General features: G+C 34.7%; 59 protein-coding genes, 1 long non-coding RNA gene and 2 other non-coding genes across 110 annotated transcripts in view; 27 read left to right on the top strand and 35 right to left on the bottom strand.

The window, feature by feature from the left end:
* Positions 1-43,029, top strand: part of LOC100245339 (transportin-1) — a 44,307-nt gene extending 1,278 nt beyond the window's left edge. Inside the window, exons 2-29 of one of the 4 annotated variants that reach the window (XM_010665828.3) lie at positions 110-397; positions 2,113-2,202; positions 2,334-2,411; positions 2,502-2,582; positions 2,673-2,723; positions 2,988-3,073; positions 3,943-4,009; positions 4,104-4,160; positions 4,244-4,273; positions 4,387-4,446; positions 4,667-4,780; positions 7,308-7,421; positions 7,882-7,980; positions 22,075-22,200; positions 22,284-22,358; positions 22,519-22,590; positions 22,748-22,858; positions 32,027-32,116; positions 33,760-33,867; positions 35,014-35,115; positions 35,203-35,265; positions 38,069-38,143; positions 39,097-39,168; positions 39,248-39,372; positions 41,593-41,644; positions 41,728-41,796; positions 41,882-41,941; positions 42,322-43,029. In XM_010665828.3, the coding sequence (XP_010664130.1) occupies positions 110-397; positions 2,113-2,202; positions 2,334-2,411; positions 2,502-2,582; positions 2,673-2,723; positions 2,988-3,073; positions 3,943-4,009; positions 4,104-4,160; positions 4,244-4,273; positions 4,387-4,446; positions 4,667-4,780; positions 7,308-7,421; positions 7,882-7,980; positions 22,075-22,200; positions 22,284-22,358; positions 22,519-22,590; positions 22,748-22,858; positions 32,027-32,116; positions 33,760-33,867; positions 35,014-35,115; positions 35,203-35,265; positions 38,069-38,143; positions 39,097-39,168; positions 39,248-39,372; positions 41,593-41,644; positions 41,728-41,796; positions 41,882-41,941; positions 42,322-42,405 (2,499 nt within the window). In that variant the 3' untranslated portion in view covers positions 42,406-43,029. Of the gene's footprint in view, positions 1-109; positions 398-2,112; positions 2,203-2,333; positions 2,412-2,501; positions 2,583-2,672; positions 2,724-2,987; positions 3,074-3,942; positions 4,010-4,103; positions 4,161-4,243; positions 4,274-4,386; positions 4,447-4,666; positions 4,781-7,307; positions 7,422-7,881; positions 7,981-22,074; positions 22,201-22,283; positions 22,359-22,518; positions 22,591-22,747; positions 22,859-32,026; positions 32,117-33,759; positions 33,868-35,013; positions 35,116-35,202; positions 35,266-38,068; positions 38,144-39,096; positions 39,169-39,247; positions 39,373-41,592; positions 41,645-41,727; positions 41,797-41,881 lie in introns of all 4 variants that reach the window. The other 3 variants (XM_010665829.3, XM_059734678.1, XM_059734679.1) reach the window with 3 other exon arrangements.
* Positions 43,030-44,494: 1,465 nt separating this feature from the next.
* Positions 44,495-45,198, bottom strand: LOC100247165 (uncharacterized). Its single transcript, XM_002285863.4, has one exon. The coding sequence runs from the start codon at positions 45,121-45,123 to the stop codon at positions 44,659-44,661; it is 465 nt and encodes a 154-aa protein (XP_002285899.1). The 5' UTR covers positions 45,124-45,198; the 3' UTR covers positions 44,495-44,658.
* Positions 45,199-45,374: 176 nt separating this feature from the next.
* Positions 45,375-47,200, top strand: LOC100267650 (pentatricopeptide repeat-containing protein At1g20300, mitochondrial). Its single transcript, XM_002284720.4, has one exon. The coding sequence runs from the start codon at positions 45,375-45,377 to the stop codon at positions 46,968-46,970; it is 1,596 nt and encodes a 531-aa protein (XP_002284756.1). The 3' UTR covers positions 46,971-47,200.
* A 688-nt stretch (positions 47,201-47,888) lies between these two features.
* On the bottom strand, positions 47,889-50,714 carry LOC100242024 (uncharacterized). Its single transcript, XM_002285865.4, has 3 exons — positions 50,473-50,714; positions 49,220-49,338; positions 47,889-48,404 (listed from the first exon to the last, which is right to left on the bottom strand). Exons 1-3 carry the CDS (start codon positions 50,634-50,636, stop codon positions 48,265-48,267), a joined length of 423 nt encoding a protein of 140 aa, XP_002285901.2. The 5' UTR covers positions 50,637-50,714; the 3' UTR covers positions 47,889-48,264.
* Positions 50,715-53,840: 3,126 nt separating this feature from the next.
* On the top strand, positions 53,841-63,588 carry LOC100264310 (DNA-directed RNA polymerase II subunit RPB1). Its single transcript, XM_002285864.5, has 14 exons — positions 53,841-54,156; positions 54,371-54,634; positions 56,546-56,845; positions 56,953-57,111; positions 57,392-57,553; positions 57,673-57,893; positions 57,978-58,119; positions 58,199-58,534; positions 58,680-58,966; positions 59,065-59,323; positions 59,435-62,538; positions 62,843-62,914; positions 63,014-63,067; positions 63,167-63,588. The coding sequence occupies exons 1-14, from the start codon at positions 54,073-54,075 to the stop codon at positions 63,267-63,269; spliced, it is 5,547 nt and encodes a 1,848-aa protein (XP_002285900.1). The 5' UTR covers positions 53,841-54,072; the 3' UTR covers positions 63,270-63,588.
* A 26,223-nt stretch (positions 63,589-89,811) lies between these two features.
* LOC104882455 (uncharacterized protein At1g76070) lies at positions 89,812-90,827 on the top strand. The gene has a single exon (XM_010665827.3). It carries the CDS (start codon positions 89,979-89,981, stop codon positions 90,714-90,716), a length of 738 nt encoding a protein of 245 aa, XP_010664129.1. The 5' UTR covers positions 89,812-89,978; the 3' UTR covers positions 90,717-90,827.
* A 4,930-nt stretch (positions 90,828-95,757) lies between these two features.
* Positions 95,758-97,058, bottom strand: LOC100259132 (thioredoxin-like protein CDSP32, chloroplastic). Its single transcript, XM_002285866.4, has one exon. It carries the CDS (start codon positions 96,785-96,787, stop codon positions 95,891-95,893), a length of 897 nt encoding a protein of 298 aa, XP_002285902.1. The 5' UTR covers positions 96,788-97,058; the 3' UTR covers positions 95,758-95,890.
* A 2,224-nt stretch (positions 97,059-99,282) lies between these two features.
* Positions 99,283-100,816, bottom strand: LOC100254003 (24-methylenesterol C-methyltransferase 2). Its single transcript, XM_002285867.4, has one exon. It carries the CDS (start codon positions 100,549-100,551, stop codon positions 99,469-99,471), a length of 1,083 nt encoding a protein of 360 aa, XP_002285903.1. The 5' UTR covers positions 100,552-100,816; the 3' UTR covers positions 99,283-99,468.
* Positions 100,817-111,570: 10,754 nt separating this feature from the next.
* LOC100252243 (uncharacterized) lies at positions 111,571-115,679 on the top strand. Of its 2 annotated transcripts, XM_002284725.5 has the most exons (14): positions 111,572-111,853; positions 112,928-113,039; positions 113,133-113,245; positions 113,353-113,475; positions 113,627-113,829; positions 113,935-114,010; positions 114,115-114,201; positions 114,279-114,359; positions 114,452-114,484; positions 114,601-114,654; positions 114,744-114,785; positions 114,878-114,956; positions 115,041-115,111; positions 115,308-115,679. In XM_002284725.5, exons 1-14 carry the CDS (start codon positions 111,689-111,691, stop codon positions 115,395-115,397), a joined length of 1,329 nt encoding a protein of 442 aa, XP_002284761.1. In that variant the 5' UTR covers positions 111,572-111,688; the 3' UTR covers positions 115,398-115,679. The 2 variants fall into 2 exon arrangements, with proteins under 2 accessions (XP_019071790.1, XP_002284761.1); XM_019216245.2 differs by lacking the exon at positions 114,452-114,484 and having other exon boundaries at positions 111,571-111,853.
* A 5,593-nt stretch (positions 115,680-121,272) lies between these two features.
* LOC100241982 (phospholipase D delta) lies at positions 121,273-130,709 on the top strand. The gene is made up of 10 exons (XM_002284728.4): positions 121,273-122,689; positions 123,175-123,291; positions 124,380-124,574; positions 125,184-125,465; positions 125,556-125,624; positions 125,789-125,936; positions 126,355-126,503; positions 127,391-127,552; positions 128,362-128,562; positions 129,223-130,709. The coding sequence occupies exons 1-10, from the start codon at positions 121,685-121,687 to the stop codon at positions 129,514-129,516; spliced, it is 2,622 nt and encodes an 873-aa protein (XP_002284764.2). The 5' UTR covers positions 121,273-121,684; the 3' UTR covers positions 129,517-130,709.
* LOC100248911 (plastocyanin) lies at positions 129,911-130,659 on the bottom strand. The gene has a single exon (XM_002285868.5). The coding sequence runs from the start codon at positions 130,657-130,659 to the stop codon at positions 130,153-130,155; it is 507 nt and encodes a 168-aa protein (XP_002285904.1). The 3' UTR covers positions 129,911-130,152.
* Positions 130,710-135,461: 4,752 nt separating the features above from the next.
* On the bottom strand, positions 135,462-136,768 carry LOC100243759 (uncharacterized). Its single transcript, XM_010665825.3, has 4 exons — positions 136,516-136,768; positions 136,337-136,419; positions 135,985-136,242; positions 135,462-135,771 (listed from the first exon to the last, which is right to left on the bottom strand). Exons 1-4 carry the CDS (start codon positions 136,631-136,633, stop codon positions 135,601-135,603), a joined length of 630 nt encoding a protein of 209 aa, XP_010664127.1. The 5' UTR covers positions 136,634-136,768; the 3' UTR covers positions 135,462-135,600.
* Positions 136,769-141,976: 5,208 nt separating this feature from the next.
* LOC100232922 (ornithine decarboxylase) lies at positions 141,977-143,454 on the bottom strand. Its single transcript, XM_003634295.4, is given in 3 exon segments — positions 141,977-142,468; positions 142,471-142,893; positions 142,896-143,454. Coding segments are annotated over 3 exon segments (1,230 nt in total). The 5' UTR covers positions 143,395-143,454; the 3' UTR covers positions 141,977-142,160.
* Positions 143,455-173,655: 30,201 nt separating this feature from the next.
* LOC100253953 (serine/threonine-protein kinase STY17) lies at positions 173,656-188,806 on the top strand. Of its 8 annotated transcripts, none has more exons than XM_019216657.2 (17): positions 173,657-174,469; positions 176,080-176,194; positions 177,168-177,265; positions 177,383-177,499; positions 178,290-178,356; positions 179,918-180,028; positions 181,126-181,176; positions 183,283-183,324; positions 183,881-184,056; positions 184,143-184,250; positions 185,189-185,262; positions 185,430-185,605; positions 187,055-187,150; positions 187,409-187,489; positions 187,633-187,686; positions 188,359-188,493; positions 188,569-188,806. In XM_019216657.2, the coding sequence occupies exons 1-17, from the start codon at positions 174,279-174,281 to the stop codon at positions 188,632-188,634; spliced, it is 1,758 nt and encodes a 585-aa protein (XP_019072202.1). In that variant the 5' UTR covers positions 173,657-174,278; the 3' UTR covers positions 188,635-188,806. The 8 variants fall into 8 exon arrangements, with proteins under 8 accessions (XP_019072205.1, XP_019072202.1, XP_059590378.1 ...); XM_059734395.1 differs by having other exon boundaries at positions 181,093-181,176; XM_019216656.2 differs by having other exon boundaries at positions 173,658-174,469; positions 178,290-178,344; positions 181,093-181,176.
* A 122-nt stretch (positions 188,807-188,928) lies between these two features.
* On the top strand, positions 188,929-201,787 carry LOC104882454 (mechanosensitive ion channel protein 8). Of its 16 annotated transcripts, none has more exons than XM_059734393.1 (10): positions 188,929-191,882; positions 192,608-192,679; positions 193,644-193,695; positions 194,721-194,854; positions 195,398-195,465; positions 196,854-198,541; positions 199,362-199,485; positions 200,520-200,813; positions 200,914-201,116; positions 201,239-201,787. In XM_059734393.1, the coding sequence occupies exons 6-10, from the start codon at positions 197,328-197,330 to the stop codon at positions 201,501-201,503; spliced, it is 2,100 nt and encodes a 699-aa protein (XP_059590376.1). In that variant the 5' UTR covers positions 188,929-191,882; positions 192,608-192,679; positions 193,644-193,695; positions 194,721-194,854; positions 195,398-195,465; positions 196,854-197,327; the 3' UTR covers positions 201,504-201,787. The 16 variants fall into 16 exon arrangements, with proteins under 16 accessions (XP_059590376.1, XP_059590375.1, XP_019072200.1 ...); XM_059734392.1 differs by having other exon boundaries at positions 188,929-192,323; XM_019216655.2 differs by lacking the exon at positions 192,608-192,679.
* A 1,819-nt stretch (positions 201,788-203,606) lies between these two features.
* On the top strand, positions 203,607-204,760 carry LOC100260869 (glutathione S-transferase PARB). The gene is made up of 3 exons (XM_019216191.2): positions 203,607-203,886; positions 203,964-204,012; positions 204,099-204,760. Exons 1-3 carry the CDS (start codon positions 203,734-203,736, stop codon positions 204,566-204,568), a joined length of 672 nt encoding a protein of 223 aa, XP_019071736.1. The 5' UTR covers positions 203,607-203,733; the 3' UTR covers positions 204,569-204,760.
* Positions 204,761-205,925: 1,165 nt separating this feature from the next.
* On the top strand, positions 205,926-208,337 carry LOC109121397 (U11/U12 small nuclear ribonucleoprotein 25 kDa protein). Of its 2 annotated transcripts, XM_019216240.2 has the most exons (4): positions 205,926-206,282; positions 206,667-206,772; positions 207,197-207,296; positions 207,930-208,337. In XM_019216240.2, the coding sequence occupies exons 1-4, from the start codon at positions 206,054-206,056 to the stop codon at positions 208,023-208,025; spliced, it is 531 nt and encodes a 176-aa protein (XP_019071785.1). In that variant the 5' UTR covers positions 205,926-206,053; the 3' UTR covers positions 208,026-208,337. The 2 variants fall into 2 exon arrangements, with proteins under 2 accessions (XP_019071785.1, XP_059590862.1); XM_059734879.1 differs by having other exon boundaries at positions 205,933-206,282; positions 207,197-208,337.
* Positions 208,338-209,984: 1,647 nt separating this feature from the next.
* On the bottom strand, positions 209,985-212,907 carry LOC100266033 (high mobility group B protein 9). The gene is made up of 6 exons (XM_002284750.5): positions 212,368-212,907; positions 212,152-212,230; positions 211,901-212,057; positions 211,695-211,775; positions 210,484-210,845; positions 209,985-210,374 (listed from the first exon to the last, which is right to left on the bottom strand). The coding sequence occupies exons 1-6, from the start codon at positions 212,523-212,525 to the stop codon at positions 210,237-210,239; spliced, it is 975 nt and encodes a 324-aa protein (XP_002284786.1). The 5' UTR covers positions 212,526-212,907; the 3' UTR covers positions 209,985-210,236.
* A 1,458-nt stretch (positions 212,908-214,365) lies between these two features.
* LOC100260830 (pentatricopeptide repeat-containing protein At5g40410, mitochondrial) lies at positions 214,366-219,442 on the top strand. The gene is made up of 2 exons (XM_019216227.2): positions 214,366-216,879; positions 219,024-219,442. The coding sequence occupies exon 1, from the start codon at positions 214,784-214,786 to the stop codon at positions 216,695-216,697; it is 1,914 nt and encodes a 637-aa protein (XP_019071772.1). The 5' UTR covers positions 214,366-214,783; the 3' UTR covers positions 216,698-216,879; positions 219,024-219,442.
* LOC132253322 (U4 spliceosomal RNA) lies at positions 214,389-214,544 on the bottom strand. The gene has a single exon (XR_009465197.1). It is a non-coding gene; the product is annotated as a U4 spliceosomal RNA (small nuclear RNA).
* On the bottom strand, positions 217,048-218,252 carry LOC100255757 (uncharacterized). Its single transcript, XM_010666593.3, has 2 exons — positions 218,189-218,252; positions 217,048-217,942 (listed from the first exon to the last, which is right to left on the bottom strand). The coding sequence occupies exons 1-2, from the start codon at positions 218,250-218,252 to the stop codon at positions 217,227-217,229; spliced, it is 780 nt and encodes a 259-aa protein (XP_010664895.1). The 3' UTR covers positions 217,048-217,226.
* Positions 219,443-221,525: 2,083 nt separating the features above from the next.
* On the top strand, positions 221,526-223,023 carry LOC100250620 (uncharacterized). The gene is made up of 3 exons (XM_002285872.5): positions 221,526-221,901; positions 222,010-222,274; positions 222,534-223,023. The coding sequence occupies exons 1-3, from the start codon at positions 221,769-221,771 to the stop codon at positions 222,751-222,753; spliced, it is 618 nt and encodes a 205-aa protein (XP_002285908.1). The 5' UTR covers positions 221,526-221,768; the 3' UTR covers positions 222,754-223,023.
* A 2,063-nt stretch (positions 223,024-225,086) lies between these two features.
* On the bottom strand, positions 225,087-226,582 carry LOC100250576 (F-box protein SKIP23). Its single transcript, XM_002284759.5, has one exon. The coding sequence runs from the start codon at positions 226,485-226,487 to the stop codon at positions 225,318-225,320; it is 1,170 nt and encodes a 389-aa protein (XP_002284795.1). The 5' UTR covers positions 226,488-226,582; the 3' UTR covers positions 225,087-225,317.
* Positions 226,583-228,953: 2,371 nt separating this feature from the next.
* Positions 228,954-232,170, bottom strand: LOC100267766 (uncharacterized). Of its 4 annotated transcripts, none has more exons than XM_010665798.3 (3): positions 230,414-232,170; positions 230,026-230,338; positions 228,954-229,499 (listed from the first exon to the last, which is right to left on the bottom strand). In XM_010665798.3, the coding sequence occupies exons 1-2, from the start codon at positions 231,817-231,819 to the stop codon at positions 230,029-230,031; spliced, it is 1,716 nt and encodes a 571-aa protein (XP_010664100.1). In that variant the 5' UTR covers positions 231,820-232,170; the 3' UTR covers positions 228,954-229,499; positions 230,026-230,028. The 4 variants fall into 4 exon arrangements, with proteins under 4 accessions (XP_010664100.1, XP_010664101.1, XP_010664102.1 ...); XM_010665799.3 differs by having other exon boundaries at positions 228,954-229,219; XM_010665800.3 differs by having other exon boundaries at positions 229,308-229,487.
* A 118-nt stretch (positions 232,171-232,288) lies between these two features.
* On the bottom strand, positions 232,289-234,720 carry LOC100262605 (pentatricopeptide repeat-containing protein At2g33680). Its single transcript, XM_002284763.4, has one exon. The coding sequence runs from the start codon at positions 234,577-234,579 to the stop codon at positions 232,468-232,470; it is 2,112 nt and encodes a 703-aa protein (XP_002284799.1). The 5' UTR covers positions 234,580-234,720; the 3' UTR covers positions 232,289-232,467.
* Positions 234,721-236,653: 1,933 nt separating this feature from the next.
* On the top strand, positions 236,654-245,870 carry LOC100257481 (probable alpha-amylase 2). Of its 2 annotated transcripts, none has more exons than XM_002284769.5 (14): positions 236,654-236,946; positions 237,083-237,142; positions 237,759-237,840; positions 237,984-238,014; positions 238,926-238,963; positions 239,222-239,348; positions 239,451-239,677; positions 240,525-240,667; positions 240,768-240,880; positions 241,616-241,704; positions 242,013-242,135; positions 243,882-243,917; positions 245,341-245,439; positions 245,530-245,870. In XM_002284769.5, exons 3-14 carry the CDS (start codon positions 237,823-237,825, stop codon positions 245,719-245,721), a joined length of 1,236 nt encoding a protein of 411 aa, XP_002284805.2. In that variant the 5' UTR covers positions 236,654-236,946; positions 237,083-237,142; positions 237,759-237,822; the 3' UTR covers positions 245,722-245,870. The 2 variants fall into 2 exon arrangements, with proteins under 2 accessions (XP_002284805.2, XP_010664096.1); XM_010665794.3 differs by having other exon boundaries at positions 236,780-236,907.
* A 5,360-nt stretch (positions 245,871-251,230) lies between these two features.
* On the top strand, positions 251,231-253,629 carry LOC132253234 (uncharacterized). The gene is made up of 2 exons (XR_009465056.1): positions 251,231-252,985; positions 253,349-253,629. It is a non-coding gene; the product is annotated as an uncharacterized LOC132253234 (long non-coding RNA).
* On the top strand, positions 252,813-252,905 carry MIR394B (microRNA MIR394b). The gene has a single exon (NR_127801.1). It is a non-coding gene; the product is annotated as a microRNA MIR394b (primary transcript).
* A 3,241-nt stretch (positions 253,630-256,870) lies between the features above and the next one.
* Positions 256,871-261,649, bottom strand: LOC100245496 (rop guanine nucleotide exchange factor 1). Its single transcript, XM_002285873.4, has 5 exons — positions 261,107-261,649; positions 260,493-260,609; positions 259,850-260,391; positions 258,563-258,916; positions 256,871-257,534 (listed from the first exon to the last, which is right to left on the bottom strand). Exons 1-5 carry the CDS (start codon positions 261,387-261,389, stop codon positions 257,232-257,234), a joined length of 1,599 nt encoding a protein of 532 aa, XP_002285909.1. The 5' UTR covers positions 261,390-261,649; the 3' UTR covers positions 256,871-257,231.
* A 9,267-nt stretch (positions 261,650-270,916) lies between these two features.
* Positions 270,917-279,933, top strand: LOC100267810 (uncharacterized). 2 transcript variants are annotated; one of them, XM_002285874.5, is made up of 12 exons: positions 270,917-271,332; positions 271,468-271,687; positions 271,804-272,004; positions 272,126-272,196; positions 272,773-272,935; positions 275,067-275,660; positions 277,548-277,928; positions 278,035-278,110; positions 278,185-278,248; positions 278,524-278,659; positions 279,311-279,424; positions 279,522-279,933. In XM_002285874.5, exons 1-12 carry the CDS (start codon positions 271,043-271,045, stop codon positions 279,585-279,587), a joined length of 2,376 nt encoding a protein of 791 aa, XP_002285910.2. In that variant the 5' UTR covers positions 270,917-271,042; the 3' UTR covers positions 279,588-279,933. The 2 variants fall into 2 exon arrangements, with proteins under 2 accessions (XP_002285910.2, XP_010664095.1); XM_010665793.3 differs by having other exon boundaries at positions 270,986-271,340.
* A 2,922-nt stretch (positions 279,934-282,855) lies between these two features.
* On the bottom strand, positions 282,856-293,709 carry LOC100242087 (uncharacterized). 2 transcript variants are annotated; one of them, XM_002284778.4, is made up of 15 exons: positions 293,382-293,709; positions 290,277-290,665; positions 289,744-289,864; positions 289,409-289,529; positions 288,960-289,117; positions 286,709-286,780; positions 285,899-285,967; positions 285,716-285,796; positions 285,518-285,637; positions 285,348-285,422; positions 285,127-285,207; positions 284,508-284,581; positions 284,346-284,406; positions 284,123-284,178; positions 282,856-283,686 (listed from the first exon to the last, which is right to left on the bottom strand). In XM_002284778.4, exons 1-15 carry the CDS (start codon positions 293,553-293,555, stop codon positions 283,602-283,604), a joined length of 1,737 nt encoding a protein of 578 aa, XP_002284814.1. In that variant the 5' UTR covers positions 293,556-293,709; the 3' UTR covers positions 282,856-283,601. The 2 variants fall into 2 exon arrangements, with proteins under 2 accessions (XP_002284814.1, XP_010664094.1); XM_010665792.3 differs by lacking the exon at positions 293,382-293,709 and having other exon boundaries at positions 290,277-290,401; positions 290,482-290,665.
* Positions 293,710-295,258: 1,549 nt separating this feature from the next.
* On the bottom strand, positions 295,259-300,571 carry LOC100262653 (enoyl-CoA hydratase 2, peroxisomal). Its single transcript, XM_002285875.5, has 11 exons — positions 300,313-300,571; positions 300,142-300,164; positions 299,916-300,021; positions 299,567-299,631; positions 299,262-299,334; positions 298,677-298,716; positions 298,183-298,255; positions 297,962-298,112; positions 297,264-297,334; positions 295,694-295,867; positions 295,259-295,591 (listed from the first exon to the last, which is right to left on the bottom strand). The coding sequence occupies exons 1-11, from the start codon at positions 300,367-300,369 to the stop codon at positions 295,504-295,506; spliced, it is 921 nt and encodes a 306-aa protein (XP_002285911.1). The 5' UTR covers positions 300,370-300,571; the 3' UTR covers positions 295,259-295,503.
* A 635-nt stretch (positions 300,572-301,206) lies between these two features.
* LOC100257518 (T-complex protein 1 subunit beta) lies at positions 301,207-307,886 on the top strand. The gene is made up of 12 exons (XM_002285876.5): positions 301,207-301,494; positions 302,138-302,195; positions 302,284-302,340; positions 302,749-302,814; positions 302,934-303,045; positions 303,294-303,422; positions 303,849-303,920; positions 304,356-304,471; positions 305,203-305,279; positions 305,652-306,137; positions 306,574-306,889; positions 307,456-307,886. The coding sequence occupies exons 2-12, from the start codon at positions 302,190-302,192 to the stop codon at positions 307,600-307,602; spliced, it is 1,584 nt and encodes a 527-aa protein (XP_002285912.1). The 5' UTR covers positions 301,207-301,494; positions 302,138-302,189; the 3' UTR covers positions 307,603-307,886.
* A 1,110-nt stretch (positions 307,887-308,996) lies between these two features.
* LOC100252389 (L-ascorbate oxidase homolog) lies at positions 308,997-314,843 on the bottom strand. The gene is made up of 8 exons (XM_002285877.5): positions 314,419-314,843; positions 314,179-314,288; positions 312,620-312,890; positions 311,084-311,186; positions 310,417-310,762; positions 309,913-310,278; positions 309,686-309,764; positions 308,997-309,510 (listed from the first exon to the last, which is right to left on the bottom strand). Exons 1-8 carry the CDS (start codon positions 314,554-314,556, stop codon positions 309,298-309,300), a joined length of 1,626 nt encoding a protein of 541 aa, XP_002285913.1. The 5' UTR covers positions 314,557-314,843; the 3' UTR covers positions 308,997-309,297.
* Positions 314,844-319,536: 4,693 nt separating this feature from the next.
* Positions 319,537-320,210, bottom strand: LOC100247271 (uncharacterized). The gene has a single exon (XM_002285878.5). It carries the CDS (start codon positions 320,170-320,172, stop codon positions 319,756-319,758), a length of 417 nt encoding a protein of 138 aa, XP_002285914.2. The 5' UTR covers positions 320,173-320,210; the 3' UTR covers positions 319,537-319,755.
* Positions 320,211-320,822: 612 nt separating this feature from the next.
* On the bottom strand, positions 320,823-322,172 carry LOC100264373 (stemmadenine O-acetyltransferase-like). Its single transcript, XM_002284781.5, has one exon. It carries the CDS (start codon positions 322,170-322,172, stop codon positions 320,823-320,825), a length of 1,350 nt encoding a protein of 449 aa, XP_002284817.3.
* Positions 322,173-328,220: 6,048 nt separating this feature from the next.
* Positions 328,221-335,900, bottom strand: LOC100242135 (cytoplasmic tRNA 2-thiolation protein 1). The gene is made up of 10 exons (XM_002285879.5): positions 335,503-335,900; positions 334,986-335,100; positions 334,631-334,773; positions 332,080-332,199; positions 330,728-330,840; positions 330,545-330,637; positions 330,407-330,447; positions 329,629-329,695; positions 329,377-329,488; positions 328,221-328,711 (listed from the first exon to the last, which is right to left on the bottom strand). Exons 1-10 carry the CDS (start codon positions 335,602-335,604, stop codon positions 328,547-328,549), a joined length of 1,071 nt encoding a protein of 356 aa, XP_002285915.1. The 5' UTR covers positions 335,605-335,900; the 3' UTR covers positions 328,221-328,546.
* Positions 335,901-341,937: 6,037 nt separating this feature from the next.
* On the top strand, positions 341,938-346,311 carry LOC100259248 (alcohol dehydrogenase-like 7). Its single transcript, XM_002285881.3, has 11 exons — positions 341,938-342,485; positions 343,065-343,158; positions 343,251-343,387; positions 343,477-343,523; positions 343,618-343,943; positions 344,032-344,114; positions 344,216-344,291; positions 344,486-344,550; positions 344,679-344,774; positions 345,441-345,605; positions 346,115-346,311. The coding sequence occupies exons 1-11, from the start codon at positions 342,009-342,011 to the stop codon at positions 346,229-346,231; spliced, it is 1,683 nt and encodes a 560-aa protein (XP_002285917.3). The 5' UTR covers positions 341,938-342,008; the 3' UTR covers positions 346,232-346,311.
* Positions 346,312-354,678: 8,367 nt separating this feature from the next.
* On the top strand, positions 354,679-358,594 carry LOC100264420 (alcohol dehydrogenase-like 7). 2 transcript variants are annotated; one of them, XM_002285880.5, is made up of 11 exons: positions 354,679-354,815; positions 354,947-355,002; positions 355,094-355,230; positions 355,330-355,376; positions 355,659-355,984; positions 356,546-356,628; positions 356,730-356,805; positions 357,007-357,071; positions 357,578-357,673; positions 357,770-357,934; positions 358,281-358,594. In XM_002285880.5, exons 2-11 carry the CDS (start codon positions 354,960-354,962, stop codon positions 358,395-358,397), a joined length of 1,155 nt encoding a protein of 384 aa, XP_002285916.1. In that variant the 5' UTR covers positions 354,679-354,815; positions 354,947-354,959; the 3' UTR covers positions 358,398-358,594. The 2 variants fall into 2 exon arrangements, with proteins under 2 accessions (XP_002285916.1, XP_010664091.1); XM_010665789.3 differs by having other exon boundaries at positions 354,708-355,002.
* On the bottom strand, positions 358,519-362,236 carry LOC100248971 (neutral ceramidase 2). 2 transcript variants are annotated; one of them, XM_010665790.3, is made up of 9 exons: positions 361,718-362,236; positions 361,428-361,636; positions 361,044-361,349; positions 360,695-360,947; positions 360,335-360,593; positions 360,113-360,238; positions 359,797-359,860; positions 359,444-359,613; positions 358,519-359,143 (listed from the first exon to the last, which is right to left on the bottom strand). In XM_010665790.3, the coding sequence occupies exons 1-9, from the start codon at positions 362,032-362,034 to the stop codon at positions 358,592-358,594; spliced, it is 2,256 nt and encodes a 751-aa protein (XP_010664092.1). In that variant the 5' UTR covers positions 362,035-362,236; the 3' UTR covers positions 358,519-358,591. The 2 variants fall into 2 exon arrangements, with proteins under 2 accessions (XP_010664092.1, XP_002284820.1); XM_002284784.4 differs by having other exon boundaries at positions 360,695-360,950; positions 361,718-362,225.
* A 4,847-nt stretch (positions 362,237-367,083) lies between these two features.
* LOC100254126 (dehydrin ERD14) lies at positions 367,084-368,807 on the bottom strand. Its single transcript, XM_002285883.3, has 2 exons — positions 367,919-368,807; positions 367,084-367,731 (listed from the first exon to the last, which is right to left on the bottom strand). The coding sequence occupies exons 1-2, from the start codon at positions 368,177-368,179 to the stop codon at positions 367,372-367,374; spliced, it is 621 nt and encodes a 206-aa protein (XP_002285919.1). The 5' UTR covers positions 368,180-368,807; the 3' UTR covers positions 367,084-367,371.
* A 5,087-nt stretch (positions 368,808-373,894) lies between these two features.
* LOC100248789 (uncharacterized) lies at positions 373,895-384,737 on the top strand. The gene is made up of 2 exons (XM_002285882.4): positions 373,895-374,298; positions 384,337-384,737. The coding sequence occupies exons 1-2, from the start codon at positions 374,186-374,188 to the stop codon at positions 384,542-384,544; spliced, it is 321 nt and encodes a 106-aa protein (XP_002285918.1). The 5' UTR covers positions 373,895-374,185; the 3' UTR covers positions 384,545-384,737.
* Positions 384,738-385,005: 268 nt separating this feature from the next.
* LOC100243824 (lysine histidine transporter-like 8) lies at positions 385,006-387,245 on the bottom strand. The gene is made up of 4 exons (XM_002284788.4): positions 386,735-387,245; positions 386,503-386,636; positions 385,827-386,386; positions 385,006-385,730 (listed from the first exon to the last, which is right to left on the bottom strand). The coding sequence occupies exons 1-4, from the start codon at positions 387,100-387,102 to the stop codon at positions 385,245-385,247; spliced, it is 1,548 nt and encodes a 515-aa protein (XP_002284824.1). The 5' UTR covers positions 387,103-387,245; the 3' UTR covers positions 385,006-385,244.
* Positions 387,246-392,631: 5,386 nt separating this feature from the next.
* LOC100266142 (lysine histidine transporter-like 8) lies at positions 392,632-395,541 on the bottom strand. The gene is made up of 5 exons (XM_002284790.3): positions 395,144-395,541; positions 394,917-395,053; positions 393,603-394,030; positions 393,385-393,516; positions 392,632-393,293 (listed from the first exon to the last, which is right to left on the bottom strand). The coding sequence occupies exons 1-5, from the start codon at positions 395,539-395,541 to the stop codon at positions 392,808-392,810; spliced, it is 1,581 nt and encodes a 526-aa protein (XP_002284826.2). The 3' UTR covers positions 392,632-392,807.
* Positions 395,542-403,256: 7,715 nt separating this feature from the next.
* On the bottom strand, positions 403,257-403,655 carry LOC100260938 (auxin-responsive protein SAUR62). Its single transcript, XM_002284792.3, has one exon. It carries the CDS (start codon positions 403,653-403,655, stop codon positions 403,257-403,259), a length of 399 nt encoding a protein of 132 aa, XP_002284828.2.
* A 1,191-nt stretch (positions 403,656-404,846) lies between these two features.
* Positions 404,847-405,277, bottom strand: LOC104882587 (auxin-responsive protein SAUR67-like). The gene is made up of 2 exons (XM_019216302.1): positions 405,152-405,277; positions 404,847-405,095 (listed from the first exon to the last, which is right to left on the bottom strand). Exons 1-2 carry the CDS (start codon positions 405,275-405,277, stop codon positions 404,847-404,849), a joined length of 375 nt encoding a protein of 124 aa, XP_019071847.1.
* Positions 405,278-408,096: 2,819 nt separating this feature from the next.
* On the bottom strand, positions 408,097-412,127 carry LOC100243654 (probable CoA ligase CCL5). The gene is made up of 5 exons (XM_002285884.5): positions 410,792-412,127; positions 409,202-409,347; positions 408,928-408,995; positions 408,640-408,742; positions 408,097-408,542 (listed from the first exon to the last, which is right to left on the bottom strand). The coding sequence occupies exons 1-5, from the start codon at positions 412,008-412,010 to the stop codon at positions 408,429-408,431; spliced, it is 1,650 nt and encodes a 549-aa protein (XP_002285920.1). The 5' UTR covers positions 412,011-412,127; the 3' UTR covers positions 408,097-408,428.
* A 1,497-nt stretch (positions 412,128-413,624) lies between these two features.
* On the bottom strand, positions 413,625-416,569 carry LOC100265969 (probable CoA ligase CCL5). Of its 2 annotated transcripts, none has more exons than XM_059734431.1 (5): positions 415,279-416,569; positions 414,892-415,040; positions 414,566-414,633; positions 414,330-414,432; positions 413,625-413,784 (listed from the first exon to the last, which is right to left on the bottom strand). In XM_059734431.1, exons 1-5 carry the CDS (start codon positions 416,495-416,497, stop codon positions 413,671-413,673), a joined length of 1,653 nt encoding a protein of 550 aa, XP_059590414.1. In that variant the 5' UTR covers positions 416,498-416,569; the 3' UTR covers positions 413,625-413,670. The 2 variants fall into 2 exon arrangements, with proteins under 2 accessions (XP_059590414.1, XP_002285921.1); XM_002285885.4 differs by having other exon boundaries at positions 414,892-415,037.
* Positions 416,570-428,632: 12,063 nt separating this feature from the next.
* LOC100255869 (uncharacterized) lies at positions 428,633-430,125 on the bottom strand. 2 transcript variants are annotated; one of them, XM_019216295.2, is made up of 3 exons: positions 429,953-430,125; positions 429,686-429,789; positions 428,633-429,547 (listed from the first exon to the last, which is right to left on the bottom strand). In XM_019216295.2, exons 2-3 carry the CDS (start codon positions 429,686-429,688, stop codon positions 428,864-428,866), a joined length of 687 nt encoding a protein of 228 aa, XP_019071840.1. In that variant the 5' UTR covers positions 429,689-429,789; positions 429,953-430,125; the 3' UTR covers positions 428,633-428,863. The 2 variants fall into 2 exon arrangements, with proteins under 2 accessions (XP_019071840.1, XP_002284831.2); XM_002284795.4 differs by lacking the exon at positions 429,953-430,125 and having other exon boundaries at positions 429,686-429,941.
* Positions 430,126-437,142: 7,017 nt separating this feature from the next.
* LOC100255687 (cytokinin riboside 5'-monophosphate phosphoribohydrolase LOG5) lies at positions 437,143-438,822 on the top strand. The gene is made up of 7 exons (XM_010665788.3): positions 437,143-437,330; positions 437,446-437,543; positions 437,642-437,672; positions 437,805-437,904; positions 438,015-438,085; positions 438,189-438,332; positions 438,441-438,822. Exons 1-7 carry the CDS (start codon positions 437,214-437,216, stop codon positions 438,537-438,539), a joined length of 660 nt encoding a protein of 219 aa, XP_010664090.1. The 5' UTR covers positions 437,143-437,213; the 3' UTR covers positions 438,540-438,822.
* Positions 438,823-447,844: 9,022 nt separating this feature from the next.
* On the top strand, positions 447,845-451,160 carry LOC100250509 (ATP-dependent zinc metalloprotease FTSH, chloroplastic). Its single transcript, XM_002285889.5, has 5 exons — positions 447,845-449,433; positions 449,753-449,999; positions 450,099-450,282; positions 450,510-450,681; positions 450,783-451,160. Exons 1-5 carry the CDS (start codon positions 448,138-448,140, stop codon positions 451,002-451,004), a joined length of 2,121 nt encoding a protein of 706 aa, XP_002285925.1. The 5' UTR covers positions 447,845-448,137; the 3' UTR covers positions 451,005-451,160.
* Positions 451,076-461,796, bottom strand: LOC100245381 (serine/threonine-protein kinase BSK1). The gene is made up of 9 exons (XM_002285890.5): positions 461,179-461,796; positions 460,916-461,051; positions 459,431-459,564; positions 459,113-459,218; positions 456,938-457,023; positions 452,710-452,898; positions 452,140-452,304; positions 451,942-452,055; positions 451,076-451,508 (listed from the first exon to the last, which is right to left on the bottom strand). Exons 1-9 carry the CDS (start codon positions 461,518-461,520, stop codon positions 451,254-451,256), a joined length of 1,527 nt encoding a protein of 508 aa, XP_002285926.1. The 5' UTR covers positions 461,521-461,796; the 3' UTR covers positions 451,076-451,253.
* Positions 461,797-465,975: 4,179 nt separating this feature from the next.
* Positions 465,976-472,722, bottom strand: LOC100250689 (protein ALTERED PHOSPHATE STARVATION RESPONSE 1). Of its 2 annotated transcripts, none has more exons than XM_002284797.4 (4): positions 471,314-472,722; positions 471,026-471,210; positions 468,739-468,962; positions 465,976-467,629 (listed from the first exon to the last, which is right to left on the bottom strand). In XM_002284797.4, exons 1-4 carry the CDS (start codon positions 472,368-472,370, stop codon positions 466,867-466,869), a joined length of 2,229 nt encoding a protein of 742 aa, XP_002284833.1. In that variant the 5' UTR covers positions 472,371-472,722; the 3' UTR covers positions 465,976-466,866. The 2 variants fall into 2 exon arrangements, with proteins under 2 accessions (XP_002284833.1, XP_010664089.1); XM_010665787.3 differs by having other exon boundaries at positions 465,976-467,623.
* A 10,797-nt stretch (positions 472,723-483,519) lies between these two features.
* Positions 483,520-484,398, bottom strand: LOC100245335 (uncharacterized). Its single transcript, XM_002284801.3, has one exon. It carries the CDS (start codon positions 484,396-484,398, stop codon positions 483,520-483,522), a length of 879 nt encoding a protein of 292 aa, XP_002284837.1.
* A 7,605-nt stretch (positions 484,399-492,003) lies between these two features.
* Positions 492,004-492,412, top strand: LOC100267694 (uncharacterized). Its single transcript, XM_002285893.4, has one exon. The coding sequence runs from the start codon at positions 492,058-492,060 to the stop codon at positions 492,328-492,330; it is 273 nt and encodes a 90-aa protein (XP_002285929.1). The 5' UTR covers positions 492,004-492,057; the 3' UTR covers positions 492,331-492,412.
* Positions 492,413-493,861: 1,449 nt separating this feature from the next.
* LOC100262535 (uncharacterized) lies at positions 493,862-495,848 on the bottom strand. The gene is made up of 2 exons (XM_002285894.5): positions 495,111-495,848; positions 493,862-494,746 (listed from the first exon to the last, which is right to left on the bottom strand). The coding sequence occupies exons 1-2, from the start codon at positions 495,648-495,650 to the stop codon at positions 493,982-493,984; spliced, it is 1,305 nt and encodes a 434-aa protein (XP_002285930.1). The 5' UTR covers positions 495,651-495,848; the 3' UTR covers positions 493,862-493,981.
* Positions 495,849-498,248: 2,400 nt separating this feature from the next.
* LOC100257408 (WD repeat-containing protein DWA2) lies at positions 498,249-507,259 on the top strand. Of its 2 annotated transcripts, none has more exons than XM_002285892.4 (14): positions 498,249-498,515; positions 498,679-498,762; positions 498,843-498,975; positions 499,453-499,564; positions 501,022-501,121; positions 501,918-502,045; positions 502,358-502,427; positions 505,480-505,568; positions 505,718-505,760; positions 506,136-506,209; positions 506,348-506,424; positions 506,504-506,562; positions 506,850-506,920; positions 507,027-507,259. In XM_002285892.4, the coding sequence occupies exons 1-13, from the start codon at positions 498,471-498,473 to the stop codon at positions 506,889-506,891; spliced, it is 1,056 nt and encodes a 351-aa protein (XP_002285928.2). In that variant the 5' UTR covers positions 498,249-498,470; the 3' UTR covers positions 506,892-506,920; positions 507,027-507,259. The 2 variants fall into 2 exon arrangements, with proteins under 2 accessions (XP_002285928.2, XP_010664088.1); XM_010665786.2 differs by having other exon boundaries at positions 498,255-498,515; positions 506,351-506,424.
* A 1,956-nt stretch (positions 507,260-509,215) lies between these two features.
* LOC100252277 (protein EARLY STARVATION 1, chloroplastic) lies at positions 509,216-520,602 on the top strand. Its single transcript, XM_002285895.5, has 11 exons — positions 509,216-509,754; positions 510,864-510,955; positions 511,082-511,275; positions 514,072-514,111; positions 514,585-514,666; positions 514,817-514,894; positions 515,013-515,138; positions 519,009-519,130; positions 519,656-519,695; positions 519,856-519,930; positions 520,291-520,602. Exons 1-11 carry the CDS (start codon positions 509,471-509,473, stop codon positions 520,454-520,456), a joined length of 1,299 nt encoding a protein of 432 aa, XP_002285931.1. The 5' UTR covers positions 509,216-509,470; the 3' UTR covers positions 520,457-520,602.
* A 1,191-nt stretch (positions 520,603-521,793) lies between these two features.
* Positions 521,794-529,269, bottom strand: LOC100267646 (O-fucosyltransferase 16). Of its 2 annotated transcripts, none has more exons than XM_010665784.3 (10): positions 528,743-529,269; positions 528,597-528,653; positions 528,380-528,470; positions 527,892-527,968; positions 526,092-526,180; positions 525,770-525,953; positions 524,084-524,265; positions 523,397-523,499; positions 522,558-522,889; positions 521,794-522,461 (listed from the first exon to the last, which is right to left on the bottom strand). In XM_010665784.3, exons 1-10 carry the CDS (start codon positions 528,911-528,913, stop codon positions 522,020-522,022), a joined length of 1,728 nt encoding a protein of 575 aa, XP_010664086.1. In that variant the 5' UTR covers positions 528,914-529,269; the 3' UTR covers positions 521,794-522,019. The 2 variants fall into 2 exon arrangements, with proteins under 2 accessions (XP_010664086.1, XP_002284838.2); XM_002284802.5 differs by having other exon boundaries at positions 528,603-528,653.
* Positions 529,270-531,728: 2,459 nt separating this feature from the next.
* On the top strand, positions 531,729-536,116 carry LOC100247161 (uncharacterized). Of its 2 annotated transcripts, none has more exons than XM_002285896.4 (7): positions 531,729-532,226; positions 532,574-532,666; positions 532,799-532,879; positions 533,038-533,169; positions 534,423-534,641; positions 535,058-535,150; positions 535,680-536,116. In XM_002285896.4, exons 1-7 carry the CDS (start codon positions 532,005-532,007, stop codon positions 535,839-535,841), a joined length of 1,002 nt encoding a protein of 333 aa, XP_002285932.1. In that variant the 5' UTR covers positions 531,729-532,004; the 3' UTR covers positions 535,842-536,116. The 2 variants fall into 2 exon arrangements, with proteins under 2 accessions (XP_002285932.1, XP_010664085.1); XM_010665783.3 differs by having other exon boundaries at positions 531,765-532,226; positions 532,577-532,666.
* Positions 536,117-536,166: 50 nt separating this feature from the next.
* On the bottom strand, positions 536,167-554,291 carry LOC100262486 (pentatricopeptide repeat-containing protein At1g76280). 6 transcript variants are annotated; one of them, XM_010665777.3, is made up of 14 exons: positions 553,983-554,288; positions 553,819-553,879; positions 553,643-553,712; positions 553,333-553,526; positions 552,388-552,495; positions 551,857-552,039; positions 548,342-548,866; positions 546,434-546,529; positions 546,094-546,267; positions 545,348-545,575; positions 539,829-539,972; positions 539,537-539,725; positions 537,930-538,049; positions 536,167-537,009 (listed from the first exon to the last, which is right to left on the bottom strand). In XM_010665777.3, the coding sequence occupies exons 1-14, from the start codon at positions 553,994-553,996 to the stop codon at positions 536,605-536,607; spliced, it is 2,511 nt and encodes an 836-aa protein (XP_010664079.1). In that variant the 5' UTR covers positions 553,997-554,288; the 3' UTR covers positions 536,167-536,604. The 6 variants fall into 6 exon arrangements, with proteins under 6 accessions (XP_010664079.1, XP_010664080.1, XP_010664081.1 ...); XM_010665778.3 differs by having other exon boundaries at positions 553,825-553,879; XM_010665779.3 differs by having other exon boundaries at positions 553,655-553,712; positions 553,983-554,287.
* Positions 554,292-555,186: 895 nt separating this feature from the next.
* LOC100257371 (1,4-alpha-glucan-branching enzyme 1, chloroplastic/amyloplastic) lies at positions 555,187-564,148 on the top strand. 3 transcript variants are annotated; one of them, XM_002284805.5, is made up of 14 exons: positions 555,187-555,524; positions 556,466-556,591; positions 557,062-557,269; positions 557,620-557,689; positions 557,773-558,042; positions 558,417-559,323; positions 559,544-559,660; positions 559,939-560,001; positions 560,916-561,023; positions 561,488-561,589; positions 562,278-562,345; positions 562,520-562,601; positions 563,362-563,478; positions 563,725-564,148. In XM_002284805.5, exons 1-14 carry the CDS (start codon positions 555,444-555,446, stop codon positions 563,926-563,928), a joined length of 2,523 nt encoding a protein of 840 aa, XP_002284841.2. In that variant the 5' UTR covers positions 555,187-555,443; the 3' UTR covers positions 563,929-564,148. The 3 variants fall into 3 exon arrangements, with proteins under 3 accessions (XP_002284841.2, XP_010664077.1, XP_010664078.1); XM_010665776.3 differs by having other exon boundaries at positions 555,411-555,524; positions 556,442-556,591; XM_010665775.3 differs by lacking the exon at positions 560,916-561,023.
* The last annotated feature ends 294 nt before the right edge of the window (positions 564,149-564,442 follow it).

Genomic DNA, 564,442 nt, shown 5'->3' with positions numbered 1-564,442 from the left:
CATGCTTTATATATCTAAAAAGAAGACTCTAAGAACTCTCCATTTTTCAGTATGTATCATCATAATCCTATGTTAATTTTTTTCTATTGAATTTTACCTTTTTAAACAGGGCAAATCAGTTGAAATTCGTCAGGCAGCTGGTCTACTGCTGAAAAATAATCTCAGAAGTTCTTTCAGAACTTTAGATCCTGCACATCAACAGTATATAAAATCAGAATTGTTGCCTTGTTTAGGAGCGGCAGATAAGCACATAAGATCTACAGTTGGGACAATTATTACTGTTATTGTCCAACAAGGAAGAATTTTTGGTTGGCCGGAATTGTTGCAAGCCCTTGTGCATTGCTTGGATAGTAATGACCTCAACCTTATGGAAGGTGCTCTGGCTGCTTTATTAAAGGTATGGTTTGATTTACTTGTTCACATTGGGGATTTCGAAACCTTTAAAAAAATATACTTATGAAGCATGATTCTGTGTATGTTGCATGGGTTCAGGTATGAGTGTCGGATGCAGGTATATGTCCCAAGTGTCTGATACTTCGCAACTCAAATTTTAGGATGTAGGGACTTGGGTAAAAAGGATTCAAAAAAGGGGGACGGGTAGGATATAGCATAATAAAAGTCGAAAGAATTTTTCAGCTAACTCTTTTTTTTCTCTAATGTATTTTTTATTAAGAAAGCTGAAAGAATAAAAGGATTTCAATGGAAAAATCAAGTAGGCATATCCAAAGTAAAATAGGAGTATCTGGCAAAGATCCCATGCCCACACCATGTCATGTCATGTTGACACATACGTGGGGTGAGATCGAAGGATTTGGGTATCATAGGATTTTGTGCATGATGGTGTATGAAGTCCTCAATAATGCAGAATGCTATGTCCTAATTCCTAGACCTGTTGACTTTTATTTTTATTTTATTTTTCTTATTACAAAAATAGATGCATATGGCTACATTTGAGCATTGTGAATTTAGTTTCAATAAATAGGAGAATATGAAAATATTTTAAGTGGATGCCTATGAAGACATGCAAATATTTCTTAGTATAATTGAAAGATCAACTAAATTATGGCTAAGATACATATCTAAGAGATGAGTGCAGTTCCTTGCATCAAAATGGACCTTTGATCATTTTATTTTTGCACCCTTTCCCCTGAAGGGAATTTGGGAGGCTATTCCTTGATTTCATGAGATTTAGATGTATTACTAATTGGATAGACTCTCTTAATTGTCAAATAGTCTTGGTCATGGATCAAGTGAGTCCCTCTCCATCAACCAATTTGGCTTAAGGAATTTGATATCTATTAACAGAGGGTTGATATCATGTTGAGACTTGAGACTCTATTGTGAAATAGTCACAAAACTTGATGGATTGTCATCCGTCCACAAAGCCAACCTCAAACTTGGGTATAAGGCTTACTAGCTCCAGTTAGAAACGTAAGTAAAATTTTCTGTGGAAAGCATTGCATATGTTGAATTCAAATTACCAACATATGGATGCAGTGTACTTCATATAACAAATAATCAAAATTTCCCTCCAATCCCTCCAAAGGCAAAAAGGAAAAAAATAAAAAAGTAAAAAATAAAATAAAATAAAATAAAACTGGAAAATGAACATACCATAAAACATTTTTCTAGAACTATTTGATGTTCACTCTCAGAGCTGCAATCGTGGATTAATTTTATTTCTTTTCCTAGATTGGCGAGTATTTTAAAGATAAAAAACATTGAATTTCTTGAGTCAAATTTTCTTCTGCTAGTTCATAATTCTGGTTGAAGTTCATGCAATTTTCTCTTAAGAGAATAATGAATCCTACAAGCTTTTGAATTGGAATTATTAATTGTATTTAGAGTAGAATCCTTGTATGCATGTCTCCAGCAATCTTTTTGTTTGGATTAACAAAACCCATATCTTCAAATAGGTGGATCGTCTTCTTAAGACTATATTTCAAGGGAATTAGTTTTCTTGGTAATTCTATGTTTACATATGTTCCCAGCAGTGATATTACTCACCTTTTTGAAGCTTTTTAATAGCCAAATTTGGGATCAGATTCATCATAATATGCAGTTTTATCCATAAATAAATATATGACATATTTATGATATGAGGGACCTTAGATTTGTGAAGACATTCCACAAGAGCTTGATTCAGAAATACCTGGATTAACTGAACGCCCCATCGATGCTTTCTTGCCCAGATTGTTCCAGGTAACAAAAGTTTTTCTTTATTTATTTATGTATCTAGGTTTACTCATCTCCTATGTTCTATACTTCAATTTTTATAGGATTGCAAGCTCTTGTTAAATTCTCCATATCTAATTATGATCATCTTTAATCAGCTATTCAAGTCACCTCATGTCTCTATACGGAAGCTTTCACTGGGATCAATAAATCAGTTCATTATTCTGATGCCCACTGTAAGGAAAACTGACACTAACCTTTCTAACTGACCTAATTTTATTGGTTTGGAGATGGGAATATCTACTGTATTTTGTAATTTATTTTAGGCTTTATTCATGTCCATGGATCAATGCCTCCAAGGTTTGTTTGTTCTTGCTCATGACCCTATTGCAGAGATTCGAAAATTGGTGAGTTGATCATCTACATGTTATAACTTATATGTAATGAATATGGATCTCACGCTTTCTCTGTACTAAAACTAAGACATCTTTGAATAGGTTTGTGCTGCTTTTGTCCAGCTGGTTGAAGTTCAGCCTGCTGTCCTGGAGGTGTGAGTCTTACTTCTGTTTCATATGATTCCAATAATTATTTTTATTTACCCTGTTCTCTGTGGCTAGTAATTTCTAGTACAAGGGGGCAAATACTTCTTTTGTCTAGTAACTTGTACTTTAAATTCAAATTTATTTTTATTTGTTTATAAAAAACCGATCTGATTTCTAAAGTATTGCTTATCTCATATGAAGTCTTTTTGTATTTTCATGTTTTACAAGATGTTTTGCTTTAATGGTGTGATGTTTGACTTTATACGACAGCCACATATGAGGAATATAATTGAATACATGTTGCAAGCCAACCGGGACGCTGATGATGAAGTTGCTCTTGAGTCTTGTGAATTTTGGTATCCCCACACATCTTTACTCTTTGTATGAATTTTTTTGGTGGAAATTTTTATTGGTTGTGTTATGGTTGCATATAGGTATGAGATTTGATGCAAAGGCTAACTTTATTGGTTAATGGATTTTCATTGATATTGAGATACAGTTGTCTAGATGATCATGGGAATTTATTATGATGCCCCCAGTGAAAAAAGAAAGAGTAAAAGGTGTTTTCTTCACATATTTTCTTTCATGCTATGTGGCTTACATGATTAGAACATCACAATTTTGACACTGTTATTTCTTGTGATCCATTAGATATTTGATGTCTATCAAAAGTGCCTTGAGCACTAAAGATAAAAGATTAGTTTTGCCCTTATCCTGATATTTTGAATAGCTTTATTTCTAGGTTTACTTATAGATTCATATCTGAGTAAGACAATCTTAGCTAGGGGCATAAATGAACTTGTGTTGTGTCATTACTTTATGCTGTCTTCCCATGATGGGGCATTAGTGTTTGGTGATCACAAACCCTTGAGGAATATGTGGTGGTGTTACTTAAATTTCTCAAAATTTTCACAGTTTATCTTCAGATAAGTACATGCAATGGATCCACAGATGACACTAGTTATTGGCATGATTTCTCAAAGAAGAGATTTTAAGAATTACTTCTATAGTTCTTGTTAGCCCTTCAAAAATTTGATCTAAAAAGTTGATGATGCTGATCCAAAACCCGCTTTTCATTTGTTTAGTATGACCCAATAGCTCTTGTGAAGCTGACACTTGTATAATTAGTGCCTCTCAGAAAATAATGAGAGTTCCAATGTTCAGATTTATTTTTAGTTGGTCAAGAGGGCGGCTTTTACTTTCTAATGTTTGCTGTGATTGGCAGGTCAACCTACTGTGAAGCGCAGTTAGATCCTGAACTTTTAAGAGAATTCTTACCACATCTGATTCCAGTATAACTCATACACTTGGGATCAGCCCCTCCTTTTATCATTTTGTTTATAGATAATGTTTCTAGTCAATTTTCTATCACTGTTACATTTTTAGGTTCTGTTGTCAAATATGGCTTATGCTGAGGATGATGAGTCACTTGCTGATGCAGAGGTGAGGGCTATTGCATGCTTGTTGAACTATAGTAATAATTGTTAGTAATTTGTTTAGCTTAATCTTCCTGCCCACCTGTGCAGGAGGACGAGTCTATCCCGGATAGAGATCAGGTTCATTCTTTACTGTCTTTTTATTTTTTTTATTTCTTTATTTTATCATTCTGGAGTTCATCTCAGTCTTTTTGTTGGGATGCCTTTCTCTTTCTGGAAACCTTAATCTTCAGGATCTGAAGCCTCGCTTCCATTCATCACGATCACATGGACTAGATGATATGAAGGACGATGTATGTTTTCAGCCTAATCTTCTTAGTGTTCTCCAGATGCTGGTCCTTTATCTAATGGTTCTTTTATCTTTATTATGTTCATCTTCCTCAATCAGGGAATGGTTTGATTTCTGATAATACAACCTAATAGTAGTGTTTTTTTTCTTCTCCTTTTAAAAACCTGAGGTTTATATATTTAATTTTTCTGGTTAACTGTATTGGGGACTTATTCCATTTACAGGATGATGAAGCTGTCAATATTTGGAACTTGAGAAAATGCAGTGCAGCAGGTCTTGATATCCTTTCAGATGTGTTTGGGGATGAGATTCTTCCAACATTGATGCCTTTAGTTCAGGTAATCTTCCTATGACTTAGATGATTCTGAAGCTGAAACTGTGGACTCTACTTATCTTGATGCATTTGTTATGTTCTCAAAACTTTCCAGTCTTTTGCCTATCCTTCATACTGGGAACCCCGGATTGCTTCGTTTCCAAGTCCTGGATCATATAGGATAATGTAATCTACCCTAGGTCTCTAGATCTTAAGCAACGGAAGCAAAAATAACATTTTTACAATCATAGGAACTAGATTTGTGCAATAGAAAGTTTTACCTCTGATTTGGACTTTCCCAAATCGATTCCTTTCGATGAAGAATGGATTTGCAGCCGCAGAATGCCTCATTACCCCAAGGTCTTCCACCTGATGGCTTTAACTTGATCTTGACACTCAATTAGTAGGAAGGTATGGAAGGGTGAAGACTATAACTCTTTCTCTTCTCTCTGAATGGTGGAAGACGACTAACTGGAAACCCTAACCCCTAAAGGGGTATTTATAGGGTTCCCTATTAAGCTTAAGTAACTTGAGCTCACACGGGCTTAAGTGACTTGAGCTCACTTAATTTGGCCCACATGGGCCTGAGTCATTTAATCTTAGCCTAAAGTGGGTCTTAATTGATTAATTAACCTCACAAGGTTATCTAATTAATTAATTAACCTAATCCAGAGACTTTGTTCACTAATCTCCATGCAACCTTGAGTAATTACCAAAATGCCCTTATGTAAAAAAGTGAACTTAGAGTTAATTCAACTCTCATAGACTGTGCCCCCAAGGTGAGCTTGAGTGAGGATTATTGGGACCCATAGGAGTATTGACTCCCTTACAATCCAATTCTAAAGTTGATTCAACATCCTAATATAAAGAATCAATTGCACTCTAGTACCTTATCTAAATAAAAACGAAATGAAGTTCGGGTCTGTGACCTATTACCTACTATGTGTAGACTCCCCATGAACTGAGGTTTATAATCTAATAAGGTAGTGCTCTCACCTATTGAAATTACCTCTTCAATCCTTAAGTTATATATCTCACTTATTATGTGATCAATCGACATATTTTAGCTCCAAAGTGCATATGTCAAATTTCCACTAAAGAAAATACTATGACTATATTCTTCTAGATGACATGTCTTTTGGATCACCTAAAGAGATACATTATCTCAAACCCATGAGATATCATGGTGCTCCTATTGAAAATACTTGTTGTTATCAGCTTCCATCAATAGTGACCCAATTCATAGGAATATGTAACCACCTTAAAGTCTTACTCATAGGTCAAAACCTCTTGTTGACTTTTGACATAAACTCAATTTTCAAGGTTGAGAGTCCATGTAGTACAGTAGCTTGGTGAATCATGACAATTGATAGCCTTATGTTATGATTCATCGTAGATCCTGTCTAGTATGCATCACATATACTAGTGCTCTCACCATGGGAAAACCATTCCAATGAACAAGACAAGTCATCCCTCCAATTCGGAGGTAGTGCACCATAGGCTCAAATGGATTGCCTAAATCCATGAACTGACTATAGACTACTCATCACTCTGCAAGGAACCTATGACTTGGATCTTCTATACAATTCCTAATACGCCCAAGTCATGTATAATGCAAGTGATGTGGGCATATATACTCAGATAACCAATTGATGCATATGTGATAAAGGGAAACCAAAAAACACGAATAAATAAATTTATAAATGAATCTCGATCTGTTATATCATGTCATGTTTTCTAGGGCTTAATCCCAATACTTCAAACTTCCATATTGGTGATTTTTTTTAATAAATAAATAAATAAAATTAAATTAAAGAAAAGAGCCTCCAGAAAATGACCCCAAGTATACAAGATAACAAACCTCCTTTTGCCACCAAAGGTCAACCACAAGAGTACAAAAAGAACTTTAACAAACTCAATCAGTACCCAAACAATCAAGAAATCCAACTAAAGTTAGTGAACACTCATCGACAAACAACTTAGCTTAGACAATAGAAAACAAACAAACTCTCTTTTTAGCTTTTGAATAGAAAAAACCTCATTACAAAAAGCAATATTGTTCTTGGTCTTCCACACCATCCAAAACAAACACAAAGGGATTGCTTGCCAAACCTTCCTTCGCTTCTATATTGGTGATATTCATCCTCCGAATATAGTTTTTTTTCTCTCTTTTTTATTAAATCATAATTGGACTAAAGTTGCCTTTGTAAAGTTCTTCTCTATTGTTTTAGTAAGCTCTTAATTGGATAAAGCAGAAAGTCAAGATGAATTCAACACCTAGTTGTCCACTCTAGAAGCAGGACATCATTTCATGAACTTGTACTCAAAGCAACAGCTGCACAGTTTTTAAGGAATCTTCTAACTAGACATCCTTGGTATAGAAATACTCAGAGCATCTGTTGCAAAACATGTTATAGTCATCCTACTCAAAGTTAGAATAAGCTTTCGAGTATGGGTATTTATATTGGAGGAATTCAACAATTAGCTGATTCATTTCTTCACATCTTCTTGCTTTGTTTTTGTGTTCCTCAATTTTTCCTTTTTTACATCAGGCTAAGCTATCCACCTCAGATGCTAGGTCCTGGAAGGAAAGGGAAGCTGCAGTTTTAGCCCTTGGTGCCATAGCTGAGGGTTGCGTTAGAGGTCTTTTCCCTCATTTGGCAGAGGTAATGTTATGCCTTGTTCAGCATTTGACTGTGATGATGTATGAACTACAAAAGAAATTGGTACAAGCATGATGCTCTTGGAATTTTTATCCTCACTTCTGCAATTCTTCTTAATATGTGAGCAGATTATTTTTGTTTGTTATGGACTTGTCATGTTATACTTCTTCATTATCACTTAATTACTTTTTCTAAGTTCCTGTTGGATGTTGTTTACCTTCATATATGTGTTTTTGTTCTTCCTCATTATCACTTGATATACTTGACTCTTTACTGCACTTTATTAGTGGATGCTGTAGATCTTGCAGATTTCTGGTCATCTGTCAGATTACTTCACTCTTTTTTTCTTTATTTCTTTGTTTAATTCATCTTGTTCTAGTTCTTCAGGTATCTGGTTGCTCTAATATTTTCAAGTAACTGTATTAATGTCAGGTTATTGTGACAACTCAATTCTTACATGCAGATTGTGGCTTTTCTCATCCCCCTTTTAGACGATAAATTTCCTTTGATACGAAGTATTACTTGCTGGACCCTTTCTCGGTTTAGCAAATTCATTGTTCAGGTACAATTATAAATACATTATTCTTCCATTTTATAGTTGAAGCTGTGAACTTTTCCATGTATTTCTTGTTCATGAATCCTTAACATGTTGTGTTTGAGGCAGCTACGCCTCTTTGTTGGAACTCAAGCAAAGAAAATGAAATTGCAAATGGAAGAAGGATTTGGTCTTTTTTTTTCTATCTTGGAAAAGCTTTGAGGTTGTTTAAGTGGTTTTAGTGTTGTTAAATGTGGAGAAAAATTGTATTTCTCATGCACATTTTAAAAATATACAGCCCTAGAGTTATATACAACAACAGAAAAGAAAAAATAAGGAAAGAATTGGAAACTACCCTATTAAAGATCCCTACCAATCAGGGATTATGTACACAAACATACACATGCAAAATGTATTACAACTATAATATACAGCTGTGGAGGATATATAGTTGTGTATACAATTGTAATAATCTTCAATACTCCCCCTCAAGTTGGTGAATAGATATTATCCGATCCTAACTTGATAATGATTTTTTGAAACTAGACACTGGTTAATCCTTTAACATCAACTAATTGACCTTCAGTAGACACATATGGTGTGTAGATTAAGCCACTATCCAACTTCTCCTTAATAAAATGTTTGTCCACTTCCACATGCTTGGTTGTGTCATGTTGTATCGAGTTATGTGCAATGTTGATGGTCAACTTATTGTCGCAATAAAGTCTTATCGGTGTTTCCCACTTCATCTTCAAGTCCTTTAAGATAATCTTGAGCCAAAGTAACTCACAGATTCCGTGGTCCATTGCACAAAACTCCGCTTCTACACTAGATCTTGCAACAACGTTTTGTTTCTTACTCCTCCAAGTTATCAAGTTCCCTCAAAGGAAAATGCAATCTTGTAGTAGACCTTCAATCAACAATTGATCCTGTGTAATCTACATCAATATAAGCCTCCAATGATAGCTCATTGCTTTTCTTAAACAAAATTCCTTTCTCTGGAGTTGTTTTCAAGTAGTGTAGGATTTTGTATACAGCTTGGAGATGAACTTCCTTTGGGTTATGCATAAATTGACTTACTAGATTGATTGCATAGGCTATGTCCGGTTGTGTACGTGAGAGGTAGATCAACTTGGTAACCAATCTCTGGTACATACCCTTGTCTATAACTCCATCCTCGTTTACTTCTCTAAGCTTGTGATTCAGATCAATAGGTGTGTCAGCTAGTTTACATCATGTTTGTCTTGTCTTTTGTAATAAGTCAAGAAGACAAAAATTCATTTTTTTGAGTGAACCACTTCAATTCCCATGGAATACTTTCGTCTTCCAAGCTCCTTTATTTCAAACTCTTTTGCTAAGCATTGCTTCAATGCTTCTCTTTCTTCGAGATCATTTCCAATCGCTATTATATCATCAATATAAACCAATAGGTCAGTTACTTCTCTTGAGGCTGAGTGTTTAACAAATAAAGTGTGGTCACCATGGCTTTGTTTGTAGTCAACAGTTATTATGATTTTGGCAAATCTTCCAAACCAAGCCCGTGGAGATTGTTTTAGCCCATTCAAAGCTTTCCTCAATTTACATACCTTTTTCCCTTTCAAGTGCATATTAAAACTAGGTGGAAGATCCATATAAATTTCTTATTTAAGCTTTCCATGTGAGAATGCATTTTTCACATCAAACTATTATAATTCCTAGTTAAATTAGGCAACCAAAGAGAGTAAAACTCTCATAGTATTCATCGTGGCTACTAGTGCAAAAATCTTTTGGTAATTTACTACATATGTTTGAGTATGGCCTTTGGTCGAGCTTGGCTTTGTATCTCTTGAGAGAACTATTCGTCTTGTACTTTACTACGAACACCCACTTGCACCCTGTTGGACTCTTCTCTCTTGGTAGCTCAACCACATCCTAAGTTCCCTTCTTTTTAAGTGCTTCCATTTCGGCCCCCATGACTTGTTTCCATTCCTTACCATTTAGTGCCTCGAATAAGGTCTTAGGTATGGCTATGGTGTTTAAGCTAGTGAGAAATTTTCTATGAGATGATGACAATCTTTCGTAGGATACAAAATGAAAAAATGGATATAAAGGGGTGTTGAGTACATGTTCTTGTGCATTTTTTAATTGCAATAGGCAGATTTAAATCACTAATATTAACAGAATTAGGAGAAATCTTAGGAGAAAATGGATTATTTACCTCATAGGAAGTGGTTTGTTTTGACTCTTGGACTTACACAGGTTCAATGATGGTTGTTCTTTTTTTTTTTTGAGTAAACCAAAGTTGACCTTGTAGAACTAAGAACTTGTTTCCCTAGAGGTGGACTTCTAAGTTTAGGACTTGTAGGTTCAGGAATTTGTGAGTGCTCAAACATAGGCTCAAACACAAATGATTGTGATTATGAGGGTTTAGACACAGATGAAGGTAAGTCAAGTAAGAACAAATTTCCTATATCCGTATCTTCCATGAATGATGTCTTTCTCTGAAGATAAGGATGATTGAAGTAGCTTTCATGTTTAACAAAGGATATATTAGAAGAGACATAAAATTGTTGAGTGGGTGGATGATAACATTTGTAACCTTTTCGAGTAGATGAATACCCTACATAAATGCACTTAATTGCTCTTAGATCTAGTTTCCCTTTGTTATGAACATGGACACGAACAAAAGAAACACAACCAGAAACCTTTGGAACAAGACCGATAGACGTTGTAAAGTTTGGGAAGTGTTATGAAAAAAAGTTCTATTGAACTTTTGAACCCCAAAACTCTAGATGGCAACCAATTTATAAGATGAGTAGCCCGATATGATTTAAGAACATTTTTTTGAACAAAAAAAAAACTTTTGTAATAGCAAGAAGATGACCGTGTTTTCTTTCAACAATCCCATTTTTTTTGGGAGTGCTAATGCAAAAAGGATTCATGGATAATACCTTCTTTTAAAAAATAAAAAGATAAGACTTGATTGAACTAATCATTTGCAATATCATACCTAAACTGCTTGATTCCCAGTCCAAATTGAGTTTTTACTATTTTGTGAAAATTGGGAAATGCAATATTTACATTTGATTTTTGTTTAAGCAGAAAAATCTAAGTTACTCGAGTGCAATCATTTATAAATGAGACAAATTATCTATAGCATAAAATATAAGGAATTGTGGTAAGGCCCCAAATATCACTATGAACTAACGCAAAAGGAATTGGCACTATTTTGTTACTTATTGGAAAAGAAACATGATAGTGCTCTGCAAGTTCACAAACATCACAATGTAATTTTTCTACATCAATTCCTTTGAATAGTAAAGGAAACATAATTTTAAGAACGTTAATCGACAGATGTCAAAGGCGACGATGATGATGAAACCAAATCTTATATTTTGTTGTGGATGGGGCTTCAGAAAGGAATGGTAAAAGTACTTGGTTCTCAGTCCTATTTTAACCAAATGACAACTGAAGATAGTAAAGTATATCATTTTCCTTAGCATGTCCAATCATCTTTCCTGTATCATGTTCCTAAAATACACAATGAGAGGGATAAAAATCAAACAACAATTTAGTTCTTTGGTAAGTCAATGAATGGAAACAAGATTGGTTGAAAACTTAGGTACATGTAGCATATTTTTCAAAACTATGAATTTATTTAAGCGAACTTTCCCTTGACCAATCACGGTAGCTAAAGAGCCATCAACAGTGACTATTTTCTTATTACTAGGACATGGACTATAAATACTAAACTTTTGTAAGGAATGAGTCATATGATTTGTAAGTCTCGAGTTGATGATCCAAGAGCCTAGGAACCACATATCCAAGACACTAAAAGTAAGAGAAGGAAAATACTTATCTGACTGAACGAGGGAGTAAGCACCTTGGAGATTCTTCAATTTCTCAATATTTTCCTTATTAAGCTCAACATGTTCATTGCCACCGAAATTCACTCTCTCTTGTAGAGAGTTTTCATTGATATGAGAGTTGGTGAAGTGTGTCTGAGTTTTTTGTTATCCACCTTTGAAACCTTGTTATCCACCCTTGAAACCCCAATTTTTACTCAAAGTTTGAGGCTTTCAATAGAGTTTCCAGCATTAGTCCCTTGTGTGTCTTGGCTTCTTGCGGTAGGCACACCAAATAGTGTCCTTGTTCATTGTTTTGAACAGATTTGCTATTAATGGAGGATTCACGTTGTTGAAGTTGTCAACAATCTTAGACCAGGTGTGTAGAATTCGAAAATAATTTTAGGGAAAAATATAGTAGAGTACTTTTAAAATGGAAATGAAGGCTGTTAAACTAGGGTTTGAAAAACAAAGGAAAAAATGTACTACAACTCAATAATGAAGACTAAAAAGAGAAATCTCAAGGAGCCTAATTCGACTTTGATACTATGTGGAGAAAAGTTGTATTTCTCATTCACATTTTAAAAGTATATAGCCCTAGAGTTATATATAATAACAAAAAAAAAAAAAAAAGGAAATAATTAGAAACTTCCCTATTAAAGATCCCTACAATTAGCGATTATATACACAAAAATCATCGGTTGGAAAACTAGAGATCGTGGTTCCAGAAATAAAAGAGGTTTGTGAAGGATTTTCTTTGCTATGAAAATCTAGTTGTTGTTCTATTGCAGTGAACAAAGAGGGACTCTTGTGATAAGAGGTTTGTGAGTAGTGTGTGGAAGGTAAAAAAAAAAAAGGGTAGTTTTCTCAACTAGTGGGGCTTCGAGAGGAGTGACAATCTTTTGGGATGCTTTGAGGTTTAAGTGCTTAGAGGTTGTTTCAGGGTCTTTCTCAATAATAGTCAATTTAGTGTCAGAAGATGATGGGTTTTTTTGGTTAACTTCGATCTATGGTCCTAGTTCGTCACACTTTAGAAATGATTTTTGAATGGAGCTTCAAGATCTTTCAAGCTTAACTTTTCTAAAATGGTGTGTTGTTAGGGATTTTAATGTAATAAGAAAAATTTCAAAAAGTTAAGAGGCTCCTGGTTAAGCCCAAGTATGAGGGATTTTGATGATTTATAAGAGAATGTGAGTTATTTGATCCTCCTTTTAGGAATGTGTCCTTCACATGGTCAAATTTGCAAGAAAACCCTATTTGTAAAAGGTTTGATAGATTCTTATTTTCTAGTGAGTAGGAGTAAGGTTTCCCTCAAAGTATCAAAGAAGCACTCCCCAGATTGACTTCAGATCATTGTCCAATTGTTGTTAAACACCAATTCTTTTAGTTGGACGCTGATACCACCTTTTAGATTTGAAAACATGTGGTTGATTCATTTCGATTCCAAGGATAATTTAGGTTGTTGGTGGATTGAGTGTCAGTTTGAAGGATACAAAGGTCACAAATTCATGAAGTTACAGTTTGTCAAGTCAAAATTGAAAGAGTGGAATAAAGTGTCTTTTGTGTTGGCCAATAGGCTGAAGAAGGTCTTAGGTAAGGTGGTCTTTGTGGATCAAAATGCTTTTGTGAGGGGCAGATAGATTTTGGATGCCTCGCTCATAGCTAATGAGGTGATTGATTTTTGGCATAAACGTAAAGAGAAATGGTTGATTTGCAAACTGGATATTGAAAAAACCTATGATAGCATTAATTGGAATTTCCTCATGAAGGTCTTGCACAAGATGGGCTTTGGATCTCGATGGATGGAGTGGATTTGGTGGTGCATTTCAACTGCAAAATTTTCTGTTATGGTCAACGGGGTGCTAACAAGCTTTTTTTCCAATTCAAGGGGCTGCGTCAAGGAGATCCCCTTTCTCCTTACCTTTTTGTCTTGGGTATGGAAGTGCTAAGTGCACTTATAAGAAAGGCTGTTGACGGGGGATTCATTTCAGGTTGCATAATTTAAGGAAGAGGGGGAATGGAGATGAATGTGTCCCATTTGCTCTTTGTTGATGACACAATCATTTTTTGCGAAGCAAGGAAAGAGCATCTAACCTCTCTAAGTTGGATTTTGGCTTGGTTTGAAGCGGCTTCTGGTATAAGAATAAATCTAGCTAAAAGCAAATTAATTAAAGTTGGAGAGGTTGAAGATATTGAAGAAATGACAGTGAAGTTAGGGTGTAGAGTGGGGTCTCTTCCTACTGTCTATCTGGGGCTGCCCCTTAGAGCCCACCACAAGGCCTTGCCTATGTGGGATGGGGTGGAAGAAAGAATGAGGAGAAGATTAGCCCTTTGGAAAAGACAATATATGTCTAAGGGTGGGAGAATTACCCTCGTTAAAAGTACACTGGCCAGCATAACTATCTGCCAATTGTCCCTCTTTCGAATGCCCAAGTTAGTAGCAAAAAGGCTTGAAAAATTACAAAGAGACTTTCTTTGGGGAGGAGGAAGCTTGGAAAGGAAAATCCACTTAATCAATTGGGATGTGGTGTGCACTCAAAAGAAGAAAGGGTGTCTAGGCATTCGGAAAATTGATCTCCTGAACAAGGCCTTGTTGGGTAAATGGATTTGGAGATTTGCCTTTGAAAATGAAATCCTTTGGAAGAAGGTGATCGGGGTGAAGTATGACCAAGAGGGATTTGGATGGCGGACTAATGAAGCTCGCGGAACGTTTGGAGTAGGGGTTTGGAAGGAGATTCTGAAGGAGGCAAATTGGTGTTGGGATAACATAGGGTTCAAGGTGGGTGAAGGGACTAAGGTCAAGTTCTGGACTGATCATTGGTGTGGCAATGCGGCGTTGTCCCAAAATTTTCCCCAATTATTTGCCTTGGCGGTCTATAGGAACACAACGGTCAATGAAGTGTGGGACTCAAGCCTTGGTCAAGGAGGTTGGAATCTTAGATTTTTCAGAGATTCTAATGACTGGGAACTAGATTTGATAGGAGAGTTGTTTCATATGCTGAGGGACTTCAGGATTTCTTCAAAAGAGGACTCAGTGTTATGGAAATGAGGGGGTCATGGTACTTTTCAGATTAGGGATGCTTATAATTTGCTGGCTGCTCCTAGTGCCATCGCCTTCTCGAAAAAGAGCTGTTAAAAGAGATAAAAAGGAGAAAAATCTTAATTCTCATTCATATGTTTTTTACTTACAATTGAGAGATATATATATACAAGGCTAGGAGTCCTAACTACCATACATGTGACCTATATTAACAAGGAAAGATAATATACTATAAATACATTATATTCAACACTCCCCCTCAAGCTGGAGCATATATGTCATATGCACCAAGCTTGTTACAAATATATTTAATCCTAGGACCTCTGAGAGATTTAGTGAAGATGTCTACTAGTTGATCATTTGAATTAACAAAACTTGTAGCAACACATCCTGATGCGATCTTCTCTCTAATGAAATGACAGTCAACTTCAATATGCTTGGTCCTTTCATGAAAGACTGGATTGGATGCAATATGTAATGCAGCCTGGTTATCACAGATGAGTTTCATCTGTTCATCCTTTCCAAATCTCAACTCCTGAAGAAAATGTCTCAACCATATGAGTTCACATGTTGCCAAAGCCATAGCTCGATACTCGGCTTCAGCGCTAGATCTGGCCACTACATCTTGTTTCTTACTCTTCCAAGATATTAGATTACCTCCAATAAAAACACAGTACCCTGAAGTGGAACGTCTATCTGTGGGTGAGCTATCCCAATCTGCATCTGTGTAACCAACAACTTGAGTATGACCTCTGTTCTCGTACAATACACCTTGGCCTGGTGTACTTTTGATATATCGAAGAATGCGGATTACGACATCCCAATGGCTATCACATGGTGACTGTAGGAATTGACTAACAACACTCACAGGGAAAGAAATGTCTGGACGAGTAATGGTGAGATAGTTCAATTTACCTACGAGCTGTCGATATCTCCCGGGGTCTCCTAAAGGCTCCCCCTGTCCTGGTACAAGTTTGACATTCGGATCCATAGGTGTGTCTACCGGTTTACAGTCTAACATACCGGTTTCTTCCAGGATGTCTAAAGCATACTTCCTTTGGGAAATGACCACACCAGAACTGGATTGAGCTATCTCAATTCCCAAGAAATACTTGAGTTTCCCCAAGTCTTTGATCTGAAAGTGGGTAAAAAGATGTTGCTTTAGTTTCTGAATACCATCCTGATCACTGCTTGTAATGACGATGTCGTCAGAACGGCGTAACCTGCACACTAAACCAGACTCCCCCTGAGCAACAAAACCAGGAGGTTGCTCTATATAAACTTCCTCGGCAAGATCACCATGAAGGAAGACATTTTTAATATCCAACTGATAAAGAGGCCAAGAACACATAGCAGCCATGGAGAGAAGCAAGCGGACAGAAGCAATCTTGGCAACAGGGGAGAATATGTCACCATAATCAGAACCATAAACTTGAGTATAGCCTTTAGCAACTAAGCGGGCCTTAAGGCGATCAACCTGACCATCAGGACCAACCTTAACGACATAGACCCAACGACAACCAACTGTAGATTTACCAGAGGGTAAAACAACAAGATCCCAAGTGCCATTAGAGTGCAGAGCAGCCATTTCATCCACCATTGCCTGTCGCCAGCCTGGATGGGAAAGAGCTTCATGGGTGCTCTTTGGAAGAGAAACAGAGGATATAGCAGAAACAAAAGCACAATAGGGTGAAGATAAGCGATGATAACTCAAAAAATTGTAAATAGGATGAGGATTACGAGTAGAGCGAGTACTTTTCCGAACAGCAATGGGTAAGTCATTAGGAGAAGGCAGAGCCGGGGCAGGTGAAGCCGAAGGGATAGGAAGTGAGTCAGCAGGTGCCTCAGGAAAAGGGAGAGGAGCAACGACACGAGGGCGACGATGATAAACCTGAAGTGGTCGAGGGGGCATAGCATCAGGTGGGGAGACAATGGGAATGGGCAAAACTTCAGAAACAGGAAGAGACTCAGAAGTGGTGGAAAAGAATGGTGAGTCCTCAAAGAAGGTGACATCAGCGGAGATAAAGTATCTATGAGTCTCAAGGGAATAACAACGATAACCCTTCTGAAGTCTGGAATATCCCAAGAAGAGGCACTTCATGGCTTTGGCGGAAAGCTTGTCCTGTCCAGGAGTGAGAATATGAACGAAGCAAGTACAACCAAAGACACGAGGAGGAAGGAAATAAAGTGGTTGGTCAGGGAAGAGAAGGGAGTGAGGAATCTGATCGTGTAAGACAGAGGAGGGCATACGATTAATCAAATAACAAGCGGTAAGAACAGCGTCCCCCCAAAAACGAAAAGGAACGTGACTATGGAGGAGGAGAGTACGAGTTGTCTCAACAAGATGTCGATTCTTGCGTTCAGCTACCCCATTTTGTTGAGGAGTATGAGCACAAGAAGACTGATGAAGAATTCCATGATGAGACATAAACGAAGTAAATTGGGTTGAAAAATATTCCCTGGCATTGTTACTGCGTAACATACGAATAGAAATATTGAACTGGGTTTGGATTTCAGTATAAAATTTCTGGAAAATAGAGAATAACTCAGCTCGATTTTTCATTAAAAATAACCAAGTACATCGAAAATAGTCATCAATGAAAGTGACAAAATACTGAAATCCTAAAGTAGACGCAGTCCGACAAGGACCCCAAACATCAGTGTGGACAAGCTCAAAAGGAGACTTTGCCCGATTATTCAAACGCTTTGGGAACGAGACACGAGTATGTTTCCCAAGCTGACATGACTCACTCGGAAGCGACGACAAAGTGGAAAAACGAGGAACCATCTTCTGGAACTTGGAGAGACTAGGGTGGCCCAGATGATTGTGAATGAGGAGAGGAGCATTAGTGGAAATGCAAACTGCAGGAGATGAATTTGAGGTGAGGTGATAGAGGCCTTGAGACTCACGTCCTATGCCAATCGTCTTCCCCGTACTCCGGTCCTGCAAGGTCACAAATTTATCAGAAAAGGTAATAGAGCAATTAAGATTACGAGTGATTTTGCTGATGGAAATAAGATTAAAAGGACATTCAGGAGTATAAAGGACACAAGTGAGAGGTAGAGAAGGCAAAGGAAGGGCCAAACCAATACCTTTAGCCACAGTTTGAGAACCATTAGCTAAGGTAACAGTAGGTAAATCAGAGGTAGTAGTAATAGAGGAGAAAAGATCCTTATTACCAGATAGGTGATCAGATGCTCCAGAATCTAGAATCCAGGGTTCAAGAGAAGATGTGTGGGTAAGACAGGCAGAGGCATTACCAGGCTGGGCAACAGAGGCAATAGAAGCCTGAGATGTCTGAGATGCGGAGGAGCTCGGAGGCTGAGGCAGCGGAGAATCAGAGGACTGGGCCATATGGGCAGTGCGAGGAGGTCTTCCATGTAACTGATAGCAACGATCGCGAGTGTGGCCAAGTTTATTGCAATAGGTGCAATGAGGACGTTGGCCTCTATCTCGGGTACCACTGCGTCCTCCTCGAGAGGTAGTTTGAGAAACTAACACAGAAGAATCTGAAGCGCTATCAGATGGCAAAGTCTGAGTGGACGAGATACGGAGGAGGCGAGCAAACACATCATCCAAGGACGGAACTGATGAACTTCCAAGAATCTGATTACGAATAGACTCAAGATCCGGACGGAGGCCAATAAGAGTAAGGACCATGAAGAACTTGTCAAGCTGTATTTGTTGAGCCCCAACATCAGGAGTAAGAGGCATCACAGTCAAGAACTCCTCCTTAAGAGAGGCAATCTGACCAATATAAGTAGATAGATCCAAGTCCTGTTGGCTGAGATGGACAATAGCAGAAGCCACCTTATAAAGACGCTGGATATCATTCGTGTATAATCCTTTGGCCTGAGTCCAAAATTTAAAACAAGTTTTATAGGCCTGAAGATGAAGAAGAATCCTGGGATCAACCGATTGCCATAATACACTACATAACTGTGCATCTATCTTCCTCCACTGTACGCGGTCAACCTCAGGGATATCTGCCTCCTAGGTAACCAAGTGATCCTCATATCCTTGACCCATAAACCAAAGTTCAACAGAGGCAGACCAAGAGCGATAATTCTCACTACCAACCAATTTCTCTGAGGTAATCATAGGAGATCCAGAGATAACAGAGGTAAAGATCTGATTTTTGGTGGTCATATTCACGTATTTGGATCGAAGAGAGCCCTAATACGGCTGCAGATTGCGGCGTGGCACCACCGAAAAAGGGAGACGGCCTCAAATCACGACGTGGTACCACCAGAAGGGTAGAAGAACACTTCCCAAGGCACGTGCAGGGATTGGGGTGGAGAAAAAGTAGCCGGAACTTCGCCGGAAAGGCTGTTTGGAAGGCTGACGGAGACAAAAATCCCCAAAAGAGGTACGTGCAGGGCTCGGATGGGAGAACCAGGTAGGTAGGGATGCTGGTCGGCGTCAGGCGAGGCTGGAAAAGGAGGCGCGTCGCCGGAAAATGTCTCACGCGCCCTCACGCGCCGGCGTGTGAGATTCAGTCGCTGCCCGGAGAAGTGCGCGTGGAGGGTTTTCTGGCTCTGATGCTTTTGAAGAAGTTGGAGATCTCCTCCAGGCACTCCTCTTGGTGTGGTCGGTGTCGGAAAAAGACGTCGCCGGAAAGTTCGCCGGAAAAGGTTGCCGGCGTGGTGGAGATCCGACGGCGATGAGGTTGTCCGGAGTGGTTCGGGAAGAAAATGAGGGGACCGGAGTGAAACACGGTCACTGGACGGTTCGCCGGAATTGATTACACGGCTAAACCGAAAAAAAAAAATTAGGTTTTCTCCTTTGGCTCTAATACCATGTTAAAAGAGAGAAAAATGAGAAAAATCTTAATTCTCATTCATATGTTTTTTACTTACAATTGAGAGATATATATATACAAGGCTAGAAGTCCTAACTACCATACATGTGACCTATATTAACAAGGAAAGATAATATACTATAAATACATTATATTCAACAAGAGCATTTGGGTGGATAAGGTTCCAACTAAAGTTGCTTTTTTTGCTTGGGAGGCCACGTGGGAGAAGATCCTCACTTTGGATAGGCTCCAAAAACGGGGGTGGCACCTCCCTGATCGTTGCTTTTGTGTGGCTGTGAAGAGGAAAATCCTTGCCTTGTTTGGGGCTCAGTGGGTGTTCCCAGAGACAGTCAAAGAAGTGTTATTTAGTTGGAGGGGCCCTTTTGTGGGAAAAAAGAGGAAAAAGATTTGGAACTCCATCCCGTTGTGTATTTTTTGGATGGTATGGAAGGAAAGAAATAGATTAGCTTTTTAGGGGGGGCTCTTTAGCTAGACAAAAACTCAAAAATTCTTTTGTACGTAATTTGTGGAGTTGGGCTAGGGTGTATATGGGAGATGAGTCATCTTCGCTTTTAGGCTTTTTGGAGTGGCTAGCGGCTCCTTAAGGGCTGGTGAGGTTGATTGTTCATGTGTTTTTTGTTTTTAGGTTGCTATGTATACTACCTGTATGCTATGTGGCTTTTCGCCCTTTAATATATTTTGTGCTCATTTATCAAAAAAAAAAAAAAAAAAAGTGTCTTTTGGAGACTTAAAAGAAAAATATTTGTTTGGGCATTGTGGGTTTGGATGAGAAGGAACAAAAAAGGATTTTTACTCTTGAACTAGCAGCAAGGAAGACTTTAAGGAAGGGAGAATTGGAAGAGGCGTTGCTAAAGGAAGAGGTGTTTTAGAGGTAAAAAAACTAGGGTCAAATGGATAAGAGAAGAGGATTGTAATTCTAAATTTTTTCATAAGGTGGCCAATAGTAGGTGGAATAGGAAGTTCATTAAGTCTTTGGTGTCTAAAGATGGGGTAGTCTTAGATAACATTGAAAGCATTTTAAAGGAGATTAAGCATTATTTTGGGAAGTTATTCTCCAAGCCTTCAGGTGGTTCTTGGAGGATTGAAGATTTGGATTGGTCTCCTATTTCAGCAGATAGTGTCGAGTGGTTGGATCATTTTTTTTCGGAAGAAGAGATTCACAATGCTATGTTGCATTTAAACAAGGAAAAGACCCTTGGGCTAAATGGTTTCACCATTGGATTTTATCAAGAGTGTTGGGAGACGATTAAAGCTGATCTTTTAAGAGTGTTCTTTGAGTTTCACAATAATGGGATTATTAAGCAAAGCATGAATGCTACCTTCATTGCTCTAGTGCTAAAAAAGAGTCAAACAAGCAGGATCTCAGATCCACAACTTTGTTGTAGATTGTGTGGAGAGAGAGGAATGCTAGGATTTTCAAGGACACTTGGAAGACACCAAAGATGATGTGGGATTTGCTTCATTTCTATGTTTCTTTTTGGGCTTACCGTACAAACATTTTTAATCTTTATCTGTTAAATGTAATTCAACTTAGTTGACTTTTAATATGTACACACTAGGGTTGGGTCTATAGGGTGAGGAGTTGTTATACCTGTGTAGGCTTTTTGTACCTTTATATAGCCCTCCTTGTATAGTGGAGGTTTACTTAGATCTTTTTGATGAGGTTTGTAAATCATAGGAAGGATTTCTCATCCTTCTCATGTTTTGTTTATTCTCAATTAATACATACATTTGTTTTTGATAATATATATATACATACACTATTATACACACAAAATTATGTATTACAGATGTAATATACAGCCGTGGAGGATATACAGCTGTAATAGTCTTCAACATTAAAACCTTTCCTGAACAAGTTGTTCTATTTTATATTGTTGTTTTAGGGTTGGTACTTTTGATCTTGAGGTAGAATTCACGCGTTTATGAATACATCTATAGAAGAACATGGATTTACTTAAGTAGGAATTAACATTGGTACATGGTTCTAAGGAGTTATAACTTCTATATCTTAGAAAGAATTCCATTTGTTCCTAATTGATCTCAAACATGGGTGGTTTTCTGTTGTCTTCTCCCTCTGCTTCTTTTCTTTTCACTTTTTTTTTTCTAAAATATCCTCTCTGTGTTATTAGCTATTTTCAAGTTAAAGACATGAACTGGATGAAGTGAGATACATCCAGTGAGATATATTATTATCTGGAGCCTGAACTAGCACTCAACTACTTTCGTCTACATCTTGCTTCCAGTATATGCTATTTCAATTTGTATCTTGGCCTTTCTCACATAAAAGAAAAAGAGAAGCTGTAGTTGAAGTTTAATCATATATTGCAGTTCATTTCTTTTCATGGAGTTGTTTAGAACTCATTTTCCCATCTAACCACTGTTCCATAAATTGTTCATCAAAGATCTTGGAATTTGTTTCATGCCTTTTCAGGGTGTTGGTCATCAAAAAGGCTATGATCAGTTCAACCGGGTCCTCGTGGGTCTTCTACAAAGAGTCTTAGACACTAACAAGAGGGTACAAGAAGCTGCATGTTCAGCTTTTGCTACTCTTGAAGAGGTTTCTCCTGTTTCAGTACTCTTCAATCATAAGAAATATGATTCATACCAATGTAGAATTCATAGGTTCCTTAATGATGGCAGGAGGCTGCAGAAGAGTTGACACCACATGTAGCAATCATTTTACAACACCTTTTATGTGCTTTTGGGAGATATCAGGTTTTTTTTTCAGTCCTATTAGTATTTTCTTGATTTCCAATAGACTTGGAAAGGTCCAATTGACTAGTATATTTTGAATCATTTGTTTTCCTGATGATACCATGTTATGATCATTTAGTATTTTATATTCCCTAATTGAACTTTGTATGCTCATATTTAGAAAAGGAACCTCCGAATTTTATATGATGCTATAGGCACTTTAGCAGATGCTGTTGGAGGAGAACTGAATCAGGTAAGCCTTCTTATTTTTGGGCATGAGTTGGTGTTTGTTTTTCTTTCCTTTGGTGCTCCTTGATGTGGAAATCAGAGGGGGACAGAATGCTTGGTGTTTTTGTTCTTCACGATCAGGACACAAGCTACTAACGCCCATCTTTTGATTCTATACACAGTCCAGATACCTTGATATTCTGATGCCTCCATTAATTGCAAAGTGGCAGCTAGTTTCCAATTCAGACAAAGACCTCTTTCCACTGCTAGAGTGCTTTACATCTATAGCACAGGTATGCTGTACTTTTTGTTAATAGGACAGTATTGTACTTAGTCTTGTTTAACACACTATATAATCTGATATGATATTATATTCTTTCAATTGAGGAAAAATGTGTGCATTGTTCAAAACTAGAAAGGCCTGAAACCTACTTCCCTTGTTGGAAAGCAAGTTCTCTCTCTCTCTCCCCCTCTCCAAGTGTATCAATCTGTTAGCCTGTACAATTTACTGTGAGTTGTATTTTAACATTCACTGAGTGGTCCAGCAACAAACTGCTGTACTTGTGATAGTTGTCCTTTTTTGTAGTTTTCCTTTCCATTTCATTTTTTGTTTGGGGGCTGCGATATTCCAAAATCAAGTGCTCTGGAGGTTCATTGATTGGTCCACAGTTGTGATGTTGATATGTGTGAGCTGTGGAAGGCCTGTTTTCCAGAAATGCATTCAGCCACAAAGAGCAGTTAAGGATGGAGGAATTACAAAATGCACCATAAGCTTGCCATTCAGATTGGTGCTGTGCACCCATTATATTGAATTCTTAAATTGGGGTACTGTTCATGCACAAATGTTTTGAGAGTGGCTTAGGTTCATTTTGTGGCATATCTTTAGTAGGAAATTTTAGTTTTTGAGAATTAGAAAATAGCTTCTCACTAAATGGTGGTTCTGTATAACTAAGAAATAGAAACTGATTTTTCCTAAGTAGCAATTTTATTAATTAGATTAAATAAGGGTGAGGGGAGACGAGGAAACCCTGAAATTTAAACAAGTTAACAAAGGTAGATGGGACCCAAAACAAACTGCAAGCCTGAAATGAGCTCACAAACAACCTGAGACAATTGAATATTTAAATATAATGCCTAACCTACTTTTATCACCCCTGAAAATTACCAACCCACTCCAGAAATAACAGCCTAGCCTTTTTTCTTGACAGTGAACAATTTAGATCTTTTTTTTTTCTTTTTTCTTTTTTTATGCAAATTCCCTTTCATGGAAAGGAGTTAGCTTTCTTAGCATCTTATTGTTAGGACCAAAAGCCTTAATGTGCCAATCTGAACGAAGGTCGGAGTGAGAATCTGGAAACAATTAAGAAACCACAAAGTATGCACAAACAAGGGGTTGAGTTTTCATGCTCAAATTGGCAATGGAGAAGGAAGTCATCTGGTGAATAATCAGAGCTGAAGCTAGTAGTTTCCAGTCTGGATTCCCTAACTGTCTTATATTAAGCTTTTCAATGCTTAAGATCCTATTCTGCGCGATTGTCTAGATTAAGAGGTAATTTTGGATGGAAGGACTCAAGGTGATGTTTGATTCAAGGATGGAGTCTTGGGGATGGTATTCCATCACATTCTGCCTACTCCAAGGCTTGGTCATTCATTTGTTTTGGAGATCTAATGGGTTTAGAGTCCCATAAAATAGCTGGGTTAGAAACCCATCTAGGACATGGGTTTTGTGAAAACCCTTGCTAGGTAATACTTTTATATAAATTTAAAATGATGAGCGTATTTTCTCAAATTAGAAGAACATACAAAATTAATTACAACTTCATCTCTTTATAAGGTAAATTAATTCCAATGCCATCTTTGAAGAAGATAAAATCAATGAATAATATGAAATGCAACTTTATCTTTCCTAAGTAAATTCAATCATCATCACATCTATTTATAAATACAATTATATTAAAAATTTGATATTATGAAATATAAGAATGTGAAATAATAAAAAAATTTGTAAACAACCATCTATTATTGAAAGAATTTGATGAATTTTAGTAGACTTTCAACCTTTTCTCCAATATCTTAAAGGAATCTCAATTTGATATTTTTTTAGAATAAACGTTATCATCATCGTCATAAATGTTATCTTTGGAAGAGTGAGTGAGAAAACAATTAGCTGATCATATCTTCTTTCATTGTGCTAAAAGATGGACAGTTTGTCGTTTCTATGTTGCATGTGTTTGGGTATGAGTGTCAAATGCGGTAATATGTCTTAAGCGTTGAATCCTTCACAACTCAAATTTTAGGATATAAGGACTTGACTAAAAAAGATAAAAAAACGGTGACGGGTACTAGGACACGACATGATAAGAGAAAAATCAATTAAAAATAAATTGGAAGTAAAGATATTCTTTTTAAAAACTCTCATATTTTTCTCTAATTTTTTCCCTCTTATTTGTATATATTCTTTAAAAAAATCACTTTTTAGCTAACTTTACTTTTTCTCTAATGTAACTATTACTAAGAAAGTTGAAAGAATAAAAATATATCAATGACAAAATAAATGAGTATTCAACAATGATCCCATGCCTACATTCATGTCATGTTGTATTAACACAGGTACGTTGGTGAAATTGAAGGATCCGAGTATCATAGGTGCCATTTATTTTTTTTCTTTGTTTTATATGGAGTAGATGTTGCCTTATATGGTTACAGAGGCCCTTCTAAGTTAGCAAGGGCCTTTTTGTCACGAAGAAAGAGAAAAATGTGTGGAAGCTGATATATTATGCTTATTTTGGACCATTTGAAAGGAAAAAAATACTTATTGTTTGATAATTTGGAAATGTTTAATCAAAATACCAAAAAATTTGTTTGAAAAAATCAAATAGCCATACCCAAAATAAAATAGGAGTATTTGACAAAAATCCCATACTCACTCATTTCATGTTGTGTTGACACGGGTATGATCGGTGATATTGAAGGGTCAAGTATCAGAGGTGCTATTTGATTTTTTCTTTGTTTTACATGGAGTGGATGTTGCCTGTTATGGATACAAAAGTCCTTCTAAGTTAGCAAGGGCCTATTTGTGGTGAAAAAACGGAAAAAAAAGTGGAAGACTGATATATAGTACTTATTTTGGACCATTTGAAAGAAAAGAAATTACATATTGTTTGAAATTTGAAAATATTGAATCAAGCTACCAAAAATTCATTTTTGTGTTTTTTTTTTACTCTAGGCTAGGATGTTTATAGATGAGGATTTGATGTATATATTAATTTAATTGAGTGGTTTTGTATTGCTTGATAAGGGAGTGATTTTTTATCTCGTCTTTTTCTATGTCATTTGACAACCTTTATATACTATCGTGCATCTTAGTATGTCATTTTTTGTTAGGCACTAGTAATATATTTTTGTTTGTCTATAAAATAACAATATTATCATTGTTGTTGTTGTTACTATTTTGATAAAACAGGTTTAAATGTTTGTGAAATGAATAATAATCTCTAAAATCCTAGGTTTTTAACCTTTGTTGGATAGTCTATTCTACAAGTTTTCTAAAATATATGTGCATGTGTATATATGTAGGCAGAAACTCTATTTTTATTCTTTGTTTTTTCACTTTTTCCTTTTCCAAAATATAGGCATTTCAAACTCAAAATAAGAGTTGATTTTCTTTGATTTATTATGGATATTATAATGTTCTTATTTTATAATTTTATACATATTTTGAGTATTAGTTATTACAATGGTGGTTGATTTTTTAAAATTAAAGATTTTTTAATAAATAGACTTTGTAAATGTTATGATTTTATTATAATATGATATTTTTCTTTCTATGATTTTTTGAAAGTTTGTTGTATACCATACATATGTATGTGTATTAATTTGAAGAATATTATTTGAAATTTTGTGTGGGTTTAATTTGAATATTTTTCATTCCCATTTTAGTATTTAGTTTGTGTAGGAATGGAAATCAGGACATTCTACTTGCTTGCAAAGCATACTTGGGACAATATGGGCTTGCCCCTCTATTCTACACTACTTAAATATGGGGAAGACTCAAACTTTGGACCTTTGGTTCATTGCCACCTCTAGTTCATTGTGAGAGGGTACTATTGCTAAGCTGCACCTTAGGGTAAACTGTCTTATAACTTTGATTTATATTGTTTCCAAGTACCAAAATGAGAATAATTGATTCCTAGATTTCTCTATTCTAAGCATGGATAATCTATTCACATTACTTATTCTCATGAACCTCAAGGCCTTAGAGTCACATTCACCAACTTGGTGGTTTTCCTCATCATGCTTCGCACGTTGAAACTATTGAACTACTTGAGAAAATGGAGTTATTTCCATCCAAACCTCAAAGATTTTGAGCAGGAAAAGCAATATCTTAAAGTTTTTAATTAGCCATTGAATCTTATATTTATTGGTGGATGACCCATTCTATATTAGGTATTGGAAAGTCCATGCCCTTACATTTATATGCATCTTAGTGAATAGGTGATTTTGATTTTAAGTCCCTTTGAATGAGAGTGGGCCCCTAAAAAGAAACCCTTTTCCTTTTGGAATGGGGGGTTGTTGTGGGTAACAGGGTATATGTTTTGAAATGTACAAGTAATTGTTTTGACTTTAATAGTGTGAATACCTACTTGAAAATTTGGACATTGAATTAGTTGAATAATGTTTTTCATGAGGCCAAATATAAATTCCTATTAGAAATGAAATTGTTAAACATTTATTGACTAGATTTGATATTTGAAGTTCTCTTTTCAATCTTAAGTGAATTTTATATCCTCAAAATTTTAATTTTGGCCAATTTTAGCTTGATATACACCTGATGCTCAATTTCTTAAGCTCTTAGGTTTTAAAATTAAATTAACTATAAAGAAAAAGGTGATGCACTTTTTGTTTATTTTTCTTTCTAATTTTAATCATATTAGTCTCTAAATTGCTCATTTTCATTTCCCAAAAAGAAAAAAAAAACTCATGGAAATGGTCTTGCTTGTGAGAATTTCATGGCATTGTTCTATTTAGGTCTAGGTTGAAAACATTTGACAAATCCATTTAGTAAGTTATCAACTATAACAAGTTTGTGAAACTTTTAGAAACATAGGGGGAGGAGGGTTGTCCTTGTAGGTAGAACAAGCGTGTTTGGTCTAGGACAATTGAAGGAAAACACTCTAACCATATTCACAGTTCAATTGAGTCCACTTGGTCAAGTTAAGTTAACTTTCCAAGTTTTAGTATCATGGTATTGTGCATAAACGTGTGTACTATTAATTTTATTCTTAATATAAAATTATAAAATCAACAAACAAAAATTTTGAAATTATTATGCAATAATTGAGATCTTCATTTACATGGAGGTTGAATAAAGAATGTCATTGAAAATCGTGTGAAAAATAAAAATTTCTCATTGATAATATTTTAAATATATTTTAATTTTATTGTTTTGCAAGGAGGTCCACCATAAGGTTAAATAAGTAATTTTATAGTGTAATGACTACATAGAGAAATGGAGGGAAGAGAATCTTTGCATCCAAGTATCTAACCTTACATATATATTTTAGAGTTCATTGATTGGTTCGGGAAAGCATAGGCTATAGCTTGGGACAGGCCTGAGGCCCTGACGATAGCTTATCACCAAGCTATAGCTTGTGCATTCCCCAAACAATCAATGAATTCTAGAACATCTATAAGATTAGATACTTGGATGCAAAGATTTTCTTCCCTTTTTATTGTTTGGCACCCGATAAAAGGACCTTAACCTAGCATGCCTAAGTTGTAAGCCTATACTTTCCCCAATCAATCAATGAACTCTAGAAAAGTGAGATTCTCCATCACCAAAGAATCCATTATAGTACAAACAAAGATTTTTTGGGAGACTTTTTCAAAGTTTGAGCAAAGCTCTTATTATCATCAAACATCCTTTCATTTTTCTTTCTACATGCTCCAAAACAAAAACAAGGGGTCATCTCCCATTCTTTTCAGCATCACCTATCCCCAGAGTGACTATGCTGACTAAGTAAAAAATCCTTAAATCATTCTTGAAAGCACCCATACAATTTTGAACAATAATATATCGAAAACCTTCAATGAATATAGTTGGTTGACTCCGTGCACTTGCACTTGCACAAATAACATCTATTCATTGATTAGGAGCCAACCTCTCCTCATAAGCTGGTTAGGCATCAAAATATTCTAGTTAAGTAAAGAACTAGTCATTAGCAATGCTATAAGCTCTACATTTTCTTCGGAGAAAAGGACCTTGAGCCACTCGGAGATAAAGATATAAAATGATTTAATAGAAAAAACAACCATTTTTAGTACAACTCTACATTAACCTATCCTCCTTATTCACTATCTCTACCTAAATGCTTTTGTGGAACACTCCATTGCCTTTAGCTTCCGGACTTGAGAACTCTACAAAAAATAAGGGTTTCAATGGCCCTTTCCACCCTCTTCTCAGCCTATAAATCTGTGATCATAGCATTCTTGTGAGAACAATTCTAATAAAAGGAAAAAAACCAAAAAAAAAAAAAAAAAAAAACTCTCAATGGGAGCTCTCTTCACCATATGTGAAACCAAAACCTAAACCTCTAGAACCATTTTTTTCTTTCAAAAACAAATTCATTGCATCAAAATTAGTAAGTATGAAGATAGGTGATAATTCCTTCCAAGATTTACTAAAAAATGATACAAAAGGAAACGTGTCTATACCACTCCCAAGAAAAAAAAAACACTACATGCATCTTAATAAGGTAAAAGAATTAAATACAATCTAGAACCATGTTGCACAGCTTTAGGGGGTGTGGGGTTGGGGTAAAAATGCCCTTTATGAAAGATACTAATTGCTTGGCTAAATGATCTGCTACTCGGTTACCTCAGCCATAGACATCCCTTAAAATACGTGTCGTGGGAGAAAAGTCATTCTTCTTGCCTTTGATGACTTTCTAAAGACCTAATCCATAAACCTCTCTCGTTTTCAAGAGCACCGACTCTCTCCCTTTTCTCCAAAGTTCCCCACATGTCTAAACATGTACTTCCAAACCCTCTTTCCCTTTGACCAAATACACACTTCCCTAGGGATCACAATCTTTTATTGCAATATAACTCATTAAATCTTTTAATAATCTTTTGGAGCAATATTTTGCTCATAAAAGGTTCATAGTCTAGGTCAACAAAAATAATGTTATACACCTTCAATCTACAATGTCACAATGCATTATGACCTTGTAGGTCATTGAGACTGATATTTGAGAATGAACTTAGAATGCTTCAGATACGTCCTCCACTAAACCTAGACAAACTAGAACAATTCTGATTATGGCTCAAAGTTGCTTTAAAACTGCTTCAAGCACTATGCGAATGTAACTAGCGTTGTCACTTTGTTTAAAGTTAGTAATACATGGTTCAATGCTCATTTTAGAGGTGACTTGTGGTCCAAAAATAGAAAGTTTTTGAAATGGAATATAAATGAACTTAAATTTTGGAAATACATGGAAATTACGAGCTTGCTAGATGCAAACAATAAAACATAGAACATAATATGGAAACGTGGTTATGAAAAATATTAACTAAAATTTCCATTTGTTAAAGGAAAAGTGTTTTGTACAGTTACCTATTGTTAATGATTTTTCTATTTTTCTATTATTTTTTGAATGACGATAGCATAGAAGTGCACGTGTTACATGATGAAAAAAAAATCTTGATACCAATTTGATAGATTTTGGATTGCTCATACTAGAACCAGATTAGAGTTGGAAAATAGAAGAAGTGTTAAGTTCTGACAGGATGGTTTGTGTGGTGACTCACCTTTGAGAGTTTCTTTCCTCTCCCTATATTCTCCTGCAGCTTCAAAATGCATGGATTGCAGAGATTTCAGAGGTTTCAGGCGGTCATGGGCAAATCACAATCCTTGTTTCTCAAGATGGTTCCATGATTGGGAGTTATAAAGTGTTAAGGGCTTGCTTAAAAGACTTAAAGAGGGGAAAGGCTTAGAGAAGGCGGAGATAGGTGAAGGATGTTAACGACGGGAAGTTCTTTTTTTGATCTGTTTATTATGCCTTATAATTAGGAGATAGGGTGGTTTTTTCTTCAAAGGAAGCTTGGGGTTCTTAGGCCCCTTCCAAGGTGCACTTCTTTAGTGGGGAGGTAGCTTGGGTTGGGATTCTAACCTTAGATCATCTGCAAAGAACAGGACTTTTCGAAATCGTTGTTGCTTGTGCAAGAGTTCAAAGTAAATAGCTAATCATATCCCTACTCATTGTTGGAAAGCAAAGGCATTGTGGCATCTTTTGCTCTTTCTTTGGGCTCCCTTGGGTGTTCCTATTTTTGGTGAGAAAGGCCCTTCTAGAGGAGAGTTCAAAGGAGTGTGCCCCACATGCTTGTTTTGGGCCATATGTCATTAAAATAATTGTGGATCCTTTGATGGAATGAGCATTTGGATCAATTTCTCAAAGGTTCCCTCAACTCTATGTTCTTCCTATGGCTTCATTGGTTATTGATGATTCCTTGTCCTTGTTGGACTCTATTGATTGTTTAGTATCTAGGTAATGGGTTGGGATCAGCCGTGCCGCCAACATTCAGCAGAGGGCCTAATAATCACAAATGGACAGAAGAATTAGAAGTTGGTGAATAAAAATGGATTCAACATGTATAGACCTAAAAAGGGACTTATTGAACTGTCTGGTCCTATCTGGTTTTAGTTTTTATGCACTGAATATATTTCAGATGTATTAATCTTAGTTTTACTATCTTTTTTATTCTGTAGAAATAGTTTATCATGTGTTTGCCCATGTTTTCTCTCTTTCCATGATGCAATGCGAATGCAGAACTTTGCAAGGGAATAAGCTGCACCTTAGCTTTTTACAAGAATACCAGAAAATGCAGAGAAATTTTGGATCAATTCAAAAAGCTTTGTTTTTTGTTGGTGAGAAGCAAGACAAGAAGAGTCCAGGGAAACGAAGCACCATTTCAAAATCTTGTTTATTTATCCTATCTAATTTCTATTTTTTAGTATTAATTTCATGCTAAGGGTTGTGGGGTTTGTTTCCACTTTGCCTCTAGAACCCCACAACATTTCTGGGGCAGAAAAAGAAAAAAATAAAATTCTTAATAACTGCATTCTTTTCATATATAATATACAAATTTGATTCATACATGTCAGAGAGACGGTACATATTGTTCATTTTCTTATGACTGCTAGTTTTACATCCTGCCCCTCTCTAGTTGTGTTTTTAAGTACATGATTTTTTTTATCAATTATTTGAAGAGACATATATAGTTGATTTTCGTAATTCCTGCTAGTTTTAGTTCCTGCCCTTCTATAGCTGTGCTTTTAAGTACATGATTTTTTCATCAAATATTTAAAGTACAGAAAAGATATTGAGTTACAATACTACAAAATCTATCCTCACTTCTCACTGTATCATGTTTATTTGGCTGGCCCTTGTTTTACTTTCCAGGCATTAGGTACTGGGTTTTCGCAATTTGCTGAACCAGTATTCCAGAGGTGCATAAGCATCATCCAATCTCAACTGCTAGCAAAGGCCTCGGTACTTTTTAAACCATTTCTTTTTTTGGAGTTTGTAGTTCTCATTTAGTCTTTGTAGGAGCACCACTCCTATATGGTGGTTGGAATATTGTTTTGGATTAAATGATCAGTTGGTATAGTGCACTACTACAAGCTAGTTGTTTTTGTGTATGATGACTTTGCATTTGATGTGTTTTAAATATGAAATCATGTTTAATATTTTCTAATCTGAAGTGCTTGATTTTGGCTTTCCATTCTGGTATACATTTTCTTTGCCATGAAAGAATATACCACTATGACAAGAGTTCTTTATCTTAGATTTTCCTGTTGAAAAAGAGTTCTATATCTTAGATTCATAATCTAACTAAATTCTGCTGAGTGGAAATGGATATCTCATTTTTAGGTTTCTTGATCAAGTGAGGTTCATTTTAAATATTTGGTATGGGGTTGTCATATCTGAGATGTCATCTTTATGCAACAAAAATCAATTGAGATGCGGTGTAAGCTGCAGTATTGAGTGGCAGAGCAATATGAGGCACAAAGGAGGGATACCTTACTTCAGCCCTCTAAAAAGATACCAAATGGGATTTGAACCTGAACTAATGAGGTGTTAGGTTAGTCCTTTACCACTAAGCTAGGTTTCAATGACAAAATTTTTTGTTATTTATAAAAATTAAAATATATATATATTTACTCTTCAATTACTTGAAAAATAAAATACTGAAATAAAACCCCCCATTTTGATCCACCGTTTCCTCATTAAAATAAAAACCTCTCAACCCATTTTGTATTTTGTTTTCTGAAAAAAAAAAAAAACTAAAAGAATAAGAAGAAAGAAGTAGTACAAACACATTACTGTTCATCATCTTCAAAACAAAAGAGCTCTCACGTCAGTGTAGGTCCTCTTTGGCTTTTCTTTTATTAAAAGAAATTAATATTCTTTTGATTTGCAAGCATTCTTTAGAATTTTCCATACAAAAAATGTTCTGAAATTCCTTATCACCTATGAGTGCTCTTTTGCTTTTATATAGCTTTTTTTTTTCTTAAATTTTGAAACAAAATCACTTATGTTTTTAGAATTAGTTACACAATTGAATAGGAGATTAAAGGATAAATGATAGCGTAGTTGTATATATTGAGAATTTGAGAGGACCTTATCTAATAGCATTGATCATAAGGTTATTGTGTAACACTTTCAAAATCTAAAAACTTGTCAAGGGCAATGATAAATTTAATGAATTGAAGTATTATTGATCAATATTAAATATTTTACTTATTATCAGTTCAAAATTTTTCTTTATCAAAGGTTACCCACTCTGGAGCAAATTCCTGGATTTGCCACTGGCAATGGTCAATTGAGCCAAGCTAGAACTAAGCTGACTCCTCCCCAAATTTGTTTAGATAAGCTAATATGGTGGGCATGAGTTTTTGCTTACCAGCTCCAAAAGCAATACAACTGAGCTTGATGGGAGCTGAAGTATTTCCATGAGCATTGCATTTTTGTTTTGTTTTTTTTTTTTTTTTTTAACCAATTGGTGAGAGCATAGTCTGGTTGTTGAAGATTTCCATGAGCGTTGCTGAAGATTTTTTCACATCAAGATAAAATTCTTGTCCATGCTCTTATCTTTTAGTTTGCTTGCCTGAAGGTTGGTGCTATAATTGCAGGTTGATCCTCTGTCAGCTGCTGTTCAATATGATAAAGAATTCATTGTTTGCTCTTTGGACTTGCTCTCAGGGCTTGCAGAAGGTCTTGGTAGTGGAATTGAGAGCTTGGTACGTCTCTTTTTTTCCTTTCCAAAATTTTCTTGAGCGGGAATATGTAGATTCAAGCATTTGATGCTTTTCTTAATGCAAACATGTGATTGTCTATCTGGTTGTCTATCCTTCTATTGATTGGCAATATATGAGTATATATCTGGCATTTTCTGCTTTTATATAGAAATACCAGGTGGATAGACGGAGAAAATGAGTGGTGTTCCTTGCTTGGCAAAATGTTGAGCCAGTAGATTTGTTCTCAGAGTTCTTAGTCATTCTATTTCATCACCCATATTCTGTAATAAAATAAAAGCATTAGTCATTTTTCATCTCCCATGTTCTGTAATGAATTTGGGATCTTGATCCTTATAAGACTTTACATTATGGCATCCGCAGTTCCTGCAAACATGTGATTGTCTATCTGGTTGTCTATCCTTCTATTGATTGGCAATATATGAGTATATATCTGGCATTTTCTGCTTTTATATAGAAATACCAGGTGGATAGACGGAGAAAATGAGTGGTGTTCCTTGCTTGGCAAAATGTTGAGCCAGTAGATTTGTTCTCAGAGTTCTTAGTCATTCTATTTCATCACCCATATTCTGTAATAAAATAAAAGCATTAGTCATTTTTCATCTCCTATGTTCTGTAATGAATTTGGGATCTTGATCCTTATAAGACTTTACATTATGGCATCCGCAGTTCCTGCAAACATGTGATTGTCTATCTGGTTGTCTATCCTTCTATTGATTGGCAATATATGAGTATATATCTGGCATTTTCTGCTTTTATATAGAAATACCAGGTGGATAGACGGAGAAAATGAGTGGTGTTCCTTGCTTGGCAAAATGTTGAGCCAGTAGATTTGTTCTCAGAGTTCTTAGTCATTCTATTTCATCACCCATATTCTGTAATAAAATAAAAACATTAGTCATTTTTCATCTCCCATGTTCTGTAATGAATTTGGGATCTTGATCCTTATAAGACTTTACATTATGGCATCCGCAGTTCCTGCACACCCAGGGTTTCACCCTCTTTCTTGGGGGGCACCTGTTATCAATCCATATATGATGAAGACAAATGATAGAGTTCTGAATGTTAGATATAATCTGTCATTTCTGCTCATGCATGTGTTCATGTGTTTTGATTCAACTTCTATTATAGGCTGCACAAAGCAATTTAAGGGACCTACTTCTGCAATGCTGTATGGATGATGCTTCTGATGTTTGTCAAAGTGCTCTTGCCCTTCTTGGGGACCTTGCAAGAGTGAGTTTACACTTCTTAATCTATTCATAGGTAGCATTTTCTTTATGCTTCCATGCAGAGTTTGTCAATACATTGTTTTATGATCAGGCCTGTCCAGTTTATTTGCATCCGCGTCTCTCTGAATTCCTCAATGTTGCAGCCAGACGATTGGTAAGAATTGTTTATGCAAAAAAAAAAAAAAAATCAGTTGCTATGATCATATGACCAATATCATATCTTGACTGGTTCTTTAAATCTAGATCATGTGAAGCGATGAGTTGGTTATTAGTTTTGTAATTTTTATATCATGTCATGGGCTGATCGCTGTTATTTTTGAAACTTAATCCCAAAAAAAAAGGCAATGAGTAACACCCTAAGGATAGCAATCTTATCAAATGATCAATTGGATTTTTATTCAACCTTATAGAATTAGTCTCTAATTGCTCTTTTTGTTTTGGTTGAAGAGAAAACAAGAAAATAATTTGTCATTTTGTCTTTAATTACCAAATAAAAGACAAGGTGGTGAAGATGAATCTCCAAGATCTAATCAAGGAAGGAAATAAAGAAATCCTAAATTAGAGACCAAGGGCATTTAGGTAATTTTATAGTTTTCTAGGTTATTGGTGTCATAATTAGTTAGTAGTTGCTATTCAAGTTTTATTTTAATTTTGGGAAGTTTTAGAATTCTCCTTAAAATGAGTTTCTAAACTTTCTATTTTCTAAATTATTCTTTTTTTTTAAAAGGTTTTTATTGGTCTTTAAAAGCCATAATTTTTTATTAAAAACCCTTATCACAATAAGTATTTATAAAAAGTTTCTAATTCTAAAAAGAAAGTTTCTATTTTCTTTTAATGTATTTTAGAAGATTTAATGGTTTTAAGAGAGAAATAAAAGTCCTAATAAGTTACTATATAGGTAGGTTTCTACTTGCATAGTTTTATTTAGTTTTTAGGGTTTCTAAAGCCTATGAAATAAACTTAATTGATGTAAAATGAGATAATAATTGTTGAGAAAATAATATCCAGTTTTGCATTCTTTGAATTTTCAATTGTGAGTCTTTAAATTGATTTTTTCTAGGTGAGACTCCTAAAAGACCTTAATGAGACTTTAAGGTTTCCTAGATTTTTTCTTTATATTTTATTGTTTTATTTTTTACATGCTGCTATAATTTGAGTCTTGTTCCTCTCCTTAAATCCTAAAGAATTGAAGTTCTAGCATGCCTATTTGACTTTAGACAACCATTTTAAGATTGTCTTACATTTCTTTTTCAACAAAAACAATTATCTTCATTTATCTTAAAAGGATAAATACAAGAAGGACAAACAATATTTCAATGATGTACAAAAAAGGTTAAAAAGTAACCAAATGTGAAGTTGCCCCACAAAGGGAAGAAATAAATAAAATATATATATATATATATATATATAGCACACTCAAGGGAAAAGAAAGTCTCCGACAAAGGAGGCCAATTGCTTAGCTCATTATTTGGCTAACTAGTCCGTGACTTGATTAGCTTAAATGGAAACCCAAGGAGACAGAGAAACCCAACTCACTAATAACATGTAAGATTTTGGGCATCTAATTGTCAAACTTCTACAAATCTCTTTCTTTTTTAATGACTCAAGATATAACAGTAACATAATCTTCCTCTATAGTTAGGGTAGAGAGGCCTTAAGCTTTTACCTATAGCAAATCCTCTAACAATACCAAAATCTCTGCCTTAATAACCAACCCCACACCTACCTGCTTAGAGAAAACTCTTAATATTGTACCAAAGTGATCTTTAATCATGCATTCAACACCAATTTGAATAGGGTTACTCAAGGAACATCCATCAAAGTTTTTTACTAAACCTACTAGAAATGGGGGAATAACCAATCACAACTTTCTTCCTTGATCTATTTGGGAAGCAAACATTTTTCCAATCCAACATAAAATAAAAAAATAAAATAAAAATTTACCCGAGGAGGGAGGGTGAATTGAGTAATTAAATTTTTTTCAAAAACTATTCAAATTAAGCAATAATTGAAGCAAATAAATAAATAGAAGAGGGAAGATAGATGCAAACTCTTTTTATAGTGGTTTGGCAAACCCGCCTACATTCACTCTCCCTAATCTCCTTTCCGAGTGAGGGCTCCACTAACCAAGACTTCAAACCAAACCTTCAACTCATACACTTGGATTCAAGGCTCCAATCGGCACTACAATTCCCTTCAAATTCAAAGCCAACTTGAAGCTTTGATCACTCAACCTTTCACCAATAAAGGATGTAACAACACTCAACCCAACTCAAATATAGCTCAAATACAAGGAAAAACTAGGATGAACACAATGGGATGCACTAAATGGATTTGCAAATGGAAGAGTAAATGCACTTGAGTTGGGAGCTTTGAATGAGAGAAATGAGTAGGTAAGCTAGTTAATACATATGTTTTCTTATCAATAAATGCATAGGACCTCTCAATTTATAAGAAACCAATCTCAGGCACCTCATTCTACAAAAGTAGGCCTTGACCAATCGAGTTCCAATTCGATCGGTTGAGTAACCATTGGACATTTAATGCACTAAGAGGTTTCAATCTTCTTGAAAAAGATTTATGATCTTTTAAATTTGATTACTTAATATAGAATATCCATAATTACATTCTTTGGATTCTTGTTTTATCAACCATATGAAAGAACGATGACCTAAATTTTCCCTTATATAGTCTTTTTATCTATTCCATGAAAAGAAGAGAGAGTCTTTTTATCTATTCCATGAAAAAGAAGAGAAATAGAGAGAGAGAGAGAGAGAATTGGATTTGTTTTTTGTTCCACCTATTTGCTTTAAATAATTGATGAGTTCAAAATGGAACATGGATTTATTTCTCTTATGAAATTCAAATCTGGTCCTTATTGCTTATGTTGGAGCCCACTTTCTTGAATGCATTTGTTCTCTTTATATAATCCTTTACGCAACATGTGATATGTGCAGAATCCTCCTGAGGTAAAGGAAACTTTTTCAGTGGCAAACAATGCATGTTGGGCGATTGGAGAACTAGCAGTGAAGGTTGGTTTCTCTCTTTGAATCGTAATCCAACAAACAAGATCAAAGTGCCTTCTACTGCTATCTATATTTCTCACCTGCATCAAGATCTTAGTAGAGGAAAATTACAGAACAAGCTGAAACTGAGCATGCATGGGAGTCCACAACAAGAACTTTCAAGGGCAAACAGAGACGGGCCTTGATGTAGCCATAACTGTTGCCATTCATCTGTGGCATAACCTTTTTCAGGCCATACTTCCTCAAGTTCTGAAGTATGCCAAAATTCCTAGAAACTGCCAAACTGCAAAATCCTCGTTGTCCTCTTGCATTGATGGAAGAATTGCTTTCATCCCCATGCTCCTTTTTTAAAAAAAATAAATTATGAATCTGATTTCTGAAATTAGGTGCTCTGCTTCCTGAAGCTCCTCAAGTTAAATTTTCATGAACCAAGGTGAACTTTTCAATCATGCTTAAACTTACCCTGAAACTGACACATTTCTGGAAGATTGGTGTTTTGGGCTGGCATTTTTGGGAAATCTTGCATATTAATTGACAAAGGACATTAGACAATAAAGTACTAAGCCTGCCTTGGGTTTGAGCCTGAATCATATTCTGGTCTTATATGACTCAGAACTTGTTCAAGTTGCACAGTTGCAGAGTTACTCTATGTTATAACATTAGTTATCTACCAAACCAAATTCTAGTAAATTAGGCACCTTTTGATGTGCCACAGACATTAACTGGAAACAAAATTGAAGGGTGATTCCACACTTTGTGGTCATAATGCTTCCTGCAGTGTTTAGGCACCATTTTGTACGCCAAAAAAAGAGTGACTTGAAGTAAAATTAAAGGGTGATTCCACAGACTGTTCATAATGCTTCACCACTAGCATATTCATCATCTTGTACATTAAAATGCTAGTATTACTTGATAGTGAAGTATGGATTGTGATCATATTTTTTACATCCAAATATCAGGCTCACAAAGAAGTTTCCCCAATTGTGATGACAGTTGTCTCGTGCCTAGCTCCAATCCTTCAACAGGCAGAGGTATCGTTTTTGTTCTGCTTAATCAATTATTACTTTCTATTATCTTCCTGATTCTAATTTGAGATTTGATTTTGGGCAGGGTTTTAATAAGTCACTTGTGGAAAATAGTGCCATCACCCTTGGGAGGCTTGCTTGGGTCTGCCCAGAGATTGTAGCACTGCATATGGAGCATTTTATGCAGTCATGGTGTACTGCTTTATCCACGTAAATATCCTAAAATGCCAAAATATATTACAACAATCAAATTTTTATAGCAATTAAATATTTAATTAGTTAGAAACTTGGTAAATGGATGGTAATTAGGGTTTCTAATTATGTTTGATTTCTAATAAAATATTGGAAATTTTCTAAGTTAACTTCCATTGATTATTCACTGGTTTTATGTGGTGCATCTTTGAATTTATGGATTTTTAATTGAAACACGCATTCAAGTGTTGAGATTAATTCATTAATTATCAGATTTTCAGTTTTGAAAAAAGCATCAAATCATAACTTTTTATTTTTCACAATGAATTGGAATTGATCTAATAGATATTCAAATGAGTATGGTTATGTTTTGGAGTTCAAATTGAAAAATTTTCATTGAAATTGATAGTTTATTTTGGTTTTGTTGTATTGTAAGAGGTTGGATTTTGAAAAATTGTAGTAAATTTATTGGTGATCAAAGTTTATGATTTTAATGTGTTGTTTGTTTTTATTTTTGAACAAGGGATGTATAGAAATTTTTGGAATTTAATTTTCTTGAGAATTCGATGGGTTGTGAGGTAAAAATGGTGGTTGCATGTGGTTGAATGTTGGTTTTGATTTTGTCGTTTGTGGATTTCTTTTACATTATTTTTTTTTATCTAAATCAAGAAATTTTTTCGTTGCTTGTTTTGCTTTTTATTAACAAGTCATGAGAAAACTTTAGATCTAAATTTTCCTGAGAAATTAGAGAAAAAAAAACAAAAATAGAACCTATCTTAGTTATATTCAATTTTTTCTTGATGACAACTTTGCTAATCTATAATAAATTCATTTTGTATCCAAATTGTGTAAAATTAGGGTAGTTCGATTTGGCTTAAGTTAAAAAATTACTCAAAATCTTAAAAAATGAATGTAATTTATTCTGTATGAGAAATCAAGTTTGAGTATTATAACAAAGTTAAAGGTTGAGAAGAGAAAAGTGAAAAAGTTACTTTTTCTATTAAGACAAAATTTTAAAGAAAAAGTGATAATTTAAAAAACAAGTAGATTTAAAAATGTCTTAAATCATAAAGCAACTAGCTTTAAGACTTAGTAAAAAAAAATAAACAAGGCCTTGATGTCTATCTAATCTTTCAATATGCATTAGAGTTATTCTATTATTTCCAGTGTTATCAAAGGCGATCGCTTGGGTTGCCTAGGCCATCAAGCCAGGCGGGGCAAATAAAAGTCACCTTTTGAAACCCAAGCAAGGTGGCTTCAAAGAGGTAACGCCTAGGCAATCGCCTTGGAATAAGGAATAAGGCATAAAGGCTCACCTTTGACCATGAGTTAAGATTAAACATACTTAGATTTAAATTTCACTCAATCTAACATTGGATTAAACAAAGTATAAGATGAAATATTATATTATCAATCATAGAGATAATAAGATGGAGGGCTATCAATCTAGTCTTAATGAAAGTGATGACAATTTTAATTTCTATGATGATGATGCCTAAAACTTTTCTAAAATGTTCAATCTCTTATTTTGTTTTTTATTCTACTTTTTAGATGTTTAAAAAATTAAAATATGCATTTAGACAAGATGAATATCTCTAAACAATATGATGTTTCGTATGATATGAGGTATTATATTTAATACTTTGAATAATTATTAATATTTTGTTAATTTTATAAGACATCACGAGGGATGAAAAATTAATAGTGTTGATTGTTAAAGATAACACTTAGTTAAGTATCGAATAGGTAAATATATGTATATTTTTTATCGCCTTACTATAGTCAGGCTATCGCCTTGTTTTTCGCCTTTCGCCTTAGGCTAAAAGGAGTCTTATTGCCTTGACATTGCTTTTTGCTTTTGACAACACTGATTATTTCCTAAATTATGTCAGTAACTAGCACAAGGAAACCTAGGTACTATGTCAGTCTCTCTGCAGCTAATAAAGTTTCAATACAAAAGTGGAAAATTAGATAATATAGTTAGTCAAAGAGGTCCTGTAATCTAATTAACAACATAATTTTGAGTAATTCGAATAGGCAGGTTTTATTTTGCTAAGCCAAATTGTAGATAAGTGGCTATGACAATAATACAACATGCTTTGCTATTTCTATCAGTACAAGTTAAAATTTGGACTATCATTGGACTCATACTACCTTTTACATATGCCATAACTTTGCCTGCTGAGCACAGGCCCATTCTTTTTTAACAGTTCATTAATACCAACAAGTTCATGGCAGGATACGTGATGATATTGAGAAGGAAGATGCCTTCCGTGGTCTATGTGCAACTGTATGCAAATTCTTTCTTGATTCCTTAGTAGATGAGATCAAAGAAATATATATATTGTAATTAATGAAGCATTGGAATTGCAGGTTAGAGCAAATCCATCTGGGGCTTTGAGTTCACTTGTGCACATGTGCAAAGCTATTGCAAGTTGGCATGTAAGCTTGGGAAGTGATAGATACCTGAGAGTCGATTCATTCCTTTTTCTTTTTTCTTTATTCTGATATTATTCTTGTCTGCCAGCATATAAGGAGTGAGGATCTGCACAATGACATCTGCCAAGTTTTGAAAGGATTTAAGCAGGTACCTCTCCCTCCCTCTTCCCCCTCTCGCATCACAAGAACACATGCATGCACTTCCTTGGACAGATGCACTGCACATGCAGATTCAAAATTCTTCCTTGAAGAAGCCTTACTGACTTTTTGGGGTCACAGCATTTTTAACAGTTATTATGATTTCGTTTCAAAAGATTTATGCTTACAATTTCATAATTATGGAAACCTTCCCAGTTTCTTTTATAGAATAAAGAAATTTCTAGTGTCTCACTCTCAAAACTTCCAACCATTAACATTAAGAAGATGAAATGCTGATATCTAAAATTCAAACTGTCTAGCTGATTATAGTTTTCCGATAGTGGAGAGCAAAGGATAACATGTATCTTTTTTGATCCGATATATTAACAGATGCTTAACAATGGAGCATGGGAACAGTGCATGTCTGCATTGGAGCCCCCAGAGAAGGAGAAACTGTTGAACTACCTAATATAACATTGTTCAATCAGGAGTTATTTACACAGAGATGCCCTTCTGCCATCCACTATGTGCTCCACGCTTCTTGGACCTTCTGCAGATCCAAAGCTAAGTTTTGGTTAAAAAGTTCCTCAAGCTGAAACTAAATTATTCTCACAAGTTTCTTATAATGAAACCTGCCAGTTTGCACCTATTTCAAAATCGTCAACAGAGCGTTTGTGTAGAAAGACCATCTGTTCAAGGAACAGCAGCAACAAAGTTCAAATTGGGGATGGGGGGATAGGAGCCAGGTAGATGCCATTTTTCAAGCACTACACTGGCAGATCTATACCATGTTTATTTATGGTTTATATCCTAAATAGTTTATACCATAGCAGTGGGTAGGTTTTAGACCGTACCCCACTGATTCTACTTTCATGGGGTTTTGGTATAGAGCATGGAAAGCTTCCCTTTTCTTAATTTTGTATTTAATTGGGGGTGGAGGTTTTTCTTTTTTTTTTTCTTTTTTTTCTTTTTTAGTATTCAACTGATATCAAAGGTGGCTTCCTGTTGTTGCTGTTAATGGAGCCATTGTCAATATCATTTGGCCGTTGGGAATTGTACATTAGATTTTAATAATGGGTGGTTATTTCCATTGTGTTAGTTCTGGCCACTTGAATTTTCTCCTGATTTTTGTAGTGGCAGCTACTCATTTCAGGGCAATTGCAGAGAATGATTTCAGCCGTTTTTCCATTTATCTCCATAAGAAATTCATGCCGGTCGTTTACTATGGATATCATGCGGGTTTGGAAGACTTATAGATTAATTTAATTCACTGTGCAAATATATTTCATTCTTTGTCTCAGGGTAGGGGGTTGGAATGAATCGACCCTTCTGATTATCTTGTTTAGGGGTCCTAATTGTCGAAATTTAAAATAATATTTACATCAAATATCAAGAGGTCGGAATGAAATTAACCCGAAAAATTGCTGATGTGTCCATCATCATCAATGGTTTTTAGGCAACCACATCATGTGTTTAGTTCTGCACTTGTCAAGGACTTCATTTCCTCCCTCTTAAATTTTCAGCATTTCCTTAGAAAGCCCCGCTCCACCATTTATCATGGCATAGAAATGCTGGAAAAGAAAATCAGAAAAAAAAAGGGTTCATGGGTTAGAAACTAGAGGAGTCCTCGATGAATGGGGTCAACAGACGCTTGAAGCTTTGCCCAATCCAAATCCTAGTCGGTAGAGACAACATGTCTGCTCCAATACCTTTTATGCTATACTTCTTTTATTCTAATGTTCGTTCCGACTAAAAGCGTGTATGATTCTCTCACTTCTAGTTCGAGTCTTAAAATTGAGTTCAAAAATTGATTTGTTCTCTCTTCAGTTTTCCTTTTTCAGTTTATAAAAAAAAAAAAAATATATATATATATATATATATATATATATTTTATTAATATTATAGACGAAAAAAAGTTTTAAGTAATAATATTATATCAAATTGTCTTAGGACCGTTGATATGACATCAATACAATTTATTTTAAATTATATTTATTGAATATACTGATTTCAAATACTACCGTAATCCAATGACATCAGTAACTATTATTATACCACATCCGCGTTATAATAAAGCTATGTAGGTATGATTTTGATTTTTGAAATGTGTAAAAATATACGTGAGACTAATAATTTTTAATTTGATTTATGATCAATTTTTTAATTCAAATGATCCATTTTACGAAGAGATTTGAAGAGAGGATTATTTCACATATTAATTCTAAATTTTAATCATCAAAATTTGAGTTCTCCAACTAAATTTTCAACCTTCCAAACATAATAGAGAAAAATTCCCCAAAATCAATTTTATGGGAATGATTATTTGCTTCATCATCGATTTCCAGAACTAAAATCTCCTTTCGATTCAACAGCATTATGGCAGTATGAACTCCAAATTCATCACCAAATCACAATGACGCGTTTGATTGTGTTTTCTCTGGGTTTCCGTTTCTCTTCATAAATTTTCTCAACAATTGATTAGGGCTTCCAATTTTCTTCCCCCATCCGCAAATTTCACCTCATGGATCATCAAAATGAAGGGAAAACAGAAAACAAATAAACATAATTAAGACTCAGTTTTCTTTCGTTCCATTTTATTAGTTATCAAACAAATCACCAGGGTTTTCCAAACCCATTCCACCTCCAAAGCAAAATTCCTATAATGATATTCAAGTTTATAATCCCAATTGTACACATACATTTAAAAAACAATGAAGTTACCCAAAATCACCGTCGATCTCGATCTCTCCGTTCCTTCTCGACCAGCTCTTTCTGCTTCTCGACGAGCTTATCTAGGGCAGATTGCACCGCATCTCTGCCCCCAATAAGCAACCGAGTAATAATCTCCGGATCTTTCTCAAATCGCGCCTCTTCGAATTCTTTCCTCGCATTTTCTCTGAGAACGTCGCGCCAGAGAACGCCTCGCGAGTCGGGCCACATGAAGAATCGGGTGGCTCGAAGAATATCACGGTACAGACTTAGTGCCTCTCGCCGAGTGCTGGTGAGTCGCCGCCGAGTTAATATCTCGTCTTCTTCATCGTCGTAGCTATTCCCCTTCTTCACTATGTGCCTCTCCAATAGTTCCTCTACAGTGTCTGGTCCTTCGTGTAGGAAACGCCTCTGTAAGACGATGTCGTTCCGGATCATCTGGTTTAGGAATATCGCGAGGTTTCGACATTTTCCAGCCTTCATCGCTTCTCGTTTCTTCAGTCATCCTCCCTCACCTCTCCGGCATCTTATTTTCATACCCACGTCAGCATAAAAATTTGGGGATGAACCGGGGCCATATTTATGATGGATTTGGGCCCATATGGCCCAATAGAGATGTTTACGGAAAAAGCCCTAAACGGCGTCGTTGTGTGTTTTTGGGTTTTTCACTTTTTCCCCTGCTTTCTCTGTGCAAGGTTCTCAAACCCTTGAGGAAGCCTCAAGAGTAGGCATCAATGGCGTTGGTCAAGTCAAAGGTGCGTTTGTCTCTTTTACGATATAGTCTCTCTCCTGTTTCTCAGCATAGCTTTAGACTCTATTCTTCTTCTTCGGAAGCCTCCGAAGAAGAAGATGAAGTAAAGGAGAGTGGTAACAGTGCTGTTAATATCGTATTATCTTCTGAAGAAACCCTAGTTGTGGAAAAGTTTCATTCTCTGATCAAAAGCCACCAACGAAAAAACACTAACCCTGATCCTATCTCTCCAAATCCTCACTATACTATTGCTAGTCTGAGTTTCGATTTTTCCCAAATCTCCTCCGCGGATTCTGTCTCCTCCGCCATCGTCCGCCGCGTGATTGAGAAATGTGGTGGTGTCCGCCACGGCATTCCCTTTCCCCAAACACTAGCGTTCTTCAACTGGGCGACGAACCTTGAAGAGTTTGGGCACTCTCCCGAACCCTACATGGAGATGATTGATCTAGCCGGGAAGGTACGGCAATTCGATTTGGCGTGGCAGTTGATTGATTTGATGAAAACGCGAAACGTAGAAATCCCGGTTGAGACGTTCACCATCCTTGTTCGGCGGTATGTGAAGGCTGGATTGGCTGCAGAAGCGGTCCATGCGTTTAATCGTATGGAGGACTATGGCTGCAAACCTGATAAGATTGCATTTTCTGTTGTGATTAGTAGTCTATCTAAGAAGAGAAGGGCAATTGAGGCTCAGTCCTTTTTTGATAGTTTGAAGGATAGATTCGAGCCTGATGTGGTTGTGTACACTAGCTTGGTTCATGGGTGGTGCCGAGCAGGCAACATTTCAGAAGCAGAGAGGGTTTTTGGGGAAATGAAGATGGCTGGAATTCAGCCCAATGTGTATACTTACAGTATTGTGATTGATGCATTGTGTAGAAGTGGACAAATTACGCGTGCCCATGATGTTTTTTCAGAGATGATTGATGTAGGGTGTGATCCAAATGCTATCACTTTCAACAACCTAATGCGGGTTCATGTCAAGGCAGGTCGAACGGAGAAGGTTTTACAAGTTTATAATCAGATGAAGAGGCTTGGATGCCCTCCTGATGCCATCACATACAATTTTCTCATCGAGAGTCATTGCAGAGATGACAATCTTGAAGAAGCTGTTAAGATTCTTAATTCAGTTAAGAAAGGGTGTAACCTAAATGCATCATCTTTCAATCCGATCTTTGGATGCATTTCAAAGTTGGGGGATGTCAATAGTGCCCACCGCATGTTTGCTAAGATGAAGGATTTGAAATGTAGACCCAATACAGTGACATACAATATATTGATGCGGATGTTTGCTGACAAAAAATCAACCGACATGGTTCTCAAGCTCAGGAAAGAAATGGATGAAAATGAAATTGAGCCTAATGCGAATACTTACCGGGTCCTAATTTCAACTTTCTGTGGAATTGGGCATTGGAACAATGCATACTCGTTCTTTAAGGAGATGATTGAGGAGAAATGCTTGAGACCAAGTCTGCCAGTTTATGAGATGGTGCTTCAGCAGCTGAGGAAGGCAGGGCAGCTAAAGAAGCATGAGGAATTGGTGGAGAAGATGGTGAATAGGGGATTTGTTACTCGGCCTCTATAGGAGTAGCTTATGCATCTATGAATTAAATTAGGTAACCTGTAATTTGCTCTGTTGTCATTTGTTTTGGATCATGGTAACTTATTTTTTCAACACTCAGAGATCAAAATTTTTGGCCCTGTATGACAGAATAATGATGCGGTTGCAGCTTCTCAGAACTAATTTTGGAAATTTATTGTTAAGGATTTAGAAAATCACACATTGGTTCTTTCAATATGAAGTTCTTTTCTAAACTAGTATTTGTGATCTTAATGTCGTTTGGTCTTTTTGGTGACCACACTGCAGTAATGTTCACATACAGTTTTGACTGCAGAAGAAGGTATATTATACCTCACATTTCTCCAAACTTAACTTTTCTTTCACATGTTTGGAGGTCTTCTTTTGTCATCTTATCATCCATGTTTTCCTGTTTTATTTTTTTATGTATTTATTTTTATTTTTTGGTGTAGACTAAGAATCTCCCATCATTGATTCTTGACTGGCATTTGTGAAGCATGGACATCCTCTCTAATTAAGGACTTAACAACCTTAAATGCTCAGAGTTCACTTTGGCAGCAAAAGCCTATACCAAGGTTAAAGGAAGCTTCCTTGAGGTCTGAAGCTAGAGCCTAGAGGATACCATTCTTAGAATTGCCATGACCCATAAGAGTGTCTTTCCCAATTGTCCAATTTCTGTACAGCAAGGAATATCTACCCCTTGTTTCTATTTCCATTTTGGAGATTTTGGTAGGCACCGAATGGGATAATTCAGCATAGGTCGAACTTCAAGTCTTCCTTTATCCATGAGCTCCGAAGTAATGGAAACTGTTATCGGGCCAAGCGCTGTGTTCCAATGCAATTTGAGTCTCATTTGGCCTTGTGAGTCCATTAAATGGTGAAGTGTTATGGTACATTACAAACAAACTGGAAACGACTCTTAACTGCACTTAATGAAGATATCATTGAAATTTATTTATAAAATAAGGTGATAGTCAAGCAATTTTACAAGCCAAAACCCCTGGAGCCATCACTTTACTTCGGCAGTGCAAATGATAACTGCCTCGAAAATGCGGCATTCCACTTGACTTCTATGATTTTACACCATTTTGGTTCTCACAAACCAAAGAAAAACTACAAACATGAAATTAGCCAAGTTTCAATAAGATGGCTGCAGCAGATTCTTTCCATTACAACCATTAAAAGCATCTAAAAACAAGTGAATTTTCTTCCATTTATGTTGCATTGCTGATTAACACGAAAAAAAAAGAGTGCTTTTTTCAGTCCTTCAAGATAAGGGATAAGTCCTTGCACTCCAACATCAATGACCCTGCATATCAAGCATTTCATCCAGACCTTTCAATCTCGCCAATCCTTCACTGATCAAAAAACGGATCCTCTGTTTGTCATTGCAGTTCCTGTTATTCTCCATTTCTTGTCTAACAGTCTGTCTCAATTCAGCTGTAAAATCCATTGCAAAGGAGGAAGGCATTAAGCTTGCACCCATCAAACATTATAGAAAGCCAAAATGATTTGAAAACCTTGGACGACATATTATAGTGTTTCAATGTAAGATAAACAACATTTCATATATGCACAATATAAGATTCAAAGAATCGTGTATAATAAATAAACTTGAGGTTGGTGAATGACAGAAAAAGTTAGAATACAGTCTGGAAACCTAAATCACAAACAGGGGAAAATCATCTAGAAATCATTAAGAAAAAAGCCACAAAAGACCTAAATGTGAAGGGATATTACCTATGCTCACATGTGACTTTAGAATGTCAGAAATGTTTCCCAGAGGGAAACCATTACATTCCATAAGCATTTCTGATTATCAATAGGTATGGGTTCTCTATGATGTGGGTTCCCTCTTTGGAGGACCTTTCCAAATAACTACAAGGTGGTTTCTACACAAGCAGGCAATGAAGAGGTTATGGACATAACCAAGCCAGATATTCTATTACTCAAAAAATGAGAATTATGTTCCCTTCAAAGTTTTGGTCCTTTCCAGTTGTAGCTCAAAACATCTTGGATATTTTCCTTTGACGGGGATAAAAATTCAACAGTGCGGAAAACAGTAATGATTAAACTTTAGGCACCCAAAGCTCTTCAGTTTTAGGGTTACAAGAGGTTTTCCTGGTTCTGATCAACAGAAAGAACATCAAAATGAAAAAACGACGAAAATACAATTTTGCAAAAACTTTCATGTTGATAATGCACTCTACAAAGCAGTAATCTAATAAAAAATTCTTCCAAGTTGAAGATTTTACCTCTAGCATGTTCAGGGGCTCTTCCAGCAACTCTTAGTGCCTGCCTGTACAGCTTCAGCACTCGAGCACGGAGAAGGAAATCCTGCAAATCCAAGAGGAGAACCATAACCAGTTCCCCTCTGCAGCAAAATATTTCATGTCACAGTATTTCCAGTGTAAAAAGTCATGCCAGTTGTGAAAGTAACACCAACAATGACTATTTTCAGATAGCTCAAAGCAATTTAAATCTTCAAAACAGGTTTAAAAGTCAGTAAATGATTTCCAATATGAAGGGTTTGTCAGTACATTTCTCCAAGACACTCACTGACATGCTATGTAATGTTTTGCAAAATTAAAGGCAATTTTCCACTATATCTATTAGAAGAAACACTTCAGACAAGCAGACATACTGGACCGGAGGTATTAGCAAAGGAACATCACTTCTTTTAGGGTCCATTTGGTATGTGGGAAGAGGAATGGAAATAGGATGAGAACTGAGGTGAATTAGAATACCATGTGGAAGAAAGGAATCAACAGCCTAATGACAGGTGATTTGGCGGAATTTGATTTCCATACTAATAAATTTTTTATTCCTGTTCCATTCTTAAAAATAATCTAAACACGTTAATGAATAAAAATTTCCCACTCTATTCCAGCATCCCAAACTTGACCTTAGTGCATTCACAAATCCACTTGCAGTTAGAATTTAACACTTCTATGACTATGTCTGGTACAAATGTGGATATCAATTAAGGTTTTATCATTAATCTCACAAGAAAACTAAAAGAAAATGATAAAAGTAGAATTGCGAACCAATGAATCAGATAACCCACATCATTGCATTTCTCTCAGGAGTTTCTAAGTAGAAATTCTAAATATATATTTCATAAATTTCACTTATATCACCTTCACATTTGGATCTTGGAAATGACATGGGAAATACAATGAAAATAGCTTCATGGAAGGACTTCATTTCCTGTAATTTTCAACATTTTCCTTTCCCTCGTTCTTCCGAAGATCCAAACAGAGACTAAACATCAACTCGGAGGAGGAAATTCCCCAAATGAGCAGTGCATCCATTGATAAATAAATAAATAAAAGATAAAATCAATAATTGAAATCATTTTCACAGTGATGGCAACAGGATTCAACACATCCCATAATCACCACATTCGATTTAATTTAATTCAACAACTAGGGTTTTCCTTCAGCTGGGGTGAATGTAAAGAATATCGAACCAATATTTTGACTTTAAGGAATCCACTTTGGCATACCTTAGGGAAAACAAGGGTGGTGACTCCGGTAACTCCGGTGACTCCTCTCTTCCCTTCTCCTCCGGCCTTTCAAAGTCCAGGAAGAGCGCGTTAGCGGTTACTTCCACAAGCCACGAGGGCAGTGAACAGTCTTGACAAGCTAAAAGACCATTAAGACCCTCCATAAACCTACTCGCTAAAATCCAGCCGAACACGGAACAAACAGCGAGGATCGCACAATTTAATTTAAATCGACAAATTTTATAAATGTTTAGGTTGTGTTTGGCAACTTTCTTTAAAATAGTTTTCTTTTTTTCAAAATAAAAAATAAAAAAACGTGTTTAGTAATCAAAATCGTAAAATACTAAAATAGTACTACTAAAATAGTTTTATATTTTCAAAAATAGAAAATATTTTTAATTGTTTTCATTTGTTTTATAATAGTGATTTTAAAAGAAATTATATAAATAAAGAAAATAATTAAAAATAAAATATTTTATATAAAAATTATTTTTAAAAACATAAAAAATATAAAATAATTTTCTTCTTTTAAAAATAGAAAACATAGGCTTTATTTGGTTACTGTTATTTTAGAACATATTTCTATTTTCCAAAATAAAATAAAAATAAGAAAATATGTTTGACATTCATAAAACAAAAAATAGTCTTTTGTTCCTAAAACTAAAAAATATGATGCTTTCAAATAACATATTGTAATTATTTTAGATTGTTTTCATTTATTTTTAGGTTGTTTGAAAAAATTATTATATAAATATGAAAAATATTTAAAAATAAAGCATTATCCATAAAAGTCATTTTTAAAGCATATTTAAAACAAATGAAAAACATTTTATGTCATAAATAAACGTTTATCTTATAAAACATTATAAAATGGTTTTAAAAAACCATTCTAAAAAACTACTTTTTAAAACACTTCTCAAATAGAATCGTTTTCATATAATATCTTATACTTATTTTCAATTGTTTTTACTTATTTTATAATGGTGATTCTAAAAAATAATTATACAAATGTATAAAATTATTTAAAATAAAGCATTATATATAAAAATTATTTTTAAAATACAAATTTATTGTTAAGATTTTAATTATACCAACCCAAGATAATCGCCCTAGGGTAGGGCGTGAATTGGGTGATGATTATTATTATTATTATTAGTTTTGCAAATTTAATAATTATGGATACAAGTGAAAATTACATGCAATTGTGTAAAAAAATATAATGAAAAAAATAATTATAAGGAATAAATAATGTAAACTCAATATTTTTATAGTAATTTTGTATAAATTAGCTACCTTCAAATTCTTGATGGAGCGAGAGTTCCACTAATCAAAGACTTTTAAAGTCAAAACCTTCAAACTCTTTATATTTAGACTTTGGATTCTAAAAGACCTTTTATGATTCTCAAAAGATATCTCACTCTTAAACAACATCTTAAGTGATACTTTATACTTCAAGAACCCTTCAATAATACCTTGTATTTATATTTCCTCACTTAAGTTATAGCCTACAATTGAACTCACTTTAGATAGGTTATAAAATTGATAATATATATATATATACATATAATCACAAAATCATAGTACAAATTTAAGTTCAAATTATATAAAGAAAAATTAAAATTGAGGTGTGCTAAATGGCTATGCAAGTCTTGAATCAAAGTGCACTTAAAACACTCATTCGAATGATAAAAAATACTCAAGAAAAAAAATTGGAATATTAAGCCTCTTAAAACAATAAAGTTTAGAACCTTAAAAAATTATTACGAAACTCAAACTAATCATTAGACACAATTTTGGGTTGATCGATCAAACTATCTATTTGATTCATTCACTGATTATTGGAGATCAAATATCAACTCAGATCTTGATGAAGACTTTACCTCAACCAACTAAACACATGCTATTGAAAGTCAAAAGTGACAAAATAACTCTCGATTGGTCGAGTTCAAATGGCTTAAGTAGTTCTTCACACCTTCAATCGATTATACTATAAAAGTGTTTTAATAGCCCGTTTTGAAGTATAAACCCTTCAACAACTTATGTTTAACTTATTAAAACCTCTTATGATAAGTTTAAAAAATATTTGGCTCGAGGTTTTAATTGAAAACATGAAGTCATTCAATTAGAAAATAATTGAAACAATTTAACACTTGGATGGTTTTTTTTTTTTTTTGTTGTGCTTTAAGTACAAATAAAATGCATAACTTTAGTGCACTAACAACCTTTGATATTCCCATTAAGGTTTTCTTACTTTTTTTTTTAAAAAAACTTGATTTTGTCTGTGTGATTTGTCATTTTAAAAATCTTTTTACCTAAATACACTTAATATAAAATATTAATTTCAAACCTTGTGTTATCATCAAAATCAACACTAACCAAATATTGGTTTCACAACTAGTTCATTTTTTAATTTAACATATATTTTTGTAGGTTCACGACTGACTTGTTACTTGATAGTTGACCTGTTCATTTCCTAGTTTATTTAGAAGTCAATCTATTCATTTGACTTTTCAAGATTTTGTAAAAGGCTTAATTTTTAACTAAAAAACAGTGGGAAAATTGCAAACCCTTCTAAACATTGATTACCCTTATTAAAGGTGATTTTTATTTAAGAATATATTCCTATAAATTTTAAAAATTTTAAGTTGTACTATAAAAAATATAATTAAGTGGATATATATATATATATTTAAAGATTTAACATATACTTTTATAGTTTTAACATACAAATTTTCAAGATTTTGCAAAGAATTTAATTTTTTAGCTCAAAAAATGTTGGAAAAAACTGGTTAAACAAAATATATTAAACATGAGTTATATTAACTAAAGGTGATTTTTATTTAAATATATTTCATATAATTTTAAAAAAATTTAAGACAAGTATAAATTCAAATGAATAAATTTTTATATTTTAAAACAAATAATATTCAATCCACTAAATCTAAGTTTAGGTTTATGTTTCTCGAAGGTTTTAAGAATAGTAAAAAATATTAAGATTTTTTTATTTCTTTATATTTGCTTATATTACGAAAAATATATAAAAAAAAAATCACATTTTTCTTCCTTCTACTTGTACTTTTTTTTTGTTCTTTCATGTTTTCCCTCGTCTTTTGCTTGTAACCAAACACAGCGTTAATAACTCGTTAAATCTTGGATTTGATTTTTTTTTTTTTTTTTTCCTCTATGTAACTTTTTCTTCATTGCTGCGAGGAAAGTGTCATTGCCAAAAGACACCCCGATGCCATCCGTTTTCTAGAGGGTGTTTTGGGTATTTACAGAAACATACTGGCTTGTGCGCACCCTGCGCACTTTTGCGGATACGCCCCTAGGGCCTGATATCAGTCTATAAATACCCCTCATACCTCACCAATTAGGATTCTAGAGTCTCTCGCGAAAACGCGATCTCCAGAATGAGAGAGAGGCGGTGTGAGCGAGGAGTCCGCTGCTATTGAAATTGGACTGTGACTTCTACAAGCGCAAAACCAACACATAAAATCGAAAATCGAAGCACAGTTCGTTGGCGATCAAAGCCTTGCCCTCACCGAACATCTGACAAACCCTAATTTATATTTTATCTGAAGCATAAACCGATCTGTAGCCATGGATATGCGATTCCCGTACTCTCCGGCAGAGGTCGCCAAAGTCCGCATGGTTCAGTTTGGCATACTCAGTCCCGATGAAATCGTAACCTCTCGCTGCCCAATTACTTTCCATTCTTTTTCCGTTTGGTTTTCAGGGAATTATAGAAAAAATAAAAGAAAAAAAAATGGAATTCGATGACAGTTTATTCGGCTTCAACCCTAGAGACTGCGCTTATTGTTTCTATTCGCGGCAGCCAGACCAGAAATTAGGGTTTCATAGGCTTAGGTTTTAATCGCGTGTTTTCGTTTCTCTGCAGAGACAAATGTCGGTTGTACAGATCGAGCACAGTGAGACAACAGAGAGAGGAAAGCCGAAGCCAGGAGGGCTGAGCGATCCTCGGCTCGGTACAATTGACAGAAAGATGAAGTGCGAGACCTGCACAGCGAACATGGCCGAATGTCCTGGGCATTTCGGTCACCTAGAACTTGCTAAACCTATGTTCCACATCGGGTTTATGAAAACTGTCCTCAGTATTATGCGGTGTGTTTGCTTCAATTGTTCGAAAATCCTCGCAGATGAGGTAGTTTTCCCCTTAATTTAGTTGCGCATAAATGAACTATCTTCAACTTCTTACTGGGTTACTGTTTTTTAAAGTCAGGATTATGGTTTCTCTTTGTAACTTAGCTGACACGCTTAGAGGGTTTCTCTCTAACTTGGAATTGAAGTGGTGAATTGGTTAACAAAGTTGACTTAGATGACATGCTTAGGGGGTTCCACTCTCACTTGGATTGAAGCGGTGAATTGGTTGGTGGAGTTGAGATTTGTTTTCTCCAACTTAACTCTAATAATAGCAATCAAATTCCTATTTCTCATAGTTTTTGGTTATGCATTCTTCGAATTTAGGTTCATTAGTTTTGCATGATTAAGCTTGAAGTTTGCCAATAAAGCTAACTGAAAATGTGAAATGGATATCTAAATCCAAATTTGCCAACATGAAATCCTTAAGTAAAAGAAAGCAAAATATTCGGTTCTTTCCTTGATAAATCTCACTTGTATAAGAACAAGTCGTGTCACCTGCATCAGATTTGAATTCCATTTTTTAATTGGTGAAGAGCTAGGTCATTCACTCCTTCACTGTAAAAGCGTGATGCGATGCATTAGGCCTTTAAGGCATAGAATGTCTACCAGCTCCTATTCAATCACTGGTGGGAAGGGCTTCACCATGAGAAGTTGAAAGATCAAATTTGCACTTCAGGAATGTTTTTCTTGATTAGTTTAGAGATTAAGAGTGCTAGAATCAGTGTTGTTAAAAGCGAAAGGCGATACCAAGGTGATAAGACTCCTTTTAGCCTAAGGCGAAAAGCTAAAAACAAGGTGATAGCCTGGCTACAGTAAGACTCTAAAAAATAAACATATGTTTAATTATTCAATATTTAACCAATATAAGTGTTGTCTCCAACAATCAACACTATTAATTTTGTATCCCTTATGGTGTCTTATAAAATTAATAAAATAGTAATAATTATTTAAAGTGTTAAATATTATATCCTACATCATAAAAAACATCATATTGTTTAGAGAAATTCATCTTATCTAAATGCTTATTCTAATTTTCCATACATCTAAAAATCAACATAAAAAATGAAATAAGCGAATGAACATTTAAGAGAAGCTTTAGTCCATCAAGACTAGATTGATATTCCTTTATAGCTCATTATTACTATTATTGATAATTTAATATTTCATTTTATACTTTGTTTAATTTAAAGATAGATTGAATTAAATTACAATCTAAGTATGTTTAATCTTATCCTATGGTCAAAGATGATCGTCTTTATGCCTCGGCCTTATCCTAAGGCGATGACCTTTTTTTTTTTTTTTTTTTTTGATAAGTAAATGATTATCATTAAAGAAAAAGGAAAGAGACGCTAAAATAGCGACTCTAAGTATACAAAACCTATACACCCACCAACAAAGGCCAAAAGACAAAAAACCGATTGCCACAAGCCTACTAAGAACCCAACCAATCAATAAAATTAGCTATTGTTAGAGGGCAATCGTCTATGAACAACTTAGCCTCAGCCCATAAAGTAAGAATAAAAGAGTGTTTCAATCTCTAATTAAATAGTAAGTGGTTATGCTGCTGGCCAGTTGCCTTCCTTTTTCATGATCCTTTCTGTTTCTCTGTCGTCTAAGCCATAATGATTGAAATTGAAGAAGTTGAAAGAGATTGTCCTGATTAGCAGCTGCCAACCTTATTATGTAATTCCGATAAGACTTTAGTTTCTCTGATTTAGTTTTATTATTTAGAAAGTTAATTTTTTTTTTTTAAATGGCAGCTTCTGTGTCATTGGTAAAGGTTGCTCCTAACTTACATTAAATTTACTTCTCATGAAGTTATTTTAAATCCCTCTGATTTTATCCTATTTAATATTCTTTATCTGTATGTTCCCTTGTTTCCTGTCTTCTTATTTGGTTATGAATTTTGTAGGAGGATCACAAGTTTAAGCAAGCCCAGAAAATCAGAAATCCCAAAAATAGACTAAAGAAAATTTTGGATGCCTGTAAGAACAAAAGCAAATGTGAAGGTGGTGATGAAATTGAGACACAAGCTCTAGATTCTGATGAACCAGTTAAAAAGAGTCGAGGAGGTTGCGGTGCTCAGCAACCAAAGCTTACTATTGAAGGTATGAAAATGATTGCTGAATACAAGATTCAAAGGAAGAAAAATGATGACCCAGAACAACTTCCTGAACCTGTTGAAAGAAAACAGCAGCTTTCTGCTGAAAGGGTAACTCATTCTGCAAACACTTCTTACATTTTTCTCATCCTTTCATCTCTCCGTGCTTCTTGGCCTACCATTTCAGTTAAGATTAATATCCTGTTAAATTCATGCAGGTGCTTAATGTCTTGAAGAGAATAAGCGATGAAGACTGCATTTTGTTGGGACTAAATCCCAAATATGCTCGTCCAGATTGGATGATTTTGCAAGTGCTCCCGATTCCACCACCTCCAGTGAGGCCATCTGTAATGATGGATACTTCATCACGGAGTGAGGCAAGCCTTTCTGTGCTGTTGTAACTTGAGAGTTCCTGTCTCTATAATCCAAGAGTTGTATATGTTCTTGTTCTTATTATTATCATTTATTATTATTGTTGTTGTTGTTGTTATTGTTATTTTTTTCTGTTTCTCCAGAGGATGAGGTTCTAGTAAATGATAGGTTAAAGTTGTCAATGTGGTTATGGGTGATGTTATCAAAATGAAATTCTATTCCTAATCTTACAAATAAAATGTTGGACTCTAACATCCTGATCTTCTATGTATATTCTTGAACCAGGATGACTTAACCCATCAGTTGGCAATGATCATTAGGCATAATGAGAATCTGAGGAGACAGGAGAGAAATGGGGCTCCTGCACACATAATCTCAGAATTTGCACAGCTACTGCAGTTTCATGTGGCTACATATTTTGATAATGAGCTTCCTGGACAACCTAGGGTAAGTCAACATTTTTTTTTTTGATAGGCAAAACAAGGTAAAGCCTAGTTTAAGACTGCCATGTATGTATGCTTCCAGTCACTTCTTGGCATTGATCCAAGTTCTTGCTTACTGTTCAGGCTACACAGAGGTCTGGCCGCCCTATTAAATCTATATGCAGTCGGCTTAAGGCTAAGGAGGGTAGGATCAGAGGAAACCTGATGGGGAAACGTGTAGACTTCTCAGCTCGGACTGTTATCACACCTGATCCTACTATTAACATCGATGAACTGGGAGTACCATGGAGTATTGCTTTAAATTTAACTTATCCAGAAACTGTGACTCCTTACAACATTGAAAGGTCAAGACCTCTAGATAAACTTTATTTGGTTTTATCCCCTATATGTTTGGCTCTCTTGTCCTAAAGTATGACTTATGTTGCCAGGTTGAAGGAGCTTGTGGAATATGGACCCCATCCTCCACCTGGTAAAACTGGTGCCAAGTATATCATAAGGGAAGATGGTCAGAGGCTTGATCTCCGATATTTGAAGAAAAGTAGCGATCATCACCTGGAACTTGGATACAAGGTGACTCCTCTTCTGTTTTGAATTATTCTTGATTAGGTTTCTCATCTTTCACCTTAATGTACTGAAATCTTGTTTTCAGGTGGAGCGACACTTAAATGATGGGGATTTTGTTCTCTTCAATAGACAGCCAAGTCTGCATAAAATGTCTATTATGGGGCATAGAATCAAGATCATGCCATACTCAACCTTCCGGTTGAATTTGTCTGTTACATCCCCATATAATGCAGATTTTGATGGAGATGAAATGAATATGCATGTTCCTCAGTCATTTGAAACAAGAGCAGAGGTTTTGGAGCTGATGATGGTCCCTAAATGCATTGTGTCACCTCAATCAAATCGACCAGTTATGGGTATCGTCCAGGATACACTTTTGGGTTGCCGCAAGATCACTAAGAGAGATACCTTCATTGAGAAGGTGGGGACTGGATGATGATGATTAATAATAATAATAAGCATTATTATTATTGGCTATTTGTTTCTGTGCTAATCTCACTCCAAGTTCCTAAGCCTATAACATTTTTCCCCTTTATTAATTTGTTTATTTATTTATTCCTTCATAGGATGTTTTTATGAATATCTTGATGTGGTGGGAGGATTTTGATGGGAAAATACCTGCACCGGCAATCTTGAAGCCTAGACCACTATGGACAGGAAAGCAAGTGTTCAATCTTATCATTCCTAAGCAGATAAATCTTTTGAGAACATCGGCCTGGCACTCAGAATCTGAAACTGGCTTCATAACTCCTGGAGATACTCAAGTTCGAATAGAGAAAGGGGAGCTTCTTGCTGGCACTCTTTGCAAGAAAACCCTTGGGACATCCACTGGAAGTCTTATACATGTAATTTGGTATGTTTATGCAAACAACTCAGACTGTTTTCAGTTTCTATTCCTGTAAATCTGCACTTCATAAATTAGGCTACCTCTTTTGTGTGTGTATGTAACAGGGAGGAGGTTGGCCCAGATGCTGCTCGCAAGTTCTTGGGACACACTCAGTGGCTTGTTAACTATTGGCTTTTGCAGAATGGTTTTAGCATTGGCATTGGAGACACAATTGCTGATGCAGCAACCATGGAAAAGATTAATGAAACTATATCTAAAGCCAAGAATGAAGTGAAAGAACTTATTAGGGCTGCCCAAGAAAGACAGTTAGAAGCGGAGCCTGGGCGGACTATGATGGAATCATTTGAGAACAGAGTGAACCAGGTGCAGGAACTATATGAATTTTTTCTTTCTAAATATCTGCACCACCTCCTTCCTACCTCTCTCCCCCTGCTCCTTTCTGTTAGTTTTACTAACACATTCCTCCTAATTCAGGTGTTGAATAAAGCCCGTGATGATGCAGGAAGTAGTGCTCAGAAGAGCTTGTCAGAAAGTAACAATCTCAAGGCAATGGTTACTGCTGGGTCAAAAGGAAGTTTTATCAACATATCACAGATGACTGCTTGTGTGGGACAGCAGAATGTTGAGGGTAAGCGAATCCCATATGGCTTCATAGATCGAACGCTTCCCCATTTCACCAAAGATGACTACGGACCTGAAAGTCGAGGATTTGTCGAAAACTCTTATCTGCGTGGGTTGACCCCTCAAGAATTCTTTTTTCATGCTATGGGTGGTAGGGAAGGTTTGATTGATACTGCAGTCAAAACTTCTGAGACTGGATATATCCAGAGGCGGCTTGTGAAGGCTATGGAAGATATTATGGTCAAATATGATGGTACTGTTAGGAACTCATTGGGGGATGTTATCCAGTTTTTGTATGGTGAAGATGGTATGGATGCAGTGTGGATTGAAACACAGAAGCTGGATTCACTTAAAATGAAGAAGGGTGAATTTGATAGAGTGTTCAAATATGAGATTGATGATGAGAATTGGAATCCAAGCTACATGTTGCCAGAACATGTTGAGGATCTGAAAACCATTAGGGAGTTCCGTAATGTGTTTGATGCTGAAGTTCAGAAACTTGAGGCAGATCGATTCCAGCTTGGAACGGAGATTGCTACCACCGGTGATAATTCTTGGCCTATGCCTGTGAATTTAAAGAGGCTCATTTGGAATGCACAAAAAACATTTAAAGTTGACTTGAGAAGGCCTTCTGATATGCATCCCATGGAGATTGTGGAAGCTGTTGATAAGCTTCAGGAGAGGCTGAAGGTTGTTCCTGGTGATGATTTGATCAGCATGGAAGCTCAGAAAAATGCCACCCTCTTCTTTAATATACTGCTTCGTAGCACATTCGCCAGTAAGAGGGTGTTAAAGGAATACAGGCTCACTCGGGAAGCATTTGAGTGGGTTATTGGTGAGATAGAATCACGCTTCCTGCAGTCGCTTGTCGCCCCTGGAGAAATGATTGGTTGCGTTGCTGCCCAGTCCATTGGTGAGCCTGCAACACAGATGACCCTGAACACTTTCCACTACGCTGGTGTGAGTGCCAAGAACGTCACTCTTGGTGTTCCCAGGTTGAGGGAAATTATTAATGTGGCTAAAAAAATAAAAACCCCATCTCTCTCTGTCTACTTGAAGCCTGACGTTAGCAAAACCAAGGAGAGAGCAAAGAATGTCCAATGTGCTTTGGAATACACTACCTTGCGGAGTGTAACACAAGCTACTGAGGTATGGTATGATCCAGATCCCATGAGCACCATTATAGAGGAGGATGTTGATTTTGTCAAGTCCTATTATGAAATGCCTGATGAAGAAGTTGCTCCAGAGAAAATTTCTCCCTGGCTACTCCGTATAGAGCTGAATCGGGAGATGATGGTTGATAAGAAGTTGAGCATGGCTGACATTGCTGAAAAGATTAATCTTGAGTTTGATGATGATTTAACCTGCATTTTTAATGATGACAATGCTGAGAAATTGATTCTACGCATCCGCATTATGAATGATGAGGCTCCTAAGGGAGAGTTGCAGGATGAATCTGCTGAAGATGATGTTTTCCTCAAGAAGATTGAGAGTAACATGCTGACTGAAATGGCCCTTCGAGGCATCCCAGATATTAACAAGGTGTTTATTAAATCTGGTAAAGTGAATAAGTTTGATGAGAGTGAGGGTTTTAAGCCAGAGGTGGAATGGATGCTTGATACTGAAGGTGTCAATCTTTTAGCTGTTATGTGTCATGAAGATGTTGATGCTAGGAGGACAACTAGTAATCACTTGATTGAAGTAATTGAAGTTCTTGGAATTGAGGCGGTTCGTCGGTCCCTGTTAGATGAGTTGCGAGTGGTCATTTCATTCGATGGATCTTATGTAAATTACAGGCACTTGGCTATTCTGTGTGATACCATGACATACCGCGGTCACTTGATGGCCATCACGCGTCATGGTATCAATCGGAATGATACTGGGCCAATGATGAGATGCTCATTTGAAGAGACAGTGGACATCCTTCTTGATGCTGCTGTCTATGCTGAAACTGATTTTTTGAGGGGTGTTACAGAAAATATCATGTTAGGTCAGCTGGCACCCATTGGTACAGGAGATTGTGCCCTGTACCTAAATGATCAGATGCTTCAGCATGCTATAGAACTTCAGCTCCCAAGTTATATGGAAGGTTTGGATTTTGGCATGACACCTTCCCGTTCACCAATCACGGGTACTCCATATCATGATGGCATGATGTCACCAAATTACTTGCTGAGCCCAAATCTTCGTCTGTCACCAATTACAGATGCACAATTTTCTCCTTATGTTGGGGGCATGGCATTCTCTCCTACATCGTCACCAGGTTACAGTCCATCTTCTCCAGGATATAGTCCATCATCTCCTGGTTATAGCCCTACTTCTCCTGGCTACAGTCCAACCTCCCCAGGATACAGCCCCACTTCACCTGGTTACAGCCCTACCTCACCTACATACAGTCCCAGCTCTCCTGGATATAGTCCAACAAGTCCTGCATATTCTCCCACAAGTCCATCTTACTCCCCAACCTCACCCAGCTACAGCCCCACATCCCCCAGCTACAGCCCCACATCTCCCAGTTACAGTCCTACATCTCCAAGCTACAGTCCTACTTCTCCAAGTTACAGTCCAACTTCTCCTGTCTACAGCCCAACATCACCCTCATACAGCCCCACTTCTCCTGCATACAGCCCCACTTCTCCTGCTTACAGCCCCACCTCACCTTCCTATAGCCCAACCTCACCTTCCTATAGCCCGACCTCACCATCCTATAGCCCAACCTCACCTTCTTATAGTCCAACCTCTCCATCATACAGCCCCACCTCTCCGGCATATAGCCCGACCTCTCCTGGTTACAGTCCAACATCTCCTAGCTACAGTCCCACCTCTCCAAGCTACAGCCCTACATCACCTAGTTATAATCCTTCCTCAGCAAAATACAGCCCATCACTGGCATATTCTCCCAGCAGTCCAAGACTATCTCCATCAAGCCCTTACAGTCCGACATCACCAAATTACAGGTAAATGTTGATCTACCGTCTTTTGGAGTTAAAATTCCTGATTTAATCTATAGACTTGGCATTCTAGGGAGTCAAATGACTTGACAAAACCAACTCAACTTTCTTGCTTCATTTAGTCCTTGATTTGTTTCTTTTGAGTCTCGATTAATTGTTTGTTTCTTTTGAATCTTAGATTAATTGTTAGACTAAGGTGGAGCATTTTGAAAAGACTTGTTTTGATAAAGTTCTTTGACTTATATTGTTTCAGTTTACCCCTGCTTAATATGGGTTTTGCATATTTAATCATTTCTTCCTATTCTTGCAGTCCAACATCACCATCATATTCACCTACATCTCCCTCTTATTCACCTGCAAGTCCAACATACAGCCCTACCAGGTACTGTTGTTTCCCATAATTCTTTGTGTAGCTTTGAGCACTGATGCATGCTGTAATTTGGTAGATCCTCATTTCCCTAGCCTATGTTAATTTTTACAGCCCTTACAATTCTGGTGTGAGCCCGGATTACAGCCCAAGCTCTCCACAGTACAGGTAAGTGAAACTTTATTTTTTGGGTTTAGTACATGTTCTTTATGTGCTTTTGCTATGTTCATGGTGCTAAACTGAACCTGAACCCTTACGACTGTGCAGTCCAAGTGCGGGTTATTCACCAAGTGCACCTGGTTACTCGCCATCTTCTACCAGCCAGTACACTCCGCAGATGAGCAATAAGGATAATGGGAGTCCTCAGTAGATCATACACGTGCATGGTGGAAGATTTTGCTTTTCTTCAGAAGTCAATCTTATGTTTCTAGTAGGTTCTGCTCTGCAGATTGGAAGGAGAGCCATTTTCTAAAGAGACTTTTGTAGGGGTGGACAAATTTCTGTATGATAATATATTGTATTATGGGACACATTTTTTATGGTGTAACTTCGTGCATTGTTGTGAACTCTCGATATAATTGTTTTGATGTATTTTGCAGAGGAAAATGATATGGTGGAGGTGCCGTATCTTCAAAATGTAGTTTCAGAATTGATCTTATAAATGAATCTTAACGATAAGAATTACATTCTGCGATCATGTTTCGAGTGGAGGGTATATTAATTATTGACAGATTGTTGTTACCACAGAAAGTTTGGAGGAACTCTTACCTCCCATGAGAAGGAAATCTTAGCAGCAAGTGTGGTGCCTCTCCCTTCCAATCAAAATAAGTATGGTTCTTAATGACTTGAATGTCTAGGATATTATCATTAGGTTAGTATGGTACTTGTATAGGAATCCAAAGAAAGCTCAGTTTTGTTCTAATAAATATTGATAAATTTCCTATTCAATATTGTTCAATAAAATAAGCAATTATTAAATCCCTTTTATATAGTCACTTTCACCACAGAACTTTTACATAAAATAAGTAAAGAATAATTTTTTATCATATTCAATCACCAAGACATGACAATAAAGATCTGTTTTGACACATTCGGCCCAAATACTCTTTCATAACTTATCTTGCTCAAATTTTCCTTCATATCCCAAGTAATACAATCTCACTTTTGGCCAGTCGCCATCATACTATGTAGATTCCTCCAGTTCACAGGTCACCAAAAGTAGTTGATTTGATGATTCATATGCCAATATGATCGCTTATCAGTGAAAAGGGGCAGCGGTTCACTTCTGTTATGCTCCAATAGCTCTAAATTAAAATGATGAATTCCTATAACCACATCTAAAACAGGGAGGAACGGCTTTCCCAGGGAATCCAGAACTCCAGACTCCTGTCACAGCACCATTAAAAACGATGTGGTAAAAGCATAGTCAGGAGTAAAAGCATAGTAGAATTCTATGCTTCATTTTATTCGACGAACTGTCCAAATCCCTCACTGAGTGGACATATTCAACATGTAACTAGAATTCTACAAGTGATTCTAAATTCACCGAATGTTGATGCTCCAAAGCAACAGGAAATAACTCTTCCAGTAAAACCAATAATGAGCAGAAACATTGCAGGCTCATTCAGGAAATTAAATATGAAAATGCAAACCATGGGGTGAGATACGCATGCTGATCTCCAAGGCCTACAAGAAGACAAGACCCTGCCTTGGCAATCCTACCACAATTTACAAGAAGACAACAGAAATTATGCCAAGTAAATTCATGCAGGGCAAAACAATTGGTTAACCTATACTATGCCTTTACTTCTTGGTATCAAAAGCTGTCCAGGATGCAGCCCCTTTGGTGTTATACTGTTATCTGAGCAGACTATAATGCAAAGCAGGGGAAAAAGGAAATGATTTGAAGGAAATGTTTAAGATTAAAGATCTGCTTCTTAGCACCAAAAGCAGTCCAGGTTGAAGCCCCTTTGGTATCTGAGCAGACCATGACGCAAAGCAGAGGAAAAAAGGAAATGAATAGAAGGAAATGGTTGATAGTGTTAGTAAAAAATATAAAATAAAGGAGTTTCACTACAACAGTCAACAAAAGATACCAACAGCAAGTAAATTACTATCAATTGAATAACTGGAGAACTTACTGGAGATGATCAAAGGAATGAAAAGAAAGAATGAAGAGATGAGAAGTCATAAAAAAACCACTGCAACTTCAGGGAAGACGAAGGAAAACCATAAAAATCCATTTTAACTTGAGGGAAGAAGAAAAGCTTAAAAACCTTAAAATCTGATCTAGCTACAAATAATTATATACTATTTTATACATTTACAAATAATCTGATCTAGCTACAAACCTATACATTTACAAGGGCCTGTAATCTCATCTCAATCATTATATAAATAACATCCCTGACCAGAAGGGTATCCTTGGTTTGCCCTGGTTTGACACAGTGACAGGGCATAGTATTGGATCAGAAATCTGTGTCCAGTTTGGGCCCAATCAGGGCATACTTCTGGAATCCAATTCTAAACTGATTAATGGTTGTCTGATTGCCAACCTGGAACAACTTTCTTTAGCCAAAAAGATTCCTGTTCAAATTCAGGACAATTGTGTCCACAGATGGGGGTCAAAAACCCTCGTTTAACCTGGACCTCAAGAAACTAAGGTGCTAAGTGGCCTTCTAAAGAGTAACTGGTTGTCCTTCTCTGCAATCCTATAAAGCATTGAGGCCACTGTTTAGATCTTCTCTCTCTCTCTCTCTTTCTTTCCTTCCAAAACATCCAGGCCAATGAAGGGGAAAAAATGCTTCCATGATGGTTTACCTCAAGTGCTAAAAGACTTCACTCAAAACCAAGAGTAATCTCTTATGGGAAACCAAACTACCCCATTATAGACAACAAACAATATCATTACAAAAAGAGGTTTCTGATAGGCCCCCAATATGTTTATGTGTATACCAGAAAAGGGAAGAGAAATGTACTGCCACCTGGCAGTTAGTTGTAACAGTCTGAGTATAGGTTAGGTAAAATTCGGATATGGGCTGGGATGGTTTTAAAATAGGAAAAGGAGGGAATTAGGGTTATGGAATGTTCTGTGAATCTGGTAGAAGAGTGATAGCCTCTCGAATAGCTATCTGAGTATTAGTTGGGTCTTTTGTTTTTTGCAATTCTTGAAATACAATAATAATTCTCCATTAGATACCTATCAATTTGGTATCAGAGCATCGATCCAGATGGCTCAGAAAAAGAGTGAAGGTCGGGTGGATTCTCCGGAGAAGGAAGTTGGAGAAATTTGAGAGGAGATGCAACGCTTACCGGGAATGGAAAAGACGGTGATGGACCTAGCCCAGAACGTAATGCGAGTTCTGCAGTTGTTGGAAGAGACACACAAGGCAGTGGCAGCGTTGTCATCAGGGCGGGTCACGACGATTGCTGCTCAACAAGAAGAACATGCAAAATGGATCCCTGGAGTTAAGGAAACCAATGGGGGTTGGATGGCGGCGGATGAGACGAGACAAGGCGGAAATAGGGAATGGTGTGGCGATCGAAGGGTGGAGATGCCTGTATTTACGGGAGAAAACCCGGACGGCTGGATCTTCTGAACTGATCGATACTTCGCGACGTACGGACTCACGGAAGAGAAGAAATTAGTCGAGCCGCAATGAGTTTAGATGTGGACGCACTCTCTTGGTACCAGTGGACTAATTCGAGGGAGGCGTTTGGGAGTTGGGAAAATTTGAAGAGGCGGTTGTTGCTTCGCTTTCGTCCGACTCAAGAAGGGAGCCTTTGTGAGCAGTTTTTGGCAGTGCGACGACAGAGGATAGTGGCAGCATACTGACGGGAATTTGAGATTCTAGCGACTCCTTTGAAAGGGATTTCTGAGGAGGTAATGGAAAACACGTTTATGAATGGGCTGCTTCCTGAGATATGAGCTGAGTTACGTCTTCTAAAACCATATGGGCTGGGCCACTTGATGGAAATGGCCCAACGGGTTGAAGATAGGAATTTAACCCTGAGGGCGGCCCGTGAACCAAAGGACCCAAAGAGCACCAAAATGTTGTCATCTACAAATCGAGGTGATTGGAAGATTGGGGAAAATTTTCAGACTAAGGCAGTGGCTATTAGCGAAAAGACGATGAACCAGTGACGTGAGATTCCAATAAAGAGACCGACGAATCGAAGCTTCAAGCCCGTATAGAGAAGGGGCTCTGTTTTAAGTGTGATGAAAAGTTCTCACCTGGTCATCTTTGTAAGAAAGAATTAAGGGTTTTATTGGTGCACGAAGATGAGAAGGAGGAGGATAATCAGTTTGACGGCAAAGCAACAGAAGAACCTTCACTCATCGAGTTGAAAGATGCTGTGGAATAATCTCTAAATTCCGTGGTTGGTTTAACTACGCTGGGGACTATGAAGATCAAAGGGACGATCGGGACAAAAAAGGTAATCATCCTTGTAGACAGTGGGACTACCCACAATTTTTTATCCCTTGATTTGGTTCAACAATTAGCACTTCCATTAGCAACAACAACCAGTTACGGGGTGATGATGGGAACCGGGATATCCATGAAAGGGAAGGGCATTTGTAGGGGAGTTTGTATTTTGATGCAGGGGCTCATTGTAGTGGAAGACTTTCTTCCACTTGAATTAGGCAACACTAATGTAATTCTGGGAATGCCTTGGTTGGGGACTTTAGGAGATGTGAAAGTAAATTGGAAGATGCTAACAATGAAGATCAAAATAGGGAAGACAGTGATAGTGTTAAAGGGAGACCCGAGCCTTAGTTGGACTGAGGTGTCTCTTAAGGCAATGGTTAAAGCACTGTAGCACCATAGCCAAGGGGTATGGGTGGAACTCTGTCAGACTTCCACTACTTCAGATTTGAGTGAAGGAGTACAAGAGGTCCCGAAAACAGTCAAAGAAGTGTTAACTCAATATCAACGATTTTTTGGGCTAATAACAGGGTTATCACCAAGTCGTGATATTGACCATGCCATTCAATTAATTCCGGGAGCATCTTTAGTTAACGTCTGTCTCTACCGATATCCACATATTCTAAAGAATGAAATAGAGAGATTGGTACAAAAGATGCTTGAAGTAGGAATTGTTCGGCCTAGTTTAAGCCCATTTTCTAGTCCGGTGTTGTTAGTTAAAAAAAAATATGGAGGATTGAGGTTTTGTGTGGATTACCATGCTCTCAACAAAGTTACAGTCCCGGATCAGTTTCACATTCTGATGATGGATGAATTACTCAACGAACTTCATGGAGCGACCATTTTTTCCAAACTAGACCTCAAATCGGGCTACCACCAAATTCTAGTCTGATAACAAGATATCCACAAAACGACATTTCACACCCATGAAGGTCACTAAGAGTTCTTGGTGATGCCTTTTGGACTAACCAATGCACCAACAACTTTCCAATCGTTAATGAACCGTATATTTCGGCCACACCTTCGAAAATTTGTGCTCGTATTTTTTGATGACATATTGGTTTACAACAAGGACTTGAAGGAGCATTGTGATCATTTGCAAAGTGTGTTGTCCATTCTGGCGAACCACCAACTGCACGTCAATGGAAAAAAATGTCTCTTTGCTAAACCGCAGCTCGAATACTTGGGCCATTTGGTTTCTACTAAGGGGGTTGCTGCTGACCTTAACAAGATTTCAGCCATGGTAGAGTGGCCCACACCCAAATCCCTTAAATAATTACGAGGATTTCCTAGACTGATTGGATACTACCGTCGATTTGTCAAGGGATATGGAGATATTTTTTGGTCCCTCACTCAGCAACTTAAAAAAGATGCTTTTAACTGGAACTCAGAGGCAGAGGTTGCCTTCCAAAAATTGAAAACAACTATGACAACAATTCCAGTTTTGGCTTTGCCCAACTTCAGTCAGCTTTTCATAGTAGAGATGGAAGCCTCGGGGTAAGGTTTGGGTGCCGTTTTGATGCAAAGTCAAAGACCAGTGGCTTATTTTAGCCAAGTCCTCTCAGCAAGGGAGCGACAAAAGTCCATATATGGAAGAAAGTTAATGACTATTGTCTTAGCAGTTTAGAAGTGGCGTCACTACCAGCTTGGTCGCCACTTTATTGTGCAAACGGATCAAAGTAGTTTGAAGTTTCTACTAGAACAAAGAGTGGTGAATGAGTCGTACCAAAAGTGGGTCGCAAAGCTATTTGGTTATGATTTTGAAATTCAGTTTCGGCCTGGATTGGAGAATAAAGCAGCTGACGCCTTATCTCGCATCCCCATTTCTATGGAGTTAGCTGCCCTCATGGTTTCCAGTCGCTTAGACACTTCGTTGATTAGTTCACAAGTTGAAACTAACCCACACCTTGCTAAGATTCGGCAGAAGCTGCTGGTTGATCTAGATGCTTATCCTCGGTATTCTTTGGACCATGGCATTCTCCTTTACAAGGGGCGCCTAGTTCTTCCCAAGGCCTCACCCCTTGTTCCAACACTTCTTCAAGAGGGCCATGCTAGCATGGTTGGAGAGCATTCTGGGTTCTTGCGGACTTACAAACGACTCACACGAGATTTTTTTTTGGGTTGGCATGAAGAATGACATCAAAGAGTTTGTGAAAAAGTGTCTAGTATGCCAACAAAATAAGACCCTAACTTTGTCACCTGCTGAATTACTACAACCACTGTCTATTCCATAAAAAATATGGGATGATGTGACGATGAACTTTATTGAGGGGCTTCCTAAGTATGAGGGTTATAACTCCATTTTAGTTGTTATGGATCGATTGAGCAAATGTGCTCACTTCTCACTACTCAAGCATCATTTCACAACTTAAACGGTGGTTGCTGTCTTTGTTCGTGATGTTGTCAAATTACATGGAATTCCCCGTTCCATTATTAGTGATTGTGAGTATTTCTTAGTCGATTTTGGACGGAGCTATTTCGGTTGCAGGGTACTTCTCTCTACCATAGTACCGCATATCATCCTCAAACGGATGGACAAACAGAAATGGTCAACTGTTGTGTGGAGACATACCTTTGATGTTTCTCATATAACAAGCCTAGACATTGGTCTACATGGCTGTCATGGGCAGAATACTGGTATAATATCACATTCCACTCCTCCACTAATATGACACCGTTTCGAGCAGTTTACGAGCAAGACCCACCACCGTTGTTATACTATGGATTAGATTCCACCTCTGTTCTAGCAATGGATCAGTTATTGCAATAGCGTGATCTAATTCTAAACGAACTGAAGGACCATCTCTGTTGTGCCCAATCCAAAATGAAGTCATCTGTAGATGCCCATCGTCGTGTAGTTCAATTTGAAGTTGGGAATTTTGTCAATCTAAAACTTCGTCTATACCGTCTTCATTCCTTTGCCAAGCGACCCAATGAAAAGCTCTCCCCACGATATTTTGGCCCTTACAAGGTGGTGAAGCAAATTGGTCCAGTAGCGTACAAATTAAAGCTTCCTTCTTCTGCAATTATTCATCCAGTGTTTCATGTTTCGCAACTCAAGCGGGCTCTTGGTTCAGCTGATTTATGTCGGCCACTATCCCCTATTCTTGCTGAGGATTTGGAATGGCTTATGGAGCTTGATCAAGTCTTAGATATTTGCCAATCTTCCAATTACAATCAGCTTGATATTGAAGTACTTATTCAGTGGAAAGGACTTCCTCAGTTTGAAGCTTCATGGGAATTAGCTGACACAATTAAAGAGCACTTTCCTGACTTCCACCTTGAGAACAAGGTGTCTCTCATTCAAGGAGGTAATGATAGGCCTCCAATACGTTATGTGTATACCAGAAAAGGGAAGAGAAATGTATTGTCACCTGGCAGTTAGTTGTAACAGTTTGAGTATAGGTTAAGTAACAATCTGAATATGGGCTAGGATGGTTTTAAATAGGAAAATGAGGGAATTAGGGTTATGGAATGTTTTGTGAATCTGATAGGAGTGATAGCCTCTCGAATAGCTATCTAAGTATCAGTTGGGTCTTTTGTTTCTTGCAATTCTTGAAATACAATAATAATTCTCCATTAGATACCTATCAGTTTCCTTCTTCACTTCTAGCCAGATTTATATATCAAGTATTGACTTCCCAAAGGGCAAATCCAATGTGTCTATTAGGTGATCCTCTCTTGATGGGTACACCAACTAAAATCATTAGAAAAATAAGAGCAGTATTAACTTGATCACATCTTCTTCACAAGCAAATGCATATAAGAAAGGCTGCTTTTACCCTATTGTCAGTCCCTTCCATTATACCAAATGCCCATCATTAGCTACTCGCCCTCCATAACCTTATTTGATAAATCATAAGCCCCATAACTGGTAAAGATTAAGGATACATTGAGTTGCATCTAGTTGTTGTCAAAGGTAAAAGCCAATTTGAAGGTGATAAGGAGCCTACTTTGCCCGAGGCGAAAGACATAAAGTAAGGCATTAGTTTGGGCAAAGTAAGGCCATAAAAAGTACGTGTATGTTTTTACCTACTTATTGGAATACAAAAACAAAATATACATTATCCTTACCATCATTATCATAATACCATTCAACCATTAACAAAAACAAATTTTCATTCCTTGAATTTAGTTGTCTTGTGGAATTAAAAAAATGATACTAATATAATCATAGTTAGGTTAGAAATTTTGCTCCAAAAATTATTGGTTTGAAATTACTTCACTTCCACTAAGACTCATGCATGTCATGTTTGAGTTGAAGACTTGTAAACATTAGGTAAGTATTTTCTAAATTTGACTTTAAGACAAAGTAATGACATGATTAAATGCATATTTTAGTCATAATTGAGCTAGAAAGACAAACAAATGACACTTGAAAGCAACTTGGAGTGTTCAAGCGGAGTTTACACACAAAATGAGGATAAGATGGACTGGACACTTGAACATTCAGCAAGGAGTCTCAAGTGCCCTATAGTGTTCAAGTTTTACCCAAAATGACACTTAAGTGCTCTACAATTTTTGCCTTGAAATTTTTAAAAAGAATTTACGTAAATTTCCTATTTTTCTAAAAAAAGGCTTTCCTAATCTACACAACTAAAAATTTAGGGTTTTGGTATAAAAATAAATTAAAAATAATATTTTACGGAGTCCTATTTTGCCTTGGTTCTAAAATTCTTAATTAAGATTTGTCCATGAAAATCTTTAGAAGTCCTCTCCAGGAGAAAATATATATATATTTTTTTTGATAGAAAACCACACGTGAATATATTGATAGAAAAAAAAAGTACAAAAGGAGGATGAGGAATCCTCCCGCCAAAAGTAAAACTAAACAACATGAAAAAATAACAATACACTAGGTCGTCCCATTGGAACTATTGGATCTACACACTGCTAGCCAATCAAGTTGTAATACGTTAAGGGGGATGCCCTTAAAACCCGCTGAACAAAAAGCCCAAAAGGATGCAAGTAAATGAATGGAATCCCAAAGATTCTCTGAATTCCTAACTTTGTCCTCAAATATCTTAACATTTCTTTCCCGCCACACAACCCAGATTAACGCTATACATGCGTTTTGCCACAGAATTACCCCTCTCTTGGACTTGCCAAAACCTTTATAATTGATGAACATCATGTCTGAAATACTTTTCACTCCAGGAGAAAATATTGAGGTTGAGAATTTGATTCACCAAGCTTTAATATGGTTTTGAGGTAAGTCGATGAGGAACATGGTGGGTATGTTGTGTTTCAAACATTAAAAAGAAATGTACGCATTGGTTAGTATACATCTTGAGAGGTAGGTAGCATTCAAACTAGATAAATTTGTGTACTCTTCTTTTATATTTAATGGATTATTATTGTCATTGATAGACTCGTGGTTTTTATATTTGCAAAGGTTTCAAACAAAACTTTCTAGATGGTATTCCTTGTATATTTGGCGTTAAATAAGCAATGGTTTTTATATATTTCATTATTAATGTGCTTACATTTAGTACAAGTCTTTGTATTTCCAACTTGTCCTACACTAAGCCAAAGCATCCTCCATATTAAGCGATCATCATCAAATAATAAATCATTTTTTGCATATCTGGTAGGGTTTTTCATCTATTTTCTCTACCATCCACTCATTACTTTCATCCTATGTTACATGTGCTAGATGTTGGTGTAGGGTGTGGGATGTAGTTGTAGGTGTTGATCTAGATGTCTAATCTTTCACAACCCCTAATTTTAATAAGAATCCAATGATTATGTTTTGGCTATTATAATCCATGCAACCAAAAAATAACCAAAACCTATCTTTTCTTTCCTACCGCCAAAGAAATTTGGGATGTAGTATCCTATACCTATTCAAATGTCTATGATGACTCAAATACATGTTGAAGGTCAAGATTCATAATATGAAGTAGGAGGTGTCCTCAGTGATAGAATATTACAACAAAATCAACAAGTCTTTGGCTAGAAGTGGATCATTATCAGAATTTCAAGATGGAATGTAGTATTGATGCAACCAAATTATTGAAAATGATGGAAAGAGAATGGATATTCGATTTCTTCGAAGGGCTAAATCTAAAATTGAACCAGGTAAGGAATCAATTTCTAAAAAATAAATAAATATTATCCTTTCTTAATGATGTTTTTTCTATTGTGAGAAGTGAAGCAACACAAATAATTGTGATGATGGAAAAACTTGTCTTAGAAAATTTGGCCTCGACTATTCCTAAAACCAATCTTGCAAAAGAATAACATGAAAGGAGGAAATTCAATGAAAAATGGTGGAAAATGAGAAGAAGCTAGTATAAACAGAATCAGGGTCCTACCAAGGAGATAAAAAGAGAAGACGGTCCCTCAAACAGTCGAATTTTAGGGTTTAAATAAGGAGAAACTAGAAAAATTGAGGGTTTTGCTCAACCAAATGGAAAACCCTACTACCACTTATTTCTATATTCAATCAAGTGATATTTCTAAAGGCTTGAATGTTATTTTGACTCTAATGATGTGGCACCTTGCACCTATGCGTCTTGTCGCATGCTATTGAGTAAAACAGGGTAATGATCGAGGTTGATGATGTATCATGTCAAGGCTTGGTGGTGGCTTGAGGGTGCGGGTGCAACACTTGTTGTTAGCACATTAAGCAACACACAACACGTGTTGCTAGCATGTGGGGATAGCACACAAGATGTGGGCTAGCATGCATGGGCAACACATGAGGTGGCTTAATTCGGCTAAAATTCAAGTGTTCGGTTTTGGATGGCTAATGTCATACCCATGAAATTTTTCCTCACATTTTTTCATGATGTGTAGTGCTTAGAAGTTAGAAGCCTCTAACCCAACTTACTCTTACCCCACGAGATTGCACAAGGAAGCAATAAGGAAAATGAGACAAGGCAACAAAGATTACAAGGTAACTTTTTTCCCTAACTTATACTACTTTACACAAAGTTACTAGAACGCTATGCCTATTCTCTCAAGTAAGACTCCACACTATGTTTAGTGAGTTCATTGACTTGAATGGTCGGTGGCACTTTTATTTATAGGCTTCAATAAGGCAACTACATAGCACGTTAATAGTAACAACCTATATTGAATTTAAATGTCTTCATCCACCTATTGCTTTAACCATTTGTCATGTATCCTTTAACTAATTCAAGGCCCCTCTACTATTGTCACACCTTGCAACATGCATTGTGTGCCTTCTAACCAATGCCACCCAGTGTCTTCATGTTAGGAACAACTTACTTGACCCTTGTTTGCCACTTGGCGCTTGACTTGGTCCGCTCTAGGCGTCTTTCCACCTCAACCTCCACATATCAACCCATCTCTAGTATCATGACCATGTCAACAACCCCTTACTTAGGCTAAGACTCTCCTTATGCATGCAAGTATCAGTCTAGGCCTCGTTGTTAAGCCCGTAAAAATCACCTAATGACGTGTTTGATCAGTCTCTTATGAGTGTTAGCTTGTTGCTTGCGTGTCTAGGTAATCTATGTGCGCGCCATGCCCTCTCTTAGTCTATATGCTTGTAACATGCCTTTGGTGCTAAGCTTTTTCTTAGCTCACGACAATGTGTTACTATGTTGGCCCACATGAGTGCCAACTCACTTGATCAGATCATCACAAGCTAAGCATGCTTAGTGTGTTTGCCATGTGTTGTTTGCATCCACAAGTTTCGTAATATCCTATGACATTGCGCTCATATGTGCGTGCTAGCAAAGCTCATCCATGTGCCTTGCTCATAGACCTTTCATGATTTGACCTTAGTGTGGCGAAGCTCAAACCACCATGTCAACTTTGATCGAATCATGTCATCCCCCCTTCTTTCCATCTTAAAGAGCATTTTAAGCCATTTTCAGAGTGTTTGGATGAGACATCATAGGTGCTTAAGGAGACCTAATGATTTTTCATTAGTTATGAAAAATCTAAAAAATCAAAATTACATGAAAACCCTATATTAAGGCTTCCTTTTCAAGGGAAAAATAAAATCCCATACTTGAATCTTGGCCAAGTTGAGTTAGGCCACATGCGACCCGTACATGCCAACTCGTGTGTTTTGTGCTACACAAGTGTGCTGATAGTGTGTGTTAGGCATCCAGCCACCACCAAGCCTCAACACATCCCACTGTAAGTCTTGAGTGTCTTACTCATTAGACACTCATAAGTGCAAGGTGTCACCCTATGAGGGCTTAATGTTGTATTGTCGGAGTCATGGTGTTGACGAACCTCCCTCACCTTGTGGAGTCAACATCCTTATAGACTTAAGACTGTAAACACCTTTACATAACTTTCTCAAACTACCACAAAGAAGTTTCCCTTTCCTAACTTGCCTCACTTTCCAAAGTCCCCTTCTAGTGAACCAAATAATCAATTCTCTTATCCTTGCAGTTTCCTTTAGTCCAGTGATCAAGTATCCTATAAAACTCCTCATCAAACCGCATTGCAATAATAGGTGGTGCACGCCTCTTCTTCACTCTTGTAGAATCCTAGTCTTCATAAAAAGGCTTCAGAAAACTCACATGAAACAAATGATGAATTTTGAGTCTTTCAAGGACCTTTAATCCATATGCTACAACAACAATTTTCTTGATAATTTCAAAGAGACCATCGTGTTTAGGAACCAAACCCCTCTAGACCGTCTTCCAATTAATCTACTTCTAGATCCGTGGGATAAGTTTGAGCAACGCTCGATCTCTCACCTAAAACCCTAATGGCCTTCTCTCTTTATCTGCATACTTCTTAGATGTCTGACTTTCTTTAAGCGTTCTCTAGCTTTATGAGAAACTATGGAGAGAAGTAGGTTGTGCAGTGTGGAAAAGAAACCCTTCCAGAAAGGATTTGTAGGTGAGATCAGAGGAACATGGATTTCAATTTCAGAGCAAAGCAAAGATGTCTTCTCTTTAGGTTTTCAAAAGAGGTTAGGTGATTATTAAAGCATCTATGGAAGGTTATTAAGAGCTTCATGGGTTTCAACAAAAAATACAGAGGAAGGACTAAGGTTCATTTAATGAAGGTGAGATTCAACAATACAGAGGAAAGACTAAAGTTCACATCTAACCGAAAATCTACTTTCTTAGTAATTCCTGAGGGTTTGAAAGGCAATGGTTGGGAGAAATTGAAACTGGAGATCTCTTCATTGTTGGTAGCCCTACCCAAGATGATAGTTTATAAGGGAAGACAATCTCGTAGTTTTGAAATATTTTTTTACAACAAAGTAGGTTCTTTGAATTGATCCTATATGAGAGTAGTCAAAGAGGAAGGGCCAAAGAGTCCTGGCTTTGTTCCAGTTAAGAGATGGGCAAAAGCAATGGTGTGCAAATGCCTTTTGTTTGATGTTGATTGGGCTGAGATTGGTCAAGCTTTAGCTGCAACTTTGGGTCAAAAAGGCATAGTGTCTATTATCCCTTTTATGGTTGGAAAGGGATTATTTTTGTGGATTTGGGATGTATTAGGTTTAAGGGTGGGTGCACAACTTTAGTAAGAAGATGGTCACCTAGAGAAAACATATTGGTATTGGGTAGGTTCAGAAGAAGGTGGATAACATCGTTATGCCCGTATTGATTGAGGTGAAAGATGGGGTATGGGTGTTTACCATCTTAATTGTAGTAGTTAGAGATGAAAATGAAAGGTCGGTTGGAAAGGTAAAGTCAACTCAAGGGAGGAATGAGTCATTCTCAAGGACATGTGGCAGGAATTAGCATAGGGAGGTTTATCAAATGGCTAAGAATGGGTCTCAATGTGGGATATGTGGTAAAAATTAAGGTGTAATTGGAATTCAAATGGTTGTGGAGGAGTCTTATAATGAGACACTTAGTTTTGGCAGAGGACAACTGTAATCCACCTTCTCTATTTTTAAATTTTAAGTGAAGGGGTTAAAGGGGCTATGGAGCAAAGGCAAAGCAATTGTGAAGCTTTGGCCCATTTCCAAGACTCTGTAGACCTACCAAGTATGCATGACCAAGTTTGCATGAGGGCCCTTCTTTCATAAGAAGCCTAATTGGGGACAAGACCATTCTTTTCCTGAGGAGAGAGGTCCTTGGCTTCAATAAATCAGCTAGAGGGTCGGACCTGTTTTTCTCAAGATTCCAGGCCGTTCTTGTCAGCAAAAATGGACCGGGCAAAAAAGGAGAACAGAAAATTATGGAGGCAAACCCATTTACCTAAAGGGAGCCCTTATCCTATTGTGGATCAAACTCAGAAGATAGACCTACCCAAAGCTAGAAAGAGCCTAAACTATGGAATGGGCTACCAGTCATCCAGGGAGGTCCCATTTGCAAAGGAATCTTTTCCCCAACTAGGGGATTTTTTTCCCAAATCTGGTTTGTAGGAACTGCATAGACAAAGGTTGAGCTCCATTCCTCTCGATGTCTTCAAGGGCTTGCCTCTATTGATCACTAGCTTGTTTGTAGTCCAAGATTCTCTCGATAGGGTTCAAAAGAAATCATGAGGGGTTGGGTCTACCTCAAAAAATGGCTTCATGAACTTGAACAGAAGTCGTAATCAGCGGAAAACTTCAGCAAAGGAGGATAATCAGCTTGGTGGGAATGCTGAACATAGTCTAGATTTGTCCAATGATTCTTGTCGAGTCTTGGAAAATTTAAATGTTGCAGGACTATTGTTGTTCATTGGCTGCATCTTAGCAATCACATCTAGAGGCATGTGTGATTACTGCTCAATTGCCACTTCATAATGGGCCGGTCCCATTGAAGAACTCCTATGCAGATTATAATATAACTGAGTTGTTTTCCAGTAGCTCCAACCAGTTTAGCTGAGTTGCTGTCACATAATGCCTTAGGTACTCCGCTAGCTGTAGTAATCCAAAATGTTTCACCACATGGTTGAAGAACAATCTAGCAGCTCCTTCAATAGGGCATACATGTGGTGCAGGGATGTAAACAACATACTTGGAAAATTTGTCCACAATCAGCAAGATTGTACCGTATCCTTGGACCTTCAAAAACCCTCAAACCATGACTACCCCACTTCCTATTTTTGTTGTCTTGCCAAGCTAACATATAGTGCAGGACTTAATGAAGGTAATAACATCATCTTTCATCTTTAGCTAGATACTCGCCAAAGATGAAAGTCTGTTGCTCTCCTGGAGGTTCGCCCCACTTCAAGTCATGAATCTCCCTCAAGAGTTCTTTACACAATTTGCCATAAGGAACATATAGTTGATGCCCTTTGGCGTAAGATAAACCACCTTCCAACCAAAGTTTTAAAGGCAAAAGCGTTTTTGTGCCAATTAGAAAAGGCATAAGCCTTGAAGCATAAGCCTTTTGAGACTCTCGTTTTATAAGCAATAAATATTTTAAAATAACTTAAAATATATAACAAATAAAAATAAAATAGCATAAACAAAAAAAACATGAAAATAATTCATTAGAATTATAGAAAAACCATTTCAAGCCACAAAATAATGAGCATTCTTAATATTATGCCTTGAAAAGGACTTGAACCACCACACTTTTTAGCACGAGATTTTAAGTCTTGCGTGCCTAACATTTCACCACCAAGGCAGCTTGAGAGTGAATTGTATTCCATGAATATGATATCTATCTAGTGTGATGTATAGAATATATGAGTAATAAATAATTTAAAATATATAAAAAATAAAAATAAAATAGCATAAACAAAAAAACATGAAAATAATTCATTAGAATTATAGAAAAACCATAACTAAGCTACAAAATAATGAGCATTCTTAATATTATGCCTTGAAAAGACTTGAACCACCACACTATTTAGCACGAGATTTTAAGTCTTGCGTGTCTAACATTTCACCACCAAGGCATCTTGAGAGTGAATCGTATTCCATGAATATGATATCAATCTAGTGTGATGTATAGAACATATGAGTAATAAATATTTTAAAATAATTTAAATAAAATAGCATAAACAAAAAAACATGAAAATAATTCATTAGAATTATAGAAAAACCATGACTAAGCTACAAAATAATGAGCATTTATAATATTATGCCTTGAAAAGGACTTGAACCACCACACTTTTTAGCACGAGATTTTGAGTCTTGCATGTCTAACATTTCACCACCAAGGCATCTTGAGAGTGAATCGTATTCCATGAATATGATATCTATCTATTGTGATGTATAGAACATATGAGTAATAAATATTTTAAAATAATTTAAAATATATAACAAATAAAAATAAAATAGCATAAACAAAAAAAACATGAAAATAATTCATTAGAATTATAGAAAAACCATAACTAAGCTACAAAATAATGAACATTCTAAATATTATGCCTTGAAAATGACTTGAACCACCACACTCTTTAGCACGAGATTTTGAATCTTGCGTGTCTAACATTTCACCACCAAGGCATCTTGAGAGTGAATCGTATTCCATGAATATGATATCTATCTAGTGTGTTGTATAGAATATATGAGTAATAAATAATTTAAAATATATAAAAAATAAAAATAAAATAGCATAAACAAAAAAACATGAAAATAATTCATTAGAATTATAGAAAAACCATAACTAAGCTACAAAATAATGAGCATTCTTAATATTATGCCTTGAAAAGGACTTGAACCACCACACTCTTTAGCACGAGATTTTGAGTCTTGTGTGTCTAACATTTCACCACCAAGGCATCTTGAGAGTGAATCGTATTCCATGAATATGATATCTATCTAGTGTGATGTATAAAATATGAGTAATAAATAATTTAAAATATATGACAAATAAAAATAAAATAGCATAAACAAAAAAACATGAAAATAATTCATTAGAATTATAGAAAAACCATGACTAAGCTAAAAAATAATGAGCATTCATAATATTATGCCTTGAAAAGGACTTGAACCACCACACTCTTTAGCACGAGATTTTGAGTCTTGCATGTCTAACATTTCACCACCAAGGCCTCTTGAGAGTGAATCGTATTCCATGAATATGATATCTATCTAGTGTGATGTATAGAACATATGAGTAATAAATATTTTAAAATAATTTAAAATATATAACAAATAAAAATAAAATAGCATAAACAAAAAAAAACATGAAAATAATTCATTAGAATTATAGAAAAACCATAACTAAGTTACAAAATAATGAACATTCTAAATATTATGCCTTGAAAAGGACTTGAACCACCACACTCTTTAGCACGAGATTTTGAATCTTTCGTGTCTAACATTTCATCACCAAGGCATCTTGAGAGTGAATCGTATTCCATGAATATGATATCTATTTAGTGTGATGTATAGAATATATGAGTAATAAATAATTTAAAATATATAAAAAATAAAAATAAAATAGCATAAACAAAAAAACATGAAAATAATTCATTAGAATTTTAGAAAAATCATAACTAAGCTACAAAATAATGAGCATTCTTAATATTATGCCTTGAAAAGGACTTGAACCACCACACTCTTTAGCACGAGATTTTGAGTCTTGTGTGTCTAACATTTCACCACCAAGGCATCTTGAGAGTGAATCGTATTCCATGAATATGATATCTATCTAGTGTGATGTATAGAATATGAGTAATAAATATTTTAAAATAATTTAAAATATATGACAAATAAAAATAAAATAGCATAAACAAAAAAACATGAAAATAATTCATTAGAATTATAGAAAAACCATGACTAAGCTACAAAATAATGAGCATTCATAATATTATACCTTGAAAAGGACTTGAACCACCACACTCTTTAACACGAGATTTTGAGTCTTGTATGTCTAACATTTCACCAGTAAGGCATCTTGAGAGTGAATCGTATTCCATGAATATGATATCTATCTAGTGTGATGTATAGAACATATGAGTAATAAATATTTTAAAATAATTTAAAATATATAACAAATAAAAATAAAATAGCATAAACAAAAAAAACATGAAAATAATTCATTAGAATTAGAGAAAAACCATAACTAAGCTACAAAATAATGAACATTCTAAATATTATGCCTTGAAAAGGACTTGAACCACCACACTCTTTAGCACGAGATTTTGAATCTTGCGTGTCTAACATTTCACCACCAAGGCATCTTGAGAGTGAATTGTATTCCATGAATATGATATCTATCTAGTGTGATGTATAGAAAATTGACAAAGGTGGAGTGTTGGAGTATTTCTATTGATCAGTCATGCCATATAAGCCTAAGTCGAACATCCAACTGCTTCGGTTTGAATTATTTCGAGGATGCCTTATATGTATTATATTAAAAAAACCGAACAATCAAACCTATTTCTCGATTCAATAGGAGCCCAAAGAGGCAAGGGAAAAATATAGAATAGTCTCATTCCCTTGAACAAAACTACAGGTTTGACGAAAGTACATCATATGGCCAATAGGATCTCCTCTTCCATCACAAGTCTAGAACTTTGGGAGAATGAAACCTAGTTTTTGTCTCCATTGGAACTTACTCTCATAAACCTCTCTCCAACTCTTTACCTCTAAAAACAAGCTTCAAGGGCCAGAAAGGTTGCCTACTATTCCTTACACAATCTTGCTTATAAGTTGCAACAATGACTTTCCTCTCATAGTATGTACTTTTGCCTTCAATTCATTCAATTGCAGCTCTAAGTTTCCTTCTCTCCCTTTGAGGTTCCATGGTTCCATTCTGCACAGACTTTTCCTCTTCAATAGTTGGTGATGAGTCCTCCAACTAAGGATGAATTCTTTGGTAAAATGGAGAAGACATCAATGCACTTGCCTGACTTATGCATAAACACGACTGCAATACTTCATTTTCTCTCCTCAACTCTTCATTCTATTCTAGAATTGACTGCAATCACTGTTCAAACTGCTCCTGCTGATCAGGCCAATTTTGTAAGTGTTGCATTGGATCCTCTATGGGAGAAGGAACCTCCCTTCCAGACTCTTCTAGGATAGAAGCCTGAGACATAGGTGCTTTACTTCTATGTTTATTTGTTCCCATAGATGTCTGGACCTGGTAGATTCCCTGTGTTGAGTCAAATTAAGCCGCAATTTCTTTAAGTTTCAGCCTTGCAACCATACTTCCCCCGAAACCCAAAAACTTTGATTTCTCAAAAGATGCCAGAGAAGTCCTAAAAGCAACATCCGTTGATCCCTGGTCGACATCGCTTAGTTGAATTTCTTTACTTTGACATTTAGAGCATTGGGCAGAAATCACATTGCATGAGCATCCGTAGGGACCATCACAATGCTTTGTTTTAATTAAACAGTCGGATTCCCCTTGTCCGTACCAATTCTAAGTCGACTTTTCGACACCCGGGGAAGGCCCCCGAGGGAGCTGTTCCTAGTCCGTCCCCTGGCGACCCATTCTCGCCGCAGGAGCAGCTTGAGTAGTCTACCGACAGCCGACGGGTTTGGGACTGGGACCCTCATGCCCAACCCTCAAAGCCAATCCATTTCCCGAGGTTACGAATCCATTTTGCTGACTTCCTTTGCCTACATTGTTCCATCGACCAGAGGCTATTCACTTTGGAGACCTGATGCGGTTATGAGTACGACTTCCCTTTTTCTTTCTCACCTCTTATTTTCATTTTAAGCCCATGATCTATGTGGGTGTGGACCCGCATTTTTCATGTGTATCACCACTCGACAACAAGACACTGGTGAAATCATAACTTATATCACTCAAATGAACCATGCATACTCAAAAAAACAAAGGAGAGGAACATGCCTTAATAGCATGTAAAACACTTTCATAAAATCAATGAGGGTTTGTTCACAAGCAATAAAAGAAAAGACATAAAAAATCATAATAAAAATCTATCATCATATGTAATGCATCCACTACTCAAATAAAGGAATAACAAAATAACCACGTAACAATTATCCACTTTCAGCATGCATGCAATTTTAAAATAAGTTTAATTAAAATATCCAACAAGGTTTTATGGTGAAAAACAACATTCACTTATCATATACAACATGTCTACAATATGTAACAGTGGTCCAAGAGATTTAAAAACATGCAAAAACTGGTGAAAATAACAAATCATCCAAAATACTCAGCATTGGATCAGAACAGAGACATTCTTAAAATAAATCATAAATAAATACCTAGAGGTGTTACTTCATCATGAAAAAAAATTAGATAACAAGGACAGTTTACAGAACAATCAGCATGCAACCAGAACAGAAAGATTTAATCACAAGTATATAGGTCAGAAACAGAGCAAAATCCTATAGCATGCAAAGACTAATTTAGTTAAAATCAAGAAATAATTTATCTTTACAAAATCAGTTCGGGTGTCCAGTTCAATTTAGTTGTCAGAAATACATCAAAAAGTGGCATCAAGTTTTTTTTAAAATTGAATGTATGTGGGGCCTCACTAAGTCCCCATTTACTATACACGAGTTTAATTTATGCATCTTCAACCTTATACGAACATTAGTAAGTTCATCAAGACCAAGGATCATTCAATTTTCGTTTGGAACCATGAATTTGGATTCATGTCTCAAAAATCGAAATTCATTTAAAGAAAAAAAAAACAATGAAAAGGTACATACTAATTGATTGAAATTTTAGAAAAGTTTAAGGATTAATCTTCTTTGGAAAATATTTTGAAACAGTAACTTTTTAGGCATTAAAGCACACAAAATATTGAACACAACAGCAACTCCAAGAAAGTGTAGCATATTAGGATGATTTAAGTGGCATGCAGTTAAACATCTATAAACATTACCAACAAACAACCACAAAAGGATTCAAAAGCACTGAAAAACCATATTAAGTAGCCCCAAGCCACCTATCATGTATAATCAAAGGGCCTAACCAAAGACAACAAACCTAACCTTAATCCTAATCGGCATCAATCAACATATAAAATTAATCATGAAATTATCAACAATTTACAAACAAATAAATGACAACTAGCAACCAACTCATGAATAATCAATATACAATCATAAAAAATTCTCAAATATTTAATATCATCATGTGATTTCAAAAAAATAACAACTTGCATCGACTCATGAATAATGAATATACAATCATAAAAAAATCTCAAATATCTAATATCATCATGTGATTTAAAAAAAAATAATAACAACTTGCAATCAACTCATGAATAATCAATATACAATCATAAAAAATTCTCAAATATCTAACATCATCATGTGATTTTAAAATAAATAAACAACATCTAGCAATCAACTCATGAATAATCAATATACAATCATTAAAAATTCTAAAATATCTAATATCATTATGTGATTTTTTAAAAATAAATAACATCTAACAATCAACTCATGAATAATCAATGCATAATCATAAAAAGTTCTCAAATATCTAATATCATCATGTGATTAAAAATAATAATAATAACAACTACCAATTGACTCATGAATAATGAATAACAATCATAAAAAATTTTCAAATATCTAATATCATCATGTGATTTTAAAAAATAACATCTGACAATCGACTCAAAAATAATCAATGCACAATCATAAAAAATTCTCAAATATCAAATATCATCATGTGATTTTAAAAAATTAACAACTCAATCAAGCGTGTAGCCTATGCATCCATATCAATTAAGTAGAATTCCTAAATCTAATTATGAGAGAAGTAGAAAAGAGATGAATAACAAGATGAACAAAAAAAATCAAGGAAAAATTACGTGGAACCTTTCTCCTAAAAAAAAAAAAACTAAAACTTTGCCTTCCTTTTGCTCTTCACTATCTCCCAGGCATGAGCCACCTTATTCTCCAATGCAAACATGTATGATCTTCAATGCTCAATCCTGTACCCGAACCTTGCTACAAAATTTTCTTCTTGATAACGATTGATTTAGGAAAAGTTGTTAATAAACCAATTGTAACCCTTTCTCTTAACTTCCAATGGCTTCAAGAGTCACTTATTTCGATATCTATAACAAAAGTTATGCCCAAAATGTCGAAACTTGTTTAGCATATGATGGGAAAACTCTCCTACTCTTCCTCAATCTCCTCAATCCATGTATCTAAGAAAGTCCTATGCATGTGAGCCCCCTCCATCCCATGTCTTTCCTAGAAAATCTCTCACAATCAATATGACGGTCATCTCAGTCTCTATTGCCGTGTGAAAAATCTCCTCCTTTCTAAATGTTGTGCACCTCTTCAAAAAGTCTTCCTAATCTAAAAAAAATCTCCAAAATATCAATGTCTTATTTTGTGTCTTCCTATCACAAGAGAATCTAACTCAAACTCTCTAAAATATCCATCTTAGTGCCTTCCTTATCTTCCCAAATAAGCCCTCATGCACATGTCATATAAGATGACATGAAATATTGTCCTAAAATGCACCTAAAAAGCTTCCTAAAATGCATCTAGGTAAATTATCCTAAAATGCACCTAAATGAACCAACTTAAAGTGTACTTAAATGTAATGAACTAAAAATGTATCTAGATGAACTTTCCTGAAGTAAAGTGCATCTAAATGAGCTAAACTAAAAGTGCATCTAAATGAGCTAAACTAAAAGTGCATCTAAGTGAGCTAAACTAAAGTTTATCTAAGTAAGCTAAACTAAAGTGCATCTAAGTGAACTAAACTAAAGTGCATCTAAGTGAACTAAACTAAAGTGCATCTAAGTCACTAAACTAAAGTGCATCTAAGTGAACTAAATTAAAAATGCATTTAAGTGAACCAAGCTAAGGTACCACTAAGTGAGCTAAACTAAGGTGTAACCAAGTGAGCTAAACTAGGTTGTAACTAAGTGAGCTAAACTAAAGTGCATCTAAGTGAGCTAAACTAAGGTGTAACTAAGTGAGCTAAACCCTAAATGCAACTAAGTGAACTAAGTTAAGGTGCAACTAAGTGAACTAAGCTAAGGTGCAACTAAGTGAACTAAGCTAAGGTGCAACTAAGTGAACTAAGCTAAGGTGCAACTAAGTGAACTAAGCTAAGGTGCAACTAAGTGACCTAAGCTAAGGTGTCACTAAGTGAGCTAAACTAAGGTGTAACTAAGTGAGTTAAACTAAAGTGCATCTAAGTGAGCTAAACTATGAATGTAACTAAAGTCACAATTGGGATCAATAAAAAAATCTCTCGACAATGAATCCCCAAAGGTGGCTCAAATATAGTACCAAATGAGTGAGAATGAACCACCATGGAATGGTTATAAGGTAATGTGAAGTGAAGGAAAATACATAAAATAACATGTACTACAAGGACAAAATAAAGGGTCTACAATGGGATTATCCCACTTTGAATATGTACTAAACTAAACAAATCATGGCTAGCGATAATACAAGTAGGGGCTCATTACACTCTAAGAATTGAACTCGGACAAGTGCTCATCAACTCAACAGAAGAATAAACCATCCTGATACTAGGTTAACTACTTGGGACACTTTTCATATTTGGAACCCCCTTGGAACCCTAACTACAATATAATGTCAATCAATGAATTTCCCTATTGTGCACTATCTCCAAAATACCAAAAATTGTGAAATCCAAGTTGATTCAATTATGAATCACAAAATGCTGCATTCACATGAAGAACCAATGATTTTCTTAAATTTTATTCCCACAAGAAGATTTGCACTTCTTAACAATGTCATATTACTTTAAGCTTGGAAACACTTCCTTCATTTATGGCTAGTTTTCTGAATAAAACCCAAAAAGTTAGCCTTAACTTCCTAAGTATGTATAAAAAATTTCCAGAATCAATGCAACATTTTTGTGCTACATATGATCATTAATGCTAGCTTATGATGGCAAGACCAAATGGCCTTGTTATGGAGTTAGCCAGGTTTGATTACTAACCCATGCATACATTTCTTTAGCAATTCTGTATAAACCTAAGTTTGCCCATCAAAAGGGAGTAAACATATATTAAAGAATAAGAGAGGATGGAAAGAAGAAAATAGTCATACTTTTACATGTATATTTGTAGACAGAGTTGGCACCTCAACTTTACGGCCAGGAATGCCTGTAAAAAAATTTGAATGTCAAATTATCAACCAAACTATATCAGTTTGAACAGAAATAAATCATGTTAAGAAGGCACAAAATGCTACTGGAACATGCTCTCCAAGAACCAAATTTAACCCATACCGCAGGCTTTCCTGAGGCTAATTTATAAATATTTAAAAAAAAAAAAATTCCTTCAAACTGATAAACATTTTATCGCAATCAATTTGACCAAAATAGAGACTCAATCAATGCGCCGTAAAATTTCATGATATTTTGAAAAATGATCAAGAAAAGTACAAAAAATGTTCAAGAAAATTTGAAAAAGGAATTCAAGGAAAATAAGAGAGAAGTTCAAGAAACGGCCAGTACAGAATATGATTAATAAAGGATACCCTCCTAACCGGAAAAAAACTTCTGGAATTGTGCTCTCTATGAACCAGAACTAACACATGCTGCAGGCTTTGCTGAGTCCAATTTGCAATAATATCAGACTCAAAACATTTTATGGCAATCAATTCCAACAAATTAGACGCTCAATCAATGCGTTAGAAAATTTGAAGAGAAGTCAAGAAAACTTGACAAGTTTTCATGAAGAGAAAATTTTAAGAAAAGGTTTGAAGAAAATTAGAAAAAGCGTTCAAGAGAAACACAAGAAAAATTCAAGAGAACTTCAAGAATAGGCTAGCATTGAAGATAATGCTTCTAATACAGGGAATCGAACTAAGTGAAAAAAGCTCCCAGAAGAGAACCAGAACTAACCCATGCCGCAAGCTTTGCTGAAGCCTCTCTACAATGGATCAAACTCGTAGACATTTTACAGTAACAATCGGAATGATATGAAAGATCAATCACCACATCAGGAAATTTTGAGTAAATTTGAAAAGTTTCAAGAAAAGTAGGAGAATTCGAGAATGCTGGAATGCCATAACACCCCGCAAAATATAATTAAGAACTTACTTCACCGGCGAATAAACCCAGGAGCCATGCCATTATCAATCGGCAAGAAATCTACCAACCCTAACCATCCGAATCTGCCCATTCTAACTCGAAATTTTCAATGATGATTCAGAACCTGCGATCCAGTTGTGAACAAACCGAAGTCGTATTAAATTGGAATAGAAACTCAACCATCTATTTGGTCTTTGAGATAGAAGATATTGTAAGATAATGATACATCTCGGCATGGCCGATTAGGGTTTTTATATAACGGTAATGTGCAGAGCTTTGAAGAATCTCGCCCATCAGATACCAGGAAAGACGCGCCTTTTAGGCGGTGCCGAAATAAACGTTGTGTTCCTTACGTTCAAAATTACATTGGAACTTGTAATTGGATTTCAAATCCACGTCAATTTTACTTTTTTTTTTTTAAGAAATTAAAATTTTAAAATTTTTGCCTCAAATATTTGGAAGTCGTTTTCATTGATGAATTCCCATAATTTTAAATATTAAACTCGGCGATTTCAAATAAATTATTTTTTTTTTTGTTCCTTTCCGATCTCCTTATTCCAAAGGACACAATACTCCGATTACTAACTTCAAAAGAGCAATAAGTATGTTTGGTTGTTTTTTCATTATTGTATATCAAATTAAATAAGTCGCCATGGTTGTTTTTATATCAAATTTAATAAGTTACCATGGACCAGGCCATGTGTTATCGTCATTTCTCAAATTCAGAGTTCAGACAATATTAAACTACAATCTGAAATGGGTTTAGTCAAATGCTGATTCAGTAATCCTACCCAACAACTATGCCTCCACTCCCCTTGCTTCCCTATCCTCAATCAAAACCACCGACTGAATAAGTCATTAAGTATAGTATACTGTATACTTTTCCAACTTTCCTTTGTTTGGAAAATGATTTTTTCTTCCCCGCCCGCCTGCATAGGAAACAATTTTCACGAGTGATTTGAACTTCACACCGTTGCTATTTTTAATAATCTACGCCATAAATACCTGTATTTCGTCTTTGACTACGTTTTCTCTGGTCAAACGTTTGATCTCCAAGTTGGGAGTGAACCATTTAAGCATTATAACAAGGTGCGGTAAAAACTTTTTTAACTCAAAGAATTCGGTATAAGGAAGAGTCTTAAAACACGGTAAAAAATAATAATAATAATAATATAAATTAAAAAATAATAAATACATATATTTCTGAACTTTAAGATGGATATAAATGGATTATTGTAATATGAAACCATGTCAGTGTAAATTTCTGTTCAATGTCAAATAAGATTTGCTATGCCACGTCTTTCCCATTATTGGAGGATTTAATGATTAGGTTTGAAATAACTCTTTGCCTATATCCCTTTTAAGACCTCAAATTTTTTTCCAGATACAACTCATGTGATAAAATTAATTGGTCCAAAGATAAACCTTTGTCCTACTCACCAACTCGTCGACCTTATCTTCTAAATCCCACGTGTCAAATTTCATGGACAGGATGTTGCCATGAAGCTACCCTGACTCATCAACCGATTCAACCCACGGTAGCTGAACCAAAAATGAGGGACAAAAGTGTAATTTCTTATAGATAGCCATGCAACCGCTTTATTTGAAGATTAAAATACGAGCCCGGAGTTTTGGACTTTGAATGAAAATTTAATTCATTATGTATGCAACACCAAAACTAAACGTAACATTAAATTCTAATGTGTTTGCCTCTTTGACCAAACCGCCCTTCTCTCCCCTACCCTCCCTTGAAGAGGTCAATAACCTCGAGCCATCTTCTTCTTCCACACATATATATAGAGTTAGAGATAGAGAAGGAGAGATCAATCTTCAGTGTAAATGGAGAAACCAGCTAAATCGAAGAATATGATATTGAAGTTTCTGCCAAAAGCAGCTTCTGTCATCAACTTTCAGAACAGTACTCCTTTCAGTCCAGGAAGAGACCACAAGAGATCATCGGATAGTACGAACAAGTTCAAAGCCCATGGCGCTGGGAGAGGATTTTCCGGTCCGATGATATCAATGATTCCAGTGGAGGCTCATTGGAGATCAAGGAGTGGGAACTTCGATAGGCAAGAACCCACTTCTCCGAAGGTCTCATGTATGGGCCAAGTCAAGGACAAACACAAGAAAAGGATTCCTAAAACTAAGCGCGCTTCGCCGCCGAAGGAGTCGAAGCCTCGGGAGATGAAGAAGCAACACTCAACGCTTCGGAGGATCTTTCGGAGTTCAAATTTGGGAAGAAAATCTGATGCTTCTTCTGATGATAAGCCTTCGCTGCCAGACCGAGCGCCTTCTTTGGGCCAGATGAAGAGGTTTTCGAGCGGTCGCAATGCCTTTTCGAACTTCGATTGGACGGCTCCGGTTGCGCCGGTGGATTCAGACCACCGGAGTTACTATTCCGAAGAAGAGAGAGGAGACTTTGAAGAAGAAGATGAAGAGTTTATTATTCCTTTCTCCGCACCCATTCTGGTAGGTGGAGCAGTGGCGTTGGAGCCAAGGAAAGAGATCAATCTATGGAAGAGAAGAACCTTGGTTCCACCGAGGCCTCTTCGATTGAACACCATTGTCAAATAAAAATTCACATTAATTTCCTACATTTATTTCTTTATGTCTTTGAAGAAACAAGAAAGATGAGTACTGTAATTGGTGGAATTCATACATGAATATTAATTCTTGGATTAAAAACACAGCAGTGTTCTTGTTGAAGACTGAAACTAATTTTCTTGCTTTCATGGTTTTGGATTTTGCTTTGAAACGAAGCGTTTAATTCAACAAGCAACCACGTAGTTAGGTAGTTTTGTTGCTTGCGTGGAGTCCCGATGAGACAGCTGCCATAATTGAAACTGTGATAGTTACAAGAATGAAGACTTTCGATCCTTGCCAGTGTCGACTGTCAACCATTCACGAGGGCACTAGAAATCCAAATTTAATTCTTGAATTAGAAGTTTGTCTTTTAGTAGGCGTTCTATGTTTCAATGTACAAAGGTCAATCATGGCGATCAGCAAAAGAGGAATTAAAATCTTGTCTTTTAGCAAGCATTTTTCGTCTTCGTGAACAGAGGTCAATCATGGGCATCAGCAAAATAAGAATTTAATTAAATAAATTTAATATAAAAAGAATTTGATCAAAATAGGAAAAATGTGATCCAAATGAAGCATATGCAAACAATGAACTTTCAAATTTATATTTTAAAAGTAATATTAATAAAAAAAATCATCTAAAAAGTGTTTATCTTGTTGACCAAAATGGTGACATCTCAGTGACTCATCACGGCTTAATTTTGAGCCTGAAAATGGCGGAAATTAAGTTGGAGATGAGTATGGAATAATTTGGTACTATACCAAACTTGCCATCGTATAGTGAAATTTCCAACCAATATTTTTGTAGAATAAAATTACAATTATATAAGGGGAATAATAAAGAAATTGAATTAAATTTGCAAATTGGATGATATTGGTTATTAACTCATACTTGGCATATTCAATACAAGTCCAATCTAACATATTTTCGTAAATTCCCACGTTGATAGGATTGAATAAATCGTATGATTTGAAATTGTAAAAAATCTACCTATGGTGTTTTCTAAAACTTTTTTTTACATCTTCTTCAAATTTTAAATAATAAATAATAAAATTTTAATACCATAATTTATTTGATATTTTTTCTTAGATTTGAAAATGAAAAAAATTTAAAAATATATTATTACATAGGATAATACAAAATTTTAAATACTATAAAAATATTAAATAGAATTCTCATTACACCCATATGTTTGTTACCTTCATTTGTCTAAACTTAAATTGAATTAAGTTTAGATTTAAAAAACTTAATCCAGATATCATTTTTAAATATTAAAAATGATTTTCAAATTTATTAGAAAGATTATGTTGAATTTGGATTGGACAAGGTCATTTCATCTTACACACAACTACTACTAAGAAGGTAATCTTTCGATGTCATGGTCTAACCCTAAAAAGTTTAAAATTTAGATCATTTAGAAGAAGTCATAGCGATGGAGATCAGTTATAGGGCTGGGTGCTTAAGGCAACATTCTTGGATTAGATGTGATTAATTATTAATTAAAAATTTTGTTTGGCATTTCGATATCTCATTTTTTATACTCTCTAACTTGTCCTTTTGGTAAAAATCACATGTGTTGGGTAGAGCAATGAATATATACAAGAGAGGAAACCTCCGAATTTGGAATTTGGCCCCAGGTTTGTAGGCACGAAGTTGAGTAGGTGCTGAAACTTATTAAAATGTAGCTTTACCCTTTCTAGAGCAACCCAAACCCCATATATCATTTAAGTAACTAGTTAGTATCAAGTACAGTTTAAAAAATAGATGACTTTGCCAAACTGTTGAACTGATACGATAAATAATATAAGGGCTTTAGACATGTTCCGTAGTTAAAGCCATGTTAAAATATAAGGATAAAAAATTAAGATAAGAAATTCATTTGATTTTCTATTCATTAGGTGACATTACATCATAAATATTTTGTATTAGGTTATGATTCAAATTTAAAAAGTTTTAAATATTTAATTTTATATAAATAAAAAATAAGAAAAGAAATGATAACAAAATATCATAAATATAAAAAAAAACATATAAAAACTGTAAAAATCAAAATCTAAAAAAGAATGAGGTACATGGGTTATTTGGTAAAATTTAATATTTATTACTGAATAACTTAAGTTGATTTTAAGTTAAATTATACTTAATTCATTGACTTATAATTTATTATTTAATTCTTATTTTAAATATTAAAGTTGTTTGCTTAAAATTTATTTTTAATCATTAAATTGATATATTTATTTTTCATAAATTTTAATTAAGGTAAAGAATGTTAAGTAACAATGAAGATCATGGAATAGTATAAAGCTTATGTAGATAACTAGAGCAATAAGTGTAAAAATATAAAATAAAGGCGTGAATTTAAGAATAAATTAATTATTTTTATTTATTACTAAGATTGTTTTTAACTTTAAATTATTTTATTAAATATATTTAATTTACTTAATAATTTAAATTAAATTATTAAATCACTTTAAATTGCCTCACCAAACACCCGCACAGAAACAAAACTAAAAAGAAAATAAAAGCAAAAGTCTGAATCTAAAACACCTGTTTAATTGCTGTAAATGTCGAAAACTATGGCACTTTAAATGCTTAACTTGATAATATCAGGCAGTGGTAAAATTTCTTTTACCGACAACAGTAAAATTCAAGGGTCTCCTACGTCTACAATCCCAAATATGAATATATAGGACCATGTGTCTCCGACTCTCCGATATCTATGAGGGGGGGGGGGGATTTTTTATAAAAGTAGGGCAGTTTTGGATTTTTTATAAAAGTAGGGCAGTTTTAAAAAATAATTCTTAAATTATTGTAATAGAAAAAATAATTTTAAATCTACCCTAATTTTGTCAAGAGAGGAAAAAGAAAATAAACGATTTATAAAATTTTAAACAAATTATAAAAAAAAAAAATTTTCAAGATATGATTTCTAAAATTTCTTTTTTTATATAAAAATCGTCTTTTAAAAAGACAATTTCAAAAAATAAATAAATCTTAAGAAGTGAGAAATTATATTTTCAAAAAACGATTTAAAAAAAATAAAAAATTAAAAATTAAAACAAGTGAGAAATCACCTCTTAAATAGACGATTTTCACAAAAAAAAATATATATGTAAAAAATTCTCAAAAAAAATAAAAATAAAGTGGAAAGTATTCTCTTGAAGAGACTATTTTCACACAAAAGTGAATAATTCTAAAAAAAACCCAAGTCAGCAGCACAAAAGTGAGAAATAGTATTTTGGCCTTTCGAAGCTTGAAAAATAGCACCCAAATAGGCTTTTCATCTACATTGGTAATGCGTTGAATGCAAGTGTTAGGAATGGGTTTTCGGGGATTTTGGTTGATTTGTTTTGTAAGGGTGGTTTGATACCGGAGCTTCAGGATCTAGGAACTTGGGAGAAGTTGAGGAAGGGTGGGAGGATTATGGTTAATGTTGGAGGGAGTTGTGTTGAGGCAGAGGATTCAAGGAGAGATGGGACGGTGGTAACGGAGGAATCATTGAAGACAATGCATAAGGTCTTTGGTGATCAGTTTTTGTTTTGAATCTCGGGAACAGGAAGGAGGATAGCTCCATTGCTCTCACCGACGAATTGCCCAATCTTGATAAATGGAAGAAAGCTCTTCCCCGATCTTTAAGGTACTATGTGGATATGTGAACGCCCGTCAATTCCTAGTGTGACTGTTTCCCTTAACCACTCCCTGAAAAGAAGCATTCAGGAGCAGTCTACTGATGTAGTTCATATATTTGTTTTAATTCCTGTTAGAAGTAAAAGTTTTTTTTTCCCTGGACTGTGCAAAGTTTATTTACGAGGTTTGAACTTTTCTCTCACCTAAAATCAACCTCTCTTTTGTCTCTTTGTTCTCGATTGATTCATCAGGGTATCAAAGTCGCAAGGGAGTCACATGGATTGTAAATGGATTTATAATATATTTTTATATTAAATTGTATTATTTTTTTTATAATATATATATATATTTTATGAAAATGTCTTTTCAAAAGACAATTTTTAATTATTTTATTTTATTTTTATTTTTTTATGGTAGAAATTATCTTTTCAAAAGATGATTTTTAATTATTTAACTTTTTTTTTTAAAGACGATTTCTAATTTTTTATTTTATTGGTGGAAATTTGGAGACGATTTCAAATTTTTAGTAATTTGAAAAGATTATAATTTTTTAAAAAAAAAAAAAAAAATCACTCCCTCCTATCTAGCAATAACTATGATAAATTTAAAATTTTTTATTATTATTATAGTAATTTAAGAATTATTTTTTAAAATTATCATACTCTTGTAAAAAATGGGGAGTGTGGGAGAAAAGTACGAGCGACATCCATATATAAGCCGTGCCAGATCCCTGATTTCTTTTTTCTGTCAGCCTTGTTAAGATTCTTTTATATCCTAAACCGTCGTTACTGAAGTAGTTATGGAGCTACTAAATCCAGATGGTTCCTCAAAGAGCAAAGCCTGTCTTAGTGGGGGTTCTCTCAGACTAGCAATCAGCATACAGTTAGTTTGCATATCCTTTGGGGTACAGAAACTGAAAGGGTTCCTGCTCTGAATTTTCTGACTGAAGCACAATACCATGCCAAATTCATTATATCAATCTTCCAAATAGATTATCACACAATGCAACCTTCTAAATCTAAACTGTTTGTCTTGTGACAATCTGGCAGTTCGAAATTTGAACTAAACTATTGGACTACTGCATCAATTTTTTCTTTGATTTTAAGTTTAGTTGACTCTTTCTGCAAATACTCCTGAAGGACGATAGAATGAATGGACTGATTTTTCATATTGCATCTTCTTTCATACAAATTTTTTTTTTTTTTTTCTTTATAACTTCTCAAAAACCAAAGAATGAAGAGGCACAAGATGGGAAAGCCCCTGATCTGGAATTTGGCCCCAAATTATTAATATATTTAATAAATCAATGTATCTAGGATGTTGAATCATGACCAAGTCAACCAAATTAAGCCCTCAACCCAGCCCAAACAACCATCCATTTCGCTATAAAATAATATAAAAATACACTAATAAAATCCTCGTCAATTCTATTATTTAACTTCACCGTCCGATTTCATTTTATAAATCATGGAAATAATACTAGAATTTTTCCCAAAGAAAAGCGTAAAGCCTGATTTCTATTTGGTATCGACTTTGATAATTAATAGGTAACACGAACTCCTTGGTATCTAAGAATTTCCCCGATAAGCTCTCCTTTCCCAGAACCCACGTACCTTCCACAGATCTCACCATCTCTTATAAATAAAAACGTGGGCACCTCTACAACGTCCATCTCCTTCAAGAACTTCATGCAGCTATCGTTCTCATCCCCGTTCATTCTGGCGAACACCACCGTATCAGTCATCTGCCTTGAGAGCTTAATCACCGTTGGATACACCTTCACGCAGGGCCCACAGTGCTTCAATCCCACATCCAGAACTATGAGCTTGTTGTCAGCTTTATGGTCTTGGATCAGCCGCTCCACATCTTCTCCCGAGTGCAGTTGCACCACAGCCGAGTGGTTGTCTCCGTAGTATAGCACGTCTCCCATCAGCTCATCTGGGCCGATCCCTTCTTCCTCGTGGATCTTCTCCTTGTTCTTGTAGAAGCTGAAGTGTGGGACTTGGTCGATGTTCTCCCTCTGGCAGAGTTCTCTGGTTTTTTCCGATTCGTCGCCCATTACTAATAAAAACTCCACGTCGCTGCATTGGCGGCTGAGGTCCACCATGAAAGGGTAGATTTTTTTGCTGTGGATGCTGTGGCTGGCGCCGAATTCCACCACCACCAGCTTGTTTTTCGCCGTTCGAAGGGCTTCGTCGAACTCCTCTATGCTGTGGACATGTTTTACTCTCTCATCACTCTCGGCTTTCTTAGTCTTGCTTGGTGCCGCTGTGGCTTTCACTGTGAAGCTGTTAGTGCTTCTGCTTGTTCCAAGTTTCATCATTAGGGGTCTGGGTTTTGTAAAGGACAGAGAAGATGAAAAAACGGAGGACAAAGCATTGATTTTAGGGGGCAGAGATGAAGGGGGCTTAGACAAGAAGTTCGCGATTGTAGCCATGGAGAAAGTGAGAGAGGGAGTAGTGTGTGTCTGGGCTTCTGAAGAGGAGGGTTAGATTGAAGATGAGACTCCGGAGATGCAGATAGATGGTGTTAAACAGCGATGAAATTAATAAAAAATCTCAGATGATCAAATTTCATCCACTCGTTTGGCCTGTGGTTGGTATTATCCACTTGAAGGGCATTGTGGGTGGATTTTTCTTTTTCTATGTCATCTCTTTTGGGTACTCTTTAGAATATTCCACTTACTTGGGAGAGAGAAATATCCGTTACGTTTAGAGGTCGGGGATGACTGGTGAGGGCTCAATTCTACTCACTTGGTTCACATGATTTGGGCCTCATCGCAAACAGAAATATGGGCCCAAGTCAGGGCCTGCAATTGCAGCCTGATGAAAAAGTACGTGTTTGAGATAGGACGACCGGAGAAAATAAAAAAATAAATTGAATTCAATATTTTTAAATAATCTTCATTAATAGTCATATGATCTATTCAACAACTACTTTCTACTAAAATAACGATAAAGCACGAGGATCGATTTTGGCACAACTAATTACATAAACAGATTAGAGATCAAGGGTAACCGAAAAATAATAATAAATTGGTATAATAAAAATGGTAACATTCTTACTTTTATTGCATCATTAATGGAAATTATTTGCGAGTTATATATATATAGACTCACCCAATAAGCTTAGAAATTGTTTGGTTCTCCCAAACAGCACAAGCCATGACTCAAAACCAACACAAAAGTGATCGGTTTTTATTAAAGTTAAATAATGTTTGGGTCAAATTCATGTATAATCTATTTAATTTACCCAATTAATTTGCCTAATTTGTCATTTTACCATAACCAGTACAACTTAGCTATCCAGTTCAGCTTGTTATTAAATAAATTACACATTACATATGTAAAGAAATTCAATACAAGATTGAATTTGGATTTTTTAACTCCACATTGCCACCAATCTGATACCGATCGTCACTTAGGCGTCTCGGTAACGCTAAATACCAGCAGACTCATATCGAGATTATTCAACGCTTGGAATTCGATTGAAGATAAGAATCGCTTGAATCCTAGTGTTGAGTAGAAAAAATTAATGTATATCGAAAATATAAGGACACATTTCACCCACTTCAAATCATAGTACTTAGAAAATCTCAAACCGTGTTTTTCCTTTTTTTTTGCGCCATACTGTTATGCACACAGCATCAATATAGATGCCCTTTTTTTTCCAATTTTTTCAAAACCAGATTGAGAAAAGGGCCCCAAAAAGAGGGGGGAAAAAAATTCCCTTCCATTGATTATTGACCCTTACGGAAAGCTACTAAATGATTTTGTCAAACATTTGAAGCCCATTTTTCCACAAACGACATATCCTCGCTTCGGCGCAATCGCTCAAACTCAAAGCAGCCACTGGCAGAGAATTTAAAACATGAGATTCGTTGTTTCCTCCGACATCTGGGTTCATTTATATAATTTTTATTGTTCATTTATAACAGTTGCCAGACGAATCTAGCAAAATATAAAATGGAGTTATTATGAGGGGTCCCACTTACAGATAAATAAATGCTATTTTTATTAGATGCTTCCACTAAAGAAATTGAAAACCATGGTTGTTTGTGAGTGACAGCCCACTTTGATAGAAACTAAATTTTCATTAAAATAGAACCGTTTTGAGACACACCATTCGTTACGTACGTACTCTTTTGCACCTGTCACTGCTCTCCATTCTATGATATGTTAATATCCCTTTCAACTCCTTCCCAAGACAATTCAATCCACAATCCTCCCATCACAAAATATCGACGAGAGATCCCTTCAATATTTAATACCTTTGAGATTGAAAAAAATAAAATAAAATCATGCGTCCCTAGTCACTAGTCACTAGTCCCTACACATCAATATATTATTATCAAATTAGGGATGATGCTGTATCTTCTCTAACAAACAATTTTGAGAAACTTGAATTTGAACTGCAGGCCCAGTTCGCAATGCAAAAGATACAAGGACTTGGTACAAAAGACAGAGGGAAGCAAACAGCGAAAGATCCAAAGTCGGGGAAATGTGGCCCCGAATGTGCTTCCGCTTCCAGCCTTCCATGACCGGAAGCTGGGCGTATGACAACATAAAGAAAGACCAATTTGGACGCTTCTGGCTTCCCAGCGGATAACAACCAGTGCTCGCCACCTAACTATTTTGTTATTCTCAACCTATCTACCCATGTGCCATGTTGCACCGCATCACAAACTTTCCCCTTTTTTTCTCTTAAATTTGTTACTTTATTTTATTTTATTAATTTCAAAGATCTAAGTCTGGTAACAATTTGAACTAATCTCGGCGGAGAAGTAGAACTTCCTGCAAAGATACAGTGGATTATGATAAAAGTAGGGAGGAGCTTTCCTTTTCTGTTTCCCCTTTTTCTTAATTGTCATTTAATTTACGTTCCCCAGATGTCACTTCTCAACAGAAACAGTCATTCCAATAGAGATTCAAATGAAAATAAAAATTATCGACTTCTTCACTATCACAAAAGAGTAGAAACAAAGATCCAACCACGGAATTCAAAGGGAAAAAAAAAAAAGGGCTCCAAGATGATAATAAATAAAGGATAAATTAAGATTCTAGGGAAAATTAACGTAAACACGGAGAAATTGGGAGAAATTGGGAGGTGCTTGGTACCTCAATCGTGTTCTGAGGATTCAGGTTTTCTGCAGAGGATCATGTGCATTGGAGTGAAAATTCCGGACTCGCCGCCTCTTGTGAGATAATCAGCTGTCTTGAACAGCATCTCATGAACATCCACAGTTCCCTTTGGTGCGATTCCCAAGGCGGCGAATATCATAATCAGAATGTGGTTCCTCCAGTAGGCAATCCTACCCATCTTCAACCTTGTCCACCATGGCATCGCCGGTGGTTTCGCCAGATCCTTCTCTCTCACCACCTCGAACCCTACCTTCCTCGCCGTCGCAGCGATGTCGGAGTAGGGCCTCAGGCCAGGCAAAGCATCACCTCTCTCGATGCCTTGAATGACATCCACGTGTTCTGGATCTTCTGCTTTGAACTTGTCCGTTGTAACCCATTCGTAGGACACGTACATAGATCCGGGTTTCAAAACCCTAAAGATCTCGGCGTAGACTTCTTCGAGCTCCGGCGCGTGGCACGTAGCTTCGATGGAGTACGCGCCGTCGAAGCTGTTGTCAGCGAACGGCATCTGGAGGAAATTGCCACACACGACTTCGCAGAGCGAGTCCAACCCGGCCTTTCTGTTGTGCAAGCGGGCGCGATTCACTTGGTACTCATTGATGGTGATCCCCACAACATTGGCCCGCGAGTGAGCCGCGATTGCGCGCATAGGACCTCCCACTCCGCATCCAACGTCCAGGATTCGATCTCCGGGCTTTACGTCGATGAGATCCACCGCCATCTCCTCATGGAGGCGCGTGGCGTCACGGTGGGACTTCCCCGGGACGGCGGGAGAGAAGTGGAAGGACTGGCCCCATCCCCATTCGTAGATGTCTGTGACGAGATTGTAGAATGTATCTACAAAGTCAGGCACTTTCTCGGCGGTTTCGATTTCTTTGGGTCGGCGAAAGAAGGACCAGTACTGTTTGTACTTGTCTTGAACCTTCTCCGCCGAGATCGACCCGCCGGAGAGATCCACGCCCCTCTTTCCCGTCTGTTCTGCTGACCCAAGAATGCAGACGAACCAGTAGAGGCCGCCGGCCAAAAGAGCCGCCGTACAGAAAAGAGTGAGTGAATCCATAGAGAGAATGAGAAAAAGAAAGAGAACAAGAGGAGATGAAACTCTTGAATCTGCAATGCTCTCCTCTTTATCTCAATTGGGAAGCTGCGAAGACCGCTTGCCTCACTTTCCCTTCTATTTACACTTGGGTGGTGCCTCGTGCTAAAGTGCGCCGTGGGCCGTGGGCCCCCTTCCTTTTAGATTCCATTAGCCATCAATCTTCAATAGTAACTTACCTACACTACACCGCATGTCTCTTGATTATTCCAATAAAAATTCTTTTAAAAAGTCATTCGGTTTCCCGCATCACTTAAATGTAAAATGAGTTAAATCTAATAATACCATAACCCACCAAAAAAAATAAACTCACTATTTGGTCTGGAGCCAACCGGACTTTGGTCCGTCCAGCTTCATTGCAGTCAGACCAACTTTTTTTCTTATTCATACTTCTTGAAGAGTCCATCTAACTTCATTAGAGTCAAACAAACTTCTTCCCTACATAAAAAGATGTCCGGACGATGATTTAGGTACATCCCTCCGAAGCTTAAATTAAAAATCAACGAGGATAACTCTAACTATTTTTCAGGAGAGAATGAGTATATGTACATTGTTCATGCTTCTTGATGGGTTATATATAGAGCTTATGACACCATCATTATAACGTTGATTATGCATTCTAACTTTTCTTGTAATGATGATTGTCCGACGAAAATTGAGCGTTGATAAGACAATCAACGTCGTTATTGTGGTGTGGACTAGGCAATCACATCAAGTAAGGGCTACTGACTTGTGTCATTTGCTAACTATCTTGCCAAAATCTCAGATCATGTAGCTGATTTTCCATTTGGCTTGTTAAGATTGTGTTTAGCAATTAATTGATATTGACTTTTGAGTGTAAATGACATTTAGTCCGATGCTCAAACATTAGACGATTAGGTCGACACTCAAACATTAGGCAAATGAGGCGACACTCAGACATCAGGTAGCTACGTTGGTGCTCAAACATAAGGCATAGTTAACCACACATGTCAAAAATCTTAAAGACTTGACTGGATTGATTTGTCCATCTAAAAATGTTCGATCGACTTAGTCTGTCAATTCGTCTAGCATTGTGAGTTTATCTGAAAGGTCAATCAGTTTGGTCTATACGTCATTTTTTGTGTCAGACGAAACTTGTTTTGTTTCTGATTGAGTGATTTCAAACGGGTTATACGTCCCAAAGGGTCTTGAATCCGGGAATGACACGTGGAGGGAGGCCCCCACACTCACCATTAATTTCGTCCAAATAAAAATAAAAAATAAATAAATAATCTAGACAGGTAGCAAAATTTCTATCACCCAAAGGGAATGTAGTAGGCAATGGCAACTGACGTGGCTGTTAGCATACGAGTGGCGTGGAACAGAAGTCAAAGAAGATGACCTTAAAGCCACGGCACAAGACACGATCGGTCCATTCACCAGTCACCACACGCACAAGTACAGATTTTCATTCATATTTTTGAAACGAATAAATCATTATTCCTTCTCTACTTCTCCTCCATATTCCTGATATCTAGCTTTGTCATGTCTTTCATTTTTGTGGACAAATGCCCAACCATACGCTATATTTATCACTCTCACCTTTTAATCAGATCCACATGTGTTTTAATATTGTTAATTACCGTGCTCCGCTGGCAGAGACTCTGACATCTGATATATGACAAACTACAACCTAGACCTAATCCCCTAATCCAAATAAGTGTCCTCTTTATCCCATGGTTTTCATTTTCAACCCAAGAAAAAAAAATATCATTGCTTCAAAGAAAAAAAATACAAAAACGTGGTTGATTTCAAATCAATTTGGAGCCTTTTTTTTTTTTTTTTAATAATAATTAAATAAATAAATAATATTTAAAAAATTTATATTGCATATTTTATATGTCTATAGGATGTGGTTAGGTGCGATGCTTGTGGAAATCATGTGAAAAGTGCAGAGGGACAAGGCTGAAAAGGGGAGGTGGGTTCCAGATCCTTCGTCTGTGACCATAGTTCCTAAAGCAGAAACTCAATTATTTATATATGATCATGTGGTGATAATGCCTATATAATTTTGTCCCCCACCCAACTACTGCCATCTTTCGCTTTGAAATCTCAGATCTGCCTCTTCAAATACAATTCTCAATGTTTTTATTATGGCTGTAATAAGCTATAATCAATGGCCTCCTCTTATCTTCCTGCTGCCCCACCAAACACAAACATAAAAAACCAAAAATGGCCGGACTATAATTTTCATTATTCTATATAAGATAGTGTTTAAGAAAATTACATTAAGTTACAAGGCCACAAGCTTGTCAGAAAAATAATTGAAAAAACTATTTAAAATAATAAATCATTTTCTTTTGTCATGATTCCTGTTGCCTATGTTTCCCAATCTTCAACATGATCAACATAATTAAAATAAATGTGAGTTGTTTTCGAGAACACTTTTTCGGTTTTTAGAATAAAAAACATAAAAATATATTTGATAATTAAAAATTATTTTCTCTTTTGCGTTTGTTGGAGTTGGGTTTGGGTGCCCAGGTGGGTTGACCAGATCTGACTCAAATAAATGAGAAAATGTGGAAACAATTTTTAAAAGTTTTAAAACTACCTAGTATTGTTATTATTAAAAATAAAATAAAAAAGTTTTTTTTTTTATTATCTCTTTATGAGAAGTCTCTCTTCTCTCCATAAAAAACCAAAGAAATAATATGTTTTTTAATTCTCTAAGAAAATGAAAATGAATAATGCATTTTATTTTATCCCTTGAAATAAATAAGAAATAATACAATTCTTCTGAATAAATAAAAAGTCTTTTATCTTGAAGTTATTTATAATTTCTTCTTGAAACGAAGGTCAAGGCTCTTGTGTTATGAGAAATTAATGGTTCTCGTATTCGTAGTTCCATTTATGACTTGAATCAACAAATTTGGTTAGTGAAATAACCAACATGAATTTTGAGGCATTTTAGAAGGTAACCAAGAAGCCTTGTTATTCATTATCGTTCTTAAGTACTAAATATATTTTAGTTGTTTTTTATTATTTTAATTTTTTTTAGAGTTGTTTTAATGAATAATTATAAAATGGTTAAAAATAAAATATTAGATATAAAAATTGTATTTAAAAATATTAAAAACAATTACATTTTAAGTTTTTAAATAGAATCTTGTTTTATAAAAATCAAATAATAATTTTTAAATATTAATTTTCAAATTTATTTTTTACAATAGTTATCAAATAGTCCTTATATTATTCTCAATTATTTATTATTATTATTTATGAACTTTTCAATTGATATAATTTTTTTTTCTTTTTTACCTAAAAATAAAAAAGTAGCATTATTGTTAGGTTTCCTCCTACTCTACTATTTTTGGTTAAGGAAAAAAAAATCAAATTAACAAATTTTAATTCCTTTATAGTTCACTTTTAATCGTTTTCCAACATTAGAAGAGTTGGGTCCGAGTGGGATTATGTTTCCTCTTACCTTACTATTTTTACTTAGGCAATGTTTGGTTCCCAGATACTTCAAACTCATTTTATTTATTTTAACTCATCAATATAAAGATTAAATAATTTAAAAATATATAAGTTTTTAATTAGTTTTAATCATATTTGATTTTCTTTGATATTTTTCATAGGACAACCAAACATAAAAAAATAATTTTCCTTTTCATTTTTTTTCTTTCCTTAGTATTTTCCGGGAACCAAACATAACCTTAAGGAAAACATTTAGAAAAGTCAAATTAAGAAATTTTAATTCTTTTATGGTTCACTTTCAACTATTTTCAAAGTTGATTCTAATAAGTGCTGCCGTCTTAATAATATTTATCATATATAATAATTTTTACTTTATCCCACAATAGAGAGGATTTTTACACTATATTTGGTTATAAGAAAATATTTAAATAAATAAATATAATTAAAATTAGCATTAATTAGAAATTGATATGTTTTAAAAATATTTAATTTTTATATAAAATAATAAAATATAAGAGTATTGATATATAAAAACAATTTATTTCATTTAAGTCTATATTTTATTTTTCTTTATGGTTTTTTTTTCAGCTTGTTTTTCTTGCATTTTCCGAAAACCAAACCTTACGGTTGAATCATCTAGAAGGATAGGATTTGAGACTTGATTTGAGAAAGGGTAAAAACAAGGCAAAACACTTTCATGGACCCAGTGGTAGCCATAAAATCCGCCTGTGGTCCTGCTTACAACTCCAAGATAATTGACAGTGACAACAAGTTTGTCCAAATCCTATTTTCTACCATAAAAATGTAACAGCATAAATAACTACAATTATGTTAAATTTTACATTTCAAAATTTTTCAGTAAACAAAAAGATAATTTTGATATTTTAAAAATAATAATAATAAATATAACAACTTAAAAAGGGTTTGATAATGATTATATGAAGTGATTTTAATATTTTTTAATATTTAAAATTTTAATTTTTTTAATTATTAAAAAACTAAATGTGCTTTAGATAACGATTTTAGAAAGTTTTTTTAATTTTTTAAATATTTTAAATATAAAAATTTTAAACTGTTAAAAAATCTAAAAATACTTTTTAAAATCATTATCAAATTTACTTTAAGAATTTGTTTATGAGTTATTTTAAAAAATATTTATAATATTTATAATACTTAAATGATATTTTTTTAAATTATTATAAATATTATAAATATTTTCTAAAATTATTGTCAAACAAACTTTAAAAACGTTTTTTAAAATATTTGTCAAGTACACTAATCACATTATCCATATTTAAATTTTAATTTTTAGATAAAAATTTAAAATAAACTCATGACACACTATGTTTATTTCAATGTTTCATTAAATACAAATAAAATTTTATTTTATTCAATTATTTTGTTCAATTTTGGAGCAAGATGACTCGGAAAGACATTGAAGACGGTCCAACCGTGATGATGTTTTTACTTTAAACTATAGAATAAAATCAATATTTACTAAAAAGTGAAATCAATTACAAAATGTGTTATGTATGTAAATTGTTTGCAATGTATAAATATCTTCTTTTGGTTTTTGTTTTGATTTTTTTTGAGTTGGGTTTGGGTGTCTAAATCGATTGACCCCACCCCACTTAATAAATAGGAGAAATTAGACGAGTGGGGAGGAAATGGACACGCCTAAATATAAAAATAAATTATTTTTTTCTATCTCTTGAGACAATTGTTTCTCCTGGAAAACACACCGTACATATAAATACCTTTTTTTTTTTTTTTTTTTCTAATCGAATACAAAATAAATATATATATATATATTTTTTTTTTGGTTAAAAAAAAAATAAAAAAAATGATAGTTTGAAGTTTATTTTATTTTATTTTTCCATGAAAACTAAGTACAAGGTTATCTTGTTGTAGAAAAAAACAAGATTTTCGTAATTGTATTCATGACTTGGCTGATGCAACCATCAATCGAAATTCTTTGACATTTTATAAAATAATCCAAAAAATCTTATTTTTCATCAATTTCATTTATTTTTACTTAAATCAATATCTCCATCCTATATTTTTGTATTCTTATCCAACTTTTAAAATTTTAATGATGGAGATTTCATGTACTTTCAACAGGATATTTCAAGTTGGACATTTGCACCACTCGAAAACATCAGTGGCAGAGATGAGCTGGATTGGTGTGGGGGTTGCCTCCTCACATGTGACTATGTGAGGTGGTTTTTGCTTTGCTTGCTTCATTAGACTTTTTCTCTCATAAAGCCAAAATCCGAAAGGGACTGGCGCTTTTGGATCTGTAAATGCCTCTTTGTCTTTCAATTTCTTTTGTTTAGCTGTAACCCTTTTCACATTCTAAATAAATTGTCTTTGTTGTCTTTAGAATAATGTTAATTTAGGATATAAACTACTTTTAAAAAGTAATTTTAATTCTATATGCTAGATGCGGTCATAATTTAGCATATATATATATATATATAAAAGTTCGTTTATTTAAAAACATTTTAAAATAAATACATTTTTTTATAAATCAGATAATTAATTTTTAAAATATCTTTTTATTTGATAATATTAAATATATTATAAATTTGTTATTATATAATATAATATGAGATATAAATTTTTTTGAAAAAATTTTATTTGATACTCAAGTAATAGATAAAAATTTTCTAATTCCTTAATTATGTTGTAAACTTTAAGCACAAAGCAATTTAGAAAAATATCAAAAAAATTAATGTTATTGATTTCAAAACAAATTGTTGGCTTATATAAACCTTACAAATAAATAAAATTGGAAACAAATAACCCACGTTTTACAGGTCTCAATAATGTGGTAAATGGTTAAAAAAATGGTCAGACTCTACCTATATGTCCTAAATAATAGGATTTATTAACTGAATGAACTTTTGACAACTTCAACCGTAACTCTAACAACCTCAATAAATTAATAATAATTTTATATCTTATATTATATAAATCCACTATTAATAGTAGTTTACGGAAAGGGTTAGACTTTTTGGGCCGTAGGAACAGCTTGAGCTCGTCTGCTATCGATAAAGGCTTTACGTGGGCTGAGATAAAACATGGAGAAGATCCAACCTGACTTGGGCCGTTAATCAAACTACTTATCCCAAGTTCAATTATAATTTGAATAGTGCTTTAGCGTTTATAACTTTATACACTTATGGGCCTCCGTCCAAGTTTTGCATATAGCAAACTTGGATGTGTTAGGCCCGATTCAATACGGGCCATCAGGGACAGGCCCAGATAAAACTTTCACTCCTCAAAGTCGGAGTGCATGCAAAAACAGTACGCATCCGAAAGGTCCTTCGGTGATTTATGCTTAAAAGATACGCATCTTCCACCTTGTCTCCACTCTTCATTTTCTGGAGGAAGTCCAATACGAAACAAGGATTGACATGCGGGCTGGTTCTCACGCAGGGCCAAGATCCCCAAAAGCTGTACTATTTGGTCAATGCTTAAGACAGGTCTGGGCCCGTTGTCCAAGTCCAGAAATGAAAATTTGATGGGGCTGAGCCCAATTACATTAGGGCTAATAAGACTTGAAAGTTGCAGACCTAAGGTAATAAGCTATTGCAAATGTAGGCATCCAAAGATTCCAAACGGCCCCTACCGGTTTGTCTGACAAGCTGGGATGCTTCACCTTTGGTCACTTGTCATTTTCCTAAAGTTGTAATTGCTAGGACATTGAGTTTCATGATTGTTGGCCTTTTTGTTCCTATTCATTCAAATTTCGAAAACTTTTTAAATAATGACTTGAAGTTTTGGTTGAGTCGATAAAAAAGTTACAAGTAAGTCTATTAAAATTTTGTTTGGAGCAAGTTAAGTGATTAAGGAATTAAAGCGGATCGATAATTTTTAATATAAATTAAAATGTTTAAATTGATGTTTTGAAAAAATAGGGAGCGTTCAAGTGGTGGAGTTAGCGCTCAAGTGCTTACCCAATGCTTAATCTTAGACGCTCGAGTGGTGGTTAAGTGTTGTCAAATGATCATCCAAAATTTGAAAAAATATGGTAGAATTTATTTTATTTTTTTTAAAAAATTCATGAGTATTTTTCTTGATGAATTATAGATACAAATCCCCTAGGCCTATAGGCTTATATAAATATTTTTTTTTAACTCATGTAGGATGGGATACTTTGAGAGAATTAATTAACTTGTCTTATTGTTTCCAATATCTAAAGAAAAAAATTCATACGATTGAATTCAGGGTTATTTGAAGTATTTATATACCCTCAAAAGTTGAGAGAAATCTACTTAAGCATTGGAGGTATTGCGTCGGATCTAAGTATAAATATTGGAAAATAAGTTTTTAATGTAAAACGGGTATATCAATGTATTTGAACTCAAAGAGTATATTATAGATTAGAGGTTTTGTTTGATGTTTGATTATTTTATTTATTCTTAATATGTCCATGTTTTAATTTGGGTAAAAAATTTCAATCTTTATATTATAATTATTAAAAAAACTTTTATTTATCCCTAATAGCGTGGGGTGAGATGCTTGATTTTATTATTTTAATAGTTGCATAATTTAAAATTTTTTCTATTAAAATTATATAACAAGGAAAAAGGTCGTTGAAAAATTAAATTAAAAGAAAAAATTCCTTTTTAAGGATAAATTGTTTTGTTTTTATTATAAATCTTTTGCATTTGTATTTTTTTCTTATGTTTTTGCTTTTTTAATTGAGTCGAGGTAAGTGAGTCATTTATTATTTTAATTAATTAGACGGAGTTTAATAAACAGATTCCCAAATTTAACTTCTTATAAATCACATTCCCTTTTGTATTAATTAAAGCATGATTTATGGTTTTCGCACAAGACGTGAGTTGAGTTGCTGATTTTCAAACAAAACATGAGTAAAGCTTCTAAGTTCAACCCAATATCTTTTGAAAAATGAATTTTTAATTCAACAATATTATGTCATACGTTGGTTTTATTGGATTGATTATTTTAAATTCAACATAATGTATGATTAAAATAATAATTTAGAAATATAGTAAGGTGGTATTTGTATTTTGATTAAAAATAAAAAAAAGCATAATATTTAGTTTTTTCTATTAAATTAAAAATAACTTATTGATATCAATCAATATAATTAAATTACACTTATTGATAATAAGTTAAATTTAGTTATATTGGTTGATATCAACATGTTACTTTTAAATGAATAGAAAAAACTAAATGTTTTTGTTTTTTATATTCAACCAAAAAGCAAATAGTATCTAAGACTATATTACATCTTGCTTTTCTCATCTTATTATTTTTTATTTTTTTTAATTACATTTTCACTAAATCCTTTTTTAAATAATAATTATCAATATATTAAATAAATAATTTTCCTCTAATTTTCAAACTTAAATTAATTATAATGATTTGCTTTGAGTTTCCACATATATATATATTTCAATACTGTGTACATCCAAGAAAAAGGGGAAGTTTAATTCCAATAACCATCAAAGAAACGGTTACAAAATTTCAATATTTTCAAATTTTCAACTTTGATTATTGCTTTTTTCCAATCCAATCTCAACCATTAATAGAAAAATACAATAAATATCCAAAAATATGATTTAAAAAATAATAAGATTATTAGTGCGTTTAACAGTGATTCTAACAAATGTTTCTACTATGTTTAATATTTTAAATTTTTTATTTTTTTAAGTATTAGAAATATTATAAACACTTTTTAAAATCATTGTTAAACTCACTTTATATTTGATAGTGATTTAAAAAAATGTTTTTATTATTTTTAATATTTAAAAGAATGTTAAAAAAACTATAAATACTTTTTTAAATCCTTGTCAAATGCATTTTAGGAGCTTGTTTGACAATAATTTTAGGGAACGCTTTTGATATTTTTAACACTTTAAAAATTTTATAATTCAAATGTTAAAAAGATTAAAAACGTTTTCTAGTACCAAATGCACTCTAAATCAATTATAAAATCTTAGAATACATGGGACTAATATATATTTTAATTAGGCAATAAGGGTCAAGGAAGAGTATTACTAATTGTTAAAATCTACATTTTTATTATATACGAGTGGAAGAAAAAAAAAAAGTGTAGTGGGAAGAGTGTATATATTTATATATATTTTTAATTGCATATACTTGATACGAATGAGTATCACTTGGCCTTATACTAACTTGATAAGATATGCAACTTCTTCAAAACATTCAACTATGTGTTGAGGAAGCTTCCCTATGAATATAGCTTTTATCATCTTTCTCACATAATGGCAAAATATACTTCATGCCTTTTGGATTTGTGAAGGCCTCCTCGTGGGTCCATCAAGAATCATTCAATCATTGATTATAATTATATGTAATGCAATTTTTTATATAGTTAAAGGGTATTTAAGTTATTTCCCCATTTGATGAATAAATTGTAGGGATTTTACTCATATTATTTATTTATTTATAAAAAATTCAATATTTGTAGAGTTTATGTTTTGGTAAGTTAACCTTGACCTTTTTAAATTTGATTAAGATTAGAAAACTATCGTAAAGTTAACATACAAGAATTAAAAAAGAAAAAAGAAAAATAGTATATTGGATTTTGGGTAAAGAAATGTTAAAAAAGCTTGAAATGTGTAATTTTTAAGATTATAATAAATTTGATTTCCATTTCCCGGGAAAGCAGGTAATTACACGTAATCATGTAAATAATTTGTCATTGAGTATTGTGATTTTTCTTAGTATAAATCATCTTTGTTATCTTAACCGCACTCTAAATGTATGTTTTTAATCATACACTACAAACAAAAACATAATTAAAAATGAAGGAGACAAATCAAAATCCTAAAAGGATAGGAGTATAAATTTTTTTTCGGTTATTTCAACATACTTTAAACGTGAATTTATTATGCAGGAATACAATCAAAATCCTAAAAAATATGTTTATCATTTTCATGAAAATAAATTTTTGATTCCGACTCCATTTTTAATAAACAATCAAAAAAACGGTAAACATTATTATATAAATTTTAAGCTCCAAAATCCAAATTGTTCCATTGAGCCTTAAGACCTCACTTGATTAAATCCCTGGGCCCAAATTTAACAAAAAGAAGAAATCCAAAACCAATAATTGGATGGGTCGGGCCCAATTAGGGTGAGGGCTGGAAAGTCCATAAGCTGGATATGAAACTTGTACGCCTCAGAAGGAATGCAAATACTACAAGCGTCCAAACGGTCCCTTAGCGATTTACCCTTAATGTGCATCGTCTTACAAGCTACGCATCTTCATCGTTGCACTTTCGCCACTCTTCATTCCATAAAGTTAAAAAAGAAAAAGAAATAAAATTAAAAAAAGCGAGGCTAACGTGACAGCACAACCCAGAAAAAACCACAGTCAACTACAGTAAATTCAGGCTTGTGGTTGGGCTGTTACAAACTCTTTCTACTTTTACATTCTAATTGACAAGTATAGTGTAAAAAAGGAGTAGGATCGAGTCCAAAAATTCAAATGAAAATGACAAAAAAATGGTTGTAAGATGCGTGCTCTTTAAATTATGGTGTGTGCTTTAGAGAGTTTCTTGTAGGTTGGGTGGCCTTTTTTTATTTCCTTCTTTTATCAAGTGGGTATTCCTTTTATCTTGTTTTCTCTGCCGGTGTGTGAAGGCGGAGAGAGTTTGAGATGGAAAAGCTTTCTGGGTTGAGACACCTATTTATGACTGTTTTTCTCTTCAATTTCGCCACGTTCATGGTGATTCCGGCCATCACCGACGTCACTATGGCTGCGCTTTGTCCCGGAAGAGATGAGTGCTCCATCGCCATTTACCTCACCGGATTTCAACAAGTGGTATATATATACACACATGTCATCTCTGTTAACTTCACCTTCTTTTCTTGGCAACCAAACAGAACTATATGTCTTTATTATAGTTAGATGCATGAAAAATGAGAATGAGACTCTGTCTCTGCACCGTTGATTTACTTATGATCCGATTGCTCATTTAGCATTTAGCAGTTCCATTTCTGAATTGAACATGAAATGAGTTTATTGTGTTTGATTTTCTCCGTTCTGAGTTTCGTTGATTCACCAAATGTTGAAGAGTCTGAATGCTTTAAGTCGAAGTTCACAGGCAGGCTTGAGTGACAACTCCCTTTCTCCGTTCAAAATAAGTCAGAAAGAATTTAAGCTTATTAAGAATTTGTAGGAGTTTAGACCTTAATATCTTTTTTTAATTTCTTTTATTTTTAAGATTCATCTCCTTTTCTCTCCTTACTATACATTGATGCCAAGCTAAAAATAACTAAAAAAATTTCAAGACATTTTAGAAAATTTTCGAGTTCATTTCAATACATCGTCTCTCATCTCCCAAGCCACATAAACCAAAAGATTCTAGGGTAAAGTCACATAATTATTAGAAATTTCAGGAGCTTTGACAACACTGGTTAATTTTTAACTTTATAGGTTCGAACACTTCTACACGTGTCACATAAGCAGTAAAAAAAGTTAAAATTTCTAGACGTCTTACACTTTCTCCTCATTTCCCACACAGTGTACGGCAACGCGAAATTTCTCTTTGAGTCCCCCGACGAATGTCTTTTGGCAGTTTCGATATAAAGATATAGCGAAACTTCCAATTGTTAGGCCACTTATTGGACCCACGCCATACTCAGTACCATCTCCCTTTTTGTATTTGTGTTATTTGTCCTTTTTTGTTTCACTAGATTCATGTTTGTTCCTGTCCCTTACGAAAGTAGAAGAATATAAGTCATTATATGCAGCGATATGGCACATTGGGCCTGGCCCACTATGGCTTAGGCTCATAATTCTTCAGTGTTAAAGGTCCAAATGATTCAATCGTAGTTCCCATGTGTAATGCCTTTGGGATTTGTGGCAATAAAACATGTGGATTTTGTGGTGCAGATAATAGGATTGGGAACCCTGGTGATGATGCCTCTGGTGGGTAATCTGTCGGATATGTATGGGAGGAAGGCTTTGCTCACGATCCCAATGTGTCTCACTATTATCCCCTTAGGTGTGATATATGCACAGAGTCTTTGAATTTTAGCTGATTAATTATGGTAGCGTTTGCAATTTGAAATAATAATTGTTAATTTGAATATTTCAGCGATATTAGCTTGGAGTAGAAGCAGGAATTTTTTTTACGCGTACTTCGTGCTGAAGACGCTTACTTCTATGGTTTGCGAAGGAAGCGTACACTGCCTCACCCTGGCTTATGTGGTAAAATGTTTTTGTCCTTTTCGTTTGTTGTTTTATAAAAGAAAGGGTAGCATTATTGATGTTTGAATACCTATAAAATTTCTGGATAACGAGTTCCTGTTTTTCAGGCGGATAATATTCCGGAGATTCGACGAGCGTCAGCATTTGGAGTTCTTTCCGGCGTTGGATCATCTGCATTCGTTTGCGGGACTCTCTCTGCTCGTTTTCTCAAAACTTCTTCCACGTTTCAGGTCCTTTTTATTAAAGAATTGTTGGACTCATTTGGTATAACTCCGTGATTTGAATCGGATAAGATTTTATTGAATTAAAAACTTGAGAGAGTGAATCCGAACACTGTCATTTATTACATCCTTAATTCTTAAACTCATACCTACAATGCAGGTTGCGGCGTCGGTTGCGGCGGTGGCGGCTGTGTACATGAAGCTGTTCCTTCCGGATTCGGTCATAAAGGACGGCGTTTTGGATCGGGCAATCTTAGAGCAAAAGCCTTGTGTCATTCATTTGGATGGGGAATCCGCTCAGGACTCGCCAGTATTCAAATCAATGCCATCGCTGGATGATATGCTCTCCTTGTTGCAGACCAGGTCATGATCGATCAAGTCCTCCAGCTTTGGTGAATTTCCTTATTGGCTTATATGCCAGTGCCTTAGTTTTCTACTGTAACTAATTGTGGGAAGCTCATTTTGCAGCTCCACGTTTACAAAAGCCGCAATTGTCGCTTTCTTCAGCAATCTTGGGGACGTTGGCCTTCATACTTCGTTAATGGTATTAATTTTCTTGCTCTGTATATTGACATTGAAGAAATTACAGTGAAAGGGATGAAAAAAATCATTCAACTTAGTTGTTATACTACATTTTTTGATGGGCAGTACTACTTAAAGGCCCGCTTTCACTTCAACAAGCACCAGTTTGCGGACTTGATGATGATTTCTGGGATTGCAGGCACAATATCACAAGTATTATTCATTTCTCCTACTTTGTATAGCCTCAATTTTTTTGACATCTGTATCTGAAAATGGAAGTAATTTTGCAGCTGGTTCTTATGCCCATATTGGCTCCCACCATAGGAGAGGAGAAGCTGCTCGCAATAGGGCTCCTCTTTAGCTGTTCACATGTGAGTAGCCCCCTCACTATGTAACTTTTTTACTTTACATTTTCAATATAAGCACAATTTTTTTAAACTCATTCTTGACCTAAAAAATGCAGATGTTTCTTTACAGCATCGCCTGGTCCTTCTGGGTACTCCTCTACAACTTACATTCTATTAGTCACTACTTCATCATTTGTTGATCGATATAAAGGCTTGTTCAAAATTTTCTAAACTTCTGGTAAGCTAACTTTGTGAAAGCTTGTAGGTCCCTTATGCAGCCGCTATGTTCTCCATTTTGATTGTTTTTGCGCCACCATGCGTGAGTTCTTTACTGTGTTTCTTGTTATGAGTTCTGTCAGATTGCTTTAAGCATTATGTTTATTGCTTTTGGGGTTCCAAAATGTGCAGATTCGGAGCATAGCATCCAAACAAGTCGGTCCCAGTGAGCAGGTAGTTTCCTCATGAAGTGGCTCTCATAGTTTCCCTCGATTAATTATAATGGTTTGCTCATAAGACTGATCCAATTCTCCTTTTCCTTTCAGGGGAAGGTGCAAGGGTGCATTTCGGGCATATCTTCCTTTGCTCATCTCGTTTCTCCCTTGGCTTTCACTCCTCTGACTGGTGATTGGAACTTCGATTTTGGGCCCTTTTTTTTGTTCTCCTGAAAGCCTGATTAAACTAACAAGATCCCACTTTTTCTTCCAGCTCTGTTCCTCTCTGACGGAGCACCATTTAATTTCCCTGGTTTCAGTATCATGTGCATTGGATTTGCTTCGGTAAGACCCCACTTCACGATCTTGTTTAACAATGTCTGCCAGGCCATTGGATCAGGCTTGGACTTAAAAATCAGTCCAAGCCCAATCCTCCGGTTGGGCTTAGACCCAAAATATATGGGCCAAATTTACAGAATTTTAAACATAAAATCTAAGCAACCCAAATTGATATATTATTTGCTTTTCTTTTTGTCTATAGATGATAGCATTCCTGCAGAGTTTAACGATAAGGGCGGCTCCTCCGATTTCAAATAAAAAAGTTGGTAACTGCAGCTACACGGAGGCCTAGTTTTTATAGGGCTATAAATGGCGTCCATGCACTGTGACTGTGGGGCAACTCTTTATTTTCCGTTAGTTCTGTGAATTCTGGGGGATGAAGTGGAGGGAAACCTTTATTATTGCTGAGTTACCTTCTGCTGAAAGAAGGCCATGCCAAAAATCCAATTTTGGGATTAGTGATATAACAATCACGCTCGCCATTGGATGCTTATAAAAATGCCTATTTTTGTACATCATAATTCCAAGTATACATTATTATTAGTTAAGTAGTATCCGAATTTTCTTTCCTCCAGTTTCTTGGATTTTTCAACGGTAATTATAATCATTAAGTAAAATTTTTATTTAAAAATAGATATTATATAAATCTATTATTGATGCTTTTGCTATGTAACCATCCCTACTTACAGCTATTTCCAAAAACTCAACCCCACAACAATAGTAACCAGCTCTACTTCTCAATGAGATTCTCCTCATCCTCTCCCATACGTCTTTTCTCCCCATAAAAGTAGGAAACAAAGCCCCACAAAGACACAGCAACTGCAACCCCTTTCTCTACTTGAAATTTTTCTTCACAGAAGATGACAGCCAAGATCTATATCAAGGGGCGTAGCACAGTCATGATCATCGAAGAAAGTAAAGATGCGGAGTAAAACTTAGGCAACTCCTATTGACCCTAATAAAAAACATTGCCAAATGGTGGCATTCGAAACCGGCAGAAGATAATAATTAATTTCTCCAAACTTGAATTCTCTCGCCTCTCTTGAAATTGCCTGCAATAAGCATTTGTATAATTTATCATTAAGATGATGCAATTAAAGAATAATGTGTATATAAAAGGGGAGATAGAGATAGAAATCCACGTCAAGTTCACGGTGGGCAAGAATCACAATGGTGCAAAATGCAGTAGCAAAGAAGCATGTAACCAACTGAATCTCCTTTACTAGTGGGTAGGTTATAGTCTGCTATGCCTTCTTGTAGCTTAATCCAACCAAGGGTAGGATGACATTTAGTGTGCGGTGAATTTTTGTTTGACAAGAAGAAAGGTGAAACCGGGCGTGAAGGCTAGCTCAATCCCTTGGATTAGTGTTGATGTCGAGACCGGTAGTTTTGCCACCCCGTAGGCGTAGAGGTAGTCCTCGAGGCCGGTGAGGATGCCTACCAAATTAGATGCTATTAGTAAAGGAGGTTTCATGAGGAACAACTTTGCGTGAGAGCCTTGGTTGTTTTGGCGGTTGGTGTAAGCTATGAGAATAGGAAGTAGAATGACAGGCCATCCGTTGGTTTCGAACCAACTAAGCAGCCATATATTTTTGGCACCTCCAAGTTCCAACAAAATAAAGACGCATAAACAGAGGACCACCACAGGTGCCAATCGAGAGAATAAGACCGTTTAACACTAGCAAAGTCTTCTTGATGACATTGCTAGTTAGCTGAGGTTGCATATCCAAAAGGTTCATTTGAGCTTCCATGGAAAGAAAGCTAAAATTTTGCTACAAATCAGACAAGAGAGATGACTGAGATTGGGTTGAGAACACTTCTTGTCTTTCAGACTTATGATGTCAAGAAATTGTTCTTTTGTAGGAGAGGATTACATGTCAAGTTTCAAGAAAAAATTCAAATGAAATCGATGGCATGTTGGAATGTTTAGCATAAGAAAAAGAATGTTTATACAACAATATTCCAAATCAATTATACCAAAAAAATAATCAGACAAAAATGTCAAAATTATTTTATCAAAAATAATAGGACATAATTTGTAAGTAATAATATATAGAATTTGAAAACATATTTTATACTTATCCATCTAATTTGCCTCTAATAAAATATTATAAAAAAAAAAGATGATATATTTATGAGTTTTTTTTTTAAATGTTTTTAATTTTGTTTATAAGTTTTTTTTTTTGTATTTAGTTAATATACAAATTAAATGTATAAAGAATAGTCATTTAAAATTTATTATGATTGTTTTATATTTTTAACAATTAGTTAAATAAATTTGAACATAAGACAATTGACATAATTTAATTAACAAAATTTTATTTCAATGTTTTGTATTTTGTATAGATGTATTAAAATGTAGAGAAGATAATAGTCTTGCCTAGGATAGTTTTTTTATTTTGGTTTTATTTAGAAATTGAAGTTAAAATCACAATGGTTAAAAAGCAATATAGGTATTGTAAAAGTTTCATGTTAAGTTTTAAATGTCTTTACTCAATCATCCACTTTTTTTTTTTTTTCTTTTTTATCATTTTTTTTTTAAATAAACTTTACATGTGAAATGATCATGCACTACCATCCAAAATGCTAATTTTATTTATTTTTTTACTTTCTTTCTTTTTTACCTCATTTCTTGTACATTTCATTCATCTTCATGTTTTCATCTTCTTTGTCATTTTTTTTACAATGAAAAAAAAATTAGGTGTGCTATTAGATTGTCGTTGGCGATTGTGATTAGTAACTTGGTTGCCCATCATGAATTTCTTTCTTTTTGTTTCAAAATAAATAAAACAAAGCAAAAGAAAAATAAAATCGAGGAAGAAAATGAAAAGGAAGAGAAGGAAATAAAAATGAAAAAGAAATAAGGTTGATATTAGATGAGTAAAAAAATGTCGAAAAAAGTAGTTTGATTGTTTTATATATAAAATATAAAGTCCTTAAAAACATGATATAGTGTAGTAAACTTTTCAATTTTATTATTTACTAATAAATTTTTAGTCTTTATTTTTATTTTTTTATCTATTATCATTTCAAGCATTATATTTTACAAGTATTTTGATTCGCATTTCTTGCATTGTATGTGATTTGATTGTATAAAAAATTACACAAAAGATTCAATTTACGGGTTCCTTGTAAGTAAATGATTTGTTCATAACTAGTTCATTAGCTTAGGTAACTTATTATAGGTTATAGTGTATTTCTTCTTAACTGGAGAGATGACTGATCTTGACTATTAGAATGAATTTTTCATAGTGAGTACACTAATGTGTATGGTTATATATTGAACCTATAATGAGTTATGACTTAAGATTATCATCAAGTAGTTATGACTTCATCAAACTGTTACATTTTGTTGTCTCTCAGCTCAAGAGAATATTAAATTTGTGTTAAGTTAGCAGTGACTTTGACCTATGAGTAAGATCATAAACGAATTATATATTCCCTATTAAATAGAACATATATAATATTTAAGCTTAAAGATATATTTAAGATGAAAAAAATTATAATATTTAATTTTATTTATATGTTTATATATTTTATTATTTAATTTTTTAAAAATTATCATATTAATTAATTTATATTATATTTCTAATTAAATAATTATTATAAAAATAAATGTGAATGTAAATATTTGCATTTGTTTAGTGGTTAAATATGATAAAATTTTGAAAAACATATTAGTATTTTTTATATAGTTTATTATACTTTAAAAGTGATACATAATCAATTGGTGTGAAGCCAACTGGAGTTAGGTTCGTCCAACTTCACTAGAGTCAGACGAATTTCTTCCCTGTACAGAAGGATGTCCGGATGGGTGGTCTGGGCACGCCCCTCCGAAGCTTAAGTCAGATGAGGACAACTCTAACTATTTTTGTGGGAGATAATGAGCGTATGTGTGTACCTTGTTTGTGTTTTTTGAGGGGTTTATATAGAGCTGATGACACCGTCCTTATCTTGTAATGATGATTGTGTGGACGTCGTTAATGCGACATAGACTGGGCAATCATATCAAGTAAGAGTGGCTAACTGTCATGCTAAAATCTCGAACCGTGTAGCTAACTATCAATTTAGCTTGTTAATGTTTGGGATTATGTGTAACGATTAATTGACATTGACTTTTGGGTGTAAATGACGTCTAGTGTGCTACTCAGACGTCAAGCGTCTAGGTCGTCACTTAGACATCATGCATCTAGTCTGCCTCTTAGACATTAGATGTCTAGGCCGGTGCTTCAAACATCAAGCGTGGTAAACCACACATGCCAGAAATCCTCAAGACTTGACTGGATGAATTTGCCCATCTGATAGGTCTAGCCAGCTTGATCTGTCCATTCCGTCTAACATTGTAGGCTCGTTTGAAAGGTTAGCCGACTTGGTCTGTCCATTTCGTTTGGCGTTGTAGGCCCGTCTAAAAGGTCAGTCGACTCGATCTATTCATTCCGTCTAACATTGTAGGCTCATCAGAAAGATTAGTCGGTTTAGTCTGTCCATTTTGTCTGGCATAATGGAAGAAGAAAAGCTTCTCACTTTTGGTGTCAGACGGATTGATCAAAGACGAGTTATATGTTTGCTTTGAACGGTCAAAGGGTTTTAAGTCTAGGAAGGACACATGGAGAAAAGTCCCCCTTAGTTTAACCTTTGCTTTTCCACCCATATTTTTCTTATCTTTAATTTGCAACCATTAATCCCATATCAGAAGCTTTTGGATTACTTGTGAGGTTCACTATCTTTTTTTGTCTTTAATTTGCAATCATCAATCCCACATTGAAAGTTTGTGGATTATTTGTAAGGTTGGACCGTAGATTGGTTTGGCTTGGAATGTCAGTTGGATTAATTGGTCCCCTGGTTAGTAGAGCCCATATGTGATTTTGGTCTTTTCTTGTCTTTAATTTCCCACATCGAAATCTTGTGGATTATTTGTGGGGTACAAATAAATAGAGCAATTTATCAATTGGACCGTGGAGTGGTTGGCTTGGAATGTTAGTTGGTTAAATTGGCCCCTTAGTAGAACCCATATGTGAGTTTGGTTTTATTAATTAAATGACTTTATGAGATTAATTAATCAATTAAAATTCATTTTGGGTTTGAGATTACTAACGTTGCCACGCCTTTTTGGAATTTAAAATAATTGTAATTATGGATGTTTATTTAATGAATATAGTAACTGATATTTAAAGTCATTATTATAAAGTGAAAGGATGTTGGAACAAGAAGTGGTCTTAATGGCTATCTTGAGTTTTTTGTACTTGAGGAAGTTTTCTTTTGTTAAAAGTTAAGTTTCCTTTTCTTAAATATTTTGATTCATTTTCTCATATATAAATTTTAATGAAATTATTAAAAACTAAAAAGTTTGAGGCGATTATTTGAAAGTTAGAATATGAGCCAATGATTGTTTTTTTTAATCTGTTTAAGTTTAATATTAAACACCACATGAAATCGTCTTTCCAATATTCCATTTCTATCATTACTGATTTACGTCAGACTTTTTTCCCAAGTTAAATAAAATGGTGGCTTCCCTGTATGGAATCAAAAGAGTCGCAATTGCAGCTAGGCAGAGGTCTAATTCCTAGAGGGGTTAATGATAATAATGTGCGTCTCTCTCTTTACATTGATCTGTATTCAAACTTCAAATAGATTTATTTAAATTTTAATTAAAAAAAAAAACCAAGAAGGTTGAATCCGTTGGGTTTTGGATGATTTTGAACGAAAAGTACAGTGTTGGGGTTGGGTTTGGATGACTTTCAGATTTTCAATAGGACCCCCCACCTCTCTTGTGAAGGAATAAGAAGTCGTGGACATTAGAATCAGGCCCAGTCTCTGGCATGTGGCTCGGAGAAATCATTTATTGCATCCACCATTTGAACTTTATAGTTGCTATTCTTTTTTATGAATTATTGATGTGATGTAAGGATAATAAAGAAAAAATGAAACCACAAAAGTAGCCATTCGCTTGTCGCCGCGTGGCTTCCAACTGTCAAACATGCAGTCATCGTCCTCTCATTCGCCCATGCCCAATTATTTTGGCTTTCATACAATTCATTCCGAGCAACCACTTGCGCAATGTACGCTTTATAACGTGGGAGGGTTTTGTCTTGATGACAAAACTTTCTATATATTATGTACAATTGGTTCATTCATGCCCAGCCCACCTCACCGACTCTCAAACCAAAGCCTAGACTTTATAAAATTGGGTTTGGATTTGGATTTGAATGGAGTGATTTCATCAACGGTCAAACCCATTAAAAAAATAACTTTTATGAAGAAACATGAATCAGAATAGTACCTTTTTGTTCCATTTTATTTTAAAGGGGTTTACTAAAAAAAGTCAATTTTGTTGGATCAGACATGGACTTAAAAAGGCTGTGTTTTTTTTTTTTTTTGGAGTCTTGTTTGGGCAACTGCCTGGTGTAGATAGAAATGTGGTTATCTCACCTGCTAATCGTTCTGGGCATCGATAGCATATGTTGAGGATTTGACGTAAATCCGCGTGTTTTCCAATATAAAAATCTCTCTCTGTTGTCCAATCTCTCTGCATTTCGCGATCCTCCAGTGAGCTTCGTTTTCGGTTCTCCGCCATTGGCTATGTCGGAGAAACCAAAGACGCGTTCAACGGAAATCGCTGGTTTCTCCTGTCATAGCCAAGGCTACGAATCTGCATCTGCCTCCTCTGAATTCTTAACAATGGCGGATGATTCTGAAACCATAGTGTATCTTCACGGTGATTTAGATTTGAACATTATTGAAGCTCGATACTTGCCGAATATGGATTTGATGTCTGAGCGTATTCGGCGGTGCTTCACGGCTTTCGACTCGTGCCGGGCTCCGTTCTCCGGTGGAAGGAAGAAAGGGCGCCACCACAAGATCATTACCAGCGATCCTTATGTCACCGTCTGCCTGGCCGGAGCGACGGTGGCGCGGACTCGCGTCATCTCCAATTCTCAGCACCCTGTGTGGAACGAACACCTTAAAATCCCTCTGGCTCACCCGGTCTCCTGCGTCGAGTTCCAGGTGAAAGACAACGATGTATTCGGCGCTGACATGATTGGAACCGCTACCGTGTCTGCGGAAAGAATCAGAACCGGTGATTCGATCTCCGATTGGTTTCCGATACTCGGATTCAACGGCAAACCGCCGAAGCCTGATTCTGCTATTTATTTAAAAATGAGATTTATTTCTTCCGAGATCAATCCTCTGTATACTCGCGGTATCACCGATCCAGACCATTTTGGCGTTAAACAGAGTTATTTCCCGGTGCGGCTAGGCGGCTCTGTGACTCTTTACCAGGACGCGCATGTTCCCAACGGTATGCTTCCTGAGCTTGAGTTGGATGATGGAGTGGTGTATCAACACGGGAAATGCTGGGAAGACATTTGCCACTCAATCCTGGAGGCTCATCATTTGGTCTATATTGTGGGTTGGTCAGTGTACCATAAGGTGAAGCTAGTTCGAGAACCGACTAGGCCTTTACCTAGTGGTGGCAATTTGAATCTTGGCGAGTTGCTCAAGTATAAATCTCAAGAAGGGGTGAGAGTTTTGTTGTTGGTTTGGGATGATAAGACTTCCCACAGCAGATTCTTGGTTAATACGGTATGTACTCTACGGGAAACAAATCTAATCTTACATTATTGGATTAACATATTTGGCATTTTCCCTGAATATATTTTGGACATGAAACTTCTATTTATATATTTTCTAATGCACATAGAATCGAGTTTCCCTTCCTGAATTCAGAAACAATATAGGATAGATGCAGTGCAAATTTCTAATTTAGATTCAAATCTTTAAAGAAACAAACTTTTTGTTATGATCAAAAGTGAATTAAATTATGATCAAAACTGAACTGGAAAAGTAGATTCCATACTAAAGACGATTTATTGGGCTTATCTAGCCTTTATTCAGTATCTTAGTATCTGTAGATGCATCCCAGGAAAATATGGCAGATTGTCTGGCTATAATGTGTTTTTAAATCCCTAAAGTTGCATTGTTGACAACAATTTTATCTTAATAAGTAGTTATTGATGTAAATTAAAGTTAGATATTTTCAATCTTATTATGACAGGCTTTGGATGCAGGTAGGAGTGATGCAAACTCATGACGAGGAAACTCGGAAGTTTTTCAAGCACTCTTCTGTTCTTTGTGTGCTGTCACCTCGTTATGCCAGCAGTAAGCTTAGCATTTTCAAGCAACAGGCATGCTTTATACCATGGTCCAGTAATTTTTGTTCAATATTAACACATCCTAGTCCTTATAATGTATCTCAAAATCCTGCTCATTTGAAACTTCTGCATTTTGTAGCTTTACCCATTTTTATTTACTTTCTTTTTCTTTGTAATTAACTTAAAGCCAAGAGCATAAAATATATGATCTTTTACAGAAAGAAAATTTAAAATTGCTAAAGAGAGGGTCTAGATATACAGTGAATGTGATAAATTTACCATTTGGTTGTCCTCTGATTGGACAGAACTATTTGATAGAAGCCTGTTTCTTCTCTACAAACTTGATTTTTCTTGGCCAACTGATATTTTTCAAATGCAATCTCATTGAATGAAGCATATAAAAGAATCGATGTTTATTCCTCATGGACATCAATTCTTTTATATGATCTAACATGATGAATGGGATTTGGAAACCTTGTTGCCCATTTAGTAAGTGATTGGGAAAATATGATCTAGGTAGGTCCAGATGGGGCTTTTATTTTCTATCAGTTTCTATTCATGTTTCTTTCACTGCTATCCATGTCCTTCCAGTCTTTATGGTTTCCTTCAATTTTCAACTTACCATAGCACTTCCTATCATCAATAAACTGAATATTGAAGATTTTTGTCAGCACCAAGCAGTGCTCCTAAGTAGGTGAAGGCCCTAAAAAGGATTTAGGAATTATTAGAAAGTATGTGAATATTAGGGATGGTAGATTCTAATCATACTGAATTTTGGATAAATTTAGAGTGGGATGGCAGAGGTGGACCTCACATTTGGGAATTCCAACTTATATAAGTGTATTTTGATAAGTTTGCTTGTGGAAAGCTATTGTTCTTGTGTTTGTGTATTTGTATGTGGACTCGGGAGTAATCTGCTATGGTGATGCTACTTCTTAAGGTTTATATAGAAGTAGTCAATCTTCATACATGTTGCATATATAAATCCACTCATACATTTATTTTTTTGGTCTATAGCAAACTTATAAAGTATTGTAAAAATAACATTTACTTCTTAAATTAAAAAAAAAAAAAACAAACTGCATAATTTTCTGACATGATTCCTTCTGGCATCTTATAAGGTCGTTGGCACGCTCTTTACACACCATCAAAAATGTGTGATTGTGGATACACAAGCATCTGGAAATAACCGGAAGATAACTGCCTTTCTAGGAGGTTTAGACCTTTGTGATGGCCGCTATGATACACCCGAACATCGTTTGTGTCATGATCTTGACACTGTATTTCAGAATGATTATCACAATCCAACATTTTCTGTGAGTATCTGTTTCATTGGAATGTATGTTTCTGTATTCAAAGTTTTCCTTTACCTGCCAATATTCATTATTAAGTAGTGAATAAGAATTTTCATGATTCTATGTTCCTTATCGTGAAAGCAAAACAGATTCAGGTTTGATATATTTCAAATCCTTTTACACATGATCATGTGAAGTTATGAAAGGAGAATACAAACCAGATCTCTTTAATGTTGCTTGAGATTGATGAATTAACATTTCCTTCCTCAACAGTCTCATCAGATACTGCCTACACATGCTAATAATCTGTTTGGTGAGACAAATTTAACAACTTGTGCATACAGAAGAAATCAAGGAAGAAAATGGCTCAGGCAGGGTTTTCCCCACTGGAAAAACAAATCTTTGCAAATGAACATAAACTTTCCTCCAAAACCAATCTGTTGGTAGAAGGAATTTTTTATATTTTAGATGTCAACAATACCATAATAGCATGGAATAGCATGATTTCTCATTATAGAAGTGCATACAATGACATTTGTTGCAAATGTTCTGTTTAGTCTCTTGAACTGATACAACATGTTCTTTAATTTTTGTGAATGAATATTCTTCTCATTTTCTTTGTGATAATAGGCAGTAAGTAAGGGTCCAAGGCAACCATGGCACGATTTGCATTGCAAAATTGAGGGGCCTGCTGCATATGACGTGCTTACAAACTTTGAGCAGCGTTGGCGAAAAGCCACAAAATGGTCAGAGTTTGGGCGACGTTTCAAAAGGATAACTCATTGGCATGAAGATGCCTTAATCAAGTTAGAGCGCATCTCATGGATACTTAGCCCTTCCCCATCTGTTCCATATGATGATCCTAGCTTATGGGTTTCTGAAGAAAATGATCCTGAAAATTGGCATGTTCAGGTTAATCTGTATGCACTTCTAGCCAAAGCATTCCATAATTTGATCCTTTGTTGATGTTACTAAATCTTAGATTGTTATTTGACATTGCAGGTCTTTAGATCTATAGATTCAGGATCTTTGAGAGGATTTCCCAAAGATGTTCCTTCAGCTGAGGCTCAGGTATCTATATATATTATTTATAAAATAAGCAAGTGAAAAATTCAATTTATACAAGACTAGGGACATATTACTCTTATAATTAAGATGTACATCAATCTTATCAAATCTTTGTATTTCTCTGTCGCGGTAATTGGCAAACTATATGATATCCTCTTTTAATGCAGAACCTAGTCTGTGCAAAAAACTTGGTGATAGACAAGAGCATTCAAACAGCATACATCCAGGCAATCAGATCTGCCCAACACTTCATCTATATTGAGAATCAGTATTTTATTGGATCTTCTTATGCGTGGCCATCTTATAAAAACGCAGGTTCAAACTTCTATAGTAACTACTTGCATAATATGCTTACTTTGTGCATGGTATCTCTGTTGCTCAACCTAGAAGACCTCCTTTGTAATGACTCTGAGCATATACAGCTTCTACATCCGAAGATATTCATTTTATACCACTAGGACAGGATCCCACAAATTCTTCTTATATTTTTTAGTAGCTTTGTTGCTTTTACAGTCTATACCTATTTTCCACAAACTACATGCGACCACTATGTTTCCATTCAAAATCATGAATCTTGCATCTACTCTTTTCAAAACTTTACCACATGTTGTGTATGTTTAGTTAGCCGTCATGATTATATGTATGACTATATATACCTATACATATTGCTTTTTACTTTTAAGCATTCTTTCAATAACTTTTTCCTCAAATAAGCTGTTTTTGGTATGATCAGGAGCTGATAATCTGATTCCGATGGAGTTGGCACTAAAGATTGCTAGTAAGATAAGAGCAAAGGAGAGATTTTCAGTTTATGTTGTCATACCAATGTGGCCTGAGGGCAACCCCTCCTGTGCCTCTGTGCAAGAAATTTTGTTTTGGCAGGTAAGTTAACACAAATTCTTGATGTATTTGTTTCCAATGAAGATGATAAGAGGTTAGTTAGTGCAAGGTGAGTGTTCTGTAAGGTGGAGAAGGCTGATAGAGAAGCAAAGTACCAAATCTCATGTTTTAATTGAAGACGTGATTTTTGGTGGGCTGGAAACTCCAACCCCAATCATCAGGATCAACATGAAAACTGATGATTATGATACAGCAAATTAGATTGATCAGTAATATTATAAACAATATATCACTACATCACTATAAAGTATAAACTATAAAGCTTCAGCTTCCAGGTAATAATCATTTCTTTAGATCTTTGTTCTCTTGGGCAAAATATTTGGTAGGGCATGTCAATCTTTCCTTTTTAGATTTTATTGATGTTTTGGGATATGTTTAGACCACTGAGTATTTTGAGTTTCATCTATTTGTTTCATGCATCCTACTTCATGGATATACTTGGTTTGGACCTCTTTTTGTCAGGTGTCTTTTCATTATATGCTTTTTAAAACTTGCGATTTCCAGCTAGTGGTTGGCCCTTTTTAATTATTAATGAGTGATCTTATAAGAAGCAAAATGGAGTTGCATTCTTGCTGCATTAATTTTTGAAACTCTATTTCAGATTTCTGAGTAAACATCATTGTGCCATGTATAGCCATGGTATATACATTCTAATGTTGTGAATTCGCTTCTACATCAGAGCCAATGTTCTTTAAATATTTGTGATAAAAGCTCTTTATTAGACATTTTGCCCCTATTAATCATAACTTGGCGTAGTTTGTTCTAAACATTGAACCAGTTCTACCCGTACTACATGATTTATGTGAGACACACATCCGGCAACATTATTGGCATACTATTTGATATTGATTGGGATTTTGCTTCTGCAGGGGCAAACAATGCAAATGATGTATGATATTATAGCACAAGAGCTGCAATCCATGCAACTTGAGGATGCACACCCACAAGACTACCTCAATTTCTACTGTCTTGGTAATCGGGAAGAACCACCCAAAGAAGTGTCAAGTTCAAACACACAAGCCTCTGACGGGGTAATTATACAATTTCAAACTCATTTTCTTCTAGTTAGACCATCTAATTTCCAATAAAATAAAATAAAATAAAAAATTAGTAACTCTGAGTTGCTTCATTTTCATAAGTTTTGTGAAACTATGGTTTCATTTAGGAATAACTGTCTCCGGGATGCTGTTCATCTTACACTTTATTAGTTGGTCTAGATAATGTCCATGCCCATTTCAGATGGAATCTGATAAGCTTTTTAACTGCACAGTGTCAGAATTGATCTGGCCTTCTGCCATCAATATCAATTATCTGTTCTTTTGGCAGTCAACATCTTAGTTTTAACATTTCGGATTGCTGTATGTCAATATCAATTCACAAACGTCGGTTATGAAAAAAAAAAAGGAATCTGGAACTTGGATTATAGCATATATGTTCATGCGACACCAGGCAAAAACACAAGATGGTTCAGGCCTGGTATATTTTTAACCTTTGTTTCATCAAACAGCCACCCCGTCAATTTGTTGCCTTTGGCTTATCTAATTCTTTTGTAGTTCAATGTTCTTGCATGGGATGATAAACTGGCATCTTCAGTTTAATAGAGGCGTTCTGATCAACTGTAAAAAATATATCTTGTAGGCAATACAACTTTTCTGTCCCACCATTACACTGTAAGACTGAGTTTTAGTTTGTCTGGTAAATAACTCTTCAAACATTTATTTTGGGGGAGAGTCTAAGTACATGAAGTTCTACAACACTCAATATAAACTTAAAGCATGATATTCTTCATCTTTGATTTAATAAGAATTGAAAAATTAATTTTTCATGACCAATCTTTCAGGTTTCCACTTCAAAGAAGTTTCATCGATTTATGATTTATGTACATGCCAAGGGAATGATAGTAGATGATGAGTATGTGATATTGGGGTCTGCCAATATTAACCAAAGATCTATGGCTGGTTCAAGAGACACTGAGATAGCTATGGGTGCATATCAGCCTCGCCACACTTGGGCCAAGAAGAAGAAACATCCACATGGCCAGGTTTGTAGTTATTTTTTATAGTAGTGCTGTTTGTTTATATAGTCTAAATTGAAACTTTGGGTACTTGCTTCCTCGCATGTCCTAGACCCTGCCCAACTGACCAATACCTTAAAACCACCTTGACCTACATCTTTCTGGAGAGTTCCACATAGTATTCTAGAGCCTTCCAGACTATTCCAGAAACTTCAGACCAATTCTAAAATGGCCCACACTACTTTAGAAAATTCCAGTCTTCTGGAAGCTTCTATGACTTTCTCTTGTCTGGTTTGGTTTCCCTAAGAATTCCCTCTTATAATCATCCATGATATGTTCGTTGATAGGAAAATACTAAGGCACTGTAGTGATGCCTGTCGAATAAAAGATTCAGACCGTTGAATTTATATAATAAGATTTAGGCGGGTTAACAAGAACATAAACGAAGCAGTTATAAGGGGACAACCAAATGGAATTAGGTTGCAAACAGGATCTAAAAATGTACACATAGCACCAACCGGTTGGCGGTGCCATTTTAGCCTGTTTATATTGAACCAGAACAATCTTCTAAAAAAAAAAGATGAAAATGAAGTTGTTGCCCAATGTGATTCAAAACGAAGCCACAAAGATTTAGAAAAATTGAACTCTTAGAGATAATTTGATAGAACTGATGGGATGTGTTTGCAGATATACGGGTACAGAATGTCCTTGTGGGCAGAGCACCTAGGGATGATAAATAATAGTTTCAAGGAGCCTCAAACCTTGGATTGTGTGAAGAATGTGAACAAGATGGCTGAAGAGAACTGGAAGAGGTTCACAAGTGATGCTTACACCCCATTGCAAGGCCACCTTCTTAAATATCCCATCCAGGTAGATGTTGACGGGAAGGTAAGACCCTTGCCCGGACATGAGACTTTTCCTGACTTTGGTGGTAAGGTGCTTGGTACTCGATGTAATCTTCCAGATGCTCTAACTACATAGTCCATAACCTCTCCGTTCATCTCTGTATTTTGATGTGTTCTGTTTGAAACGCTCTAACTACATAGTACATAACCTCTCCATTCATCTCTGTATTTTGATGACCGCATAGACCCCTACTAATTGCCATATTTGTATCTCCATGTAATCTCTTTGGAACTAAAAGAGGGAGAGAACTTATACCACCCTTCCAGTGCTCTAACCACCAAGCCTCCCCATCTGTCTTCATAAAATTGGCTCTTATTAGAATCAATTCATCCACAGCTTACAGGGTTGCTTTGGATGTTGTCATTCCTTGTAATTTTCTTACTAACTGAATGTTGAATTCTTTGAATTTCTCTTGTAATTCTTTTATTGGAAGTTGTTATTGTGGGTTGCGGGGATATCTTATCTTAGGTGGTGTATAAGATGAGCTTGGTTTATTATCACACAGAACTACAATTACACGAAGAAATTGGAATGCACAAAGGCATTTAATATGAGCTCACTTCTCACCTTATACATCTTCTCAACCCACCCCTTCATTCAGATCGGTAAACTCTATTACAAACAACAGCTACCATACACCCAAAAACAAAACAAAAGGAGAAAACATATGAGATGTTCCTTGCAAATTCATCGTCATTCATATAAACTAACTTAATTAACGGTCACCTTTCCCACCATACCAGCACCCTGGTGAGGAGAACAGTAGAAACTGTAGGTACCTTTCTCGGTCAAAGTCACAGAGTACACTTCTCCAGGTGCATTCAACAGATCCTCTTCGGACATCGAGATTTTCGATACGTCGACGCCGGACGGAACTTCATCCTCGTCGAACACAACGTTGTGAGGGAAGCCAGCATTGTTCTTGAACGTGATCTTCTCTCCGGCGGGGACGGTGATGGTCGACGGCACAAACACCAGGCCTCCGTCGCTGCTGCCGAGCAAGACCTCCATGGCCATGGCATTGCTGGCGAGCAAAGCGCTGGCGGCGGTGGCGACGACGGCCACTCCCACGTCCTTCAGTGCAGCCTTGGCCACGAGCCTCGGGGCCGGTGCGGTGATGGTCTTGACGGTGGCGGCAGCGCGGGTCATGGTTGCGCCGGAGGCCTTGAGGCCGGTGAATGAGGGGATGGCGACTGCGGCGGAGGTGACGATGGCCATTTCCTTCAACTGTCTCTGAGTGAGTGTGTCTGGTTGCAAGGGAAGAAATCAGAAGAAGAGGAGGGTGTGGGGATGATTTAATAGAAAGCGAAGACTTGCGGTGAGGTGGTGTTTTTTGATTTGTGTGGTTTGTATTTGTATGAGATAAAGGAGGATGGGATGGGTGGAGAAATGGGTTATCTGCAGAGGATGCCTGCTATTGGTTGGATTGGATGCTATCCTCTGACGTGGCATGGCTGTACTGATGTGAGGTTGAGAATGTGGGAGGTGGAAAATTTTTCCAATGAGGATTGGTTTTGCAACTCTGATTGTGTGATTTAGAGTTGGGGATGTTAGATATATGTTTGTTTGTGCCTTTAAGAAGTTGAAAAACTGAAGTTAGAGTTAATCCATAATTTTATTTGAATTTGAAGTTCCAATTTGAGAATTTTATTTTGATTTCAGACCTATTCAAACTCAATCGCTAAAACATACCATTACCTTATTAGATTTTCCTTTTAAATTTATAAATTCTTTTAATAAAAATATCTAAACATATTATAACATTCTTATTGAACTCAAAATAAAAACATATTTGATTTCTCGTGAATTATTATTATTATTATTATTATTATTATTAATACTTTCTTGTGATTTAACTGTATCACTGGACCAAATGGATAGAAAAATAAATAGATAGGGACAACAAAATATCTCTCTTACAAAATGCCAAATGCTGAAACTAAGAGTCTTTTACTTCCTCTCCGCCTCCTTGCTATGGATTACAATTAAAGAAAATATGATAAAACAGAAAAGTGGACAAATTCATCAAATCATAATGAAAGTGCCAAGCAGACAATCATTGGATATTAATCTCTCATTAAACTTGAAGATATGAAAGAATTATAAAGTAAGGGGTGAGTGCACGAGGTGAAGCCACGTATTATTTTCTTTAAGAAATTCCCCAGTCCATGGAGTAGAGATAATTTCCAACATCATCAAGGATTTAAAAATCCGAAGACAATGATTCTACAATACAGAGACAAAAAGTGGCGTCGCGTTTCTCGGTAATCGTAGGAAGAAAAATGCTTTGCCTTCGAGCAAGATTCTCGGGCCATTCCTTGGACAAATTTATGCTGATCCTAATTCCTAATACCTAGCCATCCAGTTATGTCTTTTACTATTTTTATTTTTTGTTTAACTTAGATTTGGGAGATATTGCAAAAACAATTAACCAGAATAACTTCAGGAAATTCCCAAAGATAAATGAAGGTTTTTTCTTCTTTTATGTCATTTTTGTTCGTTTATATCATTATGCAGTTCTGATAGGAGGAGTGGGAAACAGACGAGATTATTATGGAGTAAGGTGCGAAAGTCCAATTAAATGCTAGAATCTCATTGGTTACTTCTGGTCAACCACATAAAGGCTTAATGGGCGAGATCTTTCCCTGAACGTTAGAATCATCTACTAAAATTAGACATATTAAAGAACTGTCCGGTACGGTTACTGAGTTGGGTTTATACATAAGGATGGCGGTTACTGGGTTCGTCCGGCTGTGGGAGGGTGACCCGACCCCCAACTCTTAAACCTTGAAATAAATATTACACATTTTATAATTCATTTTTTATGAAAAATATTTTTCATTATTATTATATATATAATTGAAACGATACGACAGGGAAACAAGACAATGCCAAACCGATTAGAGTAACAACATCAAGCGGAAATAAATATTTTTCATTTTAGCTCCTCACCCTATTCGTACACAAATTCACGCCACATTTTTTTTCCCGAGCCGAAAATTATCATAAAAATTCGTCGCTAACAACTCCAGGTGTCTTGGGGCTGCGTTTGGTGCGTTAGGAATAAAAGTGACGATAAAAATGAAAATGACAGGAAAAAAACTCTTCATGAGACTGCAATTTAAAATCATCCAAACATAGAAAGTACTAAAACGAGAAATGGGATAGATTTCCCATAACCATATTCTATTACACTCCGTTCCAAGTATAAGCATGATCTTAAATATCCAACAGCAAAACTTGAAATTCATATTTTAATAGGAAACAAACAATTCATTTTCGGAGACCTAGTTTTTTTAAACGATTATGAGGTTCAAAAGATTCCTTTGCATTGCTTTCCTAGCCAGTTCTAATGAAATGTAGAAGATATTTTAGACATAAGGACCACGCCTACCCCCTCATCTCAATACACCACCTAAACCACACGTCTCAAAGTCCTGCCCTCCACCACAGACCCAATTTCTGTTTTCTACACATGCATCTGTTTCACACAATAAAGGTCGAACCATTATGTATTTTTTCTACCCTCACATATCGAAATTTGTAAACAACGAAGGCTGAAACCAAGAATTTCATGACAAAGTAGGTACACTCCAAGAATTGGCACTAAAACAACCAGGAACATAAAAATTAGTGAATTGAAGCTTTCTCCTAGCTATGATTACACAGATGTTATTCTCAACAACAATGTTTAGTGGCTGAAGCAAGGATAAATGAGTACCACCTGTAGTGAATTTGTATTAGTTGCAAGTTGCAATTAGAGAGTTAGATTAGTATAACTTGGAATTAAATTAAAATTAGTATTTAATGAAATTAAATTAGGATTAGTATTTGTTGGAGTCAAGTTAGGATTAGCATTTGTTAAAGTCAATTGTTATAAGATAATTAGAATCAAAGTTTGAATAAGTTATTAGAATCCTAGTAGACTTTAGAATTGATTGATGTTAATAATATTATGTTTTTTTTATTACAAGTGTTGCAATCCTTAGTGAAACTCCATTAATTTTCTTTTAGGTAAAACTTCTAGAAGGTTTTTTTTTTTTTTCTCTACCATAAACTTGATTCCTTGTTTCTCTCCCTACATCCTAAAAAATAAAAACCCTAGCCCACCTATTTGAGTGTAGACAACTATCCTAGGGTTGTCTTACATCAAGTAGGACTTAATGGGAAACAAAAAAAGAGGCACCACTAAAATCTGATTTCAAAAAAATCATCTCTAATCTATCATGTTCAATTGTTTAATCTTAAACCACCAAGTACTTTTTTTATTTCCAGGGATACAACTTCTTCCAACTGTTGATAGAGTCTGTCTAGAAAAAGAATCAGCCAAATGGCATCTTAATTGAATCAACTTGCAGCAACTTGCATTCCCTTATAGGATTCCTGGAGTGGTTAGCCTCCAGTTAAGGGGTGGTGAGTTTTTGGTCTTTTTTTGCTTGTAAGGTCTTAGCTGCCTTATATACGTCCTGTATACTATGGGGCTTTTTTGCCTTCTTTGAATGAATTCTGTGCTTACTTATCAAAAAAAACTTGCAGCAACTTGCCCCACATCTACATTTCTAAAGATGAAAAAATGTTTATGGGTTAGTATGGGCCCTCGTGATCCTTGGAATATCAATCTGGAACAGATTGCTCAGTTAATTGTCTATGTATATCTGTGTTAAACAGGCAATCCATGTACCACTTATGTGATATCTTCATGTTTATCCAACACACATTTAGTACTGAAATGTCAGCTTAAATAATCACTACAAGTTTTAGCTTTAATAAAATATTTAGCACCTACCTTACCTTAGATCTTAGTATTTTCCTGCAAATCAAGATAAACAACCCAAAATTATGGAAAGTATAACAAGTGAGTACATGTTAAAAATTTATTAACCCCATTCTAGAGATGGCACCTATTTTAGACTTCTTTGCAAGGTACACAAATACATTTTTTGGACAAGCCAACACTGTTTGGATTTTTTATTGTCCTTTTTGCTCTTTTTTTTTTTTTTTTTTTTTTTTTTCTTTTCTCTTGGTAAAAGAGAAAACTCTAATTTTGCACTATTGGACACTAAATGTTACACCTCTGAGGTCAAGGATCTCAAGAAAGATAGAAAACTTAACCATTCAAACATAAATGACATCCCCAACAGCCACACTTAACAATAGGTTTCTAAGCTATATGTTGCATATTTCAACTCAATAATACCATGCTCATGGTTAAGCTACTATTTTCTAAAATCATTTCAGAGATTAAGCTGAATGTCTGGAGAAATAAGTATTCATGAACATTCAGTTTTGATCATACTTAATAACATATCCTATTTTCTGATTCAGCAAGTTGAATGAACTGAACTACTGCCTGGAAGGAACAAAACCACACAGAAACTGGTCCTTGAATCTAACTACTGAAGATCTCATGATAAAGAGCATTATAGGCCCTAAATTCAATCTCGCTTCTTTTTACCTTATATCTTACTCAATTTCCATGTTTCATCTCTTCCATTATCCCTACATTTTCATCAAGCATAATACAGGTTCTTCTTGCACAGCCAATGAAGTGTTGTTATACAAGATGGTTTGTTCCCTTTAGACTATTCAATAACAGGTCATCAATCTTTCCATCTAAATTTCATTTTCACTTCCAACTATGAAACTAAATCTAATATATAGTTTATTGGGTACCAATAATACCAACTTTCTAACAAAAGAAAAAAACCCACTACAACTGCAACACAGAATTAGAAACTGCAACTTTAGGAGCTTCAAAAGTAGAATCCACATAGTTTCTATATCTTCAAGAAAGACAATGATTAAAAACTCCAATGCATATAGCCATGACCTAAAGTTAAATTCCTAATCCATATAGCTTACCCCTCAAGATCTTTCTGTAAATGATGAGAACTAAAGCACAACAAATAGGAGTGCATCAAATTAGGAGGGACCTGGATGCTGGACAAAGTTCTTACATTATTTCCAATATAAACAGATATAAACCAAGTATTAAGTAATGAACCTGGTGACCCAAATCATCTAAAAAGGATCCAACTCTGAATTATTAATTGAACACCCCATGTAAACCAATAGTGACAATATATTTACAGATGCAATTAAAATCAGTTTCTAAGTATGATATAGGAAATGTACAAGTATATAAGCAATTCTTTCACCTCAAAAGATAGGAAAGACGTCATTGTTATTATCATCATCCATATCAAGATACTTGAAGCCCACATCCCCTCTTGGATCACTGTAATTGAAGCTCGGGTTCACGTAGCACTTCATCTCATGAAAAAGATTCAGATTGTCCACCAGTTTATGAAACACATTGCATCCACAGCACTGCAAATCACGGACACGCCATTCACAATAAGAAACTATAATTGCAGCTGAGAAAACAGAAACCTCTTTCAATTGAGCCTTACATAATGCTTTATTCAGGCAAGTTGTTTTCATTATTTGGAAACAAATAACATAAAACAAGATATTGATTTTATTTTATTTTTCTATTATCTTTTCCCATCAACCAAACAGAGGACAGGGAGAAAAAATTACCTGGACGAAAACGGTTCCATCGGTGTAAGCATGAGGATTGATGGCACGAGTGGTCCGCTGACCGCAAACATTGCAAGTGAAGGCAACGCGCATCCTTCGACGTGGCGATTTGGTAAAGAGGGACCACGGGAAGGTTGAGATCCTCTCCGTACTGGATCGGGCCTCCGCCGCCGCCGGAACCGAAGGACCTTCCATACCAGAGTCCGTCGTCCAACCTCTCACCGACGCCGCACTCAGAACCAACCCCATCGCCGCATCCTAAGAAAATTTCCAAAAAAAATAAGCCTAAAAAATAAACCCTAAATTACTATAAAAATAAAAATTGAACAGGATTTCGTTAACAGGAACTCACCTTCGAGAGAGTACGATTCGTCAGGATGGGAACCAAGCTTGACTCATCCGATTCGGATCGGACATCGGAATCGTTCCCGTTATCTGATTCAAAACCATATTCTATTGTTAATTTCACAAAAAGAGAAAAGAAAACGAAAGAAATCAGAAATGATGGCAGATGCTGTGGTGAGATCTTACCTTTTGGAGAAACGTTGACTCGAAGGAATCTTGGTGAGTCTCTTTTCCTTGGGGAGAAAATCGATGGAGATGACGATGAAGCAGCTATGATTGTTGCAGAGGAACTCAGAGCTTCCATGGCGTGATGACACAAAAAAATAGACGGAATAGCTGGTCTTTGCTCACCTGGGGTTCTGGCTGTTTTCCCTTTGATTTTTGGATTTTATTCTACTTATCCCAAATATTATGGGCTGAAAATGGGCCAGTCCGGCCCGCGTCTAAAACACAAGCGGGCCAAGATTATATTGCGTGAGAGCCGCATGTTCACCTAAACTCTTTTGTCGCCACGTGGTTGATTGCGTCAATCAGATGTTTTTAGATAATTTTTTAATCGTTTACCTGTTATTAAATAACAATTTTGATCTTTAATTCCAGATACGATCACATTTTCCTTTTGGTTATGCCATAATTAAATTCCTATTAAAAAAAATCAATTTAAATTTTGAATTTAGCTAATCTAATCTCAAACTAAAACTATTTTTTTTTTTTTTATCATGTTTAAGTTTCAAAAAATGTGAAGGGGAAAAAAAAAAGTAGAAGACGAAAAATAATACAAAAGATAGATTAAAACCATTGAATTATTTCATATGTTATTTTTAATTTATTTAACTTATTTTTTTATTTTTCATATACAAAATTAAAATAATTTACAAAAAAAATTGCAAGAATCTTAGTTAAATTTGGTTAAATTTGATTTTTTTATTTTCTATAATAAAAACAATAATTATAATTTTTTTCTTATATTTTCTTTAAAAAAAATAATGTGTACACAACTAATTTATAAGGTGAAAGCCTAATAAGAAAATAGGAGAACAAATTTAATATAAAAATAAAAAAATAAAGGTTTATAACATGAGATTTTCTATGTTCCTATTAAATAAAATATTTATTTATTTTATAAATAATGTTACATTGTCATATTATTAATTATTTATATTTTTAAAATTTTTAAATTTTCATATAAAATTTAAAGTTAATAATCATAATTTTAGTTTTTTTGTTTATGATCTTAATTAACTGTGTTTTTAACTTCTTTTATTTTAGTTAAAATGTTAATATTTTTAATTATAAAAGATAAAAACTTAGCTTTAGTTCTAATATTTTGCATTGTTAAAATTTGTAATTTTTATTTATATCAAATAAAAATAAAATATGTTTTTCATATTTATTTTTAAATTATTTATAAACACTTTAATCATAAAATAATAATATATATATATATATATATATATATATATATATATATATATATATATATATTAAATCATTAATGAAAATAAATTTAATAAAAAAATAAATACATGAACAAATTTAGAAGTATACGATATAAGATTTTATATATCAATATTAAATAAAAATAATAAAATATTTATTTATTTTTATAAATCTTATCATATTTAAATTAAATAAAAATATTGTTGCCATATTATTTTATTGTATATATTTTTTGAAATTTTTATATGTTCATGTGAAGATCAAAATCAATAATCATAGTTCTAGCCTTTTTATTATGATTTTAACTTTTTTCTTGGTAAAGATATTTAATTTTTTATTTATATAAAATATAAAATAAACTATATATTTTATAACAGATTTAAAAATTTTCCATGTTAAATTTATACATCTTTCAAGTATCTTTAATATTTTTGCATACTAAAATTACACATCTTTGAAGTACACAAAAAAAAAATTAACACCTTCCTAAACACTCTAAATTGGTTTCAGTACTTGGTAAGTAAAAAATTAAAGTTTTAATAAAATTTTAAAAAATTAATATAAATTATTAAATACAATTTGTTATGAAAAATATATTTTTATTTCATATAAATAAACAATTAAATATTTTAACCAATAAACAATTAAATATTTTAATCAATCAAAAATTTAGAACCATGATCAAAAAGGTAAAGTCGTGATCATTAATTTTGATTGTCACATGAAATTTTTAAAATTTTTAAAAATACAAATAATAAAATAAGATCACAATATAATAAGATTTATAAAATAAATAAATATTTTTTTAACATAATATAAAAGATCTTATATCCTAAACCTCTACATTTATTAGTTATGTATTTATTTTAATATTCAATTTATTTTCATTAATTATTTATCATAAATTATTATTTTATGTTTAAAATATCAATAAAATAATAAAAATCAATTAATATGAAGTGGTGAAAAAAATTGAAATTAAAAAAATTTCATGAAGCTAGTAAATTGAAAAAATAAATAAATCATGTGCCAGTGGTTGGTTGCCACATTTCAAAGGTGTTTTTTTTTTTTAAGATAATCATGATGCTCTCTGACGTGTCAAAAATAAAAATAAAAATAGGTAGGTGATGGGAGTAGGAGAGATGGGTAGAGAGAATAAAAATAAGTAGGTGATGGGGGGTAGGAGTGATGGGTAGAGAGACTAGTTTTTGGAAATTTTTCCAAAATGTACGTGTTTTGTTTCCAAAGTTAAAAATCTAACATTTAAATTTTATTTTATTTTTATGTGGCCGTGATTCTCCCTTTCCATTTTTCTTTATTTGTTTGATGGCCACGTAGGAAAATCATCAGCCCATGTAAGATATGATATGTTGGGATGTGGGCCTCACCTCGTTATCAATCACGAAGGAGAACTGGAGAAGCGGCCAGAAATGGGAGAGTTTGACCGATTTGATAGAACATTGTTTCGCCATACAAGTCAACAGCTACGTCTACTTGTTCGATGCTATACTTCCAACAATTCGTCTTGTCTATAAAAGCGATTGGAAATATTTCAAAAAAGGTAGGCATACCACGTACAAAAAGTTTATAATCTGTGTCCTAAGTTCCTAACCAACAACTTTTCCATCCATATTTCCCCCCGGCATAATTGTGCTTTTGACCCAATTAGCCAAAAACTTAAGATTTGACACATAAAAATTATATAATTGATAAAAATAATATAAAATATGAAGAAACCAATATGCATTTCAAAACTATTTTGAGTATTTTCTATCATAATATTTGATAAACTTTTTTATTTATTTATTTAATAATTATTTTGAAAATTCATTATTTTTAGAAAACTAATTTTTTTTAAATATATTCTAAAAATACATCATTTAAAAAAAATAATTTTGACATATTTTTAGTTATTTTTTATATACACAATTTTAAAGATAGATATTTTCTAAGATGTTTGATTTTTAAATAATAATAATAATAATAATTTATTTTTATTTTTATGTTTTTGGAAAATGGTATATTTTTTTCCAAATCACTAAATTAAATTAAATTTTATTGAGGTTTACAAAATAAATAAAATTTAAATTAATGCTTTTCTACTTTCCTTTTTTCATAGTCAATAAATATCATTTTTTGAAAGATAAAAAATTCATATCCTTCCTATCAATTTTCACACTTCTTCTAGATCTTGAACTTAAATGGTGAACTTATACAGACCAAAGCTTAATTTTTTTACTCAAGTAGGTCCAAAACATAATTGTCTTATTTTCTATTGAACCTAGCTTAAATCCCCTTTTACCGGATCATTGTTGATTTAATAATAAAAGGCTAATTTTTTTTTAGGAATTTTAGATCAGACTTTTCATAAACTCTGATCCCATTATTACCCTGCACCAACTCTTCAATATATTTCTTATTGAAAGTATTCTTGATCCCATTAATAACAAATAGGACCAAATAATTTGTTAGAGATAGTTGCTTAAGTAAGAGCATCTCAATAGGATTCATGAAAATTATTTTTTAGAATAGTTTTTTATTATTTAAAAGATAAAAAAAAAAAAATTAACAATTAAAAATGATTTTTTATTAAGAATAAAAAGTAAAATATTTTTTTTTTTATTTTTACTTATTTTTTAAGAGTTATTTTAACAAAATAATCATACAAAAACATGTAAAATGATAAAAAAAAATAAATAAAAAAATAAAACACCAGATATAAAATTTATTTTTCAAACATATTTAAAAATATTAAAAATGTGTTAAAAATATTTTAAGTTTTCAAATAGACTTTTGTTTTATAAAAATTCAAAAACTATTTTCAAAAGTTAAAAATACCTTTTTTGCTTTTTTTAATGTGTTGGCTTTATCAAAATTTTAAAATTTTAATTTTTTTTTCACAATTTCATCACTTCATATGCATTGATTTCAATTATTTAAGAACATTTTAAATATAAAATAAAAATAAATAATTAATAACTAATGAAAACAAATTTAATATAAAAATAAATACACAATGAACAAATTTAGAGATTTATAATATAAGATTTTTAGATTGCTACTAAAAAATATTTATTTATTTTATAAATCTTATTACATTGTCATATTATTTTAATATTTTTATTTTTTAAAATTTTCAATTTTTCATAATAAAATCAAAATTGATGATTATGGTTTTAACTTTTTGCTTATGAATTTAATTTGATTGTGGTTTTAACTTTTTTCTTAATTAAAATATTTAATATTTTTAATTAAAGAGGATAAAAACTTGGTTGTGGTTCTAACATTTTTTTATTAAAAATTTTAATTTTTTGTTAAAAAATTGTATCTAATCATTTATATTATTTTTTAAAAAATTATTAAAAATTAAAATTTTTGCACACTCAAATTGTGCACAAATAGACACAACCATTGGAAAAAAAGGATATTACTTTTGTTTTTTATATAAAATAATAATAATACTCAAGTGTGTTAAGTATACCTTTAACAATTTGTTACGGTTTTCATAAAAGAGTAATACCTTATTTTCTAAGAGCTATACTAATTAATGTTATTTTTTTTTATAAAAGAGTGATATCCTTTTTTTTCTAAGAGTTGTGTTGCACAATTTTCACTATGCAAAAAAAAATTATTTTTTAATAAAACTAAGAAAAAATTAATATAAATTATTAAATACAAATTGTGCATGAAAAAATATTTTTTATTTTTTATTTTTATTTTATATGAATAAAAAATAAAAATTATATTAAAATTTTTCATTAATTATTTATTATATATTATATATTATATATTATATATTATATATTATATATTATATATTATATATTATATATTATATATTATATATTATTTTATATTTCAAGGGTTCATAAATAATTAAAATAAAAAGATGAAAGAATGAAAAAAAAGAATTAAAAAATTCATAAAAAAAATGTAACTAACATATAAAAAAAAAAACTAAAAAAACTAAAATAAAGAAAGAGAAAATAAAAATAAAAATAATTTGGGACATATGTCAAGCTTAAAAAAAATTGACAAACATAATAAATAAATAAAGAGAAATTATATGACATGGGTGGTTACCACATGTCAATTTTTGTTTTTTATTTTTATTTTTTTAAGATAACCATGGTGATTTTGACTTTTTGAGAAGAATTGAACTTTTTACATGTACAATCCAGTAAGAAAAGAAATTATATGATTTCTGTTTTCTAGAAATGGATAAGGAAAATAGTTTAATTAAATTATAAAGCACACCATTACAACAATCCATGTTTATTATTAATATTCCAAACTCCAAAGCAAAGACACAATCGATTTTCTTACGTAAATTTCTCCATAAGGGACAAGAAGGAAAAGATTGTCAACAACCATCCAAAAAGCACCACGTCTCAGGTTGGATTCGAGTAGACTAGGTGGGTCGTAACCGCGGACATGTTAAACCCATTGAAGTTGGACCCGGCAGCAGCGGTATAAGCTCCCATTCTAGGAAACATCAGCCAATCATTGACCTGCAGTTCTGGCAACTGGTGACCGGTCAAAACTGTATCAAGTGCGTCGCACGTGGGTCCAAACACTGTAGAGGAGTAAGTCCTAACTCGACGGCACGTGGGGTTCACGCTATTGGAAGTGCAAGCGAGAGGCTTCGCGGTCACAGTTGCATGGTCGTTTAGTATACAGTTCAGAGAGCCGTAAATGCGTCGTTGATCCAGTACTCCCTCAGCTCCGACCTCACACGCTTCCCAATAATATTGGTGACTAGAGTGAAAGCCGATTCGGCGAAGTACCTGCCTGGCTCGCCTATGATGGTTAACCCATGTTCGTTAGGGAAGTAGGCTTGGAGAGACGATTTGATAGCAGAAGTGGCGTCATCGAAGTGCGGCCCAGATGTAAAGCCGCCACCGATATTGAGCACATGCATTCGAGGCAAGCCGAGCCGCGAGGCTGTATCAAACACCGCCCTCGCTTCAGCTATCGCCCCCCGGTAGGCCTGCGCAAGGGTGGCGCCGCTACCAATATGGAAAGACACGCCGGAGACAGTGAGCCGAGCGTCTTGTGCAGCCTGGAGGAGCGGCGTCACCTCCTCAGGGAGTGCACCGTACTTGGACTCTAATGGACACCGTGCTCCGGAGGTTTCACCCGGATCAATAAGGCACATTTCGGGTGATATTTTCGAATTTTCTCGATTTCATCCCTTGAATCAAAAGTTGTCAAGTTAACGCCTACGCTTGCGGCGTACTTGATATGAGACTCGGCTTTACATGGGTTTGCAAAAATAATCCGATCCGAAGAAACTCCAAGACCCAAAACGGTCTCAATCTCCGTGCGGCTAGCACAGTCAAAGCTTGAGCCGAGAGCCGCTAGTGCAGCAAGAAATGTGGGGTCCGGGTTGCACTTGACAGCATAAAAGGGTCGAACCAGAGGCAGAGCCCGAGACCACTTCTCCATGAGACTCACCACCACACCCAAATCAAGCACATAAAATGGCTCTTTGAGCTCTTGTTTCTTGGAGATCATGGAAAGCACAAAATCAGTTAATCCATCTTTTGATAGAGCCGTTACCCTCTTACCCCTCACTCCTGGTGCGCCCAATATTGCCTGGAGACTCTTGTGGTTGGAACCCATGGCTGGTTAAGAGAGCTTTGGAAGTGGTTTTGTCTGTGGGAAAGATATATAAATAAATATATATAGGGAGATAAAGAAAGGAGGCATCTACCACCATGAGTATTTGATGGAGAAAAAGAAGAAAAGTTGTCCATAATTGAGTTGCTTTTTGATATGAGAAGAATCAACAGGTTTGAGATTCCGTGGTAATGAATTGAATTATAGCATTTTGATTGGATTCTTTGGTGGACCAGCATTGCATGAGATGTTAAAATTGTTCTAAGCGCGGAATTCACGCGTAAGTGGCTAAAGGCGAATGGGAGGAGGCTGTGTAAAAAAAGGATCCTGACTCGCTGTTTATATCTTCACGTACGCTTACTTGACATTTGCTAAAGCACTTAAGGCCCAATCCTGAAATTCACCCATTCCGGAGAATTCATCCTTTTGAATATAGTTATTTTCCATTCAAAAAAAAGGAGCCTGCATTGGACTACCAATATTTCACGTATGGAAAAGGTTGGCCATTTCACATTTTTCTCTTTTCCTCCTCTCGATTCATATGGAAACTAACTGTACAAATATGACTTCATATGAAAATTAGCTGTACAAATATGACTTCATATGAAAATTAGGTGTACAAATATGACTATAAAAAATGCTTTATTCAAAGCCAGAAGTGCTCAAAACATATAAAATATATTCATAGAGTAGTGGTGAAGTTGCCCAACCATTCCACTTGAATAGTGAGATAAGTGCTTCTGTGAGCATGAACAATGAGTAGTGTGAATTATTTGACTAATAAGGCTAATTATAGATGAAAGCGGGGCCAACAATTTGAAATATCTGCTTTTTCAGATAGACTAGTAATCGGATACGTGAAAAATTATTTGAAAGAATCCTAACAGAAACGTACGGGGCGCAATGTGATGGATTTGCGGAAATTAATAATGCCGAGACGACATAAAAGAGTCGGATCATTTTCGAGTCCAGTTGTCCATGAGACTCACCACAACACCCAAATTCAGTACGTGAAACGGCTCTCTCGCCTCTTGTTTCTTGAAGATGATGGATTGCACGAAATCAATTCATACGTATTTGGGAAGTGACTGTGATATGTGACCTTTTTACCCCTTGTTGTACCCTGGAGTTTCGTGGAACTTCGACCCATGAGCTTATATGCCAAGAGACGAGGAAAATCTTTGGTGGTGAATAAAGTAATTAAGTAAATAGTTTTTTTTTTAAAAAATATGATTGATAATGGTTGTGGCCCCGCATTTCGGCTCATACGTTTCCCACTGGATGGTGAGCTCGATTTTTATTTGAAAAACAATTTTTATTGATTAAGAAAATGACTGAGAGTCATCACTTATTTTTATTTTATTTTTAAAAGAGTAAACAAAATAAGAAAGAAAACCCTAAGTACGACTCCTTATTTTGGAAAAGGTGATTTACGAAAAACCGGATCCGGTTTGGGGGTCAGGTTACTTATCGGGAAGGTACGGTAAAGGCCGTAGCACCCTTGTAAGTCCCTAAAGTTGGGTCTCTACTAATAAAATGAAGCTGACGTGACAATTGATGAGTAAATCAATGAATATCCTGAATGATCATGCACATATAAGAATCGAGACATGCATAGACAACGATTAGAGGGAAAATGGGTACATACCTGGGCAACGAGCCACCATGCGCTATCAATAGAGAGGGTTAGTGCACAATTTAGGAATAATCGCATGCATGTTAGAGAGTAGGATAAACCAATCGTGTATGATAATTAAATCAAACAATCAATCAATCAATCATAAAGTCACCCATGTTGGGCTCCCACTAAAACCCGTTTATATTTGCATGACTTAACGTCACAGACTCCATTATTTTGGAATTATGAAAAATTCGTTCATGCTTATTAAAATCAAGAGGAGCAGAAGATTGTTTGAAGACCAGAATGAAATTAAAACTATTTGAGAGAAAATCGGATATTTGAAATTCATTTGAAAAATTGGAGTCCCGATGGTTATTTAAAAATTGGAATTTTAAAGTTTATTTGAAGATCATACTTTTAGAAACTAAATGTGAGAACGAGAATATTAGAAATTGAATTTGAACGAGGTTGGAAATTTGAAAAATGATTTGAGAGTTCGGGATTTTAAACGAGTGGATAAGCGAATGAGTGAGTAAGTAAATGAATGGGATGGTGAAATAATAAAGATCAGGTAAATAATTACGAGAGATGGAATTTTTAGAGATTGGAGATTAAACTCATAGATTGAAAATTTAAGAAAATATTTAGGGACGAGATCTTTGGTATATGAATAACTGAATAAGTGGATGAGATAACATTAATAACGAGAATAATCGTTAAACGACAATATAGGGACGGTGGAGCTTTTGAGATTGAAAATTAGATTTGGAAGTCGGGTTATGATGAATTAAACTTTAATGGTTGGAATAAATAAATAAGTATGGGATAATAATGCTAATTTAATGAAAATAATATTTAAATGAATGAAAAATGAGTAGTGGGATTTTTGAGATCGAAAATTAAATTAGGACGTTGGATTTTTGAAGAATTGGACTTTAAATAAATAAATAAATAAATAAATATACTATAATAATTTTACTTAAGGAAAATAACATTTAGACGAATAAGGTTTGAACGGACTATTGAAAAATTGAATTAAGACATGAGATTTTTGAAGGGTTAGACTTTAAATAATTAGATGAATATGGGATAATAACTCTAATGGATGAAAATGAGATTTAAACTAATTATTGAAGAATTAAATTAAGACATAGGATTTCCCTGAAAGATTTAGATTTTAAATAACTAGATAAATATGGGATAAATAATTCTAATGGATGAAAATGAGATTTGAACTAATTATTGAAGAATTAAATTAAGACGTATGATTTTCTTGAAAGATTTAGACTTTAAATAGCCAGATAATACGGGATAAATAATTCTAAGGGATGAAAATGAGATTTGAACTAATTATTAAAGAATTAAATTAAAACGTATGATTTCTTTGAAAGATTTAGACTTTAAATAGCTAGATAATATGAGATAAATAATTCTAATGGATGAAAATGAGATTTAAACTAATTATTGAAAAATTAAATTAAGATATGTGATTTCTTTGAAAGATTTAGATTTTAAATAGCTAGATAAGCATATGATAAATAATTCTAATGGATGAAAATAAGATTTGAACTAATTATTGAAAAATTAAATTAAGATATATGATTTCTTTGAAAGATTTAGACTTTAATTAGCTAGATAAATATGGGATAAATAATTCTAATGGATGAAAATGAGATTTGAACTAATTATTGAAAAATTAAATTAAGATATGTGATTTCTTTGAAAGATTTAGACTTTAAATAGCTAGATAATACGGGATAAATAATTTTAATGGATGAAAATGAGATTTGAACTAATTATTGAAAAATTAAATTAAGATGTGTGATTTCTTTGAAAGATTTAGACTTTAAATAGCTATATAATACGGGATAAATAATTATAAGGGATGAAAATGAGATTTGAACTAATTATTGAAGAATTAAATTAAGATGTATGATTTCCTTGAAAGATTTAGACTTTAAATAGCTAGATAAATATGTGACAAATAATTCTAAGGGATGAAAATGAGATTTGAACTAATTATTGAAAAATTAAATTAAGATATGTGATTTCTTTGAAAGATTTAGACTTTAAATAGCTAGATAAGTATATGATAAATAATTCTAATGAATATGAGATTTGAACTAATTATTGAAAAATTAAATTAAGATATGTGATTTCTTTGAAAGATTTAGACTTTAATTAGCTAGATAAATATGAGATAAATAATTCTAATGGATGAAAATGATATTTGAACTAATTATTGAAAAATTAAATTAAGATATGTGATTTCTTTGAAAGATTTAGACTTTAAATAGCTAGATAATACGGGATAAATAATTCTAATGGATGAAAATAAAATTTGAACTAATTATTGAGAAATTAAATTAAGATGTGTGATTTCTTTGAAAGATTTAGACTTTAAATAGCTAGATAATATGAGATAAATAATCCTAACGGATGAAAATGAGATTTGAACTAATTATTGAAGAATTAAATTAGGGCATATGATTTCCTTGAAAGATTTAGACTTTAAATAGCTAGATAAATATGGGATAAATAATTTTAACGGATGAAAATGAGATTTGAACTAATTATTGAAAATTAAATTAAGGCATATGATTTCCTTGAAAGATTTAGGCTTTAAATAGTTAGATAAGTATATGATAATAGTCCTAATTGATGAAAATGAGATTTAAACGAATCTATTGGAAAATTAAATTAAGCCATGAGATTTTTGAAGGATTAGAGGTATAGAGATTTTTTTGGAATTAAGGCAACCAAATGGGCTAACTCAACATGGACTCGGGCCATGAGGGTGATTGGCTTAAGGAGCAATGGGGCCTTTCATCAGCAACTTTTGGGCCTGGGCTCCAACTTAAGCCCAAAGTCCTTGCCATGGGCAAGCCCAAGGCACCCATTACCTTCATGACAAGCTTGGACCTTTCATCTGGGTCCAGCCCACTAAAGCCCAAATCAATTCTCATCATGGGCAAGCCCAAGGCATCATTTCCTCTCACAGCCCACTTATTTGAGATGACATGGTTCCATCAACATGATTGGGTTGGGCTTCTTCTCAAGCCCAAGACTTCATCTCCTTCATAGCTTGCCCCTCCGCCTGGATATCATCCTCAGAGGAAGCTCCCACCGCCAGCGGCACCATGGAGAGAGGAGCAGTGGCGGCAGTCCCGTGGCATCCAAGAGATGTTGCCGCCATGGCGGCTGGTGCGAATGCCCGCATGACTAGAGCGGGTGATGGTGGCTGGTAAGGAGCAGGGGCCTTGTCGACGCGGTGCATGCAGCAAAAAAAAAAAAGAGGGACAGGGCGGCTTGCGTGCATGGGACACACGCGTGTAGACGGGCGGCTTTGGGGGTTCTTGTGGAGACGAGCTGAACACGGGCATGGTGGGCAGCCAGGTATACCAGGTTCCGCGCACGTGGGTGAGGGATGAGTATGTCGGCTAGAGAGAGAAAAGATGATGGGGAAGATGGGTAAGGGTGACGGCCATGCATGGAATGTCGGATGGTGATGAAATGGAGTTGGTATATTAGTGCGTGACAGTGTGGGTATTGGGGGGTGGATGATGAGCATGGTAATGGCCATGAAGAGGAGGTTAAAACATAGCTTCATTGCTCTCCAAACAAACCAAAAATATGAAAGAGATAGCAGCATCCAAACCATAACTATGAACCATGAAACGAAACATATACTCAGATGATATTTACTCAAAACTATTAAGAGAAAAATAAGGAGATCATATACATCAAGTGAGTCCAAGAGCCATGGTAAATATCATACCTCTCTCCCTTCTCCTCCTTCAGGCTTCTCCTTTCTCTCTGGATTCCCCTCCACCTCTCTCAGACATCTCGCTCCCTCCTTGCCCTCAGCTCCTCTTCCCGTCTCTTTTCTTTTTCCAAAAAAATCCTCTGCTCCCCCCCCCCCCCTTCTCTCTATCTTCTTGGGCAAGCCATTACCTACTTCTCTGTTCATCCCCTCAGCAGGTATGGGCTCCTCAACCACCTTCATCCGACCATCATGTCCCCTACCGTCTGCATGCAGTTGGGATCCATGCATGGAGAGGGGTCCCCCCACACTTCTCGGGTGCTACCAGGTATACCAAGTGGTGAAATAGCATTCCCTCCATGCTAAAAAAAAATCCCTAAAAGAATTAATAGTCTTTGGTCTTCTGAAAGGGGGTCTACAAATATGCCCATCTTCGGTAGAATTTACAAATGTAAGGAATATGAATACTAGAGTAAAAAGAAAGTGTGAATAATGAGTGGAATGAAGTGAACTCTACCGAAGAAACAAAGAGACCCCCATAGGGACACCAGTGAAACACGGACTTACTCAGGTCAATAGACGAACATAAAGGCTTTAATCCTAAAAGAAAACGATGTCTCAAAATGACTTTGAAGCCACACTAAAGGATCCAGACTTTTTTTAAGACGTCTCCATAAGTGACTCGAAAAACCATATCAAAGATGAGTAACTGTCGAACCACTCTGGAGTACTATAAAGAAAGTGTCCCAAGAAGACTGCCCGAAGAAAACTACATGAAAGTGCCAAGCATAGGGTGCCCAACAACATGACCGAAATATGTGTCATAAACTCAAAGGACCGTGTCAGGGGCAATGAAAAGAGAATTCTGGAAGAGCAATGACTAATAAGCGATAAGCACAGGGTAACGCGGTGAGGAAAACAAGGATATATGCAAAGCCATGGAGTCAAGACGTATAATGTCAGCGAATACGAATGCCAGGGGCTGTGACCCTGAATGATACAGTCGAGGAGAAATGACTCTAAACGTCAAAACACGGAAAGATGATGACTCAAGGTCTTCGAATGAATGTGTACAATGGCTCTGAACGCCAAACTAGAGAATGACGGTGGCACTGAACGTCAAACAGAACAATGGTTCTGAATGCCAAAACTAAGAAAGATGATGACTCAAAATGCACGAATGGGTATGAAAAACGGCTTTGAAAGCCAAACTAAAAGAAAAAATGTGGTAGTGGCGGCAAACGTCAAATATAACAGTGGCTCTGAACGTTAAAATTAAAGAAAATAAATGGCTCAAAAGGCCCGAAAGAGTGTGCCCAATGGCTCTGAACGCCAGAAATGAGGAAAATGGTGATGAATCGAACGAAAGATAGACATGAGGACTCTGAGTGTCGAACTAAACCCTCCACTCGAAACACTAAATAATAATAATAATAATAATAATAAACAGATAATGGTCCTGAACGCAGATGAAGACGTGGCTCTGAACGTCGAAACGAACGATATGCAGTGGCTCTGAACACCGAATGAAGAAGTGGATTCGAATGTCAAACGAAGATATAGCTCTGTATGCCAAACGAAGCAAGACACGGCTCTGAACGTCAAAATAAAGATAAGTAATGGCTCTGAATGTCAAAATGAAACAAAACAGGACGCTAAATGCCGAAATGAGTGACGTAGTGGCTCTGAACGTCAAATGAAGAAGTGGATCTGAACGCCGAGCGAAAATATGGCTCCGAACACCAAACGAAGTGAAACATGACTCTGAACGCCGAAACAAAGGTAGGCAATGGCTCTGAATGCCGATACTGAGAAGTGATAACGATGGCTCTGGACGCGAACGAAGATGAGATGATGGCTCGGAACGTCGAAACTGAAAATGCGACGAGGATGGCTCTTAACACCGACACTGAGAAGTGATAACGATGGCTCCGAACGCCGAACGTAGATGTGATGATGGCCCTAAAAGAACTAATAGTCTTTGGTCTTCTGAAAGGGGGTTTACAATGGTTTTTTTCTAAACTTTATTATAAAATCATATTGTTTTTTAAAAATAGATTTTAAATGTTTTCAAATATTTTTTTATGGGTTATTATAATAAATGATTAAAAATATCAAGAATATATTTTGATTTTTTTATTAAATTTAAATGCATAGTATATAGTTTCACATAATATGGTGGATCAGCTTTTCCCCTTAATGTTTGAAAAATATGATTAAATTTCAAAATCTTCTTTATTTTCTAGTGTGTGTGCGCGCCATGGATGTACAAGTGAAGTATCACTTCCATTCCTACCAAACAACCCATGCATGGGCAGTAGGCACCCCATGGGGCCTGAAATTATGGGCATAACCTGGAGGCCTGCTCAAAGTGTTTGACCTAGTAAGAAACGTGGGAAAACACGAAGGGCAATATCGGAAGGTAACCACCCCAGATCTCCAAATGACTTGACAATCGGAGGGGTCTGTCCGGATACTACCAGGTCAAGGTGAACCTTGCATTGTAGGTTAGCGCACGAATAATGGAAGCCAGGAGGAAAGAAACCTAGCTCCAACATGGGCTATTTATACACACGGGCTATATGCATAAATAGTAATACAATGAGACTGATACTTAATTACAAAGGTGGAGTGGTGGCGTACAACTCTAGTCCATGCATGGGATTGGGTCGCTCTTTCTTCCTTCACGGCAATGGATCGAACTGATTTTATGGTACTTTCCAAGGTTTGATAATTGAGATTTTCGTATTAATGAAAGTATGACAGTGACTTATAACCTATATATTTCTATATAATTAATAGTGCATCAGCCTTGAATGTTTCAATGCATCTCCCTTGTATAAGAAAGAAAGGCATTCACGCCTTTCTTAAAAATGTTGGATTGTTTATTTTTACAGGTAATTTGAAAAATCATTTGTTTTAGATCTTGTCACATCTTTGCAATGATGGGCAATCAATAGTTAAGATTTCATTGATAAAAATATCAGTAATTATGGTATTCATAAAATATTATAAAAATTAATTAAAAAAACTTTAAAATATTATATAAGAAGTAAAAAATAGATATTTAAAAGTTATTTTTGATAAAAAAAAAAAATGAATACATATAATTTATCATAATAATATCCTCTATATCAATAAAAAATATTATTATGATAATATGTCTAATTTTAAAATATATTTAATATTAAAATTATGATCCATTATAAATTATATCAAATAAATAAATATATATATATAAAAAATTAATATTCATATTTTTATATTTAATAAATATATAGATTATATAAAACAAAAAAACCTCTTAAGAAAATTACGTTTTTATATAATAAATTAAATCAAATATAAAAATAAAATAATTAAAATTAATTTATTTAATAATCAAAAAATTAGTGAAATATCCGGAAATATCAATGAAATATAAATATGAAAAAATCAACAAATTGGTATATCAGGATCCGTGAATATTAGATTTATCAATGATGTATTCAGATATTGTAAATCCCTACCAAATTAAACAATATATGCATGACCATATGTATAAATAGTAATACAATGAAAGTAATACTTGATTACAAAGGTGGTGTGGTGGTGTACTAACTCTAGTCCATAAATGGGATTGGGCTACTCTTTCTTCCTTCATGACAATGGAACTGAATTGATTTTATGGCAAGGTTTGGCAACTGAGATTTTCGTATTAATGGAAGTTTGAGAGTGACTTATAGCCTAGATATTTCGTGTATCAACTTTAAATGTTTCAATAGAATGTTGGATTGTTTATTTTTATAAATCATTTGAAAAATCACATCTTTGAAATGATGGGCAACCAATAGTTAGGACTCACCACCCAGTAATGGCTAGTTAAAACGCAATATTGATTTAAGGGTCAAACTATGACGCGAAAACAACCATTTGCCACCATATTTCTGAATGACTGCAAGTGAGATTGTTACAAGTGTAAATAATACAAAAATAAAATAAAAAAATCAGTAAAGTTAGCAACCTGGTTTAGAACGTGATACATTTCAGTTTTCTGTGCAAAATTTTTTAGGGTATGTTTGATTGAAAAAATAGATAAAAATAAATAAATAAAAGAAAAAAATAGAAGAAAAGAAAAATAAAAACAGATTTAAAGTTACTTAGGATTTCAAACTTATTTCACTTATTCGTTTATTTTAAATCATGGATATAAAAATTAAATAATTTAAAAATATATAGACCAATTTGTTTAATTAATTATTAAATAATTATATTTTTGAATCATTTTATTAAAATTTAACGTCATACTTTTTATACCCTTCACAAATTTTTGCTATGTTGATCACATTATACCTTGAGTTTTTTCTAGAAATGTATTTTGAAATTTCTTATATCAAGCCAATATTTTAGGTTATGTTTCATTCTTGAAAAATATTAAGTACAAAATATTAAAATTGATAAAAACTTATGGATTTTAAAATTATTTAATTTTTATGTAAAAAATTGAAATAAATAAATGAATTTGAGATATTATATTAAATAATTTATTAACTTAAAAAAAATTATTTTTTATTTTATTTTTTCTTTATATATGTTTTTCCCACATTTTTCGATAATCAAACGAACCCTTGATATATTTATTTCATAAAAGTCACTCTCCCATACCTATATATTTATTTTAGAGAAACGTGAAGCACTCCCATAAAAAATCTCTTCCTCTCATACATTATTTTATTTTATCTTCTTAAATAAAGTCTTTGTGTGAATTTTATAGTGATTTTATGAAACATTTTTAATATTTTTAATATTTAAATTTTTTTATATTTAAGTATTATAAAAATTAAAAATATTTTCTAAAATTATTATTAAATACACTTTTCATTTTGTGATGCATCTCACCTCTAGAAAGACATTATTTCTCTCTCTTTTCTTTCTTGGTTGTAACTCTCTTTTTTTTAAAGGCCCAAGCCCATTAGTGTAATGACAATGGCCCATGCTTAGACAAAGCCCACTGTTACATCAACATTATTTCAAGGATATGTAGCATGACTGACAAGTTATTCTAATTGCTGTTGTGTTAAATAAACATTCTAAATCTTTGAAAAAAAAAATTATTTTATATAATTAAGATAAAATTATTTCTAAATTAAATTAAAAATAATAATATCTTAATATATTTATGGATATCCTAAAATACAAAAAAAAAAAATATAATTTACCCAAAAAAAAATATAACTAATAATTAGTTAGAAATTTGATAATTAAATTAGATATTAATTAATTTTAAATTTATTTTTTATTTTTCTTCAAATTATGTTTCATTCTAATTTTCCCTTTTTTTTTTCTTTCATTTTTTCTCAAATTTTCTATCAGAGAAAAAAATGCTTTAAAAAAAAGAAGATAAAATTAAAATACAAATATTTGTAAAATAAGTTTATATAAACGATCAACTCTCTCTCTCTCAACTGGAGAGGATAGTGGTTGCCTCTCCACGGCAATTTCATAGACACGATCCACCTTTTCTGGGATGACTTTATGACAATTGGAAAATGAGGATTTTTTTTTATTTTTAACAAGCAGAAACTTTAAAAGGGCACGTTGTTCTGTACTTTGAAATTTCTTTTGGGAGAATTATGTTTTGGGTCCAGTTGGGCCCAAAAATTAACATTTGGTCCTCCAACCACCCATATTTAAGCCCAGAGATATGAGATAGTAATTGACAAAAATACATACTTGACTCATTTTTGTCTTTATTCTACTACTTGCCACTCTTCTTTCTTATTTAACCATTTTTGAATTTTTCATTTTTTTAAAACTCTTTTATAAATAATTGAAAAATTACATTATTTTTTATTTTTAAATTATAAATAAACAAAAATAATATTAACGATTCAAATACTATTTTGAAAAATATTTTCTAAAAAAATATTAATTTAAATAAATAAAAATTATCTTTTACATTTATTTTTATAATTTACATTTTAGAAGTAAATAATTTAATGATTAAAATACCATTTAAAATAAATATATTCACTATTTTAATTTTTTTTATACTAAAAAGTATTTTAAAGTTTTTTTTTACTATTATAAAATAAAAAGTTCAATTTTTTTTTTTAAATCTTCTTCCTTCCTTATTTTAATAACTTTTTGAACATGACTTTTAATAATAAGTTATATGAAATGCTACAAATTTGTTTATTAAGGATTTTTTTTTAATGATTTGAATTAATTGAAAATTTATTAAAATAAAGAAAGTGGATGGATTGAGAGTTTTTATTTTAAGTACTCGATTAAAATGATGATGGATGGAGAGTTTTTATTTTAAGTACTCAATTAAAATGTTTTCGTATGACCTAATTTTAGAAGTGGATTATATCAATACATAGTAGAGATTTATTTATTTATTTTTATATAAAAAGGGTTGAAATGTATATTTACTTGTTTTAGATGAAAACAAATAACTAAAAATTATATAGATTATATTTGAGTTTGGTTTTAAAATATTTTTCTAGTTTTTATTTTTATTTATTTTTATTTTCTATATTGTCTCTTTTTGAAAATATGTTTAAGTTATGACAAATATGAAATTTGTGTCATTGTACAAGGGAAATGTGTACAAGGGTGTATAAGGCTCCTAATAAGTTTTGTACAAATTTTTAAACAACTTGAATTTGATATTAAGACGATTATTGATAGTTTTTTTTTTCTTTTTTTTACCAAACTATTTCATTAAGACATTCCCTACAAAAATTAACACATAAGAAATAAAATTTTGAGTTATTTGAGTTATTGTACAAGGGTATTACACTAACTGTATAAGACAAATTTATTAATTGTACAAAGGTGTACAAGATTACTTTTTGTTATGGATTTCAAGTGATTTTGAAAAACTTTCCTATTTTTTTCCACTCAAAGATTTTTTCCCCCACTCAAATTCTCTCACTCAATAATTGTTTTGAATTTTATTTTTAAATTTCATCATCAAAATTTTGTAATTGCATATTTTGTTTTTGTAGTTTTAGCAATGTTCTTTCTTTTCACCAATTTTTTTTTTTTTGTGAAATTTTATCCAAATGAATCTATATTTAAAATTATAATCATATTTATCAAAATTTTTACTTAAATTATCTTTAATTCTTTTAATATATTTATACTCATTTATTTAAAAAATGAAAACTAATTTTCTTTTTTTTTTTAAACATGTTCTATTACCGCTTTCAATAATTAAATTAGATAAGTTTGAAAGTCAATAAATAAAAAAATTAAATACCGCTTTCAATAATTTTTAGATAAAATTTTATATAATATATTTTATTTGAAACTTAATTTTTAAAGTTTAACTAAAAAATTGTATTGACAATTTTCTTGTTGTGGGTCAAAATACTTTACATTAATCTATCTAGATAAGAAAAATTATTAATATAATATTAGAACTTCATATCTTAATTATTTTTTTCAACAAATTTATCTTTTTAAAAATTTTAAAATAAAAACATTAAAATTAAAAAGCTATATATATATAATAAAGTGAAGTGATAGTTAATTTTAAAATTTTTTAAAATATGGTTAATGTAGAAAATATAAAAAAATAATTAAAAATAAGAGAAAAATATAGATGAAAGGGTAATATAAATTTAAAATAAAAAATTAAAATTAAACTAAAAAATAAATACAAAAAGATAAAAAATATTTGAATGAAAAATCCCAAAAATTTTATCATTACTTTTAATAAGAGCAAAAAGATTCAATATCTTTAAAAATGAAAAATAAAAAAATATTATTGCTTTTTATTTGACATAAAATAGAAATATATATTGGAATGAAAAGGAAAAAAAAAAGTTAGAAATGAGTAATATTTAATAGGGAATAGAAAAGGAAAAAAAACACAAAAAAAAAAATTAAAATTCACACTCACTTGTAGGCATATAAGGGATAAGGGTATTTTAGGAATTAATAAAAGACAATATATCCTTCATCTTAATTTTCATACTTTGTTTGGGTCTTGGGCTTAAATATGGGTGGTTGGAGGACCAAATGTTAATTTTTGGGTCCAGCTGGGCCCAAAACACAATTCTCCCATTTCTTTTCCCGGTGAAAGTATTCTTACTACAACACTTTTACTGAGAATATTTAAGGCTATTTTATTTTAGTGATGGGAATTCTATAAGAAAAAAACGAAAGAAGTGTGATAATGTTTTTGGAAATAGTTAAAAAATAATTCCTAGAATACAATATTTTATTTAAAATTTAAGGCTATGTTTGATTTAAGAAAAATGCAAATAAAAGAATAAAAGAATGTTAAGAAAATGAAAAAAAAAAATTTTAAGGAAGTTGAAGGGTCTGTTTGAAATATTTTTTAGAATAATTTTTTATTATTCGTAACAAAAAACACATAAAATAAATTTGGTAATTAAAAATTATTTTTATTTTTTAAAAATAAAATAACGAAATAGAATGTTTTCAAATAATATTTTTTAATTTTTTTTTATTTTTTATTTTTTTTCTATGATTGTTTTAATAAATAATTTTATAAATATATAAAATAATTAAATATAAAATAGTAAATATAAAAAGTATTTTAAAAATATGAAAAACATGTTAAAAACTTTTTAGGTTTTAAAACAAACTCTTGTTCTACAAAAATGAAAGATCAATTTTAAAAAATTGTTAACAAAAAATAATTTTTCGAAATTGTTTTAAAAAAGCAATTACAAATACACTATTTTTTATATTTGGTTATATGTATATAATTAAAATTAAGTGAAAATTTATATATTATTAGATTATTTAATCTTTATATAAAATTATTAAAATAAGTTAAATGAGTTTGAAGTATCATAAAAATAATTTATTACCTTTAAATTTATTTTTTATTTTTTATTTTATTTTTCCACTTTGCTTTCTCTTCAATTTTATGGGAATCAAAATTAACTTAAATGTTTTAATCTAAGTCATCTTTTAAGAAGCACTTATCAAAATGTTAATTTAAGATTATTTCAAACATTTTTTTAGATTTTGAAAAAAAAAAAAATTTATTTTGTCAAACACCTAGATCTTATATAGTAATATATTAAAAAACAATTCATAGGTGTGGACCCCGCATTTCGGCTCATGTGTTTCCCATTCGAATGGCGAGCTCGATTTTAATTTGAAAAATGATTTTTTTATTGATTATTTGAAAATGACTTGGAGTCGCCACTTATTTTTGTTTTATTTTTAAAGGGTAAACAAAATAAGAAAGAAAAACCCTAAGTGTGACTCCATGTTTTGGAAAATGTGGTATGTGAAAAACCAGATCGGGCTCAGGGGTCAGGTTACTTATCAGGAAGGTTCGGTAAAGACTGTAGCACCCCTCTAAGTCCCTAAAGTCGGGTCTCTATTAATAAAATGAAGTTGATGTGGCAATTGATGAGTAAATCAATGAATATCCTGAATGATCATGCACACATAAGAGTCGAGACATGCATAGACAACGATTAGAGGGAAAATGGGTACATACCTGGGCAACGAACCACCATGCGCTATCAATAGAGAGGGTTAGTACACCTTATAGAGCACAAAACATACCACATGCATCACTAAGCAGGTTTTAAAATTGTTCGAAGGAAAGCTGGATTTTTTAAATTCATTTGAGAATTGGAGTCTTGAAAATTATTTGAAAATTGGAGTCTTGGGAATTGAATTTAAGAGTTGGACTTTTGGATGTCAAATTTGAAAGAGATTGGAAGTTTAGAAATCGGAAATTAAATTTGGAAATTGGGATTCAAAAGAAAAACAAATAAATAAATGGAATAATAATAATAAGGACGAAAGTAATGATCGAATAAATGAATGGGAATACTGGAATTTTTGGAATTGGAAATTAAATTCAGAAGTCAAAAATTTTAAAGAATTGTTTAAAATAGAATTTTGAGATAAATAAATAAACTATTAGTGATTAAGTAAATTAATATGAATATTGGAATTTTTAGGATTAGGAATTTAATTGGCAAATCAGAAGTTTTAAAAAATTGATTTAAAATGGAGTTTTGAAGTAAATAAATAAATTAATGGGAATACATAAATTTTCGGGATTAGGAATTTAATTCGGAAATCAGAAGTTTTAAAGAATTGATTTAAATTAGAGTTTTAAAATAAATAAATAAAATACTAATGATTAAATAAATTAATGGGAATACGTGAATTTTCGATATTAGGAATTTAGTTCGGAAATCAGAAGTTTTAAAGAATTAATTTAAATTGGAGTTTTGAAGTAAATAAATAAATTAATGGGAATACAGAAATTTTCGAGATTAGGAATTTAGTTCGGAAATCAGAAGTTTTAAAGAATTAATTTAAATTGGAGTTTTGAAGTAAATAAATAAATTAATGGGAATACATAAATTTTCGGGATTAGAAATTTAATTCGGAAATCAGAAGTTTTAAAGAATTGATTTAAATTAGAGTTTTAAAATAAATAAATAAAATACTAATGATTAAATAAATTAATGGGAATACAAGAATTTTCGGGATTAGGAATTTAACTCAGAAATCAAAAGTTTTAAAGAATTGATTTAAATTGGAGTTTTAAAATAAATAAACAAAATACTAATGATTAAATAAATTAATGTGAATACGTGAATTTTCGGGATTATGAATTTAATTCGGAAATCAGAAGTTTTGAAGAATTGATTCAAAATGGAGTTTTGAAATAAATAAATAAAATACTAATGATTAAATAAATTAATGGGAATATGAGAATTTTCGAGATTAGGAATTTAGAAATTAAAATCGGAAGTTGAAAATTTTAATGAATTGTTTAAAATGGAATTTTAGAATAAATAAATAAAATAATAATAATTAAATAAATTAAGGTGAATATTGGAATTTTCAGAAATAGAAATTTAATTCGAAAATCGGAAGTTTTAAATGAATTGTTTAAAATGGAATTTTAGAATAAATAAATAAAGTAATAATAATTAAATAGATTAATGTGAATATTGGAACTTTTGGAATTAGAAATTAAAATCGGAAATCGAAAGTTTTAAATGAATTGTTTAAAATGGAATTTTAGAATAAATAAATAAAATAATAAATTAATGGGAAGGTGGGAATTTAGTAAATTGTGTTATTATTATTATTATCATTATTGAGAAAGAAGTTTAAGTAAATTGAATTTTTGAGGATCAAAGTTTTATAGCCTGGGTTTAAGATTAAATTTTAGGGGATTATTTCGAAAATGACATTTCTTAAAATTAAATATAGGGATGAAGCTTTGGAAAATTTAAAATTTCGAGACTTAATAGTTTTGCAAACTAAACTTTGTAAATTTGGGGTTTCGAAAGAGTATTTGAAAATTGGAATACGAAATAATAATTAAATGAAAGAATTTTGAAAGGGTACTTGGGGGATAGAAATTTTATAAAGACCCATGAAATATAAAAGAACAAGACATAAAATGGCCTGCAGTGGAGCCCATTCACATAAGGCCCAACTTGAATATAAACTAGTTAGGCCTAAACTCAAAAGATAGGGCTTAAGGCCCACATGGATTAACTTAGGCCCACAAACAGAAACCATTGCTCATGATATCCACTTTAAGGATCAAAGATGGTCTCAACCCGTTTTTATTTTTATTTCTGGGTTGAAGACTGGGGGTGGCAGGCTGGTGGTGCAGGACGTTGACGGTGCAGCAGAGGTTCTACGCGATGATGCCCTCGGAGATCAGAAACTGGTAGGCTTTGTTCTTGCGGACCAACGAGAATGGCGCGGCGTGAAGCATGCCTACCACTACCAGTTGAATCACGAGGCGCACGGGTGGTGTTGCTTACCATGGCGTCACTTTGTTCTTCTTCCTTGAAGCTGCTGGTCTTTAGGGGTTGGGTATGAAGATATATATAAACAAAAAAAAAAAAAAAAAACAAAGGTTGGATGGTGGGGGAAATAGGTATGGAACGGGTATGAGCACGGGAGAAAGATAGGTATGAAATAGAGGCCACCTTTGCATGGCTCCCATGTATGCGGGAGCTTCATGTATCAGTTAAAGATGCCCAGAACGTGGGAGGGGGTCAAAACAATTTTCAAAATGGGATTTAAAACAAAAATCAAAGCGTAAATGCCAATATCTCATACGAGATCTCAAAAACAGAGGATATAAAACAAGATAGGAATCGAACATGAGCCCAATGAAAGCAAACTCGAATCCCGCATGGATGAACGGGAGATCCCGATAAACACATCCGAACTTCAGAAGTGGAATCAAATGATACCCAAAAAAAACTCAAAGAAAAAAATAGCAACATGTATATATATAAAGATGGCTTCAAGAAATGAGAATACCTGTATCTGCTCCTTTCAAGGAGATTTTTCTGTGCTTCTTCCTCTCTCAGACAGTCAAGCCTCCCCCCGTTCCCGTTGCCGCCCCTCCCTGTTTCTTCTCCTCTTTTTCCTCCTCTTTTCCATTCCCAACCCTCACCTACTCTCTGCATTCCTTCTAATCTAGCCGCCCCCATCAACCTAAGTCCCGGGGTGGTCAGAAGAGTAATCATGATAGCAAAATAATAAAAAGAAGGCCCAAAAACCCCTTCTCCCCGGAAGGGGGTCTACAATAGGATATACATTTTAAAAATAAAATTAATACATGAACATGTATTAATTTAAGTTTGACAATTTTATTTCATTAATATATCTTGATGTGCTTGGAGCTTCATTAGAATCAACTTTGGATTGGTTTAGAGTCATTAAATTCAAGGTTCATATGCATGTAAGGATTAATAAAATCTTTAAAATGATCAATACAATAAATTAAATTGAAAACTATAGAGAAAAGCTAAAAAAATTATCGAATTAAAAAGTTGATTAATAGTCCGTTTGATAGTGATTTTAATATTTTTAATGCTTTAAAATTTTTATAATTTAAATATTAAAAATATTATAAACGTTTTTTAAAATCACTTTCAAACTCGTTTTAAGATTTAAAAAAAATGTTTTAGAAGAAAAATTAAGTGCTTGATAAAATTTAAGAAATATTTTTAAAAAATTTTAAAATTACTTATAATACATTTAATTAATGATTCTCTCAAAAAAAATTTACAAAAAAAAATACTTTTATTATAAGTACTTTGAGTGTAAACAAGTCAAACACACTCAACAAGCATTTAAACCCCCAAGTGCTCAAACCTGGAGTGAATTTTTTGTGTTTCTTGCTTCATTTTTAATGCAAAAAATTATTATTTTCTTTCATGTTTATTATTTTATTATTATTATTATTTTTAAAAGAAAGCTTTTTTTTAATTCGAACACAAGCCCATGATTTATATCCCATCAAATCTTAATAAAGGTTTTGAAATATTCATTAAAGAGTACAAGAGAGGACAACGTTGATGAGTAGAAAAATAATTAACTTTTTTTATTCAGCCAAAAAAACACCACACCCACGTTTGAGAGCTTGAAACAATATAAAAATTTTACAAATAAACAACGTTAAGAAAAATACTTCTTTCACTTTTGTGAGAAATCACTTGAAAATATCATATCCGGCATGCACTTTTAAGCGCGGGGAGGAAATAAAAGAGCAGTAAAAGCGGAGTAAATGTGAAGTGCGAGGAAGAGAGTGGCGAGAAATGAAGAAGGGAATCTTTGTCCCAGTGCAAAAAGTAAATGCACTCATCCTGGTAAGTCATTAAGTGTGTAAATGCCGAGAGAATCTCACTTTTTTCCCACCTATCCAATTTACTCTTCCTATTAAATATGTCCCAACGCTCATCCCCCTCTGGCATTTACTATCCTCAACTAACTTCTACCTATATTTCTTCTATACCTCAAGAAATGAAGCAAAATGTACATGGGTTAATTTAACCCTCTATCAGACTATCATCATATGATGGTTGAGGTCATGAAGGTTATAAAAAAAAAATCTATAAATTTTTATTAAATGATTAATTTGATTAATAATTATTTATATATATTTTTTCCCTTTTCTACTGTAATAAAACTGTAGAAAATTAAATGGCATCCAAACAGGGTATAATGTGTAAATTCATTGCACTAGCTGCATTGACTTCAATTTCTCTAAGTTTTAATAAATGTCTAGTCTGATAGGTACTTCTCATTGATTGAGCGGCACAGTTGGGGAAAGCCTAGATTCAAGGCCATTGGCTCTTTTCTTGCAAAGAATTCAATAAGATTTTAAAAATAAAAATAAATAAATAAAAACATTTCCAGCTTTTCAGAACAAAATTCAAGGCTGATATTAGTAAGGTAGGTCACAACAGTGATGACGGTGGCTGTGAAAATACCTAGAGGAGAACATATTGTATGGTATTTTAAAGCAATCTAAATTTAATTATTCATAACATTGATTTTTAAATAAATCTTCATACCATGCCTTTTCAAGGGAAAAAAATAAAAATATTCAAGAAAATAAAAAGTATGCTATTAATTTTTCTGCTATTATATGTAATTTTATAATTTATTATGATACAATTAAAATATTCGAAAGAAAGAAAACAAAGGGGAGAACTATCTACTCACCGGAAAGCAAGAAAAATAGGAGGCCCTTGCGTGAGCAGAAAACACCATAATGCCCCAAAAAAATTATATTTGCACTCTTTGAAAGAAGGGTAGACTCGACCTTTACCATCTATTGGTAGATGGAAACAAGCTATTTTGGGAAAGAATCACGTGTAGAGAAAAAGGGCATGTTGGTGAAGATATGGATTTTGAAGCCTGGAAGAAACACTTGGATGTGGAATCTGAAAAGAGCAAATGAGTAGAAATGAAAAGGCACTGAGATATTGGCACGGCTCAATCAAAGCTAAAAGAGAAAAATGCATGCATATATGTGTTTGTTTTTTCTTTTTTTCTTTTTGTCTGAGTGAACCGAGCCAACATCACAGTAACTATTTCAACTCCTCGTCACGGTTGGAAAATACCCAAAAAGGGAGAATCTGAGAAGAGAAGATGGAGACAAAGCAAGGGGAGTGGAGAAGAGGAAGAGGGGGTATGTGATGGTGATGGCGATGGCGAAGGAGTAGAAACAGAGAGAGAGAGAAAAAGAAAAAGAGAGGAGAGGATTTTGGAAAGGGGATAGTGGTGAGAAGAAATGGGAATGTCTTGATCGAATTTAAGAAGATGGAGGCTCTGCAGGAGCATTTACAACCCTCCACTACCAGACCCTATACAAGGACCATTGCATTAATAGGAACCCATCACCCATAATATTCTCCCTCGCTCCCTTTCTCTCTCTTTTTCTCTCTTTCTCTCTTTCTCTGTTGAGATATTATGATATATTCTAGGAAAGTATATTAGGAAAGTAGTTGCTATTGTTTAGGATTGTTTCCTAAACTCACGATTGAGATATTATGATATATTCTAGGAAAGTATTCTAGGAAAGTAGTTGCTATTGTTTAGGATTGTTTCCTAAACTCACGGTTTTCCCTTAATTAGGTTTGCTTGATGTACTATATATTTACGTGGATGAATATCAATTAGGGTCAAGCTTTGACCCTTTAATCACACTTTACATTCTCTCACTCTCAACCACAAGTACAGAGCTGAGGCCCCCCTACATTAATGTGAAACCGCTCCACAAGTCTTTCCATCTCTCTCTGTTTTTTCTTTTTTTCTCTCTTCTCTGAGACTAACAAACCAGGAAAAACAGACAACAGCATTAAATGAGGGAATCACCCCATAACTCCCTCTGTGTCTCTGAACTCTGTATTGAATACTATATGTGGAATCTCATCGGACCAACCACCCAATTTTGTCCCTTGGTTACCATTTCGTTACCGGCGTATATTAAACTCCAGTCATCACTGATCACCCTTCTTCGCTGTTTATTTGTATTTAAGCTTGCATGGGAACGTGTATTTTCTCATTCTCGGAGGAGCATGACTTTTGAAAACCATTTTTTCTCGTTGTAAGTTCTGTTTGGTCAAAGAACTAAAGCTGGGCTTTGGGCCTGGAATGGTCCAGATTCGGACTCAAATTTTTGGGCCAGTTTTTGGGGTTCGGATTTTTAATTTCAGCCTCGATACAAAACTAAAAATAAAAATCAATTTAAATAGTAGAAAATTAGTTTATGGACAAGATTTATGATTCTAATAACAGTAAAATACAAAAATATAAATAAATCAAAGATATGAGATAAATATAGATTAACATGGTAAAAATTATTGGTTTGTTACTCAATAGAGATGGGTGACAATTTATGTTGGTGGGTCATGTTCATATCGTATCAAAGCATAAGTATTTTATTGCATAGTTCAATCCAAACTTGATATAAATAATAATCTCTTGTAAATTGTTTAACCCATTAATAATTAAGTCCTCCCATTTAATAATCACGTTATATATCTATATAATTAATATCTCAATCAAACATATTCATAACTTAATTAATTTATTTATTTGAAAAAAAAAACTAATTTATACCTAATCCAAACCCACGAAAAACATATTGGGTCCATATCGTGTTCACGAATTGTATCAAATTTTGCCATACTCACCTAACACAATCTATTATTTTGTGATTATCCAATTTTTTTCTTTTTTCTTTTTCTAAATATGTGTTTCTATATTTTATTCATTCGACTCCTTATTTCAATCATTAGTTTAATCTTGTTTTTTTCTTTAATAAAAATATAATTTTTCCCTCATTTCTTAAAAAAAATCTATAATCATTTTTTGTTAATTTTTATCTTAATTCATATTATTTGAAATTATAAAAATTAAAACATGCATGTCTGTCATCTCATATTAGTAATTTGTAATAGTGACCTTCAAAGTTTAGAATTACTGTATTCATAAAGTGCATTGTTATAATTTCACAAAATAATGTAACAAAAAAAAAAATTGGAGCTAAGAAGATGCTATCACTTAAAATAAAATCAAAAAAACCAATATATATATATATATATATAAGAATGAAAACTAAAATAAAGAAAATATAAAATAAATTAAAATTTGAATAGGAATGGTAAGGTGGATGGGTCAATCCTATCTCAACGATCCCATTTATTTAAATAAATTCTCATTCCTATAAACAAAAAATAAAAAATTAAACAAGGTGAGGTAAGACAAGACTAGTATATGAAATTCTCGTGTGTCTATCCGTCATGTTTATTGTTTTTTACTTTTTCAAACATTTTACTTTTAAAATATTAAATTCTAATTAAAATAAACATAATTTATAACTAAAAAAACATTATACATATTTATAATTTATTTTTATAAAAAATAATATCATATATATATATATATATATATATATATATATATATATATATTAAATTTTAAAGAAATAGAAAAAATCAATTAAAATAAATTTTTTATTTAATTACGTATAATTAGGGTGGGACTGGATAATGTCACACCCAAACCCATTTATACAGGGTGGTACCCAAAAAACCTACCCCATTATGATATTTAGTTTTCATCATGATTTATAAGGATTAGAAAAATAAGTATTAATGTTTAGTAATAATTTTATCAATATATATATATATATATAAGTTATAAATTTCAATTAAGGGATTACAACTTTAAAATTTTCACTTTTAACCTTGATTTCAATTCTATTTAATGGTAATCAATCAAATATTTATTGAATTTTAATAAAATGATTAGACAAGATGATGGTAAGGTTTAATTAAAAATTAGAGGTGCAACTTGGATTGTTTGACCTAACCTAACTTCATGCTTGGGCATGTTTGGGCAAATATTTTCAATATTTGGGTTGAGTTTGGGTTAAATTTTCTTAACTTGAATTCAATTTGAATTACCCTTAGGTTAAGGTCTAAACAAATCAAGCCTAACCCAAATATAATTTAATGTTTTTATAATATTTATATTATATATAATAATATTCATTTTTTTTATTTTTAAAGAAAAATGTCAAATTATAATCATATCATTTTTTTTGGAAAGTATATAAGTTTATTTTTACTTTTTTATTATTATCTTAAAATTTTGTCTTATGTATTATTTAAAATTTGATATAAATATATAGTTATATATATAATCACTATAGATGAATTTTGAATAATGCAATCAACCTGATTAACTAAAATCTCATCAAATTAACCCAAGTTTAGAAAAATGAGGTTAGATTGGATCTAGGACCTCATATTATAAGTTAAATTATGTTGAATTTAAATTTATTATTTTTAAATTCAATGTGGGCTTGAGTTAGCCATCAATCTTTCCGTCCCATCCAAATTGCAACCTATACAATTATTACAATAATATTTTTTACTTGAAGTAATCTATAGGCCTACATGTAACATTAACGTTTTGAGTCTATTGCCATATGGAATTCAAAATTATATATATTAAAAAAAGCAGTTTTTATTAAAGATAAGAACAAGTATGATACTTTCACAATATAAATATCAAAATAATCTTATTGAAAATAAAAATATTTTTCATATTTTTAAATTTTAATTAAATAAAAATACTTCCTATATCATTTGACAGAAACGACAATGGTATGGAGGCCAGCCATTCTTTTCAGCGTCATACGGAATCCATTGTTCCATTGATCCGAACAGAAAAATGGCCTGTGCTTGAATAGATTTTTTCAGAAACGGGGAGCATCTCTCAGGTCATAATCTGTTGTCTATATTTTCAAATTGGGTATAGGAGGGGCCTGTCTTACGGCTGTCATCAACCCAGCCATATGGTAATCTTCCACTAGGAATCATTTTTCCACGGGACCACTGTGGCCCTGTGGGTGATGGGTTAAGCCTCTTTTCCATTTTATTTACATTTTCCAAGAAAAAGAAAAATATTATCGCTTCTTAGTTCTTACTAATAATAATCACATGCCACTTTCCCAGGTTTGTTTATATCAGCTGTTTGAGTTTAGGTTATAAAAAATATATATACAACTAAAAAGATCTACCTCTCTTTGGTTTTGTCTTTGGCATATTGTTAATAATATGAGTTACGGGTAAGTCAAATGTGAGCCTGTTGAGGTTTTGTTTGTTTTATCATCACCGAAAAATGTTTTTTTTTTTTTTAAAAAAAAAATTCAACTAAATTCACCATCTTTGTATTTTTTAAAATTTTAACTATTTTTTTAAAATCAATATTTTCTTTCAATATATATCTTTAGTAATTTTAATATCTTATATAAATGTTGTTCTTAATATTTTTATTTTAAAAATATAAAAGAAGGATAGTAATAAAATATCTCAATATCACAACTTTAAGTTAAAAATAATGTTGAGTATTAGAGGTGTTAAAAAAAATTTAATATTTATTACTTAATGACTTAGAGTGAATTTAATTGAAGTTATACTTAAATTGTAATTTAAAATCATAAATTATAATTAAAGTAAATACGGTAAAATAATAATAAAAGTCATGAAATAGTAAAAAATATTGTAAAGGTAATTATGACAAATAAAAATAAAAAAAAAGTAAAATATAAATATAAATTTAATAATAAATTAATTATTTTTATTTATTACTTAAAAAATATTTTTATTTTAAATTATATCATTAAATCATTTTATTAAATATAATTAATTTATTTAATAATTTAAATTAAGTTATTAAATCACTTTAAGTGATTTACCAAACACCCACTAAATTAATAACTTATTTTTAATTTCAATTTTTTTTAACTTCATTTATTAATATTTAATAACTACAACTCTACGTCATAACTCATTTTTTATAATAAATATTTTAAAATCATCTTATATATTATAATACTTTAAGTATAAATATTTAATAAACAAATTTATTATTTAAAATAGATAAAAATAAATATTAATTATAATTAATGAGGGTTAACAGGATAGCTTAATATAAATTTTAAGTTAATTTTATTAAATACTTAATATTTAAAATAAAAAATAAAAAATAATTTTAATTTTTTATTTTCTAATGGGATAGGTAAATATTGATGTGACGTTATTCACCTCACACGGGAAGAACTACATTATTTCAACGTGTGAGTGCAACAGAACCCCACATTTCTCAGTCCGTATTGCTATTTGAGGGAAATCGAAAGCAGTGACATTTTATTTTTCTCAGAGTTCGCGGTGAATCGGACGGCTATTGTTAACTGTAGGTACAGATTATGAAATCCTCGTCTGTATGTTGTTCTCATGGAGGATAGGTTGTTCGCTGCTTGAAATCATAAAGGCCACTATATCTTAGAATCTTTTCCTAGCTTCTTTGTTGGTGACGTCAAGCGAGACGTTAGCACTCGTCAATTTGAGGGAAAGATGGATATTTGAGAACATTATCATATCAATTATGAAAATGTTTGGGCTACATATCCACTATGCGATTCGGATGGTTGAAGCATATAATAAAGTCTTTATTCTTTAAATAATACTTCAAATTTTTTTTTTTTTTTTTTTTTTTTACGAATGATTATGTAGCTATTGAGTATAGGTGGTCAAGTGCCCATTTTGGGGAAATCATTAGAATTTTTATATTAAAAATTAATTTAAATATGTATTTGACAATATTTTTAAAATATAAAACCATTTATATTTCTTATTTTCAAAAACACCAAAAAATAAATAAAAAATCCATCACTGTGCATTTATTTATAGTTTATTTCACTCTACTTTTAAGATTTGTGTTAAATATATTTTAGTTATTTTAAGCTTAAATGAGAAGAAGACTAAAAACTAAAATTAAAGGTGGTGTTTGTTTTTTTACTTAATTCTAAATAGAATCTTAATACTTAAGGGGGTGTTTGGTACACGGGAATAGGGAGTGGGAATAGACATCTCATTCCTTTTCTCCTTTATTCTTATGTTTGGATAAATGTTAAGAAGGCGGAAATGAAATAAAAAATTATTCCGACATAAATCAAATCCAACTTATGAGTCGGATTTGCATTCATTAAAAGTAGGTGGTATTCTGATTCATTAAACTTATTTGATAATATAAAATAACCTAAATTACTATTTTACCCTTTTATCTTGTTCTTCAAACTCGATGTTTATCTTCTTTGTAAAGGTAGAGATCCATTCATCATCCACTTCTTATCTTATTTGGAAAGTTAGAGACCCACTCATCATCCAATTCTCTGTAACAAGTGATTCTTCCAAATTGAATCAATTAAACCTTCCACGATATTTAAAAAAAAAAATCAATTTCTAATTTATAGGGTTTTGGATGTTCATTTTGATTGTTGGATCTAGGATTCGTCATTGTTTGCTGCAACTAGGTTCTGAAAACTCCCTTGTACATCTTCGATCAGGTTTACCTTATTTTCTCTTTCTTCTTCGCTTCTTTATATGTGTTTCTTCTTCTCTATAAATCGATTAATTTTTTTTTATTAATTTATGTTTGGAATCTTTGATGTTTCTTTATCTTGTATTAATGGAAACTGAAGAGAAAAATTGAAATGGTTGGAAAAAGATTTTTCGATTTCACGTGTTTACAATATTGAAAATTTTTAATGGTTAGGAAAAAAATAAAAAGATATGGTACTTAGAAAGATATGGTACTTAAAAATATTGAAGATTTTTCGATCTCCATATTGCATCCTTGTTAATTTATTGTCTTTAGGTTAGATTGATAGAAATTTTAGGTTGGATTTTGTTTCATCAATTTCCTATGAACTTTTTTATTGATTTGATGGCTTAATTTTGGAGGATATACTAGTTGTAGATTTTAGTAGATATGGTACTTATATTGAGAACTAGAATGAAGTTTGTGTTTTTTTATTTCCTTTTTTGCAAATAAGAAATAAGTATTTGGTAGCTTTGACAATTTATATGTTCTTATATTTTTTTTTCTCTTTTTTTTTTTTCTTAATAAAATAGAATTCTATAGCTTTTTTTGCATGACAAATTATTTAAAATTTTGATAAAAAAAAACGAATATTTAAATTTTTTTAAGGTTATGGATTTTATCGGATATGATACTTGTTGAAAATTATAATAAATTTGAATTCTTTTATTTCCTTTTTTGAAAATAGGAAAAACATTTACTAGCTTTGAGAATTTAAATATTATAATAAATATTTTTTTTTTTTTGAAAAATATAATTTTATAACTACTTAAGCATGACAAATTATTCAAATTTTTAATAAAAATAATAATTGAATATTTGTGCATTAGGGTTATACGATTTTTTATGGTTAATTTTTTATTTATTGAGTATATATATATTTTTTAGTCTTATTATTTAATAACAAAAAACCTCTCAAATTTTATTTTTTAAAAATAAAAGTAAAAATAAAAAAATATTTTAAATTATATGTAAGGATATTATTGTAAATTTATTTCTTTTTCATTTCCATTCCTATTATTATCAAACATTGGAATGGAAACAAATAATCATTCCTAAGTTCATCCAAATGTTAGAAATGAAATTATCAAATTCATTCCATTCCACTAAGAAATAGGAAAGGAAACAAAATATTATTTTCATTTCCTATTCCGACGTACCAAACACCCCCTAATAGTATTAAATATTATGTTGTTTGTTTTTGTAGTATTTTATTTATTAAAAAATAAAAAAAATCATTGTGTTATTTTTCTATTTAGAAAAAGTCATATATTTTGACTTTTTTTATTTAGTAAAAAGTTTATAATAAGTAATGAAAAAATAAAAAAACAAACAACCTAAATTCTAAAACTAAATGATTTTCAACAAAAAGCCAAAAAAACAAACACCAACTTAAATTTTAAATTAATAAGAATTAAATGTATTTAATGAAACCCTTGAAGCTCGATGAAATTAATCCTATTTATTTATTTTTGTCGTATTTGCTGATGTGGCGTCGCCTCCCCAGTGCTTCGATGGAGGGGATGACGAGAGATAGGTGGGTTCGGGCTTTTGGGCTTCAACATCGTACCGCAAGGTCTAATCATCTCCTCTGGAGAGGCCAGTGGCCACCCACGATTCCATGGAAAAGCGAGGCATGTGGCGTTGGCTGCAACATCCACGGAGACCATTCACTGTCTAGTCTCCTCATAGGCTACCTTCCCACAGCGGCAGCAGCATCTTTCTACCATCATGACATCATCTCCTCTTCCATAAATCACACACCTACCCCACTCATCTCCATCGTATTTTAAATTTAACACCCCTCACGTTTCGTATTTATTAATATCGTTCCGCATGTTCATCCAATGAGGCACCGACTTGCTTTTCACCTAAATCCAGTATCACCCTTCATAAAGATGAATTATATGAATGGGAAATTCGTATGTTATTATGGTAGGAGCACGTTCAGAACATGCAATAATGATAATAAAAGTGGTGGGGTACGGGATGGATAGGATAGGATAACAAATGATTCCCACTTGTACCGCAAATGAACTCTCTCACATTCAGGGAGATTGCTTCAATAATGCGGTTTTTTTTCCAGAGCATAGAGTGGAGACTCTGTTGAACCGGCCACCTTTTTATTTTTTATTCGACGAGGTAAGGCCATGTTTTTGGAAAGGTGAGGGGCCTGGCCATATTTTTAAGGATATAAACATATCATCATGTGTATTACACCTGTTTTTTAATAAGATGGGATAAGAACACGAAGCCACGTATTCTAATGAAATAAAAATTAATTAATTACTTTTTTAATTATAAAATTGCATTTGTTAATTAGCTGATCTTAAGTTAATTATTTATGTAACGGATAACCTCCAAGAAGATTTCTTAATGCGAAAAAAAATACCTTCTTGAGTTTTAAAGGAACAAAAGAATTTGAGAAAGCTCATATATAAGATGGTTTCAACATCAAATTCAATCCATCTTTTCCCTTGAAGAAGAGATCAAATTCATGATGATATAAAGTCTAGTGAAAGTTCAAATCTAAGTCCAAATTTATTGTTATTTGATAATTTAGAGTTAGTTATGTACATCATTGATAAGTACCATAGGAATTTTTTTAAGGATATGTTTGGTTTTCGAAAATTTCAATGAAAAATGCAAAGGAAATAAAACGGAGAGAAAAAGTAAAAGGAAATAAAAAGTGAAGAAAAATAAAAAATAGAGTTAAAGATGATTAATTATTTTTATTTGCTCCTTCAAATTCGTTTTATTTATTTGAATTCATCAATATAAAAATTGAATAATTTTAAAATGCATAAGTTTGTAATTAATTTTAATTTTATTTAATTTTATTTGAAATATTTTATAAGACAACCAAATATGAGAAAATAATTTTTTTTTATCATTTTTTTATTTCCTTTGTAATTTTCGGGAACTAAACATAACTTAAGAGAATTTTAAGGAACTAATTCAATATCATATTGAGCTTTTGGGATTAGATGTTCAAAGTATGGAAAATTTTGAGTCCTTTAATAAATAAAAGACCGGACATTTGCAACATTTTAGGTTAGGACATTACTAAATGAGTTTTGTTTTGTTTTCATTTGTTAAAAAAAATGTTTATTTTAGGGTTTGTTGTTGAAAAAAAAAAAAAGATGCAAAAAAAAAAAAAAAAAAGGTCACAAAAGAAAAAAAATAAAAGGAGTATTTGGGATATAGTAAATATATTAAGAAGGTTGGTTTTGTTTGAAAACCGTTTTTGAAAATATTGGGAAATCAATAAAATATTTTGTAATTATTTTATGTTGTTTTTAAAAATAATTATATAAATACGAAATAAAATAATTAAAAGTAAAACATTAGATATAAAAAATATTAAAAATATGTTAAAAAAATTTAATTTTTTTTAAAATTTGGTTTAATAAAATATTAAAAACTGTTTTCAAAATATTTATAAAATAAGCCTCTAGCATTTTAAAATGGATGCATGATGGATGAAATAATGTAAACAGAATTTTTCTTCTAATAATAAAACTCAAAATTATTCATTTTTCCTTTCAAATTTGCATACACTATATTCATATATATATATATATATATATTTTTTTTTATCTTATAAAAAAGGTCGTTTTCCATGATGTCTTGACCATTACAGCACTACTTTACATTCTGTACCTGCTAGGTGTGCGCTTCGTGAGCGCTCACGATTCTACGTCGGTCTAACCAGAGTTGCCGGCAAAAATCCGTTTGTCAATTCATCGTTGGGTAATTTTAGTAATGCCCCGTCTCCAGCTCACTGAGAGTGGCGGGTGAGACGACAATCTCACACAAGAGCCCTGATTGGCCAGGAAAGGAGGTGGGACTCGGGAGCTGGTATCAGCAGCGCTTAATCCGCACAAAGAAAATTCCATTTATAACTTTTTTTGTAAAACCTGATTTTTAAATAAATATATAAGGCGGTGATATAAGCAAAGCAAGTGAGCATAGTTTGAATCCACGTCGATACCCGCACAGATGGGTGCGCACTACGCCCGCTTAACGTTCATTTGTGGCTCTAACTAGACAGAAGAGAGAAAAGGAGAAGCAGCATTGCTTCGCTTCTGCTGTTGTTTTCCCTCTTTGATACTCGGTGGTTTTTTTGCCTCCTGGTTGTCGTTTTGTGTATTTCAATCATGATTTCACGTGAACTATGAGCGACATCGTTTTGTTGGACTCGTTTATCCTCGCATTGGAAGATGGTTTTGAAGTAGCTTCCGCTTTCTTGTGTTTCGTCGTGTCTTCGTTGATTTGATGGAGGATGCAGACAGTTGCAGTAGCAGGGCAGTGGATTCATGGCCGACGCACAATCGGAAGCAGAGGCAGAAGGTTGTTGAAATTTATGAAGAGGTTCGTCGTAGACTCAAGAGTTGGGACAATGAAGAGGCGATGCGTCCGGGTTTTGATGATGAACTTTGGGCACACTTCTCTCGACTTCCGACTAGGTATTGGAACCCTAGCTGTGGTTTATTTTGATTTCTTTGTTGATTTTTTTGACAACTTGTTTGGTTCCTTGGAAAATTAAGGAAAGAGAAAAGGAAAGAAAAAAATACTTTGGAATATCCTTTTTTCCTTTGAGTATAGTGATATGTTATTAGGTGTGAGCCATACATCAGTGCGTATCCTAATCTTTTGAGTTTGATTCTGTTGCTACTAGTATCTAAAATTTGACGTTCTTGAGACCTCTTCTTTAATTTCTACCGTTTCTTTAAAAGAAGAGAGGATTCACTCCTTTTTCTTTTTGTTTGTTAAACGGCTCTTGCATTTGAACGCCGATGCATCTGAATCTTGAATCTGATTATTTTGTTATTAGTTTCTGAAGTTTGGTGTTCTTCAGACGGTTTCTTTAGTTTGTACACATGGTATCTTCCTTTTCTTTTTCTTTCAGTGCCTCTGTCATTTGAACGGCATACGGTGGGATTTATCTGAATGTTAATTTGGTTCTCTTGGTCTTAGTTTCAGAAGTTTGATGTTATTTCTTTAATCTGTCATGTTCTTTTAAAGAGAAGCAAACTTCCTTGTTTATTTTTCTGTCTAGTTTTCTGTGTTATACAGATACCGCATTCGAACCTAATGCAGCCCGATGCATCTGAATTTTGAATCTGGTTTCTTGGTATTACATTCTGAAGTTTGATCTTGAAATTCTTGAGTTGTTTATTTTCGGCGTACTATTTCCTTGAAAAAGTGGAAAAGAAACAACGAAGTTGTGCTATCTTTTATTTCTCATTCTTTCCTAAATAAGCATTGTTGAGTACAGGCTTGAGGTTGAATTTGGTTCTCTTGGTATTAGTTTCTGAAATTTGTTTATGATTATGTTTACAATGTTGTCTAGGGAATAACATTAGTTGAAAACACTGGACAGTCTTTTTAATTAAAAGCATAGGTTTACACTAATTGGATTGAATATTTTGATTTCTTTCTTATATTTCTTTGCAATCTATTTAATCTTTGAAAAACCGAGTGAAAAAAAAGAAAAAAGAAAAGAGAACTTGGAATATTTTTTCCTTTCCTTTTCTTTTCTTTTGGTATTAGCTTCTAAAGTTTGGTATTCTGTGCACTTCATCTAATATGTATAATTTCTTTATGATCGTGTTTCCAGTGTTATTCCAGGGAATAATTTTGAAGGTCATGAACAGCCTTTTTTAGTGAAAACAGAGGATCGTATCGAATGGATTTACTATTTCCTTTCTCTGTCTTTCAATTCTTTATCATTTAGTTTTTCTTTTAGAATATAATGATTTGATTCAGATCTTAAGTTTTTTGAATTCTATAGTGGTGTTTGATGTATGTGTTGGTAACAGTGTTATTCCAGGGAATAATTTTGAAGGTCATGAGCAGCCTTTTTTAGTGAAAACAGAGGATTGTATCGAATGGATTTACTATTTCCTTTCTCTGTCTTTTAATTCTTTATCATTTAGTTTTTCTTTTTGAATATAATGATTTGACTCAGATTTTAAGTTTTTTGAATTCTATAGCGGTGTTTGATGTATGTGTTGGTAACAGTGTTTTGTGTTTACGTCCGCTTGCATTGAGGGCTTTGATTTGTTTATTATAGGTATGCGCTTGATGTAAATGTAGAGAGGGCCGAAGATGTTCTTACACACAAGAGACTACTACAATTGGCACATGATCCAGCCACTAGACCAGCACTTGAAGTCCGCCTTGTGCAGGTAAATCTCCTGGCAAGAAGATATTGCGGAATCATTAACAGCAATAGGTATCTTCATGCTTTTCTTTTTTCCTTAAATTGTGGTAGCCTTGGTTTCTGTTGGTTGTTTCTTTTCTGCCTGTTTTAAAATTGTAGAATTTACCCTTTCATCAGTTTGATTCTGTTGATTTTACCTATAAAAAAATAAAAATAAAAATTGATACTGTTGATTTTCTTTATTTTTTCCAGATTGCTTTTTTTTTTTCGAATTTGGGAAAATATTACTGTTATCAGGGGGACACGGTATTTTCACATTTTATAAAGATCAAGTGCTTGTTCAGATCTAGATGTTTGTGCACATGCGGCAAATGATGCATGAAGTTCAAATCAGTAATTAGGTTGTTTATCCAGACATTTTCCCCCTTCCATGTCCTACACCCACCAAGCAAAATAAATATGTAGTTTTGTGACAGATGCTTTTGAGAGAGAGTTTTTCACCCCATTTTATTTCTCGTAGGTAACTATTTTTGTTTGCAATTGTTGATTTTTTATATAGGTACAAGATATGAAGTAAATGTTTTTTGTTCAGTTCCTACAACTTCAGATTTCTCAAAGTTTGCATACGATTTGCATTTCTTAATTTTTACTTGCATCATCTCAACCTGGTTTTATGTATCCTTTACTACTTGACCATAGTTTGTTGTTCCATTTTGTCACATCATATGTAAGTTTTTAATCAAAGCGGGAGGAGAATCCCATAATTGTAATTGTTATTATGCTAACAGGTTAATTCTGGTAATCTCTTTGTAGGTAAAAACTGTACAATTTTTTCATAATTATATTTTTGCCAGTTGGTTTCTATGGGTACTACTGTTGGATGATATACAATCTGCACATGCCTTTCGATAATTTTTTTTTTAGTTTTACCAACATTCTCATTGGAGGTTTGAACCTCTCTTGGCCAAATGCTTTTTGGCAATCTCTCTTTTATGCAGGTCCATCCCATTTCTGGTGGAATTCATGGTGATTCTGATCCTTCAAACCCTTTAAAAAAGGTGGATGCTCAAAGTCATTATCACACCAGTCAGAGGAGGCAAGATTATTTCAACATGCATTTGTAGTACCATCTCCTTTGGTAGTTTAAAATTGTTCATTTCTGACACATTACAAAATCTGTTTGTTTTTTTTGGGCTCTCTCCCTATTTTTCAGCACTCATCCACCATCTACCTTTGGATTGTTGCCTAATATGAAAGTTTTGGTTGAAGCCAAAAATTCACATGTTCAAGATGGAGAAGGTGATGTGGATGCCAATCTACGCTTTTGGAGGTTAGTATTTTTGATAATTGAGGAACCTTCCATGGCCAAATCCTTGGGACTCTCCATGAGGACCCAAAGCTCAGGGTGCTGACCACTGAATACCTTGCTATTTGATTGAGACCTTCTCTCTCATTGTCCCTAGTAATAGCTTGTGATACTGTTTCTATGTTGTAGTGTTGCAAATAAGTCTCAAGATTTTTGGTGTTTGACATTTGGTGCTAAGATCAGGCTTGACCTTGTGGATGCAAGTAATTACACAAATGAAAAGATGAAACACTTTTAAGTTCCATACAAATAAAATGTACAATGTATGTCTACACTGTCAACCAGCAGGGTGCATAGTGTTTTGTCTTTGATATTCTCACTTTTCAACTGGGAGCTGAAGACCAAACCGGCCATGGTTCTGGATGGTCACTGTTTGATAGGCTCAGATATCCATTGAGCCATGGTCCCTAATGGTGCTGCAGTAAGAGAGGCCCTGGACTGAACAGGCACAACCCTCAGGAGCAAGCTTCCGGTGATGCAAGCTCATTAGTCACATCTTTCATGCAGAAACTGGACCTAAGCAAAACACAATTTAACAAAACATGTTCATCATCTACAGTGCAGTCTGCACTTACACAGTTTAGTCATGAGTAGGACCCACATGATATGATATGATTGACCACATTTACAATGCAATATATCCAGGCTTTATAGACGTGATACATCTTGGTCATTTGTATTGGAAAACCACTCCTGTCACTTATTTCTGTAAGTACTTGTCCATTGGTTTAATAATACTTTCATTGTTCTGTAGGCTGATGCATGAAGTTATAATTTCAACAAATGACAAGCCCAAGCTCCTCAGTCAGGTAGCCTTTTGGGTATCATCTGGAATCCTTTTTATATGGTTTTTTTGGGTGGATGTCCTCTCTATATAATTTTTTGGATGCGTAGGTTATTAGATATTCTGTGTCAAAGCTCAATCAGGTAGCTGATCCTCTTGGGTATCATCTGGAATCCTTTTTATATGTTTTTTTGGGTAGATATCCTCTCTATATAATTTTTTGGATGGGTATACTCTGTGTCACAAACACTTGTTAGGATCCATCTGATTTCTTGGCTTAGCAACCAGTTTTCTATATGGCACTGTCTCATTTTCTCTTTTGTTGTCTGTTCTTTTCTAATTCAATGTATGATGGATACTCGAAGAAATATTTCAGAGCTCCCCTGAGATACACCTAACATTGTAATTCAATTGCAATTTTCTGTGACTGGGGTATATAGAACATGACCTTAACATGGCTATTCTCAAACATATTGTCATGACATCCATATTTCTTATGCAAAAAAATATATTTGATATGAAGCATCTCTTCTTGTGGCATATGAAATCCTGTTTTAAGTACCATATGGTTTTTTCTATTAAAGAGTAACTATTTTCTGATGCAATTTGGATTGGTTGTGTCATGGACGTTAACAATGGTGAGGAACTTATAGTTAATTTTTTCCTTAAATATTTTGGTCTTCTTTTTAGTTTGTTAAGAATTTGGATGGTAAATGTTTCAATTAGTTAAAAAAAAAAAAAAAATGTGACTATATCAGGTGGAAGTACAGATCTTTTACTTCATTTTACCTGGGCCCCTAACTTTATTTAAATTATTAGCCACCATGTCTTCCCTGACAACCTCAGCCAATTCTTTTTTTGGCCTTTTTCTTCTAATTCCTTCAACTTGAAAATTACGCCTCCTAATTGAACTGGCTATTTGTCTTGTGGTCAATGGTCATAGATTAAATGATTTGAGTGAGGTACCTATTCCTTCTTTCTTGAATTGGTATCCTTTGTCTTTCATTGGCCCTCATATGGTATCACTTTGATTGATGTTTGTATCATCTCATGTGATTCATGTATCCCACCATCTTTTTCAACTATGTTCATCTGTGGACATTTTTCTTGTGCCTAGTGCATCTTGCAGCTTAGAGAGTGTTGGTTTTGTTCTGTTTGTTAGACTCTTCTCTTGTGATTGGGCACTAATCTTCCAATTTCATGGTTAGTTCTGAATGAAACTATTATTTTTGGTTCTTCAGATGCAGTTTCTGCTATGGACTTCCCTCTTTAAAGGACTTATTCGTAGCTTATCTTTTACCTGAGTAACTGCATGATAATAGATAGAATTGGTGATTTTAAGGTTTGTGAAAATTTCAGTGGTTCATCTGAATGAAACTATTATTTTTGGTTCTTCAGATGCAGTTTCTGCTATGGACTTCCCTCTTTAAAGGACTTATTCGTAGCTTATCTTTTACCCGAGTAACTGCATGATGATAGATAGAATTGGTGATTTTAAAGTTTGTGAAAATTTCAATGGTTCATCTAGTAGCTGTAATAATTGTCTATAAATAACTTTCTTTTTCTAATTTTATCTTTTAAATCTTCCTTTCTCTCAGTTGACCTCATTACTTTCTGATATTGGATTGAACATTCAAGAAGCACATGCTTTTTCCACGACAGATGGCTACTCCTTGGATGTTTTTGTTGTTGAGGGCTGGGCACATGAGGTAATTTTGCTCTTTTATCTTTATTGAATAACAATAACACTTATTGATTACATGGGATGAGCTAGAGTATTGACTAATGCTACTTTTTAGTTCCTTGTGGGAAGGAATAACTCTCGCTTTTTTTTTTTCATGTCTTCATTTATTTATTTCATGTTAAATTTTAAGTTCATGTCCTTGAACAATGTTGATAAATTAAATTGCTTGTCCTATCTCAATACTTGGTTTCCAGTTGAAATAATCATGTTCATGATGTGGAGCAAAGTTATATTCTATTTCTAGTCTATATTTAATGAGTGATATGCTTAGTGGAATGAGAATGGAGTTTTCTTGGACACATTTATTGTCATTTCTGATAATATGGTGTGAATACATATTGATTCTTGAGAGACTAGTGGAAGATGGTAGTTGCAACATAATGTATTTATGTTTGTTATGATCTTTCCATTGCTTTATGTACATTCTGATAATTTTGGTTTAAGGTAATGAGTGGGCATATGCAAATGGACAGGGTTGGTTTGACCGAGGAAGTACGTGGGAAAATGGACCTTCTTTTTCATACCTGAGATGAGGTTTTTTGATGGCTTATTTTTTTTATACTAATTTTGTATATGAGTCTTCGCCTTTTCTGAATCTGAAACCAGTTGCGAGAGCACTATTTTTGTTATTTTTTAATTGACTTGTGTGAGGAAGAAGACAATTTATGATGGGAAGTTATAACAAAAAGAGTGTGAAGAGTAGATAATATGTAGTTGCAGAAGTGATTTAAATATCTTCTTAACTGCAAAAATAGCACCATTTGTTTGCATTGTTGTTTTAAGGTACATACAGAATGTGTTTTGGTTTTTCAGTCATATCTGTTATAAACTTCTAAAATGCGTTGTCACCAATTTGTTGGACTAGGTGGTTCTATTTCTTTTGTCTAATTTGAAGTTATGAATTTTTTGGTCTTTCTAGAAAAAAATATCGTGGACTCTTTATGCTTTAGTCATATGTTATTTTAAATGAATAGCTTCCTTAAAATTAGGACTATGACGAATTTCTTGATCTTTCTCTTCCTCCATCAGCTTTTTGATTTATTTACATCTCGGAAACTTCAGGAAACTGAGCAGCTTAGAAATGTACTGCTAAAGGAAATTCAAATGATTGAGGTAACCTCTTTACTTGCTACTTGTTAATGATAATTTATGTATTTCTGAGTTGATCATGAAGCTTTCAGGCAGACACTACTATTTTATTTTTTATGGTAGAGACTGCCCCAGGATTAGCTTTTGAGGTTTGCCCTTCCTTATCGTGGAGAAAGATGGAATATTTCCTTTCTATTTTGTTTTTCTTTTCAGTTCTTCATTTAGTTTTTGTTAAAATGACATCCTTATAGAAGTTATATCCTTTTATTGATTTATTTTCTGATTAATTAAACACCAAAACCAAGGGGATATTTCTGTTGGTTATGTTAGCGAAGTTAATTTGATATGACCCAGTTACCATGATGTAGGACACCCTAGGGTGGTTGCCTACAATCAAGTAGGTGGGTTAGGGTTTTTATTTTTTAGGGTGTAAGGAGGGGAACAAGGAATAAAGTTTATGGTAGAGAAAAATGATATAAAAAAATAGAGAGACAAAAGATATGAAGAAGAAGAGATAGAAACCTTAGAGTTTCACTAAGGCCTTCTAGGAGTCTCACTTAGAAGAAAATCAATGGAGTCTCACTATTGAGGATTGCAACATTTGCAATAAAAAAAACATAATATTGTCAACATCAATCAATTTATTACTTTGATTTACATCAATTAACCTTATTTATAGGTTTCTCTAAGAAATCTAAAGTCTACTAGGATTCTAGTAACCCATTATAACTCTAATTCTAATTGTCTTATAACTTAGTTAATCTTAATTTGATTACAACAAATATTAATACTAATTTAATTCCAATTAACAATCGTACTTTAATTGCAACTAATATAAATCCCCTTTCTTGAAGTATATCTTAGAGATTCATCCTCATCATATCACTTCCTCTTATTGCAATTAAGTCTATGCTAGTAAAGTGTTTATTTTGCAGTGTTGTTGACAAGAACCATTGATGGTCATATGAGAACTAGCAGATTAATGATAATTTAGCAGAAAAAAGGAGGATGTAGAGAAACTCTTATAAGAAAATGATTTGAATATGCAGCAATGTTTTATAAGGCTATGGCAATTCTTACTTGTCCAAATGCTAAACTGTTTCTTCCTTGTTTTTAGGTCTGACATTAGGTTAGGTGGTTCTGAATTCATGTCAGTTATCAGAAGGGTCAGTCATGTCTGTCACTCTCTTTTACTAAGTAGGGTACTAGACTTCAAATCTGTCTGGCAAGTCAGCTGATTGAAGGAAAGGGTATTTCTTGTTCAAGGATTTTGAGCACCAAAGTAGTTTTTGATATAGTACTCCATATCAGCTTTCTGAAAATTGTTTTAAACAGTCAATCTTCCACTTTCTACACATGGGAGAATGGACTAAACTAACAAAGTTTTAAAGCAGTGAATTCTGATATGTTTTTTGAGGATAAAAAACATTTTATATTCATAAACCATGTACAAATTAAGATGATATGTTCCATCATGATAGAATTATGTTGATTCTTGCATATTGTCATATTTGACTGGGTTAATTCACCAATGCTTGGTGCCACATGGGACTGATAGTTTCATATTCTTTGTCATAGACAAGTTTGATTTATTCAGAAAATCAATAATTGGATGCAAACTTACATATAGGTCATAAGTACCAATATTCAAGAACAGAAAAGATGGATTTTGTTCTATTCAAAATTGATTCTTGAAGGAATTCAATACGTTTGAAAAATGGAGAGCTGAGAGAGTTTGAACAAGACCAATTATATTTACCTAAACTTTTGGAGGAAATTTCTGTCATGCATATCTTCCTGATATAAGAATAAGAGAACCCATTAACCTTGCTTCATGTCAATATAAAGGTTCTCTGTGGTTCCCCGATGAAGGGATTGATAATCACTGGCTTTCAATTTAGATTTTCTTCAGTTTTTCAACTATTCTCGCGTGTCCATAAGTGTGGCTCTATAACGCTTTAACTTCTCATTTTTGAAAAATATCATTAATACTATCTCCTACAAATTAGGAGTGTTCAAAATATGTCGGTTAATTATTTTTCTATTTCATTTTTTTTTTCTCCATTTCGATTTTTTTTTTTAATGTTTGTTGACCTGTGTCATGGACCAATGAGATTCTGCTGCTGATAGGACCTTTTGGTGCTGAGACACATGGTCTGGCTGACTCTGAATGTAAGTGAGACACACACCTTACTAGCACAGCTGTGTCATGCAACACCTTGTTGTGCGTGATTGAACCCAACCTTACACCAATGTTGGCACATAAGGCCCTATAATAATCTTGAAGACCTTGATGTTCCTCCAGGATATTGAGTTGACATATCATGAAAATTTCAAGTTTTAATACTTTGTTTCATGTGGCTTTGCCTTACACCTTCGGCTGACAAAATGGCCTCTGCATCTTGCCTCTTTTTCTGAACAATAATAGCTATATAGCATAGCTCATGATTTTATTTTATATTATTTTACATTTTATTTTTATTTTTATGGTTTTTGTTTTCCATCCAATTCTTGTGATTTTTTAGTTATCAGCATTTTGAATTTTCTCCGGATGCTCCTGTGAAAGAGGTTGGAATCATTACTGCCAAATCTCTATGTCCAGTGCTCTCAATCATCTTACATGATGCCATGTTGATTTTATATGAATCAAGTTGTGCTTAAATTTTTAAACTTATGTGCCATTTTCCTAAAAATTTAGCATCATCCAATATTTTAAGGTGTACTGCAGAAGCAACCTTGGTCAGAATTCCAGCTCATATCTCCTGGGAGGGAGCAAGGACACCCTGAAAAACAGCTTATCCCTAGTCACATAAACTTAACCATTGATGGGGCTGATGTCTGGGAAATTGATGCCACGCTGTTGAAATTTGAAAACAAAATTGCATCTGGATCGTATGGTGATTTGTGAGTTTTGGCCTTATGGTTGACCCTGGCTCTGATCATGTATGATGGTATAAGAGCTTATTTAAGAGTATGTTTGATTGAAACAGGTATAAAGGTACTTTTTGTAGCCAGGATGTGGCTATTAAAGTTCTCAAGACTCAGCATTTAAATGAAGATATGTGGAGGGAATTTTCTCAAGAAGTCTATATTATGAGGTTTGTTATAACATAGGCTTGTAATTCCCTTTGGTGTTGTTTCCTTCAAGTATAAGTAAATCTAGTGTGATTAGTAGATTTATATGGCTTGTCTTCATTTGAAGTGTCATAAATATGTGAATGGTCCAGAATATATCTGTCTGAGTTGGAAGTACTGCATTCATTAGCCAAGTGGCAACCCTCTGGCTTGCCTTAAGCTCCTATAAGGCTTGCCTTAAGCTGAAGTGGTCTAATATGGGGATATTCATGAATAATATCTGTTCAAGATGAAGTAGTGCATTCACTTGACAAGCTGTCTAGTTGTTAGCGTCCTAGTTAAATTTTGTAGTTGTTAGCTCCCTAGTTAAATGTACTGCCAGTTAATGAAGAGGAAATGCACTGGTTTAGTTTATTTTAGTTTATTTTTATGCCAGTTGAAGTACTTGTGAAACTCATTTATTGTGAGAGCATGGATGGTGAAATTTCTTAACACTACTTCTTTTCCCTGGAGCTAATTTGAAACAAATTTATTGTCCTGCAAGTTTAGTTTGCAGACATAAATTTATTTTATGTCACAGTACATTCCTGGTAAAAGCTCCTATACCTCGGGAGCTGCTTGGTTTAAAACTCGATCCCCTTAGTCCTCTTTTTCAGCTTGGAAGTACTACGGTTTTAAAATTTATGAACTCTCACAAGTATCTGTTGCTTCAATAGCCTGCACAATTGCACATGAAGTTGAGTTGCACGTTTTTCATGAAATATAGTTAACCAAGTTGTCATACTATCAGGGTGCATTGTCCAACATTCCACTTGACTTCTTGATTGCATTAGGTAGTCTAATTTATTTTTTATGCCATGGATTATTTAAGGAAAGATGGCTGCTATTGTCTATCGCTATTCATCTCTTTCAAGAACTATTTTACCTTTGCCTCTCCCAACTCTTGCTTTGAAACTTGCAGAAAAGTTCGGCACAAGAATATTGTGCAATTTATTGGTGCATGTACCAGACCTCCAAGCCTGTGCATTGTGACTGGTAAGTTAGATAACCTTCTGCATATATCTATTGCATGGCATCAAAGTAATATTTGTTGATTTTAGAAGATCAGTTCATTATTATTCATTTTTTTTTTTAATCTTGTTTCTTTGATTTTAAGATTGAATTTGAGTATTGTTTGTTTCATTGCATTTTCCCCTTCTCAGAGTTTATGTTTGGTGGAAGTGTCTATGACTTTCTGCATAAGCAAAAGGGCAGTTTTAAGCTTCCATCCTTGCTCAAAGTAGCAATTGATGTGTCCAAGGGAATGAATTACTTGCATCAAAATGACATAATCCACAGGGACCTGAAAGCTGCCAATATTCTGATGGATGAAAACAAAGTAAGACATTTCATTCTTGCCAATATATGACATTTAATATGTGATTATGTAGCCAAATTAGTGGGATGGATTCATCATATTGGTTGAGTTGGGTTGGGTTAGTGCTTTGTGGTGTCTGAACCCACGTATAATTATCACCTGCTGAAATAACTTTAATTGTTCTGTTTACTTTGTGAGAATTATAAAGACAAAGAAGAAGAAGAAGAGAAAAAAAGAAAGCTAGGGTTTCATTAACCAAAGGCCTGAGAAACAGATTACATAAAAAGATTTGTATAGGCTAACAAGAAAAGCTAAAAGACTATTCTACCCTTATTGATAATATGAAATAACTAAGCTAAAATACCATCTAACATACTTGACCTTAATTGTAATTACAACTCTTACCATGCTGCTATATTTCTGGTTGTTTTGTTTGCTGGACTGTAATTTTAATTAGAACTCTCATTAGCCTTCTATGGATCTGAATAGAATCCAATATGGATGTGTAAATTTTAGAGTGGATTGGGTTGGTTTTCATATTGTATACATGACACATTGTGATTACTATCACTTGCTAAAATGCATTTCTTTGTTTTGTTTTGCTTCACTTTAATTGTAATTACAACCCTCATCAGCTTGCTATGGTCCTGCCAAGAATTCAATGTGGATGTGTACATTTTAGACTATTGTGAAAGTGTCCTCTATTATAAACTCCTAGGATCCAAGGGTTGTGGGATTTGGCAATTATAATTAATCTTTGGAATATTCAAAAAAATATAATAATCTTTATTTGAAATAGTTACCTTTATTTTCAAATGGAAAGTCCTTGAGCTGATGAAAATAAATATAATGAAGGAGAAAACTCTTGACTGGTGGTTTCCTTGATATTCAAAATCCTTTCTGTGATGTTCTCTTGTTTTATGTTGGTAGTTGACCTTTCAATTATGACTGATTAATCAACTATTATTTTTCTTTTCTTCCTTGGGGCGTACTTCATATTGGTCATGATAAAAGTAGTAAAGGATGCAAAGAGAAAGAGGTAAAACCTTAAAGCTTGAATGTAAATCAAGACCACTTTGAGGCGGGGAAAAGGGTAAAACAGGATTCAAAATTATTAGGGTGTGTGACTGAGTGTAACCAACCTCTCCTGTCTCCCAGGAGGCTGACTTCCAGCCATGAATTGTTTGCTATCATTGCTTTATCCGTCAATCTGAACTAAAATTTTAATGTGAATCAAGAAATCTAAAATTTTAAAGGAGAGATGGTTTCAAAACTGTAGGAACCATTCTTCTTTTTAAAAACTGTGTAGCTTGCTCATATCTCCTGCTTATATACATTGCTTTATCTGCTGCATGTCCTTCTGTCATGTGGCTCCTTGTTAATAGAAGCTTTATCAAATTTATGCATAACTGCATCACACTATTTGCAAAATTTGATCTGTCTAAAATATCCAAATCTCTTTGCTTTTAGGTTGTTAAGGTTGCTGATTTTGGTGTTGCTAGAGTACAAGCTCAATCTGGAGTCATGACTGCTGAAACTGGAACTTATCGTTGGATGGCTCCAGAGGTCTGTGTTCCACAGAATCATTTCAGATATTGGATGTCTTATTTTGTGCAACTTCAGTGATATGACATATTCCTATTTCCGTCATCTAGCCTTTTAGCCGTGTAAACCATTCATGTCCTGATGAGATTGTTTGGTCTTTAAGTCTGTAAATATTGTTGTCTTGCATTTTTTTTCCAATCACATTCCAGTTAATGCAATAGCATAATTTTATTGGTGAACATATTTTGCAGCTTTCTGACATTTTTTGATGCATTGAAGGTCATTGAACATAAACCATATGATCACAAGGCTGATGTTTTCAGCTTCGGAATTGTATTGTGGGAGCTTCTAACAGGAAAGGTAATACTGAACAGTGATCTTAATATTGTTTTGTAGAAATCATGAAACAGTCTGCAGATTAAAAATTCTGTTCATCTTTGGTTCAGTTTGGTTTGTGGAGCACAGATGAACTCATCATTTATTGTTTGTAAATAATATGCCAGCTTCCTTATGAGCACTTAACCCCATTACAAGCTGCAGTTGGTGTGGTCCAGAAGGTATTCCTCCATCAAACATTGGATAAGAATAAGAATGTTAACCTTTGTGCTGCATATATTGGTTGGGTGTATGTGTATATTTTTTCCCCTTCCTTTCCTCGTGGAGCAAAATAGGAAGAAAACAGAAGTTCATTCTCAGGATTAAGAATGCATTGCTTTTGAAATGCACACATGCTTCTAGACAAGTATTTAACCTGCTGGGACAAATCAAGGGGGTTAGTGTCTTGTGAAAAGGCAATTAGTGGATGTTACATCTTTTTAAGATGTTTCTTTTGGCAATTATTTGGCATGATTTATAATTTACATGGGCAATTTAACATTGAGGAAAAAGAGAAAATATACCTTCTTACTCTACCAATTGCTCATAACTAGAAACGGACTTGGGTGAAAGCAACATGGTGTTTAGGCTCTAAGAATAATACAGATCTTCTTAGAACTTCCCTCTCCAAGTAGGGGATAAAAAATACATGTACTTAAACATTTATTTAAGGGCACCCCTCTCTACCTAGAATCTGTGAAATGACTTGCTTTGGTCTCATGCCAAATGGAACTAAAAGGCCTATAATGTCTACAAGTACCGATCTTTTCTGTGAAATCAATTTGATGATGTGCTGATTGAATTGTTTGAATCCTTGAAATAAGAGACATCACTTGTGTTGACATGCATTTTAGGGTCTAAGGCCTACTATTCCGAGTCACACTTATCCATCACTTGTAAAATTGATCAAGAGATGCTGGCACCAGGAACCATCTTTAAGACCTGAATTCACTGAAATTATGGAGATATTGCAGCAGATAGCTAGCAAGGTATGGAAGATTTTAGAAACTTCCAAATTTTACTTTATTATGCATCTTCCTGTACTGACACAAGATCTTGAACAGGTTGTGGAAAAAAAGAGAGAGATCTTAGAGGGAAGAGGGAAAAGGCAGAAGGAGAAATCTATCTAGGAGAATTTTATCTATGCTCTCAAACAGGTGGCCACTAGGGTGAGGATGCTGTAGATAATGTGTTTAACACTTTTGTCGTGAGTCATGTGCTCCTACCTTATATTCAATTTATATATGGAATCCTGTTTTGACATTTCAAATTATATAGGACTTCCTTGTTTTTCTTGCTTCAGTTGTTAATTCCAAATAACTTCATTTTCTGGGAAGAAAATTGTTAGGTGATCTAAGCCTAAATATGGGGCATTTTGAACTGGTGGGATCTCAAATTGGATTTGAATTGTCCATGATTTGCATTATGGTTCAGGTTTCATAGCCGTTGAACAAATGAAAAGACAAAGAAGGAAATGTATTTGATTGTTTGCTTACAGTATTACGCTGTACTTTTATTAGAAATAACATGCTAAAAATGGGCAACAGTATTGGGATTCACAATGTATCTTTTTAGTCAAGCCTTTTTGAGTTCCTGGCTTTATGAACTGAAAATCCATATTTCTGAGTTCCAATGATGGTGGGAAACTCATGTGGAAGAACAGGAAGCATTCTTTTTTTCATGCGAAATTTCCTCACATGTGCTTTCTAACTGTTAAATTCCTTATTTCTATCTACTGGGGTGTGCTGCTCATCTGAGAACAGCAGATAGCTTCAAACTTTCTTGTCAGGGCTCCCTGCTGGTCGACCTGGGATTATCCATGGTAAATATTTTTTTTATGATAATAAAACTGGAGTAAGGTTTTGCCTGGTTGTGAGATAACCTATTATAATTGAGCGAAAGCCAGTCTTCCAAGATTTGCCAGCAAGACAACTCTGGTGGAATAATTATGAAGCCTGTTGTATAGTTTCTTAACATTTCTTGTAGTTTTAATTCCATCCATGAAATATGTAGCCAACCATACAATTGTTCAGCACAGAATGTTTTTAGATTCTTTTTAATGCTCTTTACATTTAACACGGACAATTGCCAGCTTTGTCTCCCTATTGAGGTTTATTTATTTATTTTTTGTTTAAGGGAAGGCAATTATAAATATTGCAATGAAGTTATTTAATCATATCACTTGAAGAAATCTACCACACGCACACTCATATGATACATATTTATAGACATTACCCTTTTTTCTAAAATAATTTTTGAAATGACTTCTCCTTCCCCAAAGACTTGGCACCTTACTAAAATTTGATCTATTTATTCATTTTTTTTAATTAATTTTCAGTTTCTGATGTGGCAATGAGAAGTGTCTTTTCGTAGCATATAGAAACCCAACTAGTAATTCTTGAGAATCAACTTTGGCTTTAGACTCAAACGCCTAGGGAATCAGGAGCATATTGTAGTTGAACTCTCTGGTATCATCTGTCGCGTTGTCCACAGCTTGTTAATGGAGGTTTTGATTTACAGAATTGTATCCTATCTTTCTTCTTCAGTTTCAACTGTTACCGCTTATCTTAGTATCAAATGCAGCTATTTATAGTCTAGATACTTTGCTAATAGCGGCTTTAAATGGCGTAATTTTTCCACCCACACTTTTCTCTCTGCTTTATCCCTTTCATCTCTCCACTAACTCTTTTCTCTCTGCTATCTTTCTTCTTTTATTGCTCTCTTTGTGTGGAACCTGATGGTTTGCACAAATTCCTTTAATGGGAACTCCTGAGGAAGTCTTTGAAGTTCCAATAATCTCTCATGGTAAGGATTGTCAAGGGTATACCAAGCTTTCTTGGATCGGACCCAAGACAATCACATGGCTCATTCCATTATTCAGGTGATTGGAGAGAAGTTTCAGTCAAGATTGATGATGGAAATCTTCATCTTCCACCAAATGAGGTCTTGTTGAGATCAAAGGCCTCGACCAATGAACATGATCAACTACAAGCCAGGAGTGGTCCATCAATGGGGCATGAAAGCTGCTGGTGCCTAGAAGATGTGTTGGTTTCTACTTCCATTGTAACTTTTTGGCGAAACTCAAGGCGGGTGAGGATGACAACTCAGTCAAGGTTGATGTACCCACCTGCAAGTTTATTGAGAAAAGATGACAATGAGGAGGATGACATAGATGAAGATATACCAGAAGAATATGTTCTAAACAAGTGCAGTGTATTAACAATTGCAGAATGGCTGAGTCTTGTTTTAGCCATAGAATATGTGGTTCTCAGTGTTAAATACCTGTCTTAAGGAAGCAAATTCTGTGGCATCTTGCGCTGTGGAAATGGGAGGTGATGGGCGTGGCGATAAAAATATGGGCATTAGGTATCAGACTGGGCAGTTCATTGTTTCTGTGCACTCGGTGGAATGAAGTTTTCTTTTGAGAAAAAGGGTTTTGTGTTTTGTTTTTACTGGTTGAAGGACTGTTTGGAATTGTGTTTTTTACAATTACATAATGCCGTTTGTGGTTTTGGTTTTTATTGTTTGGGAGTGTGTTTTTTAGAACAAGGTTGAGATGGAAACCCACAGTATGCCTCCTGGCGGTCACCATGATATGGCTTCTTATGATAGTACTTGGTAACACTCTCGCTTCATCCTTTTGCATGATCACTTTCTTGGCAAGAGTTTAGCAGTTGTTAATTGAGCAAGATGTGGTTAAGAAGCTCTTGTCAGCTAAGGTTGAGATGCCTTGCAACTTTGGAGCTCACATCTTGGGGACCCTTGTTCCAACAATGAGTGGGCGTATAATGAGATATGAATTGGCCACCTAAATAAGCTGAATCTGAGGAATGCGTCTGCTTGGAATATGAAGATTTTTGATGGATAAGGTTCATTTTATTAGGGGACTGTTCACTCTGGTTGAGTTGAAACTGAATTTAGAAATTGGGAATGAATGTCCATAGCAGGGGAGGTATAAGTGCCAGGCCACAAAGGTGGTGAATAAAATACTTAAAGATATAGCTGCATTGGATTCTGAGTAGGTTCTTATTTGTTACCGCATAGATGTTTAAAATTTAACTTGGTTTTCATCTTAAGTTATGCTGGTTTTGGTTTACTTCATTTAGTTGATGTGGCACTTTCTACTAATTGTATTTCTATACTAAGAATTGATACCCGCTTAGATGGGAACTTGTACTGACTTCTTCTGTCTTTTAAAATTGTTCATTTCTGACACCATAAAATTTGATTTTTGTTTTTGTGGCTATCTCCCTATTTTTCAGCATTCATCCACCATCTACCTCTGGTTTTTGCCTGATATCAAAGTTATGGTTGAAGCCAGAAATTCACATGTTCAAGATGGAGAAAGTGACGGGGATGCCAATCTACTCTCTTCTGAGTAAGCATCTTTGAATATCTTGGTATTTGATTAGGAGTTCTTTTCTCATTTTCCCTAGTAGTAGCTTGTGGTACTGGTTGTATGATGTAGTGTTTCAAACTAGTCTCAACATTTTCAGTGTTTGATGTTTGGTTCTCAGATCATGCTTCACCTTATGGGTGAAATTAGTTACACAATGAAAAGATGACACACATCAAGTTCCATACAAATGAAATGTATAGTGTATGTGTACACTTCCAAACAGGAGGGTGCATAATGTTTTGTCTTTGATATTCTCACTCTTCAACTGGGAGCTGAAGATGGAACTGGACATGGCTCCAGTTAGTCCATAACCCATGGGATGGCCACTGTAAGATGGGCTCAGGTCTCCATTAAGCCATGATCCCTATGGGTGCTGCCACAAGAGAGGCCCTGGGCAGAATAGGGCCACAACCCTGAGGAGTAAGCCGCTGATGATGCAAACTCATTTTTTCACATATTTTATGCAGAAACTGGGCTATTGTGAGGACAATTTGACAAAAAATGTCTATCATCTACTGTACAGTCTGCACTCACATAGTTTAGTCCTGAGTGGGACTGACCTGAAATGATTGACCACAGATGTGATGCAATATATCCTGGCTTTTTGCACATGATACATCTTGGTCAACTGTATTGGAAAACATTCTTATCTCTTATTTATATCACCACTTGTCCTTTTAACAATACTTTTCATTATTCTGTAGGCTGATGCATGAAGTTATAATTTCAACAAATGACAAGCCCATGATCCTCAGTCAGGTCGCTGACCTTTTTGGGTATAATGTGGAATCCTTTTTATGTGTTTTTGTTTTGGTGGATATCCTCTTCGTATAATTTTTATGATAGGTAGATTATCAGATATGCTGCATCACAAACACTTGTTAGGATCCAGTGGATTTCTTGGTTTAGCAATGTTCTACATTTAGTACGGCGCTGTCATATTTTCTCTGTCACTTGTTCTTTTCTATTTCAATATATAATGGATACTTGAAGAAATATTTTAAAAGTCTCTCTAGTTAAACCTAGCATTATAATTCAATTGCAATTTTGTGCAACTGGTATATCATCCTGATATTCATCTTTCTTATGTAGAAAAAGTATATTTGATTCAAAGCATCTCTTCTTGTGGCATATGAAATCCTGTTTTAAACACCAAATGATTTAGCTATAAAACAGTAACCATTTTATGGTATCCATTTTCTGATACAATTTGGATTTGCTGTGTCATGGAAGCTGACATTGATGAGGAACTTGCAGTTATTTTTACCTTAAATTTTTGTCTTCTTCATAGTGTGTTGAGAATTAAGAAAGTAAACATTTCTATTAATACAAAAAATGTGACTTCATCATGTTGATATTCAATTTATTAAAATCTAAAACCTTGTCTCAATTCCCAAAAGCATATGGTTGGCTATACAGATCTTTTCCGTCTCTGTACCTGGGCTGCAAAATTTATTTAAATTATTAGCTGCCATGTCTTCCCTGACAACCTCAGCAAATTCTCTTTTTGGCCTTGTTCTTCTAATTCCTTTAACTTGGAACATATGCCTCCTTACAGACATAGTTTTTATCTTTTAGTCATGGATTGAATGATTTCGGTGAGATATCTATTCCTTTTTTTTCCTGAATTTGTATCATTTTACTCAAATTGGCCCTCATATGGAGTTGCTTTGATTGATGTTTGTATCATCTCCTGCTATTCATGTATCCCAACATTCAAGAAGCACATGCTTTTTTCAGGACAGACTGCTATTCATTATCTGTTTTTTCTGTTGAGGGTCGGGCATATGAGGTAATTTGCTCTTTTTCTTATTGAAATAATGATACCACTTGTAGCAAAAGTATTAACTAATGCTACTTTCTAGTTCCTTGTGGGAAGGAAAAATACACGCGCACACACACACACACACTCTTTCTCTCTCTCTAATGTCCTCATTTATTTATTTCTAGTTAAATTTTAATTTCTTGCTGTTGAAGAATGTTTAGAAATTGAATTGCTTGTGATATCTCCATACTTGGTTTCCAGTTGAGATAATCTTGTTTGTGGTGTTAAGCAACGTTATGTTCCATTTCTAGTCTATATTTGATGAGTAAGAGCCCTGAATATTCCACCGTATTTTTAGTGGGGTTCCCAACCATTTCAGAAAAGGTTTGTGTAGATATTTTTCATATGCCATGTGGCATCCACAATAAGTTTCTTAATTTAATTGGGTAGGAAGAATTTATTTTAGATGCTCTCACATTGTTCTTGAGTGAATTGAAGTAATATAGATTGTGGTTAATAATGGATCTATATTTTGATGACATGCTAAACCCTTGAAACTTGCAATGGATTAATATGTCTAGTTGGATGAGAACAGGATCTTCTTTCAGATAATATGGCATGAATACTCATTGATTCTTGAGAGACTAGTGGATATATTTATACTTGTTATGATCTTTCCAGGGCTTTATGTATGTTTGGTTTACGGTAATGAGTGGGTATATCCAAATGGAACTAGTTGATTGCTTATGTTTCTTATCCTTATTTTTGTATATGGGTTCTTGTCTTTTCCAAATCTGAAACTAGTTGCAAGAGCACTATTTTTGTTATTTTTAAAAGATTTGTTCAGTGAGGAAGAAGACAATTTGCTAAGTGAAGTTATGAATAAAATAAGTGTGTAGAATAGATAATATGTAGTTGCAGAAGTGACTTGAAGATATGCTTAACTGCAAAAATGGTGCCATTTGTTTGCATTATTATTTGAAGGTTCATACAGAATGTAATTTGGCTTTTATTCCTCTCTTTTTGTGGAACCTGGTTTTTTGCATTTGCAGAAATTCGTTTGATGGGAACTCTTGAACAAGTCTTTGGAGTTTCACTATGCTCTTATGGTGAGCAATGTCAAGCCTTTACCAAGCTCTCTTGGATTGCACCCAAGACAATCAGATGGCCCAGTCTATTGATTCAGGTGATTGGGATTGATGTTTCAGTTAAGATTGATAATGGAAATCTTCATCTGCCACCAAATGAGATCTTTTTGAGAACTCAAAATCTTTTCTGTGATGTTCTCTAGTTTTTTGTTGGTAGTTGACCTTTCAATTATGACCGATGAATCAACCTTTATTTTTCTCTTCTTTGTTGAGGAGAGGTTATGATAAATGTTCTTAAATCTAAATCAAGAACGCTGCTTTGAGGGGAAAAGAATGGGGGAAAACATGATTCCTGATTATTGATGTGAGACTGAGGGTAACCATCCTCTCCTGTCACTCAGGAGGCTGACTTCCAGCTATGGATTGATTTGTTATCATTTCTTTATCCTTCAATCTGGACCAAAATTTTAAGGTAAACCAAGTGGATCTAAAATTTTGAGGTTGGGGGTGGTTTTAAAACTGTGGGACCATTATTCCTTTATTAAAAGTAGTATAGCTTTTATCTCAAATTTATGCATAACTGGATCATACTAGTTGCAAAATTTTATGTGTCTAAAATACCCGAAGCCTTCTGCTTTTAGGTTGTTAAGGTTGCTGATTTTGGTTTTGCTGGATTACAAGCTCAATCCGTGGATTACAAGCTCCACAGGTAAATGTTCTACTGATTTACTTTGGGATATTGGACGTGTTATTTTGGGCAACTTACAGTGATATGGCATATTCCAAGTTATGCCATCTTACTTGCAGTGGTATAACCATTCCTGACACGCCGTGATTGTTTGGTCTTTTAAGTACTGTAAATAATTTTGTTCTACATTTGTTTTTTCTAATCACACATGGTTTGATATAAAAATAGTCTAATGTTTTTGTTATCATATTTTCAGCTCCCTTATAATAAATTAAACTATAATATATTATAATGTTAGTGTATTTATATTGTAATTATAATATATTTATATCGTATTTATATTTCATTATAAAAGTAATAATTCTAAAAATATTTATTTATACCCTATTGGTATTAACACATTGTTTCGGTATATTAACATCATTCATATGGTGCATTGAAATTATTTAATAATTTTTGTATAGAAAAAAGATTACTTTATAATGGTATGATTATACAAAAAAGATTACTTTTTAAAAAAATTTCAAAATTTTCTCGTAAATTTAAATTAGTATTTCATTTAGTTTCAAAAAATATTTATAATATAAGTATGTTATGAAATATGGTATGATTATACAAAATTATTACTTTATAAAAAATTTCTAGATTTTCTCAATTAGGTTTTATTTTAATGTATTATAATTTAAGTAAGTGTATTTATATTATAATTATAATTTATAACATATTTTGATTGTAACTATATTCTATAATAAAAATAATAATCTTAAAAATAACTTTTTATACCTCGTTAATATTCAACATATCAAATGTATTAACATCATTCACTCGATGCATTGAGAAAAAAAAACACCATGTAAAGGAAAAAAAATAGAAAAATCATATAAATTTAAAAAATTATTTTATTATAAAAAATAAAAATAATTAAACATTCTTCATGATGTTCTTATTCTTTTTAATTAAAAACATAATTTAAAATTAAATATTTTATTTTCCTCAAATTTAATTAAAAAACATAATTTATCATTTAAAATTACCATATATATATATATATATGAAAAAAATCATCATTTTTATTATATAATTATGAAACTTGTTTTTTTCTTAATAAAATTAAAAATTAGAATAAAAAAATACAAAAAATAAAAACACATACACTAAATATTATTTTGAAAATATTTTTTTAAAATATTTTTGTTTTAAATAATAATTTTAAATAACAAATTATACTATTATTATATATAATAATTATAAGGATTAATCTAAAATTTTGATTTAAAATTTGAATGTCAATAATTATAATAAATATGTGATTCATGTATATAAATGTAATGATAAATAAGTACTTTAAATTTTAAAAGTTTTAATTGAAAGACATTTATGGTATTTAAGTTTATTATTCTCCTCCGCAGGATTATTAAAAAAGGCCGCCCTTCCCACTAATTCCTAATAATTATCACATCCAGACACCCTGTTATTATCCAAAAGTAAAAACGAATTTGGGCTGGAAAAGCCGAGAGAAATCAGGAGCTTATTGGAATTGACCTGTCTGGAATCATCTGCCGCCTTCTCCACAGTTTGTTAATGGAGGTTTTGATTGATAAAACTGTCTCCCGCATTTCTGTACGGTCTGGATGCTTTGCTCATAACGCCTTAAATCGCATATTTTTTCGACACACTTTTTTCCCTCCACTATCGTCCCTTTGTCCAGAGTTGGGATGCTTTGCTAATGGTGGTCTTCATTCATGGCCACCATATAAAATCATGATTCCAGACAAGGTTTTTCAATCCTTTATTTTTGTGGAACCCGATGCTTTGCAGAAATTCCTTTTAATGGGAACTATTGAGGAAGTCTTTGAAGTTGCGTCGTGCTCTTCTGCTGAGCAATGTCAAGCCTTTACCAGTCTCTCTTGGATCGCACCCAAGACAATCACATGGCTCGGTCCATTGATTCTGGTAATTGGGAAGGAGTTTCAGTCAAGATTGATGATGGAAATCTTCATCTTCCACCAAATGAAGTCTCGCTCAGAGCGAAGGCCTTGACTGAAGAACGAGATGAACTAACCAAGAGTGGTCCATCAATGGGGCATGAAAGCCGCCGGCGCCTTGAAGATGTGTTGGTGTCTACTTCCATTCTATCTTCTTGGGGACACTCAAGGCGGGTGAGGGGTGCGACTCAGTCGAGGCTAATGGACCCACCTTCAAGTTTATTGAGGAAAAATGATGATGAGGAGGATGACATGGATGAAGATATGCTAGAAGATTATGCGCTAAACAAGTGCAGTGTGCTAACAATGGCTGAATGGGTGAGTCTTGTTTTAGTCGTAGCAGCTTTGTTTTGCAGTCGTTCAATACCTGCCTTAAGGAAGCAAATTCTGTGGGATCTTGCGCTGTGGAAATGGGAGGTTATGGGCTTGGTGATAATATGTGGGGGTTTGGTATCAGATTGGGGAGTTCGTCTTTCTGTGCACTTGATGGAGCGAAATTTTCTTTTGAGAAAAAGGGTTTTGTATTTTGTTTATGGGTTGAGGAGGGTTGTTCGGAATTGTCTATGGTTGGTTCTGGTTTTGATCGTTTGGGAATGTATTTTTTACCAGAAGGTTGAGATGGAAACCCACAGTAAGGCCTTGCCTTATGTAACCAAGGTTCTTGTATGCCTTCTGGTGTCTACCTTGATATGGCTTATTAAGATCATACTTGTTAAGGCTCTTGCTTCATCCTTCCACATGAACACTTTCTTTGATGAAATTCAGGAGTTGTTGGTTAAACAATATGTGATTAATAAGCTCTTGAAAGCTAAGGATGAGAAGCCTGGCAACTTCGGAGCTGACATCTTGGGGACAAAGAGTGGGGGTCCTGGTTCTAAGAAGGATAGTGAGATATCAATTGACCACCTAGATAAGCTGAGTCGGAGGAATGTGTCTGCTTGGAATATGAAGATTTTGATGGATAAGGTTCATTATAGGGGACTGTCCACTCTGGATGAGCTGATATTGCATTTAGGAATTGGGAATGAATGTCCGTTGGAGGAGAAGAATGGGTGCCGGGCCACAAAGGCAGCGGAGAAAATTCTTAAGGATATTGCTGCATCGGATCCCCAGTAAGTTCTTATTTCTTAGCCCATTGATCTTCAAAATATAACTTGGTTCTTACTGAAGGTTTGGTGCTTCTAATAATTGCCTTATTTTTGTCTGCATGTATTGCCATACAGAGATTTGATACTTTCTTAGATGGGAAACTTGATGATTTTAAACGGTCCAAGGTTTTCGCATGAGCAATGTAACTACTCGTGTTTGGAAAAAACACATTATAAGATTGTCGCCCCCACTAAGAACCAAAAATTGGATGCAGAAAGAACAATCTCGTTGGACAGATTTTAGATTTGAAGGTGGCATTCAGAAATGATAGCCATAAACCTTGAACTCAGCCATTCTATTATGCTTCAAACTAAATCCAAAATTCACATGAACACTAAGGTGGTGTTTGTTTTTTTGACTTTTTGCTAAAAGCAATTTAGTTTTAGAATTTAGGTTGTTTGTTTTTCTACTTTTTCATGACTTATTATAAATTTTTTACTAAATAGAAAAAGCCAAAATATGTAGCTTTTTCTAAATAGAAAAAATAATATATTGATTTTTTTAACTTTTTAATACTTAATATAAATAAAATACTACAAAAACAAACGACCTAATATTTAACACTATTAAGCATTAAAGTTCTATTTAGAATTAAGTAAAAAAACAAACACTACCTAAGTTTTAATTTAAAGCCAATGCAAACAGTCCACAAACACAAGTTCTACCAGAACAAGGACATAGGCAGTTTCTATTTGCCAAGGCATGTCTGTTTATTTATTTTCCAAGGCGTGTCTGTTTATTTTATTTTAAGGCATGTCTGTTTATTTTATTTCTCCATGCAAGATACATCTACCTGGGTGATTTGGTGCGCTTTATGAGTGAATCTGATGCTAAGAAAACAATGGAATGCATTGGAGGAAAAGCTGAATGTGATAAAATCAGCAAGGCAACTCTTAAGAATTGGGTGGTAAATGATTTCTCTATTCTTTTGCCTTCCCTTTTCTTATCCTTGTTTCTAATTTACGACTATTTTGTGTTCCTATGTGATTATCAAATTAGTATTTAACATTGCTGTTTATGTCCGCAATAGTTAGGTGTCCCAGTCAAAAATTAAATCAGGGAACAATGGGGTTGGGGGGAGCCTAGGGAGGAAGCAAGGACAATAAAATTGATTGAAGTCATGAGCAACTAGATTTATTCAGTCCAAGGAATTTTTGAATTGAGATTTGAGAACAGAAAGAAAAAGAGTATAGGCGATAAAATCTATAATACGTCATTAGTAACCTATCTCGTCATGAGCCAGGCCTGAGCTCTGATGAGTGGCGTTCTAGCCAACTAAATCATGTTGTGGCACACTTAGCTCAATCTAGACTCCACTCACTTGGATGATGATTATGATGCGTTACTGATTATGAATATAGAGTGATTTGAAGGCGCTATGAGACTCAGGGAACAGCCAGAAAGTAAGGTTGGTCAAGACTGAGGTTCAAGAGATAGTGGCATATGATTTCAGAAGGTAATAGGTATGGTCCCCCGAACCCCTCAAAAAAAGACTTAAAAAAAGGAGGAAGCTATGGCTCCAGATACAGGTGCAAAGAGATTCATGTGATTAGCCTACAGTAGTTGGAGATGGTGATTTGGGATAACAATGGCTTTTCTGATTGATTTGCTAAGGTAAACAGAGAAGTTTCAAGTTTTAGATTCCTACTCTGTGGTCTAAATCAGACAACTCCATTCTTTACATTTCAGAGTAAGTGACAACTGCACAATCATTTCTGCTGTGCACCACAGCAGTCAATGCTTTTGTACTGTTGGGGCCGAGCTCTGAGTCCAGGTGTGAAAAGCTTGGTTCATATGCAGGATTATCCGGAATTCTCTGAGAATGTTCTCATGCCCTCTGTAGATAGGCCAGGCACTTCTATTGTTCCTTGAGTTGGGCTTAATGGTATCTTATGCTCTCATACATGTCATAATACTTAACATATCTTTTCTGTTTCTTAGGTTAGTGCAATTAAGGAAGGGAGGAAACTCGCATCATCTCTCAATGATACAAAAACAGCTGTAGATGAGCTCCACCGAATGTTGGATGTGTTTGTAGCTGTCCTCGTTGCAATAATCTGCCTTCTTATTCTCGGAGTTCCAATCACCCATTTCCTTCTCTTCATAAGTTCTCAACTTCTGCTGGTGGTGTTTGTTTTTGGGAACACATGCAAGACAACATTTGAAGCAATCATCTTCTTATTTGTGATGCACCCATATGATGTGGGTGATCGTTGTGAAATAGATGGAAACCAGGTAAAGAAAATCTTAATTTGGTGTTGTTTGTTTCATTAAACAGCAGCATTTAAGTATCGCCTTTCTGAATCCCTATTCCCTAACTTTTATTTGATCCCAGGTGGTAGTTGAGGAGATGAACATATTAACCACCGTGTTTCTAAGGAGTGATAACCAAATGGTCATATACCCCAACTCTGTTCTTGCTACCAAGCCCATCTGTAATTACAAACGTAGTATGGATATAGTGGAGGCCATTGCTTTCTGTATCCACATCTCTACTCCAGTAAAAAAGATTGCCACATTCAAAGAGAAAATAAAACGGTATGATGATGCATATATCCTTTAATTTATTATTCTTCACTTTCCCTTTTCCCATGTCATGCTGCCTGATATTTAGGAAACTGGCCCGACATTCTGATTTGCCTCTGCATTACCAAATGCAGGTATGTAGAAAGGAAGAGCGATCACTGGTATCCAGATCCAATGATAATCATCAAGGACGTGGAGGAACTGAACAAACTTAAAATGGCAGTGTATCTTACACACACAATGAACGGCCAGAATTCAGTGGAGATATTTACTAGGAGAAGCCTTTTGGTTGAGGAGATGATCAAAGTGTTCAGGGAGCTCGAAATTGAATACCGCATGCTGCCTCTTGATGTGAATATCAGAACCATGCCAGGTTTAGTTTCACTGGCCGCCTCCTAATTGAATTTACTTGTCATGCATGAGGAAATAGTGAATACACTACTTTCCAACCAAAACCCTTCAGGATTCTCTATGCCGTAGTAATGCCCATAGCTTATATGAGTTAAGGGCAGTGGAATAAGTGTGGGATGCTGTGCTTTTTTTGAGTAATGCTCCAGGATGGAGATAAGATATTCTCTATAATGTCCAAGGGCAGAAACTATTCTCCTAAGCTTATGTTAATTGTTTGTATTAAGAGTTTGCAATATACATATATGGAATATTAATGAAGTGTTTTTCTTGAATCTAGAATCATGCTTTTTCAAACTTATCAATGAACTAATAATTTAAATATCTTCTTACTTTTGTAGTTTTTTCTTTCAACTACTTTTCACATATTTTTAGTGTTAAAATCATTATTTTGTTGTATATTATGAACCCATTTGACAGAGCTTTTACTTCAAACATAAAAAATTATTTTTAAAAAAATTAAATATTTTGATAAAAATTTAAAAATATAAAAAAATATAAAAAAATCATTTATAATATTAGCTAAAGATACACTTAGAATCCGTTTGATAGTGATTCTAAAAAATGATTTTAATCTTTTTAGCTATTAAATTTTTTTATTTTTCAAGTATTAGAAAGGATTAAAACACTTTTTAAAGCCATTATCAATAAACTCATTGTGTTTTGACACTGATTCTAAGAACTGTTACTATCATTTCTAATATTTGAAAAATTAAAAATTTTTAAGTGTTAAAAATATTATAAATACTTCTTAAAATCATTATTAAACAAATTTTTAAAATGTGTTTGATAATAATCTTAGAAAATATTTATAATTTTTTTAACACTTGAAAGTTTAATAAAAATTTTAAGTGTTAAAAATGTTAAAAACGTTTTCTAAAATCACTATTGAAGTTATTCTTAATAAATAGTTTTTTTCAAAAACACTTTTAAATAAAACATTTCTATTACCACATTATTTTAGAGTTATGTATATATATATATATATATATAATTTATTTTTATTTTAAAGATTTAGAAAAAGAAAAAAGAATAATAAAATAAAAGGAAATTAAAGGGAAAAGGAATAATATTTTTAATGGTTATTATAAATTATCTTCTTTTATAATATTTTTAAAACATATTAAAAGTATTTTTATAACAAAATTCCTTTTAAAAATAAAAAACAGAAAAAAGAATAAAAAAATAAAAAGAAATTTAAAAGTAAAAGGAAAAACGCAAAATATAAGAAAAAGGATTTTAATATAAAACCGAAAATATTAGAAGGAAAAAGGAAAAGGCAAAGCGAAAGATAAAGTGAAAAAAGAAAGAGGAAGTGGGGCTTTCTGGTGTGGCCCAACGGCTACATGCCTTCCGATTTTGGATAGCGGCCCCTCCTCAACTGGTGAGCCCGTCACCGGCCCCTTCATTTTTTAGGAAAAAGTGGTTTTGACTAAAGTAATACGAAAATATTCAGTATTATTTTTATTTAATTTAATATATATATGAATTATTTATTTAATTATTCCTTAAAAATACTTTTTTTTTTTTTTTACTTATCATGTGACTGACATCAATCTTTTAAATATATTATTATTATCATTTTACAAACACCTTTTTAATGTTCATTCTTCAAAGCAACTCATTTTTTCCTAGAATGTTTGTTAATAGAAAAGAAGAGAAAATAAATAAATTATTTACAAAATGTTATTTATAGAGAACAAAAACCTTAAATAATATAATAATAATAATAACAATAAATCTAAAAAATAGGGAAAGAGAATTTATTTGTTAATTAAAGTTGTTGATATATTAAGTAAAATAGATATTTTAAAGAATAATTAGATGATTTATTATTTTAAATTATTTTTAAATAGATAAAAAAAATTTGAGTTAAAAGATTCGAGATTTTTTTATATATATATTTTCGTATTAATGAATTAAAACCTACTTTTCCCCATTTTTAATTATTTAATTGTTATATATATTACTTCTTTTCTCCAAATTGAGCGGAAAATTTACAAGGAAGAAAATGACGGTGGAACGAGGGTATTATGGAGATTTTAAAAACAGTGGGATACATTAGAAGAGTCGCAAACAAGCCTTAAACCCACTTTTTGAAAACGTGGCCCCCTCAACCATAACCTTGTGAAGAAAAAGGATAAAGAGGTTCTCCTCTCTATAAATGTGGTGATAGTGGGAGTGCTTGTGGAAACTTATCGGCCACACGGAAGGTCCTCCAATGGCGACGCCTGTGAAAGTGTACGGACCACCCATGTCCACCGCTGTATCTAGAGTTTTGGCCTGCCTCCTGGAGAAAGACGTGAACTTCCAACTCATCCCCGTCGACATGTCCAAAGGCGAACACAAGAAACCAGATTACCTCAAAATTCAGGTGCCATCTCTTTATAATTATAATCTCTCCTCTCTCTCTGTTTCTCTCCGTAATCTTATCATCCTTCCCTGTAACAGCCCTTCGGCCAAGTCCCATCTTTCCAAGACGAGAGCATCTCCCTCTTTGGTAACTACCCACTACCCCACAATCTTTTCTTCCTATCTGATTCCATTTTTTTGTCTTTTTCTAAATTATCATTCGATTTTCCCCAGAGTCCAGAGCCATATGTCGGTACGTATCGGAGAAGTACGCAAACCAGGGGAACAAGCGCTTATACGGGACAAACCCACTAGAGAAAGCTTCCATAGAACAGTGGCTTGAAGCGGAAGGGCAAAGCTTCAACCCACCAAGCTCAGCTCTGGTGTTTCAGCTGGCGTTCGCGCCCCGAATGAAGCTGAAACAAGACTTGGGTGTGATCAAGCAGAGCGAGGAGAAGCTGGCTAAGGTTCTCGACGTGTACGAGCAGAGGCTCGGCGAGAGCCGTTTCTTGGCCGGCGATGAGTTCACACTGGCTGATCTTTCTCACCTGCCTAATACGCAGTACCTGGTGAGTGTTACCGAGAAGGGAGAGATGTTTACGAAGAGGAAGAATGTGGGTCGGTGGTGGAGTGAGATATCGGGAAGAGATTCGTGGAAGAAAGTGGTTGATTTGCAGAAAGCGCCGCCTCCCAAGAGCGCCTGAAATGGATCTTTCTGTGAATCAGATCTTTTGATGCGGTTCTGAGACTATGCATTTGGCTTCAGTTGTTTATTTTCTGTTATGGAGATGTCTTCAATTTAGTGTTTTCCTGAGATTTCTGGTGCTTTGCTGTTTAATTTTGGGATGTGGGTTTAGACAATCTTTTCATCCTTTGGTGATCTTATTTCTGTTGAATTCCGTCTGCCAACCCTTCGACCAATTAATTTGGGGGTCCAGCTTCAATCTACCATCTTCAAGATTGAAGTTGAATCATGCTTTTAAACTTCTGAATCAAAGCCCCTAGTTGTCTTGTAATTTGATAGTCTGTTAAAAAAAAAAAAAAAAAAAAAACCCTACTAATGTTCTTTTAGAACACAACAATAATAATATGTTATTTTAAAATTAAATGAGAATATGAAGAAAAAAATATATCAATGGCATTGCTTTGGTACAATATCAAACTTTCAATCCATACCATTCCATTTACGTGAAATTGAAATGGTTAAATATGAATATAAACATGTAAGATGGATATAATCGTATAAATATATGGGAATGGATGAAACTTGATGGGATGGTCCAATCCAACCTTATTTTGATGGGTCATTATTTTCTATACTTGAGTTGAATTTAGGTTAAGTTTTTTTAAATGAATCCCAATTTGAATTGAACCCATTGAATAATGAGTCTAACGTTAACTTGTTTAATATTTTTATAATATTTATCATATATATTAACCTATATAATAATATTTATTTTCTTTTAAAAATTTTAATATTATATGCTTTTTCATTTGTTTTTAAATATATATAAATTTATTTATTTTTGTTGTTTGAAAACTTTTGTTATTTATTATATAAATTTTCTTATAAATATTTAAAAAAATATTATGGATGAATTTGAAATTATACAATCCAATCAGTTCAAGTATAATCCAACCAACTCAAACTCAATTCGAGTTTGAAAAATGATATTAAGTTGGACTTAAATTGAGTCTCTTGTATGCACGACCATTTACATGTTAATTGCGGTTAAAAATACATATCCAAGGTGCATTTGTGATACTCTAGGCTTATGGAAAGGCTACTAATTGATATCATATAACCAAACCCTATTACTAAATGTGTTTGAAGTGTTATCATAAGTTTTTATGTCTATTACCAATCACAAGAAGATTCATTTCAATTGAATAATCTAAGAAAATTATGAACTATTAGTCACTTATTCAAGTTTATTTTAAATTTTGCATAGATTTTATAAATACTGGGCAAGATGTATTTAAGTTCTAAAACTAGCCTTTGCCGTGAAAGGAAACAAACCGAGCTAAATGGTCAAAGCCAAAATTTCAAATAAATGGGCTCAGAAAACCAAAATCAGGCTGGAAATTGTCTTCAATGGAGCTGTGACTCTACTAGGCCCATAGTCCTCTATTAAACGTCCAAAACAAAAACCCAAGCCTGAACTGCATAGTCAGCACTCAGGAGCGAGATGGAATCGTCGGGTGGAGGGAAGAGAGAGGAGGAGGATGTCGGAAGCTACAACAGCAACAACGTGAAGAAAGCAAGGTTGCATTCAACGCTGACAGCTCTATTGGACGATCCTATACTTGCTGATGTCCCCAAGGAACCAACCTTATCGGATGTTGACACTCTCATCAACTTAGAATTGGGCAGCGCCATGCGGATCTCTGTTATCAAATTGGATTCTACATCCTTCGGTACCAAATGCTTTCTCCTCTACATATCATTTCCCTTTTCGTTCCCAGAATTTTAACAAAAGAAACCCTTCAAACTCTGGGCAGTTGTGCCTCGAAAGGAAATTTTCCGAATTTTTTGTTTTTGTTTTTTTATTTTCCTCAGCAATCAGAGAGAGAGAGTTGTTATTGTTTTTATAAACGATATCTGTGATTTGTTTTGATGTAAAACATTCGAGGTCGGGGTTTGAATTTAGTCTTTCTTCTGATTGTCATTTCGACAAACAGTGTCTGGGCACTACTACTTCTTCGAATCTTTGACAAGTGGGAACGTTTGTTATTTGGGCGTAGCTAAATGATATTTTCTAATATGTGGTTGATTTTGATGGTGGGATTTTGTTGGTGAAGATGTTGCGGTGTTGAATTCGGCTACGGTAAAGGATTTGAAACTGGCAATCAAGAAAAAGATAAACGATATGGAGCAATCGAAAATGGGGCATCGCCACATTTCATGGTATGATAACAGCAAGCTATCTAGTTAACTCTTTGTTTTTCTGCAATTTGGCTTGAATTGAGCTTTTCTCCTTCAAATAGTTGACCATAGGTTGGTTCCTCAAAAATTATTGATCACTAGACAGTATACCAACCCTTTTACTGTTCTTTAAAATATCTTAAAAGGAAGAATGACCTCTGATGACCATCATTTTGGTTTCTAAATCGCAAATCAGCAGACAAAATTATTCGATGTATCAGAAATGCAACATTTGTCATCTTTCATTTCTTTTGCTGAGTGATTTTAGACAAAATTATAATTTAGAGAAACTCATGATTTTTTAAAACTATTGATTATTTTGGGGGAAGAATTGGGGATGATATAGTACTACTACTTATTGTTAATCCTTTATTTGCTAATTCAAGGTCGTCTTCTGGCAATGCAGGAAGCACGTTTGGGCAAATTTTTGCCTTTCATACTATAATGATAAGTTGATTAATGATGGTTCTGCCCTTCAAGATTTTGGCATACACAATAATTCTCAGGTTCTAGCTCTATTCTTTCTGGGTTTTGTGAAGTTCATTCTGGATTGTATAGGGTCATCAACCTGTCTACAATTTTCTGATTTTGAAGCCCTTTTATTTTTGTTAGAAGGCATGACACAATTTGAACAAGGGCTTTTTTAGATATGTTGAATGGGTATATTTCCCTTGACAGTGTCCTAGATGCCATGGAAAGAGCTTGGTTGTCCTAAAAGAATTGTATGATTGTTTTCTTGATTTACTTATAATTTTGAAGGTTGGAATTCATAATTGTGGATGAGACGATTATGGAAAATGACAATGATGGTAAGTAAAAATGTTGAAAAAATGTCATTTCAAGAAAACCTTAAATTGGTTTTGTACCATCAGTTGTTTTGGTTCATGGCCGTATTTTGGATGTAATTTTTACCCTAAGATTCTATGTAAAACACACTGGAACCATTCGGCTTCCATGGGACATCCAAGTGGCCATATGTCTATGTATATGATTAGAAAATGAAACAAGTTTCATGATATGTCATCTTTATACTTTGAAAACGTGAAAAATCAAAGAGAATCACTTTCTTTATCATCTTCGAAGATATCATTCCTTTATATTTGTCTAACTAAATGGAGATATGTCATGTACTTATGCAGGTGCATTTTGTCCCCTTCATCATGTCAAAGGGTTCTCAGAGGCATTCTAGGAGGAGAAAACATCGATTCTTTCATGGTCTTAACAAACGTATATGAACAATCAATCAATGCTTCACGGCATGCTGTTGTTAAGTTCCTGAGTCTATGGCATGTTTGGAGGTCTGATGGAAAGGAAATGATTGCCCTCAATGCTTTTTAAGGCAAAAACCCATCCCTTGTGAAACTCTGGACTTGGTCCTTGGTCATCTGAAAGTAGATTCATGTCTTATGCATTGTAACTCACATATCCTACTAGAGAACAAATATTTATATGGGTTGCTTGACTGCCCCCTCAGTTCATAACATTTGAAATGAGTACATCCATTGCATTCTACCATCCAATGAAATACCTTAAAGTTTTCCACCTAATATTTCCCTTATCTTTACGATGTTCTTCTAGGAGCTATTGTGGTGATCACTTCATTTTGCATGATGATTACTTATATATAATTGTGATGTCCCACATCGGATAGAGGAGAATGTTCCTGACGCTATATATGTAGAGACTCCTCTTAACCAAGTAGACGCGTTTTAAAGCCGTGAGGGCCCCTATTGGGCCCAAAGCGGACAATATCTACATGGTTGGGAGCGGACCGTTACAAATGGTATCAGAGCCGATCCCCGACCCCAGTGTGGGGGTTTGTTTGGCCTTGTAAGGGGTGTTTGTTTGTTTGGCCCCGCAATCTCATGGGACACGAGGACGTTGTGTCTATATGGGGGGGTGTTTGTGATGTCCCACATCGGATAGGGGAGAATGTTCCTGGCGCTATATATGTAGAGACTCCTCTTAACCAAGTAGACGCGTTTTAAAGCTGTAAAGGCCCTTTGGGTTCAAAGCGGACAATATTTATACGATTGAGTGTAGGTCGTTACAAATGGTATTAGAGCCGATCCCCGACCCCGATGTGGGGGTTTGTTTGGCCCCGCAATCTCATGGGACACAACGAGAACGTTGTGTCTATATGGGGGGGTGTTTGTGATGTCCCACATCAGATAGGGGAGAATGTTCCTGGCTCTATATATGTAGAGACTCCTCTTAACCAAGTAGACGCGTTTTAAAGTTGTAAAAGCCCTTTGGGTCCAAAGTGGACAATATCTTTGGGTCCAAAGTGGACAATATCTACACGGTTAGGTGCGGGTCGTTACGTTAATTGTTATAAAAAATAAAATTGAATTATTTTCTTTGGATTCTCTCACAATAAGGGGGCTTTACCATGCAAGACCAAAAAATTTTTACCTCCTAGGAGGAGAGAATATTTTGTAAAAGCAGCTGTTGGGATTGTTAATGAACCATCTTTGCAAAAATTAAATCTTTTGTTCCTTCATTTTATTTTGCTAGTTATTACAGAACCCATTAAATCATCAGCTCGTTCATAATCCTCCATGAGAGAAAGCTTATAAAGTTGCTTACATTGGGTAAAAGATTAGCTGCAGCCATGAGAGCATTAAAGGAAGTTATAACATGGAAAATCTGAAGAGGGGACAATAATCTCAAACCATAAAACCTAGACATAACAAACAAACCACCACCCGCATGATTGAAAGAGACTCAACCAAGGTAAAGATGCAGAGGGAAGATATGGCCGTTTTCATAAATGAAGGTTTAAGTAAATGGACAAGTATTGCACTTCCTAACATAACCATATGGATCTCCATGAATATTGGTAAAATGTAAATTGCAGGTGGCATGCCACTGCCAATTTCCCGTCCGTGCAATAGGGTTATGAAGGATTTAACGGAAAACCCATTCACAAAGTTCATCTGAGAGGGAGAGTCCCTAGCATTTTCAAAGTGAAAATTATGATCCATATCCCCATTTTTTATTAGGATTCTTAATAATTCATTGGCACTAGAGATGTAAAAATTCCCAGTGAGATGGTGATAGTTGAAGAATTTAATCAAGGCAAAACACTATTAAACAATACAACCATTTTGATTGAATGGCATTTTATGAATGTGATGCTTCCAAAAACATTCAAAAAGGAAAAAAGACAGAGAGAAACAAAAAGAGGGGGGGGGGGCAATAGAATGTATCAATTCAATTAAAAACTCATTAACAAAATGAGACCTTGAAAGTACAATGCCTCTGTAAAACATCAAAAACTATATATATAAAGAGAGAGAGAGGATTAGAAGAGCCGGTCCAGAGTGAAAAACATCATCGATCAGGTATGAGCATATTATACAAGCTCGCTTATGCCAGACCACCAACAGCATTCTATAAGCATCAAGATTCAGAAAAACCATATCAGCCTAGCCAAACAGCTGCTATGGACCCCCATTGTCAGCCCTGCCAACTTCCACCACCACCTGAGGCCGCTGCTGCACAGCCCCCATCCTCTCCTTGTATTCTTTCATCTCTTTCTTGTACCTTTCCTTGTCCTTTATCCCGAGCTTCTGATAAACCTACACAAAAATGAAGTTTCAATTAAAGCATGGATGAAAGCCCAAGAGCATACATGTTTGATTCGTCTTTGGTAAGGATAGAAGAGGTCAGAGCAAAGGGTTGGCTTACTTCCTTCTCCTCCAGGCTCAGGCTGCTCCAACTCTCTCCAATCATTTTTGTAAACTCCCTCTCTCTGTCTGGATATAGGGACTTGAATAATGCATGCTTCTCTGAGAAAAAGAAGTTGTAACCACTCCTGTTGGGCTTGGGGCGGCCGGGCTCACCACCTCTTTTTCGCTTCTTCTTGCGTGCTGCCTTGTTTGTAATCAGGGTTTGAGAAGCAGTAGTATTGGAAGTTCTGATTGGCGTGTATGAACTTGGCTGCCCAGGATGATACAGCACTCCACTCAGGGTTTCAGACCCCATTTTCACCGACACCAAGTACCCGCAATCGAACTTTGCATTTATCGTCCCAACAGCTAAAATGGGAGCTAAGGATACAGAAAATGAGGGAAAAACAAGATTCAGTAGTACTAATATATATCTAAATAGATGAGGTCCATCATTTTCAACTTCAGGTCCAATCTAACTCTTTTGAATAATCAAATACCAAAAAGGGAGAAGATCACTCTATACATTTTGGCTGCAAAATTGGCAACAAAAGAATTTGGAGAAGAGTCTCCACCCAAAATGGCAGCCTCACTTTCTATGCCAAAGTTGGAGGGATGGGTAGAAAATGTTTGCCCACAAAGTACAAAAGAAAGAACACATATGACTACCATACAAAAAACCCCCCTCATCAAATTACAGAATGCAATTAAAACCGAGCTTGGATCAAGCCTTGCATCCAAAAGACCAACATTTCAATAATTGATCATTAGATATCAAAAGCCAAACAGATCAATTCCCGGAAACATTAAAGCTGGACTCAATTGATAAAAGCCACATAACTAACTAGTCTAATTATTTCAACCTGTGAGGGCCACACCCCAATAAAGAGGTGTGGTCATTGCCCCAAAACACAACAAAAATTTAGTACTTCACTTCAACTGCGGAGGAAGTTAAAAGCCCGGATTCTTCAGGACCCCTCTCCTAGTCCTCCAGAGAATTAGCAGTGTGGTATGGGCCCAAGGAGAGGATGCTGAGAGACCCCACTTGTCTACACAACAAAGGGTAACTGACACCCCAACCCCACCTTAATATACATAAAAATTTATCCCAATTTTTATCACACAGTCGAAACCATTGGAGCAAACTTCAGATAGAGACATCCAATCAAATATATGTGGTGTGTGGTTTATGCCCACTTTATCATCTTATAAATTTTCCACAACACTCACCTCCAATGGGAGGATTAGAGGCGTTTCTCCTCGCATCAGCCGTTTGCTGCAAATTCGAGAGGTCGCTGACAGGGATAGAAGCTACACAGAAACCAAACACAGTACCCATAAACAAACAAATAAAATTTATATTAAAAAGAAAAAGAAAAAGAAAACCAAAGAGCAGGAGACCCATTTACAAGTAGAGAAAGAGAGAAAGCTGATACCAGTTGCGTTTAAAGGTGGACCCTTTAAGAAGTAAGCACGTTCATATTTTCTAAGGATGTTGTAATAGTGCTTCCTCAGTACATATGAAGCACTTGTGGTTGTTGGAGAGAAGTTGAAAACTGAGCTCACCTCTCTCCATTTTTTATCCATCACGACCTGTCAATAGAAAAAAAATAAAAAAAATCAAAGGGAAAAAAAAAAAAAAGAAGAAGGAAAATCAATGAAAAAAATATTCTAAATAATGGATAACCTTATGATAGCCACCCCTTCGAGTGACCTCCACATACAGAACATACAAGTTCAGCTGCTTCCCACCAATCACAGGTATTCTTACAATAAAATACACAGATATTAGCCACCAAAAAAATTTCAAAAAATATAAAAATAGATTTAAAAAAAGGAAAAGAAAAGGAAAGAAAACCCGTTTGGAAGCTACGAAAGAGGAATGGAAAAACAAGGGTCTTACGATAATTTGGTGCCCATCTCATAATGAAAACTCCTGAGAGTATCCCAGAACAGAGAGGAGTGGCTAACGATGTCTTCATGGGTGACAAACGACACAGAGTAGAGATTCCCACCGGACCCGTTTGGAGTAGAGTCCTCAGCTCTCTCCTGCGACGACATTGTGCCCCCGGCGACGACTCAGGCCCACCGGAAAACCCAGAAAGAAGAGATGAATACAGTGGGGAAGTGAAGAACTATAAGGAAGGGGTTAAATGATGGTAATAAAAAACTGATAATTCCGAAGATAAGCTTGTAATTAAGACACAGTAAGTCTGACCAGACCAAGAAATGAAGAAAAGGGTGAGACGCGTGTGAGAAGGGATTGGTTATGCCATATTGGCCTTTTCTGAAGCTCTTTATTGGCCAAGCACTCTACTCTATCTACCGGTTATTAATTTCACCTTCATAATTACATTTCTCTCTCTCCCTCTCTCTCTCTCCATCTCTCTCTATCTCCAAAGTCTGACATCTCTGCTTCTCTGTGAAACTCTTTATCTGGGTCTCTTTCCAAACGTTGACATGCACTTGCATCTGATCATATCTTACGGTACATCTGTTGGTAGATATCTGCAGAGGGCCTCTTGGGATTGTATGTGATCTATAAGAGGATAATCAATGCGTGGAGATGGGATCTGGAGCGTTGGATTGGCTTGTGAGGGCTGATTGATTTGATTCGAACCGTTAACTTATGAGACCGCTTTTGTACGGATTGGTCCCTGAGTAGTCAAAATTTCTGACCACTTAGTCTTGAGCATGACATTACATAGAAAAAATGATTTTTTTTTATTTAAAAAAAAAGAAACAATGTTATACAAATATAACATTACTTGCTTTTTCATAGTAAAGACTCACGAGATAACCATAAATGGGTGGTTTTTATTTTTTAAGGCTCATATTAGAAACATTGCTATCATAAATGTTGGGATATCTTTTGTGGGTTTAAGAAATTGAAAATGAATTAATATTAATAGAATTATAAATCATTTGATATAATTATGATTATTATTTAAATCTAGTTGAGGTCGTTCTTTAACGGCTCTATGCAAAATACTCATTTGATAAACGACTTTTAAATACATCGTAAGTTAAACCTTTACTAAAATAAAATCATATTAATAAATATTAGAAAATTTGTTATCCTAAATGTTGGGATATCTTTTGCGGGTTTAAAATTTTTGAAATGAATTAAAATTAATAGGATTATAAATCATAAATTGTTCTAAAAAATAAGAAATTTTATTTGCAATCATGACAAACCCACCATGAATTAATTTGCTATTAATTTTATTTGGAGAAACAACATTTAAATTGTTTCATATAACATTTTTTATTTTTCCATTTTGTGGATATTGGAATTATAGGGTTATTTAAGGGGGAAAAAGTGAGAAAATAATTTTAAAAATAACCAGAAGACAATTTTCATGAAGTTTTTTTTTTTAAAAAAAATTATTTTAGAATATAGAATAAAAAGTTGAAAATACAAAAAAATTAAATTAATTTTAATTGTCATATTTGCTATCAAAATTCATATCCCGAGAGTTTGAGATCGGATAAACCTGCACCAGCATGCAAACGCCACGTGTTCAACTGTGGGAGTTGCACGGGATACGATGCCAGGCATTGGAAACTTCTATACACTACTGGCTTATTCACAAGACAGCGGTTGTCGTATGCGGTAACGTTCATTGGGCTGGTCCAGTCCAAATGGACCGCTGTGCTGGTATCTTTATTGGGGTCGCGATTGTCAATTGAGCTGGGTTCTCAAACTTCAAAGAAACTTAAGCCGAGCCCAGCCCCAAAATAACCAAGGGTAAGCTTCTGATCCAGAGCCCATAGGCCACCGACAAAAATAGCCTAAGACCCGAAATTGATCATCTACGATCCCCCTTCTACCCCAATCTAGAACCCAAAACATACAGTATCATATTATAGGCATCATGAGAAGTACTAATAACCTGACAAAATTTGAACTAGGGATTTGAGGGCTTTTCCCTGGATTAGAGGGAGCCCTTCCAGAAATTCTCAGTGGCCTGAGCCAAACCCAGGCCAAAGAGGGGGTTTGGAAATAGTTTTCAACCAGCAATTGACGCGCCTCGGTTATTACCTCACTAGCTGCGTCATTGCCCCAAGCGCAAAGATACTACGTAAGTACTAACTTATTTTATTTTATAGCTGTCCCTTGGAATTCCATCGTCTCTCCCGTTCGATGTGGGACTAGCATTTCCCACAATCGCTCCTTCGCGTTTCGGCACACTGACCTCATTCCCAAACAGTTCAAACGATTCAACACGAACAAAGGTTGCTGTATTTTTAGGGAAGCTTCACAATTCATCGTTGTTGGTATCCATTTTCCGGGTTCATAGTGTTAATGATGGAATATGATAGTGTCAGTTCCTTCTCGTTCATCACTTTCGTTACACTCTCTCTTCGTCCATTGTTTCATCAGTTTCAAAAAATTCGCGCACATACAGAAATACCCTTTTCTTCTGTGCAAATTCTTCATCAGCAAAAGAAGAATTTGCAATGCCAATCTCTTTCAACTCTCTCCCCCATTTCAGGTATATTCAATTGTTCAATCTCTCGTTTTCGCTATAAGCTCTTGCACGTCCGTATCCTATTGCTCCGCAATTCATGCTCGAGTGATCAAATCTTTGAATTACAGTGATGGTTTCATTGGTGACCGTTTGGTGTCAATGTATTTCAAATTGGGCTATGATGAGGATGCACAGAGGCTCTTTGATGAAATGCCTAACAAAGACTTGGTCTCCTGGAATTCGTTGATGTCGGGGCTTTCGGGAAGGGGGTATTTGGGTGCGTGCTTGAATGCGTTTTGTAGGATGAGAACAGAGAGTGGTAGGCAACCCAATGAGGTGACCCTTTTATCTGTAGTCTCAGCTTGTGCTGATATGGGAGCCCTAGATGAAGGGAAATCCCTTCATGGGGTTGTAGTCAAACTGGGGATGTCGGGGAAGGCTAAGGTAGTTAATTCTCTCATTAACATGTATGGGAAGTTAGGTTTTTTAGATGCGGCTAGTCAATTGTTTGAGGAAATGCCTGTGAGGAGTTTAGTGTCCTGGAATTCAATGGTTGTGATTCATAATCATAATGGGTATGCGGAGAAAGGGATGGATTTGTTTAATTTGATGAAAAGGGCTGGTATCAATCCCGATCAAGCCACTATGGTTGCCTTGCTTCGGGCTTGCACAGATACAGGTCTAGGAAGACAAGCAGAGTCCATTCATGCGTATATCCATAGATGTGGTTTTAATGCGGATATCATCATTGCAACTGCACTTCTAAATTTGTATGCAAAGTTGGGGAGGTTAAATGCTTCAGAGGACATTTTTGAAGAGATAAAAGATCGGGACAGAATAGCTTGGACTGCCATGCTTGCAGGCTATGCTGTGCATGCATGTGGCAGAGAAGCAATTAAGCTCTTTGATCTCATGGTCAAGGAAGGTGTGGAGGTTGATCATGTAACATTCACTCATTTGTTAAGTGCTTGCAGCCATTCAGGGCTTGTTGAGGAGGGGAAGAAATATTTTGAGATTATGTCTGAAGTTTACAGGGTTGAGCCTCGGTTAGATCACTATTCATGCATGGTTGACCTTCTAGGTCGCTCAGGACGTTTGGAAGATGCTTATGAGCTGATTAAGAGCATGCCAATGGAGCCTAGTTCTGGTGTATGGGGTGCTCTTCTTGGTGCTTGTAGGGTATATGGTAATGTTGAACTTGGTAAGGAAGTTGCGGAGCAATTGTTATCTCTAGACCCATCAGACCATAGAAACTATATTATGTTATCAAATATATACTCTGCGGCTGGTCTATGGAGAGATGCTTCTAAGGTGAGAGCTTTAATGAAGGAGAGGAGGCTTACAAGAAATCCTGGATGCAGTTTTATTGAGCATGGGAACAAGATCCATCGCTTTGTAGTTGGTGATCAATTACACCCCAGGTCAGACGAGATACATACCAAGCTGGAAGAACTTATCAGGAAAATTCGGGAGGCTGGATGTGCACCTAAAACAGAGTTCGTTCTACATGACATTGATGAGGAGGTCAAAGTGGATATGATCAATAAGCACAGTGAGAAATTGGCGATTGCATTTGGTCTTTTGGTGACTGGTTCTGGTGTGCCACTAATTATAACTAAGAATCTTAGAATCTGTGGTGACTGTCACAGCACTGCAAAGTTTGCATCATTGCTTGAGAAGCGTACCATCATTATTCGTGATTCAAAGCGGTTTCACCATTTTGCTGATGGATTATGTTCATGTAGGGATTATTGGTGATCCCCAATTGTTCACACTGATTTGTGTGAAGTATAGTGCTTCTTCAGGGAAAAAGACAAGTGGAAAAATCCCTTGGGGGCTTACAACTGACCATTCAGTGCATGGAAATGAACGCTGGCAAATCAAATGACAGTTTGCCAGCCGTATCCAGGAAAGGGTTGGCTGGTCGTCCCATTGTCAAGGCAAGTATTCTCTTATTATTAGTGTAAGCCACTGTTTGCATACTCCTTTGGCTCATGAAACCTTGGTGCCTATGCTTAACACCTGTCTATAAAATTAATAGGGAAAGCGATGAACTTTCTTTTAAACAGGCAGCACCTTCAATTTTTTCCACTGTTGAACCCAAAAAAAGAAAAGAAAATGTTTCTTAAAGACGTCATACAAGAAATGTTTCCCCATAGAGATAAATTTCTTAAATTCATTAGAAGCTCACCGTTAGATTTGATTTTATTACTGCAAGGTGCTTGATTCTTTCCTTTGACCTTGTTACCTTCTGCAGATTAATCCTTTCTGCCTTTCCACTTCTACACTAAGTAGTCAGTGGCTCTCCACCCTCAGCTATACCTTTTTTCAATCCAAAGTTAGAAACTGCACAATCTGTTGCAAACAGATGCGAAGTGTTAAACTTATCTGCCCCTCCCATGATTGGCATGGCAGCTGCCAATTTTACTCGGCTTCTGTAACTTGATCTGTAGGTCTGCCCCAAGACTCCATCCACCCTCTTGCTTAGAGTGTGAAACTTGAAATTGAGCTCTAAATGTGCAAAGCAATCATCTTCTGTGATGTCATATCCATGCACCCTTGATTCCTCTGAAGAAATTGGAACCACACGTGCTTCTATTTCCACCAGCCCTTCCACTGCAACCTTCACCTTGTTTGTCTCAGCTATACCTTGGATCTTCAACCCTGAAACTGGTGACCTCCATCTTTTGCTCATTCCGGCTGGTACCATGATCTCTTCTCCATTCAATTGGATCAGCATATTGTCAACTGATTCATGCCATTTGGAAACTTTCTTTGCACCAATATATAACTGATGGGAACCAAACAAGACCCCAATAGATTGGACCCAAGTGAAATCTCGTCCCTTCTTGCCACTCTTGCCAATAAAATGAGCATTTATGTGAACTGTAGGATCAGACACCAAGCAAAAGTCCTTGTCCTTTTTGCCATGAAAATAAAACATGAGCCCATCACCTCCAATGAGCCGTGGATCTTGACACACTGCTCCTGGCCTGTCACAAGCTGATTTGCAGCACAACAGAGAAAAGCAAAACAAGCGAACAACACCAACAATGATTAACACTTGTATCAATCTATTAGCTCAAACAATCAAGAAAAGAATTGAAAAGGGGAACTAAAAAGGAAATGAAAGATGCATAAAATCACTCCTTTGCCATGTAGTATCCAGTGGTCACTAGGGAACCAATGACTTTGGGTTCAATACTACTTACTACCCCATGAAATTAAAGTGAGAAGGGCATATCTTACAACAATAAGGCTTGCAGAGCCTGCAATCTATAAACCAATGACAGGTCCTATAAACCAATGACATTTTTGGTGTGTTAATGTCATCCAAAAAACCATAGAAATCCCAAATCTGGTCGTCAGAGACATGAATATTGACGGTGTTCTGTCTTTCTCCCCTTCCTTTGACTATAGAAATAGTTATCTTGGTTTAGAAAACTGCCCAGATCCACTTGTGACCTGAAACCTTTAAGAAGAAAGTGATCATCGCATTGGCTTCAATTGGAATTCAATCCATCTGATCTTCATTTTTTTAGCCTGTGTATGTAATTATCAAAAGTCATCCAACATTTTGACCACTGAATAATGACCAAATCATAAGATTCCACTTTGCATAAGCCTATATCGATTTTCTTGCCTGCCAAACAGTTTAAAATGATGACCATTATATTCATTTGTTTAATCACTTCTGTTTGTTTTGTTGTCTCAATTCGATATTCACTTTGATTAGGTTTGTATTTTTGTTAATCTTAATAGACTTAAAATGATTTTGCATCGCTTATGTGAGTTTTTTTTTTTTTGGCTTAATACAAAAAGCAAAAAATTTAACTTTTTCTTTAAATCTATAGTCTGAAAGACACATTTTCATCAACTTCTATTCAAATTTCATTTAAATTCAAATCTATTTAAACTTCAGATACAAAAGCAAAGTTCATCTTAATCTTATGATTGAAATTTGAAATCACATCTCTATGTAGAAATTGAGTAGGATTTGTTAAAATTGATAAAGAAATTTCAAGATAATACAAATTTTGATAGACTGTCCCAGGGCCAAAATCTAATATGTTTTCCTATGCAGATGAATAACCCAATGCAGGAAGCTTCAAAGAAAGAGAATCCAAGAAAGGTGAGCATTCCATTGGTCAGTCGTGTTTTATTATTAATTTCTCTTTTGGGTCCCCAAGGCATTGTCAGAGGGATCCTTCTGATTTCCTGGATGCAGCCCCTGGTTTTTGTGTTGATGGCTGATGGCTGTTGACTATCGTATATCTTCACTGTTTGGTTTTGAATTGGGAACGGGAGTGGGCACTTCCTCTGCTACAAGCCTACAATTGGTGAGGTCTTCTTTTTGAGTTCGTCCATACCCCAACCTTCATCATCGTCTATAAGACTCTTAACCCTCGAGTTCTTTTGTATTTGTTTTTTTATAGTTTCGTATTGGAACAGCTATTCTTTATATATATATATATATATATAATTTATCTATTTCTATTATTTTTAAAAGATAATATTAGTATTTTTATTAAATATAAAATAATTTTAAATATAAATCAAATTAGAATTTATTGAAAAGTAATTTTTTTTTTTCAAAATTTTCATTGATTCTGAAAAAAGAACTTCTCATAATCATTAAATTATTAACTTAAAATTCATTATTTATTTTTATATTAAGTATTAAATTTATTTAATAAAATTAACTTAAAATTTATTTCAAGTAATCAAATTGATATATTTATCCTCATAAATTATAATTAAGGTAAAGGATATCAAGTAACAATATAGTTCGTAGAATAGTAAAAGTGATTTTTGAGAAAATTATGATAAAAAAATAAAATATAAATATAAATTTTATAATAAATTAATTTTTTTTTATTTAAAGTTATTTTTTATTTTAAGTAATATTATTAAATTATTTTATTAAACATATTTAATTTATTTTATAATTTAAATTAAATTATTTATTCACTTTAAATTATTAAATTAATTTACCAAACATTGGTTTAAGCAAGACCTAATACTTAATATATAGCACGTAAAGGGACTAACCAAGATTTAATACAATTGTTAAAGGGTAAGATTCAATCATTCCTATTCCCGGGCTTGTTAAGCCTTGTGTCTATGGCACAGGTGTGTCTCGCTCATTTAATTTTAAATTTTTAATATTTTTAATTAGATATTGAAATTTATATAATTTAATTTTCTGTTAAAATTTTTAAAAATATTTTAAATAATAAAATTTATATTATTTAAATTGAATTTTGAATATACATATTTATCATATTTCACTTGGCTCAAACGTGTAACGTGTGTTACCAGTCCGATAAGACTTTTGGGTGTGAGGTGGGGCTTGTGCATTTGAAGACTATGCTTTAACAATACTAGTACAAGGAGAAAACTCAATAGAATGTTGAAAACGGAGCATAAAATTCCCTTCCAAGATCCGGAGCATAAAAAAATTAAATTAAAAGTGGTTTTAATAATGATTTTAAAAAATATTTCTATTTTTTATAATATTTAAAAATTTTCCATCATTTAAATATTAAAAATACTTCTTATAATTACTATAAAAATATTTTAATATTCATAAAACTTATATAAGCAATACACCTTCTAATTATTTGTAAGTCAAATTATATATTTAAAAGTCCATAATTATTATTATTATTATTATTTTTTGCATTTTGAAATTTCATTATACAAGTGCAAATTGAACAAGACCAAATACTGATATGGAAATTCCATTTTTTTATATTAAAAAGAAAATATTATACCAAATCATCTTGAATTTTAAAAATTGAAGATAAGGAAAATGACTTAAATTAAGATTAAAATAAGTGAAGATATTTGTGAGAGTTCCCTGTCAGTGTATCACATATGATTCAACCCCTCCATCACCTCGATACTAATTTTGATGGTGAACTATTTTATCGTTTTCTTCATAAAGACGTAATCATAAAACCACCACCTGTCAGCGTCGGACGAGCTTTTATTAGCATTTTGGTTTCAAAATAGTATTGTTAATTAGTAAAGTCTAGATAAACCCTACCTCGTCATGTGTTGTCCCCAGACGGTGGCCCACACTTCAACTTTTTCTTCGGTTTCGAATGGGAGAAGGATTGGAATTCTGTAATTATTTCTACGGATGTAACAAAACAGATTGGCCCACTTGTTGGACTTTTATTTGATGGATGACTTCGGAAGCTTCGTTCATCCACGGCGTACGTTACCTTTAATAATAACGTTAAAAAAAATTTCAAGTGATTTTGTCTGATCCAGAAAATTCGTATAAATTATACTATTTCCTATTTGTTTTCATAATATAAATAATTTTTAAAATTTTGGTTTTTATGGATGATTGATTTGGTAAAAACAAAAAAATGAAAAAGAAGGAAATAAACATCGATGTATTTCCTGCGTCCATAGAGAAGGAAGAATGGAGACAGTCGCACAAAACCCCTGTTTAGATAGTGCCTAAACGTGTGGGATAAGCACACGTGTCAGAAGATAACGGAGTTAACAGTCCAAATAAGGGGAAGATGCTTGAGAATATTCCTTCAAACCGCCCGCTCCATTTCAATCTCAGTTTTTCATATTTCAATCGGATAACTCCCGCACCCCTCTCTAGTTTCTCTCTCTATAATATATATATATATATATATAAATGTATGTGGGGGAGTCCGCCGACGGAGTCTTTGCTTTTTGCAAGTTACAACGACCAAAACTCGGGCGAACTGTTTTTGTTTTGTTTTCTTTATTGGCGCTCGTAAGTAGTAACAATTAAACTATTGAAAAGAGGTTGAGGTTTAGGACCTTTGGTTTAGCCATGAGTTCTTCTGCTTCTGGCCTGTCTCATATCGATCAAGAACAACTGATGGAGAAGCTTCAGATCTTCAAGATCCAAGGTACGGATAGACACGGTCGGAAGGTTCTTGTTATCATCGGAAAGTACTTTCCCGGTGAGTGACGGTCTCTTTCTTTGGGTTATGCTCGTTGTAGTTAGGGTTTGTGGATTTTGATCTTGGTGTTGATGTTGAATTGAGTTGTTTGTGGTTTTGTGTGATCAGCTCGGGTTATAAGTGTTGAGGTGTTGAAAAAGTATTTGGAGGAGAAGATTTTCTCTCAGCTGGGAGAGAAGCCGTTCTCTGTGGTGTATGTGCATACAGGTGTTCAGAGGAGCGATAACTTTCCTGGAATCTCGGTCCTCCGGTCGATCTACGAGGCCATTCCGATCAATGTTAAAGATCACATCGAGGCGGTTTACTTCCTACACCCCGGTCTGCAGGCCAGGCTCTTCTTCGCCACCTTTGGTCGTTTTCTATTTAACGGAGGGTAAGAAAGATACTCTCTCTCGCCATACCCGGCGCACTTTACACTCACCTATGCTAAACTGCGCACTTGAGTGCCGTGGTCACGGAGGCTTTCAACTTCTCTAGTGGACGTATATTTTTAGAAAAAGATTCAAGATCCGCGGAGTTAAAACGAAACGATATCATTATCTTGATTATTCTGAAAACATATATTATTACCAACTAATTAAATTAGTTTAATTGATTTCTGGTACTAACACTTTGCTCTGCGCACCGTGTAGGTTATACCAGAAGCTTCAATACGTGAACAGGCTTGAGTTTCTGTGGAGCCATGTAAGGAGGAACGGACTCGAGATACCTGAGTTTGTATTGGATCACGATGAGGAACTGGAAGACCGTCCGTTGATGGACTACGGTTTGGAGAGTGATCACCCCAGAACCTACGCTTCACCAACGCATGATTCGCCGGTGGGAATGTACTCAATGAGGTGCATAGCATAGCAAAGCAAAGGGATGATTTACGAGGGTTTTAGATACCAAATGTCCTCTTTGTTCTTCGTAATACTGTAAATAGAATACCAGGTGGTTGTGAAGTTAGTTGTTGAGCACTGTGAAAACGGTAGAACTTAAATCAATTTAAAGTATGTGTACAGTAAAAGTCAAATGGAGTGATTCTGGGGTCCGATTTGCATTTTCCCCCTTTTTAAGGAGATGTGAATAAGTACTTTTTCATCCTTTGGATGGAGCTTTATACACTAGAGTTTTGGCTCTCGGAATTTTTGTTGAGTTTCAAAATTTATGACACGTATATTCTGGAGAAAAGGCCTGCTACTCAGGTAATGAGTTGGCCCACTAAAAAGAATCTTGCCCTGAAACAACGTTAAAGATGGGCTCGCAGCGAGGAAATAAAGCTCTACCTAGAGGCCTGCAAGTTTTAGCCCAGTAAAAGCCATCTAAACCAAACCATAACTTGAGCTCCACCAGTTGCTGTTAATTCGAATCGAAGCATGGATAATAATCGAGTTTCTAACAACGAAGACATCTCAAATCTGATTATCTAAATCAGGCAGTGCAGAAACATGTATCTGAATCTAGGGAAAAATTTGGCGTGAATTAAGGCACCTGTCCTCCAATTGGATCCTTATTACACTAGGTATCAATATATTGACTTTCCCCACTAGTCTAAAAGTGCGTTTTAGGAAGTATTTTTACCATTTTTAATACTTTTAAGGATGAAAATTTCTAGACACAGGAAACTCTTCTCTTCAAGCCAGTGCTGAGGCGGATCCCGTGAAAGTATCAACCAAGGGTAGCTTCATCAGGGAGGTCAGACCTTGCTCTCGGTTTCTAATAGAATCAAGCAAGGAGTGAGGAAGAAGATAAGTCGCGGGATGAAAGGTTTGTGTAAAAAAAAGGGAAATTGCATCTCTTTTTTTCCAACAAGGCAGATTGAATTCAATATTAAAATTTTCCTATACATCTTCCATATTCCAAAGAATCAGATCTCTTTTAAGTCGTCTTCCTTTTCATCACAGGTTCAGGACAAAAAAAGGCGGACATCTGAAGGCAACCATTCAAGAATCAAGGTATATCTTGTATCGCAAGCTTCAGCTTAGCTTTAGAAAAGAACAGATCATAGGCTATCTGTTGCCTGACTTCCCCATTTCTCTCCACACAGCTATATAGAAAATCCCTCGCCCATCTCCATTTCTCCCCACAAAGCAACATAGAAAGTCTTAATACTGTAAAGTGTAAAGGCACTAACCAAACCATCTAAGCATTGAAAAGACTAAGAACTCCATTGAGATTGAAAGATCACCATCCCCTCAACCCATTTATATTCATTTAAGCAAAACATACCCTTTCAATAAAAACAAATTGAATGCAAGTTCTCAGACAAACACACTACCTTCATTTCTACCATGCAACATTTGAAACTTGCCTGTGTATTGGAAAGACACTTGGGAAATATTATTATAGCTGATATAGTTAAAGGAAATGTTCCTTTTGGAGAAAAGTATTAGAACTTCAAACCATGAAGGTGTAGTAAATGATAGCGCAACTCAAGAGGTCTTAAAGAATCCAATTCAACAAGTTTAGCATGTTTATACAATCCAAATACATTTATTACGACATCAAAACTACATAATCTTAATCGATGATACAAACTCAAAATAAGTGAGGCACTTGGAGAAAGTACAACACTGAAGCTGAAAAATGAAGAGGGACAAAAAAGAACAACAAAAATGACCACACATGATATCAGAAATAGAGTTTGATCAAAGATTTTGTTGTGAGGGGCATATCATTAACAGTACTACTTCTAACGTTGGTCTGGAAACCAATGATATATAGTTGGGACCCAATCATCAGAGGTAACAAATTCCACTTGGGGGCTTCTTACTTTGAATAAAGAAGTGGATGCAGAACTAAAATGCTCAGCAAATACACCGTTTATAACAATCTGCAACTTAACTAAAATAACGAAAAGAAGAAAACTACGCTTCAACATTAAGGAAACATCAGTGTCAACAATTGAACTTCCATGGAAGATCAAGCATAAATGTGGATTGGAAGTATGATGTGCATCCTGGAAAGGAGCAGTTCAAGAAGGACCAACTATGTGAATACCCCTTTATACACTACTCAAAATGTTGATTTTCTTGTTTTCAATGAAGATTTGAATTATGAAGATCAAGTCTCACAGCTACAGCTCTTGATGCCTTGCCCGAGTTACCTCAAAATGACTGCCTTTCACATGGCCTCCAAAATTGTTATGTATAATAATACTTAGTGTAAGAATACCTAAAAAAATTTCAAATTGCCTCAAAGTATTCAGGTCCAATCATATTTCTTGAATTCCTTTACCATTATAAATATTCATACCATATTACTATAGTATCATTGAACAATGAGCAAATCCTAGCAATCATTATCACCACCATATTACCAGTAGCTTATCAGCTGTGAGATATGATTACTACGATGACAAGAATATACAAATTCGGCATAGATACAGAATATGAACAATTGTACTTACAAGTTACAACCAAGATAACCCCAATTCAACATGGATTGGGCGTAACCCAGAGTGGTGGAGGCCAGCGTATCCGAAAATGTGAACATGGTAATGGTTCGATGCTGCCATCTTCTAAGTTGAAAATGCCTAAATCCTGTTCACCACCAATGCCATCATAATTATCCTCAGAATAATCATCCGTATAATAGATGCAATTCCCTTTACATCCCGGAAAATCCACAGATGACAAAGACAATGACAAATTTTCCCCTAGAAACAATGCCCGATCGCCCAGGCTGCTCACCACCTCCCACCTTGGGGCTTTCAAATCTAGCCTACAAACTTGGAACCGCGTTGTTCTATAGATCAGACTAGTCTGATCAGGCTCAACATCATATGTAAGATCTAGATACCTAGTAACCAACAACAGTTCCTCCCCCGATTCGACCAAATACTGCAAATCCCCACCAAATTGCTGCGGCATTTCAATTATCGAAACCCTAGGAGACGAACCGCTCACATCACACACAGCAATCGATCCGTACTTATTCACAGCATAGAACAATCCTCTATGGAATATAACATCCTCAGCATACGACTGTGCATCCTCCAAAAAAGTCCAAGAATCGTCACTTTTCCTACAAAGGGCCAAATCGCCGGTTTGATTTAGAATAACGACTGCGATGAAATCGGAACCATTGGCAGGACTCGACGAGAGAATCGTTTTCTTGATAAACGAATCTCTCATCTTTTTGAGACTCCGAGTGTAGACATCGCCGGACGAGGTCCGGAGAGCGTACTCGCGGCCGACGTCGGCGAAGTTGAAGCGGACAACATTCGGAAAAGTGGAGAGAGGAGGGAGATGGACCTTGGACCTGGTGAGAGGGTTGAGGAGAAAGATTTCAGGAGCTTCGTCGAGAATAAGAAGCCAACCGTGGGAGGAGCCGCGGCGGCGACGGCGGTGGGACGCTTCAGGAAGTTGGAGGAAGTGGAATTTGTTGAGGGAGAGGCTGAAGAAGGGGCGGTGAGTGTGGTGAGGTTGGGATTGAGGAAGCATGAGCCATGGGAGTTGAGTGGGGAGGTGGTGCGGCGTTTTGGGGACAGAGGCTCGCCAGTTGTGGCACACGGCTCGGAAGCGGACATAGTCCGTGTAGATTTTAAACTTTTTGGCAATGAAGTCTAGGAGCTCGGGGTGGAGTTGAGACCAGTCCGCCATGCCTGTTTCCGTTTGGTTCAGGAGACCGGAAATAGTTGCCACTTGCCAGATGGCCCTGAGCCCCCAATGCTTTAGGCGGAGAATATATATTTACAGGTATAAATGTTTTGCATTTGTAAGTTATTAATCATAAAAATATAGGCCAGTTTTCAATTTCCTTTTGGCAAAATAGTTCTTTAAAAATAGTTTTTAGAAATAATTATAAATTACATTTTAAAAATAAAATTATATTTCAAAATTCAAATATATATAAATGACCAATGAAACATTATTCATATTTTCACTTGTTACTTAAAATACTTTATAAAAATATTTAAAATACTTCAATTTTATTTTAAAAAATAACATATTTTAAAAATAAATTCTTAAAAACCTTTTTTATTATAAATTTGCCCCTAAATTTAAAAACTTTTTTTTTTTGTTATGTTGAATCAATAGATAAATTATTAAAAATAACAATAAAAAACATTTGAGAGCATTATAAGGATTTCGAATACTCTTTTTATTTAAAAAATAAATTAAAGAGTGCAAACAGAGGAAGATGTCGTTGAATTTATTCTTTTTAATGAAGTCAATGATTTAGATGATAAGTTTTTATAAAGTGAAAATAATTTTTAAATTTTAAAATATTCTTTAGAGGTGTGGCGCGAGTCAAAATGGTTTAAATAAGCATCTTGAGATGAAAGCTTTTTATTCTTAAATAAAATTTGCTGCAAAAATTAATAATTTAATAGAGCAGAATTATCAAATGAATCGTCATGGTTGTATAAAGTTTCCACTACTAGAAATGGCTATATATTTTAATAAGAGGGTTTGTTATTTTTGGTGAGTTGGCAAGTAGTTACAAAGATGCTTTGTTTCTTTGTTTCTAGCCTTCGTAAAAATGTTGAAGAGTTTATCATTCATTGAAGCTGAAATAAACCTTTCCTAATATGGTATCCGAGCATATTTGCTCTGCTCTCCTACGGTGGTCACAATAATCGTGCGAACTGCGATCACTGGACTCGTTGCTCCACCACTTATGGAAGATTCCAATAGTCCTTTCTTCCTCCACAACGGAGGTCACTCAGGTCTCGTTTTGGTTTCTCATCACTTGACGGGCTGTAACTACAACACTTGGAGTTGATCCATGCTTATGGCCCTCACTCCAAAGAACAAGATTGGTTTTGTCAATGGTAGCATTCCTCACCCAGCAGCGTCTGGACTCAATAGTATGGTAATATCTTGGATTCTTAATGTTGTTACCAGAGAAATTGTAAATAGTCTTCTCTACATTAATACTACGTACGAGATTTAGAGCGATCTTCATGATCGATTTCATCAAAGAAATGGTTCTTGCGTTTTTCAGATTAAGAAATACCTTGCTGCTCTTCATCAAGGGCTCTTGATGTCAATACATACTATACTTAACTCAAAATCCTTTACGATGAGCTCAAGGATTTTCAGTTGGTACCTGTTTGTCACTGTGGCACAATGAGGCCCTGGAAGGATTACTAACAACAAGAGCGTTATGCAATTTTTTATAAGTCTCAATGAGTCCTATGCTTAAAATCGTACTCGGATTTTGATAATGGATCCTCTACCTCCAATTACCAAGGTTTTTGCGCTAGTCGTCCAAGAAGAACGACAACAAACTATTAATCTTGGGATATTTTCTTCTTCAGAACATTCAGGGGGTCGATGAATCAGCTTCTCTTTCTTCTGCTATTGCCTCTGCAATCAATTTCACTCCCAAACCCAAGCGTGGTCGCCCTCTTTGTTCTCCGTGTGGTTTACAAGGTCATATTGTTAGCAAATGTTACAAACTTCACAAATCACTCTATGGGCTTAAGCTGGCATCACGACAGTGGTTCTCCAAATTCTGAAATGTTCTACTTGTTGAAGATTTTAAGCAATAATTCAAAGTATGTGGAAGATCTCAAAGGCTTTCTTAATAGTCATTTTAATCTTAAAGATTTGGGGAATCAGAAATATTTTTTGGGGCTTTAAGTTGCTTGGTCCACAAAGGGAATTTCCCTAAATCAAAGACATTATGCATTACGGTTTCTATTTGATACAGGATATCTTGGCTGTAAGACCAGAAAAACGCCTATGGACCCCAATGTTAAGCTCTCACAGGATGAGAGAGTGCCACTTGTTGCTCCATCAGAATATAGACGAATGAATGGGAAACTTTTGTATCTCACTATCACGAGACCAGATTTGTCTTTTGCAGTAAATCGCCTAAGTCAGTTTCTTGCAAAACCGAGGGTTCCCCACTTGCAAGCAGTTCATAGAGTGCTTCAGTACATCAAGACCACAGTTGGACAAGGTCTTTTCTTTCCTCTTCCTCGTTGGTTGAATTAAAAGCATATGCAGATTCAAATTGGAGTGCTTGTCGGGATACAAAAAAAATCTATTAGTGGTTTCTACGTTTTTACTGGAGATTCTTTAGGTTCTTAGAAATCAAAGAAACAACACACCGTATCAAGATCATCAGCAGAAGTTGAATACAGGTCCATGGCCAATGTAACCTCAAAGATCTACATATTGATCACCCAAATCCAGTAGTTTTGTTTTGTGATAATCAAGTTGCTTTACATATAACAACTAATAAGGTGTATCACGAGCAACTAAGCACATAAAGATCGATTGTCACCTTGTAAGAGAAAAGATTCAAAATGGTTGCCTCAAAACACCCCATGTCTCTTCTCAACATCAAGTAGTAGACTTGTCAACCAAACCTCTCTTCCCTGCTCAATTCATGGCTCTATTAAGCAAGATGGGCATTCATAATAATATTCATTCTCCATCACGAGGAGTATTAGAAATAGCCATATATTTTAATAAGAGGGTTTGTTATATAAGTTCGTTATTTTTGGTGAGCTGGCAAGTAGTTTCAAAGATGCTATGTCTCTCTGTTTCCAGCCTCCATAAAACCATAGAACAGTTTATCATTCATTGAAGCTGAAATAAAATTTTTCTTCAGTGCTCCCTTTCCTAGTACCCACTTTCCAGCCACTAGTGCAAGACCTGAAAATGTGTTAGTGAGTTTTGATAGGGAGGGACTTGTGATAAGCCGAGTATTTTCAGGACTAATCTAACCTCTAATATTATGGGTTTTTAGAGGTTGAGAGAGAGAGAGAGAGAGAGAGAGAGAGAGAGAATTTAGGAACAGGTCTAGAAAGAGGATTCGGGCATTGTTTTGCCTCAATATAACCTGTATGCATTTTCTTTTTTTAAAAAAAAAAAAAATTACTTCTCATTAAAAAATTCATCTTGGGACGTTGGAGACATCCCTAATTTTAGAGTTAACAAGCGGACATTAACAGCCAAAAAGCATAATATATTTGATATCTCATGAAACTTTGCATGTCACCAGTAGACATCATTTGCAAGAGGTTCTTCAGCCGCAAATTTTTAAGGAAAGGAAGAAGATATAAGCATTAGTGATCAAAGAAAAATCTCTATAATTTCGTCTAGAAATTCCAAAACCATGTAAAAGAAAGTTAACCAAAAACATAAAGTATAGAAAGGAAGGTCAGTTAAGATGACATACAATTCAGTCGGCCATTGTTTCCTCTTCACCATTTTTCCCATCAGAGGCAGCTCCATTGTCCCCAATGCATAAATCGGGGTAGTTGCGGTGGTTCAGAGAATGCAGCCAGAGGGCCACAACTCCTTCCTTATGTTCTGTTGCTGCGATATGGGAGTAGACATGCTTCATCTTGAACTCTTCTGCCTCTTCTGCATAGGCTTTCATGGATACCTCTTCATGGCTGTCTCTCCATTTCTTGTTGTAGGACGAGAAGAAACACTCGTCCAGGTATAAGCCAACTTCAGGGGCCGTGGGCACATTGATGTTAACATCCCTGGAAATTTGTTAGCAAAGGAATTAGGATCGAAAGATGAATGCGAGATTAGGATAAAAAATTGATGGTACTCACTTTAGTAGAGCTGTTTCTAGCAAGGACTCAGGGGCAACGTTTCTCATGATTGCTACTGCAAGACCAATCATCTTCCGAATCTGATGAAGCATGAAGCTCTGCCCCACAACTTCACACTTCACAAATTCGATGCCTTCTACAGTGACGATGGTGTTGCCATCAAATGAAACAATGAAGCGTTGGGCAGAGGGATCCTCGGCTTTAATTCTGGTGGTGAAGTTGTGGAAGTTATGAGTTCCAACATAATGACCCAGAATTCTATTGAATCTCTCCCTCTCCTTGTCGCCATAACAAAACCCACTTCCCTTCTCAAGCTTATTCTCTCCCTTGTCAGACTGTTCAGAATGAGAAACACCAGGCTCGTTTTGTGCAGAAGCCCTACTATCAGGGGTCGATTCAGAGGTCTCATTGTCCTGAAAACACCGGCCTTCCTTTATAGGTTGAGAGATTGAATTACCATCATGTCTGTTGTCCGAGGAAGCCATACTCTCTTCTTTAGCTTCAGATTTTAATATTGCAGCTCCTACCTTGACGGGTTCAGAAATTGAATTTTCACCATTGATAATCTCTGCATCAACTTCAGAGCTCAGTTTTGCGGCTTCTTCCTTTATCGTTTCAGAAATTGAATTATTAGCATCTATGTTATTGTTGTTTGAAGTGGCCTTAATCTCTTCTTGAACTTCAGAGTTCACGATTGCAGCTTCATCGTTCGATGGAATGCCCAACTGAACAATGTTTTTAGATTCACCTTCTACATCTTCCCTATCATCTACTGAAACTTTCGATTCGAAACTGCGTTTACCCATTATACCTACGACTTTACGACCTCTCTCAGAACACTCCAAGCACTTAACAAGCTCATTTTCAGACCCCACACTAGCCAAGACACTCTCTCTATCAGGATGCGAACTGGGATCAAGAGCAAACACTGGAATAAGATACACATACCTCCTGCGATCACAGAATTTCTTGGCATTAAACGACGCCGTCACGCGCTTAAACCCAAAGATCCGAATCTGGGGAGGGAGATTCGAATTCAGGCGCTCGACTAGGCCGGGTGGATCAATGTAGAACCGGCCTGAGACTACTTGACCCACTGCGCTGACGCCCTTATCGGTTCGAGCGGACCGAGCCCAGTCGAACCGCTTGGGGTGTCCGCGGTCTTGCTCGGGGACGGCGCCCGAGAAGAAGAGGGCTTCTTCGAGGTCCCCTTCGATGGTTTTGGCTCCGGGGTTCTTCTGCATGCCTTGGTAGCCCACGCCACAGTATGCGAAGAAGATGGCGATCTTGCGGCGCTTGTATCTCGGCTTTTTGGTGGCGGTGGTGGTGTCACAGTCTTCGTCATCGGAGGTGGTGGTGGTTTGGGACATTTTTGGTCTTTTGGGGTCCGGCTCCTGGATTTCCATGTTCAATTCTTGATGGAATTGCAGTTATCCATCGCAGGAGTGCCACTGCATCGCCTCTATGCCCTGGTAAAACCCTAAAACCGGTGGATCCCATAATAGCCTTTTGGGTTGGTTGGTGCTAGCCCACATCGTACAATAGGCCCAACACGTACAAGCCCAGATCATTTCTTCCATAAGAGTAGTAGTATTGTGCCAAAACGTGTGTTTTATAGAGGACTGTATTGATCACGGGAGACTATAGATTAAATTTCGGGTTTATGAATGGAGGAGTGTAAGGACTAAGGATGGAAGACACTGTTCTGAACCAGTTCCAAGCCCAAAAGGAGAGCTGTTTCCAGTCAGGAGCTAGAGAGGAAAATGAAAGAGAATTTTTACATTGTGGTGAAGTAGAAAGCAAAGGGATGCAGTTCTTGATATGCAGAAGCATTTCTAGATTCAACATCAAATGTACTGAATGAATGACAAATAATGGAGAAATTAGACATGTCGTTAAACTTTATTGTCCATGGGTTTCCGGGTAGACTACAAAAAGAGGCCTTGATTTCCTTGTTTCACTCACAGATTGAGAAAAACGGTGGAAAATCATTGATCAATGAATGAAATAAATAAACACATACTCCTGATAATAATTTCTTTGTCATCTCAATATCATAAAGCAGCAGAAAATGAATCAGTGGCAGGTTCATAACCTTCATCCTTCATTTGTTTGCTTAACTGTCGTAGCTCAACATGTATATCTCCAATCTGTGGATGCATCTGGTCTTTGACAACAAAAACATGAACCCCACTCTTGAGCTCAATCCAGCTACAACCAGGCTCCTTACTCACTCCCCGGAGTTTCATCATCCTCCTGACCCTTTCCACATCTTCCCACCTGCCCAAGGCAGAATAGATACTAGACAGCAACACATAAGCAGATGACTCTTGGGAGCCCAACTCCATCAGTTTCTCCCCTGCATAGGCTCCCAACTCATAATTACGGTAGTTCCGACAAGCACCTAATATAATACGCCACAAACACATTCCATGATCAATGGTAGCCGATTCAGTGAACTCTATTGCTTCTTTGAGCTTTCCTGCACGGCTCAGAATATCAACCATGCAAGCATAGTGCTCTACTCTGGGGTCCATACCAAATTCATCAAACATCATCCTGAAATAACCCCATCCTCTTTCCACCAATCCCATGTGGCTACACGCAGAGAGAATGTTAACAAAGGTAACATAGTCTGGCTTTGTGCCCTCTAATTGCATCTCCTCGAAGAGTTCTAGAGCTTCCTTACCACATCCATTTTGGGAGAGCCCAGATATCATTGCATTCCATGATATTACATCCCTTGCAGGCATCCTCCTAAAGACAAGCGTGCCATCTTTGAGACACCCACACTTGGCATACATGGTCGAAAGAGCACTTCCAATTGGAACTTCTAGACCAAATCCATACTTAACAGTACGGGCATGAATTTGCTTTCCTTGTTCCAAGGCAGCAAGGCTTGAACAGGCTTTTAGAACACTAGCCATAGTTAGCTCATTGGGCAAAATACCCTCCATCTCCATTCTACCATATAAACTCAGAGCGTCTTCATTCTCACCATTTTGTACATACCCTCCAATCATGGAAGTCCACAAAACAATATCAGGCTCTTGCAAATAATCAAAACCCTTCCTAGCATCAACTATGCTGCTGCATTTCGCGTACATATCAACAAGAGCTGTCATTACATATATTTGGGATTCAAATCCAAGCTTCAGCAAATAATCATGCACTTGCTTTCCTTCCCAAGCAGCACCAAGATCACTGCAAGCATTAATAACCCCAACGAATGTGAACTCACTAGGCCTAATTCCCGAAAGATGCATACTTGAAAACAGCTTCAAGGCCTTGTCAGAATCCCCAGATTGTGCATAACCAGTGATCATCGCTGACCATGTAATAGAATTCTTATCACTTGACGTCTCGAACGTTTGAAGTGCATCATCCAAACTCCCACATTTTGCATACATTGTAACGAGAGCATTCCCAACGGACACAATCGACAACAGCCCATTTTTAACCGCAATACAATGAATTTGCTTACCATTATTGACCAACTCAGGCAGCGTCAATGCACTAAGAACGCTAGTGAACACAAACTCATTCTCGCCCTCCTCTTCCCTCCTCATCAACCTAAACAGCCCCAATGCTTCAGCAGCAAGCTTCTGTGATGCATACCCAGAAATCATCGTCGCCCAAGAAACCGAATTCCTCTCCGGCATTGTATCAAACACCTTGCGAGCCTCCGGGGTAAGACCAGCCTTACAATACATATTCATCAAAGAACTACCCACAAATACGTCACGACAACTATCCATTTTTATTGCCACCGCGTGAGCTAGTCTGCCACCGGCTGCGTCCACCAAGGTGGAGGCGGCGGTGAAAACGCCAGCAAAAGTATGGGCATTCGGGGCAGTGTTCTCGGCCCTCATCCGCTGGAAGAGTTCCATGACATGGGAAGAGCCACTGGGGCCATGTTGAGAGTAGCCATTGATGATGCAGTTCCATGAGACGACGTCCTTGTTTTGTATACGCTCGAAAACAAACTTGGCTTCGCGTAAGCGTTGGCACTTGGCGTACAAGTTGACAAGGCTGTTAGCGATGTAAACGCAGGAAGAACTGGATTTGATGATTTGGGCGTGGAGGGCCTTGCCCTTTTGGAGACTTCTGTTGTGGGTGTATTGCAGAAGTGCTGTAAAGAATGAGCGATTTGAAGGTAGAGTCATCAACTAGCTCTAACTTTCCAAGCCTGCAAATTGGGGATTGTAGAAAATTTGGGTTCAAGTTTCAATCCCCGCCTCTATTGTTTACAGGGTGTCGAGTCATTAGCTCGCTTGCCGCACAGTGCAAATGCTAGTGAAAGTTATTTGACCTGACTGATGGAATTCCTATCTGAATGAGCAGGTGTTTAAGCCTTTTCGATCAAAAAATAATTATTATTATTATTATTTTTTAATCCTATAATAATCACTTTTCAATCTTAGGAAAGCTTAAATACATTCATCCCAAGACACAGAAATTTTTTTGCCTTAATAAATATAATTTTTAAATTGATTTAAAGTCTATTAGGTTTTCTTTTCTATATATTTATGGAGAAAGCTTTCTCATACGCTTAAATTTTTAAGATTTTTAAGTCATTATTCTTTACACTTAACCCTATATACATATTAAGTGTTACAGTGTAATTACAGTTTTGAATAGTAAATCTAAGGGTAATGTTTGTAGTAATTTTATGTAGTACTTCTCAAATAGTGATTGTTGATTTGAGATCTATGACCTCGTTTTCTATCTTCAAACATTATATGAAAAGTTTTGTATGTTTTGTGTTCAATGCTTTTAGATTTTCTTAAATTGAAAAAATGTTATTATAGAATTTTTTAAAAAAATTAATCAAAAAGGTTTAAACACTTATTCATCCTTGTTAGGTATTCCATCAACTTTTAATCTTGTTATAACTATTTTTCAATTTTAAAAAGGTTTAAAACATTCAACACAAAGATCTTTTACACGAAAAACTTCCGCACAATGTATTAAGATAAAAACCATAACATCAATCAACAATTCACTATTTGATAAAGTAGTACATAGAATTACTTTCCAAACCTTATATCATAATTCATGTCTTTAACAACTACGTCTCTTGTGCTTTATGCCCTAATAGATCTCGTCCCAACTCCTAAGGGGATAAAGTTCTCCTTCAGAACCCAATGAATGGAAAATCAAATATATTTGAGAGTTTTGTATTATGTTCAAAAAAATAATAACTTAAAAAATTTAAGTGCATTCACATGTGAGGAACCTCTCCCAATAGGCATGTATGAGAGAAACATTCACACATGAGCAAACTCTCCCTGTAGACATATATAAGAGAAACCTAGTGGAGTTAGAAGTAAACATTCACACGTGAAAGAACCCTCCCAATGGGCATATATAAGAAAAGGCCAATGAACTTACAATCAATATAAAAATCATATTTTACCAAAATAATAATTTAAAAAGTTCAGAATTTTAAAAAGATAAAAAAAAAAATCATATTTAAATTTCTTTTTATAAATTAATTTCATTATTTGGAAAAAAAATTTATTTTTAAAATTTCAATGTTAAATCCTCATTTTAAAGTAACTTTCCAATTTTTGTTTATTGTCTTGAAAAATTTTTCTCTTTAAATTGTTTTCAAATTAATTTTACTTTTAATTTTCATAAGTTCACACTTATGTCTTTTATATGATTGTTCTAAAATAACTCGATCATACTTACCTGTTTTATCTCAATTTGATTCTACAATAACCTTCAAATGGGTGTAAATGATAAAAATATATATTATAAATTAAGATGGATGTAACAAAATTATCAATTTAATCTAAATAAATGAATGCATTAACAATCACATTCATGTGTTTTAAAAATATATGGATTGATGTATATACACAGGTTCCAACATCAAAATTGGGTCATATCACATCTAATAGGAAATAATTTTTCTTCATAAATAAATAAATAAATGAAAAAATATATTTTTCCGGGCATGTTTAACCTCTTTTTTTAACTTAATATCACTTTTTGGTGGGTAGTGATACGCGAGTCACCATTTTTACCAAGCATAAGTTTTGATGGGCTGAAATGAAAATCTTTAATTTGTAGAATTAATATGAAGATTTGGAAAATAATCACATCCATGATCCATCACGCTTCCACGTACGTTTACGGCAAGATTACTCTCATGTCGTAATCAACCTGGTAATAAGCCAATCAGCCCATTTAGCTTACTCTCGGGGCATTCAAGATTTGGTGTGTCATACTAGCGCTTCAATGAAGCCACGCACGGTTAACCGCACATGTGTACCCAGTCGAGCATCTAGCGGTCCCCAGCGGTCTCCGTCATAAGTTATAAAGGAATTTCAAAGGCCACACACATGCACACCGCACTGGAAATCGCACTTTCTCACCTTCTTCATTGTTACCGTTGAATATGAACATTCGCTCCGCGGCACCAAATGAAAAGCGGAAAGGGCGAGATGAGATCCCCATTCACAAAGACGGTTCTCCTTTTCTAGGTTATTTTTCTCGTTTTCCAAATAGAAAAGTAGAAATAGGTAGTTGTGGTTCTGTCCAGGAATCATTTTATCGCACAAATTCTCTCTATTTCCGTCGCTTTTATTTTTTCATGGGCTGAATTGCATGATTCCGAATTGGGTGGGATTCATTCAGCTTTTTCTTTCATATTTATAGGCCGGAGGCGTAGAAGGAAGCCACGGTGCGGATCGTCATCTGCAAGAACCTTGGTTTTTGGTAAGTTTATTTCTCCAGATTGAATTGGTTAGGGTTTCTTTGTTATTGTTATTATTATTATTACTATTATTTTTGGATTTTCAATTGGCGGGAAAACGCAGGAAAGGAATTATCTTGGTTGAGGTGAGTTGTTTCACATCTTAGAAAAAGGTAGCGCTAGAGAAACAGAGCAGCTTGGTTGGTTTGACGTTGATTTTCAAGACAGCTGCATGGTATAAATGTGTCTGATTTTGCTAAAATTACATGCCAGGGAGTGTGTTGGGGAAGCAAAACAGCGTAGAAGTCAGAGAAGGAAATTTCCTTTACGCTCCTTTCGGATTTCAGAAAATAGGGGGAGAAGGGAATTTTTTATTTTTTTTCAAAATATCGAAAATACGAGGAAAGATGATATATAAGAAGTTTTTTAAAGAATTTTAAATTCTTTATTTTCTATGTAAAAGGGAAATAAAATCAAACATGGATAAGACTGAAAATTTGTTGTTATGGAGCTGAAACAAGCTGTTTTTTTTTTCTTTTCTTCTTCTTTTAGGATTGATGGAGCTTTTAAATTGTTGTCTTGCTGTTCACTCTTAAGTGGAATGAAAACTATACATTGTGCTTTTAACTGTGGATGCAGGATTCTTTGCACTTCAGTCAATTTGATCCAGCCTCAAACTTTTCAGGACTACCCCTGATCTGACATGGGTTACATGAATAACGTACCAATTCTATTTTAAATATTTTTCTTTTTCCTCATTACCAGACCTTTTAGTCACCCAAGAGATAGTTCTTATATATATATATATATATTGAACTGCAACATGCATGTGGTGGGTCTAATTTCATCTTTCATTGAATACAGGGTTTTGATGAAAGTCAGCAGAGTGATTATGGTAAGCTTCTCCTTTTCTTTTAGACATCCATGGTGTCTTTGACATCATAGAAGACTATTTAATTATATGTTTCTCTACATAATTGTAATTTTATCTTTTTCAAACTTTACAATTTTCTATGTACCTAGTGCATGGTTGCAGAGCCATGGGTTAGCTATTTTGCTGCCTTTCAATTCTGTGATACCAGTGGGTGGAAATGGCACGTACAAATGTGCAAATAAGATCAAACCCAGCCTACTTCCTATTGTGCAAATAAGATCAAACCCAACCTACTTCCTCTCTCCTCTCAAAACAGATAGGTTGGTGGTTGTGGCCAGAGATTATTATAGTTAATGGGGAGTTATTATCTTTCAACAGCCATTGTTACAGTTGCACCCTTACTGAAATATTATATTGAGGATATCTTGTGGATTTTCATCTTTTAGCTACATGTGAGAGAAAAGTCATTCAACCATATTATAGTTACTGCTAGTTTCAGGGTTTCTAGTAATTTTAGATAAAGTGTTACACAAGGTATTCACCTAGCGCATTATCATTGTCGAATATATTTAAATAGTTAGATCAGGATGGACACTGGAGAAATCTGACATTGGTTAGGTCTTTAATTGATTTTTGAAGAATGTATAATTAATAGAAAAAGAAAAAAGAAAGAACCAAAGAATGTAGTTTTGGATGAAATAATTAATCTCATTACAGAGTTGAGAATCGTAATGCTTAATTTTTTAAGAAGTGTCAGATGATAGAATGGGAATCTTATCTGATTTCTCATTACATTTGCATTGATAGTGGAATACTGTAACTTATTGTCAGAATTAAGTGTTTCCAGAGTTTGTTATAAAATTTGACCTGTGAATAAAAATGTATAAATCTTTTTTATGCTGACTGAAATATGCTTTTGAATTTATTCGCAGGTGCAGTGCTACGCAATGGAAGAGAAATACTTTTGCAGGTAAATCAGACAATAGGAATCTGACTAAATTTCTTGAAAGAATAGGAAGGCATTCACCAAATCTATAAACAAAACTTGTTTATTGACCTGTATCAAATTTAAGTGGTTTGTAATCATAGTTTTTTTTTTTGGAATTATAAGTCATTTTGGAGCATAGTGCTATCAGAGATGTATGGGTCATACAATTGATTTTCTTGACTGGCTAAGCATGTTAACAATTTTGAAATATGTAGAATGACTGACAGACCTGCTTCACAGGGATTCAACTGGGAGTCCCATAAACATGATTGGTGGAGAAATTTAGAAAAGAAGGTTCCTGATGTTGCAAAATCTGGGTTTACATCAGTATGGTTGCCACCAGCATCTCAGTCTTTCTCACCAGAAGGTTTGACAGAAAAACTCCTGCAAATTTCAAATATATGTTTTATCATCTTTGCCTGCGGTTCAGTCTTCCTGATATCAATTAAACTTTTATATTGCTTTGCAGGTTACCTTCCTCAGAACCTTTATTCCCTTAATTCTTCATATGGTTCTGAGCACCTATTAAAAAATCTACTTCAAAAATTGAACCAGCACAAAGTTAGAGCAATGGCTGACATAGTTATCAATCATCGTGTTGGTACTACCCAAGGACATGGTGGAATGTACAACCGTTATGATGGAATACCATTATCATGGAATGAACATGCTGTTACATCTTGTACTGGGGGACTGGTAAGGTCATTCATTGTAGTCAGTTTAATTTTCATGACACTGCATGAATGCCACAAATGCTTATCATCTTTCACTGCATATATTGTTCATTCTGCATGCATGCATTTCCATGTCTCTGAGTAAAAGTATATCTATACGATAGGAATTGTTCAGCCTTTTTTATTTTCACTTGCAAAATGCTTCTCCAGTAATTACAGGAAATATTGGAATTAGTCAAGTTGGTTTTGTGTCAAAAAGATGTGCTGAGTGACTTATGTAAGCCCTTTGTGAGTGACTTCATTGAACATGTTAGTGATTATGTTTCAAAAGTTAGTTGGCATGGCTCTTTTGTGGGTAAGAAGAGGAAGAAAGCTTAGAGGGCTACCCCCTTATGTCTGTTTTGGACGTTATGGAGGGAACAAAATAGGAGGTCTTTGAAGGGAGTTGAACAACTGGATCAAGCAATCAAATCTCCCTTCATGTGTGCCTTTTTGGATTGGGTTAGAATGTACATTGAAGATCATCTGATGTCTATGATAGACTTTGTAGTCTGGTTGAGTTCTAAGTAATGAGAAGAGGTTGTTTTTTATTTTCTCTCTTCCTTTTTGCTTGCCTGTTGTTAGTGCTAATTGTATGCATCATGTGTACCTTGTTGCAATCTCTCCAGGCACTTTCTTCATTAATATATATCCTTGTTTGCCTATCAAAGAAATATTAGTGATTATATTCCGGAAGTTCATTCCAATTAGAACAGTAACCATATGATCACTGTAATTTATTGTAGCTCATAACTCGGCTAAAATTTATTAAGTGTGAATGTGAACAATTATCCAAAAATATTGCTTACCCTTTGATAATTTTCTTCCAGGGTAATCGAAGCAGTGGCGCCAACTTCCATGGGGTTCCAAATATTGATCATACCCAAAATTTTGTTCGAAATGACCTTATAGGTTGGCTAAAGTGGCTACGTGGTGTTGGCTTTCAAGATTTTCGTTTTGATTTTGCAAGAGGGTAAACATTTTTCTGCACCTGTAAATCATATTCTCTTTTTGTTCTCCCATTTGATGATTACAGATCAATATTTATGTTATCTCATTATGCTCAAATTTAGTTATTCGGCAAAATATGTGAAGGAGTATATTGAGGGCGCAAGACCAATATTTTCTGTTGGGGAGTACTGGGATCCTTGCAACTACAATAATAATGGGTTGGACTACAACCAAGGTATCATAATTTTATAATTTCTTTTTATCATGCACTCTCAGTTAATGGCACTCTCGGTTATGGCATAAAATTTTGCAGGAAAAAAATAAACTCACATGTTAATTTTGAAAACTGGTTGTGGCATGTTAGATTTGTTCTTGCTTTTGATTTTTGTTGTTGTAGGCATCAATGCACTCTAGCTGCAATCTTAAGTTGACCTATGTCAATTTGATATTAGATAACATATGCTCTCTTCTTCTATATTTTTGTTGGTGTATGCATTTAAAGATGAACTTAAGATATTAAAGACAAACAAACAAACAAAACTTCAGTTATTTTTGCTATTATAGCTAAAATTGGGTACCGCTTTAGAAGATTGATGTGACAGTATTTAGGCAACATGCCAGTTCATGTTGTGGTCCTGCAAGGGAACAGGTACCCATTTCAAGTTCAGGCACCAGGTGATACTTCTTTAAAAAATGTGGATAGGAATAACTATTCATCTTACCATGGTACTTAATGTTCTGTGACAATGTCTCTGTAGTTGTCATCCATTCTGAATTCTGTGTAATGTTGGTTCACCAATTCCACAGGAGATTGAATGTTGTTTTCATCTTGCTCCTGGGTGCTCATTGATATGTTTGTTCTCCATTTCTTAGAAGACATTAATGAGTCTTAGCTTTGCCTTACTACCTTCTGATTTCATGATCAATGGTTTTCTATTCTATGTTGCTTGATAACTAATTCCTCATGCAGATAGTCATAGACAACGGATTGTCAATTGGATTGATGGCACAGGACAACTTTCAGCTGCATTTGACTTCACAACAAAGGGAATCCTTCAGGTATTCTTCCAAGGCATCATGAACTCAGAAATTTAAACAATCCTTCTGATGAAAATGTTTCATGGTTCTTTACGGTGTCTCAATCAGATCCTCCTATGAAAAACTTTACCATCCTGTTTCATTTATTTCTTCGCTTGTAGATTGACACCAACCTGCCTCACCTTCTTAGTTTTATAATCATGTAGCTAAATATTAGTCCATGGTATCTGTTAGCATCTGCATCCTCTTGCAATAATGAAGCTTGGGCTTCTAACTGCCAGGAGGTATCTTTCAAGGAGGAAACTGTTCTTATCTATATTGCTTTGCAGGAGGCGGTAAAGGGACAGTTCTGGCGTCTGCGTGACCGACAAGGAAAACCACCAGGTGTGATGGGTTGGTGGCCTTCAAGGGCTGTCACATTCATAGATAACCATGATACAGGCTCAACACAGGTACCTCATTTTTCCTGGTTATGGGATGATTTTGGTGGTTCATCATGCTTGCTTCTGATTCACTCACTGGACATGAAGGGATTCAAACCATAATTCCATAGTCTGAACCCAAGTGATTTTGATTTTTCAAATTTATTGATTCATCAAATCTAAATGGCTTGGCAGACAGCAGTTGACAAGAAAGTGTAAATAGTGGACGATTGAGAACATTCTTGTTTGAGTCAATCTTAAAGCTAGATGTTTTCGGGGTAGAGTTCCCTGTTCTGCCTCACTTCAGGGGGTTTCTTATGGGGGGACACTGTGCTATCCCCTGTTTGGAGCTCCTCTAGTGCACTCTCAATGCAGATCAGTATCTTGTCCTGGCAAGGTCAAGGTTCTTTCTTTATCTGCTAAAAGCTCTTCAGGATATGAGTTAGTTTCAAAAAGGCAATTAATGAGAGCTTTAAGTAGCTCTGGTTTTTATTAGGCTGCAGCACATTTCAAAAGAATTGGATAGCCTTTATGTAGCAACCCACTCTCTTCCATGTAAATATTATTCACTCTAGGCCTTATGGGCCTTTATGGTTTTAAAATGCGTCTATACAGTTGCAAAGAACCCACTACATATATTGTGCCAAGAACCCTTAAACGATATGGGATATCTCAATCAACCTCCACTTCATGCATACACAACATTCTTGTCATGTCTCACGAAATTGTGGGGCCACATAGATAGAATCCCACATCATGGTTGAGGATTGACTCTGATGCCATTTGTAATAACCTACTTCTTCCCATGTAGATTTTATCCATTCTAGACCCAATAGGCCCTCATGGCCTTAAAATGTGTGTACCCAATTAAGAGAAGTCCACTACACATTTGGTGCCATAAATTTCTTTCCCCAACCAATGTGATATGTAAAAACACTTAACCTTACCGTAGTTGCTAGAGGCCAATTTGCCAGAAGGAATAGTCTTCTCCTAGTCTGATTTGAGGTCATTTTTGGCCCCTCATCTCAGGGTTTTTGTCCCCCAAAAGGTTTATGATTTGAAAACTCTCCTACTATGGAGTTATCTTCAACCTCTATTAATAATTATGATTTTACATACAGAAAATTCCTCAATATTTTTGTTTATTAGTAAGAAAATTATTTTCTTTACATGGCAAAAAATATTCTTTGTTTGAGGGAGACATACGCATGAATGGTGGACATAAATCCTGAGATGTGCAAATTAGCAATGCATCAAAGAGGCAAGAATGGCAGCTTCCTTAGGGTTCCTCTGTGACAATTTATTCTTATTCAGGAGAAGGTGTCTTTTTCAGGAGCGCCAAATTGTTTTTAGTTTTAGAATAAATTCACTGTAGATGTTTTGTTTATTATAACTTTGTCTCCTATAGAACCAACAAAATTTGACACCAAATTGTCAACCCTCCTGAAGTAAATAGGTTCAGGCTGGCCTTGGCATCAAGGATTGGTTTCCTGTTAACTTGAAAGCTTAGGCCCCAGGATCTGACCAGCTAGAGGAAAACACAATTATTAGTTTTCTTCTCTAAGTATTTTCAGGTGGTTTGGCTCACAGGTTGGTTTAATTTTACTCTTAATAATTGGCTAAGTCCTGGTAAAAATAGCCCAGTAGTTAGCTAGGACACTGGGTCCAACTCAAACCTGACATATTGCCCACCCTAACTGGCTGAAGTATTTTTCTGTTATAAATCAAGCTTTGGTTCTTCAGGCACCGTCTCACTCCATTATTCCACTTTTGCAGGCTCATTGGCCTTTCCCTATGAATCATCTCATGGAGGTATGTGAACTCCTTGTTTATACGAAAATCTTCTTTTTCTTTGAATAATCGAACTTCTGGAGTTCATCTCCAAAAAGTCTAAATTAGTATCTCATTTCTGATTTGCGATTACTAGAATTTGTCTCTACTTTTTTGGGTTGCTTGAAAAGTATGCATATTCAATCACATGTCCATCCAAATTTGCGATTGAATTTATTATATGATGTATGTGGTTGTTTGTGTTGACATGTTCTGTAATTTTCTGTTTCCGTACTTGCCAAATTGTAGTTTAGTGATTATTAACTTCCTGTTTGTTTCTTTACCCAATTTGAAGAATAGTGACTAGAACACCATGGAACATGTGGAGTTAGATGAGATAATAAACAAGCCCTCCCTTTGGCCTCATGGTTTTATATAAAGTTGAGATTCACTCAGTGAGCACACAGGCACTGAAAACATTTTCTTAGCACAAATTCCATATATTTTGCTCCTTTTTTGTTGAGATAGTTCCTAAATATGTAGGTGTTACATGCATGTCTTCTTCTCATGTTTTTTGTTTAAACATGTCTATCTGTGTGGAGATGGAAACACATAATAATATTAGGGAGTTCTCTGCCTTCTGTTTCATGAGGACAATTTATTTCAATCACAGATCAAGGAATGAGTGAAGAACTTCATACACTTTGAATGTTCCTTGAATCTCAGGTTGGTTGCGTGGAAGACACAGGAAAAAAGAAAACAAAAAGTAAAAATTCAGCATGTTGCTATTCATTCCATAGATGGTGCACAGCTCAATATGAGAATGAATTAGATGATTTTGACTTTGCCATAGAGACCTAATCCTTGTGTGGAAGAAAAAAATTCTGGTTAGTAATGAGTAGCTGATATGGAGCAATTCATACTGATGACTTACAGTTGGATAAGGTTTTCTGGTTACGCTTGCCCAACAGTCACTACCAATTGACTGGCAATAAAACACAAGATAAACAAACTACATCTTTCAGTTTAGAGGACCAAACTTTTGCTGTTCTCTGATAACTACGTCTGGCTAGGAGATTAATTAATAATTGGATTTTAAGGTTATGATCCTACAACTAGTCAATCCAGTTAAATGGCATATAGAATCAGAGAGTACAGTTGTTTTCTAATTTGGTAAAGTTTTCTCATACACAATATAAGATAAATGACACTCATGTCGCTGTATAGTTTCCTGAAAATGACTTTCTGCAAGAAATTCTGTACATCAAGCTATATTTTGCTCTCTATATTTTTTATTTTTGTCTTTTTTCCTCTTTGGAACTAATGCATAGATCTAACTTCTCCTTAGATCAGAGCACTGTCAAAGCTCAGTCTCATTTTTCATCGAGTCCATTAAATACAGGGAGCCTGCCTTAGTGCTTCCATTAGTCAGTTATAACTGGTCTCCATTGTATTTAATCTGCAGGGCTATGCATATATACTCACACATCCTGGTATACCAACAGTTTTCTATGACCATTTCTATGACTGGGCTGGCTCCATTCACAATGAAATTGCAAAGCTGGTATGCTACATAACTATATGTATCCATGCACTGAATTGACCATTTCTTCTAAAGCTAAATTTCTCCTAAACTGCTCAAATTTTTCTGCAGATTGCTGTTAGGAAGGAGCAGGACATTCACAGTCGATCATCTATCAAGATCTTGGAGGCCCAGCCCAATCTCTACTCTGCTATCATTGGAGACAAAGTATGCATGAAGATTGGGGATGGCTCGTGGTGCCCAGGAGGCAGGGAGTGGACCCTTGCAACCAGTGGCCAAAGATACGCCGTATGGAAAAAGTAACTCAACCTACAGTTTCTACTATCAGTCTTTTATGAATAAAGCTTCTAATATCCAATTCTGTGTTGGAGATCATTGTACTAGTCTTCTATGTTTGAGACCCACATTTAAATTAGTATCAAATCAAAGGGCAAAAGCTTGTTTCAGCTTAAGAGGCATGAACTTAAAAAGGGTGTTTGCTTCAGAAACTGTTTGAAGCATGTGTTCCTTAAAATTCACACAAGTCCAAACACCATCAAGTGGTGGAAATGGACTCTAGGAAGCACGCAGGTCTTGTAGAAAACCCAAAATTCTCCAAATGATCACACCCATTAGGGCTTGTAGTCCCCACTTCCCACAACATAAGTGAAAAAACCTCAACAATACCTAGGACTAATAGCATTGACAATATCAAAAACCCTATCCAGTTGACTTGTACATATGTTTCCTCTCTTCTTTCTTTCTCTTTTTATTCATGTTTTCTTTTCTAGGTTACAACAAAAGTTGTTACATACAAAGCTGTCAAAACTGTGTAGCACTATGATATATAACTAATGAAATTGCTGAATAGCAGAGAAGACTCTGAAAGTGATCATGGAAGTGTAGTAAAGAGGGAGAAAAGGGAAGCCAGTAGAATGCGAGAATGCAAAGAATATATATTATGTCTGGACATTAGGATACAAAGTCTTATTAGTCAAACCACAAAAGCTCCCACCTTTTGAGCAGATCCATCTCTACATTGAATTTTTAATGTGTGATTTGAGTCCTTGGAAGGTTTTGATACGCTAATCTCATTATTTGTACCTCGGTGAAATTCCTTTTTGAAGATTTTGATTTTTTTTTTTCATGTTATTTATAAAAAGAGTATGGATGGAGAGGAGAGATTTGGGAGAGCTAATAATGGGCATCAGTTGAATATGGAGAGGGAAGGGGGAGGGGAGAGAGAAGGTCACATGGAAGCAGGCTGGAAAGAGAGTATCCAACATCAACATCAAGAACATCGTCATCGGCCTCATCATTCGTGTCTTGAAACTCTTGACACCAAAGGGGACCTTCCCACACCACATCTTCAATCAAACATCAAATAAACAATACCATCATTATCCTCTCCCCCCTTTCTCTCTCCCTCTCTATATCTCTCACGTGACACGCACACTCTTGTCGTCAGGACTCAGAACCATCCATCATTCATTCAAATAACACACATCTCTCTCTCTCTCTTTTCCATCTTCAATCATCTCTCTCTGCCTTCCTCCAATTCTCTCCTCATGTCCTCATCACCCATTATCTTACATAAAGAGAAGTTGCTAAACTTACATAGTGTTGTGAAATCACGAACGTAATTCAACATGAGGATATATTTAAAAATGAATATGATAAAAACATTTTTAATATGTAGTGTTATTTTAGAAGCATTTTGTTGTGTCACAAATGTAATAAAAGAATAATATAAAAAATAAAGCAAATCACATAAAAGCTATATAAGATTTTAACGTGATTCAAGCCAATTATGTCTATCTTTATAAATAAGAGAGATCATTTTATTGTATGATATAAAATATTACAATCTCTTTGTACCTTTAATATGAATCATGAGTCATTTTGTTTAATCGTTTCATCATGCGTCTCTCATCCTTCCTCACATTTATATTTTATTAAGTCATCTTCTCCTATCCGATGTCTCTCATTCTTCCTCATATTTTTATTTCATCTTATTTTTATATATTTTTTTCCTCAAGACCGAAAATATTTATAAAGATATTTTCATTAACTTTTCTTATTTAACAAAAAATCTAATTACAGTTACATATAATTTTAAAAAATGTTATAGATAATATTCATTTTACAAAAAAAAATACATATTAATTATTCCATTTTTAAAAATATTATGAAGTTTTTTTAAAACTTTTTTTAAATTACTATTTTAAAAAAAACCATTTTATATTTGACCCAATCAACAAATTATCACAAGAATGCAGACAACATTGACATTGAGCTAAAAGGGTTATACCCATACCTCTTTTTTTTTACCTTTTTTTATTAGGTAAAAATCTTTTACCCCGTGCATAACAACATTTGATAAACTCAATAAATATGTTAAAAAAAAAATTAAAAAAACTATCCCTTCCTATTCATACCATGAAATGATTTCATTGTATGCTCAGCCTTGGTAGTTTATATATAGTAATTGAATTGGATGACTTTTATGGGGGATACATAGCTTTTTCTCACACCTTTTTTGAGCTGCTATTATTTTATATTGTATCAACTATCTGACAAAACGGAGGAGGAATGGGGGGATGGGTGGACCACAGAGTATAAGAATTAAGAAGAAGACTATAAATAAAGGTTAGATGGATGTTGGGGCCATGGATTGGTGGTGGGTTAAATAAGCCTAGCAGCTCGAATGATTGCAGATGGTAAATGGTTTGCTCGTGTCAACGCCTGTCTGCCACTCTTTCCTTTCATTTTTCACCGCAATTATTTACGTTGCATTTCACTGTTGCTTGATTTTTAGTACGGTAATTTCTTCTTTTTTTTTTTTTTTTGGTTTTCATGCAATCTTAGATATATTACTCTATTGTTGAGCCCTATGATGACCATGGGATATGGATTATGATGATGGGTTTGCGAGGAGCCCAAATGGGTTAAGTTTAATTCATGAAATAAAAATAATTTATTTAAAAAAAAATTATAAAAATAAAATCAGTAAATAAAGATAAAATTAAATGAGGTATTATTAGTTTTACTATTAGATCACACGATTGAAATTGTATAGGATGGAATAAGAATTAATTTAAATAATAATGATGGGATTGAGATAGGGTGACTTATTTTATTATTGTCTTTAATTAACACCAAACACATAAAATACATAAATACTATAATTTAACTTCACTTAATACATGTAAGATAAAAATATGACTAGATACAAAAAATATTCTAGTATTATATTGAATGTGTTTGTGTCATATTTTATTTGGTTGGATATGTGTAAATTATGTTGGTTTAAGGATTTGATAATTACATAAATTTGATATAATTCAAAACAAACAAACAAGGAACAAGAAAATAGAAAATGGTACTTATCGAATTTATTGGATGAGACATGACAGTGCACTACAGTTAAAATAGATATGTCTTTTTCTAAGATGAACTTGGTGTAAAAGAGATTTGACGTTCTACCTCTATGATTCAATAGCCAAAGAAATCTTGTCTTAAGTACACTTTTGTAGACAAGATGTCGTACAACTTGGTTTAAAAGATATTCCTTTAAGTTATTTATATTCAAAAAGAAGATGAATGCAACAGGTAAACATGTAGCAAGAAGATACATGCGTAGAAGGAAGATGAGTAATAGTGTAGATAATGATAGCTAAATGACCAAGTAAAAAAAAAAAAAAAGACTCAACTCGTGCATGTACACAAAGAGGAAAGGGTGTGTAGACATGGTATGCATTAAGAGTTTTCAACCCAAACCACCTAAATTCCTATTCGAATCGGCTTACCTCCTGGATGTGCAAGATTTTCTTTTACCTTTTCAAAAGAGCGAAGTAAAGTGAGTTGGTATATATACCTATCAAAAGTGTTTCTCTTTTTTTTTTTTTTTTTTTTTATGTGAGATTGAAAAGGCAAATTTTAACACTTCAAAACATACACTATACACTATTCTTACAATCCTCCACAAAAGTGCACGAGTGAAAGGGGTAACAACTAGAGGAAATAATATATATATCCACTAAAAGTGCTTTTATTTTTTCGATGTGGGATTGAAAAAACAACTTTAACACTTTAAAACACACCCTCTACACACTTTTCTTACAATCCCGGTTGAATGAATATGTAAAAGAGGAAACAACTAAAGGAAAAATAGAATTCAATGCATCAATACTGGTGCCCATATGTTATGAATAAGTTTTAGTATAAATAAAATATTGAGTGATAAAAACACGTTGAAAATAAATTTTTATGTATTGGTATTTCTTTATGTAATTGAAGGATCTCATCCATATTGGTAGTTGTACATAACATGGGCATCTTGCCTCTATCAAATTTTCGTTGGAATGGGCTTGGGCCCCTAGACGCATGAGGCAAAAGAAAGTGAGTACATATACCCACTAAAATTGCTTCTTCTTTTTCGACATGAGATTGAAAAAACAAACTTTTAACACTTCAAAACACAAACACACTTTTCCTACAAATTAAGAATATGATTAAGGGTAAAAAAGAATATGTGAAATGTATGTAACTCATGCCCAACTCTTTTAGAAGATTGAATTTTTGGGTCAATACTTAGCAATAACAAGAAGAAATGGCAAAGATACCATCAAATTATAAGTTTTAGGGTTTATTTTCAAATTAATTACATCCTAAAAATGCGATTTCTACACAAAAAAAAAAAGTCCTAATTTCAATACCCGGGTTTTAAATTTAAATTATAGATCTAGTTTTTTTAATTAAAAAAATGGTACTAAATTCAGAGTCTTTGAATGTAATTTCAAATTAATTTAAAGAAAAAAAAAAGTAAATCACATGACAGAAAAAAAAAACTATTTTGAACGATTATTATTATTATTTCAAAAAAAAAACCAAATATGTAGTTTAAAGCCCAAATGGAGGGATTTGAAAGGAAACTAAGTTTTGAAGAATGGGTAGAGAGGGGATGTACTGCAAAGCCTAGGCTTTACAATCATGAGTCTTGGAAGTTCCATGCATCGAGCAGTGCAGTCAGCTCTAGCCTACCCACTCCAAATTAACTAAATCTGGCTACCAAGATATGATTTCACGTTTGAAACTTGAGGCAATCAGATCTGGAGAAACTTAGAAAACCCTTTTGATATTTCAATTCATAAACCCCATCCCTACCCCTGTCCCCACAACCCCAAAAACCTTTTTCAAAAAAAGAAGAAACCACAGAAAGAAGGATAAAAAAAGAAAAAAGGCAAAAAAATAAAAGCCTAGACTGAGAGGTACAGACTACAGAGAATGCAGAGAACAAAGCATAAGAACTTTTTGAAAAGCTTAGATTTAGGGTATTAAACTAAGAGCAGAGAGAAAAGTTTTCAATTCCATTTTCTGACGTTTACGTCCTGTAGGGTCCCAACTTCCGAATGGCATTTACAAATATCACAGGCTTGAGGCTCCATCTCCAAACCCACAAAATGAAAGACAGATAAATTTTTTTAGTGCCCCCCCATTGTCCCAATGATTCAATCATACTGTTTGCAGGAACACCCAGTAAGACAACTGGCTCTGTACCTCTAGGACTAATGGGAGGTAGAGGTGTTAGATGAGAACAAACTGCAAAGTCAATATCAGTCTATAAAACTTCTACGTGGGATTCTGATTTTGGTCTCCAGAATTCAATTGCGTGTGGAGGGGGTAGATTTCTAGCATTAAATGAAAGACTTTCTGGGTTGCTTTTCAATAAATACACCCACATATTATACCGTATGTACATGTTGCAAATAGCAATTGATTTGTGAAAGGTTTGAGGAGGAGTTGCTCTCCTAATTATTAAAAGAAAGGAAACTGATCAGAAGAAAGAAACGGCCACCAGAGAGCTGAAGGGAGCGTGGGTTCTGGGCATGATGAGTGCGACCTATCAGTGGACAAAAGGGAAGATTTCAGTTCTTTCTATCACTTTGTATATCTCTCTGTAATGTGTATGGGAAAAGGGGTTGATAGAATGCAAAAGTGCTAATAATATAATTGGAGGGGTTGAGTCATTGACCTATAAAGGCTATTATCACACCTGTAATTAGTCAAAATATAGGTCAAAATCAGTGGTTTGAATTTTGAAGCCATTTGCAATAACTGGGAGCGGAGGAGTAACCTTGGATGCTGCAGTTAGTGACCCCCCATGAGTTGGGTTTGGCTTCTGTGGAGCCATTGGTAGCATAAAGAAGTATCGAGATTCTCTATGTTGGAACTTAGAATTTGGATTTTTTGGGTGTAAACTTACAATGATCATCACAAAATTAACTAGGGTATAGAAGTTTACATCATATCAGGTAACTGTGATATTGACAAAATGCCACTTTGTAGAGCAATTGACTAATTTGGAAAACATTTTGATGCTGTTGGCCACGGCCATAAAGAATGCCTTAATTTGATGATTACAGGTGGGTGAAGAAGGTGGCGACCATGAGGAGTTGGGGACGTGGCAAGGCTGGAGATGGTGGGGAATTAGTGGGGAGTTAGTAATGGGTTTGAAGCTGCATTACCAAAAATGATGTTTGGAATGCTAGAAAGAGATGGAAACTTGATTAGAATAGGAGTCTCATGTTTTGATCTCAGCCTTTTTGTTTCAAGTAGAATAAAAGAAGTATGGTAGATGGACTGCGGAAGTGATTAACTACTGAAAGCCATGAAAGAGATATGCATATGATTACATATGGAGAACTTGGGCTACTACACAAGAGCAAAGCTGCTTTAATCTGAAACTGAATTTGTCTAGTACCTGCCATTTGTCTAGTTCTTGAAAGAATCAAGATGAAGTTTCCATTTTCCCCGAGTTTTTACCCCAAAACACAAACCCCTTTTGTTGATCAGCTTGAGAAGAAAAAGAGTGAATGTGTTGGGGGGGTTATGTCATATGTGTCATGGATGATGTGGGTGGGTTTGCATCAGAAACGAGGAAGGAGAGTGATGTGGGATTGGGGGGGTGTGGGTGTTAATGTTTTTTCATCAGTAACGAGGGAGGAGGAGGTAGAGAGAATAACTATGATGATCCTTTGATCCTTCCTTCTAAATATGCCCTTCGCCCCTTCCAAAGGAATGAACCATCCAATCTGATATTTATTACTGTTTCTTCCGTGTTGGGTCTGAAACTACCACCCCCCTCTCTCACCCTCTTAATTAATTACACCCACCCCCTATCTCTCTCCCTTTCTCTCTCTCTTTCTCTCTCTTATTTACTGTTACTCCCTTCATCACACCTTAAATAGAACCCAACTGCCCCTTCTTCATATCTCTAATATTTGTATTATAACTCTTTTCTCTCTCCCTCCGACCTTTCTCTCTCTTTCTCTCTCTCCCTCCGCCTGTGTTTTCAATGGTGGATGAATACAAGGACGCTGTTTCTTTCATATGGGTTTGACAAAGGGTTTCTCACAGAGTTTATTGGCATTCTGTCCACCTCCCATCTCTTGAAAATCTCTCTTTTCTCTCTGTGGAGGTGGGCATACTGCCAACCAAGCTCTGTTGGACTCTCTTTGTAAAACCCTCGTGATACCCCCCAACACCATGTCCAATCTCTCTCGCTCTTCCACTCTAGAGCATCAAGGTGAAAACCCCATACACACAACCCCATCTCCTTTTTGCTTGTTTTCTCTTATGATGCATCATATACACTGCCAGTTTCAGTTATTTATTTATTTTTTATATCTGGCCTCTTTCATCATCCACAACTTCAGTGGTTCTCTCTTTTGCAAAAAAAGAGAGAAACCATTAATAATGAAAAAGGGTTATTCTCCTTGCCACTTTTCTTCTTTGATCCATCTTTTGCAGGCTCTGATTCTCATCTTGTACTGCAATTTCCGTGTATATGAGACTGACTTCAAACTTCTGAGAAACCCTAGTTTTCTGATTCTGTCATATTATGGTTTTTCTCAGTCTGATGTTACACTCTTTTTCTCTTGTGTTGCAGGGGTTTCATCAACTCCTCCTCTTTGCCTCTTTCAAGCCAAGCCATGAAGGGTTCACGATCAGGGCAAACCCAGATGCCATCAAGCCTTTTTCTACATCTCACAGCCACAAAAGAGGCGGAAATTAATGAAAGAAGAGACTGTTCTTCCTCTGAAACCGGAGGCTCCAGTTTCGCTTTGGAAAAACCTCCCTTGTATTGATTGTATTTTTGTGTAATATTTGGTCTGATCATCAGTTTCTCTGAAGAGTTTTTAATGTTCATGGCTTCATCTTCTTCATGCATGCCTGCCACCATTTTTTTTTATTTTTTTATTTTTGTCAATGTCAGTTATTAATTATTATTATTTTTTTCCATGTATGGTAATTAATTATTATTTTATTATTTACAGTATACGTTCCTATACTCCTGAGCCCTTATACGTAGGCTCATGATTGAAGCCTGACATCAATATTTAATGATGGTAATACCCTCCCCACGCTCCTTTGCAGCGCGTGAGGTCGCGTTCCATCACATTTTTAAGAAACGTAACGCCCATGTCAGCCTGATATAAGTCCACATGTATATTTTCATTTATTATAATTTTATCATTTGAGTGAAAATTTAGTGTTATTTAATATATAACTAAATAATTAAATAAAATATCAATTAAATTATTATCCTTCAATGTTCCCCAAAAATTGAATATTAATAAAATTAATTTATCATTTTTTCTAAATTTGAAATTATAATTTGAAATTTGAAATTATATTTTGTCGGTTGTTTTTATTTTTTATTTTTTATTTTCAAACTTAATACCAAAAATTAAAAAATTAAAAATATGTTTATAATAATTAAAAATTTAAACGAAAAGACTTAAATATTAATAAAATTAATTTATCATTTTTTCTAAAATGCTTTTATGGTTGCTAATTTTAATTTGAAATTTGAAATTATATTTTGTCGGTTGTTTTTATTTTTTATTTTTTATTTTCAAACTTAATACCAAAAATTAAAAAATTAAAAATATGTTTATAATAATTAAAAATATAAACGAAAAGACTTAGAATATAAATACCAATACTTTTAATATTTTTTTTAAATAATAAAAAAAAAAGAAAAGAAAAACCCCTTCTAATGAATGATAGGGCGATCTTATCACGTTGTGGAAGGTAGTCCTTCAATTTAGACTGTTGTACAATAATCCAATTTACAGCTGAGTCGGATTTTTAAGACTTCAACGCCCTCATCATAGTTACCACTGATCTACTCCAGAACTAGTCGTCCAGCTGTCACCATCTAGATGCTCCGTGTGCCCCACGCGATTGGTGGCTCCTTTCTCATTTAAAGATTTTTGAGCCACCGCAGCTTCCTTGCTTGTGTGTGTTTTGAATTTAGTCAAAGGGATAGAGTCATACGGAGTCGCAGAAGGAGAATTATTGATCACCCACATTCTGGTTTTTATTATTATCAAAGTTTTAATAATTACTTCTCAGACTAAGCCCCACATTCTGGTTTGCTGAGAATAATTTTTATTAATAAATTAAAACCACGCAGTTGAATCATTCTTTGTTTTAACTTCTATCCAAAACGTGATGCTTCACCTCCAACCCCCGTCCCAAAAAAGTAACCCTAACGTGGATGTGTTTGAGTGCATGGGTTTTGATGAGGGACGTGGGTATAATTTTTTAGGGTTTCACTTTCAGTAAAAACTAAAAAGTCAAAGGCCCAGGAAGGAACTGGGCCAAAATGGAATTTCGGAGCTTGGGCTTGGTTAAGCCCAAGAAAGTCTCAGCATATTTTGGGCATGTAGTGTAGCAGTAGTACTTTGATAGAGCCAAACAATTAAGAAAATTGTTATTATGAAAAATCCAAACAAGCCCTTTAGAGAATTCAAACTCCATGAGGTCATGTTCCGTGGAATTATTAAACAATGCCCTCATTTCTAACAAATACGTCAAGTCCAATATGACCAACTTTTTTGAATGGAAATGAATTCAAACTCCATATCATGTTCATGGAAGACCTCATTTTTAACAAAGACTAAGAATGGAAACAGGGCGGGTTTGGGGTGAGTCACCCCATCCCAATCCTACCCCATTTATTCAAATTAATTTTCATCCCTATCTCATTAAAAGAATTAAATGAGGTGAGTACCCGAAAGAATTTGTCCCTGCCATTCCTGTTTGGGCGGGCCTCGGGTGCAGCCATCTTTGGGCATGAGAATTGGTAGCTCAGTGACCTTGGATGCAAATCAATTCACCCTGAAGCTGAGAACTCCCCCTTCAGCTGCATTTGGTGGAACAAGCTAAGAACTGAATCCACCAAGGCCTTAAGAGGGTTGATCCGGAAAATTTCTTATTCCTTTTTCATAATTTCACCATATTGATCCAATTTAATTTCCTCAAGAGTAATTCCTCTCATCTAATAATAGGTCGTCATTATTAACCAAACCAGGCACACACAGGACATGGTTGCTTATCTTATCTAGTTGATTTGTTTAAGTGGAATATTTTTTAACTAGCGTTTAAAAAAATAATATAATTATATACACACATGAGAATGATTAAAAATAAAGTACAACTAAAAATTATTATTTTTTAAATATAGAAAATAAGATCAAAATATTTTAAATTTCTCTACAAACTTTTATACATCACAATTATTTTTAGGGTTAAATACGCTTTACCCCATCAACTGTTGACATGTTTTACATTTTGCCCCTAAACTTATTAAAAAATCAATGATAAGTTCGTGAGTGAAGAAATAAAGCTGAAATACGATAAAAAAATAATTATTGTCTAAGTTCAAAGCTGCTAGATTTTACAACAACACATAAAAATTAAAAATAGTAATACAAACATTCGTTTAAAATCAAAAATCAAAATTAACAACTATCATATTTTGAAGACGTTTAAGAAATTCCATTTGAAGTTGCTAATTTAAAGTTGAAATCAAAGTACGAAAAAAAAAATGATATTTTTTATAATTTTATAGAGTTTGTAATTAAAGTCAAATTATTGGTCTTTAGTAAGTTCAAGAGACAAAGTGTAGAACATGCTAAAAGTTGAAAGGATAAAATATGTTTAACCCTTATTTTTACAAACACTTTTCAAACAAAACATTTTAGCATTTACAAGGATGGGAGGAGACTTATGGAAATCACGATGATGAGGGATTTGATTATGACACCCACATTGAGTTTCTTCATTTGCCAAATATCCTTTTCAATGGACATGAAACAAGAGTTGTCAAGGAAGGGAACAAGTTTCATGTTCTTATTACTTATTTCTTCATCCATATCACATCCACATCACACTTCAGATACTCTTTCCTTTCATCAGTAAATCAAAAGCTTTGTTCACATCCTCAAGCTTCATCTTTATCAATTTTTAACAAATACATTTTCATGATATCAAGCTAGAAGGTGGAGAGGAAGAATGCCCTTTTGGTTATTTGGGCCTCATGGGCAGCCTTCTTTGGGCTTGCATGCAGCTGCTAAATAAATAGAGAAAAGTATACGGACACATCATATTAAGCTACCAATTGAGCTAAAAGCTTAAACTGATAGATAACCATCACCCAACAATACATATCGAGCTCATTTGGGCTATTACACTTCTGTCATCCCTATAGTTCAATGTTCCATGTTAGCCCTGACAATTTGCAAGCATGAGTCCTATATTACATAAACACTCTCCGGTTTAATGGAGTCCTTTAAATTGGATCACGAATGAATATTGTTGAGGCATTTGAGTACAAAATTATTTTGGCTCCAGTAACAGGGCAGGAAATGGAGAGTAGTCCTTGATAATTCACCAACTTTGGATACAAATGAATTCACCCTGAGGCTTGAGAACTCCACCTTCAGCTCAATCCATGCATGGCCTTGAGAGCACTGATCCTGTTAATTCCTATCAATTGGGTTCCCATCTCTGTTCTCCTTGATAGCAGAGGAATAAGATGCCGGTGCAGCAATTTGAGAGACATAGGAAGTGTTTTGGATAGAGAAGGGGCTAGGTAAAATCTGCCTTCGTAGGGGACAACCATCACCATATCCATCCTGCTTGAACAGAGAAATGGGCTCTGCTACTGCACGAAATTTTGTGGCATCATCTATGTATAGAAGATCATCTATTCTCGCCATTATGTTGAAGGCTAAGCTTTCCATCACCCTGGAGTAGCTCTCGAGGATTGATTGCCCCACATCCTGCAACAACAAGGGATTCGCTTTCACTTTCATAGCCATTTTCATCAGTTCATAATGAAATGGATGAAGCAAGGCTGGCTGGAAGAGACTTTGTCCTGGCTCTCAGCAGTCTAAGATGGTTTGTGTTTCGAAGTGTGAGACAAAAATTGCAAGTGATAAGGTCGCGAGTTGGTGCATCATGACGCTATAGACTTAATGCATAACTATTCAATATCCTGTGGCATGTCTAAATGGTTATTGATCTTGGGCAACAGGTCTATTTCGCAACCTTAGAAGGCCTTTTCCCTTTCCTAAATGATTTAAGATGTTAACGGCAGTTCTGGGGACCAATCTTCTGGAATTCAAATTTATGTATTTCTTTCTACCTTAAAACTTTCTCTAGTTAAAACTCCTATTCCTATATACTGTGATTTGGGTGGGAAAGATAAAAAGAGCTGCAAAGAAACAAACAAATGAAAGACTCATCCCAAAATCCTATTATTTTTGCCCAGACTACATTGTTTTACCTATTCAAAGTTCACTAAATTCGATACTCATCAAAAGGAGAGACAAAGCAAAATAAAAGAGACGCCGAAAATGCAGCCCCTCATCTAAGTTTACTGATTTATTAAGTCTTCTTTTGAATATCAGAAAGTGCAAGGGAAGGGGAAGGAAAATTTAAAAATAAATTTAAAATTAATACCTCTTCCCCAGTTCTTTCTTTAATTTAATTTAATTTTTGGAAAGATACGATGAACTTGAAAATGTATATAATTTCAAACAATTTTCGTTGTCTATTTCATTTTCATTTGTATTTTTCATCAAACGAGATAATTTGAGATTGTTTATAAGATCCAAACAGAGCCTAAAAGGATTCTCACCCATTAAAAGGAATGTGGTTATCAAAATTCAAAAGGCATCGGTATTGCCATTCTGGTTTCCTATACTCATTCTCAAATTAAATGGAGTTCTAATGATTTGGGATTTTGAGGAAGGAAAAGCAGATGTACTACATTGCTGGAATAAAAATAGATGATCAGGGAATATACCTTGTTGTATTGAATCTTGGCCATATCCAAAGCAGTTTGTGGGAGGCCAGGGAACCGGAGCCTTAAGTTCTGCAAGATTGTTTCAGCCCGTTGAGCTAGAAGCTTATTCTTTTCCATATAACCAACAAGGACCTTGACCTTGCCACCCCATGATGATCTCCCAGCCTTTGTACGATTTGTATGCCTTTTCAAGTACTTCTGCCTCCAAATGTGAATAGCAGCCTCTATTCTATTAGCTATCTCCAGAGTGGTGTACTCTGACGAGAGATCTAGATAATCAAGAAGACATTCTGGGGAGAATTGACGAGCTGTTATAGAACGATAGATGGTTTCACCTAAGCAAGCTTTTCCACTCTGAAAAGAATAATAGAAACAATGGAATCTTAGATCATGACAGAAATAATAGAAAAAAAGAGAGGAAAAGAATGGAATGCATGCACTGATGCTATCTTTATCAAGCAACTCAATAAATCTCAAAGACAGCTAATGAATAAGAGTGCGTTTGGGAGTGATTCTAGAAAGTGTTTCTAGCATTTCTAACACTTGAATGATAAAAAATTTCAAGTATTAAAAACATTAGAAGCGCTTCCTAGAATTACTACCAAATGAGCTCTAAATTTGTGTAAATAAGTGCTTTTGCTGAAAAGAAAAAGGCATATAACGAATCATCTTAACCATTGTACGAATCCAATGCCTGAGGTTCTAAGAAAATGGTCACAAAAGTTCTGATAGAAATACCAAATGACAGGGTTAAACCTAGTCTGTGCTACGATCTGAGCTTTTGCAACTTGCAGTGGTAGACTGTTCAAAAACACCAATCAAACATCAAACATTCACTTAGTTTTATTGATTTAAAGTTTTATGAAAATTTCTTGCTATTACACCTTGGTTTACATGACATTCAATTGATTGGTTGAGAAGCAGTTACTAGAGACTCTTGCTTCCCTATGTGCACATTCAAGAGCCTCCAGAGCTCCAGTTATGGTTTTTGTTCTAGCCTATATTCTCAGAGGTTCTCCTGAATGTAACAGCTTGGAATAAGAAATTTATGGTAAATTTAGATCCAAGGTTTTTAATTAATTTCCTCAAGAAATCCTGTGTTCTCTGCAGGATGTGGTTTCCAGTTACATATAACACATTTTTTGACTAATTCTTAGTGTCATGGCCTTTAAACCTCCTGGCGAGGGCCCACTACCTGGGTTGAAGTCTAAGAACAAAAGAACACAACACAACTCACATCAGACTCATCTAACATGGAAATTTTAATAACAAAGCAGAGGTCCATACCTTGGGCAGGCTGTCCAAATAAACATCTGGGATTTCCATCTCCGCCAGCACACTGCTATTAATTGCCATGGCCGCCTTGAGGATCTGATTCGTCCATTCCTTGCACTGCTGCAATCTATTTGTTACACTTTCTGACAAACCATTTGGCGGGACCCTAGGGAATGGGAGCCACCACTTCTCTTCCTGCCTAATTGAAGACCTACCTGATGGCGAAGACAGAGAATGCCTTTCACAATTATCAGCACCAGAAACAATTACCCCACGATCGACATAATAGAATTCAGAATCAGAGAAATCATCTAGCATGCCAAGCAGCATTGCATCGACTTTCTTAAGTGCTGGAAGGTTAATATAGAGATCAGAGCGTGGCCGAGTCACCATAACCTCAAAGGTTCCCTCACCACCTGGGAATTCTTGCACTGATGGAATGAGCTCGACGATGGAATCACTCACACATAAAAGCCATTCCATCTCTCGGTGCCACATCAACTTCTTCTCTGGCGCCAATGGCTCCAACTTCCATAGCTCCCCAAATACAGTAGCTGAAACATTCACCCCTTAAACCAATGCAGATACAAAACCAGAGACTTTAAAAGTTCAGAGTAAATAAAGCGAAAAGATGTTTTTGAAAACAAAAACAAACCAGAAAGATTTGTGATGGCATTGGAGATGGCAAGTGCAGTAGAAATTCCTTTCCCTCCGCCTGACATATCTTCCCCAAGCAGAAGCTTTGCAAACCGCTCCTTTATTAATTCAACTTCTGAAAATTGAAATAAATCTAAAAGCTCAACAACACTGAAATTTGCTCTATTTGGCTGTTTAGAAACTGGTAGAAAATAAATAAATAAATAACTACAAGAAAATTCGGAACTTCCTATGTTTTGGTGAAGAGATATCCAAATATTAACTCAAATAAGTCTTGTGCTGTGGTTGTCAATTAGGCCTGAGGTTTTTGTTTTCCTAAAAACTAAACAAACGTATGGAAATAAAAGAAATCAAAACTTCGAATTTTTTTTTTTGAGTGTATGTGGAATCGAGGATGTAAAACAAAACACTGAACTTTCTTTCCTTTTCTTTTCTCTCCCTGCATTTTCTGAGCAATCAAAGAGCGCTAGAAATACAGATCGCAACATCAACATCCGTAACTTAAATCCAGCAAAGACGAACGTGAATTTTACGACAAAAACATGGAAGTTAAGGTTCACAATTCAGCCAAGAAAATACCAAAAGAAAGAGATTCAAATATACAAAACGAACCGGACAACTCTTTCTCCGGCTTCCGTGGCGGAATCACCACATGTCCACCACCAAAAACCGGCGAAGTTAACGGAGGTGGCGCTCTGAAACTGGAATTCACTGCAACCTCCGGTCGGACGAGCGGCGAGTAGTTCAGAGAAGAAACAGCCCCTCCTCCGTAACCGTCACCGTCACACGAAAAGCCACTCAAACTCTCACACTCGCTCACATCCGCGCTCAGACTGTAACTCTCGAGCCGCTCGCTTCGTTCATCAAACTCCTCTTCGCTTGAACCATTCCCCATCGTTGATTCCCGGTACCAGAAGCTTCTGTTCTACAAATCTCGACCGTACATTCTTCTCCGGTGATGGACAGTCTACAGTAATCCACCAAAGGTCTTACGAGATTTTCAGTTGAGAACAATCAACAAACCCATTAAGCTGGCTCTGCAAGTTGTTGGATTCTCCATTCCATTTCGTACCTTTTCTGCAAGGGGTAAGTTTTATATTTAAATTCATAAATAAAAGCAACTCCTTAGTCCTTTCTAATAAAAACCAGAGACCAATGGGCTTTCATGTTATATTTTGGTCACAATTTTTTTTTATATGTTGTAGACAAGACATTTCAATTCAATACTAGAAAATGCTATGGAATATCATGTGCTACGTGTTCTACCTGGTAGTTGTAGTGCTTAAGTTTTAAGGCACTAATGTTATTTAAAATAAAAAATAAAAAATAAAAATATAAATGTTAGGTGTCCAGTGTAAAAATTCCAACCTGTTTTTTTAATGATGTTCACCTACTGATTTGAAGAATTATAAAAGACAGTGCTTAAGATAAGTTTTCATCAGTTTTTTACAACATAATTCAAAAGTTGTTAAAATATTATTTGTATTTTTAAATTATTATTTAAAGGATTATTAAAAACAATAAAAAATTACTTTAAATTTATTCTTTCCAAAAACATATTTTTACAATAAATTCTCAAAAGTTTAATATTTGTAAAATATTTATCAAAAATATTTCATAGCTTCGAAAACTTCTTTGTGTTATATAAAGTCAAAAAAGTGTTTTACAAAAACAGATTTACCTTTTTGGTCGTATCCAAAAATAATAATAATGATTGAAATTCAAACACTTTGGTTTTTTTTTTCTAATTTAAATTAAGTCGTTAAGTAAATTAAGTATATTTAATAAAATAACTTAATGATAGAAATTAAAATAAAAAATAACTTTAAGTAATAAATAAAAATAATTAATTTATTTTTATGTTACCCTTTTATATTCATTTGTCTTAATTATCTTCATAATTTTCTTTACTACTTCATAATTTCCTGTGTTACTCGATTTTCTTTGTCTTAATTATAATTTAAGTTAATTTTTTTAAATAACCTTAACATTTAAAGTAAAATTAAATAATAAATTTTAAGTCAATAACTTATATATAATTTAACTTAAAACCAACTTAAATCATTATACAATAAATATTGAGTTTTACCAAATACCCCATAAAATATAACCTTAATTATTAATTATTTTGCTTCGCCCATAAAAGATTTATTTTCTGCTTATTATGTTACCATATGTATTAGCAAGACTAGACTAAAACTTCTATTGCTCCTCTACCAAACAGGGGACACACTTTGATGTAAAGCAAAAAGCCATTCTCGCTTTAGCCTTTTGCTTTGAAGATGATTAAAAGGGGAAGCCCTTAGTCATTGAATTAGGGGCCTTTTTTTCTTCTTTTTTTTTCTCGCATCAATGATCACATATTTTCTTGATAGGTGCTAACTTACTGAATATTTTTAAAAGGAATTTATATTATTTTTTCAAAAAAATTTACTTTTATCACAAACTTAAAGAAAAGTATGTTTCTATACATCCTTATGAAAATAACAACAAAATAAGAACCTAACTTTATAAAATACAAATATCAATTATCTATTTAAAAATAATTAATATTTTATACACTTTTAGTAGATAGTGGAAAATTTACTTTATAACAAGCTTTGAGAAAAGTGGGTTTTCACATGGTCATATGAAAAAAAAAAACCATAAAACAAAAAGTCAAAGTTATAAAATACAAATTTCAAGTAAATCATTTAAAAATAATTAACATTTCATGTTTCTTCATATTCATTTCACTTAATTTCTTATATATATATATATATATATATATATATATATATATATATATATATATATAAAATATAATATAATAATTTTAACTATTTTTATTTTAATTCATTTTTCCTAAGTAAACCAAATACGGAAAATAAAATTTCTCAACATTTTGTTCATTTTCTTAGTATATGTTTATTATGTTCTTAAGTTTTCTGCCTTTTGTATATTTCATTTTCTTATATATATATAACTATTTTTATTATGTTCCACATTGGATAAAGAAAAAATTTTTTGACCCAATATATGTATATGTTTCTCTTAATCTTGTAAACGTGTTTTAAAATGGTAAGGTCTCCTTTAGGTCCCAAATGAATAATATCTATACTATTAACTGTGAATTTGTATTTTAAGTCTTTGTTTTTAAATTGATTATTCTCCATGTCATCTTTGAATTAATCTATTTAGTCAAATAATCGAATATTTGAAAATTTACAAGTCACCGACATCATCCATCAATTGTAATCGTCACTTTTCCATTCATCCTCCTGCCAAGCCCATTTTATTATGGACAGGACCAATACCTTTGCTTGTGTTATTTTCATCCTTAAAAGCGATATAATCAGAATCCAATCCCCACCACCCAAATTCTCATGGCGGCTTGCATTTAAGTCTTTGTTTTAAAATTGATTATTCTTCATGCCATCTGTAGATTAATCTATTTAGTCGAATAATCGAATCTTTGAAGACTTCCATGACACCAACATCACCCATCTATTGTAATTATCACTCTTTCATTCATCCTTGTGCTCATCCTTAAAAGCATCCAATCCCTAAATTCTCGTGTTGGCCTATGACTCAAGAATCCATGGCCCTTATTCTGTGAACTAAATGCTGTCATGTCAGCTTAAGCTTTTCTACTTTCCATGCTCCACTTTCCAGACCTTATCTCCCAAGTTTGTTGATTCTAAGCCGGTCCCACATCGGAGAAAGTTGGCCGTTCCTCTGCTTTTGGAGGGAAATTGCCTCGGAATGGAAAAAAAGTGGTGGTTCTGTTTATTTGGCTCGAAAGGCACGAATTGGAGAGAGTGATAAGCTGATAATGACATGTAGGAAAACCTTTCAAATTTAATCGAAAATTAATTTCACAAAAATGGAAAATATTTCGTTTCTTACGGCCAACATTTAATGACATGTCAATACCGTTAAAAGCACTATTAAATTACTTATATGTAATTCTATTTTATTAAGATTATTAATTTGATGATAAAAGTCAATTAATAATTTTTATTTTTTTATGCTCCATAACAAATAAATAATGTAAAAATATTTTTAAAATATTACTATTATAAATTTATTATTTTATACAATTTTATTTTTTATTTTTTATCTGACCATAATAAGATTGAGAAGCAAATGAATAATACACTATGCTGATTGGTGACTTGACGTAATAAAAAAAATGTTTAATAAATTCAAAATAATAATAAAAATAGTTAAGCCTAGGCAATCAAATTCAAGAAAGAAAGAATTTCAATTTCAAACAAGTTTCAACACTATATCACTCAGTGACAAAATAGGATAAATCTCAATCATTGCAAATGAGTCAACGAGCCCATGAATTTCAAATATAAAAATGTTAGTTTTTATTTAATTATTTATGCATTTTTATTCAGTTATTTATATTTATCCACGTGGCTAATCTATTATTGTCACTTTTTTTTTTACATGTGATTAGAGATTTAAGTATTAATGCAAAAGTTATTTGGCATAAAATCATAAAAAATAAAATATAGTAAAAAAAATTTTAAAAAGAAAATTATCTTTACCTATAGTATTATTATGAGTTTTAGTAATGATAACGAGATAGGTCGTTAAGATTTGAATTCCATCTTGTTTATTGACAGAAGTTGTGGAATAAAGGCTGAAAATTTCTTATTATCTGAATGTGAAACACGTACAACTTATATAGGAAGAGAGGTGGATATTTACATAAAGAGTCCTACTCCAAGTTTAACTAAAAAGATAAACATTCCTATTCCTAGTTTAACTAAAAGGATAAACATTATAACTTACAACAGATAGACATTATCACTTAACAGATGGGCATTATCACTTAATGGCTAAGCATTATCTTTTCTGTTACTCCCCCTCAAGTTGGTGCATGAAGATCTCGAATGCCCAACTTGCTTGATAAGAAAAGGAATTGTTGTCTTCCAAGGGCTTTAGTGAACATGTCTGCTACTTGCAGCTTTGAAGGAAGATATGTTGTCATTATCTCACCGGATTGCACTTTCTCTCGAACAAAATGACAATCTATTTCGATGTGTTTGGTCCTCTCATGGAATACGGGATTTGCTGCAATGTGTAAAGCAGCCTTATTATCACAGTATAATTTCATTGGCTTATCATGAAGCACTCCCAATGATGCAAGAAGTGATTTTAGCCATGTTAACTCGCTTGCTGCCATTGCCATGGAACGGTACTCTGCTTCTGCTGAAGATCTTGATATAGTTCCTTGCTTTTTACACCTCCACGAAATTGGTGATGTCCCAAGTTTAACGCAACATCCGCTAATTGATCGTCTTGTTAATGGACAACTTGCCCAGTCCGAATCTGAATAACAATAAAGCTGAAGATCATTATCTGCTTTCAAAACTATTCCTTGACCTGGTCCTTTCTTCAGATATCGAACAACTCTATAAGCTGCATCTAGGTGTTCTTCCCGTGGGCTTTGCATGAATTGTGACAAAACATGAACAGCATACGTCAGGTCTGGCCTTGTTACAGTCAAGTATATCAATCGTCCCACGAGTCGCCTGTACATTCCTGGGTCATTTAGCAATCTCCCATTAGCAAGTGCTAGTTTGTGGTTTTCTTCCATTGGAAATTCCACTGGTCTCGCTCCTAACAGCCCACATTCCTTTATAATGTTTAAAGCATATTTTCGTTGTGATAAAAATAATCCATCCTTGCCTCTTGCCACCTCGATTCCAAGAATGTATTTCAATTGTCCCAGATTCTTGATTCCAAATTTTCTGTCAAGAAAGTTTTTGAAAGCTTCGCATACTTTGTTGTCATTCCCAGCCAATATTAAATCATCCACATATACCAATAGGTTCATCACTATGTTTCCACGTCGATAAGTAAAGAGTGAATAATCAGCCAATGATTGTTGAAAACCATATTCTTTCAAAGCTGTCGTGAGTTTCGCAAACCATTGTCTCGATGCCTGTTTCAATCCATACAATGATTTTTGTAACTTGCAAACTTTGTTCTTTCTAGTGGCCTTGAACCCTTCTGGCAGCTTCATATATACTTCTTCTTCAAGGTCTTCGTGTAGAAATGCGTTGTTTACGTCCATTTGGTGTAATTCCCATCTTTTTGCCACTGCTACAGCTAGAAAGCACCTTACACTTGTCATTTTTGCCACTGGAGAAAACGTCTCTTGATAGTCTATTCCTTCAATCTGTGTAAATCCCTGCGCCACTAACCTCGCTTTGTACCGCTCAATTGATCCATCCGCGTTGTATTTTATTTTGTATATCCACTTGCATCCTATTGCTTTCTTTTCTGGCGGTAGGTCAACTACTTTCCACGTCTGATTAGTCTCTAATGCTTCAATTTCCTTTGCCATGGCTTCTCTCCATCTGTTGTCTGTAACCGCTTCTTTGTAAGTTCTTGGTTCCTTTTCAATATTTATTGCTGCAAGAAAAGCTCGATGGCCAACAGAAAATTTTGTATAAGTCACATAATTCGCAATAGGATAAGGCTTACCTGAGGGTACCTTTTGGATTGAGCTTGCCTTGGAACAAAGTGTACTTAAGCTTCTAGCCGAATAACATATATAATCTTGGAGATGTCTCGGTTCTTTGTGTTGTCTATGTCCCCTACCAAGCATCTCCCCCTGGCTTTGATCCTCTCCTGTCTTCATATTTTCTTCCCCTTTCTCCCTTTCAATATTTTTCTCACTCTTTCTTTCACATGTTTTCTTTACTATGACATCATCATCTTCAATGTAAGATTCTATGTTCCCATTGTTCTGGAATTTTTGTTCCTTATCTCCCTTGCTGCTTTGACAAAAAGGAAAAATTGTTTCATGAAATATTACATCCCTACTCTCAAATTGTTCTTTGGTTTCTAGATCGTGAAGTTTCCATCCTTTCTTTCCATAGGGATAACCTACAAATACGCATTGCCGGCTTCTAGCATCAAATTTATCATTACTACGTGACTTTTTATGGGCATAACACAAACTACCAAAGACTCTCAGGTGCTCATAATTCGGTTTCTCGCCAAATAATATTTCATAAGGCGTCTTTCCATCTAAAATAGGTGTGGGTGTTCGATTTATCAAGTATGCTGCTGTTAAAACACATTCTCCCCAAAAATCTATTGGTAGACAAGCTTGAAATCGCAATGTCCTAGCAATATTTAATATGTGTTGGTGTTTTCTCTCCACTCTCCCATTTTGTTGTGGGGTGTTTACTAGGCTGCTCTCTTTTAATATTCCTTCTCTCTTATAGAAACTCATCATTTGTCCTGAGCAAAATTCTAATCCATTATCACTTCTGATGCATTTAACCGGTTTATCAAATTGTGTTTTGGTCATAAAACAAAAATTTTGTAAAATATCTTTGGTTTCGCTCTTTTCTTTCATGAGATATATCCACACCCCTCTACTATGATCATCTACAATGGTAAGAAAATAATGTGCCCCTGAAGTAGTGGGAGTTCGATATGGACCCCATATGTCTACATGTATGAGATTAAAAATTTCAAATGCTCTTTTATTACTCAACTGAAAAGAATTTCGTACTTGTTTTCCACGACAACATGAATCACAAACATAGTCCTCAATTCCCTTCATCACATTATTTCCTAAACTATGAATGGAAGCCAAAACACGATCTGAAGGATGCCCTAACCTCCTGTGCCACAATTCGTACTTTTCTTCTACTTTCACTGCGTTCACCTTCTCTCCTTGTAATGGCTTGTAGTAGTACACTCCATTCCTTAGCTTACCCACTCCAATCGGATTCCTCGAAGTGCGGTCCTGTATCACACAAAACGAATCAGTAAATGTGACTATATAATCTTTTTCTTTTAATAATTGGCCTATAGAGATTAAATTGCATTTCAAGGAAGGGACATATAAAACATTTTTTAAGCATAAATCTTTAGAGAGCTTCACATATCCCATTTCATTTGCTACTGTTTTTGTTCCATCAGGTAGTCCCACGCATGCTGTCTCCCATTTATGTAGCCAATCGAACAAATCTCTCCTTCCTGTCATATGCATGGATGCACCACTATCCAATATCCATTCTTCCACAATTTTATTCTTACCGGTCAGTTTTTCTGCATTACTGCTTCCATTTCTGAGTAGAGCCATGAGTTTTTGGAAGTTGTCATCATTCAGTCCTGGGATTATACTACGTTCCACATCATGTCCAACGCACTGTCCTTGTTCTTGCGTATCTGCTTCAGCAACTGCATTTGCATAATGAACGCGTCTTGAAGTTGCTCCTCTTCCAGCATAACTATTGCGGCCACGTCCACGTCCCCTTCCTCGTCCCATCTGGCGTGTTGGCCACCAGTCGGGATATCCTTTTAGTTGAAAGCAATCTGCAACATCATGTCCCGTCTTTCCGCAATGTGTACAGCTCCCACTTTTATTTGTTTGTCCCCCAGGTTTCTCTGTCTTCGCTGCAAAAACTGTTATTTCAGCACGATCAGCTCCTCTGGCCATGCTACGATGGCGTTCTTCTTGTGTAACCATTGCATATATTTTTCCCAAAGTAGGTAAGGGATCAAGGGCTAAGATAGACGATCTCACAGTCCCGAATGTAGTGTCATCTAGACCCATGAGAAACTGATGTGCCTTCTCATCTTCTCTGCTTTTCACTATTGCTTGAGCTGCTCCACAAGTGCACTCAGGTATCTCAATGTATTGATTTAATTCATCCCACATGCCTTTTATTTTGGCATAATATGCAGCAACTGTCATTCCTTCTTGTTTCAAGTTCATGATTTCACTTCTGAGTTGATGAACCCTCGGAGCATTTCCAACAGCATATCTTTCTTTGAGATCCTCCCACATGTCTTTTGCAGTCTGCGCATAGGCTACACTCGAATGCAAACTCTTGTCGATCACATTAAACATCCATGATATAATCATCGAGTTACATGCTTCCCATGCATTCAATTCGTTTCCATCTTCTCCTTTTGGTTTGTTTACTGTCCCATCAATGATCCCAAGCTTGTTCTTCGCTCTCAATGCATTTTTAACAGCCTTCTCCCACATATCATAATTTTCACCATTGAACACACATGTCGTGATGGTTGCCCCTGGATTATCAGATGGATGTAGGTAAAGAGGTGAAGATGGTTCTATCATCTTTGTGTGAGTCGAAGGTTTTTCTGCCATGATATATTTTCTTCAGGTATCTGGCTCTGATACCATGACAGAAGTTGTGGAATAAAGGCTGAAAATTTCTTATTATCTGAATGTGAAACACGTACAACTTATATAGGAAGAGAGGTGGATATTTACATAAAGAGTCCTACTCCAAGTTTAACTAAAAAGATAAACATTCCTATTCCTAGTTTAACTAAAAGGATAAACATTATAACTTACAACAGATAGACATTATCACTTAACAGATGGGCATTATCACTTAATGGCTAAGCATTATCTTTTCTGTTATTTATTTAAAATATTTTTTATTTATATTCTAAGAAAAAAATTAAGCAAAGTAATGGGTATGAGGATTTCCCATGTTAATCTCGTCTGTCTGACTTCCTTTAATTATTTTTTAAAAATATATATTTTTTATTATATTAAAAATATATAATTTATAAATATTAAATATTATAATTTTTTTATAATTTAAAATTTGTTACAAAAAATTTAAATTTTAAATTTTTAGTTATATTAAAAATACATATAATTTATAAATAATTAAAATATTATAATTTTTATAACTTAAAATCTTATAATTTTTTTAACTTATTTTATTGAAAAATAATTTTTTATTATTTAATATGAATTAAAAATAAAAAATAAAAAAAATTCTTTTAAAATTTTAATTTTATACATAATTGAGGTGTGGCATAACAAAGTAATTCCTAAACTTGTTCTAAACTTACCATGAATTTTTTAAAAACATTTCAAACTCATTATTAACTTATTTATTTTAATTTCAAATTCGGATAGGGTGATATATATATATTTATATATTATTTGAAAAATATTTTTAAAAATATATTTCTTTTATACTTTAAAACATAAAACAGTTTTTTTTTATTTTCATTTTTATAAAAACATGTTTTACAAGATTTTGACAAAAAATGAAAATAGGTTGTTTTTAATAATAAATTTAAAATATTTTTGCATATTTTTTAAAAAGTGTTATAAACAATAATTAAAAATATGAAGAATATTTAATAACTTTTGTAATTCATATGAATGTGGAATATTTTTATAAAAGATAAGTTGAAAGAACTAAATTTTAATTAATTTTTTATAAAAAAATATTTTATTAAAAAAAAAAGTTTTTAAACATTCTCAAAAACATGTTGTCATGTTTCCAAAAAGTCACGCAAACATATCTTTCACTTTTGGAAAGTATTATCCGATTTTTTATGTTTTTATTTTTTTAAAAGGGAATAAGAAGGAAAACTAAAAAACGTGGTCATTTTCAGTCACGGTCACATTCCCCAAGCCATGGCGACATAGTCTAACAAAATGGCGACATCCTAACACCACAGTAGCCGCTGAAGCCCACTCACTTCGATCGCGTTTGGGCAAACAACCGCAGGCCACGGCGCAACATGTTCTCGTGCTCCCGCAACACACACGCCATTTTCTATCCTCTTGCCGCTCATCGACTTTTCCCTCCTTATAAATATAAATCCTCGAGTTTTCGTTTCAAGCACGTGAAGTCTTCGTTTTCTTCATACTTTTCCTTCTATTCTTCTTCTCATTCACGTTCTTCTTCCTCAAACCCTAGAATGGGCTCGGTCGGTGCCTCAGGCGAATCGCTGAAGTATCCATTGGCTAGGAGAGACGAATCTGTCGTGGATGACTATCATGGTGTACTGATATCTGATCCTTATCGATGGTAACATTGTGAGATTGAATTGATTGAATTGAATGTCATTGTGTTAAGTGTTTTTTTTTTTTTTTTTTTTGTTTGGATAGGGAGAAAATAGTGCTGAGAAAATGAAACTTGTGATGGTTTGGTGTTTGTGGTCAGGCTTGAAGATCCAGACGCGCAAGAAGTGAAGGAATTTGTGGAGAAGCAGGTGAAATTGACGGACTCGGTGCTTCAGACGTGTGATACGAGGGAGAAGCTTCGGGAGACGATTACGAAGCTGTTTGATCATCCGAGGTTCGATGCTCCATTCAGGCGAGGGGACAAGTACTTTTACTTCCATAATACCGGTCTTCAGGCGCAAAAAGTCCTCTATGTGCAGGTGCGTGAAATGTCATCTGGATCCTAGGGTTACATGATTGTTCTGATTTTTTTTTTCCAAATTAATTTTATCTTTTTTCGCTGCCTTACATTGTTTTTTACTCCATTTTCATTCAGGATAGTTTAGATGGAAAAGCAGAGGTTTTGCTTGATCCAAATGGACTTAGTGAGGATGGAACGGTCTCATTGAACACGTGTGCTGTTAGCGAGGATGCGAAGTACTTGGCATATGGGCTCAGTTCGAGTGGCAGCGATTGGGTTACCATCAAAGTTATGCGAGTTGAGGATAAGAGAGTCGAGACTGATACCTTATCTTGGGTTAGTTTTTGACACTCTAGCTACTTCAAAAACAACGAGAATGATGGCTATTTAACATTCATATGCATCAAGACTGATGGGAATGATGGGTTGTTAATAATGTATATGTATGGTGTTGCAGGTGAAGTTTTCGGGCATTAGTTGGACCCATGATAGCAAAGGATTTTTCTATTGTCGCTATCCAGCTCCCAAGTAAGTGTGATTATGGTCTTTAACTCTAGAATCAAGATTCAGGATAAGTTTGAATTGGGCTGAACTAAAAATTTGGAGGAAAATTGTGAGGATGCGGTGTTCTTGATATGTTCTATTTTGTTCTCTTTTTGGCCAAGACTTTAACAAAGAACCTGAAAGACTTAAATTGAGTAACTGCACCAGCTGTAATTCAGCAATTGGCCTCAGGGTAAATAAAAAGAAAAAGAAAAAATCATCTAGTAGTTTATGAATTTGTAAACCCTGATAATGCAAATCTCTTGATGAATTGATTGCATACATTATAATTTGAGTTTCTTTAGATTTTTGTGTTATCTTCATGATGAAATTAAAATAAGGAGAGTGGTCTTTTTGTTCCTTTCCCTTTTCAGTGTTGGGTGTTTTTTGTATACTCTGTGTGTACTGCACTACACCTCCTCTTAAGCACTTTTAATATATGTTTTCTCTTTTAACTATCAAGAATTAAAAAATAAAAAAAAAATCTTCATGATTTGGGACCGAAACCAATTCTGGAGAGGATGAAAAAATCTTCATTTTAATATAGGTTTTATTCTGCAGAGAGGATGAAAAATTGGATGCTGGGACCGAAACCAATTCTAATCTTAATCAAGAGTTGTACTATCATTTCTTGGGTACTGATCAATCCCAAGATATTCTATGCTGGAAAGATCCTGACAACCCAAAGCACATGTTTGGAGCTGATGTAACTGATGATGGAAAGGTACCAAACTGTCCACCTGCTGTGCTCTAATCTTTTATCCAAGCAGTGTCCATTTGTTATTTGTTGCTGTAACAGTAGTAAGTATTCATTCTTATTGTTTGAAATGAGGCTGAAAAACAATGACCAGGCTGCATTATATCTATTCAGCAACTATAGTTGTTGATGTGAATAACGTTCAACTTTGAACTCTGACACCAACCTTAACTGAAATGTGAGAATGTTGCAAACAACAATAATCTGTTTGTTGGAGGTTGTTTGGTTATTTGCCTTTTAGAAGTTTCTGTTGCAGCTGGTGCTACCTATCAAAAAAAAGAAAAGTTTCTGTTGCAGCTGGTGCTGACTTAAATTTAGGAAACAGCTACAATCTGTGCTAGATAATAAGCTTTAACGTGCTATTTTATTCATTTTCTTTGTTGAATTTATTATGTAACTCTACCCCTCTGTGCAAAACCTATCATGGTAATGTTATCCTCACTTCTATTGCTTACTTGTACTTCCTTTATTAATTCTTTATATTTTTGTCTAACTTTATTTGTCTGATGGCGCTTCTTTCTTGTATACTAAAACCTATCAGGCGCTTTTAGTATATCCTCTCCTTCTGCCTATCAGGAAAAGAAAAGAAAAAAAAAACTTGGTCTAATTGGTTTCTAAATGTAACTTCAATAGGCCTTTTAATGATTGGGAGATGGAAGAAGTGGGAAGATTGCTTTGTTGCTTGGATGGGAAGATAGTTAGGGTGGATGAGGAGGATAGGGTGAGGTGGATGGATTCAAAGGATGGGGTTTTCTCGGTAAAATCTTTGTATAGGGCTTTGCAGCCGGTGTCTATTGCTTCATTCCCTTTGAAGATTATTTGGAATTCTTATGTGCAGCCCAAGATAAGCTTCTTCACGTGGGAGGCTTCTTGGGGAAGAGTTCTAACCTTGGACCGTTTACAAAAGAGGGGTTGGGCTTTGGCAAATAAGTGCTTTCTGTGTCAAACGTGTGGGGAGACGATTGACCACCTCCTCCTTCATTGTGAAAGAACAAGGGAAGTGTGGACGTTGTTCCTCTCTTTTTTTGGAGTTTCTTAGGTCTCTCCTTGTTTGGTAAAGGAAACCCTTTTAGGATGGAAGAGCTTTTTTGTGGGCAAGAAGAGGAAGGTGGCATAACAACTGGGACCGTTATGCTTGTTTTGGGTCATTTGGAAGGCTAGGAATACAATTGCTTTTGAGGACGGTGTGTTGTCCATTCAAAAGCTGAAAGTTTCTTTTGTGTATTTACTTTGGTCGGAAACCAAATTGTGGATAAAAGATGGTCCTTCGACCTTAATAGATTTTATAGATTGGGTGTGTTTACGATAAGGGAGAAGTTTTTTTTGTGTTTTCCTTGTTGTTTGGGTCCTTTTGTAAGAGAGTGAGTTTATTTATACTGTAATTCTGAGAGTCGCTTCTTTAGCGCTCTTTGCTATACAATTTTCTGCTTATTGATCAAAAAAAAAAAAAATGCAACTTCAACACTATTCTAGATTTTGTAGTCTCTCTTGGTGGGAGCCTAGATCTTTTTTTCGTTTGCCTTTGACACTCTTTGTATACATCCTATATAATTGTTGCACCCCCTCTTTTTTGTTGGGCATCCTATATAAATATTTCTTTCCCTATCAGAAAACAGTATTTGTGTTTGGTTACCAGGCCATAGGAATTTTAAGTATTCTTCCAAACCAAGTAGTGTATTTGTGGAAGTGTGTTGTGAGAAAAAATATGTTTGGTATAATAAGCAAGATCTCTACTGCGTACTCACTGGGGTTATTGCAATTTGCATGCAAAGGCATTGGGAAATTTTTTATCTTTAGGCGATGGTTGATGACATTTATCTTCGGTTATTAGGTGCAGTTTTGATGCCGTAAAACAAACCCAGAGATCCATCTAGTAATTCATGTTCCATGTATAGCATCATATAATTAATGATATTATTTGAAGTTTCATATGAAGCATATGCAGGCTTTCAATTCATGATTAGTCAGCCTTCTTGAAAAATGGTTATATGCATATTTGTGTGCTTGAATCTACTTCTGTGTGCATAACTGCATATTATCCTCAACTGTTGGATCTGGTCTTCTATCATTTGACTTAAATTCTCATATTGCTGTGCAGTATGTTCTTCTCTATATTTCTGAGAGTTGTGAAGAAGTCAACAAAGTTTACCATTGTGACATTACTTCCCTGCCTGAGGGGCTTGAAGGTTTTAGGGAGAGAAAAGACCTGCTTCCCTTTATTAAGCTTATTGATAACTTTGATGCACGCTATCATGCCATTGCAAATGATGACACATTGTTTACCTTTATGACTAATAAGGATGCTCCTAAATATAAGTTAGTCCAAGTAGATCTGAAGGAACCAAGTATTTGGAATGTTGTCCTTGAAGAAGCTGAAAAGGATGTGCTTGAATCAGCTTATGCAGTTAATGGAAACCAAATTCTTGTGTGTTACTTGAGCGATGTGAAGTATGTTCTGCAGATAAGGGACTTGAAAACAGGTTCCTTGCTTCATGATTTACCCATAGACATTGGCTCAGTGTTTGATATTTCTGCGAGACGCCGGGACAGTACAGTTTTTATTGGGTTTACTAGCTTTCTTACTCCTGGTATAATTTATCACTGCAACTTAGAGGCTGGGGTCCCAGATATGAAGATATTCCGAGAAATAGTTGTTCCTGGATTTGATCGGACAGAGTTCTGTGTTGATCAGGTAAACTACCATGGTCACAATTATTTTTGGTATTCACATGCCTTTTTTCATTTTGTTTGAATGTTTGAGATGATTTATTTGCTTTTGTTTGTTTTCTGTGATCTATTTGAGAACAATGTCTCACAAGGATAATATTTATTGGAGCCAACTCCCCTTTTTTTTATTCCTTTTATAATCTTTAATAGGAGTACATCTTTACACTTTTCATTTTCTGGAGGTAGTATAAATCTTTTATAGGAGTACATCTTTACACTTTTCATTTTCTGGAGGAAGTTATACTACCCTTAGATATCTCTAGTGATTTCTGCATACTAGGTTGTGGCTTCCAGTTTGTTAGTACACTACTCCCCCAAGTCTTTGACACTTTGGCTTGAAGATAGGTGGCAGGGACTTCTTTAAATTTTCTTCAAGTTAACAATATTTTTGGATTCAACAATTTTCTCAAGTCTTACTCTTAGGCTATGTTTGGTCTTTAGAAAATTTGAGGGAAAGAAAATTGGGGGGAAAAGAAAGTAGAAGCAAAGAAAAAGTGAAGGAAATAAAAAATTGATTTAAAGTCAATTAATTTTTTTTATATGCTACTTCACACTCATTTCATTAATTTTAACTTAAGGATTAAATGATTTGAAAATGAATAAGTTTCTAACTAATTTTAAGTATATTTGATTTTTTTTTTTTGGTATATTTCATAGTAAAACTAAATATAAGAAAATCATTTTCCTTAACATATTTTTTTTTCACTTTTCTTATTACTTTCCTAGAACCAAACATAGCTTTAGTGTATTTGGACTTGCTTGGACTCTTGGCTCAATTTGTATTATGCCGTCCATATTAGCATCCAATTTCTTCACTGGTTCAACCAAATTCCTGGTTGAATATTCAGCTTTTATCTGTTGATTTTTAAGATTGAGCTTTATGGATATTCTTTTTGGATGAACAATTTTCCAATTAGTTTTTTATTTAAGCATAGGGCTCAGACAAAAATGTAGACCAAAAATAAAAAATAAAAGACCATGAAAAAGTATGAAAAAAGAGTTGTGAAAATCCTTAACATAGAGTCCTGTTAGTGAAGAACTGCAGGGAGAGTTTTGGATGGAAAACATCCCTTGCTGCCTTGTACATCTTGATTATCATTGATGGAAAATGACTTGTTGATTTTTTATTATCAATTGCCACAGACGATGCAAGTTGTTTAAATTTTTTTATTTTTGTTGTAATCTTTTATACTAGTACATCTGTGCACATTTTTCCTCCTGTTCTTTGAGGTAGTTGTACTACCCTTAAACATCACCAACCACTCCTGCATAACAGGTCGTGGCTTCTGGAACAGTTTATTAAGTTAGATGAGCTGGTGGTCTTGTCCTTTCGCATGAATGATCTTCTTGGTGGTGTATCTGGTCTCTGTGACCTGCCTCCTGGGGGTGAGTTCGAGTTGGCTACTAGGCTATTCATGCTACTGTTTCAGATGTTTGTTCAATTTACCTGCTTAAAATATTCACTTGCTTAGATGAGCTGGTGTTGTTGTCCCTTCATATGAGCTCAAGTTGGCTGCTGCGCTATTCATGCTACTGCTTAAGATGTTTGTTCAATGTACCTGCTTAAAATGTTCATTTACTCTAAATAGTTCTTGCTTTTGCCTTGGCATTTCTAATATATTTGCATTTTCTGCCTATCAAAAAAAATAGTTCTCACCTCTTGCTAATTAAACAGCTGCCCTCCCTCACCCCAACCAAAAATGGGGGAAAAAAACACATGGTGAGGGGATCTTTTTCTCCAAATGCTATTATATGGTTTGTTTTTAGCTTGGTGGATCATATTTCCCTGGATTGTCATGTCTGTATATAACTTCACAGCTCGAGTTTATTGATTGGGGTTTTTCATTTCCAGGTTTTTGTTCCTAGTAAGGATGGTACAAAGATACCAATGTTCATTGTGGCCAGAAAGAATATTCCTATGGATGGATCTCATCCATGTTTGCTGTATGGATATGGTGGGTTTAACATTAGTATTACACCATCATTCAGCGTCAGCCGTATTGTACTTTCAAGGCATTTAGGTGCTGTCTTTTGCATAGCAAACATTCGTGGTGGTGGTGAGTATGGACAAGAATGGCATAAATCAGGTTCACTTGCAAAGAAGCAGAACTGCTTTGATGATTTCATTTCTGCTGCTGAATATCTTGTATCTGCTGGTTATACCCAGCCCAGAAAGTTATGTATTGAAGGGGGAAGCAATGGTGGGCTTCTTGTTGGTGCTTGCATAAATCAGGTATTGGATGGTTGAGTCATTCACCTGATTACATCTTTGTTTCCTTTTTTCATTTATTTATAATATACTAATTCATAAATTATATTGCACAATTTTGTGATGCCAGAGACCTGATCTTTTTGGCTGTGCTCTTGCTCATGTTGGTGTCATGGACATGCTACGATTTCACAAGTTCACTATAGGTAACCCCCAGCCTTTGGTCCCCATAACTAGCATTTTATTAACATCACATGTTGATTTTAGATTTGTTTTATAGGCCATGCTTGGACTTCTGATTATGGTTGTTCAGAGAAGGAAGAAGAATTCCATTGGCTAATCAAGTAAGGAAGATCCTACACTTCATTTCATGGAAAATATGTATTATTTTCAACTTCTTGTTCTAGAAACTGAAGAAGCACTACTCTTAGTTTTGGCAATCTCATGATATTAGATAGAGATGATTGCCATGTCGATTTTGGTTAACAACAGCAAGAAACTTCTCATCTTTACCACTAGGCAGTTTTTCGATCATGTTCTCAATCACACTGGCAATTGTTGAGACTTTCGTTATGATTGAATAACTATTTTTTCCCTTGTTTCCTTGTCTTTCCTCCAGGTACTCTCCACTTCATAATGTTAGGAGGCCATGGGAACAGTCTCCTGACCAACCTTCTCAGTACCCAGCTACCATGATATTGACTGCTGATCATGATGATCGGGTTGTGCCATTACATTCACTGAAGTTGTTGGCGGTATGTCCTCAATTAAGAATTTATGTTATTAACTTTTGATTCTGGGCCATCCTTTTAACATCAAATTGCTTATCATTTCTTGATTGATTTTTCCTAAATGATTTTCAACTCCATTATGTTTCAAGAAAGTGCATAGTTAATCCAGATTTAGGACTTGCTGAACCCTATTGCATAAATGTAACACAGTTAGGGACCTGTATATGTTGCTTTGGTTTGCTTTTGGAGTAAGCTTTTTTAGGAATTTTGCCCTTCTCTATTGCGACACTTTCTTAATTATATGGTGACATCCGCAATTCGATAAGTCAGTCTGCAAATGCAAGAAATTATAAAATTTGATGTTCTAATTTGTCAATAGACGAATTCACAGAACTTGAATTAGCATGGTATTTATTCTGTTAATATATGTAAGTGCTCCAGAATTTATGGGTTGAACGTGACTTGCTATTTTATTTTGCATGTGGCCTATTAGAAGAGAGTGAATAATGGCCTTCAGTTTTACCTTTACCTGCACTTATATATAATATGGCCATGCTTTTATCAGAGAAGTGAAAGGGAAGTGTAAAGCATCTGTTTGAAGAACAAGTTTTTTTTTGTTTTCCATTTATTCAAAGGCTTGAAAATTTTAAATTTCTTTTCATCTTTGTCGTACAGACTATGCAATATATATTGTGCACAAGTGTGGAGAAAAGCCCTCAAACCAACCCAATCATTGGCCGCATTGAATGCAAGGCTGGGCATGGAGCTGGTCGTCCAACACAGAAGATGGTATATAATATAACCATTTCCATTGCATTTCATTTCTTGAACAGCTCAGATAATTGTGATGTACTGATGAAGATTTTCTCCAACTCTTGAATTGCAGATTGATGAAGCTGCAGACCGGTACAGTTTCTTGGCTAAGATGTTAGAGGCGTCTTGGATTGAATAAATAGAGAAAACAAATGAAGATCTCACAAAGAGGCTGGAAAACAGGCATCATTATAAACATCGCTGTTGTTATATCGTTGGACTTCATACATGATGGAGGTAAGACACAAAATGGCCAGATTTCTCTCGAAGATGACAGCTCTTGGGCCACTTCTGAATCTCATCTCCAAATTAGCATTTGATATCTAACACTAGGGATAAAAATTATAACTTATGAACCACTAGTTTCATACTAGAGTTCACAATTAAAATATTTCTGCTGCTGGTCAATTACTTAATTTGATTGTTTTGTGCCGAATAGGCAAATTATGCTAGGTAATGTTATCTGAAACTATGCTTCATTAATACGTGATGGGTCAGAGCACATTCCACATATCATAATATCTATTTACAAAGCTTGTGAACTCTTTTTTAGAACAGAGGGTATGTCCATATATGGCAGCTCGAACTGTAACAACTCTCTCTGCTTATCCAATAGCAGAAAAGAAAAAGACAGAAATGGGTCCTTTAGAAAGAGTTAGCCTTTTATTACAAATATACTCTGCTATCCTAATACTTCCCCTCGAGATGATGGAGTGTGGATATCATGAACACCCCTCTTGCTAAGTAGAAAAGAAAATTGTGTAGGAAACAAAGTCTTGGTTAGGATATCTGCCAGCTGATGTTGAGATGAAACATGTAGCGTCTTCAATTTCCCATTCTTAATTTTCTCCTAGACAATGTAGCAATCGATTTTTGTGTTTGGTTCGTTCATAAAAGACAGGGCTCGCGACAATGTGTAGTGCAACTTGGTTGTCATAGAATAAGGCTGTCGGTCTTTGATATTCAATGTGTAAATCTTGAAAAAGAGTAAGCATCCACATCAACTCACACGTTGCATTGGCCATGGACCTATCTATACTCAGCCTCAGCTGATGATCGAGAAACGGGGTGTAGCTTTTTATACTTCCATGATAGCAAGGAATCTCCAATGAAGGTACAAAGTCCACTAATAGACTTCCTGCTATATAGACAAGAAGCCCAATCTGAATCTGCAAAGCCCTTCAACACTGCCATGGATGATGATCCAAAGAACAAACCTTGCCCCACTATACCTTTGATACATTGGAGCACATGATAAGTTACTTGTAAGTCTGGTACTCTTGGCTTTGCAAGAAATTGATTGAGGCAATTAATAGAGGACAAATCTAGCCTAGCGACGGTGAGATATAAAAACTTTCCAATTAGTCGTTTATACCGAGATGGATCTTCAAGCAACTCCCCCTCAACCCATGAAATCTTCACATTAGGATCCATGGGATTTGTCCTCATCTTGCAATCGAGATAACCTGTGTTAGATAATATCTATAATGCGTAGTGACCTTGGCTAAGAGAAATACCTTTCACAAACCTAGCAACCTTAAGGCCTTGGAAGTATTTCAATTGTCTGAGATCCTTGAGCTTAAAACGATCATCAAGAAACCGTTTAAGACCATCCACTTGCCTAGGACAGTTGGGCAGTTGCTGGCTATAACTATGTCATCCACATAAACTAGACGAGTAAGATACAAATAATCGGTAATCTTGGTGAATAGAGAACTGTTAGCGGCTAATTGCTTAAAACCATTGGAAAGCAGAGCACGGAAAATTTAGAAAACCATTGTCGGGGAGCTTGTTTCAAGCCATAAAGGCTTTTATGAAGCTTGCAAACAGCATTGCGAGGTAAAGGCTCCCTCTCATGATGATATTCAGGAGGTAGAGAAATGTAGACTTCCTCCGAAAGGTCACTATGAAGAAATGCGTTATTCACATCCAGTCGAGTGAGACTCCATCCACAAATAGCAGCAAGAGCCAGAAGAGCTTTCACTGTAACAAACTTAGCAATAAGAGAAAAAATATTTAATATAATCAACACCCACTTGTTGGGTAAAGCCTTGGCAACAGGAAGAGCTTTATAATGTAGTAAAGACCCATCAACTCGAAACTTAACTTTGTACACCCACTTGCATCCAACAGGATGTTTATTAGGAGGAAAGGGAACAATGGACCAGGTTCCCTTGCTTTCAAGGGCCTGCAATTCTGCAGCTATGGCCTCTTGCTACTCGGGAATGGCAGTAGCCTGAGAAAACGTGGCTGTTTCAACATGAAAGAAGATGACACATACACGAGCTCGGTGTGAAAGGGTTAGTTTGTCATAACCAAGAACATGAGAGAGGATGAGATGTGGAACAAAAAGAAAAAAAAAATGGAAAAGTGGTAGTCATGAAGATAGGAAGATGATTTTGTAGCTCGGTGTAGGCAAGACGAGCTATTATTACTGATGGGAGTGTGTGGACTGACTAAAGGAGTGAATGAGGTAATGTCAAATATCGGTGGAGCAATAGCAGAAAGGAAAGGTAAAACACGATCTAAGGAGAAATCAAAATTATTAGTGTATGAAGAATGAGTGTAAAAAGGGAAGATGTGTTTCATGAAATACAACATCCTAAGAAATGTAGGTTATATTGGTTGATATATCAAGATCACTCTAGATCTCGGATACAGTGGCAAAATAAAGCAAGCTATCTATAATTTCTTGAGTTACTGAGTTGAGATTGCAACGCATCTAGGCTCCATAAAGCAGATCATCAACATTGGGGTGTGTGATACCAAACTAACCTTATTTTTAGTTGTTAAGGCCATAAACATGGCTCAACTCCATGTGTTGTAATTGACCTGATCAAGAGATTGATAAATCAATTTAATAACCTAAATCAACTTAATAACTTAATTTAAATTATTAAATAAATTAAATATATTTAATAAAATAACTTAATAAAAAACAACTTCAAATGATAAATAAATTAACTTCTTAAATCCACATTTTTATTTTACCCTTTTATTTTCATTTACCCCAATTATCCCTATAATCTCCATTGTTATTTCACAACTTGCACTATCACTCAACTTCATTTACCTTAATTATAATTTATAAAAATAAATATATTAATTTAATGATTTAAAATAAATTTCAAATTAATTTTATCAAATAATTTTAATACTTAAAATAAGAATTAAATAATTAATTTTAAATCAAACTTAAATATAAATTAATTTAAAATCAACTTAAATTATTAAATAATAGATATTAAGTTTTATCAAACATTCATTAAAATAAAACCAAGATGATCCCATTGTGGAAAATAAAAAAAGGTACTGATAGAATCTTTCAATAGTGACCACATCGAAGATGCCACAATCAAGGATGTTGTTCTAACTGCCTCGAGCCATCAGAAAAGGAAAATCAGAGATTAACAGAAGAAATCTACTCTGATACCATATTACAAAGTTGAAAATTGAGCTCTGTTTTCAAAACAGAGGGTATGGCCATATATGGCAACTCAAGACCACAACAACCTATAATCCTCTCTGCTTATCAAATAGCAGAAAAGGAAAAAAAAAAAAAAACAGAAACGGGTCTTTTTGAACTAACTCTAACCGAGAGCTAGCCTTTTATTACAAACATACCTTATTATTCTAATATCCAGCCAACTGTCAAACCGCTGAAAGGAAACATAAAACATAATTTATAATAATAGGCCAACGAAATTTAGAGGCAAGGATAACAAAATTTATGGATTAGTCGCATAAGAGGACCAAAACAAATGCAAACCGACAACTTCCTGCATCATGAACTGTGTTTGGAAGAGCAGTTTCCCCGGGCGTTTAAAGGCATCAATTGCAATAGGTGAGGACCAGTGTGTAACTGAAATTATATAACCACAACTCAGTCGCACATGTTCGCGGGGAAGAAAGCTAGCACTATTTTTCTTTTCAAACCCGGGAAAAATCAAAGCAGCACAACTTTGAGTCACTTTTGGTCAGTTGCAGAAAGCCATGTAAAGTAGCCGAGGCCAACCTAATGGATTGGTTGGGAGGGCTTAAATCCATAACAGAAAAATAATTTCCATGCCATGCAATGTAAAGGGCATGCTTGAAATTATAAACCTCACGTCAAAGGCAAGCCAAAGCTAATACTGGAGAATCTCATCTCATCTCATTCATCCAGAAAACAGTCCATTTTCACCTCTGTAACATCAAGTTGAAGGATCTCAGCTCGGCAACCTAGAATGGAACCAACACTGCAAGATAACACAATTTACATCTGAGGAAAATAGAAAAGAAGTGTATGAATGAATCATACATTGCATTGTATTTCATACCAAACTAAGAGGTTTATAATCAGTAGAGACCTAGGGATAATACATATTTCTTATTTTAAAGCAAGGGTTGAAGGCGTCTCTGATAATTAGTCATCATCAGACTTCTGTGATGATTTATTTATCACAGAAGCCCATGATACTCAAATGATTAAACCCATCAACCTAATAGTTAAATTTGTATATAGCTATTGTCATGTATCAAAATCCCACAATACAGACAATGTGGTGCTTTTCTATGATAACTGGTCTCTCTCATGGCCCTTGTGATGAACATAGAATAAAGGAAATAAGATGTAAAATCCTAATAGAAGCTCCCTACAATTTACAGAATTAAAGAGATGGGCATAATTTATACCTAGGATGGGTGCGTCCAAGATCACCGTGAACAAATTCCTTGATATATGTTCCAGCCTGCATTTTGAATATCACCATTAGTATTTTACTAATTCCAAAAAGTGAACATAAAAGGCTAACCATAGGACTCAAAGTAGTCTAGCCAGGTTCTTTCCTTAAGCATAAAACTCGAAAATAGTCAGTATCCAGCAAATATTTGATAAAGCAGATGCAAAATTAAGTACCTGGGTACATAGGTGCAAAAGAAAATATTGAGAACTGCCAGCAATCTTTTCAATTTTCATCCTAACATAAAGAAGAGAATCAAAGTCTGATTAGATCTTCAAGCATACATTTGATAATGGATCTAGAATAACAATTATGCTACTAATCGGAAAGTCTCCAACCAATGTATAATCTTTTCACGTTCTAATGGACTTCGTCGGTGAAGCACCCTTATTGGAGTTCTCTGCAAAATTTTCTGCACAAGTACAAAAGAATCAAGTGACAAAGACCTTCGATTAATAAAAACAAAACCACTAGGAATGGCTGGCCAGAAAAAGCCGCAAAACAAATAAAATTTGACACCCATAGAGTAATGCTCAAAAGTCTTATCCCACAAGTCAAATGATAAAGAATTAGCAATAAATTCATGAGATAGGTGTAAAGTGGATGAGAATCTCTTCTCACTCGACTAGTACACATAAAAAAGAATATCCTAATCCTCATATGCTTCCAAGAACTTCCTGCGCCCTTGTTTTGAAAATGTCTGTGTCCTTTTAATAGAAAAAATTGCAAAAACACCTTCTAATTAGCAAGCATGATCTATTTTATGAGGAACTGATGCAAGCATTTGAGAGCAGCATATCACACTATCAATAACATCTCTTAATTCAATGCCATTTCCAGTTTCTCATGTCCATCTCTAGGTGCCATTGCCATATAGCTGGACTAACACATAGCAGTATGTTCATGATAAAATCAACAACGGATTCTTCTTGCTCAAGTAAATCTTACAGAACTCACCTTGTCTTTCAGTGAAGATATAGCCTGCATGTCTTCATCTTTTAGAGGGCGATCAATCCATACTAGTGCAGCATATTGCTTCTGCATTAAATACAAGGGATAGTAACAAGAAGCCCATTCCATGATATATTTTCAATCCATTTTGCGCTTTTACATGAATGATAACAAAGAGAACACGGTAATATAAACCATGATGGTATTTTGAATGGGCAAAAGTTAACCTGCTTCTCTTCCTCTCCTTCTTGCATTAGGCTCCACCCATGGCTGTCTACCAGTTTAAGATTTTTTACCCTAACCTGTTTGCAGAATGTGTGTTTTTTTCCCAATTAATCATCATCAATCAAGTGCACAAAGGAGAAATAACACAACAAAAACTTTCCATTTAACTCACTAATTTATTTTCCAAGTTATTTATCTTCACTTCTATTTCTTTTATGAGTGCCTCAGATGGGACATGGCGAGAATTTTGTATCTCAACAAGAAAAGGACGGCCTGAACCCAACATCCGGACCTGGACAGAGTGGTTCCATTAATCAGAATAACATTCATCAAATCCAAACTTGCAGTTAAGAAAGCAGGTGCATGGTACATTGATATCCTCTCTACCAGCAGCATGGAACTTGTAATTATCACCCAGACACATGGGAAGAATGTTGCCACCTATTATTTCCTACAGATGAATCACAGTACGGTCAGTTTTTCATCCATATTCCATAAGAACACCCACATATATAATGTGATAAAAATCATCAGCAGATGGAGTGGATAATACCTCAACAGATGCTTCACCCATTCTTTCATCATCAATGATCCAACGTGTTTGACTCACATTTCTTGAGTACTGCACAATCGAAGTAACAATATGAATTGCAAGTTGCACCAAGACAGTGACATACACACCTGTCTTTTCAAGTTAGAGTTTGAAAAGAGAAATCATTTCATAAGCATGTATATAACAATACAGGCATCAGAAAAAAGTGGACCTTTATGTTTTAAGTATATAATGAATAATATTGAGAAAACAATTTTAAATAGATGCTGAAGCATGACTGACAGATCTGCACGGCTTTAATAAATTAATAAGACAACATTCCATAGAGTTTCTCAATAATTATACATCATCAATTGAAGAGTAAAAATGTGCGAAAACAAGAAATGTTTCCTAAATCCATATGTTTGCCACAAGATAAAGGCAATGAGTGAGATCTCACAGGACATAAGCTTTTAAGCTGGAGGAACACATATCACACTATGGATGTCATCATGTTTTAGCAACGTCATCCCAATATCTTATCAATAGAGTTTTCATTAGAAAAGCTAAGGCATAAAGAGGTTTTTTCTCCAATCATCTCTATTCAGTGACCCAATGTTTGTCAGCACTGTTTCATGGTTTTCCCTTGACGTGTTTGCAATTTTTTGTGAGCATTCACAGATACAATTGAAACATGCTGAACATCAGTTGTTTTGCCAGTCACATGCAGAAAAAAGATACGGGTACATTTGAAGGCATGAAAGCAAAAACAAACACCATCTTGTTCCTATTCATAACAAAACTCGGATCTTTAAAGAACAGATCACATACCTTTAGGTATCTCCCACCAATGTAGATGTGTGTCCTGTAGCAAAGAAATGCCAAATGGCATGGTTGGTTGACCTAGAAAGGTAGAAAACACAAACAGAATGAAGAAATAGTAACATTAAACCAACAAACTTCAAGTGATTGGAACTCTCCATTAGGTATAAATTCAATCCACCTATTGCTAATTTTATGATTGATGGTCAAAGTCAAGACTTAATGTCTATGTTTTTCTTGGCATATTTCAAAATATATCAAAATTAAGAGGAAATATGATCCAAGGAATTAATTTCATCAAACATGTATCATAGATAGGATAGATGGACTTAAAGAAGATATATGGGAAGATCTTTACCCTTAAGGCTATGTTTGGTTCCTGGAAAGTATGAAAGAAAATGTGAAGGAAAAAAATAAAGAGGAAAAGTAGAAGGAAAGAAAAAGTTAGGGAAAATAAAAAATATATTTCAAGTCAAAAGATTATTTTTATATACTACTTCAAATCTTTTTCACTTATTTAACTCTTCTATATAAAGATTAAATAATTTAAAAATATATAAATTTCTTAATAATTTTAATTATATTTGACCTTTTTTTGCATTTTCCATGGTAAAACCAACCATGAGAAAATCATTTTCCTTGACATTTTTTTCGTTCCCTAGTATTTTCCAGGAATCAAACATAGCCTAAAGAAATGTGACATGTTCCTGCATTAGGGAAGAATCTAATAATGTGTCATTAATTTAGTTCACCAATTTCATAAGTCATAATGGAGTGAAATAACAAAAAAATTAAAGTTAAATGTGTTTTTAAGAGTATAAACTAGTAAAATTTCTCCTCATGTTCTCAAAGTCTAGTAATGTGTACACTACTAAGTTATGTACCTACCTTGGGCTACTAGTAATTTGGCCTAAGCATTTGATATATTTTTAATGGCTAATTTTGGTCTGACAAGCCTATATATCGTAGTGATCACAATTGCCAAACCAAAAGATCATTATTTTAAATATGAAGACTCTTTAAAATATGCAATGCATGGGATGGTGATTAGTGAGTGAGAAAGCAGTAGAGGTATTTTTGGAGTAAGATTGACTCAATTGATCATGCAAAGGTAGCCAATTAATCAAGCTAACAGATTGATAGATGAAGCCTGTTGTATTGCTAGGACAGTAGTCTGTAAGGGGTGTTTGGCTAGCCAATGTTGCATTCTTTTGGTTTTTGGGCATTTCAGCTTTTTAGCTCAAGCTGGAGGCAATAAGCTTGTTTTTATGTTCCTTTGTGAAGTCCCATCCACATTGATGCTTGACAATCTAGTACAGGAAGGGTATGTGTATGGCTACTGGCATGACGACACTCTACTTTCCCAACAAAATCACTACCATTCTCCCATTAATTACAAAATTGTTCTCATCATAATAGTTGCTATTAGCTTCCCACCCAAATCAGTTGGTGGAAACAACATTTTCTGATTGAAAATAAAATAAAATTAAAAAAAAACCTGGAATTTAACAACGATGCTTTCAAATTCATGGCATTGGAAGTTGCAAAATGTATGAAGTGCTCCATGAAGTCCATAGATTTTAAATTCCAGGTTACAAACTTCAATTGATTAGAACTCCATGAAGTACTCAACTGCACTGATGCTTGACAAACTTGTACAGGAAGTGTATAGCTACTGACATGACAACACTACTTTTCTCTCCCAACAAAGCCACTATTATTATCCTACTGATTTCAAACTTGCGCTTGGCACAATCATTGCTATTAGCTTCCTGCACAAATCAGCTAGTGGAAACAACATTTTCTTATTGAAAATAAAAAAAACTAAAAAACCTGGAATTTAACAACCGTGCTTTTAAGCAAAAATTCATGGTTTTGGAAGTTGCAAAATGAATGAGTGCTCCATGAAGTCTGTAGATTTGAAATTCCAGATTACAAACTTCGAACTCCATGAAGTGCTTAACCGTATTGATGCTTGACAAACTTGTACATGAAGTGTATGGCAATCTGACATGACAAGACTTTTTCTTTTCCAATCAAAATCACCACTATTAGGACAAATTTCAAACTTGTACTTGACACAATCATTGCTATTAGCTTCCTGCACAAAGCAGTTGGTGGAAACAACATTTTGCTGATTGAAAATAAAAACAACTATGCTTTCAAAATTCATGGTTGGAACTTGCAAAATAACAAACCAGGAACCAGAAGGCTTTGAAGCAGTAGAAAATCTAAAGGCTGGAGGAAGGGAAAGAATTACCTTCTCTAGTGGGAATTTGAAGCAGTCAGAATTTTCGTTATCTTGCAGACCATCAGAAGGCTTTCTAATTCCTGCATCTGCTTCGCTGGTAGAAATATCTGAGCACTCTATGCCATCAACCACGGACCCATGAACAGTACTGAAGATGTTCTCAGTGCCTTTCCAATAAAAAAAGCCACATAAGCATCCAAAGTTGAGAGGGTACTTGAGCAAATAAATAGAATTATAAAGACAGCTAGACCAAACTATGAAGCCACAGTATTTCATGTCCTGGCTTATATAATTAAAACCTGGACCCCAATCATGCTACCTTTCTCAACTAACAAGTTTTTAGGTCCAAACAATTTCAAAACATCATTCAACTATCTTACAAGCATGAATGTAGTTAACCATCAATCAATAATTCCGGTCTTTAGAAATTCTCTTGATGCAAAATATGAAACATATACCTGTTCTCCTTCTTTTGCATCCCTGGCTCCTCTCCGTGATATTTTGGTTCTTTCCTGATGCTCTGGGTTGAGCATATGTCAAACGGATGCGGAAAGTGCTTGAACCAGAAGATTTAACATCCTGCAGAACTTCAAAACTCATAAAGGATTAATAGCAGTTTCAAGGATGATCAAGAGGCATCCTCATTTTTCAAAGACAAATCATCATAATCATGATATAGTCAACAGTTTCTAGGCATCTTTCACACTATTATTAGAAGATTTTATTTTTTGTTGGTTCATTCAACCATTATAAGCATTAAATCAATAAAATGGAGAAGGGTATTTCAAATTACCAATAATTTTTCAAGGGGATTACATAAAGATAATTTTAAGGCATCCTTGGCAGAAATCCTCTCAGATAGAAACTTTTCTTGGAACCACAGTTCAGATCCATACTTCTTCTTCATATACAACCTACAAAAATGAAAAAGCAGAAAAAGGTTTTTCACCTGTTAAGTCCTGTATTGATAAGCAAAAAGAAAGAGAGGTGGCTGACCATAGTAAAGATCAATTCTATGAACAGCATGGATAACAGTGGTTCAAAATCCATTTGGGATCAAATTTTTGGTTACTATTATAATGTGTAAACAGCAATTTACAATGTTTCAGCACCTTATTGCATATATAACAGAGAAAGTTGACCTACTGTCATTTTCAAATGTTGGGATAGTGAGGAAGATATCCAACAATTCTTTTTTAAGAAGACAAAAAGGAAGGCAGAAAAAGAAACATGGTGCAAAACTTAAAACCCAGGCCACCAAAACCCCCAAATAGAGGACACACAATACCAGAAAATCAAAGTGCTCACCCATGTAAAACAACTTACAAGACTACATGTTCATTTTCCGCGATAACAGGTGGTATAGAGACTTCCAGAGAGAAGTTATCAAACTCATGGCCCTCTTTCTTTACCAGGTTAGCAATTGACACAGCTAACTCATCAGCAGAATCCTTTTTCACCAACATTTTTTTGTCATCAAAATAAGTGAACTGCAAAACACCTAAACAAATGCTGCAAATCACTGGCTCACATTCTGATTCTTGAGAAGAATGGGCAGCACCAGAGTCTTCATTTCCTCCAATTCCAGTGTATCGATGTGTGCTTGAATCTGTTGGTTCACCAATCACTGGATGTAAGATTGACAGCAAGAGTGAGGGGCAAGAAAAAATATGCCCACGAACCCCAGATAGCCGAAAGATGCATCCAATGCATATCTGCAAACCAAGAATATCTTCCTTAAGAACTCCGCAAATCATACAAGACTTCCCAGAGAAGGATAGTAAGGTACTGTTTAGGAAGGAAATAGAAGATATCCTACCATAAGCACATGAACATCGACTGATCATCTTAAAGAGGGTTTGGCTAAGCGAAATCCTTAATATACATTTGGTACATAGGTATCTTATATACAAGCAAAAGATTACCATGTTGAGTGCATTTAACTTAGGAAGCTTTATGTTTCTTGGATATGACATTCCCTCAAATTTAGGAAATTTTCATACCCATGAAGACCTGGTATTTTTTTAATTCCCATCCATAGGGAATGAAGATAAAAAGGCAGGTGGATGATTTATTTTTATTTTCTTTTTTTATTTATAATAGATCCAATTCTTGATAAATATTATTTAATTGTTATGTAAATTTTCATTAATTCAAAAGTAATTCCTGAGATAGCCAACAGCTATCATGGAAATAAATTTTGACAGGAATGTCAACATTAGAATCAAAATCTTCTATCAATACATTCCTGGGAATTTATTTCAGAAAATATGATTTTCATTCCCAAGTCTAGATGTTTGCAAACCAAAAGCACTGTAGGAAACAAGCAAAATACTTTTCTACCGATGTACAAAATTGTCAAAGTATAAACATATAAAGCACAAAAGCAGGACAATAAGGTAAATATAACTATCCTAAGCCTTCCCCTAGGAGCATATGTATTTCTTTCTGGTCTCCAAATAATTGGAAACAATTTACTAGATTGCAGAGTCACAATTTTCTGGTATCATGATTCTTTGGTTGTAGAACTTGGTGTTCATTGATTCACCAAAGAAGCTATCATCTGTAGAATCTAAATATCATTTGTTAAGGGCTTATAATTCAAATAAGTGAATCCCGTGCATTCATCAAACTGAGATGATCCACAGCCCACAAGACTCTGTTTCTTTTTTGGTTAAAGACCTCCAACTCTTTTTTATTCTTTCTACATAGTTGTTAAAAACTTATGATACATGATACGATACAATGATATGATATATTTTTTATGAAGATCTATATGTTTCACAATCTATATCCTACCTTAAGCGTATCTTATGATACATATGGAATACATGATATGGTACATGATACGTCAATACATACACCTTCACCTATAATAATTTTTAAGACAAATCAAATTTAAAAAAAATAAAATTGCTAAAAGAATTATTATATTAATTGTTTAAATGTACAAAAAGGTTAGAAATTGGTCATAAAAGGAAGAGAGAGTGGTTAACTAATCTTAAATAAAAAGCCATGAACTTGTGTGGGAACTATTTTAAAAACAATTTTCTGTTCTTAAGAACATAAAATTATTTTCTAGACTCGAAAATATGTTTAGTAATTTTTTGATGGAAAATAAAAAGTTATTTTAAGAAATATTTGGAACCAAAGAGATCAGGTTGACAATATTTCAAGTTCCCAAACAAACATTTGTTTTAGAAAACATTAGAAAGTTATTTTTGAAAACTGTTTTTTTTGGAATTATCTTAATACAAAAAAAATTGAAAAACGATACATAATACGTTTTACTAGTTAACAGCTGTGACTTTCAACTTTTTTCTTTTTCTTTTATAAGTTAAAGGACTTTCAACTTTTGAATTTGAAATCAAAAGAAGAAAACACTTCCATAGTGTAAACTCACTTGAGTTAAAGACCCAAAAATGCACCCAGAAAAAAAAAAAAAAAAAAAGGAAGAGGAAGAAGAAGAAGACACATGAAACAAGAACTGGCATAAGCCTAGAAGCAGATGGACAGTTATGAACAAAAGGAAAGGCTAAAGAAAATAAACAAGGTTAACCTCAATAACATTTTTCACCCATGCTATTCCAGAAAATGAAGATTTGAAAATGTTTTAAGTCCTAAAACAATTTTACTTCTTATTTTATATTCCCTCATATTGTCTATGACAAACCAAAGAGGAGAATTTGAGATTTCTTCCAGTTTGCTTTCCTTTCACTGCTCCTTTCTGAGATCCAAATGGAATGCTTTGTTTGGTTGCCAAGAAACTCTACAAAGGAAAGGGATTTCCAGCCTCTGATGGATAGTTGACGTTATCTGACCGAAATGATCAGTTTAGATAGCTTTTGGTTAGGCATCGTGAGAGTAGAGTACTTTCTTGAAATTAATAGCAAAAAATTATTAAAAAAATAAATAAATAGTTCATGGTTTTCTTTAAGCTCATGCAAAAGAATAATGACCTGTTTACGAAACCACGTAAAACAAAAGGAAAATACATTATTATTATTATTATTTTTTTAAACCCTAATACTTCCGCGTGATTGAGAAAGCTAAAGAGAAGCAAAAGAAACTATGAATCTCATTGCTACGCCTTCAAGCTCAACAATTGAAAAAAGTCTTTTCATTCGTGTTCTATTTTCTTGCCAAACAAACGAAAAAATAACTTGCCAAGGATGCAAAGATTTCATCACATTTCCCACATTTTCTCCACAATCAAACGGATCATCAAGAAGGCCCTAACAATCATAAGGCCACTCCAACCTCAACAATTGAAAAGATCACTTCATTCGTCTCCTCCCATTTTCTCATCAAACATAATTTATCACCTATCCATAATGGCACTCCCATTTCTCACATTTTTCTCCGCGACAAAAATGAACATCAACAAAACCCTAAGTATCATAAAAAGATGCATAAGATAAGAGAACGAACCCCGAGAGACAACAAATCCTTCACCGCGTGCGGAGATACTTTACTGACGGCATCGTTCAGAATTCGCATATCATCTTCGCCGGCGATCATCCGCCGGTCCTCGGCGGCGGAGCTAACTTTCGCCACCGCCTCATGGCCGTTGCTAGCATGCGCATCTTCGGTTTCATGATGCATTTGGAAACGCCTTTTACGAGTGGCGGCAATCTCTGCGGTCTAAGAAGTGAGGGAAAGAAATATTCTTGTAATCTTACTTTTTGAATTTTACCCGTGAATCAAAACCCTACTGAGCACTCATTTTGCACCGGTTTCATTTCTCATAGGTCATTTGTCACTATTTAGTATGGTTTGTATGTGTATAATGTATATGGTTTTTCTTACTGAATTTAAAGAGCAAGTAAAGAAAAAACTAATAATAATTACTTATTCCTAATTTATTAATATTTTATGGTTCTTGTAAATTTGTAATATGTACTAATTTTGAGTGAAACACATGCTTAATTTTACTCGCTTATCTCATGTCATTTTGATTATATATGCTTAATTATCATTATTTTTTTATTAAATATATATAATTATCATTAGTGTGTAAATCAAATAAACGCTAACTAAAATTAATAAACAAAAAAATAGAATAAACATGTAATAAAATGTCAAATCAATAATAGACTGATAAATATGGGTGGCAATAGAGTAGTTGAAATTTAAATAAACATATTAAAAGTGGGTTGAAAAAAGTAAAATAAATATATAATAAAATATAAAATCAATAATAGACTAATAAATATGGATGAAAATAGAGTAGTTGAAATTTAAATAAACACATTAAAAGTGGGTTTATGATTTTTTTTCTTAAGCTGATTCAAGGTGGATTTAAGTATTATTTTATCATGTCCCGTATCACTCATATTATATATAAAATTAATTTAATTTAAATTTTTTATAAATAATTAAATAAATAAATAAAAAAGTTACATGAGTTGAGACAAAGATAATTTAAAACATACCTCCCTCTCTATTTAATTTTTTGAATGATATGAAATTAATAATTATTTTGAATAAATAAAACGAGATTTAGATAAAGGTAATCTGTCCTAAACTCGTCTCGTTGTCCTACGAATCAAAATCTCAACAAATATGAGTGATATTAATTTATAAATATGTTTATTTATTTATTTTAATTTAAACAAGTAAATAAAGAAAAAAAAATCAAAATTTGTTTGGATGTTAAACAGTCTAATATTTCACATGAGAGAATTAGATAAAAATAATTGACGAAAAACACTTAAAAAAATATAGACTATGGATTTTTTTGTCACACACCTCTTAAAATTTGCTTTAATAAAAATAAAATGAAGAGTTTTAAAATGTAATTTTTTTTATTAGTATTCACTATATTTTCAGGTATACTGTTGAATTCTCCCCTCTTTTTATTATTATTAATTTTAATTTAAAAAATAAATAAAATTGAGTAGCTTTCAAAGGTAATTTTCATTGTCTAATTATTAGCAAAAGCTAAATCTTAAGTAAGAGCTTCATCAACAAAAGCATACGGAGCGAAGAGTGAAGATTTCATTCGGTATGCCTCATGGCGACTGCAGGTGTTCTATTCGGATCATATTATTTGGATGTAAACCAAAACTGAAGGTGTATTTAACAATGGAATACATAATTAAAAAAAACGGTAGAAAAATCATTTCAAGGATTATTTTTCATTTTTCATTTTTTGAAATATTACATAACGACTAATTCATTATATAAGAAGAATATTTTTAAAGATTTAAAAGTGCTTCTCATTCTCTCACAATTACTCCCAAACTTCTAATTCTCTCTAATCATTTCCAAACGCCATCAAAAGGTAATAGTGCATAATGTGCATATTAATGAAATAAAAATATATAAAATAGCGTGAATGGTATGAATTAGAGCATGGGATCATCATCTTCACCATCCAGCTTCGAGCAGGTTATACAGTCTCTTGAGACAAACCCAAGCTTAACAAAGCTCTCTTATGCCAATAGTAGAATGATACGGGCCTTCCTAGATGTCCTGGTTAAATACACTTATTTAGCAGTGGTTTAGGAACCTTTCTCATAAATTAAATAGACAGGCAGTATGATCTCATTCACAACGATGAAGCCAATCGGCTTAGGTCTACATAGCCAGAAAGCACTGTCCTGCTCCGCTCTTTCACCTTAGTTTGATATACAACCCTGCAAATTGAAACTCTAATCTCAGCCATTCAAACTTTTGAAAACATACGCAGAGCTTTAGTGTTGAGTTCTTATTGTTAGTGATACATGGGTGACCCTTACCTCAAGCCTTGGAGCCACATTTCTGTGATCAAGGTTTCGCCAGGGTAGACATGTAAAAGAAAGCGTGCTTGTACATTCTTCACCATGTTTGGGTCTCCTCTGCAGATACATCGGATGATCGCCCTAACTGCAAACCCCAGTGTGCACAGCCCATGCAGTATGGGACGAGAGAATCTTTGAAAACAAAAGGAGTTCAAACAAATTATACTGAAGTTGAGGCAGACATTTTTTTTTTTGATAAACCAAGAGAAGAAATCATATCAGACCACGCCAAAACAGGGGGCGCTCCCTAAGTACACCGGCAGTATACAAAGGAGGCCTCACCCAAGGCAACAAAGGAGAAACAAAAACTTAGAAAAGCCAAAGATAACCAACAAATCAACCACCCAACATATTCATAAAAGAGAGATAGTCCACGTCCATGAACTGTTGAGACCATTCAAGAAGAGCCCGAAAGAAGAGATTCTTCAAGCTCGTATCTGACTTCTCTTCTTCTTGGAACATTATTCTATTCCACTCTCCCCAAATACACCAAAACAAACAAATAGGCGCCATTTTCCAAACTACACTCCTCTTCTTTTCTAGGCCCTTAATTTTCCATTCAAGAAGCAAATTTCTCACTGAGTTCGGGAACACCCACACCACCCCAAAAGAAGAGAGCACCAAAAGAAGTTGAGGTAGACATGGAAAACCGATAAAAGTAAGACAACTTTATTTGTTTTTTTGCAAGGATCAGAAGCACAAATCCATTTATTGGGGCTTGATGGAGCTAAAATCACACATGGAAGTTAGAAAACTGAAACAAAGCCACCTTGAAATGACACAAACTATAATCTCCTAGGAACCAAAAAAGACCTACTTCAAATGGCACATAAATTTTTTTTTTTTTGATAAGTTACTTCAAATGCCACATAAAGACAAGTTGAATCCGTATCAAATGCTATACAACACAGTAGGAAATAATTTCACCTCCAAGCCTGTTGAAACAGAAGAACAGAAGCAAGAAAAAAAAAGATAGAAATATTCAAGGAAATACCTATTTGAACTAAGTATATTTCCACTGTTCCACAAGATAATTTTGTGAAAGCATAAAAAACATGAGGCTCAAGGTCCGTGCATTCAAATATAGCAGATGAGACGAAACACTATTGTCGTCGATTTGTGACAAGGTCTTCACAGTTGGTTGGGAAGTGGAAACAAAAGTCTTAAAAATAGTTTGCCTCATTAAATCATGTTAATTTTGGGTTGGAGTGACCCCATATGTTACTTATTACTATTATTTTAGGAGAAATTAAATATAAGAAACATTTCTAATCTAAGAAATATGTTCAAAAAGGAGATTCCCAAAAATAAATATGCCGATATCTGTGCCCTTAGTCCAAATCCTGATATTCCAAAATGAAGTAATTTCCAAAATGTTTGGGGCTGGTATGTGGATCCTGTTTCACCACTCTCCCTAAGTCATATAGAGTTTGAGAAAAAAGAATGGATGTTAAATTAAAATAACCAGAAAAACCAGCCAATGGGAAATGCAGTGTAATGCAATTTTGCCATTAGTTCATGTACTTACCCTGCAATTTTTGCAAAGCCTGGATCTGAATGCAAAGGATTGTAGTCACCAGATAGCCTATACAGCAAAGCCTGCATAACAGCATAAAAGTTCACTGGAAGCTCATACATAGGCAATGTTTTCCTTGGTGTTAAAAGAAACAAACACAAAATGTTCATGGTATAAACTTATTCTATCCACTAACCAAGAGAACTTAAAACTTAAAACTTTCGTGGCATTAAAGAAAACAAATACAGATCAACCACAGATAAGCTTTTACATACCAACCAAGAGAAGCTAACAATTGGATAACACAGACAAATATCCCTTGTGTTATTGTGTATGAGGCCTAAATATTATGCCTTAATCCATGTATATGTCTAAGCTTTTTGGCAGGTGAAAAGCAATGGTCTAGTTTTCTGCACATGTGGCAAAATTCAAGACAATGAAACTAGAAGGGATAGAAATTCTGTGCAACCAAGGAAAAGAGAGATTCATCAATTCAACTAATTTCCCAATATTTACAGTTCATTAGAAGCTGCATTTTCACTGAGAATGGTACGCTTTAACAAGAGTCCCACTGTGGATCACTCTTCCCCCTGTAAACTACTTTTTCAAATGTTTTTGTCATAACAAATGCAGCAGAATCTCTGTGTATGTGTGTGTGTTCTCCACCAGGAAATCATCTCTATAGGGAAATAGTAATACATATTACATGCCTGAGATGGTTGGGTACAATCCTCAAATACGACAAAAGGCTGACTTTTTGGAACTTTAACCGCTGAAACTGGTTGGTTAGGATACTTTGAGTAGGAATATGGTTCAGATGATCTTGAGAAACTGCCAGCACCTCGCAGATAGGTGGTCATCCTGCATACAGAGGGCCAAGATGTGTCAATTTTGTGGAAACTTTAAATCGATTATTTAACAAAGAACTGACCGGTTCTTGCATAGCAGTTCACCAGACTCTTTCTCATAACTTTCAATCTCAATCTCAACTATTGCTGCTTTACCTGGAAAAAAAAGGCCAATGCCATTGGTTCATTGCTTATGAAAGCCTCTCTATTTAAAAATATATTTTAGAAACATGGAAACCATACTGCAGTCAACCATTTTTTTTTTGTTCAAACTTCATTCTTGTGCATCTTTCTCCAAAAACTTGTTGGAGAAACAAAAAACACAACATTTGACCTTGTATCAGAATTTGAGGATATCAACATGTGAGACCAATTCTTCAAACAACCATCATGTTCAGCACTGTATCTACATGTTTGAACACCAGTAACATATTGTCCAAGGTAAAAGAAAGAACATAAAAGCAACTAATCATAACTGCCATAAATGACATCAACCCAGACTGACTTCCTCTGAGATTAAAAAGGGTCCTATTAAAATATATATGAAATGTAAATGCATCTCTTGACAGAAACAAACCTTTATCATGCAACCCAGAAATACTGGCTTTGTTTTGTACCTGCATCACCAAGATTGAGATACAAGATTCATTATAGATTAAGAAAACAATTGAAAACAGTAGCAAAAATAAAAAATAAATTGATAATGAAAGGATCACATGCATGTATGACTAACTGTGAACAAATTAACTATGTTCCTTTAAGATCTGAAGTAAAAAAGAAAAAAAGAAACTGATTTTTTCACCCAATAATACATCATATGAATATTGTTTAATAGCACAATTCTAACTTATATTCAACAACACCAAAGCCACACCTTGAAGCAAAAATGGGATTTCAGATCATCTTAAAGCCACACCTGATTTCTCATCCATGGCCTCTTGTGATATTTTTTGAACCATCCATCTCATTCATAATTTCATATCCCATCGCACCTTGAACCAATTAGTGACTATATTGTCTCTCTATTAGCACTTAACTTGAGGCCCAAAATTGCTCACTCTAAGCTACTCAAAACTTGCATTAACCTCTAACCACATAGATTTAAAATCATGCACAGAAGCTAATCAAACACAACAGACAAGGTTCTAGTCAGGAATCTTACACAACCACTTGAAGGAAATGACTTGTGGATTTCTATATACTGTTGTCCATGCAATAGAAGGCGTGGATCATATCTGGTAAGAATAGGCATCAGAACTAACATCAACTTCTATTCTAGCAAGGCTATAAAGATTAAGTTATATAAATATGGGTTCACAATCAATCAAAACATGATAGATTCAGCCACAAAGCTAATCTTTGGAGAACAGAATAGAAGAGTAAACTTCTTATAACAACATCTGAAAATGAAAAATGAGAAGGAAGACCTTCCTACATCTCTGTTCCCAGAAGCAATAAAATACTTACTCTAAACCTGGAAGCTGAAAATCGAATGATGCGACAGCAAATAAGGCAGCAAACGTTGGTAAAACCTACAAAATAAGAATGATGAAGTGGAAACAAAGATTATTTACTCGGTATTTAATGTCATTTATGATACACCCAACTTGTCAATCACCCTTTTCTAAACTTGAAACCCAGAAGTCCATTGTGAAGCTCCATTAGAACTGAACTGTAAGAAATACCTATTTAAGAAGCTCCATCGTGAAGCTACGATCTCGTATAAGAGCAAATTCAAATTCATTCCATTTTCCCACTTCAAAAAAGGAAAAATAAAAATAAAATCGAAACCCCAACTTCAATCAATTTCAAATACCTGGATAAGTTGCTGCCCATCTTCATGGCAGACATATTTGAGTTCATTTTCGTCCACAGCATCCCGTGCACATGCTCCAACACCAAGTGCGTAGAGTATTACATCTCTGCTCCCCAAACACAATCATCAACAGATAGAACCAACAGGTCAAATAAACAAAATAATTTACCAAACACACACACACACGCACACACAAATTCATAGATTATACGCTTGAGATCTCTACCTTTCGCTATAGGAGTATGTAACCTGCGATCGATTCAAATAACGCAAATTAGAAATCCAGTCATGTAAGTAAAATCAAAACAAAAAACCGTAAAGCAGCCAACCAATTAAAATTGAAAACCAGCGAACTGATTCAAATGAACGGTATGAAGTGCAAAAGGAGAAAGCATACTTCGGGAAATTTGTGAGAAATGAGAAGGTTGGGATCAAAATCTGAAGTCTGGCCCATTAGAGGAAACTGAAATTGCGGAAGTGTTCCCCAAATACTGCAGAAGCCGAGACGAGAAGGGGGCTCGCCTGGAGCGGATGCGTGAATATCAAATGTGTTGAAGGCGTGGCGAGAGTAGGACACAAGTGATACGTTAATAAAGTCAATACAGGTGACAGTCCAGCTGGGCCCTTCTTTGAATTCGTGCCAAAGGATAACACCATCTCCACATAAATCTTAAAATAAGTCGCCCATGTATAAATTTGTACAAAATTTCATCCTAGTGACTAGGATCGATTTTGAATTATTATAATTTTTGTTACGGAAAAGAAGTGGAATTGAATCAAGGATTTGAAATTGCTATGAATTTGCGAAAATAAAAATTTGTACTTATTAAAACAATTATTAAATTACAATAAAATATGTAATGAATATATATTAAAAATTTGAGGTTTTGTTGAGATATATTTAATATTTTATTTAAAAAACAAAAATATAGATTAAAAAATATTTAATTTTTTTTTTAAATTTGAGATAATAAAATCATCTTAGTATCTATAATTTAATTTTTTTTTTAAATTATTACATTTTGAATAATTTTTTTAAAAAATTATCACTTTTTTGATACAAGTTTCTAAGAATTTTTGTAGTATATAATTTAGTTTTTTTTAAAAGAAAAAATACATGCAAAAAAATACTAAACAATTTACTTTACATATTAAAATTTAATTAAATAAAAATTATTTTATTTCATTTCTTTATTTTATCCACCAAAACCTTCTAAACAACAAATTTATAGATATAATATCATATAACAAGCGTGATAAGCACTAGGATCTCGACGCATACCAGTAGACTCGTTTACTTGGACGGGCCTGGTGGGAGGGCCTTTAGCAGCCCAAACGTCTAAACAGGCCAGATTCAAGCCCAAGGAACCTTCTCATGACTTCGCGAGACTTGGCCCATGAAGCTCGAGTCCATTGAGAATAATCGACACTCAACACTAGTACACACTACGCACCACTGTTTAAAGTTAGAGAAGAGCCCCATGCGGTGCCCTAAATAGCTTTGGGCGGGACCGGAAGTCTCAAAACCCTAAGATCTCTTGCATCGATCATCTCGGTCTTCATTTCTCGCAAAGATCAGGTGAAAATCTCGCTATTTTTTCTCTGTGTTTGTGATTCTAGGGTTTCTGCGCGGAGTTTTGAGTTCCTTTCTGTTGTACTGTTGAATCTGTGTTAGGAACTGGCTTCAGGTCTATTTCCATCTGTTTTTTATGGGCCTTCGCTTGAAGAATGGGGCATAGCAAGGAAAATGCTGGAAGATGCTTTAGATATGATAATATCTTGGAGCATTTTCCTTTTACTTGCTTCGTTCTTTGAGAACGAAACGAAGGCGTTAGGGTTTTAGTTTCTGGAGCTCACTTTTTGATTTGTTTCTCTGATGATCTCATAGGAAAACCGTGCATTGAGATATCTTCAACTGAATTTAGTAAATCACAGGACAGTCACTCGTGGGCTTATTTTATTTAATTTCTTACCAAATAGGTCTTGAACTCCTTGTGAGCAACTTTGGCCTCGCTTGATGGCTTAGAGGAAGAATAGTTTTTTTTTTTTTTTTTTTTTGTGCATCAAGGATTATCATTTCATGTTCATTTATGTGATATGCAATGGACTGATAAAATTTATTTGGGACCGAGAAAATAATTGTAGTCAGAGAATTTCTATTCCTATATATGGTAGCTTATGAGTTTTGATGTGTTGATTTTTTGCTTTGGAAATTGTTTCAGACAAGTTATTTGAGCATCTAGGTTCCAGCGAACTTCACTTTCATTCTCTCTCATGGCGGTATGTTGATTCTAGCTATGGAATTATGCATCTTTCTCTTTATTTTGCTTTCTGATTTTCCCCCTTTCTTACTTTGTGAATGTTGTAGATCGACAATCTTTTTAAAGATGATGCGACTGAAGAAAAGGGGGAGAGAGCCAGAATGGTGAGAGTTTATTTGATGTTTTGTATTATAACAGAATGTTCTTGCTATTAAAAGTAAAGGTTCATGCTTACAGGTATGAAATAAATCTATTTACTTAGATAAAGATGATGACCTTGAAGAACACTAATGTGGATGGATTTACATGTAGATGTTGCTAGTTTAGTTCCCTTTTGAAGAGTTTCCCAAACTACGTTTTTTGTTTTAGGAGTAAGAGCAAAATGTTTTATTTGCTTTCAAATAATATTTCTGCTTTTACAAGTTAGAAAAAACCAAAAAATATACAGTAGAGAAAATATATCTTCTGTGGTAAAATTTTTGGAAAGCATAACACATTCTATTTCACCATGTGACCTTTTGTTTTTGCTGCTCGGATTCTTGAAGAATGATTGTTTATGTTATTTGTTATAGGCGTCCTTTATTGGAGCAATGGCGATTGCTGACCTGGTTAAGACAACCTTAGGGCCAAAGGGAATGGTAAACTTCTCTTCTCATCTCCCTTTATTGCTGAATTAGAAGCTGTTTGTGTCTTTAAGTATTAGCCTTGGTTTGTAATTTGATTAATTTGTCTATTTGTTAATGTGTCTTCTCTGCAGGATAAAATTTTGCAATCAACAGGCAGAGGCCGCAGTGTTACTGTTACAAATGATGGTGCTACCATCTTAAAGTCCCTTCATATTGACAACCCAGCTGCTAAAGTCCTTGTTGGTATCCTTACTATAGTTGCTGTCATCATTGATGTTGCTGTTTTGGTTCATGTGGATTATAACATATATGGTCATGGAAAATTTTTGAAACTCCACCGCACATGTATATGCCTAATGAACTACTTTATCGATTTGGATGCAATGTATAGATGTGAAATACAAAGCCATCTGGAACTTTTTATAACCCATGATTAGGCTTATAAAAGTTGTAGTTTGCCATTTGATGGTCATCCTTAATTCAAGGGACAGATATATCCAAAGTTCAAGATGATGAGGTTGGTGATGGGACCACTTCAGTTGTTGTTTTGGCTGGAGAGCTTTTAAGAGAAGCAGAGAAGTTGGTGGCAGCAAAAATTCATCCCATGACAATAATTTCAGGTTTGTTTATAGCTGCTTCTCTTGCTTCCAAAATTTCTTCCTTGACAAATAAGGAAAGGATCATATTTGCTGTAGTTTGAAATTTTTTATTTTAATATGATTGAAGTATAACAAAGCAAGTTTCACAATGGGCATATGATACAAGTTGTCTTGGTTTGGGATGCAGTCATGTTTCATGATGTAACTCTTATCCTTTAACTACTGTCTTAAGTTTGGCTAACACCATTGACTCCCTTCTTGTGGCTGGGTCAAGAAGTTGCTGAAGCAAACTTCTTATTTAGGTGTTGTTTGGGTTTGATGAGACCAAATATTACTCTTAAGTTGCTGCAATATTCCTAATTTGTTCTATTCAGCTTGCTGGACGTTTCATATCCATGTGGCACTGCTCCTGACATTGTGTATTGTGGGGTGTGTTTATTTCATCAGGTTATCGGATGGCTGCCGAATGTGCTCGGAATGCTTTGTTACAGAAAGTCATGGATAATAAAGAGGATGCAGGTATGCATCCTTTCTTCTATTTTTGTCTTTAATGCCAGGGTCTGGCTATCATAATAATAATAATCAATACCAGTGTCAAATTTCCTGATTGATTTCTTGCCTACAGATTCACAATTATTGGATAATTTCCCCAGTGTTATGAGAATTATTAGGAATTTTCTTTTTGTACCATTCTTTTTGGTGACATACACAGTTGAGTTTGGACTAGATTAGTTTAATAAATGTATGATCATAGATTTTCTTTTGTGTACCATTTTATATTCAAATGGATGATTATATATGAACTTGATTATTTTGGTGTAGTATTGTGTCACTTTAAACGGTAGTGAGAGCATCTAACCATGTTGGTCATGATATATTATGTAATACTTTTCCATCTAATATTTTTCCTTAAATTATTATATATCTCATGAATAATTTTTCTGGTTAATGCAGAAAAGTTCAAGTTAGACTTGATGAAGATTGCAATGACTACTTTGAGTTCAAAAATTCTTTCCCAGGACAAGGAACATTTTGCAAAACTGGCAGTAGATGCTGTTATGAGACTGAAGGTGAGTAATGACATTTCATTTGCAAGTAGTTTGGAACTGGGGTTTCAAGATGGGCAGTGAAATTTGACCTTAAAACTACATATCAACTGCAATGAAAATAAGAAGTAAAGCTAAGAAGTCCCATCAATTTATAGTTTCTTCGCCAAAGTGGGGCAAATGGAAATGAAATTATAATACTTGGAGAATTCCATACTTTAACATCCGGCCCCTATGTCACAAAAGATGAACAAAGGAAAGGAAAATTATTTTCTTTTGTTTTGCTTAAGCATCCAATTTCCAGATACATATGGCCATTAGTAGCTCAAGATCTGATGAAAAAGTAGTGGGAAATTTTCAAATGTGATGAAACAGTGGAATCTTCACAATCCATACTAGAAGAAATTCTGGGTTTGCTGTTTATATCAATCCTGTGCCTTGCCTGCTTGGTCATTTACAATTTATTCATTTAAATCATCTCTGACTTGATTATAAAAGGAGTATCAGAATAATTTGTGCTATATTCTGAACCTTAAAATTACACTTTGTATTTGTTCATGCTTAAACATTCCACTGTTTTTAAAGCAGTAAATAAAATAAAAAATATGCTCTCTCTCTCTCTCTCTCTCTCTTGTGGTATAATTTCATTCTTAGTGCTTGATTTTGTTTCTTCTTGTGTAAATAGATATACAACTTTACACTTCTGGTTGGATGTCATTCTCTAATTTTCCATTATTTGTTCTTTTAATTGGCAGGGCAGCACAAACTTGGAGTCTATTCAAATTATTAAGAAGCCTGGAGGATCACTCAAAGACTCATTTTTGGATGAAGGGTAGAGCATATAAACTATGAACTTCATATTGTATTATTCAGTTTACATGTTTAACAGAAGAACGAAGCATCATCAGTCGTTTTGTAGACTAAGTACACAAAAGACTATGTATCAAAAGAAAAAGCCAAGGTGCTGCTATACCACCCTAGGATATCTTTTTATCATTTGGTACTACACTAACGTGGTAATCTTCTTATTGAAAAAAAAAAACCCACTAAGGTACTTCACTCCTGCCAAAATAGGAAAGAGATAACTAAATGGCTTCATTTTACCATTCTATATTCCAACTGTCTTCTCTTTTCAATTGTCAAACACATCCGATGCAAATTCAGTAAATTTTTTTTGTTAATTGGAATCTTGTTTTCTGCATAGGTTTATTCTTGACAAGAAGATAGGCATTGGTCAACCAAAACGCATAGAGAATGCAAAGATTTTGGTGGCAAATACTGCAATGGACACCGATAAAGTCAAGATTTATGGGGCACGTGTCCGTGTTGACTCAATGTCTAGGGTTGCCCAGATTGAAGGGGCTGAAAAGGAGAAAATGAGAGAAAAAGTTCAGAAGATTATAGGTCATGGGATTAACTGCTTTGTTAACAGACAGTTGATTTACAATTTCCCAGAGGAACTCTTTGCAGATGCGGGAGTACTTGCAATTGAGCATGCTGATTTTGATGGTATTGAACGTCTGGCTCTAGTAACTGGTGGTGAGATTGCATCAACCTTTGACAATCCAGAGTCGGTTAAGCTTGGGCACTGCAAGCTGATAGAAGAAATTATGATTGGTGAGGACAAATTGATCCATTTTTCGGGTGTTGAAATGGGTCAGGCATGCACAATAGTATTGAGAGGTGCAAGGTAGACTTTGACATCTTTGCTTTTTCATTTTAACTTTTCCTGTTCAAATATGTTTTCTTCTGCAGTCTTGCAATATAACTGCTAACATATTTTACCATGTACATCCATGCATATGTCATTGATACTTCTAAAACAGGAGCTATGCTATTCTTATCTGGTTTTTTCCATAAATGACAAGTTGTTAGTGAAATTATTGAGCAAGTCTGTCCATTTGAGTCATAAGTTGCAGTTTTTATTAGGCTAGATGCATCTGTATCGTGTGTCCATCATGTCATTACATTCAACTTTGGTTCCATTTAACTGGTTTTGCACCTATTTATGTTCCCTGTTCAAGATAATATTTGTTAGGACCTTGAAACTGAGGCTGCCACTCTTATTCACTCTGGTTCTAAAGCTACATATTTTTTTGGGTGATGTGCTATCTATTTTTTGGCAGCTTTCATGTGTTGGATGAGGCAGAAAGGTCTCTGCATGATGCCTTGTGTGTGCTTTCTCAGACAGTGATTGACAGCCGAGTTTTGCTTGGAGGTGGTTGGCCTGAGATGGTGATGGCAAAGGAAGTGGATGAGCTGGCCCGGAAAACTCCTGGGAAAAAATCTCATGCTATTGAAGCTTTTTCACGGGCACTCATATCCATTCCAACAACCATTGCAGACAATGCAGGGCTGGATAGTGCTGAGTTGATAGCACAGCTCCGTGCAGAGCACCACAAGGAAGAAAGCCACGCAGGGATTGATGTCATCTCTGGTTCGGTAAGTAATGGAATTGAGAAATAAAAAATATAGGGTGCCTGTCTGGTATAAGGTTGGATTTGTTATAGTTTCTTTGAGGAAAAAACATGCATTATTCTTCCTGATTCAAAAGAGAGCTCCATGATTTTACATGAATGCTCTCTGTGGGGTCCTTGTGAAGGATGTGAAGTTGGCAGTTGCTAATTGATTCCTTATAGCTGTTTGAATCTTTGGTCATTGTCCATTAATTCATTCATTGGAACCTCATATTTAAGGATAGGGTCTCCATTAGGCTAATGGAGAGTGTATTGAAAATTTGACAGTGATTGCAGATCTCCCTAGCTTATCAGTAGCTGACTGAAGCTCCAAAATTTTCAAGGTGTTATTTCTGTAGAAAATGGAGCGTTAGGGGGGTTATGAGACAAAGGGATGTTATTTGTCAGATTGATGGTTGCACCTCATCGTGTATATTGATTCTTGTTGGTTTATATCTTGATCTATGTACTAGCATCTCATGATCTGGAACTTTGCTTTCTTGTTTTTAACAGTTTTTTTGTATTTAAACTTGAGGTTTTGTGTGATGGCAGGTAGGAGATATGGCAGAACTGGGGATTTCTGAAGCATTCAAAGTTAAGCAGGCTGTATTACTCTCTGCCACTGAGGCTGCTGAGATGATTCTTAGAGTTGATGAAATTATAACTTGTGCCCCACGGAGAAGAGAAGATAGAATGTGAAGATTGGGCTGAGTGTTTGGGTGGAGTAAGAACATGTGTTGTAATGCACTCAACTTCCCATTAGCTTCAGCTATTAATGAGTTGCATACCAGCTAAAGAGCGGAAAAAAACTTGATTGCTATGTGTTTTTGGTTGCAAATATCTATTGGCTTGTCTCAGTTTTTGTTTGGTAAAAAACTGATGCAGGATGTCTACTTTATTCATGTGTTGGAAAAATTTTGCTTTCTGAATTTTGGACCACTGCTCTAGTTGAAGTAATTGTTATTGCCCCTCATGTTGTTTTATCTTTGTGTTGTCAATATTTGGTTTCTGCTGTTGCTGGAAGTGAATAATGATTTGAATCAGATGAATTTAAATTGAATTGTTGTAGTTGATGTTAATTCGAAGCCATTTTTACGTTTTAATCAAGTAATGTAAGTGACAAAAGTGTGAGTAATTGCATAGGATAAAACAGCTGTTTAGGTGATTAAAAGAAAGGAGTGGCTGCCATGTAGATTAAAGGATCAGTTCCAGATGATGGAAGTTAATATGATCAAATGATAGAGGTCACAATATTCGATAATCGGTGATGTAATTGATGTGAATATGCAACTGCCTGCCTATGCTCATCACCTAATCATCTACTTGAAATTTCAAATGAAAGTTGCATAACCTTATCTTCTAATTGAAAATCAAATGACGCGTGAAACACCCTGAAGCCTTCCAATACAGTTTGGTCGCTTTTGTGTGGGGACAAGAGTACAAGGCCTATTGCAGTTGTGACGTCTGCTTTTTTAATTGTTCATGAGGTGTAGTGTAGTTTCTTATTGTTAAAGGAGTATAGCTGCTAAAAAAAAAAAAAAAATGTCAACTTTCAACTTTGTTTTTCAATGAAATCATGTTGGACGCAAGCTATTTTTATGTATAATTTGCATTGTATTATTGTATATATATGTTGCTTTGCATTCTTATCATTATTATGAAGTCGAGGACGCTTCACAACTAAAAACACAACATACAAAGGTATAAAATTTAAGTCTGAAAGATTGTTAAACTGAAGTACAAAAGCTTGAGAATACAAAACAATGAGATCATGTTACGAAATAATAAAACTACGTATGAATGCAAAACAATAAATTTTGTATGGAAACTAATGAGATCCGAATTAAACACACGTAACTCCATTGGATTGACGGTGTATTTTGGTAACCGGTACTAAATTCTGATCCCTTTCAAGATTATATGTAAAAGCAAAGTTGACTCCATAGGGAACCCGAAAGATAAAACAGCATTACATGCGGTCTTTTAAGTGGGACAAGCCTTTGATCCAAATTGCTTGCGTCTCAAACAACCTACAACTCCCAAGAATGCATTAGAAATAGAGGGGCACTTTGAGGTGGCAATGAATACATATATTTTCCGGGTAACAAGGTAAATTGCCTAATATTATTATAAAGAGAGAGACACACAAAGTTGCTGTTACAAATAGAGGATATTTAATAAGTTTTAACCACCTCTCTTTATAAAATGGCATAATACATAAATAGTAACAAAACAAAATACAACCTTTAGTTAAAAAAGAATGTGACCTCGAGCTGAGGTCATTTAAACTCCCACGCATAAAGATTATATGCATATCTCTACTCTTAATAATCCTCCTATGCCAGACAGGTTTCCCCTAACACTTCCAGAGCTTTGGTGGCTTGCCGCTGGCTCTTAGAGGGGCCTTGTTCGTCGACCACTTGCCTTACCACAAAGCAGTGCATTCTTTGGAATTGGGAATTCATCCCTGATAGACTCTACTGGCGAATAAACCCGTAGATAAAATTGTTGTCCTAGGTATTGCCTTGCCCAGAACTCAGACCTCACGTTCCACATTCCCACATTATCGAGTGCCACGTAAATTGCAGTCCATGACTTGGGATATACCTGCACTCATCCACCATCAAGCATTTAGTTCTTGCTCATCTTCACTTTGATTTTCAAGCAAACATGTTTCTTTCTCTCCATTTTTAGTTTTGAGAGAATCTTTCATTTGAGGAAAAACACTCTAATTGGAGTAATGATGTGAAAAGCAACAGGAGGATTGAGCTTATTTCATCACCTGAGTAGTGGAACGGGCAACTGCATCACGGAGATTGTACTGGTTCCTACTATTTGCTGTCCACAATCCTCCATCCATTCTGCATTTCAAAGCATTCATATATATTAAAAGGGAGTCACAATGCGATGAACAGTTGATGAATAGACTGAACTGACAGTAAGATTTCAACAGAAAAATTGGTCAGGACAGAGTTAACAAGGTGTTTGAAGAATGACTCATGGTCTTACCCGACTACAAAGAAAGAGTAGCCATCGATGTGCCAGCTCTGTATGATGTCCTCAGGATTTTCAAACACAATTTCTACGAATGCTCTGAAGTCAGCTCCCATAACTGAAGTATCAAGGTATACTCCTCCCCCAGTAGGATTGTCTGATATGCTTCCAACACGGAAAACTCCTCCAATCTTGAAGAAGTCTGCAACTTTTAGGGGTGTGTCCCCTGGGACATAGGATACACTATTAACAGCATATCTTTGCTTGCCATTGACCTGACCAGCAGAGCTTGCAAGCCTGATTGTTCTGGAGGTGGTGATCATACCATAGTGGTAAGAGCCTTGTGGGTTAGGCCTTGGTCCACTTGCTGTAAGATTAGTCCTGAAATGACACATAATTTAGATAATTACATTTGTCATAAAGTGGTGCCTGAATTAGGTGACCCCAGACGACCCTGTTTGCCTAGAGGGAAACTTCACTATTAAAGGAGAGCATTAATAATCGGCAAGAACTACATACCTGATAGAGCGAGCCTGGTTAAGGGACCAGTCAATTTGGATGGTGGGTCCACCTGGGGGTGGGCCTGAGACTGGACCAGCAGAGTTGCTGTATCGGAGAATACCGGTGGTGGTGAGGACCTGAGAGGTGAACCGTGTTGAGACCACAATGTAGAAGTCCTGGGCAGGCTGATCAGCAGTCACTAGCACAGAGTAGGACTGTCCAACATGAACATCAAGGGAGGAATAGGTAGTTTGGAGAGTATGTGTTCCCTCCACTTCAACCAACACCATCTTGTGATCTTGAATCCGGAAGTTGAGTGAATTTTGCAGCCCAACATTTGATATCCTGAACCTGTATGTTTTTCCTGTATTTGGTAACGCACCATATGTACAGTATCAGCCAAGAATTCAATATACAAATAGAATCTCAAACCACCTCATCATTTGAAACTTTTCTCCCTCACCACACCCTAATGCAACCATAGGATGGGATTACCCATTCCTTGCTTTCCCCATTTTGAGTTAAACAGAATAAAAGTAAACAAATAATTAAATCTTCAGTCCAAACGAAATCCAGATTTAAAGTATATATATATATATATATGTGAGATATGACTGAGAATTATAAGATCATGTATACACACACACAACTGATTGCAGATAAATGTAACATAGTAATGGATCACCTTGCTCCACAGTGAAAGAGACTCCATTGGGACCACGGCCGTTGATGAGGATCCCATCTGGAAAATGAAGCTTCTTACCCCGGTCTAGAATGGCCTTCAGTGTCTATAAAGCACACACAATGCCCATTAATGGGTCAGTACCAAATTGATAAGTGAGGACCAGCTGTAAACTTGAATGTAAGGGGACCCCATACGCATACATACATGTCCAGTACAGTGACCAAATTACCCATCTCTGTTCTATTGATGGGCCTTCACCAAACCCCATACATTCCAGACTGAATAAAGCTAACCAATAAATTCGTCCTTTTTAAAAAAAATAATAATTATTTAATGCACATGCATGACTTGAAAAAAGCACTAGCCGATAAGCCCACCAGGACCCAGTTAGCACATTGAGAAAAAAAAAACAAAAACAAAAAATTCCATTTGTTTCTTTGTTTGTTTTTATTTAATATCATTGGCTAGGATTCACCAATTGTCAATTGGGTCTACCAGCAAGGGTACATTGGTGGCCCAGTCTCTGCAAAAAGGCATGCGAATTCACTTTTCAGAAGTTACATTTTATTGAATTTAATGGTACATAATTTTATAATTTTTATATCAAATTAGTCGATAATTTTGAAATATTTTAGAGGGAATATCCTCTCCTTGTGATAAAATATTTTCAGCAGTGAAGTGAACCCACCATGTGAAAAATGGTGAAATTAATCAATCATTAGTGCTACCATTTTTGTTGGCAGTCCAAATGAGCTGTCCCTGCCCTACAATTCTAATCATTTTGAAAAAGGTCGTTTGGCCCCAACCCATTAAGAGATCCAGCTGGCAAGAGTACTGGCGTCAAAAAGTCAATACGTTTATTATCACTTAACAAACCCCCATATGTTGCCGACACTACTAACACAGCGTCCCAATTCCCAAAAAAGAAAAAAAGAGAAAAACAATATATATATATATAATTAACACTCCTGACCCCACTTCTATTATACCGCGGAAAAATACTTTAAATGATAAAATTAAAATTATTTTACTTTTAAGTTGTTCACGAGCCTTCAATTTGTTTTATTGTAAGTGAGATTAATTAGAGAGGAATCAGACAAAAGCAAAAATAATAATAATAATATAAATAATTCTTGTCATCCCACCGTCACTTTAATTTAATAATGTAATTTCTTAAAAACTAAAAATATGGTTATTTTTTATATTTAATAACCAATCAGGAAATCGTTAATTACTTTTAGGACAATTTGGGAACGGTTTTTTAGAATTATTTTTTGTTTTTCAAAATAAAAAAACACTGAAAATCCATTTGATAATAAAAAAATATTTTTATTTTTTGTTTTGAATTTTTAAAATATATTTTAATTTTTTTATTTATTTTTAAAAATTATTTAGATTTACAATCAAACTTTTATTCTACCAACATTATAAAACCGTTTAAAAAAAACTACAGACAAAAACTATTTTTAAAATTATTTTAAAAAACAACATTTGGCTTTAGAAATTGAAAAGAGAGAGTAGAGCAAGAATGAGTACCGTGTGATTTGCTTTGTACCAATCTCCGATGAGGACGGTGATGTCGCCGGCGGGATCGGGGAAGGGGACAGGGATTCTAGGGCGGCTGAGGATTCGGATGCCGCCGAAACCGCCGGCGGCCTTGTGGAAATCAAGAGAAGGGAAGTAGAAGAAGCTTCCGATTTGGTCCTTCACTTGGAGAATGTAGGTGAAGTTCCTCCCCGGAGGGATTGGGCATGTCGTTCCGTACACACCATCTTCGTACGAGTTCCTCCTCTGTTGAACGCCACTCCTGCATTTTATGAAATATACATATATTTCAATAAAAATCTCTAATTAATTATCTAATTTAAATTAATATTTTTTTATTCTCCTTCCTGTTTTATGACACCCTCTGTTGGACGCTGACAGCTGACAAGTCAAATTTTATTGTGAAGCAGCTGGATTGATTTCCCCTCAGCCGCACCAGACCATCAATAATTCATAAATACTAAAAAAATTAATTATAAATGATTTTTAAAATAATGAATTCCATTACTTGCTCATAATTTATTAAGTTACCCTCAAATTCATTTACAAATATAAGCTAAATGATTCCTGGTTTAAAACCCACCTTCATCACTGTGTTTAATAATAATAATAATAATAAAACTAATAGAAAGACACATTTATCATCCCATTTCTCTCTTATTTAACATAAATAAGATGATCCAATCTTTCCAAAATATATATATATTGTAAAGAACTTCATCTATTAACTCACTGAGTTAGTGAGTTAAATGAGGTGGCATATACAAGAGAAACTAATGATGTCGAATATTTTCGTTAGTTGAATGGCAAAAGTATGATGATGCAGAGTTCAACTAAATTTCTAAGTAGGGGTTTAACTAAATCAGTAAACGGACCCACTAATTGCTAATCCTCTGCCTTAATAAAGTAAATTCCTTTTCACAAATATTTAGGATTCTAGCCATACATCTTGAAAGAATAAAAAGAGAAAAAAAAAAGGGTAAGCTCCACAAGCCATTTAATGTGTGTTTCTTATACATTGCCATTATCAATCGCTGTTAGAAGTTGCTTTCTTTTTCTTTATACAGAATGGCTATTTACTTATTAGTCATCAATGGTGGCTTGACTGTGAACAAGAACAAACACCAGGCTAATGTGTCAAAAACTAATCAAAAAGTTGAAAAAACGCCTTACAGTAAATCTAGATTAGCCGATTTTTATTTATCCTATTGTATATTCATGTGAAGATTGGGTACAGAATTTAACGAGAAAAGAACCAAACACATCACATTAGGTGGATGTGAAACAAGGTTCGGCACATGGAAATGTTAAGAGTAGTATTCACATTTGCCGAGAAAAAAACCAGAGAAGTACTAAAGCAACCAGTCATTCTCAGAATCAGAAATCTGAAGATTCTTCATTCTAGGAAAATTGGGAATAGCTGTGGCCAGATCATTGTTTTTATTGCTTCCACGCGCTTTTAGGCGGGAAGACTAGGAGTAGTCCGGCAACTGGCCACAGCATTTTTCCGATAACTTAGGCAGGGTGAAAAGGGGAAAAAGAAAGCTTACCAGGAGAGTAGAAAAGGCTCAGTCAAGCTGTTGTAGACGTTGATAATGAGATTATCGTTGGTAACGGAGTAGATATCAGGACCTGGGAATTGGCCATTGATCAAGATTCCCTACAACAGATCAGCCATGAACTTGTTGGTTTTGATGTGAATCAGGAACAAGATCAACAGAATCTAGGTAAATGTACCATCAATCCAGCTGATTCTTACGCAAAAAAAGAAGCAAATTTAGATAACAGACCTGTTGACGAACACCAAGAGGATAAATGTCGCCGAATGTGACATTCCAGGTGAAGAATCTGTAGGGATCTTCAGCGGCGACAATGGTGAAGAGGAGAGAAAAGATAGATAGAAAGGCCCGGAAAGAATTCAGGGCCATTTCTTGAGCGATGGTGATGGTGGGGAGTTGCAAGTGGGAGAGGATTTTAAAGGAGAAAGAAGGGTAGTGAATGAGGACGGATGGTGTATATTTAAAGTGCGGTACAGAGGAAGATAGTGAGAGGGAAATGGAGGGAAAATAAGGAGAAAAAGGGAAGGAAAGGGGAGGAGAATTGGAGAAGTGGGTGTCGGTGGTGGGGTCCAAGGGGCATGACGGGCTATTGTTACCGTGTCTGATTCTCACATGCTCATGTTTATTTTTTCCTCCAAATCTGCATGTGGCGAGTGAAGACGAAGGGACCCTCATTCCTGCCTTTTCCTTACTTTTTTTCTTTGGAATAATCCAATATCATGTTTGGAGCTTCTGTTCCTGTTCCTGTTCCAACTTTTAGTCTCCCACGTGCATGGCTTCTTCCTCCCCTTGGGTATTTTTTTTGAAACATTTCACCACGTATTTACTTTTCAAAACAAGATTTCATATAAATAACAAATTCCCATTTTTTCCTATAATTTTGGGAAAAACATTTTTCTATAAACCCCTTTTGTCACATCAATGAAGGCTAAACACATGGTCAAGCTCATACGTATATATAGCCCGGTGGAGTGACGAGCCTCAACTTTTGACCATTATATAGTTTTGAAGGGGGGGAAATGATTTAAAGTAGAAGAATGAAGATAAAGCGATGGTGGGTGTGAATGAGATAGTATGAGTATATATGTATCCAATTCAGCACTTATATAGAATTAGGAGGTCAAACATAGACTTTCGTTTTGGTCAGCCACGTTTATCCAGCAATTTCACCTACACAAACTAAAGTAAAAGCATAAACCAAACATAATAATGAAGGACTAAAGACTTCATCAATCACAACTATATAACAAGGGTCCCACAGACCCATTTAGATTTGTTTATATATTGATGGAATTATTACCACTTTTAACTTTGCTTTAACTTTACTTCAAACATGAAGTGTTGAGTTGAAGTTTTTTTTTTTTTTTAACTAAATGGAAATAACTAGAAACCAAGTGTCTAATGCTGCTTCCAATTATTTAACCATTAAAGGAATAAAGGTGAAGCTGAAATGGATTTTTCTTTCAAAAGTAAAATAATTTCCAGGCTAAGAAAATATGTGATCATATTTGTTACATGGCCAATACTCTTTATTAGAAAAGAAGAGAAACAAAAACAAATCGGCTTAACTCAATCATGAGGTTTAGGCAACACAATGAGTGTACCCCAACTGGATAAACGCGTGGGCAGCCCCATGTGCAATCATTGCGCCAAAAAAATAGAAATAAAACACACTCATATCACTAAATTTAAAATCTTAATTCACTAATCTTTAAATTATAGGGCCATTAAACCAAAAGGCAAATCCAAGAGTTTCCCCGCCCATAATAATAATAATAATAATAATGATAGCGCTATAAAATTGAATTTGAAATATGCAACCTCGAAACCAAACAAGGCGCATGATATTATGTGTCGTGGTGTTAGGAGGAAAGAGCTAACAATGAACAAAGTGGAGGGTGAATGGGACCCAACAAGCGCAATCGGTGGGCACTGTTACACCTAAACAAATCAGAATCACACACACGCATGATACGAGAGTGTAGACATCCACATCAATCTACTTTCATCATCTTCAATCAAGCATGAACACACAGTATGGTAGGCATGTCAAGTAAAAGTGTGAACTTTGGAGAGTTACTGGTAATGTGACCGTCCTATCTGGTAAAAGTTATCCAAGGTTTTAACCTCATTTCTCAATCCTAACCAGCTGTTTTGTTTTTGTACATGCAGATTCCTTGTGACCCGCCGACAAAAAGCTAGAGTGTGTTTATTCAAAGTTTGAAATCATGGATTTAGGAATGCGGCATGGTCTAGATTTGAGACAAAAGAACAATGTTTTCTGTCTGAATTTGGAGAATCTACCGTAGAGTTAAATGTTCAAAATCTATCCACCCCAAATATTGATCCAACTCAAGTTCGGGGTATTTTTACCAGATATTCACAAGCATTTAGCTAAATTTTAAGAACCATGTTCAACACGGAAGTTCAATTTCCAATGTTCTGGTCCTATATCATTCATCTCAGACTTGAGACTTGAAATTATATACATATATATTGCAAACAGTGAAGGGAGGATTTTATATTTTATTTTTAATTACTGGCGTAATTCAGAATATCAGATAACTTGGAACTATAAAAAACGCCAAAATTAAAGAACAAGAGGAAAAATGAAAGAAGAAAAACCAAATATGGATAAATAAACAATTACAAAGCTGATTTAAGTTCTTTTCTAAGAGGTGGAATAGAATAACCCGATTGAAACGTAATGATCATACGTCTGTAATGCATTGTATGTCCCATAATAGGTCCCATTCTTCTACCCTTTCCCGGGAGTCGATGACTATTCATAGTTATTACCTTGACACCAAAGAAGAGTTCGACCCAATGCTTTATTTCTATCCTAGTTGATCCTGATTTGACATTAGAAGTATATTGATTTTTCCCCAATAACCGAATACTTTTGTCTGATTAGCAACAAGAATATAAGAAGTTTAGTGAAATTTTTGAAGTTTGTCACTCGGTCTAATAAAGTCTCTCAAAGTTTTCCTTCTGGAGTGGATGACCCGCTGGATAATCACTAATCACCCCCTTTCACTTGTTGAACTCTACTTTGAAGCTAGAAGATGAAGTGAGCATTGGATGTAAAACATGAGGGTACCTGTGAGTGGCTTTGATATCTCTTTAAGTGGGATACACATGTTGAAATAAGAAGGGATAATAGGAAGTAAAAAAAATCCACCTTCTATATGCCTATACACATACTATGAAGTTGTTTTTCGCATTGGTTATTTTGGGTAAAAGTAGACTTTCAATGCCATCACCATGGAGAGCGATAAAAGCATAGGTCCACGACCAAAAAGCATGGACACATATAAATAAGCTAGCTTTCAACTTCAAATATGAAGAAAGTCTTTTAAGGAAAGAGGAAATAAATTTGGTTTGAATGCAGCCTCCATTTGCCAGTTTAAGCAGGATCCGACCAAAAAAGGTCACTAGGGTTACTATCATAATCAACAAATAGGAGGCGATCCAAATCATCAAATAGGGGGCAATCCAAATCATCAAATTGGGGGCAATGAACTCGTGTCAACCAATCATCGAATAAATTTTTAAATTCTTTCCAGCATATCACACTTGCTAATAAACCTGTGTCAAACAAACGTCAAATAAATTTTTTAAAATTCTTTCCAGCACATTGCACATGCTATAAATAACCCGATCTTGGCTCTGGAGACAGCCATGGAACAAGGAGAGGGTATTTACCAGGATGGGAAATGAAAATGTGAAAATATCCGTCATAGAAACCAGACACAGGAAAATGATAGGAAAGTTTGACAGTCCAAAACATCTTGAAGAAAATTGAAACATGAAAGGGAGTATTATAAAGTGAAACCTGATCAGACACCAAGTCAAAAAAGAAAATCGCATCTTACCAAAATGCACCAAATCTTAATGTTGATTAGTATAACAAAGTATAAGGAAACCCATGTTCACTACAAGAAAGTTTCTGTAAACTTTAGTTAAACATTTTCCTAGTCCTATAACAAGATGCCCTGCTAAGAAAAGAGTCCATGAAATAGGTAGTGCAAATATGTGCATTAGAACTTGATTTTGTCATAAACTTGAATTTGATGTATTCATAAACAAGAAAAACAATCATAAAAAATAACCCTACGTTTGTTTATATTCATTGGTAGAATGGCTCACAAGAAACTCTTAACTGACATTAAGAAAAATCCTGAAAAATCTAACTAAATTCATTTTTGTTTTAATAGGTAAACATTTTCTTTTCATTTCTTTTCCCACTGGGGCTCAAATCTGGAACTTCCCCCATCCCAACTGCTTCGCACTTGAGCCAGGCCTCAAGGGCAAAAATTAACAAAATTCCTTTCGTCAGTACATTTATGGTGAAACAAGACTTCAAAATCTTGATAGATAATGAAAGATATTATTCATCAAAGTGTCTCAAGATTCACAACTTTGTATGGGTATTCTTCAGTGTTGTGCCTGTGATAAGCATAAGGCGTTAATTTTAAGATGGTGATTTTCTCATGCTACTCACAGTGCAACATACCTCACAACAATTTAGTTGAAAGAAAAAGCGAAGAAATCAAAACAATCAGAGAAGGAAAATATTTTGAGCTTTTATTAGTAAAGTGAATTAGTTTTGGTACCTGATAATGAATGGAGGGAAAGGAGAGAAACACTAGCAGTTAGCAACTCTGTCTATTTTAGAACCAAAACATATCCAACAATGTTTACATGCAATCCACACAAAAATAAAAAATAAAAAAATAAAAACAAAGAACAGAAACCACAAGTTCATCTCCCAAGAACAATATCAACAGCATATATTCATTCTATATGTCAAATCGTGAAACAACTAAAACACTATTCATAGAGTTAAGCACAACAAGCATACTCTAGTTAAATCAAACTTCAAAAACCATACAAAAAAATATAAAAATTAAGAGCTTGTTGTTAGGGATTCTAGATAACGTTTCTACCCTTTCTAGCTTTTGATAAAAAATAAAAAATTTCTAAGTGTTCTTTTGTCAATATTGTTACTATAACTGCCAAATGGAGTCTAAATCTCTATAAAGATCAAAATTCCGAGAAAATTAGAAGCCCTAGATTCACCGGGGAAAGATGTATCCCTCAAACAATCAATTTATTCATCCTTTTCAATTTTGTCAATATTGTTATCAGAAAAAATTATGTCCAACGCTTCAGAAGTCACCAGAATCAAACAACAAAAATTTTACATGAAAATTGTAATCCAAGAACCTGAAACATATAAAACCCAAAACTCCTCATAAAGACCAAATAGAAGAGCAAATCAGAACCCGTGTAGAGAAAGCATTCAACCTTCTAAACTGGGTTAAAAATTCCTTAGCAGAGAACACATTAACAGAAGCCCCGAATTTTCTCATTTAATACTATAGATGACAGCATCCAATAAAGGTCACAGAATCCCTAGTTTTCTCCTAAAACCACATAAATTCCTGTAGAAAACTAAAAAAAAAACTCTAGTTTTCTCAGTAAACTTTCTTGTAAAAACAAAAACCAAAAGAAGATTTATTCAGAACAGTAGAAACAGCGTAAGCAATACAAAATTCACCAGATTCACTGGTCGTCACCGAAGAGAAGGCGAAGCCGGGAAGCGAAGAGGCCGGTGGAGTCAAGAGAAGCTTCGTGAAGGAGGCTGCGCTTGATGTGATTCATGCGATCATGGAGCCCTTTCTGTTCCTCTTTGAGAGAGGCAGTATCTTCTTGAAGATCATTGAGGCGGTACTTCTGACCGAGGGATCTGAGGCTGAGGAGAAAGATTCCAGACATGGCGAAGAACTGTATGAAGCTGTCTTTACGTTTCAATGCATTAGCAATTAACCCTAGCGTCTTCTTCTTGTTAGGGTTTTGGAAGTTTGAGGCAGAGCTCGAAGAAGAAGAAGAAGCCATTGGTGCTAGTGAAACAGTGTGTGAGAATGGTACAATGGCCTGATTTGTAATGGGCTTACGAGGTTTTGTGTTGGTCAGCCCCATTAAATCTTTTTCAAAGTGGGCCTTTCAGTTGGGTCATTCGATTTGAGTGCCAGATTGGGCCTAGGAGATAAATGCTACTTCTTATGGATGATTATCATTTTCTGTTTTTGGGGAAAAAAAAAAAAAAAAAGCTTGCAAAAGTAATTGTTTCAGACTGGATCAGCAGTATCAAGAGCGCGTTTAAAAGTGATTTTAGAAAACTTTTTTAATATTTTTAATGCTTGAATGATAAAAATTTTCAAGTATTAAAAATATTAAAAACGCTTTTTAAAATCATTATAAAACGAATTCTAAGTTTTTTTCAATTGGATAGGATAAAAAATATATATTAATTTTTATAGGATATGATCCTAAGATATAATTTCTTATGGAATAAAAACATTTTTGTACAATTTTATATTGAATTATACAAATTAATATTATTTTAAGCCGTATTAAATATATAATTTCTAATTCATTTAAATTAGATTTTTTTTTTTTTTTTTACAAACAAGGTGATATGAAAAAAAAAAGGAAAATAATTTATGATTAATAGGATATTCTTAAATATACATTAAACAAATCGGAAATATTGACTCATTATTTTTAACAAAAGTAGGGATTTATGAGTCTATTGGAAATCCCAAAGAAATGAAGACGAAGAATCTCCATCAAACTTGCCCAAAATGAGCCAACTTCAAAGGACTGGGATCCATGGACCCAAATGAAAGAAACTCAGGATCACATTCCAAAATCCCCAACTCCTCTTCATCCAAAGTCACCCATTCTTCAATCCCATTTCCACATCTAGTGTCCATGAAAAAAATCAAATTCTTGTACACTGATCCTTTTCCACTGAAACTACTCACCCATATAGGCCTTCCCCATCCAAAATCACCCTCATACACTTCAAATTTGCACCAACTGCTGAACCCATAGAAGTCCACTCCATCTTCCTCAAACGCTGCTTTTACCTCTTTAACATGTTCAAAAGCCACTGCAAAGCCTTCTTCACCCTGTAGCTTCTTCGCAAAATCGCAGCTGATTTTTGATATAGCCTTTCTTGTTTTATCAACCAAGAGGTCCAGTTCAGCTTCATCATCAACCCTGCCTTCTGTGATTGCTATCCAGAAGAGGTTTCCCATGGAGGATTCTGGCAACGATAGGATGGTTTTTTTCCTCAAGTTCACTGCGTGGGTGAGTATGGAAGACCTTTGGAATCCAAGTTTTTGCTTGGCAGCGGCCATGGCACGCTTCCATATGAAGGCGGACACCACCTCGACTCGGGTGCAGTCTACAGAGGCTTTGGCTTTAAGGGCGGCTATGGCAGATGCATCAAACACAACCCTCTTGGTAACACATTTGCCTGTTCTGATCAAGCATTTTCCTAGAACCATGGAGTAGTCTTGTGGGAGTGATTCATTTTGTGGGAAGAGTGATTTTGCTTCAAAACTGGGGTACTCCTCAAAACAGCCCCGAGCGATTGCGGCCCAAGCTTTGAGAAAAGCACTGATGGAGACCCCATCGGCAATCTTATGAGAAAGGCACACACCAATGGCGATTCCCCCACGATTAAAGATGTTAACTTGGATCATAGCTAGATGAAGCTTAGCCATTGGAGGAGTATTAAGAGGATCACAAGGAAAAAATTGATTTAATAACTCAAGCTCAGGTTCTTGGAGAAACTCTGAGAGGTTGCAGTCAACTCTAGCTTCAAAGTAAGGCACACCCTCATCATTACAGTCAATCTGAAGTTCATCATCACCGATGCTTCCAGCTAGAGGGTAGAAGTGAGTTAGGGTTTCAGATAGAGAATCCTTCAACCTAGTTGAGATATGGGAGGTTTCGATTGATTGGCCATGGAAGCCGTCGATGAGATAGAAAAGGAGGACTTGGGTGTAGCAACAAGGAACGAGCTGATCCAAGAGGGAGAGCTTGAAGGCCCTGAGGTGATGGGGTGTTGGTGAAGAAGGCTTAATGGTTTCTCTGGAGATGATTGTAACTTCCATAGGAGATGGCATCTCAATATACAAACATATGTAATTAATCAGAGAATACCATAAATCCTATTATATACCAAGAGCAAGATTTGGAATTGGTAAGGTTTGTTTAAAATATAGAAAAGCAATACACAAAGGGGAACAAAAGGATGCATCGTTGTCATACCATCCATTAAATTATCTTTCTATATCAGCAAACATTAGGAGATTGAGTGAGGAAAAACTAACATATGTTAATATGAAATGAGAAAATAGAATTCTATAACAAATATCAATGTTTTCAAAAACCGTGAACTTGGTGGACCGACGGTTGAACCATAATTTAATGTTATAAATATATAATTTATATATTATTAAAATTTAAAATAATTAAATATATATATATATATATATTATTTAAAAATTAAAATTTTATTTCAAAAATCATAAAATTAGTTTTAATGTAAAACAAAGTGAGAGAAAGAGAAAGCAAAAAAGAGACAACAGAATGTATGAGAAAACTCAATCGAATTTCATTAGGGGTCCTTCCATTTTATAGGGAGTTACACAAAATATTTTTGGATAATCATCCATAAGTTACCATAGTGGTACAAGATCTCATATTTTATAACACTCCCCCGTGGATGATAAAAAAAATGTCTCATTCAAACCTTATTAGGAAAAACCCTATGGGAAAAACCCTAGTGAAAGAAAAAAAAAAAGTACAATATTCTTTTGGATTACTACAACTACCTCGTTAAAAACATTCTCAGTAAAACCCAATGAGACAAAACCTAGACAAAGGAAAAAAAAAGTGCAGTATAGTGATATTCTTATCAATTAGTTTCCCCTCATATTGACATGATTGTATTTTCTCTAGTAGCACAACATGGAGATCTTTGAGTCGGCGTATTCTAATGAGCTTCTTGAGTAATGCATTTGACAATGCCTTTGTGAATAGATCTACTAAATTGTCACTTGATCTTATTCATCGAATAGCAATTTCATCACTCTTCTAGAGTTAATAAAAGTAAAAGACTTGGGCGATATATGCTTAATTTTATCACCCTTAATGTATCATTTTTTAATCTATGCAATGCGTGCTACATTATTAACTTAGTAGCATTACCTCTGATGGAGGGTAGTTATCATGTTTTTGTTATTTGTTTGATTGATTTCCATGATATTGTCATACCACCATATATAAATACATATCTCATTTGAGATCGAGATTTGTGGGGGTCTGAAATAGTTAGCATCTACATATTCAAGCAATTAAGATTCTGATCCTTCAGAATAACATAGACCCATATTATTGTAGTACATGATTGACTTTATTCTAATGTCTCTGAGTTGGTGTAGAACTATATCTCACAAGTAAATTAACAAGGAATACAATATCTGGTCGTGTATAATTTGCAAGATTCAATGGTGCACCAATAATATTGTAATATGGTATTTCTAAACCAAGTAGTTTTTCATTATCTTCTTTAGGACCGAAAAGGTCTTTTTTCACTTCAAGTGAATGAACTATCATTAGAGAATTTAATGGATGTGATTTATCCATATAAAAACGCTTCCAAACTTTCTTAATGTATGTTGATTGATGTACTAAAACTCCATTTGGAAAATGTTTGATCTACAAGCCAAGACAAAATTTTGTTTTTCCAATATCTTTCATCTCAAATTCATTTTTAAGTAATTTGTTGTTCTTGTGAGTTTTTCAGAAGTTCCAACAAGATTTAAGTCATCAACATACACTGCAATAATTGCAAATCCGGTTTCAGATTTTTTAATGAAGATGCATGGGCATATAGGGTTATTCATATACTCTTATTGTAGCAAGTATTCACTAAGGCGATTGTACTACATGCGTCCAGATTGCTTTAATTCATACAAGAATCATTGTAACTTGATTGAGTACATGCTACAAGGCTTTGTACAATTTGCTTCAGGCAATTTAAATCCTTCAGGGATTTTCATGTGTTTATCATTATTCATGGATCCGTATAAATATGTTGTAATAACATCCATGAGATGCATATCTAGTCTTTCTGAGACTACCAAACTAATTAAGAAACGAAATGTGATTGCCTCCATGACAGGAGAACATGTTTCCTCGTAGTCAATACCAGGTCTCTGTGAGAAACCTTGTGCTTATTAATCACACTTTATATCTTATGATCTCATTATTTTCACTATGTTTTCGTATAAATACCCATTTATACCCAACAGGCTTTACATCTTCAGGTGTTTGGACTATAGGTCCAAAAACTTCTCGTTTTGTTAATAAGTTTAACTCTGCATGCATAGCTTCTTTCCATTTTTGTCAATCATTTCTATGTCGACATTCTTTTACATTTCATGGTTCAGGATTTTCATCATTTCTTATGATATCGGAGGCCACTTGGAAAACAAAAATATTGTTAATAATAATATTATTTCGATCTCATTTTTCTCTTGTGTATACATAACTTACTGAGATCTCACAATTTTCAGGTATCTGTGCCTCTTCAAGGGCTTTCTGCATTATTTGCGTCTCTTTTAGGGCTATAGATTTATCAATTTTAAACTGATCAATCATTTTAGTGACCTCTTTTAGAGTGTCAAGTTTTTCTTGGGTTATTCTCTTATGGGGAGTTACATCATTTGAGCCGACAGGTCTACCACGCTTCAGGCGTATCTTAGATTCATTTGTTAACTGTCCTACAGAGACATCAATCCGTGTTGGAGTATTTGTAGTCAGCATATGATTTTGTCACTTTCTTTGTATCAATGAATGCATCTGGTAATTGATTTGCAAGATTTTGCAAATAAATAGTCTTTTAAACTTTCAGTTCACATCGATTGGTACGAGGATCAAGATAAGTCAAAGTTAATGCATTCCAAATAATTTCACATCGTTCCTCTGGAATTGGTTCTTCTCTCTCTAACAATGAGAAAATTGTCTCATTAAAATGATAATCCGCACAACATGTCATTCTACCTTTTAAGTGTATGGGTAGACTAGTTACTAAATAAAAACTTTTGGTTTTATAATATACATCCACATGACCTTTTATCCCGGGGGACCAAATTCGTCTTACAAGATTCTTCTGGATCCAGCATCGTATAAAGTGTCATTTACATGGAATGAAATACTACTAGTGACATGGTATAAGCTCTTTTGAAGCTTTTAATCAAGTTTCTATCACCTGATATAGTATTAACATTGTCTATTATCAATGTTGTGCAATTAATGAGACAAAAGTTTCATCAAAGTAACAAGTCATAAAACATTGTCATAAAGACCTCGTCTTTATAGAGTTGAAGAAATATTATCATGGAGAAAGAGTTAAAATCAATGAAAAAATATTAGTCATTGATGATGACTTAATAACTTGTGTAAAAGCAACGAGAGCATATATAACACAATAAAACAAATATGAAAAGAAAATTTAAAGTTATATATTTCTTAAATAATCTCACACATTTGATTTTGTAAGAGTTGAGCAATTTATACATGAAATAGCAATAAAGTATTTCAATAATCAAACTAATTGTAGTGATATATCAATAATTTTATTCAAAATATTATTATGATATAAATTAAAGTGAAAAATTAATTCATAAATCAAAATTTCAAGATAATATATCATGATTTGAAGCATCTTGTTGTTTCAAAACTTTAATTGAAGTACTATAAATTCATCTAAATATATATGTAAAGATATAACATAATATATTAAGAACAATAGTTGAATCTATGTAATTTCAAAATTATTTTTGGATAATAAAATTATTGCATTAATAAAAATACCATATGTGGCAACATGCAATAATACATATTATTTTATATAACTCAAAATTTTTGAATCATAAAAACATGTCTTAAAGAAAATTGACATGCAAAATAAATTTATTAATTATATGACCAAGTCATATATTTCACATGTATTCAAAGAATCTCAATTTTCTAAATCAAAATATTATTGTGTATTAAACAACTAGAATAAAAAAAAAATTCCAAACTATCACTTCTAATACAAAAATATCAAATTTTCATGCAATCCAAAATTCTACCTTTATATGTAAAAAAAAAAAATTCATATAACTTCTAATAATAGAAATTTATAAAACTATCAAACACTTAGCTATTTGTATAACTTGATATACAAAATATTAATCTTTTGATAATATGTAAATATTATCTATATGCTTGTTATTATAACTTCATACTATAATATATTTCATTATAACTTTTGGTTATATAAATTTCATAAAGTTGTACAAAATTGTTAGTTAACAATTTTGTTATCTATAACTTTTAGCTATAAGAAAGTAAATATTAACAACTTTGGCATAACTTTTGGTTAACACAAAGAATATTAATTTTCTTATTTTCATAACTTCAAGTTATGAATAATAATATTTATATAACTTCTGGTTATGTAACAAAATTCAAAAAAAAAATGTATCTTCTAAGTACATAGTTGTTCATTAACAATTTTGTTTTGTATAATTTCTGGTTATACAAAAGAATTAGAAATTGTATGCATAACTTCTGACCACAAAACAATTGTTAATAAAAATTGTTTTCCATAATTCTTGTTGTGAAAGATAAGTGAATACAAAATAAAAATTAAAAGCCAATATTTCTCATAACTTTGAGTTATGATTATTTTGTCAAAATAAGAAAATATTCAAATTTGTACATAGTTTTAGACTATGAACTATTTATGTATAACTTCTAGTTACACAATATAATTAAAAGAAATTCAAGAAATTAAAAGTTAATATATTTCATAGCTTCAGGCTATGATTATTTTGTCATAACAAAAAAATATTTAAATTTGTACGTAGCTTCAGACTATATAATATTGTGCAAAACTTCAAACTATGAACTATTCATTTTATAGTTTCTGGTTATATAATATTGTTTGGTATAACTTCCAGTTATACTATATAAATAAAAATAAATAATTAGGGATTATATACATAACTTTTGACCATGTATTTATAATTTTTGTCATAACTTCTGATTATAGGGATTGCGCATATTTTTCATAACTTCTGGTTATGAATTTACCTCATAATTTATAATTTATCTCATAACTTCTGGTTATAGGGCCTGAATATATTTATACATTCAAATAAAATAAGTGAAAATAGAGTCCTTTAATAAAGTAGAAAATATATAAATTTATCACATACATTTTTGTTAGAAAAAAAAGAGAAAAGTCTTTCTATTTCTCTAAAGAAAAGAATGTCTTTCTGTTTCTCTAAATAGAGAAAAAAAATTCTATTTTTTTTCAGAAACTATTCGTGTTGATAACGCATTGTAAAACAAAGTGAGAGAAAGAGAAAGCAAGAAAGAGAAAAATAAAATGCATAGGAAAACTCAAAAAATTACACAAAATATTTATGAATGATAATCTACAAATTACCAGAATCCCATATTTCATAACAATAAATTTATTTTAAAATTGGAAATTTATTATTGAAACATTTTCAAAAAATTATATAAAATCATAATTTTTTCAATTTTAATAATGGAAAAAAAACTAATAAAGTAAATAAAATATAAAAATGTAAAAAAAATCTCAAAATGGGATGAAAGATTACCGGAAAATGGAGGGAACTAATAAAGTAAATAAAAATAAAAATGCAAAAAAAAATCTCAAAATGGGAGTGAAAGAGTCAAAGACTAATATAAGCAGGAAAAAGAGGGCGAAGCGGCAGCGGTAAGGACAACAGTTGGGGGCGGAGCGGCTGACAATGGCAACAGCTAGGGGTGGAGCAGCGGCAGCAACAACAGCAGCTAAGGGGGACGAGAAGAGGAGAGAAGGGGAAGGGTGGGGGCGGGGGCAGGATCTGGAAGGGGGGAGTCGTTGACATGTAACACCCGGCGTTGAGCTTGCGGAAAAAGTTGATGTCAAATATAATGTTGAAGAATAAAAAGATAGTAAGGGTTAGGAAGGAGAAAGTTCCTGATGCTAGGCTCACTCTTCTTATGTACTTGAAGATTGACCAGGGTCCATAGAGGAGCCATCCAGCACTGGAGAGGACTGACATGCACTTCCATCTCCAAACTAATACTGTTGTTCATAGTGAGCTAAAATCCTGTAATTATTTATGGAGAATTCAAGGGTTCAATATCAATAATATTAAGGTTCAGATATCAAAATGCAAACGAATAAATAGACTGCACAAAATAGGAAGAAGCTTCCGATTGCTTCAGAATCCTCATTTCTACCAGGTTCATATCTCTAAGATCTAAGAAATTCATTGCAGAGTCCATTAGACGTCAGTAGCCATATGGTTTGAGTTACTATCACTTCTCATGTGCCCCAAAGCATCAACTTAATATCGCTTGCAGGCTTCAAAAGAGACTCAAATCTTGGAGTCTACCAAAGTTGATGCCCTAGGAAAGCCACTCAGAAATCCAAAGTTCCACATTGTTTGCTCTGGATATTCTTCACTCCATTGGATTGTTTTGTATCGCACTCAAGACCATTATTGAGGCCTCGAGTCCGCCCAATACCCAACTTTGGCAAACCGCGGTTCAATCCTTCCAGCAAAACACAAGCTTTACACCATTTCTGCAGATATAAACCATCTATAATATTAAGATGCATCAATGTGTCTAATTCAACTTAAATGCTCAAATCATCCTTATCCCAACTATTCAGAAGGGTAGGTACATGTATCTTCTTTAATCATTCTGTCCCATCAAAATGAATTGATGGGGATGGCCCACTAGACCAACAATTGATCATGAAATATTGAGACATATTTCTAATAAATCTGGAAATTATTGATGAAAAAGGTGGGGTACGCGCTAGGGCTGCTATGGGAGATATTGACGAGTCATTTTCATATCTAGATGATCCAGAGTCATGAATCTTATCTCCCATTAGGCGCTTACCATTTAAAGCTCCAGTCCACATACATTCATATAGATGACTTCAAAAGCCTATTTAAGTTTTTAAAATTGAGGGAAGTTTTATTCATCCTATTTTATCTCATCAAGTAACATCCATACAGAATGGTTATGAAAGTTCTGTTTGTATAAATGAACTTTCATAAATATTAATAGAAGGATAAGGTTCCCCCAATTTAGTTAGGCCTATGGCATGTACAATAGGGGTCTAGTTGTCATCAAGCCAAATAGAGCCTCACATATAGATGAATTCTATCATAAATATTCTTGCATTTAATATGAGAAATTTTTACATGATTTTGCACAAGTGGAAGCAGAACTGACCTGGCTAGAAATATAACCACACCGTTCACATGTTCCCTGCTCTGGCATTTTTGCAGAAGTGGATATCCTAAACTTTTCACCTGATCTGATGATGTCAAGTATAGCTCTGGGCCTACAATGAACCAACCGGAAAGGTGTCAAAATGAAAATAGCTGACAGCATCAAGTGAAAGTCTACAAAAGCAGGAAAACAGCATTATTTCATGAACTATGTGATGCCAATCACTGCTGAAATAGTGTCAAAGGCAACAACCTGATCCTTTCCAAATCTTTAATGAACTCACGAGCAAAACCACGATATGCGTTTGGAGAATAAATGCCTGAAATGTAAAACAACAGTACAAAATCTAATAAGATTGAGTGATACAGACAAGCAAAATTAGAATGCATAACATGGCACTCCCATAGTGCAAACGTATCATTACTTGATAGGGCAAACAGAACATTATGAATATTTGTGTGTGTGTGTGTGTACCAGAAAAAAAAACAACCCAATTCATCAAGAAAACAAATTTTAAAGATCAAAATACTAAAGGTCTAAAACAGGCCAATCACTTATCTATGATAAGTTCATAATCTAGAGACTGCCACATCAACAGATCCCAAGGGTAAGCTTATCTAGAAATAAAGAAAAACTGGCCAAAATTTACAAGAAAGGCCAGTTATTTGTAAGAAGTAGAAAATGGAAACTAAAAGAGGGTGCAGCAGGCTAAGAGCCACCTTCTTGCAACTAATACCCTGTATGGAAAAAGAAAAGACCAATTGAAGAAACTAATTAATCAATTCCAATTCAGCTAGTTGTATATTGCTAAAACCAATTATATGCAGGTCAGAGAAAAGAAATATCAAGCTTCTCAAGCTGCAGAGTTCATGTTCTTTGTCAAGCTCGTCAACCTGCCTTCCAGTGTATCATTCCAACCCCCAGAAAAAGATGAACAAGAAAACAACTCCCACCCCAAAAGGAAAAAGCGGAAGAATAAAACCTAGTAATAGGATAAGAGCTTGAACAGTAAAGGAAAATGAACACTTACATTCGGTGGAAAAGTAGTCTAGCCTTTTGAAATATGCATACGTGTAAATCCGGTTAAGGTTTTGCAGCTTACAGAAAGAAATAATAATCTGAATAACATATAACAAAAAACTCAACCACAACAAAGCTGTAAGGATATATAACAATCTCCTTTTCATAGGTATACTTAAAAGGCTTGCATCTTGGAATTGGTCCATCTTCACCAGTGATTATAGAAGTGCACCTACTCAGTCTACAAAGTAAATGCATCAACTCAGCAGCCAGAAAGAAAAGCGAGAAGAAGCCTGAAAGAAAAAGAAAGTTTAACCTATCAATGCATTACCTGGCAATATCACCTCGTAATATGTTTAAAAGTACAGTTTCAGCAATATCATCTGCATTATGTCCAGTAGCAAGCTTGTCTACTTTCAACATTGCAGCACCACGATCAAGAGCCTTAGGGATAAAAATAAAACCATGATTTCCATTAAATCCATTGTACTTCTTGCTTACAGGTAATCATGGTCTCAAAAATTTACTGGTAGTCTTAAGTTGTAAACAAGTTCTTCCAAAATGGCATCCAAGAATTGATGGTAAATTTGAACAGAGATAATCAGAGACATTTCCCAAAGTTGTAGGAAATTTTTAATTATTCTAATATATTATTTCCTACGAAAAGCTCTGTGGACAAATTTCCATCATACCTTTTTCCTTGCAAATAATCAGTCTTAAAATGTCTTCCAAATAGTTGCAATTCAAGTTTAGAAAGGTTGTCCATATCAAAATCAAAAGCAAATTTAACCAGAAAAACTCTAGAATTTTACCAAAAAATTTTAACAAATTTTAGCTGTTTCATATATATATACTATACAATATCTCTTTGGATAGATTTTTTTTTTTCCCTCTTTTTTATCACTCCACATGAAAAGGATAAAATAAAGTAAAAAAAAAAATTACAAACTTGTAAAAAAAATCAAATTCAGACAAGGTGTTAAACAAATTACAAGCAATTTTGACTAGATTTAGTAGAAGTTTGGACAATTTTCAACCATTATAACATTTTTCTAAACAATCATGGTCTTAAGAATTCAACAAATAGTGACAACATGTTAATAAATTAAAATTCAGAAAAGGCCCACCAAATCAAATTGAAAGAAAACTCAACCAAAATCAGTGTTAGGACTTTTCCTTAAATTCAAGGAAAATTTCAACCATTTGACCGGTAAGAATACGAGCTACAATTTCAGAAAATATAATGAAATTCAGGGAATTTGGATCTAATAAATAAAAGAAATTCTAAATTAGGTGTTTCCCAAAGTTCATATTAGATTTAGGCTAGAAAAAAAAAATTCCCTTTAAAATGATTTACGATCTCATGAGAAGAGTGAAATGAAATTTACTCAGCAGGGTTAAAGGCTAAGGTTTTTAATTAGACCACAAAAGTGCAGAGAGATGAGAATGGACGGAGGGTTGTTAATGCCTGGTCATGTATGAAGGTTACAGGTTCATGCTTCATAAAACAGAAAGCCAGTTTTCATAAGGCAAGTTGAATTCCTATCTCGCTAAACATTCTATGGCCCTGAACAAGAAGCCATTAGATAATTCTGGATACTTTCAGCACATATCAGAGGCGATACACTTATTGAAAAAAATACAATTTTCATTTCCTAGCCTAGAAGAAATTAATTCTCACACCTGACGACGAAAAACACCACAAAATGTGCAGTTGTTCTTTAAACCTATCATCTTCACTATTTCATCCATCGTCCATCCATACAAATCCTTGTAAGATACAACCTTCAGTGGCAGGCCATACTGAGGAAAAAAAAACAAAAAAGAAAAAACAGATAATATTATTTAGAAAATAAAGAAACATCTTCTGCTTTGAAATATACTCATAGACATTTAGAAGATTTTCATTTTCTTAGTACTCGGATGTACATCTTCTTAGCACTTAGGTGATCAACCGAGTATTTTGCTTTCCATTTTCCTTGCCTTGAACTTGTAACGTATATCATATTGCTCTCCCATCATGTTACCCTTGGCTTGAAAACAATTGACAAGGGACTCTACTTGTAATTAGTGGGGTACTTTACTTCTTATAGTTGATGGTAACAAACTCTACTTGTTGCAACATCTTCTTGGTGTCTTATTCATGTTCACAACCTTCTAGAATCATTTTCCTAATTCTATTCTTACTTTTTAATGTATTTGAAGTTGTCTAGACTTTGAACCTTTACATGTAAATAAATAATCTCTTTGTGGATTTTGTACTTAAATATATTTAGTTTAATTGTTTGAACTTCTATATGTTTTTTGTAAGAAAAAATTTATTTTCAATCATCTCTCATTCAATTTTTGGATCAAACTTTTATTAGTTAATTTTAAACTAAACTCTTATTCATAGAGAACTTTAACTATTTTTTTAATAAATAATTATGCAATTAAAATTTTATTTTAACATAAAATCCAAAAACTAGTTAAGGAGATTATGCAAAATGCATCTTCTCATGAGACTTTGAAAGAACATAAGAGTCTTGCAACAGTAAAATTATAATGATAACATTAAAGTTATAATAATAAGATCAATGTTTCCACAACAAGAGAGTTTTCATAAATAAAATCTTTAAATGATAATTATAATTAATAAAATTATAAATAAATGAAGATTAAAACTAGAAAAATTCTTTCCCATAATTATCATTCTCTAGTGAAAGTTATGAGAAAAGTTCTGAATGTTGATGATATATATTGCTTTGTACTCTAACTTTGATATCAAAGACCATTACTTTGCATTTTGATAAGAAATTGACTTTTTGTTCATCATTCCCACAAATAACACCAAATTGTAGGGAGCTAAAAAATTCTCCTTAAACAAGATAAAAGAGTAATAATAAAAAAAAACCTATGCCATAATCATATATGATTTAACTATAGAAAAAGTTGTTGAGTGCTAAAACTTATAAAGTTCCATGAAAAGATATCCCATCTTTGCATAGAATCTATAAGTTTTGACACTTAATAACTTTTTTATGGTTATATAATCATAACAAAAATGTCTTTTCTGGATTACTTATCTTTCATACCATTTATACTTGTATTATTGTTAACAGAATTTTGTGGCTCCTACAATTTGGTATTGCCGATAAGAACAATGAATAAAAAGTTAATCACCTATCAAAATGTAAAGTCTTGTAAAATATTGAAGCCGAAGTGCAAAGTACTATACATTATCAACAATGAGAATTGGATTTCAAACTCTTAGAACTTTCACTAGAGAATGATATTCTAGACACAAAATTTTTCTAGTCTGAATTTTCATTTATTTATAGTTATATTGATTATAATTATTATTTAAAGATTTTATTTATAAAAACTCTTTTGCTATAAAAACACTAATCTCATCACTATACTTTTTATTTTATTATTATAATTTTATTGTTGTAGAACTCTACGTTCTTTTAGAATTACACAATAAGATGCAACTTGCATAATCTCTTTAATTTTTTTGGAAGTTATGCTAATATAAAATTTATTAGCATAATCATCTATTTAAAAAAATAACTAAAGTTCTTCATACATAAAAGCTCAATTTAAATTGATTAATAAAAGTTCAATCTAAAAATTGATTGAGAGATAGCCAGGAAAAAAAAAAAGAATATATATATATATATAAAAGAAGTAAATAAATACCCTAAATATGTTTTATCACATAACTCAACAAAAGATTATGTATGTAAATATGAAGGTTCAAAGTCCAAGCAACTTCAAGTACACTAAAGACTATGAATAAAATTGAGGAAAAGGAAAGATTGTCAACCACATCAAATAGAATTACTTGCCATCAACTAGAACAAGTGAGTTCCTCACCAACTACTAGAAGTAGAGTGCATTGCCACCTTTCTTCAAGCCAAAGGTGTCATGATAGGGGAAGCCAAAGGTCTCATGATAGGGGACCAATGTAGTTTACATTACGACTTCAAAGCAAGAAGGACAATGAAAAGCAAACTACTTGGATGAGAGCACCCGAATACCCAGAAGGTGTACATCCGACTAGTAAGATGATAACTACAATCATGTTAAGAGGAATTTTTAACTCCTACAATATATTATTTAAAAATAAACAAACAACTATTTTTATTTTTTTTTGATAACCAAGGAACTTTCTATTGCCAAACCCTTAGAACTCTCTTTTGCACGATACTCATGGACATTTAGAAGGATTTTTCATAACAAAACTGTGCACCTGAATTTCGTTTCTTTTGACAGTTTCAAGTGAGTCATCCCTGTACCCAGTAATTCCCTCGTCAACTGACAAAAGGAAGAGATCGAGGCCATAATTATGCCTGCGATTCAATTCTGATAATACATAAGCAAGGACTGTGGAATCTGCATAGATGAGGGAAACGGTAATGAGAAGAAACAGATACTCAATTCATTATCTACTATCTATTGGCACAAGCATATCAAAGTCATATTTGAGAAAACACGCTACTCAATGAATCCAGTTTTTAATACATATCAGCACAATTGATTAATTGAAACCTCATGTGCAGTGACATCATTATCAGATGAAAAGTCACAAAGAATGAGGTATTCACCTTTTCCCCCAGAAGCTCCAATGGCAATGCGCTCACCAGGTTTGAATAGTTGGTTGTCAACGACTACTCTATGGATCTCTTCCTCAAAAACAGCATAGAAACACTCCCTGCAAATCTTCATTTGAAAAAAAAAAAATTAAATAAGCCCTCAAAGACAAAACCTAGGGTTCCACAGCGCGTGCAATAAGCAAATAGTGGATTACCATCGGGTCTACAAATCTCATAAATAAGAACCAGATACTACAGTGTTTGGCGGCAAAACAAAACAAATGCGAGGAAAAAAAAAAAAAGGAAACAAAAAAATCGGATCCAATCTCTCCTTATTGGACATGAAGAAGACAAGAACCCCTGAAACTATTGGCGAAGATTAGGTAAGATATTTTTTTTTCTTCTTTCAAACAAAAGATACATAAGTGAACGACAATCAGAAATTTTCTTATATTTACTTTACTTTTTCCTCCGTTTTCTCAGCAACCAAACAGCGGAACAACTGAAATTGAGAGGGTCGCAGAGGTACCTGCTCTAGGGTTTTGGGGCGCTTAAGAGCGGCTCTCCTCTGGCTACAGATGGAGCACTGTACAGGGCCAGCCTTCTTAGGCTTAACCTCAGCTTCCCCCATTCACTCTGCAAACTCCCAACCAGAGGAATTATTTCCCAAAATTGATACTTACAGAAGCAATTGTCTCCGAAAACAAACAATAGAAGTCACTAGAAACTTCGAGAGAAGCAGCCGCCAGAGGCCTGTCGAGGAAGAGAAGAGAGGCGGATACAATCTTCGGTTTCTATCACTACCAGTAATAATCGAAACGGCAGCTACATGTGTTTCTATTGTAACAGTACCATACGAATTGGGTTCTGTGATAATATATACTGATTTTTTTTTTTATTATTTTTAATCGTGTAAGAAACGATCCTCGAATTCTAAATCTAATCTCTTATGTTTTAAACCATTTTTGACTTAAATGTTTTCAAATGGTATAATTTCCACGTAGGTTTTAAAAAATTAATATAAAGAATTAGATTTACAAATCAAGAGTTATTTCATCTTTTTTTAATCAAATAGCACAATTAAATGATCAAAATGTCACATAGGCTTTTTTTTTCCTAATGTCATTTTTCTTTGACTAATTTTATTTACAATCCATTTAAAGTTTAATGTAAATACACTATTCACTGATGGTTCAAATTTTATCCTAATAATATATTTCATCTAATTCATTTTCTATGATCTAAAATGTTAAAAAGCAATAACTTTGCAGTAACAACCAATAGGCATTAATGACATCTAATAGTAACTTGTAGCTAACGATCCATTGATTTGATGAAAAATTTTCTATGATCTATGGAGTATGAGAATATTGTGGAAATTGGTATGATTGAACTAGGTAGTAGAGAGGTGTTGAGAAAAACTCAACAAAAGAGAATGGAAGAGTAGAAATTGAAGGATCTTAAGGCAAAAACTTACTTGTTCCAAGCTATTGATCGCTCGATCCTAGAAACAATCCTCAATAAAGACAATTCCAATAAATTTGGGACTCCATGAAAAAGAAGTATCTAAGGACAACAAGAGTGAAATGGGTACACCCCTAAGCACTTCATGTTGAACTTGAAGCTCTATGAATGAAGATAGGAGAATCGGTTTCAAAGTACATTTCAAGTACAATGGTAATCACAAATAATAAGCCAATTAGTAGGGAAAACGTTGAGGATATCACCATAGTTGAGAAGACTCTTCAATCTTAATAACAAATTTTAATTATTTTTTGTGTGATTGAAGAATTAAAAGACATCGACCTATTATCCATTGATGAATTATAGAGTTATTTGTTGATCCATGAGTAGAAAATAATTCATTGAGAGAAAGAAGAACAAGAATTGCAAGCAACAACATATCAAAGAATTGTTAGATATAGAAAAGGAGAATGGAAAGGCAAAAATGGGTACCACAAAATAGAAGAAAAGGTTGTTGATTTTCAAGGAAAACGAGAGAGATCCTGATGGTAAGAATTCAATAGGACATAAACTAATATCTATAGACAAATCTAAGGTTAAATGTTACAATTGTCATCGATATATGACCATTATCGCTTTGTTGGAACTTGATTTGGTCTTATTCAAAATTTTCAAAAGTACGATACGTAAAGTTTTGTTGTAATATAGTATAGTTCTATAGTTGTAATGTAATTGTGTTGTAAGTGTATGACATTTATGGCGTACCTTTATTTATTTCTTATTCATATTGTTAATAGTCCCCATTGGAATTTTATTTGTACAACTATAAACACACTAAACCATTGTACTATTGAAGAACAAGTATAGGGTATTTGTCATCTACTTATATATAAAATAATTAGTTAAAAGGGTGATGATCTATTTAAATAGGGTTAATCGAAATGATTAATAATAATATTGGAGATGCAATTTTCAAATCAATTTTTCAATCCGCACACATAAATATGTAGAAGAAGGTCACCTCATGAATGCACTTCATTTTAAAAATTCCTTTTATAAAAAAAAACGTATAAATTAAATTAAATTAGAATTTAATTTGCCTTCAAAGTCCATTTATGACATAAACCATACTAGGCCTGTGGAATGAGAACTCACAAAGAACCCACAAGGAATTCCATTAATAACCAACTGTTTTGATTATTTGGAACAACTTATGAATTTTAGTAGATCTTTTGATTATTTGAATCTTCGAGAGAAGCAGCCGCCAGAGGCCTGTCGAGGAAGAGGAGAGACGGATACAATCTTCGGTTTCTATCACTACCAGTAATAATCAAAACGGCAGCTACATGCGTTTCTATTGGAACAGTACCATACGAATTGGGTTCTATGATGGTATATACTGATTTTTTTTTATTATTGTTTTTAATCGTGTATTGGAGTGCGAAAAGAAACGATCCTCGAATATCTCTATCTTTAAAACCATTTATGACTTAGAATGTGTCTGGTAAGGATGTGTATTTCTAATAATAATTTTGAAGGATTAAAAATATTTTTTATAATCATTATCAAAACGTTTTTAATCAAATTACTTTTAGTTTAAGTATTTTTTTTAAATAAAAATCATTGTTTTAGAGTATCTCCTATCAAGGCTTTTTAAATGAATTTTCAAAATTTCAAATGTGCTTTTTAAATTTTACCTAATATTTGATTTTTATTCTAAAAACATCCACACACTCTAAATTAATAAGAGACATGAGTAAAACTAATCTTTTTTTCTTTTACTTATCGTGCATTCTAATATTATTTAATCGACTAAAAAAGGGGAGATATTTTTCTTATCATTGATAATTTTAAAAAAAAAATGTTTTTGATTAGGATTAGTGTAAAACAGTAAATACACATGTGGTGTTTGTTTTTTTGGTTTTTTGCTGAAATCAATTTAGTTTTATAATTTAGGTTGTTTGTTTTTCTACTTTTTCATAACTTATTATAAACTTTTTACTAAATAGAAAAAGTCAAAATATGTAATTTTTTCTAAAAAAAAAAAAATAACTTGTTAGTTTATTTTACTTTTTAATACTTAATATAAATAAAATACTATAAAAACAAACAACATAATATTTAATTCTATTAAGCATTAAGGTTATATTTAGAATTAAGTAAAAAAACAAACACCACCAAGTCGCCATTAATTTCAAATTTTGTTGGTTAACACAGAAGTATTTCAAACCTTAGTTGAATGAAATTAATCCTTATTAAGTGTAAAATATAAAAATATCTTTTAATAAGATGATAAATATAATAATATAAGAAAAAAGGAAGTTAAATTTCATGGTTGTTGGTTGTTATGCATAATGTAAAGGGAGTTTTCATTATGAATAAATAGGAGTAACTCCTCCTATATATGTTAGTTAGCTTTGTTGCAGGAGTGTTTGATTTTATTTTCTTTAATTTTTGTAACAGTGATATCAAAGTGACAAAAAGATTTGGAGTTAAAAAGAAAAAGAAAAAAAAAACCATAACTATGTTGTAGTAGTAACCAATAGACATTAATGACATCTAATGGTAACTTGTAGCTAATGATCCATTGATTTGATAGTCACTATGATCATCAGAGCATGTTGATGGAAAATTTTCTATGATCTATGGAGTATGAGAATATTGTGGAAATTGGTGTGATTGAACTAGGTAGTAGAGTGGTGTTGACAAAAACTTAACAAAAGAGAATGGAAGAGTAGAGATTGAAGGATCTTAAGGCGAAAACTTATAACTTGTTCCAAGCTATTGATCGCTTGATCCTAGAAACAATCCTTAATAAAGACAATTCCAACAAATTTGGAACTCCATGAAAAAGAAGTATCTAAGGACAACAAGGGCGAAATGGGTACACCCCTAAGCACTTCATGTTGAACTTGAAGCTCTATGAATGAAGATAGGAGAATTGGTTTCAAAGTACATTTCAAGGACAATGGTAATTGTTGAGGCCTCGCGTCCCTGATGATTCATGTAGCTGCCAAATGGATGGACGCACGATCTCAACCCATATAGATTCCTAGTTCAGTCGTTCCTGCAAAAGGCGTCCGGACAGGGTGTCCGGACACACCCTCCGATGGTTTTTTCAGCCATGGAAAGAGAGATAAATCAGTTGACCTTTTTACTAGGTATAACAAGCTTACCTTCCTCTTTGTGTGAAGGTTCATATATATAGTACTAGAAGCTTTGTTTCCCTCTTTAATGGTAGGGAGATATTTTGGGTTTGTCATAATGCCACTAGGTGGTGGTAGGGCCATCATCACCCTACGGGCGGCTGACAGAGATCGTGGGAGGCGTTGGAATTGTCAGAGATAGTAGGAAGTGACTTGTCGTCACTTCATTCTTGTCCTTTCACTCTGCAGGTGGCGGAACGTGGGCCATGGCAGACTGTTGTGATAACGTGCACGACTTGCTTACTTCAGTCAATGATCCGGACAAACATATCCGAACAGTATATGTCGGTCATCCGGGTGCATTGTGGCAGTCGTCCGGATGTTATGTTTGTGAGTGTCGTGTGCCTCTCCTTGAGGGAGTTCGGATAGGAGATGTGCGCCACGTGTACTCTTGGGGAAATCCGGATGAGAATGTGTGCCACGTGTCATCAGGAGATGTGTGCCACGTGTGGGGAGGGGTCCCTACAGTAATCACAAATAATAGGCCAATTAGTAGGGAAAACGTTGAGGATATCACCATAGTTGAGAACACTCTTTGATCTTAATAACAAATTTTAATTATTTTTTGTGTGATTGAAGAATTAAAAGACATCGACTTATTCTCAATTGATGAATTATAGAGTTCTTTGTTGATCCATGAGTAGAAAATAATTCTTTGAGAAAAGGAAGAACAAGAATTGCAAGCAACAACATATCAAAGAATTGTTAGACATGGAAAAGGAGAATGGAAAGGCAAAAATGGGTACCACAAAATAGAAGAAAAGGTTGTTGATTTTCAAGGAAAACGAGTGTCTATAGACAAATCTAAGGTTGAATGTTACAATTGTCATCGATATGACCATTATCGCTTTGTTGGAACTTGATTTGGTCTTATTAAAAAATTTCAAAAGTGCGATACGTAAAGTATTGTTATAATATGTTATAGTTCTAGTGTAATTGTATTGTAAGTGTATGACATTTGTGTCATACCTTTATTTATTTCTTATTCATATTATTAGTGGTCCCCATTGGAATTTTATTTGCACAACTATAAACACACTAAGTCATTGTACTATTGAAGAACAAGTATAAGGTGTTTGTCATCTACTTACATATAAAATAATTGGTTAAAAGGGTGATGATCTATTTGAATAGGGTTAATTGAAATGATTAATAATAATATTGGAGATGCAATTTTCAAATCCAATTTTCAATCCACACACGTATATATGTAGAAGAAGGCCACCTCATGAATGCACTTCATTTTAAAAATTACTTTTATTTAAAAACAAACGTATAAATTAAATTAAATTGGAATTTAATGTGCCTTCAAAGTCCATTTATGACATAAACCATATTAGGCATGTGAAATGAGAGCTCACAAAGAGCCGACAAGGAATTCCATTAATAATCAACCGTTTTGATCCTTTGAAACAACTTGATGAATTTAGTAGATCTTTTTAGGAGGCCCCAATGACTATAGATTGAACCTATACAATTTTTATAGTGTGATGGTTGGTTGTTCACAGACTAATTGTACCCACAATTTCTTTTTTTGGGTCAATATCAACAATGCAGTTCATCCCATGGTAAACCTAATTTGACTTATAGAGCTACGATACAATCAAACCTGAATGAACAAAATATTGAATTGAATGGTACTCGTCCTTATTAAAGGTTATTACTCATTTTTGTACTAATTGTAGTCAAAATTCCAAATATACAATATAAAAGGTGTTGTTGTAATACATTGTACTAGTAGTTAAATTTATCTATGGAGTATTTGGATATGGGATTCCTTATAAGCCATAATAGGCATACTATCATAAATAAAATTTATATATATATATATATATATATATATATATATATATATATATATATATATCAATTCAATTAGATTAATAAAAATAATATCAAATATTTTATTACTCTTATCTCCATATGAGATTCCTTATAAGCTATAATAGATATATTACCATAAATAAAATTTATATATATCCATTCAATTAGATTCATAAAAATAATTTTACATATGAGAATTACACTTACCATTTTGATATAAGATTTCTTATAAATCATATTTAGTCAAATATGAGATATAATAAAAGAGGAAATAATATATTAAATTTCATATTTGATCCATAATAAGATAAGATATTAGATAAATAGAAATTTTCTTATTTGTATCTGAGTTTGCTTCTACGCCATAATAGGCTTACTACTATAAGTCGGTAACACGACCTAAAAAATAGCATTATAAAAAGGCGAGGGTGTTTTAAGAGGAAATGGGAATTCCTCCTCTCCTTCCTTCTTCTTTTCCCACCTTTTCTCTTTCCGCACCCTGCCGTCGCCACAGCTCCTTTGACAGTCCCTTCCCACCACCATGCTGCTACCATTTCGCCGCACCCATCTCTTCCGGACCCTTGCCCACACAGCCGCCCTTCCTTCATCTCCGGCAGCAACAGTTGCAGCCATCAGTCCAAGCCACCACCGCCGCTACCATGCACCACCGCCCTCCATTTCCACTGCCAGCCTGCACCATGCATCACAGCTCCTCCGCAAGCACCACCACGCCCCACTGTTACACCGTCACACCACCACCTCCATTATTCTCAGATCAGCAGCGCCACAGGCCACCCATCCGCCGTCGCCGCTGCTGCACCGACCATGCCCTCATTGTTGCTCATCTCCTTGCCGCCAGTTGACATCCTCATGGGTCTGGCGCCCCTTCACCAAGTCGTCCGTACTGCCACCTCGGGAGACTATCATCCCACGTGTCACAACCAGTCACGAAACTAAACTTCCAGTTTATACCACGGCACCACTGTCCATGGGTTCATCACCACCACATTGCCAGGGGGTATACTTTCTTCCTCAAGATCTAATTAAATAAAAAAATTTCTAATTCTCATTTAAAAAATTTCAACAACATGCATGAAAAATTGATAAATTACCTATTTTTTGTGAGGAAGTCTTAAGCAATTGTTCAAAATAGCCCAAAATCAAACCATCTCAACAAAAATCTGGATTTCTCTTATCTTGATATGGAAAAAGTCATAATAGGAGCACTAACTACTAATCTACTCCCTATGTCCATCTAAAAATAATCATTATAAATTCTATTTATAAATTTTAAATATTTTAATCATAAATTTGTTAAACATGAGTTTTTTTTTTTATAACAAATATTAAATAATTTTTATTTTAAACTGATATGAATATTGAAAAATAATATATATTTTATTTTATTTTATTTTTTAACCATTTAATAAACTAAATATAAGTATATTATAATATCTATTCAGGACAATATTCAAGATATCATATTATGAAATACAAAGACAAAGACATAAGGATATACGAGAACACACTACATGCATTTTCTATAATGTTCTATCCTATTGAGCCAATCGTGAAGGTACCAATAAAAAACTCGTAGGTGAAAGGCCGGAGGACGATGGCCTCTTATCAACCATTGAAAGAGAAGGTGGCTGGTGAGAGTCAGACTAGGGGGAAGCCCATTCGATGCAGAGGTACTCTTTGAAGTCTTTTTTGTTGTTTGGGAAACTCTTTATTATGATGAAACTGTGAAGTGAGGGGGTGTACTTGTTTTTGTGTTGTGTAGCTGCGGTTAGCAGAAAAGCAGGGGAGCCGCTGGTGATGGAGGAGGTGATGGTAGCTCCGCCGATGGCTGGTGAAGTTCGGATTCGGATCATCTGCACTTCGCTTTGCCACAGCGACCTCACCTTCTGGAAACTGAAGGTCATATTCAGTCTTCCGCTTCCTCTACATGATTTTTGATATGGATATTGGACGAAGAAAATAAATCTGGAGGTTTGCTCATTGTGCAGGAACCTCCAGCATGCTTTCCGAGAATTCTGGGCCATGAAGCCGTCGGGTAATCTCAAATTTGTCCCCCTAGAACCTGGGGGTTTCTTGGAAAGATTTAGATCAGTGGGATGTGATTATGATATGATGACTGTGAAGTGCAGGGTTGTGGAGAGTGTGGGGGAGAATGTAACTGAAGTAGCTGAAGGAGATACTGTGCTCCCAATATTCATTCCAGATTGCGGAGAATGCATGGATTGCAGATCGGAGAAGAGCAACCTATGCTCAAAATTCCCATTCGAAATCTCCCCTTGGTTGCCTAGACACAAGAGCAGCAGATTTACAGACCTTAAAGGAGAGGTTCTCTACCATTTTCTAAATGTCTCCAGTTTCAGTGAGTACACAGTTGTGGACATCGACAACATTACAAAAATTAGCCCTGCAATCCCACCAAACAAAGCATGCCTCTTCAGTTGTGGAGTATCCACTGGTATAAATATGCTTGGATTTCGTCTTAATTCTTTGGATGCATGCCATTATGCAACCTGATCGATGTAACACAAATTTTGGGCTCTCAGGGGTTGGTGCCGCATGGAGAACGGCAAAAGTGGAAAAGGGGTCCACTGTTGTTATATTTGGGCTAGGAGCAATTGGATTGGCGGTATTATCTTTCCAAAAGTTCTTACATCTTTTCATTTTCTTTCTCAAGCATGTATCTGTAAGTCTTTGAGAGAGCCTCACAGCTATCTTTTGGTGGAATAGGTTGCCGAGGGAGCAAGACTGTGTGGAGCTTCCAGAATTATTGGTGTGGATACCAACCTAGAGAAATTTGACGTTGGTAAATACAACTTTTTTTAATGTCTGATTTTCTTGTTTGCGTCACTAGTAAACTTGAGAGGTTTGGTTGATAATTGTTTTTATTTATTTATTTATAATTTCATAAATCAGAAAATAGTGTTATGATTTAAAAGAATACATTGGCCAAATAGGTATTGAGGAGCGAAGTATTGACAATTTTATTTGTTCACGCAGCAAAGAAATTTGGAGTGACAGAGTTTGTCAACCCTAGAAACTGTGGGGATAAGCCAGTGAGCCAGGTTTTTTCCTCTAATCCATGCACTCATTATATCTATACCTGAATTAATCTCAAGCTAGTGATGGATTACTACTAATCTTTAAGAATTATTGAAGTCAATGTTGGTATTAATTGAATGATGATGAACAGGCGATTGTAGAGATGACTGATGGAGGGGCAGACTACTGCTTTGAATGCGTTGGCTTCGCATCCTTGGTGCAAGACGCATTTGCTTCCTGCCGAAAGGTCTCTATCTCTCTCCCCGACCTAATTGCACATGACACAACATTTCCTAGGAAACCTTGTTTGATACTAATTTTTTTTTGCATGAAAATAGTAGAATTTCATTTTTTGAGTATTTTTTTTATTTCCTTTTATCAATTGGTTATTTTAATAATTAAAAAATTATAGCATGTTTATAGTTGATGAAGGAATTGATTAATTGCATTATTTTCCATAGTTAATAAAAGAATTGATCGATCATGCATATTTTCATCTACTACAAGGAACTACTTTCTAAACTAATATTATTAGTAATAAAATGAAAAAGATTGTAATATTTTAATGTTATTGACAAATATTCATATTCTTTTGATGCAATTCAATTTTTTTTTTCTTCACTTTTTAGTAAACCCTACCCATTTATTTTTAAGAAAAAAAAAATTAAAACACCAAATTGGTGGTTTATCTTTTCTATTTTCTGAATTGGGTTTTCTAGAAAATGAAAGCGATTTCTTTAAAATTGAAATAAAAAAAACAAGACCTAAATAATAAGAATTATATTTTATTATATATATAAATTATTTTCGTCAATATGTTTTTTTGTAGCACTTTCCTAAGAATCAAATATAGCATATAGGGTAAGGAAAATTTCAAGGGTAACGATCTTAATTTTTCTTTGTGTAACTTTAGGGTTGGGGGAAGGCGATCATGGTAGGAGTGGACAAGCCTGGTGCGATGTTAAACTTTAGTTCTGTTGAGATGCTTCATTGTGGAAAAAGTGTAATGGGAAGTATATATGGAGGTCTCAAACCCAAATCTCATATTCCAGTTCTTTTACAACGCCTGGTGGACAAGGTAATGGAGTAAATATTATGTGGTAGTTCAATACTTCAATAACAATATTGTAAAGGAAAAATATCCAAATTTAGCACTTTTTAATTAATCATGTTATATCAAAGAATACGAGAAAATTAAAAGGAAAAAAAATTATCTTATTTTTTTAATGTTATCTCGCAACTTATATTTTCTTTTTAATGTTCTCTCACAGTCCAAAACTTAATCCTTTTTTTTTTAATAATTTTTATTTTTATTTTTCATATTTTTATTGATTCAATGTATACTTTAAATATCATATATATCATAGTCTTTGTTTCTTCTTAACTTAGCATGATATGTTATATGATATAGAATACTTTATATAATACTTTTTATCAGAGAAATAACAATTTATAAATCACCACTATCCATCATGTCGATTTATATACGACCTATTTTTTGAGATGAAATTGTCAAATATTATGCCTTTAATGGTTTATTGTTCTTTTTTTCTCTTTTTTTTTAAATATTATTTTTATTCTTTTCAGGAATTAAATGTGGATAACTTTATCACACATGAGATGAAGTTTGAAGACATCAATAAGGCTTTTGATTTACTCGCCAAAGGAAAGAGTATTCGATGTGTGATGTGGATGGACAAATAAATAAGAACATCCCATGAAAATTGTCTCTAGACCTTATAAATATTTACATTTTAGTCTTTTTAATAATGCGAATGGACAAATGAGCGAAAGGATTCTTTGAATGTTTTGTCTAAACCTCTACGATATATACATTTTAGTGATTCCATAAGTTATTTTTCTATTTGCTCAAATGACATGTGCCAAGTAAAGATCTGGAAAGAAGGGTAATGAAAAATCAACTCCACTTTTCACCATTGTTTTTGAGGATGAGAGTGTATGACACATGTGCTGATTGAATGTGTTGGGTTGAAATCCCTAGTGGATGACACATATACTTGCCACTGAAAGGTCTCTTTGTCTCTCACACCACAGAGCATAGGGGAAATTTTAAAACTAACGAGTTTGTGTTTGTGTAACTTCAAGGTTGGGGAAATTAAGGTGGTTGTAGTAGGATTGGACAAACCGTTGACCTTTAATTATTGACAGTTAAATTTATATCTTCATTTCATTTTTTTATCCTCATTTGTTTTAATTATCTTTATGTTCTTTTTTACTATTTTACCATCACTCAACCTCTTTTATCCTAATTATAATTTATGAGAATAAATATGTTAATTTAACTATTTAAAATAAATTTTAAGTTAATTTTATCAAATAATCTTAATGCTTAAAATAATAATTGACTAATAAGTTATAATTTAACTTAAAATTAACTTAAATTATTAAATAATAAGTATTAAGTTTTACCGAATACCCCTAAGTCTAGTAATATTTCATGTTTCTTTACTTATAGTGTCTATATCTTAAGTTTCAACCTTACTTCATTATTGTGATCTACCTATGAGATATTATGTTTTAGATATAATTTTTTTATCTTTATATCCCATGCATGTATGATATATGATATTCATATAAAAACTAATTTTATATGATGTTAAATATATGAAATATTCTATAATATATATATATAATTTTAAGCAAAATTATCGAATAAGAGGTTGTTTTTTATGGAAAGAATGGTATGTTTGAAAATATTATCGAAAATATTTAAAAACAATAATTTTATGATATTTTTTGAAATAAAAATCAATTTGGTAACTTGGAATATGCTCTCAAAATATTCCTTAAAAATAACTTTAATTAATAATATTTTATTTTCAATCATTATTTATATTTGGACAATTATTTTGATCAAGTCCTTTTAAAATAAATAAAAAGGATTAAAATATGTTCTAATTTAAAATAAGCTTTGAAAAAAAAATCATTTTTCAATACAAAAATAATCATTCAATCTATTTACTAAACTAAAAAAATAGTTTTTATTTTTAAAAATAAGTCTTCTCTAATTGGTGTATGGAAACTATCCCATCCTATTGGTATGATGTGGGTGTCGTGATCAAATTCGCCATTATCATATTTTCGTTAGTCTCCTCTCGCCCATTGTCTTCAACTCTCCAAATGCTAAAATAATGCTTTGTTTGAAAAACATTCTTAAAAGTTATTATGGTGTTTTATAAGATAAAAGTTTGTTTGAAAATTTAAAATATTTTGAACTTATTTTATATGTTTTAAATATTTTTTAAAAATAATTTTTATTTGTATTATTTTATTTTCAATTATTCTTATATATATGCAATTATTTTTTAAAACGATTTTTAGAAAATAAGTGAAAATATGTTCTAAAAAACAATTTGTTTTTGTTTTTAAAAATATAAAATATTTTTTTTTAATTTTTTATCATTAAACATATTTTTCAATTATTTCTTATTTTTAAAAATAAAAAAACTATTTTAAAAATGTTCTCCAAATATACCCTTAGAGTTAACTTGTTGTGGGCCAAATCCTCATATTGATGGTAGCTTACTCGAGCACTTTTTATTATTATCTATGAGGCACTAAATATGACATTAATCAAGTATATTGAACGTAACAACCATTACATCATAACAATTCATAAGAATGAGCATAAACGATAGACTTTAAAGCTCAAAAACTATTACGCATGCCAATTAATGGTGTTAAAAGCAATTGAAGCACATGAAAAGCGTTATGACTTAGTTAAAGATAAATAGTCATCAAATATCAGAATTAAGGTATACAACCATCTTCCAACTACTTTTTGTTCGACTATTCTGTGATTAATTTAAGTTTCAAAGGAATGTGCCTAGAAAAACCATTCAATTACTCTTTATTACAGGTGCATTTGTCATTTACGCAGAAAAAGTTTTTCGGATATGAGCATTGTTGATCATGCACCAACAACTTTATCGTGCATAAATATATGTCCTAATGTTTATTTTTGTTTATATTCTAAGATGAAAGTTTTGGAGAGATTTTTAATTGGACAAATGTTTTTTAAAATAATTTTGAAAATTGAAAACAATTCTTTAGTTGATAAACTTTGATTGAAAAATAATTTTTTAAGAATTTGTTATGAAAACAAAACAATTTTTAAGAACAAATTTAAAGTGCTTTGGATAGAGTGCTTTTAATGGAAAAAAATTACAATGCACGTAAAAACGGGATGACTTCACAAAGAATGAACTAAAAAACTTTTTTTAATAATTTGGTTTACATAATTCTGTTTATGAAAACAATAAAAACCTGTTTTTTAAAAATTAATTTTTAAAAATTGTCATCAAATAATCATCGAGTGGACTTCAACTTCCAAACCCTTTTTGAGAGAAAATGTATTAAGTGTTCCCAATGTACAACTTCCATTAGATAAGTTGGAATGCTAATTTAGGAAAAATTTACGGTGCCACCGGAGATATCATGCTTCCTTGCAATTTGAGTCGGTGGATGGGAGAATTTTAATTTGAGTCTTCCAAATGGTAAGTGGTAAAAAAAAAATAATAATAATAATAATCAAAGCTGGAATAGGTAGTCGATTGCTACCTGCTGGAGCATGTCTTCCTGCCCGTCCTTCTCTCTTCTACATATTTCTTCCTTTTTCTAAAAAAATTTTGAACCTCATATGACTGACATTATTTAAATAGTTAATTACGCTTAGGGGATGTTCAATTGATACCCAAAAAAATTGAAATAAAAAAAATACTAAAAAAAATTAGCAAAGATACAAAGAATGTGAAGATTCATATCCTCCCAAATTCCCACCTCTTTGAAATTCTAAAAAATAAAAAATAAAAAATAAAAAATTAGATCTCATATGGTTTGGATATTATTTGAATATGTTAATTACACTTAGAAATAATCAATTGATACTTGGAAAAATCAAAATAAAAAATACTAAAAAATCAGTGAGGGTATGAAGAATGTGAGCAATCCTCACATTCTTTGTGCCCTCCCGAATCTCCATTTCTTTGAACTTCTAAAAAAGAAAATTGGACCTTATATGACTTCAACATTGTTTTAATAGGTTAATTACACTTAGAGGGTATTCAATTGATGTCTTAAAAAACCGAAATCTAAAAATATTAAAAAATTAGTAAGGGTATTCCTCACATTATTGGTACCCTCTTAAATATCCACTTCTTTGAAGTTCTAAAAAAATTTCTCGATCTCATATTACTACGATATTGTTTGAATAAGTTAATTACACTTAGGAGATGTTCAATTGATGCCCAGAAAAATCGAAATTGAAAAATATTTAATATTAGCAAGGGTGCGAAGAATATGAAGAATCTTCATATTCGTCGTATCCTCCCAAATCTCCACTCCTTTGAACTTCTAAAAAAAAAATTTGGACTTCATATGAGTTGTATACCGTATGAAAAGGTTAATTATACTTAGAAGATGTTCAATTGAAATAGAAAAATACTAAAAATTAGCAATGGTACAAAGAAATTCTTTATATGCTCCCGAATCTCTACTTCTTTAAACTTCTAAATTTTTTTTTGACCTCATATGGCTTCAACATTGACATTGTTTAAATAGGTTAATTACATTTAAGGTGGGAAGAGGGGGAGGGGGGTGGGGGGTTTCAATTGATGCCAAGAAAAATCAAAATAAAAGAATACCAAAAAATTAGAAATGCTCACATTTTTCATACCTTCCCGAATCCCCACTTCTTTAAACTTCTAGAAATTTTTTTGGACTTCATATGACTTGAATATTGTTTAAATAGGCTAATTAGATTATAAGGTGTTCAGAAAAAATAGAAATAGAAAAATACTAAAAAATTAATAAGGTTATGAAGAGTGTGAAGAATCTCTATATTCTTTGTATCCTCCCGAATCTCCATTTCTTTGAACTTCTACAAAAAAATTTGGACTTCATATGACTTAGACATTATTTAAATATGTTAATTGCATTAAAATGGTGTTCAATCAATGTCTCAAAAAATCGAAATCTAAAAATACTACAAAGGTGTGGAATTTCATGTTGTTACTAATTATATTATCTTTTTGTATATTTAATATTTCAACCAATATTTTATGTAATTAAATTTAAATTATAAGAAATAATTTATTAATATACTTTTCAATTAATAATTAGTATATAATTATTTTAAATTTTAAACAATGGATACTTATTTCAATTTTTTTATAAATGTCTATTTACAATTATTCATTTTTTTTTCACTTTATAAACCAAATATTTTTTTTTTCACACTTTCAATATTCATCCAAGCAAACAATTTCAAATTAAAATAAAATAAATAAATTAACTCTAAATTTATAAATTATATCACCAAATTATTTTTTTTTACAATATTTAGTTTATTTTAAATTTATTTATTTATTGCTTCACCCTGGTTATGACTTTATTTTACAAAATAAAATAAATTCTAATTTCTCTTTAACAAAATTTATATTTTTACAAATTATTTAATATTTTCCAATTTTTTAAAAATAATTCCTCAAATTACATAATTGCATGTTGTAAAGAGTTGAAATTTTTGGATGGTGGTTGACCGATTGGTAACTTACCGAGCAAGTTTTTATTCAACTAATCCCGACATGTGGCATCTTGCCATTGGTCCAAGATTGAGGATTTGGTACTGAAAATGATATTTTGGTACCAACCCTACTAATTTATTGGAAACTTATCTATCGATATGTCTGATCTACGTGAAACTTTACTTTAAGGTTGACAATTTTCAACTTGCACTAAACAGGTAGAAAACTTAGGTTCCATTATAATTTATGAGTTTTCAGATCAAAGAAGACTTATAATAATTTTTTTGAATAAATAAAATACCTTAAAATACACCAGTCATATTAAAAAATAAAATTTTAAATATTGAAGTTTAATCTACATACAATTCCTATTTTTTATTTTTAAAAATAAAATTTTTTATATAAAATATAGAAACTCTTGTATAAAAAATTTATACTTGTCTTATACCTATAAAAAAATTTAAAATTTAAGGTTATATTTTTTCTAATATCTTTATTTTTTTTAATCTGTTTTTAAAAATTATTAATTTTCAATCTAAACCTTTTAAAATTTTATATTTTATATCAAATTTGTTACTATTTTTTATTTTTAAAAATAGAAAATAAGTGTATTTATTTAAAAAATTTATTACGAGTCTCCTTGATGTGACAACTCATAAATTATAATAGGATCGAAGTTTCCAATGTGTCGGGTGAAAGTTGAAAATTATCGATTTGACTTTAAGTTGAGTTTGATAAATAAGTTTATGATAAATATTTTTACTATGGTTTTTCTATATTTTAAATAAAAAATAATTAACATAATTTAAAAATAATAAATTCAACTCTATCCCATGGCATACTTTATCAAAGTTTGACCCATTCAGCTTAGATAGATTATGCCGTCACAAATGTAAAATGGTGAAAAAAATATTTTAAAGAACAAAAGATTTCTCCTCTATAATGTGGTCCCTCTTTGTTTTCTCTTACTGACCCACATCGAATGGGCATTAATGAAGTTTGCCGATTCACACGCTCAAAATGGGAATAAAAGATTTCTCCTCTTTATTTTCTTTCAAGACTTTTTGGCTGTCCCACATCGAATGTGCATTAAGTAGTGGCCGAGCGGGTAGTTTTCATTCACGCGCTCAAAATGGACAACGACGCTGAAATATATCGGTTAGCCGGAATGGAATAACCACAGCAATTATTGAACCTCGCCACTAAGAATAATGTTAAATTGAATATAATGGTTAGTGTCACACCCTCGAAAATCACCCTAAATTTTTCACCTGGTGTGCGGTGCTAAGGACCCCTCCTTAGCCAACCTTCCTTCCCAGTCTTCACAACACTCACACACACAAGCAACAGCAAACCAAAGAGAGACAAGGACACACGAGGTTACAGGAATGTCTTCCCAACTTGTATTAGTTCTCAACCTACAAGATACAAAATTGTTCCTTGAGCCAGAGGATGATGCTTACAACCCAAGCATTCAGAGATCCTCTTCCTCTCCTTCCTCTCTCTCTCTCTCAAGGCTGCAGGAGTCCTATTTAAAAGACTAGCCCTGCAGTTTCTCATCAGGTGGTGGTGCAACTGCTCAGAACCGCTCTGAACTGCTGGTATAACCACCCACCACCCAGATGGTGGCTTGCTGAGAAACCACCCACTTGCATCAGCATTGCCTCAGCCCCCTGTCAGTCTATGCAGCTCCTTGACTTGCTTACTAGCTGTCCAAGCTGTATCAGTGTGCCTCCCTCACACTGATGAGTGAGCCCAAGCCATGTCGAGGTGCCCATGGTCTGGGCCTGTTGCTTTCCCTTCCTGTGTCAGGTTCCGCTTCAACGAGCCATGGCATTGCGCCCTTGGCTGTTCCCTCTTGGTGCACAGGGCATTGCGCCCCTGTGCTGTGCATAGGCGTCTGGGTGCTAATCGGCTGTTTGTCTGATGCCCCATCTGGCCATGGCATTGCGCCCATGGTCTTCTTGGCTGGTTCGCTTGCACAAGGTTTAGGCGTCCTCGTGCTGGCGCGGGGAGGGGCTAGGCCGCATCATGCCCCGTGCTGCTGCAGCCACAGGTTGCATGCCACACATGTCGTGGAGCCCATGTGTGCATGCTCAATTGCCATGCCAGGATGCCTTCTTGGTGCGGTCAAGGCTCGCCCTTGGTGCTCATCTCCCTTGAGACACCCACCCCCCCCCCCCCCCCCCCTTAAAGAGCAATACGGGCCGTTTTCAAAGTTTCTGGAGGAGACATCAATATGTCTGAGGAGACATAATGAAATATTTAAATAAATACAAATTAATTTAAATTCCCAAAATATCCCTCTGCACCACTCCTTAGCCCAAGTGCCTTCAAGGTGCGCATGGTGCCTGTCTGGCTTGCCCTTGGTGCGCGCCTGGCTCATCCGTGGTGCGCGCGCGGTGCGTGTCTGGCTCGCCCACGGTGCGCGCGCGGTGCTCGTCTGGCTCGCCCGCGGTGCGCGTGCGGTGCTCGTCTGGCTCCTTTGTGATTCTCCCACTAAGCTTCAAGGATTCGAACCACCAACCCTCTAGGCTTCCCTTGCTTTCAACCTAGGCTCTCATGGGTGCAAGGCCTACCCATGAGGCCTATTTTTCCCGGTCTAGATCAAGTGGCTAAGGGGCTGACAGTTAGGCACTATGATTTAAATTGTAAGGAACATAATCTTGAGCGTTACACAAGCTAAGTCTACTAAAATGATGAAAAAGAGATTAGGTAGATGAAAGAAAATGGTGTAACAAGAATAATGGAAATTAAAATTTTATTATAATGTTTAATTATTATGGTGAAATAATAAAATAAACTAATGAAAAAAAAAAACAAAAACAAAAACAAAAAAAAAAGATGGGATATAAGTTCAAATAAATAAGGAAAAATATAATTTTTTTTTTCTTCTAAGATTGTGTTTGAGCATGAAAAATATTAATATAAAAGGGAAAAAAAATCAAAATTCTCTTATTTGATTTTAATAAGTAAAATATGAATAGAAATTAAAAAGAAATAATAATTTTTTCATTAACTTGTGATGTTTATTTTTTAATAGAATATAAAAATTTAAAACATTTAATTTTTTTCTATTCAGGTGAAAATAAATATAATTAAAATTAACTTATTATCAATATTGAATCACGAAGCCTTAATTAGTTTTGTTATATTTGGTTTGAAATATTAAGGATTGACTTATACTATCAATATTTTAATTTTATTTATTTATTTTAATTAGTAGATGGTTGGGTGATGATGTATTTTATAAACATAAAAAATTATATTAATTTTTTAAAGTGTGTTAATCATATATATATATATTTTAACTCGTATGTCCGCATGTTTGTCCTTTTTCTTGGAAGGATACCTTTAACCAATGAAATGATAATTAAAAATAAAGATAAAAAGCCTGTCCGTATCGTAGGAGATCAAATAAAGTGATAAAATAATTTGTCATTCACATTTAGTACTAATAAAATAAACAATTTTTCCAAATGAAATTAAAGAAAAAATAATAAGCGTCCAATCAACGATATGGAATTGGTCGTAAGAGGTGGGCTACCAAAAAAACTAGATAAATTAACGAAATTGCCATTGAAGTCTCCACTATTATCTTATGATTCTTACCTGAGGTCTTTAAAAAGGAGAAAGAAAAGGGAAATCATTACCAACTACCCTCTTTCATATTTGGAGGTCCAAATTAGAAAGTCCTCGAGTGAAAGGCAGCACTCGGCAGCCGTCAGTTGAAGTGGTGATTGGTCAGTAGTATATTTTTAATTTGTCTATTATTGTCTGTTTCTCATCGCTGGATATTCTCTCCGGTCTCGTGTCAATTTGAAGATTGAGGTCGGTTCTGGGAACAGCCTCATAGAGATTTTGTTTGATACAGTGTGGGAGAGAGGATGATGGCTGGTGAGACGAGAGGGAAGCCAATTCGATGCAGAGGTAAGTCTCTCAAATCTTTCTTGTTGTTGGGAAACTCTTTGTTTTGGTGAAATTGTGAAGTGGGTCTGTGTCTACTTTTTCTTGTGTGTAGCTGCGGTTTGTTGGAAGGCAGGGGAGCCGCTGGTGATGGAGGAGGTGATGGTGGCTCCGCCATTGGCCGGAGAAGTTCGGATTCGAATCATCTGCACGTCTCTCTGCTACAGCGACATCACCTTCTGGAAATTAAAGGTCAGGTTTACGTTCACATTATGATCTTCTGGATGAAGATGAAGAAATTTTGCATGTTTGCTTGCTTGGTTGTGGATTGTGATTGATTTCTGTATGCAGGACCCTCCGGGATGCTTTCCGAGAATACTGGGCCATGAAGCTGTGGGGTAACTTCAAATTCTGCCCTTGGATTTTGGTGGTTTTTTGGAATGATTTAGAGTGGGATTTTCAATGCGGTTGCATTTCTTGTGAAATAAAAAAAAATCCCCATTTGACTTGATCTTACATTTATCATCTGCTGGTGTTTTTGATTCAGAAGCCATTCTTTTCACATTCAATCCTTCCAGTTGTCGTTCCTTATTCAATTTTTCACATTTGATCTTAAATGGCGTTTCTCCTGGTTGTATCTGTTATCATGTTTGTGCGCATTCATTGTTTATGAATTGTAGGGTTGTTGAGAGCGTGGGGGAGAATGTGAGTGAAGTAACTGAAGGAGATATTGTGCTTCCAATATTCTTGCCAGATTGCGGAGAATGCACAGATTGCAGATCGGAGAAGAGCAACCTATGTTCAAAATTCCCATTTAAAGTCTCACCTTGGATGCCTAGATATGAAAGCAGCAGATTCACAGACCTTAAGGGAGAGGTTCTCTACCATTTTCTATTTGTCTCAAGTTTTAGTGAGTACACAGTGGTAGATATCGCCAACATTACAAAAATTGACCCCAATATCCCGCCAAACAGGGCATGCCTCTTCAGCTGTGGAGTGTCAACAGGTAAAAAGGCTTCAATTTTGTTTTCTTTGGATGACATTATGTAATCTGATGTGACAGAAATTTCAGTCAATAACATATTCAACTGTTTCCATAGCTACTCTAATCTTCTTTTTTTTGCTTTTTCCTTTAACTTGATATGCATTGTTGGCCTATACAATAGCTTAAATCTTTGGGTTAATTTGTGGTTCAACTTAGTCCAAGAACTTTACTAGAAATCTTGACTTCAAGTCTCTCTGTTTATTATTGGCTCATTTTTAAGATTAAATAGTCAAGAGAATCCCATATCATTTTGTTGTCTATGAGCTTATGTGTTCACATGGCCTCATAGAATGACAAGGCTTCCCTTTTTCCCCTCATTTTGGTTGGCCCACGACTACCATCCCTTCTCTGCTACAGATTCTGATGGGAGTCTTTAAGTATAAGCCTTGTATTAGAATTGTTAATCATAAAGGTTTTATAAACTGATTCAATCTTATAAAGTGGGTGTTGTTCAGCCAGCTTCTGTGTTGAGTTTGTGAAGAAAGAAAAAAAAGCAACACTGACCACAGCTTGGGTTTTCAGGGGTTGGTGCTGCATGGAAAACAGCAAATGTGGAAAAGGGATCCACTGTTGCTATATTTGGGCTAGGGGCGATTGGATTAGCGGTATGATCTGGCTGCAATTAGTACATATTCTTATTCTTCTTTCTCATACTGATATATATAAGTTTCTGAGAGAGCCTCACTGCTATCATTTGGTGGAATAGGTAGCAGAGGGAGCAAGACTATGTGGCGCTTCTAGAATTATTGGTGTGGATTTGAACCCAGATAAATTTGAAATTGGTAAATACAGCTTTCTAATGTTTTATTTACTTGTTTGTGTGATTAGGAAACTTGAGAATTTTCTCAATAACTTGCTCTGTTTGAATACATTAGCAAAAAGGCTGATGGATGTCTTTAAGTATTGACAATTTTAGTTCACATGCTGACCATGAGATTGGTTTGCATGGACTTTGGTTGATGTTATATTATTTGTTAATGCAGGGAAGAAATTCGGAGTCACAGACTTTGTCAACTCTGGAAACTGTGGGAACAAACCAGTGAAACAGGTTTTTTCCTCTAACCCATGCACTCAATATATCTATAGTTCTATTCTTTGGTCTATATTCTCCCACAGGCTTGAGCAAGTGGATTTAATGGATTTATTAGCTAACCCAACAAATAATTGAGTATCAAACTGCCATTATAGATGCTTTTATGATGCTGAACATTTTTACTCGCATGAGGGTTCAAGTATGTGGTTTTGGAATTTATTTTTCTGAGATCCATGAGATCATGGTTTTTTATCTTGCTAGAAGGGGCTTTTGGTTTAAGTGTGAGAATGTTCTTCATGGGATATGTTCAATCACCAAGTTGCTTAACGGATTGATGGTACAGGCAGTGATTTCCAATGCATATTAGAAATTGAGGGTGGAGAATTTTGCTTATGTGGGAGTTGGTTTGGGTGGAGAGCAGAATTGACAGATTATCACTGTCGGTGGTAGGGCAGATTATTTGGAATGATAACATAACAGATGAATTATTGGTTTTTGGTTGCTTTGGTCCTGGTGAACAGGTGATTATGGAGATGACTGATGGAGGGGCAGACTACTGCTTTGAATGTGTTGGTGCAGCATCCTTAGTGCATGAAGCATTTGCTTGCTGCCGAAAGGTCTGTGTCCTTCTCTCCCTCTCTCTCTGACCTGCACACACCACACAGCATAGGGGAAATTTCAAAGTTAAGATCTTTCTCTTTGTGTAACTTCAGGGTTGGGGAAAGACAATTGTGCTAGGAGTGGACAGGCCGGGTTCAATGTTGAACTTTCTTTCTTTTGACATCCTTCACTCTGGGAAAAGCCTAATGGGAAGTCTGTATGGAGGTGTCAAACCCAAATCTGATATTCCGATTCTTTTAAAACGCTACATGGACAAGGTAATAGAATCAGTATTCCTTTCTTTTCTCTTTCTTTTATGGGAATACATAGAATTAAGATATCATGAATTGAGAAGCTTAAATTATTGAGAAAAGAAGAAAATAAGTGCCTATCTGGAATAGAAAAAAGAAGCTACATGTTGATGGTAATTAGCTTACTGGGTAGTTCTAAATTCTTTTATGTGGTTTTTCTGTTGTGACCATCCATCTGGTTACAATATAGTCAATTTAGGCCTATGATCATCATATTGGCTTACATTTGACCTATTTTCTGATGTGGAATTTTAAGATATTATGCATGCAACTGTTCGCTTTCTAAATATTATTTGTTGTTTTTTGTTTTCAGGAATTGGATGTGGATAAGTTTGTCACTCATGAGATGAGGTTTGAAGACATCAACAAAGCATTTGATCTACTCATTCAAGGGAAAAGCCTCCGATGTGTGCTTTGGATGGACAAATGAGTGAGATCCTCCCACGAATCTTGCCTCTTCAATGGCAGCTCTTGTTTTATGCTGTATTGGAACTCATTATATACAAACATTTTAGTCCTTTTGGTATAGATGTATCCATTATGAATCTATATGTTGAAGGATGAACTGCTCTTATTTTTCTGTGTTCAAAGGACATGTGCCTAATAAACTCAGTGAGTTCCTCTTTATGACACTGAAAATGCACTAGAGGCACCGGTAAAATATTCAGTTGGGGATTCCTTTGTTTTCTTTGATGATCCAAAGTGCCTTAGCCGGTAAACCCCAGAGACAGCATCCTCTGGCACTTCCCATTCAATGGTTGCTAGGCCATAGAAGGTACCACTTTCTACTTTCCACTTGAAATACAAGCAGAAATCATCATCATCATAGGCCGGAACCCACCGTTCCCCTTGAAGCATCTCTACCACTGCAAATGTGCCTTCTGTCAATATGTCATATCTAGGGTTTGCGCTCCAAAATGTGGCACTTGGCCTTTCTCCCTTTTGGAATGAGCCGCGTTTTGGTATAGTTATGTCTTGTTTTACATCACCAAATTTTTTGCCAGGGGGAGGTGAGTCACCAGTAGGGTCGATTAAGTAGCTTTGTTGAACAGAAGAAAGATCTGGTGGTGATGGGCCTTTGATCATGTTTTCTCCCTTTGCCATTGCTTCGGCTAATTTCTTAAATTCCTGGATGTATGCTGATAATGTATGTGGACCATAAAGTGTTGAAGAAGCCTGTGCAATTCATTATGTACTAGCAAGTATTAGTAAGCAACTAAGTAGTGATGAATTAGTGAGTTCTCAATGAAAATTTAAACCCCATAGAATCCCATGAGGATGATCCTATGGATCCATCTAGAGAAAACTAAAGGCCCTTGCAGAACCCCAAGGATATGATTTCTGTTTATGCCAAAAAGATTGTTGATGTGATCTCTTTATTCTTCTATGCCTGATATCTTGTAATATGAATCCTGTTAGTGAGCAACTACTAATTGAGTTTCTAGTATGATACATTGCAAGTGTGATAGCATATACCTCATATCGTTGTTGCTTGTATTCTTCAAAAGTTGCAATATATTGCGAGTAAGTGTTTGTGAGACCTGCTATTACAATATGGGTGTCATCATCAAATTCCCCATTTCCATTACTTACAAGCGTCTCCTTAACTGCCTCCCTTAGTCTCCGCCCTGCCATTGTTGTGAACTCTGCAAATTAATACCAAAAATTTTAGAGGTTATTCATGATGAGCAAATCCTCAAATTGATGCTGGCATGAGCAGGGTAACTTTTGTCAAGGATTATACCATGTAGTGATATCTACAAAGAGCATTTAGGGGGTGAAAGAATGAGTAATTTCAATTGTGAGAGTCGATGGCAAGGAAAACAAACCTCCTGGCACAGAAAGGATGACCAATTTCCCTAACCTGAGTATTTGAATGGGAAGTATGGCTGGCTGCATTTATGTTCACATGAACAAATTAGAATCAACAATACCACATAGTAAATCATTGTTGATAATCTAGTCTACAAGCACATGCCCGTGATTAGAAGTTGTAGGCACTTATATCTTTGTGCTTTCTTGTCTCTTAGATCATCTGTACTCGTCTTGTTTCTTTCGACAATGACATATTGATATTTGTGTTCTAAGCAAATAGAATAGATATTTTATGGTTAATGAATAAGGAGAATGGTGAAGGGGTCTTACTGCCCAGGCATAGGGTTTGAACATTTCACCAGTATCAAGCAAAACAGGCTTGGGCTGTTGACAGTCCTCTTGGTACTTGCTGGGTTTTTTCAGGGAGTCTCTAAACCTCTTCCACTCCTCACTGATCTGCATACATATGACACATCTCATCAGAGACTCAACAACCATGACACCCACAGTGGAAGTCTTATGGGCCTTCTGGCCCAAAAAAACTCTGCCAACCTCTGTATCTCCTTGTTGAAATCCAGGGAAACCCGGTCCATCTGTAGTTCCAGCGGCAAAACCTGGGCCAAGCGCTGCAGGGCATGTCCTGACCACATTGTTTCCATCTAACTCCACCTCAATATCTGTAAAATTCAGATACGTATGGCGATAGTCGACCTTCCCTGTCAATTCCTCTTTAGCATACTTGAATAGATCCACTGCAGTTTGGAACTGTCTCTCCCCTATGATCTTTGTGCTCAGTATTTCATCAGGGTATCTGTTGTGCAGAATCACAATTCCCAAGCCCACGTTATTCAGAGTATAAGCATAGTTTTAAGAATAGGCACAAGCTCATCTAAGAGGAAGTGTTACTACTACCCAGGTCCACGCCCCAGACAAAGCTGGTTATTGCCATGGCATGAGGAGTGATTGAAATCACAAGGCAATCCAGTGTCATTGCAGAATGCGCCAAGCACGTTTGGAGTCACATCTCCAACATTGGATTGGCAAAACGCTCCCACAAATCGGGAGTTATCATTCTTCCGAACTTTGAAGCTTTGGCTGGTTGTTTTCCCACAACTTGTCCCTCCTGTGGCGTTGATTTCCTTGGCCTTTTGAATCAGTCTGCTATCTGCTATATTTCACAGAAAAACCAAGGATGAAGGATCAGCTTAAGCCACAAGAATGTCCCTGATCATGACAACTTAATAGTGGAAAGATTGCCTACATAATGTAGCAGATGTGTTGCCAATGACTTTGGAGGATGATTTGGTGGTGGAAGTGAACCAATCCTCGAAGAATCTAGCAGCAGCACCCTTGTTGTCTCCACTGATAAGCCTGTTGTCTTTGCTCATAGAGGTACCATGTGTTGCAAACCAGCTGAATGCTCCAATGCTCTTCCCGCTCTCCCCATTGATGAACTTCAAAAGGGTCATTTCGGTATCAACATCAGTTGAATATCGTGCTCTCTCGTCTGCTGGGTTGACAAGGTAAGCACTTGGACTCCTGCTAATTCCTGCATTCTCTACATCCCCTACAAAAGTACTTGTCTTCAATTAAATGATCATCAACCAGTACTCTTTGTGTTTACACATACTATGAAAATGCTCACCCTTGTTGATGAAAACTGAACCAGGCTTGAGGTTTTCATGAGCCTGAACTATACTCAGCTCAACTGCAGTGACAATGGCATCAAAAGACTGAGGGACAAAGCCTGCAGTAGTTATAGAGTAAACATAATACTGCAAATAGCCCCCTGGCCCTGCATGAGTATGAGTGCCACTGATTGCCAAATTATCTTCATTGTACAAATTCCCATACCTTCAACAGAAAAACACAACATTTCACATCCATTAATCAAAGGGTTTATCCGTTTTACAGCATTGAATTTATGCTAAGTACCTTGATTTGAGTCTCTCAAGTACTTTGATTGTAACAAGCTGTGAAGCCATTCCAGCATCAAGGTTTACAAAAGCAAACCTGACCCCCTGGGGACCCTCAGCCACAATGAAGGCCCTCGCCCTTAGCCGGAAATGGATCCCAGCGGAGTGCTGCTCAATGTTGGCATACCCCATCATGTTCACATCTGCAGCTGGACCGGTCATGTCGTAGCTCCCGATGCCTATCAGGTAGCCTCCATAGGTGGCATGAGTGAGGCCTAGTGTGATGAAAATCAGTGGCAGGAGTTGTGGGCATGATTGTTGTTTGGCTATCATCATCTCTATTGTTGATTAGGGTGTTTGATTAAAGGTATGGTGATATATACAGCTATGGTGAGCTTGGAATTTCTTGAAGTTTATGACAGTGTTGTTTGTAATATACTAACAGGGACTCTCAATCAGTGACATTGTTTTGTTTGGTTGCAGGGGAGGAGTTGGCACAAGGGCATCTCTTCTTGGGTTATCCGATTGTTTGTTCTTGACGATGCTCGCTTTTTGTCCCTTATGTGTCTTAAGTATCATGTAGCTTAGTATATCTACAAGCAAAGAAAAAAAATGGGAGAATTGGCGGAATGATTACTAGAAAGGGTGGTATCTTTTAATAATTCTTGAGGATGACTTTAATAGGCTTAATATACTAAAACCATCATTTAACTAAAACTTTTAAAATTCAAAGCATTTAAAACACTTTATTAGATTTGTCAATATATTTATGGTACATGGGTCCCACATATATTGTAATTATTGATATTTAAATTTTATATCAAAATTTTGGGTTTAACCCTTATAATTATATATAATTTGTTATTTAAATTTACTATTTAAAACAAAAATACTTTTAAAAAATATTTTCAAAATATCATTTATTGTTTTTTTACCTTTTTTATTTTTATTCTAATTTTTAATTTTATGAAGAAAAAAATAAGTTTTATAATTATATAATAAAAATGATGATTTATATATATATATATATATATATATATATATATATATATATATATATATATATATATTATAATTTTAAATTGATAAATTATGTTTTTGTATTAAATTTAGGGAAGATAAAATGTTTAATTTTTCATTTAGATTCTCTAAAAAGAATAAGAAAATGATGGAAAATGTTTAATCATTTTTTATTTTTATAATAAAATAATTTTAAAAAATTTATATGATTTTTTTTCCTTTGCATAGTGTTTTTTTTAATTTTAATTTTCATATAAATTTTTTTTTTCAATGCATCGAGTGGATGGTATTAATATATTTGATATGTTGAAAATTAATAAGGTATAAAAGGTGATCCTCAATATTATTACTTTTATTATAAAATACAATTAGTACAACAAAAATATGTTATAATTACAATATAAATACACTTACATTACAATACATTACAATAAAACCTAATTAAGAAATTTATGAAATTTTTTATAAAAATTGTAATTTTGTATGATCATACCATATTTCACAACATACTTATATCATAAATAATTTCGGAAATCAAATGAAATACTAATTTGAATTCACGTAGTTTATATATATATATACAAAAATTATTAAATAATTTCAAAATACTAAATAAATGTTGTTAATATATTAATATGATGTATTAATACCAATAGGGTATGAATAAACATTTTTAAAATTATTACTTTTGTAATGAAATATAGATACGGCATAAATGCATTATACTTACAATATAAATACATTATCATTACAATATATTACAACATAATTTAATTTATTTTTATTTAATTTTTTCACTTGTTATATTACCCAATGAATAATTGTGAGTTATTCCATTTAATAGATGTATGTTAGTCAATTAAATATTTATATATTATTCAATTGATGAGTACTCATAAAAAATAATTATTCATTATATTACGATAACAAAGTTTTTAATTGTATATTTTATATATAAAACGATATAATAACTTTAGGATATGGTTTTTATTTATGAGATATTAAAAATTATTTTTTTTACAAGATTCTTTAAAAAATCTCAATTTTTTTGAAAAAAAAATAACAAATTTTTAAACAGGCAATTGTTAAAAAGTGACAACAATTTTTTCAAGTTGAGAAATGTATCGTTGATTGCCTATCAACTTGTACTTATCATCATGTATGGGCCCCACATCATTTATCAACCTGTACTTATCATCATGTATGACCCCCACATCATTGACAATTTCAGTTTATTTATAAATAATATAGAAAACATATTCAAGGGTAAAATTGTCCTCTAAAAGAGTGAGCCTTCATAGTCATTATTTTTTCCAACCCATCCTCTTGGGTAATTCTTCCAAAAAAAAAATTGGTATTATTTACGTATAAATTTCTCTTTAACTTGTAGACGCATTTAAAAATCACAAGAAGCTCTTGTGATCAGAACACATAATATCAACGTGATTGAAAGTAAGTTGTTATATTATTTGTCATTACCCCCTATAAATATAACTTTTTTTCTTTTTTATTTGCTTTTTAAAGCTTATATTAATTCTCGTAATTTTAAAAAACATTTACACAAACTTAATTATTGATACAGATATCATGTGAAATGGTTACTAACATTTATAAGGTGACTCATCAATTTGGTAGACATGCTTAAAATAGTGATAGGTAATGAATATAATACTTATAATATTTGAAGGAATATGGTTATAAAATAGACAATATATATCAATAGGTATTTAAATTACAAGAAAAAAATGTAATTACGTAATATTACGCTCCTTTCACGATATTTTCGTAAGTGGCAATAAGCGTAATATGGGATGTGTGAGTTCTCCAATAAAAATAAGTGAGACCATTAGAGTGTGACGGTTGGTTAGATCAATGTCCCCTAGCGATCAAATTAGCCATGGTGTCTTAGGAGAAGCAAAGGGATAACCAATAAAAACAATGAACGATATACTAAGATTACCCCTTAGTGTACGACTTTTATGGGTTTACCGTTTACCCTTACCTATGCATCTCAAATTGTCCTTTCTTAATATATGTCTTTCGTGACATGACCCAAGTCATGGAGGATGCTTTTGTCACTTCCACCAAAAACCATATTTATATAATAATATGGGAAAATTGACATTTAAGTTCACGGTGGAAATAACATTGCTAGAACCTGGAAGAAGCTAAAAACCAAAAAAGAAAAAGATTTGTTCATCACGTAGAGTCACATGGATGAGGAGAACTAATTTGACAATTATTTTCAAACCGAACCAGGGTGGCCTAATTTTTCTCCTTTGGAGCAATTTCAAGATCCCTTCCCTAGCCTTTTTCCTATGATCCACTTCCCAACCCCTTCAAGCCAAATTGGTCCATGCCAAATTCTAAACATTAAAAAAATAAATATATAAAAATTGTGGATATTTTGAAAGAGCCAAACAGGTAAACATCGATGCGGAAAAAAAAAATTAAATTCAAAATCTACCCTACTGGTTGAGCACGCCTTTGAAATATGGTTTTGATAAGTAGTTGAAAAGATCGACTCAGCACCAATGAATGAAGGCTCTTCGGATACCCATTAATATATCACCATTTTCTTCCTCCTTGGTCCCTCAGATGTGGCCACCCACTAGTGGTGGGTAGAAGAAACTGAGGTTGTTGATTGCTAGCCAGTCTTACTACCGAAAGGAAGAAAAAGAAAGGTTATGATGATGCATATCACCCATCTTCAACCCCACTGGACTGGACTGGTGTGTGGGCCTTTTTGTATTGGAGGAAAAAGAAAAGACATAGAATAAGATGTAGCAACTTCAAACTTGGAGATCAAGTCTTTTTAGCCACTATATTTTAACATCCCACTTGCAAATTCATTATTAAATGCGCAATTGTGATGGATAGTCTTCTGTTTATAAATTCATGGAGAAGCTTAAAAATAAAGTTAAATCTTAATTCTAAAAAAGCAAAACTTGTATACTAAGCTCTTAATTCAATTAATCAAATAAAAATATAATAAGCCATTTTTTAATCTCATTTTGATTTTTTTTTCTTTTTTATATGAGAATTAAATAATTTAAAATAATTATATTTTATTTTTTCATAATAAATCAATTTTTTTTAAAAAAATCAATCATTGCTCCGACCAATATAGTATAATATTTTTTCTTCCTTCTTTCTTTTCAATTATGGTGATGAGATATTGACAGACACCTGGCATAACAATTAAATGAATAAGCCATAGAATACAAGCATGTATTGAGTCATTGGGTAGAATAAAGCTTTCGAGGTGTGAATTATGAGGTCCCAAGCAACTCTCAATTATGGAAATTGCCTTGGTGATGTCTAGTTGATTGCTGGGACCATAGCCTTTCTATCTACCAAGAGGCTGCCTTTCCAAATCTGTGTAACAATTTTTTTTAATTAATTAACGGTTAATTGCTAAATAAATTAAGCTACTATGGGCCGTTAATATATTTAAAATTATAATATTGAAAAATCATTTGAAGTACTGATCTTAAAAAACATTTTTAAAACATTTTTAGATTTTTCAACACCTGAATTATTAAAAATTTTCTAAATTTCTTTAATATTAAACAAGTTACTCCACCAAAAAAAGATAGAATCCGCTAAGGGCATTCCCAGCTAGTTATATGCAAATGACAGCTAAGGAAGGAATTGGATCGAGAAAGAAGACTTGAACTGATGTTACAAATCATTACGAATCCTAAATTATTAAAATTTAAATGTTAAAAATATTAAAAATATTTCTTAAAATTATATATATATATATAAAGGCTCTTATAGGCTTTTATAATATTCTTAAGAAAAATATTTTATAAATGATTTTGTTAAAAACTTTTCTTAAAAGAATAGTTCGATAAAATAGCTTTTGAAATCAAACTTAAGCCTTTTGATTGTGTTTGGATAATTTTTTGAATCACCCATGGTTTGAAACATCATAAGTAGATTTCTATCTAATTAAAATAAAATTTTAAAAATATTAAATTGTGCTTTTTATTAGTAAATGAAATTCAATTACATGGAACTCATACTTCCTCTACTTTTGAATACTAAAATTATTTTTTGTAATATTTTTCTAGAACCAAACATGACCTTCAAGTGTTAAAAACCCTTTCCATATTTTATACATACAAAGAATTGAATCAAGGGTTGGGCATAATAATTATTCTCATTGATTTATACAAACAACATTTGTGTTTGTAGCTCTCAACAAGACTTCAGATATGATAGAATAAGCTTATCCGTATCATATTCTTAGCTACGTTACTTATAATATTTATAATATGATCAAGAAGATAAGTGGCTTTCGGTTGCATCCTTGACATTGTCCAAGCAATGTATGTAAAAAGCTAGAAACCAAACCCATAAAGCAACACTAGCTTTCTATTTTTTCTTTTTCTTTTTTCCACAAAGAAATTAAATACAAACAAAGCAGGTAATTAACAAATACATTAATACCGTGAAAATCACAAAATAACACGAGGAAATTACAATATAGATCCTCGGAAACAAACTTACATATAATCACATATATAAGTATAGGTAAAAATAAAATAAAATAAAATAAAACAAAACAAAACAGAACAAAACATCATCCTGTGATCAAACAAACCGCACAATCAACGATAAACATTGGTTTTTTTTTCTATGGGCTTATTCACAATCCTTCTCTTTCTCTTTCTTCTCTTCTTCGGTCTTGGGGTGGTATCCAGGAAGCTTTTCCTTGATCTTCTCCAATATTCCCTTCTTCTCCTTTACCTCGCCTTCGTGTGTCTCTGAGGAGGGGGAGCACTCTGCCGGAGGTGGTGGCGGAGGAGGAACCTCTTCTGCCTTCTTGTGCTGTCCTGGCAGTTTCTCCTTGATCTTGTCTAAGAAGCCCTTCTTCTCCTCCGGCTGTGGTGGAACTACTTCATCACACTTCTCCACCGGCACACAAGTGTCCTCCTCCTTTTTCTTCTTGTCCTTCTTTTTCTTCTTCTTCTTTTCTCCTCCCTCTCCTTCCTCCTCGCTCGACTGCAAGTTTTTTAAACGTGAGGGCAGATTAGTCATTGAAGTCTAAGGATTTATACGTGGAGCGGGGAGATCACCCCCCAGCTATCAGGGAACAACAAAATTACTATTTAATCCTTCCCTCCATTAAGCCTGTAAACAAACGAGGAAAAAAACAAAAAAAAAACATTGATATAAGATAAAAACTCACAGAGCTGGAGCTGCTATCAGATCGGTGAAGCTTCTCCAAGAGTCCATGCTTCTTCTCCTCCTCCTCCTCCACCTTTGGCTCAGGCTCGGAAATGGTAACCTTCTCAAAGTCGGTAACAATCACCTCCTCCTGTGGCTTCTCCTCCTCTTTCTTCCCCAAGAAATCGAATATCCCACGATCCTTGGTCTCGACGGCAGCCTCCTCTGCCACCACAGTGGTCTCACACTCGTGGGTTTTGCTATGGTGGTGCTCTTCTTCCATGATGATCAAGTATCAAACCAAGTTGTACAACAGAAATGAAGCCTTCAGAAAAATGCAATCAGAGCAGCGTCTAGAACTCGATGATGGGTTGGTTCTGAGAGTGATTCGATTTTATAAGGGCTTACAGTACCGCGTACGCGGATCTGACGCGATTAAGAATATAAACCAAGGGGTGGCCAATCGATAGCTGCGTGCGTAACGGACGAGTGCATTTAACAAAACCTAAAATGAGAACTCAACTCTCGAAGCTTACATATTTGGAGACTACTCGCTACAAGAAGATAACACGTGTGATATTTTACACGTGTCTACTAGATCTGGCGAGTGGAGTTGCGTATTCGTTAAGGGGAATTTGAAGTCAAAAGAGAAAAGGAAGAAAGGAGAAAAGCGGGAGAGGGACACGGTGCGCTGTAGTTGCTTGCCGACGCCAATAGAATATGTGCCACGTGTACGGGCGACGTGGGAGGGCGTCCATGTGGGGTCCAGGAAATGTCGGCCTCGATAGGATAAATGTGGAAGGTCGGTGTGGGACAGTGACACGTGGCAGTTGCGTGATGAAGAAGGAGGGGAGTTTCGAGATTTGTGAATGGGTTTAGTGTATAGCCTTGACGGCGCACAGTAGGGCGGTAGAGCCCCATGTGGGTTCAATTGGGCCGACTATGAAATTGAAATTGGGCTGACGTGGGCCTTGTCTCTTTCCCAAGATACGTGTGCTGGGGCGGGCCTCATGGTGGACAAGTGGCGGCCTGGTGTTGTCACTGTTTAATCATCGGGTTCACGGCTCTGACTCTTGCACCTCCACCTGCACGTGACCAGTTCCTATTGGTCCACCAGCTCCTTCATTCCTTTATCATTAATAGATCAATAGGAAGGTACTAATTTTTTTCCTTTTTCTAATTATTAAACTTGAAATACAAGACTATTTTTAAAAAGAAAAAAATTAGAAATGGCGTATTGAAATTGAGGACATCTCTTTGAATGATTTTTGCCATCCACGTGTTTTAAATAAACAATTATCACTTATTTTATTAATTTTCTGCATTTGAGAGTTTTTAAAAATTTAAATAACAATATTTTCTTTTTTATCACTTTATTTAATTAAACTTGATGGGGTGATTATTGGATGAAAAATTCTTTTAAATCCATCATTGAACTTAATTCTTTCAACTAACCTATAAAAATGAAACCCCAAGAAGAGAAGTAGAAGAAATAAAAGAATGTTTGAATGTTTGGTTACGAGATTTTGGTGTCTAAATTATATACCATATACTGTAATAAATATTATTAGTAATCTTCACCAAACTTTCTTACCTACACAAAATACTTCATCTTTTTATAAGAATTTTTTTGTTATCTTAAAACGTCGATATCAAACTTCATTTCCATCATTTATTATGACAAACATTCATTCTCTACATGGATATTTATTTCTCACAAACATAAAGTTTTGTTCTCTCAAAGGTTAATCATTTTACATTCTAAAAACCAAATTGAGGAACAGTTATTAACTTGCTAATTTAATTTATTGTGTATAACTTTACCAAACTTTAAGAATACAATATGACTAGAAGTTGTTATATCTATTCTTAATAAAGGTCATGTCATACAGTAGGTGGGGTGTGTTTTTGGATGTAACTATCAATTAGTTGTTTTACTTTATCAATGGGGCTCTTGTCTATCACTCACATCAAAAGGTAGTGCAAAATAATCTCACAAACTCTATATAATGCGGTGAAATAGTTTTGTGTAATAGGGTTTTGTCTTCTTGTGATATGTTTTAATTATGATTTTTAACTATGATAGTGTTTGAACATGTTGTCATTATCCTTAACCTATGGTTAGAGGGTTTTGATATATTCGTATTTATAACACTCTTCCTATTATGTTTAGTTATAAACTCGATTTTGATATAAAAACGTGATAACTTTGGCTATGAATTGTTACATTTATTCATAATACAATATCTCGTGTTTTATGGTAAGTTGTGTATTTCTCCATTTTAATCATCTACTATTTGCATTGCTTGGTTAGTTTCTCATTTTTCATCCGTATGAATGGTAATTTAAGACAATTTTATGGAGTATCTACCGTTGTGTATGGCGAAATAGGTTTTTGTAATAAAGTTTTGTCTTCTTATAATAGACTTTTAATCATGATTTTTAGTCCTAATGATGATTGAGCATGTTACCTATTGTCCTTACTTAGAATGAGGGGATTTTGATGTGTTATTCTCTACCATCGTCCAATTGTGATTACTTTATTATTATTTTTTTTTTTGTTGTATTATTAATTGGGTTATTTGCAATTTGTAAAAGTTTTAAGTATGAAGATTTTTGAAAATGCTTATAATTTAAAACTAAAATATATTGATTTATAAAATGAATTTCATATAAAAAAATTTGGGGTATCATAATAATACTTAATGTTAGGCCATATTAATTCAAATGTCGATTTATGATGAAATTTCATTAATATCTTAACAAAAAAGGGTATTTGTTTGACATAAGAGAAGATTCAATTTTTTTTTATTTATAAGGAAGAAAATTTTATAAAGATGAGAAAGCAAGATTTTCATTTTTACTTGCACAAGGGTAAGTGATAGGGAGGAAGGAAAAATAAAGGTTAAAGGAGAAATCCCTCCTTCTTACTTGGAAAGTAGAAATGTTTAGCCATCACTAATGGCAATGATGCTCTCAACACTATTATAATGCCACTTGAAAATCCCTACAAAGTATTGATGGAAGCATGAAGAGACAAATATCATAATTATGCCATAAAACATAGAGGAAGGTAAGAAAAATGATATCACTTTGCAAAGGTCTCCCCTTCAATGGACAATAATATTATGTTTTCCCAAAAGTCATGGCAAAGAATGAAATAATAATTTTGAAATTGAATAGCATTAAATTTTAAAGCATGTTTCAATGTAATTCTATCTTGGGATTCATTGGATCCCTGCTTTAAAAAGTTTTGTAGTTTTTTTTTAAAAAAAAAATTTATTATGAAAATATATTATCTTTTAGAAATTTGAAATATCTAAGAAATAATTAAAAATACGAGAATATATTTGGAACTTATATGTAATGCATATTTGTTTGAAGAATGAGTACAAAAAAATTCATTTTCATATTTGAGTTTTTAAATAGAATCTTAAAAATATTAAAAATTGATTTTTTTTTAATTGTTTTTGAAAACTTGCAAACATGCCATAAGTTCTCAAATGTGTATGAATGATTTTACTAAAAAATTTGATTGGAAAAAGTAGCTTTATAATAAAATAAAGATAATGCCTTTTTTGTTTTTTTTTTTAATTGTTTTATAACTTATGTAAGAAGCTCATCTCATATTTAGGCTCCATTTGAATTGATTTTAGAGAAGCTAAGGCCTTGTTTGGTAATTGCTTATTTATAAGTCACATTTCTTATAATTTGATACCTTAGTCACATTTATCGAATCTTGATCATATTTTTTTGTACTTAAATTATATTTTTCATATATTTTACTTATATATCATATCTTAGTCATATTTTTTTTATACCTTAGTCACATTCTTTATATTTAAATCATATTTTCCATTCCTTAATATCTTGATAACATTTTTCATGTATTTTAGTCACATACAGTGTTCTAGTCGTATTTTTTATGCCCTACTCATATTTTTTATTCCTTGATACATTGATAACATTTTTCATATCTTGGTCATATTTTTCATGCCGGTGCTACTTTTTTCATACCTTGATATCTAGGTCATATTTTTAAGTCACATTTTCCATACCTTATTACCTAAGTCACATTCTTCATACCTAGGTCACATTATTCATGCCATAGTATCTAAGTTGCTTATATATATACTTTAGCATCTAAGTAATGTTCGTTGTACTTGAGTCATATTATCAATACGTACCTTGAATCAATTTTTTCATACTTTAGTATCTAAGTCACATTTTTCATACCTAGATTATATTATTTGTATCTTGGTCAAAATACTAAGTCACATTCTTTGCACCTTAATGTTTAAATCACATTTTTCGGACGAAGGTCAAAATTTTCAACTTTAGTACCTAGGATTATCTTTTTTTATTAATTTTATTACATTTTTTGTCCCTTGGTACCTATATCACATTATTCATACCTTAGTACCAATGTTACATTTTTCATTTTTTTAGTACTTAAGTTTATTTTTTCGTATCTTAGTACATAGGTCATCTATAGCGATGAGAGCTTGCGGTACCATCTCCTAGAAAGCAAAGGATCCTAGTAACAAAGACATACTGAGCATTAGCTCGAGATAGCTGTCACCATAAGGTCTATTCATAAGGCTCATAACCCAATTGGAGAACACTTTCGAATCCGATGATTCACGGTCGGGAGTGCGGCGAGAAGACGGGTTTGATACGATTGACTGACTAGGAAGTGAACTTAACTCCCCCTTTGGAGACCCAGTTTACTGCCACATAAGGGCACATAGGTACTTGTATTTCTTGTATATATACTCTCAGGTAAAACCCAATTGAGATAATACAACTATACAACCACCGTTTGTTTTTTCATGGTATCAGAGCTTTAGGATTCTAAACCTGCCGCTGTCATTGTTCTAGCAATTTCTTTCCTGCTGCATCCTCTCTCAATCTCGTCTACCATGGTTACGACACCATCTTCCACTGCTGAAATTTCCTCATCCATTGAAACATCATCTCTTCTATTGTCTGCTGCACATATTGATATTCCCAGCCAGGTTTCGTCTTTAGCGGCATCGTCGTTGACCCAGATTTTTAAGTTTAGGACATTTCTTTCGTCCCTAAGTCATACTATTCATACCTTAGTATTTAGGTTGCTCTTTTCATTCCTAAGTTGTGTTTTTTGTAGCCGAATACTTAGGTCACATTCTTCGTATATAGATCACTATTTTTATATCTTAATGAATATCTATGTCATATTATTTATATCTTGTTTCCTTTACTTTCATGTTATTTTTATAAAATTTTCAAGATTTAGATAAGGAAATCAATAGTGTATTTTCGCATTTTGAATGGATAAAAATATAACAAACAATAATAAAACAGTCTTTTTGCAAAAATATAAAAATGATATTCACATTAATAATTCAATTTTAATAACTTTCTCAAATAAATGACTTGAATTTTTATTCAACAATATTAAGTGGTTTCCATTTGAGAAAAAAAATTTATAATATTGAATGTCATACTAAAATTTTACATTATGATAATATTATTTATAGTATGATCAATTTTTTAAATCAAGAATTTAAAAGATTTGTGTCAAAATAATATTTTTTTAACGGTAATTTATGTTTATATCAATCGTTTTATGGTAGTTTATTAATTTGTGGGTTCTTCCTTTCAATTTTTTTTTCTTAACATAAAATGATAAAATACAAAACAAAACAAAGAAGAGTAACATTAAGACTAATAAATTTTATGCGTAGAGAAATGTTTTGAAATGAAACAATATCGATTTGAAGGCCCATTTGAGGGTGGGCCGAAATTATCTGAACCAGATATAGTCATGAATCTGGGCCGAATCCATTAAATAGGATATGGGCTTAACTCAAGCGTAGATCACTAAATCTTATAAGACTTTCGGCCTATAATTCGGCGTAATGGGCAACCCAATTACAAATCATAGCCTGTGACCCTAATCCAAGAACGAGCTCATCTATAATTGGCATCGTGATCCAGCCACCAGCCTACCCGTTAAATCCGCTGGCGTAGGTTTAAAACTCAAAATTAATATATTTTTTTTCAAAAACAAGAAAAAAAAAAAAAGATAAAAGAAAAAAGGGAAAATTCCATTTCTCATTTCGTACCGAGCGAGAAAGAAGAGTCCACGCAACGAACGGAAGCTGATGCTCTCATTCGTCTCTTGCCCTCACTGCTTCATCTCATTTTCCTGTCTGCAAATTCTCCTTCTTAAAGCAATCTACAAATTTCTCGAGAAACAAACAGGATTTTGAGGGACGGGGGAGGACGGGGGAGGGGCGTCGATATGATAACGCGTTCGAATTTGGCGGAACAGCTGAGAGAGTACCAGATTCGATCGAAGCATGACTGGGCTTCCGTCTCCTTCTTCTCCTCCACTTCTAATCTCACTTCTTCTAGGTATTTATTTACTCTCTTCGATTCTCATGGTTTGTTTCCTAGTTAGGGTTTCATTTCTCCAATTTCGGTTTGTGTTTTTCGTGGTTTTGGTTTTCGCTAATTGTTTTGGTTGAGATCTAGATGCTTGACCGTCTGATCTGGAACCAGTTCTAGCCTGCGGATTCAATTGGATCGGCTAGGGTTTTGGTTAGGAGAAAAGAATAGGAAAATGGAAACGAAAATTAGGAATATTACGACTCCTGGGCAATCTGTTGGGAATCTTTATGGTGGAAAAACCTTAACGGAAGGAGAATTGGAAATGTGATTCAAGTAATTGAAGCATTAATTGGTTTGGGCATGGTGGCATTATTGGTGTGGGTGATCATTGATTGTTTTTTAGGCTTGGATTAGTTATTTGATCTGAAGGGGTTGCCCAACTTTATATAACCTGGGATGCAAATAAATTTTATCATTTGGTTGTGTAAGTGACAAAGACCTGTCCAGTAGGAAGCCTTTGGCCATTTTGATCGCCAAAATTGGAATTCTCAAATGTAAAGTATAAATTCTTTTTGTTTGGGCAACTTCTCTCAAACATAATGTCTCTTTGGCAAACTGGTGCTTTTCCCAAGGCTGCTTCAATGTGACAAATAAACACTTTTATTTTTTATTTTTAAATTATTTATAAAAGGGTTGTTATGAGACCATGTACCTATCGATTGAAATAGAGTATGGATGGAAAGATTTTTTATTTATTGAGCGGCGACTACCTTACAAGTGAAGATTTTGTTTTAACTGTTGTTTCATGTTACTGTCTGGGATCCTAAACTTAAGTATATTTGATTGTGAAACCTTATCTTGTGACAAGCATAATAAAGTCTCTTATTTCTCTAATTATAGTTTGGTTAGTTGCATAGCTTTCCGGAGCCTGTTAATCTTTTTAATTAAACTCTTGAGGATGAACCCTTTTATTTTCAATTTTATAGGATTCTTGTTTGGAAAAGGAAATTTTGGTAATGGTAGAACAGCTCTATGTGTATGTGTCAGTGCGCATGTGACACTAGTAAGAAATGATTCTCTTGCATTAACCAAGGTTATTTTTAGACTAAATTTGCATGGGGCAATTACTGCATCCTAAGGGTGTAGTAATGTGTGTAGAATTGCTTTTGGATTGTCTAGAAGGTACAAATAGTTGTGAGAAAATTGTGGATCGGTTTTTATTAAAGAGAACATTCAAATAAGATCCTATAAATTGGGAGGTTGTGGGGTTTTGGAAGGAAATTAGAAAGGAAGGTTCCTTGATGCTTAAAAATATTACTTTCTCTATGGGGGATGGTAGAAGGGTGAGATTTTGGAAGGACAAATGGTGCGGAAATAATACCCATCATGATTCTCTTCCTTCTTTGTTTGCCTTAGCGGTTTCTAAAGATGCGTGGGTAGCGGATTGTTGGGATTCCTTGGGGGAAGAGGGGGGATGGAATCCCCGTTTCTCTAGATCTTTCAATGATTGGGAGGTGGAGGCGGTGGAGAGGCTCCTTTAGACTCTTCAAGGAAAGAGACTAGCTGTTGGTTTGGAGGATAGGGTGGTGTGGAAAGAGTCAAAGAATGAGATTTTTTCTGTTAAATCTTTTATAATACTCTTGAACCTAGTTGTGCAGTCCCGTTTCCGTGGAGCATCATTTGGAGCCCTTGTGTTCCTACTAAGGTGGGTTTTTTTGCTTGGGAAACTTCATGGGGGAAGGTCCTAACCCTAGATCAACTCAAGAGGAGGGGGTGGAACTTAGCTAACAGATGTTTCCTATGTTGTGTTGAAGAGGAGATGATTAATCACATTCTTATTCATTGCTCCAAGGCGAGGGTTTTGTGGGAGCTTGTGTTTGCTTTGTTTGGTGTTAATTGGGTCCTTCCGCTTTTGGCTAGAGACACTCTCTTAGGTTAACATGATTCCTTTGTGGGCAAGAAGTGTACAAAGGCTTGGTTGGTAGCTCCTCTTTGTTTATTTTGGACGATTTGTAAGGAAAGAAACAAGATAACTTTTGTTAATGAGGATTTTTTTATTCAAAGGATGAAAAATTCGTTTGTTTGTAATCTTTGGTCTTGGTCTAAGTCTTGTTTAGATGTAGGACCTTTACCTTTAATCAACTTTTTTTATTGGTTGGGTTCTAGTTGAGGGCTAGTGAGTGTTTGCTTCTTTTTGTTCTTGCTTTTTGGCATCTCTTGTATACTCCCTGTATGCTTTGGGTTGCCTCTTAAGCGCCCTTTTTCTTATTATATTTTCTGTGTGTTTATCTATCAAAAAAATATTTGGCATCTGAATGTTATAAATATTACACGATGGTACTACATATGTTTCATCTTTGAATGATTTCCTAGTATGGCTGTGACATCTGAAAACTTTGGTAAACTATGTGTTGTTATTTATGCATAGAGTCTGACAAGTGGCACCAATTGTATCATCCAATTGTGTTGATATTGAGCCCAGTAACTTTGTAAATATCAGGCAGACATATTAGCATCATCTACAAATTGTTTACTAACGTGGCTGATATTCTTCTACGACACCTAAAAACTTTCAGAAATTGTGTTTTACTGCTCTCTATGATCTGGCGCATATTGGTATCATATAACTGTATTGATATTGCTAGCCAGTGATGCTTAAAACCTTGGACAATGGCTTACAACTCATAAATTAATTTAAAGAATATTTTTGGTTGTTATTGTAGTGGTGAAATACTGTAAATGAATGTTGCATTTTTGGGAAGGTGGATAATATTTCAGAAAAGAGCCTGGGATTTCAGCTATTTTTATGATTTGAGAAACTTATTTTTTTGTTATCCATGTTGAATGTAGTGAGTCAACTTGACTCAACTCAACAAAGGCTTATCCCAGTTACTTGGGCTTGGCTGCAATAATTTTTTTTGCCTACCTACTACAACCCACCTCATTTATTGCTAGGGACCAGCTCTGTAAAGATAAAATGGATATATATAAAAGGTTGAACCAAATAAAGAAAGTTGAGTCATGGGAGAGAGAGAGCGAGCGAGAGAGGACGAGAGAGAGTGCGAAGGCGTGTGTGATGGTGAGGAGGGGGAGGAGAGCTTGGCGCCGCGAAGCAGAAGGAAGGTGTGTAGCTTCATAGTGGAATCCAAGGCGTTCGAGATCATTGTGGATGATAGAAAAGGAAAAATCCAAGTCCTCATCGTGGAGAAGAAGGGAGGGGTTTCGTCATGGGTCCGATTGGGATCGGACAGCCTAGGGTTTTTCTTTGAAGGTCTGAATCTCTGTATCAAGGATGAGAAAGAAGCAAGATGGGGAAGGGAATGGAAGGAGCAGGGAAGAGTGTACTCTATATCACGAGGGATAAACAAAGCGGGGGGGTTTATACGGCTAGGGGTCTCCGATCTAGAGAGGAAACGGTTCTGCATTTTCATTCCGAGAGGTAGAAGGGATAAAAGGGGGTGGATGACCATGGCGGAGAAGCTAAACCAGATGGTAGGCTCCTTTGGCAACCAGAAACCTAGGAAGGAAAGGACAGGGAGAAGGCTGTTGGGGGAAGATCGTATGCAACAATAGCAAAACGAGCACTGTTGGGTAACCCAAACACAATTGTAGTGAAGGTGAAAAGGGAGGAATCAATAGGTTTGTTAAAGAAATTGGAACACTGTATCGTGGCGAGTTGGAAAGATAACTCAGGGGCAGAAGACGATCTTGAGAAGTTAGGGCAGCTTTGGGCAAAATCGTGGGAGCTTAAAGGCAGCTTAGGGTTGGCTAAGTTGGAAAAGGGAAGAGCTCTGCTGGATTTTGAAGATTTGGAAGAGGCTAGACGCGTTGTCTCCTTTGGAAATCGCGTGACGGAAGGAGTCCAGGTAGGGCTGGATTTTTGGAGTCCTAGGAGTGGATGTTGGACAGAGGAGGAAGAGGGAAAGGAAATTTGGGTGAGATTAGTTGGGCTCCCTGTCTCGCTATGGAGTCCAGAGATTTTGAAGAGAGTGGGGGATGAATGCGGCGGCTTTATCACAGACGATGAACAAACGAACACGATGGGCGAGCTCTAGTGGGCCAGAATCTTGGTGAGAGTGAGAGGTGAAGCTAGACCGAGTGTCCTGGAAGTCGAAGCGGAGGAGGAGGTCTACGCTGTGTCCCTATGGTGGGAATGTCGGCCGGTGTTAAGGAGGAATCGCAGACAAGAAGTTCGTCATAGCAGTGAGGTTAGGGGTGAGGAGATCTCATGCGCGGAACAGCGAGTGTCGAAGGAGTGGGTGAGCGTGAGGCTCGAGACCCTAAACCCGTCAGATGATGGGACGGGTGAGCAGGGGGTCGGACCGGGTCGAGTCGTGCCCAGTGCAGTTAGAAGCCCGATAACCCGGACTGCTCCATCTGGTACAATGCATCTCTTAAGCCCAACTGCGAGCCCAAAGGAGTCAAGAACGGCTGATGGGCCTGGTCTGAAGAGCGGAGTCATGGGCTTGAAAATGAAAGGTGTGGCTGCATGTGAGATTAGCCTTGAAGCAGGCCCGTCGCATAGGATTGATGAGGTGGGTTGTTCTTCTTTAGGCCCAGTTTCGCGAAAAGCTCGATTGTCAAACAAAGGCCCAAAGCTAAGGGAGGGTCCAACTTTCTCAGAAGCCCAAGTCCAAAATAACGTTCAGAAGATGGACTTACTGTTGACGGGTCTCGCTTCAGGTAATCTTCATGAGCCAGAGCCTTTTGTTGCATGGGAGACTGAGGATATGAGGAAGCTACATGGAGTGGCTAGGATATCAGAGACGGATAAGGCGCTGGAAGAGGAATCAATGAGGTATGGAATGGGGTTGTGTTCTTGGGGGAAAAGGGTTTTGGGGGCCTCTCATCTCAACTCTATTCTTTTTGATCGGACTCCGGGGAGGGGGGGAGTTTTTCGATCATTCTGGGGACTGGAATGAGGAAGTTCGGGCTGATAATACAATATGGTTAACAGTGTATGAGGCCTGTAATGAAAGGAGCAATGGATGTAAGGAATTGGAAGCAAATAAAAGTAGCAGTGAGAAGGGCAGGGGGATGGTTGGGGTCGGAGACATATATGATACCCAAGCAGAGAGAAGTGAGCCGGAGGGCAAATGGGAAGAGAGTGGATTGGCGAAATTCAGCCAATTCCTGAGCTTCCCTACGGAGGGGTTGGAGAAGGAAATCTTGAATTTTCTGACCAAAATCAGAAAAAGACGGGAGAAAATCCATAGTAAAGAGCTACTGGAAAAATCTAAGTTTGAAAGGGAGCTAAAAAGACTGGAATGTTCCATAAATTATGAGGGGGGAATTAAACAGAAAGGCTCGGTACAGGGCAAAGGGCGTCAAATTGTGATTGTTCAATGAAGATGAAAATTCTGAGCTGGAATGTGAGGGAAGCAAATGATGGCTCCAAAAGAAAAGTTATTAAGACGTTCATAAGGAACCAGAGGGTGGACTTAATCTGTATTCAGGAGACTAAAATTCAAGCTATGTCGGATAGCATTGCGAGAAGTATAGGCTCCGGAAGATTCCTAGATTGGAAAGCTGTGAATGCGAAGAGGGCTTCGGGAGGAATTCTGATATGCTGGGATAGCAGGTCTTTGGACATTCTAGAATGGGAAGAGGGTCAATTTACCTTATCTTGCAGATTCTAGAATGTAGAAAATGGGGCTATCTGGATTTTTACGGGAGTGTATGGCCCGTTTTCCAAAGTGGACAGGGATGCATTATGGGATGAGTTTGGGGCGATTAGAGGGCTGTGGGAAGACCCTTGGTGTATAGGGGGGATTTTAATATCACTCTATTTCCGAGGGAAAGGAGTAGCAGGAGGGGAATGAATTCAACTATGAGGAAATTTGCTGAAACTGTGGGTGATCTTGGGCTGGTGGATATTCCCCTTCAGGGGGGAGAATTTACTTAGAATGGGGGACAAAACAATCAGGTTTGGGCAAGATTAGACAAGTTCCTTGTGTCCCCTAGCTGGATAGACCAATTTAGTGGGATTAATCAGTGTAGGCTGACCCGTCCGGTATCCGATCATTTTCCAATAACGTTAGTGGGGGGTGGGATAAGACGAGGCCCGACTCCATTCAGATTTGAAAATATGTGGCTTAAGGTTGAGGGCTTCAAAGATCTTGTTCACAGCTGGTGGCAAGGAATTGAGGTTAGGGGTAGTGCTAGTTACAAATTGGCTACTAAGATGGAGGAAATCAAACAGAAATTGAAAGTTTGGAATAGAGAAGTCTTTGGAAAGCTGGAGAGCAACAAAACCTTAGCCTTGCAGCAGGTGGAATTCTGGGATAGGGAGGAAAGTGAAAGAATTTTGACTGTGGAGGAAACAGAGCTTAAGAAAGAGGCAAAGGATAATTATAGAAAATGGGTGATTATGGAGGAAACTCATTGGAGACAGCTTTCAAGGGAAATATGGCTGAAGGAGGGGGATAGAAACACGGGCTTCTTTCATCGCATGGCAAGCGCTCACTGTAGAAATAACTCTTTGGAGAGAATTAAGATAAATGGGGATTGGCTGCTAGAGGAGCAGGAAATCAGGGAAGGAATTGCTAATGCGTTTCAAAATTTGCTTTCCGAAGATATGGGGTGGAAGGCGGACATAGGGAGACTTCAGTTTGACCAGATCAGCCAACAAGAGGCTGAGAACCTGGAGAGACCCTCTACAGAGGAAGAAATCCATGTGGCTTTGATGGAGATGAATGGGGATAAAGCCCCTGGTCCGGACGGCTTTACTATGGCATTCTGGCAAAGTTGTTGGGAGTTCATTAAAGAAGAGATTTTAGATATGTTCAAAGACTTCTACGAACACAACTCTTTCCTCAAGAGTCTCAACAATACGTTCTTGGTATTGATCCCCAAGAAAAGCGGGGCTGAGGACCTTAGAGACTTTAGACCTATTAGTCTCTTGGGGGGGGCTTTACAAGTTATTGGCTAAAGTGTTAACTAACAGACTGAAGAAAGTAGTTGGTAAGGTGGTGTCCATTTCTCAGAATGCCTTTGTGAGGGGAAGACAAATTCTTGACGCTTCTTTAATTGCAAATGAAGTGATAGACACGTAGCAGAAACGAAAAGAAAAGGGCATTATATGCAAATTGGATATAGAGAAAGCTTATGACAGCATCAATTGGAAGTTCTTGTTGAAGGTGTTGCAAAAGATGGGCTTTGGGCCTAAGTGGGTGGGGTGGATGTGGAGTTGCCTATCCTCAGCTAAATTTTCATTGTTGGTTAATGGAGTGCCTGCAGGTTTCTTCCCTAGCACTAAAGGTCTTAGACAAAGAGATCCTTTGTCTCCTTATCTCTTTATTATGGGGATGGAAGTGCTAGATGTCCTTATCAGGAGAGCTGTGGAGGGGGGGTTTTTATCAGGGTGTAATATAAGGGGTGGTAGTGGCCCTCCTTTGAACATCTCTCACTTGTTTTTTGCTGACGACACAATTATTTTCTGTGAGGCTAGAAAGGATCATCTAACTCACTTAAGTTGGATCTTATTCTGGTTTGAAGCGGCTTCAGGCCTAAGGATTAATTTAGCCAAGAGTGAAATCATTCCAGTTGGAGAGGTGGTGGAGATGGAGGAGTTGGCTGTTGAGCTAGGCTGCAGGGTGGGGTCTTTACCTTCTCAGTACTTGGGTCTTCCTTTAGGGGCCCCAAATAGAGCGCCTTATATTTGGGATGGGGTGGAGGAGAGAGTAAGATTGAGACTTGCTCTGTGGAAACGGCAATATATTTGTAAAGGAGGAAGAGTCACCTTAATAAAAAGTACTTTGGCTAGTATGCCAATCTATCAAATGTCTATTTTCAGAATGCCCAAGGTTGTTGTTAGAAGGATTGAGAAAGTGCAAAGGGATTTTTTGTGGGGAGGGGGAAATATGGAGGGGAAAGTTCATTTGGTTAAATGGGAGGTGGTTTGTACAGACAAGGATAAAGGTGGGTTAGGACTGAGGAAGCTAGCTTTGTTGAACAAAGCTTTACTTGGCAAGTGGATATGGAGGTATGCCTGTGACAAAGATAATCTGTGGAAACAAGTGATCAAGGTGAAGTATGGGCAGGAGGGTCTTGATTGGAGGCCCAAGAAGGCAAATGGGGCGGTTGGTGCAGGGGTTTGGAAGGAGATTTTGAAAGAATCAGAGTGGTGTTGGGATAATATGAGATTCCGAGTAGGGAAGGGCAATATGATCAGATTTTGGACAGATGTGTGGTGTTCAAAATCTTCTTTGTCTCAATGTTTTCCTCATCTCTTTAGTATGGCTGCGCAAAGGAATTCAACGGTTGAGGAAATGTGGGATCAAAATTTGGGTCAAGGAAATTGGAACCTAAACTTCTTGAGGGACTTCAATGATTGGGAGCTGGATTTGGTTGGGGATTTTCTCCAAATATTGAGGGGTTACAAACCCTCCTTGGAGGAAGACTCAGTTCTTTGGAGGCAAGGAAGAAGTGGTCAGTTCAGGGTCAAGGAAGCTTATAGTTTGTTGACGAAGTCTAAAGATATAGGTTTTCCTTCAAGAAGCATTTGGGTGGCAAGGGTGCCAACTAAAGTTGCTTTTTTTGGGTGGGAGGCGACATGGGGGAAGGTGCTTACTTTGGATAGACTTCAAAGAAGAGGACTACAACTTCCAAATCGTTGTTTCTTGTGTGGTTGTGAGGAAGAAAGTGTAAATCATATCCTGATACATTGTACAGTGGTTAGAGTTTTATGGGATATTGTTTTTGGTTTAGTTGATGTGAAATGGGTTTTTCCAAAAAATGTAAAGGAGGTTTTAGCTAGTTGGAGGGGATCGTTCGTGGGAAAGAAAAGGAAAAAGATATGGGATGCCATTCCGTTGTGTATTTTTTGGACGGTGTGGAAGGAGAGGAATAGATTAGCATTTAGGGGGGGGGGGGGTTTGAACGTTCAAAAGTTAAAGAATTTTTTTGTCTGTAATTTGTGGAGTTGGGCCAAATTGTATGTAGGTGAGGAGGCGTTCTCCCTTATAGGCTTCCTAGAGTGGATAACTTCCACTTAAAGGGAGGTGATTCTTTTGTCTTTGTCTTTTTTGAGGCCTTAGCTGCCTTGTATACTTCCTATATGTTGTGCGGCGTTTTGCCTTTTTTAATGCATATCCTTTGCTTATCAAAAAAAAAAATAATACTAAAAATGACCTAGGCAGATTTGTGTAGGGAATATGATGTAGAGGTAGAGACAAGTGGATTTATTTAGGAACTATGACATAGAAGTAACTTTCCCAACCCACTTGACAATAAGCTTCCTAAAAATGTTTTTGATGATCACCCCTGCTTGATTAACCCTTTTTCTCTTTTTCAGATTGATTGATGATGAAAAGAGGTGTTCTCCTTCATTTAGACTCCTTATTTTTAGGTAGCTCCTAGGACAGATTTGATTTGAGTTCATAGAACTTCAAAGACTATCTCAAGACAGCTGCTAACCAAACTAGCAGAAGAATTGGAGAGGAAATGTCCATGGGTTCTAGACATAACTTTTGACACTAGGCATTCCAAGCCATCTCATTTTCTGTGTGTGTTTGTGCCATAAATTATGGCAATGTTTAAGTGTAGAAAATATGACAGCTAGGTCTGATGCATATGGTGTTAGTTGTTTATGGTGTGCTTTGATACTCATGGTTTATGGTGTTGATTAAGCAAACTTGGGTCTGCAGTGTGTGCATCAGGGCATGGGCGGTTGATGGAAATGAGCAAGTTATCTTGATGTGCCTATGTGCTCACTAAAAGTATAAAATTCTTGATAATGACATCAGGTTGTTGTTGTTATTGCCGCTATTATTATTATTGTAGTATAGTTTTTAACATTGGGCCTAACTCAACCCCGTCCTATTACTTTGCCATCTGAACCTAGGCCTTGTGCCTCAATATTTCATCCAAGTTGTCTTGCTTTTAGGATTTGATGAACTCAAATTCTTATAAAATTGGCGCATGAATTCCAGTTATCCAGAATATTTTTGTCCATTTAAAGTCTGTGATGAAGTCTTTCAAAATACTGTTTGTGCTTTTTCTGTATTAAAATTTCCACAAGAGCATCACGTCTGATAATATATGTTCCTTTTCTGGGTGCAGGGTGGACGTGGTGGTCTTTGTGATATGGGAACTTGTTATTCTAGCTTTTCTGGTTTTCTCAGCAGTCTCTTTATATTTCAGGCATATACGGCTTGCTTTTATCTTAGTAATTGTCACAATGCTATTACTTTTATGCATGAAAATTACAAAGCAAGTAAGACTAGACAGGAAAAAGAAGCGGAGGATGCTTCTTCCATTATCTATGTAAAATCATATGGAGTTGCAACCCTTTTTTTTTATAGTGACCCAACTTTGTTGTGTAAATTGTGAGAATCCTTGACCATAGCTTTTGGTCCCCCATCCTCTTTTGGCTTATTGGCTATGTAATTGCACTTAAAGGAAGCTGATTAAAGAATATTATTGGTGTGATTACTTAAATACAAGCTGATTAAAGTGGTTCATCTCATCATTCAAGATGCTGCTCTGGCTGAACAGCAGTGGCTGAGGTCTAGAGCTTCTTCCTTCCATGGATTTATCCCAGGATTGGGTAAACCACCTGTATCTTAACGTCCTGTGAAGGTTATTGTCTGGAAGATGGTGTTTTATTTGTCAGTTTTGAATTGCTGATTCTTGATGAGATCAAACACTGCTGGGTGATGCACATTTTTTTAATGAAAATATGTTGCTGCTGATGCACCACAGCACCAGCACATCAGTTCTGCAGTCTGCTTTATTTAGCAAACATTTTAATATTAGATGTTGATGTACAAACACATTTCAATTAAGCCAATTTGCGTAGGCTGGTCTCAGACATCAAACCTTTCTTGCTACTGCTGTCTCCTTCACCTCCGTGGCTATGCTTTGGCCCTTGCCAAGGAATACACTGGTCAGTTGCTTCAAATATATATATATATATATATATCCGGAGCCCAGGTTCAGATCAGAGATTCATGGTCTTTTTGCTTGTACTACTTGGGCTTGAAGAAGTGGATTTCAATGCCCATGGTCACGATGCTCCATACTGCTCCGGTGACCAAGAGGACACTTAAAACCATCCCCATGCATCCCAGTCCCCAATTAAGGTACCAGATTACACTATATTTCTGGGGTTGTTTAATCTGTATCCACATGAAACAAGGATATGCGAAAGTGACTGGTAATGCAACCCCTCCGATCAGTCCTGCCAAACTTGGCAAGAACGGAAGCGCCACAGCTATGAAGAAAACAAGGCATCCAAAGAAGGCCCGGAACCCTGAGCGGAGCCACCATGGGCACGGTTGGTTTCTGCTGCTAATATACCTAAACTCCAGGTTGTCGAATGCTGGCATTGCATATATCTGGAACGAGGTCAGGCTGTTGATCACGATGAGCAGGCTTGTTAAACCCAGAATAATTCTTGATGTGTCGTGTCCATGGTAGTTGTACAATGCCGCGAACATCCCATCTTCTTTTATCTGCCATTTAAAGCTTCATTCATTAGCCCCAAAACCCCTTGGTTTTGTAGACCCAAGAAGAAAAGATAACTGGGTTTTAAAGTGTTTAGCGCTTACCAAGTTTCCATAAGCCCAATAGCCTCCTACTGCAAGTGGAAACAAGCTCATCGCTATGATTAAATAAGCGAACTTGACGCCACTCCACATTGGCTTCCGTGACGGATGCTTTGCGCTTGATGGCATCGTCCCCTGTATTTCGAGCACAAGGTTGTGGCCTCTGAAGGCAAATGCGATTATCCCAAGCGCATTCAGGATGCCGCAGAGCCTAGCCACATCCGATGTGGGCTTCACTGGGTCATAAGACACGCCATGTGGCCTGTCTTTGGTAACGGACACCACCCATATCACAGTGCAATAGGTGACGGCCGAGATTGAACCGATGAGTGAGATGCCGGCGATGGAGTTCAAGTTTGGAAGCTGAGCGAGGATGACGGCGGAGCAGGTGAAGACGATGTACCACTCTATGGTTGTCAGCGGGTTCACATTACAGTTGGAGTCACAGACTATTTGGAAAAATATTTTCATGGTCCCTCCACCGATAATCACGAGAGTGACGCAGGTGCCTCCTGATAGATACATGGTTGGAAATAGTGCCAGCAGCTTCCCCAGCTTTTCACCTGATCAGCAGTTTGGATCATCGATCCCCATAAACCATTAGCTAAAAGAAACAACCATTGAGCGTAGAGCTGCCATCTTATATAATATATCAGAGCAATAATGCATGCATGCTTACCAAAAGCAGCCATGGAAAGTCGGAGGTATCTGCTGTACCGTGTTCCGGAAGCCGACTCGTGCAACTGGATCAACAACCATAGAGTATAGAGCTGCCATCCAAAAGCCAGCGACAGACAAAGAATTCCCCAGATCCTGAAACCAATTCAATATCGCAGAATTAGAACGAAAAATCCAAATTTGACCCGTTTGTTGATTCGGTACCTCTAGTTTTGGATTTTCATCAAACTCACCAGCCAAGTGTAGTGAAAGCCAAGGGAAGCACAAGGGCTTGGACTCCAATCCCGGAACTCAGCGAGTGAAACGCCGAGTAGTACGCATTACCATCTCTCGACTCAGTGATGGGAAGCCATGCATCTTGCGGGTCAAGCTTGGTGAGGTGGCCAACTTCTTCCAAGAACCCTTGCATGCTTGCAATCGCCTTCTTCATGGGGCTCGCCAATGGAGTCAGAATCCGTGAAGTTAATGGGCTTTTCGGGACCCCACCGATCAGCGGCGACCGAGTCATGGACGGAGAATGGAGCTGAAACGGAGGAACCGACACCACTGGAGGTCCGGAGGGCTGCACCGGGCTCAACTTCACCTCAACCACCTCACCCATCTGGACAACACACCTAGCTGTCTAGTGTACTAGAATAGAACAATTGCTGGATAGTCTTTATGGTAAGAGATTTTTGGAGGAGATGGTGTAGATCGGTGAGGTACATATAGAGAGGTGTTTTTGGAGGCGATGGCTTTGGAAGCTGAGTAGGTTTAATGGTGGGGTAGACAATAAAGCTGGATCTTTGACTGACCCATGCTGGCTGCTAGCTGTTTATTATATGGTGTTCATCACAATTGGTTTTAATTGGACATGGTTTGATGTGGCAGCCACCACGAAGATGAGTGAAAAGTAAAAATAAAAATAAAAAAATAAAAAAGGGAAACAAGAAAATAACATCTTTTGAAAATAGTTTTTAAAATTGATGTTTCAACACCTTTTTTATGTTTCAATTTTGATTTTAAAAGGTTAAAAACAAAAACAAAAATATGAAATTTTTTAATAATTAAATTATTTTGAACAAGTTCAAGAATGGGAAATTGAGATCTACAACTTCGAAAAAATCACATGAAGGAATTTTATTTTATTTTTTTGAGTTTATTGGTATATAATTATTCAACCGTTTTTTTGTTTTGTTTTTTTATTTTCTAAAAACAAAAGAGATAAAATTAAAACCAAAGTGTATGGAAGCCAAACAAAAATATCAAACCTTGCAATTTGCAATTTAAGTGATATTCTAGTGCACAAAAGACTCAATGAAATAAACATGGGCTAGCTGCAAGAACACATTGGGGTTTTTCTTTCTTTCTTTCTTTCTTTTTTAAATTTTTTATTATTTATTTTTGGAGAAGAATAGACTAGAAACTAAGGTGGGTCAACCTCTGGTCCCTCCTCGTGTCTAAATTGGAAACTAGCGACTTGCTTCTTGGGTCAAGTAAATAGACGGACTCTTAGCCGAATTATTCACGTTTCTAAAAAGTTAAGAGACAAAGAAGGAAAATAATAGAGAGACCAAGTATACTTAAATAACATGACTAGGTGGTGTGCATGGAGGTTGCTGAGATCACCTTTCAACTACGTCATTCCCCATCATATATTAACAGCTGTCCAAACTTTCCCAATTTCCCCTTCTGTTTTTCTTCCTTTCTTCTATACATGCCTTTTTCTTATTCAAATTGCCTTTTTCTTTCCGTTTTTTTTTTCCCCCTTTTTTCTGGTTTAGGAGGCATTGCATTAAAGAGAGACAACTTAATTTGATGTATAATGTAATGTTCCAATACAGACAAATGGGGAGTTGTTGATGAAGATGTGTATGGGTGGTGAGTGCTCACTTTCCTCCAAGAAAGGGGTTTCGTTTTCTATTTGGAAGTGGCACAATAGGAGTCGTCTTTCTCTGTGGAAAGTTTTGTAGAGCCTCCCCTTGGGATGATCTCTTCTCTCTCTCTCTCTCTCTCTTTTTTTTTTAAATCAAGAACTGACATACCACTAGTTGAGAAGATATTGCATGGTTGATATTTAAATGGTTAAAAGAAAAAATTATAAAAAAAAAAAAAAAAAACAACGAAAGAAAAAGATAAATAATTGCATGCTTTAGAAAAAGCGATCATTGTGGATATAATTTTATTTTTTTTGGGTGGTATACAAACAAAACAAATAATTGCATGCATGTTCTGGGAAAAGATGGTTGGTGTCAGTAAAATGTTGAAAGTGAAAGCAATTTTTATCAACTTCAAATCTTGAAACAAGTGAATCCTTAATTACGTGATCTTTAGACTTTATATCATAAAGTTCCCTCAGTAGATAGAGGTTTTCTTTTTTCTTCCTAATTTATAAATTTGATAGAACTATCTTAAAAACACTTAGGTTTGGTGACTGCCCATAAGATATTTTTATTTTTATTTTTATAAAAAGGGGAATAGAAGTGGACTGACTAAATTGTGAGTAACGTGGGTAGAATTTTTTAGTTCAATTATGAAGCGAAGAATGCTTGAGGATTTAATTTACAAGAGAAATTTCTCTTCCAATTTTCTTGTTCAATCACTATCTTCTTTTTAAAAAGCAAGTTTTTTTTGGGTCTTTGTCTTGACATGTTCGTCGGCTTTCCATTTTTCACTCACATATTGAAGAAAAGTTGAGTCAACACCAAAGTTTGATTAAAACCACTATTGTTGCACGGTCAATAAGGGTAAAGTCCGACCAACCTCCGACCACCAATCTCTGAGATAGATTGTTCAAGTACACCTCTTCGAAACTTAAATAAAAGAGTGAAGGCTTGAGTAAGATAAACTTTTTGAAAAAGTGATAGCATATTTTTCTTGTAGTCAAGAGTGGCTATTTATTCTTGCTTAAGTATAACGTCTTTTTAGGTGCATTTGATTGTATATATTACCCTCCTTAATGTTGATGATTATCAACTTATAACAATTGTCATACTTTAATGAGTCTTGAAAGATAAACGTTTTAATCTTATAACAATTGTGTCAATTAAGGTACTTAACGTTTGTTGCAATTAATACTTATTAAGCTACATGTATAGTGTTTGTTTTTGTGTCCATTTGGTATCCTAGGTCAAACTAACAAGACTATATGGCTCTTGCACACTTATGCCTTGCGCAAAAGGACACTTGGGAGTCGGTAGTGGCGGTGAGTGTACCACAACCACGATTCTTGAATATTGTTGAAGTTAGTTCCGACAAAAATAAGGAGTAGTTTCTCTAATATTGTTGGAGCTAGGATTGGAAGTTGGAGTATAAGGATGGTAATGGACATATTTTTTCATCTCTAAAAGGATATATTGAAATTTAAATAAATGGGTTATGATCGGATTTAGGGTAGATTTGGACATTGTCTTTTCTTGGCCCCCACCTTGATTATACATAAAATTAATTTTAAAAATTAGTTTGTTTTAAATTTTATTTTCCTATTATATATATATATATATATATATATATATATATATATATATATACATAATAATGATAAAAAATATTTTTTAATAAAATAAGTTATAAAAATTATTATATTTGAATTATTTATAAAATATACTTATTTTATTGTAATTAAAAAAAGTTTTTTTAGAAAAAAAGTACAAAAATAAAAAATAAATGGGGTGGGATGGGTATGAGAAATTTGTGTACCAGTTTCACCTCACTCTTTTGAATTTCTTTTAATGGGACGAAGATGAAAATTATTTTTAATAAATGGGGCGAGATTGAGACGGGGAAGACCTATCCCTAACCTACTATATATAGCCATACCTATTTAAGTGAATTGACACAACCTTTAAATAAAAATAAGCAGTAGTTTTTGAAAGTTATAAAAGTATTTGATAAAAAAAAATTAAAAATGAATATGTTTTTTATTTTGATCATTCTTTCTTTCCGAGAAAATATGAAAGAACATAATTATTTTTCCTAAGAAAAAAAGTGAGTTTTCTTCATGAAAATGAAGGTCAAAACTTTTATACAATTATACTGTAGGAAAAAAAAAATAGTTCTTCTATTTCTAGTTTCATTCACGACTTAGAGTAAAAAAATTGATTATTGAAACAACTAATTCAGATTTTTAAGCATTAAAAAAAAAAGTAATCCGAAAACCTTATTTTTCATCAAATATGATAAAGTCACCGAGATTTCCTACTTTATTTTGAATCTTTTGATTACTTAATACGTACCAAAGCAAAGAAATAAATTTAACCACTAATAAGTCAAAAATGATGAGAAATTTAGACTAATTTAACCGGATAAACACAAGCCAAGCATCTCAATTACATCTCATTCACTGAATATTTTAATTAGACAATGTATATAACATGACATTACCAATTCTAAGATTCATGTATTTGGATGCGATTGATTTGAAAGGTTTAATTTAAAAAGGATAATTGATTAAAGAGTCAAAGTATGACCCTATTTTAAATCCCCACCCAAACAAAACCTTAAAAGGTAATCAACAGTTGTGAAGATCATCATGCACAGTAATCGGTTGATCTCAACTACCGGGGCATATTCCTTCTGTGAATTTTTTTGTTTCTTTTTTTTTTTCTAAAAAAAAAAAAAAAATCTTATTCTGTCAATGAAACCTCATCAAGAAAATAGAAGGAGACATCAAAAAACCCAAAAAAAAAAAAAAAAAAAAAGTAATATTAAAGTGATGTGAAACAAGGGCGTGCACTTTACTGCTTTGGACCTTGTTGCCATGTTCCCAGTCAAAAAGATGGCAGTAGGGCCCCTGGTTTTTGTTTTATTTCCAAGGAGAAAAAGAAGTCGTGAGCCACCATTATATACTTTTTAATATCACTTTTGATTAATATCACTCTTTGTATAAAGCCTAATGTGGGGGGTTCACATTAGCAAAAATAAAGAAAAAGGCAATGGATTTTTAACATAGTTCGAAGATCAATATGATATTACGTGAATTTATTAATTAAATAAAAAAAAGAATTATAATAGTAAAGACTTTTTCTCTTTCAATTGCAACTGCACCAACTTTTCTGTCATTTTTTAAAATAAAATTTTAAATTATAAAAGGGTTAAAAATATAATAAGGATAAACACATTATTTAGTAAATAAAAGAAAATTTTAGGGGTTATGACCCCTTTAAACTCCTGCAAACTAATCGGATAGAACTTGACCTTTAACATTCTCAGTGTAATAAAATAAGAATAACTCATACCTAGCTACTAATCTACCAGGATATATTATAGCCCAGATATGCCTTCTTTTAAACACCCAAATCCCATCCAATCTGGCTTTTGAACATGGTGCAATTGCTTTTCACTTCAGAGCCATCAATGGGGTGAAGGGAGGACCATTTGAGAAAAACCTTAAATGGTGTTTGTCTATTACTTTAGCTTAAATGATTTAAGTAGGTGGGCAATGGACTCACTCATCATGTTTATTAAGTTTACTTTGATGGTGGTCCTAAGTCCTAACACCCTCTCTCACTACACTGGCATTTTCAATTAAGATATTATACTAAATAACCAACTTAACTCAAAAAGTGTAAATTACTATGCATTACATTAATTAATAATATATATTACGTTTATTTGGATTAAAACTTCAACAAATAGTAAAAATGACTCGGAGGTGAATTCTTTCAAAAAAAAAAAAAAAAAAGCAAAGAATTATTAGATGGGTTTAACAATGGAATTAGCTTAGGCCCAGGAGAGGGAGGCATATATATGTTGTCCCTCGGAAAAATAAAATGAAGGGATGGGATTGCTTTTGTTAGCTTATGTACAAAGGGAAGACAAGCTTTTCATTAGACTAAATACCACACCTCATATATAAAGAAAAAGCAAGTTTTTCATTACACTAAATGCTACCTCATATATATATATAAAGGAAAAGCAAGCTTTTCATTAGACTAGGTACCGTTGTCTCCTCACTTCTTGTCAATTGTCCCATGAAAGAACTCTTCTATTTGTGCCCCTACCTCCATTTCTGGTTCCACCACTACTTTGAAAGGTTCTTTAAGAATGTAGATTTCACTTCACCAGAATCTATTATCATCAATTTTTTAAAAACCATATTAATTTAAAATAATTTTATCCTCATAAAGTATCCAAATTTTCCCTTCATTAGACCTCTTTGAATCAACTATATGATAAAGTGGCATCTGTAACAATTATTTGCACACATATACACAAGTAGAGGATATACACACAGCATTACAACTTGACAAAGATCAAAGCCTTAAAATCCAGTTAATTAATTAGCTTAATTTCTTCCTCCCATGAGACTACTGGTTTTTCCTAGTACTAGGGCTTGAAAAAGCTCACCTTAATACCAGTATCAATCACAACATAAACCCCAGCAGCTATCAGTACAACACTCAACACCATGCCTGAAGCTCCCAGAACCCAGTTCAGAACCCACATCATGCTGTACTTCTTGGGCTTCTTTATCTTCAGCCATAGGAAACATGGATATGCAAAGGTCACTGGCACTGCAACGCCTCCTGTGAGGCCTGCAAAGCTTCCCAAGAATGGCATGGCTACAGCCACAAAGAAGCACCCGTATCCGAACATGGTTCGGAACAATGCCCGGAGCCACCATGGGCATGGCTTGTTTTTCCTCTTGGTATACTTGGACTCCATGTCGTCGAACATCGGCATACCGTAGATTTGGAACGAGCTCACAGAGTTGATTATGACTAGTAAGCTTGTCAGTGCTAGAACAAATTGGGAAGTGTCTCGCCCATGGTACAAGTAAATTGCCGTCAGCATGCCACCATTTTCAGGTATCTGAAACAAATCAAATTAAATCCTTAAAAATAAGGTTTAACCTTTAAGAAATACCCTCAAATGATATTGGAAAAATAGGGTTTATATATACCTTTTGGCCATAAGCCCAGTATCCTCCTATCGCAAGGGGAAATAAACACAATGCTATGATTAAATACGCTACTTTCACCCCTCTCCACATTGGCACGTAGGTCGTACGCTTTTCACTTGAAGGCATGGTCGCCTGCATAAAAATATATTCAGAAAACTCAATACAATAACCCACATTTTCCATGCATTATCTTCAGTTTTATGTTGTATTATATATACCTGGATTTCAAGTATAAGGTTGTGGCCCCTGAAAGCAAAAGCGATGATCCCAAGGGCGTTCAGAACCCCAAAAATCAAAGCCACATTTTCAACTGGTCTCACTGGGTCGTATGACACGCCTTCAAGCCTGCCCTCAGTGACAGCCACGAGCCACATTATTGTACAGTACGCAATGGCTGTGGCAGCGCCAATCAATGAGACCCCAGCGATGGAGTTCAAGTTGGGGAGCTGAGATAGAAGCACAGCAGCGCATGTAAAGACCAAGTACCATTCCAGGGTGGTGAGTGGCTTCGCATTGCAGCCGTGGCCGCATATGATCTGGAAGAAAAGCTTCAGGGTTGAGCCACCCACGATGATCAACGCCACGCATGTGCCTCCGGAGAGGTACATTATTGGAAAGAGGGCCATCAGCTTCCCAAGTTTGTTGCCTGCAAAATTCAAAATGTTGATATGCTTGTCATGTCACGTTGGTTCAAAATGTCCTTATGGCCATAAAAATTGTAACTTTCGGATTTATTTTAAAACATGTATTCAAAATAATTCTTATACTTCATCGTTTTTTAAATTAAAAAAATTAAAATCGTATTTTAAAATTGTGGTTTCAATATTACTTTACAAATTGTATTTTAAAATTATGCATTGATTTTGAAGTTGTGGCTTTTAATTTTTATAAAAAAAAAAACTATATTTTTAAAATGTGATTTCAAATTAATTTAAAATAATGCTACTTTTAATAATAAACTCAAAAGATATTCAAGACATATTGTCATAGCCCTAGAGTTTCGACGTAGCCATATGACCCGTGTGACAACCCTATGCACACCATACATACAACATAGAGCCTAGAGTCTTTGGTATTTATGGCATGCAAGCTGACTCCCTTTGAGTCTTGTCCATGGCGTCGTGGCACGGGCCATGCTACTACATTGGAACTCTAAGACCGTACCAATATGCTTGCTTGTTTGGGGGAAGGGCAATATAACCCCGAATTCTTGTAAAAATGGCACTGCCCTTGACATCATGATCTACTGTTGACTTGGTGCATGGATACCATGGTTTTGATGGTGACTCTCAATAAATATTAAATACGTTGGAAGAAAAAATGTGTGCCAGCTGCAAAAGTATCATTCATGGGTACCAATACTGGTGAGATCTAGTACCTTTAAATTACCCATCTACTTATTTGACTATGCACATAGAAAATTTGTAAGTACTTGGTCAAAATTTCGATTTTTTCTTTCTTTTTTACATGCTTATGACCTATCCCTGGGTAGGATAATATGCTATGCGGTAGGAGGTGGGAAAGATCTTTACCAAAAGTAGCCTGGCAGATGTGGAGGTATCTGCTGTAACGTACCCCAGTTTCAGGGGAGTCATGCAGCTTCACCAACAACCACAGTGTATACATCTGCCATACAAATGCTATTGTCAAGCATATTACTCCCCATGTCCTGCTCAAGGAAAAAATATACACATATACATCAGCATTTCTGGCCAAAATCAGAATTTTTTATTATGAAAAAAAATAGAAAATTTCTTACCAGCCAAGAATGGTGAAGGAAACAGGAAGGACAAGGGCTTGAATCCCAATCCCGGAGCAAAGAGTATGAAAGGCAGCGTAGAAGGCGTTTCCATTTCTGGATTCAGTAATGGGAAGCCATGCATCCTGAGGATCAAACTTGGTCATCTGTATAGCCCTTCTTATTGGGCTGCCCAATGGTGTGAAGAAGGGAGTCAAAGAATGAGTCCCTCCTCTTCTCGTAGTAACATCTGGGTGTTCTACTAACAGCAGTGGTTTCCCCGACAAATATGGTGAATTATCCTGCAACTGCATGGGTGGCGCCGACACTACCAGCTCCTGCTCCTCCGCCGCCGGCGACTCCATCTCTACTCTCAGTAGAGTAATAATATTATTACTCTCTTCAACTACCTCACCCATAGCTTCTTCTTCACACGCACCAGCCTTAGGGGCCTAAACTTCAATATATATGGCTTTTTCCTTCATGCAAGAGCTTGGAATAAACTCTCTGGGGGTGGACAACTTTTACAGACCGGCATCTAAGGAATTATTGATATGGCAGTTTGACTGATTGATATGGAAAAGTCTTGGAGGGGAAGAAATTTCAGAACAAGTTAAAATAATAAATGGGAACTGGATCTTATTTTTTGGATTTTCCAAGTAGGGGACAGTTCATTTTGACCATAAAGTTGCATTTCTGAGCTATTCCCTCTGAAAATATTTATGAGAATTGTGTTGAAATGATTCACATTAATTCCTATGGGTCGTGCCACAATGAAGTGTCATACAGAAATCAGGATATATAATAAATACCAAAACATCCACAAAAATGAACACGGGTTTGAGTTCAGTTTTCAAGAATAATTGCACCCATCTCCCAACCCTATAGCAGGATTTTTTATATTTGTAACAATCTTTTAAAACAATCTTCCTTTTAAAAAATATTATTAATTTTTTTTATAATTTATTCCAAAAATTAAGAACGTTTTTAATATTATTTTAATAGAAATGTTTTCTCCAAAACTGATTTTGAGATAACCACCGATCAAATTTTTTTATGAAATATTACAAGTGATTTTTTGAAATTTTTTAAATTATTTTATAAATTTTGTCAAATACCTTATACGTTTTTTAAACTATCAATTAAAAGTTTGTCTACAATAATATGCTTTTAACTTTTTTTAATATTTAGAAAAATTTTATTATTTAAATATTAAAAATAATAAAACATTTTTAAAAATTAATATCAAATACATTATAATAATATGAATAAGATAAAACCCTAAAATCACTATCCATCGTTCTGTACATATTAATACTTAAACTGTTATTGTGATCCATAAAAACTTTATTAAACTGATTAACCCAACTAAAACAAAAATGGACAAATAAAGATTGGCCCGTGACATGAAGACTTTCAGATGTTTCTCTAAATCCAACTTTTAGAAATGCCCAAGGGAGAAGGGAGCTTTTGAAAGCAACAATGGTGTCACGTTAGGCATCAGGTTGTTTATATTTTGATATCAAAATATGAGAATCAACAGTGAAACTGCGACTGCAGATTTGGGAGGTGAGTGAGCTGATTTTAAGGGTATCGTATTTTATATGGTCAATGTCCAAATCAAGCAACATTAAATTTCTATGGAACGATTGACTTTGTTGCAACGGCACCAAGACTTCTGCGGCGGGAAAAATAATGGCTAACTGATTTTTGAAAAGACAACAGGAAAAATCAATCAAAATTTGCCTACCTACCACAACTGAATTCACTTCTGGTTACCAAGTCACTACTGATCACGTAGCGCGGTAACGGAATTAATATGTTGCTTTTCTTGGCATATTTTGTCATACAAGTATTGTCTGTTATATACTAATCACTTGGGTGGACTTTTGAGACTCATGAACACCAAAGAATCTACTTCAAACTTCAAAGCTCAGGACAACTTCTCAAATAATTGAGCTTTGAATATCGATTGTCATCAAATCATGGTCCACAATCTAATGTATTGACTACAACAAATGAAATGGGACGTGTGAGTTTTGTTTGTTTCTTATTTATCTCATTTCCTATTAAAAAGTAGTCCTGATTAATTAAAATAATTGTGAAATGAACTTATGATTATGTTTGTGTGGATCCCGCATTTCTGCACGTTCCCACTTAAATGGTACAATTCGCTTTTTATTTTGAAAAATACTTTTTATTTTTTAGAAAATGATTTGAAGTCAGCCACTTATTTTGTTTTATTTTTAAAGGGAAAACAAAATAAGAAGAAAAAAAATCTAAGTATGACTCCTTATTTGGAAAAGATGGTTATGTGAAAAACCAAATCTAGACTCGGGGGTCAGGTTAATTATTGAGAAGGTATAGTAAAAGCCGTAACACCCTTTTTAAGCCCATAAAACGAGTCTCTATTAAAGAAAATGAATCAAATATGACAATTAATTGATTAAACATGGATACCAAAAGAATATCAATCTAAAAATAATCAAATAAACAAAAAAGACAGAGAGTGTATCTAAGTAATGAGTTGATTGTTTTATGGAAAACAAAGGTTACTGAACGAACATAGAATAATCGTATGCATGTCGTAGAGTGAGGCAAGTCAATACAACATATCAATAAATCAATCAATGAGAAAATCATACATGTTGGGCCCTACCAAAACCCGATTTATTTTTGCATGAATCAATTCCATAAATTACATCACTTGGAATTACAAAATTAAATTCATGCTTATTTCAAAATATTTTAAAAATAAAAGAAAATGTGAAATGATGCTTGTCGAAAAAAAAAAAGGCAACAAATTTTATTGCAAAATGGATTTTTGGAACCTAATAAAAAAAAATTCTAAGAATGAAAATTTGAAAATTAAAATTATTTGAAAAACTAAAGTTTAGAAAATTATTTTCAAAATCAAAGATGAAGAAATGGGAGATGACACATGGCCCAAAGGTAGTCATACAAAAATGGGGTCATGCGTGTGGGCTCGGAGTAGGTAGTAAATTGACCCCTGATTGACCCCCGAGTCCTTTTATTAGACATGCAGCTTGCCGTAGTGGTCCACAGTTTGGTTTCCGAAAAATATAAAAGAATGAAAAAAAAAATTCATGTTTGATTATTTTATGAAAAATATTTAAAAAGTTAAATAAAATTTTATATATTTTAAAATTATTTAATCTTTTATATTGATAAATTAAAATAAATATAATGAGTTTGAAATTTTTTTCTTTTATATATATATATATATATATTTTCTTTATTTTCCCGTAAATTTTCTTTGAAACCAAACATACCCTATTTGTTTGTCGATTGGATATTTCCTTTCATTTTTCATAAATGAAATGGAGAGATGAATGGTTCAAAAGTAGATGAGGCACGTGAAGGGTGAGGTGTGAGACCCGTGACCACATGATGGAGTGTGGAGCCCAGTTTGATCACTGGAAGCTTCTGGAAAAGCTGGAAAATAAATAATGAATGAAAGAAAACGTAGTTCCACGCTTGCTAGACAGAACTAATTAAAAACACCCCTAGTCTCCTAATCCTCTATCACATTGTAATTATTTTTCTTAACGGCGTCACGTCTTTTTCTTTCCCTTCGAAAATATTTACATTGAAATAAAATATAATAAAATAAAAAAGCAAGTGGCCATGCCCACGTCATCTTCACTCAGACTTGGAGAAATAAACCCCACCCTAAATGCCAACTACCTCATATTGACTTTCAAAATTTACTAAAATAATTAAATAAATTACTTATAAATGGCACCCTCCACGTAACTATTTTATAATTAATGAAATATTTACAATACTAATACTAATATTATTTTTTAAATATTATGATTTTAGTTTCGGTTTCAAGTCTTAGCTTTGAGTTAGTTTAATCTTTTTCATTTTTCCTTTTTTGACACATAAAATTTAAAAAAAAAATCTAATTCTAAAAAAAATCAAGTTACAAAAATTTAAAATAATATTTATATATTTATAAGTTATATTTATTTTGAATATAATTAAAATAAAAAATTTTAAAATGATTTTTTTAATAAGGATTAAAATAGATTTAAATAAATAGGGAAGGATGTAGATGGGGATGACGCGTTACAACGGCGCTTTCCATTTTTGGGGGATCATCCGGATGTTCTTGTCATTATTAAATGATTTATCTATGGCTTTGACGAAAATAAAAAACAACATTATTTAGACTTTGTTGAAGACTTTCTGGATTGTGACGTAAGCGGCAAAATTTAAACTTAGAGATCGTATAAATTGAATTCATTAATTCTTTTTTCCAATATCTCTTGTTTATTAGTTTTAATATTCAAATGAAAGTTAGGAAAAGTTTTGGACCGACCTTCTAGGAGGCCCATTGGGCTCGGTCAGTTCAAATTGGAAAGGTCCAATACCGACCCACCATGGCCCAAAATTATGATGAAAAATATTCTACATCCAATTTACATATTTACCCTCAATTTTTTCAAATTTAACTTCACATTTATTGTTATTTTTCACCGTTTCATCAATGCTAATAAGGCATTTTATATATAAACTTATATCAAAATATTACTTAGTCTACTATAAATATATTTTATGCAATAATTAAAATAAAAATAATAAATAATGATTAGGATATTGTGGACCCACGTTTTTCACGTGCGTCCTCACTCGACGGCGAGACTCGCTTTTATTTGGTGAAGTCCGCACTTATTTTTGTTTTATTTTTTAAAGGAAAAAATAAAAAAATAAAAACCCTAAATGTAACTCCTAAAGGAAAACAGGTCTATTAAAAACCGAGTGGGGGTTAGGTTACTTATTGAAAATGTACGGTGGTGAGCCATAACACCTCTCTAAGCCCGTATACATACGATCTCTACTAAACAAATTAAAGAAATTGTGACAATTAATTAATTAATCATGAATATCAAGAAAAAGAACAAATCAATATATACAAATATAATGATGAAATCTAATTACAAGCATGTACAAAATAAATGACGAGAGAATTATGCAAAGTGATTTATGCAAAAATTAGTTTTCACAAAATTTCAAAGGATTTTGTTTTTTAAAAAAAATTGAATTAATGATTTCAACTTATTTATTTACAAGAAAATAGTTTATTTATTTTCTTCAAGTGGTTTGATTCAATTTCGTTTATATTCTACACTTATTATATCAGAATAATTTATTACAAAATTTTAATTTGACAATAAAAATTATTTTTAATTGTTTTTACTAAAAAATAATGAATTTTTACAATTTTATGTACAAAAGTATTTCAATTTGTTTTCATTTAAGAAAAATGACTTATACAAAAAAATAAAAATAAAAAATTCATTTACAAAAGAATTTTTAATTAAAAAGAAAAAAGTTTCAATCTCTTATTCCTAAAAATTAATTTTAATTCTATTTTAATTAAGCAAAAAGAATTTATTTAAAAAAAAATTGGACAATTTTATTAAAAATTAATTTTTGGGACAACTTTATTTACAAAAACAATTTTTGGACAATTTTTATTAAACAAAGAAATTTTTGAACAATTTTATTAAAAACAATTTTTCAAATTCTATTAAAAACAATTCTTTTAGATTTTTCTAAATGCATTTTCTAAATTTATATTAATAAAAAAAAACTTTCTTTTATTAAAAAGAATATTTTAAAATTATTATTTTATTAAAACATATTTACTAAATTATTCCTCTTATTTAAACAAAATTTCTGATTTGTTCGATATTCAATTTTATACACACTCAATAAATATATATAAAATGAATATTTATAAGAACTAATAAAAATAAGATCAAATAAAAGTGGGAAATAAAATATGTATCCAAATAAGCATCGATTTCTTCCTATAACTTTTTCATGCTCCATGTGTCATAAATCCGTACTCAGCCAACAAAATTACAAAATGGATTCATGCAACAAAAATAGTACAAATGTAAATATCCAGAAATGTATAAAGTCTAAAACAAATATTTGAGCCCAAATTCAAACTTCAAATTAGCTTAAATTTAATATCTCATAATCCAAACCTAAATTTAATATGTAAACCTAAATCGATTACCAAAATAAACTCAATTTAATATGTAAACTCACAGCCAAAATATACTATAATATTATATCATGTCCAAATTAAATAATTAAAATGAGCACAATCATATAAATTATCAATTAATCTAACCCAAATTGGTTAATTATAAATTAATTCATCAATAATAAATTATCTCAAATTTCATATTAACCTTAATTACATACTAATTAACAAAACTCAAATATAAGGCACACAAACAAATATAAATGCACAAGCCTAATTTCAATAATAATTACTATTAAAATCAAATGAAGAAAAATAAAGAAAAAATAGTAATAATAATGAAAAATGGGTGTGCCGACGGCCGGAAATAGCATTGCCGGTGGAAGCTCGTTGGCCATGACTAACCAGCCGTGGATATGGAGATGGGTTTCACGGGAAATAAAAAGACATAGAATGAAGGAAAAAATGAGGGGGCGTGTGGCAGTGTGTGGAAGAAGAAGAAGGAGAAAAAAAATGGAGAAGGAAAAAAATCTAGGGGCCGGCGTGTGTGGGAGTTCGGAAAAGAAAAAATAAAAATGGAAGAGAGGAGTAGGATATGAGCAACCGGTTGGGAATGGGAGTCGTGGAGTGTAGGGAGTGGTGTAGAGGAAGAGTGGAGGAAGCAGAAGAAAAAAGAAAAATAATGGGGAGCTGGCCGTGTGGGAGTAAGGAAAGAGAAAAAAAATTAGGGTTGTGTGTGGAAGTTGGCTGTGAGTGGAGTGGAGTGTGCGGAGTGATGCTGGAAAAAAAAAATGATGAAGAATGGGAAAGAAGAAGAAAGGGAAAAAAATAATAACAAAAAACAAAAAATAGGGTAGGGTCGTGGGACGAGGGGTACGGGAGGGAGGGAGAGAGAGTGGGTGGGGTGGTTGGAGAAGGTAGAAAGAGAGAGGAGAGAGAAAAGAAGAAAAAAAATAATGATAAATAAAATAAAAATAAAATGGAATAAAACAATAATAGCAATAATAGTAATAATAATAAAATAATATAATATATAAAATAAAAAACTAAAAATTAAATGATGAATGGTAAAAAATACTACATGTAATTAGAATTTAAAAATTAAGAATAAAATTAGGTTCAAAATCAACGTAAAAATAAAATTATGATAAATTTTGAGGCCTATATATATATATAACATATAAATCAATTTAAATGAATAATATCCTCCCATGGTTAATTTGGACCTATTTGTAAATTATTCTTAAAAGTAATTTTTTTTTCTCAAAACAAAGAAAAAAAGTTAAATAGTTTTCTAGCTTTAAAAATACACTTACATTTTCCCCTAATCTAAAAATAATAAAGAACTTTTAATCTAGTAATTAATTTTCTTATTTACTTATTTAATTTACTTTTTCTCTTTTGTACAATTATAAATGTTAAAGTGCATTTGACATTATTTTTATTCAAAATATTTTTAGTAAAAATGTTTTCTCTGAGAATATTTTTAGAAGTATAATTTATCAAAATTTTTTTATAAAATATTATAAATAATTTTAAAATTTATTTTCTAAATTTTTTCAAACAATCATTTTTTTTTATCAATATGTTTAAGATGTGGTGTTTATTTTTTTTTATTTTTTATTGAAAACAATTTATTTTTAGAATTTAGGTTATTTATTTTTCTATTTTTTTTATGTTTTATTATAAACTTTTTACTAAATAGAAAAAGTCAAAATATATAACTTTTTCTAAATAGAAAAAAATAACATATTATTTTTTTTTTACTTTTTAATACTTAATAAAAATAAAATATTACAAAAATAAATAACCTAATATTTAAAACTATTGAATATTAAAGTTTTATTTAAAATTAAGTAAAAATGCCAACACCACCTAAAAGTGCTTTGTACAATAATTATCATATAATAATTATCGTAAACTCTTACTCTTTGCTACTCATTGTTAAATCCAAAGGAGCATACCGTGAAAATAAAAAGAAAAACAGAGCATTATTTCTTTACAAGAAATCACAAGATTTACAATTGATCCAAAATTGTATTAACAATTCAGAAGAATAAAAAAAAAAAAAAAAGGAAAAAAGAAGCCCTCTCGAAATCAGGGAGTTCACAATCCTTGAACAATGATTCTGCTCCTCAGTCCTCCGTAAACAGAAGCAGTTGCAAAGCAGAGACTTGTAGTATTCGCCAATGAAACAAGCAAAGCCTTCTCCAACTCTTCAGAGACGTGTCTTCCAACCATTGAAACCATATACTCCATGGTCGCAGCATCAAAAGGCAAAGTGATAGGCCCATCTCCGGGCAGCCCAAACTCTTCTTCAGACATCCTCAACAGCTCTATAAAAATGCTGCTACTCAAATACGCCAATGGCACCATGAACCTTCGCTTATCCATGGAGTAAACCACAAAATGACCCTTATCAGCTAATCTAGTGTTTCTGGCATTGGGTAGAGAGATTTCTCTTCTCCTTCCAATGCCTGCCATCTTCTGCCACTTTCTCGCCATGGCCATGAGCTTTCTTGGGCTGATCATCGTGGGTTGGGGGGTGGGGCTAAGCTTCACTCCCTCTGAAACTTGGGGAAAGAGTAGAAACGGGGAATTTGAAGTGGGTTTTTTGGAGGGGAGGTTGTGAAGTGAATACAACTTCTTGGGAACTTGTACATAAAGCTAAACAGTGTGCTGATTTGAGACATGGGTTTTTGGAAGTGAGCTTGTTTTGGAGTTTATTGAGAGTTCACGATCAAATTTCTTGGTGGGGTCGAGTGATTCATAGGTGTATTGAATTTTGGCTCCACTACAAACTTTTCTGATGGCTGAAGAAAATGAGTGATGGAAGCAACAAGCAATTCAAATAAATGAGGAATGGTTCAAGGTTCATACTTCTCATACATGTGAAGCAACAGCAACATGGATTGAGGCAATGCTTTTTTCCCTCTTCTTCTTCCTCATTTTAGTCAAGTAGCCCCCCAACATTTTTTTTTTTTTTTTGGAGTCAAGAAAAAAAATTGAAAAATATACAGAAGTAGGAAAACTCATTTTCCTCAGCTTCTTCTTCTTTTTGGTAAATTATTTGTACATAAATTTTACAGAAGTTTGATTGGGGGTGTGAGGTTGAATGCAAATTCGGAAACTAGTGAATTGAGTTTTGAAAATGAAGGATGAGGTAGGGGCCGTAGGGCTACATGACATGGAATGCACATGCAAATGGTACTAATGAGATAAACTTTGCAGGCGGCAATGTTTCGGATTTGTGGACTTGGGTGATGAATCAAAAAATTTCAAAGGAAAAGACTGAATTTTTTTTTCCTTTTTCTTTTTTTAGTATTTAGAAGCAATTTGACATGTTTGAAAATTCTACACACAACTATCACTATCACACATCATAGGCATTAATATTTGGTGGCTGTCAATGAATGCCTGTCAAGAAGAAAACAACAACCAACTACATCTGTACTTACACTTATCTCTATATTTTCTGGTTTTCATCTAAATATCAGTATAAAACAAGGGTGGTGATCACAAACCATTTTACAGATTTTCATTTGGTTTTTTTTTTCCTCAATGATATTTTATGCCCGTCAAACCTTATGGTAAAATAACAGCTACATTAAGCTAAAAATTGGAGTTTTTTTCTAGTGACATACACGGAGTTAGCTAGCAATAAAGCATGCTAATGGGGGTTTTATGGCTGATGATCTAGAAGCAAGGAAGAAGTGCTAGTTGGCTCTTCTGATTTTGTGGGCTCAAAGAATGTGTCAAGCAGCGGCTAGTTATCATGGAAATGAGCGGAGCCTTCTGCAACAATTCTTCATAAGCATGTTGCTGCACCAAAGAAAGAGCATATTCCATGAACACAGCATCACATGGCAACGTAATAGGCCCTTCAGCTGGCAATCCGAACTCTTCTTCTGACATTTTGAAGAGTTCCATCAAGATGTTATGAATCTATGATTAAGATATCGCAAAGGAACCACAAACCTTTTCTTGTCAATTGTGTATACCACAAAATGACCCTTATGGGCTACTGCCATTTTGCAGTCTCGATCACTAGAATCCCTGTTTCTTCTTGGCAGTGAGATTCTTCTTCTCCTTCTTCTCCCCATTGAATTAGCCTTTCTCCACTTCATTGCCGTTTGGATGAGCATTCTGGGGTTGATGATCATGATATTTCGTTAAGGCATGGACTATGATGCCAAGAACCATTTGTAACATATGAAGGGAGGAAGGGAGTGGGTTTATATATTTGATGCACCAATACTCACCATAAAGCGTAGTTTTCTTAGTGGCTGGTTAATTTTGATGCACAACCATGTGATGGGAGTACAAGAGAGAAGGTTTGGGGGATGGGCATGTCTGCACATTGCCATGCTATGTATATATATATATATATATATGAACATATATTTGTTGTTTGTGAATGAAATCATCCAACTCCATCTCAAAAATCAACTTATCAAATAAGTTGGAGGTAAAAAATCAGAGGGCCATGATGGTACTATGGAGGGGACAGCTCTGCCAGGAGGATGTGCATGAATGCATGTCTTCTTCCAGTGGATAATTCCATTTGGTCATGTTTATGAGCTAGGCTCATGGCATTCATGTAGCTCACACAGCCTTAATTTGTGTCTAGATTTTAGGTTTCTCTTTCCTTTGCTTTATGCAGGCCCATGTGAAGCAAAACCATGTGGTGACTCTGGTGGGGATATGATGAGGGAGGTGAACATGTTTCCTTTTAGTTCAGCAGTCACTTCATCAGCCTGCATGTAACATTTCTTTAATTGGGGGTTCTGTTTCGTCTACTGTCTCTCACCCAACTCTTACCCACAATATCATAAACATCAACAAGTAATTGATTTTCTGTCTGAGAATTTTCTATTTTCAAAATAAAAATAAAAATGAAGAAATCATTAAGTTGGAGGAGTTAACTAACTAAATATCTGATGAACATCAGATAATTGCCAATTAAACTCATGGAGTTTCAAGGTTTGAAAAGCTAGACTACAAGTGAAGGATATATATTTATGAACCATGTAGGCATAGCATCCATGCATGTTCCATACTTAGAGGCCAAAAGGTTTCTAAAACTCAAGCTTCTATTTGATAATTATTTTTTACAATAGATTTTTATTTTTTGAAACAGAAAACAAATAAAAGGGTATTTTAAAAAAATATTTTTCAATTATTTTCACTTATTTTTTAAAAATAATTTTAAAAAATAATTATATAAATAAGAAAAATGATTAAAAATAAAACATTACAAATAAAAATTATTTTAAAAATAAATTAAAAATATTTCAAATACCCAAACATATTTTTATCTATAAAACATTTCAAAAAAAATTCTTAAAAACCGTTTTTGAAAGCACTTTTCCATGTATAACCTCAATAATTTTTCCGGATCGTAAATGGAATGATATTGGTATAGACTAACCATACTGCTCGAAATGTTAACACACATCCAGAAGATGACATTTTGGACTCATTTTGCTGCTTCATCCAAGAGAATATTGTATATAAGTTACGGAAAACCAGAGAAATGGTGTCGAGGATGGACAAGGGCAGAAGCAGTTGAGAGTTAATCATAAGCCACTGTATGGGTACAAGACAACTGAATTAAGCTCACATGCCCCAGACCCCACTACCACAATTATAAAACATGACTTAAAGATATGTGGTACATACATTTTGAGATTTCTCTCTTTAAAAAAGCCAGAAAGCTAAATTCTCCGGCCACAAGTCAGAAAGAGACAAAATCAGTAAGAGTATTAGCTCTTGCATTCAAAGCAAACCTTGGCCCTTCCCTCTGTCCTTTGCAGCACGGAGAAGATCCCATTGACATCACTATCACACCCCACTCCTTCCACACCATAAATTCACCAATCTCCACGCCTAAGAAGTAAGACCCCCATCTTTTAGTATAAATCCTCTTCAATCGCCCATGTAAATCCACCAAAACCTTCAAGTTTAGGACTTGGCTTCAAAAACCCACCAAGGAAATCGAAGTTTTAGTGGGAGTGTATATGATGGGAAGCTCTCCTAGGAAGCTTGGTGGGATTGTAGAGAGATGGCGAAGAGAAAGAAGGGTCATTTTTTAGATCAGTAAACCAAGGAAGGAAGATTTGTTGTGCCTTTATACTATCTGAACCACCCACCCCATTCTTTGGAATGCTACTGGAGATGGCTGAGGAGGAGCCCATGGTTCATGGGCCTTTGGAGTTCCTTGTGGGGGAAGAATTGAATCAATTTATGGAAAACATTCTCTGTTCGCCAAGAGAGAAAAATGAAAAATGATGTTGTTTCCAACTTTCCATTACCACTTGTCCTGACGGAGTCACGGAGCTTCATCCCCTCGTGCTTTGTTTGATCTCTTTGATGCCCATAGTCAAGGCTAGAACAACTTCACATCTTATTAAAAAAAAATCATCAAAAACTTCTCAAATTTATTCTTAAAACAGAAAAATCATTCTCAAAACAAAAAACTATTTTTAAGAACAAGTAATAGATTGGAAATATTTTTCTTTCTTGACTTGTATCATCATTGAAATTTTATTTTCTCAATTGGTATTATTCTTGTTATCAATTTTGTCACTCTTTTCAAATCATTCAAAGCATTCAAAATAGATAAAATGAATATATATATATATATTATGTTTCATTATAGTTTAAACGTCTAACATTTATTATTATTATTATCATCATTATTGTTGTTAGTGTTATTTTAATTATTACTATTTAAAATTAAATAAATTTCTAACTAATTTAATTATTTTCATATTTTTCAGAGTAATATAAAATATAAAAAAATCAATTTATTTAGCTTTTTTTTTTCTAAGTAACTTTCTGAAATTAAACATGGCATTACAAACAAAAACTTTGATGAATGGCAAAGAATTACCAAATAACCAGTTTATCTTTCATGCGAGGCCAAAAGGCCCAATCCCCTGCAGAACTAAAAAGAATGCATTGAACAAATGTTGTGTATGTGTGGTTCTGCTTGATGAAATCACATGAAAAATCCAAACTGATAGGCCCCAATTGAGTTTGATGGGAAGCCTCCTCGCTTGCTCAAAGACACTTTTCCATGTTCTACTTTTCCCAAACACCAAATGGAATCTTTCACATCAATGATCAAACCCAATCAATAACCCAAAAAGAGAAGGAAAAAACAAAAGGGGGGCTAAATTATAACATACATGTTATCATGATGGATTTGGAGTCAACATTATTATTATTACTTTTCCAAATCCATGACGCCCAAGAAGCAACCCAGACAACTTCTCAGAGTTTGGAGGTTGCAAGTTGTATGAGATCCTTCCTCAGAATCTTGCCTGATGCATTTTTGGGAATGGAATCTACAAATGCGACTCGCCGGATTCTCTTGTATGGAGCCACCTGTTATAATGGAACAATGACAAAAGATTACTCCATGGATGAGTTACATAAGGTAGGTACTATTCAATGGCAGGTGGGTTATCAGCTTTAAACTCACCTGTTTTGCTATGAAATCCATGACCGCAGACTCGGACAGATTGCTTCCTGCTTTTCTATTAATGTATGCCATAGGATATTGCCCCACTTCCTTATCTGGGAATCTGAGATAATTCATCAAACATCAGCTCTCTTGTTTTCTTACCACATAAAATCAGCTCACACAGATAGCTACCCTCTAAAACTTTTCTAGAGAATATTGTCTCTCTGTTTTTCACTAGCCATATCAACAACCACAAGAGGTATGAGCTTTCCAAGCTCCAATATTTCAATGGAGAAAAAGACTTACGGTATAACAGCAGCATCAGCAATCTCTGGGTGAGTAAGTAACAAGGCCTCTAGTTCAGCTGGAGGAACCTATTATAAAACAAGAGACAAAACTTATGAGGACATATACATCATGACCATGAATGTTAAAACCACTTTTCTGCCTGCAATTAAGTTGGCATATTACTGAATGCAATCCATTCCATTATAACCACAGAGAAAAAGGTCCTCAACTAACAGTTGAGTTGCAATTGAAAACCCACTTGGAAGAATGAGTAAATAAATGTTCCCTTCACCTGATATCCTTTGTATTTGATCAGCTCCTTCAACCTATCAACAATGAAAATGAATCCATCATCATCGATGTAGCAGAGATCTCCAGTTCTCAACCATCCACTTGAATCAAGAGTGGATGTAGTCACTTCTGGATTACTGAAATAACCTGCCGATCAATAACACCACTCCAAGCATCAATTTACGGAAATTCCCATCAGTAGAAATGAACATTCAAAACATCTGATTATCTAAAAGCTTATGGAGAGGGTCTGCTTTCAATCATAACAAGCATACAAGTGGGCCTTAGGAAATAGTCAAGTAATAAACAGTATCTTTGTCCCGTGGACAAACATCTCATCTTTGCCCCCACTAAGGGGAAAGCCCCCTTATTGATCTGCAGTGGGCAAGTGGGAATTTTTTTTTTCCTTTTGGATAAAAAAATATTTAATTTATATAGCTTCAAGCACAGGCTTCCATATGGACAACAGTATAGCAGTCAGTGGCCTTTGATTAAATATAAACCAAATGGGTCCATGCAAGCATAATTAGTTTCCAAAATATAATATGTTTTTCCTTTCTCCCAAATTTAGGTTTATGTATAAATATATTCCCTAGAAAATTTAAATTTAAGTAAAGAAAGCATATTTTGGGTGATAAAAAAATCGATCCAAGATAACTCCTTCCTTCAGTACCGGCCAAATGACAAGCATACAAGGTGTACAACCGTTCTCAAATAATAAAAAAATGGAAACATGAGGTGAGCATTTTACAAAGGGAAGAGTAAAGAGCGTTGGTTTATAATATTTTAAAAAAAATATAGTTTTCTAACTTAAAAACACGTGTTTGAAATTTTTTTTTGACTCAAAACAGTTCTTGAGAATTTGTTCACACTTAAAACAAAATGATTTTTGAGTTTCTTATACAGTATGCTAAGAAACAATTAGAAACATGAGGAAGGATGAGTAACTTTTACATTGAATAAGCCAAATATTTGAGTTCTCAAATAAAATTTCATTTCTAAAAGCAATGGGGAACTGCTTATAATAACTGTTTTTTAAAACATGGCCAACCAAATCCTACACTTTCAATTTAAGCGAAGATCCCCTTTGTTGAATTCTGATAAAATTACCAGAAATAAAGCTAATTTAATTTATCTACAACTTATCCAAACTTACAATCAATACAGTTAAAAATTCATCCTAAAGCAACCCAAAATCCACCCTCGGTAACACCATGTGGTAACTACAGTCTACAGCTAGTTCTTGTTCACAGGCCTCCAAAATGCAAGAAAGTGATATATATTTTTTTTTTCTATGGTAATGAAGAAACAGGGATCATTTTCAATAATTGAATAAAGGATAAGCCTGGCATGGGTCCAAGTTCAATCAGACAGGAGAGTGTCAACATAATAGAGAATTAGAAAATATAAGAGCAACAGTAGGAAATCCCTGTGAAAAAGTAAGCACGGTATAACACAAAGGCTGCCAAAAGAGATGAGATTAGACAAGATAGTTTAAAATCTTTGAACGAAAAATCTATATGAAACAAACAAAAAGAAGACAAAAGGACCACCAAAATAAATAATGCAACATCATCCATTGAAATTATACCTTTCATAATGGTGGGACCTCTCAGCCAAAGCTCTCCGGTCTGGTTCACCGTCAATGCCTTTCCACTTCCTGGGTCCACGATCTTAGCCTCCATGCTCGGCGACAACAGCCCCGCCGTCCCGTACCGGCGGCTCTCCTCCAGAGAGTCCGTAGAAGCTCCGATGCCGGTGGACTCTGTCAGGCCGTATCCTTGAAGAATTTTCACAGATGGGTATTTTTCTGCGAACCCCTCTATGACCTCCTTGCTCAGTGGAGCTCCACCGGAGAGAGTAGATTGTAGAGAATTCAAATCGTACTTGGCCTTAATTTTATCAGCGCTGTGAACGAGCGCCACCAGTATGGGCGGCACGAGAGGCAGGCACGTGGCTCGGTACTTGGAGATGGAAGAAAGCATCTCATCCATCTCGAATCTCGAGAGCACCACCACCGTTGATCCCGACGCCAGCATACCCATTGCGAACGCCGCTAAGCCGTAGATGTGGAACATGGGGACGGTGCAGATGAAGGTCTGCTCTCCATCTTCGGAGCTGAACCGGCTCACGATGGTCTGAACCATGGCGATGAGGTTTCTATGCGACGACACCACTCCTTTGCTCGCGCCGGTGGTGCCGGACGAGTAGAGCAGCGTCGCCGTGTCCTCCTGGTTAACTCGCTCCCCGACTCGCTTCCCACTCGGCTCCCTCCTCATCATTTCTTCTAATGAACCCACAACCCCAGCAGGAGCTGGGGTGTTTCCCTCTCCCCCCATCAACACAATGGGCAGATTCGACCCCGCGAGTTTGGGCACGAGTGACGGAATCGTGAACGCAAGAACAGGCTTGGAATCGGCTATCTGCTTGCCGATTTCGCGAGCCGTGTTGAGTGGGTTCGTGGTAGTGATCACGGCGCCGAGAGACATCACCGAGAGACAAACGATGGGGAACAAAATGGAGTTGGGAGACAGCAAAAGGATGACATGGCCTTTCCGGATCCCCATGTCGGCGAGACAACTCGACACGGCATCGACGGCTCTCCAGACTTCGTAGAAACTGAGGCGGTGGCCTGAGGCCGCGTCGATGAAGGCCGTCTTCCCAGGATGAGGCCGGGAAGAGATGAAGGTGGTGACGTCGATAAACTCCTTCTGCGGCAGAGAAACGGGATTACGTTTACTATAAAAAACGGAGTTCGATCTGCAAAACCCACTCCTGGGATCGACCATCAGCTCGCTATTGTGCGCCATGTGTGAACCACGCCTCTTCCTACCTTCCCCGTTCTCTCCGTCTGATGAATGGTGTAAAAGAAAATGGCTCCCATGATCTTTATTAGCGACTTGGACTTTGACTATGACGTTGAGGTTAAACCAGCGTGTATACTACTATCGTACCCGCGGTATTAACACAATGTCTGTTTCCGGAATGAGATTATCGTAGCCGTCGATTTGTCATGACAATTCTACCACGTAGGCCACGGTGGAAATATATTTTATTGACTTTGATTGGGCACGTGTCTCCCGTGTTGATACTTCATAGTCGTCTATTATCCAATGAAAATAACGTGATCGCCCATTTATTTATTCTTCCTTTAGGATTGAATTTAATGCCCATTTAGATTTAATTTAACATAAATTACATTTGAGTATGTCTAAAATACGTATTTTTTTAAAAATATACTTTAACCCTAAATTTATTCTCTTGAATCCATCAGTGCAATTCCAAAAGATCTATTTCACAATCACAAGATTGTGAAAATATTCATTGGATATTACATTAAGTTCATTCAAAGCTGAAACTTTGAAAACTTTGTTGGGAATTGAATTTTTCCTTAATTTGGTTTGACTGAGGACTGAGGAAACTATAAGTATTCAAATTCAAAATTATGAAAAAGATCTGAAATTTCTTGATCTCAATGGATTCAAACTATTAACATATTATAATTTCCCCTTTCCCCCATCAAATTTATGAATAGTAATAACTCATCCTCCATTTATCACATTAATTTATATCTGGCTTGTAAAAAATATTAAGGAAAAATAATTGGGTTGGATATAGTATAAAAATTGTTGTTGCTTGGTTCCTTTACACCTCGCTCCCCTAATCTTTCCGACATAAAAGGAATGTCCCTAATATTTCCTACACAAAAGGAGTGTTCAGAAAAATTCTGGACAATGCCCCTCCCAATATAAAAGAGAAAATTGTCACTTTTCGCATTCTTGTGGATCTTGAGACATATTTAATGGCATGTTAAATATGTAATGGAAACTAGCTGACTTAGTCTTGTATGACGGCTACACGTTGTAGAAGTTGTCTTAGCGAACTAATTCGTGCATGGAAGACATGTGTATCCATCCAGGCATTAAAATCTAGAGAAAAAAAAACATATTTATTAATATTTTATTTTTTTTCCTCAATTTTTTAATAAATAATTAAATAAGAGAAAAAACTTGTAAATTTTTTATATTTTTATCATTTTTTTTTTCAATTTTTTTTTTTTTTTTTTTTTGAATGAAGCCTATCCAAAGTCACCTCAAAAATGCGCTATCAAACAATCAAAAAATATATTTGATTTGGAGTATTCAACTTCTACTCTAATAAATATAAAAAAAAAAATTATTCATTCAATAATTGTTTAGGAAACTTTAAATGAAATTCAAATGATGTAGAAATTCATTTCATAAATTTAACTCAAATCCTAATAAAATGATTCAAAATCAAAGTTACGGTTTATGTTGGTCAATGGTTTTTTGGTAGTGAATAGGTTAAGTGTAATGTTAAAATTTGCTATTAGTAGTTTAATTTATATTTCAATATAATATATTAAAATTAACAAAAACAAAAAAATTAGACAAATAGAAACATTAAAGATAAATTCACTCCATTCTAATCAAATTCAAATTTGATATGTCAAAGTTTGGAGGTTGCAAGTTGAATGAGATCCTTCCTAAGGATCTTGCCAGATGGAGTCTTGGGAATGGAAGCTACAAATGCAACTCTCCGAATTCTCTTATATGGAGCCACCTATAAATGCACATATCCACATTTTAAATTTTCATCTAACGACAAAGGATAAGTTTTGTCTACAAATAAACAAAAAAAAATTAAAATTTTAATAAAAATCCACTTAATTCCATTTGATTATTGATTTTTTAACAAAATTTTAGTCATTTTTTCATAATTGTTTTCAAACGGTAGCTTTTATTTTTTCATAACAAAAAAAAGAAAATGTATTTGACAATAAAAAAAATAGAAAAATAGTTTTTTGTTTTTAAAAATAGCAATTAAGATGTTTTCAAACAATATTTTTTTTAGTTATTTTCATAAATTTTTATGAGTATTTAAAAAAATAATTATATAAATATAAAAAATAAAATATTACACATCAAAATTATTTTTAAAAACTATAAAAAAAAAAAAAAAGTTAAAAACAGTTTGAATTTTTTGTCTAAAATAAAATAAAAAATAAAAACTATTATTAAAAATTGTTGTTAAGAGTTGTTTTAAAAAACACATTCCCCCGCAAAACCCAAGTATTAAAGGGCAGGTGTTTGATTAACTAAAGTCACCTGTTTAGATATGAAGTCCATGACAGCATCCTCGGACAAGCAGCTTCCAGCTTTCCTATGAATGTATGCCATTGGATACTGTCCAACCTCCTTATCCGGGAATCTATATATATATATATATATATATATATATATATATATATATATCAAGTAATGAACATGAGCTCTCTCAAAAAGTGAGCCAATCTCCAAGACCAATATTCTTTTATATATATCAATGGAGTAGAAAGACTTACGGTACAACAGCGGCATCAACTATCTCTGGGTGAGTCAACAACAAGGCCTCTAGTTCAGATGGGGGAACCTATTCAACACAATAGACTTTAGTTATCAGGGATTCAGGATAACTCATGAGACAACATGTAAGGACTTTAATGCCACAAGACAACACGAAACTATTATATATTTCCTTAAAATAATTTTAATTATTTTTCACCATAAAAAAATAGCATATTTTTATAATACATTATTTTTTATATTTTAATTTGCATTCTGAGACTTGTTTTCTTGGAATAAAAAAAAGAAAGAAAAAAAAAGGGCAAAATTGTTTGTTTTTGATCACCTGATATCCTTTGTATTTGATCACCTCCTTCAACCTATCAACCACGAAAAGGAACCCATCATCGTCAATGTAGCAGAGGTCTCCGGTCCTTAACCATGCGTTTGAGTCCAGAGCCGATGCAGTGGCTTCTGGATTTCTGAAGTAACCTGCTATATAATTAATTATAACACCCCTCCAATCATAGAACAGAAATATTGGTATGGAAATGAACCTGAAATCTGCATACACGTGGACTCTCGGAAAAAGCCATTTTTTGAAGAGAGGGGCAGTGGGTCCAAGTTCACTAAGAAAAGAGACCGTGGAGGCTTGCATAATAAGATACGTAATTCTTACTTACCGAATTCGTATGAAAGTGATACAACATCCATTATTGCTATTATATTATACCTTTCATAATGGTGGGACCTCTCAGCCAAAGCTCTCCCGCCCGATTCACCGACAATGCCTTTCCACTTTCCGGGTCCACGATCTTCGCCTCCATGCTCGGCGACAGCAGACCCGCTGTTCCATGCCGCCGGCTCTCCTCCAGAGTATGTGTCGACGCTCCGACTGTGGTCGACTCCGTCAGTGCGTATCCCTGACGAATGTTAACGTTTGGGTACTTTTCCAAGAACTCCTCTATCACCTCCTTACTCAGTGGGGCTCCACCGCATATAATATACTGTAGCGAACTCAAGTCGTACTTGGCCTTTATCTGATCAGCGCCGTTCACAAGCGCCACCAGTATGGGCGGCACGAGTGGGAGGCAAGTGGCTCGGTACTTGGAGATGGTAGTGAGCATCTCGTTCATCTCGAATCTCGGAAGCACGATAACCGTTGATCCGCGCGCCAGCCTCCCCAGTGCGAACGCCCCTAGACCGTACATGTGGAACATGGGAAGGAAACAGACAAAGCTCTCCTCTTCATCTTCAAAGCTGTTCATGCTCACGATGCTCTGAACCATGGCGATGAGGTTTCTGTGCGACGACACCACCCCCTTGCTCTCGCCGGTCGTGCCGGACGAGTAGAGCAGAGTCGCCGCGTCCTCCTGATTCACTCGCTCCCCGACTCGCTTCCCATTCGGCTCCTTCCTTATCATTTCGTCTAAAGAACCCACAACCTCAGCTCCAGCATGATAGTCGCCGTGTTCTCCCATCAACACAATGGGAAGATTCGACCCAGTGAGTTTAGGCGCGAGTGACTGAGTTGTGAAAACGAGAACCGGTTTGGAGTCGACAATCTGCTTGCCGATTTCGCGAGGCGTGTTGAGCGGGTTCGTCGTGGTGACCACGGCGCCGAGAGACAACACCGAGAGACAAACAATCGGAAAGAAAATGGAGTTGGGAGTCAGCAATAGGATGACGTCACCTTTCCGAATCCCCAACTCGGAGAGACACGACGACACCGAATCAACAGCTCTCCAGACATCGGTGAAAGTGAGGCGGCGGCCAGTGGCGGCATCGATAAACGCCGTCTTTCCTTGGTGTGGGCGAGAAGAGATGAAGGTGGCGACGTCTATAAATTCGTTCTGTGGCAGAGAAAGGGGTCTACGTTTACTGTAAAAAATGGAGTTCGATTTGCAGAACCCACTTCTGGGATCGATCATCAGCTCGCTATTATGCGCCATGGAAGTACAACGCCTCTTCCAGCTCTCACCATCAGATGAATGGTAAATGTTTCACCTCCGGTGATATATATGGTGGACGGAGAATGCGAGGCTGAGGCTCAACTATACCGTACTGATGGTATTGTCGGAGAGGATTTCGACGTGGGCCCCAACGGAGAGATATGTTGGTGTTCATTATTCATTAACTCAAGATACATTATTCATTAACTCAAGATACTAATCTTCAGCTACCCAATCTTAAGACCATCTCGTGTAAAAAAGTAATCCCATTCACCCAATATAACTAAAATACTTAATTCCATACCAACAACACAAGTTTGTTCTAAAATTGATAGCCTCTAAAGGTCTTATTTATTACAACTTATTGTGCTAATATATTTATGTTTTATTTTATAATTTTTTCTTTATTTTACTAGAGACTAAACATAATTTTTAAGATGGTAAAAAATGGATAGCACTGAATTTAAATCATTTACTTGTAAGACCTGAAATTTAAAATTTAAATCATTTTCATTGGATGATTCGAACTCAAAAATTATGAGGGTGATTGATCGATGGATTGAGTGTGATATGTATTTATTATCCAGGAATGGGCAATTTTAAAATGGGAAAGTTATGTTTGCAGTGGCCCATTTGAAGGCAATACGGAAATCAAACCCAAATAAATTGGAATATGGGCTTGGACCATTAATGACAAAATTATTATTATTCTTGTGCACTATATATTGTTTCGGTAAGCTATTCCAAAATTGCCCTTTAGTTTTCCTTGTCAGCAGTCACCGGTCTCCCAGTCCTCACACCGACAACGCTGTTGCCGATCTATCTCCATTGACGGGAGGCTGCTCTACTACAAACACAACTTTCCCCTCTAATAAACTACTAAACGGATGATGTAGAGGACAAAGAAAAATGGATCAAGCCACCCTCCAAAATGGTGTTGTTTGAACCATCATTGCTCTGTTCACCCTATACCTAGCGGACCAAACTCTTCGGTGAAGCTCAGGTGCGTCCTTTTCCGAGTCTCTTACTCTATAATCTGTATCAATTTCGGATCAATTAATCTGTATCGGTGCTTCGCACCCTCATTTTCTTTCTATTTTCGTGGCCTCGAATCATTGATTTGTTGAATTTTGAGTGTTTGGTTAGATCTCTATGCGGTGAATTGATTTTTCCGAGTTTTGTGTGTTTTATGTTTGGTTAGCGCGAGTACAATCGGAGGAAGCGAAAATATTGGGATTGTGAGTCGGAAGGTGAATAGGTGTTTTGGTAGAGCTGAGAATATTGATGGTTTGGTTTGTGGAGTGGATTTGTTGTGAATGATTGGTTAGGGAGTGTGGTTATGGTGAATTGATGGTTGTTTGTATTAGGTTTTAGGGCAGTCGTTGGGGAGGATTAGGCTTGCAGTGTCGACATTGAAGAACTACTCGCCTGGGGAAAAACAGGTGAGAAGTGTGGGTTGTGTTGATTTTGTTACACTTGTTGCTCTATTTTGTTGGTGAGAATTGACTGCAAGGAAAGTAAATTATTGACACTGAAAATCGAGGCCTCCCATTGCAGCTGTTGGGCTTTATTAAAATGGGCTTTTAATGTTTTGAAAAATAGAACAACAAAAGGAAATGTATGGAGGGGTAATTTCGAAAATGCAATTATAAACCATATATAGTGCATGAAAAGGAAATTTTTTTTAGAAATAATGGACATATCTTGGGTTATGCAAACTTAGGTTTTGAAAATAATATTATTGGGAAATGGGGCTCCCGAAATACGACTTTCCCTTTTAAAATTGTTGCAGTTGTCTGATTTGAGGTTGGATTGGATAAGATGCTGCCTCCGCTTCTTGTCAGTCCACCAACCCCAATAAGAAAATGAAAAACCAACATGTGGAAAAATGGATGTGACCCTTGCGGATGGAGATGATGATTATTTTTATACAATGACAAATTTATTAGAAAAATTAAAACATGCTAAAAGAGGCCAGTTAAATCTGTGGACGTAGCTAGTCACGGGCTGGAAAGCATAACAGGTCCATAGGCATGAACCATGATGGTAGTAGGATTATTTAGAATTTCTCATACTCCCCTCACACCACTTTAATCACAAATTTTAATTATTTTCAAATTATTATTATTTTTAATAATATAAATTATAAATAAATAAATAAATATTATAAAATTTCATAATTATCATTTAAAAATTATTATTATTATTTTTTAATATGTAGTAAGGATTCAATGAAGACATTACTTGTAACTTGTCTTGCTTCATATATAATATGTATTGGAGTTGTTAAGAAAAATCGTAATCGCTATAAAGGAAAGCATAATTTTAAAAATAAAAAAATTTGACTGATATGGTGTTTATTTTTTAAATTTTTTTGTTGAAAACAATTCACTTTCAAACTTTAAATTATTTGTTTTTTTTTTCATAATTTATTATAAGTTTTTTGCTAAATAAAAAAAGTAATACATCGATTTTCTTTACTTTTTAATATTTAACAAAAATAAAATATTACAAAAATAAATAACTTAATAATTAACACTATTAAGTATTATTCAATTTTAAGTTTTATTTAGAATTAAGTAAATTATATGGATTAAATTAATTATATACAAATTAAATTATAAAGAATCATTTTAACATGATTAAGTAAATGAGTTAATGGGTGGTTTGGTTAACCAATTTAGTAACTTAAAAACTTAATTTAAGTCACTAAGTAAATTAAGTATGTTTGACATAATAATTGTAATTTAAAGTAAAAAATAAAAATAATTAATTTATTATTAAATTCAAATATTTATTATACATTTTTACACTTATTTACCCAAATTACCTTTATAATATTTTTTGTTATACTAGGACCTATACTATTACTTGATCTCATTTGCTCATATTATTTTACTATTTAAAATATATTTTAATTAAATTTTATTAAATAATCTTAATATTTAAAGTGAAAATTAAATAATTAAGTAATAAGTATTAAGTTTGTGTTAAGTATGATATAAATACTATTTTGCCTGTTCCAAACTTATTAAAATTTATGTTATTTTAAAGGTTTTGTCCAAATATTATTGAAAATGTGTCGTTTTATTCCATCATTTTAAGTGGGGAAAAGGTCGTAGATTAATTAAAAATATATTTTCATATTAGCATTTCTCTGTTCTCATCGGCCACAACTTCGCGAAAGAGGATTTTCTTCAGGGGCAAACGCTAGGGTTGGACTGACGGGGAGAGATGGGAGGAGGAGGCCATGGACACAGCACTACATACAAAGGCGTAACAATGCATCATCCCAAGCGATGGCATACTATCACCGGAAAGGGTTTGTGCGCCATCATGTGGTAACCATCCTTTTCAATTCTCTTTGAATCTCCCAAAACCCTAATTTTTTTTTTTTGGGGTTCATCTGCTTGGTATATTGGATTGTTCGATCACGCGGTTAGAATAAAGCCGCGGTGGATCTGATATTTAATTGTTGATTCGCGCTGTTTGTCATTCCGGATCTGTGTCGTTTGATATAATATGTAATGTTGTTGATTGATGATTATTATTTGTCTAAGGAATGATTGGAAGAAAGAGTGAGATTTTAGCATCGGAGAACACTTACATGAGTTTGTGATCTTCATTGGGAGGGTTGAAATACAAGTTTGTGCTTTAGCATCTAGGTTTTTTGGAATTGAAGCATAAATTGCGGTACATTCCCACCTAGGTGTCTGATGATAGGATATGCCCAAATTCTTTCTAATCTATAACCATTCAATTGAATTTCTGCATTCATTTTAGAAATTCATGAATTATAGTTGAATTTATACTGACCAATATACGTTGAGTAGCGTGATAGGAAACTTCCTTATTATTCTTCATTTCCAATTTCCAATGGCATCAAACAGTAGCATAATAGGGCAGCATTCTCTAGTTTCATGAAAGAAATAAGTTTCTACAGTATCTTGATATTTACATATCTATTTTCAGAGGTTATTTAGTGCCATGGTTTGAAACTCAGCTGGTTTCTCCACTTCAGGGTTAATGGGAATGCAAATTGGGATACATGTGTTATTCTTCTGATCTTTATTCTGTTCAATTTTAAGTATTCAATTGAATTTCTTCTTGCAAAGATATCTTTGTGAAGGCTTTTTGAAGTTTGTGTTGGAAGCAAAGTTATTGTTTGTGAGGGTCTGACCAGAGCCTGAAACAAGGAGTTTGGTCCCTGGAACTACTTCAATGAAAATCTTGCTTCCATTTGCTTACACTTTTGTTTCTAATTTTTTTGTTTTCAAATCAGATTTCTTTTTTTTTCAAAAAAAAAGAAACATCGAGTAATGTATTTTTACTTTTGTTTTCAAAACTTAATAAGAAAATTTTAAAAATTGAAGGTGTGAAATTTTTGCTATTCTCAAACTTTTTAAACATATTTTAGAAATGAGTGAAGCATGTCTCATTAGTCTTGATAGAAAGAGCTAGAAGGATAGATCATTGCACCCTTCTTCACTTCCATTGCAGCTGAAGCTCGCCAATTTTGTGTGCTTTCTAGTAACCATGATCTCAAATACACACACAAGATATTCTGCAACATGCATGAACCTAAATTCTTTTCTTGGAACACCAGCATCTAAGCTTTTTCTAAGAGCAATGAACCATTGGATGCCTTATTTGGATCAATTCAAATGTCTGCAATGGCTTTTTGGGGCCTAATTGCTTTACATTTTCTTCTTTCTTTAATGCCTACTTTCAAACAGAGAGCCTTGAGCAGGAGAAGCAAATTCACAGGTAGCTGATGTTTTGGATTGGGTAGCAATAAGTTTATTGTTAGCAGTCTTGTTAGGATGCTCTCTCTCTTTCCTATGTTCATTGATATTTTTTTTGATAAGTAAGCACATAATATATTGAAAAGAGGCCAAAAAGCCACACGCATACAGGGAGTATACAATCTAGCTAAAGCCTCAAAAACACAGAGAAAAACAAGAAACAACAAAAAACCCACCAGCCCTTATGTGGCGGCTATCCACTCCAGGGATCCTATAAGAGACAACGACCTCTCTCCACTATACATTCTCGCCCATCCCCATAAAATACAGACAAAAGAATTTTTTAATTTCTGGATATCTAACACCCCCCCCCTAAAAGCAAGCCTATTTCTTTCCTTCCAAAGGGTCCAAAAGATGTACAACGGTATAAACTTCCATATCTTTTTCCTTTTTTTCCCTACAAAAGGGCCCCTCCAGCTTAATAGGACCTCCTTTACAGTTTCTGGAAAGACCCACTTAACACCAACCAAAGCACATATCATATCCCACAGGACTCTTGCCACTATACAATGTATGAGTATGTGATTTACAGTTTCCTCTTCACATCCACACAAGAAACACCGATTAGGGAGATGTCACCCTCTTTTCTGGAGCCTATCAAGCGTAAGCACCTTGCCCCAAGTAGCTTCCCAAGCAAAAAACAAGATTTTTGTTTGAACTTTATCCACCCAAATGTTGTTCTTCGGAAAGTTGTTGGCCACAGAATTTACCACCAAGTTATAGGCTTCTTTAACTTTAAACTTTCCGTTTCTCCCCCCTTTCCAAAAAACAGCATCCTCTTCTAAAGTAGGATTGAACCCCCTCAATGTATGAAGCAAATTCCCTACCAAATCCAGCTCCCAATCATTAAAGCCCCTCACGAATCTTACATCCCAATCACCTTGGCCCACATTCTGGTCCCACATATCTGCTACTGTACCATTCCTATGAGCAGCCATCCCATAGAGGTGAGGAAACCTTTGGGACAGCACTGTACATCTGCACCAAAGATCATTCCAAAATCTGATTCTGGTGCCATTCCCCATAATAAAAGCCAAATTCTCCCAACACCAATCTTTTTCCTTCATAATTTCCTTCCAAACCCCTACTCCAAAAGTCCCATTAGCCTTTTTGGTCATCCAACCAAATCCCTCTTGCCCATATTTCGCCACAAGCACTTGTTTCCACAAATTTTCCTTTTCACAAGCAAACCTCCAAATCCATTTCCCCAACAAAGATTTATTTAATGGGATTAATTTCCTTAAGCCAAGCCCCCCCTTTTCCTTCTCCGTACACACAACCTCCCAATTAACAAGGTGCACTTTCCTTTCTAAGTTTCCTCCTCCCCAAAGAAAATCCCTTTGCAATTTCTCTAATCTTCGCGCAACCAACTTGGGCATACGGAAGAGAGACATTTGATACAAAGGTATGCTAGCCATCGTGCTCTTAATGAGAATAAGTCTCCCACCTTTGGAAATATATTGCCGTTTCCAATGCGCTAGTCTTCTTCTCATCTTCTCCTCCACCCCATCCCACACGGCTGTACTCTTGTTAGGAGCCCCCAATGGCAGCCCCAAATACACAGAAGGCATAGAGCCCACCTTGCAGCCCAATTCCGCTGCCATCTCCTCCATCTCTTCCACCTCGCCAACTGGGATTATTTCACTTTTCTCCAAATTAATCCTTAACCCTGACGCGGCTTCAAACCAGAACAGAATCCAACTTAGATAAGTTAGATACTCCTTCCTAGCTTCACAAAAAACTATAGTATCATCCGCAAAGAGCAGGTGGGAAACATGCACTGGCTGCCTTCCTCCTCCTCGAATCCTACACCCTGACAAAAAACCCCCTTCAACAGCCCTCCTGATCAGATTGCTCAACACCTCCATTCCCATCACAAAGAGGTAGGGAGAGAGGGGATCTCCTTGCCTCAACCCCTTAGAACTTGGAAAAAAACCGGCCGACACTCCATTCACCAACACCGAAAATTTGGCTGTGGAAATACAACTCCACATCCATCCCAGCCACCTTGAACCGAACCCCATCTTTCTCATGACTTTCATCAAAAACTGCCAATTTAGGCTGTCGTAGGCTTTCTCTATGTCCAGCTTACAAATGAGACCTCTCTCACCCCTTTTTTGCCAAGCATCAATTACTTCATTTGCAATTAAGGAGGCATCAAGGATCTGCCTCCCCATAACAAAAGCATTTTGATCAGTAGATACTACTCTCCCTATCACTTTTTTGAGTCTATTGGCTAAAACCTTGGCCAATAGTTTGTACAGCCCCCCCAAGAGACTGATTGGTCTGAATTCCCCAAGATCCTCTGCCCCCCCCCTTCTTGGGTATCAGAACCAGAAACGTGCTGTTCATGCTCCTGATGAAGGCACTTTGCTCATAGAACTCTTTAAACATCGCCAAAACCTCCTCTTTAACTATAGCCCAACATCTTTGCCAAAATGCCATAGTGAAGCCATCCGGTCCTGGGGCTTTGTCCCCATTCATCTCCATCAGGGCACTATGAATTTCCTCCTCAAAAAAAGGGTGCTCCAAGTTCTCTGCCTCTTGCTGATTTAGTTGCTCTAAATGCAGCCCTTCTATGTCTGCCTTCCAATTTGAATTTTCCGTAAGTAACTGTTGAAAAGCCTTAACCACCCCTTCTCTCACATCCTTCTCCTCAGTCAGCCACACCCCACCTATCTTAATTCTGTCCATATGATTGAATCTACAATGAGCAGCCACCATACGATGGAAGTATCCTGTATTGTTATCCCCTTCCCTTAACCATAACTCTCTGGAGTGCTGCCTCCAATGAGTTTCCTCCAAAGATACCCACTTAGCATAACTGTCCTTTGCTTCCTTTTTTGATACTGTTTCTTCCTCTGATAGCCTTCTCTCACATTCCACCCTGTCCCAGTGGTCCACTAGCTGCAGGGCAGCAGCTTTATTGTCTTCCACTCTCCCAAACACTTCCCTTCCTATGTTCATTGATATTGAATCAATCAAACACACATCTAACACTTTTCCACTTTTGGAAAATCCTGTGTTATATAATCAAATCTTGATTTTTCATATATAGATGTAACTAGTGTATCTCCGTCTCAAATCATGAACAGTTGCTCCTAGAGCGGCCAAATAAAGCTTAGTCGATCCTATTACTACAAAACCAACTTGAACAATTAGAACATGACCTGATTTTGGGTGTGGTCCATTTTTGAAGGTGGTGATGTTTGTGATGGAATGAGAGATAAGGTTGGGCTAAATTTGAATGTGCTTTTGTGGAATGTGATGATTGATGGGCATGTTAGCGTTGGGGACTTTTAGATTGCTAGGAAGTTGTTTGATGAAATGCCACAAAGCAGTGTGGTGTCGTCGAATCTGGTGACAGATAGGCACACTCAAGTTGGTGCCTCAAGGAGGTGTTAAAAACATTCCATGATACGCAGATGGAGGGCTTTTGGCCAAATTATATAATTTTTTTTCCACCAATTTCTTGGCTTGGAGTACTCAATTTGGCTAAGTGGATACATTTTTATGTTGTTAAAAACTGGATGGAGATCGATGATTCCCTTGGTTCAGCATTAATTGATATTTAATCTAATTGGGAGCATTTGGAAAGTGCTTTTGGTGTTTTAGTAAGCGACTACCCACATGTTTTGTTTAACTAATATCAATGATTTTTTTTTTTTTTTTGGATAGGTGTTTAACTAACATCAATGATGAACTATATGATTTTATGGAATGATTTTTTAATATTTTTGGTTTCTTTATTTTAAATAGAAAATAACAATTAACACTGCCAATCTTGTTTCCTATTTATAAAAATTGAAAAAAAAAAATGTTTTTAGAAACAGTAGAAATGAAAATATTTCCAGACAACACCTTGCATTGTTGGTTATGATTTCCATGTTAACAGCATGGTGCCTCTTACGGGAATGCCTTTTTCGTACATGGAATTTGACTTGGAACCTCCTACTGCCACCCTAATCTCTTACCCACCTAAATCATGCCTCAAAGTGGTAGAAATAATGTGTTCTAAATTTATTTAGTTTTTTTAGAAAAAGGCTTACTAAAGAAAAAAGAATATGGTCCTCAATTCTGACATCTTGGACAGCTTGATGGAAAGAAGAGCAAATATGATGGTTAGTCTATGATGGGGTAAAGAGGTCACTGTTTTTTCATGGAAAATAAGTTAGCAAAAGAGGTGCCATCTATTTCTCTCTTTATGTTTGGTTGATTTCTTGGAAAACTGGAAACTGCAGTCTGCAATAAATGCATATGAAGTGAGATGTACCAATGGTTGTGAATGTATTGCTTCTGTATATTGTTTGGAATTTGGGAGAAGATGTAATGATTTAGTCTAAAAGAAGCCATTGGTTTCTTTCTAGGGGTTTCTCTACCCTTCCTGAGTTTAAGCAATTTTTGAATTGATTTTGTAGTCACCTTTACCTATGCAGTTTGTTTTGCCTTCTATGAGATCATAGGCTCGGTTTCCTTCTTTTGATCAGATTTTGACAGCAGTAATATACTTGGTGGAAGGTTTTTCATCCTTCTTTTGTACTTATGAATTTTGTTGAAATGAAATGAATTGTTTGTTTCTGATAACACACACACACACACACACACACAAAGAAGGAAAGAAAAATAAATGAAGAAGAAGCCATACTTGGTCTCCTTAAGTATGTCGGCATTCAAGTCCAGGATGTTAGATGGGGATCTCTTTTGAACTTGGCTATTCAATAATGGCTGTCAAATCAAGTCAGCTACTAGTTTTGCAGAATGGAATTTGTCTGCTCTGGGTTTATTAGAGGGAGAAGGGATACTGGAATTAGTTTGGCATGCTCTTAGTGATTGAGGCAGGAAATGGGAACCATAAGGATGAGAATGGACTCAATAGAACTACTGTTTTATAGACAACGATTGGTCTGCTTCGGGGAGTAACTGTGACATTAAGATAGATCTCAGGCTTAATGAGAGGATTTTGAATGTTGAACCCAGGCCTTTCCTATCCGGTAGTGGATGAATGTTCTACTTTGTTTCAATGCTTCCAGCCATGCAACATTTGTAAATATAGATATCAAGTGGCTGGTTGACTTATTGTAAGTTGTTTGTTGAAATTTGATGTTTCAGGTTTTGGGTCATGTACAGGGCTAAGCAAGACGGTCCTGTAGTACTGGTAGGCTTTGATTTCTGTTGCATTTTCTTTACAATTCATCTTTCCGCTCTTAAGGAAATTCTCCTGACTTGATCACATTTACATGCTGTATCTTTTAGGGTTGGCGACATCCTTGGGAGGGTCATGACGAGCATGGCCATGGTGACCACCATTAATATGAGGTAATTTCTCAGCCACTGCTTAGTTGACAGGTGGTAAAAATGGCTCAGCCTAGGTTGAAAGAGAACTTTATTGCTTTCATATGCCTATTGATTCTTTTGTGGTATTCTCGACCAAATGAACATTCGAGTGATGTATGTAGTCTTCATAGATCTTTCTAGTTAAATGTATGGACTTGATTTTGTGTTTCAATGAGTCACATGAATACCAAACACTACTCACATTGATCATGATAGCTTATAGCTTTGGTGGTTGTATATAATTTTTACTTTTATGTAAAATGAAGTTGATAACACCCTTGAGGATGTCTGTTCAAAGAACATGTAAATTTGTCAAACACACATAATGGTAGGAGTGTGCCCAACTAATAAGATTTTTATATTCTGCAAGGGTGTTTGATATGACAGTATCAAAGTGGGAATGGGTTGGAGGCTTAGAGTGGAGTTTATATGCACAGGACTATATAGCTTTTATATGCAGTAGAGGTCATCTCAATAGGATACAAGAATAATTAGGCTATGTGGGTCATCTCTATAGTGTCATTAGTCTCTCTGTATCTCACATACCATTCTACATTGTTGTTTCCAGGCATCTTGATGAAGAGGAGCTGAAATGAAAAAGCATAAAATGTTGTGTTAGTGGGTTCTGAAAGACTGGAACATCTTTGTTGATTTCTGTTGAATAAATAGACATTAAGGGAAGATTGTGATGAGCATGGTGTAATTCTGCATAACTCAAGGCAGTCATGTTATTCTGTAATGCATAGTTTGAACTTTTGATATGTGCCCTCCTGCATATTCAGTTCTTTTATTTATCTCTCTATCACATTTTTTTATGTAAGTTACATGGCATGCCTTGATATGGGTTGGGTTTGTGAGAAGGATGAGAATATATTTAGATAATGTCCTGAATCTATCCGTTTGCTTTCGCATCCCTACCACCTTCCTCCAATCTTCAGCTTCTGTTCAATATGATTCTCTTCCCTTTAGGCCTTTTTACCTTTACCATTCCTGATAGTTCGTTCTTTGAGAATACATTTTCAACTGTTTTACACAAGTGAGAATAAAACAAGAAAAACATGTTAGACTTGCATCAACCTCCCCTATTCCCTAAAAAATGATTTGTATTTTTGCAGTGGGGATGTGGGTGCTTTCTGTAATTGAGTAGAAAAACCTTAAATTCGGTTTTAGTTTTCTATGAAGAATGCCTGGCATTTCCGCAGTTCTCATCCCTTTTTCTCTGAATCAAACCCAAACAGGTTTGGGGCTGAAACGGCAGGGTAGCTTGGGCGTTTTACTGCGCCAGGCCATCTTACAAAATTAGAAAGGAAAATTTTTATTCGCTTGTTAGTGAGGTATTAAAAGAAACTCCCATTTCCAAATCAGGCTTAAGGAAGTGGGGCGGCTTAATCGATCCCAATTGTTTGCGGTGGATCAGGCTGAAGTTTTTGTTGGATTGCCCATGGATCTCCCCATGTTACCTGCGCACTTTATTTTAAATTCTTTATTTCTAGTTTCCGGATTCAATGCAATTCCCTTTTTGTGAGAGTGTCCAGGAACCGCATAGGAGTGAGTGATTTTAGGATATTAATTCATTTATAAGCGTTTTCTTACAAAAACAAGAGAGTTGATAAAATGGTAAAATTCATTTTTTTAAAATCTAGAGAACCACTAAAGTTCTTCTTGGACTAGCAGACTACCAATTGTTAAGTTCGTCTTTTAAAAATTAATTATTATTTTTTATTATATAGCATATTATCAAAAGACATTATAAAAAAAGATTTTTATTTTATATTTTTTGAAGTTTATATTCAGATATTAATTGATTCTCTTTTTAAGTTTTAACAAAACACCTATTGATAGAAGTGTTACTAACCAAACAAAAACGCTTTTATCATAACTGAATAGGGACTAGAGTTTTACTTTTTTTTTCTCCAATGTGGAAGGAAACTTGGGACTCAGAATGAAAATATCATAATTTATTCAGATTGACACTCTACGAGCTCAAGCTTTCAAATAAATGAGAATATATCAAATTTTATTCAAACAATAAAAGAATACAATACAATACAATGAGCAGATTATATATCAATTGGTGTAGACAATTAAACTCAGAATTAAAGAATCGTTAGGTTTAGTTTTGTCCCAAGCTGACAGCAACCCAAGCACTTAAAATATTGTGTTGCCACACATTATTCATTTTGCTGGCCCAGACCAGCAATACAACAATATCCATGGATCCAACCTCCTAGCTAGCTGGTGAGAGTATGTTGAGAAGCGAAACCCTAGTCTGAATCAGACGCCTGAATATACACTCTAGCTCAAATCCAATATCATCTATGGCCATCTCCACTGCCTCAAACGTCTTCGCATCATATCTTTCATACACATTTTGATTTTGCCCATTACTCATCCGCATTAGCTTCAAGGCCAACGACCCAGACTTTGGCCTCGGAATAGACATTAGGGACTGCAGAGAATCCACAATGGAGATGGTGGTCTCTCTCACCTCTCCCAACACATTCCCCACCGCCACAAGGTTGTGGTCTACGACTGAGAGCTGGTCGGAGATGATCATGGGCTTGTTCTTCTTCGTTCCTTTCAGTGACCGCAGCCACTTCACCATCTCCTTCTTTAACTTCTTCCTGAACAGATCGTAAGCAGCGAGTTTGCTCTCAAAGCCCGTCTCGCCGATGCTGGTTCTTCGAATCGTGGATTGAAGGTCTTGGAGGTGCTGTTTGACGAGGAGGAGGACATCTTTCGTTAAGCTGCAGACGTCCAGAATCCTCAGAGCCGATTCTGAAATCTCCTGAACCCATTTTTCTTGATGGTGGTGTACGAGAGCTTGTTGAATTATGGGCGAGTGAATATGGAGCCGATCATTAGCACACTCGTGCAGCTCTCTCAGAGCATCAAAATTTGGACGCGACATCTGTAATTATGTGACGAAAGAAACAAAAAAGCTGTGGGCTAAGAAGGGGTTTAGCTAGGGTTTTGAGGATAATCAACTACACAATACAAAACTCCATCACCCTTTCATCCTCAAATGAACATATATATAGAAGTTTACCATAAAATGGATCTGGGGTTTTGAGGAAAAGGACCATGAAGTATCCTTTCTAGTACGGAGGGTAACAGCCGAGGAGACCAAAAGCTTGAGAAAGGAAGCTTCTCCTTTACAAATTGTCCAGTATAATAGCATGTACATGCACGAGGGGAAGCCAGGCGGTGTTAGTATTACAAAAAGAAAAGATGTTACAACTTACAATTAAGCAAGAAGCTTATAAAAATGGGCATTTTTTTTTAATAAAAATTATTACATGGGAGCATCACTTACAACTGTGTATTGCTTTGTTTTGTCTGTGCCTAACAAAGAATCCAAGACTAAGATCCACAGTTGGGGGTGAGAATGAGTTTCCAGGAAACTGCCAAGAATTAGAGGCGGTGGGCAGAATTTAAAGACCCTTTTTTAAAAATTTTTTTGAAGGTGGGGGTTTTGGTTTATCTAAAAAGAAGGCAACACATAGAAGATGGGAGTAGCTAGTTGGATAAGAATTTGGGTGGACTCTGCTTGCAGACTGGATTCGTAGATCAATTAGGTACTGTGTGTATAAGTCAAATTTAAAAGATGAGATAAAAGTGGTGTCGGTGTATATATATAATGAACCGAGTGTGGAGAAGTCTCTCAAATTTTCCTTTTTAAGTCTTTGATGCTTTCCATAGTATTTTGTAAGAATTTTTATTTTTATTTTTTAAAGAAAGGTCATAGATTAGATAAGATAAGATAAGATTTTATTGTAGACATAGGTTTCTCCTTATATGATGAATCATATGCATGCATCTTTGACTGAAATAATAAATCATACTCCCTTTTATCATAGTGAATTAATTTCCTCTTGATCACGTTATTATTACAAATGTTAAATTCTTATGTATTTGATTCCTTCGACCTTAAGAATTCCCTTGGTGGGATTCTTAAGGTGGGCTCTTGACTTGCTTGATGTGGTCCCGCAATGGTTTGATATAGGTATTGGTAAGAATGGTCCATGCTTCATGAGAGGTTGTGACACCTACAATTAATGGAATTATGGTGGGTGGACAAGGTTTGGTTTCATTAATATTATAGGTAAGGTGGTCTTAATTTTTCAAGTCATATGAGATTGGTAAATTCTTGTATATATTTGATTCCTTTGACTATGAAGAATGTATATACACGTGCACAAAAATAATAATAAAAAAAAAAAAAAAAAATCCAGGATGAGCTAGAGTGGGTATGGCTGTCATCCCCAACCCACCCCGTTTCGAAGAGAGACCTTTACTTTTCTCAAAGGGCATATAAAAAAGTAACTATTTGTGGTAAAAAGCACATTTTAGACGTGGCTTGAAACGGGCCTTATCTTTAATTGGAACGTGAAATTCTACACTTTATGATGGTGGGGATGACTGTGGCCTTGTGGGGATGACTGTGGCCCTGTGGGGCACTGGGGGCATTTGCCAACTTGTAAACGAAAGGCAAAAGTCCACACCACTCACCACGCCCCACCTTCCAAATTGAGCCCCTACCCCTGCCCAACATTCTTTCCTTTTCAATTTTTGGTTGATAAAAATTTATGTCAATAAATAATAATATAAAAATTATTATTATTTAATTGATTTCGATCAATACTACTCCTCGGACAGCCAACTTGTGTCACCCCAGTTACTCGAGGGAAGTGGCCCCGTGAAGTCCTAAGTGGGGATACAATACTAAAAGGTTGAAAATTAATGTAAAGTCATGCATATTCTTTTTCACGAAATCACAATTGGACAAGTTGTGTACGTAAACGCCACTTGCCAAAACCAAGCATATATTGTATTAATATCTATTTCTATTCCTCCTCTATTGACATGAATGATGCGAGCTGGATCAAACAGTTGACCACGTGAAAGAGATTTTTTGTGCCAACTCATACTCCCTCATCTCCTTTGGGATTTTTTATTCTTTACGTGTTCAATAAAATAATGTTTGGTATATATATATATATATTTTATTTATAAAATTAATATTCTTATTCAATAAAAATATAAAATAAAAAGTTATAGATTGATATAAACTTAAAAAGATATTTAGAATTCGTAAAAGCGTTTTTGAGGATAAGACCTTTGACAAATGATACATTTAATGCTTTCCATAATTTTATATTTTATTTTTAATCTTTCATGAAAGATACAGTTTTAAGGACAATCAGGGATTTATCAATCACATTCCATGGACGACGACATCTTTTATTTTTCATTTCTTTAGGTCTTCCTTTTTGTCCCTTTCAACTATGATGATGCACTGGGGCTTACCCAGAAAGGCGGTTTCAAATTCAAGGAATTCGCATGGTTTTCCTTTTTCTTTTTTCTTTTTTCTTTTTTTTTTTTCTTTCTTTTTTTTTTTTGTCCTTTTTTCTTCCTCGTTTTTGGCATGTTGGAAGTCAGGGTTTGGAATTATTACTATTATTTTTTTAATTTTTTAATTTTTATTTTTATGGTCGTGGGAGAGAATTTGAGGTGGTGGTGGGTCCATGGACATTGCTTCCCAAAGTATCTAAAAGCAGCAAACGGATAAGACTAGGTATTATAAATCCACATGTAGGTCTTTTAATTCGTTTATTATCTTGGACATTTTGACTGAACTCCACTTCCAATTCCACGATGTTGGCATTTTTAATTTCATTTTTTTTCTTAATTTGCTAAAAATTTCAACCCCACGTGGAAATTGTCTATTTATTCTGGACGTTCATAATTTTAAAACATATTTATATAATAAAAAAATTAGGACATTGCAAAAGTAATTACTTAATTTAAAAATAAAATATATAAATAAATTAGATTTAAATATAAAAATAAATTATAACTTAACGATTATTTAATAAAACTTAATATTTATTATTTAATGATTTAATTTAATTTTAAATTAAATTATACTTAAATTATTACTTAATTTTTATTTTTAAGTATCAAGAATATTTTATCAAATTAACTTAAAACTTATTTTACATTACAAAATTAACATATTTATCCTCATAACTTGTAATTATGATTAATGGGGTGAAATAACAATGAAAGTTGTAAAGTACCTAAAGAAATTATGAAGGTTACTATTTAATAAGAGTAAAAAAGTAAAATAAATATGTAAACTTAAAAATAAATTAATTATTTTTATTTATTATTTAAATTTATTTTTTACTTTAAGTCACACTATTAAATTATTTTATCAAACATATTTAATTCACTTAATAACTTAAAATAAATTATTAAATTGATTTATTAAACACCTATTTAATTTATTTTTAAATTCAATATTCTACTTTGGGGATTGAAAGAGCTTTGCCATTATCGAGCCTTAAATTTGTCCACGTTAACATTTTACAAACATCCAAAGCCTCTTAAAACAAATTCATAATTTAATAAATAAACTCTTTTAAAATCATAATTTTAATTTCAAGAGTTGTCCCATCCAAATATTTATAATGTGGACATGACTCCATGAGTCCATGACTCCGCCTAAGAATCATGAGCGCAATGCAATTTGAATAAATTTACCCAATTTTACTTGACTTCAACCCCATATTTGAAAAAGCTTTAACAATAATTTTTAATATTTGAGTTGAATTTTTATAATCAAATTTTAATTAAAGTTGAGTTCATGTTAAGATTCAAGCAATACAACTTGATTTAATATTTATAATTTATATTATCTTATACAATAATATTATTTTTTATTATATATATAATTTCATTTTGTTAGGAAAATAAATAAATTTTATTTATTTTGTAATTATTTATTATACAAATAATAATATAAACATATACATATAGGTTAGAAAAATATTATGACCGATTCAATAAATTTGATTTAGAGTCCATTTGATAGTGATTTTGTTTTTAATATTTAAAATTTTTTGTCATTCAGGTATTATAAATATTAAAAATATTTTTTAAAATCACTATTAAATATATTCTTAAAATTGATAGATATAATTAAGAAAAATTAGATTTAAATTAAAGGGAGAATTATGTTTTGGAGGTAGATAGACCCCCAAATTAACAAAAGGTTCATATAACTTTTCAAATTAAGTTGAAGGATATGAAATAGTAACGGACAAATATACCCTTCAAAAATACATATAAAATATTTTATAAAATTAAGTTAAATAATTTTTTTCAATTTTTTTTTTTCAAAAATACCAAATTAAATAAAAGTAGTTTTCAAAAATATTAAATTAAATAATGTTTTTTCAAAAATATTAAATTATATATATTTTTTTCAAAAATATAAAATTAAATAAAAGTAGTTTTCAAAAAATTAAATTAAATAATTTTTTTAAATATTAAATTGAATAATTTTATTTTTAAAAAAATATTAAATTTAAATAAAAGTATTTAAAAAAATATTAAATTACATAAAAATATTTTTCAAAAATATTAAATTAAATAAAAATATTTTTGAAAAATATTTTTATTCTTCTCAAAATCAACAAAGGGCATTTTTGAAAATACTGAAGGATTATATCCTTCAACTCTTTTAGCATTATGTTTTGGGGGTAGATGGCCCCCAAATTAACAAAAGGTTCATATAACTCTTCAAATTGAGCTCAAGACCCAATGAAAGTATGAAAATTGAGTTGAACAGTATTTTCAAAAATGCCCTTTGTTGATTTTGAGAAAAAAAAAATTAATATTTTTGAAAAATAAATTTATTTAATTTAATATTTTTGAAAAAAAATTTTAATTTAATATTTTTGAAAAAAAATTTATTTAATTTAATGTTTTTGAAAAAAAAAATTATTTAATTTAATATTTTTTAAAACTACTTTTATTTAATTTAGTATTTTTGAAAAAAAAATTATTGAAAAAAAATTATTTAACTTAATTTTATAAAATATTTTATATGTGTTCTTAAAGGGTATATTTGTCCGTTACTATTTCATATCCTTCAACTCAATTTGAAGAATTATATGGACCTTTTGTTAATTTGGGTGTCCATCTATCCCCAAAAGGTAATTCTCCCAAAACATAATTCTCCCTCAATTAAATACTTCTAACCATAAATTGGATTGAATTAGGTTCGAATTTACACATATAACCTTATTAATCATACATGTACATATAACCTAATCAATCAAATTTGACTCAATTAATTTGATTTTAATATAAATTAAAAAAAAGAAAAAAAAAGAGTGAATTAGGTTTGAATTGAAGACTTTGAACAAAATGATATGACAGTGAAGTAGGCTCAAACAGGATGGTCACAAGTAGAGTTGCTAGGGTTGGTGCAAGGAGAATGATGTTCTTGAATGGCACTGTTATTGGATTGTACCCAAAAATAAAATAAAATAAAATAATTTAACCGCTGCAATGATCACATGGACTGGGCCAAACCTTTTGTCCTTTACAGGGGTGGGGGGGCCAAGGGTTAAAACTTGAAACCTGGAAGCCCAGTGGACACGTGGCAAAATTTGCAGGATGTGGATGTGGATTTTGGCCGATGTGGGATCCCTAAATTGGTGTCCAAAGATTGGGAACCTCGATCATTGGTATTCCACACAAATTTAAAAAAAAAAAAATTATCCTCTTTGTTTTAACCACTTTTTGAGAATTGGCCACCACTCTAAAGTCCAAACTGAGTTCTGTGTCTCTGAGATTAACTTTATCAGAATTCAATCACTCCATTTCATACGGACCAGCTGCTCTATCATCTTCCTCTACTGTGGATCAACTAATTACTTCTCTTTATTCTAAAATGTAAAGTAACATGTTCTTAGGGGTTAATTTCATTTTACTTTCCTCGGGTTTTGGTGTGAGAACCTACGAAGATGAAACGTATTTAGTCAAAACCGTTCGAGGGGTCGAACCAAATTAATCCATGTTATGACTTCTTTTTTTCCTCAAAAGGAAAAAAAAAAGGCTATGAAGAAATTAAATAACAATAAAATACAAAATAACAAAGAAGTAAAAAACAATGAAATTAAAATCATGACATGACTGCTTTTTGAAAAAGTACTAATTGATATAATATTTTTATTTAAAAAATAAAGTCATTTTCCGGAAAGAAATAAAATAAACTATTTAAAAGTTCTAAGATTTTCAAATTGTTTGAATTTAATTATTTTTTGTTTATTTTTTACCACTTTATTTTTATTTGGGTGCTAAAAATGTTCATTATATTTAAAATTATGAGTGTTGATACCTCGAGTCCATCCACGCAGTTGCCGAATGGATGGACACGCGATTTCAACCCACAAAGGTTCTTGATTCAGTCGTCATACCTGCAAAAGGCATTCGGATAGGGTGTTCGGATGCACCCTCTGATGGTTTTGTTAGTCATGGTTAGAGAGGGAGATATAAATCAGTTGACCTTTTTACTAGGTATCAGGAGGTTACCTTCCTCTTCGTGTGAAGGTTTATATATAGTGCCAGGAGTATTGTTCCTCTCATTAATGGTGGGGAGATATTTTATGTTGTCATGATGACATTAGATGGCAACTGGGTCATCACCACCCTACGAGCGGCTATCAGAAACCGTGGTAGGTGATGCAGCTGTCAGAGATCGTGGGAAGTGATCATGTAGAATGATCGTGGAAAGTGACTTGTTGTCACCTCAACCCGTCCTTTCACTCTGCAGGTGATGGGACGTGGGTCATGGCTGGTTGTTGTGATAGCGTGTAAGACTCGCTTTACTTTAGTCAATGATCCGGACAATCATATCTGGATAGCCCATGTTGGTTATCCAGATGTATTGTGGAGCAGACGCATTTATGGAAGCCGTCCGGATGTCTATGCTTTGTAAGCGTCGTTTGCTCTTCCTTGAGGTAGTCCAGATATAAAAAGTGTGTCATGTGTGCTTTATAAAAAGGTCCGAATGAGGGTGACCCGGATGATAATGCGTGTCATGTGTCACTGTAAGATGCGTGCCACGTGTCTTGGAGGGAGGGGTCCCTACAATGATTAAAAATCAAATATTAGCTTTGTATAATAAAGAAGATACCATAGTACTATACTATATCAATTAAAAATTATATGCAAATCAAAGCCAATTGGAATTGCACCATCCAGCATGATTTGGATATTTTTATCAACCAAACAAACTTCTATAATTTTTTTTTGGGATAATCAATTAAAAGGATGAAATTTTTTTCATTTTGGAAAACTAACCTTTCACCTTAAAAAATATCAACTTTTGATAAAAATATCTTTTTTTTTTTTTGGTAAAAATAATATTTTTTTTAAAACATATATGTAAATAATAAAAATATTAAAGGGTATTTAGGTCTAGATTATTCATCGAGTTCAAAGATGAGAAAGGTTACTTTTACAAGAAAGTTTTCATCATTTTTTTTTTTTTTTAAGAAGATGAATATGTAATTAAAATATTTTTATTTTTCTTTGTGGGTTCCTAAATTCCAGGTGGCAGGCCGGGATTGCAGATGCAGAAAAAGATTATCATAGCTTGAAATTTGGTGTCTATATAGACATTTAGGCTTGGTCCACATTCCTGTTCTAGCATAGGGACATTGTGGGAAAAATCAGTTGATAAAAGGGCTTTCATCAAACAAAACAAACAAGGAAAAATGGAGAAAACAGAGATGGTGAGGTCAAGGTTCAAAAGGGTATGCGTATTCTGTGGAAGCAGCACTGGGAAGAGAAACTGCTACAGAGACGCTGCTATTGAATTGGCTCAAGAACTGGTAAAAACTAAAATCCAATAACCCAAAACCCCAATCCTTCCTCCTTTCGATATTGTTTCCATTTTTCTTCAGATTTTTTATGGGTTTTGTTTGCTTTTGGTTCTTTTTTGTGAAGGTCTCGAGGAGGTTGGATCTTGTTTATGGCGGAGGAAGTGTTGGGTTAATGGGTTTGGTTTCTCAGGAAGTTCATCGTGGCGGTGGACATGTACTTGGGTATATATATATACAGTAATTGGAAAGCTCCATGCTCTTTTGGATATGGTTTTCTTGTTCCATTTCCCTGATTTTTTTTTCTTTATTCTTGTTCACAGAATCATCCCCAAAACTCTGATGTGCAAAGAGGTTGAGAATCTCATCTGGGTCTTTGTCTTCTTTTCCTGAATGATCACGAATAATAAACTAATACAAATCATAAAGTGCCTTTTGGGAAATGGGTGGTAGATGCATGAAGTATGCTTTGTTTTTGTTGAGCAGATAACTGGGGAAACAGTAGGAGAGGTTCGACCCGTAGCCGACATGCACCAAAGGAAAGCTGAGATGGCCCGCCATTCAGATTGTTTTATCGCCTTACCAGGTCTCTCTCTCTCTCTCTCTCTCTCTCTCTCTCTCTGTGTTCTCTTTTCTCTCTTTCTCTCCACATATGATGGGTTTATTTATATTTTTAATTGTGTTTTACACAACCAGGTGGCTATGGAACACTGGAGGAGTTATTGGAAGTCATCACATGGGCCCAGCTTGGAATCCATGACAAGCCTGTAAAGCCTCTCCATGTCTCCTCCTCCCCCTCCCCCTCCCCCTCCTGCTCCATCTTTTTGGCATAATTCGGAGGCTGATTCTGAAGATCTTGTTAATATGCAGGTGGGTTTGCTGAATGTGGATGGCTACTACAACTACCTCCTTACATTCATCGACAAAGCCGTGGATGATGGCTTCATCAAGCCCTCTCAGCGTCACATCATCGTCTCTGCTCCAAACGCAAGAGAACTCGTTCAGAAACTCGAGGTGGGTGGGCAGTGGCCTTCCTTTTCATGAATCATAATTGCTGGGTTTTTTTGTTTGTTTCTGTTGTTTCCTTGTCTGAAAGGTATATAATTTTCTTTGGTTTATTAGGAATACGTGCCTGTGCATGATGGGGTTGTGGCTAAAGCTCGGTGGGAGGCCGAACAACTGGAGCTCAATGCATCTTTGCAGATAGACATCGCTCGCTAGAGATGACCATATTTTCTTTTCCGTGTTTGGTTCCTCAGAAATCTGATTTTAATTACGTGGGGCTTTCTCCTCTGAATTTTGTATGCATTTTGGTTTGAAAAAAAGGAAAGAAGGGGGAAGAAATTAAAGAAACAAAAAGTAAAACCCCATGGAAAATAGGATAAATACAAGCTTTTTGATTTTTTTTTTCTCTGTGAGATATTATGCATAATTTTTGTACAAAGTAACCCAAAAACAAACATGCAGCAAAAGCTAACACAAAAACAGCAGCTTTTTCTTCGTCTCTCCATCTCTCTACTCTCCCCCTCCTCCGCATGCCTGCGCCTTCTGCTCCGCTGTTTGGTCTTTATTTTCTTTCCATTTTCTTAGCTGCTGTTTGGTGAATCATACCCTCAATGAATACTGCCTTCACATCCGACCCCATATATAATATTATATTCCAACAACTTCACCCTTCCATCTAAATTTGTGGCCATCCCTCACAGTGGGAACTCAAAAAAAAAAAAAAACAAAAAAGAAAACAGTTATGTAATTAATTAATTTCCAAGGCGCTAGGGAACAGAGTCTGATTGATTTATTTTTTATTTTTTGTTTGTTTCGAGCGAAAGAGGACAGGATAGAGAGATGTGAGAGGAGACTTAAGGGGTACTGTTACTGACAGAAAAATGATGAGTTGCCTGAAAACAAGCCAATCATGGCGACCTAACTAACCACGAAAGGTCACCTTTTTCTTCTTGTGTTGCCGCTGGGTCGCGCCCCTCTTCGTCTCCAACAAGCCGGGGTTGCTTCCTTCCTTCCTTCTTTCTTCCAGTTTTCTTCACTTTCCTGACACATGTTTTAGAGGTTTCCACAATTTTCAGGATTGGGTTCTTGAGTGAGATGTTTCACCCTTCATATTGATGGGGAAGGGCTGCCGTTAATGCAGGATTTCAATCATCTATTTCATTTTTTGGTTTTTTTTTTTCCTCAAAAAGAAAGAATGAAAGAAGAGCTGTCTTTCAATTAATACGTGATAGCTTGATTTTTGGCCCCCCCACCTCTGCCCCACTTGGTTTGTCCTGGTTAATTTGCTTATTTTGTAACTAAGATTGGGTTTGCGGACTGTTAAGTACTTTAGGAAAAGGAGAAAAGTATGAAGATCTTAAAAGTTTTAGAATAAAAATTATTTTTTATATAAGAGAAAAGAAAAGGAAGATGAATGTGTTGTTGGTTTAAACTTTACTGATTGGTAAATCAGGATAGCTTTTTAAGCAAGGTACAAAATGTATCGGCAATAATTTTGGGCAAGTAATAGATTCTAGTCAAGTGAAAGGATCTTATGATAAATTTAGAGATTATTTCGATTTCATTAGTAACGTGGATTTGAAATATCACACATTAGTCGATCAAAGAGAAATTCAATAATTGAAAGAAAAATCAATTATTTGAGATTTTTTTTTTAATGGAACAAATAATGATAAAATCAAATTGACTCTAGAAATGTCTTTTCGGATGTTCTTCAATGTCAATGTCCTGACTATTTTAAGAAATAAAAAAAATAACGAAAACAAATTATTTTTAATAAAAAGTTAAATTAGCGGAAAATAAGGAAGTTTAAAATGACACGTGACTATGACTAGCCATGGACGTTTGATAATTAATTTATTAAAATCATTTTTAAATTTAAATGATATTATGTTAATCATGAAGATATCATTGTTACTTGTTATTTCCACCCACTACTCATACTTGTAGTAATGTCAAACTTGACTAAGAGTAATTTGATGCCTTGGACTAATAAGACTATGATCTCCCACGAAATGTCAAAAAGAAAAAAAAAAGAGGTATATTTTCAAATTCATCCATCACAAATATAATATTACCCAAAATTAATATTTGAACTTGTTCCGTCAACGGAAAAGTTAATACAAACATGTTAAAGAAACAATAAGAAAATAAAACAAATTAAATAAAATAAATACTTCATTTTTACGGATACAATCAATTATACTTATTTTTATAAATAAAAGATAACATTTGATTATATGATAAAAAATATTATAGAGGATTAAAAAAATAGATATAATCACCAAGTCTTTTTTAATCTCTACCCTAAATTATAAGATTTTTTGCTATTCTAGATATTTCTTTTTTTTCTTGTATTTATATTCTAATGAGCCTTCTTATTTCATCGGGTGCCTCTCGTTTTTTCTTATATCTATATTTTTTTTTATCAATGAAATTTTCACTAATTTTCTTTATTTTATAAGAAATCTAGTTACAATCATGTATAAAATTAAAAAATATTTTATATAATATTTATTTTACAAAAAGAAACATATATTCTAAATAGGAATTTAAGACATATTTCTGTCATAACTTTACCCACCATTTACATATAATTTAAAGGACTTACACTATAAAATGTAATGATGCAATTTTTATTTTTTTTAAAAAAGAATTTATTCAAAAAAAAAAAAGGGCAAAATCTAAAATGTGAGAAAAAGGCAGTGACGCCCAATTTAAAAGTGCATGGTATAGAGAGCTCAATTTTATGGAAACAAAGGGAATGTTTCCCTGAAATAGACTAGTTGATTGTTGGGACTTGGGAGCTCGAGGAGGAGGTCTTTATCCAGAGATGGAGAAAAAGATGTTCAACAATCATAGGAATAATAATTGGTGTCGCCCAAAATGGTTAAACAATCTAGGGTTTGAAGACCTTTACACAGTCTTGACAGTCCCAAGCATGATCCATATGGGGTTTGAAGGCTTTGCAGACTCTTTACATTTTCCACTGCCTATTGCCCTCCTTTAATGCGTCCACTGGTCATAATGGTCCCTCTTGGTTCTTCAATTGTGAAGCCAGTTGAGTGGAAAAAGGAAGTCCTCCAAGTGAGGAAACGCCATGTGGATATTTTTTTTCATTTTTAATAAGACGTTATTTTATATTACTTTTTTTTTACTTTAATTAATAAGTAGCCATAGGATATCAATACAAAGGTATAAACAGGTATACAATACTAAGACAAATCCATGAAAACACCAGAAAAGAAAGCTAATGAAAACAAAAAGCGATAATTATAAATTTAGATTAGTCAAAATTTTATTTTCCTTCATTGTATCACGATTACTAGATCACATCAATTTTGTATTGATTAGATACTAAAATTCTTATTATGATTATTAGGTGACATTAATTTTGTATTGAGTCCATATTATATCTTTTTTCATAAATATTATTGGTAAAAAAATCGTGGTTTGTCTTTAATATTCATTCTCTTTTGAATTTTACACCTTCAATAAAACCTTGTTTGAAGATTCTTTCTTAAATGCTAAAAAATAATGATTAAAGATCAAACATAACTTTTAAGAGTGTTTTGATAGATATTTTAAATATGGGCTCCATGCTCTTTGGTGTTTTTTGAGGAAAAAAAAAATGGCAACTCCTGTTCTTTTTCAAACGTGATACAAAAACAAATTTTTATTTAATTAAAATGGGAATCTTATATTTAATAAAAGCATTTTTAAAATTTAATTTAATTTAACAACAATTTTCAAATATTTATTAAAAATAAAAAAGAAATGAAGAATTTAAACCGTATAAACTCTTAAATATTAATTTATTTGGTATGAGAATTTCATAGTTTGATGTTAAAAAACATAAACCCTATAATTTGGACTTACTTCTATCGACTTCACTAAGTCCAAAGGTGGCAAAGGAAAGATGATGGAGGTGGAGGGAGGGGAGGAAGAAGAAATTAATGGAAAGGTGACGTGGGACACTGATTACAACGAATATGTCCGAATAAAGTTAATGCCGCCTGTGTGGACACCGAGGATAATACGTGGTCTCTCAGGAAAGATAACAAAAAAAGAAAGAGGCCCATGGTCTTTGATCTTTCCTTTGCTGGTGATGGGTCGCTGTCCTCGAACTTTTCCGGAATTAGACCTAAGACCAGTTGGTTGTGTGAATGTAATTCAGCTATGGGGTCTAAAATGGTCCTTGGCGAGATAGCCAAAGGTTGAAAGGTCCAGTACTAACTGCGACTGCGACTGGTCGAACCAGGAGCTAGCATTTACAGAGTGGGGGACGCTTCTAACAACCTCCTTTGCTTATTTTTGTAACGTGGCGTGCAGGGTATATTGAGGTGTGTACAGCCACGGGCTAATGGAATTTTCAACTACTACATTGATATATCGTACATTTAATCAAATTTAAATTTGCTGGATTTAAGTACTTAGCAAAAATACAAATGCAACCACGTCGTTTTTGACTCCGTGGTCCTATAGAGTATAGACTAAAGGCGTGCGGGTCTCCACAGTACCGCCTGAAACGCTGCGTTTTGAGTTTCCGTCACCGATCAGAAGCCAAACTGTAAAAACGCGGGAAATTAAAGGTCGGTGGATTGCAGAAACGGAAAGTGAAAACGACGTCGTTTGGGTTAAGCAAAATACTACGTACGGAATGCTCTGTGTACTGATCAGGCAAAACCCTAAAGCCTCATTCTCATCGACCGGAGAGCAAGAACGTACCTCTAATCCAATGGAGAACAGGGGTACGGTTTTTTTTTTTTGCAATGTTAAATGATAATTTTGTTTGTGGTGGATAATGTCTTAGAAATAATTGGAAAGTTCAAGAAATCATTGATTCGTTTGGTTGCTGAGAAAATGCGGGAAAAAGAAAAGAAAGGAAACAGAAGCTTTTAAATTTCTGCTTTTCTATTCTAATATAGGAATTGAGAAAACGTATGCCTCGGAAAAGCAACTGAAATTTTAGAATTCTGTTTTTCTATCCAGGACTTGAGAAAATGAATATTGTCTCCCTTTTCTTCAAATGGAGTGCTAGTGAATCTTGGATCATTTGTCATTTGAGGCATGCGGAAGATGTAATTGTAAACCTTCTCTCTCCGATGTGCATGCGTTAAATTTGGAATATAATTTATTTTCCTGTTTTTCTGAGGAGCGGAATGAAGGTTATTGCAGTTGTGAAACTCTGGCATCGAATGCTAGAGCTCTGGAATTAGAAATGAAGAGAAAATGGAATTAAAATTCTGGGATCATTCGTCACTTGAGACATGAGAAAAAAAAATGAAAATGCCCAGTTATCAATGCTTTATTGAACTTGGTTCTTCATTTTCAGGACAGGAATAAGATAATAGAAAGTTTTGATTCGAAATTTTATTCCATTTTCTCAGCACCCAAAAATAGAGTAGTGGAATCAGCTTTTGGATCTTTAGTTTCGCATGTCATTTTCTTATGTTAATGGAATTTCAACCCGAAAGGGCACTTACGGCTTTAAAATGTGTCTATAAGGTTAAGAAGAGTCTCTACATATATAGCATTATGAACTTTCTTCCCTATTGAGACATCACAAAACAAGTATCTAAAGGAAAATTCTTACTATGAATGGTTTTTATATTCTATTTAGGTGAGGAAAAAAGAGACCAATACCTTATATGATTGAGAAATCATTTGATATCATAACCATTGCTAATTTAATAACTATTCCTGAAGAAAAGATTTTGAAATTTGTGAGTGCTGTTAAATAATACTACTGGTTGAATTTACATACCATAAAATACTCTAACCAAGAGAGAACAAGAACTCTGTAGGCAACTTGAGATCAGTGTTTTAATACAAATACATTGATATTGATGTATGTATATCTTCAATTAATACAAATAATAACAAACCACAAAGTTATGTTGGGATGCCAATGCAGGCAACCAGATGGACCATCACCCATGATTACTAGGAAATGAGCTAGTGGTTGAGAACGTTGAGAAGGGAAACCCTAGTTTTCACCAAAATGTCTGATGACACTCTAGATCCTCCTCTAGTTCCTGAATGTCCAGCTCTAATGCTTCCAATTGCTACATCAAATTTTGCACTTGTACAAAACTGATGTCTTTGCTCGACTTCTTGCTATTTAGATTTTAGAACAAGCAATTCAATGTCTATCTTCTCCACTTCTTTGGCATCCACTTCTCCTTGGCATGATCCTCTGTTGGATTGCAATGATTTTGAAACCAAAAACCAACCACTTTGCTTTGGTCTTGCCTTTGTCTGAGAAAGGGGAATGACAAGAGGGATCCAAACATTGCAAGTCTGATTCTTTTAACTTCTCTTAGAATGCCAACAACGGCCATACAGTCATGGTCTCCTTCTAAGAGCAATTGTGAGCAATTCTTCTCTTCTCTCTTCAAATTTTTAAGACACGCAGGAGAATTTTTTTGATTTCTTCCTGCCATTCATGTATGCCCTAACTTTATTTGCCAATCCAGATTCTCCACCTCTTCTTCTGGGGGGTGCTGATTCAAGTTCCTGCACACATTCCTTCATCTGTGAGAATATCTCTAGTGGTGCAACACACATCCAACAGCCTGAGGGGTCCATCCAACAATTCTTCATCCTATTTTTTCCAAAGTTCATTGGACAGAACTTATGGGTGAATAGCAATAGAAACAAATTACGAATTTCTTAAGTCCCCCAATCAGGGAATAATTACTGAAGGTGAAGATGAGGATGAGGATGTGGATGTGGCTTCCGATGCCTTCAACCAATACCACTGTTCCTCAGCAGTCACAATTAGATGAAGAGTTTTGGAAGGCAAACTGATTAAACGAGTGTGGCAAGAAGTTTTTGGGGTTGCAGAGATGACCATCCTCACTCTCAGCAAAGAAAGTGGCCTTTCACCAATGTGGTTGTGCAACTTGATTTTGAGTGGTACATGTCTGGACCAACCCCCTATAGCTTGAATGTATAGAAGAACGGTAGAAACATAAAGAATCGCATCTTCCCTTTCATTTGGCTGTCCTGTGGTGGTTCCAACAGTTCCAGCAATTTCTCATCTTTGTCAGACCTGTAAAAGAATATTACCTGTAAGAAATACCCAAATGGGAATAAAATATTGAGGCACACAATGAATATCTCTTACTATGCTACCATGAATCCCAGACACAAGAAAACCATCTCATGATAATTCATTTGATTTGAATCTTATCATGTGAATTGCCCTGATGTCCATGCCATATACAGTTTTTAGAACAAGTGGAATCTTGACAGGCCTAAGCTCAATTTAAGATAGTTGGTATTCCATGTGTTTGATCTTTATGAGTTCAGGAGATTGATCATCTGCTTAGGTTTCACCTGATTGGCCTTTATCATTGTTATTATCGGTTCTCCCCTTGGCGTTATAAAAACTAATATACATGCAAAACTCAATCAACCTTGCCTGGTATTTGGAAACAACTCGATTCTTGACAGCCTTGAGCTTGATATAAATTAGTAGTCTATGTATTGTGTATATATCAAATTGTCATAAACCATCTGTTTAGTTTTAGTGAATTGGTTTTCAATTCCTCCTCCTTTTAGGAGTAAAAAATATCAATTGAGAAAATTTAGATAAATAGGTTGCATAATATGTCTATTATCATGCATTTAAGATCTATAACACAAACTCTTATGGTATTGACATTATAATTTTCTCGGTTTAATTACAGGCATGAAGTGTGGTATATCCTTCTTCTCTTAACATTTTATTTTATATTTCAGCTTTCTATGGGAATGGAAGAGGAACAACCAGAATCTTGACACACGGGTCAGTTCAAGTTGGATGGTTATGTTTGGATTTTACTCCCATTTTTTTTTTTTCAAAGGTTCTCAAATTGTTAGTAGCAATAAAGAGATGAACTGCCCTTTCTTTTTGTAAAAATTTTTGGGGAAAAAAGGTTGCTTGTTATAATGATCATAATGCTTCAGTCACTAGTGGTACTTTTTGACCAGTCTCACTTAAAAAGTAACACTTCCATGTCTGAATTATAGATCTCATAAGTTAGCTATTCAAATTTATCTTAAGATGATAAAGATAAAAGTTTAGAATTCATCATTGGAATAGAAAATTGGCCATGTAAATAATGTCAGTAATTAATTTAAATATATTTGTATAGATATGTGATGTGTATAATCTCATTTACATTAAATAAAAAATTATAGGTGAACTCCATAGGCAATCTCTCAATTGTGATGCCATTGGAAATGACCAGTTCAAACATCATTCAAGGGATCATAAACTACTGGTTGACAATGTTGAGAAGGGAGACTTTGGTCTTATTTGATAATTGTTTTCAAAAATGGTTCTGAAAAATAGTTTTTAAGAACAGTTTTTGAAAATTATTTTATGATGTTTTGCAAAACAAAAGTCTGTTTAAAAACTTGGAATGTTTTTTAATTTGTTTTTAATATTTTAAAAAATAATTTTTATGTCTATGACTTTATTTTTATACATGTTTATATAATTATTTTTAAAACAACTTTAAAAAAACAACTAAAAGATGTTATTTAAAAACATCATATTTTATATTTTTAGAGAAAAAAAAAACAAAAAATAGTTTTTAACTGTCAAATGTGTTTTTTAGTTTTTTTTTTATTTTGAAAAACATAAAACTATTCGAAAAAATAGTTGCCAAACAGACCCTTTGTTTTTATCATCTAAAAACATGCTCTAATCCATCCCTAATTACCTTCATTTTAGAGATCATTAAGTCTTGAGCATTATTTGTGTGACCAAATTCTCTAACCTTTTCTTCTCGGTACAGATGGCTCTAGCTCTTGTTCCTTCATTTCCGACGCAATGCCCTCAACAATGCTTAAGCCAGCCCTTCTCTACCAAGGACAAATAGGGAAGCAAAATGACGCCAGGAATCCATCCTCCTAATCTCATTAGACTGATGTTCCTTCCATTGAAGGAGTATTAAGTATATTAAAGGTCAGTAAGTAACATGTAGTGCACGAGTGGCCTGCTTCAACGCCTCCCAGAGCAATGCGTCAATGCTGAATAATAGCCTCCAAAGATGTAGTGTGCTTCTTGAGAAGAAATGCAATCACAGTCAATTACTCAATTGGTTTAGAGTTGAACAGACAGTCTAACCTTCTCCTTGGCTGGCTGGCTGGCAACTCATGCATAGGGTGTTTTGTTGTGAACAGTAAAACCGCAGCTCATGGCCACCTTTTTATCTCATGAAACGAGCTTGGCCTCGATCCAGGAAGGGGATCTCCCAACATGGGCCTTTGGACGGGGGCCTCGACAATGAACCCAATGATTCCCACTAATATTTTATTTGAAATGTTGTTGGGCTTCCGATCCAAAACCTTCCATGACTCAAGTGTGAACCCATTTCCTTGTCATAACATGGGCCCGGTGAGAACTGAGAACTCGGATGCAGCTGTTGGTAGTCCACCTCCTCCCGTAACCACAAAAATTAATATATTTCCCAAAAGTCCAAAATCTAATTTCCAGAGATTTCCCCGTCAAATGAAACCGAAGAAATAGAAAGAAATATCTACCAACGCTTACAAAATGATTGGATATTATGAAGACACGATGATGCAACACAACCAACATCCAAATGCAGGGCATGGGTTGAAGCCACACTTGCGTTTTTAACTTTTTATATAGAAATATAAGGAAAATAAAACCCTCAAAAAACCCAAATTAAATTATTTAAATTCCCAATTACACATTACAACTCCTTCCAAACAGACTCCAGTATTGGGTGAAGCCTCCAAGCGCTCGCAGAGGAAAAAACAGTAGAAAAAGCAGGATAGAGGGTGGATAACTATGGCTTCTTCTTCTACCACAAACCCCTTACTCTCTTCAACCCTGTTTGGCAATAGGATTCCAACGCCCAAGACAAGCAAATCCTCAATTCCTCTGCAGTTGTTTTCTAGAAGAAGGTTTGATGTGACTCGATCGATTCTCAATGGAAAACCCAGATCAGAATTGCCATCTAAGGCCGCTCTGGCTGCCATAATCGCCTCGTCTCTCGCCCCACAAGCCCTCGCAGTAGACAACGCTACACCACCTGTTCCGCCCCCTGTAATCGAAGCCCAACCCACTAAACCCAGCCCCTCAAACTCCTCACCCTTTGCTCAGAATCTTCTTCTCACAGCCCCTAAACCCCAAACGCAGTCTGACCTCCCAGAAGGTAGTCAATGGCGGTACAGCGAGTTCTTGAATGCGGTGAAGAAGGGGAAAGTGGAGCGAGTTCGGTTCAGCAAAGATGGCTCGGCCCTCCAACTCACCGCCGTCGATGGTCGTCGGGCCACCGTTATCGTCCCCAATGACCCCGACCTCATCGACATTTTAGCCATGAACGGCGTCGATATAACGGTTTCAGAGGGCGATTCTGGCAATGGCCTCTTCAATTTTATCGGCAATTTGCTGTTCCCGTTCCTCGCCTTCGCTGGACTTTTCTTTCTCTTTCGTCGTGCCCAAGGAGGTCCTGGCGGCCCCGGCGGACTGGGCGGGCCAATGGATTTTGGACGGTCCAAATCCAAGTTCCAGGAGGTTCCAGAGACCGGCGTTACATTCGCAGATGTCGCCGGAGCCGATCAGGCAAAACTGGAGCTGCAGGAGGTTGTCGATTTCTTGAAAAACCCTGATAAGTACACCGCCCTGGGAGCCAAAATTCCCAAGGGTTGTCTTTTGGTTGGACCACCCGGAACCGGCAAGACCCTACTGGCCAGAGCAGTGGCCGGAGAAGCAGGTGTGCCATTCTTCTCGTGCGCAGCCTCTGAATTCGTTGAATTGTTTGTAGGAGTGGGAGCATCCAGAGTCCGGGACTTGTTTGAGAAGGCAAAATCAAAGGCACCCTGCATTGTGTTCATTGATGAAATTGATGCAGTGGGGAGGCAGAGAGGGGCAGGTCTTGGAGGTGGGAATGATGAGAGAGAGCAAACCATCAATCAGCTGTTGACAGAGATGGATGGATTCTCCGGAAATTCAGGTGTCATTGTATTGGCTGCCACTAATAGACCAGACGTTCTTGATTCTGCATTGCTAAGGCCTGGGAGGTTCGATCGACAGGTTACTGTGGATAGGCCTGATGTTGCTGGTAGAGTTAAGATCCTTCAGGTTAGTTTATTCACAAACCCTGCTTATTGCTTATTCATTTGCTGCTTGTGGTTGGTGTCGTCACACAGATTTTAGAATCAAAATGCGCTGTATGGAAATTCGGTTCTATGTTATGGTTTTTGGTGATGAATCTGGGTTAATTGAATCCCCCATACTAGGTATTATTTATACGAGCCTTCTCAAACAGGGCTTATTGATATTGAGTTGATGATCCCTATTGAATGACCATACATTTATGAAAGTTCATTGATGATTTTTGGTCAGAGAAGAGTTTCTTTTGGCTGATAATGTTGCAACCATTGATATTTCTGTATGACAGGTGCACTCAAGAGGGAAGGCACTAGCCAAGGATGTAGACTTTGAAAAGATTGCGAGAAGGACCCCAGGCTTCACAGGGGCTGACTTGCAGAACCTGATGAATGAGGCAGCCATCCTCGCAGCTAGGCGTGACCTCAAGGAGATAAGCAAGGATGAGATATCTGATGCCCTGGAGAGGATAATTGCTGGGCCAGAGAAGAAAAATGCTGTGGTCTCAGACGAGAAGAAGAAATTAGTTGCCTATCATGGTACATAAAAGAGAACAACACAAGCTTTGTACAGGTCTCTGATGCTTGTTATTGTTTTGGGTGTTTTAACTCTTTATGTGTTTGCACTTGAATTTGCAGAGGCTGGGCATGCATTGGTCGGTGCACTTATGCCTGAATATGACCCTGTGGCCAAGATATCCATCATTCCCCGTGGCCAAGCAGGTGGTCTTACCTTTTTTGCTCCAAGTGAAGAGAGACTCGAGTCTGGACTGTACAGTAGAAGTTACCTGGAGAATCAGATGGCTGTTGCACTGGGTGGAAGGTTAGTTGCTTAATCCCATCTCCAGGACCCCACAGGTGGTTGTGTTATAGTTCGTAGTGTCTTTTAAGAAGGCAATTTTGTGAGAATCATATCTGCAGATGAAAATGTGCTTGAAAGAGTATATAAATCCTATTATATTGGGCTTGTTCAGTTGATATGGGGTTACCCATCAACAATCTATTACCTCAATTAACAAAAGAATCATCTCTTGGTCATCACTAATGCAGGGTTGCAGAAGAGGTAATATTTGGAGAGGATAATGTAACAACAGGGGCATCCAATGACTTTATGCAAGTTTCACGGGTGGCCAGGCAGATGGTGGAGAGATTTGGGTTCAGCAAAAAGATTGGACAAGTTGCCATTGGTGGACCTGGTGGAAATCCATTCTTAGGTCAACAGGTAGGAACATATTTTAAGATATTTTGCTCTCCCCAAGTGTGGAGTCCCATGCGATTCATCACCTTACCAAGATTGAACATTTTTGGTGTTTCAAATGGCAGATGTCATCGCAGAAAGACTATTCCATGGCAACTGCAGATATAGTGGATGCGGAAGTGAGGGAGTTGGTGGAGAAGGCATATTCAAGAGCCAAGCAGATCATGACAACTCACATTGACATCCTCCACAAGCTTGCACAACTCCTCATCGAGAAGGAAACCGTGGATGGAGAAGAGTTCATGAGTCTCTTTATTGATGGCAAGGCTGAATTATTCGTTGCTTAATTGCACTCCTTTCAACCCTCAAAATCATGTTGTATTGTAATTCCATTCCACATACATATATGTACACAAAATTTGGGAAAAAAAATCAGCATGAATCTTGTAAAAGAACAAGCATCTGTCTATCATACACCTTTGGGTGATATTCCCATCAGATCATACTAAGAGCAATACGTTTTTTTTTTTTTCTGTTACAACAACAATAGCAATTGATTTGAGCATAATTATTAAAGAATATTACAGGATTTGGTTTCAGGATCCTCTCCCGCCCCGTTGCCGTTTTTCTTCAAGTGCTGCAGCTTCATTCAACATGTCAGCTGCATCCTTGTGCATGTCTAGCTTGGCCAGGGCAACTGCCTGCATGTAGAAGGCAGTTGACCAGTCTGGATAAACACATTGTGCTTGCATTGCATCCCGGAGGGCGGTATCAGGTTGATCACAGAGAAGATAGCAAAGACTCCGCCGTGCATAAACAGTTGGGGATACCATGGTTCCCACATCTATAAACTGGAAATATAGAAACAGTATGAAATAATATAAGCACAGAAGCATCACAACAAGATCAAGTTTCTATTTAACTCATCCATCTCCACAAGCATCACAAGAGAGAATCACTTGCCTTTTTTGTTATTTTTATTTTTTCCCTTTTAAAATGAATTAGGGGTGAGGAGATTGATCCCCAGTTAATAAAATGAAGCTGAGAAGAGTGATAATCAGCCTTATACTTATTCAACATAACTTCACAACAAAAATCCTAGACGGCTGAAAATATGTTGGACCCCCGGATTCTAATTTGCTAATTTATTTAGCCCTCTGGTGCAGGCAATAAGAGTAAACTTTTTAATCATCAATTTGGAGACTCCAGTATAATCAATCTGGCATGTCACGATCTGTATCTTATCAATATTTTTCCTGAGGCCAAAACCAGCAACATACATACCTGCGAATAACAATCTATGGCTGTTTTAAAATCTTTGTCACGGAATGCTAAGTCCCCACGCTTTCTTGCCTCAAGCATATCTCTCATTTGTTGTGTCCATTCTTGGAAAGATAACTGCATTATCCACATACATTTAAAGAATTTAGCATAGAATTAAAGATGGGGATCTGCAAACCTACATCTGTAGAAATCAAGTACCTCATTGGTTCCTTCATCATCTTTATAGTGTGTCATTACTAAAATCTGATGGATAGCTGTGAGGTCCATTCGTGTACAGGCATCACCCATTGGAGAAAGAGGGTGTTGTGGTGTAGGAGGTGCCTCCTCGTGCTTTGGAATTCCAAGCATCACATAAGATGGGACCTGCAATCAAAAAATTATGTTCATTAGGACCTAAGGAAAAGCAGACACTACGTACTCTTATAAGTGCAGCAACTGTATAAACAGAAAGTGTCAGCATGCGGAGAATTAACATACTACCCGAGAAACATATTCAACATACAATTTCTACTTGGAATAGAATTCCTGAAAGTGCAATTTGGAATGAAGAAAAATGCAGAAAGGAGTGGGAACACAAGAAAAATGCAAGATAAACCCAAGAGACCAGAAACTTAACCGGTAATATGAAAGAGTAAATAAATCAAATTGTGTTGAAAATTTTCACATGAAACCCACCAAAAATAATAGCACCAATGTGAACATATGAACCATGGGACAAGAACAATTGCAAATGTTTGAAAGGAAGAAAGCATAGATGAGAGAAATTACATCCGGTTTATTTTGAAGTGGCGCAAGCGTCTCAACAAGGTTTCTAGGACTTGGCCGCTCCCTAGGTTCATACTGCAAGCATTGTGAGGCAAGCTCAAAAACCACAGTTGCCTCCTCAGTTGAGAAGTTTCCTTCCAAATGTGAATCCATTAATAGGGGAATATTTTTACCCCGTATCATATCCAGAGCCTGGACACCAAAAACAATCACATTAAATTTAATACACCAAAATTCATATTAGAAAAAAAAAAATCTAACTTCCAATCATTAGCTTCTATTTCAGCAAATATAATAGATCTGGGTCATTGGCTAGTAAAGGTAACAACACATAATGTAATTATTATAAACTTATGTTTGTTTCTCCCATAAGGAAGTTGAATCAATTATTCTGTTGCCCCTTAAAACGAACAAAACTGTATTTGGAATTGACAAAACCCACAAACATTCATTATACAGCCCCTTCCTCCTGACCATTTAAGATGGTGGACAACACATATCCAACTGCTCTATTCTGTTAAATTTTAGATATGTTAAGAGGGATGGCAAAATGGGGACAAACTAGTGAGCTTGACAAAACAGTCAAAGTAGATTCAGAATCCGTTTGGCAGTGTTTTTGTAAAAAAAACAGATATTTAACAAAATTTAGGAAACACTTTTAAACTTTGAAAAATCATTTTTAATGTTGAAAAATCATTTGTGGTGTTTTCTAAAGAAACACTTGATAGGTGATTCTCTTAAAAATGCTTCCAGAGAAAACACTTCGAATAAAAACACTGTTAAACGCACTTTCATTCAGATTTGCAAAGCAAGCGGAGGGAAGGACTTGTTTTGTAACCAACATCACATCTCCCCAATCAAAAGTAAGTTCAATTGCATCTTATCACCATGACAACCATATTGAAGATAATACCTCAAATGATATGTGTTTTGACAATCCAAAATCCAATACACAAGTTTTAGAGGCTGTTTGCAAAGGAAATAACTATTCCATGAGCTCAAATCCATTATGCATCCATCTAAAAACAAAACAGGCCCAATATACTCCATTAGCAAAATAAAATCATTCACAAACATTTAAATAAGATGATGGTAGTGGTACTCAAGGATTAAAATATTAGAAATTGAGGAAATATCGGTGGTTAGATTATACGGAAACATTGGAAAATATCTAGAAATTGATCAAAACTTGTAGAAATGTTTAAAAAAATCCAATAAATGAAAAAAAATAAGCAATAATACATATATAAATTTTTTTTTTTTATATATATATATATATGAAAGATAAAATTTGCATTTGACAATAATATACAAAACTTGAAAACATATTAAATACTAAAATCATTATGTATCTAATTTAGATATATTCAAGGATATAAAAATATGATTGTTTTTTATTTAAAAATATTTATAATTTTATTTACAAATTTATATTTAATTATTCATGATGGTTTTTAAGTTTGGCGCATGGAGTGGAGAAGGGCAGTGCATGGCATGGAGAAGTGTGGAAAATCGCTAGAATATCAATGACACATCATGAAAAATCATGAAAAAAATGGAGATTGACAATTGGATCGAAACAAGATTTTTCGCTGAAATTTCAGTGATAAATCTTTATATTTGCATCCTTGGTGGTCCTATAGCCAAACTCATTCACTAGAAAACAAACCCTCTAAAGCTGTCATAAAGCCATTACCACTCTAAGGCCTCCAAGATATGGTCATTTTTTCTATACAGAGAACAAGAACAACAATTGTTAATACTCACAATATGTAATCTTTGTGATAAAGTTATACTAATAACAACAGGACAGGCATCCAAGGTTAGCATTTTCTAATTTGCATCCTGTTAGCAATAGCCAAAGGATAAGAGCATAGCCATTTAAAAAATGATATACCATTGTTTAAGGGAAGAGTGGAAGGAATACAAGGAAAGAGGGGCCGGAGAGTATATTAATGGACATAGGGGATTGAAGAACCCAAGTGAAAAGCCAACCATCCTTGTAGAATTTCGTTTCAGCGGTCTAAGACTCCAGAGTTCCTCTTTGCAAAAGTAACCTCTCTTACACCACTTCTACAGGGATAGCAAGGGGATATTCTAGAAGGGGGGCATTGGTCCAGCCAACAATGAGTTTTTGAGACTTGGTGCAGCAGAAACTGTTGGCAAGAAGAAGGTGAAAATTTGACTCCTATTAGAATTCTAATTGGCCCCTCTTCCTCTCAATCCAGCCATAGAACTTAATATATTTCCAAAACTTGTCTCAACAAGCCTCCAACCGTAACACCAAACTGAAACTCTCAAGACAATCTTAGTTATCAAGAGTCAAGCTACACTAAGCCAATTTTAGGCTCCATAAACCATCAATCTAGCCAAAATATTACTTCCAAAGCTTTGCCCCAACAAGCCTCCACCTGTAACCACCAAATCAAAACTCTCAAGACAATCCAAGATATTAAGGGTGGAGCCCACCAACGAGGTACCCTAAGTCCACTTGGGACCTCACAAGCCCTGCTCCAAACATAGACAAGTGTGTTAGTATCAACATCTTGTGCCATAGAAAAAACACTTAAGAAGATGACATAAAGAAAGGGGCCCTCCCTACTCTTAAAAGGATGAAAAGGGAAACCTTTTTCCTTGACAGAGATGTTAGCGATGGGAGTGCTTGAAAAATGACAGAAAAACTCCCCCTTACCTCCCTGGAAAAGGATTCTTTCCCTTTACTTACCAACTTGTAGGATAATTCCACCCCTCTTTATGAGGCACAGTTGCAAACAAAGTTCCCCAACCTTAAGAACAAGCACCAAGTCCATTTTTGGGTCCTCCAAGCATTGCTCCAAACTTGGGAAAGTCTGTTAGCATCAAAATATCGTGCCATAGAAAAAGCACCTTGAGGAAAGTAATGAGTTTAGGCCTTTGGAGGGTCATAGGAGATAGATTAAAGAAAGGGCTTGTTCATTCTTTAAGAAAGATGGAAAGAGGGAAACCTTCTCTTAAGAGAGATGTTGGAGGTAGGGTAACCCACTCTACCTCAAGAAGTGATGAAAGCACTCTAGTTGGAAGAGGACTCTTTCCTTTTCATTTACCAACTTGTAGAATAGTTCACTCCTCTTTATAGAGCAACCTTGCAAAAGAAAAAACAATCCATTCCCCTCCTCTTAAGAACGAACATTAAGTCCATTTTGGACCCCACAAATATTGCTCCTACCAAACAAATGCTTTAGCATCAATATGTCGTGCCATAGAAAAAAACCTTGAGGAAAGTTAAAAACACCATGTTAAGAAACATGGCAAATTCGGAATTGGACACCATCATAACACATCATAAAGTTTAGACCACAGCATAATCCTCATGGAAACACCAAACTTCACAACACTTGAAATATGATAATTTTATTTCTTTTTTTTCCTTGATTTGATTCTAAAAAACATAAAGCTACTTTGCCTTGTACAAAATTTAACATGGAAACTAAATATAAAAAACACAAGGCGATATTAAGTACAAGACATCGAGTAGGAGCCCAAGCTTTATGCGCTCATTGTACTGTTATTTTCTTCACAAGAACCACTAAGAACCATATTTGGATCCAGATTTTTTTCTTTTTAACTAGTGTTAAGTTTTAGAGTTAGGTGTTTACAATGAAATCTATTCGAGCACCATGTGCTTCTGTTTGCTATAGTTTTCCTCTGCCCCCACAATAGAACCTTGCCTCCCTCATTTTATTCTCTCTCCGTTAAGACTTAAGATTGGACTAGCTTTGGAGGGGTTTTCTCATCATCAGGCAGGATCAGGATAGGTAAAAGAATAGCAATGAAATGAATGTTAATTTTTTCCAAGCAATTCCTAGGTTATATAAAAGCAATAAAAGAAGAGCAGGAAGCAATAGGTAAAAGAAAAACAATGTTTCCTTATGTTAATTATTATGACTAAAGATGGGTAAGTCCGATTAATAAAAAACTGAAGATCAACTAAAAGCAAAGCCAAAAAGGTTAGCAGTAATAATCCATGAAGAAAAGCAAGTGGCTTCTTAACTCCAACATTTTGTAGTATGAAGCACTTCAAAGCTGACAATATCTTTCCTTCAAGAGAACTCCTATTGTGGGGCTCCAATGCCCTAGAATTTGAGAAGTTCAATTGGAGAACAATAGCATGTAACCATAAAAAGCAGAGATTCACAACACACACACACACACACACACGCACGCACAATGTATAACATCACAAAACACTTACATGACTTGGAGGAATATGCTTTCCACTAAGGAGATCCAGAAGTACAGTCCCAAAGCTGAAGATAACACTTTCAGGAGTAACCCTTCCTACAACATACATATAATGTAGTTATTGCAGGATGTATTGGTGACAAAGCAGACAACCATGCAAGCGAACATCACTTTACATCAATATAAAACACCTTGCCAATAAAATGAGTAACAGGCAGTCATGTGAGGCAACTGACCAGCACACTAAATAAATGAAATACATGTCATACTCATACTTGCAGGGTGGATGCATAAATGGGTGAGGCACCATCAGCATCCATCCCAAATAGCAGTCTCTTGTCACATATCAACGATACATATAATTAGCTTATGCACATGCTTCAATGTCCAAACCTTGATGTATAACACAATTTAAAGTTCTGCTCCTGATCACACCACTTGGTAGTTAGCCCACAGGGTTTTATCATTCCATATCAGTGTAGTAATAAAATTATAGGCACCATGTATGTGTGTTTGTCAGACAACATGGAAAACTAAACCAGGTTACTCACTATATTCTAGCAGACAGCCACGAAGCCTGAAGAAGGCACTCCACCCTAGACAGGTTTTACTTAAATCCTATCCAGAGTTTACCACTTCTCATCCTGGTCCTCTTACTATAGTCTACCAAATCTAGACCAAAACAAACCTGTTAAAATCCAAAATTAATTCAATGGAGACAAATACCCTCAATAAACCTGGGCTTAGATATTCTTAATTACATAAGAACCTATTTGAAAACTATTCCTTTTTTGGTGTTGTGGGGTGGGGGCAACCAAGGAGCCTTCCATAGTAGAGCCCTTCAAACTCCCCAAGGGGACCTAAACCTAGGGATACTAACCATGCCTACCATAACCAACACTGGATAATCCAGGGATTACTAATGCCAAGAATCAAACCTGAGACCATATTGCCTCTACCCCACATCCCGACACTCGCCCTTACCACCAAGCCATGCCCTAAGAAGGCTATTTGGAAACTATTCTTGAAAAACAATTTTTTGTTCTAAAGAATAGAAAATCATTTTCTAACTTAAAAAACACATGTTTGACAATTTTTACTAAAAACATTTTTTTTTTCAAAAATTTGTTCTGAAATGGGTTGTTTTTAAAAACAAATTTGAAGCATGTTCAAGTGTTTTTTGTAGAGTGTTATGAGAAACAGTTGAAAATATGGAGAATACCATAAGAACTTTTGTATTGTACATGAGTACAATACCTTGATGGAGAATAAGACAAGAAAATTGTTTTCCCCATTTGATTTCCCATCTTAAAAACAACTGAGAAATGTTTTTGAAAAATATTTGATAATGTAGGATCACACTTTCTAAACATACTCTTAGGGTTATCTCAGCCACATTGATCTTACCTACATTTTGATAACTATTCAATAGATTATAAGTTGGTCCTACTTAATTTAAAGCCTATCTAGCTACCAGTCATTATAATTCTAGTTTTGCATCTATCCACTCCCTAGTTTCATCAATCAACATCAGGTCACTGAATAAGCAATATACTAACAGATCTCTGGCAAGTGAATACCTAATGCATTCACAAACCAACAGTAAAAGATCCCATCTTTAGTCGAACTCCTATAAATCCAGTGTATTTGGGACTACATTATCCAGCAACTTATTATTCATTTTCTGGTTACCACTCCACAGATCCTTAACAAGTAGAATCTATAATTCATGGAGACAAACATCTAAGGTTGCACCTCAGCTGAATGCATGGATTTCACCCATGATAAATTCCAAAAACCTGGACAGCCACATCCAACCTCCCTGTTGAAGTAGTGAAACTGAATATGTTATCCCATGAAACGTTAGCAAGGATAACATATAACAGTGTGTTAGGACCTCCAATTGTCCAATGGAACTTCGAAACAGCATCTTTTCATCAAATCAAAGAACATATTCCACAGGACCACTTTAGGGATAGCTTCATATTCCCATTTTGAACTCATGCTGAAGAGGTCAAAGAATGAGGCAAGATTTATCAGGATCAGGAGCATAACCTTTTCTCTTATAAACACATTATATTGATCAAATGAAACACAACAAGTACAATACACTAATATCCATAAAAAATAATAATAATAATAATAATACAAGTGAGAATTCAAAAAAGAACAATTGATTCTTTACCATTTCTTAGATACTCAGGAGGTGTATAGGCAAGATTTGTGCTGTAACTTTTTCCATCTCTGCTATTTTTCATCATACCAAAGCAAGAAAGCCGTGGATCACCATTCTGCTAAAACCAACCAATAAGTTACCACTTGTTGCTATTACTACTAATTGGTCTCCAGATAGTTTTATTTCAATACAACCAGGAAAATGTCTACTGGTTAAAAGAAATAGAATCACCCTAATGAAAGTGTAAGCGAAAAACTCACGTCAGTGCTTGTAGACAATAGAAGATGATAAATACTTAAACTTGAGATAAGAGTTCTGTTACAATACCTCATCAAAGAGAACCCTGTAAGCATTCAAGTCATGGTACAATGGCCGCCCTTCGGCACTACAATAATCTAATGCTTCAGCAATATATAGAGCAACTCTTAAACGCATTGCCCACTCGATTGTTTGGTTCTCCCCTGTCAAATAAGCACACAGCTGAATTTATTTTCATACGATCAATACTAAATTCATGCCAAAACTTCGAAAATGAATTATTGCTTCTAGAAATCAAATGAAGGTAATACATATAAGAATATGCTAACATAATTAGCAGAAAAAAATAAGATGGATAGATAGAGTAAGATAACCACAGATATGACCAAGAACTAGATGAAAAGAAACATGTTCTTGGCCCTAAACTAATGGACAAGATAGGTGTTGCCAACCTCAAAGAACAAAATAACACCAAAAGATAGAATAAGGATGTTATCTAGGACAAAGCTCCTAATGAAATCACGAAAGAATGCAATAACTTGATGCTTGACTAAAATTCGTAATAAAGATGTAAAACACTTGAAATGCCTTCGCTACTAATCACAATTCACAGAATTTTTTCCCTCTCCACACTTTTTTAGGTTAGTCTCAAATTTTCCATTATCGTCGATGCATAAGAATCCTCAAGAGGAGCAAAAGCTATAGTTTTTCAAGTATTGACAAAACCAAGACAGCTCACATTATTCTCTTCTGTCCCAACAAAGACATGGACTGCAACTGCTCAAAATTATTTGTAATTCTCAGTTTTTCATGATTGCATTCATTACATACTCATGCTTTTTCTACCAGTACCTGTAACCCAACTCAGCACCCTTATTCAGATATCCTCATTTTCCTGATCCAAATATCAGCTTTTGACATGGCTATTCCATAGAACATTGGTGGACTCATGACCGTTCTGTCAGCCTTCAACCTTTACTCCATTTTATTCATAGTGTCTAATTTGATAAACAGCTTCCTCTTTAGTATCTCACCTATCCCCTGTGACATATGTTAGATCCAAAATAACAAAAGCAGTAGCTTTTGGGCATCTGCTGCCTTCCACTTCTCACTATTCCCTTATTTCTAGTCTTTATTTTACTGATTCTAATTCCATAAACCCAATCTTAATCCCAGGACTGCTGAAGTGCAAAGCATTTCTCTAAATCCCTAGTTTCGTACAAGCACATATACTATAATCACATGACTTAAAGCTCTGTGGTAACCAAACAACATCGCAAATAACAATGTTTGTTCACAATATTTTAAGTTTTGATCAAACTCATAAATAAATAAATATATATATATATATATATATATATATATGAAGTTTTGATTGAATGATCCCCAATTGGCATAAGCAATACTGTGTCTAAGCTTGCTTATCTTAGGAATGGCGCCAACATTTGGTTTTCTTTACTTTTCCTCAGTTTCTCGGCAACCAAACAAGGAGCAATCAACATTCAAACCAATAAATGCATTATCAAAAACAAATTCAACCCAAACAGCACATACAGTGGAATAGATGCTTCGCAAGAGTATCGTTCGGCATATACTCAGCCACAAGCAGCCTCTCATCACCATCGCAGCAGTACCCAATCAAATTCGCAAGTCTTCTATGTCTCAGCTTCCCAACGCCCCATGCTTCGTCCTGCCACCCAAAACTCAACAATAATTACGCATGAAACCCTAAAAAACCGAAACCCTAAAAACTCAAAAACAAAAATAAAACAAAAACAAAAACAAGTGCTACACGACAAAAGAGGTCAATCCAGTACCGCAAACTGCTTAGGATCGGGCCAGGCCAATTTGGTAAACTTCTTCACCGCGATCCACCTCCGGTTCTGGAGGCGGCCCTTGTAAACCACGTTGGGGGCCTTCTCTCCGCTCTCGGACACGATAAAGTCGGAGCTAAAGTTGTTCGTGGCGGCCTTGAGGTCCGCGAGCGAGAACTCCGAGAAAGCTGGCACTCCGCCAGCTCCTTCGCCCCCATCTCCGACACCTGCGGCGGCAGCGTCAGTGCCATTAGACGGCGGCGTGTGGTTCAAACCAGTCGTCTGGGGATATCTGTCCTTGTCCGAGCGAGTTCGCTTGAACAGCGATGATTGGCAACAGCCCATGACTCCGCCGTGTCGGCTCCGCCCGAACCGAATCCAACTCAACCCAACCCAACTAAGCTCTGGAGCAAACGAGGTCACATAGAAGACAATAAATTCTAGAGAGAGAGAAAGAGTGTATCTCCGTATATTTGCGCGTGTGACATGATAAGAGAGAGAAACCAAGAGAAAAAGAAGAGAAAGAGATCTAAAGGAGAAGGACGATGGAAATGGAAAAATTGGAAATCTATTTCTTCTTCTTTCTTTTTCTCGGCTTTTCGCACTGACAAAACTCCCTGTATTTTGCTTTCCACTACTTCAATCGTGTTGTCGTTTTAATTGAGGGTAATTTTGTCTTTCTCGCCTTACGAATATCTCGTTTAATCTAGCTTCTCGCTGTACGATAAAATCGGATTTCAACGCCGCCTACGGTTTCACGGAATATCTAAGAGACCGTTGGTGCATTGAGATCGTCCTATGACCCCATTTGACTTGGACGCATTTATCGCAATGAGGTATTCATGACTCAAGGGCATGAAGTCATAAATTTTAATACAACATGGCGACTAAATACAAATAACCCATAAGAAATGTAGAGGTGTTTGGAAATATTTCGTAAATTAGTTTTTAAAAATAATTGTGAAATTTTATTTGAAAAAACAGATGTAAAAAAATAATATTTTTAAATTTATTGTACATGAAAATAGTATTATATACTTATTTTGTAAAAAATACTTTAAAAAATCTAAAAATACCTTAAATTTATTCTAAAAAATTAATCTAAAATAAATTTTTAAAATTTATTTTAAAATTTTAAGTATGATTTTAAAATTTTCCAATTTTTTTTATATTCAAATACTATTTTTAAAAATAAATTTTAAATAGATATTATATAATTCATTGTTTTACTATAAATATTTATATCATATATTCCATTATTTTTTTAAAGAATTTGACAATTTGTCAATCAAATTTATTATTATTATTTTCAAAAAATTATACAATAATGCATTGTGAACTATAAAAATAAATAAATAATAAATATCATAAAGTTAAAGAAATAAATATCATTTCCTAAATTAAGAGAATCAAATATTATTAGTATTTTGATTATTATAAAATAAATATTATTTTTTAATCAAATATTTTGATTTATGAAAATAGTGATATAACAAATTCTTATCATCATTCCATCATCCCATTCCATTTCCTGATACTTCTTATATTTTGTTATTCATACTTTTTTCATATCTTATCATTTCATGTGATAAAAAAAAAAAAAAAAATTTTTTTTTTTTTTTAGAATTATAATATGTAGAAAGGGTGGAGTTTCTTACCTTCGCATTGAATACCTCATCGAGTCTTTTGACCATAACTATATTTTTCAAATAAAAACTTATGAATATTCTAAAAACATTTTTTTCTTATTAGTTTTTTATAGGGAGTGATTACTTATATCCTCGAAGAGCTACTATAATTTTTGCTCTAAAAGAGAAGTTCACGCCTCATATACCATATAAGCATTAAAATAAAGATCATACTTGAAATTATTTTCTCGTTGTTCAAATAACTAATGAAATGGCAAATTTGTTATTGTCGACCAATTACTAGTATTGCAAGATATAATTTTTGCTTATCTCGCTATCTTTAATCATTTAACAAGTTTTTCTCTACCTAAGAGATATGAGAGAAAAACTAATGTCATGAACTAAAAAAATGATATTGATTTCGCCATAATAGGAATTTTGTAGTGTTTAACTTGATTGAAATTAATTTAGAAATAATATTAATGAAAACATAAAATATTGATGAAAGTCTAGAACATGAAGTCAATAACTAAGAGGATGATTTGATTTTACCACGATAAAAATAAATGGTGTTTAAATCAAACCATTTTTTTTTCTAAGAAATATATGGTTTGTATGGATAAATCGGGTCTTTTAGGGCGATCGACCATAATTGGAGAAAACCCAAGTTCGAGCATCTTCTCCTAACTCTAAAACCATGAAAAAGTTTGATAATTTAGAAATAGAAGCAATTAATTCATTTTATTATTGCTTTTGTTTTCTCATATTATATCCCATCATAAATTCAACAAAATAGAAAGAGAAAGAAGGAGAGGGAGGTAACCTTTACTTAATTAAATATCTTTTTAGACAATAGTATATAAACACTATCCATTTTTTTAAAAAAGCATATAAAAAAATATGGAAGTAATAAAATAAAATTGGCGAGTCAAATTCATATCATTGGATAAAATTATAAATATATTATGATACTTTGATACAAAGATATTAAATTATGGTAAAAAAAAAGAAATCGATGTGCAAACAAATGAAAACTAAATCAAATTATAAGTAAATAAGATAATTTTTTTTTCCTAGTGATTTGCATATAAATGACATTATTTTACAGATTTTAATTATTGCATATTTTGTATATCGTGTTGAAAATGTAACATCAAGTAGACAAGGTCATAATAATACTTTAAGTACGTTTGAAATCTATTAGAATCTTATTAATTTATATCTTATGCACAAATTAAATGTTTTATATCATTGTTTTATTATTCACATTTTTATTAAATAAATCAAATTTGAATAATTCAAATGAAAATATTAATTTAATACTAACTCAATGCACAATATATTATATATAGTCTCATTATAATATCGAATACATAAGTATAAAAAAAATATGATTAATCAAGTCATACCATCTATATATTTAAGTATTGTATTTGTACCATATTGTACCTTATTTTATATCTTTATCCCATTATTTATACTCTTATTTAATCAATTAAATTTTATTTATTTTTTTTAATGGAATTTAAATTTTATCATTTGCTTTAATATATAGAGTTGACGGAGATCTTCGACTTTTCCATTACAAATATATAAACAAAGAGGATAAATTGAAGGAGAAAAACAATGGCCATCCAAAAACTCGTGGATTCCGACAGTGGCGGTTTCAGACGGAGCTTTCATGCACCTGCGCATTTACTTTTGGTCGATCATAGACGCAAACGCAAACCCCGGTTTTACGTCTTCCTCTCGTGGCCGTGACTCGCGAGACTCTCGCTGAAATTACAGACTTACCCTTTGCCTCCTGCCTCTCATCTCTCAAAAATGATTCCAACCATCGGGATCCGTGCTTGAATCCGACGGTTCATAGGGACAGGTCCACTGTTCTTACCGTGGGGCTTTAATATATATATAGTTAGTGACCGTAATATCGTAGTTATCGTGGGTTTAAAGATGAGCAATGATAAACATACCCGTTGGTTATAATTAATGGAAGGAAAAGACACCACGAGAACCCTCGTGATTGCCAGCTGTCCGAGTGATTCTCTGCATCGGCATCGGCCAGCGTTTTATGCAACCTTGCAAATGGAATATTGCACCTACTCCTCGATCGTGATCCGACACATGGGCCCACCTTCATGACACGTAGGATTCTAAAATATATCCGTTTGTATTAAAATGTCAAAGTTTTATCTTCATATTTTTTTTATATGCTCAAATTCAATGATAAGTTCAACTTTTATTGAAAGTTCATTAAAATATCTATATCTACTAACTCGTGTTTTCTTATTGAAAAATAAAATAATGTTATAATAATCTGAGATTTTTACAATTAATAATAAAAAATTAAAAAGGTGACCTCTTGTTTATCACAAACTAATTATTTAATATTAATAAAAATAAATATATTAAATTTAATTATATCTAAATAAAAATTAAATAATAAATTTTAAGTGAATAAGTCAAACACAATTTAAGCTATTAAGTATTAAATTTTCATTTTTATTAAATATATAATTTTTTAAAATGTAAAATATTTGTAATAAAATTCTTCAAATTATATTAAATTTAATTTATCTCTTACATATACGTACATATACTAAAAGATGAGTCTAAATTTTGTCTTATGTGCAAAATTTAGAATCTGGATATATGGTCATTTCATTGAAATAATTTATTATTTTTATATTAAATTGGTAATATTAAAAAAGTATATTATAATATTCAAGATGTCCATCGTCGGTGAAGGCTGTCTCGATATGATGTCAACTTCATGGATCTACCTATGGTGGACTTATGGCACCACGGGGAAGGCGAAATAGAAAACAATAAACTCTTGTCATTTCTCTCCATGTAGATTCACATGTGGAGGGATGTGGCTAACAAAGCAAGACCATATTTAAAGTCCACGTCAACAAATCATCCCTACCATGTAATATAAAAAAAATATTTTCAACTTAAAAAATATATATTTTTTTTAAGAATAGGTAATTTTGGAGAATAAATTCATGAAGCGCTTTTCGGATTCATGCAACTAGAGATAGGTTTCCCACTTTAGGCATGGTTGGGACTACTTTTAACTTCAACATCTAGCATACAAGGTAAAAATAAAAAGTGTAAGCCAAAACAATGTTTTTATTAAAATAACAATAATTTAAATATTTTTAAAAAATTTTATTTTTAATTAAATAAAATCCCCTTTTCCATTGAATGGTTCCTCTACATTTTCAAAATATAGACCAATTAACATTGAGAAGTGAGCATTTTTAAGTCGTGGAGGCCCATTGGGATCCTATGGAACTCTGAAAGTAGTGAGGGCCCATGGATCTTTACATCTCACGTTCAATTTGAAATCCTAAAAGGCCCAACTGATAAATGGAACTCTTCCATTCAGGTACTAGGCAGCCTCCTACTACTAACATAAATTTGACACAAAACTAGGATGGGTGGTTTGTAACCTAGGAGTGTGGTGTCTCTATTGGTGTTCTCATGTTAATGTGGAGGAATTTGTATAAACCCTTTTGCAGCTGCACTCAGCCCCTGTCGCAGTCCAATGAGGAAGATTCAACTCCAGTCAGCATTGTCCTGATGAGTTCAGCTTAGCTGATTGTTATGGCACGACAAGAAGAGAGACAGCTGATGACGCAGCTTGTATATCACTACTCAAAAGCCACACTCCACTTGACGACCTTGTGTAGTCCTGCTTTTCTTCAGTTCTGTCAGAACTTAACATCCTAAAGCATGGGTTGGAAAGGAAGTTGGTTGCGGGGATTGAAAGTTACTGGTCTCGTCCTCCTCAGCAATGGCCTTCAGCCGATAAGGCAACCAGGATGCTTAGCTCCAATGAAGATAAAATCTATAAAATCACTTTGCCCTCATTGACTTCAACAAGGAATTGGGCCAGCATTTGTAAAATTTCCCTGCCTTCCAGCTGCAGAGTGAATCATCAAAACAAAGGTGATGAATAGGAAAGAAGCATTGCATAATTGAACAATTTCTAGGAGGCCATTCAGAGATAATCATGCTTGGGGACCAACAAAGAACCAGATAAGCAGGTGGGATATCACTTGGGCAAAAATCCATGATGTTTATGGGTTCTCTCTTGAGCACACTTTGCATCTTCAATGCTTACAAGAAGCTCCTCATAAGATTGCATCAGGTTGGCTGTGAACCTCTCCATGGCCTCAAAAATCTGCCGCAGACCAGACTGTAAACTACCAACATTGATCATCTGAGCGTGTTTTACAGCCACTCCAGGTAAAAGGGAACCACTTTCCCCAGGCTCTAGAGTCATCTTTTTCTCTCCAGCTTGCATCACCTTCTGCATCTTTTGCTCCTTCTTCTCCAAGTTCTTCACTTTTCTCTCCATGTCCTTGTCTACAATCATCCTCTGCTGCAGATCTACACTATGCAGTTCCAAGAGCTGATTTACAGTCGTGAAAAAGGCTTGTATGGCTTCAACCACTTCCTCGGCTGAAAATCTTTCCATGGCTTCTGCCCACTGGTTACAGATCACAAATACTGGGGGTGCCCCAACGCTAGTAGGAGAGATAGGCTCTGCTCCATCAGGCGTTTCTTCAGGTTCATATAAAAGACATCTCAAAAGCCAACTATTCAAGCCTTTGACAAAGCCTTTTTGGGTATCAATCCAATTGGTGAACCTCAAATTCCAGTTCTGAAGCTCCAATTTAAGTTCTATTAGGGCTTCAAGATAATCATCGCTAAGCTTTCCATTGCAAATGATGGCATCTAAACTATTGGCTTCTGAAACTGCTTGAGATTGACTCTTAAGACATTCTAGCATAGCTTTCCACATTCCACTGAACCTGAAACATTACCATTAGTCCTAACACTGCAGCAAAATGTAAAAATATTTAAAAACACACACACAAAAACAAAAACGGGAGAAGAAGAAATGGTCTAGTGTAAGCATCAAGCAAACACATAAGCAGCAGGGAGACTTCGTTTAAAGAGTAACATTGCAAACTTCTAAACCTGGAAAAATTCAAGCAAATAAGAAATGGCCAGAGGGAGAGAGGACGATATTGTACTTTATTATTTTCAAATTGAGACAATTTACTGAATGAACACACCACTAGAAATCTAAAGTTCTTCACTAACTCTTCCTTATCTGTAGACTGCAAGCTCTTTTCATCTGTTAAATAAATATTCTGTGCCTTCAATCAGCATGCAGCAGACAATATGCCACCAATTAGAAGTTTCAAAACTGACCATTATCTACTTGGTACATCAATAAAATAAAAGACCTGGTCATTTAAAGTAATGAGTTCAGTTAATAAGTGCTAATTAGCCAGAAGACAGATGCAAAGGCCTCCTACATTAAATCAAACTGAAACCCAAACTTAGCACAAAACAACTCTGCATAGTTCTGATTACAAGTATTCCCGGTCAATAATGCTTATAGATCAAATCAACTATTTACACATGTCATCTAAAGAGGAGGAATCCATCATAGAAGTTCAAAACATTGAAAATATATCTTGAAGTTAAGTTGACAGCATAAAAAGGATGATAAGATCATATCTGACACACGGGGAAACTGAATTTTGAATCTTTGATGTGCTCAAAAGACACTGAGGTACAACTTCAAAACAGAAGGTGAATTGGGAACCCAATAATGCATGGAAGCAAGCGTCAGAGGTCCTTGCCTCTTTTTGGATCGTTTAATTTCAGGGTGGTTGTTCTTAAACCTTCATGTGGTTATAGCCTATAGGTAGGCCCTAAATATCTAGCATACAACAACTTATGAAAAATTTCCCTCAGTATAATCCTCAAGGCCAGAATCAATTCATTGGAAAAAACTTATTTGGATACCTCCAAGTTCTCATATGCTCTGCAAAGTTGTGTAACACAAAAATTAAAAAGCAAAAAAAATTAAGGGTGCATAGGGCCATAAAACAAGAAAATCACATACCCATGGATTAATTCATTGATCTGCGGCCATAACTCTTCATCCCTCAACTTATTTATCGTGATTGATATCTTGTCAACAACATCAATTGCAATTCTTATTTTAGTAGATATACTCTGGACTAAAGTTTGAGTGGTTTCAGCTTTTTGAGCATCAGCACCCTTCTCATCAAAAAGTTTCAGCTGCTTACACTTCCGTTCATGCATAATGCGCAGTTTTTCCTCACCCTGAAAATCAGACACATGAAAACTCATTTCTTGCCCTTTCAAAAAACAAAATGAACTAACAGAAAACAATATAATGATAAATATTAGCTTGTACTAATCAAATTATATAAAAAATTAATAGCATGATCAAGCTGACATGGAGGATCATCAAAAAGGACATAGTTCATTATTGCCACTTTTGCTCAAGCAGCTCAAAGAAATGGATAATCACAGACTGAAAACACTGTAAGTACTAGTGGAATTGGTGGTAGGTAAAATCTCCTATTGTTGCTTCTTTCTGAAGAGTTTTTGGGCAATGGCTTCTTTCACAAGTGTATCTTGAAGTACAAAATATGGTTTAAATTACCATTGAAGCTGGGTAGGGAAAAGGAATAACCTAATTGAGAGGAATAATCTAACTGACGGTTGGAGGTGATCAAGTGGTATAGTGTTCTTTGCAGGAGTCCCCCCACCCCACCCCTCCCCCGGGCGTTCTACAACTCTTTTGTTCCACAAGTTCCTGAAGTTTAAAACTAAAAAACAGACAATGGAGGGGTATTGAGTTTCTTACAGTGCCCCTCCTCGCCAACTATCTTTCTTCCTTTGAATGCAAAAGTCTAAAAGTAACGTAATGATACAAAGAGACATTAGAAATTTTCTGCAAGTTCCTGATATTTAAAATAAAAAAATAAAAAGATAATTGAGTGGTATAGAGTTCTTTGCACTCTCCAACTCTCTTATTTTGCTGGTATGCAAAAATTAATACCAAGGCCCTGGTATGCTGAGACATTAGAAAATTTCCACAAATCCCTGAAGTTGAAAAATAAAAAATAGAAATGAAAAAGCCGAAGAGGTTTCAAGTCATTGATTTCCAACAACCAAATTCATAACTGACTTTGACCAGAACAAATGACCAGTCCTTTCAAGAAGACAAACACAAGCAACATGCAATTATATAATTATAAAATAGTGCAATTATTTTCTTTTTTTTCTCTAATCATTACCATGATTAGGCGCATATTCCCATGGAAGATACTCCCATGTGGACAGCTGTACCACTATTAGATATTTAAACCATATTGATGGTAGCTAATATGATCTCGTATGCTGTACCATAACTTAAAATTAATGTAGCAACTCTTACTAGTGCAAACATAAAATGCTTGAATAATTGAACATACAAATCCTCAAAACTATAATTTTGAATTAAGACATACAAGAAATCAACAAAAAACAAGGACAAAGAATCGAACCACTATTCAAACATTTTTCCAGCTAAAGCAACTCAATCGAGTTAACATAGATGCCCAAGTCAATATTTTAAGCACAATGGAAAGGATATAAGGTGAGCAGCATGAGAATATTGTGGTAGTAGCATCTGCAGCCAGTGTTTGTAAATGCAAAACTTAAGAACTAGTGATACTTGTCCACTTATTCAACCCAAAATAACTCAAATAGCAAGGTAGCTATAAATAGTTCAAATATGCCAAAAGGGTGAAGTTCGACATCTTCAGTTGGTATTTGTCAAAATTAAGTAATGACTTTTAAGGTGAACTTAGCTAAAATTTTGAGTTGATCAGCAAAATTAACACATAACTCAATCGAGGTTTTGACCCTACAAGTTCTATTTGTCAACCCAAAAAAGTGTGCAGTTCGAATTAACTTGACCAAGCAACAGACTGGTTCTTCCTCCGCATCTACACTTACCTACCTTCCAGTTTATGATACAAAGCAATGTCAAAATAAAAAGGAATTAGAAAAAGTCAATATACACCAAGATGCAACCATTGGATTTCACAATTCTCAACCTTGACGACACTATAAATGATTTGCTTTACAGTGAGAGTGAAAGAAAAGCACCAAATTACTTGTAGGTTAACATCAAGCAAAGATGTGTCACATGAAAATAGTGACACTTCTTCAAAGGTCAATTAGGGAAGGAACTTAAAAAGGGGATGCAATTAAGTATGCAAGAACAGTCAACCTCTTATTCTCCAAGCAATTCTAGTGACATAACATGTATTAAAAAATAAGAGGGCGAAAAATGTGACATAGAAAGGTAACAGGTCCACCATAAAGCAAACCTTGACTTCATCATAGAGTTTCTTCTCCCACATGTGAAGCTTCTTCAAAGTAGAGGAAAGATTCCCCGAACTCATACCCATATCTTCATTCAAGTCCAAATATATAGAACCAATATTCTCAGTTGAAGGTTGTGAGGACACCACTAACAATGATGGGGTAATCACATGAAGCATCTTGGAGGAAACTGCTACACAGAAATTTTAGAAGGACAAAAAAAAATCTAGGTTTTAATTCAGTCATATGATCAGAGAAATTGGGAATTTTCAATGTAGAAGTCAGGTTTATACCTTGATAGACACCACTCTTTGGATGATAATTGAGTTTTCCCGCTTCCAGCATCTTTGAAACTCCACCGCCTGATTCTGAAGCCCTCTCAAACAGGACCTGTATTTCTCTCATAGCCTCAGAGACACTTCGCATGACGCCTTGGGTCCCAGTAGGAGCGATTGTAGCGGAATCGCTCCGTTCCTCCACTGGCTCTTTATCGGAATCTCCATTTTCCCTCTTCTCCATTGCATGAGCCGCGCACTCCACCACAGCATCTTCCCTTGACGCGCTCGTCCCACTTTGGCCAATGTTTCTTCCCTGACCCTCCTCTTCTGCAACTTTCGAGCAATTACCAGCACCATCGTCAAATTTCCGCTCTTCTTTCGCGACTTCCTGCTTTCCCTCATCTCTCACACCCTCCGAGCCAAGCATAGGAGAGTAAGGCTGCAATTTGTAACTCTCATCGAAAAGATTCAAGAAATCCCAAGCCGAGTTGCGCGGCGGAGACGGAGGGGGCTTCGAATCCGATCCGTAGCCGCCACCGGACGCCGGCAACGGTGACGGACTCGGGGCGTGAAAGAAACCAGTGATCATCTCGCCATTGTACGCAGTCGAGGAATCGAAGTACTGATACGAGTTAGGGCCATAATCAGGAAAAGAATAATACGCCACAGACTGGGCCGGGTGATTCTTTTCATAATTTATTGAACCTAGGGTTTCGTGCTCAAGAACATAATTATTCTTCAGAGATTCCGAACTGCCATCATTATCGTCTTCACTATCGGAACGAAACTGCAGATGCGAAGAGTCCGAGCCAGAACGATTCCCCAGAGAATCCCCGGCGCAGGCGGTTGCAGCAGCTACCGCGTCATCTTTTGTTTTAGAATCAGAGTGGTTCGCAACATGATGGAAGACACGGTGGAGTGAGACACCAATGGTGGTGAGAGACTGCATGTACGCCACATGTGCATCGGCCAGATCGTAACGCAGCTGTACGGCGTCCTCGAGAAAGTTGCAGCGGTCACGGCAGAGAGCGACGGCCGGGAGGTCGTCGAGTTTCGACGTGGCGCACCCCATGACTGCCACGCGTCCGAACGGCCAAAAAAAATCCCTAACTCACTTCCCACAATCTCCGGCGACGTTGGAGAAGGCGAGAGAGAGAGTTGTGGAAAGCCGACTTTGCCAAGAATTTATAAGGCGGCGGCAGCGGCAGAGGCAGAGAGACGACAACGTCTGTCAAACGTTGTGAATAATAACAATCTAACGGTCTGTAGATCTCTGAGCTAACTCCCCAGTCCCCACTGGCTTTAAGGATTCAGCCATAACGTCTCTCTTATCCTATTTGTAGTGGTGACCGGACCCATAAGTACTGAATACCAAATTACGAGTCCAGTATTATTGGGTTGATGATGGAAGACTCCTTCAAGACCTCCTTTTTTTTATAACAGATTTCCTCGTAGTTAAAGGAAAAAATTGAGTCACTGTTGTCAAATCTTTCCGAAAAATCGTTTCTAAAATTAGTTTGACATTTTAAAAATGTTTGAAAATCAAACGTAAAAAAATAATTTTCCCATAATATGCTACATCCTATTCCTATTCCTATATAATACAAAAATTCTTAAAATATATTTTTCAATATTGTTCTTTTAGACTATTTCTATATTTTTTAAGGTAATTGCATAAAAAATAATAATTTACGAAATCTTACAACGTTCATGACCTTTAGAGGGCAAAGTTGGGAAGGTAAAAGTAGGGTAAGTTTTCATGTTTCAAAGTAGACATGATGTTCCATCATCACCATTCATCTTTGTACTTATTATTGAATATTGATTGAACCAAAAGCAAGATGAATCTCCACGACATATCCTTTGTTTTTGTAAAAGTTTACTTACAATGATGTCTGAGTCTTGACCGTTTAATTCATCATCATATGGCTGTCGAGCACAAAAATAATAAAAATAAAAATTTGTCATTGTGAGTATCCAGGAGTTATTTCTCAACCGGTGAAAGCTAAAACCTTTCTACACTTTGCCTTACTATTGTTTGCCGGTATGATATAGTTTACGGGACAAAATTCTATAAAATTAAAAAATCATTATGAAGTATGGCATTGAAGTCTTATTTAAAAGCCTCTTATTACATGTTTATTAGTCATCTTCGTTGTTTTATACTTTACTTTTAACTATTTAATGCTTAACGCTAAAAGGTTAGTAAGCATTAGTTCAAATTTGAAGTTGTTATGTTTCCTAGTTGCATATGAATATTTTTTTAAATAAAAAGTGAAAATCACTTACTACCACATTTCAAAAGGCATTTAGGAAATTATATTTTAAAGTTGTCAATTCAAAATTGATTTTAACTGACTTCAAATTAGTGTTCAAACCAAAACGGAAAAATGAGAAATCCATTTTGTAATTTTACCTAAATATGTAATTTGAGTCGTAGTATTACTCTTTAACAAGTTTGGAGATGTAATGGATAAGTGTTTTGAGCATGAATATCTATGTACTTAACAAAATAACATAATCATTTCATATTATTGAGGAAACGAACCTCCCAAAATGCTGATAACATGAAAATTCGTATTAAGTCATTTGCCAAATGAGATAGTATTTTCTATTAAAAAGTACACTCTTCAAGAGAAGACACATGTCTTCACTAGCAAACTATAAAAAGCCAAATCATTCAAAAAAAGTGTAAGTTTTAACAAAAACAAAAACATGAGACAAAATGTAAAACATTTAAAAGGTTAGGGGATAAAATGTCTTTAATCATAAATAGTATTATTCAAGAATGTCACTATTAGATTTTTTTTATAAAATAAATAAATTTATTAAAAATATTTCTTTAAATTTTTGAGTAACAAAACTAAGCTAAAACCTCGTTTACATTGGGAATTCTTGTGCCAATGTATTAGCATTAAAGCTCTCACATCCTCAACATAATCATCACTACTACAAAAATTGAAATTAATGACGCTTTATTTTATGACGCTTTCTAAAAGCGTCATTATTGAGGGTATACAATGACGCTTATAAGAAGTGTCATAGTTGTATTATTTATCTTGATACTTATTATAAGTGTCATTATTTGATGTCATCTTTTTCTTTATAACTGTGTATATAATGACGCTTATAAGAAGCGTCATAGTTTTATTATTTACCTTGACACTTATTATAAACATCATTATTTGATGGGTATGTAATGACGTTCCTGAGAAGTGTCATAGTTGTATTGACTTTTAAAATTTTTGTTTTTAAGTTAACTTATACAAATTTTGATATTAGAATTTTATTCTATAAATTAATTATGGTAAATTGACATTAATATTAATGACATAAAGTTGCTACATTAAGGTTTTTTAAAAAAAATTTTGATATAAATAAAATAAAATCCTAATAAATTATTTTTTTATTGTTTGATATTAATTTTTTTATAGTTTGTATCAATACAATCTATTTTCATAAACTATTTTTCATTTTTATTAAATTAGAAATTATCTTATATTTCATTTAAAAATAATTTGTTAATTTATCTGTGAACCACAAAAAAGTGGCCTATTTTGAGCACTTGTTCAAGCCTTAGGCCACATTTATTGGGTTTAACCCTTTTATTTGAGAAGGTTTTATAGTTAATGAATATAAATTTGAAATTATTTAACTAAAATGAAATAAATTAATATTTAAATTAATTTAATGATGATTAGACTCACAATAAAACTAAATGCAATAAGAATATTTATAAAAACTTTCTAATATTTATGGGAATTAAGCTCATTCTATTAAATTAGTTTTTTTTTTTAAATATCAATATTCAAATTAAACCAACATCAATCTAAAATATCAAATAATTAAACAATATAAATTCATTATGAGTTCAATATATAAAAATTATTATTGGAAGATGAAATAAAGAATACTATTTTAATTTATTGAAAAAGGACATGTATGGTATTTTAGAATTTGTTATAAAGTCTCCCTTGAAAACCCTAACTTTTGGAAGACAAGAAAGAAGGGAGAGAGCCACCGTTTTTAGTGAGAAAGAAGAGAAGAGAGAAAAATGCAAGTTTTTCTCATCATGCACAGATTTCATCAAAGGTTTGATCCCACTTCGTCCGTGGTCCGATCGAGCTGAAATTTGGAGGAGAGTTTCGTGACTCATTTATCTTCAATCTGAACGGTGAAGATCGGATTTGGAGTTTCGGAAAGTCATTAGAAAGAAAGAGGAGAAGAGAGAAAAACGTAGGTTTTTCTCATCATACCCAGATTTCATCAAATGTCCGATCCCGCTTCGTCCGTGGTCCGATCGAGTTGAAATTTGAAGGAGAGGTTCGTGGCTCATGTATCTTCAATATGAACGGTGGAGATCGGATTTGGAGTTTCGGACAGTCATTAGAGAGAAAGAGGAGAAGAGAGAAAAACGTAGGTTTTTCTCATCATGCCCAGATTTCATCAAATGTCCGATCCCGCTTCGTCCGTGGTCCGATAGAGTTGAAATTTGAAGGAGAGGTTCGTGGCTCATATATCTTTAATATGAACGGTGGAGATTGGATTTGGAGTTTCGGAAAGTCATTAGAGGGAAAGAGGAGAAGAGAGAAAAACAGTAGTTTTTTACATCATGCCCAGATTTCATCAAAGGTCCGATGCCGCTTTTTTCATGGTCTGATTGAGCTGAAATTTGGAGGAGAGGTTTATAAGTCATTAATCTTAAATTTGAACGGTGAAGATCGAATTTAGAGTTTTGGAAAGTCATCTTTCAGCCAAAAACAAAACCTTTATTTTATCAAAGATGGCGCTTCCTGAAAGTGTCATTGTTGCCTAAGACATACAATGACAGAGGCGAAGAGAACGCTTTAGAGAAGCGTCATTTGTTACCTTTCTTGACGCTTAAAAAACGTCATTGTTTCCCATTTTTCTTGTAGTGCATGTTCAAATGCATGCAAATACTCTTCTTCTTTTTTATACTTTTTGAATGGTACAGAAAAACTGTCTTTTTCCATATGATAGGATAGGATTATCCTTACATTTTGCGAGCATACGTTTGGTATGAAATCATAAAAAAGTAAAGAAGTGGAGATGAGGATAAGCATATGGAGTCATCTCGATGACGGAATCTAAAAAGAGAAGACTTGAGTGGGAATCCAACTCAACGATTCTTGTCCCTATTCACTCTCCTTTTTGGGCTTATGTAAATCGGGTGATGGCACGTCCTATGACCTAACTTTTAACAAAGTTTCTTTCTTTTCACTTGTGCCCTCTAAAATATGTGGTTAGTGGAAACTGCCCTGCACATGCCCTTTTGGGATATGGCTGAAAGCCTCCCCTCCAGCTCCCCCTCTTTTATTGTAGAATATACTTGTTATAAAGTTTGTGGGAGATGCATATTATTTTATTCTTTACTTTTAATTCTAGGATTCAAAAGGTTATGTTATAAAGTTTAAATTTTTAGAAAATTTTATTATTTAATATCATATTATTTGTGCATGTTAAATTAAAATATATGAAAGAGCGCGATCTCAATTGGTTGAAGCCCCAATAATTGGAGCAGTTGTGCGTCCTACGTCCTTTTTTTTTAAGACGTGTGATGTTGCAAAATAGACTGTGCCAGATGTGGGCCCACCTGTCAGCCCAAGGTTGGGGCAATCAAGATCGTGGCCCCTTTTTACCATGTTGGGTTGGACCATCTTGTACTGTACCAACGTTTGAATGTAGCCAAACAGTTGTCAATCCTTTAGAAAATAAAATTCTAATTTAAAAAATAAATTCATCAAACTTTTGACTGACCTTTGTTTGAAAAAAATATATTATTTATTAAAGTAGCTTTAAGATGATTTTAATATTTTTCTTAGAAAATTTTGATAAGCAAGTAAAATTATATACAATATTTTGAATTTTTTTCTATTTACATGATTTTATATATATATATTATTTATGTAAATTAGAGACCTTAAAACATTTTAAGGTCACGAAAAGTAACTATTCAATATCATATAATTTTTTTTATATTATACTATGCAATATATAGAAAGATATATATTAAATAATACAAATATAAATATTTTTTTTTTGTTTATTTAACCACAAATTTAATTTTATAGTAATTTTTTATTTTATAAAATAAATAATATAAAAAAATAAAAAAATAAAAAAATCAATTTATAATATATGAAATATACATATCTTACATCTAGTATAAGAGTTTATTACATTTTATCCCACAATCTATAGTGTGTTTTACACATTGCTCCATCGAGTTTAAAATAAAGCAATGTATCATCAATATTTTATAATTGCATATTCTGTACATTTTTTAACTCACGATATTACTTTTTTGGATGGAATGTGCATATGCTTTCCGTGTGATAGGGGGCAAAAGTATCATTTTTTAAAGTGAAGGCAAAATGGTCATTATTATATTAAAACCCCAAATTCCAATCTATTCTTACTTCTTGTTGGTGTTGGATCTCAAAGCTAAAACCTTAGAATCCGAATGAGCTAATGTAGGGTTGATTATCGAAGAGAATACGTGAATTTAATAGTATTTTTTTATTTTGCAATTTCTTTAATGGATAAAAACATGCTGGAAAATTGGGTCAGGGTTAGGGTTAGGGTTTCGTTTTGATTTTCATAAAATTTGAGGAAAATAAAACTCCATCAAATTGAGAGTTAAGGTTTTCATGTTATGGTTTAAATTTTTATGTTATGCTTTCATTTTAGAGTTAGAGTTTTGTTTTAATGTTTTTGAAAATTAGACGAAATTTTTGGAGAAATTTTGGGGAAAAAAAACTCCCACCCAAATAGAGTAGGGTTAGAGTTTTTATTCTATGCTTTCATTTTAGGGTTAGGGTTGCGGTTTGATGTTTTTAGAGAATTTGGAAAAAATTTTGGGGAAATTTTGGGAAACTATATCTCTGGCAAAGAGGAACAATTAAGAAGAAGAAATTATATGAGATTTTCGTTGTACCTTTGTGGGATTGGGATTGCATGGTTTCAAAGGGGAAGGAAAAATGAGGAGGTGACGAGTTGCAATTTGGGAAATTGACCCTTTTGCCCTCTATTACGCAGACAACATATGTCCTCCTATCCAAAAAAGTAATACCATTAGTTAGAAAAATGTACATTGTATGTAATTATAACTGATGGATGGTACATTGCTCGATTTTAAACTTAATTGGACAATATACAAAATACATTATAGGTTTAGGGGTAAAGTGTGATAAATATTATAGCATAAAATTAATATATTTTACATAGAAAAAAAAAATTAAAATGAGAATAGATATTATATATCACCACTTATTTTATTTGATCATACGATACAATAAGTGAAGGGATAAATTATCTTATTTAATTACCATTCAAATATGAAATTAAATATAATATTCTCTCTCTCATTCTATTACATGTTTTATCTAACCAACCAAACATGACCTTACTGATTTATCATAACTACAAGTTTTCTTTTATTATATTTTATAGAAATATACCTTTCACGTTTTAAAGTTTTGATTATTCTAGTGTAAAATATTATATAATATAAATACAAATGATGTTAGTTTCAAGCTAAGCTTAATACGTGAAGTCTCAATCCAAGTTAACAACACATCAAAAAGCCTTGTATTTTGTTGGGTCTAGATTGGATTGAACTTTAGTACACATGTAGTATTAGTATTAGGAGAACAATTTTTTTTTTCTTTTTTATCTTTTGTTTTTTTTACACTTCAAATATTTGTAAAAAAAAAAAAAAATCTCCTTAGAGTCCATATTTGATGTTAAGAATCTTAAACCTTTTGTTTACCCTCGCCAGCCTTGATTTGGGATATATTTTGATTTCTGAACTTCAACTAAAACACCTAAGTTGGAACTTTAAGCAACAATATTGTAAAAGATTCAAGTGAAAATGACATATCATTTACATAAATTAAAAAGTAATAATAATAATGTAGATGAGGAGCCACCTTTTTTTTTTTTTTTTTTTTTTTACTTTTATATTATTAAAGCAACCATGGTGTAAAAGGTTCTTGTGAAAATGACATATCATTATATAAAGTTTAAAAAAGAAAGCACATGAGGAACCACTTTTTTTCCCTTTTACTTTTACATTACCCTCTTTTAGGCTAAAATCTTTTGGGCTAAAAATTTGAACTTTGATCCCATATTTTATTTTTTGAAAAATTGAGAGACGAGTAAAAGAAAAAAAAATGAAAAAAAGAAAGGAAATTAAACATTAAGGTTATGTTCGATTCGAAAAAATGTAAGGGAAAATGCAAATGAAAAAAATTAGAGAGTAAAAGTAGAAAGAAATAAAAGGTGAAAGAAAATAATAAATAAATTTAAATTTAATAAAATATTTTTATATATTTCTTCAAATCCATTCTAATTATTTCTCTTTATTATAGAAAAATTAAATAATTTAAAAATATATAAATTTCGAATTAATTTTAATTATATATATATATATATATATATTGTATTTTTTTTTTATTGTAAAATCACATACAAAAAAACCATTTTCCTTAATATTTTTTGGAAACCAAACATAATAAAAAAGAAAATGAAAATAGATTATATTATATATTTTTATATATTTTTAAAATTTATTTATTTTATTTATTATCATTTTTAATATAAATATTAAATAATTTAAAATACATGACTCATAACTGATTTTAATTATATTATATTCTATTTGATATTTACACTGCAAGTCAAATATGAAAAAAAAAAATCATTTTCCTTAATTTTTTCCCTAATAATTCCTAAAAACTAAACATAAATTTAGAAAAATTAATTATTAACTAAAAAGTAATGTTTATTTTCCCATATTATTAATTTCATGTACAAGTCGAGGGATCTTTAAAGTTCTTTAAAAACACGAACTCAAAACTAAAAAGAGGTTGTCAACACGGGTGGAGAATCCAGAATCCAGTGCAAGTTGATGAGGCCAACCAAACAAACCACTAACCATGATCCGTCTGATTCTTCTTTATACCATATATCCAGGCTGCATCAGAAGAAGCAAAAGCTATGATGAATAAATGGTTGATCTAATTATGTTGATTTCCAGCAAAACCACCTTTTTTTTAATTTTCTAAGTTAATAAGTAATTCCTTATAATCAGATCCAACAGATTCTGCGCTGTTTCAGCCCCTCAACTCGCCCGCTCCCTTTTCTTCTTTTTCCCTTTTTCCTTTTTAGGCTTTTCTCTTTAGGAGATGTTTGTATTAGCGAACCCACAATGCATAAATGAGAGGCTTCTTTACCAAATACAACAATAAATTTTTAAAAATAAAAATATTTTTTATTAAAGAGAAGGATAATTCTGATATTTTAAAATTTTTTAATAAAATAAAAATATATATATTTGGCATTGCATTTGAAAAGAAAAAGGGAGTCTTTATACTTCTTCAAAACATTAATAAATCATGTCTGAATATGTGCAGCTTATAATTGAAAATTGTATCTAAATTTCTTGAAAGTCACGTTGTTGATTTTAATATTTAAGAATCTCTTTCAAATACGATTGGAATCAAAGTTTCGATTTTTTGTAAATAAAGAAAAAGAAAAATTGATATAAATTTATCAATCATCGAAGACGCGACATTAATACTTTTGTGATAATTAAGGAAAATTACAAAAAACACATGCCAAAAAGTTACATTAATGCTCTTTTGTTTTTTCTATGAGTAAAACTATAATGTAAATAATTAATCTCAGAAAACTACTTGTTTCTCATTATGTTGATTCAGTCGGGTAGCATGCAAAATAATACAATTGTTAAAGCTTTTATTGCCAGCCTACATGGTTCAATTTTTTTTGGACCGACCGGTGATTTAATAATTGAATTATTGAATTTATGGATATTAATATACCATGGCCCGCGATGTTCTTTCTTATTTATTTATTTTTATTTTATGGGACCAACAATCTAATTATTGAATTTAGGTAAACAAAGAAAGGTTTATGCATGAGACAAGGTGGTAATTTGATTTTTTGTATGGGTTTATGATTCTATTATTAAATTATTGAATTTTAGATACACAAAGAGTACGAATAAATCATATAATTGTCCGAGGTTAAATTTTTTTGCCATGAATTTAGATGAATAAATTAAGGATTTCTACATGAAACTAGGTGGTAATTAATAAAACATTTTCAATAGTTTAATTTTTTTTATATCAAATTAGTGATTTAATTATTGTATTTAGTTAATCAACAAAATAGTTGCTAGTGAGTTGGGATGGTAATAAATCATGGTTGATAATTCAAAATTATTTTCTTAGATTGATGATTTAATTATTGAATTTAGATAAAGCAAAAAAAAAAAAACTTGTACATGCCATGGGAGGCTAATCAATAAAGTTCATTTTTTTTTGTCACGCTGATGATTTATTTATTGAATTTAGGTAAATGAATAAAGGGTTGCATATGAGACGAGCTGTCAATAAATCATCATCCAATGGTTTGAAATTTTTATTAGGTTAGTAATTTAATCATTGAATTTGAGCTTAGGTTGTTAAGATATATACCATGTCCGATGGTTTAAATTATTTGGCCAAACTAATGATTCAATTATTGAATTATTAAATTATTAAATTTAGTATAGAAAAGAAGGATTGCACGTGAGACGAGGTGTTAATAAATTATTGTATGATAATTTTGAATTTTCTTTTTTTGGGCAAATGGGTGATTTGATTTTCAATAGTTTAAAGTTTCTTCTTTTCATATTGATAATTTAATTATGATATTTAGGGACACAAAGAAAGGATTAGATGCGAGATAAAGTGTTAAAAAATGTTTTCAAAAATTAAATAAAAATATAAAATTTATAAATATATAGGATTAAGGTAAATAATTTAAATAATGAGGATAAACAATAAGAAAAAATAATGAAAAAAAAACTATAGATAAAGGAGAAAAAAATTCATTATATTAAAAATTGGTACAAAAAAAAAAAGAAATACGAGTCTCTACTGCATAGACATAAACATCATAACTTTAAATCTTATATATATTAGCTCAATCTTTTCACTACCATCATAAACCCCTAAAAAATATTATAAATTTAATTTCACTATATATGTCACACTACAAGCTTACAAATGATACCATGTATGAGTTATAAAACAATAATAGCACGTATAAGGTACAACATAATGGAATCGGACTAAGACATATATCTAATTTATTTTTTTCAATATAATTTAATACTATAGTTTAATCTTTAAGCTTTTAAATTGAATTGACAACTTATTTTTAATATGTATTGTGAAAAAACAAATCATAGCTTATGGGGTACTTTTTAAGACTACTTGTTGAAAGAACCAAATTTTAATAATTGAGATCATAGTTATAATTTTTGAGCCATATATTTTAAGGCTTCTAGACATTCTTTTATTTTTATTATTTCTAGAATAGAAATAATATATGAATTTTCTACGCTTTTAACTTTTATAAATGGTAAGTATATGTAATGCTATTTTCATTTTTAAAAAATGGAAAATAAAAAGATACATAAATAATTTTTTTGGGGGAATTCTAAGTATTCATGTAATGAAAAGAATTTTTATTTTTATTTTTTGTGAATAAAAATATCTTTACTTTTTTTTAAAATTATTAGTATCAAATTTTAGAATAAGAATAGTAAAAATAAGAATTAAATAGTTCTAAAAAATAGTTTTTAAAATAGTTGATAATTATTTTTTAGTTATAAAATTATTTTTAAAAACTTAAATATAAAATAAATTTATGAATTTAATATGCATTTATACAATCTAAAAGTTCTTATTGCATTTTCTATATTTTAAATTATTTATTTAAAAACATAATTTATTTGAAAATAAATTTATTTTCAGGAAAAAGGTTTTCAAATGTATATTTTAAAAATATGCTGTTTCCAAAATGATCTAATTCACCATGCATATAAATTGTCTTCATACGCATGATTGAATCTTGGCTTAAAAACTAAACTTTTGAATTAAATTTGTATGTTGACAATGATATCATATGAAACTACTTGGAAAATATACGGATGCATGGGGAGTGTCAGGATTGTAAAGAAAATGCAAGAATTTACAGAAATTTAAGGCTGTATACAACTCATCAATCTGTGGAAGATCAATGTAAACAGTTTCACTTCTCTTTGAAGAGAGAGCAGGCAGAGAGAAAAAGATTCACGCCTTTCATTATCGTTTGATAGAAAAGAAAATAAAAGAAAAAAATAATCTCTATTGTGTGAGAATATTAAGGAGTGAAACCCTTGTGTTGATCAAACTCCTGAACACCCTTTCACTGCAAAGTTCAATTCCACGAATGCAATTTTCCAAAGCCTGCATTCGCTTCAAATCGATTCTAACCTCTTCATTTCCCTTCTTCTTCAAACCCCAGAAAATATCTATTCCCACTTGTTGAAATTCTTGAATGCACTCCTCCACCTTCACTCTCTTCGCCGTCTTCGACAACCTCAATCCTTTCCACGGGAATTTTCGAGACGCCCACGATGAAGAAACTCCATTGAAGAGAGCCACCGATACCAGCACTGTTACTTGATTAACATCTCTGATAATGGAAATGAGCTCGCCGTCGCCGTTCGGAAACCGGCCGGTGCTCCGGACGGTGGAGACGAGTTTGCCCATGTCCTTATTCATTCTCTTCTGAGCCTTCACGAACAGTGCTACCTTCGATTCATCTCTCCTCCTGATCGCCACCTGCGCCGCCGACTGTTCTTCCTTCAACGCCAAAACGGAGGTTTGGAAGCGTCCGTACAAGTCGACGAAGCCTAGGAAGTCTTCCAGAAGCTTCTCCACCGCGGCGGGCTGGCGGCGGAGCAGCTCCTGGGTTTGAGGAAGCTGGAGTATGTCATCCAGCGAGTAGTGAACAGTCCTAAGTCGGCTCAACCCTTCGCAGAGCCAAGCCGATGTTCTCTCCCCGAGCTTCGACTCCCAGGCTCTGAGCTCCTTGATCTCCTCCTTGAGTTGAGAAATCAAAGGATGTGGTCTGCAGGGAAGACTGATAGATCTGACGTGGTAGGTCTTCGCCGGCTTCGACGGACGGCTGAGACTGGAGTTCGGAAAAGAGAGTGTACGACGGAAGACGGCGGCCACCATGGCTGGCACGGTCTGAGATAAATTTCACGTTGATGCTGTTTTGCAAGGAAGGAAACGAAGTCTATAATAGAAGGAAAGAATGGGAAGAGAGACACACGAAAAGGGGGACTGGATCCGCGAATAAATACAGGGTGTTTAAGGGCCAGGTCATATGGGCCTAGCCTTTGAGTTCCGAGCCGCTTTTTGGTTTCCATTTCCCGCGGGGAGGGGACACCACGTGCATCTGACAAGCTGGCTCTTCTCCTTTCTGGGTCCCACTTTCACCTCACGTGCTATGTGGAGTCCATACTGCGGTCCAAGCCATTTATCCAAGCATTTTATTTTTAATGCGCTCTAATTAAAACATCATGCCAGGTATATAATCACACATTAATGTATTTTAGCTAAAAATAATATTGACGTTGGGCATAGAAATCCTTTCTAGAAATGATTTTTCAAAAAATTTTAATTAAATACTGGATTTGAAGGTAAAAAAAAATTCTAAATTCTCATAAAAAAAATTGCATTAAATAAATTATTAATTTTACCATCATATCTGTCACTTACTTATAAAAATTATGCCAAATATTTAATTATATATTAATATTAAAGCATGGTGCCAAATATGTAATAATTTATTTATATGTTTTAGCTAGAAATAATATCGAAATTGTACATATAAATCCCTCTTTTCACGTGAATTTTTGAAAGCACTTGATTAAAAGTTGGACGCATATTAGAAGAATTTTAAATTTTCTTATTTGATATATCATTAAAAAAGTGCTATAAGAAGTATTAATTTTAGCATAATGTCTGTCACTTACTTAGAAATATTATGCCAAATATGTAATTATATGTTGATGTATTTTAGCTAAAAATAATATTATATTAAAGTATTAGGCCAAATATGTAATCATATATTAAAGTATTTTGCAAGAAAAATGCTTAACTAAATGTTAAGCTTCACACTAGAAAATTTCCAAATTATTTTATTTGATTTATCATGAAAATATGGTGTTATTTGGATTATTAATTTACACATAATTTATTTATATATGCATTTACTCAAGGTAAATTTCTTAAAAAATATATATATTTAAATTTATATATTTTGTAATTCTTTGTTTTTGTAATTAGATGTAACCTTTCAACACCCCATTATTATGGGGTTGTTTGGTTAGTTGGGCAGCCCTGGCCTGGAATCAAGGTGGCACTGTACTCCGCTGTGGGTTTTTTTATTAGCCAGAGCCTGGGGCCACGTGTAATCTGGATGGTTAAATTGACGGACAGCGCATAGGAATTTGTAAAAAATTAACGTTTTCCATTTTTGGTTAACTACCTCAGTAAATAAAATACTCCTGAGTATTTATATATATATATATATATATATATATTTTTGGGGTGTCGTTGCTCCTGGGGAAACCTTTTGGGCTTTTATTAATTTGGGGGCAGAACAGCTCATACCTGGTATGCTGTTTTTCTTCAACACGTCTTCAGCAAGACACCTATGTTTGGCATGCTCTTTCTTGGAACTTGAAGTTGATTACACAAAAATTGCCCAAATTAATGCTCGGATTTGGTTAATCTTATCAAATTTCAAGCACATTACACTAACAACTTGGAAAATATAATATCATCTTCATCCTCAAACCATTGAATAAATGTATAAATAAATGATATTTAAGATCATAAGTATGAAGTACGGGATTATTACTAAAATATAAGATAATAAGAATATATATATATATATATATATATATATATTACTATGTGGCATTTTATTGCTTATGTTTTAAGACTCGTTCTATTGCTTTGCCTTTTTATTGAAAATAAACTATAATATTTATTTAATAAACAATTTAATTAATAGTCATTTCTCAATAACATAAACATGAGAAATTATATTATGCCAACAAATCATCGTATTGGTAGGAATCAATAGATAATGTTAGACATACAATGATATTGCTACTCATGAAAATGATGATTAAAAAATGAATTTAAGATAAATTAAGATGATTAGCCTCTTTTATAAGATTCATCAAATAACAAAAGACTTGAGATTAGTATGTGATGGGATAACGAGTACTCAAACATTGTTATAAGCTTTTGTTTCGAAATAAATATAAGTGAGTATGACATTTAGTGACGCAAAAATAAGATACCTTGAAAATGAGTATCTGGTCATAATACGTCCCTGAAATAAGAAGATGTTAGTATAACACTACCCATAAGGAGGTACATTCTCGACTCACTACCTCCAGGTTAAACCAAGCTCATGACTTAACTACCAATGGTGTCGTCTTGATAAACTGTGTCGCTACTTTACCATTTAGCAAAAAGCCTATAGGAAAGTAAATATTGTTCATTCATATGAAGAGTGACTATAAAAAGCATCAAAGGGAGACTGTTTCTCCTCAATTAAGACCACTCATAACATCTCCAAAAAAATGGCAAAAAAATTATCTCTATATCCAGAAAATGGTAAAAGAAAATCTTTTTTTTTTTTTTCTCAAGATTTTGAGGATCTTCAACATCAAATCACATAAAGGATTATTAACTTATTGTCATTCACAATCAATTGATTTTAAAATAAAGTGACTAAGAATATGTTTGTAAAATTACTATCCAATAAACTCTATATCATTAATTGTAACAAATAATAATATCTAATTTGATTCATTGAAAGGGGTTTCATTCTTTAATTATATTAATCATATTCCGATAACAATTCTTGTATCATGGAATTGAATAGAACATTAGCATGGTACCCATAGAAATGGTATTTAATTTAATATATGTATTCAAATGAAGTGGTTCCTGAAAGTTTGGGGTCTAGCACTTGGAATTTCCAATGGGCCAAGGTGGAAAACATGTAGTAGGTGATGATTAAGGCTTGAGGTGGCGTGGCCGTTGACTCACCCAACATACCATCTCTCACCTATAAAAAACGCCCGTCCAAGAACGAAGACTTGAAGTCTGAGTGTCACCAGTTTAATAATAAGGACCCATTGATTCCATCAAACCTTTATGGCTAACGACCACCAGAAAAAAGTAAATGAAAAACGTGGCTCCATACACTTGAATAATACCTGTCATCAGCTCATTGAAGCTCGTAACTCTTGGCGACAAAAGTCACGAGATTCTTCGTTTCAATGCAGCGAGGGGGCGAATGGGTGGTAGCGTTCATGCATGGAGCATAAGACGATGCAGTACTGTTGGAGCCATCCCACATGGGAATTATTGGGAGGAGTAGGACAAGGTATCTTTAAAATACATGCGGATTACTACTGCTACAGGATTATTAGGGTGGAGAGAATATGCAATGTTTTTGGCGGTGTCGGATCGGAATTATCTGGCTAGAGGTCAAGGTCCTTTAGGGGAACCCAAGGGTTTAATAAGTTTCTCTTTTTTTGAAGGATTAAGGTTAGGGATTTGGATTTGGAGTTCTTTTGGAATATAAAAATATTTGAGACATTAGATAAAAATACCGACAGTCTTGCAATAATTTGGCGAAGTAGGCATGCGCAACAAGGTTGGCCGGGTAACTAAGTTTTCCGAGAGGTTAATTAATATGTGTTAATGTATTGGGGTATTTAGTTTAAGTTGATCATGTTCATTTAATCATTTAGACTATTCGAATTTTAGCTTTATGAATTATATTTTTCAAATAAATAACTCTTTGAGCATTTAAGTTCTTCGCTCGAGCATTCTATTTACCTAATACTTGACCATTTGTTATAAAAATTTTCAAAAATTAAATTTACAATTTTTTCAATTTTTTAATAACAATCTTTTTGAAAAATTAGGATTCTTGTTTACTAGGATTTTGTCCCTCTATATATATAAATATTATTGACATTTTCATATTCTGAAACTCTAAAAATTGTTTGTAATTGTTCTTTTTCTTAAAAGAGATTTGCATCCGCTAGAAGTGTTGAGGAGTTCATTATGGAGCATATGTAGCGTTGCATCATGAGCATGAGATCTAGTATAAGTTCTAAGACCCAAGTCCTAAAGATAACTTTTGTCAAATAATTTTATATACATTAAATTTGAGTTTTACGATCATTTGATCATATAGTTTTTATATTCACAGTCTTTGAAAGACTTTGTGGGTAGTTTGTTATGTATATCGTATGTCTTTGTATGCAATTAGATTTATCTTTGAATTACTAATTTTATTAAGAGAAATATAAAGATAGAAAATAAAATATGTTAAAAAAAGACTATGTATATGCATAAAACTCGACAATAATAATATAAAAATTATCCTTATTTTGGTACAACATTTTCAAAATATGATTTTCCAATATAAACTAAACTTTTGGGCATAACATTTAAGTCATACTTGAGATAGTATTTAACTTTCAAGTTGGAAAGTCATATTTTAAAAGTAATTTTATTAAAGACAAGAATCAATATGATATTTTTGAAAATTCTAATTAAATAGAAATATGATTTAAGTATTGTGTTTAAGGAAAAACATGGTGTGAATTAAGCTAACTCAACCAATTTCTACATTCAAGAAGAGGATGAATTGGGTGTTGGTCAAATTCTAAATGAAACAAAGTATCTTGATAAATTAAAGTTCAATATGTATGAATACAATGCAATAATTTAAATAAATTGTAGTATAAAAGAGAGAAGATGGTGCAAATGGTGATTTTTGTAGTGATTTGGCAGCCACATACATCCACTCTCTTCACATTTTTTTCCAATTTGAAAATGTTCCACTTAATCAAAAGTAGTTTCAATCGAGGCTTTTCAAAGTCAATTTACGCTTGGATTCAAGATTCCAATGACCATTTACAAATGTTTAGGTATTTTTTTAAAACTCTCACTAAGGGAGAACAATATGAAAATTTTGCAACAAATGTAAGAGCTTATAATAACGATAAGGTACAAATGTTAAGGATGCCAAGCTTTAAGGTAGAACCAATAATTTTTTAAAGTAAGGGAAGAAATACATTTGCAAGGCTAGGGATGGCAAGGGGCGGGTATGGGACAGGCCATCCCTACCCCATTTCCGTCCCGGTTATATATATTTTTTCTCATCCCTGTCCCAAACCCAGGGCGGGGCGAGTTGGTGTCCCCCATGCCCATTTACAAAAGAGCTGATAATCTCATCTCCGTCCCAAATGTATTTTCGGGAATTATGCTTTTACAGAACATGGGTCTTTGAAATTTCAATAAAAGTTATATGGGTTATCATAAACACATTTAATCAAGCATTTGTTGTGCAACAAAACTGCAAACTGCACATACGAGAACAAAATGCATAGATCTACAAATAAACAACCCAAAAAATCTCAAATCCATCAACCAAAACGAGAAAATATGAAAAACAAGACATTTCTAACAAAGCCTTAAAACTTAGGGTTTTCTTACCTGGAAATGAGGAATCCATAGAAATCCTAATAATTTGTTGTCTACGAATTTGGTATTTTGGTTTTCAAAGCAAAAATTGTACTTTTAGGGTGAAATGGGAAGAAGCAATTTAGGAATAAATGATAAAACGGGAAGAAATGAGAAAATGAAAGGCCTCTTGCGAGCAAAAGAACCCTGAGCAATTTAGGAAGAATGAGAAAACGAAAAGCCTCTTACGAGCAAAAGAACCCTAAGCAATTTAGGAAGAAATGAGAACAAAAACCCTCTGAGAGCGAAAGCCCTCTGACTCTCTCACGAGCGAAATAACCCTAAAACTTGAGGAATAAATGATCATATATGGAGGACTTTTTGGGTATTTTGTAATCACATAAGGGTAAATTGGTAATTCAAATACGGGGCGAGGCGGAAACTGCAAAACCCATCCCCGCCCTAAACCCAATTCGGGGTTTTATATATTCCCCAAACCCGTTCTATACCTGAATAGGATATTCCCATACCCGTCCCAATAGGGGCGGGTGACCCGAATTACTCAGAAAATTATCATTCCTATGCAAGGCATTGAAACTCTCTTACCTGAATGCAATGATTTTTTGATCATTCAAAACTCACAGATGCAGTCAAGAAAACATTCCTATTAAGTTTTACACAAAGTAGCTTGTAGGTATTAAATCTCATTAAACCGATCAATCATCTAGTAAATCACCTAACTAACCATCGAGGAGAAACATTTTAATTGATTGATCACATGATTGACCACAAAACCAAGTTTTATGGGATGCTAGGAATAAAGTAATTAATCAACCTTTTGATAGATCACCCAAGTGTATATGAAAAAAAACTCATGTTTTTTAAAGTCCCAAATTCAATACAATTCATGCCTTTGTGCCCAAGTTATTTTTTAAAATATTGTGAGTACTTCCAAGAAGATCGTGAATCTCAAAAGATTTGTATGATATGTTTCATAAAAAAAATGTTTTGCATTGAAATGATCAAGGCTTATCCTTCAAAAAATTAATGAGCATGAATTTAGTTAATTGTACTTATGGCGGTTTGATAAAACTTAATATTTAAATTAAATTTAAGTTAAATTATACATAAATTATTAACTTTTGGTAAAATTTAATACTTATTACTTAATGACTTAAGTTGACTTTAAGTTAAATTATTAATCTGAAACTTATTACTTAATTTTTACTTTAAGTATTAAGATAATGTAATAAAATTAATTTAAAACTTATTTTAAATTATCAAATTGACATATTTATCCTCATAAATTATAATTAAGATAAAGGAAAACAAGTAATAGTTGAGATCGTGAAGATAATTAGGTAAAATGAGAGTAAAAATGTAAAATGAAGATATGAACTTAAAAATAAGTTAATTATTTTTACTTATTACTTAAAGTTATTTTTTATTTTAAGTCACACTATTAGATTATTATATCAAATATACTTAATTTAATCAGTGACTTAAATTAAATTATTATGTTAGTTTAAGTCATTAAATTAATTTACCAAACACTCGCTTCAACCTAGAATTAAAAATAATTTAAGTTTGTCATTTGTACTTTATTGAAAAATTCTTCTAAGTTATTTCTTTTTCTTGACAAAACTTCCTACTTTCATTTAATGAAAATAATTAAATTCTAACCACTTATTTTGTTGTCATCAATATTCTATTGAATGTCTATAAAAAAACCTCACATTAACGCATGGGCCTCCTTGCTTTTGTAAATTACATAAATCGCAAAATTAAAACTTTTATGCAAACACTTTTAAAAATTATGTTCAACCGTTTTTAACATTTAATAAAACATTTAAGAAACTCTCTTAAACAAGGCTTCAATTATTCTTTTATTTCTTCTCAACTCTCAAAAATTTAAATTTCAACGTTTTCACTTGATCAATTCAATCTTTGTATCTTAGCAAGTGCCATTGGAGTGGTGACCTTTGGGCCATCACTCATGACAGGAACCAAATTGGGCCTTGTGAGAGCCCAATCGCACGAGCGACAGCCAATACCTAGACTCAAGAATCGAGATAGACATTCATTTGGACTCCTGAGACTGAAGCGGTGTAGGCCCATATCAGTACCACAAGCAACATTACGTGGCATTTCTACAGATAACACGTGCCTCATGATGCGAAGACGTAGAAACTACCACTTACGTGGCACTTCTCTGGTCGCCAAATCACACAAATTGGACACCTGTATCTTTGGCAAAGCCGATAAAAAAGCCATGTAGTAACTGGCAACTGATAAACGTACTTTAAACTGTAGGAGGAAAAAATGCAGAGGGAGAGCGAGAAGATGGAGAAGGGGGCAGAGAAACAGAAGCAGCCACCCAATATTTCACCGATGGAGCCACTCACTCACGATGCTTACGGCGGCGGATTGTACGGAGCCGACGACGAGCCATCGAGAAAGCTGGTAAAGTCGCCGGCCAGCAACACGCAGAGTGCAGATGGGCCAGAGGGGCCCAACATCCAGCCCAAGCACAAGCCACCGCCGTCAACCGGTGATCGAGATACTGATATCACCGGCCAGTCTTATATTCAGTAAATAACAAGTGTTGTATGGTACAACTGTCCACTAAGGTCTGTTTGGATTGGCTTATCAAATAAAGTTATTTTTTTAAGCATTAGTAAAAGCTTCCAGACTAATTTTCTTGAAAATAAAAGTAATTTAGTGTGCACAAATTTTGAAAAATGTAAATTTGTATACCTGTATTTATAGGATATATGGTTCAATTTGGGAGAGGCATTAGGATCAGGTGTGAACTTTGAATTATTGCATCTTGGATTAGAATTAAATAAAATAATTTTTTTTATTTTTTCTTTCTAAAAGATTTACTGTGTCTTTTAAAATTATTAGGAAATTATTTTTAATTAATTAATTATTTTTAAAAATAATTTAAAATTTGTATTAAATATATTTTTATAAGAGAGTTATTTATTGGATTATAAACCATTTACACTGATGATTATGTATTTGAAAGTTCTTTTATTTAAAGTTTTAAAATTTTTTTTTTTTATGAAACTCTTATGGCATTTAGGACAATAAAAATAGTTGCAAAGGTAAATGGCACAACCTCGTACTCACATGACACGTAGCCCACCTTATACGTATAGCTGCCGTATATTCTTTCCAACCCTAACGTACAACTTTTTTTGGTCAAATTCAAAAACACCCAAAATGTATTTTTTTTTTTAATTATCAAATTGAATCAAAACCAAAAGCTACTGGTTAATTTAAAATAAAATAAGAAGACAAGAAGCATCTCATTGGAAGCACGATCAGAATCAATGATCAAGCTGCATTCATTATTCCAGGCAATCCTAATTGCTTCGGAGTTGATCAAGCCCATGACAGGCGACATGACTCATAAGCCCACCATCTCAGCAAACTATACAGACACGTACAAGTCCCACACCCAACACGTACTTGGAGTAGGTCAAGCAAGCTTTAGTGGTGGAAGCTATTAGTCATCATGGAGTGGATTCAATTAGCAAATTATAAATAAAATTTTAATTTCCACGTCTCTTAATAATATTTTAAGATTATTATCTCTTATTAGTTAAGATTATCTGATATTAATATTTATATTTAGTGACGGTTGATGGAGACAAATATGAGAATTTATTTTAAAGCGCAAAAAAAAGATCGTGTAGCTTACTGGCAATTGCACGCAACCCATGTTGTGCGGCTCCATCAGTACTCTTGATAATTGCTGTTATGAATTTAAAATTTTGAAAATATTTTCTAACTTCAAATCAAACTAATTTGAAATAACTTTTACGAATCAATAATTTAATTGTTTAGACAAACTTGATTTGATTGAATTAGGTTCTATCGATTATTTTATTTTATTTTTTAAACCTACTCTACCAAACCAATCAGACCATTTTAGTGGATGGTCATTTTGTAGGAAAAGTCATTCATCCAACTCAACAACAAAGTCACTCAGATGATGAAGGCCCAAATTAGCCAGCAATATTCATCATCACTGCCACTCTGGGAATTAGGTCAGAAACTCATTTATTTCTGTGGTCCCCAACGTTTCCGAAAAGCATTTGACTTGTACAAGAGGGCGGCCAACTAAATTTAAATCTAATAGAATTTTTTTCTTTTGAAATTACACAGTGTATTTCTGAATATTATAAAAAAGGGAGGGAAAAAAAAATTCATTTCTACAATTCCCAAAATACCCCCACTACAACCCCAGTTTACAAATCTCGCTGGCCGTTGGGGCGTCCCAGTTGCTAGTTCGGTTCCTCATCTCCTCAAAGTCCTTCACGCAATCCTTTAATCTCAATGCCCCAACTCGTTTCCTGGCTCGGGCGAGTTTTGACCCCGCGACTCGGTCGAATCTCTTCTCCCAACCCTTCTCCCACTCCCCATGAGCGTCGCAGAGCTGCAGACTCCCGTTGGCCCAGTCGGTCCAGCTCCAACCTTTAATTAGCGACCCTATCACATCCGCCACGCACGGCCCTTGGCACACCGGTTCGCATGGCCTGCACTTGGCGCCGCTGAGCGGGCCCGGACTGGACATCGCCGCCACTGGCACGCCGAATCGTGCCGGCGGGAACTCGTATCTCCGGTCGCTGACAACGCAGAAGGGGATGCGTTTTGTGAGGTGGGGGATGCCCTGGGTGGTGAGCTGTGCCCTGAATGCGGTTTCCGAGTTGAGTTGGCGAAACCCGGATGAGTCTAGTTGGGGAACGAGTGCCAGTCGGGAGAGAGCCACCGTGGAGGTGTTGAGGTCTCCGACACCAAACCGGTCGTTGAGTCCGCCGTAGTTGGAACCGGCGGGCACCACGTATTTTCCCGGTACAAAATATTCGGGCCCTAATGGCGCGTTCCAGTAACCGTCGACACGAGTCCGAACTATCCAGTCGTATGTGAAATTCTTGTCCTTCTGATATGCTTTGATCATCGTGAGACACCCTTCTACAAGATTGAAATACTGCAAAAGACCCTGCCATGCCCAAAAACAAATTGAAAATCAAGCATCCGAATGATAAAAGCCATTGGTGGAAAGTAGATTTGAAGCAAAGGAAAACATAATAAATAGTAAATACACCCCTCGCGAGGAGCCGGAGGCAGGGGTATTATCGTCAAAAAAACTATGCATCCCCATTTCAATTTTAGGAAATTTGTCACAAGGACAACGGGTAGAGGTTAACATGCGCCAGGAGCTAGATTCACCGGGCGGGGCCCCAATTTGGAGAGTTGGCCAAAGATACAGCAATTGCAGTTTCGCTATCTCGTTGTTTTTACCCCCAAGTAGACAAATACAAATGAGAATCGCCAAATTTGAATTAAATTATTTTGAATTATACCTGGATCCCATTGGGCGAGTTCCTTGCGGTGAGGACTCGAAGCTGCGGTTCGGTTTCTGGAATCGGTTTGGGCTGGAAGATTCGAATCGCTGCGATCCTGGGCGCGGTTTTCAACAGAGAGAACTTGAAGGCGTTCAGGTCCAACGGACTGTGCAAGAAAAGATCCGAATTTGGGTACTCGTTGAGGATTTTCTCCATAATCGACGGTCCGGTGAGCTCGAACCTCCTGGCTCCGCCAACCAAACAGACTGCGATTCTCGACCCATTCAACTCTTCCTTCTTCGCCCGGTCCCTCGCCGGAACCCTAGCCGGAGGCGAAGGCGAATTCAGGAGAACATCGGACCGCTGCGGGGTGCGGTTGGAGAAGAAGGACTTGAGAGGGGCGAAAGAGGAAATGGTGTTGAGAGTAGCGGCGGTGGCCGCAGAGGAGATGGAGAAGAAGATGAGAAGGGAGAAGCAAGGAACGATGAGGAGAAGAATGCGCCAGTCAAGATCCGAAACCAATCTCATGGTGATGAGTCTCTTAGGGCTCTTCACCATCTTTCACTTTCTGCCCCTGATCTCCCACTTCCCTTCTTCCATCCGATCAGAGAAAGAGAAAAGGATGATGGTCTCACCAATATCCTTCTTTGGCCCTTGGTTTTGCAGAGGATGAGAGGAAGGAGTAAATACTAAATAATATTTAATATCTCACCCCAAAATAATTACCAAATTAAAGCAATAATGCACAATTTAGTCAATTACAACTGTAACCGCATCTATTTTTATAAATGGGGTCTGGTAGTTAACGACTGATCGTTTCGTCTACACTTGTCCTCGTTACATAGGTGATAGGCCTCTCTCATCCGAATTTTTTTTTGTTTTTTGCCTACTCGATAACGCATCAAGATACAATCAAACCATAAAACTAATTTAATAGAACTAACTAAATATGAAAAAGATATTAATTCAATGTTAAAAAAAAAAAAATTAATTTCTTAAAAGACAAATCAGACACGACATTGACAAGACATAATTGAATTTTGCCACTCCTTGAGTCATTTGGGATTTTCTAGAGACTGCTTTTGTTGACTGAGATTTGAAACGTTAATTAGTTAATGGGATTTTGTTACACGATTATGAAAGATGAAAGATGGGTCATTTATTTCGGAATTTAGGGGCACATTCTTCCTTATCCTATTTGATGCCTTCGCTTCGCTCAATCCTCTTTGTTTACCGCAAATGAAATTCTCGCCATGTGATGGTGGCAGCTGGATGTAATTATTACATATCTTCGGCCCCTTTTAATAGTGACACGTGCTGTCCGTTTTCCCCCTTATTTCTTTCGTATTTCTAGAAGCGGACCTCTGTTTCGTGGACTAGTGGTCGGCTCTGTTTGGATTCAAAACGCATTCAAAATGAATGCGAATTGAAAGGTTAAAATCTGACACCTTAGACTTTTGTACTGGCGTCGGTAGTTATTAGTAGTAAAAAGTAAAAACAATTAAAATTCAATTCTGGTTTTATCCGTCACTTTTATTTTCTATTTATTAGTAGTAAAAATGTTAAAATATAAAAATAACAGACACAATTAAATTTTATGGTATGCATTTTACAACTATAAAATTTTTAACCTTAACTATAATGACCACGTTTAATTTATGGGATTTATGGGACATGATAGTTGATTTTTAATAGAATATAATTTTTTTATTAGATATGATATTCTTTAATATATATATATATATATATATATAATATTATTTTTAACGTTTAAAATAAAAATTATATTATATTCAAATATTTTTTATTTATAAAAATAAAATTTTTGTTATGTTTAATAATATTAATGAAGTATTTGAATTTTATAAAATAAATTATATCATGTTATTTAATATATAAAAATAATTTATATATATTATTTAATAAATATTTTTTTAGTTTTTATTTTTTAATTATAAATTTAATTTATAATGAAAATTTATTTTATAAAATGAGTATATTAAAATTTTAAAATTAGATAAAAAATAAATTTTTTATACCTGAAATATGTATATTTCATATTTTACAATAAGATTAACATGTTCTATGTAAAATAAATAAATAAAATATGATGAATAATACATTTCATTACTTATTTTATCCTATATTTTATTGAACTTATATATCATCATCAAGATATGAGATAGAACATTATATCCTCTTTTTTATTATATTTCATGTTATATGTGACGAAAACATTACTTAAAAATATATAATGAGTTATAAATTGGTAAGCGATGATATAAATAAATAAATAAAATAAAATTATCAAATACCAAAATGATTCGTAAGAGTAAAATAATTAAATTGTACAAGTAGATTATAATGGATCATGTTTTCCAATGAGTATTATTTGATACGATAACACTGTCACTTTATTATTTAACCTCGTCCAAATGAAATACAATCAATCGATTTATGTGGGAAAATAATAAAAATGATAATAAAAGTAGTGATGAAATATGTCTCGTACAAAATTTGGCTTACCACAAGGTTGTCGTGGACAAGCAAATTTCCTCTTGGGTAGTTTCGTATGTGATGGGACAAAATGGTTAATATTATCAATATTCGTATGGAGCCCAGACAAGTCCCATTGCAATCTTGCCATAGTTTTGTTTGGTTGGCGAGAAAAGTGCAGGAATAGCCAGAGGAATCCTTTTATGATCTCACCGTGTGGTGAGTGAAGAATGATTAAAAAATATTTCTGTTCACTATTCAGTTGTCCAACGACTCCAACCACCATTCACTATTCAGTTGGAAAAAAAAATTACAATAGACATTTGTTACAAATTTTATAGAGTTGGATATTTTTCTAGGATTGCTAAATACATCTATATTTTCTATCTCTATATGCGTCTTATTGAGGGAAACAAAAGAAAAAGAAAAATTAAGGGTGTATTTAGGATTTTTGGGCCATAATGCCCTCTATGAATGATAATAATTATAATAAAAGGGCATATGCAAGAATTCTTCTGAAATTATTTTCCAAATAAGCATTTTTGATGTTACGGAAGAGACACGTAACATGAATGTGATATTATTTGACATAAAAAAAGGGAAAAGAATATTTTAACTAAAAAAAATCATTATTTAGCATCACATTTTCCAGAGCGAGGATTATTTTGTCCTTTTTCGCTCGGCTTGGGCCGCTCCATGTGAATCTTTTCAGATCCAAGCCCAATGATACAATTGGGCTCCACCGGGTTCTATCGGAGAGCTAATCCATAGTCTTGCATTTTACCTCGTCTGGAGAATACGTTGAGGAGGGAACTACCGTCAACCGATGGACTAAGCTAGGCTCCTCAAATCCGCAGTTCTAGTTGTTCTGTGGCTGCAGCAATGCAAGGAGGATCATCAGGCATTGGCTATGGTCTGAAATACCAGGTCAATCTTGAATTTTCCGATAATTCTTTTTTTTGCATCTTCTCAAAACCCTAGCATTCCGTTTCGTTGCTGAGAAAATCGTGTTTCAAGTTTTCATTATTATATTAGAAGCTGAACGAGCCATAATTTCGATTCTAATTGTTTGTTTCTTATTCATGTTCAGGCCAGATGCATCGCGGATGTCAAGGCAGATACAGATCACACCAGTTTCATCACAGGCACTCTCAGTCTAAAAGAAGAAAACGAGGTTTTGTTTTAATCTCAGCCGATTTCTTAGTCGGAGTGTTTGATTTTGATCTCGATCTAATTGATTGAGATCTCTCTCAGGTGCATTTGATCAGGCTGTCGTCAGGTGGAACGGAGCTCATATGCGAAGGCTTGTTTTCGCACCCAAACGAGATCTGGGACCTCGCTTCTTGTCCGTACGATCAACGCGTCTTCTCCACCGTCTTCTCTTCCGGTACTCACCTCGATTTGCAATTTTTTATGCGTTTGATTCATTTCCAGTGATGATCTATTACACTGCCAGAGGTTTGTTGGCACATTGTTGCTTCTTGGGAACTATTTGGTTCTTGCAAGTATGATTGTTTTGTGTGTGCGCACTTGCACAGGCAGTACATTTTATCAATTGACATTAGGATTCAGAGAATTGTTTGGTTTCTGAACTTTGTGTCAAGTATCACAATTTTTTTAGTTCACATTTTGATTGCTGAGAATTTTAAATTACTATCTCATTACAACTTTGACCTTCTATTTCTTTTGATAATTCAACATTTTTCACCAAGTTGACAGCTTAAGGAGCAAGGATATTTTCCTTCTGATTATAGTTAAAACTAGAAGGAAAATCATTACCAGTAACCTTTATATGTCCCTTTATGAGTAACTGTATTATTGGTGATGTAGCATTTTTTTTGTTCCATATGACATGTTTTTGAAGGTGAATCATATGGAGCAGCAGTCTGGCAGATTCCTGAACTTTATGGCCAGCTAAATTCTCCTCAATTGGAGCGAATTGCTGTTCTTGATGCACACGCTTGTAAGATAAAATGGTGAGTTTCTAATTGTGTTATAGTTCATAAAATAACAGGCATATGGCAATCTTTGGCATCACAAATTGACTGACATCCGTTCCTTTCTGTTTTCTTCACATTTATGTATATCATGAGTGTGCCTTTGGATTTATCTCAAAATCGAATGACTGTTGTGTTTTACTCTGTATTAGAAGGTAGAAGAAAAAGTTTATCCATCTCATAAATCATGGTGGACAAATTGGAAGTGCTATTTCAATTCATCATCTCCCGTTTATTAGGCTGATGGGTCCCTTTTTCCCTGCTGGTCTGATAGAAGATGAGTTTTTGTCTTAAAGTGCTATGTAAATCATGCCGGTGCTACTCAATTTTGACAGCCTTCCAAATCACTATCAAAATCTTCCAAGTTGATGTTCTTTTTTCACTTAAATAATTTCTTGCTAAACTTAAAATGCATTTGTGAATCTGCTGTACATTTGCCTGTGGTGCCAGGTCTTGCAAGTTGCTACCATTATGTCTATGTCTATTGGATACATGCTCATTTGATATTGCTTTTATCTTTTACATGTTAACATATAGATGTTAGCAATATAATGTTGCTGCTGAAAAATGAGATTTTCCATACATAACTTATGACAAAGCCTTCCTAGCAAGATGGTGAAGGCATCTGGTAGGATTGGGATTCTACTTTTTCTATATCTATATACATATGTGCGTGGGTGTGTTTTAAGATAGATAACAATTTTTTCCTTGTTGGGAATTGTATCCCCAACCCAACCCCTTGTCCTTGCCACTTGATGCAAGTTCTCAAGGATAGATGGGATTCTTTTCTTACTGTAGACTGAGAAAAAAAACAAAAAGAAAAGAAAAGAAAATAGAAAATAGAAAAAAGAAAAAAGAGATACATGTTCATGCTATGATAAAAGTTTTGAAACTTCTATTTACTTGTTTGGGACCCTTCCAAATATTTTTAAGGAATTAGCTAAACCTGCTTTGGTGGTAGTAGCAGGCTGTGATACTAATTTAGTAATCCAGAAACAATTTGATGATTTCTTTCATGTGGAATCTTATGGTAAATGGTAATGAATTGTAATAAAAATGTGATTTTTCTTATTATTCGCTCATGGAATTGTAGAACTTTTCTAAATTGTTTGGGATTTTATGTAATTTTACCAAAATGTAGGTGCAATCTTGTGGTCATCATCTGTATGATGTAGTGTTATATTGGAATGTTCTATTTGTTCACTTTATGCTCTAGTATTGTAAGAAAAAAAATTCTCTGTTCTATTGCTTTTTTTGAAACTTTGTTTTTTCTTTTAGGTTTTCCCCTTCAGAATTGAAGAAATTTTGCATCCCATGTTGAAAATTAGGAGCGTTCTTAAAAATTGTTCCTTACATGCTTTTCTTTCTTTCTTTCTCCCTTTTTCTTTTTCCATTTTTTTTTTAAAACTATTTCATTAACAATATGTACACAACAGCATTCTCTGGTGGCCATCTGGAAGGCATGATAAGTTGGTCAGCATTGATGATGAAAATCTATTCTTGTGGAGCTTAGACTCTTCAAGGAAGGCTGCACAGGTATGGTTGAAAGCAGAATTCTTGGGGTGATCCTCTGTCAATTATCTGTTTATATTGCTTAGTTCAAGGTTTCCTGCTTATCCTTCCCGGATATTTAAATTTTAAAGTATAAAGAATCTTCATTGTTTGAATATTTGTTTAGGCACTGCTGGTTATCCATATGCTTGATATGCTTAAGATGATGATGGCTTCTTGGCCATCAAATATTTATATATGCTGTCTACAGGTTGATAAAGAAGATATTTTCCAAATTATTTGGTCCAGTTCACTTGAAGATTCATCATCATTTGGATTTATTCTATCTTAACGCTCTCTCACTCTCTCTCCCACACACACACCAATTATCTTTGCTTGTCATGTGATCCATAGTTTTCAATATGGAGATATTAATACATGGAGAGGGCAGTATTAGTTTTAAAGTTGTTGTGTACTTCGCACACTGTTGTAAAAGTGAATAAGGGCTACTTAGAGTAATTTTTTATTCATCTTTTGCACGTCACTGTCACTTTGTATTTCTTGATGTTAAATTATAAGCAGGATGCAGTTCAATCTCTGTCTCTCCGTCTCTGTCTCTGTCTCTGTCTCTCTGTCTGTCTGTCTCTCTCTCTCTCTCTCTCTCTCTCTCTCTATATATATATATATATATATATATATTTATGCATCACATGCATATAGGCATCAACTTTGCAAGCCGTGTGATTTATAGTTGTTTGTATGGCAACATTCACTAAATGGAAATAGCCATGTTAGTGTTAATTTTGTGCTGATTCTTATTCAGGCCTTGTTGCAAATCTAGGTAATATCAAAGGAGTCGGCTGGAATGCTGCATTACTTATCTGGGGGAGCTTGGGATCCACATGATGTGAATTCTGTTGCATCAACATGTGAATGGTCAATCCAATTTTGGGATCTGCGTACAATGAAGTATGGTTTTTTTTTTGAGGCAATCAAACTCTACTCTTACGTAATTTGATGTAGTGAATACTTTCAACATGCATAGATGTTGGCATGATATTAGATTAGTCAATATTTATTCTTGTGTAATCTATCATATAGAAGAAAAATATGAGAAGTGTTTTTACTGTTTAAATTTCTTTACATTGTCAACTGGAGTTGGAGTAAACTATGGTTGGATGCATGTACTTAGTATATGTACTTGTGGATTGTGGACACCTTTATTTATTATTTACCAAGTTTTCAATGTGATTTACAACTTCAAAATGCATATACTTACAGGAAGACAAATTCAATTGAGCATGCCCATGTCCGCAATGTAGATTATGACACCAAGAAGAAGCACATACTTGTAAGTATGTAGGTCTCATTTCATTTAGTGTTCCATCTGCGCATATATTTGAGAATCTTTCCTTGACAATGAGGTTGCTCAATTTATAACATGTACTTATGTGCATAAATGTAATATGAGAGAATCTATATTGTGGCAGCACTCTTAGAAGGTATTTGGATTTTCCATGGAAATTGTGAAATAAAACTAATTTAATTAAGCAAAACACCTAAGAGGAAGGGTGAATTAGGTTTTAAAACTTTTTTGAAAACACCCTTAATAAAAGAATTAATAAGTTAAAAGGGGTGAAATAATCCGCATATTTGTGAATCTAACTTTTCCTATGTTATTTTTTGAAAAGTAGTACACTTCTGACATAAATGCCTTTCACCATTTCAAGTATTTACATTTAGGTTTTAAAATAAAAGGTTATTTTTACAAGAAAAGAATGAGATCATTTTTGGCAAATTGAGGCCAAAAAATGATGGAGGGTTAAATTTCCAAAATCAAGTTTTAATAACCTTTTTTAATCAAATAACCCTTAATAAAACAAGTAATAGAGCATGTAAAGATACAAGGACAGAGAGATTGCAAACTAAGATTTTATGGTCGTTCAACGATTTTCGTCTATGTCCACTTTCCTTAGCTCCTTTCAAGTGAGGGTTCCACTATATTGAAACTTCCGATCAAGCTTCCAAATATTTACAAGTGGATTCATCAGCTCCAAAAGACACTACAAATTTCTCTTCAAGTTAAATCATAACTTGAAGCTTCAACACTCGATCCTTAATAAATGTAAGTTTAAGAACATTCAACTTAGCACAATAAATACTTGAATACAAGGGAAAGCTAGGATGAACACAAGGTGCACTAGGATGATTTGCAAGTGTATAATTAATGCACCAGAGAGAAAAAGAGTTTTTAATAAGAGAAACAAGTAGGTAGAGAGTTTAAAGCAGAAGCAGAAGTTCCCATAGCAATAAATGAATGAGAGTTCTCTATTTATAAGTTTGCGACCTTGAACACCAAAAAGTGCATCGATTGGCCTTTCTCGATTGAACTCCAGTTCGACCGATTGACTAGTCGTTGGGCATTTAATGCATAATAGTGGCTGTTAGGGTTCAATTAGACCTCGACCGGGAAAAGGGTACCCTCAACCAGGAAAACAACCCTTTTGGAAGAGATAGAAAGTTCTTGCACTCACTGACCTCCCTCAATTGAGAAAGGGTGATCAGTCGGCCGGTTTCCTAACTGATTAAGCCGGTTCAGTCCACCTTTGATTGGTTGGACAAAATTCAGCTCAAAACCTAAAATTTTCATTCCAAAACCTTTCTAACACTTAGACAACATCCCTAAGTACCTTTGTAAATCAATTTAAAGCAGTTTAGCCTAAGGTTTTTGAAAACATACTCAAGTTTGGATAATAATGAACTTTAAAGCTTAATTTTAATAGAAACTAAGTATGGAAATAATGCATGAACATGTACAAATCCTAGGTGCACCCAAGCATTCATCTTACATTGAGTTCTTGAGCTTGAATGATCTTCATGCACCCTTGACTTTGCTTTCCTTGGATCCTTTTAAGGTTCATTTGACTCTTCTTTTGATTTTCTCGATTTATACCTGAAACTTAACTCGATTTTCAATCATTAGCAAACTAACCGCGATTTGCTATCATCAAAACAACACTTAGGAGAACCTTGGGCTAACAAAAACCACATGAGTCCAACTTTCTGTTCTTGCTAGATAACATCTGCAACAAGTTCCTTGCGTATTTGTAGCATTTTAAACAACTTTGATTCTCATCATCATTTAAAAATTTTCTGACTATAAACAAGGACATACATATTCTTTATCATTTTTGTTTCCATGGGAAGTCCTTTGGAATAGACATGTCATAGAACTATTTTATTTTCATGGATGTACAAGGCCTGCTAATGATGTTACTTCATCCTTTTTAAGCAGATTTGGTAGTTGTTGATGTCCAATTCTGTGCTCTGTGTCAAACCTAGTTAGTTGTGTCTTCTATTCTAATTTGTCATGTGGGATTTTACACTAAATCACTTATGATGCATCCCCATGTGGCTAGCGACCCAACACTATGTAAGATGCTACGTGCGCACTGCACAAATAGCCTTAATTTACTTCTTCTGCTAAGTCAAAGTGATGCAGCAACCATGCCTATCCCTAGTGTGGATGCTGGAGCATGTCATGGATTCTTTCAGAACATGAATATTCACAATGGCCCATTGCAGGAGGCCCTTCTACTTTGTGTGGGTAGGACAATATTCATCAATGAAATGCTCCTCATGAGAGGTTCCTTCTTATATGCAAGGTGAGGGGCCTCTCCTTCAATTCGTTGTGGTGGGATCTCCATTATTTGTTCCTCCCATATGTGAGGCAAAGGGTCTCACTCTCAATCCGTACAGGGAAAAGCTCCTCCTCCTGTCTAACCAAGCCTAGGAGCCTTCAAATTAGTTGGGCTTGCAACCCATCAGTTGAGCTGTACCTTTGGACTCCTGTAAATAGGGCCTGAAAGGGCTCGTCAATCATATGAAAAGGTTAAAAAAATAGAGGCTTTTCTTAAAGAATCCTCAAATCCATGCCTATTTAAAATGAAAAAGGAAAAGAAGAAGAGGAAGAGGAGCACTTGTTTTGATCTTGAGATTTCTTTGGCATTCTTGAGATCTCTAAGAGTTCAATCCATTCGGGACTACTACTGTTGTCTAACTCTCTTCAGACTTTGTCTCCCCTTAAGCCTTGATGACTCATCATCCACACAAACAATAGTATTTTTGACAATCTGAAATTGATAAGGTTCTTCCTATAACAAACACTAAGGAAGTTCATGGAGGAAATGGCAAGAGGCTGAAAGAAATCTTTCTCGGGTCTCAAACATCCACAAGGTTATATTTTCATTCTTCTTTAGCAAAAGGGTTTTAGTGTTCTCTTGACTGCTGGTTGTTATTTGTCTGAAAACAGTGCTTGGATGGCATGTTTTGATTATTTAGGACAGTTGATATCATTTATGTTAATTTCTCATTGCATGACAAAGCTATGGCCGATATTATAGGTAACTGCAGAGGATGAATCTGGGATATGCATATGGGATCTTAGGATGCCAAAGGTTCCAATCAAAGAGCTTCCTGGACATACACACTGGTACCTATATATTGTTTTGCTGCAGACCTTATCACATACAACTGTATTCGTGCTTCATAAACACTATTATCTGTATGCTTAATGAGCGTGTTTGCTGTCATCATTTGCATGTGTAGAAGTTTGATTGTGAAATTTTTTAATGTTGGCAGGACATGGACTGTGAAGTGCAATCCAGAATATGGACTGATTCTGGTTCTCTCTCTCTCTAACCTATACACAAACACTAATATAGGAAATTTGGAAAACACGCTATCAGTATTCTTCTGGGTTAGCATGACTAAAAAGGGCAGGAAAAATCCATTAAAATTGGGTTTTATAAATTTATATGATTTGAGTCTTATTTTGCCCTGCAAGTATGAGATCATGTTGATCTAAGTAGGAAGTCTTCAGAATGTGCATCATGTCCATATTTTCTAAAACTCTGCTTGCGCATCATGTGTACATGTGAAGCCCTGTATCTCCTATCCTGGGACAGATACTCCACTGGATGTATGATGACATTATTGAAATGAAACCCTAATAGCCTTTTAGCTATTATGTTTTTGTTTACAAAGTTTGATTTTGTAGAGTGCAGGAACAGATTCATCTGTCAACTTGTGGTTGGCTTCTATGTCTAGTAATGATGACTTGACATCTGAAAGGTCATCTTCTTGTCTAGGATGTTTCAATGTTTATCTCTCAACTTACCTATCAAAAAAAAAAAAGAGTTTATCTCTCAACTTCTTTTTTCTTTTTTTTTTAATGATTTTCTGTTACAATTTTCTTCTCTATGTTTCTAGCAGCCCAATTGAGTCACCAACTCGACAGGTAGATCCACTTCTCAATTCCTACAGTGACTATGAAGACAGTGTTTATGGTAATGATTGTAACCCTCTAGTCTTCCACTTACCTTGACGCTTAAAATTGATCCAACTGATTTCAAACTGAAATTCCAGGCCTTGCTTGGAGTTCCCGTGAGCCATCAATTTTTGCATCATTGTCGTATGATGGAAGGGTAAGCAATCTTAACAATCTATGCTAGAGTTTACCCATGTACATTTTTTGTCTACTTCTATGGTGAAAATGTTAATGCACAATTCCGAACCTTGCGCGCATCAAACTGTTCTATAGTTTTTGTGCCTGACCTAACCCTATTGAAAACAAATAGGGACGATGTTAGATGAAGAACTCCTATAGACAAATAGTCTCTCAAAACTAAGCATCTGAAAATGTATACTATGGGTTTTTGGAACCTTTTAAAATTCCTGAAGATTTCACCCTTTATATTTCCTTGCAAATCAGGTTGTTGTGGAATCCGTGAAGCCCTACCTCTCCAAAAAATGAAGGCCAAACCACATGCTGTCGTCCAGAAGGTTTGTTCTATATTTATTTTGGTTAATTTACTGGGCCTAGTTTCTTGAATGCTTCATTGCCGCTGTCCTCTCTTAAACTCTACTGATTTCTCTGTTTTTACTGCAGATTATTATTACATGACCCTGCTGTATATAGGCTTTGAAGAATGCTACAGGGAATGGTCCATCCCTGCCCTCTCTTCCATGAATGATTCGTGGTCTTGTGTTTTTTCATAAACTTTTCTTCCCTTTCAGAAGGGAAATCATTCCATTGAATTAATTGCTTCCCTACTTCAGTCTACAGAACCTTCACATAACAGAAATTCAATTATGCAACTGCACGGGGCTGATATTTTACTATTCTTGGCTATTGAAATTCTTGTAGGTAGTAGTTAGAATATAGTTGTCCTGGCAATGGCCCTTTTGGTTCTCATGTCTGCGTCGTGTATGTCTTGCTGGTATAAGGATCACCCTTCCCGCACATGCACGCTTTCCTGGCCTCAGGACCACCACCCACCAGTCACCACCACATCCACTCTCTTGATGTTACTCCCTTTTGTACTTCCACTGCTCTCATAGATCCATCAACACTGTACTCTAGTAATTCCCCAAATATCATACCCCTCAGACCCAAATACATAATCTGTGTTCTAATATCATATGTTTGATCGGGTTTTCGGATTTTAATGAGTTTGTCTGAATCAATTGACCTTCGGGAAAGGAGGAAAGGAAGCCAATTTTTTCACGGTATTCCACACCATGCTAACCATTAGTTTGAAAAAAATGTGTCATTAATTTTGTTTAGATAGCACGCAAACAAGCCAACAGGCACAAATGTTATTATATTAATGGTCTATCTAAAGGGTCGGTTACCATCACAATTGAGTTTTGTTAGTATTGTACAACTTTTCCTTTCTGAGGTGACCTTGAGCTTATCACCACGCACGCAGGGACATGACTCAGCTTAAGGGCTGGGTGTTTCCCCGTCCGACGGCAGAAATCCATGTTGCCTACCTGTATTCAAAAACTGGATACACGTGGTACTCCCTCCTGCCACGTATTCTGCGACACGTGAGCTATTTAACTTTCATGTTATCCACAATTACGGTTGCACGGTCATCAGGTACCTTGCCATGTCATCCTAGTGTTAGGTTCTGACACGTGGCGAAACCCAGTGGAACAAATTCAAAAAGGCGGTGGTAATCGCAGTACGGTCTGGATAAGGGAAAGTGATTTTTTTCTTTCCAGCGAGGATGAAGCGACCTCTAAGTCGGCATCCATCTACTGCCACGTATCTTTCGCAAAGATTCTGCGTTTTTGAATAGTCTTTGGAAAAATTCCAAATTGCAATTAATGTGGAACATATAAAAAAATTCCAAATTATTATCTTTTTATTCTTTAATCATACAAGTAATCGTCAGCAAATGTGAATACAAATTGTATTTTATAAATAGTGAATTACTAGGAATTAAAATTTTCTATAAACAAAAGCCAAGAAGAATAGATATAGATCTATTTTTATATTTTCAACCTTTTTATACCTTGTCATCAATAAACTCAAATCATATCAAATCAGTATATAAAATATATAAAAACTGTTAGTTGGTTCTATTTAAAATATTGAGTTCATTTTATAGTAATTTTGAAAAATATTTTTAATATTTAAGATTATTTATTATTTAAATATTAAAAATATTTTTTAAAATCACTCCCTACTTGCACTCATGACTTTCAATTATTATTTTGAAAATTAAGGTATTAATTTTTTTACTATCTCAAAAAATTTTAAATTAAAAGTTCTAGAAAATAAAAATTAGTTAGCATTTTAAAGTTGGATAATAAAAATTTTAAATATCAATTTTATTTTTTTTCATTTTCCTGAATTTGCCTCTCCTATGACTTCGTGAGCGGTTTTATTAGTTGCTTATGTGATAAGCACTCCTGAAAATAGAATATTTATCATTTTTTATTATTTATTTACATAATTATAATTATACTTAAAAAAGTGAATAATATGTGATTAATTATGGGTGATAAAAATATGTAAGCAAGAACAAACACGTGGCAGTGGATAATGCTCGAAGTAGTTAAGTTTAATAATTTAATACGCACAAAATTATATTATTTTGGTCCACTTATTATCTCCTATGATGACATGCAGCATAAAATTAAATTGGTCATTAAAGGAGGGCGATTTCCATACTATAAACCAACGGTTGATAAAGAGACACGTGGCGTATCCGTAATGCAAAAACCCTGGAGTGGGACCCTGCTGCTCACGTGTATGATTACATGCCCCGATTCGCGGCCTGGCCAGAAAGGTTAAGCCATAGCCACCGATCGGATCATACTCCCACATCCGCATCTCTCTCCGTCAAGTGCCCCAGCACAAAGATTCACCGAATATCACTTCTCCAATCCCATTGGCCCATAACCCCCAACTCCACATTTTCTACTCTTCTTCTTCTTCTATAAGAGCAATCAACGTAGAGACTCCTCTCTCTGCTCTACACTCTTTTCTTCTCTTCTCTTACGGAGACCTAGGGTTTTTGGATGGCATTTCCGTAAATAATGGCGGCTAGTTCTAGAGGCTTCGCGACTCCATTTCGTCTGGAACTGAGAAGTGTTGATGTGTCGACTCTGCCACATCGCGAAATCGAGTTCAGGAAGTGTAGGAGGAGGGTTTCTGTTGATGGAGATCGAATTCGGCTGAGTAGAATCAGATGCTGCTGTTCTGGAAGTACTGGCTCCGGGAAGAGTGTGGAGAAGGCTGAAGAATGGCGGTTTGATTCTAAAAAGAGTTCTCATAGAGTTCGAATCCAGGCTATGCCTTCAATGCCTTTTGCCTCGCCTCAGTGAGTTCCGATCTCACTAACTTATTTTCTCCATTTATTCTTCTTCTCCTTCTTTTTTTCCTTTTCTATTCTACTATGTGTTTGGTCTCTGGGAAAATGGAGAGAGGAGACCGGAACATGCTTAGAAGGGAATACATGCTTTGGAACACTTTTTTAACAATTTCAGATATGGATTTCTTCTGCTTCTGCTCCTTATCTGTTGCTACAAGTATTTATCAACTTATTTTCCCTTTTTTTTTTTGCCAGTTTCTTAGTTCATGAGAAGCGAAGGAATATGTAGAAGAGGATAGGAATACCAAATCGAATGCAATTTGAGTTCTTTTAAACAAAACATTAAAATTTTAAAATTAAATTAAGGCAAAGAAACATTCGAAGAAGTTTTACAAGTGGCTTTCATAGGTGATGAAATAAACGGAGCTGATTGATTTTACTAAGCAAACCGTTTAGATGGTTCAGGAGTCAATGCAGGATTCATCATCCATGAGATAGAGTTATAGTTAGCCTCTGTATTACTTATGTACGTCTGCTTGGACTACTTAAGCACTCAAGCGAGACTGTTCTGAACTTTCAAGCTAGTTCAGTGCTATATGAAACGCCAAAAAAGATGAACAGATATATGGTTGATTTTTCATTTCAGAACTATATGAAAGATAAACAGATGAATGCAATATTTCTGGCCCCAATGATGCCTGGTCAAGTAGAACCATGAATATGGCATGATATCAAAATACATGAACATAGTGAAGGTAGCAAACTTAGCTCAAAATGTGATGAACATATAAGTTGCATTGAACCACTGGATCTGGATGTAGTTTTTCTGCAGTTTGATCCACAGTGGTAATTGATATAGTAAACAGATTATCATTTGCAATTGATATCATCAACAACTAGGTCTGGGGATAAAACATAAACGCTAGTATGAGTGTCACTCTAAAAGTTAATGGGCAGTATTGAAAAAGTCATTCGGCAAACCAACGGTAGACTTGATGAATAATTTTATTCCTAGAAGTTGCAGATAATAAGATCATTATGGTAAGCTAAGCTACTTCCTAATGATACAGAAGCTGTTCTTTGGTTTGTAATGCTCCTTTGCCTTTTGATTCCAACAGGTCTCATTTTGTTTCCAAACAAGAAAAGTTCTATCCCCGCTGCACTCCAAGACATTCTGGTCCACAGTCCCGTGATACTCCACCAAAAAGAGGTGATCTATAGTGACCTTGCCATTTTAGTTTCTGAATGCGTTGTAGCTTCTGATTTATGGCCTATGTTGTCATCTAAATGTTGTGCCTAATAACACATCTTTTGTTTACTGGTTCCTTCACCTCAGACACTGGTATTGCAAATGAAAAGGATTGGGGCATCAACTTATTAAGTGAAAATATCAATGAGTCTGGCACTAATGAAGATGGCAGTGCTTGGTATCGAGAGAGTGGGGAAGACCTTGGTGAAAATGGATACAGATGTAGATGGACAAGGATGGGTGGTCAAAGCCATGATGGTTCCTCGGAATGGAAAGAAATGGTATATAATCATTTTATCATACAATATTTTGAATGTATTGAGTATTGTTGATCTGGGACTGAAGCAAATTGAAAGCAACTCTCTGTAAATTAATCCTTGTGATGGAGAATGGTACCCCATTAGTTTAATTACTCCCTTGACATTATTACCACATTGATGACAATGTGCTTTATATTTATTCAGAAGTTCCGCTTAAATTTATCACTAAAAATCTCCAAGACCAACCAGTAGAATGTTTGTGGATTCACAAAGTAAACTAGTATGCCCTTTTACAGAATAATCACATAGATCACCTTGGATTTTCAAGCTACATGTGTATAGAGTTGTTTGAGTTTCTAAGAGGGATTTCTAGTTGGAAAATAAGTTTTTTATTAGTTAATATTAACATTCCACTTGTTTAATAAAAAAAATATTATTTATATCAAAATTCTGGCCTATCAAAACTAAGTTAAAGTTTGGAGGAAATGAGGGATTTATGGGAGAGAAGTTCCATTCTTATGGATATTGGGATTTTTGGTCCCCTTGAAAGATTAGGTCCTCCTCTGCATGAAGCAGAGCCCCTAAAGTTTCCAGAGAAGTGGAGTTACAGGAAATACATTCTGAGGTAGGAAGTTTATTGTAGGCAAAAATCAGGAGTGAAGTGGGTGAAGGGTGGGCATTGCAACTCCAAGCTTTTATGTTGGTTGCAAAAGGTAGGATGAAGAAAAAGATGAAAAAAATTAACTCAAGAAGAGATAGAACAGCATTTATAAACTAGGATCGTATTTCTGAGGACATTTTGACGTCTTTTAGTTGCCTCTGTTAGCTGCCATTGGGAACTTCAGGGTCTGGACTGGTCTCCCATCTCCAATGTTAGTGTTAGGTGGTTGGAACCTACATTTTTGGAGGAGGAAATCAAAGAGGCTAACATTTAAATGAGAAAAATCTGCAGACCTGGATGACTTATTTTTTTGCTTTTAGGGGCCTTGGTGAATTCCATCGGTTGATGGTCCTCTGAGTATTTTGTTGAAAAAGAATGTCTTGATTTTTTACGATAAGAATCTAGGACCTCACCTCTTTTAGGCCATTAGTTTCTAAAGAAAATCTAGATGCTCTTGTTGATGTGATTATGTTGGATTAGAATAGGAGGAGGGATGGAGTTTTGCACAGACCGGAAATGTCTTCTTTTTGGTTGTCTTAAGTTTAGTTACGATGGTTCTCCATTGGGAAATCCAGGACAGATAGGGACCAGTGTTGCTTTTTGTTGAGATCTTAACCATGAAAGCTGGAAGGGGCCAAGCCATTGAGATTTAAGAATTTCATGACTTGACATTATTCTTTCTTGGGTGTCTGAAGGGAGCTTCTTAGAAATGGGATAGTTAGTTACCCAAATTGCAAGGGATTGGGTTGCATTTTTGGTTGGATTCCTAGATCAGCCAACCAAGTAGCTGAATAGTTAGGGCAAGTAAGGTGTCTCAACAATTGTGGCATTTGCTGGGGATTTCATGCCTCCCAGAGATGTACTACTTTTAGACTTAGATGTTATGTTTTAATGGTCTTTGGTTCTTGCTGTTTTTTCTGTTATATATGTACTCTTCTAGTGGCTATTAACTTGAAGACTAGCTCAACCTTGTATTTCCAATTCACTTTTAATTATTTGATTGCTTCCAAAAAAAATATTAACCATCCATTTTTCAGATTTCAACTAACTAATATATGTTCAAACATAGAGAAAGTGTCTGAAGTCTTAACACCTTAGGAATCCTAGATTCTAATATCTACCTTCTAAAATACTTATGTGCTCACCCCCTAGATTCAACATGTATAACATTAAGAAAGAGGAAGTGAAATAATAGTCAAACTTCTACAAAATTACATCCATAAAACATACATAGTTACAAATCTACAAAACTACATCCATAAAACATGCATAGTTACAAATCTACAAAACTACATCCATAAAACATACATAGTTACAAATATAAATAGCAATCAAGTTCAGGGCATTCTCATATGCATTTTCCTTCAACTTCAACATATTTTAGTTTGACCTAAATGCCTTACTATGGTTCTCTAAATTTTTAATGTTTCATTGGATAATGCATATCCTACATAACCTTAGTTTGTTTGACAGATATGAAGCTAAAGCTTTGAGTTATCCCAGGTCGCAAATCATCGTTGTTGGTCAACCAAGCGTTATCACAACTTTGGGGTACCATAGCCTCTCTAATGCATATGTTAGAAATGTATGAATACTGTTGCTGAGGGACACTTAAAACCTTACTAACAAGAATAATTAGTGTCTGCTAGTAGGTACTAGCATGTTTGATTGTTTTAGCATTTTTGAAAGAATTTTGTTAGACTCGCATTCTTAGCTCAAGAACCTATTTATTTCTTCGATATAGTAGATAGTATAAATCTTCAAAATATAACTTAAAATTTGTTGAATTATCTGTTTATAGTGATGGTTCCACCAGTTGGTTAAAATGTGCCCGAGTATTCTAGCAGGTTGGACCCCCATGCATGAATCCTCAATACTGATTATTTCATTGATCAATGCATGCACTTCTTAGTGTCTATTTGGTATATTTTGAAGCCTGGGTGCAAAAGCCAAAAGAGAAGTGTGAGGGTCAAGTTTGAAAGCTACCAAGCAATGAAAAAGGCAATGCAATCCTCACTGTTTAGGATGACATATAAATATTTCTAGTAAACTGTCATGATATTTTAGCAGTTCTGGTACTTAAACATTGTTTTTATAACCCATTAAGTATCATCCCAGGTGGATGCATTAATTGGATTTATTGATCTCCTTTACAGTGGTGGGAGAAAAGTGACTGGACGGGATACAAAGAACTAGGTATATTGCTTTCCTTGTTATTTTACCAGAAATGCTGAAAATCACATAAATAGACTTTACTTTGTATGGATTCCTATTTCACTGATTTTAACTTCATTGGAGTAATTACTTTCTTTTTGCTTGATATCTTTCTCTCAAGGTAGATCTACTGTTCTAGTAAGCTGTAGGGGACTGCCATGCAAATGACCAACCCATTCAATATCCTGTTATCTTGAAATCCTTGTTGGTGATTGAGTACATTCTTCCAAACATCTTAAACATAGCAGGGAGCGATTTTTGGCATACCTACACTTCCTCTTTTTTTCCCCCCTTGGATAGATGTCTTGTGCATATTCACATTAACAATCAAAAGATGACATTTTCGTAAATATAACTACAAGTCAAATATGCTCATATATATTCCCACTGTGAATAGTAGAGCATTATGGAACTTTATTTAAGTGCTCATTTTTATTAGGGTTGATATTTCATAGGTGTGGAGAAATCTGGAAGGAATGCTGAAGGGGATTCATGGTGGGAAACATGGCAAGAAGTTCTTCATCAAGATGAATGGAGGTCTTGTCTTTATTATTGTCTACTGCACTTAAAGATAACTTCTGATTTTTGCAAACACCACTGTATGCACAAATTAAAGTTTTCTAGTTTAGCATGGTGACAATTTGTAGTAATTGTGGATACCATAATTACCAAATTTTAAATTTGTAGTAATCTAGCTAGGATAGAGAGGAGTGCACAGAAACAAGCAAAATCAGGCACCGAGAATGCTGGGTGGTATGAGAAGTGGTAAGGAAATCATTCACTGTCCCATAGTTTTATTATTATTTGCATTATTATACACTTAAGCAACAGAAACCTATTGAGTTTGTATCTGATAATATATGCCTTTATTTGTTTTATTTAGGTGGGAGAAATACGATGCTAAAGGCTCAACTGAGAAAGGAGCACATAAGTACGGTAGACTGAATGAACAATCGTGGTGGGAGAAGTGGGGAGAGCATTATGATGGAAGAGGATCCGTTCTAAAATGGTTTTCTCTAATTATCCCTTAAAACTACTTTGAACTTAAATATGCTCTGCATGAAGTTGTCCTATTCTCTCATACAAATATATTTCATATAATCTGAAACTATTAATTTGTATATGGGAATATAAAAAAGATGATAAACTGCATTTCTGCACTCCGTCTTCCTCTCTTGTTGTTTAATACTGTGCATTGAAAAGAACTAATTTATTCTGCATTGTGTTGTTCTTCTACTCGTCTTTTCCTCCAATAAGATCCTTCTTAGCTTTCAAGGGAGGAGGGCCAATTCTCTTTATCCTGCAGATTCAAAAATGTGGATAATGGGATGGTTTGGGTGTTCACGGGAGTTTATGGACCTTTCACTAAAGAGGAAAGGGAGTGGCTGTGGGAAGAAATTGGGGCGATCAGAGGCCTCTGGGAAGACCCGTGGTGTGTAGGAGGTGACTTTAACATCACCTTGTTCCAAAGGGAAAGGAATAGACAGGGGAGAATATCTTCAGCTATGAGGAGATTTGCCCAGGTTGCTGATGAATTAGGGCTGAGGGATATTCCTATGCAAGGGGGAGTGTTTACTTGGAGTGGGGGACCTAACAATCAGTCTTGGGCTAGATTGGATAGGTTTTTGGTGAATACCAGCTGGCTGGATCAGTTTAGTAGCGTTTTACAGAGTAGACTGCCTCGGCCTTTATCTGATCACTTCCCGGTCTCACTAGAGGGAGGAGGTCTGAGAGGAGGCCCCTCTCCCTTTAGATTTGAGAATATGTGGCTTAAGGTGGAGGGATTCCAAGATATGATTCGAAGATGGTGGTGGGAGATTGAGGTGAGAGGCAGTGCTAGTTACAGATTGGCTACTAAGTTGAAGGAAATTAAACAGAAATTAAAAATTTGGAACAAGGAGGTGTTCGGGAATCTGGGATGTAATAAAGCGGCAGCCCTGCAACAAGTGGAATTTTGGGACCGTGTAGAAAGTGAAAGAATTCTGTCAATGGAGGAAACAGAATTAAAAAATGAAGCTAAGGTAAATTATCAAAAATGGATGCTTTTGGAGGAAACACATTGGAGACAATTATCACGGGAGATCTGGCTAAGGGAAGGGGACAGAAATACGGGTTATTTTCACCGTATAGCAAATGCAAATCGTAGGAATAATTATCTGGACAGAATTAAAATTGATGGGGTGAGCCTTACGGAGGAGCAGGAAGTGAGGGATGGAGTGGCAAATGCATATCAGAAGCTGCTTTCAAAAGAAGCGGGGTGGCAGGCTGATATTGGGAGGCTGTGCTTAGACCAGATCAGTCAACAAGATGCAGAAAATTTGGAATCCCCTTTTTCTGAGGAGGAGGTTCATTCAGCATTGTTGGAGATGAATGGGGATAAAGCCCCGGGGCCGGATGGCTTTACAGTAGCTTTTTGGCAAAGTTGTTGGGGTTTTGTTAAAGAGGAGATCTTGGCAATGTTCAAGGAGTTCCATGAGCAGAAAACGTTTCTCAAGAGCCTAAATAATACATTCTTGGTCCTGATTCCTAAGAAAGGTGGGGCTGAAAATATTGGGGATTTTAGACCTATTAGTCTCTTGGGGGGGTTGTATAAATTGTTGGCTAAAGTACTGGCTAATAGGCTGAAAAAAGTGATTGGGAAATTGGTCTCCCCTGCTCAAAATGCCTTTGTGATGGGTAGACAGATTCTTGATGCCTCCCTAATTGCAAATGAGGTGATAGACTCGTGGCAAAAAAGAAAAGAGAAGGGGGTCATTTGCAAATTGGACATTGAGAAAGCCTATGACAGCTTGAATTGGCAGTTCTTAATGAAAGTTCTTCAAAAAATGGGCTTTGGGCAAAAATGGTTGGGTTGGATGTGGAGTTGTATATCTACAGCAAGATTCTCTGTCTTAGTGAATGGGGTTCCTGCTGGTTTCTTTCCGAGTACTAAGGGGCTCCGCCAAGGAGATCCTCTATCTCCTTACCTCTTCGTCATGGGCATGGAAGTGTTGGGTATCCTTCTGAGGAGAGCTGTGGAAGGGGGTTTCCTATCAGGGTGTAGCATTCGGGAAGGCGGAGAGAGTGCTTTGAACATTTCTCATTTATTTTTTGCTGATGATACAATTATTTTCTGTGAGGCCAACAAAGAGCACCTGAGTCACTTAAGTTGGGTTCTCTTCTGGTTTGAAGCTGCTTCGGGGTTAAAGATAAATTTGAGCAAAAGTGAAATCATCCCGGTGGGTGAGGTGGATGATATTGAGGAGCTGGCAGCGGAGGTAGGGTGTCGTGTGGGATCTTTGCCATCCCAGTACTTGGGCCTACCTTTAGGGGCTCCTAATAGGGCCTCTTCGATGTGGGACGGGGTGGAAGAAAGAGTGAGGAGAAGACTCGCGTTATGGAAAAGGCAATACATCTCCAAAGGTGGGAGAATCACTCTGATTAAAAGCACCATGGCCAGCATACCCATTTACCAAATGTCTCTATTCCGGATGCCCAATATAGTTGTTAGAAGGCTAGAAAAATTACAAAGAGACTTCCTATGGGGAGGGGGAAATATGGAGAGGAAAGCACACTTGGTGAAATGGGAGATAGTGTGTGGGGACAAAGGGAGGGGTGGGCTGGGTTTGAGAAGGCTGGGCCTTATGAACAAAGCTTTGCTTGGTAAATGGATATGGAGATACGCATGTGAAAGAGAGAACCTATGGAAGCAGGTGATTTGGGCAAAGTATGGGCAAGAAGAATACGGGTGGAGGTCTAAAAAACCTAATGGGGCGTTTGGAGTAGGGGTGTGGAAGGAGATTATGAAGGAAAATGAATGGTGCTGGGACAGCCTAGAGCTTAGGGTGGGGAAGGGCAATAAGATCAGATTCTGGACTGATGTGTGGTGTGCGGGTACAGCGTTGTCTCAATCTTTCCCGCACCTCTTTGCCTTGGCGGTTGACAGGAATGCTACGGTGGAGGAGATGTGGGACCAGAATTCTGATCAAGGAGGTTGGAATCTAAGATTCTTGAGGAATTTTAATGACTGGGAGGTGGGCATGGTAGGAGATCTGCTCCTTAAGTTGAGAGGGCTTAGGCCGGCTTTGGAGGAAGATTCAATCTCTTGGAAGGGAGGAAAAAGCGGTAGATATAAAGTCAAGATGGCGTACAGTGGTTTAGTCAATCCCAGTGACATTGTTTTCCCGGAAAAAAGCATTTGGGTGAATAGTGTTCCTACCAAAGTCGCTTTCTTTGCGTGGGAGGCATCGTGGGAGAAGGTGTTAACGCTTGATAGACTCCAAAGAAGAGGATGGCATCTCCCGAATTGCTGTTTTTTGTGTGGTTGTGCAGAAGAATCTGTAAATCATATCCTTATTCACTGTACAGTGGTTAGAGCCCTTTGGGAATTAGTCCTTGGGCTTGTAGGTGTAAAGTGGGTCTTTCCAGAAACTGTAAAGGAGGTCCTATTGAGCTGGAGAGGTTCTTTTGTGGGGAAAAAAAGGAAAAAAATTTGGAAATCCATCCCGTTATGTATTTTTTGGACGGTTTGGAAAGAAAGGAATAGATTAGCCTTTAAGGGGGGTGAGCTACATATTCAGAAGTTAAAGAATTTTTTTGTTTGTAACTTGTGGGGCTGGTCTAGATTGGATATTGGAGAGGATTCTATATCCCTTCTAGGTTTTTTAGAGTGGCTAGCATCCACCTAGGGGGGGTGAGGTCTTCTTGGTCTCTTTTGTTTTTTTGTTGAGAGGTTATAGTCGCCTTGTATATCTCCTGTATACTGTGTGGCTATTGGCCTTTTTTGCTTAATATATTTCGATTTACGTATCAAAAAAAAAAGAAAAAGAAAAAAAAAGGGGGAACAGGAAAATGAGATTCTGCTTTCTGTTATACTAAATTTCTTATTTCCTTTCCTCAGGACAGATAAATGGGCTGAGACTGAACTAGGAACCAAATGGGGTGACAAGTGGGAAGAGAAATTCTTTGCTGGCATAGGTTCACGTCAAGGGGAGACTTGGCATCTCTCTCCCAGTGGTGATCGTATGTCTAATCCCTGTAACTCAATGGAATATATTTGATTCTATGTGTCTGATCTGCCTTTAGCACATCAAATTTTGAACATGTGATTGAACTATTTATTGGTTACCTATGAAGTTAATTCTATATCATTCTATGTTACTATGTGAAGCAATTGATGTCCGTATACAAGCCTTGACTAGGATCCTTTAGATTTTGTGGCAAGTCATGATTTATGAAAATCTATTTCAGGTACATTTTTTCTCTTAGTTACAATGTGCTGAAAACAACAAAGACAAAAAACTGAAACTATTTATAAGGGTTTTCCACGTATTCCGGGTCAGAGTGAATATATTGAAATCAAGAAAAGCTTATTCAAGCGCAGATTGGACCATTAATTGTCAGATTTGGTTGTTCATAATGCACACTGCCACTGATTAAACTTTTTGACAATTTGACCAGAAAAAAACTTCCTCTGTGCATTTTATTTATTTGCATTTTGTTTGTGTGATCTATGAGATTCAAGTAATAGTTTCATCTATTGTTTAGGCTGGTCAAGGACATGGGGAGAAGAACACTTTGGAAATGGGTATGCATCTTTACCTATATGATCTTCCTACAAAATTGAGCAAAGCTTTTTACGTGATATGTTCTGCTGAAACAAATTCCTATTACTCCAGCACAGTGCCTTGTACATGAATTGTTTTATATGCTACATGGATAACTTTGATGCCTTCTTTCTGTATCAGTAAGGTGCACAAATACGGCAAGAGCACAACGGGTGAAAGCTGGGATATTGTTGTCGATGAGGAAACCTATTACGAGTAAGATGATGCCTTTTTTAATTACTCCAATTAAATATATATACATATATATCTGGATGGAATAATTTTAATGGGCCGCGTGTTTCCCACATTAAATCATTAAAGACTTGTTTGGAAACTGTTTTTCTATTTTGACAAATTTTATTTAAAACATGTTTATGAGAATTTATTCTAAAAAATAGGATGATTTTTTGAGAATAAATTTGAGGTGGTTTTGAAGTGTTGGGCTGTGTCAAGAAAACTGTTTTAGCAGAATTTTGCTCATATTCGAAAATGTTGCCAAACTAGTCCCTAAGATTTTTGGTTGTAGTTTTGTGTGATGTTTAAGTTTTTGATAAAACGAGAGTTTTGATGATGAAGGGCCGAACCTCACTACGGATGGGCTGACGTTGTGGGTAATTCAAGTCAGTTACTATCAATAGAACCTCTGGAGAGGCCGCCTGGTGTCTACCCAAATCTCGACTTTGGGACATCTCCACCACCCCCAGACGATGACTCCCCAGATACCGCTGCATCTTCACAATGAAGAGCGTGATAAATCATTACACTCACGTATCTTGCCTCATTTATTCATTCTTTTGAATATCGATATTTCCAGTTTTCAGTTACCAGTTTGTGCTCTGATTTCTTTAACGACATTATTCATATAATGTGTTGAGGTTTATTTATTTATATTTGATGTCGAAGATGTTGCATAGCATAATAAGTTTATTTTGGATGACATCATTCAGCTATAAAAGGGGAGAACCTAGTGATTGAATTTTTTCGGCGACTAGGCCCTCATGCCCAAAACATTTAGGCTTCGAGAAGCTAGGCTAGATTGAGGGGAAAATTAGCGAGAGGGAAAAAAAAAAAAAAAGATTGGGCCCGCATAGAAAATGTAGAAGAAAGGCCCAATCGTACCAATGGCTCGGCTCGGCTTCAATTTAAGGATATTGGGCTGGGCTTTGAAGAACAATAGAATGCAATTGGGCTGGACAAGAAATTTGGGTTGAGCCCGCTTCTAGAGTAGTTTTGGGCTATAGACCTGGGGTAACAGAGCTCGCCTTCATTTCAAGGTCTGATCCGGGCTTGTACCGGTGGGCCCAGTGTAAGATTGGGCTGGCCTGCAAAAAGAGAAAATTGAAAGGTAGGCCGGGTCACAGAAGAGAGGAGAAACTTGAAAGTTAAGGGGAGGGGAAACTAGTGGAAGAGGACTACAGGTGAGAGGAAGCCATCCAGATAGGGACTCAATTTAAGGCCCAGCCCAAGACTGAGTAGAACCATTAGGTTCAATCCAAAATCCAAGCTGAGATTTGGGGCTACAGCCAAATAATTGATTCCCTTGTTGGCAGGCAGAAAGGTTCACATAGGTTCAGGGCCTTAATCCTCCCTCCAGTATGCTTGAATACCCGTAAGGCCCTGGCTCTACCGTGGGGATTTCATACGATGCCCAAATTTGAAGCAACTTACGTTTCCGTGGTCTTTTCAGACCAGTTCCTGTATTTTAAATCTGAAATTTGAGCATCTCACTAGAAGTACTCGAGCGCAAACCACTAGGCCTATTCATTCAGAAACCTTTGAATCCTACGCTGAAAACTCATTTAAAAAAGTCCTACATTTATTTAAAGAGCCCGCCTTGGCTGATTACATTGACCTTGGCCGTCGAGTGACCATGTTACTTGTCACCAACTTCCAGAAATAGACTCGGTTCTATGATACCTCTGAGAATAAAGAAAAATAAAGTCAAGTTGCTGACAATTACCAATTTGATGATTGGTTTCATATCCGTGACTTCCCGATGCCCAATGCCTGAACTTCACTGCAAAGCAAGGAAGTGGAAGGGAAAAAGGATGAAAAAGGAAATACAAAAAACTCAAAAAAAAAAAAAAATGTTAGCGGCGTTCACAAAATTGGATGAGCAACTGCACTATCCATTGGATTTATATACAGTGGGGGTGGGGCTAATTACTAACTATGCAGGATGGTCGAAAGGATTTTCGCTTAGAGCTGCAAATTGTTCAAGTGGGGTCAAAGAATTAACAAATGAAAGGGGCACTAGAGTAGCGAAACAACTCTTTGACCAGAGGTGAAAGGTGCATGAATCCCTTTAGTCTGAAAGCATCTCTTCCAACTCAGGCTCCTCAGATGCGAGTACACCATAATCCAAGCCTGTTCCATTTGCTAGGCCAGTCTCCTGAGGGCCAGTTTGATCCTCTTCATCATCTGGATCCATCCATTCTAGCTCATCATCCATATTCTGATCATCTTCATCAAAATCTTTTCTTGTGGCATTACTCTCCTTCCCAGATTTTTGAGAACCCGAATCTCTCTTTGCATTAGCCCCAGACTCTTCACATATGCAGGAGGATGGGTTCTCATGAAACTCGCCTCTGCCTGGCCTCACCTCATTCGGCTCCCCCATGAAGCCTCTCTGATAAATACGGACTCTAGAGGCAAACACTTCCCAACTCGTGTTACCTTTATTCAGGAACAACCGAGATAGTTTTTTGGCATTTGGACGAATGGTAGGCTTGTGTCCAAAATATCTCCTGCAATGAAGAGACATGTCAAAGTTCATAAGCAGTTTGAATTCTGTTCCTTGACAAGGTTGAAGGTGCAAGCACAGAACAAAAAAAACAGCATACCTTCGCCCAGCTAATATTTTAGCCATGTTTCCATTGTTGTTGGTAACAAATACATCACTTTCATCACAAACTATGAAGTCAAGTGCAGCCATGCGAGCAGAAAATGCAGCAAATGGTTGCAGTTCCTCTTTCCGGCCTATAGTGTCTTTTGAATAGAAATTTGGGAAGAGTGCCTTTAGAGGTGCCAATGTCTCTTCCCCTCCGTATACTTCACCAGATGCCACGTAAATATGAACATCACTGCCATATCCCAGTGCTCTCAGCATTAGACCAACTTCTTCTGGAGTGAGTGGGCATTTTCCATGCCTCCTTTCCTTGTCTGGGTTGCTCGTCTGCAAATCAATCAAATAGAAATGTCATGGATTATGATATATACACACTATCTCTTGAATTGGATACTTTGAAGTAATATCCAGATTAAACTGAATGGGGATGAAATTCAGCATATGGTGATAGACTATCACTATTTCTGTGGATGGATCCTCACTATAATAGTTGTGTAACATGTGTTTGCATTATCTTTATGTTTTAATCTTGTTTTTGAACCCTTCAAATTTGAAGTTTGCAAGAATAGTTATCAAATGATGTATTAAATCATGCATTACTGGTATCTATATTTTTGGTACTGCATATTGTGCATCATAAGATACACTTCAATTAATAGAAAGCAACAAGAAATACATGTAATAGCTAGAAAATGAAGCATTTAGTAATTATTACATTTCAACCAAAAAAACAAAAAATATTTCCAGGTATTCCCTTTTATCTTTAAAAGGAAAAAAAAAAGCAAGGTTTAAATGAGATAAAAGCATAAAGGAGATAATCTCTCACAGACATACATGTAAAGTTTTCCACCTCTTTCGTATTGCACCCAGCTCTTTCCTTTCCTTTTCTCCCCCACCATAGTAGCATCCTGAGAATGCAAGCATATCGGGTTCAAACCTGTGACAACAAAGCATCTGATGGCATAAAGAAACTTTCTCACCTTCTCATAATTGGCAGTTTCTTGAATATTAAAATCATATAGCCATGACTTGTTCATTATGATTTTTTCCTATGTAATCTCATTGGGAATGAAAATAAACCAACCCGCCCCGCCCAAAACAAAAACAAAAAGAGAGGAAAATTTTCCTACTATAATGTCCATATGCTCATATAGATTCAAAAGCTAGGTTGCAAAGCAACTTCTTGCACCATATGGTTCATAAGCACACATCCTCTCATCACAATTGTTTTTTCTCCACTCTAAGGGCCACTGTAATTTACCCCCTTCAAAAGTATGCAAGGAACATCAATGAAGAGTGAAAATTTACTGTTCAGTTCAAGTGGTATTGACAGCTCATTGCAAACATCCATACAAGCATGCAATACAATGGGCTCGACCAAAAGAGCAAGGAACATATATTGTTTGTCGATACATCCAATGATACAGGATCATATCAACATGTGAATAGAGAAAAGCTAATTAAGAGCTTCAATAAAAGATCAAATCAAATTAAGAACTTTATCAAGGGTCACCGGACTACCTCAGGTGCAGGGCAATATAATGCTTGCTTCTTATCCTCATTCGGTGGACCAATTCTCGGCCCATGTCAAGTATAGGAACAGTGAACCTTAAAGCATGGTAGTTCACTCTACATCTTAGCTTCTGTAGATCTGTGTCCAACTTATTCGCAAGTCTATAATCAAACTTGGTGAGCCGAACAATCTGTCAATGAAGGAAAACGATAATTGTCAATTTTGGAAAAATCCAAAATTCATTCAAGGTCAAATTGGAAAACTGAACACAGTATAGAGTTGTCCAAACAATTTAAGATTGGCTAATATTGTCGATGGATATGTTGATATCCCAAAATTCAGATGTTTCAATTGGATAGGTCAACATCAATTTTGAAATCCAAGAAAAAGAAAATTGAAACTCTATGAAATTGGACAAGAAAACGTGAGATCATAAATGAAATAAATGAAACGTCAAGAATCACAAACAAGAATATGCACAAAACTCATCAAATATTGCAAGAAAATTCACAGGTAGCAGGTACTGCTGCTTTAGATAAACATGAATACTAGTGAACTTATATATCATGTTCACAAATTTTGTATTAGATGATAAACTTTGACAATAACATATATGTTGTCTTGAATAATCCAACTACAATTATCACAATGCATTAACAAGAACAAATCACCAGAGAAGTTTAATACAACTGGATGAATATCAGAGATGAAAATTCTCATGGGAAATAAAAATTTATAACCTTCCCATGTAAATTTCTTGTTTGCCTATAAAAAAACATATAATCCTTTTTTCCAAAAGAAAAACAAAATCCCTAGATGATACCCTGATGTTGTATAGCTCATGGATTTCATGACAATGTCATTACATTTTTTTTTCTTATTTTTTTTTGATATGTAAAGAGAGGCATATAAATTAAAAAGAGGCGCCAAAATGGCGACTCAAAGACAATGTCATTACTTTTACACCCAAGGGACATAATTTTAAGATATTGCTAAAAATGGCAAATGGATAAAATGAACAACTGATACAATTGTTGGTCCCTTCACAATATCAAGGTGAGCTTTTAACATCACAAAGGAAGCCAACATTATTTATTTTCCCTAAGCTAAAAAGGAAGGGTCCAAGTATTAATGTCATTAGTAAGGGCTGAGTTAATTTATATATGTCATATTTATGCATGCAAGCTGAATGAATGATTTTTTAGAACAAGTAGCATGTTTTCACAGAACAGAGATAGACTGTGATGATGTGTTACCACTGCAATGGGATATTTTCTGTTTCATTTAAGGCTGTTAGTCGGGCAGAACCCAGACCTGAACCCTGACCCCAACATAAGTTCAAATGGGCCTTACTTGCTTAAGGCCAATGTTGAATATTGCTTAAAATAGGGCTCATGCAATATAATAGCAAATGATCTCACAGGCAAGGATCCTGGTCTACCATTAAGTATTATTATATCAACAAAAAAAGGTTCCATTGAGAAACCAACAAATTAAGCTCTATTCAAGTAAATGTATGGTTTAAGAGAGAAACATCTAGTGTTCCTAGAAAGAAGACAAGATAAAAGTAAGTAATACCATACAGATACCAAACCTACAAAAACTAAAAGCCCAACATGCAATTTATAAAAGAAACATGAGAATGCATACGCTGAAAAACAAACAGCAAAAGTTTTGGAGAACCGAAAACTTACATGCCTTTTCAAAATAACAGGTAGTACACGACTTTGATAGCATCTTTCACTACACTTCCTTGGAACACGCATAGTATAAGGAGTCCCAGTTTTCCCTTTCTTTTCAGGAAGCTGTTTTATGATTTTAACATCCTTTGATAGATACTTAATAAACCAATCAACATCAAAGATCTCTGAGAAATTACTGCAGAAGACAGAGTAACAAATTTGTTAACTGATATCACAGCAAGATGCTCTTTTTAAGATTTGAATACTAAGAACCAACAACAAAATATAAATTGCAAAAAGGTAGCAGAACGCATATGCTCATTCAATGACTAACCTAGCATCCCTCCAAAAGGACTTCTGATCCAGTTTTGGAACGACAAGAGTAGCATTTAAAATGCGGGCAGCGACAACAGCATCAGTTATCTGAAAATGGCAGGTGTAACAAGCTCAGCCTGAGCAACAAATTTAATAATATGATAAAAAATTCTGTAACTAAAAGGTAAAACAACAATAGCACCATAGTGCAATCATTGTAGACAAAAGATATATCACTGTAGACATAAGATATATCACTGAGGGAACAAGTATTCACTTGAAGCCAATATCAAAGTAACTCTATTGCAATGAACATATCACAGAAAGAGATCATTGTAGCATGCAAGGTTAAGAATCTCACTGTTACTTTTCTAACCCTGCACTACAGTGATAAAAAACAAGAATATCAAATAATAAAAAGAAGCCTGTAGCTCTATTGCAATGAACATATCACAGAAAGAGATCATTGTAGCATGCGGATCTCACCGTTACTTTTCTAACCCTGGAGCACTACAGTGATAAAAAACAAGAATATCAAATAATAGAAAGAAGCCTTGTGATAATAACCACATCAATAAAGCATGCAAAACAACTTTCTACATCTTTATATGTCGGTAACATCTTAAACACAGCAAGATGTTTATCTGACTACTCACAAGATCCTAATATTAGTTTTTGACATAGACAAAATCAAAAAAAATTACCTGACTACTCACAAGATCCTAATATGAGTTTTTGACATAGACAATAATAATTCCTTCTTCTCCAGTTTATTTTTGTGATGTAGCAAAGGTGCAAAATTAGAAACATGCTGTGATAGGAAATGCACCATGACATATGCGTTGATAAGAAAATCAAATGAAAATACAGAGGTGAGATGAGAGTTTAAAAAGTGATGGCTTAAAGCAGTTGTTAAGGCCACCATCAAGGGTGAGGCCAGTGCAACCGTAAAAAAAACTTACAATATAACAGCTTACGCCTCATCTATAAAACAGCAAATAGTAATAATGACTATGCCTTACATGAATTTTGCAAAGTTTGGTACATTTCTGTTACACTATCTTTCACTTAATTTTGTGAGTTTTTAGGAGAAACCATTGAGAAACATAAAGTGATGGCTATATGCAAAATTTAAATGAGTGTCGCATGTGTAAATCATCTTGTAGAGAAAATATGACATTTAGTTAAAACTGTTAAACTTAGGACATCGGCATTTTGACACTAAAATTTATGACGTAGGAAAAAAATCTAGAAAGAACATCCAAAAGACATCTTTTCGCATAGGTAGCTAATAAAATGAGAAAATTTGCGAAAAGAAACAAAAAGTGATGAAAACAGGTGGTAGTGAACAGTGGCATCAGAGCACACGTTGAACTCTATGTCGCTTACTCAATAACTAACAATTTACTTCATCATTCATTGCTTTACAACCTTGTATTCGATACTTCAAAACTAATATATAAGTTTTTTGTAATAGAAATCAATAAAACACATCTCTGTTTGACTTTGTACAGAACTAGCATAAGTCTTCAATCTGACTCACGAAGGCTATAATGCAATTCATGTTGAGTTCTGCGTTCATAAGCTATATACCCTAAGGCAAAGCAGTTCAACTAAAAACCCAACCTTCATTTCAGTTTCCTATGCTGCTTGTACCATTACTTAAACCTTCAGCCCAAAGGAGGAAAGCAAACTCCCTCCAAGGCCAATGAAGAGTTAGCATATAAACATGCTTCTTTTTTCTTTTTTTTTTGATAGGTAAGGATCTGAACTTGGATAAATTTTAACTAATATATAATATGAATGCTACAAGAATTACCCCAGTTCTCTGTTGATTTAAGCCTCCACTGGTAGCAATCATCAAGAATCGATTGGGAACTGTGATAGCTACAGCTTCTGAAACATGAAAAGCATGGTTAGATCAAGACTCAAATTATTAAATTGAAAACACAATGCAAGTGCAGAAAGATAAAATAATTGCTACACATTACAAAGCCAAAGGTTAGCAAGCAACAATTAAAGAAACCCTAGAAACAATATGAATGGAGTGGAAGCATTTAACGATAAGAGCTGCTTTGTCCCTATTAAGATTCGCAAGAAACGGATTCAAAACCCTAAATAGCAACCCGAAAACTAATAGAAAAAAAAAATCCTTCAGCAATCTGAAACTGGAAATGGAAAAATCCTAAATCTCGTATCTCTTTCCCGAATTAGAAACGGACTACAACGCCAAATCAAGGCATCATTCAACCAAAAAAGAAAAGCATTCAACCAAATCACCGAGAGAGTTCACAAACAAATACACACTTCCAAACTTATGGCTCGCGTTGCTGCATCCATAGTAGAATTTCGAAAATCTCGAACTCCACAGGTCATGATCCGATCTTCCACCGCCACTCTACAGTGCAAAAACAAGAAAGCAAATAAAGCAAGAACAGATCCACCGACTAATAAAAAGAAAGAAAGAAGGGAAGAAAAAGAAAAATGCCGGTATAGAAAAAAATAAATTCGCAAAAGAAAATACCCTAACCGGAACACTAAACTTCACGGCTCCATTCGAACCCTCGCCGCGACTGCCGAACTGAACGACCAAAACATATTGTGACTAAAAATGCCAGAAAGACGAGATAGCCAAAAATAAATAAAAGGAGATATGACGAGAGAGATCACCGGGACAAAGTAGTTGTGGCGGGAGCGGAGGTGATCGGTGTCTAGGGGAGGAGGAACGAGGAAGGAGAGGAGAGCTAAGAAGAGGAGGATACCGCCGCAGACGACGACGATAATCGGAGCCAAACAGCGGAGGCGGTTATTGCTGTGGTGTCGCCGCCTGGGCAAAACCATGGCGGTGGCGATGGTCGAGTAGAGCACAGGCGCTTCCCTCGAGTTCCTAGAGAGGACGAAATGAGGGCACGATCTCTACCATCAGCATTTTCTCAAGCGGAATCTACAATAACGACAACAGTCCCTCCACGACGCATCTTCAGCTACTGCTCTGGCGCCGATAGAAAAAACATGATGCAGCAGCGCCCAAAAGCAAAGCAAATCACCTCGAACGAAGCGAGGCTGGCTGGGCTCACCCTTGAGGCCACTTTCTATTTCTGCAATTTCCCGACCCTACTCAGTCGCCCCCGCCCCAAGTCCAAACTTCTATCGGAACCTCCCTGTCACGTGCACCGAACATCTCTACCATCCGTTCTACACTTCTATCGGACCTCTCTATATATATAATATATTTTTTCTTTATTTTTTATTATTTATTTTGTAAAATAAAAAAATATTAAAAACAATTAAAGTGGTATACATAATTAATATATAATAAAATACGATCCTCGATTATTAAATACAAAAAGTTAAGGTATTGAATTACCAAAATAACGTAATTTTTTTTTTTATAGAAAAGATGTGATGTTTTAATTTGTTATATAGTTATAAATTTATTTGCCATGTCATCATCTTTTAGTCAATTAAAAACTAATTGACCAAATGAAAATGATCATAAAAAAGATTGGAGTAGGACGTGCAATTGGAGGGAACGAATTCCTTTAATAAAGTAGAAAAAGGCCTTAGATTGTTAATGAGGCAATTCCTTATGTCTTACTTCAAATGATAATGTTTTCATAGTATATAATATTCATGTGCCTCCCATTATAGGCAAGGTATCATCGTCCCATATCCATATAGTCACTTTTTGTCTTCTCATTGCTTATGGCGACTCCCACTCAATAGCACACCTCCTGGAACTAGAAGCCACTTAGCAAAATGAGAAGCCCTCTTTAACAATGATTAGTGCCTAGTAGTACGTGTAAGAATATACTATGGGTGCAAACATAGTCGGCCCTTATAGGGAAATTACTTCCAGCCTATGTTTTGACTCCAAAAAAAAAACAAAAAAATTTATATCTAGTTTTACCATAAAAATATTAAATTTACAAATATAATTAAAATTAATGATTTTCTTTTTATATTTTTAAAAATTATTTATTCTTTATATTAAATAATTAAATGAAGTTAAAGTAATTATTTTTATCTTTCTTTTTTTTTTTTCTGTAGTTTTCTCGTTATTTGACTTATTAATTTTTTTAGACTATGTTCGGTCAAAAAAGTATTAGAAAAAAATATTTTTAAAATAATTTTATATATATATATTTTTAAATTATTTAATTTTTATTTAAGAGAGCCAAATAAATATATAAAATTAATTCATTTACTTTAATTTTTTTACTTCTCTTTATTTTTTATTTCCTTTTGATTTCCCTATTTATTTTATTTGCATCGCATTATTCTTCAAAATTTTTGAAATTAAATATAGCTATAAAAATTCTAAAAAACAAATATAACTTGAAATGTTGGAAGCTTTGAACAAAAGTAAATTGAAATAAAACAAGGAAGAAAAAGAAATTTGAAGAAGTTTAAAAAAAAAAATCTCAATAACAACTGTTTTCTTCGTATTAAAGAATTTTGTATAAGAGTTTTTATTTAAAAGATAATAGTTTGAAAAACAAGATAACATCATTTACGCTTACCTCTTTCAAATAGTTCTTTTATCTCGTGTTTTTTAGCAATGGAATAACAAAGTAAGATTGCATAGTAATTTTATAAAGTGTTTTTAATTATTCTAATACTTTAAAAATAAAAAATTTCAAATGTTAAAAAGATTAAAAGTGTGTTTAATAGTAATTTTAGAAAGCATTTATAACATTTGTAATACTTGAAAATTTTAATTTTTTAAATATTAAAAATTTTATAAACACTTCCAATAATAATTCTCAAACACACTCTGAAAATGTTTTATAGAATCACTGTCAAATGTACTATAAGAAGAATCAAAAGAAAGTATTTTATTATGTCACTCATTCATATATTTAAAAAAAAAAATATATAAGTAATAAAGATTAATTTTTTTTCTTCATAAAATTATATAAAAAATCAATCAAAACACTAAAAAAAGTGTTCTAAGAAAGTGGTCTAATTCTCAAAAGATTACTTTAAAAAAAAAATTGGTTTAAAATTTGTTTTTATTTTAAATAGGAGTGCTTTTGTTTGCATTCTTGTTTCAAAGTGTTTTTAATAAAGAAGATATATTGAGATGTATGTTCCAAAGAATTACCCACCAACTGTTTGAAGTGCATTTTATTTTTCAAAATTTTAAAATTATTTTTAAATTTTTGTAAAACACATAATTTTGCTTTTATTTAGAAAGTGATTTTTAAAAACATTACTAAACATATTTTAATGTCTATTTAAAAAGTGGTTTTCAAAACAATCATGAAAATCAATTTTTAAAAGTAGTTTTTTTTTTTGAATGAGAAATGCTATTCACTTATTTTTTTTAAATGTTTTAAAAATAATATATATATATATATATATATATATATATATATATATATTGTTTTTAAAGAATAGTGTTTTATTTTTAAATATTATCTATATTATATAATTATTATTTTTAAATAATATAAAAAATAAGAATATTTTCTTAAAACATTATGTTTTTTTTAATTAATTAATTTTTTTTTAATTGCTAAACGGTTTTTATATATATATTTTTTGTTTTGACCAACAGTAAATTATTTTAAATCTTCTTTTAAGAATAATTTCCGAGCAGGGGCCCGTGTTTTTTTAAAAACCGGTTTCAAAAGTGTTTTTGAACAGCACTGAAGGTAGATAATATGCCATTTTCTTTTGTTAGGACGGAGGAATTCGGTACGAGCAGATAGACAAAAATGGTCAAAGTAATCGAGATAAACGGCTCAGACGACAAGAGAAGGAATGTATGGCGAACTATAATCTATAAGCAACCTCACCATTCTTCGTGAAAACCCTCAAGCCTCGTCCTCTCGCTCTCTCTCCTGAGTTGTATTTCTCGTTAATGGCGAAATAGGGTTTTAGAAAGAGAGCGAGGAATTGGTAGTTTGCGAGAGAGAGTGCTCAAATGTATTCTCTAATAGCGAAACCCTCTTCCTTTGTGTCTCAATCTTCGTCTTCTTCCTCTCCGCCTCTTCTCGTATTGAATCGTTCTCAGCTGTACTCTTCAATCCGCTTCCCGAGGAAGAGGAAGAGCAGAGGAAGATTCGCTTTGAGAGCCCAGTCTTTCGAATCTCCTCCGAACAATTCTTCAAACGCCAACGATTCCAAACCCCCTAACGGCTCTTTTGTAAGTATCTGCGTGTTCCATTTTTTTTTCCAGATTGTTTGATTTGTTTGTTGGGGTGGAATGATGGTAATGGGCAGTTTGTATGCAATGTTGTAAAAAGCTATGAGCTTTGTCATTTTCCAGCCGATGCAGGAGCAAAAGGTTCCTTGGGTCTTTCTATATTGACGCCCTTGGTTTGAGAATAGTCTCTTGGCTTTATTTTTGAATGCCCAAATTCTATATGACTAAGTCATGCATAACTTGGGATTTGTTGCTCAATTTAACTTGGAACCAGGGAACTGGAAATACTTTGTTTGGAAAGAATATATAATTGATTTGGAGGTCTAAATCCCCTTGTCTGAAATCAGCAGCCAAAAAGCAGGAGGGATATTCTATTGGAGTATGTAAAAAATGTGCAGCCAGAATTCATGGAATTGTTTGTGAAGAGAGCACCCCAACAGGTCTGCAACTTGCCTTCCTAATGCCAATTATCCCTTATACACTGCTGCATTGGATATAACTTAAATAACACCCAGATAAGCTATTACCTTTTTATGTCTAGAAATGATATATCTTTCATGGTTATTCCTCAGGTGGTTGATGCAATGCGCCAAACTGTAACAAATATGATTGGAACACTACCCCCACAATTTTTTGCAGTGACAGTAACGACGGTAAGTTTGTTACTATCTCATGAACATGGATTTCAGAGGAGTTATAAGTGATTAATGCCGGTTTGTTTTTGTGTTCATATTTTTTGTATTAATCTGATGTAATGGGTTTCCAACCTCCATGTATGTTATAATCTGGAATCACTTGGTTTTCCTTTCAGGTTGCTGAAAATCTTGCCCAGCTCATGTACAGTGTTATGATGACTGGATATATGTTTAAGAATGCTCAATATAGGTTGGAACTGCAACAAAGTTTGGAGCAGGCTGCTCTTCCTGAAGTACAAGAGAAAAAAGTATGTTCTCTTTTTATTTTTTGGTTTCTTTTTGATGAATATTTTTCGACAAGAAAAGAGTTGTGCTGCTAGTGCTACCAATCTCGAAAGGGACACCCATGGGTCTGGAACCCTATACACCATCCTACTCCACACTGTCACCTCCCTCAAGGGGGGATGTCTTAGCATGTAACTAAGGTGGTCAGACAAATGAAAAGGTACACTCATGTCTTCATCCTACACTACCACTCTCAATATGGACACTTTATGAGTTCCCGAGTCTGCTCTTCACTCATATAGCCCCAGAATGAGCGAATCCTCTACTACAATAAACAACTAAAAAGGTAAAAATCCATACCTTTTACATATGGAATCAGGTAGGGTCTTTCTACCTTCATAATATGTGATTCTACAAACTTTGTACACTTTACGGTATTATGAGAGGTTTTTGTTATGGATCCCACCCCAAAAATGATATATTGGGCATTAGAGTCGCCACTAATGGATTCAGAGTTCAATTGAAAAACTTTATTCATGGACCTAGGTGTCTTTATATTTTTACTAAAAAGATTCACCTAATCCATTAGATGCTATATGCCATCCTTTTTATTTTTATTTTTTTTGTCCTCATTAGAACTTGAACATGGAACTTCCCACAAGCTCATCCCAACCCTTTACCACTTTAGTTAGGCCAAGGGCATGACTTTATATCATCCAAGTAGGATGAGACGCATGCCTTGTGGATCTCATACTCAGCATATTGAGTGTTTAGTCCCGGTAGGTGAACATTTACATCATGTGCCTGGTATATAGATCATACAGTATTCAAGTGTTGGCATTCAATGGAATATTCTTGTTTTTCCTTTTCTTTATACGTTGAATGTTTTGTAATAAAGTATATACGAGGGAGCATTTACATAAGTTCCATACCCCGTGAGTCGTAACACTTTGTTTTCCTAGAGCAGTGCATGTTTTCCATGCTTATATGTTGCCTGTATATATATCCATTTATGTGAGTTACTGCTCGAGCTTGTATTATGATCATGATTTAAATCTGTTAACAGCTCTCTCTACATTTATATATTGCTGAAGGCCTTGTGTTTTTCATGGTCATTTGCTTTAGAAAACCAATGGACTGTGATGCATTCATTTCATTTATTTGATGTGCTCCATAGTGTAAATCTCCAATTATCTGTTTTCAGAGAAGTGTCGAACAGGTTCCATCCTTGGTTTTATCTGATGTGGTACTTTGCTTGCTCCTGTGAGTGTTTCAGGATGATCAAGATTATGCACCAGGCACACAAAAGAATGTGTCAGGCGAAGTTATCCGATGGAATAATGTCTCTGGTCTTGAGAAAATAGATGCTGTGAAGTACATTGAGTTACTTGAAGCAGAAGTTGAAGAACTGAACCGTCAAGTTGGAAGAAAATCTGCTAATGGACAAAATGAATTGTTGGAATATCTCAAGTCTCTTGAGCCCCAAAATTTGAAAGTAGGGAAAACTGTCTAACCCTTTTTTCTCAAAAAATCCTGGATTGTGTTTATTGTTGAAGTGCAATTAGTGCATTACTGCTGAAGTTTCTGCTGGCCAATATGTGTGATAATTTTTTTTCCAAAAGCTTTCTTATTATAGCAAAATGGTCATATCCAAATATTTCCATGAAGTGAGGAAAATCATTCTAGAATTCTAAACATGATTAAGGAGGTGTCTGTTTCTGGACGTGGGGTTATTATAGTTCAGCACAGGTGCCCCTTTTCAGAAGTGTTCTTGCCACATGGTTTTCTCTGTACATGTTACTATAGTTTGTTTATACATTGGTGATTTTTCTTTCCATTAAGATATTAATCAGCATTAAGTTTTCATAGTGTGCATTTCAATAGTTAATTTTCTTGTCTAAAATTGTGAAGGATTTGACAAGTAGTGCTGGAGAGGATGTTGTGCTGGCGATGAACACATTCATAAAGCGCCTTTTGGCTGTTTCAGATCCTGGTCAAATGAAGGTTTGCGACTGTATTATGCTTTATTATTTTTACTCACCTTTTTGGATTCTCTACATTCATTTAAATCCCTGTTTTGACATAGTTCCCATGCCACTAGTCATCAATTTCTAAACAATTTGCTAAAATACTTAACAGTACTGTATAATACTTGATTGATAAGCACTTGGCTTTTTTTTTCTTCATCGTCTCAACCTTGTAGAGTGTGTTGCAAAATTAGTTTCAGGAAAGGATAGTTATAAATGCACTAGGCTAGAGATTTACCGAACATTGTAATTTACTAACTCTCAACATCAATTAAAATGTCGTCGAATCTTTGTCTGGACGGTGTTGGTAGATTTGGCAATTGGCCTCTCTTAGTTGAATTAAATGGGAGTTGTTGTCACATCAAGAAAATGGAAGATGTTCAGCATTTTGAATCATGAATTTTTCCTCTACACTTGAGTGTTTGGTTTTTTCTGAAGAGGATTGTCATTCAATATCAGCTTGATATTTGACTGACATTTCTTCACTCTTGTTCCTTCTTCTGCAGACAAGTGTAACAGAGACGAGTGCTCCAGAACTTGCCAAGCTACTTTATTGGTTAATGATGGTTGGCTACAGCATTCGCAACATTGAAGTTCGGTTTGATATGGAACGAGTACTCGGAACCCCTCCCAAACTTGCAGAGCTGCCACCTGGAGAGAATGTTTAACGACATGGTTTGGGACTTACTTCATTATGAGGATCCAATTTGACAGGCTAGTCCAGTTATTATATTGTACCTGAAAGCAAGCAGCTACAGGCTGAATGCACTGATGACACCAATGGCTTGGGAAAACACAATTTTTCTGTTTGGTTAGAAAATGATCATAGGAAATTATTTATCCAACGTTGAATCCTAATTATTAGGCATAAGTTAGTGTTCCACTTGTAATAGCTCAGTATGTCATCCTTTCAACAATCATTCAACAAGTGATTAATTCGCTACGCCATGAGTCTAAAATTTATGGATTTTGATAAAAAAAGAGACTTTGGGATGATAAAATATTATGTGATTTTCATAGCAAGTTCATTCCATACAACCGAAAACTGTAATTGGACTTCCAAATGTACATTGTGTAATTGGTACTGGAATCCACTCCACCAAAAGGGGTTATTTTCTGAGAATTTTACAGAAATACATTCTCATGCCCTACGGTATGAAAGATCTTGCTCTTCTATTTGACTCAACTTTCTGGGATTGTGTATAAATCTAAAAAAAATGGAGATCAGTTGGATTTTATTTATCAAGATGAAAATTGTAGAAGCTCTTCCACTTCCCACTTCCCACTATCCACTTGAAATTGTCATTTGTTAAAGGAGAAATTCCATGAATATGACAACAATGAAACGAGTTGGCCCCCTAAGAACAAAACCGATGGGAATTGATTCAGTTTGGAGTTGGGATTAGGAGCAGAAAATCCATCTCAACTTTATCAGGATGCTCTTTTTCTGGAACCATGACTATTGAAAAGTCTCCTGGCCCATAAACTTTCATTCGGTGTCCATGAAATTGGGGACCCAGATATGGCACACCATCTTAAATTTAAAAGTGCAATAGCAAGATTCTCGTCAGAACCTTTAAAAAACTGGAGGATCTGAGATTCTGCATCCTTGTCTTCAGAATGGATGAAATCCTCCAATTCTGTTCTCTTTTCCTCAAGAGTGCTATTGTCTTCAGAAATCATACGCATACTGAGAACCTGCAATGATTCCAGGGCCGTGCTGAAGAAACCACCGTCCACATAGGAAGAGAACACATAGTAGCAGGTTGATGGATCGGGCTGGATTTTCTCTTGGTGCATCTGCTCAGCAACAAGCTCAATCAAATCGATTCTTCCCTGAAACAGTCATTTCACCAGTTGGTAATACTGAGATTGGTAAAATATTAAGTATCATAAACACAATTATCGGAGCATCTGTAACATGTTTTACTTTTGCAAACGTAAAACATAGTAAATCAAACTATAGGAGTGTTTGAACACTCCCATAGCTCATGTCCCTGTAATAATGTCTATTACTTTTAATATTGAAATTGATCCTATAAAACAAGCTTTTCTTCTCTTTTTCAGAGTAAAATTAACAGGGCTGTCTTACACTCAAAACTAGAAAACCATTATTTCAACAGGGTTTTTTGGGAGGCTGAAAACTCTTTCCTTTTTTTTTTTTTTTTACCAAACGTAGTTAGGCTTTCTTCACACAACATTGTCAATCATTCAAACATGAAATTTGAAATAGGGCACTCAGAAAAGATTCTTAATCCCAGACCCTTCCAGACAAACACTTCGAAATTATCTCTAGATAAACACAAACAATCGTATAGAAGTCATCCTTCTTTAAAGGTTCAGACCCATGTTCAAGTGTGTACGCCATGTTAAGATATGGAATGTGTCTGGCACAAACATGGATCCCCTACAAATAAGTGTTATGCGCTTAAACCCATCCCTAACCGAATAACAAAGGATAGGTACAAGTTCCATATATATATATATGGTAAATGCATCCCTCATTCCCATCCAACCCCTTGCCACCAGAGGCAGGCCCCAGGAACCTTTCTCCACTCTCACTACTTTCATTTAAATGTTATTTTACACCTAACATGTTTTTTTCCTGATTGGAATTAAGTTTATAGAAAAAAAAATTGGGAAAAAAATGTTGACAGACCACGTATTAGAGTTTCTTTACTAGAGATATGATTTAGAATGGCAGATTAAAGAAATTAGATACTACATAGAAGCCAGATTAAATAAAAAACCATTACCTTTAGACATGCTTTCTGAAGAATAGTGTTATATAACAGGACATCAGATGGTATTTCTTCTAATCTTGCTTGATCTAGAAGATTCAATGCTTCATCAAAATCTTCACGCTCTAAAAGAATCTGACACACAATCCACTTAATAATAAGAAAACTGACAATTCCAAAATCAATTTAAATGTCCTTTAAAATGTCAATTAAATATTGAGCAGTACAGCTACCCCCCCCACTAGGAAACTGAATTATCAGGAACTTTACCTTAACAAAATCAAGATGCATTCATTACACAGAAACACTAAACACTAGCATGTGCACTAGTCTATCCAATTATCATTTCTGTTGGATTTCTCATCCTCAAATAGAATAAAGTCAAATCAGTAGGTAATCATTAGCAAATATTACATTGATCTGTCAGTGGCTGAACTGACTAAGGGGCAAGTATCCTTCGAATGTAACTATAGAACATTTTAAATGAGAAAAAAAATAAAAAAAATGATGACATATTCTAATACAACCATGAGGATGGCCATGCTTTTCTTATGCTACAAATTCCTGGTCCATCAAAGGACAAGCCATTAACTTAACCGCACTGAAATGAAAGGCACAATATGGATGAGTAGAACCCTGAATAATGCATTTATCAGAAGTCAGGGATAGTCTGAGCTGATGACAATACAAGGAAAGGTGGCAGGAATGCTTAGTCAACAAAGTTTCAGAGTCCAATGATAAGGAGAAATTCAATTATACTTAAGGTGCTATGGAAATCCAGGGAAGTCACAAAAGAATGTGGGATTGAAACTACAAGAGACTATATGACCTTAGATAGAGGCAGAGCGGTTAAAAAGGTAACTGTACAGCAATCCCAAATAGTCAGGAGACCAAGTTCAGTTAAATAGAACCCTTTACATGGCGGGGCCTGATTTTTATTGAAGTAGGCTAGGCATGAATTTTGACTAGAACCACTGATGATTGGTTTGGTTCATCTTTAATATTGGTAGGTGTACTTTATCAAATAACTATGTAATCATGCTGACATGGTATGCCTTCATTGGCCATTGCACTTGTGTTGAAATACAGAATAAAGTGCACTACTGCAACTCACTAACCAAAACTCAAGAGAATGAGATGTATTTTACTGATTATGGAGAAAGAGATATTAAGGGGTCTATCGGTATTAGAACTAAAAATTATTATAAAAAATAACAACTAAATTTTTTTTATAAGAGCCTTATTATTATCCCTGAAAGGGTGGTTTTATAAAAAAACAAGGGCTGAAATTTCAGGCACACAAGGCAAGAAATGGAAACCAAGACTTCCCTTTGTTCATTGCCAGCCCAAGGTCCCAGTTCCCGAGTCAGCCTCTGCTTCAGTTTTGCATGTATGAGTGTGTTGGAATAAAACTGAATATTGAGGAATCCATGTAAGTTGTTGATAGAATGATGGGATTTTCAGGTATGAAGTTGTAACTTTGATGTCTCTAAGACCACTACTATCAGTCTGTAGAAATAGAACAATTCCTCATGCCAGAGAAACATATATGACACATGTTTGCACCAGTTTCAGGGAATGGAAACAAAATCAACACTGATTATGAGAGTCAAGAACAGTACCTTTATGAGAGCAGTGTAGGTTAATGTCCATGGAAGAAAACCATCACGCATCATCATAGAAACCAGAGCACAAGCTGATTTGTAACATTTTATAGTACTGCAACAATCTATCATTATATTATAAGTTGCAGCATCTCGCGGAAGACTGCGTGAAATCATATTTTTGAATATTTCTATTGCTATGTGACTCTGCATTCATGCAAAAACACTTTCAGTAGCCAAAAAATTGCTAAAAGACACTCACATCTAATGGGAAAGCTAAAATATTTGACAAAGTTGGTGAAGCACTTACTTCCTTGGCTTCAACAAGTGAATGTAACACCGTATTATAAATAGGAGTTCCAAGATAAGTGTTAGTACGGAAGAATTGGTTTTCTGCCACATGTAAGTATTGCATCAATTCTCTTATCATCCCCTCTGCTCCAAGGGCTTTCAGCTGAAGAGAATTAAAGGAGAATAAAGTCATAGGGAATGCCAGCAATAACACAATGAAACTCTATCTACAATAGAATCTGATAGGTATCTAATGGAGAATTATTATTGAATTTCAAGAAACAAGAGTCCCAACTGGTCCTCAGATAGCTATTCGAGAGGCTATCACTCCCCTACCAGATCCACAATATTCCCTTTCCTGTAATTCCCCCTCTTTTCCTATTTAAACCATCCCCAACCCGTATCCAACTGTGACCTAACCTACACTAAGGCTGTTACAACTAACTGCCAGGTGGCAGTATATTCCTCTTCCCTTTTCTATTATACACATAACGTATAGGAGGCCTATCATTACCCCCCTCAATGAGAGACACCTTGTCCTCAAGGTGGAAGTCAGGAAAGTGCTCTTTAATTGTGTCAGCTGATTCCCATGAAGCTTCAAACTGAGGAAGTACTTTCCACTGAATAAGTACTTCAATACCAGGCTGATTGTTATTGGGAGACTGGCGAATATCTAAGATCTGATCAGGCTCCACAAGCCATTCCAAATCCTCAGCAAGAATAGGGGAAAGTGGCTGACATAAATCAGCTGAACCAAGAGCCCGCTTGAGCTAGGAAACATGAAACACTGGATGAATAGTTGTCGAAGAAGGAAGCTCTAACTTGTACGCCACTGGACCAATTTGCTGCACCACTTTGTAAGGGCCAAAATATCGTGGGGAGAGCTTCTCATTTGGTCGCTTGGCAAGGGAACAAAGACGATATGGACGAAGCTTTATATAGACAAAATCCCCAACTTCAAATTGGACTGCACGACGATGAGCATCTACAAATGACTTCATTTTGGATTGGGCACAGCAGAGATGATCCTTCAATTCATTTAAAATTAGATCACGCTCTTGCAATAACTGATCCACTGTCAAAATAGAGGTGGAACCTGATCCAAAACGTATCAACGGTGGTGGGTCTCGCCCGTAAACTGCTCGAAACGGTGTTGTATTAGTGGAGGAGTGGAATGTAGTATTATACCAGTATTCTGCCCATGAAAGCCATGTAGACCAACGTCTAGGCTTGTTATATGAAAAACATCGAAGGTATGTCTCCACACAACGGTTGACCACTTCCGTTTGTCCATCTGTTTGCGGATGATATGCGGTACTATGGCAGAGAGAAGTACCCTGCAACCGAAATAGCTCCGTCCAAAATCGGCTAAGAAATACTTTGTCACGATCACTAATAATGGAATGGGGAAATCCATGTAATTTGACAACATCCCGAACAAAGACAGCAGCCACCGTTTGAGCTGTGAAAGGATGCTTGAGCAATGAGAAGTGAGCATATTTGCTCAATCGATCCACAACAACTAAAATGGAGTTATAACCCTTAGACTTAGGAAGCCCCTCAATTAAATCCATCGTCACATCGTCCCATATTTTGTCTGGAATAGGCAGTGGTTGTAGTAACCCAGCAGGTGACAAAGTTAGGGCCTTATTTTGTTGGCATACTAGACACTTTTCCACAAACTCTTTGATGTCATTTTTCATGCCAACCCAAAAGAAATCTCTTGTGAGTCATTTGTAAGTCCGTAGGAACCCGGAATGCCCTCCAACCACGCTAGCATGGCCCTCTTGAAGAAGTGCTGGAACAAGGGGTGAGGCTTGGGAAGGACTAGGCACCCCTTGTAGAGGAGAATGCCATGGTCCAAGGAATACCTAGGATAAGCATCCGGATCAATCAGCAGCCTCTGTTGAATCTTAGCAAGGTGCGGGTCAGCTTCAACTTGTGAACTGATCAACGAAGTGTCTATGCAACTGGGAACCATGAGGGCAACTAACTCCATAGAAATGGGGATGCAAGATAAGGCGTCAGCTGCTTTATTCTCCAATCCTGGCCGAAACTGAATTTCAAAATCATACCCAAACAGCTTTGCGACCCACTTTTGGTACGACTCATTCACTATTCTTTGCTCTAGTAGAAACTTCAAGCTACTTTGATCCATTCGCACAATAAAGTGGCAACCAAGCAGGTAATGACGCCACTTTTGAATTGCTAAGACAATAGCCATTAACTCTCTTTCATATATGGACTTTTGTCGCTCCCTTGCTGAGAGGACTTGGCTACAATAAGCTACTGGTCTATGACTTTGCATCAAAACGGCACCCAAACCATACCCTGAGGCATCCGTCTCTACAATGAAGAGTCGACTGAAGTTGGGCAAAGCCAAAACAGGAATTGTTGTCATAGCTGTTTTCAATTTTTGGAAGGCTGCCTCAGCCTCTAGGTTCCAATTAAAAGCATCTTTTTTGAGTTGCTGAGTGAGACGCCAAGAAATAACTCCATATCCCTCTACAAATCGACGGTAGTATCCAGTCAATCCAAGAAATCCTTGTAATTCTTTAAGGGATTTGGGTGTGGGCCACTCTACCATGGCTGAAATCTTGTTGGGATCAGCAGCAACCCCCTTGGCAGAAACCAAATGGCCCAAGTATTCCAATTGTGGTTTAGCAAAGAGACATTTCTTTCCATTGTCGTGCAGTAGGTGGTTCGCCAGAATGGACAACACACTTTGCAAATGGTCACAATGCTCCTTCAAGTCTTTGCTGTAGACCAATATGTTATCAAAAAATACGAGCACAAATTTCCGAAGGTGTGACCGAAATATACGGTTCATTAACGATTGGAAAGTCGTTGGTGCATTGGTTAGCCCAAAAGGCATCACCAAGAACTCGTAGTGACCTTCATGGGTGCGAAATGCCGTTTTGTGGATGTCTTGTTGCTGGACTCGAATTTGGTGGTAGCCCGATTTGAGATCTAGTTTGGAAAAAATGGTTGTGCCATGAAGTTCGTCAAGTAACTCATCAATCACCGGAATGGGGAACCGATCCGAGACTGTAACTTTGTTGAGGGCACGGTAATCTATACAAAACCTCCATCCTCCATCTTTATTTTTTCACCAACAACACTGGACTAGAAAATGGGCTTAAGCTAGGCCGAACAATTCCTGCCTCAAGCATCTCTTGCGCCAATCTCTCTATTTCATTCTTTAGAATATGTGGATACTGGTAGGGTCGGACATTAACCGGAGATGCTCCCGGAATTAATTGAATGGCATGGTAAATATCACGACTTGGTGGTAACCCTGTTATTGGCCCAAAAATTTGCTGATGTTGAGCTAATACTTCTTTAACCGTTTTTGGGACCTCTTGTACTTCTTCACTCAAATCCGAAGTGGTGGAAGTCTGACAGAGTTCCACCCATACCCCTTGGCTATGGTGCTGAAGTGCTCTAGCCATTGCTTTAAGAGATACCTCAGTCCGACTAAGGCTCGGGTCTCCCTTTAACACTATCACTGCCTTCCCCATTTTGATCTTCATTGTTAGCATCTTCCAGTTTACTTTCACGTCTCCTAAAGTCCCCAACCAAGGCATTCCTAGAATCACATCAGTGTTGCCTAATTCAAGTGGAAGAAAGTCTTCCACTACGGTGAGCCCCTGCATCGAAATACAAACTCCTCTACAAATGCCCTTCCCTTTCACAGATATCCTGGTTCCCATCATCACCCCGTAACTAGTTGTTGTAGTTAATGGAAGTGCTAATTGTTGAACCAATTCAAGGGATAAAAAATTGTGGGTAGCCCCACTGTCTACAAGGATAATTACCTCTTTTGACCTGATCGTCCCTTTGATCTTCATAGTTCCGGGCGTAGTTAAACCGACCACGAAATTTAGAGATAATTCCACAACGTCTTTCAGCTCGATGAGTGCAGCTCGATGAGTGCAGGTTCTTCGGTTGCTCTGCCGTCAAACTGGTTATCGTCTTTGTCCTCATCTTCGTGAACCAATAAAACCCGTAATTGTTTCTTACACTGATGACCAGGTGAGAACTTTTCTTCACACTTAAAACAGAGCCCCTTCTCTCTACAGGCTTGAAGCTCCGATTCCGTCAGTCTCTTTATTGGAATCTCACGTCGCTGGCTCATCGTCTTCTCGCCGACAACCACTGCCCTAGTCTGAAATTTTTTCCCAATCTTCCAATCACCTTGATTTGTAGATGACAACATTTTGGTGCTCTTTGGGCCATTTGGTTCACAGGCCGCTCTCATGGCTAAATTCCTATCTTCAACCCGTTGGGCCATTTCCATCAAGTGGCCCAGCCCATATAGTTGCAGAAGATGTAGCTCAGCCCGAATCTCAGGAAGCAGCCCATTCATAAACGTGCTTTCCATTACCTCCTCCAAAATCCCTTTCAATGGAGTCGCCAGAATCTCGAATTCCCGCCGGTATGCTGCCACTGTCCCTTGTTGTCGCACTGCCAGAAACTGCTCACAAAGGCTCCCTTCTTGAGTCGAACGAAAGCGAAGCAACAACCGCCTCTTCAAATTGTCCCAACTCCCAAACGCCTCCCTTGAATCAGTCCACTGGTACCAAGAGAGTGCATCCCCATCTAAACTCATCGCGGCGGCGACTAATTTCTCTTCTTCTGTGAGTCCGTACGTCGCGAAGTATCGATCGGCCCAGAAGATCCAGCCGTCCGGGTTCTCTCCCGTAAATACAGGCATCTCCACTCGTCGGCTTCCGCGCCATTCTCCATTTCTGCCTCGCCTCGTCTCATCCGACGCCATCCCCCCCTCCCCACTGGGTTCCCCAACTCCAGGGATCCATCCTGCACGATCTTCTCGTTGAGCAGCAGTCGTCGTGTCCCGCCCCGATGACAACGCCGCCACTGCCTTCTGTGTCTCTTCCAGCGCCTGCAGAACTCGCATTACATTTTGGGCAAGGTCCATCACCGTCTTTTCCATTCTTGGTAAGCGCTGCATCTCCTCTCTAATTTCTCCAACTTCCTTCTCTAGGCAATCCACCCGACCTTCATTCCTTTTCTGAGCCATCTGGATCGATGCTCTGATACCAAATTGATAGGTATCTAATGGAGAATTATTATTGAATTTCAAGAAACAAGAGTCCCAACTTCCTTAGATAGCTATTCGAGAGGCTATCACTCCCTTACCAGATCCACAATATTCCCTTTCCTGTAATTCCCCCTCTTTTCCTATTTAAACCATCCCCAGCCCGTATCCAATTGTGACCTAGCCTACACTAAGGCTGTTACAACTAACTACCAGGTGGCAGTATATTCCTCTTCCCTTTTCTATTATACACATAATGTATAGGAGGCCTATCAGAATCATCCTATAGGTCTATTGCAAATAATAAATGTGAACTACATGTGGTCACACTAGGTATATTCAAATAGGTCGAAGTGCAAAAAGACAAAAAGAAAGAAGTTTGATCTTTGTATGATTACATTGTTGAAGCAATATTGTGAACATTTATAGCAAAAGAAAGTAAAAATAAATAGCAAACACAAAGAATAGAGGCATACCAAGTTCTTCATTGATAAATGACTGTGTTGAATGCCATTATTCATCATGTCCATTTCTATAGCCTTTATCCTTCTAGCGACATCAACCTGTGACAACATATTCCCCTCCTCATATGGCGCATTCACATTACCAAATAGGGAGAATAGCAGCTCATATGTTCCAACATTTGGCTGAAGCTTCAGTTGTTTCATCTTAGACAGTATTGGAACAGCACGTTCAGGTTGATCCTGAAAATTTATGCAACAAACTTTGCATTAAATAAGAGAATTCAACATTTTAAGAGAGGAGCCAACAATAACAGTCCACTTAAAGAAGAGAATTTAACATTTTAAGAGAGGTACAACAGAACATTTTTAGGAAATCAAATTGCAGAAAACTAGTCAGATACTAATCTTGGCTGTTCTTGTACAGCCGCTTTGAGTTAATTTCAATCTCCCTGTGGAACATAAATACTAATTGAGCCAAAAAAATAAGAGCTGCTCTCAAGATTTGAAAAATGGGGCATCAGTGGCAATTAACATATGCTAAACTAGCACCAAAAATCCACTGTTTTGTCAGCATAAAATATTTAAAGATAGCAAACAGTTACTAGCAAATGGTCAACTTCTTCATTGGCTGTTCAAATTTATTAGGAATGGAGGTTGAATACTGAGATGCGAGAAAATATGCTTTTCTGTTCAGGATGATATATAAGAATGGACTCAAAGATGATATTAAGCTTCAGTCTACAAAAATATAAACCCACCAGTGTGTCACATGCTGCAAGAAAAGCATTAAAGGGATGAACATATGAAATTCTGGAAATTTGATCCAGCAAAGACTCTGCTAAATCCAGCTGTAAAGCTTTGCTGGAACCTATTGAAAGAGCAGCAAGAGTTGAATCATATGGCTTCAAATTCCTCAGTTGCATTGTTTTTAACTGCAGAAACACGAAAAGAATAAAAGACACAGAATCTCATACTTCTCAGTCAAAATGAAAGTTGAGGAGGCAGTCTATTAAAATAAGGCCATGAGACAGTTTTTGCAGCAAGTGGGTAAAACAACTCCTGAATATGATTGTCTATTTCAACACTGGTACTACTTACCACTTCCATGCCATCACTGAAACCTCTGTCACTGACAATTGCTTTGATTAAGCCATCGTATGTATGGCATGATGGTTCCAACCCAAGGTTTTGCATCTACATAGAAACGGGTCCCTTAATTTAGTACATAAAACAATGGCAACATATTGTAGCAAATAGAGTATAAACCATGTGCCTGCAGAAAAAGGGGGAAAAAGTATAAAGGAAGTGCATAAAAAAGAAAGCTACTGAAAGTTCAGTTATGAGCCTAAACGTCATATTATTTTTTATTTTTTTTATAGGTAAAAGAAAATTTTCATTAAAAGCCAAAGAGGCTCAAGAGTATACACGGAGTATACCAGGGAACAAAAGAACAAAAGACAATAAGGCAACAAGCATGTCCCTTACTTAGTAGCTAACCAGTCTACAAAATCAATCGAAGAGAAAGTGTGTTCCTCTATATACACCCTAACCCAATTCACAAAAGTGTACAAAAAAATAGATTTAATTTCTTGGTCATTCCTCTCAACATCGTCGAAGGCCCTCCTATTCCTTTCTTTCCAAATGGTCCACAACAAGCAGAGGGGGGAAGCTCTCCAAGCTTTCTCCCTTTTCTTGCCCACAAAAAAACCATGTCATCCCAAGAGGTTCCTCCTAACAGAGGAGTGCATCACCCATTGCACCCCAAAAAGGGAAAAGATCATAAGCCATAACATTCTAGCCTTCTCACAAAACAAAAGAAGTTGATCTATGGGTTTCCTCTTCATTTTTGCACAGATAGCACCTGTTGGGGATGTTCCAACCACTTCTCTTTAGGTGATCAATGGTGAGTAGCCTGTTCCAAGCCGTCTCCCAACCAAAGAAGCTAGCCCTAGTTGGAACCCAAGGCGTCCAGATAATTCTAGCCGGGAAAGGAGGTCTAGTGCCCCTTGAGAACGAGCCATAAAAAGACTTGACTGAGAAAGTTTCATTCTTATTCTCTCTCCACCAAAGCAAGTCATCCACTCCTCTTCTAATGGTCAAAGGATGAAACTTGCTTAACAAGCTTTCTACTTCCCCCACCTCCCAATCATTTAGGTGTCTATTAAAACGTAGCCCCCAGCTGCCCCTAACTCCATCCTCCTCCCAAGCATCAGCAACCCAACCTTCTTTGTTAACTGCTAAATTAAACAAGTTTGGGAAAACATCTTTCAGAGATTGATTTTCACACCACAAGTCCTTCCAAAATTTCACTCTAGTACCATCCCCTACGATGAAGCGGGAGTGAGTTCTAATGTTCTCCCAACCATTTCTGATGGCCTAAACATCATATTATGCCCCATACATAGTTTTGAAAAGTGCTAGGTGCACTTTAATATGCACAAAAGTCTCCTCAGACTTAGGCATAAGACATAATGTAAGCATGCGCTTGAGCGAAGTGAGGCCCAACCTAGGGTGCATGTGAATTTTATGAAATATGATCCAAATTTCAATCCAAGCAACAGAAAATTCAAGATTTCAAGCATTTAAAAGAAGCATCCAACAAAAAAACTAATGTGATCATATAGAGTTTCAATGTACAGGAAGAAATTTCAAGAATAAGAGTGTTAAAAAAGAAAAGATAAGATACACAAGCACCCCTCTCCAACAAGGTGTACACCTTGGTAGGCAAAGCGCTATAGCTAAGGAGTGGTTGCACCTTGAGCCTAGGCACACTTAAAGTATGCCTTTAACAACCTTGGCCTGACACCTAATTTTGACTCGAGCCCACAGGAAAACATAATTTTCAATGATATGTTACCATAATCTGGGAATTTCACTTTGACTGAGCGCTGGCCCATCTTAATGAGGAAATTCCCAAACATGGTTCATAGTTTTTTCTGCTAGACTATTAAGAATATGTCACAATAATATAAACAATCAAGACTTCACATAAAAAGGTTGTGCTACCTGGAGGATTAACTGTTCTGCCAGTCCACAGTTCTGAGTTTGTGCACATGCATATATCACATCACTGAAAGACCACCTCAAAACCTTCATTACAGGCATGCCTTTATATTTTTCCAGCATATTTATGCCAAAACCCTTATCTTCTTTACTTCCCATATAAAAAATAGTTGAGTCCTCAACATTACTTGCATGAGAGTCTATTTTCTTACTATTATCAGAGACAGAAGGTAAAGAATGTTCGTTCTCCTCCATACATCTCTTCAGACCCATATCACCATTCTTAGGTATAGGAATGTCCAATCTTGAAGAACATAACCTTCCTTCAGCACTTTTATTGATAAAGATGCTTCCCTTGAAAACCAAATCCACCATATGTTGCAAGGCTGCATAAGCCGATTCCAAATCTCTCAACCTTGTAAAGGACCAAATAAACTTCCGCAGAGAAATGATGCTCATACTATAGTATGTCATATATTCCTTCCAAATTTTATGGGCAGCAGACAGGTTTTGCTGCAAAACTGCAAGCTGAAAAAAAAAATTAGAATAATAATGATGTACACTAATTTCAGTTCCACCCCCCACAATTTGGCAAGATGAAACACAGGCAAAAAAAAAAAAAAAATCAGTTGCTTAATCAATTACAAAATTTTGACTGCGGTAAAAAAAAAAAAGTGTGGCACATTTACCAGTTTAAATATGATAGTTTGACAACATGGAAACAAAAAGAATGTGACAGAAAATTTTCTAAATACTTCAAAACTCATGAGAAACAATGCCAAAGTAACAGGTTCAGCATAAGAAAACAAATGAATAAATGCAATATGAGGATGCTTTACCTAAATGTAATGGGAACATTTAGAAATCCATTTTCTAAAGGTAATAGAAAGTTAGAAATATTTCCTAACCCTGAATTTCCCAGAGACTCCTATGATTAAGACTTTTTCCCCCCCACCTAATAGGTAAGCCATTTTTTCCCACTAGGACTTGAACCTAGAACCTCCCACAACCCCACCCTAATCCCTTACTAGGCCTCAAGGCCTATGATTAATGTAAGTAAATCTCAATTATGGATTAGCGCTTGGGTGGGACTAACTCTTTGTTAGGTTTTGGTTGTACAAATTATAGTACCTAGGTTGTGAAGTTGAGTGAGTGAGTGAGTGTGTGTACCTTGCGTAAGAGTTGGTAGGGTATGTTTGTACTCATTTGTGTTGTAAATGGTTTTGACTTGAACTTAGAAAGGAGATGAATAAGTGCCTAACAAAATTTTCAAAGAGTGAATCTCCCATAAACTTACTCCAACCCTTTACCACTTGAGGCTTCAAGGGTCTCCCAAGCAATTCAATATATGCAAGCCACAAGCAAATGATATCAGCAATCTCCCAACATAGCAAATAAACCCTTATCCACAAGTATGAAATTCCAACGATAAAATGAACTAAAAGAGGATTGAGAGAAATGAGAAACAATGACATAATGTGAAAAATCTATGAAAAGAGATTAAAAAAAACTATGGGTCAATCAAAATCGCAACATCTACTATGAAGAAAATAACGTGTACAAGATTTCACCTAACATAAGACCTCCAATCCTTTCATGGATTGCTTGTCTAGTAGCTTAGGAAATAAAGTTCTCATCTAAAACCCCTTTGGAAACACCTTAAACATGATCTTAGTCTCTTCTTAAGATCCATAAATGAGAGTAGGGATGGAGAACAACATTAAATCAACCCATTTTGATGAAAAACATAAATCCACTATAACAAGATTTAACTTAAATACTAATAAACTTTCACTAAAACAAGCATGCACAATTTGACAAAGAATTTGAAGCTCAAGGAGACACACCTCGCTCTTACTATTGTGATTCCCTAATTTTGGAAAGGAGTTTGAATAGCAAGAATTCAAACCCAATGCAATGGTTTAGATCAATTTAGAAAAAAAAATGAAATTTTATATATTGTGATCGAAACATGATTGGTCCAATATCAGATTGAGGTTTCTTGTCAGCTCCTTCTTGAAACCTGAAAAGAATCCATTGACCTGGACAACCATCCCTCGCTTTAAGTGAACTGGTTAAAGCAGATGAAAGAAGAAAGTCGGGGTAGTCGGTGCAGTATTTAGTCAACCTCCCTTTCTGAATCAATCTATTGCCTTAGAATCCTATGCCAGAATATTAGTTGTTACCACTATGCTATTTTATTATTATTTTTTTCATTAAAAATATTAGAATACAAAAATCTTGGAGTAAGAGCAGCAAAGTATCATCTAGTAGTTCCCTTTCCTAGCTATCAATTTGAAAATAAAATTTCCATTCTTGGTAACAATTAATCCATTACCCTTAAGTGGGATTGATCAAACCTTAAGCCAAATGGCTTAGAGCAAAGGTTTTGATACCCCTTAAACTTCAAATCTTTTTTTTTTTTTTTTTAATAAAAATATAACAAATTTAAATGTGGTTGATTAATTTTTGAACCATCCACCAACTCAGATTACTTACCATTTCATCTAGCTATCTTCATTGCAACTATTTTTGAAGTAATAAAAGTCCAGGAGGGGGTTCGAAGCATCTGAGCTATGCGTATACAAGTGAAAATTTTGACTAGGAATTGCCAACACACTAAGACACTTACAATTAAGAATGATAACCAAAAGCCAAACCACCCTGTAAATTCTTCTAAGTTCCTCAACAACTTTGGAAGTGAGTTGCTCTCCTTAGACATTTGAAGAATATACCTTTTTTTTTTTTTTTGATAGGTAAATTTTTTTGTTCCCACTAGGACTTGAACCTGAAACCCCCCACAAACCCTCCTCGTCCCTTTACAACTTGAGCCAGCCCTCAAGGGCACATTTGGAGAATATACTATATCAAAAGGCAGATTTTCAATCTTAAATATTGGCCAACCCTTGTAAAACTTGACTATTGATATTTTACAAGTTTGATGTTGAGTAATGGCAGTGACATGGAAAAGCAATATCCAAAAGAAGATAATTCTTAAAAACCATCAGTAATGTGTGAAACAACAACAAATAATCAACTTGAAATGTATCATAAAAGTATCATAAACTAACTTCCTGCTATTTGATTGCATATTCCAAGACAATATGAATGCCAACCATTTTGTAACACCATGTGTCTACAACACTTTCATAGTGATACCAATATGTATTGGTACATACGGTATCAGGTGACACCTAATTTCATGCTTCATATGAAATAAATTTGTGACAGTAAATGCGTGCGCAATATTATGTTTTAACCATTTTTTAAAACATTATGTAAAACCATTACAACAGGATGGTTTTTAAGACAAAGCACTAAGACTCACTTAAAATACATTCACAATTGAAACAGTTTTTAATGATAAAATATCCTCAGTCATCAAGAAACAAAGTCGAAAACTCAACCAAAAGAAAAATGAACAGTCATGGCGCGTTCGCAATTTTAATCATGATAACACTTTGTGGCTTCTAAACAGAGCAGAACAATATAATACTAAGAATCTTTTCTTTACACACCTTGAGAAACTGTGAATACGTTACTTCATTCTTCCCCAGTACTTGGTGCTCCATCAGATCCAAGCATTGGTTGGCGTGAAGTAGACTCCTTGTTTGAACACATCCTCTCAAGAAATTATTGTACATAGGCAGAATAGGATGGATATCATGATTTTCTCCAACAAAATTCAATAAATTAAACGCCTGAAAGTAAAGCAAGAAGGCATCAGTGTGATTGCATTCCAACAGCGTTAGACAAATAAAGATGCAGAGTAGCAATTAATAGCTAACTAGATATTATTCAATTAGAAAACCCATCCAAAACTTTTTTTTTTTCCTGCTCAACAGGAGATTGTATTCATAGCATCAACAAATAATTACTTCTCCCCAATAAGTTAATTGATCAACTTGTTGGGATATTCTCAGATAATCACAGTTTCCATGGATTTATCTTGTGATGTCAAAAAATAATGACATGAACCAGTCATTATCAGCCATACATAACCAGTAAATTGCACAGAAAATACAATAAAATATAGAATACATTTATACCTCCTCCAGGTAACCCCCTTTACAGAGAGCTTGAATGCTAAGCATGTAGCATCTATTGTTCACGTGAACCTCTTTTTCATCCATAATTCTCCAAATCTCCATGACAAACTGCACGAAAAAGGAAAATCCCCCATAACTGTCACAGCCAAGATGTATCCACTGACTGCATTGGGATCAGAGTTCAAATATTATTATGTATGCCAAGAAAGATGGAGGACGCCATCCTTTTTCCTTTTTCATAGGAAATACGACATTAAAGGAGGGAATATTTAGCACGAGAAAGAATGAGATGTCCTTCAAGCAAAAAATAAAAACTAATAAGAAATTATAAGAGGATGCCATCCTTGCACTCCTAATGCAGTAGCATGAATGGGCTAAATATAATGGCAGCAAGGCATGGTTTTCCCCTAACTTTAATTCATTAAAAAAATCATTTTTATGCATATAAATAAAATCAAACTTGGTTGCTTCCTTGTACAGAACAGATCTGATTCAAAAGTCCAATTCTGAGGAATTGAAATTCTTGCTTTTACTATGATTCTATGAATTAGATTAAATGAATTTGGGTTCTACATAGTCAACTTTAAGTCCAAATCTACTGGCATGTAAAGGATCAAACTGTTCATTCATAGTAGGAGCCTTCAATTCAAATTCCAAGGCTCAAATTCCACATAGCCAATCTCACACTAACACAACCCCATCTAGCCTGCCAATTGTAGCTAAACTTCATTATGCAGACCTCATTTGGTTAAACAATATAACACATTGTACTGAAAGGCCAAACAAGGCCACTATTTGCCAGTTTATTACACATAATAAACTAGCCAGATACCCAATAATATCAATGTGTCTGTTATATTAGCTACACGTAGCAGAAAACAATGATCCAAAAATTGAATTCCTGGGATACCAAAAAACAAACCAAAAATTCATTTTTCAGCTTACTAAGGGATCAGGTGATTTTGAGCAGTGTTCAAGAATATAAATAAAATCATCAGCTCTTAAGGAGTAGTTTCCACGGCCAAGTTCTGAAAGCAAACTCGAAGCCCTGCTTCTCTCGTTTGAGCGAAGTGCATCAACAATTTGCACCTGCAAGAGCCTGGTAATTGATTTTCTTCCATACCCGAAGCAATCGTGATCTGCAAATGAAGATCCAACCCTCATTCAGGATTTCCAACAAATTACAGACAAAAGGGCACGTAAAGAAATTTATATGTTCGAGAATCCCTTCATTGTGTCCTCTAGCTAAACATACGTTTAACAATACCTCTTGAGGTTGTAAAAGTCCTCAATGATTCCAATTTTCTCACGAGATTCTTCTGATCCTGTGATGACATCAATTGTCAAAAAATAAAATTTCAAAGTGTTGAATTCGGTTTGGCTCGGTGAAAACAAAATACAAAAGCTATAAATTAAGGAAAATAAAAATACGTATACAGATGACTTTGATAAGTAAAGTGAGTCAGAAATCGATCGCAAAGGAACCCTAGACCTGTGCAGATAAATCAAATATAGAGAACGGGTGTTAGTGCATGTTCAGATTAAGCCATTGTATGCTCACATTCTATAAATTTGAGGATAGAAATTATGCTTACACATATCTATGCATGCTTTTGGGATTTCTCTTCTCAGAGCACTGTCAGTATAAATGAATCCTAGAGTTTCTTTTTTTCCTGTAAGATAATAACACATGTTGACGGAAAATAAAGTCAAGCATTTTTATCTTCTCGACTATCACCGGAAAACTTGTTTCGGCAGCAGGAAGAAACACAGCTGAAATTTTCTCGGGAAACTTGGGGTACGATAGAAACAAACGGAAATTTTCTTGGCGCCGCCCGAAATTTCATGAGGGGCTGGCTGAACCGAGCCCAAGAAAAGCCAGACTGAGCCTAAAGGTAGGCCCTAAAGCCCATAAAAAAAGATTAATCGGAGCCCAGCCCAATTGAAAATCTTTTGGATTTATACTAAATACTTTGCGTATCGAAATTATTGAATTTAAAATTAAATACTATATTTAATTGAAAATTTTAATGATAGGAGACCAATTTTAGGAGTTCATACTCGATACCTTTCGTGTCCGATTCATACTTAAAAATTCGATCTCATGATTGAAAATTTAAACCCCTATTTAATTGAATTATTTAATAAAAACGTTACAATCAAAATTTATTTATTTTTCTATAAAAAAGTTCAATTGTCATTTTCAAGCTATTTTTAGAAACATAATTTATAAATCATGGAAAAATTTATATAAAAAATAATTATTTTGATTTCTTTTTAAATCACTCGAAAACTCTTTTAGGCTCACTCATAATAGGAATCTTCATAAATATTTTTTTAAAAATTGATAATTTTCTTTTGTAATTTTATTAAAATTGTGATATCTCACATTTGATAGATAATAAAATTTATCACATTATATAAGTACGAATTCTTTTTTAACCCAATACATATGTGTTTAAAACCATGAGAGTCATTTGAGTTTAAAACAAATAATATTTGCAGGTTGTCCCGATTCCCCCATGAAAGTTTGTTTGATCTTATGTTTTTTCATATAAAACCCAAAGTAATATAAAAAAAAATTATTTAATGTTTAATTACTTTTATTAAAGTATTTATTTAATTTTTTTTAAAAGGGGAGATGATATCTTTAAGGTTGTTGAGGATTAAATGGCCACAACTATTACTATTTTCATTAAAAAAGGTCAACAAATTTCTCAGAAAGGAAACAAATTTATGAACTAAAAATAAAAACAAATCATCATTAAGAAAATGACAAATTCCCTAAAAAAGAAACGTTTCAGAAAACAAAAAATAAAACCAAATTCTCATTCTGAAAATGCTTTTCTTGATATGATTATTTTCTCCGTTTCCTGCTCACAAAGGAAAGTGGGAACGTGATTCTGAGCTCTGGACGGTTGAGATTTTCCGATCCTCTGAATATGTGTTTGGGCACAGATTCATTTCACTGTGCTCGGTACTATGTATAAAATCTTTCTATGTGAGTGAGTGTGAGACAGAGAGATGAATCGAAGTGAGTGAGTTTGTTGAAGAAGATGTACGGATCGGTGGGTCTTTTCTCGACGCCTCTTCTTGGCTCTTCTTCGACACCTTCGTCAAGAAACCACTACAAAACAGTAAGTTCGAACTTGTCCTAGAAGATCTTGTTTGGCTGTGAGTGAAACGAAATGGAGATAGAAATTTTCGTTATTTTGTTTTTACTGCGTTTTCTCTGCAACCAAACGGGGTGTGATTGTTTAAAAGTTTTGATGTGGATTATGCGTGAGTGCGTAGGTTTTATGCAAATTGAATTACCTAATTAGATTGGTTTTGTTGAGTGTTTGCTTAGTGGAAAATAGTTAGGCTCTGTTTCGATTTTGGGAGAATACGGGAAGGGGAAGGAAACTGCTGAAAGTTACTGAAAATGAAAAGTTCTGCAAATTCTGGACTAGAATAATCTGATCGAGTCACCTGTATGTTGCTCCAAACAAGAAAAACGGGGTCTTTCTAATGGCCAACTAATTTTGTGTAAACCAATCGAAAATTTTCATTACCAAGGCTTTGTTCCACAATGTTTTCTGAAAACAGTAATCAAAAAATAGTTTTTAAGAATACTTATATAGTTATCAATTATTTTCAGGAACAAAATTCTATTTGGGAACATGGAGAACATTTTTTTATTTTTTGTTTTTTCGGCTTATTCTCCTTGAAGTTATCATACATTTAGATACAACATGAAAGTTTTTGAAGTCTTTGTCTTTTCAATCGTTGCGCAGAAGACACTATAAGAAGAGTTGGAAACAACTCAAATTTTTTCTAAAAAACAACCTTTTTTCATAACAAATTATGAAGAAACTATTTATATTTTGAAGAAAAACAGTTAGCAAATAGGTCCTGTCCTCTGAGTTTTTTTTCTTACAATGGAGGATCCGGTATTACCGTTTTCAGGTTTTTCTGGCATATTATTTTCTGCATTATGCCATTTCATCAGTTATATCTAGAACATGCGTGTCTTTAGATCAAACTTAAGGTACTTATCTGACGATCTATTTAGGCTCTTATTTACTATTTTTGACAGGGCTCAGGAAACAAATATTGCCTTGCTAAACAGCAACCAATTCGAGTAAGCAATGGTCCTAGGTTGCAAAAACTCCTTGGCCATTGCACATTCCATTGCCCATCAAGGAACTCAACATATGGGAAGGTATGTTTGATGTTCTTAGCATAAATTATTGGAATGGAATCTCTTAAGCAAAATTTTGATTTGTATGGGTAGTGCTATCCATCCAATTATAAAGTATGTGGTGTGTTGTTCTTTATATATCTATTCTTTGGGATTATGTCATTGGTTAGTCTATTATTGCAGTCATTTTCTGTGGAAGATCTAGTACCTCAACATGCTTGATGTTTGGTACACACATACTCGGGGTAGGAGTGTTGAATTCTTCATGTACTATCATCTTGACAAGAATGTTACATTTTCCTTCTTCAATCCCTTAGATCATAAACTAGAAAAAGGAAACCAGAATTCAAAAGACAAACTCAAACATCTGGATTCATTTAGAACATTAATGTTCTTTTCATGAACGCAAAATGGTTTTTATGGTACTAAAAGAGAGAGATAATGTTCTTTTCACGTAATTGAACAGTATTCTGGTGCATTTTCTTCACTAGGTGAATGGTTCTGCAATCTCAGCTCTCATTACAGATGACAATTCAGCCATGGCGACCATGGGAGAAGACACTGAACATATTGGTATCTTGGACACAGATCCAGGACTGGAACCATTTAAAGATCACTTCAGATATAGAATGAGGAGATATGTAGAGCAGAAAGAGCTTATTGAAAAATATGAAGGAAGTCTTGAGGAATTCGCACAAGGTAATATTTTGGTATCATCAGTGCAAGTACATTATTGCTTTTCTCTTCTACTTTTCATGGAAAATAATGGGATTTACTTCAATATCATGCATTTTGTAAATCAACATGGTCTACTGTACATAGGAGATACAGCATCTTCAACAGATACTTCCTTATGTCGATGTGTAGATGAGGCCAGTCACCTTTAAATCAAGATGACTCTGATGATTTGTTTACATGGTCAAATGCGTTATTTAGAAAGGCTAGAAGATTTTGTTCATTACTCCCATAGGTCTTAATTACATCATGGATGCTTTTCCATGTTCAATGGTTTATCCAATTGTTTGATGTGCGATTCCTCCATTTTGTAGGTTATTTGAAATTTGGATTTAACAGAGAAGAAGGTGGCATTGTGTACCGTGAGTGGGCCCCTGCTGCACAGTAAGTTTTTAGCTTACAAAATACAAGTTTATGATTTTGTTAGTTGTTATCTTTGTTCAGTTAGAAGTTTTATCATATTGCAGGGAAGCTCAAGTTATTGGGGACTTCAATGGATGGGATGGTTCCAACCACAGAATGGAAAGGAATCAGTTCGGTGTTTGGAGCATCAAGATTCCCGACTCTGGGGGAAATCCAGCCATTCCTCATAACTCACGAGTAAAGTTCCGATTCAAGCATGGTGATGGAGTTTGGGTTGATCGAATCCCTGCTTGGATCAGATATGCCACTGTGGACCCCACAGCATTTGCAGCACCATATGATGGTGTGTATTGGGACCCACCGCCTTCAGAAAGGTGCCAATTATTCATCTTCTATGTAACTTCATTCAGATTAAGTGAATATTTTCCGTACAGAGAAAAACAAAACTATTCAAAGGCCTACTACCATAAGGGCCACAATTATTTGAGGCACAATTTAATACTATATTACTTAATTTTCAGTCTAGCAATGACAGTTAAATTGTAAAATGCAGTTTGAGGTTGCTTTCAAAAGGAAAAGAAAAATAAAATAAAAAACCAGATTAGGATTGCTTAGGGAGATCTTACGACTTTCCTATTTTCATCGATACAAGTATTCTTGAATTGCAATAAATGGAATTAAATGCTACATTTTTTATAACCAAATAAACTAAGTGCTACATTAACCTCATCTTTCATTGTTTATGCAGATATCAGTTTAAGTACCCTTGTCCTTCAAAACCCAATGCCCCACGAATATATGAGGCTCATGTTGGAATGAGTAGCTCCGAACCCCGTGTGAATTCATATAGAGAGTTTGCTGATGATATCTTACCTCGTATTCGGGCAAATAACTATAACACAGTTCAATTGATGGCTGTGATGGAGCACTCCTATTATGCATCATTTGGGTATCATGTTACTAACTTTTTTGCTGTCAGCAGTAGATCTGGAACTCCTGAGGACCTCAAATATTTGATTGATAAAGCCCATAGCTTAGGTTTAAGAGTCTTGATGGATGTTGTTCACAGCCATGCGAGTAACAATGTCACTGATGGCCTCAATGGCTTTGATGTTGGTCAAAGCTCACAGGATTCCTACTTCCATACCGGAGATCGAGGCTACCATGAGTTATGGGATAGCAAACTCTTTAACTATGCCAATTGGGAAGTTCTTCGCTTCCTAATATCCAACTTGAGATGGTGGCTAGAGGAGTTTAAATTTGATGGGTTTAGGTTTGATGGAGTAACTTCAATGCTGTATCATCACCATGGTGTCAACATGACATTTACAGGGAATTATAACGAGTATTTCAGTGAGGCAACAGATGTTGATGCTGTAGTTTATTTGATGCTGGCCAATTGTCTGATTCATAAAATCTTTCCAGATGCAACTGTAAGTGCCGAAGATGTTTCTGGCATGCCTGGTCTTGGTAGGCCAGTTGCCGAAGGGGGAACTGGTTTTGATTACCGCCTGGCAATGGCCATACCTGATAAGTGGATTGACTACTTGAAGAACAAGAAAGATGAAGAGTGGTCAATGAAGGAAATATCATCAAGCTTGACGAATAGGAGATACGCTGAGAAATGTATATCGTACGCCGAAAGTCATGATCAGGTATTAGATCTTTCCACTTCTGTTGAATATTCATCTTTTAAAGCCCTCTTCCTAGGTCCCTAACTTGGTGAAAGGTTTCAAACTAGAAATGGAAATTTTCTTGCCAGGAAGAATGCCAAAGAGAAAAATGACACTGAAGAATTCTGGAGTTGTATCTTTCTACAATTTTCTATATATGTATGTATTTTCTACAATTTTGGTTCCTTTACCATTGATGCAGGCCCTTGTGGGAGACAAAACTATTGCATTTCTTCTGATGGATAAAGAAATGTATAGTGGCATGTCCTGTTTAACGGATGCTTCTCCTACTATTGACCGAGGGATCTCACTTCACAAGGTTTGTTATATACCTTTTTGAGCAACTTCTTTTCCTTTATATATCAATTGGTACGGTCTCAAGCTCAGCCACGAAATCTCACCTTTGTTGTTCAGCCCCTGGCTGTCTGAAGGAGTAGTATAATTGCTTTTTCCACCAGTGTCTGAACTAGTTTGTTTTTAGGTATAAAGAACACCTATTGTCAGAAATTTATTGATTCGCATAAGATCTTATGTTTCATCTTTGGATGGATCTTGTACTTCTTGTTTTGTGCTGATTGTTTTATTTTTCTTTTGCAGATGATTCATTTTATAACAATGGCATTGGGAGGTGAGGGCTTTCTTAATTTCATGGGAAATGAGGTAACCATCCAATCCAGGCTCCAACTTAATCCAGCCAAACTCTTGGTGTCAGTACATACCAAGGCACAGATATTCTATGATATTGGAGGGTATCACTAAGATACTAGTCACAGGCTTTCCAATAATTTGAGTCCCTAAAAATAAATAAGGATTTTTGCTCAATGAGGTTGATCAGCTCATTTGATTGTATCTTAGGCTAGGTATCATTTTTTTGTACTTAGATCTCAGTTTTTGGTACCTAGGTCTTTTTTCTTTGTACCTAAGTTCCACTTCTTTGTAACCTTTACAATGATGCTAGACACATCAAGGACTGAGATTGGATGTTTGGTATGATGCCAAATGGGTGCCTTAGGATCTGTTTGGCTACATTTTCAAAAATAGTTCTGAAAAATTAGGTTTTTAGAATAGTTTTTAAAAACAGTTCGCACTTGTTTGCAAGAACAAAATTCTATAGGGAACTCAAATATGAAAACAGTTTTCTTAGTTTATTCTCCCTGAAAGTAAGGTGCACTTCCCAAAGTATTCTTTGTAATTTCAATTTTGTGTAGAGCACCCTATAAGAAAATTATCTGAAACAACCTTAAACTTTTCCTTGAAACACTTGTTTTCAGAAAAATTTTCACAGAACCGTTTTCAGTACAAAAATTGCCAAACGTGTTTTTGAAGTTAGAAAATTGTTGTCCATAGCAATTTCCAAAAAAAAACCCTTAGAATTTTCCATTTGAAAGTGAAGGGAATCATACTAAATGCATGGAAATCAGTTGCCCAAATAAGTTGCTCTCCTCATTGTAACAGTATAAGGAAGTGATTTTCCCATGGAGAAGTTACTGCTGGATTAGCTTTTCAATTTGTCCATGTTTTTTCCATTATTATAATTATTTTCCAAAGTTAGTTATCATCCGTGCTTCTTCTAGTTTGGCCATCCGGAGTGGATTGACTTCCCAAGAGAAGGCAATGATTGGAGTTATGAAAAATGCCGACGCCAATGGGAACTGGTGGATACAGATCACTTGAGATACAAGGTTCAGAATCTCATATTTAGTTGTTTAACATTTGTTAATAGTTTCTCTGCTTTAGATAGTACTTGGTTAGGACATTAGCAAAGCCTACCTCCATCATTATTGATTTCCTTCCCTATAAATATATCATTTGTTGGTCAATATTAACCTACCATTTTAAGTTTGTGCATAGGCCTAATATGGATTGGGCCATATGATATTTGTCTTGTTCTTAATGGCTTAATCAAAATTTACATGGGCCTCCCTTTTATTTCCATATCAGATGTTAAGAAAATTCATGTTGGCTTAATGGCATGGGCTGCAGTAAGACACATGTGATGATGGACCCTGCTCCTTGTGCCTCTCTTACTAGGCATAAGCATCTGTCTGACATGTGTCCTGTTGCATATTTGAATATATATATTTTTTAATTGGGCTTCCATGAGATATTAATTTGATTTTCTTCTTTGTACTTGGAACATGTCCAGTACATGAATGCATTTGACACAGCTATGAATTTGCTGGATGAAAAATTTTCATTCCTTGCATCAACAAAACAGATAGTGAGCAGCACAGATGAAGAACATAAGGTATATCTGCTCTCTGGTAGTGAGTTATATTTCAACCAAAAATTTTAGGAGTGGAATACTGATTTCTGTTCTCATATGAGCAATTGAAAAGAAGGTGCGCATTATACTTTAATTCAGTCTGTTATTTTCAGAAGCAGTCATACTTGTGCTGTTCATTGAACTTGAAACAGGAGAGTTGATAGGCCTAATTGATGACCATTTGTGTCGGATCTTCAGTTCCTTATGCAATGATATTATACAAATTATATAAATGATTGAGAAAGATATGAGCTATTCTACCATAATGAGATAAGGGGCACAAATAGAAATATATAACAACACATATTTTGATACAAAATAAACTGTTTCATATGATTTATCTGGAACTGGATAAGTCCTAAAATTGGTGTGATCCAAGAAACCTGCACCAGATGATTCAATTTCTGTCTGATGTGGGCTTTAAACATGGATTAGAAAATTATCCTCATCAATTATGTTTCTTTTGATGGGGGGGCATTGTGGGGGAGGGTGGATGGGGTTTGGGTTGTATATGTGATGGGATGGTTGTTAAGGGGCAGTTGGGTTTTAGCTTGTTGCATTGGTAGGATCTAGTAACTAGAGTTGTAGTTAAATTGCCTACAGTAGACTCATTCAATTCTGTTCATTTTTCTTAATGTTGAAAACATTGATCTGTTGTTTCACCTTATAGGTTATTGTCTTTGAGCGTGGAGATCTTGTTTTTGTGTTCAACTTTCATCCAGAGAATACATACGACGGGTATGTATGTTTCTATCATATGAGAGGTGTGTGTATGCGTGTATAAATGTGGTTCCATGTAAGATGTATGTCTGAATGGGATTCATGCAACCAAGTTTCACATACTGGATAAGGTTTAATGATGATAAAAGCATGTCTAAAGTTCTTTACACCACTTGTATTTGAAACATACAGGTACAAAGTTGGGTGCGACTTGCCAGGGAAATATAGAGTTGCACTGGATAGTGATGCTTGTGTATTTGGTGGACAAGGAAGAGTAAGGAATCTCTTGTAAAATTATTTTGCATGTTTCTTTGATGTTCAGAAAATGTTAGGGACAATTAATATTTAGTTTTTTCATTTCACTGCTGGCAATATAAGCTAAAATTCTGAACCCTGAGGGGTAGCTCAGTTGGTCAGGCCTTGGGTTTGCTCCCCAATGGTCACCAGTTCGAGTCCCCTCAGGGCCACTGGAGGTTTACCCGGTCGTTAACTTCAGGACCCCGTGGGATTAGTCGAGGTGCGCGTAAGCTGGTCCGGACATCCACGGTTATCAAAAAAAAATATATATATATATATATATATATATATAAGCTAAAATTCTGAGTCACCTACGTGGAAAGAATGGCATACTGCCGCTGAAGGATTGAACTCTGTATGGTTTAATGTATCTGTGATTATATGGTCTGAACATGAGGTGTTGCCTGTTTGACTTTCTGGTTACAAGTTCCATTCCATGATATTAGCAGTTTCTTAGAAATTATTTCATTTCTGTGAGCTTTTCTGGTGTCCCTTGAATACATCCACCCAGCAAGAAAGGAAAAAAGGCCAAACCAGAATCTAGATACATCCCAAAACTTCTTTTATTTGCTTTGGTAGAGAAATCACTTCAAGGGTTCTAGGGTGAGAATGCTTGGATTATCAGTTAAACCCTGTTTCTGCTTAACCGCTGATGCATGTATGAGTTTTTACTTTTTATGAGTTGTTGCCAGTTGCAATGGTCTTCCTGATGATCACCGGAAAATTCCTTATGGCAGGTGGGCCATGATGCAGACCATTTCACATCACCTGAAGGAATACCAGGAGTCCCTGAAACAAATTTCAACAACCGTCCCAATTCCTTCAAAGTACTCTCACCAGCTCGCACATGTGTGGTATGATTCTTCCTTCACTTTCTTCTGGTTTTATTCTTTTTTTGTCCTAACAGAGGAATGATGTACTTGAGGCTTGAGCTTGACTCTATGAATTGTTTAGTTTATACATTCCATATGGTAGATTTTCTGGGCTCTATGATTGTTGCATCACCTTCCATTTCAAAATAATATCCATGATTATTACACCAGATTATGATCATATGATCATTACAGCTTCTAATCTTTCATTCATGATTTTTTTTTTAGGTTTACTACAGAGTTGAAGAAAGTCTAGAAGAAAGTGATGATGATCACAATTCTACTGGTGCCAATGCAACTTTAGTAGCCGACGTGGTTGCTGAGCAGGAGAGTCTTGAGGAACCAGCTTCTGTTAAAGACCATGAGTTCAAGCCGAGATTGATTGAAGGTTCAGAAGTAGAAGATGTGGTGGAAGAGGCTACAGATGACTGAGAATCTTTTTCGCTATTTGGATCGAAATGGCAACCTGTTTCTCCCCGCATGTCACCGTGAAATGTAAAGCAATAAATCACGGGATTTTCCTTTTCTGTTTGGGATTTTCTGTTCAATAATGTATGGCCTGTATGCTGGCTGTGTATAAAAAGAATCATAAGATGCTTGTGTACCTGTTGTTTGAGTGCGGAATAAAGTTCCACATACCTTCTATGGGCAATCTCCCAGTCCAATGTAGGCCTGTTACTTGGGTCAGTTGGGTGTCACTTTTCCTCACTGAAAAAATTATTCTTTGAATTGTTTTTGGGCCAGGTTCAGTATCCAAGTGTTGAATCATGAATGTGTGGGTCGAAATTTAGATCTTAAATTTAAAAAATATAATATATATATATGGGAGAATTATCTTTTGGGGTAGATGGTCTCAAAATTAACAAAAGGTCCATATAAGTCTTCAAATTGAATTGAAGGATATGAAATAGTAACAGACAAATATACCCTTTAAAAACACATATAA

Source organism: Vitis vinifera, chromosome 18 (genome assembly GCF_030704535.1).
Source record: "Vitis vinifera cultivar Pinot Noir 40024 chromosome 18, ASM3070453v1".
NCBI classification, from domain to species: Eukaryota; Viridiplantae; Streptophyta; class Magnoliopsida; order Vitales; family Vitaceae; genus Vitis; species Vitis vinifera.
The sequence above is the reverse complement of the archived record's forward strand: the minus strand, read 5'-3'. Positions and strand labels throughout refer to the sequence as shown.

What these genes read in the sequence shown, in the direction of transcription:
- LOC104882455 (XM_010665827.3), top strand. Translation starts at nt 89,979, where the DNA reads ATGGAGAAACCAGCTAAATCGAAGAATATGATATTGAAGTTTCTGCCA.
- LOC100260869 (XM_019216191.2), top strand. Translation starts at nt 203,734, where the DNA reads ATGGCGACGCCTGTGAAAGTGTACGGACCACCCATGTCCACCGCTGTA. An exon ending in CAGATTACCTCAAAATTCAG is followed by an intron (nt 203,887 to 203,963) that starts GTGCCATCTCTT and finishes TCCCTGTAACAG; the next exon opens with CCCTTCGGCCAAGTCCCATC. An exon ending in CGAGAGCATCTCCCTCTTTG is followed by an intron (nt 204,013 to 204,098) that starts GTAACTACCCAC and finishes GATTTTCCCCAG; the next exon opens with AGTCCAGAGCCATATGTCGG.
- LOC100267810 (XM_002285874.5), top strand. Translation starts at nt 271,043, where the DNA reads ATGTTCTCGTGCTCCCGCAACACACACGCCATTTTCTATCCTCTTGCC. An exon ending in TGTCGCTATCCAGCTCCCAA is followed by an intron (nt 272,197 to 272,772) that starts GTAAGTGTGATT and finishes TTTATTCTGCAG; the next exon opens with AGAGGATGAAAAATTGGATG. An exon ending in GAATTCCATTGGCTAATCAA is followed by an intron (nt 278,249 to 278,523) that starts GTAAGGAAGATC and finishes TCTTTCCTCCAG; the next exon opens with GTACTCTCCACTTCATAATG.
- LOC100255757 (XM_010666593.3), bottom strand. Translation starts at nt 218,252, where the DNA reads ATGTCATTGGTTTATAGGACCTGTCATTGGTTTATAGATTGCAGGCTC. An exon ending in GCTCTGCAAGCCTTATTGTT is followed by an intron (nt 217,943 to 218,188) that starts GTAAGATATGCC and finishes GCTGCAAATCAG; the next exon opens with CTTGTGACAGGCCAGGAGCA.
- LOC100252243 (XM_002284725.5), top strand. Translation starts at nt 111,689, where the DNA reads ATGGAAAAGCTTTCTGGGTTGAGACACCTATTTATGACTGTTTTTCTC. An exon ending in TCTCACTATTATCCCCTTAG is followed by an intron (nt 113,040 to 113,132) that starts GTGTGATATATG and finishes TGAATATTTCAG; the next exon opens with CGATATTAGCTTGGAGTAGA. An exon ending in AAACTTCTTCCACGTTTCAG is followed by an intron (nt 113,476 to 113,626) that starts GTCCTTTTTATT and finishes CCTACAATGCAG; the next exon opens with GTTGCGGCGTCGGTTGCGGC.
- LOC100254003 (XM_002285867.4), bottom strand. Translation starts at nt 100,551, where the DNA reads ATGGATTCACTCACTCTTTTCTGTACGGCGGCTCTTTTGGCCGGCGGC.
- LOC100262535 (XM_002285894.5), bottom strand. Translation starts at nt 495,650, where the DNA reads ATGGTGAAGAGCCCTAAGAGACTCATCACCATGAGATTGGTTTCGGAT. An exon ending in ACTCGCCCAATGGGATCCAG is followed by an intron (nt 494,747 to 495,110) that starts GTATAATTCAAA and finishes TGGGCATGGCAG; the next exon opens with GGTCTTTTGCAGTATTTCAA.
- LOC100250689 (XM_002284797.4), bottom strand. Translation starts at nt 472,370, where the DNA reads ATGGGGTGCGCCACGTCGAAACTCGACGACCTCCCGGCCGTCGCTCTC. An exon ending in AAAGAGTGGTGTCTATCAAG is followed by an intron (nt 471,211 to 471,313) that starts GTATAAACCTGA and finishes TCTGTGTAGCAG; the next exon opens with TTTCCTCCAAGATGCTTCAT. An exon ending in AACTCTATGATGAAGTCAAG is followed by an intron (nt 468,963 to 471,025) that starts GTTTGCTTTATG and finishes TCTGATTTTCAG; the next exon opens with GGTGAGGAAAAACTGCGCAT.
- LOC100255869 (XM_002284795.4), bottom strand. Translation starts at nt 429,823, where the DNA reads ATGTACATGCTATTATACTGGACAATTTGTAAAGGAGAAGCTTCCTTT. An exon ending in AACCCCAGATCCATTTTATG is followed by an intron (nt 429,548 to 429,685) that starts GTAAACTTCTAT and finishes ACATAATTACAG; the next exon opens with ATGTCGCGTCCAAATTTTGA.
- LOC100250620 (XM_002285872.5), top strand. Translation starts at nt 221,769, where the DNA reads ATGAGTTCTTCTGCTTCTGGCCTGTCTCATATCGATCAAGAACAACTG. An exon ending in CATCGGAAAGTACTTTCCCG is followed by an intron (nt 221,902 to 222,009) that starts GTGAGTGACGGT and finishes TTGTGTGATCAG; the next exon opens with CTCGGGTTATAAGTGTTGAG. An exon ending in CGTTTTCTATTTAACGGAGG is followed by an intron (nt 222,275 to 222,533) that starts GTAAGAAAGATA and finishes CGCACCGTGTAG; the next exon opens with GTTATACCAGAAGCTTCAAT.
- LOC100243654 (XM_002285884.5), bottom strand. Translation starts at nt 412,010, where the DNA reads ATGGCGCACAATAGCGAGCTGATGGTCGATCCCAGGAGTGGGTTTTGC. An exon ending in AGGTCCCACCATTATGAAAG is followed by an intron (nt 409,348 to 410,791) that starts GTATAATTTCAA and finishes ATTGATCGGCAG; the next exon opens with GTTATTTCAGTAATCCAGAA. An exon ending in GCTGATGCTGCTGTTATACC is followed by an intron (nt 408,743 to 408,927) that starts GTAAGTCTTTTT and finishes GAATTATCTCAG; the next exon opens with ATTCCCAGATAAGGAAGTGG.
- LOC100247161 (XM_002285896.4), top strand. Translation starts at nt 532,005, where the DNA reads ATGTATTCTCTAATAGCGAAACCCTCTTCCTTTGTGTCTCAATCTTCG. An exon ending in CTGAAGTACAAGAGAAAAAA is followed by an intron (nt 533,170 to 534,422) that starts GTATGTTCTCTT and finishes TGAGTGTTTCAG; the next exon opens with GATGATCAAGATTATGCACC. An exon ending in CAGATCCTGGTCAAATGAAG is followed by an intron (nt 535,151 to 535,679) that starts GTTTGCGACTGT and finishes CTTCTTCTGCAG; the next exon opens with ACAAGTGTAACAGAGACGAG.
- LOC100255687 (XM_010665788.3), top strand. Translation starts at nt 437,214, where the DNA reads ATGGAGAAAACAGAGATGGTGAGGTCAAGGTTCAAAAGGGTATGCGTA. An exon ending in AAACTCTGATGTGCAAAGAG is followed by an intron (nt 437,673 to 437,804) that starts GTTGAGAATCTC and finishes TTTGTTGAGCAG; the next exon opens with ATAACTGGGGAAACAGTAGG. An exon ending in TTGGAATCCATGACAAGCCT is followed by an intron (nt 438,086 to 438,188) that starts GTAAAGCCTCTC and finishes GTTAATATGCAG; the next exon opens with GTGGGTTTGCTGAATGTGGA.
- LOC100254126 (XM_002285883.3), bottom strand. Translation starts at nt 368,179, where the DNA reads ATGGAAGAAGAGCACCACCATAGCAAAACCCACGAGTGTGAGACCACT. An exon ending in CTGATAGCAGCTCCAGCTCT is followed by an intron (nt 367,732 to 367,918) that starts GTGAGTTTTTAT and finishes AAAAACTTGCAG; the next exon opens with TCGAGCGAGGAGGAAGGAGA.
- LOC100264310 (XM_002285864.5), top strand. Translation starts at nt 54,073, where the DNA reads ATGGATATGCGATTCCCGTACTCTCCGGCAGAGGTCGCCAAAGTCCGC. An exon ending in AGCAGCTTTCTGCTGAAAGG is followed by an intron (nt 56,846 to 56,952) that starts GTAACTCATTCT and finishes AAATTCATGCAG; the next exon opens with GTGCTTAATGTCTTGAAGAG. An exon ending in ATACTTCATCACGGAGTGAG is followed by an intron (nt 57,112 to 57,391) that starts GCAAGCCTTTCT and finishes TTCTTGAACCAG; the next exon opens with GATGACTTAACCCATCAGTT.
- LOC100259132 (XM_002285866.4), bottom strand. Translation starts at nt 96,787, where the DNA reads ATGGCTACAATCGCGAACTTCTTGTCTAAGCCCCCTTCATCTCTGCCC.
- LOC100242087 (XM_002284778.4), bottom strand. Translation starts at nt 293,555, where the DNA reads ATGCATCATGAAACCGAAGATGCGCATGCTAGCAACGGCCATGAGGCG. An exon ending in CTGGTAGAGAGGATATCAAT is followed by an intron (nt 285,638 to 285,715) that starts GTACCATGCACC and finishes CACTCTGTCCAG; the next exon opens with GTCCGGATGTTGGGTTCAGG. An exon ending in ATAACTTGGAAAATAAATTA is followed by an intron (nt 285,423 to 285,517) that starts GTGAGTTAAATG and finishes TTCTGCAAACAG; the next exon opens with GTTAGGGTAAAAAATCTTAA.
- LOC100250576 (XM_002284759.5), bottom strand. Translation starts at nt 226,487, where the DNA reads ATGGCGGACTGGTCTCAACTCCACCCCGAGCTCCTAGACTTCATTGCC.
- LOC100266033 (XM_002284750.5), bottom strand. Translation starts at nt 212,525, where the DNA reads ATGTCGTCGCAGGAGAGAGCTGAGGACTCTACTCCAAACGGGTCCGGT. An exon ending in GAGATGGGCACCAAATTATC is followed by an intron (nt 212,231 to 212,367) that starts GTAAGACCCTTG and finishes TTTTATTGTAAG; the next exon opens with AATACCTGTGATTGGTGGGA. An exon ending in TCCACCTTTAAACGCAACTG is followed by an intron (nt 211,776 to 211,900) that starts GTATCAGCTTTC and finishes GTTTCTGTGTAG; the next exon opens with CTTCTATCCCTGTCAGCGAC.
- LOC100257481 (XM_002284769.5), top strand. An exon ending in AAGTCAGCAGAGTGATTATG is followed by an intron (nt 238,015 to 238,925) that starts GTAAGCTTCTCC and finishes ATTTATTCGCAG; the next exon opens with GTGCAGTGCTACGCAATGGA. An exon ending in TCAGTCTTTCTCACCAGAAG is followed by an intron (nt 239,349 to 239,450) that starts GTTTGACAGAAA and finishes ATTGCTTTGCAG; the next exon opens with GTTACCTTCCTCAGAACCTT.
- LOC100245496 (XM_002285873.4), bottom strand. Translation starts at nt 261,389, where the DNA reads ATGGGGAATGGTTCAAGCGAAGAGGAGTTTGATGAACGAAGCGAGCGG. An exon ending in ATTTGGACAGCCTGCCCAAG is followed by an intron (nt 258,917 to 259,849) that starts GTATGGACCTCT and finishes TATTCTTTTCAG; the next exon opens with AGTGGAAAAGCTTGCTTAGG. An exon ending in CCAAGATTCAATACAACAAG is followed by an intron (nt 257,535 to 258,562) that starts GTATATTCCCTG and finishes TTGTTGTTGCAG; the next exon opens with GATGTGGGGCAATCAATCCT.
- LOC104882454 (XM_019216647.2), top strand. Translation starts at nt 197,328, where the DNA reads ATGTCAAGCCTTTACCAGTCTCTCTTGGATCGCACCCAAGACAATCAC. An exon ending in CAACTCTTAAGAATTGGGTG is followed by an intron (nt 199,486 to 200,519) that starts GTAAATGATTTC and finishes TCTGTTTCTTAG; the next exon opens with GTTAGTGCAATTAAGGAAGG. An exon ending in GTGAAATAGATGGAAACCAG is followed by an intron (nt 200,814 to 200,913) that starts GTAAAGAAAATC and finishes ATTTGATCCCAG; the next exon opens with GTGGTAGTTGAGGAGATGAA.
- LOC100266142 (XM_002284790.3), bottom strand. Translation starts at nt 395,541, where the DNA reads ATGGGTGAGGTAGTTGAAGAGAGTAATAATATTATTACTCTACTGAGA. An exon ending in CATCTGCCAGGCTACTTTTG is followed by an intron (nt 394,031 to 394,916) that starts GTAAAGATCTTT and finishes TGAATTTTGCAG; the next exon opens with GCAACAAACTTGGGAAGCTG. An exon ending in ACTGGGCTTATGGCCAAAAG is followed by an intron (nt 393,294 to 393,384) that starts GTATATATAAAC and finishes GATTTGTTTCAG; the next exon opens with ATACCTGAAAATGGTGGCAT.
- LOC100267646 (XM_010665784.3), bottom strand. Translation starts at nt 528,913, where the DNA reads ATGGTTTTGCCCAGGCGGCGACACCACAGCAATAACCGCCTCCGCTGT. An exon ending in CGCGAGCCATAAGTTTGGAA is followed by an intron (nt 527,969 to 528,379) that starts GTGTGTATTTGT and finishes TTCATGTTTCAG; the next exon opens with AAGCTGTAGCTATCACAGTT. An exon ending in CTGTTATTTTGAAAAGGCAT is followed by an intron (nt 524,266 to 525,769) that starts GTAAGTTTTCGG and finishes CTTCATTGACAG; the next exon opens with ATTGTTCGGCTCACCAAGTT.
- LOC100252277 (XM_002285895.5), top strand. Translation starts at nt 509,471, where the DNA reads ATGGCGGCTAGTTCTAGAGGCTTCGCGACTCCATTTCGTCTGGAACTG. An exon ending in CTTCATCAAGATGAATGGAG is followed by an intron (nt 514,667 to 514,816) that starts GTCTTGTCTTTA and finishes TTAAATTTGTAG; the next exon opens with TAATCTAGCTAGGATAGAGA. An exon ending in GATGAGGAAACCTATTACGA is followed by an intron (nt 519,931 to 520,290) that starts GTAAGATGATGC and finishes TTGATGATGAAG; the next exon opens with GGCCGAACCTCACTACGGAT.
- LOC100260830 (XM_019216227.2), top strand. Translation starts at nt 214,784, where the DNA reads ATGATAGTGTCAGTTCCTTCTCGTTCATCACTTTCGTTACACTCTCTC.
- LOC100259248 (XM_002285881.3), top strand. Translation starts at nt 342,009, where the DNA reads ATGCTGCTACCATTTCGCCGCACCCATCTCTTCCGGACCCTTGCCCAC. An exon ending in CCTAGAGAAATTTGACGTTG is followed by an intron (nt 344,292 to 344,485) that starts GTAAATACAACT and finishes TTGTTCACGCAG; the next exon opens with CAAAGAAATTTGGAGTGACA. An exon ending in CATTTGCTTCCTGCCGAAAG is followed by an intron (nt 344,775 to 345,440) that starts GTCTCTATCTCT and finishes GTGTAACTTTAG; the next exon opens with GGTTGGGGGAAGGCGATCAT.
- LOC100265969 (XM_059734431.1), bottom strand. Translation starts at nt 416,497, where the DNA reads ATGGCGCATAATAGCGAGCTGATGATCGATCCCAGAAGTGGGTTCTGC. An exon ending in AGGTCCCACCATTATGAAAG is followed by an intron (nt 415,041 to 415,278) that starts GTATAATATAAT and finishes TTAATTATATAG; the next exon opens with CAGGTTACTTCAGAAATCCA. An exon ending in GTTGATGCCGCTGTTGTACC is followed by an intron (nt 414,433 to 414,565) that starts GTAAGTCTTTCT and finishes ATATATATATAG; the next exon opens with ATTCCCGGATAAGGAGGTTG.
- LOC100264420 (XM_002285880.5), top strand. Translation starts at nt 354,960, where the DNA reads ATGATGGCTGGTGAGACGAGAGGGAAGCCAATTCGATGCAGAG. An exon ending in CTGGGCCATGAAGCTGTGGG is followed by an intron (nt 355,377 to 355,658) that starts GTAACTTCAAAT and finishes TATGAATTGTAG; the next exon opens with GGTTGTTGAGAGCGTGGGGG. An exon ending in GGAACAAACCAGTGAAACAG is followed by an intron (nt 357,072 to 357,577) that starts GTTTTTTCCTCT and finishes CCTGGTGAACAG; the next exon opens with GTGATTATGGAGATGACTGA.
- LOC100262653 (XM_002285875.5), bottom strand. Translation starts at nt 300,369, where the DNA reads ATGGGCCAGACTTCAGATTTTGATCCCAACCTTCTCATTTCTCACAAA. An exon ending in CATTTCCTTCAAGTGGTTGT is followed by an intron (nt 298,717 to 299,261) that starts GTAAGATTCCTG and finishes TTGGTGATGCAG; the next exon opens with GTACAAAACAAAGCCAGTAT. An exon ending in GAACTGCTATGCAAGAACCG is followed by an intron (nt 298,113 to 298,182) that starts GTCAGTTCTTTG and finishes CTCTGTATGCAG; the next exon opens with GATGACCACCTATCTGCGAG.
- LOC104882587 (XM_019216302.1), bottom strand. Translation starts at nt 405,277, where the DNA reads ATGAAGTGGAGAAAGGCTAATTCAATGGGGAGAAGAAGGAGAAGAAGA. An exon ending in CCCATAAGGGTCATTTTGTG is followed by an intron (nt 405,096 to 405,151) that starts GTATACACAATT and finishes TCTTAATCATAG; the next exon opens with ATTCATAACATCTTGATGGA.
- LOC100243824 (XM_002284788.4), bottom strand. Translation starts at nt 387,102, where the DNA reads ATGGGTGAGGTGGTTGAGGTGAAGTTGAGCCCGGTGCAGCCCTCCGGA. An exon ending in GCTTTCACTACACTTGGCTG is followed by an intron (nt 386,637 to 386,734) that starts GTGAGTTTGATG and finishes AATTGGTTTCAG; the next exon opens with GATCTGGGGAATTCTTTGTC. An exon ending in ACTTTCCATGGCTGCTTTTG is followed by an intron (nt 386,387 to 386,502) that starts GTAAGCATGCAT and finishes ACTGCTGATCAG; the next exon opens with GTGAAAAGCTGGGGAAGCTG.
- LOC100247165 (XM_002285863.4), bottom strand. Translation starts at nt 45,123, where the DNA reads ATGAAGGCTGGAAAATGTCGAAACCTCGCGATATTCCTAAACCAGATG.
- LOC100248789 (XM_002285882.4), top strand. Translation starts at nt 374,186, where the DNA reads ATGATAACGCGTTCGAATTTGGCGGAACAGCTGAGAGAGTACCAGATT. An exon ending in TCTAATCTCACTTCTTCTAG is followed by an intron (nt 374,299 to 384,336) that starts GTATTTATTTAC and finishes TTCTGGGTGCAG; the next exon opens with GGTGGACGTGGTGGTCTTTG.
- LOC100242135 (XM_002285879.5), bottom strand. Translation starts at nt 335,604, where the DNA reads ATGGGGGAAGCTGAGGTTAAGCCTAAGAAGGCTGGCCCTGTACAGTGC. An exon ending in GCCCCAAAACCCTAGAGCAG is followed by an intron (nt 335,101 to 335,502) that starts GTACCTCTGCGA and finishes TTTCAAATGAAG; the next exon opens with ATTTGCAGGGAGTGTTTCTA. An exon ending in AAAGATTTGGAAAGGATCAG is followed by an intron (nt 329,489 to 329,628) that starts GTTGTTGCCTTT and finishes GGTTCATTGTAG; the next exon opens with GCCCAGAGCTATACTTGACA.
- LOC100247271 (XM_002285878.5), bottom strand. Translation starts at nt 320,172, where the DNA reads ATGGGGCTGACCAACACAAAACCTCGTAAGCCCATTACAAATCAGGCC.
- LOC100248971 (XM_002284784.4), bottom strand. Translation starts at nt 362,034, where the DNA reads ATGATGATAGCCAAACAACAATCATGCCCACAACTCCTGCCACTGATT. An exon ending in CATCCTTTCTGTGCCAGGAG is followed by an intron (nt 359,614 to 359,796) that starts GTTTGTTTTCCT and finishes ATTAATTTGCAG; the next exon opens with AGTTCACAACAATGGCAGGG. An exon ending in ACAAGCAACAACGATATGAG is followed by an intron (nt 359,144 to 359,443) that starts GTATATGCTATC and finishes TGAATTGCACAG; the next exon opens with GCTTCTTCAACACTTTATGG.
- LOC100267650 (XM_002284720.4), top strand. Translation starts at nt 45,375, where the DNA reads ATGGCGTTGGTCAAGTCAAAGGTGCGTTTGTCTCTTTTACGATATAGT.
- LOC100267694 (XM_002285893.4), top strand. Translation starts at nt 492,058, where the DNA reads ATGCAGAGGGAGAGCGAGAAGATGGAGAAGGGGGCAGAGAAACAGAAG.
- LOC100264373 (XM_002284781.5), bottom strand. Translation starts at nt 322,172, where the DNA reads ATGCCATCTCCTATGGAAGTTACAATCATCTCCAGAGAAACCATTAAG.
- LOC100243759 (XM_010665825.3), bottom strand. Translation starts at nt 136,633, where the DNA reads ATGGAAGCTCTGAGTTCCTCTGCAACAATCATAGCTGCTTCATCGTCA. An exon ending in CGAATCGTACTCTCTCGAAG is followed by an intron (nt 136,243 to 136,336) that starts GTGAGTTCCTGT and finishes AAATTTTCTTAG; the next exon opens with GATGCGGCGATGGGGTTGGT. An exon ending in ATGGAACCGTTTTCGTCCAG is followed by an intron (nt 135,772 to 135,984) that starts GTAATTTTTTCT and finishes CGTGATTTGCAG; the next exon opens with TGCTGTGGATGCAATGTGTT.
- LOC100250509 (XM_002285889.5), top strand. Translation starts at nt 448,138, where the DNA reads ATGGCTTCTTCTTCTACCACAAACCCCTTACTCTCTTCAACCCTGTTT. An exon ending in GTAGAGTTAAGATCCTTCAG is followed by an intron (nt 449,434 to 449,752) that starts GTTAGTTTATTC and finishes TCTGTATGACAG; the next exon opens with GTGCACTCAAGAGGGAAGGC. An exon ending in GAAATTAGTTGCCTATCATG is followed by an intron (nt 450,000 to 450,098) that starts GTACATAAAAGA and finishes TTGAATTTGCAG; the next exon opens with AGGCTGGGCATGCATTGGTC.
- LOC100257371 (XM_002284805.5), top strand. Translation starts at nt 555,444, where the DNA reads ATGTACGGATCGGTGGGTCTTTTCTCGACGCCTCTTCTTGGCTCTTCT. An exon ending in GGAACTCAACATATGGGAAG is followed by an intron (nt 556,592 to 557,061) that starts GTATGTTTGATG and finishes TTTCTTCACTAG; the next exon opens with GTGAATGGTTCTGCAATCTC. An exon ending in CCAGAGAATACATACGACGG is followed by an intron (nt 562,346 to 562,519) that starts GTATGTATGTTT and finishes TGAAACATACAG; the next exon opens with GTACAAAGTTGGGTGCGACT.
- LOC100253953 (XM_059734395.1), top strand. Translation starts at nt 174,279, where the DNA reads ATGGAGGATGCAGACAGTTGCAGTAGCAGGGCAGTGGATTCATGGCCG. An exon ending in TCTGGATCGTATGGTGATTT is followed by an intron (nt 184,057 to 184,142) that starts GTGAGTTTTGGC and finishes TGATTGAAACAG; the next exon opens with GTATAAAGGTACTTTTTGTA. An exon ending in CAGTTGGTGTGGTCCAGAAG is followed by an intron (nt 187,687 to 188,358) that starts GTATTCCTCCAT and finishes CATGCATTTTAG; the next exon opens with GGTCTAAGGCCTACTATTCC.
- LOC100248911 (XM_002285868.5), bottom strand. Translation starts at nt 130,659, where the DNA reads ATGGCCATCGTCACCTCCGCCGCAGTCGCCATCCCCTCATTCACCGGC.
- LOC100262486 (XM_010665777.3), bottom strand. An exon ending in TATCAAAGTCATCTGTATAC is followed by an intron (nt 553,713 to 553,818) that starts GTATTTTTATTT and finishes ATGTCATCACAG; the next exon opens with GATCAGAAGAATCTCGTGAG. An exon ending in CGTATTCACAGTTTCTCAAG is followed by an intron (nt 548,867 to 551,856) that starts GTGTGTAAAGAA and finishes TTTTTTTTTCAG; the next exon opens with CTTGCAGTTTTGCAGCAAAA.
- LOC100260938 (XM_002284792.3), bottom strand. Translation starts at nt 403,655, where the DNA reads ATGGCGAGAAAGTGGCAGAAGATGGCAGGCATTGGAAGGAGAAGAGAA.
- LOC100241982 (XM_002284728.4), top strand. Translation starts at nt 121,685, where the DNA reads ATGTCGGAGAAACCAAAGACGCGTTCAACGGAAATCGCTGGTTTCTCC. An exon ending in GCAGATTCTTGGTTAATACG is followed by an intron (nt 122,690 to 123,174) that starts GTATGTACTCTA and finishes CTTTGGATGCAG; the next exon opens with GTAGGAGTGATGCAAACTCA. An exon ending in ATCACAATCCAACATTTTCT is followed by an intron (nt 124,575 to 125,183) that starts GTGAGTATCTGT and finishes TTGTGATAATAG; the next exon opens with GCAGTAAGTAAGGGTCCAAG.
- LOC100245335 (XM_002284801.3), bottom strand. Translation starts at nt 484,398, where the DNA reads ATGGTGGCCGCCGTCTTCCGTCGTACACTCTCTTTTCCGAACTCCAGT.
- LOC100267766 (XM_010665798.3), bottom strand. Translation starts at nt 231,819, where the DNA reads ATGGAAATCCAGGAGCCGGACCCCAAAAGACCAAAAATGTCCCAAACC. An exon ending in CTAGAAACAGCTCTACTAAA is followed by an intron (nt 230,339 to 230,413) that starts GTGAGTACCATC and finishes ACAAATTTCCAG; the next exon opens with GGATGTTAACATCAATGTGC.
- LOC100257518 (XM_002285876.5), top strand. An exon ending in AGGGGGAGAGAGCCAGAATG is followed by an intron (nt 302,341 to 302,748) that starts GTGAGAGTTTAT and finishes TATTTGTTATAG; the next exon opens with GCGTCCTTTATTGGAGCAAT. An exon ending in GACTCATTTTTGGATGAAGG is followed by an intron (nt 305,280 to 305,651) that starts GTAGAGCATATA and finishes TTTTCTGCATAG; the next exon opens with GTTTATTCTTGACAAGAAGA.
- LOC100262605 (XM_002284763.4), bottom strand. Translation starts at nt 234,579, where the DNA reads ATGACTCTACCTTCAAATCGCTCATTCTTTACAGCACTTCTGCAATAC.
- LOC100257408 (XM_002285892.4), top strand. Translation starts at nt 498,471, where the DNA reads ATGCAAGGAGGATCATCAGGCATTGGCTATGGTCTGAAATACCAG. An exon ending in CACGCTTGTAAGATAAAATG is followed by an intron (nt 499,565 to 501,021) that starts GTGAGTTTCTAA and finishes TGTACACAACAG; the next exon opens with CATTCTCTGGTGGCCATCTG. An exon ending in CTATGAAGACAGTGTTTATG is followed by an intron (nt 506,425 to 506,503) that starts GTAATGATTGTA and finishes CTGAAATTCCAG; the next exon opens with GCCTTGCTTGGAGTTCCCGT.
- LOC100245381 (XM_002285890.5), bottom strand. Translation starts at nt 461,520, where the DNA reads ATGGGCTGTTGCCAATCATCGCTGTTCAAGCGAACTCGCTCGGACAAG. An exon ending in TGCGAAGCATCTATTCCACT is followed by an intron (nt 459,565 to 460,915) that starts GTATGTGCTGTT and finishes CTTATTTGACAG; the next exon opens with GGGAGAACCAAACAATCGAG. An exon ending in AGCATATTCCTCCAAGTCAT is followed by an intron (nt 452,899 to 456,937) that starts GTAAGTGTTTTG and finishes TTTGGTGTCCAG; the next exon opens with GCTCTGGATATGATACGGGG.
- LOC100252389 (XM_002285877.5), bottom strand. Translation starts at nt 314,556, where the DNA reads ATGGCCCTGAATTCTTTCCGGGCCTTTCTATCTATCTTTTCTCTCCTC. An exon ending in GGTACAAAGCAAATCACACG is followed by an intron (nt 311,187 to 312,619) that starts GTACTCATTCTT and finishes TGTGCTTTATAG; the next exon opens with ACACTGAAGGCCATTCTAGA. An exon ending in CTCTTTCACTGTGGAGCAAG is followed by an intron (nt 310,763 to 311,083) that starts GTGATCCATTAC and finishes TACCAAATACAG; the next exon opens with GAAAAACATACAGGTTCAGG.
- LOC100242024 (XM_002285865.4), bottom strand. Translation starts at nt 50,636, where the DNA reads ATGGAGGGTCTTAATGGTCTTTTAGCTTGTCAAGACTGTTCACTGCCC. An exon ending in CCACCCTTGTTTTCCCTAAG is followed by an intron (nt 49,339 to 50,472) that starts GTATGCCAAAGT and finishes ATTTTGCTGCAG; the next exon opens with AGGGGAACTGGTTATGGTTC. An exon ending in AGCCCCTGAACATGCTAGAG is followed by an intron (nt 48,405 to 49,219) that starts GTAAAATCTTCA and finishes TGGATTTTACAG; the next exon opens with CTGAATTGAGACAGACTGTT.
- LOC109121397 (XM_059734879.1), top strand. Translation starts at nt 206,054, where the DNA reads ATGGAATCGTCGGGTGGAGGGAAGAGAGAGGAGGAGGATGTCGGAAGC. An exon ending in ATTGGATTCTACATCCTTCG is followed by an intron (nt 206,283 to 206,666) that starts GTACCAAATGCT and finishes TTGTTGGTGAAG; the next exon opens with ATGTTGCGGTGTTGAATTCG. An exon ending in GGGCATCGCCACATTTCATG is followed by an intron (nt 206,773 to 207,196) that starts GTATGATAACAG and finishes CTGGCAATGCAG; the next exon opens with GAAGCACGTTTGGGCAAATT.